This window comes from Miniopterus schreibersii (genome assembly GCF_964146895.1).
Source record: "Miniopterus schreibersii genome assembly, chromosome: 11".
In the NCBI taxonomy this organism is placed as follows: domain Eukaryota; kingdom Metazoa; phylum Chordata; class Mammalia; order Chiroptera; family Miniopteridae; genus Miniopterus; species Miniopterus schreibersii.
The window spans coordinates 8,563,561-9,137,172 of record NC_138111.1 but is presented as its reverse complement, the minus strand read 5'-3'; the positions used below and the strand labels follow the sequence as shown (position 1 = coordinate 9,137,172).

At 40.8% G+C, this 573,612-nt stretch overlaps 28 protein-coding genes and 2 pseudogenes across 39 annotated transcripts; 21 read left to right on the top strand and 9 right to left on the bottom strand.

Moving 5' to 3' along the window:
• Positions 1 to 30,228: 30,228 nt before the first annotated feature.
• On the top strand, positions 30,229 to 49,326 carry PTGS1 (prostaglandin-endoperoxide synthase 1). The gene is made up of 11 exons (XM_081150630.1): positions 30,229 to 30,326; positions 30,418 to 30,507; positions 36,816 to 36,932; positions 37,293 to 37,433; positions 37,635 to 37,778; positions 39,776 to 39,957; positions 40,053 to 40,136; positions 41,821 to 42,067; positions 44,089 to 44,375; positions 46,843 to 46,990; positions 48,230 to 49,326. The coding sequence occupies exons 1-11, from the start codon at positions 30,320 to 30,322 to the stop codon at positions 48,583 to 48,585; spliced, it is 1,803 nt and encodes a 600-aa protein (XP_081006756.1). The 5' UTR covers positions 30,229 to 30,319; the 3' UTR covers positions 48,586 to 49,326.
• Positions 49,327 to 69,447: 20,121 nt separating this feature from the next.
• LOC308563612 (olfactory receptor 1L8-like) lies at positions 69,448 to 70,392 on the bottom strand (the record flags this gene model as incomplete). The annotated part of the gene is made up of 1 exon (XM_081150822.1): positions 69,448 to 70,392. The coding sequence occupies one exon, from the start codon at positions 70,390 to 70,392 to the stop codon at positions 69,448 to 69,450; it is 945 nt and encodes a 314-aa protein (XP_081006948.1).
• Positions 70,393 to 79,740: 9,348 nt separating this feature from the next.
• Positions 79,741 to 80,764, top strand: LOC308563390 (olfactory receptor 1J4-like; the record flags this gene model as incomplete). The annotated part of the gene is made up of 1 exon (XM_081150427.1): positions 79,741 to 80,764. The coding sequence occupies exon 1, from the start codon at positions 79,787 to 79,789 to the stop codon at positions 80,762 to 80,764; it is 978 nt and encodes a 325-aa protein (XP_081006553.1). The 5' UTR covers positions 79,741 to 79,786.
• Positions 80,765 to 84,399: 3,635 nt separating this feature from the next.
• On the top strand, positions 84,400 to 85,377 carry LOC308563380 (olfactory receptor 1J4-like; the record flags this gene model as incomplete). Its single annotated transcript, XM_081150418.1, has 1 exon — positions 84,400 to 85,377. The coding sequence occupies one exon, from the start codon at positions 84,400 to 84,402 to the stop codon at positions 85,375 to 85,377; it is 978 nt and encodes a 325-aa protein (XP_081006544.1).
• Positions 85,378 to 89,003: 3,626 nt separating this feature from the next.
• On the top strand, positions 89,004 to 89,981 carry LOC308563381 (olfactory receptor 1J4-like; the record flags this gene model as incomplete). The annotated part of the gene is made up of 1 exon (XM_081150419.1): positions 89,004 to 89,981. One exon carries the CDS (start codon positions 89,004 to 89,006, stop codon positions 89,979 to 89,981), a length of 978 nt encoding a protein of 325 aa, XP_081006545.1.
• An 8,505-nt stretch (positions 89,982 to 98,486) lies between these two features.
• LOC308563389 (olfactory receptor 1J4-like) lies at positions 98,487 to 99,528 on the top strand (the record flags this gene model as incomplete). The annotated part of the gene is made up of 1 exon (XM_081150426.1): positions 98,487 to 99,528. The coding sequence occupies exon 1, from the start codon at positions 98,551 to 98,553 to the stop codon at positions 99,526 to 99,528; it is 978 nt and encodes a 325-aa protein (XP_081006552.1). The 5' UTR covers positions 98,487 to 98,550.
• Positions 99,529 to 106,421: 6,893 nt separating this feature from the next.
• On the top strand, positions 106,422 to 107,472 carry LOC308564047 (olfactory receptor 1J4-like; the record flags this gene model as incomplete). The annotated part of the gene is made up of 1 exon (XM_081151757.1): positions 106,422 to 107,472. The coding sequence occupies exon 1, from the start codon at positions 106,486 to 106,488 to the stop codon at positions 107,470 to 107,472; it is 987 nt and encodes a 328-aa protein (XP_081007883.1). The 5' UTR covers positions 106,422 to 106,485.
• Positions 107,473 to 115,546: 8,074 nt separating this feature from the next.
• Positions 115,547 to 121,845, top strand: LOC308564046 (uncharacterized protein; the record flags this gene model as incomplete). Its single annotated transcript, XM_081151756.1, is given in 6 exon segments — positions 115,547 to 116,515; positions 119,188 to 119,277; positions 120,177 to 120,211; positions 120,892 to 121,159; positions 121,163 to 121,517; positions 121,520 to 121,845. Coding segments are annotated over 6 exon segments (2,043 nt in total).
• Positions 121,846 to 129,208: 7,363 nt separating this feature from the next.
• LOC308564045 (olfactory receptor 1J4-like) lies at positions 129,209 to 130,209 on the top strand (the record flags this gene model as incomplete). The annotated part of the gene is given in 2 exon segments (XM_081151755.1): positions 129,209 to 129,242; positions 129,245 to 130,209. Coding segments are annotated over 2 exon segments (999 nt in total).
• A 6,076-nt stretch (positions 130,210 to 136,285) lies between these two features.
• LOC308563385 (olfactory receptor 1J21-like) lies at positions 136,286 to 137,227 on the top strand (the record flags this gene model as incomplete). The annotated part of the gene is made up of 1 exon (XM_081150423.1): positions 136,286 to 137,227. The coding sequence occupies one exon, from the start codon at positions 136,286 to 136,288 to the stop codon at positions 137,225 to 137,227; it is 942 nt and encodes a 313-aa protein (XP_081006549.1).
• Positions 137,228 to 143,010: 5,783 nt separating this feature from the next.
• On the bottom strand, positions 143,011 to 143,952 carry LOC308563384 (olfactory receptor 1J1-like; the record flags this gene model as incomplete). The annotated part of the gene is made up of 1 exon (XM_081150422.1): positions 143,011 to 143,952. One exon carries the CDS (start codon positions 143,950 to 143,952, stop codon positions 143,011 to 143,013), a length of 942 nt encoding a protein of 313 aa, XP_081006548.1.
• Positions 143,953 to 153,934: 9,982 nt separating this feature from the next.
• Positions 153,935 to 154,873, top strand: LOC308563387 (olfactory receptor 1J2; the record flags this gene model as incomplete). The annotated part of the gene is made up of 1 exon (XM_081150425.1): positions 153,935 to 154,873. One exon carries the CDS (start codon positions 153,935 to 153,937, stop codon positions 154,871 to 154,873), a length of 939 nt encoding a protein of 312 aa, XP_081006551.1.
• A 3,571-nt stretch (positions 154,874 to 158,444) lies between these two features.
• LOC308563386 (olfactory receptor 1J4) lies at positions 158,445 to 159,383 on the top strand (the record flags this gene model as incomplete). The annotated part of the gene is made up of 1 exon (XM_081150424.1): positions 158,445 to 159,383. The coding sequence occupies one exon, from the start codon at positions 158,445 to 158,447 to the stop codon at positions 159,381 to 159,383; it is 939 nt and encodes a 312-aa protein (XP_081006550.1).
• A 10,757-nt stretch (positions 159,384 to 170,140) lies between these two features.
• LOC308563383 (olfactory receptor 1G1-like) lies at positions 170,141 to 171,085 on the top strand (the record flags this gene model as incomplete). The annotated part of the gene is made up of 1 exon (XM_081150421.1): positions 170,141 to 171,085. The coding sequence occupies one exon, from the start codon at positions 170,141 to 170,143 to the stop codon at positions 171,083 to 171,085; it is 945 nt and encodes a 314-aa protein (XP_081006547.1).
• A 4,620-nt stretch (positions 171,086 to 175,705) lies between these two features.
• LOC308564044 (olfactory receptor 1N2-like) lies at positions 175,706 to 176,671 on the bottom strand (the record flags this gene model as incomplete). The annotated part of the gene is made up of 1 exon (XM_081151754.1): positions 175,706 to 176,671. One exon carries the CDS (start codon positions 176,669 to 176,671, stop codon positions 175,706 to 175,708), a length of 966 nt encoding a protein of 321 aa, XP_081007880.1.
• Positions 176,672 to 183,808: 7,137 nt separating this feature from the next.
• Positions 183,809 to 228,036, top strand: LOC308564043 (uncharacterized protein; the record flags this gene model as incomplete). The annotated part of the gene is given in 4 exon segments (XM_081151753.1): positions 183,809 to 183,984; positions 220,132 to 220,876; positions 226,965 to 227,057; positions 227,059 to 228,036. Coding segments are annotated over 4 exon segments (1,992 nt in total).
• LOC308563382 (olfactory receptor 1Q1-like) lies at positions 190,354 to 191,298 on the top strand (the record flags this gene model as incomplete). Its single annotated transcript, XM_081150420.1, has 1 exon — positions 190,354 to 191,298. One exon carries the CDS (start codon positions 190,354 to 190,356, stop codon positions 191,296 to 191,298), a length of 945 nt encoding a protein of 314 aa, XP_081006546.1.
• Positions 195,259 to 196,242, bottom strand: LOC308563378 (olfactory receptor 1L4-like; the record flags this gene model as incomplete). Its single annotated transcript, XM_081150416.1, has 1 exon — positions 195,259 to 196,242. One exon carries the CDS (start codon positions 196,240 to 196,242, stop codon positions 195,259 to 195,261), a length of 984 nt encoding a protein of 327 aa, XP_081006542.1.
• On the top strand, positions 205,097 to 206,074 carry LOC308563379 (olfactory receptor 1L3-like; the record flags this gene model as incomplete). The annotated part of the gene is made up of 1 exon (XM_081150417.1): positions 205,097 to 206,074. The coding sequence occupies one exon, from the start codon at positions 205,097 to 205,099 to the stop codon at positions 206,072 to 206,074; it is 978 nt and encodes a 325-aa protein (XP_081006543.1).
• A 6,322-nt stretch (positions 228,037 to 234,358) lies between the features above and the next one.
• Positions 234,359 to 235,369, top strand: LOC308564042 (olfactory receptor 1G1-like; the record flags this gene model as incomplete). Its single annotated transcript, XM_081151752.1, has 1 exon — positions 234,359 to 235,369. The coding sequence occupies one exon, from the start codon at positions 234,359 to 234,361 to the stop codon at positions 235,367 to 235,369; it is 1,011 nt and encodes a 336-aa protein (XP_081007878.1).
• An 8,012-nt stretch (positions 235,370 to 243,381) lies between these two features.
• LOC308564041 (olfactory receptor 1G1-like) lies at positions 243,382 to 244,299 on the top strand (the record flags this gene model as incomplete). The annotated part of the gene is made up of 1 exon (XM_081151751.1): positions 243,382 to 244,299. Exon 1 carries the CDS (start codon positions 243,457 to 243,459, stop codon positions 244,297 to 244,299), a length of 843 nt encoding a protein of 280 aa, XP_081007877.1. The 5' UTR covers positions 243,382 to 243,456.
• A 3,662-nt stretch (positions 244,300 to 247,961) lies between these two features.
• On the bottom strand, positions 247,962 to 255,475 carry PDCL (phosducin like). Its single transcript, XM_081151159.1, has 4 exons — positions 255,286 to 255,475; positions 253,563 to 253,739; positions 251,871 to 252,052; positions 247,962 to 250,103 (listed from the first exon to the last, which is right to left on the bottom strand). The coding sequence occupies exons 2-4, from the start codon at positions 253,732 to 253,734 to the stop codon at positions 249,552 to 249,554; spliced, it is 906 nt and encodes a 301-aa protein (XP_081007285.1). The 5' UTR covers positions 253,735 to 253,739; positions 255,286 to 255,475; the 3' UTR covers positions 247,962 to 249,551.
• Positions 255,476 to 261,437: 5,962 nt separating this feature from the next.
• RC3H2 (ring finger and CCCH-type domains 2) lies at positions 261,438 to 301,701 on the bottom strand. Of its 4 annotated transcripts, none has more exons than XM_081152360.1 (21): positions 301,451 to 301,701; positions 294,360 to 294,657; positions 292,099 to 292,216; positions 289,262 to 289,495; positions 284,884 to 285,059; positions 282,903 to 283,103; positions 282,315 to 282,447; positions 282,091 to 282,209; positions 280,243 to 280,355; positions 278,176 to 278,484; positions 273,260 to 273,474; positions 272,149 to 272,579; positions 271,412 to 271,582; positions 269,365 to 269,511; positions 268,873 to 269,086; positions 268,247 to 268,331; positions 267,894 to 267,975; positions 267,676 to 267,810; positions 267,312 to 267,419; positions 267,068 to 267,216; positions 261,438 to 266,475 (listed from the first exon to the last, which is right to left on the bottom strand). In XM_081152360.1, the coding sequence occupies exons 2-21, from the start codon at positions 294,588 to 294,590 to the stop codon at positions 266,277 to 266,279; spliced, it is 3,570 nt and encodes a 1,189-aa protein (XP_081008486.1). In that variant the 5' UTR covers positions 294,591 to 294,657; positions 301,451 to 301,701; the 3' UTR covers positions 261,438 to 266,276. The 4 variants fall into 4 exon arrangements, with proteins under 4 accessions (XP_081008486.1, XP_081008487.1, XP_081008489.1 ...); XM_081152361.1 differs by having other exon boundaries at positions 267,894 to 267,939; XM_081152362.1 differs by having other exon boundaries at positions 266,358 to 266,475; positions 267,087 to 267,216.
• Positions 301,702 to 306,262: 4,561 nt separating this feature from the next.
• On the bottom strand, positions 306,263 to 308,840 carry ZBTB6 (zinc finger and BTB domain containing 6). The gene is made up of 2 exons (XM_081151700.1): positions 308,760 to 308,840; positions 306,263 to 307,648 (listed from the first exon to the last, which is right to left on the bottom strand). The coding sequence occupies exon 2, from the start codon at positions 307,637 to 307,639 to the stop codon at positions 306,365 to 306,367; it is 1,275 nt and encodes a 424-aa protein (XP_081007826.1). The 5' UTR covers positions 307,640 to 307,648; positions 308,760 to 308,840; the 3' UTR covers positions 306,263 to 306,364.
• A 1,015-nt stretch (positions 308,841 to 309,855) lies between these two features.
• Positions 309,856 to 321,213, bottom strand: ZBTB26 (zinc finger and BTB domain containing 26). Of its 3 annotated transcripts, none has more exons than XM_081151944.1 (2): positions 321,143 to 321,213; positions 309,856 to 314,210 (listed from the first exon to the last, which is right to left on the bottom strand). In XM_081151944.1, the coding sequence occupies exon 2, from the start codon at positions 314,198 to 314,200 to the stop codon at positions 312,875 to 312,877; it is 1,326 nt and encodes a 441-aa protein (XP_081008070.1). In that variant the 5' UTR covers positions 314,201 to 314,210; positions 321,143 to 321,213; the 3' UTR covers positions 309,856 to 312,874. The 3 variants fall into 3 exon arrangements, with proteins under 3 accessions (XP_081008070.1, XP_081008069.1, XP_081008068.1); XM_081151943.1 differs by having other exon boundaries at positions 321,139 to 321,202; XM_081151942.1 differs by lacking the exon at positions 321,143 to 321,213 and adding an exon at positions 319,065 to 319,294 and having other exon boundaries at positions 309,862 to 314,210.
• A 7,544-nt stretch (positions 321,214 to 328,757) lies between these two features.
• On the top strand, positions 328,758 to 447,273 carry RABGAP1 (RAB GTPase activating protein 1). Its single transcript, XM_081151941.1, has 26 exons — positions 328,758 to 328,863; positions 341,964 to 342,163; positions 353,199 to 353,433; positions 354,336 to 354,540; positions 357,190 to 357,364; positions 358,353 to 358,510; positions 364,561 to 364,671; positions 365,487 to 365,553; positions 366,195 to 366,297; positions 367,312 to 367,481; positions 375,013 to 375,187; positions 379,137 to 379,230; positions 383,621 to 383,771; positions 410,815 to 410,928; positions 414,874 to 414,948; positions 417,995 to 418,120; positions 418,690 to 418,833; positions 419,755 to 419,796; positions 420,049 to 420,177; positions 432,371 to 432,463; positions 432,898 to 433,008; positions 440,818 to 440,922; positions 441,777 to 441,860; positions 442,434 to 442,505; positions 444,097 to 444,294; positions 445,592 to 447,273. Exons 2-26 carry the CDS (start codon positions 342,014 to 342,016, stop codon positions 445,712 to 445,714), a joined length of 3,210 nt encoding a protein of 1,069 aa, XP_081008067.1. The 5' UTR covers positions 328,758 to 328,863; positions 341,964 to 342,013; the 3' UTR covers positions 445,715 to 447,273.
• On the top strand, positions 392,338 to 397,272 carry GPR21 (G protein-coupled receptor 21). Its single transcript, XM_081151945.1, has one exon. It carries the CDS (start codon positions 392,967 to 392,969, stop codon positions 394,014 to 394,016), a length of 1,050 nt encoding a protein of 349 aa, XP_081008071.1. The 5' UTR covers positions 392,338 to 392,966; the 3' UTR covers positions 394,017 to 397,272.
• Positions 447,274 to 450,818: 3,545 nt separating the features above from the next.
• On the bottom strand, positions 450,819 to 573,347 carry STRBP (spermatid perinuclear RNA binding protein). 5 transcript variants are annotated; one of them, XR_013999893.1, is made up of 20 exons: positions 573,188 to 573,347; positions 513,294 to 513,461; positions 509,385 to 509,605; positions 504,937 to 505,102; positions 501,048 to 501,192; positions 494,196 to 494,287; positions 493,580 to 493,675; positions 492,583 to 492,694; positions 491,830 to 491,927; positions 491,501 to 491,612; positions 484,670 to 484,762; positions 483,762 to 483,961; positions 478,608 to 478,766; positions 474,572 to 474,706; positions 474,236 to 474,376; positions 471,506 to 471,629; positions 468,170 to 468,214; positions 462,227 to 462,360; positions 460,247 to 460,368; positions 450,819 to 451,863 (listed from the first exon to the last, which is right to left on the bottom strand). XR_013999893.1 is itself a non-coding variant. In XM_081151722.1 (18 exons), exons 2-18 carry the CDS (start codon positions 513,294 to 513,296, stop codon positions 462,356 to 462,358), a joined length of 1,947 nt encoding a protein of 648 aa, XP_081007848.1. In that variant the 5' UTR covers positions 513,297 to 513,461; positions 573,188 to 573,347; the 3' UTR covers positions 461,687 to 462,355. The 5 variants fall into 5 exon arrangements, 4 of the variants coding, with proteins under 4 accessions (XP_081007848.1, XP_081007849.1, XP_081007846.1 ...); XM_081151722.1 differs by lacking the exons at positions 450,819 to 451,863; positions 460,247 to 460,368 and having other exon boundaries at positions 461,687 to 462,360; XM_081151720.1 differs by lacking the exons at positions 450,819 to 451,863; positions 460,247 to 460,368; positions 462,227 to 462,360 and adding an exon at positions 464,712 to 465,665.
• LOC308564001 (large ribosomal subunit protein eL21 pseudogene) lies at positions 474,825 to 475,453 on the top strand (annotated as a pseudogene). Its single transcript has one exon. The product of its transcript is annotated as a large ribosomal subunit protein eL21 pseudogene (transcript).
• LOC308563621 (GTP-binding nuclear protein Ran pseudogene) lies at positions 548,704 to 549,603 on the top strand (annotated as a pseudogene). Its single transcript has one exon. The product of its transcript is annotated as a GTP-binding nuclear protein Ran pseudogene (transcript).
• Positions 573,348 to 573,612: the final 265 nt, after the last annotated feature.

The window sequence follows — 573,612 nt, the reverse complement described above, 5'->3', positions numbered from 1 at the left end:
ATACTAAAGGAACCCCTGAATCCCAGAGACCCCCAATTGCTGGTCAAATGGTGCCACTGTAGAGATGGAAGGAAGAGGGACATCCATCCTGCCCCATCCCTTCATAGCAGCCACCATTTACTGAGCATGTGCTCCATGCTCTGCACTGAGATATATCAACTGGGTTACTTCTCACCGTAGCCCTCTGGGCTTAGATTTCCTCACCCTGTTCCACAGCTGAGGACACAGGAAGGCTAAGTGACTTCCTCAAGGTCACAGGGTGGCTGTAAATATTGGAACTGAGACTCAGTCTGACCTGTTAGATGGAGGCTGCCATGGTGGGATGCATGGCTCTCCCTACTTTTAGGCAACTCCCCCATTGTACAAGAGGGCATACTGAGGCACAGAAAAGGAAGAACTCATCTGTTACAACAGAACAAGTGAGTGACAGAGTCGGGACTTGAACCCAGATTTTCAGACTGCTTCTGGCTTCCCTGGCTGTCCCCTGGAGTCTACCACATAGCAGGGAAGACTTCACCTAGGGAGTGTTTAATCCACTGGGCTTTGCGGTGTCTTATGCCTTCATGGGACATAAAACTGTAGGGTTTGGGGAGCAGGGAGGGAACTTAGAGATCAGCTCTTTTGGCTACCTCTTCGCAGTGATGAGCAATTTTTTTTTTTTTGCTAAGGCAGCATTGGCTTATAACATCATAAAAGTTTCAGGAGTACAACATTATAATTTGACATCTGTATATACTACATCGCGCTCATGGCCAAAAGTCTAGTTACCGTCTGTCACCATACAATCGACCGCTTTTGCCCTCTACCCCTTCCCTCTGGTAACCACCAATCTGTTGTCTGCCTCTATGAGTTTGTTGGGGTTTTTTTGTCTGTTCATTTATTTTGGTTTTTTAGATTGCACATATAAGTGAAATCATATGGTATTTGTCTTTCTGTCTGACTTATTTCACTCAGGGTAAGACCCTCAAGGTCCATCCATGTTGTTGCAGATGGTAAGATTTCATTCTTTTTATGGCTGAATAGTATTCCATTACACACACACACACACACACACACACACACACACTTCTTTATCCATTCATCTGTCATAGGTTGTTTCCATGTCTTGGCTCATGAGGATTTTCAGGCCTAAAGAAGGCAAATGACTCACAAGGCCCCTTTGATGTCAGGAAGTCTGTGCCAAAAAAAGCAGCCTCATGATCCACAGTCCCTTTAATTCTCAGAGCCCATCGAGTCCAGCGTCAGATCCCATTTTAATAATAGGCAACTTGGTAGCCAAACCCAAAGCAGATTGGAAAGTGTAAGAAAGAATGTGGACCAGAGAGAAACAAGATGGCGGCGTAGGTAACAGCTGCACCCGCCGCCTCCCGCAACCACATCAACATGACAACTGAAATACAGAACCACCGTCACTCAGGGCCTCCTGAGATCCAGCTGAACAGAAGCCCCACAACCAGGGAGCTGAAGAAGCACTGAGAGCGGGAGGAAGGGCGGAGACGCGGGCGGATCGGGGGCTGAATCGCGGCGACGCGGCCGCCGGCCCCACCTGGTGCCACGGTTGAAACCCGGGAGGGAATCTCAGCAGCGGAGGTTTCCCGGAGGAGGGAGGGGTCCCAGCCCCACAGCAGGCCCCCAGCCCAGGGCGCCAGGGCCAGGAAGAGACGTCCCCACAACTCTGGGCTGTGAAACCAGCGGGGACTGTGGCTGAGGGTCTCAGAGGCTGCAGGAGCCCCAGCAGCTCCTCTAAAGGGCCCGGCACAGACTCACTCAGATGCTCCCTCTGAGCCCAGCGCCAGGCAGCAGCCTGAAAGGACCCGGGACCCTCGGGGAGGAACTAACCTGCCTGAGATCCGGGCGAGAGGCGGAGGGCGGCTTCCTCCCAGGCAGAAGGGCTGGCGGAGGCCGTGGTTCCTGTGGCGAGTCCGCCCCGCACACAGCCGGCAGGCAGGCGCCATGTTTGAGTCGCCAGCACCTGACTCGCACCTTTGGCCCCGCCCCGTGATTCCCGGAGGCCCCGCCCCTCCCACCTGCAGCTCATCCAGGCCATTTCCAGGGGCTTTTCTATGCAAGTGGCCTCTGGAGCTTCATGCTTAGGACTTTCCTAAAATCTCTCAAACAAGCAACAGCAGGCCCCATACGGCTTGGTAAGCGGCCCCAGGCCTGGCACTAGCGGCAGCTGCATTGGCTCATAGCTGGGCCTCTCCTGGACACCTCCAGGCCCAGCGCAAGTAGCAGCCGACTACGGTTTGCTGTGTAGCTCATGCTGGGTGGCCCTGGGCAAGGCACTGGCAGGCTGACTTTGCACCTCCCGGGAGGCCCCAGAGACAGTGTGCCTGGTGACCAGACTTGACCACGCTGGATTACAACCCTACCACATCCACGAGTGACACTCAAGGGGCACACTTGGTGAACACCAAAGCTCCACTGAAGCAAATCCTGCTCCATAGGGGTGTCTCCAGCACAGCAGCTCTTTGGCTGTAGTTGCATCTGGTCCTCACAGCTGATTGGCCTGGGGGTCAGTTCCTCTCAGGGACGACAACAGCCACCAAGGCTCAACTACAACAGGACAGTGCACACAGCCCACACAGGGGAGCACCTCGAAGGCCCAGCTCAGGTGACTGGGGAGGCTGAGCCACTGGACCCTAAAGGACACCTACTACACAAAGCCACTCTACCAATTCCAGGAGACATAGCAGCTCTACCTAATACATAGACACAAACACCTGGAAGCAGCCAAAATGTGGAGGCAAAGAAACATGTCACAAAGGAAAGAACAGAAGAAATCTCTAGAAGAGGAACTAAATGAAATAGATCCAAGCAAGCTAACAGATAGAGGGTTCAGAATAATGGTTATAAGGATAATTAAGCAGACTGTTAGGGAAATAACTGAGAAAATCGATAACATAATAAAGTACCAATTTGAAATGAAGGCTACACGAACTGAAATGAAGAATAATTTACATGGAATCAACAGTAGAGTAGAGGACGCTGAGAATCAAATCAGCAATTTGGAACATGAGGAAACAAAAAACACGCAACCAGAAGAGCAAAAAGAAAAAAGAATCCAGAAATATGAAAATAGTATAAGGAGCCTCTGGGACAACTTCAAGAGGCCCAACATTCGTATTATTGGGGTGCCAGAAGGGGAAGAAAGAGGCCAAGGAATTGAAAACCTATTTGAAAAATAAATTACAGAAAACTTCCCCTACCTGGGGAAAGAAATCGACTTACAAGTCCAGGAAGCACAGAGGGTCCCAAAGAAGAGGGACCCAAAGAGGCCCACAGCAAGACACATCATAATTAAAATGCCAAAGGTTAAAGACAAAGACAGAATCTTAAAAGCAGCAAGAGAAAAGCAGTTAGTTACCTACAAGGGAGCACCCATATGACTGTCAGCTGATTTCTCAACAGAAACTTTGCAGGCCAGAAGGGAGTGGCAAGAAAATTCAAAGTGATGAAAAACATGGAACTACAACCAAGATTGCTCTACCCAGCAAAGCTATTTAAAATTGAAGGTCAGATAAAGAGCTTCACAGATAAGAAAAAGCTAAAGGAGTTCATCACCACCACACCAGTACTACAGGAAAAGTTGAAGGGTCTTCTTTAAGAAGAAGCTAATGAACAAAAGAATCCGATGAACTAAATAGATCCAGGGACATTGATGCATGCAACAGACGATCATATTTCAGAGGAAAGAGGGAAGGGGGGTGGAGGGTGGGAAGAGATTAACCAAAGAAGTTATATGCATAACCCATGGACACAGTTAATAACGGGGTGAAGGCCTAGGAAGGGGGTGGGAGGGAAGTGGAGGGGATCAATTGGGGGGGAAATGGGATACCTGTAATACTCTCAACAATAAAGATAAATTTTAAAAGTAAAAAAAAAAAGAATGTGGACAAGGGCAGCTTCCACACACAGAGATCTGTTGAATGCTGAATACATGAATGAATGAATGAATGAATGAATGAATGAATGAATGAATGCATGCATTGCTGCAGGCTGATTTCTGCTCTTACCAAATTTTCCTTCCTCCGCTCCATCTCTTGCTGTCAGATTAATCATCTACATGGCCCTGCTCAGAAGCCCCACATTGCCCAGATAACTGAATACCTCCTAACCAACCCTCTGTATCTCCATAGCTGGCCTGGTCTCCACATAGTGACCTCTGCAAAATGCAAATCATGCCACCACCACCCTACCACCACCCCGGTCAGAGGCTTTATCATCCCCAGGAAAAAGCCCAAAGTTCTTCCCTCAAGGTCTGGACTGCAAGGTTTGACCTGGACCATCTTTCCAACCTCATCTCACACCAGGCTCTCCCTTGCCCTGGCTCCAGCCACACTGACATCCCTCAGGCCCCGGCAGTGCCTGTCACTTCAGGGACTTTGCACATGCACACGCCATCCCTCTGCCTGGAGCACTCCAGACCTTTCTCTGCCTTGCTAACTCCTGTATAGCCTTTAGGTCTCAACCCAATGTCACTGCTCTGGGGCAGCCTTCCCTGACATCCAGGCTGGGTTCCTATCCTCCGTCAGCTGTTCCCACAGACTACCCCCAGCTACTGGATTATATGTAATGTCTTCGGTGTCTGTCTCCTGCCCCAACTCTGAGCTCCAGGAGGGCAGGGACTGTCTTATCACCATCACGAGCTCGTGCCTGAAATGAAGCCTGGGGCCCATGTGCATCCTCCTACAAGTATTTGCTGAATGATTGAACACACCTATTTGGCTGTTCATTGAAACTGATTTATTCATTCAACAAATATTTATTGAGCATCTAGTGAGTGTCAAGTCAGGTTCTCCACACTCCACAGCAGTGAACAAACCATCTCACAGTCCCTGCCCTGAAGTAGCTCACAGTCTACTTGGAAGAGGCAAACATTAAACGGATAAAGAAATAACGCAATACTAGGCACAGCTAAGTGCTATGAAGAAAAATAGCAGGAGTAAGGGAAAAACTGTGTATGTTACCAATTTAGACGAGGTAGTCAGGGAATGCCTCATGGAAGAGGTGACCTTTCAGTGAGGAGGCAAGTTTCCTGAGAGACACAGGACCCTCTCCTCTCTTGGGCAGGCTGGGGCCCAGGCCAGACCCCCTAACCCTCCCTGACTCCCAGGGTGGGAGTAAGGAACCCAGGAGAGGACCTCGGCCAGGGAGGCTTTGGGGGCGGGGGCGAAAGCCCGAAGCTGCTCTTCACAACAGCTGTGATTGGGCTCTTTCCGCGTGGGGAGAGGCGGCGATTGCTTTGTGCAGCGAGGGCTGATTGTGGCCCGGCGATTGGCACCCACAGATCGGGCCGCCTGGGTTTACCGTGCACCCCCAGCGCCGCCGCGGGCCGTGCGCAACGCGCCAGCCCAATCTCGCCTCCTATATTCAGAGTTGATTAGACGCTATTTCTGCCTGGATTTTCAGAAGGCTCAAGAGCTTTTTTAATCACTACAGTGGCTCATTACGGTTTTGCAGTGACACTCATGTCCTTCAGTTCTCTTCTCAGATTAGATTCTATAGTCAGATGAATATTGGATGATTTCATTACATACAAATGCAATCAACAGTTTTGCATAAATTTCTTCTCTTTTCTTGAGTTTCAATTGACCCCAGCACCCATGGTGGCAGGCGCGATCCACATGCAAATGAGCCGCGGTGGCTGCGGCGGAGGGGAGCGGGAGGCGGGCCTCGCTGCAGCCGGGGAGCTGCCTTGATTGCGCGGCTTCGGGCGAGGCCCGGAGGCGGGGGCGCAGCTCCAGGGGCCCCCGCTCCGGCCCAGCGCACCCCGGTGCGGGGATGGTGTACCCGCTGGTGAACGGGGGCGCGGAGATGCTGAGAGTGGGGCCGGCTCTGTCTCCGGTGGTCTGAGCCCTGGCAGCGGGCCCTGAGGGTGTGCTCAGGGCGCTTGGGCCCGCGCTGGTAACAACTGGCATGGACATGTTTCAGTACTTTAACAAGGGCCTTAGCAGGGCACTCCTGCTGGCTGCTAGCTCTAAGCCAATGAACGTTGCTGTTACCATCATCATCATCATCATCATCATCACCATCACCATTGTTTCCCTGGAGGGTTCAGGGCTCAAGCCATGGCCATGAGGACAACCAGCCTAAGTCAAAGCCAGCCCAAGGCAGACAGGAAAGCAGAGGCTGGGCGGTTGCCCTTACACCCTTTTCCTGATTTCTCTCCTTATTTGGATGGAGAAACAGGATAGCCCCAGAGGGCCTCCTTTACCCGGAGACTGAATCCTGTGGACAGATAGGGCAGCCTGTGCTTGTACTCCCCTGTGGCTGGGGAGCTCTCTCCCTGTAGCAGTCTCTTCTGCTTCCTCAGCTCCTTGCTGAGAAGGCACTTCTGTGAGCCCCTGTGTTCTGTGCCCACAGCCCCCCTTTCCTTCCTCAGCCTCATGACACCCCCTGAGGTCAGCTGTGGGGACTGTGCTCCAAGGAACCACCTTTTCTGGGGCTGCAGCCTCCCACCCAGTCTGTCCTCCAGATGCTCCTGGTGATTGTCACAGTTCATAGTCCAAGTGCGGACTCGACACCAGGCAGGAGGCTGGAAGACAACATGGGGAGTAAGCTGAGCATGGTCAGGGGACCCAGGGCTGACAGCTGTGCACCGGGACGTGGGGTAAGGGGGAGGCCCGAGACGGAAGCTGTGGACCTGAGGTTCTGCCGGGACAGGGGTCTATGCAAGTTCTTTATAAGATTCTTCTGTGTCACCAGGTGCATGGCACAGTGTAGGGTCAGGGGCCCCCAGAGAGACATGTGGATACACAAGTAGTCAGGGATGTGACCCAAGCCACAGTTGTCATATGGACACAATGGAGTCAGAGCCTTCTGCTGCAGTCTGGGGGCTGCTTCCCTGTTCCTCTGGCTGCCCCTGAGGACTCTGCCTCATCATTCTGTCCTTCTGTGCACAGTCATGCAATGACTTCTCCCCAGCTGAATGGACCCACCCCTCACTGCCTGTGCCTCTGCCTTCTGCGGCTTCCCAGCCCCCCCCCCCCATGCTGCTCTGCATGCATCTCTCTCCCTGTCTCCATCCTGGAGTCTCTCTGTCTCTGTGTCCCTCCCTCTCCTTTCTCCCTCTCTGCCCCATCCCTCTCCCCATCTCTCTGTGTCTGCTCCTTGCTCTTAGTGCCTGTGTCCCAGAGCTGGCCTCTGATGGGACTGGTAGATCTGAGACCTCGGGCTGCCCCCCTTGGAGCTCTGGCCCCTGGAAGGAGGAGGTTGGGGGCGGGGACTGGTTTCTGAACTCTTCTAGCCTCCCTGTGGCGGCCAGCCCTGGGCCATCCGTTTCTCTCCCAGTCAAGGACAGTGGGAAAGCAGTCCTGTTTCTTTCATCACCCGACTAGTCTCACTCCAGCCTGGAAGAGGGGGTTGGGAGGGTGCAGTGGGCAGGGGTGAGGAAGGCTCCATCGACTCCTCAAGCAGACTGGGGTCATCCTACCAAGGCCCATCTTCGAGCTGGGTCCAGCCCTGCTGCTGTCCACACAGGATCCTCCCCCCCCCCCCCCCGTGAAAGCACCCCTCCTGCCCCCCCTCCCCCCCAGCTCTTCCCTGCAGGATGAATCTGTTCCCCCAACCCAGTGGAAATCTGATCCACACCCACCTCCCTCCCTCCAATCCTTTCCCCCCTCACCTCTCTCTCACGCAGGCACAGAGGACTGCTTTCCTCAGATTCCCCTGCTTTCCAACCCTGGGCCTTGGCACATGCAGGGTAGACAGGAAAGAGCAGGGCTCTAGAGGCTGGCACATCTGTGCAAAATCCCAGTCCTTCCACTTGCTAGCTGGGCCATCTCAGGCAAAAGACTTAACCTCTCTGAGCCCAACTTCCTGTGCAGATGCAGATAACACTTCTTTCCTGGCAAGGCTGGCATGAAGATTGAGTGAGATAACTTAGGTAAAAGTACCTGGTACAGAGTTTGGGCACAAAGTAAACATGCGTTAAAGCACCGTTATGAACAAATGAATGAGTCAATGGGGAATGAATGGTCGAATTTAGACATGCATAAATGGGGCATGGGCAAGGAATGGCACAAGCAAGGGCATGGAGGTAAGAAATCTTAGAAAGAGAACAGGGAGCCATGAGTGCTCAGCAGGAATGCAGAGCCCAGAGTCCCAGTGCAGAGCCCAGAGTCTCAGGCAGTGAGGAGAGGACAGGTCAGAGCAGAAGGACCTTGCTGAGTGTCAAGGAGGCGCCAGGCAGCTAAGGGTAATTGTAGCAGCAGCTACCGGAGCAGAGGCCCTTGCTAATGCATTATGAGCCTTATCTCGTTTAACCTTCACCACAACCCTCTGAGGGAGGCGCTGCTGTTATTCCCACTTGACAGATGAGGAAATTGAGACTTAGAGAAGTCAAGTGGTTTTCCTGGGTCACGCAGCTAAAAATGCTCCCAGCCAGGATTTGATTTGAGAGAGAGAAGAAGGGAAAGAGAGAGAGAGGCATCGATGTGAGAGAGAAACATCAATCAGTTTCCTTTCATACACACCCGGACCGGGGATCAAGCCGGAAAGCTGGGTATGTGCCCTGACCTGGAATCGAATCCACCACCTTTTGGTATTTGGGATGACCCTCCAACCTACTGAGCCACACTGGCCAGGGCCCCAGCCAGGATTTGAACACTGGTCTCCAAAGCTGGTCCTCAGTCCCCTTCCAAAGGGAGGACCCCTTCTCGCCCTCAGTTTCTGGGTGGGTGAGGCCATGAGAATAAAATGGCTTAAAAACACTTTCGGTTAGTGAAGGAGAGTAAAAAAAGGCATAATCAGAAGGTCCAAACATCAAGATGAGAGGAGCTTGGCGCAAATTAATCGGGGAAGGCTTCCTGGAGGGAGCTGGGCCCAGAGGTGAGGCTGAGGCAGCCCTGGTAAGGGTGGAGGTGGGGTGCGGGCTGTCGCCCAGGGTGCTACTGGAGTAGAATGGCTCTACTGTCCGATGGCCTGGGCTGGAGCTCCTGACCTGGATCTGCTTTTTACTGGGGTCTATTTCCTTGGCCCCACCTGGCCCAGCTTGTGCCTTCTTCTTGCCAGTCCCCAGAAAAGGGGAAAGGCAGGTTTCCAGCAACTCCAGACCTGGGCCCCATTTCCAGCCCTGCCACCCGCTTGCTGCAGGACTTTGGCCAGGCTGACTTGGCCCACCTGTGAAATGGGGCTGTGCTCACACGCTGGGTGCAGCTGGAGGTCAGAGCAAGCGGAGCCAGCACAGGGCTAGGCTCAGAGCAAGTGCTGAGCAATGGTGGCTCCTCCCTTCCAGGGTGCCTTGCCCCTGGAGCGGGCCCAGACCCCCACTTCAGAGCATCGAAAGCCAAAGGACAGGATGTGTGCGCGGTGCTCAGACTGAAGCCAGACAGCCCGACTCTCTTGCTGTGAGATCTTGATGTTACTTAACCTAGTTCTATACAGTTTCCTCATCTGTAAAATAAAGATGACAATATAAGCCAGAGTCCCTTATTTAAAACCTGTGAAGTCAGATGGTTTCTGAGCTTTCCTGATTCTAAAGTCCAACACCCTATCCCATATACTGTACAGCCTCCCCGTGGGGTCTGTAGCATTTCTTATAATCAAACTTATTCATTTTCTTTTTCCAACAAAACATACAAATGTTCATACCAGGGAGTGAAATGAAGATGAAAAATATCTGCTTCTTGGTTGGGGTCATTTTTGGCACCACATAATTTGACATCAAACCCATGTAAAACTTTTTGGTCACTGAAGCTTTTAGGATTTGAACATTGTGGAGAAGGGATTGTGGGTCTGGAGTGTATGTCCGATGGGGCTGACGTGGGATAAAATGAGTTAGTACACGCAAGGCTTTTAGAGCCATGCCTGGCACGGAGCGAGGGCGCAAGGCACCCATGCTCTACATGGGCCCACCCCCTGCTCAGAGTCCTCCCATGGCTCCTGTTCCTCAGGGAAAAGTGCAATCAGTTTCCAGTGAGGCCCTTTATGACTGCAGCCCTATCTCCAGCCTCAGGTCTGACCTCCGCCCTGCACACCCTAAACTTTCCCTTTATCTTTTTTTAGTTCCTCAGATGCACCGGCTCTCTCTGCAGCTGGTGCACTTGCTGAGTCTTCTGCCCAAAATGCCCCTCTTCCCGGCCCCCCTTTCTTAACTGTTTCATCCTGTGGGTCTCACGGGCCTTCACCTAAGCACAAACCATGTGCTGAGAAGATTGCTGGTCTCCTCCGCCAGGCTGAGAAAAGCTCTGGGAAGGCAGGCGCCACGTGCACGTCTTTCTCTGGCATACGGTCGGCTTTGGGTGAATGAGCGTCTTCACCCATCAGTGGCTTGTCATTAGCTCAGGGACTGAATGTGTGTTTGTTGAATGAATAAATGAAACACAGCTCTGGAAGGAAGATTCCCATCACCATATGCACCCCAGGAGAAGATTCTCGGAATGTTCTCTCCCTCCCTCGTTCCCTCTCCAAATTCCTTAAGTGATTTTTTTAAAAAGGCACCCAGTCTATGCAGGGGGCCAGTGGGGCCTCCAGGATCACGGGGCCTGGGGGAGGTGGATTGAGTACATTAGGCAGAAACCACTTGTTCAGGGTTAGTAGAGGCCTCTGGGGCCTGGGGAACAGGGGGTGGGGTGAACGGGGCCTCGAGCATTCTGGACAATTGCTATAAAATAAACTCCATAATCAGGTAAATGCGTTTGTGTGGAGGATGGTTCCCGTGCAGCTGTGGGCATCCTCCCGGCCGGAGGGGACCTGTCTAATCTCAGGGTAATGAAAACGTGGGTCCAATTACAATGGAGGGCCGAGGCCTGGGCCGGGCCTGAGTGGGGGAGTGGGGCCCCTGGCAGCGGAATTAGAACATTTAAGCTGTCAGGCCAAATCCGGGAGAGGCCTGATTACCTGGCCCGCAAAAGGGCGCTTTGGTTTGGTGTCAACTATAATTTCCTGGCCGCCAGCCGTGAAGCCAGGGGCCACCTTCTCTCCTGTGCAATGGGGGTCTAGGCCCTGCCTCTCTGACCTCCCCTGCCCCAGACCCACCCAGAGGGGCTGGCCTGGGCCTCCCAAGCTGTCCATGTGGGGCAGAAAGCTGAGCAGGTACACGAGTGACCCTGCTGAGTGTGTGTGATGCATGGACATAGGTTAAGGCCATGTGTGAATGACACGTGCACAGGAGGTAGATACTATATATGTGGTATGGATACCCTGGGTATGTGTCAATGATACAAGACACATGTCTATGTGGGTTATGTGCAGCTGACCCAGCAATGGGGCATGCGGGGGACTCACGCACACGGGGCTATATGTAAAGGATACCTGTGTGTGGACAAGTGCACATGGCAGGCCGCATGTACACAGCTTATATGTGGTGTGAGCTCACAGTTGTGTGTGCTGGTCTGTAAGTGCCATGAAAGCAGGGATCAAGTCCGCCTTGCTGACTGCTGTATCCCCTGCACCTTCCTGGGTGTCTGGCTGGTGGATAGGTGCTGATTACATAAATGTTGAAAGAACTCCTATCTGTATGAAAGGTACACGGGAACTATGCGATGAATGTATTAAAAGTAAGAGCATATGGAGTCTGCATGGAATGGGCTGGTGTGTGTGTGTGTGTGTGTGTGTGAGACCTGTCCTCGTGTGTGATATAGGGGCATGAGCAGTGGAATGCTTCAAGGACCTGAACTGTGTGGTCACACAGGCCTGTGCCCGAGGCCTGCCTCCTCCACTTACTGACTGTGTGATCTCAGGTAAATCACGTAACTTCTCTGAGCCTGACTTTTCTCATCTGTAAAATAGATAATAATAATAATACTCCTCACAGCAAGCATTTATTGAGCACTTACTATGCTCTAGTACTATACTACAGACTTCTCATACATTAGTATCTTATTGACTTTTCACAATAACCCTAGTAATAAGTATTACTATTGTCCCACTTTACAGGTGGGGAGAATGGTGAAGGCAGGATTTGAACACAGGCAATCTGACTGCAAGGTAAGCCTTTAACTGCCAGGCTAAACAGGTAGTGCCTATTGCATAGGGCTGTCCTAAGGATTGAATGAGATAATCCAAGGAAAGCACCTAGCACTGTCTCTGTCCCATAGTAAGCACTCCGTAAATGTTACTATTATTATTTGCATGGTACATATATATGGGATGTACTAAGCAGGTACAAGGAATATGTGGGAAATGTGCATGTAGTATACTTGTGTAAGAGAGAGACACACATGTAGGTGTATTTGTGTGTATAATATAGGCCATACATGTATACAAGGTTTATGATACACATACTTGTGTATATGCATGTGTGATATATTTTACATAATGAACACAAGACGTGTAAATAAAATGTATTTTGATATTGACAAGTAGCTTATGAAATTAGAAAAAAATGAATACTTGAGGTATGTGATATATATGAGCCTACACTGGCTCTGTACTTGTGCATAGATAATAGACATCTGAGGTACAGGCATAGTCACAAATGATATGCATGGAGTGGACATACAAAGATATACATACCATCCGTATACAACGCATTATCTGTGGTCTGGCATTGGCATGTGCACATGTATGTAAAGCGCTTATGCATGGGGTATATGGGCACACTGACAAACACTGCGTAATTAATGCACATACTTGGGGGTATACTGTATATCCTTTTGAGACGTATGTATTTGTTTATGATTCACGTTCTGTGTCTCAGCTTAAACGTCACCTTCTCAGCTAGAATATCCATAACCAGCCTATTGATAACAGACCCAATCTCCCATGCCAGTCCCTTCTTTATTTTCTCCAAAAAAGCTCTCCCTTTTAAATATACTATATAATTCAATTATTTACGATGTTCATTGCTTCCCCCCTCTAGAACGCAAACTTCAGGGGCTGAGGGCTTATCTCCGTTTCGTTCACCGCTGAAGCCCCAGCGCCTAGGGCAGGACCCAGCACCTTGGAGACGCCCACGCACCGTCTGTGGAAAGGACACGCGGCTGCGCGCCTGCGGCGCAGCTGCCCGGGCCCCGCGGGACGGAGCCGGGAGCCAGGCGCACAGCTCAGCCGGCGGCTGGGCACGCGGGCAGGGCGACCGACCGGGGCGCTGGCCGGGCACACGCGGCGCGTGCAAGCGACAGACGCGCACCAGCCGCCGCCGGGCCCGCGCCGGCCGCCTCCGCCCGCCCGCGGCCCCGGCTCGGCCCCGGGCCCCTCCCGCCCTGCCTCCCGGGGCGCGACCCCGCGTACCGCGCGGCCGGCCGGGCTCCGGCCACTTCCCGGCGGCCCGGGCGGGGGGCGGGCGGGGGGCGGGCGCGGCCCGGCGGGCGGCAGGAAGCGGCGCATTGTTCGCGGGCCGCGGCCCGGGCAGGGAGTTCCCGGCCCCGCGCGGACTTAAAAGGAGAAAGCAGCGCCCGCGGAGCGCCGCTCGGCCCGCGCTCCGCTGACCCCGCATCCGCTCTCCCCGCCCCTGCGGCCCGCGAGGCCCGGGCGCGAGGCTCGGGTTCGAGTCCCGGCTCGCGGCCGCCCGAGCCTGCGGGACCTCACGTGTAGAATTAAAACATGCCACTGGAAGCCCCGAGCGGACCCCAGCCGCCCCCCTCGGCCACTTCCCACCCCAATTTGCTCGTCCCATTAAAAAGCTCTCCCTGTGCCTCAGTCCTTGGAGGAGAAAGGAACCTAGTGAAATCCGGGCTGCAGGGGGAACGCTTTCATCAACCAAAGGAAACCCATCGGGGTAGCTTTCGAGGCACCCCTTTGTGCAAACGGGTCTGCCCAGGACGGACACAGGCCTGGCGAGGGAAGGACGCGCTCGAGGTCATCAGTCAGGGAACTGGGTCGCGCAGACATGTTACAAATCCGGGCTTTCTCCCGGAGCTTAGAAGTGCGGTTTTTGTGGTTGTTGATGGTAAAGCAGATCAGAGGAACATGGTTACTGATATGCAACCTCTCAAACCCGCTTTACACTGTTGCTCATTTGATCCCCTCACATGCCCTCTGGAGGCGGGCATGGGTAAACTGAGGCCCAGGGAAGTTAAAGGGTCTTGCCCAAGCAGGTTGGGATTAGGGGGGGAGAGGAAGGTCTTCTTCCCGGTCTGTTTTAGGAGATATTAATCCAGACAACTCTGGCACCTTAGCTTTGGGTGGGGATGTATTTACGTGAGGGTTAAGATCTAATCAAGGCAGGAAAAGTGAGGGATTAGCAACCCCACCCCACCCCATTCCAGCCCAGCCCACCCCAGCCCTGCCCACAGCACTGAGTTCACTCTCCAGGCTTGGATGTTCTTGCCTCATTGAGAAGGAAAAGGCAGAATTTTCACCATTTCCACAGAGGCCCAGAGAAGTTAAGTGACTTGCACCAGGTCACACAGCAAGAGGCTGTGAAGCAGAGGCTCTCCACCCACAGTCAGACCTCTCCTCCTGGGGAGAACTCCTTCCCTGAGTCCTGAAAATTTGGGGACCTGCCTTGGGGTGCCTTCACCCGCTGGGCCAGGATATTCTGATTATAGAGAAATGGCCTTCCCTCCACCCCTGCCCCGCCCAGCCTGGGAACCCTACACCGGGGGTAATTGAGATCAGATGCGGCTGTGACCCATGGAATGCTCCCCAGGAACCTGGAAGCATTTATTGTCTGGAAGGGAATCCAGGGCCCACTCTAGGCCGCCCTCCCACCCTTGCTGTCTTCTCCCCAGGCGGCTGAAGGTGGACGGGGGCTCTGAGGAGCCTCTGGTGCTGCTTGGGGGTTAGTGCAGCGGCCTTGATGAATACGACTGCTGAAAGCGCCTTCCTGGCTTCCTCCTTCCTGGGGATACGGTTACAGGGGGCCAGACTTCCTGCCCAGCCCGCCCAACCGCGCAATGTGGCTCTGCAGGCTCTCCAGGCAGGCAACTCCACGGCCCTCCTGTCAGCTGGGGCAACAGTGGGCCCCATCTCATTCAGAGCTCAGCTCAAATGTCACCTCCTCAGGGAGGCCCTCCCTGACCACCCCTATATGAACTAGCCCACCTACTGGCAGTCTCTCCCTCTCCTGTTTAATTTTCTTCATATGACCTATCTCTAGCTGGTTCAGCTGGTTCGTTCCTTTTTTTCCCTTCCTTATAATAATGTTTATTTCCTGACATTTCCACTCCGCACTCAAGAATGTGAGCCCTGTGAGGGCAGAGACTTTGTCTTGTTCACTGCTACATTCCTAGAGACTGGAACTGTGCCTGGCACATGGTAGGTGCTCAGTAAATACTGACTGAATGAAGGAAGCCATGAATGAGTTCTCACCTTCGCCCTCTGAACTTGAAACTTGACTTTGAATCTGTGCTCTGAGCTGAGGTTTACCATTCCCGATCTCCACCCTCTGGTCTAAGCTCGCATCCTCTGCCTTGATTTCACATTTCTGGAATAAAACTCCAGTTTTTGTTGCTTACTCTCTGCATGCATTTTATTGCTTCAGGTTCTCTTCTAGGAGCTCCAGTCTGACTCTGGCCTCACATCCCTGATCCTTCTTTGCCTTCGTCTCCCCAGCCTGTGCTGTGTAACTGTGGGCAAGTCTCCTGCCCTTCCTGAGCCAGCAGAACTCTTCTTCAAACAAAAGCTTACACGGGAAGCCCAGTACATGAGACAGATAAGAGTGAAAGGTGGTAAGGGGGCCCAATCCCTGAGTGCCTGGCTTTTCCCACCTTCCTTAGTGTTGTCCCCAACAAACCTTTGCAGGTCCCTATAACTTTGAAAAACATCGTTTGAAAACCCTGGATCTGATGATTTCTCGGTCTGTTTTAGCTCCGTAATTCCCCAGCACCATTTGTCAGATGTCTGGTCTTAAGCATTCAGTCATTCATTTACTCATTTATCAGACATTAATGGGCCACAGTTGTGTGCTAGGCTTTGTTCTAATCCCTACTCTTCAATTGCTTGTGTCCCATTTCTGGTCCCCTTTCCTCATTCAACAAGCAGTCTGGGAGCACAGTTCCCAGTGCCAGGGCCATGAAATTTCAGAGAAGGTTTTGAAGGGCAGCTGCTGGCCAGTCTGGCAGATTTAGGAAAAGGCGCCCCCTACTGGGCAAATGCAGCTTTGTTGGACCCCAGCTGGACCTGCAGAAAGTGCCCTTGAGTAAAGAGAAAGGTGACTGTCTTCTTGGTGGCCAAGTCCCCACACTTGGGTGCAGGCTGGCTGGATTTCAGACCCCTCGTGTGTGCACAGAATTCGTGGGTGGCTCCATGAGCATGGGACCTAGGCTTGGTTTAAGGCTGTGCTGTCATTGTTTTGAAATCTAAAACTATTTTTGAACAAGGGGTGGCATATTTCATTTTTCATTGGGCCCCACAAATTATGTAGCCAGTCCTGACCCTTCACACAGTGCTGGTTAGATGACAGCAGCCCCCATCACATGGAGGGGGAGCCAAGGCCCAGGAAAGGTGAACTATCTGCCAGTACGGCTGGGTGAGGCCTGGACACACACAGGTAGGGGGCAGCAGGGCCTGGTCCCCACCTGGAGGTGCTCAGGAGCAGAAGGGCCAGGCCACAGGAGGTGCTGGGTGACTGAGGTGCAGGACAATGTGGGGGAGGGAGTGACTCTCCATGGGGCTTTGGAGGAGGTGACAAAAGATTTGACATTAAGGGGTGAGGAGGGCTTAAATCAGGAGGTGGGAGGGAAGAGCCTCCCTAAGGGAAAGTCCAGCACAAGCAGAGACAGAGAAGCAGGAGAGCTGTGGTGTAGGGGGGTGGGGGGAGGAGATGGCAGGGGAGAGGCAGGGAGGGAAGGGACAGAATGCCAGGGTGAGGGGTCTGGCCTTTATTCTTTGTGTACATTTTGGAGGGCACGCCAATGACTAAAGCAGTTCATGTAAATTTTGTCTGTTTTATACATGGGGTGGAGGTGGGGGACACAGGATTTTGTTTGTAAAAAAAGATGTTGCCTCGCCCTGGCCAGTGTGGCTCAGTTGGTTGGAGCATCGTCTGGTACCCCAAAAGATGGTGGGTTCAATTTCTGGTCAGGGCACATACCCAGGTTACAGCTAATAGGGGTGAAAGCCAGGGAAGGGGTTAAAAGTTCCTCTGCCAGCTTCCGGCTCCCTTGCTAGGCTCACGGGAAGCCTGGGCCTCAGAGAGGGGCAGGGGCTGGCTCTGGGTCACGGGCAGTATCTAGAGCCCAGGACTCCTGTGTCCCAGATGGGGGCTCTTTTGGCACCGTAGCTGCAGGTGTTGATATTCACAGGCCCCTGGGGGAGACTTCCCTGGTGGGTCTGGGGGAGACGTCCCTCCTGGGTCTGCATCCCCAGCTAAGAGGCTCCCCTCTTCCTCCTCCAGCCAGTCTTCCTGGAAAAAGGCGGCCTATGCTGCCACCTGGTGGCCACTCTGAGGTAGGTGAGGATGCCACCTGTGTTCTGGAGCTAGCAACTCTGTTCTGGTCCAGACAAGGAACCCTGTGCCCAGGAATGAGGGTGGCCTTGTTTTGGGGCATTGACCCTTTCGGAACTCTGGGACCATTAATGATGGTGTGGCCCACCCTTAACCTTCTTCCTTCTGTCTTCCCTGTCTCAAGGACTTAGTATTCTAATTGTCTAATCTGGAAGCTGGGATGTTACCCTCAGCTCCTCCTACTCCCTTATCCCCTAAATCCAGTCTGTCCCTAAGTCCTGTCAAGTCTTAGGCAGACCTGGGACATGTCCATTGCTCTCCATCCCCACGACCATGGCTCAGGTCCAGCCACCATCATCCTCACCTAGTTGGCTTCAGTACCTCGCATTTGGTCTTCTCTCCAGGAGGGCCTGCCTGCAAATAAGTCTGCGTGCTGCACCCAGAGGGGCCTTGCTAAGGCCCATGGCTCTGCATGTCACTCCCTGCTGAAACCATCAATGGACCCTCACTGACCCCAGGACAAAGCTCAGCCTCTTCACTGGGGGACCCCTCTGGGAAATGTTCCCAACCCCACCTCTCCCTCTTCCCCTTGGTGGGCAGTGGTTACAGGCCCAGACTCTAGTGCCTGGATGCCTGCTTTCAACCCACACCTCTGTTGTTTGCCAACTGTGTGACCTAGGTCAGGTTACCTACTTCAGGGCTACTGTGAGGAGTAAATGAATGATCACCAAAGAAGTTGTATTAAGTTGGGGCCAATTACAAGGTTAGAGGGCATATTCTGCCCATGAGACTGCCCATGAGACACGAAACATAAGTTCAGCAGGTGCCCCAAACTGCCTTCAGGTTTAATAATTTGCTGGAAAGACTCAGGAAACTCACTGAAGCTCTTACACTGACAGTTATGGTTTGTTAGAGGGAAAGGATAGAGATTCAGGTTCACCAAAGGAAGTGCTATGCAGGTCAAAGTCACTTGGGCCCCTGGGCTATAAGGGCAGAGGCTGGACTTGGGCCTCTTGGAGGAACTCCCAGGCATAGCCTCTCAAGTAGTCATGAACGTGATCACAGTTGGCCCACCCCTGAGGGGTCATGGGGCAGAGGAAGCAACTTGTGCCCCTGTGCCATGACGCCCGGGAGACAGTGTCCCAGAAGCCAAGGAAGCAGACCTGTTTCATGTGCAGAACCTTTCAAGCATGAGGACTGCCTGGTGGTGGGTGTGAACAAGGCCAGCCCTGCAAGGCCTGACACAGGGACAGCCACCTGGCCTGTCTTGAAATCCAGGCAGGGGCTGACAGGGGTGAGAGCAGAGGCTCAGATCCCTCCTCCCTCCTCTGTCTACCCCCAGCTCTGCAGGCCAGGGTGGGGGTGGGGAGGGGAGCGGGGAAAGAAGAAGGAAGAGCAGAGACCAGCGGGGAGCAGCAGGAAGAAGGAAGGAGGGCCCTGCCTGCCCAAGGCCTCTGGAAGGAGCTGGGAGGCCAAGCTGATTGTTCTGAGGAAGAGGCCCCTACCCTGGGGTGGTGGGGTGAGAATCTGGCCTCTTGGACATATGGAGCAGGCTCAACAAGAGCTCCACCCCCAGAGCCTACTGGGGAAGGGCCCCATCAAGGGCCAGGAGCCCAAGTTCCAGCTGTTTCTCTGCCACGTGACCTTGGGCAAACTCCTTCCCCCTGCAGGCTACCATTTCCTGATCTGTTCAATGGAGGTTTGGGCCCAATGATCTGAGGCCCCTTCTGCAGAGAGGCAGGAAGCAGGGTCTTAGAGAAGTGCTGTGAGGGCACTGGAGGTCAGGGCAGGACTGGTCTTAGTGGTGTCTGTCCATGGGTCTAGGAACTAGTTCCTCCCTCACCCCACCCCCTCCCAGCTTCTCCTCTGCACCCCTCGCTCCTACCCCACTGACTCCAGCCTTTCTTCTCCTTTTCTATTTTCAGACATCCTGGAGTTCTGAGAAAGGCCCAGGCCCAGGCCCAGGACTTCCCAGGAACCTGAGCTGCTGAGAGAGGCCCTTCAGAGCAGTTAGAACTGCAGTGAGTCCTGGGCATAGGAGGAGAGAGCTGGGTCCTCACTCCTGGCTGGAGAAAGGCCTTCTCCCTGGCCTTGCTCTGGCTCTGCCCCCTGGGGCACCTGTTCTTGCTGGATCCTGGACTGACCTCCAGGAGTCTGGTGGAGGGTGGAGCCAGGAGGAACCCAGTCCTAGCCCTCAGCCATCAAGGTTCAGCCTGACCAGGACCGGGAGAGTCTTGGGGTCTGTGCCTGGCTGGGCAGGGAGCCTAAGGCCAAGGGCTCCAGGGCTGGATTCTGGTTTCAGTCTGGCTGAAACGCTTAGGGCTGCCCCTTAGGCAGCCAGCTCTGTTGCAGGATTCTAAACCTGCCCCGGGACCTCTGCGAGCTTCCCCTCAGGCTCTCAGAATCATGTTTTCACCACATTGGGTCCCAACCCCAAGAGGGGGGAGGGGTCAGGTGAGTGGTGAATGACCCTCACCAAAGGGGCACCCAGAAAGCTTCTCATCTCCTTTCTTCCCCACCCCCCGGAGAATACATTTTACCGGGGGAGGGGGCATGGCACTGCTCTGGGATGGTGCAGCTAGGCAGACATTTCCCTTGGTCACAGAGGTGGCCTCTGGGGGTGGGTGCCTTGGTTCTTCACCCCCCCTCCTGGCCCGTTTGGTACCCAAACCTTCCTGCTGTGGGTCAGGGTCCAGGCTCTCCACTGCAGGAAGGCCTCCTTCTCACTCCACTAACTCTGAATGACCTAGGGAAAGTCCCCTGCAGTCTCTGGGGCTCAGCTTCCCCATCTACAAAATGAGAGGACTGGCCTAAATTTCCTTCCCATTTACTGGGTATAATTGTGATTTCCCGATGGGGGAAGCAGTTTTAGCTCCCGTGGGCCTCAGGCCTGGTTCAGCAGCCTCTGCCCGGTGCTCGGGTGACTGCTGTTCCCTCAGTAGGGAAGGGATGGAGGGGATGAAGGATGGAGGCTTCTCTGTTAGGAGCAATAACTCCCAGCCAGAGCTTGGGACATGAAACAGATTGTGCCAGAAATAGAAACCGAGATGGAGAGGAACACAATCAGGAAGAGGGAGATAGCAACACAGATAGAGTGAAAGAAGGAGAGAGTGTCCCAGACAGAGATGAAGAGAAAGGGCCACCCATAGACTGAGGCAGAGATAACAACAGAGACAGAGAGACAGAAAGAAACAGAGATCAGAGACCAAGACAGAGATTAAGGCAGGAGGAGGGCAGAGCCATAAAAGAGTAGAAACATAGCAAGAAAGAGTGTTCTGCCCCCTGGGGTGGGGGTGGGGTCAAGCCAGGTCTTGCTTTTGTCTGCAAGTTGCCCGTGTATGTCGATCCTTCTTCTGCCCATTATATATCCTCTAGGACTGGCATCCCCCCTGCCCCACATCTAAATGTCCTCCACACCTCACCTCCCTAGGGCAGTGTGTACAGATAAGAGAGCCCACGCAGACGTGGCATCTTCAAGGCTCCATGGCCTTGGGGTTTCATCAAAGGGTAGGGGTAAATGGTGGGGCATCAGAGAGGAATGAAGGTTACTGCCTGTAGAGGGATGTGGTTTTAAAGAGCAAGGAGATGGGAAGCCCAAAGAAAAATGTCCTCAATTTCTTTAGATAAGGCACTGACTCTGTCTCATATTCAGGGAATGCTAGGGAATCTGGTAGGGGGGAAAGTGTTGGGAGGCAGGTATTTCGTGTTGGAAGGAAGGAGGAGATGTGAAGGAACTGAGCCAGGCAGGCATGGTTTAGTTGAGTTAGGATGAGTGGTGTTGGTTTGGTTTGGGTGGAGTGGAGAATTATGTTATGTCATGTTGGGGTGGGTTGGGTTGAATAGAATTTGATTTGGTTGGACAGAATGGAGTTGTATTTGGATGGAGCTGAGTTGAGCTGGTTGGCCTTGAATTTAGTAGAGTTAAGCCAAGTTGTGTTGTGTTAAGATGGGTTAGGTTGTGTTGAGTGGAGTGGAGTTTGATTGAATTGGGTGGATTGAGTGGAAAGAAGTTGAACTGGGTTGACTTGAGTTGAACTTAGGAGAATTGAGGTGGGTTGAGTTGAGTTGAATCAGGTTGGGTTACTCTGTAAGAAAGTTGAAAAGATTCCAAGTAGACAGGAGTGAGGAGGAGTCCAAATCCAGCATAATTTGGATTATACTGCCAGGAAAAAAAGGTGGAGTGAGATACCAACAGGGAGAGACCTGATGAGGGGAGATGTCCAAGGCTGACAGCCAGGCAGATCTGTCAGGCAGACACCAACAGGGAGAGACCTGGTGAGGAGAGATGTCCAAGGCTGACAGCCAGGGTCTGAATGGCTTGGCATATAAATGGCCCAGCTCAGTGTTTCTCCATCTTTTTACCACTCTACACGTCCAGAGTGTGGAAGTTCACTGTAGCTGTGAGCTGCATCTTGGCATGGGAGGAGGGGAATATCAGATCTCAATACATGTATGTGCTCACATGTGTGTTCCCAGTGCTCCTTCCTTCCCCCATCCTTTGTCTCTGTTCCTCTGAGGCTCACCCTCTTGTCTGAGAGCTCATTGAGAGTAGAAGTCTCTCGCATCCCATCTGGAAGTTGTCCAAGATGCCATCTCACGCATCTTTGTAGGATGGATGGATGGAATTGAAAGGAACCACAGAGCAGTGAGGTCACTCCTGTGTGCTGGCTGCTAGGTTTCCCAAGGAGGCACCCAGTTCTTGTCCTGGGGGTGGCTTGAGGGAGGGGTCCAGGTTTGGGGGCTTTGAGGTGCCCACAGAGACAGTGCTCCTCTCCTCAGAGAGTGGGAGACTGTGGGCAGACAGCTAGCCAGTCCTCACTTACCACCCAGTTCTTTCTTGTGGTCCTGTGGTCCTAGCCACAGAGTTGGCCTCCTCCCTCCCCAACCCGGTGGTGAATCGCACCCCCCCCCGCCCCCCAGCACTGGGCAGCCACACCCTCCCCCACAGCACTGGGCTGCCCCCTGAGAGCCCCAGGTTGGATGGAGGGGAGACTGGGCAGCCCCTCCCTGTCCAGCTGTTCTGAGAGGTCGAAATCCCTGCAGCTCCTTCCCTCACTTGTTCATTCTTGGCTTAAGAATCTGTATTTGTAGGGGCTGGAAAATGCAGAGAAGCCAGAGTCTGGAAGTTTGGAGCTGCAGTTGAACAACCAGAAGACCTTAGTCAGGCAACCTCAACTCTTGAGTGAGTTTCTCTAAGTGTAAAGTATGCACAACACTCCCTTACAGGGTAAGGGGGGGAGATGCAACGGAGATGACAAACACGAAGCCTTTGTAAACAGAAAACTGATTGTGTGTGTGTGTGTGTGTGTGTGTGTGTGTGAACGAGTCATTCATTCATTGGCTCACTCATTTAACAAAGACTGATACAGTGCTCTTGAAACATCAGGCAATGTCCTAAGCATTTTACAAGAGTTAACTCATGTCATCATAACAACCCTCTGAAAATGTTACTAATTTTATAGACAAGGAAACGGAGCCACAGAAGGGTTAAGCAATTTGCTCAGTACCATAGAGCTCGGAAGTGGCAGCACTGTGCTTCGCACGCAGCCAGTCCTGTTTGTCTTCAGTGCCTGCCTGCCTGCCTGCCTTTCACTGGTCACATATTTATTAAGCTTCCTCTGTGCCAGGCCCTGGGTCCCCTGGAAGGAGCCAGCCTTGGTCAGCGTGCCGGGCGGCTCCTGCCCGGAGGCGGGGTGGTCTCCGAGGGGGCAGGCTGGGGGACGCATGGGCAGTTTTTGGCTGTTGCCGTGACTGAGCTCGCTCACAGCCGGCTAAGCTTCCTGCCCTGCGTGGGGCAATCCTACAGGAAATGTCAACAGTGTCCCCCACCGAGAATCATTCAAGGAAACAGCACGGGTGTTGGAGCCCCTCCAGACCTGGGTTGAGTCGGCCCTGTCGTGGAGTCTGTGTGGCTGGGACAAGTTTCTTTACCTCGCTGAGCCTCAGCTTCCACCTCTGAGAAGCGGTTGGAGAGGCTTTGCCTGTCAGTGCCCAGCAGAGTTGGGCGCGCTTTGGCTGTTCCACAAACATGAGCATCTCTTCCTGCTCCAGGCTATACCAGGGGTACAGGGGAGCAGCAGCTGCGAGTCCAGCATCCCTCCAAACCCTTCTCCCTCCCCCGGGGGGGGGGGCTCTGATGCCCGCTGGGCTCCAGACCAGCAGGAGCTCTGGTGCACCTAGTCCTCCTCTCCATCCCCACCCATCCAGGCTGGTGGCCCAAGGCAAGAGAGCCTCCCTTCCTGCCAGCCCAGAGGCCGCAGGCAAAAGCCACCTCACCTTGCTGAGCCTTGGCTTCCTTGCCTGTCACATGGAGAAACAAGAGCGCTGCCCAGCATCCCTTCCCTCTTCTTTTGATAACAGCACCCAGTTTTCTTTGGGGGAGCATCCCTCTCCCATTCTCAGTTCACGTGTGCACATAATCTAGGACTGGCCAGTCAGAATCAGGACATTCCATGCTCCTGGTCGCAGCGTTTGGTGCAGGGATGGGCCCATGAGCTAAGCCAGAGCAACTGAAGTGTCCAGGGAGTAGGTATTTCTCCTTGCATTTGGGATTGGGGCACCGGGGCAGAGTCCTTGGGGAGCCCCTGCCTGAGAGTGAAGCCAACAAGTGAGGGGGAGGTGAGAGCAGAGAAGGAGGGAGGGAGGGACGGAAAGAGGGAGGGAGGGATGGGGGGAGAATCTGACACCTGCATGCAGACATACCTGCCCCCAGTTCTCAGCTTGGGAGCCCAACGTTTCTTCTTGTGTCAAAATCAATGGGAGTCATGTGTCTGTCAGTTGTAACGGAAATAATCCTGACTTGCTCAGTGGCACCAAATGACGGTAAGTTTATTAATGAGGCGTTAAAGCAGGAACACACATTCCAGGCTGGCGATGAGTCAGTCTAGCTCAAGAAAATGGACTTTTAAGGCTTGTGCCTGAGAACCGAAGAGCTGTTTGGAAGTGCGAGTTCTTGCCCACCAAGTGCTCAGTTCCTTGGGTGTAAGTTTTCGAAGGATGAAAACTTCTTGCACAACTGTTTCTGATTTGCTCCGAGGTTGGTGATTTTATAAGAGGCCACAGGATGCAGAGGAAAGATACCTGGCCTGTTTGGACAAGTCCCTGCTTTGCTCTGACTCTCTGAGTCTGTCACCCGAAGGGGGCGGGTTGGACCTTCTCTTAGGGAACTCCTGGCTCTGACCCACTGTGGTCCTGCAATTCTCAGACCCCATCCTGGCACAAAGAAGGTCTGCTCACCTCTGAGTCTGCAGCACATACTTGCTCCTGGATTCTCCAAAGAAGCTGCACATCAGAAACCACAGTCCACACCGGAGACAACAGAGTCTGGCTTAGTTTCCATTTCCACTCCCCGTGCCTTCCTGCCTCATCCAAAAAACTCCATTTCCCAATCCCCTCTGCAGCCAAGTGAGGTCACAGGACCCAGTTCTGGTGAAGGAGCTGCCAGCGGGGCTGGGCTGGGGCCACCTCTGAGGGTGCCAGCAGAGAGATGGAGAGCCTGGACTCCGGATGACATTTCCAGGCAGTGCAGCGGCCTGGGGTGCTCTCCTTGGACTTGGACTTGGAGAAGAGGAATTCCCTAGCCTTTTTCTTTTGTTTAACTTTACATGTTTGGGACTTTGTTATGTGTAGCCAGATGCGTTCCTGGTACTGTGGGCTGGCATTTGCCTGTAACTATTCTCTCTTAATTCTTTTTACCTATCTACTACAAGTTTGATTATTTATTTTTCCACATTTAGGACCACACTGACAGAATTAGATTAATTATACAATTAGTAATAATAATAATAATTCCACCAATAATGACCATTAGCAAGTGCCTCCTGCAAGCCAGGAATTGAACTAAGTGATTTCATCCTCACTGTGGTCCCAGGAAGCAGACAGTATAGTATCACTGTCCTTATTTTCGAACAAGGGAACTGAGGCTCAGAGATGACATATGGCTGCCTCCAAGTCATCCAGCTAGAATACTCCAAGTCCAGTTCCGCCCGAGTCTGGAACCTCTGCTCTCGATCTTTAGCACTTCTAATGAAACAGGCTAATTTAACAAGTAGGGAAACTGAGGTTCAAGAGTGCAAGTGACTTGTCCAAGGTCACAGAGCGAGCTCAGGGGGTCACAGTACTAGAAACCAGGTCTTCTGGGTCGCCACCTGGCTCTTCCCGTGGCATCTTGCTGCTCGGTGAATGATGAGACTTGAAGGCCGGGCTAAGGTCTGGGGCCGTGGGAGCTACTGAAGGTTCTGGGCAGAGATAGGGGGGCGGAGGAGGATGTGGGGACTGACATATTACAGCCCCAGCAACCTCCAGAGCAACTGCTGTCCCTTAGCAAGAGGATGGCTCTTCCCAGCCTCCTCTGGGTCCTCCGCCACAGGCGGCTGGCCTCCCAGATCCCGGCCTGATGGCTGATGCTCTGCAGATTAGGCTGGGCCGGGCTGGGGAGGGTGCCAATGGCGTGAGCACTCGGCCGGCCTGTGTTGATCAGATGGCGCCGGCTGCCTGGGGGCGAGGTCCGTAGGGCAGGGGACCCTGCAATGGAAACTTCCCAGATGAGCTTGGGGAGTCTCCACTCGCCACGCTCCTGCTTGTTTTTCTGCCTTCTTGGCCAGCCTCCACCAGGATTTGGGTGTTTGTTTTAAACATTCATGGTTTGGGATCCCAGAGGGATGGAGGGTAACAGGAGGCTAAGCCTGTAGATGTTGACATCACACAGACCAGGGCTCGGACCCCATCTCTCACCCATTAGCCTGTGGCCTGTAGCAAGTCAGCTTTCCTGTCTGCAGTAATGGGGACAAGGGGACCTAACTCGTGGAGCTGTATGAGTGACGGGGGACACAGGGCACCCGAGCCTCTTAGCACACTGCCCGCCACTCGGCAGAGTTCCAGCAGGGGGGCCAACGCCGGCGCCTCACCAGGCTCTGCAGAAATCTTTGAGCCTCAGTTTCCTCTTTCGTAATGGGGGTAATGATACCTTCCTCTTGGAGCTGCTGTGAGGATTTCAGTGGGAAAGGGATATAAAAATCTTGTGTGCCTCTCGGTCCTTAGCTTCTCAGCTGAATTTTGTTGTTTACATTGGACCCCCACTCCCCACGCCGGCTGACCGCCACCCTAACGGTGCATTTCTGTCTCCTCCAAACACTGGCTGGCTGTGCTGGGGCTTAGGCACGTGGGACCTAGTGTCCCAGAACAAAAGGGATAGTTGTGCGGCCTTGGGCCAACCACTTCAGCGCTCTGGACCTTGGTTTCTTTCTCTTTAAACTGGAGGTGAAAATACTCTATAGGGCCGTTGAGTAATTACATGTGATACTGCATGTAAAATACATAGCATTCTGCCTGGCATGTAGTAGATGCTCAAGAAATACTAGCAATTACTATTCTTACCACCCATGCCCAACCCCAGCCTGGCACTCAGTAGGTAAAGAGGAGGGAGAAGAGAGCTTTGCATGAAACCCTCCTGCTCAGGTAGGGAAGAGGGGGAGGGCAGGTAAAGAAAGCACTGAGCTCCTGCTGGAGGCTGAGTGTGCTCACACAGGCCACCTTGGTTCATCCTCACTGGAACTCTTGCAAAAATGGAATTGACTCTATTTCATAGATTGGGAAACAGAGGCCCAAGAGGAGCAATTGGTTGCCCATGGTCACACTGAGAGCTGGTCAGGAATAGGGGGGCTGGAATCAGAAGAGATGTTGGGTTGATTCCAGAGCTTTCTTGCCTGCCTGTGAAGCTGCCTCCAGAGGTGGGGCTAGGTGGGGCTGGGTCCCTGAGTGACTCAGGTAAGAGTCAGCTCTGGATTTCGAAATAGTGGGTGGGACCCAGGAGGGGTGAGATCTCTCCAGGGCCATTCAAATCCAGGCCCTCCCTAGGGCCTCTGGTAGGGTTGCCAGGAGGGCATGTGTTGGGATGGAGCGGGGGGTGGGGATTTGCAGAGGGAGAAATGTTACCAATGGGGTACAGGGAAGAGGGAAGGAGGGGGGTCCTTGCTGTCTTTGCTGGGGGATGTTCTCCATGTCTAGGGTGGAACTGTGAGCAATGGGAGTCCTGGCCTATGGACCCAGCTGGGGAAGGCAGGTAAACTGAGGCAGGGTGTTGATACTTGTGGTGGTGGTCACAGCAGATGGATGGGCTGGCAGTAACCTGATGAGACTGGCCCTGGACCCTCTATCACTCAGAGAAGGTCAATATTTTTTCATGTATTCGATCACCCATACAGACACCCACTAATTTCTTTACTCAACCAACCAAAACTTGCTGCATGTCTTCTATATGTCAGAGCTTGTGCGTGGCCCTGGGGATATGACAGTGACCAAGATGCTTGCAGCTTAACAAAGGAAAGAGAGGGACAATGTGATCCAGTGTGCTACTTGCTGTGAGCAGGGACAGCACAGAAAAAGGAGGTGTGTGTCAGAGGAGGTTTCCCAGGGGCCACTGGAACTGAGTGGAAGTTCACCATCCTGAAGATTAAGAAAACTTCCCGGATGTTGAGGCTACAGGCTTCGGAATGGAAGGGCAAGGACAAGTGACTTTGTGCTGTGCCCTTCCCTGGGGCTGGGGCAAGGGCTAGCCCCGACCTCTCCCCTGGACCCTACTGCTGGGATGAACTAAACACAGGTCCACATGTGAACTCCAAACCCCAGCCTGCTCCCCTTCCCCGGGTCCTTCCCTGGGGGTTATCACCAGCATCAGGCCAGAAACCCAGGTGTCCTCTTCCAGACCTCTCTTTCCCTGAAGCCCCAGGGCCAATTGGTCACCCAGCCCAGGTACTTCTCTGCCACCATTTCCCTCTTCACTCTACCCCTCCCCCCCCACTCTACAGTGTGGGTCTGTCCTGTCCCGCAGGACCGAACTGGCATCCTGCCTGTCATCTCTCTTCGGCCTCTCTTTGCTGCCTCCATCTTGAGATTTCCAGTGCTGGTAACAGTCTGGCCACAGCTAGAGCTCCATCACTCCATGCTGGACCTGTTCTCAGACACCATCTGATCTAATCTTTCTATCATTCACATGGGGAACCAGAGGCCTGGAGAGGTGCAGAGACTTGTTTAGGGTTGAATCATGGAAGAGCTGAGACTTGAGAACTGAGAGCCTCCTGACTTGCAGCCTAAAGCTCTTTCTCCTAGCGCCAGGGCCATACAAGTGTTGGCAGGTGACGGGACTAAGGAGTCCGCAGGAGGTGTAGGCATGGCAATTTGCTGGGCCCGGGGCCTGAAGGAAGGGAGGACCCTGCAAGTGAAAGATGGGCCTCAAACAAGCTCTTCTCTCCTTTCTTCATCACCAGAAAGGCCCCTCTTCTTTGGGTAGCTGGGCTCCTGAATCCTCACCCTGACCCCTTTGACTGATAATCCATCCCTTACATCTCCTCACCCTGTGTGGGTCTTTATCAGGGACTCTGGATCTGGTGTTGGAGGGGAGGGTGTAGCCTGTCCCAGCACCCCAGGGCCCTCCGCCTGCCCCACTCCCCCAGAGTCTGCCCTGGCTTGCTCTGACTCCCCGGGGCAGCGGGCTTGTGGCCTAGTGGAGCATGGGAACAGCTCAGGTGAGGACAGAGAAGGGGCTTCCCAGCAGGTCTCATTTCACCACCTGCTATGGTTCCCACCCCACACCTAAGGAGGCCTGGGAGCAAGCACAGGACCTCTGAACCCTCCTACTAGGCCTTCCCCGGGGGAGGGCCCATAGCATGGCTGGGTGTGCTGGGGAAACCAAGGGAGAAAACTTAATCAGGAGACTCCGAGTGACCTTGGATGATCCCTTCCCCTGGCTATGATCAGTTTCCTTGGCTACAAAAAAGAGGAGCTGGATGCTGGGATTCTGTAGTCAGCAGGCAGATGTGAGATTGGCTATAGCATCAACACTGGCCAGCCCTAGAATCCGAGTTAGATCTTTGAAAACTATGCCTCCTGATAATTGAGCTCCTACTATGTGCTTGGTACTGCACCAGGAGCTTTGTGTGCATTATCCCATCCAATCTTACAACAACTCTATGGGGTGGTTATTATCCTCGTTTTATTTTTATTATTTATTAATTATTATTATTTTTAATCCTCACCGGAGGATATTTTTCCCATTGCTTTTCAGAGAGAGTGGAAGGGAGGGAGGGAGAGAGGGAGAGAGGGGAGGGAGGGAGGGAGGGAGGGAGGGAGGGAGGGAGGGAGGGAGGGAGGGAGGGAAGGAGGGAGAGAGAGAGAGAGAGAGAGAGAGAAACGTTAATGTGAGAGAGAGACACATGGATTGGTTGCCTTCTGCAGGTGCACCAACCAGGGCCCAGGGATCCAACCTGCAACCCAGGTATGTGTCCTTGACCGGGAATCAAACCTCAGACCCTTTGGTGCAGGGCCAACATTCTGACCATTGAGCTACACAGGCCAGGGCTATCCCCATTTTATAGAGAAGAATGCTGAGGACCAGAGAGAGGGTAAGTATCTGGTCCAGGGTAACACAGCCAGCAAACCGTAGAGTCCGAATCTGAACACAGGCTCCTGGACTTGGAGCCTGTGCTCTTCATTTGTGGCGGCAGAGGCCAGGCAGAGACATGTGGCCTCAGAGGACAGAGCCCAGTCTCTGGGGAAGTCAGTCTTTTTTGTTGGATCTGAGGATAGTGCAGGCCAGGCTGGACTGCTCCTTTCCTAGCCCCCTTTATTCTCTGAGTGGCGGGGTGTGCGCTTCAGACCAGCAGCTAAAGGCTCAGATATTCAGCTCTGCCCCAAAGCCCTGGGTGACCTCCGCATCTCACATCATCCCGGGCCTCGGCTTCCTAGCTACCAATGGACACAATTCTGGCACCATCCGACTTTGAAAGCTCAAGAACATCATGTATCTCAGGTGAAAAGTCGCCTTAATGGTAATCATAGAATTATTAATAAAATGTCTTGGCTTTGGCCAGGGGTAGAGGAAGTAAGTGGGTGGTGGCCGAGGTGACAGCTGGCTGGAGAGGTGGAGCCAAGGGAATGGGTGGGGAGGGGGCGGGCCAGGCAGCCTGGAGCTCCTGCGGAATTAGAGACACACCAAGGTTCCGGCAGTTTGTAGCTGGCTTCCCTGCTCCCATCAGCCGCGGCTGCACTATGAGCCGTGAGTCCTACCCGGGTGTCCCAAGAATCCACTTTGTCTCCTGTGGAGGGCTGAATGCCACGCTCAGCCCTTCATCTGTCTCTCCCTACAGGATGGAGTCTTTCGCTCCGGTTCCCGCTGCTCCTGCTGCTGCTGTGGACACCCCCGGTCCTGCCCGCAGATCCCGGGGAGCCTGCGCCCGGTAGGCAGCCCCGTCCGCACCCCTGGCCTGGCCCCTTTTCCTCTCCTTCCATAGGTCCAGTTCCCCTTTCTGCGCATGGTGGTGGTGCCTGGGAGGAGGGAGGGGGCTTTGTCTGTTAGTGGGATGGGGGGCTCTCTGAAGATCCCCGGGGAGTGTGACCTGGGCTGGGGTGGGCTACAGAGCTCTTTTTGGGGAAAGGGCAGACTGGAATCTCCTGTGGGCTTTGGGAGAAGGGCTGGCTCCTTTCCAGCCCCCTCACCTGTCCTGGGCCCCCCGAGGCTCAACACCACCACTGTTTCCTGTGGGGGCCTCTTTCAGAGGAAGTCACTGCAACTGCCTTGGGGGGCGGGGGGCTGGCTAGTTCCCTTTCTCCAGCCTCTGACTTTCTGGGGATCCATCCAGATTCCTAGCCTGGTGAAGCTCTCCCCTGATGAGGACCTGGGCACACTGCCCATTCTGGGAAGATAGAATTGGAAATACATTTACAGAGCTGGTTTCTTCCCTCGAGGCTTAAATCCTGTCCCATGAGGTCCCCACTGGGCAGATGAGGAAACTGAGGCTCAGAAAGGTGCCATAACTCCCCTCAAGCTCACAGAGTACATGGTGGGCTCAGGGCTTGGACTTTGATCTGACTCTAGGCACTTTGCAAGGTCTTTCCACCAAAGGCCATTTCCACAGAAGACCTTCCCCCTCCCCTGACAGTGGGCCCTGGTTTCATCAACCCAAAGATGATAGGGAAAGTCGGATCCTGTAAAATCCCAACACCCCTGGCCACCACCATGCATGTACAAGGTTCCAGGTGAAGGAGGAATTCAGCTCCTTCCGCAGCCAACCTCCCTCCCTCAGCATGTGTGTGCACGTGTATATGTATGTGTGTGTAGAGATAAGTAGAAAAGGCAAAAACCAAAATGGCACAGACCATGGCCATTTATATGTGTGTTCACACATGTGCAAGGCCTGGACACAGTTCCCTCCACCCCCGCACTGTGAGATCCAGCTCTCTCTGGGCCTCCATTTCCCATCTGTAAAATGGGGGTAAGAGGAAGGGAGCAGGGAGTGGGCCCGAGCTTCCTGCTGTGATGCTCCAGGGGCCTGGTGCTCAGAGGAGAGGAAAGGTATCCATGTGGACTGTGAATCAGACCTGGTTTCCTGGAGGAGAGTTTGAGTGGGTGGCACTTGGGGAGGCCAGGGAGAGGATGGAGGGGATCCAGGCAAGAGTTTGGCTAGGAGCAAAGGCCTAGTTTATGGGAAGAAGAGACAGACTCATGTGGCCAGCTCTTTACAGTTTACAAAGCCGGCTGTGGGTGTTCACTTCCTTGGTGCTCACAACAGCCCTGGAGATGTGACAGTCCCATTCTACAGGAGGGGCTCTGCGGCCCAGAAGGGGTGAGCTCATTGGTCTGAGACCCCGGTAACAGAACCGGGTGACCAGGCTGCCCCAATGACCAGTCTTGTCAGCTTCTGGATCCGCCCAGTGCTTCCTGAGGCCCGTCCAGGACACCAGGGTAACCAGGGCCCGCCTGCCTGTCTTCCTGGGTCTTTCCACTAGGGCCCAGGGAGCCATGGTCTGTGCCATTTTGGTTTTTGCCTTTTCTACTTATTTTTATATCATTATATTTTTAAACAGAATAGTTTTTGTTTTGTTTTTCATTCTACAAATAGTCCATGAAGGTTAGCTTTTCTGCTGGAGCCCGAGGCACAGGGCTGAGAGAAGCTCATAGTCTTATGGGAGAGACAGGAATGCCAGCAGACTGCCTCCCAAGGAGCTCAGGGCCATGACTGTGGGGCTCAGGGGAGGGAGCAGTTGAATTGAGGGAGGCTTGTCTGAGGCCAAAATGGGAGACCTGGACCCTGAGGAGGCGGCGAGTGCGGGGGAAAGAGTGAGACTTTCCTGTGAAACTCTGTGAGGGTCTCTGTTGCCGATGCAGGAGCTGAGCCTGCAGGGCTGAGCCGTGGGAAGCAGAGGGGAGCATACGGAGCAGTGGAAGGCACTGGCTTCCAGGGCCTGCAGTGCCAGACCTTGGGCCTCAGGGTAACTGGGAGAGTGGGTTGGATAGATGACTCGGGAGGGAGTGAGACTGGAGGTGGGAAACCATTAAGGAGGCTGCTGCAAGGGTTAAGGAAAGAACGGGTGACGTGTTGGGTGCGGGGCAGAGGTTTGCGCTTGTACTTCCAAGTTTTTGAAGGAATGAATTGAGGTCCTAGGTGCCTGGGCACCTGGTGTGGGAAGCTGAAGAAGCCTGTGTTTGTCCCCAGAGGGGCAGCCAAGGCCGATCCTCCACGAGATGAGGGCTGCAGATGGACCTGGAGGCAGGTGTGGGGGGAGAACGTTGTTTCTGCCTCTTGTGTGGCGGCAGGTGGTATCCAGCTTGGAGGGCAGGTGCCAGGGGGTCCGTCATGCTCACCTCCAGCTCTTGGACTTGGCTTAGCCCTCTCTCCCTGGCCCTAGCCACGACCTCAGTGCCAGGTGGAGGACCCTGAGGTCAGCTAACCCTGGCATATGGGGTGGGAACCCAGCCTATTCCAAGACCCTGCTACTCATGGGGGCCACCTCCTATCTGCAGCACCAGCTGGGTCTGTGGGCCGGGACAGGGCTTCCTCTCCAGCTGGGCTCTCCTCCAGCTATGGGAGCAGCTGTCGGGCCTGGTGTGGTGGTGCCTGGCCTCTGGCTGCCGCCTTGGGCTGGCTGTAGGGGCTGGGGCCCAGGTACTTTTTTTTTCCCTTGGTAGCTGCCAAGCCCCTGGAGTTTCTCTAAATATTATTCTTAGGGGATTTCGTTCCAGCCTCTCACTCCTGGCGCCTCTGTATCCTGTAGGACTTGGTGTTCCCCCGCTGTGTACAGAGCCCTGACTTCTGGGCTGGGGGATATTTCTATGCCTGAATCCTCAGAAGATCCTGGAGCCAGGCTTTCCTGTCCAGGCCTTGTCTGTGGGAATGTGCCATATGGGCCTGCTGATCAAGCCCACCTCCGGGGTGGCTTGAAGACTCAGTAGGGGCAAGTTGCAAGGTTGTCTGCTGATGGGAAGGGGAATCACAGCAATGTAAATAATGGAGAGGGATAGACTGTCTCAACTCAAGACCACAGAAGAAGGGGGGATGTAAAGAGAGGTCTCCTCAGAGCTGGTCTGCTCCATCCCCTTCCTGGGATACACAGAAAAATGAGGTTGAGAGGGTGGAAGGGACTTGCCCAAGCACACAGAGCCAGCAAAGAACATCTACTCTCTGGCACATCTTTTCCTAGCACCTACTTGGTGCCTGACCCTGTGCTGGGTGTGTTTCTTATACAAGGTGTCCTCCATTGAGCTCAGAGCTGGGCTGATGTGAAAGCATGCAGGAGTTAAGTTAGACTGAAGGAAGGCCTTCCTTAGCTCTCTGGTTGTGGTAGGGGATGGTGATCCCTGGAGTTCCGGTTTCACTCATTTAGGATTTCCAGGTCCACCTCAAAGGAAGGGTGACAAACCTACCTCCCCTGGGATCATTCCCAGCCCAGAGATCAAAGTGACTCTCCTGCTCCATCCTTTCCCCAAATCCAGGCCTGGAGACCTCTAGGAGGAGGAAGGGAGCAGAAGGGAAAGTGGCCTAAGTCTTGCCTCTGTAACTTGGAAGCAGGGGGGCTTGGGTAAGCGCCTGCCCCCTGAGCCTCGAATTCCTCACCTGTGTGTAGAAAGGTCTCACCAACCCCTCCTAGGGAGGGCTGAGCAGATAACGGTGAGTGGTGAATATGGCAGGCTGTAGAGCTCTGTGGAGCCCTGCCTTCCTGGCAGTGATCAGGCTCACCCCTGGGAAAGCCGCTCCCAGGTTCCTCTCTGCCCACCCTGACACTCTTGCACCCCAAAGGCAGCAGTTTTCCTTGCTGGGGAGAACTTTTCCTACCCTGGGGCAGCTGGTGTTTGTGGAAAGATTGCAGAGGAGGAGGGAGGGAAAGTTGGACAGCCAGCCTAGGGGAGGAGCCCCATTCCACGCACGGCCCCTCCTGGCAGGAGAGGCATTTCTGCTCCTGCTGTGGCAGGACTCTGGGGCTGTGCAGGAAGTTTTCAAGCTAGTTTCCGAGTCAGCAGCCCAGGGCTGGGGAGATGAGAGAGCTCTTTGGCCAAACTTGAGGTGGCCTGTTTCTTAGCTTCATTTTATTAATTCCACAAACATTTGTTGAGCTCTGGCCACCACATCTGGATCCCTCCATGACCTGGGTTGAGCTCCACTGTGTACCCAGAGGAGAAAGTTGGGGCAAGTGTGGGCCCTTCTCTTGGGGGCTTACGGTGGAGAAGGGCAGGCCAAGTTGGAACATGGAGCCGGGGTGAGAGGCAGCGGGAGTAGTGATGTGTGAATATCCTGGGGAGGCTGTCTGTCTGGTGTGGGCTCAGTTAGGAGGGTCAGGTGGACTTGGAGGGAATTTGCCAGGGAGGAGCCACAGTCTGGGCAAAGGAAGGAGAAGAGCTTTCGATTTTGGGACTAAGGGACAGGGCTCCACAGAATGAGCTGGAAGAACCTCTTGAGATCCTTCTGAGATCCCTACTGTGGGAGAGATGGGGAGACTGGCCCCCTGGGTGGTGGGAGGGCCTTGTGTGCCAGGGTTGGGAGCTGGGCAGTAGGGCTCTGGGGCAGGTGAATTAAGCAGGTGAGCAGTGTCCTGAGCAGGAGGAATCAGTGAGGAGAGTTCCAGATCTCTGAGCCTCCCTGGCATTTCTGGGCTGGTGGTTGTGGGAGGGGGAGGCTGAGTCCTGCCAGGTCCCTGCCCTGGGTCCTGCCCGCTGGTCCGTCTGTGTCAGCCTGATAAGGCCTTTAGTACAGCCTTCTTTCCTCTCCATTGACCCCTCCCCCTGCAGGGGCCACAAAGATGCCATTGTGGGGGTGTGGGCAGTTGCCAGGGTTTAAGCACAATTATTTGCATGATTCTTATGATTTGCTTCTTGCCTGTGTGTGTGTGGGGGGGTGGGTGGGGGGGGTGGAGTTGGTGGTGGTGCTGGGGGCCCTCTCACAGGTGGGGACCAGGAGGACCCTGTTGCCCAGGCCTCATGCTGTGAAGTGAGGGGGGCCACACCTTGCCCAGGGTCATGCCCTCTGATCACAGCACCCTGAGATGACTTCCCAGGCTCCTCTTGCCTCTTGATACCCTATAATCAGTTTCACAAAGAACAGAAGTTCCCCATAACTTTGGATCTGGGCCCAGATAAAGAAGTATGTTTGCAGAGGGGAGCCTGGCATTTTCTGTGGGAGTCAGGGAAGCAGCCCCTGCCAGGAGCCAGGAGCCAGGAGCCTGGGTCTGGAGGAGGGCCCTGCTCCACTCTGTGTCCTTGGCCAAGGCTCTAACTCTCTCTGAGCCTTGGTTTCCTTTGCTGAGCACTGAAAGAGCACTGAGTTTGCTCTTGAAGAATCGCTGAAGCAATGAAGATTGAGTCAGGGGGCTGTGCCTGGTGAAACTTGGGTTAGACTCAAGGAGGGACTTCCTGGTGGGGGTTTCTCCAGGAGACAGGGGGCTGATGCCAGAGCTCTACTCACCCTCTCAGTAGGCTTTTACAGCCACATGTCTCCTGTTCCCTTGGTCCCTGACCTACCTCAAGATCCTAGAGCACAGACCCACCTCCCCTCTCTGCATCCTGTCAGGGATGGGAGCTGAGACAGCTGAGGCTCCACTCAAACCCATACTCTCCGCAGGGTTCTGGGAAACTCCTTTCCTTGAACTTGACTGCTGAGTCTGTAGGGTGGGCTGGATGTGAAGGGGTGGGCAGTTGGTCTGGGTGACTCTCCTGGGTTCCCCTTAACTGGCCTCAGTTTCCCTATCTGCAAGTGGCATTGTGATACCTGCTCTTCCTTCCCTTTTGCAACAAAAGAGAGCTGGGCTGGTGGGCGATCTCATCTTCCTGGTGTCCAGGTGCCCAGAGGTTGGGGGCTGGTTTGAGAGAGCCCCCCATCCTGGCCCCTTTTCTCAATGCCTCAAACCCTGCCCTCGGTGCTGGGCGCTGACTTGGCAGGAAGTGAACACTCTAGAAGCCTGTGGCTTCAGGGTCTTATCAGCTGTTTCCTAGCCTTTGATGCTACAGCCTGGGGCCTGGACTCTTCCCCTGCTCCCCCCTTTTCCCCCCGTTGGTGGCAGCAGGGAGGGAGGGGGACTTCCCTTGGGGACCCTGATGGGGCCACATTGGAGATCCAGAGCAGGGCCTAGAAACAGTAGGCCTGGGGGCTTTTTGCTCATGGCTGTGGGAACACTGAAGTACACTGAGTTAGGACAGAATTGCCACTTGAGTCCAGGCCTCTGGCTCCCACGAAGGGTCACCCGAGGGTGATCTCTGATCTCTGTTTCTCACCGACAGTGAACCCCTGTTGTTACTACCCATGCCAGCACCAGGGCATGTGTGTCCGCTTTGGCCTCGACCGCTACCAGTGTGACTGCACCCGCACCGGCTACTCAGGCCCCAACTGCACCGACCGTGAGCTTGGGCCCCTCCCACTTCCCTGGGCTCCTCCTCTGAGACCCCCACCTCCTGCCCTCATCTCTGGCCAGGGCTGGCTCTCCTTCCTCGCCTGGCTTTAATCTCTGACCCTCCCTGACTCAGTCCTCGCTCCCTGGTTCTGGGCTCTGTGGCGAGTCTTCACCGCCCAGCCGCCCCTCACTCCCTGGCCCCGTCCGGTCCTCACACCTGCTTCTGGCTCTGTCACATATCATCACTCCCAAGAACCCATCCTTATCCCCACCCCAGATGTCCTCCCCTGTTGCATCCTGGCCCTTGGTTCCCATATCCCTCCTCTGCCAGGAGGGCCCAACTGAGTGGCTCCCACTGCCCCCGCAGCTGAGCTGTGGACCTGGCTCCGGAATTCACTGCGGCCCAGCCCCTCTTTCATCCACTTCCTGCTGACGCACGGGCGCTGGTTCTGGGAGCTTATCAATGCCACCTTCATCCGTGACATGCTCATGCGCCTGGTACTCACAGGTGGGTGGGGGACAAGGTCCCCCTAATCTGGAGGAGCAAGAAATCCTGCCAGTTCTTGAAATTCTTGGCATCTGATAAGGGCAGTGGGTGGGGAGACTCTATGATGCCAGATAAAACAAGTCCAATTGAGAGAAAGTGGGGAAGAGGGGTCCAACTGGGGGGAGGGAACTCCCTTGTCACCATTATCTTTGCCGTTTACAGCGCGTTCCAACCTTATCCCCAGCCCCCCCACCTACAACTTAGCACACGATTACATCAGCTGGGAGTCCTTCTCCAACCTGAGCTACTACACTCGTGTTCTGCCCTCTGTGCCCCAAGACTGCCCCACACCCATGGGGACCAAAGGTAATGGAGGGGGGGTTAGGGGGCTAGGGATCACAGGAGATGCCCAGTTCTACTCTCTGGGGAAAAGCTAGGCATAAGAGCAATTACTGACCCATTTCACAGATAGGTGGACCAAGGCAAGATATATGACATATTCAGAACCAGGGTAGAGGACCGGTCTGGAAAATGAGGACAGGAAAGGGTGGTGGAGGGTTTTGCCTGAGGTCACCTGGAAAGTCAGTGACAGAGTCAGACTAGTGTTTCCATGACTCCAGGTTGCCTCTTTCCCTGAACCTTGTCTACTGAATGGGTGGGATCCTGCTGCGATGCGAGTGCCTTAAAAGTTGAAATGTAGGAGGGAAGTAATAGTATGCTTTTATTGGTTCTTCACTGATGCAAATAGCTTTACATGCTTCATCAATGCAGTTTACATATAAAGTCAGGTTTGTTTCTTTAGTTATCCAAACTCCACTCGGTATCATTGGCAGGGGTCTTTCTCCTAAGGCCTTCTTCCCACCCCAGTCCTGACTGTCCAAAAACCTGAGCGTTTACCCAGCTCAGAGCCATATTTCATCTTCAAGTACAGAGAGGACAGGAGAGGCATCAGCCCGCCTCTGCCATCACTTCATTTCCCACCACTTGGTGTCACTGTTAAGCCCTGGTCCTGTGCAGCCCCAGAGTTATGTCCTTCCCAGGTTCAAACATGCAAACATATAGATGTCCTTACTTGGGTCTCATGGGCACCATGCTGATGGTTTGCTACTACACCATGCTCATGTGTAGCTACTATTCCCAAAGCACAACCATTCTGCCAGAATAGCTGGGTCTCGCAGAGCTTCTGGACTCTGCTAACACTTTGCTTAGACCTGTCCAAGTTCCCTTTCGGGGAGTTTGCTTTGGGGTGCTTGATGTCCTTTCCTGCTAGAGGAAACCAGTCAGCCATTTCAATTCAAAGAGCTAGTCTTGAACCTTCACCACTGGGCTGCACATGGGGTGTCTGAAAGGATGCCTTTACCAGAACACAAAAATTCAATTATTCCTTTCTGCAAGGGCATTGGGTACTGAGTCATCTGACATTGACAGAATTAAGGAAGGACACTTAATACTTATTCTCATAGTGACAGACACCTGCTTCAAGGTGACTTTACCCCAGACGCAGAAAGACTGGCATCATTTAAAATAGGTTGGCAAACTCCAGTCTGCAGGCCAAACCCAGCCCAACCCCTGTTTTGTAAATAAAGCTTTACTGGAACACAGTCACACTCATGAAGTACAGTCTATGGCTGGTTTCCTGCTGCAATAGTGAAGCTGAGCAGATGTGACAGAGACTGTATGTTGGCAAAGCCTCTGGACTTGGCTATCTGGACCTTTACAGAAAACATTCACTGATCCTTGATTGAAAAGATCCCACCTCACCAATTCTCTGCCATGCTTACATTACTTCATGCACTTCTCCAAACCACTGCATAAAATAGGTTTCATTTGTCCTACTTTAGAGAAGAGGAAGTTGAAGCTCAGAGGGATGAAAGTACTTATCGGTGTTCACATGGTTTGTGAATGTCATAGCCAGTTTCAAACACAGGCTACCTGCTGCTCCTGGGCTGGGGAGTCCAAGTTCTTTTGTTTCTTTGTTTTTTTTCTTTCTTTTTTCTTTTTGGTTGAGTTTTTCAACATTGAAACATACACAAAAGCTGAGAGGAAAGTAAAATGATCTATGTATCCATCTTCCAGTTTCAAGACTTGTGCACAATTTGCCAATCTTCTTTCATCTGTCTTCTCTCACCTTACTTTTTATGGGGTATTTAAAAGCAAATTCCAGGTATTATGCCACTTCACCCAGATCTACTTCTAGGGTCTTTTGGTAGAGAAAGTACAAGGGGCCATCTGATGGGAGGGAGGTGGTCCTTGGAGGCCTCTCTGGGCTTCCTGCCCAGACAGTTTGGTCTGGTGAGCCCAGAGGCCCTGGGGGAAGATGCAGAGAAGAGGCAGCTATTGCTCTTTCCCACCTCCCCAACCAGGGAAGAAGCAGCTGCCAGATGCCGAGCTCCTGAGCCGTCACTTCCTGCTCAGGAGGAAGTTCATACCTGACCCCCAAGGCGCCAACCTCATGTTTGCCTTTTTTGCACAACACTTCACCCACCAGTTCTTCAAAACTTCTGGCAAGATGGGTCCTGGCTTCACCAAGGCCTTGGGCCATGGGGTGAGTACCTAGGAGGGGCTCAGGGCTTCCCTGGGCCTAACTTGGCACTTGCAGGACCTCATGATGACCTGAGTGGACTGTCTCTCTGTCCTCAGGTAGACCTCGGCCACATTTATGGGGATAATCTGGACCGTCAATATCAGCTGCGACTCTTTAAGGATGGGAAACTCAAGTACCAGGTAGCAATGGACATGGGGTGGGGCATTGGGAAGGGCCTTCCACCAAGGTCTTCCCTGGCAGAGGCTGTTGGGGGCCCTGGGTGGTGTTCTGAGAGGGCCAGCCGCAGGAGCTAGAGCTATGTGAGAGGAGAGAAAATCAACCCTGGGAGACTGCCAGGCCAGAGATGCAGATAAGGAATGGAAATGGCCTCTCATGTGCTCCTGGGAGGTAGACTTTAGAGCTTGATAACAGATGGACATTTCCAGTTTGCCTTTGTTCATTTAATTTCCCACCATGTTAACTGGACACTATGAGGTACCTGGCACAGATTAGGGAGCAGTGGTCATGATAATCATGGGCCCTGACCTCTAGTAACTCACAGCCAATTAGGAGCCACAGGCGTAATACTAGGATGCTAGTTCCACAAAGTCAGTTTGTCTGTTTTTTTTAGCACTGTACAACAGAAATATTATGTGAGCCACAGATGGAATTAAAACTTTTCTAGTGGCCACATCAAAAGAAGTAAAAAGAAATGTGAGATTGATTTTAATAATATATTTCATCTAACCCATATATATCCAGGAATTATCATTTTAGCATGTAATCAATAACAAAATAAACAAAATATCTCACATTCTTTTTTTTTTATGCTAAATCTTCGAAATCTGATCTGTATTTTACACTTACAGCACATCTCAATTTGGCTGCCAAATTTTCATTGGGTTATAGGATCTGGATTTAGATTTCATAAAATTCACAGTTGAAAAAGAAGATTCACATGCCCCCGTTGTTCTAAGTACACATAAAGAGTTTCCAATAGCTGAAGTATCAGCTTCAAAGCTTAAACCTAAATTGAGAAAAATAAACTGAGCTCTTCACTCACACCAGCCACATTTCTAGTGCTCAACAAACTACGCGTGGAGAGGTTACCACATTGAACCGTGAAAATCCAAACAAACGAGAACCAAAATAGAAATTTTACCGCTGAATCTTCAGGACTAAGGACAGTACGTGGCGCATAGTAGGCCCTCGGTGTATATTTATTGAATGAATGAGGAAACTGCCATATAATCGATTACGCCTGTGATAACTGCCCCCAGGGAGAAGTCACGAGAGTGTTCACAGGATGGGGAAGTCTTCCCCAGGGCTTAGGAATGCACGGAGAGTGGCAGGACCTTTGAGGGTGCATCCGGGGGGCTAAGGGGAAAGGGCGCTCCCGGGCGGCGAGGGCGCGTGTGCCCAGGCCTGGGGAGGGGGCAGCCCGAGTGACCTGCAGGGAGAGGCCCAAGGAAGGCGCTCGGACACCGGAATGACCGCGGGTGAGGGTGGAGGCGTCTGCGGGCCGTGTTAAGGATTCTGATTTTTGCCCAGAGCAGAGAGAGGACTTGGAAGGGGTTTAAGCCAGGGTGTGCTACCAGATGTGGGTTTTTAAAGGACTGCTGAGAATGGACTGCCCGGGGGCAGGAGGAAGAGTAAGGAGCCAGTTCGAGAGGAGTCAGGGTAGAAGATGAGGTGACTTAGATGCCGACGGAGGGGGTGGGGGTAGGGAGAAATGGGCCCCATCTTAAGAGCGATCTAGGAGGGAGAACTGACAGGTGTTGGTTAGGGAGGACGGCAGCTGTAGGAGTGGGAGGGAGGGAGTCAGCTGTGGTAGGTGCAGGCGCCCTGCCCGTCCCCAGGCTGCCAGGTGGCCCCATCCTGCAGATGCTGGACGGAGAGATGTACCCACCGTCGGTGGAAGAGGCGCCTGTGCTGATGCACTACCCACGGGGCATTCCGCCCCGGAGCCAGATGGCCGTGGGCCAGGAGGTGTTTGGACTGCTTCCCGGGCTCATGCTTTACGCCACGCTCTGGCTACGTGAACACAACCGCGTGTGTGACCTGCTGAAGGCTGAGCACCCCACCTGGGAAGATGAGCAGCTCTTCCAGACAGCCCGCCTCATCCTTATAGGTGAGGACTCCGAAGCAGCCGTCTGGGAAGGCTGTGCTCTCTGTCCTGAGAAGCAGGGGGTGGAGGGCTTGGGGACAGAGAGCTGGGATTAGAAGCCTAGTCTTCTGCTTATGAGCTCTGACACCTGGGGCAGGTCCATTCCCCTATGTGAGCCTCAGTTTCCAAAGCTGGACATTGGGGATAATGATGTTTGTAAGGACTTGCTGAGATGATGAATGGGAAAGCCCTCAACACATAGTAGCCTTCAGCAAATGGCTGTGACGGGTGATATTAGCTGGGTGACTCTCAGTCAATTTCAGTAGCCATCCCAAGTCTCAGTTTCCCCATGTACTGCACCCACATGCACACAGTGAGATCCCCAGCCTGTGCAGGTCAGACCCCAGCTTCCCAGGACTTCAGGAATCCTCATGTTTCCTGCCCCGTATGTGTCTGCCTTCCTGGAGGTTGGTAGCTTCTAGATGACTCAGGGACAGGATATTTTTGTGTCTCCTACGGGGGCGAGTCTGCAGCCTAAAATGTCAGATGGCTTCCTGCCTGGGAGCTTGGCCTCTAACATCCCATTCAGCCCGTGTTCACTCTGAGTCACCAGTAAGCCCCGTCCCCCATCTCTGGGCACCCCTGGGGATGGCTGGTCTCAATTACAGTGCCTGGTTCACTGGAGCCTGGAAGAGCCAGGCAAGAGGAATACGTGCAGCCAAAGAAGGGGCTGCTTCAAAAGTCCCAGTGTTGCAGAGACCTTGACCACAGAGGGCAAGCCTGTGGAGGAGGCTGCCCAGCATATTGACTGGTGATAAAGCTGTGACCAAAGTTGATGAAGCCATATATCCAGTGCTTCATTTAACCCTCCCCAACAACCTTATGGACCAGATATGATTACTCTTGTGAAAATTAAGATTCAGAGAGGCCAAGTAAATTCTCCAAGATCACTCAGCAGAGAAAGACGAACCAGGTCTGGCTGCCACCAAGGTTTATGCTATTTCCACCACTGCACCAGGGGAGCTCGTTCCCGAGTGGGGAGGGGTTGCAGGCCTTGGTCTGATCTTCTGCGAATGTGCGAGTATGTGGTGGGCATTTGCCCCTCACACCTGCGCTTGGTGCTCCTGCTTCTCACCTGCATGCACAGATTCCCTATGATGCCAGGCCCTGTGCCAAGCCGCTTAGATGCTCTTTTCTCTACTTCTCCCAACAATGCTATGAATATTATTATACCGGTATCATTATAATACACATTTCATAGATAGGGAAAGTCCAGTTCAGAGAGGTTAGGTAACTGGGCCCAATCACAGGTGGCTAGAAATGGTGAGACCAGGATTTGGACCCAGGTCAGCTGACTGCAAATCTGGTGGGTCCAGATCAATTTGCTAAAAGCCTATTTGTCTAATGGCTGACTGGCCAAAATATCTGTCTCTTTTACTATCCAGGTGGCCAGTTTTCACTTTGTTATGAGATGTTTAATTTGTTTCTTCCCTGGCTCTCTGCTTTGTAGCTGGTTACTGAGGGAGCAGAAAAAAATCTATGCCTAAGAATTCTGATCTGTAAGAAATATATTTGGGACTAGATTCACCTTCTGTCCACAGTGTCCCTCTCTTGCTGCTGCAGCTGCTTTCAGGGGGGTCTCTTCCAAATTCCCCCACTCTCCTTACAAGCACTCCCAGAGTCCTCACTAAGTTAACCTCCACTTTCCCATCTTTTGTGGCCTCTCTAGCTTCTTTTAATGGGCTGTAGGAGGGTGGCCACCCAAGGGTCGCAGAACCAGTTAGACACTTTCTTTGCATGTCCCGGTTAGCTGGGCCCCCAACCTCCCTTTGGAATGCAGGAGCTGCTGGCAGGTTCTTATCTGGCCAACTAGAGACAGAAAGGTCCATTTTCACACCCCTTACCAAAAAGACAAGTGAATGTAGTTAAATAAAATTAAACAACAGTTAACAGCAATAAAGAAGTACAAAGCAAGCCCCTTTCATGAAACGGCCTTCTTCCCGAGTGGGGGGCTACATCTTGTGCTCTGCTGACCCTGCTCCCAGGGGAGACCATCAAGATCGTGATCGAGGAGTATGTGCAACAGCTGAGCGGCTACTTCCTGCAGCTCAAGTTCAACCCAGAGCTGCTGTTCAGCTCCCAGTTCCAGTACCAGAACCGCATTGCCATGGAGTTCAACGTGCTCTACCACTGGCACCCGCTCATGCCCGACTCCTTCAAGGTGGGCTCCCAGGACTACAGCTATGAGCAGTTCCTGTTCAACACCTCCATGCTGGTGGACAACGGAGTCGAGGCCCTGGTGGATGCCTTCTCTCGCCAGAACGCCGGCCGGGTAAGCCTGGGGGAGCCTTGGTGAGGGCAGGTGGACACGGGGATCCTGCAGACCTGGATCCAAATCCCAGTTTTCTTTTCTGAAGAATGGGGACAGTGGCACCCCTGCAGGGTGGCTTTGAGCATGCCTTCATTCATTCTCTTGTCCTTCTGTCCATTTGGCGATGCCAGGCGTTGCTCCAGCTGCTGGGGATATAGTGACCAAGATCGGTATGGTTTCTTGAGTCCTTTTGGGGCTTACACCTTAGAAAGGCAGAACAGTCATATGATAGCTAACATCATTTGAGCACTTCTTGCATGGTAGGTCCTGTGGCAAATGCTTCTCAAACAGAGCATGTTAGGGACCACAGGCCCCCAAATCCTCAAAGCCTACAGGGTTCTGGGAACTTGGAGAGGGGCTTCTGCGCCAGGGTTGGGGACAGTGGATGAGGAAGTGATGTTTGAGCAGAGATCTGCAGGATGTACAGGGATCGCCCAGGGAAAGAGAGTGTGTAATGGCAGGGATGACTGCGTTCCGGATGGAGGGGGCAGCATGGCAAAGGCCCCCAGGGCAGAGGGCGTGGTAACCTGAGGACCAGGAGGGCAGTCAGGGTATGGTAATACATGTGAAGGTAGATGCCTGAACATACTAGGTCTTTATTACATCAGAGGCCTTTGTTATAGGCTGAATGTCCTCCCCACCAATGCATATGTTGAAAGTCCTAACCCCCAGGTTCTTAGAGTGTGACTGTATTTGGACATAGGGTCTTTAAAGAGGTGATTAAGGTTAAATGGGGTCATTGGGCAGGCCCCGGTCTGATTGGTGTTCTTATGAGAAGAGGAGATCAGGATATAGACAAGTACAGAGGGAGCCATAGGGAGAAGACGGCCATCATGAGCCTCAGAATGAAACCAACCCTGCCAACACCTTGACCTTGGACTTCTGGCCTCTAGAATTGTGAGGGAATAAATTTCTGTTGTTTAAGCTGCCCAGTTGGTGGTACTTTGTTATGGTACACCAGGCAAACTAATACAGCCTTTTCCCCTGGAATTCCTAACCAACGCCCTCCTCAGTCTCCCTGTGCCCATGTTTGGAAGCTCCCACGTCCTTCATCTCAGCTCCCTTCATCCCCCGTTTCTCTGTAATCTTTGCCCCTAAGCCCTATCATGAAGTTGTGGCACCACATGGATTTAGGTTTCCTCCTGGTAATTTGGCTGAAATTAGCATATGCTGCCACCAGTGGGCAGCTGCTGGCTGTTTTATGGCCACTCTTTTCTGTGGGGACACAGACATGAACAGAGACAATAGTTTCTGTGTGGGGCTGCCTGGTTTCCAAAGAACTTTCAAGGCATGACCATGACAATGCATGTGAAAAGCTCTGTTGTATTCTGGCACAAGGCAGAAGGGCAACGGAAGTGTGTTGACTCCCAGGATATCAAACAGAGTGTGACAAGTGATAAAACAGGCCTTCCCCTGATAATCACAGCACATGGCTACCATACTGGGGTCACCATGTGACCGACACTATGATAAGTGCTTTGCATACTTTATCTCTCTTACTTCACAACCATATCAGGTGGATGCTCTTACCTTCCCCATTTTTGCATAGGAGGAAACTGAGAGTTAGCTTCAGTAATTTGCCTGAAGGTTCCTGTATTAGTTTCCTGCAGCTGCAAAAGGACCACAAACTAGGTGGCTTTAAATAGCAGAAATTTATTCTTTCATAGTTCTGGAGGTTAGAAGTCCAAAATGTAGGTGTTGGCAGAGCCATGTTCTCTCTGAAGGCTCCAGGGAAGACCCAGTTCCATGCCTTTATCTCAGCTCCTGGCGGTTGCCGGCAACCCTTGGTGTTCTTTGGTTTGTAGAAGCATCACTCCAACCCGGTGTTCTCCTTGTGTCTCTGGTTTTCTTTTTATCAGGGCATCAGTCATTGGATTAGGAACCACCTTATTAGAGTATGACCTCTAATTATATCTAGTTCCAAATAAGGTCATATTAATAGGTTCTGGGGGTTAGGACTTCAACATATCTTTTTGGGGCCCACAAGTCAACCACATAGCTTGTAAATGGTCGAGCTGAGAGCCACACTGGCCACTACTAGCTTTGCTCCAGCCTGTATGATTTCAGCCAAACAATGCTTTTCCTCTTTCCCATCTAGTTATACTCGTTCTATCCAAACAGAACCTTCCTTAATAGGATGTTGGGGGTTCCCACCCAAATTCAAAGTGTTTGGGAACAGTGCGGCTGGTTAGTCACTACAGTGGTCCTCCTGGTCCACTCCACATTTTACAGATGAGGAAGCTGAGACTCCCAGGGGGTCCCTGAAGAAGCGTGGCAGTGGCAGACCTAGCGTCAGGTGCCCGGTGTAGTGAGGGCTAGACTGAACCATGCTCTCTGTCCCAGCTCAGGAAGGACTCCTACCCTGAAGTTCTTTTCCAGGACAATGTGGCCAGGCTCTCAGACCATGGCTGTGTTTATCTCTTGGCAGATTGGTGGGGGTAGGAACATAGACCACCACATCCTGCACGTGGCCACAGAAGTCATCAAGGAATCTCGAGAGCTGCGGCTGCAGCCCTTCAATGAGTACCGCAAGAGGTTTGGCATGAAGCCCTACACCTCTTTCCAGGAGTTCACAGGTGAGCAGCTATTTCCTGGACACGGTCTCTGCCCTCAAGGAACTTGTACTGAAGTGAGGGAAACAGAATGCACCAATACATGTGGCCAGCACAGCACTATGACTGGGATTACAGGGGGGTGGGGTGGCAAATAACCCCACTTGGGGAGAGAAGGTGGCTTCTGAGCTGCATTTGAGGGATAAGTAGGAATTTTCTTGGTAAAGAATATAGGGAAGAGCATTCTAGGTAAAGGAACAGAGAGTACAAAAGCACAGAGGTCATAAGGAATGAGTCTACTATGGATAACAGTCTTAGATGTGGCTAGAGCAAGGAGCTTATGTGGGGGTGGGGCAAGAGTAGTGATGGGAGGTTGGGGCCAAATTGTATAGAATCTTGGATTTTATGCTAAAGATTTTGGGTTTCATTCTGTCTAGGGGATCTTAAATACACATTTATGGGCCAGCTACCTAAGAATTCACTTAGAAAACTGATTAAAAATACCAAATCCTAGATGTCTCTCCCACATACTCTGATTCAGTAGGACGGGGTGGTACCCAAAACTCTGTGTGTGTGTGTGTGTGTGTGTGTGTGTGTGTGTGTACATTACATCTCTGAATTCAGTAGAATGCAGGCTCTTTTCCCTGTGTTGTTGCTGATACCCAGCTGTTGGACAGCAAAGTTTGGGAACCCTTGTCACAAACTGGGGAGCCACTGAAGGGTTTTGATGGGGGTGTGACATGACCCATAAGGCTATATACTAGTGCCTTATGGAGGGTGGATTTGAGGTAATAGGTAGGGAAGTTCAATGTCTGTCTCCTGATAGCCCTATCGCTCAATCTCTGTGTGAGCTTCGACAAGCTACATTACATCTCTGAATTCAGTAGAATGCAGGCTCTTAGACCAGGATAAGGCCTTAAAATCTGCCTGTGAAGGAAACAAGCTGGATAGCTTTCCCTGTTGTCATGATCAGGTAATAGGGCACAGAGAAGTGAGATGAGTTGCTCAAGGTCACGTGCTGTTTGGTGGCAGATCCAGGCCCTTGACTCCTTCAGTAGCAAATTCCTTCCCTAGAGGAAGCCCTGGAGAAGGGTCAATCATCAGGCCAGGTTTTAGGGCATATATATTCAGTTGCTCAAAATGTTTTTCAGAAGTCCTTTATTTTCCCCAGAAAAAGGTGACTTTTTCCCTAGAAAGTTCCCTCCCCAGATTAACCTCAATGGATGGCATCATGATTCTGACTCTAACTTCTCCCCCTCATAGGAGAGAAGGAGATGGCGGCTGAGTTGGAGGAGCTATATGGAGACATTGATGCCTTGGAGTTCTACCCGGGACTGCTTCTTGAGAAGTGCCATCCAAGCTCCATCTTTGGAGAGAGTATGATAGAAATTGGGGCTCCCTTTTCCCTCAAGGGCCTCTTAGGGAATGCCATCTGTTCTCCAGAGTACTGGAAGGCGAGCACGTTTGGTGGTGAGATGGGCTTCAACATCGTCAAGACAGCCACACTGAAGAAGCTGGTTTGTCTCAACACCAAGACTTGTCCCTACGTTTCCTTCCATGTACCCGACCCCCACCACAATGACGGGGCTGGTGTGGAGCGGCCGTCCACAGAGCTCTGAGGGCAGCAGCATTCTGGAGGGTAGAGCTTTCTACTTGTCTTTCCAGAGTGCCGAGGCCAAGGTTAATGGTCTTAAACGTTGGGTTTCTAGTTTGGCATCGAGAGTATGAAGGTTGAAATTTAGAACTTCGTGTTTTTCACTGACTATGTGGAGTGTTGTGGTCTTGTCATTCTAGAATACTGAATCCCTGGTTAACCACCCAGAATGTTAGATCAGGTTTTCACGGGGGTGCCAGAAAACTGGGTTCCTGGGTGACAGCCTAGAATGTCAGATTTCTGGCCGATTTGGAATATAGGCATTCTAGAATGTGGAGCTCCTGATGAAATCACATAGAAAGTTAGAGGGCTCTTATTTTGCATTCTAGACTTCTGATTGGTGAGCCAGAACACTGTGTTCCTGGTTGCTGATCCAAAATACTGGCTGGTATGCCCGATCAGTCCTGGTCTGAATGTCTAGGATGCTGATGTGATTCATTTTCCTGTTCAGGGAGCTATCCGCAGAGCAGGAGAATCTGATGTCTAACAAGAATGCTCCGCCTGAACCTGTGCCTGCACTGAGGGGGAAAGGAGGTGGGTGTTCTTTCTGGGACCCAAACTCAGACCCTGGTCCAAGGATATAGAGAGAATGAGTGGGCTTTTTCCAGGCCACTGGTCGGAAGCCACCAGAGCTCTATCTCCATCCAGGTCTTGACTCAAAGCAGCTGTTTCTCACGAAGTGAATAAAATTCTTTTTCCAAATTGCCTGCTATGTATCTCTTTTGATCCCATCCCAGAAGCAGAGGCAACACTGGAATGACCTTTCTTCCAGCCACAAGCCAGATGTGCTCAAGGCTGCAGCATGGGACTTTCCACTGGGGTCCCTGGGGCTTGTCACTGTCTACATCTTCCACCACTGATGCTTCATTTACCCCATGGGTGAGGCATCACCTCCTCCAGGCTGCTCTCCTAAAACACACGACTCCCCAGCCCCAGGAGATGTAGCATTCAGCTCCCACCGTCTGATGAAAACAGCTTCCTCCCCTTCAGAGTGTACAACAGAGATGAAGGGCATCTGGGGAGGAGAGCACTTACTGTGTGCCAATTTTACACATTTAATTCTCACGAAGGAGGTGGTCTAAAAATCCCCATTTCAAAATGGAGGAAACAGACTCAGGATGGTCATGTGACATGCCCCCGCAGGTGCCAGAGCCAGGTTGGGGCTCAGGTCTGGCTGAGCCTAGAGCTGTGCTCCATCCCTCCCACCCCCCTGTCCAGTTTCCTCTTGCTCCCTGGTTTGACTCAGTTCCAGGCTTGATCTCATCTGTCTGGCTCAGGGTCAAAGGCAGAAGGTGGGGTGTAGCCTCCAAATTACTTGCGTGCTATTTGTTTAATACAAATATTTATTTTCTTTTTTAAAAAAATATTTTATTTTTAATATATCTTTATTGATTTCAGAGAGAGGAAAGGAGACGGAGAGAGAGAGATGGAAGGAAACATCAACGATGAGAATCATTGTTTGGTTGCAGCCCACAACCCGGGCATGTGCCCTGACCGAGAATTGAACCCCAGTGGCCTGGATCCTAAGTCGACGCTCAACCGCTGAGCCATGCCCGGCCGGGCCAAATATTTATTTTCTTAACTGCTTATTACATGCCAGTTATTGTCACAGGCTAGGGCCTACTAGAGTGATGAAGACAGACAAAGCGCCTGGCTGGCGTGGCTCAGTGGCTGAGCATCGACCCATGAACCAAGAGGTCTCCGGTTCAATTCCCAGTCAGGGCACATGCCCGGGTTGCAAGCTCAGTCTCGGGTGGGGGGCCTGCAGGAGGCAGTTGACTGATGTCTCTCTTTTATGAATGTTTCTATCTCTCTATCCCTCTCCCTTCCTCTCTCTATTAACAACATTTTTAAAAAATGACAGACAAGAGTTCTGCCAGTGTGGAGCTCACATTCCAGTGGGAGGAGAGCAGACGCTAAGTAAGAAAACAGTAAGGGTGATCTCCTGTCTCACTCTGCTCTGCCCTCCACTGCTTGACCCGAGCACAGAGATAGACCCTCCCACCCCCAGATCCAGCAAAGAGAGGTGAGGTCAGGAGAGGAAGGTAAGAGGTGGAGAAAGGTCCTTCGTCCTCTGTACTTCAGGCTGTAGAGAGCCTGGGGGACAACAATGGCCCAGAAACAGCGAGGGACGTGGGGTCCACACTGAGGGTCCCTGGGGCTGGGCTGCCTGTCCTATGGTCCAGAGAGCCCTTGCTTTTCTTCACTTGGCTGGAGCTGCCTCCATCCCCCATTGGCCTGTTGACTGCAGAGAATGCAGTCTTTCCCTGCTCCCCCAGTTGCTCTGATCTGGAAGGGTCCCTTGGGTGCTGGAAAGTGGGCATGAAGTGCTTGTATCTCATCTTACTTGCCTGTATCTATTTCCCCTCGTCTGAGAATACCCCTACTTTGCCTGAGAACCCACCTCTCTTATTAATTTCAGTCTTGGTGGTTCCATCAGTGACCCTCTCCTGGCCACAGGGTGGACCTGTGAGTCAGTCCTGGCCAACTGGACGCACTCTCCTGATAAACTGGTCCTCAGCGGAGTTGCAGGGGCATTGAGATGACAGACTGACTCATCCCTACAGCTGGGCTCTGAAAAGCCTGTCCATTGGTTCCTGCTCCCAAGATCACCAGGGAAGCCTGGATTCCTGACTCTAAGACTTAAGCTTCTCCTTCCATCCTCAGGGCTACTCCTGGAGTCCCTCTTTCACTTAGACCGGCCAGAGATAGGGTCTGTTGCTTATAACCAAACCTTAATGGCCGCTGGCCTGAGATGACAGAGCACTATGGTGGCTCTGGAAGGAATTTTCATCAGCGGAGCTACAATGAGACTAGTGTTTTAGAAAGCTGGACGACAGTACAGAGCAGGAGGAACCAGAGGCCAGCAGCATGGTGAGGAGGCTGTGGCTGTGGTCCGGCTGAGAGATGATGGCAGCGGGGCCGGGCCCAGGGCTGAGGGACGGGAGCATGGGCTGGATTTCAGCGACAGTCTTTTCCTGAATGCAGCTGCCTACGTTGAATGGACTTCGTTTTGGATGGACAACTGTGTATGAAGTTTTTGCAAATGGAAACTTAGGTCAAATGCACCAAGGAGGCTTCTTCAGGGTGACAGACCTTAACGCTTATCGTACGAATGCCCATTCCCGGAATTTCAATTTGGCGGCTGTGCTGGGTAGGATTGCTTCATCTTGGCTGGGCTACAGTTATTTAATCAAAACCCAATCTAGCTGTGGCTGGGAATGTGTTTTGCAGACATGGTTCACATCTATAATCAGTTGACTTTAAAGGAGATAATCGTTTATAACATGGTTGGCCTTATCTAATCAGCTAAAACCCTTAAAAACAAAAACTGAAGGCTTCTGAGAAAAGATATTCTGCTTCAAGATTAGAGTATCAACTTACCTGAGTTTTCAGCCTGCCGCCTGCCCTACGGATTCCAGGCTTGCCAACCCTGACAATCATGTGCCCCAACCCTAGAAATACAGCCCTCCTCCTCCTTACACACACATATATGCCAACACACACACACACACACACACACACACACACACACACACACACACACACACACCCCCTACTGGTTCTGTTTCTCTGGAGAAGGCTGACTGATACAGCACATGATTCATTCTAGGCTCTCAGCACAAATAATAGAACACCCCTGGCCCATTTAAGCAGGAAGAGATTTATTACAGGACATTGAGTAGCTCCTGGAAGCACTGGCAGGACCAGAGGATTATGCTCAGAGGCTTCAAGCCCAGGAACAGCAGCTACTGCTCCGGGGAAGGTGCCTCTGCTCCCGCCACGGCACACAGGCGTCTCAGATGGCACCTCCACTGCCCAAACCCCGCTCCCGCTGCCTCTGAACGTTGGCTGCTTCTACAGCCACCCTGGCCAGAAAATGGTTCTGCTTCCCCCCTTTTCTCTCCTTGGAATTAAAGTCATTTATATTTTGCATCTGATTGTCAGAGCCTAGCTCACATGCCTGCATTCCAGCACCAAGGGAGGGTGGGGAAGCGAGTTTTCTGACTCGCACCTTGGGGAAATTCTCTGTACGTGGGAAGGGTGTTCAGAGGGGCTGGGAAACATGGGTTGGCTAACTCAGCGATCTGTTTTTAGTTCTGTTTTGCTTCTGTGGGCCTGTGCCCAAGAACCACAAAGAAAACCACAGTGGCACCACGGTTTACCTGGCAACAGCTCAAAATAATTGCAAGCAAAGAACTTGGGAAGTTAAATTGTGGAAGTGCCAAGACTAGCCCACTCTGTAGACACATAGACCACTCTGCTAACAATGTTTGAGTAAAAAAGGGTCAAAACGTTAGGCGTGCCTGCAACCCACTTTTCTATTTATGCATGCTTTCCTATAAAAATGGGCTTTAAGCTAAAATAGCTTTAGGTGAATGACAGTAAGGAATATTAAAACATCAAAGATGCCTTTATAGGGCACTATTAAGGGAATTACAGTGAAAAACTTCTACTGTCTTACCCGTGATTCATGTTTGATTTCCTCCCAGGCTAAGTCTAAATACTTATTTTGCTCTCAATCTCTATACTTTTGGTCAAAAGGACTTTTGAGCCATCTGTACAACTCCAGGGGTGGTGTTTTGAGTTTCAGGACAATGCCGCACGGCATCATTGCAGACTTCGGCGGCAGCCTCCCCCCCCCCGCCCCGGGATAACATACAACAAAGTGCATGTATTTTCACATAAGCATAAACTCAAGTAACCACCAAAGAAACCAAGACATAGAAAATTTCAGGCACTCTAGAAGGATTTTTTGTGTCCCTTCCCTGTCAAAAACCTCCAAAATATAACCACTATTCTGCTGTGACTGTTGATCAGTCGACTGGTTTTGAGTTTCCTTTGAATAGAGTCATGAAGTACTTCTGTGTCTGGCTTCTTTTGCTCTACATGTCTGGTAACATCCATGTTGCTGTGTGTATGAGCAAGTTCATCTTCACTGCTGAGTAAATATTTCATGTGGACCACAAATGACTTATCTAGTCAAAAGTCAATGGGCATGTGCATTTCTTCCATTGTTTAACTACTATGAATAGACCTGCCTTTGGCAGATTTTAATCCTAATAACAAGGGCTCTATTTAAAATGTCATCTTTTATACACATTATGGGAAATGGTTCCTATTCTCCGTTCAAACCCCCTGCTGTGTCTGCTCATGCTTTCTGGCCTGACGGGAAGGGAAAATGGGCCCACAGTGTGACATGCACCATTAGGTAGGGAAGGGGATACGCATTTGGCAGGAGCCTACTCTGTGGTCTGTACTTTGCCTGCCTATTTCATGAGCTCGTATGAACAGCCGTATGAGTAGGTCTTCCTGCTTCACAAAGGAGGAGGTGGAGGTGTTGAAAAATTAGGCAGCATGTTCAGAGTCCTACAGCTACACGGAGTGGTAGGAGGCAGCAGAGAAATGTCAACATGGGCCAGTTTACACTGTGCGCTTCGCTCAAGACCTCCAGAAGCCGCGTCCCAGCAGGGATGGGGAGTGCGGGGTGGAGGGTGCACGATGCGGTGAGCATGGCTGATGTTCATACCCTTCCAGGTGGTTCTGTTAATGAGCCTCGAATGGAGGCCTCTGCACCGTATCGTGCCGTCTCTCGGTCCTTCTTTGCCTCTTCAGGTGAGTGACGTTTTCTTTCCTCTCCCATGACTCATTTTTTCCAGGCTTGCTGACTTTCCTCTGATCTATGACTTGCACTCTGCAGACCACGATGATGTTCACTGAGAACTGGTTCCCTGAAGTCTGAAAAGCTGTTCCCATTTATCTCCCCATCTGCTTCTGACTTCCCTTCTCTGGCTCCCCTCTAGCCACACTCAGTGAAGCTCCAACCCCAAGCTCCCCCATCGCTACCACGGGGACACCCACAAGCCTGTTCTTGTCTTGGTTCTCAGTTCTTTTCTCCATGAGAGGGACTCAGGCCAGAGCCTAGATTCCACCTCCTCCCCATTTACCCTATGGGGTGAAGTAGGGGTTCGGCATGTTTTTTAACTGTGGTAAAATACATGTAAATTGGATTTCTTCCTTGCATTTCATAGATAGGATGACGGGAACTTAGAAGATATTTCTGTGAGGTCATAAAACCTATGAATGTCAGAACCCACAGCCAAGTTCTGGGTCCATCTGTGCTAAGCAGCCTTTCCTATACTGAGTACTGCTGGGGTCAGGGTGACCCCTAAGCTCATGTTCTTCCCATTCTGAAGGTCAGCAGTCACAAAAACTGCAGTTGGCACATGTTCAAATGACTTATGTTCCAGGAATTTTCCAGGATCTGAGATGCTGGCTTGAGGGAAGTAGCTTGATGGCAAAATCCCAGATACTGTGCCTGAGACACTGTTAGTTGCGTCAACAGGTCTTAGGATGGCACGCAGGGCAGCAGGATAAGAGGAAATGGGGCAACTCCAGTCGTGCTCAGGCTCAGGGGCTAGTGCAGGAAAAGGCGCTGACAAGGGCCAGCTGCCTGGGTTCTTGTCCAATGGTCATTCGGGGGTTTCTCTTGAAGAGCTTGGACTCCTGGTTCCCAGGACCACATAGACTGACTTCCCTCGTGGTTGGGAAATGAAAGAAACAATTTCAATCTCCTTGTCCACAAAAAGAAAGGGGGATTTATTAGACGTATCAGAAAAGTTATAATATGGCATGTAATCAAGGCAATGATTTTCTGGCCTTCATGCTGTTAAGGCAAGTCTTTTCTTGGATACCCCATCCTACATCATAGTAAACATACTAAAATGCACCCATATGCCCCATTTCATATAATTTACATATATGTCAAGGTGGGTTTTAGCTGACTAGTTAACATATGGCATTTTGTAGATATTTCATTAAACATTTTAAATTTCAATTTTACTTTAGTATTTCGGACAATACATGATTTCTCCCAAATCCCAAAAAATTCTGAAAGCCTTTGAAAAGCTCAGTGACCACTAGGCAATGTGCCCGTGGGTTCGTTGAATAGCCTGGCTTTGTGGCTTCTCTGGGTGACCCTGCATCACTGTCGAGGAACCTTCTCCTCCTTGGTCTAAATCTGACCATCCTTCTCATGCAGTCAGACAAGAGATCAGAGGTGAGCTCTCTGCTGGTTTGGAAAAACATGGACATCGGTTCCCCAACTAAGTGTCTCCAATGAAATATTTTTACATATCCAGCTTTATAAATATAGCCAAACTGGTAGCTGCCATTCAGAACAACAGCTGTATCTTACACATGAGCTGGCCTGGATACTTCTAAATGCTTTCCAGCCAGGGAGAAAGAAGGGCATCTCATCACTGAATTGATGCTAAGCAGTGCAAGAGTTTGCCAAGTATAGGAGTACCTGTGGGCATAACCTTGCTAATGGAAGAGCAGGGACAGAGAATCACCTGTAATTACTGTTCTGACTTCTAGCACCATAGAGGAGCTTGTTCTTTTTTTCTTAGTTTATTTATTTCCACTTAAAAAATTGAGATATAATTGACATTCAACATCATATTAGTTTCAGTGTACAACATAAAGATTCAATATTTGTATATATTGTGGAAATCTTGTTCTTGAACTTCATATGAATGGCATCATATTATAGGTCCTTTTTGTTTCTGGCTTCCCCTGCTCATGTAATATCCTGTAAGATTATCCATGCTGCTGTGTTTATCAATAGTTTGTTCCTTTTTCACTCTGGGCAGCTTTCTATTGTGTAAATATACAGAAAGCTGTTTATCCTTTTACTTGCTGATGGACGTTTGGGTTATTTCTAGTTTTGGTTATTATGAATACAACTATTATGAACATTAGATACAAGTCACTTCTGGATATATATCTTCACTTCTCTTAGGTAAATATTTGGAGTAGCATATCTGGATCATATGGTAAGTATATACTTAACTTTATAAGAAACTGTTAAATAGTTCTCCAAAGGGGTTGCGCTCCCATCAGCAAGGTACGAGAGTGGTGGTTGTCCATCGTTGGCATATTTTTTATTATGATAAGTCTTTTTAATTTCAGTCATTCTCCTGGTGGGGATGAAGTGGAATCACACTGCAGTTTTAACTTTCATTTTCCTCACGATGACTGATGTTGAGGCTTGTTGATCATTTGCATGCCTTCTTTTATATGTGTCTAAATGTTCTGCCCACTTTTAAAATTAGCTTGTCTGTCTTGTTGTTACCATTATAAGTTGTAGATATTGCAAATATTTTCTCCTCATCTGTGGTTTGCCCTTTCATTTTCTTAATATAATTTTAAAGATCATAATTGAAAACGTTTTGATAAAATCCAACGTACCATTTCCCCCTTACGGTTAGTGTCTTCTTTTCTTTATTCAGGATATTTTCCTCACTGCAAAGGGAAAAAGATACTCTCCCATGTCTTTCTAGACTTTCCAGGCTTTATTCGCTGAAAGAATTTATGTCAGGTTGGTATTATGTCATCTTTAAGTGTTTGACAGAATTTATCAACGAAGCCATCTAGGCTTGGAGGTTTTGTTTTAGGAAGGTTTTAAATTTATCAGCATAGGCTGTTGAATTCATTAGCATAAAGTTGTTCATACTATTCCTTTATTATGCTTTTAATGCCCGGAGGGCATGTAGAGATGTGCCCCTCTGTCATTCTCGATACAGACTTACTGGCTTTTTGCTTGAGTTCTAGCCGCCCCGCTTTGTGCAACCTGGAGAGCACCCTCAGGAGAAAAGCTAATCAAGCTTGAATCTCACCCAGTGTGGTCCCTGCTTGTGAGGTTAATTTATCTCCATTTCCTACCTGCTTTTGCTTACTCTCCAAAGCCTTTGAACAGATATTTTTCCCCATTTCCTTCCCTCCTGCCTTGTGAGCTATAGTTTTAAAGTACTTTAATTCAACATGTATTTTGAATCTCACAAGACATCCTTACTATTAATTTAAACGGGCACTATTCATTTGGATTTACCCGTAACTGCATGTTGTTTCTTCCTGCATTTTGTGCTTCCATCTGGGATAGGCTTCCATTCCCGTTCGTTTCCTGTCAGTGCAGAACTCCCACTTACATGAGCCTGTGCTCTTCTCTCCACTGACTGCTCACCGCTCTCAACATCCCGGGCTAGCACACAGGGGAGCCCACCCTGGTGTCTGCAAGGAGGAGGGTCCCTCAACTGCTTTGTTTTGGCTGTTCTTCTACATTCTATTTTTTGTCTTCCTATCCCCCCTGAAATGTCTACTCTTTTTGTTTTCCTTTGCCCACCAGAGCGTCACTACCAGTCCTTTGGTGGCCTGCTTCTCGGCCCACATGCCAAGAACTTGTCTCCGCATCCCAATTACCCAGCTCGTGCAGTACCTGCAACCACAAGCCGGCGTTCCAAGCACTGCGCGGAGATTCGTTAATCCCATTCAGACCCAAGATAGGGAAAATGCTAAGAGAAACCCAGAGAGGGGAAATCCAGCCTGAAAGGGTGACAACTAGGCATGAATTAAGTGGAGATGAGACGCACAGACATTACAGTGACCAAGGAAAACACGGAGGTGTGAAGAGGTGGTAAGGGTTTGGGGAGCCAAGAGCGTGGGTGGCGAACACATGGTTCAAAGGCTACAATCTCCCCCATGCCACCTCCAGGGCCAGCATTGCTAATCCTTTACAGAGCATTGTTTCTCACTGGGACTGAGCTTTGACTCATCCTCAAATTAGCACTCCAGACACTTAATTAAGTAGTGGTAGCGTAAGAGATGAAAACTGTTCATTATTCTGGGAATGGGAGGATGCTAAGTCATGACGAGAAATGAAGCTGGGGAGTCAGACTGGGAAGATGCTTTTGGTAATGTTGTCAGTGATGAAAACCCCTCGAGGAAGGCAGGAGGCGTTGAATGTGAAATACTATAGAAAAGTTTCAGTCTCTCGGAGCTGCCTCTGTGGGGCCTGGTCTAGTCCATGATCTTGTTAACGAGGCCCCAGGGAAACACCATTTGAGAATTTTCTGGCTACACTGCTTTAGCACTAATTAGCCACTCAGGGAAGTTCTTTGTGGCTTAATTAAGTGACATCTCTAGTTAAAAGTTTGGCTTCTCCTAAGTGAGCGGTGATCAGGAATTAAGCAATGGTCTCTCAGCGGATCAGTCTCTTAATTGGAACCGCAGCCTTTGGCTGTTACAAACTCCAAGCACTGCTGGGATAGAGAGCCTTTCTCAGGCTAATCCCTACCCCCCCCTCTGCCCCCACTCCCCAATCAGAGGAGCAGGGCCATGGTGGGTCTGGTCTGGAATGACACCTAGAATTGAAGCACCAAGCTGGAGGGTGGGTCTTGAATAGTCATCTCTTGTGATTTCCTTCATGTTGAAGCAAGTGCACGAGTGTAAAATGGGGTTGGTGAGAGCTCTGAGGCAGAAGTGTGTCTGGTGCGTTCGAGGAATAATAAAAGGGCAAGTGGACTGAACTGAATGAGCAGAAAGAGGCAGGAAATGAGGCCAGAGACGTCAGAGGGCCAGTTCATGTGGAGCCCTGTAGACCACTGCAGAGATTCTGGCTTTAATGCTGAGCTACCTCTATCAATATTTTCTTGTCAAAACATTCTGATTTTATTTTAAAAATATTTCCCTAGCCCAAGGTCTAAAATATAACTACCTTTATTTTCTACAAAGAATTTTATTTCTTAAAGTCAGGTTTTATTATACATAAAGTATAATTTATATACAATAAAAGTTATCCACGTTAACTATTCCATTTGATGAGTTTTGACGAATATGTACTGTTATGCAACCATCACAGTCAAGTTATAGAACATGTCCATCGCCCTGAAAATTTCTATCCTTCCCCCTTGTAGTCACTACCTTTCTCCTACTCCTAGCTCCAGGCAAACCTTGATTTCTTATTTCCTGTTCCTGAATGTTATATAAATAGAATCATATAGTATGTAGTCGTTTGTGTTATTTCATTTTGTTTCTTTCACTTTGCACGCTGCTTTTGAGAGTCATCCAAGTTGCTGCACATATCATTCTTTTTTACTGCTGAGTAATATTCTATGTATGGATGTACCACAATTTGTTCATCCATTCATCAGTTGCTAGACTATCTCCAATTTTTTGGCTACTATGAATAAAGCTGCTATCAACGTTGGCCCACAGTTCTTTGTGTAAACATATATTTTCATTTCTCTTGGGTAAATACCTAGGAGTGGGATTGCTGGGTTGTATGGTAGGTGTATGTTAAATGTTTTAAGAAACTGTCAAACCATTTGGTATCTCATTGTGGTTTTAATCTGTATTTCCCAAATGCCTAATGATGTTGAACATCTTTTCATGTGCTAATTTGCCATCTGTATGACTTTTTTTTTGTCTGCTCAGGTCTTTTGCACATTATTTAATTGGGTTGTTTGTCTTATTATTAATTTTGAGAGCTCTTTATTTATTCTGGACACAAGTCCTTAGCAGATATGTCTGTGGCTGTCTTTGCATTTTCTAAACAGTGTCTTTCACAAAGCAGAATTAAAAATTTTGATAAAGCTGAACTTACTATTTTCTATCATGGTTTGTGCTTTTTGTTTCTTACATAAAAAAATATTTGCCTAATCCAAGGTTACAAATCTTTTCTCTATGTTTTTTTCTAGAACTTCTATAGATTTAGTTCTTAAATTTAAGCCTAAAAACCATTTTGAATTATTAATTTTTAAATGTGGTGTAAGTTAAGGATTGAAGTCTCTTTTTTAACCATATAGATATCTAGTTGTTCCAGCACCAATTGTTGAAAAAAAACTACACTTTCTCTATTAAATTGCCTTGGCACTTCCATCAGAAAACAATTAATTGACCACATATGTGTGGATCTGTTTCTGAACTATTCTGTTTCATTGACCTATAAAACCAATAGCAAACTGTCTTGATTATTAAGGCTTAGTAAGTCTTGAAAATGAGTAGTGTAAGTCCTCTTTTTTTCACATTTATTTTGGGTTTTCTAGATTCTTTGGCATTTCCATATAAATTTTATGGAACTTTTAATTTCTACAAAAAGGCCTGGTAGAATTTTTTTTAAAAAAATTGGCTTTTGATATTTTATTTATTTTTGATAAATAAAAATGACATGCATTTAAGATGTACATTCTTACAATTCTAATGCGATACGATTTTGATGGAGGTTGCATCAACCAATAGATCAGGGATTGGCAAACTATGACCCATGGCCCAAATCTTGCCCATTCCTATTTTTGTACAGTCTGTAAGCTGAAAATGGCTTTTTCATTTTTATACGGTTGACAAAAATCAAAAGAAGAATATTTTGTAATATAAAAATTGTACAAAATTCAAATTTCAGTGGGACACAGTCATGCTCATTTGTTGCTGTGTTGTCCATGGCTGTCTTCACACTACAATGGCAGAATTAACTAGCTGTGACAGAAACCATAGGGCCTATAAAGCCTAAACTATTTATATGTAGCCATTTACAGAAAAAAATTGCTAACTCCTACAATGGATCAACTAACGGAGAACTGAAATCTCAACAATATTGAGTCTTCTGATCCACTAATATAGTATATATCGCTGTATTATAAGGTTATCAGTCATTGGATTAAAACCCATTTAAATACAGTATGACCTCATCTTAACTTGATTACGTGTCTACAGAGACCCTATTGCTAAATAAGGTCCCATTCTGAGGTTCCGGGTGAGTATGAATTTTGGGAGGACACTACTTAACCCAGCACAAAGTCCCTCTTTATTTAGTATTTAGTATCCTCTCCAGCCTCCCCTCAGGCTTGTTTGCCCCAGGGGCTTCATCCAGTTCCTCAAATGTGTCAGACTCCTTCCTGCCTTGGCTCACGATGGTCCTTGCCCTGAGTGCTTTTCTTCTCTGTTGTCCTTTGGGTCTCAGCCCAGCCAATATTTTCCTGGATCCAGTCACCCTGTTTTATGCCGTCATAGAACTCTCCCCTTCCTTCAGACCACAGTTCGTGATGAGTCATTGATTTATGTCATTAATACTGGTCTTCTGGACATATTACACAGCAATCCTTTTTCCTTTACCTCACCATTATATCCCCAGAGGTCAGTAGAGTGTCTGGCACATTGTGAGTGGTAAATACATATTTGTGGAAAAAATGAACTCACACCAGCATGAAGCTGGGGGCACCTCAAGATAAAAGTCAGAACTTGGTGACTCTAAGCATGTCCCTAAGTTGCCTGTATCATAACTCATGCCTGGGGTTCCTGATGGAGTGGATAACCAGACTTTACTCTGGCCACGTGTTTATCTGAACTACAAACACAGACCAGGCACTGCCCTCGATTCCTCATTTCCTCTCATTTCTCAACCTATGATGACATTCTGGAGATTTTACCTCTACAGACTCTCCCAGCCTGCCAACCTCTCTCTGTCTCTGCCATCGCTGCCCTCAAAGAGACCTTTATCATATTCTCCTTCAACACAGCCTCCTTGCAGCCACTCCTGTCCCCTTTCAATATATTCTCTACATTGTAGGCAGATCAATTTTTCAAAACTGCAAATTTGAATAAGTCACTGTATTAGTTTGCTAGGCAACAAAGTACCACAAATTGAGGGGCATAATAAAAATTTATTATCTCACAAGTCTGAAGGTTACAAGTCCACAATCAAGGTGTCAGCAGGGTTGGTTCCTTCTGAGGGCTGAGAGAAGGGTCTGATCCATGCCTCTTTCCTTGGTTTGTAGACCACCTTGGTGGTCTGCTCCCTGTGTCCTTTTACATCCTCTCCCAGTATTCATGTATGTTTTTGTGTCCAAATTCCCCCTTTTTATGAGGACACCAGTCATGTTGGGTTAGATGCCACCCTAATGACCTAATTGTAACTTGATTGCCTCCCCCATGAAGATTCTATCTCCAAATGAAGTCACATTCTGAGCTACTGGCGGGGGGATAAGACTCCAATATATCTTTTTGGGGGGACACAATTCAACCCATAACAGTCACCTTCCTGTTGCATAAGCCTCCTCATTACCAACAGACTAAAGGCCAGCTCCTTCCTGTGGCCACTGAGATTCCCATGATGGGCTCCTGCTGGGCCATGTGGCCTCATCTCATCTGCCTCCCTTCTCTTTTGCATTCCATGTTCCAGTTGTAAGACATTTCCTGCTTCCTCTTGCCTTAGGGACTTACTATTTCATCTGCCTGAAATGCCCATTCTCCCTTCCGTCAGCCCCAGTGATAAATCCTCACCAGTCAGGCTTAGAACAGCTATCACATCCTTTCAGAAGCCTGGGGGCTATTCTTCCACCAATTCTGGATCAGGCAACCGGCTCGCACGCGTGACATGGAACTGAATCTTAGTACTGACAACACTGTCTTCCCCACTAGACTGAGCTGCCCACGTACGAGGACTGCGTCTGGTTCTTGGTTACACCACCCACCCTGGCACAGTGCCTGGAACAGAATAGTCTCTTGATAAATATTTGTAGGATGAAAGAATGCCTGCATGGTCACTTAGGATGCTGAGCAGATGTAAGGAAGAAACACAGTGGACCTCAGGCTGCTGTCTGAAGAGCAACACTTCATTGAATTCACCACGGGTGGGGCAGAGACCAGCCAGGAATGGCAGGACCCTTCCTTCTCTCCTGGAAGGTGCCTATAGTTTCTTACTGCTTGAACTTGAAAATGACTCATAGAACCCCTGAGCTGAAGAAACTCTTAGAGAACATGTAGTTTAACCCCTTCATTTTAAAGAAGGGGAACCCTGAGGACTGGTGGGAGAAAGGACCTTAATTATCATGACATTTTATTGTTAGAATGAAGACTGGAACCCAGGCCCCTTGGCTCCTCCCTGAAGAGAGAAAATGCGTTGGCTGTTATGGGGATGTCACTGCATGGAGACGAAGACCATGGCCCACTTTCTAGGCATGGGTCCTGTCCTTGTCAGGGAAGTGGTACAGGGCAGTTACTTAGTATCTCTGTGACAGTTTCTCCATTCATCAAGTGGGGACAATGGGAACACCCATCTCATAAAGTTACTGGGAGGACTCAGTGAACTAAAGCATTAGAAGCACAATGCCTGGCAGGAGGTCAACACCCTCATCTCCAAAAGTTGGCTAATTATACTGTGAGGCAGGGAAAAATATTTGGGTAAAGTAAGTAGCCAGTCATGGTTAAACCTTGGAAGTCTGCCCGGTCTGCACTTAGGTTAATCAAACATGTGAGAACCAAGGCTGAGTCAGTGACCACCCATTCCTTTCTGTACACACAGATAGCCCTCGATTTTGTTTGAATTTTGACGATAACACATGGATAATCCGTTCCTGATTCACTGATATCTTATCAAAACACTCAAAATGAATTTTGACAAGGTTTCATTCAAGGACACTTTGGAACTCACTGTACTCAGATGGCAGGTCCGGAGGAAGGCCTACCTGCTCGGTGGGGACCGTGAACGTGGGGGATATAGTCCCGGTTGCTTCCGATACCCCGACGTTTTCTCTCCACCGCAGTCTCTCCAGATGCAGAGCCTCTTCCACACCGTGTCTGTAAATTTATTCAGAATCCACACTTCAGCTAACCGCTCCAGCCTCCTTACATCCCCCTCACCTCTGCCAGAGGAATCCAAAGCGAGCAAGGAGGGCAGCACGTATGGTCAACAGCGCTCACAGGTCCCCAGTACTGGTTCCAATTCCATTCTCACTCCCCACCTCTGTTGCCCAGCCCCATCCTGACTTCTCATTTCAGAAGACAGCATTACCCAGAGTCACCGAGCTCAGGACCTCTCCAGTTCCATAATGGCCTCCTTGGGGCTCCCTGTGCTATGAGGGAAAAGGGGACTCTCTCTCTGCTGTGCCCCCAGGGAGCTCTGCTCTGTGCCTTCTCCAAGTTCAGAAAGCAGAAGACACCCAAGGGAATGGAGAAGGTGAGGTCCTTCATACCTGGTGTTGAGACTATTCCCAGAGTCTCCTCCGAGTGGTGGTCACATCTAATAGGTGTGACTCAGGTTTCCCATTAGTAGGTGACTAACGGTTGAGAAGCAATGATGGGTGTTTTGGAAGAAAAGGATGTCAGTAGAGGTGAACTGTTATTTTTTGGTGTGGATGGGATAGATTAATGTGGGGAAACAACAGTTTTCAGGCAATGGAAAGGTGTGGTTTGGGGGGGGGGGGGGTGTGCCCGCAGGCATGCTCGTCCAGGGACAGTGATGAAGGCGGACTGGAGTTGTGTGTTGCTTTATCATAGTATTGGCCTATTTGGGTTCAAGTGATGTTGATGCCAGGGTTGGATTTTCAGTATGGAGTCAGGATAATGTTTTATGTGGTTTATCCCTTGGAGAAGCTCTTAGAGTTGTTCCAAGCTCTAACAGTGGCCTAGCAGCTCCTTCCAGCTACTGGTCTCAGTTAGCTGATGTGACGTCATCTGTCCTCCAGGGAGCACCTCTGGCTCTTGGGTCAAGGAGGGGATGCAGGCCTCACCCATATGATGCTGAGAAGAGTCCTCAGGAATTTCTGTACGTATCAAAAGAGGTGGGGGCATGTTCAGGAGAGAGACTAGACTTTCTGTTAATCTACATTTTAGATTCCTGAACGTTACCCTCTGAGAGACCCCAGATTCACACAGAAACAACTAGCCAAGGATTTTGCTGGATAGGTTTCTTCCCTTCACTCCTCCTTCCTTCTGTTCTTGTTCTCTCCTTCCCTTCCTTTTCTCTGTTCTTCTTTTTTCTACTTTATTCTCTTCTAAAAAGAATGGGGTTGTTTAGAAAAATAGATACAATAAACAAGATAAAATAAAAAATGACATCTGATGCTATTGCTGTTGACATGACAATTGTTCCTTCCTGGGTGAGGGTGTGTGTTCTCTCTCAGAGTCAATGACAAGCAAGATGCTGAGTTAGTTTAGTAAATACATGGTTCGTTCAAATATAGTTTCATCCTATTTCTGGGCTGAATGCTAAGTTTAGCCAGTTTCCTGGAAGAGGACTCCCTCTAGCGACCATTTACATTATAATTGTAATTCTCTAGGAAAATGCTTTCTCCTTGATCCAACAGACTTAATCAAGCTGCCAACTCCCTAAGTCCCTTTTAGCCCTCAAGGCCAAAGTTATGTGATCACAAGTGTTGCTGCCATGAGTATTTGTAGCATGAGCCTAATTCAAGTATACTGCATGCACCAAAAAGTATTGTGTTCCTCAAGAGATTGCCGATGGGCATGTTCACTTGGTAGGTGCAGTTCCATGCAGGTATCCCAAAGGCTTCCCATAATTATTTTTTTGGGGGAAAGTTCCAGAGTGACAACCATGTCATGCCAATATTGCCCTCTTGGACATCACTGTGATTCCTTGAATGCCTGCTGGTAGAGTCTGCCATCCACATTCGTATCTGGTGTAGTCAAAAGAGCAAATTTTAGATTCCCATGTACTGGCAGACCACAGCAATGTGTCTTCCTCATACCCTGGGACTTGCTTTAACCAGGGTGTTGTCCTGGTTTATAGAAACATAAGGTGGCAGTTGTTAGTTGACAGTCATAGTATATCCAGTGAGGTTCAAAGTCAAGGATCCTTTTAGGGATCCAGAGAATCAGCATGATAAATATAACCATGAAATGTGACTAAAATGATATCCTAATCTACTATTATCTAGGCAGGCCATCAAGGTACTCCAGTTGGTGTGTTCTCAGGAAATCGTTGTAGTCTGGCTTCGGTCCAATCCCCCTTCTCCGGGGAAAATGAATCTTGGGGCATCTTCCTGTATTGGCCATGACTCAGCACCACCATGAGAGAAACAGCTCAGAAAATTATTCTCTTGCACTGAGGTAGTTTCTTAAGAGTGATAACTCCCTTCCTTGCCATTATTTCCCATTATCTGATCTCTTTTCAACTGCCCTGCTTCTCCCACTTTTTCCAGTTACTACAGGCTTAACACAGACTGGGCTTCTCTGGATCGACATTTCTGGTGCAGCTATACTGCCTTCTACAGGCACGTGGCAGGACTAGGCTCTCCAGAGCTGCTGCTTTTGTGCATTTCTAGGAAGGAGTAGAAAGGCAAAGGACGATGGGACTCTGGTATCCCTGCCAGGAGGGAGGGAGGCATTGCCACGGTCAGTCTTAATTTAGCCCCAGTCGGGGAAGCCACTACCCAGTCCTTTTCCCATTAGGAATATGTGCGGTCAAATTTAGAGGAATTTAAATTGAATTCTGAGCAGAAATGCCTCCTGTCTGCACATGCAGATGTTATCCTGGACTCAAGTCAATGGGACTCACAAGACAAGGAGAAAATTTGTGAGGCAAATAGAATTTTTGTGAGGTGATACGTAGCATCATGACTCTCTCATGCCCCCTCTGCACCTCCCCACATTCGCAAATATATTCCCCCTCCTTCCCCTTGTATTCAGATGAAGCCACGTTTGCCTGGCACTAATCTGTATTGTGCACCAGCGCAGAATACTCCCCAGAGCCTTTGCTCAGAGTCTCCAGGTCATCCACTTCTTCTAACATTGAAGAACGGTCTGCATATAGTGAGGTGATTTAAACCTTAAGTGTATAGCTTTTTACTGATGATTTATTTATCTGTTTTCCTGTTGATGAACATTTGGGTTGTTTTTAGTTTGGCTTATTATGAATAAAGCTGCTATAAATATTTGCACACTTAAAAAAATAGCAATAAGGTAGTTGCATGTTTCATTTTATTAGGAATTGCCAGACTGTCATCCAAAGTGATTCCATAATTTTACATTCCCACCAGCCATATTGGAGACTTTGAGTTGGTCCAAATCCTACCAAAATTTTGTACTGTCACTTAAATTGTAGCCATGCTATTGAGTATTCAGCAGTATCACACTGTGACTTTAACTTGCATGTCCCTGATGAGTGATGCTGCTGAGTACATTTACACACGAGCTATTGGCCATTTGAATAGCTCCTTTTGCAAAACATTCAAGTTTTTTGCCCACTTTTAAAAATTGAGTTGTATGTTTTTGCTTATTGATTTGCATGAGCTCTTTATATATATTCTGACCATGTCCTTTGGCAGATCTATGTACTGTGAATATTTTTCTCTTTTCACTTTCTTCAGGGGTCTTTTGATGAGCAGAAGTTTTAAATTTTGATGAAATCCAATTGAATATTTTTTCTTCCGTGGTCAGTCCTTTTCTTAGGGCCTATGTATAGCGCAGGGCAAACTTCTAATTACTGAGCATCTCCTCTTTTTATTGCCCTGAGTGGCCTTCCTCCCCTCTGCGCCCCGAGGTGCTTTATCTCATCTTCAGCTCCAAATGGTACATATGCCTCATTTCCCCTTTCTGTCGCTGACCCTCTCCTGCACATAGGCTCTCTGACTCGTGTGTGGAGCTCCCATACATACCCATGTAATTGAATTTGGTTATTTTCTCTCGTTAATCTGTCTCATGCTGATTTAATGACTAGAGCAGCAGGAAGAACCTAGAAGAGTCAAATTTCTTCCTCCCCCACACTAGTAACAGCTTTTTTTTTTTTTTTAAATAATTTTGTATATGTGGTTAGTCCTTTTTGTTTTCTGACCATGAAATCTTTAGTCATCTGTTTTCTTCAAGAAATTTTATATTTTCAGCCTTCACACTTTTCTGTTTTCTTCAAGAACTTCTATATTTTAGCCCTCACGCCCAGGTCTATGAGCACTTTGGACTAATTGTTGCATGTGGTGTGGGGTAAGGTCAAGGTTTGCTTTCCATGTGCACATCCAGTTGTTCCAGCACAGTGTATTGAATGGGTCCTCCTTTTCCCATTAAATTGCACTGACACTTTTGCCCAAAATCAAGTGGTTATATAAACAAGGATTTATTTCTGGGTCCTCTATTCTTTTACATTGCTCTATTTATGTGTTTTTATACAAATGCCATACTGCCCCACCCCACACTTCAATTCTCCCTCTAGTGACTATATGCACATATACATTCATGTATGTATATATAAAACATAATGGATTCATGCTTCTATATTTTGTTCCATATCTTGATTTGTCTACTTAATATCTTTCTGAGGAAGTAACAGAGTCTTTGAGGCTGCTGCATATTATTACATTCTATGGAATTAATCATAATTAATTTTCCCATTCCCTATTGATAGGTTTTTAGGCTGCTGCCAATTTTGACCTGTTATAAACAGAGATCTTACACGCATGTGTAAATATATTCAATATACATTTATGACAATATTTCTGTAGTTTATGGTTCTAAGGGCAGGACGTCTGGCATAAAGTATTAATTATATACCCTAAACAGACAGCTTTAGGGGGAGAAGGCACGAAGAAGGGGCCCAGCCTCCCTGCTGTGAAATGGGCGAGTTTCCTGTTACCACTCTTGGCTCTTGTCTTCCTGGCTATTCGCAGTTTTTAATTTTATGGTAAAAATATGAGAGGAAATTTAAAAGAAATAAAGCCATAGTGATATAACAAAGGACAGACAGAAAACTGGCGGCATGAGAGGTCCCCTGGATAGAGAGAGAAAAGTTTTTAGAAAGAGTACAATAAGGCATTAGAAAAATCCTCCAAATGATGCGATTAGCTGAGCTGTAATCTTTCCCTTCTCTCTGTCCCCTCCATTCTTTCCCCCTTTGAGTACTTGCAAAGGCATTCAACAGCTATATGGTAAGTAATTATTTTCAGCAGTGTACTGAAATGTGAAGGGCTTTGGAGAATGTCTTCTTAAACAGAAATTTGTTCAGGACGTATTTTTGGGAAAAGAATTAAAAGAGTATTGGGAAAGGAGTGAGTGATGAATCTTCGTAAGGAAGTGGAGGAATAGTGAGGAAGGACATCGTGATTTAAGCAGAGGCAGGGCCAGTGGTGGGGCTGTGGTCAATGGATGCAAGTGCCCAGAACAGCCTTGTCTCACACGGGTTCAAGATGCTAAGCTCCAGCAGTCTGACTCTTTACCAAGAGCCAGTGGAAACCAGATCCAAGTGGAGAAGATTCCAGTGGATTTATCAAGAGGCTGCTGCCTGGGATTTCCTTGTGCCCATCAGCTTCCTCAGGCCCTGTTTCAGGTCTTTGTTTCTCAGGCTGTAGATAAAAGGATTTAGCATGGAGGTGAAGACTGTGTAGACAATTGTTGCTATGTGGTCCTGGATGGTGTAGGTGGAGAGGGGCTGTAAATAAACATAAAAGATGCTTCCATAAAAGAGTGCTACCACGGTGAGGTGAGAACCGCAAGTGGAGAAGGCTTTGCGTTTCCCAGCCGCTGAGGGGATTCTGAGAATTGTGATGAGGATTCGCATGTAAGAGAAAGTAATGAATAGAAAGGGGGTCACCAAGACAATAGGTCCTTCTGTCATTATCACAATCTCATTGACAAATGTGGAGGAGCAGGACAATTTCATCAGGGGGCTCAGGTCACAGAGAAAGTGGTGGATAACATTGGAGTCACAGAAGGTGAGATGATTCAGCAGAAGTGTGTGTAGTAGAGAGTGGATGTGAGTAAATGAGCAGGAAAAGGCCACCAGCAGGACACAGCGGTGATGGCTCATGGTGGTGACATAGTGGAAGGGGTCACAGATGGCCACATAGCGGTCAAAGGCCATGACTGCCAGGAGGAAGCTGTCAGTGTTGCCCAAAGCATAAATAAAATACATCTGAGTCAGACACCCAGCATAGGAGATGGTCTTCTCCGACAGGAAGTTAACTAGCATCCTGGGGATGATGGTTGTTGTGAAGCAAATGTCAGTGAAAGACAGGAAACTCAAGAAGAAATACATGGGGGTCTGGAGTTGGAGGTCACAGTAGATGGCCAAAATGATGAGCAGGTTCCCTGTTAGAGTGACGAGGTATATGATGAGGAACAGAATGAAGAGTGGCTTCTGGTCCTCGGGCCGGGAGGACAGTCCCAGAAGAATGAACTCAGAGACACTGCTGGTTTGGTTGACTCTTTCCATTGACTCGGGTAACAAGAAGCTTTGTTATTTATTATTTATTATTTAACATGCTCCAACTTCAGAACCCAAATCACGAGAACCCATCAAAGCCTTCATTTCCTCTACTTAATCACAATTAGCTGCTGTGCAGGGACAGCTTATCAACCTCATAGTCCTTGATGTGGTTACTCCCTTTCCAAGTCCATGGGCATCATAAGGTCCTTATACTGAAAGCTGGAGGGACAGAATAAGATTTTTCCTTTAAAAATCATCAGAGATGGACCTCTCTGACTCAAGTTCATTAATTCCTATTCTTTGCAAAGCAGTACTTCTCTGATGGGGACACAGCAATAAAAACAAATCCTTGCCTTTGTGTAGCTCACACAAAGGACAATATAAAGTAAGGATAAAACTTGTGAAGAAAATAAAGCAGTATTTAAAGGAATGGTGATGGATGGGAAGTGTGGATAGAGGTGTTTTAGATAGAAAAGTCACAGGATACTCAGTCCCCATCAAAGCAACTTCAGTTGTGTCATTCATCTTTGCACTATCTTGGAAAAAAATAAGGGTCTGCCCAAATTACAGGGCAAATCTAAGAGGAATGTTGAGGCCACTTCAACAAAGTGTGTATGTGTGTTTTCTCCTCCAGCACAGAGTGAGAGGCTCATCCTCCATAGCTCATGGCAATCTATCATGACCAGTCTGTGTAAGTCTCCCCTTTTTGGTGAATTGTTTTCCCTTTCTTTAACCCCCTGTCCTAAATCACATTTTATACAGGGTGGGCATCAACTGTTGAGTATTCAATTCATGCTTTTAAATTCATCTTTTATACACGTATCTAAAAGTATCGATGAGAAACATGTTAATTTTTAAACCATATGTGTTTTTTCAGTCATATCCAGCTACCTGGATGGACCTCCATTTCAAAATGACCCCCATTTCTTGCTACCATAAAAATCTCTGCAATGAGAGACCTGGTATCAGCAGAGTGTTTTAAATCAATTTTTTAGAATCAGCATATTCATCCATACCTGTGAATGGACATACTACATAGGGATTTTCCAGTATTTTGAGACATTGGTTATATATTCTTGGTTACCATAAAAATATTTACAGTGAACATAGTTTTATCACCCAAGTGTTTAAAATAATTTCTTTAGGATAGCATATTCTTTCACACATTTTGAACAGGCTTATTACACTGAAATTTTCAAGCATTTAAAAACATCTTATATTACATAATAATTTATATATTAATAATCAAATCATATAACACTGATATATATTAATATATTAACTCATATAACAACTAAATTCTGCAATTTCATTAACAAGTAAGTGATGTCATGTACAGCATGGTGACTATAGTTAATAATACTATATTGCATATTTGAAAGTTGCTGAGAGAGTAAAAAAAAAACAAAAAAACTTAGATTTTAGTTGTGAGATACTAAACATCTTTAGACCCCAGTCTCCTCCTGAATGATACTGGGCACAGATATTCACATTCTTATGAGGATTTGGTGAGACGATACATTCAAAGCACTTAGACAGAAATAAGCCTACTGGAGGTGACCTATCTTTCTATGTTGTACAGATGGTAGAATTATTTGAAATTTGAATATCCATGATTAACTGGCCAAAACAAGGTGGAAAACATTGGCCATGCATGGCTGGGGTGAGTCTACTGTGTGGAGTTGTGGCTGTGCCCTGGACAGGGTGCTGGACTTAATGCAAAAATGGGGGTTGGATTGCCGTCCGTCACCTGTCCGAAAGCTGATGCCTGATGTTTTATGAAAAGCAAGTGAGAGTCCGTGTCTGAAAAGCAGTTTGTCAAATACAGGTCAATTCAAAAATGAGTCCTTTATGAAAGGGCTGCCTAGGGAATGCTGAATACAAAAAATCAGCAGAGATTTGGGTTAATCCATGAAGCTGAGTGGGAGGATCACCCGTGCTGATGACTAGAAAAAAGGGAAGAAGGTTTTGGATCGGAGAATCAGAAAGAACAGGTCTAAAAGCACAAGGTGAGTGGATGAAGCTGAGAATGTAATGTTTTTTTTTTCTTCTGACAGGGTTTTCCTTCCACCAAAAGATACGGTGTAGATGGCCTAGAGATCAAACTGGATGGACGTAAAACCTAAAGCCAGATGGAAGTTTTAGCTGCACCCCATGACTTCTTAATCTGTGGGATATTTGAAACTCCCAGGGAGGAGATAAGTACTAAACCGAGTAGCCAGCTTCCTGAAGCTCACCTTCATATCCAGAAGCTTTTCTTTCCCTCCCAGTCTCTCCAGGAGCTGATCTGCACATCTGCTAATCAGCTCTGAGTCTGCTCTCAGCCGAAGCTCAGCTCCCTCGTGTTTCTCCCGTGAAATCCTGAGCTGATTAACACGGAGAGGAACAGGAAAGGAGGGAGGAACTGATAGAGGACTTTAAAGGGATAGCACAGTCCCCCCTTTGCTGGCCTCAAACCAGTTCCTCTCCCAACATCTTGTCCCCAGCATGCGACTGCTTTTCCCAGCTCCACATCTCAGAAGGCAGCAATGCCCTCAATCAATGGCAAGGACTCTTCACTGTGGAAGCCCAGCCAGCTTCTCATGAGTCTGAGCCCCACTCTGCTGGCCTCTGGGGATCTTGTTAGGGGAGGGAGTTGTGCTGTGAGGACCTCTCAGGGGAGTCTGTCCCGTGATCTCTAGGCAGAGAAAGCAGAAAGGGAATCACAGTTAGCAGAGCTGACTCCAAAGGGGTGAGGAGATCCGAGGCTTCCTGTTTAGATGTTGGGGCTATTTAAAATAAATTAATTAATTAAATAAGCCCAGCCGTTTGAGCGTTGACCTAGGACCCAGGTGATCAGGGTTCGATTCCCGGTCAGGGAACATGCCTGGGTTGCGGGCTCGATCCCCAGTCGGGTGTGGCGAGGCAGCCGATCAATGACTCTCTCATCATTGATGTTTCTCTCTCTCTCTCCCTCTCCTTTCCTCTCTCTGAAATCAATAAAGATATATTTTAAAAAAATAAAAAATAAAATAAAATAGATGTTGGGGATAATCTCAGAGCCTCTTAATCTCTTAACATTTCTCAAGGGCATGCTTCGGTTTCCCCAACTATAGGCTGGTTATCAAGGGTGGACAGATATTTCTGTGGGTGAATATTTTTATGTTTGGGGATTCTGATGAGGACCAAGGTGTATTCTAGAGTCAGGTGGGACATACGTAAATAAAGGAGGGTGCAGCAATCAGGAGATTTAGTGAGGGTAGATCAATGGCGTGTATGTGTGTGTCCCAGTGTCTGGGGAGGCAGGTGGATTAGACTTCTTTCTAAGTTATGAGTTTAAAGCACATGGTTCAGGCAAAGGCTACTGTCATATTTAGGAAAGGGGCCTTGGGAAAATCATGCATTTTCAGAGTTTAGGCTCAGAGCAGTGTTTTGAGGGTTAAAGTTGAGGAAAGGAGATATTTATTAGAATGCTGGCCTTGCCACTTAGCTGCTTTTAACACATTTCTTAACCTCTATGAGGCTCGGTTTCTTCATCTGAAAAGTGAGGATAACAACTATTCCTGGCACTGAAACCAGACAGAAGGTTTCCCTGTGAATTTTGTAGAGAGTATTGTGTAATCTGGCAAACATCATCCACACGCTCTCACAGGAAACACACACTCTTCTGTTGCCCTCAGTGTAAACCACCGTCTCACACCACACATGTGTCTTTTCCCTTAGCCTTGAGTACAGAGACAGAAAGTCCTGGGTCTGTAGTGCCTCCTCCACTTACTATTCATGTGACCTTCCTTCATTCCATTCATTCATTCATTCATTCATTCATTCATTCATTCATTCATTCATTCAAACAAATAGTTATTCATTTGTTTCTAACTTTATTGAGATAGAACTGACATATAACATTGTGTAAGTTTGAGGTGTGCCATACAATGATTTGATACATGTATATATTGCAAAATGGTCACCACAATAATGTCAGTTAACACATCTATCCCCTCACATATTACAACTTTCTCTTTGGGGTGAGAACTTTTAAAATCTACCTTCTTAGCAACTTTCAAATATACAATCTTACAGTTACAGTCTTATAGTTAACTGTAGTCACTACGCTGTAAGTTATGTTACAATGAGCACTTACTCAGTTTATACCTATAAGTTTGCACTTTTGGCCACCTTCACCCAGCTCTCTCATCCCCCACTCCTCGCTCCTGCCAACCACCAATCTACTCTGTTTCTATGAGCTGTCTTTTTTAGATCTCACCTATAAATGAGATTATATAGTATCTGTCTTCTCTGACTTATTTCACTTATCATGATGCCCTCAAGGTCCATGTATGTTGTTGCACAAGACAGGATTTCCTTCCTTTTTTTGTGGCTGAAATAGATGGATGATAGGTAATGCCACATTTTCTTTACCCATTCATCTTTGTGGTTCCATGTAAATTTTAGGATTGTTTTTTCTATTTCTGTAAAAAATATCATTGGGATATTGAAAGGAATAGCACTGAATCTGTAGATCACTCTGGGTAGTATGGACATTTTAACAGCAGTAGGTCTGCAAATCCATGACCACAGGATGCAGTCCCATTTATTTCTGTCTTCTTTGATTTCTTCCTCAATGTCTTCTGGTTTTCAGCAGACATGCCTTTCACCTCTTTGTTAAATTTGTTCCTCAGTACTTTACTGGTTTTGATATTACAGTAAATGGGATTGCTGTGTTATTTACTTTTCAGATAGACTTTTGTTTATATAAAGTTACCCCTTTGAGAGATAAAGGGGTAAAAATAAGTAGCTCTTTTGTGCAAACATATGATCTCCCAGAAATTACTCTCCTTAGAGAAGTGGGAATGAAGCTGCAGCAGACCCGAGGGACAATGCTAACAGGCTTCACTGACGATGGCGCAAGGTGATGGACTTTAAAGGGATGGACTCTTGAGTCGAACACCAGGAACTAGAATCCTCAGGATAGCATTTACCTCTGACACATCTGTAATCTTACTTAAACAGTAGTAATACTTTCCCCCCATTTTTTTCATTGCCCCAACAGTTTTATAATTTCTGGTGACTTTTCACTCATAAACATTAAACGGCCCAATCTGGAATAATTTGATCTTCAAAAAGAATAACAACTGTAATGGATTATGACTCAGAGATTAACTGAGAATCTGTGGATCAAAAATGATATAAATTAATTAATTAAAAAACGGCAGACAAGGGGACACTTCCCTCTTACAGAGAACTAGTCCATGTAGAATGATTGATGAAATGAGAAAAATCACCATTTGGCCACCACAATTCCAAAATCATTGTTTCCAGCAAGAATCAGGTGATTCTTACTAAGTATGATGCCATATACAGTGGTTTAAATTTAAATGAGAAATAGGATGTTTTTATAGCCTCAAAATGTCTACTCAAATTCTAGTTATTAATTTCAAAGATAAAAATATTAACTTTACAGTAGAGAAACCTGGCAGACGCACCTTAATCAACTGACCACGGTTAAAATCTCCAGTAATTAGACAAACTGAGAGCGGCGTCCTTACAATGATACGCACTGTGGCGCACCTGCCAAAGGTCTACATCCTGAGTCTCAGACATACGGGCATCTACGCGATAATGACGCAAACGTGGTAAATATTTACTTTTCGGGAATCTGAGTGAAAGGCATATAGGAACTTCTTTGTGTCATTTTTACTTTTCTGTAAGTCTGAAATGATTTCAGAATAAAAATATTTTAGAAGTCTTTTGTCCATAATTACTCTGTAAGAGAGAACAGAATATCCACAGGCATATCACTAAAATTAAAGTTCGCAACCAGGCAGGCAATTATGATCCTCCAAAATATTCTCTTTGTAGCCCTTGTCAGAGACAGATATGACCTGCTGAGCCATGGGCAGGACACAAGAAGGTCATTCTATAAAATGTCACCCCCTCTAGGAAGGCGGGGTTGGGGGAGTAGGCAGGGAGAGATTAATCAAAGAACTTACATACATATAAGCATAACCCATGAACACGGACAATAGTGTGGAGAAAGCCGGGGGGGGAGCGGGGTGGAGGGGATCAATGAGGGGGAAAATGGGACATCCGTAATACTTTCAACAATAAAGATAAATTTTTAAAAATATCACCCTCTCTCTTTATTAGAGTTTACAGTCTCTATGATAAAACTGTAAAGGCAATTTGACACCAAGAAAGGAAGCACGTCTGCAGAAGGAAACGAATCGGCATATTTGCCACCCACAAGTTGGCACAAATATGTGTAACCAGAAAGTACTGTCTATACGAATGTATGCTAGGTATTCTCCATTTGTCCCTTCAGGCCCATTCTCCAGCCTTCTCCGTCCTGTTTTGTGTCGGGAGTCTGGCCTTCAAGGGCTGCATTAAGTGGGCTCCCTGGCCCTTTGGATTCGGCCAATGGGAAGCACAAGCAAGAGACTGAAAGGCAGGAGAGGGAAGAAGGGGATTTATTCTTCTGTCCTCCCTGTCGGACCATGGAGTGACAGTAGGTGTTCACAGCTCCTGGTTAGGGGTCCTCTCTTATAACTACAAGTTCTGACGGCCACTCCCTCCACTTGCACCTGTCTCCCACCGTTGCTAGCCCTCGCCATCTAAGAGTTTCCCTCAAACTGGCCAACACCTTTCTAAACAAGCCATTATTACAATCTCTTTTTAAAAATACTTTGTCCCAGCTGGAACAACACCCAAGAAGAAAGGGAGTCCAGAGCATCCCTGGAATCAGGGACACTGTCCCCTAGGATTCCAGTCCCTCTGGCTCCTGGATGCACAGCTCCCCACAGGGCAGTAAGAAATAGGCCTGTGGTGACTCCTCCCTGACCCAGAAGCTTGGGGACTTTGTTTCAGTTCCCACACTGGTAATTTAAACATTATCTTTTTGCTCACTGCTCTGGAGTTGGTTAGAAAACATGAACATCTGTAGAAGCGCTAAGGCCACGTTTCTCCTTTTCATCTGGGTACTGAGTCTCCTGAAGAGAAGCTGAGGGGATGGGCAAGAGTCTGGAGCAAAAGGGTCTGAACTCACCAATGAGGAGCACAGGTGAGAGGAGCTGGAAATCTGCACTTGGTGATGGATCTGGCTTGTGGGTTTACGTGACTCTGTGTTCCTATGTGTGTGTCTATATATACTGTATATGTTTGTGTACATGTCATTTGGTAATTTCATGTATGTGCATGTGCTATGTATCTGACTCACAGCCTAACTCTTTTCCCGAGTTAGACCTAATCTGGGCCCCAGTTTTAGTGCATGTAGACCAAGTTATCACCTCCTGGCGTGTGGTTAGGGACTCCTGATTCATGCCTGTGATCGTGTACACTGGCATCACAGCTGAGCATCAGGAGTGAGATTGTCTCTGCTGCTGGACAGGAAGATGCCTGACCTCATAAGGAACCAAGGTCAGGTCAGAGAGGGCTCTGACCTCTGCTCAGCAGCATGTGCTGATGCATGTGTGAGCTGTGTCTGTGGGTGACACACTTGTATGTGAGAGCAGTAAGGTGTGTTGCTTGGTTTTCTCTGTGTATGTTACCATGTGTGTAACCACATGCCTGGGGCGTTGGTGCTATTGTAATGACTGTGCCTGTGACTGAATAGGCTTAACTGCCCCCTGCTGAACTGCCTCCCCAGGAACGGGATGGTCAGAAGGGAGGGAAGCCTGCCTCTCAGGAACAGGAGGGTGTGTGCTGCTTGTTGTGAGTGTGGCTGGATATGCATGTGCGTTACTGGTGCGTGTTTCTTGTGAGATTTTTGAACTGTGTGTGGCCTTTCTGTTTTTGGTGATGTGTGTATACTGTTTGAGTTATGTATCTGTGGTGAGCTGAGTGTTTACCAGGTGTGTCATGAGTCAGGCGTGTTGATGTGCATTGTGAGTCTGTTTATGGGTGAGATAGACAAAGTCTAAACAATTCCCTGTTTCTTGGAAAGAATCTGCTATCATTTCATGTACCTGAGTGTGACTGAGTCACTCAGAATTTTGCAACCCCTTCTTTACTTACACTAAACATCTCTAACAAAATAAACTCAAGGCATCATGCTGTGTGAAGTTATTGGGCAAAATCACCATCAAATAGTGGCGAGACTTTGGGAAAGTTATTAAAAGCTTGGCCTCAGTTTCCAAATCTATAAAATGGAAAGAATTACACTTGTCTTGTGACCCTTACAGAGACCTTGAGTAAACAGTTATTGGATAAGTAAAAGTTAATGTATTTGAGATTGTTACCAGTTGGAAAGTATGTAAGTATAAAAAATGAAATTATCCAGTAGGGGAACCAAGAAAATTTTGGACAACTTTGTGTCCACACATCTCTAAAATAATACATTGTGCCTGACTCCCCTAAGCAACAAAAGGGAAGTTTCCCTGCGTAATGGTTAAGACTATGGGTTCTGATCACACAGACATATTAGGCTGAAACCTAAGAAGTAGATAATACTTGGTAATTTTTAATTGATAGAAAATGGTAATACATATATATCAGTTATATATATTATATAACACATATTATAGATACAGATATACACATGTGTGTGTGCCATTCTTTCTCTACTGTACGATTGGGTGCCTACAGAATTTGTGTAATTTAGGTTTCTATTTCTTAAAAGCTAAAATAGGTGAAAAAAGAGAAATTCTTAGTGCAGCTGTGAAGAGATTTTAAAATCTGGGAATGTAAGGCTGATGTGTGGATTTAATTAGGAAACATAGGGAAAGTCATTCGCCAAGTACCCAAATGTTCAACTAAATGTGCAGCACTATTATGTAAAATAGTTTGTGGACTATTCTGGTTTCTGAGCTATTCTGGCATCAAGTGGCTTTAAATGGCCACCCATTACTAGAGTGTCCCTGAGTTTACATTTGTGGGTCAAGGGGACCTGGAAAGTTCACAGGAGGAGTGTGACAACACTCCAGCAACACAGCTCAGCACTGGAGTCTCAGTTACTTTAAGGCAGAAACAACGGACAACAGTTTCGGGGCTCATTTTCTATCTGCCGCAGGGAATTATTATGGTTTGGCTCTGGCCTGGTGTAGAAATTATCCCCCCAGGCTCATCAAGGCTGAAACTCATAGAAGGGGGGACACTGCTTGTCTTGTCCACTGTTGCATCTCAGTCCTTAGTAGAGGTCCCCACACAGACTCCATGTTCAATAAATCATGGTGAATGACACAGTGAATGCTCTCTTGCTTCTGTGCAATGAGGTCCTGTTGGCTGCTTCTGGGGTGCAAAGAATCCTGGACACAGACAGGGATAGAAGGAAGATGCATATTCACAGGTGTGAGAAATTAATAGGAGTGTAGTTAACATTCATGTTTTCCCTGAAGAATTACAGTGTGAGATGTGATGGTCCTGGTTGTTCTTTATAGGGTTCTGAGATTCTCAAACCTTCTTCATCCCCCGCAAACAGAAGAGCAGCATGAGGCCTGAGAACCAGAGCAGCGTGTCCGAGTTCCTCCTCCTGGGGCTCCCCATCCAGCCAGGGCAGCAGGGCGTGTTCTTCACCCTGTTCCTGGGCATGTACCTGACCACGGTGCTGGGCAACCTGCTCATCATCCTGCTCATCAGGCTGGACTCTCGCCTGCACACGCCCATGTACTTCTTCCTCAGCCACCTGGCCTTCTCTGACATTTCTCTCTCCTCTGTCACTGTCCCAAAGATGCTCAGGAACATGCAGACTCAGCGACAATCCATCTCCTATGTGGGATGCATTGCTCAGCTGTACTTTTTCATACTTTTTGGTTCTCTTGACAATTTCCTTCTGGCAGTGATGGCATATGACAGGTACGTGGCCATCTGTCACCCTCTGCACTACACCACCATCTTGAGGGAGGGGCTGTGCACAATGCTGGTGGCTGGCTCCTGGATTCTCTCCTGTGGCAGGGCCCTGTTGCACACCCTCCTCTTGGTCCGAGTGTCCTTCTGTGCTGACAATACCATCACCCACTTCTTCTGTGACCTCGCTGCCCTCCTGAAGCTGAGCTGCTCTGACATCTCCCTCAATATGCTGGTCATCTTCACTGAGGGAGGAGTGATTTTCTTCCTGCCTTTGGCTATTGTTTTGGGCTCATATATCCGCATAGGGGCCATCATCCTGAGGGTCCCCTCCACTAAGAGACTCTTTAAAGCCTTTTCCACCTGTGGCTCCCACCTCTTTGTGGTGTCTTTATACTACGGGACACTTGCAGGTGTTTATTTTTTCTCCTCTTCCTGGGATTCCAAGGACATAACTGCTTCGCTCATGTATGCGGTAGTCACCCCCATGCTGAACCCCTTCATCTACAGCCTGAGGAACAGAGATATGAAACAGGCCCTAGAACTGTGTGTCCATAGGGTTAAGTTCTTTAAGCGGCAACCACTAAATCCTGTTGTTGAAGTCAGGAGCACGGTGAGATAACTTCCTAAAGATATTGTATGGTCGGCAGCTCCCCATATAAAGTTAGTAAAAGTATGAATTCTGTTGTCATGTATAAGTGCTGTTAATATGTCACCAGGTCCATTTGCCTTCAGGATTGTTAATAATTCTTTATTCCTAATTAATATTTTTTGCTTCACCTGCTCTTATAAGATACAGGCAAAATTCCCTGCAGAACTGTACTTGTGGAAATATTTTTCTCCTTTGCAATATGCCAGCTTTTATGTATCTCTTAGACTACGTTACTGAAACACGCCGACTTAGCATCATGATCTGCTCCTGGTGAACTTTCTATTTTTCTTTTTTGACCTGATTATTTTATGCTAGTTATTGGGGGCTTCAAGCTGATTCTCCACATCTCTTCCCAACTCACAATCAATGATGTTATGTTGGCAGACTGCAATCAGCCGTGGTAAGAATAATTACACTATGAAAATTGTTATGTTCTAAAAATTGCTTATGTGTTAAAAAAGAGAGAATAAATGAATGAATGAATAAATACAAAAATAAATAACCCGGGGAATAAGACTAAGTTTCTTCTTTTAGGAAAATACAACTAATAAATATGGGAAATGATAGAATTATAAAAATCACCATTTGGCCACCACATTTGCAATAATTTTCTCACATAAGAATCACCAGCCCGACCAGCATGGCTCAGTGGTTAAGCACCAACCTAGGACCCAGAAGATCAAGGTTCTATTCCCGGTCAGGTAACATGCCCGGGTTGCGGGCTTGATCCTCAGTCGGGGGCATGCAGGAGGCAGCTGATCAATGACTCACCATTGATGTTTTTCTCTCTCTCCCTCTCCCTCTCTGAAATCAATGAAGGTATATTTAAAAAAAAGAATCACTAATGGATGTCAAATGTAGTGAGTGAAATTTTAATAAAGGAAAAGTTATGTTTATACAGTATAAAAATATCTACCCAAATGATGCCTATTAATTACAAGGTTAAAATAATAACTTTAAAAAATAGTTACTTTCCAGTAGGGAACCTGGAACACACCAACTTAGCCAATTATAGGGTGGGGCAAAAAAGTAGGTTACGATTTTTTGTATGGAAAATCATACAATACTTAATAATACATGACTAAACTTTGTATTTTGTGTACTCACAACTATAAACCTACTTTTGCTTCACCCTATATATCATTTTTAACACTTTGTATATCTAAAACATTTCAAAATAAAATGTTGAAAGATCCCTTTGTCCCAGCTGGAAGGATGCCCAAGAAGAAAGAAGTCCAGGGCATGACAGGAATCAGGAACACTGTCCCCTAGGACTCCAGTCCCTCTAGCCTATGGACACACACCTCCCCAAAGGGCAGTAAGAAATTAGCCAGAAGCTCGGGGACTTTGTTACAGCTTCTCATTAGTAATTGTTACCTTTGGATTGATCTTTCTGGAGCTGCTTAAGGAAAATGAAAGTCTATATAAGGACCAAGACCACATATATTTCTTCTGTGTCTGGACATTAGGTAGGTCTCCTGAAGAAAACCTGAGGAGATGGGCAAGAGTCTGGAGCAGAAGGTGTCTGAGCGCACCAATTACCAGCACAGGTGAGAGGAACTGGAAATCTGCACTTGGTGCTGGATTTCCCTGTATGCTAGTGAGTTCATGTAGGAGACTCTGTGTCCATGACTGTATCTGTGTCTATGTGTGTGTGTGTGTGTGTGTGTGTGTGTGTCTGTGTGTGTGTGTGCTATGTATCTGACACATAGCCTGACTCTGCCCTGGTTAGACCTAATCTTGGCCCTGTTTTAGGGCATGCAGACCAAGTTATCAGCCTCCTGGTGTGTCGTTTGGGACTCCTGACTCATGCCTGTGACTGTGAACCCTGGCATCACAGTTGAGCATTGGGAGTGAGACTATTGTCTCTGCTACTGGACAAGATGCCCAACCTCACTGGGAACCAAGGGCAGGCCAGGGAGGGCTAAGACCTCTGCTCAGCAGTGTGTGCTGGTACATGTGTGAGATGTGCCTGTGGGTGACACACCTGTGTGTGAGAGCAGGAAGGGGTGTTGCTTGGTTTTCTCTGTGTGTGCGTTACCATGTATGTGGAGCACGTGCCTGGGGTGCTGGTGCTGGTGTAATGACTGTGCCTGTGAATGAATAGGCTTAACTGCCCCATGCTGACTGCCTCCCCAGGAACGGGATGGTCAGAAGGGGAGGGAAGCCTGCCTCTCAGGAACAGGAGGGTGTGTGCTGCTTGTTGTAGTGAGTGTGGCTGGGTGTGCATGTGTGTTGTTGGTGTGTTTCCTGTGAGATTTTTGATTGTCTGTGGCTTTTATGTTTTTGGTGACGTGTGTACAGTGTTAAGAGTTACGTATCTGTGGTGAGTTGAGTGTTTACCAGGTGTATCATGAGTCAGGTGTGTTGATGTGTATTGTAAGTATGTTTATGGGTAAGTGGTCTTCCACTGTGTGTTGTGTATGTCTCTGTGTGTTACTTAGGATTTGTATGTATGTGTATATGTGAGTGTTTATGAGCTGAAGCACCTATTGGTTGTCCTTCCCTTACGATAGAGACATGGTCAAGGTGACTGGAATCCTCAAATCAGAGTGCAACTGTGTGTGTGTGTGTGTGTGTGTGTGTGTGTGTGTGGTTGTGTGTATGTGTGTGTGTGTGTGATTTGTAAGTGTGTCTGGGTCTTCCAACCTGCCCCCATGACCTCAAATATTTCCTTCAGTGCCCTTCCCCTGGAGCATTACTGGCTGAGATACCAAAACTTCAAAGAATCCTGTGTCTGAAATGGACCTGCTGTGCTTCTCACATGCTTGAGTGTGACTGTGTCACTCAGAGTTTTTAACAATTTCACCTGATGTCCCAGGCAAAGAAACATTAGGTATCATGCTGCGTGAAGTCAGAGCGCAGAACTCCACCCAATGGTGGCGAACCTTGAGGAGGTCACTTAACTCATTGGCCTCTGTTTTCAATCTATAAAACGGAAGGAATGACACTTGCCCCACAAAACACAGGCCCTCAATAAATAGGCATTTTTAAACAAATGGTAATGAATGTAAGGATCTTTTGTCAATTGAAAAACACCAATAGAGATGAAGGGCACTATCTAGGTTGAGATCTGAGAAAAATATGATGTACTGGCAACCCTGAAGGAACACAGCGAGTTTCCAAGTAGGGGAGGTGTCTGTGGGTAGTGGTTAAGCGAGCACAGGCTCTGATCATGCAGACATATTGGACTGAGCTGCACCAAGCAGTCGACGTTCAATCATTTTTCTCTTTTACATTTATTCTTAATTACAGTTGACATACAATATTACATTAGATTCTGGTGTGTACAACATGGTAATTCAACATTTATATGCCTATCATCACAGTAAGTCTAGTAACCATCAGTCACCATACTATTGATTCTATTAAAGAGTATTTGATATGGTTTAATCTACAGAAAATGGAAATACATATAGTTTATATATGCATGGGGAATTTATATTCCTTATATTTCTATTTGCAAGCAGTTGAAGTATGAAAAGGACATTCCTTCTTAGTGCAGCTGTGAAGATTTTTAGTCTACAAATGTAGGAAATACAGATAAAGCCCTTAACCTAGTATGATCTTTCTCACTGTGCTTTCATCCCCGGCAGAGAAGGACCATGAGGAGGGAGAACCAGAGCAGCGTGTCCGAGTTCCTCCTCCTGGGGCTCCCCATCCAGCCAGGGCAGCAGGGCGTGTTCTTCACCCTGTTCCTGGGCATGTACCTGACCACGGTGCTGGGCAACCTGCTCATCATCCTGCTCATCAGGCTGGACTCTCGCCTGCACACGCCCATGTACTTCTTCCTCAGCCACCTGGCCTTCTCTGATATTTCTCTCTCCTCTGTCACTGTCCCTAAGATGCTCAGAAACATGCAGACTCAGCAACAATCCATCTCCTATGTGGGATGCATTACTCAGCTGTATTTTTTCATAATTTTTGCTTCTTTTGACAATTTCCTTCTGGCAGTGATGGCATATGACAGGTATGTGGCCATCTGTCACCCTCTGCACTACACCACCATCATGAGGAAGGAGGTGTGCACACTGCTGGTGGCTGGCTCCTGGGCTTTCTCCTGTGGCAGGGCCCTGTTGCATACCCTCCTCTTGGTCCGACTGTCCTTCTGTGCTGACAACACCATCACCCACTTCTTCTGTGACCTCGCTGCCCTCCTGAAGCTGAGCTGCTCTGACATCTCCCTCAATACGCTGGTCATCTTCACCGAGGGAGGAATGCTTTCCTTCCTGCCTTTGGCTATTGTTTTGGGCTCATATATCCGCATAGGGGCCATCATCCTGAGGGTCCCCTCCACTAAGAGACTCTTTAAAGCCTTTTCCACCTGTGGCTCCCACCTCTTTGTGGTGTCTTTATACTACGGGACACTTGCAGGTGTTTATTTTTTCTCCTCTTCCTGGGATTCCAAGGACATAACTGCTTCGCTCATGTATGCGGTAGTCACCCCCATGCTGAACCCCTTCATCTACAGCCTGAGGAACAGAGATATGAAACAGGCCCTAGAACTGTGTGTCCATAGGGTTAAATTCTTTAAGCGGCAACCACTAAATCCTCTTGTTGCAGTCAGGAGCACGGTGAGATAACTTCCTAAAGATATTGTATGGTCGGCAGCTCCCCATATAAAGTTAATAAGAGTATGAATTCTGTTGTCATGTATAAGTGCTGTTAATATGTCACCAGGTCCATTTGCCTTCAGGATTGTTAATAATTCTTTATTCCTAATTAATATTTTTTGCTTCACCTGCTCTTATAAGATACAGGCAAAATTCCCTGCAGAACTGTACTTGTGGAAATATTTTTCTCCTTTGCGATATGCCAGCTTTTATGTATCTCTTAGACTACGTTACTGAAACACGCCGACTTAGCATCATGATCTGCTCCTGGTGAACTTTCTATTTTTCTTTTTTGACCTGATTATTTTATGCTGGTTATTGGGGGCTTCAAGCTGATTCTCCACATCTCTTCCCAACTCATAATCAATGATGTTATGTTGGCAGACTACAATCAGCCGTGGTAAGAATAATTACACTATGAAAATTGTTATGTTCTAAAAATTGCTTATGTGTTAAAAAAGAGAGATTAAATGAATGAATAAATACATAAATAAATAACCCGGGGAATAAGACTAAGTTTCTTCTTTTAGGAAAATACAACTAATAAATATGGGAAATGACAGAATTATAAAAATCACCATTTGGCCACCACATTTGCAATAATTTTCTCACATAAGAATCACCAGCCCGACCAGCATGGCTCAGTGGTTAAGCACCAACCTAGGACCCAGAAGATCAAGGTTCTATTCCCGGTCAGGTAACATGCCCGGGTTGCGGGCTTGATCCTCAGTCGGGGCGTGCAGGAGGCAGCTGATCAATGACTCTCTCTGACCATTGATGTTTTTCTCTCTCTCCCTCTCTGAAATCAATGAAGGTATATTTAAAAAAAAGAATCACTAATGGATGTCAAATGTAGTGAGTGAAATTTTAATAAAGGAAAAGTTATGTTTATACAGTATAAAAATATCTACCCAAGTGATGCCTATTAATTACAAGGTTAAAATAAAAACTTTAAAAAATAGTTACTTTCCAGTAGGGAACCTGGAACACACCAACTTAGCCAATTACAGGGTGGGGCAAAAAAGTAGGTTACGGTTTTTTGTATGGAAAATCATATAATACTTAATAATACATGACTAAACTTTGTATTTTGTGTACTCACAACTATAAACCTACTTTTGCTTCACCCTATATATCATTTTTAACACTTTGTATATCTAAAACATTTCAAAATAAAATGATGAAAGATCCCTTTGTCTCAACTGGAAGGATGCCCAAGAAGAAAGAAGTCCAGGGCATGACAGGAATCAGGAACACTGTCCCCTAGGACTCCAGTCCCTCTAGCCTATGGACACACACCTCCCCAAAGGGCAGTAAGAAATTAGCCAGAAGCTCGGGGACTTTGTTACAGCTTCTCATTAGTAATTGTTACCTTTGGATTGATCTTTCTGGAGCTGCTTAAGGAAAATGAAAGTCTATATAAGGACCAAGACCACATATATTTCTTCTGTGTCTGGACATTAGGTAGGTCTCCTGAAGAAAACCTGAGGAGATGGGCAAGAGTCTGGAGCAGAAGGTGTCTGAGCGCACCAATTACCAGCACAGGTGAGAGGAACTGGAAATCTGCACTTGGTGCTGGATTTCCCTGTATGCTAGTGAGTTCATGTAGGAGACTCTGTGTCCATGACTGTATCTGTGTCTATGTGTGTGTGTGTGTGTGTGTGTGTGTGTGTCTGTGTGTGTGTGTGCTACGTATCTGACACATAGCCTGACTCTGCCCTGGTTAGACCTAATCTTGGCCCTGTTTTAGGGCATGCAGACCAAGTTATCAGCCTCCTGGTGTGTCGTTTGGGACTCCTGACTCATGCCTGTGACTGTGAACCCTGGCATCACAGTTGAGCATTGGGAGTGAGACTATTGTCTCTGCTACTGGACAAGATGCCCAACCTCACTGGGAACCAAGGGCAGGCCAGAGAGGGCTAAGACCTCTGCTCAGCAGTGTGTGCTGGTACATGTGTGAGATGTGCCTGTGGGTGACACACCTGTGTGTGAGAGCAGGAAGGGGTGTTGCTTGGTTTTCTCTGTGTGTGCGTTACCATGTATGTGGAGCACGTGCCTGGGGTGCTGGTGCTGGTGTAATGACTGTGCCTGTGACTGAATAGGCTTAACTGCCCCATGCTGACTGCCTCCCCAGGAACGGGATGGTCAGAAGGGGAGGGAAGCCTGCCTCTCAGGAACAGGAGGGTGTGTGCTGCTTGTTGTAGTGAGTGTGGCTGGGTGTGCATGTGTGTTGTTGGTGTGTGTTTCTTGTGAGATTTTTGATTGTCTGTGGCCTTTATGTTTTTGGTGACGTGTGTACAGTGTTAAGAGTTACGTATCTGTGGTGAGTTGAGTGTTTACCTGGTGTATCATGAGTCAGGTGTGTTGATGTGTATTGTAAGTATGTTTATGGGTAAGTGGTCTTCCACTGTGTGTTGTGTGTGTCTCTGTGTGTTACTTAGGATTTGTATGTATGTGTATATGTGAGTGTTTATGAGCTGAAGCACCTATTGGTTGTCCTTCCCTTAGGATGGAGACATGGTCAAGGTGACTGGAATCCTCAAATCAGAGTGCGAGTGTGTGTGTGTGTGTGTGTGTGTGTGTGTGTGTGTGTGTGTGTGTGTGAGATTTGTAAGTGTGTCTGGGTCTTCCAACCTGCCCCCATGACCTCAAATATTTCCTTCAGCGCCCTTCCTCTGGAGCATTACTGGCTGAGATACCCGAAACTCCAAAGAATCCTGTGTCTGAAATGGACCTGCTGTGCTTCTCACATGCCTGAGTGTGACTGTGTCACTCAGAGTTTTTAACAATTTCACCTGATGTCCCAGGCAAAGAAACATTAGGTGTCATGCTGTGTGAAGTCAGAGCGCAGAACTGCCACCCAATGGTGGCAAACCTTGAGGAGGTCACTTAACTCGTTGGCCTCTGTTTTCAATCTATAAAACGGAAGGAATGACACTTGCCCCACAAAATACAGGCCCACAATAAATAGGCATTTTTAAACAAAAGGTAATGAATGTAAGGAACTTTTGTCAATTGAAAAACATCAATATAGGTGAAGGGCACTACCTAGGTTGAGATCTGAGAAAAATGTGAAGTACTGGCAACCCTGAAGGAACACAGCGAGTTTCCAAGGAAGGGGAGGTGTCTGTGGGTAGTGGTTAAGCGAGCATGGGCTCTGATCATGCAGACATATTGGACTGAGCTGCACCAAGTAGTCGATATTTGGTCATTTTTTTCTTTTACATTTATTCTTAATTACAGTTGACATACAATATTATATTAGATTCTGGTGTGTACAACATGGTAATTCAACATTTATATACCTATCATCACAGTAAGTCTAGTAACCATCAGTAGCCATACTATTGATTCTATTAAAGAGTATCTGATACGGTTTAATCTATAGAAAATGGAAATACATATAGTTTATATATGCATGTGGAATTTATATTCCTTATATTTCTATTTACAAGCAGTTGAAGTATGAAAAGGACATTCCTTCTTAGTGCAGCTGTGAAGATTTTTAGTCTACAAATGTAGGAAATACAGATAAAGCCCTTAACCTAGTATGATCTTTCTCACTGTGCTTTCATCCCCCACAGACAGAGAGCAGCATGAGGCCTGAGAACCAGAGCAGCGTGTCCGAGTTCCTCCTCCTGGGGCTCCCCATCCAGCCAGGGCAGCAGGGCGTGTTCTTCACCCTGTTCCTGGGCATGTACCTGACCACGGTGCTGGGCAACCTGCTCATCATCCTGCTCATCAGGCTGGACTCTCGCCTGCACACGCCCATGTACTTCTTCCTCAGCCACTTGGCCTTCTCTGACATTTCTCTCTCCTCTGTCACTGTCCCAAAGATGCTCAGGAACATGCAGACTCAGCAACAATCCATCTCCTATGTGGGATGCATTACTCAATTGCATTTTTTTATACTTTTTGTTAGTGCTGACAATCTCCTTCTGGCAGTGATGGCATATGACAGGTACGTGGCCATCTGTCACCCTCTGCACTACACCACCATCTTGAGGGAGGGGCTGTGCACGATGCTGGTGGCTGGTTCCTGGGTGGTTACCTTTGTCCATGCTCTTTTTCATACCCTCCTCTTGGTCCAACTGTCCTTCTGTGCCAACAATACCATCATGCACTTCTTCTGTGACCTCACTGTGCTCCTGAAGCTGAGCTGCTCAGACATCTCCCTCAATACGCTGGTCATCTTCACTGAGGGAGGAATGCTTTACATCCTGCCTTTGGCTATTGTTTTGGGCTCTTATATCCGCATAGGGGCCATCATCCTGAGGGTCCCCTCCACTAAGAGATTCTTTAAAGCCTTTTCTACCTGTGGCTCCCATCTCTTTGTGGTGTCTTTATACTACGGGACACTTGCAGGTGTTTACTTTCTCTCCTCTTCCTGGGATTTCAAGGACATAGCTGCTTCGGTCATGTATGCGGTAGTCACCCCCATGCTGAACCCCTTCATCTACAGCCTGAGGAACAGAGATATGAAACAGGCCCTAGAACTGTGTGTCCAAAGGGTTAAGTTCTTTAAGCGGCAACCACTAAATCCTCTTGTTGCAGTCAGGAGCACGGTGAGATAATTTCCTAAAGATATTGTATGGTCGGCAGCTCCCCATATAAAGTTGGTAAGAGTATGACTTCTGTTGTCATGTATGAGTGTTGTTATATGTGCACTAGGTCATGTTTGCTACTTGAATTGTTAATAATTCTTTATTCCTAATTGATATTTTTTGCTTTTTCTCCATCTCTTAAAAGATATATGCAAAATTTTGTGCAAAACATGTTGCACTATTATAATTGTGGATTTGTCTCTCTCTCTTTTGAGATATGTCATTTTTTCCTTATGTATTTTTTATTATATGGTACAGAAAAATCACTTTTAGCATAATGATCTGCTTCTGGTGAACTTTCTTTTTTTTTTTTTGCACTGATTCTTTTTTGCCATCTTTAGATGGCTTCGTGTTGATCGTGCACAACTTCCGAAGTCACAACCGATAGCATGCAATCAGCCATGATAAGAATTAATCACACTGTGAAAACTGGCATGTGCTACAGAGCAAGGCTGTTAGAGAAAGAGGGACTTTTTACAAATGCATTTAAGAGCACACGCTTTGTTCATAATTAGGAAAAGCTTCTGGTACTGGGTAGTACCTTAACACCTCATCTACTTCTGATATTAGTATGGACACTTTATATCTCTATCTGTAGAGATATATACATATGCAGATGTAGATACAGATATGTAGATATACATATTGATACTAGTATAGTATATGTAGTAAAAATGCCACTTTGTGGCAAGTGTTTAAGTGGTATTCTGTTTCCATCACTTTAAACTTTTCTTTGTCCTTATATCTGTGAGGTGTCCATTGTTAACAGTATAATGCTGGATTTTGCTCTTTGTATGTACAGCAACAATTATTATGTTTCTGGAGAATTTTGCTATTGGCATAAAATGTAATCATAATACATTTGATTCTTTATTTTCCATATTTTATGTTTTTTATTTGATATCTGTTTCACATATATTCTCTCTTGTCTTCCCTCCTTTTAATTAAATATATATTTAATTCCATTTTCCCTCTATTAATTTCTTAACCATACATTATTATTATTGTTTTATATTTCTTTTCTGTACTGTGTGCAGAGATCACTTCTTACTTTCTCTTTAATTTTTAATTGTACTTTAATATGCAAAACAAAAAATTTACCTAGTCAGTCATTTGAGGCATATAATTTAGTGGCATATAGGACACTCATCACCAATATCTCATTTTATGGCCACTAAAGAACACTCTATAAAACATCAATTGAGTATATTGCAACTGTGAAAAAAATAAGAGCAAAGATATGTATGAATCAATATGGAGAAATATCAGGATATATCAATAAATGAAAAAATAAGGAAACTAGCATTCATATCCTGCTATTATTTATGTAAAAATGATGGGAAACAAGTCATATACGTCTGCCCATTTGGCAAAAAGAAGCACAGGAAGAATAAATCAGAAACTAATGAGATTGTTTATTTGCAGGAGGTGGAGCAGAAGAGATGGGGACATAAGTAGATTTCGTTGTGTAGCTCTGACTATGTTTACTTTGGCAAGTAAAATATAAGTAGTAAAGGTGGCTAAAAGAGCAAAGTAGAACAAAAAAATCAAATGAACCTAAGTATATTTCAAATTAGCGCCATGATTAGACTAAAGGGGAAAATAAAATAAGAAAGCTATGTAATTCTTGAATGCAATCAAATAATTCAGCAAGTAAGTAAACACTGAGGGAAAGGGAGTGACTCCTCACTCTCGGGGAAAGGAACTATGTAGATGGGAAAGAACAGGCTGTAAACAACTCTATGGTGTCAAACTAGAATTGGCGATATTAATAGGACTCATGGGTTTTAAAATGTATAGATTGAAATTTATATGTTATATATCAACATCTATACTGTTTCCATTCCCCATTCATTCTGTCCCACTCCTGACCACTTCCTGTGGATAAACATACCTTTAGTTTCTTAGTTTATAATTTTTCCTTCTTGTGTTGCTTTTATACATATTTCCCAGGTGGCTTCTCTGAGATCATTTAGAATCCTGTAAGCAATGAACACACCCAAAGATTCAAAATGAGTAACAGCAGCAATGGATTGTAACTCAGAAAATAAGAATCTATGAGTCCATGATGTAAATGAATAAATAAAAAACAAATGAGTGGAAAATGAGGGTAAATTCCTTCTTTTACTGCAATACAACTAATAAACAAAGAAGAAATGATAGAATTAGAACAATCACCATCTGGCCTCCACATTTGCAGTAATTTTCTCATATAAGAATCACCAATGGATGTTAAACATAGTGGGTAAAATTTTAATAAGGAAAATGTGATTTTTATATAGTATCAAAATATTTATCCAAATGATAGCTATTAATTATACAGTTAAAATGGTAGCATTACTGTAGAGAACACCTTAGCCAACTGATCAAGGGTGAAAACACTAGAGATTCCAACATGGCTGCTGAGCAGCTGGAAGCTCTGCCCACTTGCTCCCAACCCCAAACCAGATTTGTGGCTAAACTGCAGGGCAATACATTTGAAAGACCAATTGAAGGATAGCTGATGTGAAAAATTACAACTAAGAAGTACAGAAGGAGCCACATAGAGACTGGTAAGAAGGGCAGAGACCCAGAAAGAGGGAGCCCCCTCACACAGATATGACTTAGGTACAGAAGCTGAGGGATATGGTGGCTGCAGGGCTCCCTCCCCCTCAGAGCCTGGAGTCTCAACCCTTCTCAGGGATCCCCAACCCAGAGCAACAGAGAGGGGAAGAGGAGCCTGTGTAGCATCTAGTGGTGGGAATCAGTGGGGATTCTGTCCACCTGAGAGAATGGGACCCACCATCTCAGGGAAAGAGCTCTCCATTATTACAGCACCAGCCTGAGGAGTTCACACTGCACTCCAACTGCTAGAGAGGCCACACTGCCACACTCAGGTCATGAGGAGGGGTCTGCTGCCTACGCCCAGCAGTGACTTTAAGGGACCGTTTTTTTGAGAGGCTTTGGGTGAAGACCCAGACAGTGACTAAACTCTGGATTGAGAAAGAGGAACAGGCTCCTGTACCTGGAGCACACAGTCTGAGCCCCTCCCCCCACCTGCTGAGCTGACTGGCCTGCCCTGTCTCACTGTGTTCAGCAGCATGGAGTAGTGGCTTCCAGCTGGAATTTTCAGCCTACCCTGTTACATTTGACAGGGCAGTGGAACCGTACTTTTGGCCCAACATGTGGGATTCGGAGAGGAGGTGGGACTTTAGGCCCCACCCTGCTGAGACCAGCCATGTTGAGAGATCAGAGAACCACAAAGGACTGATTTTATAACAAAGGAGGTAAAAGACCTATACTCAGAAAACTATAGGACATTGAAAAAAGAAATTGTGGAAGATACAAATAAGTGGAAGCATATACCATGTTCATGGATTGGTAGAATTAACATCATTAATATGTCCATACTACCAAAAGCAATCTACAGTTTCAACGCAGTTCCTATTAAGATACCAATGGTATATTTCACAGATATACAAAAAATATTCCAAAAATTTATATGGAACCAAAAAAGACCCTGAGCCCGGTTGAGTGTGGCTCAGTGGCTGAGCATCAACCTACGATCCAGGATATTGAGGTTCGATTCCCGGTCAGGGCACATGCCCAGATTGCGGGCAAGATCTCCAGTAGGGAACATGCAGGAGGCAGCCAACCAATTACTCTCTCATCATTGATGTTTCTATCTCTCCCTCCCCCTTTCCCTTTCTCTTTCTGAAATCAATAAAGATATATTAAAAAAAAAGACAAAACAAACCAATAACCTCAGCAATCTTGAGAAAGAACAAAGTTGGAGGCATCATAATACTGGATATCAAGCTACATTCCAAGGCCATTGTAATAAAAACCGCCTAGTACTAGCATAAGAACAGGCATATAGATCAATGGAACAGAACCGAGAGCCCAAAAATCCACCCATGTCTTTATGGTCAATTAATATTTGACAAAGGAGGCAAGAGCATACAGTGGAGTAAAGACAGTCTCTTCAATAAGCGGTGTTGGGAAAATTGGACAGGTACATGCCAAAAAAAAAAGAAAAAAAGAAATGGATATAAGACTAAAATGTAAGTCTCAAAACCATAAAAATCCTAGAAGAAAACAGAGGCAGTAAAAATCTCACACACCTCTTATAGCAATAGTTTTGCCAATATATATCCTAGGGCAATGGAAACAAAGGAAATTTTTTAAAAAATGATACTAAGTCAAATTATAAAGCTTCCGCACAGCAAAAGAAACTACCAACACAATGAAAAGGGAACCCACTATATGGGAGGACATATTTGCTAATGATATATCTGATAAAAGGTTAATTTCCAAAATATATAAAGAACTTAACTCAATACCAGAAAGACAAACAATCCAATTTTTAAAAATGGGCCAAGTATCCAAATAGACACTTCTCCAAAGAGTACACATGAATGGCCAATAGACATGTGAAAAAATGCTCAAAGTCATTAATCATCAGAGATATGAAAATTAAAACTACTATGAGATGTCGCCTCACACCTGCCAGAATGTCTACCATCAATAAATCTACAAACAAGTGCTGGTGAAGATGTGAAAAAAATGAAACCATTAGTGTACTCTTGGCAGGAATGCAGACTGGTGTAACCACTGTGGAAAGTAATATGGAGTTTCCTCAAAAAATTAAAAACAGAACTGCCTTATGACCCAGTGATCCCACTTTTGGGATTATATCCTAAGAAACCCAAAACACCAATCAGAAAGAATATATGCACCCTTATATGGGTCATAGCAGCATTATTTACAAAATAATGCTCATAGCAGCATTATTTACAAAAGCCAAGATCCAGAAACAGCCCAAGTGCCTATCCGTAGGTGAGTGGATAAAATGCAGAGATAGATTTTCACAATGGAATACTACTCGGCCATAAAAAAGAAGGAACTCTTACCTTTTGTGACAGCATGGGTGGACCTGGAGATTATTATGTTAAGCAAAATATGCCAGTCAGAGAAACACAAATACTGTATGACCTCACTTTTATGTGAAATCTAATGAACAAAATAAAATGATGAACAAAATAGAACCAGAGGTATGGATACATGGAACAGACAGACAGAGGTCAGAGGAAAGGGGGGGTGGGGAGGATGGATGAAAGAAGGTAAGAGATTAGCCAAGAACATATATGCATAGTGCATGGACACAGGAAACAGTGCGGTGATGGTCAGAAAGAGGGACCGAGGCAGGGACTGGGTGGAGGTGAGCAAAGGGGACAGAATGGGAGACATCCATAATAGTGTCAATAATGAAAAGAAATTTAGATAAAAAAATAGAATGAAAAAACTAACAATTGAAAAATTAATATCATATGCCTTGTAATAATATGGACTGTGGTATATCAGTTAAAAAAATAAGCTTGAAATATACATTCAGACATACATACATACCCACAGAAGGTAAACATAGTAAAATGTTAACCATTGGGGGATCTGGCTAAAGCCTATCCAGGAATTCTTGATATCATTTTTAAGACTTTTTGATATCTTTGAAATCATTTCAAAATAAAAAGTGGAGAATCCTTAGTCCCAGCTGGAACAATGCTCAAGAAGAAAGGAGTCCAGGATGTCAACGAAATCAGGGACACTGTCTCGTGGGATCCCAGTCCCTCTGGCTCTTGGACACACAGCTCCCCAAAGGGCAGTCAGAAATTACCAGAAGCTTGGGGACTTTGTTTCAAACTCTCATTAGTAATTGTTATCTTTGGACTCATTTCTCTGGAGCTGGATAAGGAAATAAAAGTCTTTATAAGGGCCAAGGCCACGGATATTTCTTCTCTGTTTCTGGGTATTAGGCCTCCTGAAGAAAACCTGAGGACATGGGCAACAGAAAGTGTCTGAGCAGAAAGTGTCTGAGCTTACCAATGACCAGCACAGGTGAGAGGAGCTGGAAATCTGCACTTGGCAATGGATCTGTCTGTGTGCTAGTGGGATCATGTATGAGACTCTGTCCATGCCTCTGTGTGTGTGCATGTTCTGTGTACACTTGTGTACGTGCTGTTTGATGGTTGCGTGTGTGTGTGTGTGTGCGCACTCTGTATCTGACTCACAACCTGACTCTTTTCCTGAGACAGGACTAACCTAGGCTGTTTCAGCACATGTATACAAGTTTTCAGCCTCCTGGAGTGTGACTAGGGACTCCTGATTCATGCCAGTGATCGTAAATACTGTCCTCACAGCTGAGCATTGGGAGTGAGATGTTGTCTCTGCTGATGGACAAGAAAATGCCCAACCTCACAGGATACCAAGGTCAGGTCACAGAGGGCTCAGATCTTTGCTCAGCAGCATGTGCTGGTGCATGTGTGAGCTGCGTCTGTGGGTGACACACTCGTGTGTGAGCAGGAAGGTGTGTTGTTGGGTTTTCTCTGTGTGTATGTTACCATGTGTATGCGACTACGTGCACAGGGTGTTGGTGCTGGTTTAATGACTGTGCCTGTGACTGAAGAGGCTTAACTGCCCCATTCTGACTGCCTCCCACAGGAAGGACATGGTCAGAAGATGGGGAAGCCCGCCTCTCAGTAACAGGAGGGTGTGTGCTGCTTGTTGTAGTGAGCGTGTGCCTAGGTGTGCATATGTGTCATTGGTGTGTGTTTCTTGTGAGATTTTTGAGTTGTGTGTGGCCTTGTGTGTTTTTGGTGGCTTGTGTGTATAGGGCTTTAGTTACGTACATGTGGTGAGTTGAGTGTTTACCAGATGTGTCATGAGTCAGGTGTATTAGTGTGTGTGGGGTGAATTGCACATCATTGAGTGTTGTGTATGTCTCACTTTGTGTGTTAGTTGTAACTTGTATGGGGACTTTGTTTTTATGAGCTGAACCTTATATTGACTATCCTCCCCTTAGGATGGAAACATGGTCACAGGTGACTGGAATCCTCAAATCAGTAGAGAGAGTGTGTGTGTGTGTGTGTGTGAGAGAGAGAGAAAGAGAGAGAGAGAGAGAGAGAGAGAGAGAGAGAGAGAGAGAGATCTGCATAGATGACTCAAGTATTTCCTTAAGTGTCCTCCTTTGGGACACCATTAGCTGAGATACTCAAACTCTAAGCAGCTCACTGTTTGTTGAAATGAATCTGCTCTTATTTCCATGTAGCTAAAGTGTGACTGAGTTGCTCGCACTTTTTTTACTTTTATTAAACATCCTAGGCAATATAAACTCCAGGCATCATGCTGTGTCAAGCGATTGGGTAGAACCACCATCATACAAGCAGTGAGACCTTGAAAAAATTATGTAAATACTTGGCCTCAGTTTTCACATCAATAAAATGGAAAGAATTACACTTGCCTTGTGAATCTTACGGAGATCTTGAGTAAACAGTTATTGTAAAAATAAAAGTTAATGAATTTGAGAATTTTTTAGTTGGAAAGTATATAAATATGAAGAAATGAAATTATCCACTAAGGAGACTTAGAAAATTTTGGACAACTTTGGGTCCTCAAAGCTCTGAAATAATACATTGTGCCTGACTCCCCTAAGCAACAAAAGGGAAGTTTCCCTGTGTAATGGTTCTGATCACACAGACAAATAAGACTGAACCCCATGAAGTAGTTAATACTTGATTTTTAATTTATAGAAATTGATAATACATATATGTCAAGTTATATATATCTCATATCACATATATTGTAGATAAAGACACACACACCTGTGTTTGTGTCCTTCTGTCTCCTACTGTACTAAGTGCACCTACACAATTTGTATCATTTATGTTTTGAATGATCAAAAGCTAAAATAGGTAAAAGAACAGCTGTAAGGGGTTTTAAAACCCCTGTGAGTGCAGCTGTGAGGGGTTTTAAAACCTAGGAAGGTAAGGCTGATGTGTGGATTTAGTTAGGAAACGTAGAGAAAGTCCTTAGCCCAGCACCCAAAGGTTGACTTAAATGTTCAACACTATTATGAAAGACAGTATGTGGGCTGTTCTGGTTTCAAAGCTATTCTGGCATCAAGTGGATTTAAATGGCGACCCATTTCTAGAGTGTCCCTGAGTTTACAGCTGTGCGTGAAGGGGACCTGGAAGGTTCACAGGAGGAGTGTGACAACGCTCCAACAGCACAGCTCAGCACTGGAGTCTCAGTTACTTTAAGGCAAAAACAACTGACACCAGTTTTCAGGGCTCATCTTCTATCTGCAGCAGGGAATTATTATGGTTTGGCTCTGGCCTGGTATAGAAATTATCCCTCCAGGCTCATCAAGATCTAATCTCACAGAGGTGGGGACCTTGCTTTTCTTGTCACTGCTGCATCTCAGTCCTTTGTAGAGGTCCCGACACAGACTCCATGTTCAATAAATCATGGTGAATGGCACAGTGAATGCCTTCCTGCTTCTGTGCAATGAGGTCCTGTTGACTGTTTTCATTGACAAATGTTTGCTGGAATCAGACAGGGATAGAGGGAAGATGCACGAATCCACAGTGTGAGAAATTAATAGGAGTGTAGTTAAAATTGGTTTCCCAGAGGATTATAGTATGAGATGTGATGGTCCTGGTCATCCTTTCTAGGTTCCTGAGATCTCCAAACCTTCTTTATCCCTCACATACAGAAGAGCAGCATGAGGCCTGAGAACCAGAGCAGCGTGTCCGAGTTCCTCCTCCTGGGGCTCCCCATCCAGCCAGGGCAGCAGGGCGTGTTCTTCACCCTGTTCCTGGGCATGTACCTGACCACGGTGCTGGGCAACCTGCTCATCATCCTGCTCATCAGGCTGGACTCTCGCCTGCACACGCCCATGTACTTCTTCCTCAGCCACCTGGCCCTCACTGACATTTCTCTCTCCTCTGTCACTGTCCCTAAGTTGCTCAGGAACATGCAGACTCAGCAACAATCCATCTCCTATGTGGGATGCATTACTCAGCTGTATTTTTTCATACTTTTTGCTTCTCTTGACAATTTCCTTCTGGCAGTGATGGCATATGACAGGTACATGGCCATCTGTCACCCTCTGCACTACACCACCATCTTGAGGAAGGGGCTGTGCATGATGCTGGTGGCTGGCTCCTGGATTCTCTCCTGTGTTCATGATGTGTTGCACACCCTCCTCTTGGTCCGACTGTCCTTCTGTGCTGACAATACCATCACCCACTTCTTCTGTGAACTCACTGCCCTCTTGAAGCTGAGCTGCTCTGACATCTCTCTCAATAAGCTGGTCATCTTCACTGAGGCAGGAATAATTTTTTTCTTGCCTTTGGGCATTGTTTTGGGCTCTTATATCCGCATAGGGGCCATCATCCTGAGGGTCCCCTCCACTAAGAGACTCTTTAAAGCCTTTTCCACCTGTGGCTCCCATCTCTTTGTGGTGTCTTTATACTACGGGACAGCTGCAGGTGTTTACTTTCTCTCCTCCTCCTGGGATTCCAAGGACACAACTGCTTCGGTCATGTATGCGGTAGTCACCCCCATGCTGAATCCCTTCATCTACAGCCTGAGGAACAGAGATATGAAACAGGCCCTAGAACTGTGTGTCCATAGGGTTAAGTTCTTTAAGCGGCAACCACTAAATCCTGTTGTTGCAGTCAGGAGCACGGTGAGATAATTCTCCTAAAGTTATTGCATGGTCAACACCTCCATATAACTTTCATACAATATGCATTCCGTCGTTATGTATGAGTGCTCTTAATATGTCTTCTAGGTAAAATTTGTTACGTGGAATGTTAATTTTTTATTCCTAATTAATATTTTTTGCTTGTTCATCGTATCTTGTATTTGCAAAATCTTATGCAAAACATGTTGCACAATAATTGTGGATTTTTCGTTTTCTCCTTTGAGATATGTCGTTTTTTGTTTATGTATTTATTATTCTATGTTATTGAGGACACACTGATTTTACATCATGGTGCTCTCCTGGAGAACTTTCCTTTTATTTATTTATTTTTTTACTAATTCTTTTATGCTGTCTTTCATTGGCACAAGCTGGTTGTGGGCATGTCTTCCCAAATCTCATTCAATAACAGCATGTTGGTAGACTGCAGTCAGCCATAATAAAAATTACACTATGGAAATTCACATATGCTACTAAGCAAAGCTTTGTAAAAAGAGAGAGACTATTGCAAAATGCATTTAACAGCACACGGCTGGGATTATAATTAGGAGAAATTTCTAGTACTGGGTTCTCCCTTAAGACCACATGTACTTCTCATATTAGTATAGATACTTTATAGCTACATCTATAGATATAGAATTAGTTATAGACAGAGATAGAGATATAGATACTAGCATAGAATAGGTGGTAAAGATGCAGCCTTCTCACAGTTAGTGTTTAAGTGCTATTTCTTTTCTATCACTTTAAAGTTTTCTTTGTTCTTATATTTGTGAGGTGTCCATTGTTAACAGTGTAATGCTTGATTTTGCTCTTTTTATGTTGAGTAACCATTATTATATTTCTGGAGAATTTTATCTATTAACATCTAATGTAACCATAATATATTTGAATTTATATTTCCCATATTACTATGTTTTTTATTTGATACATCTGCTTCATATTTATTCTCTTGGTTTCCTCCTGTTTGATTAATTAAATATATTTTTTTGTTATTCCATTCCCCCTCTATTTACTTCTTGATCATTTATTATTATTGTTGTTTTGTAATTCTTTTCTGTGCTGTATGTAGAGATTACTTTTTACTTTCTCTTTAACTTTTAATTGCAGTTTAAATACAAAATATGAAATTTATCATGAGAGCCATTGGAGGTACACAATTCAGTGGCATTTAGGACACTCATCACCAATACTTCATTCTAGGACACCTGAACCAACTCTATAGAGCATCACTGCAATTGCGTATTTGCAATCAATATGAAGCATAATGAGGATAAACGGGAAAAAGGAATGTGTAAAAGAGCATTTATAGGGTGCTACTTTTATGTAAAGATGAAGGGGAAATAAAATGCACATATGTTTATCCATCTGAGCAAAAAGAAACACAGAAAAAATAAATGAGTCATTACGATCTGGAAGCAGCCCAAGTGCCCACCAGTAGATGAGTGAATAGAACACTGTGGTCCATTCACACAGTGGAATACTACTCAACTGTAAAAAAGAAGGAAATCTCACCCTTTGGGGCAGCAGGGATGGACCTGGAGAGTATTATGCTAAGTGAAATCAGCCAGGCAGAGAAAGATAAAAACAATATGATCTCACTTATATGTGGAATCTAATGGAAAAATAATTATCAAAGAATAGAAACAGAAGCATAGATACACAGAACAGACTGACAGCTGTCAGAGGGGAAGTGGCTAGGGGACTGGGTGAAGGGATAAAGCAAAAATACATATTTTATATATATATGTATGTAAATATATACGACACATAGACTGGAACAAACAACAATATGGTGATAGCCAGAGGGAAGGGGGGTGGTAGAAGGTGGACGTGAACCAAGGGGGTAAGTAGGCACCAAAACAGACATGACTTTGGGTGGTGAGCACATGGTGCAGTATGCAGATGTTTCATTGATGTGTACAGTTGAAATGGCTTTATTAACCACTGCCAGTCCAATAAATTCAGTAAATAAGAAACTAATGAGAATCTGTACCTACGGGAGATGGGGCAGAAGAGAGGGGGAGATGAGTATAGTCACCTGTATACTTGTGACTGGGTTGTCTTTTGCCACTGAAAAATAAACGGGAGAGGTGGTGAGTAAAAAACAGAAGAAAACAAGACAAATGAAATGAACCCAACTTCATTTCAAATGCGCACCATAATCACACCAAAGGGGAAACCACAATAAATAACCTAAGTAATTCTTGAACCCAGAATTATGTCTAAATTTCTCACAGTAAAAATAAACCGAAAACAAAGTGTTAAGCTGCACTTAGTGTGTCATCAACAGTGGTGTGAGTTCAAGATTCTGAAACAACTCACCCTGTATCCAAAGATTCAGGAAATAAGTAAACAGTGAGGAAAAGGGAGTGACTCTCACTCTGGGGGAAAGGAGCTATGGACATGGGAAAGAGGAATCTGAAAGGGACTCTGTGGTGTCAAAATGGAATTGGAGCTATCAATGCGAACCCATGGGTTTTGAAATGTATAAAGAGATTGCATTTTGTATGTTATATATCAACATCCATACTGTTTCCATCCCCCCTTTTTTCTGCCCCACTCCTGTGGGTAAACTTTCCTTTAGTTTCTTAGTTTCTAGTTTTTCCTTCCTGTTATATATGTTTCCCAGGTGGCTTCTCTGAGATCATTTAGAATCCTTGTCGGCAATAAACACACCCAACTAAAGCTTCAAAATGAGTAACAACCGTAATAGACTGTAACTCAGAAAATAAGAATCCATGGGTCCATAATGGTAAAAATAGATAAATTAGAAACAAATGAGGGGGGAATAGGGATAATTTCCTCCTTATAGGAGAATACAACTAATATATATAAAAGAAATTATAGAATTAGAAAACTCACTATTTAGCCTCCACATTTGCGATAATTTTCTCATATAAAAATCACGAATGCATGTTAAATATAGGTGAAATTTTAATAAGCAAAGAGTTATGTTTATAGTATCAAAATATCACCCCAATGATGCCTATTAATTATAAGGTTAAAATAGTAACTTTAAGGAAATGGTGAGTTTTCTGTAGAGAACCTGGTAGACACTACCTTAGCCAACTGATCAAATATTAAAACACTAGTAATTGGAAACATGATTATAATATATCTTCTGATAATATGGCCTGTGGTATATCAGCTATAAATCTAAGCCTGAAATATACATACATACACACAGAGAATGTAAATATAGTAAAATGTTCACCATTAGGGAATCTGAGTGACCCCTGTGCAGGAATTCTTCATATCATTACAACTTTTTTTTTTTTAATATGTCTTTATTAATTTCAGAGAGAGGAAATGAGTGGGAGAGAGAGAGATAAACATCAATGATGAGAGAGTCATTAATCGGCTGCCTCCTGCACGCCCCCGACTGGGGATCGAGCCCACAACCCGGGCATGTGCCCTGACTGGGAATCGAACCCCAATCGCCTGGATCCTAGGTCCATGTTCAACCGCTGAGCCACGCCCAGCCAGGCTACAACTTTTCTTTATCTTTAAAATTATTTCAAAATAGAAAGTAGAAAAATCCTTCATCGCAGGTGGAACAATGCCCAAAAAGAAAGGAGTCAAGGGCATGACTGGAATTAGGAACATTGTCCCCTAGGACTCCAGTCCCTCTGGCCTATGGACACACAGCTCCCCAAAGGACAGTCGGAAATTAGCCAGAAGCTCAGGGACTTTGTTTTAGTTTCTAATTAGCAACTAAGTGTTATCTTTGGATTCATTTCTCAGGAGCTGGTTAAGGAAAATGAAAGCCTGCAGAAGTGCTAAGGCCGCAGATATTTCTTCTCTGTGTCTCGACATTAGGCCTCCTGAAGAAAGCCGGAGGAGATGGGCAAGAGTCTGGAGCAGGTGTCTTAACTCAGCAATGACCAGCACAGGTGAGAGGAGCTGGAAATCTGCACTTGGTGATGGATCTGTGTGTGTGCTAGTGGGTTCATGACTGTATGCGTGTGTTTGCATGTACTGTGTATGCTGTGAACATGATGTTTGAGAGTTGCCTGTGTGTGTGTGTGTATGTGTGTGTGTGTGTGTGCTATGTATCTGACTGACAGCTCTGTTTTACAGTGTGTAGACCAAGTTATCACCTCCTGGCGTGTGGTTAGGGACTCCTGATTCATGCCTGTGATTGTAAACCCTGGCATCACAGCTGAGTATCGGGAGTGAGACTCTGCTGCTGGATAAGAAGATGCCCGACCTTACAAGGCATCAAGGTTAGGTCAGAGAGGGCCCAGACCTCTGCTTAGCAGTGTGTTCTGGTGCACATGTGAGCTCTATCTGCGGGTGACACACTCGTGTGTGAGCAGGAAGGTGTTGCTTGGTTTTTCTGTGTGTGTGTTACCATTTGTGTGTGAGCACATGCCTGAGGTGTTGGTGCTGGTGTAATGACTGTGCCTGTGACTGAATAGGCTTAACTGCCCCATGCTGACTGCCTCCCCCAGGAAGGGGATGGACAGAAGGAGGGGAAGCCTGCCTCTCAGGAACAGGAGGGTGTGTGCTGCTTGTAGTGAGTGTGTAGCTGGGTGTGCATATGTGCTGTTGGTGTCTGTTTCTTGTAAGATTTTGAATTGTGTGTGGCCTTGTGTGTTTTTGGTGACACGTGTGTATAGTGTTTGAGTTATGTATATGTGGTGAGTTTGGTGTTTACCAGGTGTGTCATGAGGCAGGTGTGTTGATGTGCATGCATTGTGTATTTGTGGGTGAGTGGTCCACCATTGTGTGTTGTGTGTATGTCTCACTTTGTGTGTTACTTATGGCTTGAATGTATATATATGAGTTTTTATGAGCTGATCCACATATTGGCTGTCCTTCCTTTAGGACAGGGATGTGGTCACAGGAGACTGGAATCCTCAAATCAGCAGTGTATGTATGTGTGTGTATGTGTGTTTGTGGGTGTCTGATCAGCATCCTTGACCTCTAGTAACCTACTTTTGAGGCACCATTAGTTGAGATAGCGACACTCTAAACAATTCCCTGTTTCTGAAACAAATCTGCTCTCATTTTCATGTACCTGAGTGTAACTGAGTCACTCAGAATTTTTCAACCCCTTCTTTACTTTTATAAAAAATCCTAGACAAAAAATAAACTCCCGGCATCGTGCTGTGTGCAGATATTGGGCAGAATCACCATCATATAACAATGAGACCTTGGGAAAGTTACTTCAATTTTTGGCCTCAATTTCCACATTTCTAAAATGGAAAGAATTACACTTGTTTTGTGAATCTTAGAGGCTCTTAGTAATGGTTATTATATAACTAAAGTTAATGTATCTGAGAATCTATTGTCAGTTAAAAGTATATAAATATGAGGAAACGAAATTATGTAGGAAGAGTATTATGAATTTTGGACAACTCTGGGTCCTCACAGCTCTAAAATAATACATTGTGCTTGGCTCCCCCAAGAAAGAAAAGGGTAGTTTCCATGTGTAATGGTTAAAAGCATGGGTTCTGATCACACAGACATATTAGACTGAACCCCATGAAGTAGCTAATACTTGGTGATTTTTAACTTACAGAAAACGATAATACATATATATCCAGCTATGTACATTACATATCACATATATTACAGTTACAGATATACACGTGTGTGTGTGTGCCATTCTGTCCTCTACTGTACTGCTGTATGCCTACAGATTTTGTTATTTATGTTTCTATTTCTTAAAAGCTAAAATAGGTGAAAGAACACGAATTCTTAGTGCAGCTGTGAAGAGGTTTTAAAATCTAGGAATGGCCCTGATGGACGTGGCTCAGTGGTTAAGTGTTGACCTAGGATCCAGGAGATCGCGGTTCGATTACCAGTGAGGGCACATGCCCGCGCTGCCGGCTCAATCCCCAGTCGGGGCAATGCAGGAGGCAGCTGATCAGTGACTCTCTCATCATAGATGTTTCAACTCTCTCCCTCTCCCTTTCTCTCTCTGAAATCAATAAAATATATAAATAACTAAACAAACTCCAGAATGTACGTAGGTAAAGTCCCTACCCCAGCACCCAAATGTTCAACTAAATGCTCAGCATTATTATGAAAGATAGTTTGTGGACTATTCTGGTTTTGGAGCTATTCTGGCATCAAGTGGCTTTAAATGGCCACCCATTTCTAGAGTGTCCCTGAGTTTACAGCTGTGGGTCAATGGGACCCGGCAGGTTCACAGGAGGAGTGTGACAATGCTCCAACAACTTGGCATTGGAATCTCATGTTACTTTAAGGCAGGAAAAACTAATACCAGTTTGCAGGGCTCATTTTCTATCTGCCACAGGAAATTATTATGGTTTGGCTCTGGCCTGGTGTAGAAATTATCCCTCCAAGCTCATTAAGATCTAATCTCATAGAAGTGGGGACGTTGGCTTTGCTTGTCACTGCTGCTTCTCAGTCCTTTGTTGTGGTCCCGACACAGACTCAATGTTCAAAAATAATTGCCTTAGCGGGTTTGGCCCAATAGTTAGAGCTTCTCTGCCCGTGGACTGAAGGATCTCGGGTTCCATTCCAGTCAAGGACAGGTACCTCAGTTGCAAGCTCCTTTCCTGGCCCTGGTCCAGCACGAGTGGGAGGGAACCAATAGATGTGCCTCTCTCACATCCATGTTTCTCTTTCTCTCTCCCTTCCACTCTCTCTAAAAGCAGTGGAAAAAATAGCCTCGGGTGAGGATTAAAATAATAATGATGATAATAATAATAATAATGATCACTGACACAGCAAACACCCTAATGCTTCTGTCCAATGACGTCCTGTTGGCTGCTTTAGGGGTGCAATGATTGCTGGAATCAGACAGGAATAGATGGAAGGTGCACAACTCCACAGGTGTGAGAAATTAATAGGAGTGTAGTTAAAATTCATGTTTTCCCTGAAGAATTACAGTGTGAGATGTGATAGTCCTGATTGTCCTTTCTAGGTTCCTGAGACCCCCAAATCTTCTTCATCCCCCGCAGACAGAGGAGTAGCATGAGGCCTGAGAACCAGAGCAGCGTGTCCGAGTTCCTCCTCCTGGGGCTCCCCATCCAGCCAGGGCAGCAGGGCGTGTTCTTCACCCTGTTCCTGGGCATGTACCTGACCACGGTGCTGGGCAACCTGCTCATCATCCTGCTCATCAGGCTGGACTCTCGCCTGCACACGCCTATGTACTTCTTCCTCAGCCACTTGGCCCTCTCTGACACTTTTCTCTCCTCTGTCACTGTCCCAAAGATGCTCAGGAACATGCAGACTCAGCAACAATCCATCTCCTATGTGGGATGCATTACTCAGCTGTATTTTTTCATACTTTTTGGTTCTCTTGATAATTTCCTTCTGGCAGTGATGGCATATGACAGGTATGTGGCCATCTGTCACCCTCTGCACTACACCACCATCATGAGGAAGGGGCTTTGCACACTACTGGTGGCTGGCTCCTGGATGGTTGCCTGTTTTCATGCTCTTTTTCATGCCCTAGTCTTGGTCCGACTGTCATTCTGTGCTGACAATACCATCATGCACTTCTTCTGTGACCTCACTGTGCTCCTGAAGCTGAGCTGCTCTGACATCTCCCTCAATATGCTGGTCATCTTCACCGAGGGAGGAATGCTTTACATCCTGCCTTTGGGTACTGTTTTGGGCTCATATATCCGCATAGGGGCCATCATCCTGAGGGTCCCCTCCACTAAGAGACTCTTTAAAGCCTTTTCCACCTGTGGCTCCCACCTCTTTGTGGTGTCTTTATACTATGGGACACTTGCAGGTGTTTACTTTCTCTCCTCTTCCTGGGATTCCAAGGACATAGCTGCTTCGCTCATGTATGCGGTAGTCACCCCCATGCTGAACCCCTTCATCTACAGCCTGAGGAACAGAGATATGAAACAGGCCCTAGAACTGTGTGTCCATAGGGTTAAGTTCTTTAAGCGGCAACCACTAAATCCTCTTGTTGCAGTCAGGAGCACGGTGAGATATTTCTCCTAAAGTTACTGTTTGGTTGACAGGTTCATATAACTTTCACAGAATATGCGTTCTGTCGTCATCTATAAGTATTGTTAATATGTCAACGTGGTCAAGTTTGCTACTTGGATTGTTAATAATTCTTTATTCCCAATTAATATTTTTCACTTGTTCATCATCTCTTATAAGTTATATGCAAAGTCTTATGCAAAACGCGATCCAGAATTGTAGCAGTGAGTGAGTCCTTCTCTCCTCTGAGACATGCCAGCTGCTGCCTATGTATTTTTAGACGATGTTATTGGGGACACACTGATTCAGAATCATGATCTGTTCCTGGGGAACTTTCTTTTTTTTTTTTTTGAATTGATTCTTTTATGCTGGCTCATACTGGCCTCCAGCCCATTATGTGCATCTTTTCCCTACTCACAATCAATGACATCATGCTGGCAGACTGCAATCAGCCATGATAATAATTACACTATGAAAATTGGCATGTGCTACAAAGCAAGACTTTGTAAAAAGAGAGACTCTTTAAAAATGCATTAAACAGCACACAACTCACATGGGTCCTACCTTAACACCTCATCTTCTTCTTTAGTATAAATACTTTATAGCTAAATCTATAGATATAAATACCTATACAGATATAGATATATAAGTATAGATAAAGATACAGATAGAGATATTGATACTAGTATAGTATAGGTAGTAAAGGTGCCCCCTTTCTGTGGTTAGTGTTTACATGGTATTTTTTCTATCACTTTAAACTTTTCTATGTCTTTATATCTGTGAGGTGTCCATCGGTAACAGTGTAAAGTTCAATTTTGCTCTTTTTATGTAGAGCAACCATTATATTTCTGGAGAATTTTATCTATTGACATCTAATGTAATCATAATATATCTAAATTTATATTTTGCATATTACCATGTTTTTTATTTGATACATCTATTTCACACATATTCTCTCTTGTCTTCCTCCCTTTTGATTAAATATATATATTTTATTCCATTGCCCCTTTATTTACTTATTGATCATAAATTATTATTTATAATTCTTTTACATACTATATGTAGAGATTACTTCTTCCTCTTTAATTTTTAAGTGTAGTTTAATATTCAAAATGTGGTATTTACCATTTTTGCCACTGGAGGTATATAATTCAGTGGCATTTAGGACACTCATCACCAATATCTCATTCTAGGGCCCCTAAAGAAAACTCTTTAGAACATCAATGCAATTGAGTGTTTTGCAACTGTGAAAAAAATGACAAAGATATCTGTGAATCACCCTACCTCACTTCAAATTATACTACAGAGCTATGATAATCAAAACAGCATGGTATTGGCACAGAAACAGACACACAGATCAGTGAAACAGAATAGAGAGCTCAGATATAAAACCACATGTATATGGGCAGATATTTTTTGACAAAGGAGCCAGAAACACACAATGAAGTAAAGATAGTCTCTTCAATAAATGGTGCTGGAAAACCTGGAAAGCCACATGCAAAAGAATGAAAATGGATTACAGTTTGTCCCCGTGTACAAAAGTGAATTGAAAATGGATCAAAGACCTAAATGTGAGACCTGAAACAGTAAGTTACATAGAAGAAAACATAGGTACCAAACTTATGGACCTTGGTCATATAGAACATTTTATGAACTTGACCCCAAACACAAGGGAAATAAAGGCAAAAATAAATTACTAGGACTGTATCAAACTAAAAAATTTCTGCACAGCAAAAGAAACTGATAACAAAACAGTCAGCCATCCAGATGGGAGATGATATTTGCAAACAGTAGCTCTAACGAAGGTTTAGTTTCCAAAATATATAAAAAACTCAACACCAAAGAAACAAACAACCCAATCAAAAAGTGGGCAGAGAACCTGAACACACCTCTCCCAAGAAGACATACGAACAGCCGATAGATATATGATAAGATGCTTGACCTCACTAGCAATTAGGGAAATGCAAATCAAAACTACAATGAGATAGCACCTCACACCTGCTAGAGTGGCTATTATTAATAAGACAAGCAATAACAAGGGTTGGAGAGGTTGGAGAGAAAAGGGAACCCTCATTCGCGGCTGGTGGGAATGTAGACGGGTACAGCCACTATAGAAAACAGTATGGAGGCTCCTCAAAAAATTAAGAATAGAGCTACCATACCACCCAGCAATTCTTCTCCTGGGTATACACCTGAAAAACTTGAAAACATTTATTCGCAAAGATATACGCAATCCTATGTTCATTGCAGCATTATTCACAGTGGCCAGGATATGGAGACAACCAAACTGTCCTTCAATAGATGACTAAATAAAGATGTGGTACATGTATACAATGGAATACTAGTCAGCCATAAGAAAGAATGAAATACTGCCATTCCTAACAACATGGATGGACCTGGAGACTATCATGCTAAGTGAAATAAGTCAGAAAAAGCTAAGAACCATGTGATTTCACTCATATGTGGGATATAAAACTGAAATTCCTGGACACAAATAGCAGTGTAGTGGCTGCCAGAGGGAAGGAGGTGGTGAGATGGGGGGTAAAGGGGGTCTTAATATATGGTGAAGGGAGAAGATGTGATTTTGCGCGGTGGGCACACAGAGCAATATACAGATCTTGTAACAAAGAAACCCACACCTGAAACCTATATGTTCATATTAACCATTGTTGCACCCCAAAATTTAATAAAGTGTTATAAAAAAAAGATATTTGTGAATCAATATGGAGAAATATTAGAACATAATGTTTAAAAAAAGCACATGTATAAAAGAGAATTTATAGCATGCTAATTTTTATTTAAAAAGAAGGGAAATAAAATATTCATATCTCTGTCAATTTGACCATAATCAACACAGGAAGTAGTTAAGATCTGGCTGGAAACAGCCCAAGTGCCCATCTGTAAATGAGTGAATAAAAAACTGTTATACATTTACACAATGGAATACTACTCAGTCATAAAAAAGAAGAAAACCTTACCTTTTGAGACACTATGGAAAGACCTGGAAATTATTATGCTAAATGAAAGAAGCCAGTCAGAGAGACAAATACCATATTATCTCATTTATACGTGGAATCTAATGAACAGAGTAATTTATTTATTTTTTAATTAATTTATTTATTTTAAATATATCTTTATTGATTTCAGAGAGAGGAAAGGAGAGGGAGAGAGAGAGACAGAAACATCAATGATGAGAGAGTCATTGATAGAGCCTGCAACCCAGGCATGTGCCCTGACCGGGAATCGAACCCCGATTGCCTGGATCCTAGGTCGATGCTCAACCGCTGAGCCACGCCCGGCCGGGCTGAACAGGGATTTAAAAAACAAAATAGAAACAGAAGCATAAATACATAGAGTACACTGGCAGCTGTTGGGGGGAGTAAGGAGGGCTGGGTGAAAAATGGTGAAGGAATACAGCAAGGAAAAATATATGTATGACACACAGATATGGACAACAGTATGGTGACTGCCAGAGGGAAAGTAGGTTGGGGAGAGACAGAAGTGAACAAAGGGGGTACCAATGACTTTGGGTGTGAACACAAGGTGCAGTATGCAGATGATATTTTATTGACTTGTACATTTGAAAATTATATGGTTTTATTCACCAATGTCACCAAAAAAAATTCAATAAAAAAGAAACTAATGAGATTGTTTACCTACAGGAGGAGAGCAGAAGAGATGGGGAGATGAGTATAGTTAGTTGTCTAGTTTTGACTATGCTGTCTTTTGCCATGAAAAAATAAATAGAAGAGGTGGTGAGTAAAGCAAAAAAGAAGAAAACAAATCCAATGAACCCAACTTTATTTCAAATGAGCACCATAATTAGACTAAAGGAGAAAATACAATAAGTGACCTAAGTAATTCTTGAACCCAGAATTATGTCTAAATCTCTCACAATAAAAACAAATAAACTGAGAAAAAAGTGTTAAGCTGTAGTCAGTGTGTCACGACAGTGGTGTAAGCTCAAGATTCTGAAACAACTCACCATGTATCCAAAGATTCAGCAAATATGTGAACATTGAGCAAAAGGGAGAGTCTCCTCAATCTCAGGAAAGGAGCTATGGACACAGGAAAGGAGAGGCTGGAAAGGGCTCTGTGATGTCAAACTAGAACTGGAGATATCAATTCAACTCATGGGTTATTGCAATTTATAGTCATATATCAACATCTATACTGTTCCCATCCCCCAGTCTTCCTGTACAGATCCTCACACACATGCTGTGGGCCAACATTCCTTTAGTTTGTTAGTTTCTAGTTTTTCTTTCTTGTCTTTCTTTTATATATATTTCCTAGTTGGTGTCTCTGAGATCACCTAGAATCCTTGTCGGCAATAAACACACCCAAAGATTAAAAATAAATAACAATGATAAAGGATTATCACTCAGGGAATAACTATCCATGAGTCCATCATGACATAAATGAATAAATAAAAAACTAGTGAGTGGGGAACAGGAGTAAGTTCCTTCTTATAGGAGAATACAACTAATAAATGTAAAAGAAATGATAGAATTAGCAGAATCACTATTTGGCCTCCACATTTAAAATAATTTTCCCATATAAGAATCACCAATGCATGTCAAATATAGTGAGTGAAGTTTTAATAAAGGAAAAGTTATGTTTATATCGTATCAAGATATCCACCCAAATGATACCTATTAATTACAAGGTTAAAATAGTAACTTTAAGAAAATACTAACTTTCCAGGAGGGAACCAGGCACATACCACCATAGCCAATTTCAGGGTGGGGCAAAAGAAGGTTACAGTTGTTTTTATAAAAAAATCATACAATAATTAATAAATAATACAAGAATAACCTGCATTTGTGTACTTACAAGAGGAAACCTACCTTTGTTTCATCCTGTAGATAATTTTTAGCACTTTTGTGTATCTTTAAATTCATTTCAAAATAAAAAGTTGAAAAAACCCTTTTCCCAGCTGGAATAATGCCCAAGAAGAAAGGAGTCCAGGGCATCACTGGAATCAGGGGCAGTGTCCTCTTAGACTTCAGTCCCTCTGGCTTTTGGACACACAGCTCCACAAAGAGCAGTCAGAAATTAGCTAGAAGCTCGGGGACTTTGTTTCAGTGTCTCATTAGTAACTAAGAGTTATTTTTGGACTCATCTCTCTGGAGCTGAATAAGGAAAATAAAAGTCTGTAGAAGTGCCAAGGCCACGGATATTTCTTCCCTGTGTGTAGATATTAGGCCTCTTGAAGAAAACCAGAGGACATAAGCAACAGTCTGGAGCAGAAGGTGTCTGAACTCACCAATGACCAGCACAGGTGAGAGAAGCTGGAAATATGCAGTTGGCGATGGAGCTGCCTATGTGCTAGTGGGTTTATGTATGAGACTGTGTCCATGGCTGTGTGTGTGTCTGCATGTACTGTGTATGCCTGCGTATGTGATATTTGATAGTTGACGGTGTGTGCCTGCTATGTATCCTACTCACAGCCCTGTTTAAACACCAAGTAGACCAAGTTATCAGCCTCCTGGCGTGTGGTTAGAGACTCCTGATTCATGTCTGTGATCATAAATACAAGCATCACAGCTGAGCACTGGGAGTGAGATTGTCCCTGATGCTGGGCAAGATGATGTCAGCCTCACAAGGAACCAAGGTCAGGTCAGAGAGGGCTCAGGCCTCTGCTCAGCTGCATGTGCTGCTGCACGTGGGAGCTGTGTCTGTGGGTGACACACTCATGTGTGAGTGGTAAGGTGTGTTGTGTTTTTTCTGTATGTTACCATTTGTGTGTGAGCACGTGCCTGGGGTGTTGGTGCTGGTTTAATGACTGTGCTTGGGCTTGAATAGGCTTAACTGCCCCATGCTGAACTGCCTCCCCAGGAAGGGGATGGACAGAGGTGGGGAAGCCTGCCTCTCGGGAACAGGAGGATGTGTGCTGCTTGTTGTGGTGTGTGGCTGGGTGTGCATGTGTGTTGTTGGTGGGTGTTTCTTGTGAGAGTTTGAATTGTGTGTGGCTTTGTGTGTTTTTGGTAACATGTGTATATAGTGTTTGAGTTATGTATATGTGGTTAGTATGTGGTGAGTTGAGTGCTTACCAGGTGTGTCATGAGTCAGGTGTGTTGATGTGCATTGTGAGTGTGTTTGTGGGTGAGTGGTTCATCAACGAGTGTTGGGCATGTCTCACTTTGTGTGCTAACTATGATGTGCATGTATGTATATGAGTATTTTTGAGCTGAACCTCATATTGGTTATCCTCCTCTTAGGATAACTAAATTCTCAAATCAGCAGTTTGTGTGTGTGTGTGAGAGAGAGAGAGTGTGTCTGATCTGCATCTATGACCTCAGGTATTTTCTGAAGTGTCACTGTTCTGGAACACCATGAACTGAGAGATCCAAATCCTAAGCAACTCCCTGTTTCTTTTAACAGATCTGGTATCATTTCCATGTACCTGAGTGTGACTGAGTCGCTCAAAATTTAGCAACTCTCCCTTTACTTTTGTTAAACATTGCAGGCAAAAAAACAACAAAAAACCCCAACAAATCAAAAACCAACCAACCAAATAAACAAAACTCCTGGCACCATGCTGTGTGAAGTTTTTTGGCAGAATCATTAACAAATAATGATGAGAAAGTTACTCAGTTTCCACATTTATAAAATGGAAACAATTACACTTGTTTTGTGAATCTTACAGAGGCTCTCAATAAATGTTCATTGTAGATAAAAAAGTTAATGTATTTTAGAATTTTTTGTTAGTTGGGAAGTATATGAATATAAAGGCATGATATTATCTAACAAGGGGACTTAGAAAATTTTGGACAACTTTGGGTCCTCACAGCTCTAAAATAATACATTGTGCTTGGCTCCCCCAAGAAAGAAAAGGGTAGTTTCCATGTGTAATGGTTAAGAGCATGGGTTCTGATCACACAGACATATTAGACTGAACCCCACGAAGTAACTAATACCTGGTGATTTTTAATTTATAGAAATGGTAAAACATATATATCAAGTTATATACATTACATATAACATAATTATACATATATACACACGTGTGTGTGACATTCTGTCCCTACTATACTGTTGTGTGCCTAAAGAATTTGTGTCATTTATGTTTCTATTTCTTAAAAGTTAAAATAGGTGAAATAACACAATTTTTTTAAAAAAATATATCTTTATTGATTTCAGAGAGAGGAAAGGAGAGGGAGAAAGAGAGATAGAAACATCAATGATGAGAGAGTCATTGACTGAGCCCACAACTGGGCATGTGCCCTGACCGGGAATCGAACCCCGATCGCCTGGATCCTAGGTTGATGCTCAATCGCTGAGCCACGCCCGGCTGGGCAAAATAACACAAATTTTTAATGCAGCTGTGAGCTTTTAAAACCTGGGAATGTAAGGCTGATGTGAGGATTTAATTAGGAAATGTAGGTAAAGTCCTTAGCCTGTTACCCAAATGTTCAACTAAATGTTCAGAACTATTATGAAAGGTAGTTTGTGTACTATTCTGGTTTTGGAGCTATTTTGGCATCAAGAGGCTTTAAATGGCCACTCATTTCTAGAGTGTCCCTGAGTTTACAGCTGTGGGTCAGTGGGACATGGGAGGTTCACAGGAGGAGTGTGACAACGCTCCAACCACACAACTGAGCCCTGGAGTCTCATGTTACTTCCAGGCAGAAACAACTGACACCAGTTTCCAGGGCTCATCTTCTATTTCTGCCACAGGGAATTATTATGGTTTGGCTCTGGCTTGGTGTAGAAATTATCCCTCCAGGATCATCAAGATGTAAAGTCATAGAAGTACAGACATTGCTTTTCTTGTCACTGCTGCATCTCAGTCCTTAGTAGAGTCCCGACACAGACTCCATCTTCAATAAATCATGTTCAATAAATCACAGTGATTTACTGGCTTCTGTGCAATGAGGCCCTGTTGGCTGCGTTAGGGATGCAGTGATTGCTGGAGTCAGACAAGGATGGAGAGAACATGCACGAATCCACAGGTGTGAGAAATTAATAGGAGTGTAGTTAAAATTCATGTCCCAGAGAATTACAGTGTGAGATGTGATGGTCCTGGTTTTCCTGTCTAGGGTCCTGAGGTTCTCAAACCTTCATCAACCGCAGACAGAAGAGCAGCATGAGGCCTGAGAACCAGAGCAGCGTGTCCGAGTTCCTCCTCCTGGGGCTCCCCATCCAGCCAGGGCAGCAGGGCGTGTTCTTCACCCTGTTCCTGGGCATGTACCTGACCACGGTGCTGGGCAACCTGCTCATCATCCTGCTCATCAGGCTGGACTCTCGCCTGCACACGCCCATGTACTTCTTCCTCAGCCACCTGGCCTTCTCTGACATTTCTCTCTCCTCCGTCACTGTCCCAAAGATGCTCAGGAACATGCAGACTCAGCAACAATCCATCTCCTATGTGGGATGCATTGCTCAGCTGTACTTTTTCATACTTTTCAGTGGTCTTGACAATTTCCTTCTGGCAGTGATGGCATATGACAGGTATGTGGCCATCTGTCACCCTCTGCACTACACCACCATCATGACAAAGGAGCTGTGCACGATGCTGGTGGCTGGCTCCTGGAGTCTCTCCTGTGTTCATGATGTGTTGCACACCCTCCTCCTGATCCAATTGTCCTTTTGTGCTGACAACACCATCACCCACTTCTTCTGTGACCTCGCTGCCCTCCTGAAGCTGAGCTGCTCTGACATCTCCTTCAACACGCTGCTCATCTACACTGAGGGAGGAGTGATTTTCTTCCTGTCTTTGGGCATTGTGTTGGGCTCATATATCCGCATAGGGGCCATCATCCTGAGGGTCCCCTCCACTAAGAGACTCTTTAAAGCCTTTTCCACCTGTGGCTCCCACCTCTTTGTGGTGTCTTTATACTACGGGACACTTGCAGGTGTTTACTTTCTCTCCTCTTCCTGGGATTCCAAGGACATAATTGCTTCGCTCATGTATGCGGTAGTCACCCCCATGCTGAACCCCTTCATCTACAGCCTGAGGAACAGAGATATGAAACAGGCCCTAGAACTGTGTGTCCATAGGGTTAAGTTCTTTAAGCGGCAACCACTAAATCCTCTTGTTGCAGTCAGGAGCATGGTGAGATATTTCTCCTAAATTTTTTTCATGGTTGACACCTCCATATAATGTTAATAAAATATGCATTCTGTTGTCATGTATAAGTGCTGTTAATACGTTAACTAGGTCAATTTTTCTACTTTCTATGTTTTGTCTTTGACCTAATTTTTTTATGCTGTCTTTCGCCACTAAAAAAATAAACGGGAGAGGTGGTGAGTAAAGCAAGATAGAATAAAAAAGACAAATGAACCCAACTCTACTTCAAATGTGCACCATAATTAGACTAAAGGGGAAAATAAAATAAGTAACCTAAGTAATTCTTGAACCCAGAATTTTGACTATTTCTCTCACAGTAAAAAGAACTGGAAACAAAGTTTTAAGCTGCACTTAGTGTGTCATTGACAGTGGTGTGAGTTCAAGGTTCTGAAAAAACTCACAGTGTATCCAAATATTCAGGAAATAAGCAAACAGTGAGGAAAAAGGAGTGACTCTCACTCTGGGGAAAAGGAGCTATGGACAGGACTCTGTGGTGTCAAAGTGGAACTGGAAATATCAATTCAAACTCATGGGCTTTAATTGTATAAACAGATTGCAATTTATAGGTTATATATATCAACGTGTAGGCTGTTCCCACCATTCTTCCTGTCCTACTCCTCACCCACCTGCTGCAGATAAACATGCCTTTAGTTTCTAGTTTTTCCTTCTGTTCCTTTTATATGTTTCCCAGGTGGCTTATCTGAGATCATTTAGAATGCTTGTAAGCAATGAACACACCTAAAGCCACAAAATGAGTAACAACTGCAATGGATTACAACTCAGAGAATAAGAAAGAAATCATGAGTCCATAACAACATAAATATATGGACAAATAAATAACAAGTAGGGAATAAGGGTAAGTTCCTTCTTATAGAGAAATACCACCTTATACCTGTCCAATTGCTACTATCAGTAAATCAACCAACAAGTGCTGGCGACGGTGCAGACAAAAGGGAGCCCTCGTGCACTGCTGGTGGAAATGCAGACTGGTGCAGCCACTGGGGAAAAGTGTGGAGTTTCCTCAAAAAATTAAAAATGGAACTGCCTTTTGACACAGCAATCCCACTCCTGGGAATATATCCTAAGAATCCCTAAACACCAATCAGAAAGAATATCTGCACCCCTATGTTCATAGCAGTATTATTTACAAAAGCCAAGATCTGGAAATAGCCCAAGAGCCCATCAGTAGATGAGTGGATAAAAAAGCTGAGGGAAATTTACACAGTGCAATATGACGCAACTGTAAAAAAGAAGGAGCTCTTACCCTTTGCAATAGCATGGATGGACCTGAAGAGTATTATGCTAAGTGAAATAAGTCAGTGAGAGAAACACAAATACATGATCTCACTAATAGGTGGAATCTAATGATAAAATAAGCTGACAAAATGGAACCAAAAGAATGGATGCATGGAACAGACTGGTGAGAGCCAGAGGTGAGGGGTGTAGGGGTGACTGGATAAAGAATTTGAAGGTATTAGCTAAATTACATATCTACACACCCCATGGACACAATAGTGTGGTGAAGGGCAAAAAAGGGGGAGGCAGGGATAGGTAAAGGTGGGCAAAAGAGGGAGGGAATGGGGTACATCTGCAATAATGTCAACATAAAAAAATTTCAATAAAAAAATAATACAACTAATAAACAAAGAAGAAATGATAGAATTAGAAAAATCACCATTAGGCCCCATATTTGCCATATAAGCATCAGCAATGAATGTGAAATACAGAGGGTGAAATTTTAATAAGAAAAAAAGTTATGTTTATGTAGTATTGAAATATGTACATAAATGATACCTATTAATTACAAGGTTAAAAGAGTAAATTTAAAAAAATACAGAAGTGGAGAACCTGGCAGATACCATCTTAGGGTAAAGGTAAGATAAATGGTGACAGAAGGATGCTTGAATTTGGGTGTTGAACACACAAGATAATATACAGACAATGCAGTATAGAACTGTACAACTGAAACTGATACAATTTTATTGACCAATGTCACTTGTATAAATTCAATAAAAATAAAAAACAACAACAAGAAGACATAACGATTCTAAATGTATAGGTACCTAATGACAGAGCTTTAAAATGCATGAAGCAACACAAAGTGTGAATGTACTTAATGCCACTGAACTGTAAACTTAAAAATGGCTAAAATAGTAAACGGTAAATTTTATGTTCTATATATTTTACCACAATAAGAAAAGTACTTTTAGAATAAAGAAGTTCACCAGGAGAGAATCATAATGTAAAATCAGTGTGTCCTCAATAACATAGTATAAAAAATACATAAGAGAAAAGTGACATATCTCAAAGGAGAAAAAGATGAGTCTACAACTGTACTTGTTAAACAGGCTTTGCAAAAGATTTTGCATATATCTTATGAGAGCTGAGGAACAAGCAAAAAATATCAATTAGGGATAGAGAATTTTTAACAACTCAAGTAGCAAACGTAACCTAGTTGACATATTAACAGCACTTATGATTGGCAACCGAATGCATATTGTATGAAAGTTATATGGAGCTGCCGACCATGCAATAACTTTAGGAAATTATCTCACCGTGCTCCTGACTGCAACAAGAGGATTTAGTGGTTGCTGCTTAAAGAACTTAACCCTATGGACACACAGTTCTAAGGCCTGTTTCATATCTCTGTTCCTCAGGCTGTACATGAAGGGGTTCAGCATGGGGGTGACTACCGCATACATGAGCGAAGCAATTATGTCCTTGGAATCCCAGGAAGAGGAGAGAAAGTAAACACCTGCAAGTGTCCCGTAGTATAAAGACACCACAAAGAGGTGGGAGCCACAGGTAGAAAAGGCTTTAAAGAGTCTCTTAGTGGAGGGGACCCTCAGGATGATGGCCCCTATGCGGATATAAGAGCCCAAAACAATTTGAGCCACAGCTGATCCCTGGTGTTACACAGACCTTGACAATAATCCTAAACATTTATTAAGTTTCTATTGTGTGCTCACTTAATCATCCCTCCAACTCACGTGAACAATATTATTATTTGCACTTTGAAGAACCCGAGTCTCAGATCTCTGATAAATCGCTCAGGCATGCTCTCTTAGTAAGGGGGTGGAGTCCAGTCTTTTTCCCAGAGGGCATAACAGCTGTCCTACCCCTGAACAAAGCACATACCTCACCTTACAGGACCCCACAGAGGAGTGGGCAGATGAGTACATTTGAAGGGGCTTTGTGTTCTAACAGAGGTCTTTTTAATGTTTTGGGAGCCAGCTGAAACCCATACACTGCCTGGGCCATACGTTGCTGTGCAGAGAACCTGAACTTGTGATGCAGAGGCCACAGGCAACTGGGAACTTCCTGCTTCCCACCCAGAGACTTGACCAGAAGCCCAAGGTACCACTGATATTAATGACACTTTCTCCTGGGACTCCAGTTGCAGCTCAGCCCCTCTGGACTCTAAACCTGTTCCTTCCCAAAGGGTCAGGAGGAAGTTACGCAATTGTCCCCAATGACTGCTGCTCTAGTCAGGGACTTGGGACTATCTCCCTCTAATGTCTCTTTCTGATGGTAAAAGGAGATCTGCCTGTTGTCTTGAAGCTGGGAAACAGACATGACAGTCTGTAATGGTCCTCGGGCCACTGGGGTTTGCTCCCTTTCCTTTAATCCTGGGTCTCCTGCACAGAAAATGAGGATTCGGGAAACAGCAGGAAGCACAAGGTATCAAACTCATAGCCCGGGTATAGACCAGAAAGGCGTGCTGACCAGCTCATAATGCTGTTTGATTAAATTCCTGGATTTGATCTTGGCTTTATTTAAATAGTTAGTACGTCAAGAAAATAATGACTAAAATTTTGTGTGTTTATTTTATATAGGACACTGTTCTTAGACATTAATGTGTCTTGAATTAGAACCCTCTTATTAACTGTAGGAATGTGTGGTATTGGTATCTTCACATTACAGTGGCACGACATGAGGCCAGGAGAGATTCAGCTCCTCGAGGCATCCACCCTGAATCAAGCGGGGGCCAGACTCGCAGCACAAGGAATCTGGCTGCAGAGCCTTACTTTGAGTCAGACCTCTGTCAGCTGTTCCCAGAGGGTCAGGGTGCTGAGGGAAGAGGTTCTGTGTGTCCCCTTTATTCTTGTATCTCCAATTAGTGACATAGTGCCAGGAACCTGGTTGATTAAAAAAATAAAAAGAATTATTCTGTTCTGGTTTCACTGGAAAGAAACCACACTGGGCACTGAGGGTTGTTGCTGCCTTGGCAGCGCTAGTCACTGAAATGAATGCAAGGATTTATTCTTTTTCTCCAGGAGAGAGTAGGAGACCCTACTGTGGAGGGCAGAATCACACTTTCAGGTCTCTGACATTTCTCACTGTGCTTTCATCCCCGGCAGACAGAAGAGCAGCATGAGGCCTGAGAACCAGAGCAGCGTGTCCGAGTTCCTCCTCCTGGGGCTCCCCATCCAGCCAGGGCAGCAGGGCGTGTTCTTCACCCTGTTCCTGGGCATGTACCTGACCACGGTGCTGGGCAACCTGCTCATCATCCTGCTCATCAGGCTGGACTCTCACCTGCACACGCCCATGTACTTCTTCCTCAGCCACCTGGCCCTCACTGACATCTCCTTCTCATCTGTAACCGTCCCTAAAATGCTCATGGACATGTAGTCTAAGTACAAATCCATCCCCTATGCAGGGTGCATAACACAGATGTATTTCTTCATATTTTTTGGTTGTATTGATAACCTTCTTCTGGCAGTGATGGCATATGACAGGTATGTGGCCATCTGTCACCCTCTGCATTACACCAGCATCATGAGAGAAAAACTATGTATCTCACTAGTGGCTGTGTCCTGGTTATTTTCATGTAGTAGTGCAATGTCCCACACTCTCAGCCTGGCCAGGCTGTCCTTCTGTGCTGATAACCCTATCCCTCATTTCTTTTGTGACCTTGCGGCTCTGGTCAAATTGTCCTGCTCTGATACCTCCATCAACGAGCTTATCATCTTCACTGTAGGGGCACTGGCATCACCATACCACTGAATCGCATCCTGGTCTCTTATGTCCGCATTGGGGTCTCCATTCTTAGGGTCCCCTCTACCAAAGGGATCTGCAAAGCCTTGTCCACCTGTGGCTCTCACCTCTCCAAGGTATTTCTATTCTATGGGACAATTATGATTCTGTACATTTTCCTATCATCGAACAACTCCAATGACAAAGACATGATTGCCTCAGTGATGTACACAGTGTTCACTCCCATGCTGAACCCCTTCATCTATAGCCTGAGGAATAGAGACATGAAGGGGGCTCTGGGGAAACTTTTCAGGAGGGAGATCCTTTTCTCCACATGACAATCACCTCACCTTCTAGGTTCTTAGTTCACCAAATGTCACTGTCAGAGATTCCTCCTTGGAAAATTATGCTTGGAACCATCCTTGCTACTGACACCCCCCCCCCCACCTCAGCTTCTTGTTTTGGTCACCTGCTTTGACTGTTATTACTGTTTGCTCCCCGTGAACCCAATGGCTTCCTTCAAACTTCCAGGCACAGACACACCAACTGTGCTCTTTGAACCAACTTCTTTTTGCTTTAGCTTTGTTGTTTGTCTCTTTAGGTTTCCATAAGCCTTGGGATCTGCCACAAACAACAGCACCATTATCTCACCTATCTTTAAAGCATCCAACTTCTTTTAAGTCAGAACTGGAAATTATCACCCTTTACTGTGACAGTATTTCCTCATATTAATGAACAGACCCAAAAACCTTGCTTTGATGCACGTTTCCTCTTTAAGAAAAAGAAATTTTGACTGCAAAGGTATTTGGTGTTTGAATTTGTTAGGCATTTTTACAAGCTGTGTCTTCTCAGTCTTCAAGTTTCTGATATGTATGTTGAAGAATACTGAAAATGTCCAATGAGATGTGGTTTGGAAATGGCACTTTTGTAGTGTTTATGTGGACATACTGTATGAGTTTGTATCAATATTTGTGGAACTCAGTGGTGCAGATAATTAGAACACTTAAACGGCTGTATAAGAATGAATATAATCCATATTTCAGCAATCAGCTCCTTAGTTTCATTCCATTTTCAAACATGTTTTTCCGGAGCTAGGAATCTCAACTTAATTCCCAAGTTTAAGGTATGAAATTCACAATGCTGGCTGACTGAATGGAGCAGCTGACTAATTAAATGCTTCTTATGGTGTCCTAAAATCTGAACACAACATAAAACTTCTGGCAGATGATTCTAATGTATGGCCGAGGTTGAGAACATTTAAACTAAGTGATTAAGAGTAACACATGCAACTGAATCAAGATGCATGTCCTGAACATAACCATCCACACCTACACTGGGGACTTCTATTGATAACTGGTATGGTATAACCCAGGAGGCAAATCCTGCCAAAATTTTGCAGCATAGCTGAAAGGACTTCATATCCCTGGGAGCCCTGTAGATAATGAAATGTGGACCAAACATAAGGCATCAACCCTTATGAAGCAACGGAATAGGGCAGATGTAACTGACCTTCCGCCCTTCAGGTGGTGACTGCGTGGGAGAAGCTTACTCTTCCAAAGGAATCTGCTCTGAAAAATGAAGATGGAGAGAAATAACCTTTCCATGCTAAATTTTGCTGTGAAATACATTCGTGTGGAGAGTCTCCCCTGGTGTGAAATTGTGTTAATTAAGATAGTGAGACGGAGATCTCAATGGAAATGTCTCTGTTGTCTGAGGGGACTCCCCCTTCTTTTTTATTTCTCCATTTTCATTTACAGTTTTATTGACAGACAGTTTTAAAATGTTCAACTTAATGTATTTCGATGTATACATGTGAAACTGTTGGGGGCAGAGGTGTTGATCAAGCTCTGTTGACAGTGCTTGTGACAGGGAGGAAGGCACCTAATAAGAATAGGACCTAACAAGAATAGTTGTTTAATGATTGCTCACCTTACTAACTATAGGTAAGAAGTTTTCCTACAGACCCTGGGAAACTGGAGGATGTGCTGCAAGAAGAAAAACAGAGCTATAAAAAGATGAAACACCTTGGGGCCTAGATGGGTCCGTGGCTCAGAAAAGAAAATGCATTTTGAGAACAGAAAGAAGGACAGGATGCGCTTTGATTTGGTTGCTGTGCCTGAAACCTAACCTGCCTGAAAGTTTGCCTTAGGAATGCTGACCACTCTCAGGTCCCAGGAACTGGGGGAATTGGGTTATAACACCCTTGAAAATTAACTACCTTGTTATCAGGCTTCAAGATCCTGGAAGGAGACACAAGGACCACAGACCCTGTAGCCATCCTCCCTTCCCCCCTTGCATGCAGCCTTTCTTCCTTGTCCCTATATATATCAGCCAGATAGTAAAAGGTGTCCCTATATATATCAGACCAGATTTTATGTGGATAAATCTGCCAGCACCTTGAACGTGAACTTCTCAACCTCCAGAACTGTGAGAAATAAATTTCTGTTCCTCATAAGGCCCCCAGTCTATGGAACTTTGTTATAGCAGCCCCAAACAGACCAAGACAGGCCTCCTGTGAATGTCGATCCAGATGCCCCACAAGTACCCATTCAATTACTGAAGGACATCTTGGTTCCTTCCAACTTTTGACAATTATGAATAAAGCTACTATAAACATCCGCATATAGGTTTTTGTGTGGACATAAGTTTTCAGCTCATTTGGTAAATATAAAGGAAGGTGACTGCTGGATTGTGTAGGAAGCATATGTTTAGTTTTATAAGAAACAGCCAATCTGTATTCCAAAGTGGCTGTACTATTTTGCATTCCTACCAGCAATGAATGAGAGTTACTGTTGCTCCAGATCCTTGCCAGCATTTGGTGTCAGTGTCTTCGATTATGACTTAGGTTTTACGTCCTGTCTATAGGACGGGAGCTGATCTGCTGACTACATTAATTATTGAGCTATTTCTAGGTGTGCAGACCTGTGTGAGGCAGTTGGGCAAAGAGAAATGTCAACCAAAGGTCCCTTACTTTGGGGGGTAAATGATCCTATTTATACTTGGGGGTCAATACGTGTGTCAAGATCGACAATTTGGGAATCGTCTTAGATTGAGAGAGAGCCTTAAGCAGGATCTAGATCATGCATTTTTGAGAGGGGGAGAGTGTCTGAGGCAGTCATCCCAGCAAGTACAGTGGTGGAGGCCGTGACTGTGGGTTTACATTGAAAATTATTATGGCAAAATGTGGATTTCATACATTAGTCCATTTTTCTGTGGGTTTAATAAATTATTTGGTGGATGTGAGGTTTCCTCCTCAGATACTGAAAGGTTAATGAAAACATTCCCATTCTAATAAACTATTTTTAATTCATATCTCATCTACTCAGGACACCTACAATGACCACCCTATTTACATCTGAATTGCTTATCCTTTCTCGAACCCCTTCCCTGCTTTGTTTTACTTCATGACTCTTTTCACCAACTGCTACGTCATGGATTTTACTGTTGTGATTTTTGTGGCTTTGTTTTGTTGAGTATCGATCTGTTTTTTGTTTGCTTCCCCCCGCCAAATGTAAGCTCTACCAGATGATGTATTTCTATTTTATTCATTGCTGTGCTCCATAGACTAGACTGTCACCTTTATGAATTCTTTAATAAGTATTTATCAAAAAGAACAAATAAATAAATGAATTCACTGAATCATTTCCCAATGCACATTAAGTGCCCTGCCATTAAATATGATTGGTGATATGCCCTAGCATTTATTGGACATTGGCATGTATCAGATACTGTGATAAGAACTCTAATATGTATTGTCTCACTTAATTCTTATAACAACCTCATGAGGATGGTACTGTTCTTATCCCCATTTTACACTTAAAGACTCTGAACACTGTAGAACTAAATTAACTTGTTCAGGAGCTCACAGTAAAGTGGGAGAGTCCAAATTCAATTCAAGACCATACAGGGCCCATCCTTTCATCCTACTTTTTGAGTGAGGCACAGCCCCTGACCCGCACGAGCCTCTCCAGGTAGTGACAAGACCTGTGAGCTTTAGAGGAGGCTTGTGTAGGAGCTACAAGAGTCTTGCTTATGATAAAGTGACAGGCTTACTCTACCACCATGGATACTTAAGAAGCCCAGACTGACCTTGGCCCCTCCTGCTACCCACATGGAACCACCAGATCAGACAGAAAGGAGCCCAGACTGCCCCTTTCAGAAGACATCAGAGACACTGCCTTCAGGGACTCCAGTGGATCAGTCCCTCTGGCCCGACAGGCTCCTCCCCAAGAGGCCAGCAGTCATTTGTTCAATTAGCCCACGTTGACTGTTTCTCTATTAAAGATCCTAGGTGTCTTCCCCCCTGTTCTTTCTGCTGTAAAATACACCACTCTTGCCCATTGTTCTGCTGCTGGTAAACAGATATGCAAGTGTGTGAAGGTCCTCAGCCATGGAGGCTGCATCAGAAAGTGAAGACTAAGGAAACAGCCCAGAGCGGAAGGTATCTGACTTTATTAAGGAGCAGCATAGGTTAGAATGGGACAGGATTCTGCCCCCGTAAACACATGTGTGGGAACGTGAGACTAGGTATGTGTGTTCTGTGTATTCCTACCTGTGAGTGTCACTCACACATGGACAGTCTCCACCTGGGATGCGCAATGATCAGACCAGGCTAGAAATCTCCTTGGAGCAGTGCATGTGCTCTAGTGGTTATATCGTCTGTGAACTATTTGTGTGGTTCTGTGTGTTGTCATCTGAATATCTGTGACTGCCTCTGAGTGCCTACATGTAATGTGCTTCTATTATATGCCGTCTTTCAGTTCTTTGTATGACTCTGCATTGTGAGTATTTTGAGTATATGACTTTATTTATGAATAAATAAATCTTTATCCTGGCAATCTTTATCTAGGCCATGCATATGTCAGAAAAAAACAGCAAATCATCCTTCAACAATATGTGTGTTAGGGTGTGTGTGTGTGTGTGAGAGAGAGAGAGAGACATTGACTGTGGGTATAGAGGTGTGTGTACTGTTTTTAATACTCACACATCTTAACTAAATGGGGGTTTGACCAGAAGGGATAGGGAGAAAGTACAGAGAGCTTGAAACTCTAAACAAAGCACTGTGTGTGTGTCTGTGTGTGTCTCTGTCTGTCTGTCTGTGTCTGATCTGCCTGTGTATGGAACAGTCTCGCTTTCTGATGTACTCTGGACTCGAGGCCAGAACCCAGTTAGGCACTTACAAATGGGACCCTCCTTAAGCCCTACTGGGGCCACTGGACTATGTGAGTTGAATGTTCCAGTAATGCCCAGGGCCCTGGGGTGACATTTCCCATTGTGGCCTTTAGAATTATTCATATTTACACTTAGGGGATATGGCAGCCTCGTTAAGTGTCCCATTTTGGGTGTCCTCTAAATCTGCTGGTTGCCCTCCAGTAGCTCTCTGGCCTTACACTGATCTCTCTGAGGCCAGAAGCCTTAAACATAAGAAGGTAATAACAGCTCCTGTACATCATTGCTGGCAACAGTTTAATCCATTTCAGGCACACAGCAGGCAACCAGTCACCGTGGCCAGCTGTGCGATTCTTCCCCAGATGGAGGCTGACTTTTTTTTTTTTTTGAGGCTGACTTTCTTGACTCTCCATTCATGTAGCTCACATGGGAGAATACACTGTGTCAGGTGGGAGAGCAGGCCCGTGCCAAAATTCTCTCTCCAACCCTAGGTCACAGCTTCATCAGTGAGCACAGGTCGCACTGCCATTTACACACAAGATGGGGTTCCCTTCCTGCTAATTCACTCCCTGACACCACAGTGCCATGCTTGCATTAGGTTTTCTGGTCCCCTATCACCCCCGCTTCACCTCCAGAGAAGCCAGAGCTCTTGGTTGACAAATCACCCAGCAACTGTCAATGAGCAGGGAGGCCTCAGTAGGGGTGAGGTTGTCAACTTCCTCCTAGTGTCCCAGTGTCCCTGAGAATCACCCTGGTCTGGAACAAGAACCTACTGTTCGATGTGGAGTCCTGTGTGTTATGCCAGTTTCCTCTTCCAGGCATCATAGGGGTATTTTAACTCTACCAGCCATATTCCCCTGCAAAGAAATGGAAGTGTCTGTTTCTAGTGAGAAGAGCAATGGAAGATTTCTCTTTGAGATCAAGTTCCACCACCAAACACACTGTACAAGTGACTTCACTTCTCAAGTTAGTAGAATGAAGAAGAAAAGTCATTGTCTTCTCTCCTTCTCAGACACAAAATATACATTAACTGCACATAGCTGAAAGTATGTGAAAGCTATGTGTAAACTACAGGCTGCAGGAATATAAATGGCTGTAGGAATGAGTGATGGGCAGATATCTGAGCTGGTGGTTGAGGTAATATTGAGTACAGAAATCCTCAACACTGAAATAACATGCCTCAAAGGCCTGAGAGATTTGCTTAATTAAATACAGGGAGGTAGAGTATGTTCAATAGAAGTTTAGACAATAAAATAGACACAAGAAAAAAAATGAAGACTCTAGTGGTTACTGCCATGTGACCATTGTTGATTTCTTAGCTTCAGCATGCATGCCTGTGCACACATGCACACACACCACATAAATAAATATATACAAAAATCCCTTCATTTTGCCTGGCATATAGTTGAATACATTTTCAACAAATATCAATTACCTTAAGACTGACATTGGGATAGAGTCACATTAATTAAGTAAATATTAATTCTAATAGGCATGACCAATCTTATAGCATCTACCACTTCTCGGATTCCTGGGTGCCTTACTGCATTTGAAATCTCAGATAGGAAATTCACTGAAAATAGATGCAGAGAACAACAAAAATAGGTAAAGCAAAAGTTTTTGAATACAAATTAAACAAAATTCATAGGTTAGCACAACTTGTAGATGAGCCACCTGCTCCTTTCTAATACCCACCTCACATTTCTGGTATATGAAGATTCCTAAAGATCAAACCAATATTTTAAAAAAAACAAACACCAAGATTTATCTGGACACTCACACTGGCATGAAGATGCCCCATGACATATCTGTGCCCTTACTACATAAAGAACTCTGTTCTAATATCATAACTCTCATGGAATCACTTAATTCTTCTACAAACCCTATGTGTAGGCATTATTATGCTTATTTTGTAAAGGTTCAAAATGAGGCTAGGAGAAGGTAAGCTGTTGAAATCAGCTAGAAAGTGGTGGAGTCAGAACCCACTAGTCTAGTTGCAGACACCCAGATATTCAGAAACAGTTCATGAAGAGGCTAGACCTTGAAATGTGATCTCCTGGAAGGAAGGAACTTGTTTTCTCCAGAAAAGAGTTCAGTGTCTAAGATGTTGTTAGATTAATAAGTCAATTTTATCTGGTTTACAATGAAGGGAATTTTGTGGACCACTGGAGGTCTGATGGCTCCCTCTCGATCTCCCCTCTATGGGGAAAGTGGGGACTCAGGCAACAGCATGTGAGAAATACCATGAGGAATTCCTTAGTAGAAAATAGATAACCCTACTGTGTTGGCCATTATCACCATTTATCATCTGAAACATTTCCAATACTCCTTCAATCTAAGCAGACAGAAGAGCAGCATGAGGCCTGCGAACCAGAACAACGTGGCCGAGTTCCAAGAGATTGTATTGGTTTCTAGGTGGACATATAATATTCTGATGTCAGACCATCACTAGTCCATTAGTGGGCAAAAAGCATGAACCATTCACGTTCATGTACTAACTAATTATCACGCTTCTATTATGTCAGGGTCATGATGATTTCACATTTTTTCATATTTCCATCTCTTTTTCATCTACAGCAAAACATAAGACCATGAGGGGGGATAATCAGAGCAGCGTGTCCGAGTTCCTCCTCCTGGGGCTCCCCATCCAGCCAGGGCAGCAGGGCGTGTTCTTCACCCTGTTCCTGGGCATGTACCTGACCACGGTGCTGGGCAACCTGCTCATCATCCTGCTCATCAGGCTGGACTCTCGCCTGCACACGCCCATGTACCTCTTCCTCAGCCACCTGGCCTTCACTGATGTCTCCTTCTCATCTGTCACTGTCCCAAAGATGCTCAGGAACATGCAGACTCAGCAACAATCCATCTCCTATGTGGGATGCATTACTCAGTTGTATTTTTTCATACTTTTTGGTTGTCTTGACAATTTCCTTCTGGCAGTGATGGCATATGACAGGTACGTGGCCATCTGTCACCCTCTGCACTACACCACCATCTTGAGGCAGGAGCTGTGCATATTTCTGTTGGCTGGATCCTGGCTCCTCTCCTGTGGCAGCGCCCTGTCCCACACCATCCTTCTGGCTCAAGTGTCCTTCTGTGCTGACAACATTATCCCTCACTTCTTTTGTGACCTCGCTGCCCTGCTTAAGCTCTCCTGCTCAGACACCTCCCTCAATGAAATTTTAATCTTTGCTGTTGGGGGATTGATCATTATCCTGTCATTTACTGGGGTTCTTGTCTCTTACATCCACATTGGGGCAACGGTCTTAAGGTTTCCCTCAATCAAGGGGATACGTAAAGCTTTGTTCACCTGTGGTTCCCATCTCTCTGTGGTATTTCTATTCTATGGGACAATTATGGTTCTGTACTTTTTGCCATCATCAAGCAATTCTAATAACAAAGACACAATTGCCTCAGTGATGTACACAGTGGTCACCCCCATGCTGAACCCCTTCATCTATAGCCTGAGGAACAGAGACATGAAGGGGGCCCTGGAGAAACTTCTCACAAGGGAGATCCTTTTCTCCAAGTGACAATCCCCTACTCTTGTTCTTGTCTCATCCACTGATCCCGTCAAAGAGATCTCCTTGAAAAATATGTGGTTAGGTGACCAGCCTGTTTCTCACTCCATACCCACTTTTAATAGTCTCCCCTGGTTTTGGTCCCCTATACTCCCTGGGATTAGAAGTGTGAAATATAATTGCAGAAGGTACCTTCTCTTTCTTTAAATTCTTGATTCTCATGTTGAAGACTAGAACTATCAAATATGTAGTATGATAGTACTTTTAAAATAAAAAGTGAAATGTACATTAGTCTTCAGGTCTATAAAACTGAGTTGTTTTAAAAAATTAAGATGTCATAAAATAGTTGCATAAAAATGAATAATTATCTATTGTTCTCTATTTTTTCTCTAGCACTATAAAAACAGTATAGTTCCTAGTTTTCAAAGCAAGGAAGTTCAGAATGCTTGTCTTGCTAATTAGGTAGCTGGTTAATAAAGTGTTTCCTTATAGCTTCCTAAAACTTAAAAAAAAAATAAATGCAAAGCTGTTGACCTTACTAGTTAGTTTTATTGTGCTCATGGTGGAAATAACCTAAAAGAGACACATCGGGCAATCACCTTATTTACACATTTGCTGATTCTAGGTCTTTTTCCCTCTACGAGATGTTTCTTGGTGGGATGATCTCTATTCCTCTTCCTTCCAGTTTAGGAAAGTGAGGGCTCTTTCTGCTCAAACTGACACAACCCATTTCTAGTCGAAGCAAAGATAAATGTATGTATGAAATAACACTCATTAAATACATTTGTATTTCACAACTACTATGTACTTGGCACTTTTCTATATAAATGAGTCAAAATGTCTTCCTTTGAGACTTTTACACTTAAAGAGGGGAGACACTGTCAATAAAAATAAAAATGAAAAGTACACGGTATATTATAAAATAATGAGTGTCATATTATGAACAATAGCACAAGTGGAGTGAGGGGGGAAAGGAGTGACTCTATTGCAGGTGACCCTATAATTTTAAGCAGTCTAGGGGCTCAGGTAGGCTTCCAAAGGAACAAGGGGTTTAAGGAAAAAGCTTAACGAAAACAGGGAATAGGTTATTGTTTTTATCTGACAGGAAGAATATTCCAGACAGAGGGGACCAGAAACTGCAAAGGGTTGGAGATGGAAGCGTGGTTGGCATGTTAGAGAAACAAAAAGGAGGCTAGACTGACAATCAGAGAGTGAGCCGTGTATTGGGGGGACCAATAGAAGATAAAGATGAGTGGTAACAAGGGATCTTAATACATAGATTTAAAAGTATTTGATAAAACTAAAAATCCATTCTTGATTTTAAAATCTCAGAAACTAGAAATAGTGAAAACTTCCTTAAATTGGTAAAGGATATCTATGGAAAACCTAAACCTAATACCATAGTTAACAGTGGAAGACTGAATACTTTCCTCCTAAGATCAGGGACAAGGTAAGGGTTTCAGTTGTACCACTTCAATTAAAAATTGTGCTGAAATAGTGTCTCTACTTAATAACACTATATTGGATACTTTTTGCTAAGATGGTAGATCTCATATTAAGTTCTCTGCTATAGACTGAATGGCCTTTTCTTGGTGTGTGTGTGTGTGTGTAAAGAGTCTGAGATCTTTGGTGTCTCTTCTTATAAGGACAGTGATCCTATCGGTGCAGGGCCTCATCCTTATGATCTCATTTAATCTTAATTATGTTCTTAGAAGCCTCATCTCCATATACAGCCACACTGAGGGTGAGGGCTTCAATATTATGTATTTTGGAGGAATACAACATAAGTCCATAACAGTAAATATACATAGAAAATCTTTGTTTCTGCACTTTGTCATATTATTGGAGTCTTACTTTTTTCCTCTCAATATTTCATTTCTGTAATTCGCTGATATGGCATTTAATTGTTATATAATATTCCTTATGTAAAATCTCATAATTTATTTGTTAATGAACTTTTTAAACATTTTTATGCTACTATGAACAATGTTGCCATGAGCCTTCATATTTATGTCTCCAACTGCACAAGGGCAAAACTTTTTAGGATATATAAACCTGAGAGTGGAATTGCACAGTCCAAGGCAATGAACATTTTTCAACTATAAAATATAATGCCATATTGTTTCCCTATTAGAAATAAATCTTATTAAAATGTACACACAGTTGTCAACACAGAGCATCCTCTAACTTAATTTTTCCACTCTATTAATATAAAATGGAGCCTTATTGAAGTTTTTTCTTTCCCTGATTATTAGAGAGGTTGACCATCTTTTTATATGATTATTAGCCCACTTGAGTTTCTTTTCTCTCAAATACCTATTAATCTCATTCTGCCTACTTTCCAATTTTGTTGTGTATGCATATGTAAGTATATTTTGTTATTAAGCTATAAGCTATTGCAGGGGGCATGTTTTGAATAAGATTCAGAAAGATGGGGCTGGAATAACAGAAGATAAAGATGAAGTTCTCCTAGGAAATAGTATCTTATTCCTGGGGAAGTAGTAATGTCATTTGTTAATTCAAAAAGACACCTTTTCTCGCACTGTTTAATCAAGTAAGCTATCTTGCAGGGTCATGGATTTCATCTTTATGTCCATGAGTGGAGGGAAGGAGGGAAGTGCCAGTGATGTTCTCATAGTTTGAGAAGGCAGTCATGTCAACTCTGGACTTTTAGGAAAACAAGCAGGTCAGCTGTAGCATTATAATCAATTGATTTTTAAAATTTTTAAAAAATACATCTTTATTGATTTCAGAGAGGAGGGAGAGAAAGAGATAGAAACATCAATGATGAGAGTCATTGATCGGCTGCCTCCTGCATGCCCCCTACTAGGGATCAAGCCTGCAACCCAGGCATGTGCCCTGACAGGAAATCAAACCTTGATCTCCTGGATCATAGGCTGATGCTCAACTGCTGAACCACACTGGCTGGGCTAACTGATTGATTTTTAACACAAAACAGAACAAATTAATAACACATGGATATGCACACATCTTCCTTCTAAATAACAAGCACTTGATATTGATATTCTACCTGGCTTTGAAGAAATGGGAGCTAGAGATGTATGAAATAAACTTGGAATCAATTTTGTAAGAGGTTTAGTGGAGAACATCTCGTGGATGGCAATTCCACGGTATTGTGAGAAAACTGCACCAGAGAATGCTGACTCCATAGCTTCTGAGCAGGAGACCAGAATTTATAGAAACTGTGGTCTACTCCCCAAGGGTCCCATTTGATGGTGGGATATAATGTCCCTCAATCTTTTGTTCAGAGAATGAAAGGATCAGAGTGTTTCTGGGATTCTTGAAAGAACATTGGGTTCATTAACACACTCAGCTTCCAGTTTTGTTTGTTATGAACTTGGAATTGCATTTTCCCTAATGTCAACTGAGAAGGCAAAAAGCTTTTGGAATCACCAAGTTCCTAGTAGCTGCTTTGTGGTTATCATCATTGCTCCTCCAAGGATGAACTCTCCTATGGCCTGCTGTCAACAGTTTTCCCCTCAAGGGAACCAAAGGCAAAGAAGCAATTATTTCCAGTTTGTCTCTAATTTGGAGGTGGGGGTGTGGAGTTGGCCACCCACCACCACCTGGGTTTTCTCCATAATTTGTTAAGTCAGAACCCACATCCATTGCTCAGAGTGTTAAACAAGTGTGTGCCTATATATCTATCTTACTTTGTTTTGAACTGATAATTCTTCTCCCTGTTGTGGTGTATCTTTGAGACCCTTAGAGACTCATTGCTTCATTGTCTTCTAGAGAGAAATGCAAGAACCTTCCCATGCTGCAGCTGAAGGTGTAAGTGTTCATCACCTAAGAGGCAACGTCAGATCAGGAGTGGAATTCACATTCAGTAGTGTAACTGCATGTGTTTGTGTGTTTGTGTGTGTCCAAGGTAAGTTACTGATCTCTAGCCTGGCTCCTCCACGCCTCACACCAAAGTATAACAGAGAACTCCATGTAGATTAATTTATCTTAAACTGATCCTCTGTGTAATTTTTCAGAGAATAGGAAAAAATATATACTTCCTGTTGCTTATCATTCATTCCCACTTTTGTCTTATTGGCTTTTCCTCTCAATTTTATCCCAATGCTGTAATGATCTTCATCTTTGGCCATGATCCAGGTAAAGCAGGTATCCTTTTGTACCTGAACTACTGCAATACCATCCTAATATTCCTGCTAACACTCTTGTCTTGCTATAATCTGCTCTCTGCCCAGTAGCCAGCATACTATTTTAATTTTTTCATTCATTTCTTTCCTTAAACATTTTCATGGGTGTTCTGTTGCTCTGATAATGGAGTATAAACTTTCCACTATAGCAGAAAAGACCTTACATAATCTGCTTCCTGGATAAATCTCCAACCTCATAACTTTCCCATGCTGATCACACTCCTGAATTTTCTCTATTCCTCAAACACCATAGCTCTGTCTTCACCAAATACTTAACGAGAATGACCATTTTTATAATCTTCACATGACAGGCTGTTATTATTCAGGACTCATCTTAAAGAACACATAAGACCAGGCTTCCTCACCACCTTGGTCTCTTGCAATTTGACAATATCTATCAAAATTGTGAATGTACATATCCTCCAATTCCATTTCTGTTTTATCCTACAGATATATATACTAATGTGAAAAATGGCATACAGTGTTATAGTGAAATATTGTTAGAAACAGAAAAATATTAGAAACAACCAAAATATCCATCAGACAGCTAGTTAAGCCCTTCACTGAGGTAGGTAAACTGATTATTAATATGGGAATGACTAGTAAAACTAAATGAGCAACTCATCTCAGGTAACAACATTAAATTAATAGGATTTTTAATGTAATGGACTAAAGAATGTAGGCATTTTAGAGATAATTTCAGTTAAATTGGGAGAATTGGAAGATAATGTAAACGAGTTAACCCCCAAGATGAATGATGAATCCTATAGTGAGACACTTTCTTGGCTCTCAAAGAGAAGGATCTTTTAGACTGAATAACTGTTTACATAGTATTGTGGATTCTATTTTTTAATAGACCATCCTGTTTTCTTTCCCTAGTATTTTGTGAGTGTTCACATGGGCAAGTCTAAGATTAATTGACTTGAAGACAAGAAAGAAATTATAGTATTGGTAAAGTATAAGAACTGTTAGAATATGACAAGAAAAAATACCAGTTATGAATCACTGGCATAAAACCTAGGTTAGGAACTATAAAAAAAAAAAAAGAGATGTTATTTGGTAAACTATGCTGGACACTCACAAAGTTTATTCTTTGGCGGATCCAAGTATTTCCTGATGTTCTGAGAGTTTGAGTAAGAGTGATCTGGTGAGAACTGGGAGAATAAGGGGGAATCTGGAAGAGGAACAGACTTCTCTACATTCCAGACAACTCCTTTAGAAAGAGTGATGCTAGACTGCAAATACTGAGGAGTGGGGAGGAACTTTCTTAAAGGAAGGACTGATGGCTATGTAATAAATTATGTCACTAGATTTGCTATGTTATTGACATAGATTCTTGTCCTTAATGCCCTTGAGTTACATATGATGGTTCCACCAAGTCACCAAATCCTGATTTCTGTAAGATCCAGAGAAGCCCACTGAGTTGTCTTATCTTGACCCAATCCATGGAAATAAAGCATGATATATGAATGCTATTAATTAAATATTGCTAGAAATATAAAAACACTAGAAACAAGCCAAAGCATGTGCAAAAGACAAGGGGAAGGTTAAGAAAGGACAACAGACCACTTGGAGAGCCTCTACTAGTGTTTCTAATAAATGGCTCCTGACCTAGCCTTGCAACCTAATCTCAGATTTCTGTCATGAACTCCTAGACTCCTCAAATTTGAACCTGATCTGATATGATCATCATTCTGATGTTTCATGGTTTCTCCAAAAAAGATTGGGTTGGTTTCCAGGTGGACATATAATATCCTGATGTCAGACCATCACTAGCCCATTAGTGGGCAAAGAGCATGAGCTATTCAGGTTAACATTCATGTACTGACTGTCATGTTTCTATTATGTCATATCATAATGATTTCACATTCTTTCACATTTCCATCTCTCTTTCATCTACAGCAAACCAAAAGAAGACCATGAGGAGAAATAATCAGAGCAGTGTGTCCGAGTTCCTCCTCCTGGGGCTCCCCATCCAGCCAGGGCAGCAGGGCGTGTTCTTCACCCTGTTCCTGGGCATGTACCTGACCACGGTGCTGGGCAACCTGCTCATCATCCTGCTCATCAGGCTGGACCCTCGGCTGCACACGCCCATGTACTTCTTCCTCAGCCACTTGGCCTTTACTGACATCTCTTTTTCATCAGTCACAGCTCCAAAGATGCTCATGAATATGCATACTCAGGATCAATCCATCTCATATGCTGGATGCATTTCCCAGGTGTATTTCTTCTTATTTTGGGGGGATCTTGACAGCCTCCTTCTCACCTCAATGGCCTATGACAGGTACGTGGCCATCTGTCATCCCCTCCACTATACCACCATCATGAGTCAGAGCCTGTGTGTTTTGCTAGTAATTGTGTCCTGGGTCCAATCCTGCGCTAGTGCCCTTTTGCACACCCTCCTCCTGGCCCGTCTCTCTTTCTGTGGAGACAACACTGTCCCACACTTCTTCTGTGATCTCTCCACCTTACTTAAGCTGTCCAGCTCAGATACCACAGTCAATGAGCTGCTTATCCTCACTGTGGGAGTGGTGGTCATTACCGTGCCATTCATATGCATCCTAGTTTCTTATGGCCACATTGGGGCCACCATCCTGAAAGTCCCCTCCACCAAGGGCATGTGCAAAGCCTTGTCTACTTGTGGTTCCCACCTCTCTGTGGTGTCTCTGTACTATGGAGCAATTATTGGGTTGTACTTTTTTCCTTCATCCAACAACTCCAACAACAAGGATGTCATTGTGGCTGTATTGTACACCCTGGTCACTCCCATGTTAAATCCCTTTATCTACAGTCTGAGGAATCGGGACATGAAAGGAGCTCTGGGAAATATGCTCAGTAGAGGACCATGTTCCTCACGATGAGCACTGTTCTGCCCATTCGTTGGATGTAAGACGTGCTCCATCCTGCACATGCAATGTAAGCATCCCTTCTTCTTGAATAGCTGCTTCGTAGTGAATCTTGATGTGGAACCAGTTCTTCTGTCTCTGTTTTGCCTTGGACTTAGTTTTCTTCTCTGTTTAAGTTTTCTTGTTCATTTTAGAGGCATGCGAAAGGTATATTAAAAACATACCTACACAACTGTCCTTTCCTAAATGTCTTTTTAAAGTTTTCATATGATATCCCTTGTCCTACAAACATCTTAAATGTGTATGCAGTCACAGCTTTACTTTTTTTTTTATAGTTTACAAACTTTATACAGATAACAAAAATATTCCTTCTGGTAGTTTCATGATTTTATTTTTGTGTTTAATTTTTTATACATTTGAAATTTATTTTTACAAATGACATTAATTAGAAATTGAGTCTTATTTGTGTGTCTAGTTTCTTACCAATTGTCCAAATTTTGACTCTCAGTTACGTTTCCAGAGTGATGGTAACAGGATGCATCACTTTTCTCTTCTTAAAATGAGTGATCCTGGTCACAGACTGAAATAAGACATTTTCCTATAAAAGTTCAGGAAAATGGTCCAGAAAGGGCTGGTAGAGTCCCCAGGTGATAAACTCAAACTTGATTGGAGCCCTCTGTGTCCTAGGATGACCAACTGAGAGTGAAGCATTGTAGTAAGCATAGAGAATTTAAAGAGGCTTTCAAAGTAATGATGTGATTATGGGTGATCAGTCTAATCTGATAAGGGAGTTCAGCCCTTCAGGGCATGGGACTAGGAATGGCTAAGTAGTGAAAGAAATCACCAACCAAATGAGAAGAAAACCTACTGAATGAGAGAAGATGTTTGCATATGACATATCCAATAAGGGGTTAATCTCCAAATAAATAATAAACCTCTATATAATGAATTTGCCAAAAAGAAATGACAATTAAAATTATAACCTGTTTTTATAATAAGTGATATGACATATTGGACTCGTGGGGCTTAGCTAATGTGGTGCTTAAATAGAAGTTTATAGACTTAAATGAATATAATTTTTTAAATGAATAAAATCAATTATCTAGTTTCTACTTTCATTTATGACAGAGTAAGTGGGACCAAGTTTGCTTTTTTATAGCCAAAAAATAAGTAAAATATGTAAGGGAACGGTTCGTAAGCATTCAACAACAAAGCAGAACAGTGATTCTTAAAAGAAGAAACATGTATAAAATATGCTCTAAATTTGCCTGTATTATTACCCAGGGGTACTTTACAGATGATAGCTTTAGATCAGAGTGCTGATCTCTGAAGTAAGAAGGTAGAGATTAGAACTTGGGGCTACTAAAACCACTGGAATGTATGGCAAGGTTCCTGAGAAATAAACGCTGTACAACTCAGGGGTGCACATGGGGTTTAATGTGAATCCTGGGCAAAGGGCTGAGATGAGCATACACAGGGCAAGACCTATGAGAGTGGCTGCTGCAGAAACAGGAGCTCAATGGAGATGGAGTGAAAGTTGTTAGAGTGAAAAGTAGAGAGAGCTCACTGAACACTCTGCACACTCAGGTGAAACCCCAGGAAATCCATTCCCTAGGAGTATTTATTGGTCATGCCCGAGTGTAAGGGCCAAGCCTGAGAAACTAAGGACAAGCTGAAATATATCTACCTGAACAAAGAATAAAACAAAATCTGGAAGATTAAAAAGGATCTTCCAGTAATTTAACTACCTACCAGAACAAAATTCAACACCTTTAAAACAAAAATATACTTTCTCTTGCCCTGGCCAGTGCGGCACAGTGGTAGAGTGTTGGCCCGAACAACAAAGGGCTGTGGGTTCCATTCCCAGTCAGAGGCATGTACCTGGGTTGCAGGTTTGATCCCCACCACCAGTCGGGGAGCATGTGGGAGGCAACCAGTCAATCTCTGTCCTTCTCGTTCTCTCTCTCTTTTTTTCTCAGAATCAATGGAAAAACATATCCTTGGGTGAGGATTAACAAATAAATAAATAAAATATACCCTCTCCCAAAATTTCCAGCAAACACTGAATAATTACTAAACACATGAAGTAAGCAAAAGTGCATCATGTCAAGAAAGGGTCATAAGAAACAGATCACAAGAAAACATAGATACTGAAATTGACCAAAAAAGACATGGAAGCAGTTATTGTAAATATGTTCATTGCAGAAAAGAAAAATGGTAATAATGAGTGCAGCAGACAATTCATGTAAAGACATGAAATCCTGGCATTTCTCAAATTTTGTTAAAAGCATCAACTTACATAATAAAGTTAAGCAAACTGAAAGATAAATTAAAAAAAGAAATGCACTTAGACACATCATAACTAAAGATAAAAAGAAAACCAAAGGCAAAGAAAAAACCCTGGAAGATGCCAGAGGAAAAGAACACAAAACACCCATGGAAGACCGATAAAGAAAGAATTCGGCAGGGTTAGGGTTAGATGGGTGAGACAGGCTGAGTTGTGCAGGTACAGGGTCAGTCTGTCTTTATTTACATTTTATTGTTTTGTAGGTCATGTACTTTTGTATTAATTCTAATTTGGTAAAAGAGTGCATTGAGTTAACCTTATTTAAAAAGTAATCTTTAATTAGTATTTGCCTTAATTACTGAGTTTTAGGCAGCTCTCAAATTTTGCACTTGAGGCAAATTTTGCACATATACTTCATTTGCCTCACTCTGGTCGTGCCCTAATCAGCAGCACTTACCAAAATAAATAAATAAATAAATAAAATAAATAAATAAAATCATACTTAATTTGTATTTAAGTACTAGAACTAAATCTTTGCTTTCTTCCAAATTAACTTAAACTAACAAAATAACTTAAAACAGTGTTGGTGAACTTCTCCAGGTGTTGTTTTTTTAAATATATATACTTTTAATTTTATTTTTTCCCCATTACCATTTATCCCCCTATATTCTCCAACTTCACTCACACCCCTCCCCAGCAGTCACCATACTGTGGTCCGTGTCCATGAGTTCTTTCTCCTCTAGAAAGGTGTGGGAGCGTTATGGTTAGTCCAATGACTGGAGCTGCTAGCAGCATTTAGTGGTCAGTGGCCAGTGCTACTGAATGGCTTGGAATGCACATGACATCCTGCCCAACAAAGCATTGCCCTATTCAAAGTGTTAAGAGTACCCCCACTGAAAACTACTAATAGCCAAACATGCAAATATTTTCCCATTTTCTTATGATCACTTTCAATGTTTCTTCTTTGAAATGCATGGTAGGTTAAATAAATAATCTTCATAAAATACCTCAAAAGTACATGAAAACAAAAAAACTTGATGACCAAGATTGCTCTGGAATATATTTTTATTTATATCTATTAGAACTGGAATGTTCCAAGCTCACAATTAGTAGATATTTGGACCTTCATTATAAGGAGATCATGATGATGATCCAGAATATGCTTACAATAATTTTAGATCATTGAAATGAAAACAAAACTTTGAAGCATTTCTCAAAAGCACTGAAGTATACTGTACTGTGTGTTAAAACTAATTATTCTATACTAATGTCAACAGGAATGGCAGGGTAAGGACCCTGGAATGTACCTACCCTAGCAAAAACAAAATACCTAAAAATCCTGTAGAAAACATAATTTTCTGAGTTTTTCTAAGGATGTAGGAGTGATGAGGTAAACTGTGGGAACCAAGAACACTTGGAGATAAAATACTGGATGAAAAAAATCTACGGACTTTTGAATTCAAAGAAAGATTTACTTGTTCCATCTAACATACGGGTTTCTTTTTACTTTCGAGTGCTCAATCCATCACTCATAAAAATCAACCCCTTTTATCACTTCTTTCTGCCAGGCAAGAATCTGAGGTCCAGAAAGTTGTCAGAATAGTATATTGTCTCTTTTCTCTCATTTTTCTAAAGTCTAGTTGCATTTATTGTACCCACCCTTATGGGGATGGAGCATGGGAGCAAGGGTGAGAAAGGGGTGACAATAATATGCCTCTTTGGTTGCTACCATATTAAAGAGGTTTGACTTCTCTTGATCTGGATGATGGTTAAAACTAACTCATTCTTTCGTTGTCACTTTCAGGCCAGGGGGATATTCAGAGACTTCCATATTATACTGCCTTCCCACACATCCTCTGTGATATAACTAAAGCATATTTTCCTCCTGTGAATGTTTCCCCTCATAGCCCCTTGTTTGGGGGGGGGGGGATCCCATACAGATCTCTTCTTCTGTCTTGGAATCTCCTAGACTTTCTAATAAGTCATCTTGGGAAGAACTGAAAATTGTGCATATCGGTTCTCTCTCTCTCACATAATCCACCTGTGGTCCATAGGAAACATTTTTGCTTTTATTGCCCCACTATGAAAATAAGTGAAGATATTTCCCAAACATAATTCATTCTCTCTTGCTTGCTTGCTCTCACTCTTCTCCCATTTCATCTTTCCTATTGCTCTTCACTCTCATAAAAGCAGGGGATATATATCAAACTCTCCAAGTGGCTCTGTTGAAGCTTCTCCCACTAGGTGTAAAGTGAGGAGGAAGGCACATCCCTCCACAGGAGAATGTGGGGCTCACTGCACAGCTCTGTCCAAAAGAAACATCTTTACAAGAACCTCTCATCTCTATCTCTTAGCACCTTAGATCCACATCTAGGTTCAGAGGCTCACAAGTTATGAAATTGATCACTGGGTATTTCCTATAAACATCATTATTTTGTGCCTTACAACTCACTTTGGTATCTGGTATCTTTGAAATCTTGGTGCCTCAGTTGGAACTTCCAGTTTAACATCCTGAGACATCCTGCTCCCTCTGCCTGTGATCATCAGGACGAGACAGAACTTTGTGTGTCCAGGTAATTCTGATTGTTTGAGTCTCAGGGAAAGCAGCCCTTTTCTGGAAAGTTTTTCATATGTCCTCTGCCACGGGGCTGAGCTAATTACTCCTCCTGAGGACACAGCGTTCTATGTAAAGGATTATCGTCCTAGGTTGAATCGCTGGGGAGTCAGACAGCCAAAATTCAAGTCTTCCTGTCCCTAATCAGAATCCTAAAGTGTTCTTCACCTCATTGAGCTTGAGTTTTCCCCACATATCTCTTAGGGTTGTTCTGAGGATTAAAGTAGATTTTAATACATATTAAGCTCTCTGCCTGGTACCTGAGGCAATGGATGTGGCATTTATTTTGCTGATGAATATCTGCATGTGTTGGGGAGAAAGGATGTGTAAGATGTATCCCTACAGGACATGAAAGCAGTGTGCTAATTATTATGTAAGGAGAGTACAAATTTAATAAGTTCTTCCTGAAGGTTCTAGGTGGGCTCAGGGTCCCTGAATGTGTGGGTGCCTAGGAAAGGAGAAGCCATATCACCACCAAAATAAAAAATTCTTTAAAAATGGAGATGTGAATGGGTCATTGGGGAGATAAAGAGACATTTGTAATATTTTAAATAAAATTTTTTTTAAAAAAAGGAGATGTGAAAGGCCAAACACATTTTACAGCAACTGAAAAATTGGGGGAAGGACCAGCCCTGGCAGCTTCTATTTAATGATACCAGCCAAAGTGCCACAGCATCCTCAAAGTATTTTACAATCCCCATTGTCCAAAAAAAGAGTGAATTAATCATATAAAGCACATCCTGTTTTACTATTCTCCCTAACAGTTCTAAGACTAACGTCAGCCAAGATTTGTGAGTGAGAGCTATAGAAGAAAGACAAGTGAACTATGTTTTTAATAATTTGTATTTATGTGTTATTAAGAAAATATGATCACATGGGTGTTTTCAAAAGAAAATATCAGTTGGAAGAATATGTCTTCTTATTCAAGAGTTTCCTCAAGGCCCCTTTCATGTCTTTATTTCTCAGGCTATAAATAAAGGGGTTCAGCATGGGAGTCACCACTGTGTACATCAATGAAGCAATTATGTTATGGTCACGGGTGTTGTTGGATGAAGGAAGAAAATATAGGCCAATAATTGCCCCGTAATAGAGAGTCACTACTAAGAGATGAGAGCCACACGTGGACAGGGCTTTACAGATGCCCTTGGTAGAAGGAACTCGGAGGATGGTGGCCCCAATGTGGCCATAAGAAACCAAGATGCACAAGAATGGAAGCATAATGGCTGTTAATCCTGCAGTAAAGATTACCAATTGGTTGAGAAACGTGTCTGAGCAGGACAATTTGAGCAGGGCCCCAAGGTCACAGAAGAAGTGAGGGACAATGTGGTCAGCACAGAAGGACAGTCGGGCTAGGAGGAGGGTATGCAAAAGAGCACAAGCAGAAGCAATGACCCAAGACCCAGCCACCAACATGACACAAATGGTATGACTCATGATGGTGGTGTACTGCAGAGGGTGACATATGGCCGCATACCTGTCATAAGCCATTGAAGTGATCAAGAAACTGTCCAGATCAGCAAAGAAAATGAAAAAATATGTCTGTGAAATGCAGCCTTCATAGGGGATGGAGAGGTGCTGGGTTTGCATGTTCATCAGCATCTTAGGAACAGTGACAGATGAGAAGGAGATGTCAGTGAGGGCCAGGTGGCTGAGGAAGAAGTACATGGGCGTGTGCAGGCGAGAGTCCAGCCTGATGAGCAGGATGATGAGCAGGTTGCCCAGCACCGTGGTCAGGTACATGCCCAGGAACAGGGTGAAGAACACGCCCTGCTGCCCTGGCTGGATGGGGAGCCCCAGGAGGAGGAACTCGGACACGCTGCTCTGGTTCTCAGGCCTCATCCTGGTATACCAGCTGGGGGGGGGGGGGCACACTGGTAGAGAAGGCTGAAGGGAAAAGGTGGAATTTCTCAGAATAAAAAAAATGATAGTTGTGACATAGTATAATTGAGATGTTCTTCTGATTTAGGGAATGTCTTCATCCATGTTTTCTTACATTTGATGTATATTTTGTTGAATAAATGTCAAGAAATATAGGTTAAGATATACAGCCACTTTCTTTTTCAATGTGGTCCCAGTCTCTGTAAATGATAATACTGACAGTTCATGTTTATTAAACACTGCCCTTGTGCACTGGTCTAACAGTTTACATGCAATAACTGACTCAACAGTCTTCAATATGTGAAATAGGTAGGTACCATTACTATTTCCACTCTTCAGATGTGAGAGCTGAGGCAGACAGCCTCACTGTTACAGTGGTAAGAAAAGGAGAAGCTGGGATTTGGACCCAAGCATTTTGACTCCAGAGTTTGTCCTCTGAAAACAAAGGAAATTGATATCAGAAATCTCATCGGCCTTCATAATTTTGTGTGTAGTGATCTGTTTAATTCTGTGTCCCCCGCTTGTCTACATATTCCATGATTATTTCTAATTTGTTCACTGGTTGAAGACTCAGAATCTGTCACAGATAATTAAATGCATGCACAATATAAATTTGTTGATCAAATAAAAGATGTCACATACAATTAAATTCACCATGGCAGCCTCTTTAAGAAACTTACATCGGGCATTATTCAAGACCCAGGGTTAGCCCTAAAAATTCTGGGGCCCCATGTTATTTAGTTGTCACATGGCAGCACATTCAAAGAAGTGCAATCTAAAAGCTAAAAATAATTTTAAAATGGAATCCTAATCTTTTCAGTGTCTCTAAAATAGCCTCTAAGAGATTTATTTCCTAACCCAGATAATGAATTATTGAAATATCTCTACATATAGTTTTTAAAAGGTAAGAATTCACTATAATGTATCAAATCTTACTATAAAGCTACATTGATTACAACAAATAATGTGTTTTTATAAAGGTAAACCAATAAAACTGTGGGGGGAAAATAGAGAGCCTGAAAACAGACATGTTTATAATGAGGACTTGAGTGGCACTATAAATCAGTAAAAAAAATATACTCTTCAAGTAATGGTGCTGAGACAGTTGTCTTTCCATAAGGGGAAAATAACATATCACTGCCTCACACCTTACATAAAAAAAATCCCAGATGTATTAAAAACCTAAATGTGAGAAGCAAAATTTCAGGAACATTAGAAAAATTTTTATAAATTATGTTATGATCTTAGGGTAGTAACACATTTCTTAATCAAGACCCCCAAAGCATACAACATAAATATTAATCTGATTGCATTAAAATAAAGTTTCTTTAGTACAACCACTACCACCACTGTAACAAAGCCACAAAGAGACAAGTCATGGATGGGAGACTACGCACTGCCCCAAATTAGAAAGAGATTAGTACTCATGATACATGCACAATTCCTATGAATTAATAAGGACAAGATAAAAAGCTCAATCAATATGAGCTAGAAATCACAGAAAAATGAAGTCAAAATAGCCAATAAGTATATTGAGAGGATTTACTTTCCAAGTGATGAGAGATGCAAATTAAAACAATAATGAAATATCAATGATAAAAAAAATTTAAATATATATGAGAACACTGTGCAATGACAAGCATGTGAAGAAAAGAAACTCTCAGACATTGCTACTAGATATTTAAAGTAGTTCCTCTACTTTGAGTATATCTTTAAAGTTGAAGATTTATGTTCTCTTTGATGCAGTAGTTTTCTCCATTTATGCTGTAGAAAAATGCTCATGCTGCTTCCCAGGGAAAAATATAGCACTATTATTTGCAACTCTGTAACAGCGAAGAACTAAAATAGCTAACTGCCCCGTAGTCTGGAAATGCATAAACTGAGATTAGTTTATTCATGCAACCAATCCTGTCTGGCAGTAAAACTGAATGGCTCTACACCACATGGATAGATCCTCAAAATTTAATTTTGGATTAAAATAGATGCAAAATTATGCTTACAGTATGATATCATATCAAAACACTCAACAACACTGTATTGTTTATGGTACATATATGTGATAAAAGTATAAAAAGGATTAAAAGGTATAAAAAACTTCATAATAGTATTTAACTCCACAGAGAAGGAGGAAGGAAATAGGAATGGGTTGATGAAGTTTTGGCTGTTTCTGTAACATTCTGGGTTAACTGTCAGAAACAAATGTGGCGACACACCAATATTTGTTAAATCTCAGTTGTGGGTACATGGGTCACAGATTGTATTTATTTTTTAAATACTAAATAATCAAGATATTGCTCTAAATAAAAAATAAACACTTCTAAAGTCACATTCTCCAGAAAATGTAATTGGTTGAGAAGGGTGAGGTAGAGGATGGAGGGTATGTTCAAACATAGGAAAACTCTGTCTGAGTAAAGCCAATTCATAATAAAATGCTTTCAGTTGGGTTAATGTACTGTACAGCTTGGCAATATTTACACCTTTAAAAGAATTACTCCATAATAATCAACATTAGGAAGGCAGTGTGTCTCCTCTATTTTCCCCTGTCAATTTCCAAGATTCCTTTAATCCAATGCTTTCCCATCAGCAGTTTAGATAAGTTTTACTATTAAAGTTTAATGGAACTACTTTGATCAATCCCTACAGCCAACGGGCAAATTGTCAATCCCAAAGCCTGTAGCAAAGGCCAAATCTTCTGCTCTGGGCCAGCTAGTCAAGCCTAAGAAAAATATTGTCATAAAGATGCTATAAGGAAGCAGAGAATCCATGCTCTGGTAATTCTCTCCCATTTAAAGAAGGGATAAAGACTGCATCTGTTTCATTCCCACCTAAACATGTACTACCCAACATGAGGAAAAGAAGCAGGAGCGAGAAGGTGGTGTCCAGGGTCTCATCATCACTTTGTCAGATGGATTCAGAAGGCCACCATGGCCCCCCAGACCTGGTTCTCCACCCCCAACCGAGTGAAAGGAAGAGTGTACTCATGAGCCAACTCAATCCAGTAAGGAAAAACTCATGTCAAAGGATACCTTTCAATGACTACAGCAAAGCAGCTGACTGGCTCCCTACAATATCTGGAACTAGATATCAAACCAGAATATTAATGAATGCTTAATCATTAGGTCTCCCAGCAATAGGTGAAGATAGTTTGCTACTTAGTCCTAGAGGCAGAGAAGGCTTTCTGCCCAGATTCCAATCCTGGGACCCAAACCTGACCCCACGATCTTCCTGGATTGTGGAAAACGAGTGATGGGACACTCTCTTAAATTTCTTGAGATTCTTCAGGTTATCTGGGTTCATTTTTCTCAGGGGACATGGAGAACTACATCTTTGTGATGTGGCTCCCAGAACATCGAGCCTTCCATATCCCTACCCCAAACGCAACTCAATTGCCTGCTGATGCCTTAAACTATTTCAGCAAGAGGAAAAAAGCTTCAAGGTCCCAACTGCAGATTAGGTTTAAAGGTAAGTATTCCTGGGACAGACAGTCCTCCATTCAACACTCTCACATAGATAGAATGGCTGGGAGCTGTACATGTAGGGGCTAAGTTTGGGTGCCCGAATAAGGCCACTGACCTCCTCAGACAAAGTGAGGAGGGGTAGGGGTGAGGGGTGGGGACTACAGGCAGAGTGAAAGCAGAGGCTACAGACACTGAAAGCAAATTTACCATCTTTCCAGTTTGGCTGAGATGGCTGTAATAGGGCTAAGAAATAGTCACATTGTTAACAAAATCTGATTTAGCACCTAATTCGCACCAGGTGCTTTACAAATACTGCTCCCTTCTTCCTACAACCTTTCAACATAGGCATTCTAACTCATGCTAGTGAGGAGAAAAGTGGGACTCAGTGATGAAACTTGCCCAGTGTTATAGCACTAGTATATGGTGAACCTGGGATTTGAGACTAGGTCTGCCTGGCTTCAAAGACTAAATTCTTCCCATGATATTACATGAATTTATTAACTATATCCTCAAGGAAGACAGTACTTGCTGCCTGAGAACACTCTAGAATTTTAGGAAATAAATTAGAAAGTTTGAGAATGAATGAAAATCTATGGTACACATCCACTGGAAACAGTATCATGTAGCCAATGAAATGAGTTCATGAAAAGCTCATGTTATACTATTTGAAAGAACGTAATAGAAAATTATATACAGGTATGTTTATAATTATTTGCAAAAAATACAGACCAATTTTTTAAACCTGGAATGTTGTGCTCATAGCTTGGATGCAGGTCAGATATTTAGCAAAACTGTGAAAGAGATAACATTTTTCTAGACAGGAAAGTGCAAACCTCAAGGAATTGTGATTATTATATTCACCTAAGTTATTCAAGATGACACAACAAAATTATATAAAGTGCCTGGCACAAATCACACACACACACACACACACACACACACACACACACATATTGCTGAGTGGAGCCTACAAGAACTCCCTTACCTAGCTCGGGAGTGCTAAATTCAAATACTGTCAGCTCCCAGGTATGAACTGGTATTTCGTTTTCTCTCCAAAAGGCCTAGAGCTTGGAAAGAAAGAAAAGTCACAAGCTCAACCCTGAAGTGGGGAGGAGGTACACTCTCTCTTTTAAACCAGATCCAGGCAATGACAAAGGTATCCATTTTTACCAGCCAGGCTGGGAACCCAGGAGACAAAGGTCACAAATTTCCAGTGAGGGACAAGGAACACTTTGGGAGTAATTACTGCGTTTCCTTAACCATTCCCAGTGGAGATGTGCCTTAGCAATATACCAAAGAGAGTCAACTCCTATGGGAACATAAGTGAGAACTTTTATATTTGCATATTCACTTATTTATAAAGAATTTTCACATCTATGAGCTCTTTTAACCCTCACAGTAATCCCTGAGATAGACAGATTTCCACCATTTTACTGCATCTGAGAGTGGCTCAAAAGAAAATGGCCAAATGAGGATTCAAACCCAGCACACTAACTTCAAACCTAAAGTCTAGTTCCATTGCTCCATGAAGGCCCCCTTGTAACAGTGGGCTCAGCAGCATATGAGCTTCTTCCTTCTCATATTGAATCTGGAACTGGGAGAACTGCTGCTGATCCCTGAGGGATAAAAACACTTATCAAGGAATCGTGTTTATGTTTCTCAGAAATATATTTTTTCTTCCTGAAGAAATACTTGAATGCATGCAGGGATATTTTTGACAGTTATGACATAATAATAGTTAGCACATCCTCAGGGTTCAAAATCTATTCTTTAACCATAAGAATGAGTGTGAGAAGCCTTCTGAAACCTCCTGTTAAGACTGGTAAATCTAGAAAAGAGTTACAGAATCAAGGGGAGGAGATAGCATTTTATTTATTATCTTTCAATCATTCATTCATTCATTTACGCATTCATTAAAATAGTGTGTACCTACTATGCAGCAAGAATTTTGTGAGTAAATATTTGAAAACACAGGGTGGTTTTTTTCCTCTCAAAGAGCCCAACCTAGTGAGCAGTAACACAAAACTGCATGTCAGGTGCTGTAATGAAATCTGTAATGAGTGCTGAGTGCTATGGGAGCACAGAGGAGGGCTATTAAACCTGAATTTAAGGGGTCAAGCAGGTAGGCTTGTAAGATACTACACAGAGCAGACACCCAAGGCAACCGAAACAAGTAAAAGGCGACATGGACAGCACAGAGGAAGAACATTTGGAAGGAAGGGAAGGAAGGGACTAGAAAAGGATGGAGAAGACAAAGGATGACACATTCGGGGCACTGCTTTCAGGAAATTAGAACGACTGAAATGTACATTTCAGCAGGGTTCACAATGAGGCCAGAGAGATTCGCAGGAATGCATCATAAAGAACCCTGGATGCCACACTGAACAATCTGTACTGTATCCAAAAGGAAAGAGAGAACCAAAGAAGGACTTGGTCAGAAGACTGGCAGTGTCGGATTAAAAGCTATCGCTCCTGGCAAATGGATAACAAGCATGTGTGCAGGGAATGGAGGAGATACTGGCAAGGCGAGGAAGGAGTGACAGGCGCAAGCTCAGAGCAAGGAGATGGCTTAGGAAGTGGTCCCAGTCATTTAGGAAGAGATTATGGAAGTATATCTAAGAGGGATAATGGAGTTGAAGAGAAATATATGTATTTAGGTTTCCTTTAGAGCCAGAATTTAAAAGATGTGGTAGATAATTTTGATGTGAGCTAATTTTGGTCAGACTATAGAAAATGAGGAAAACAAAGGACCTAAAAGTCTCTCTTTAAATTTATGGTTTGGTGAGCTGAGTGTATGGTTGTGCTACTTACTGAGACAGAGAACACAGATCTGAGAAGTTTGTAACACACTGAGTATGAAGTACCAATGGGTCATACATAAGAAGAAATTCAGGAGGCAGGTGGGTATATTTTGGATAGAGATGCAAATTCATGGACCACCAGCACAGGAGAGAATGAGATTTACTAGAGAAAGAAGATTTAAAAAGCTGAGAAAAATCAACAAGAATGAAGCGTAGAGAGGAGGGAAGGAAAGAGAATAGAGCTGAGGACAGACCACAGAGAACACTGACAATTAAAGAAATGGCAGAACGCAGCTATAAAGAAGAAGAATCTCGTCCCCTTTGGGACAGTATGGATGGACCTGGAGAATATTATGCTAAGTGAAATAAGCAAGGCAGCAAAAGACAAATATCACATGATCTCGCTTATACGTAGAATCTAAAGAACTTAATAAACTGATGAACAGAATAGATTCAATGACATGGAAGCATAGATGAGACTGACGAATGTCAGAGGTATGGAGGAGGGCGGGTGGGTGGAGGGGGAGAGAGTAACTAAAGAATTTATATGCAAATATGCACAACCCAAGGACACGGACAATGGTGGGGAGAGGGACTGGGGAGGGGGAGGGGAGGGGGTGGAGCGGGTCATTGGGGAGAAAAAGGGACATCTGTAATATTTTAAACAAAAATAAAATTAAAAAAATAAAATAAATAAATAAAAAATAAAGAAATGGCAGAGAAAGAGTGTCCCAAAAAAGACATCAGAGACATAGAAGAAAAATATGAAAATGTGAGACCATGGGAACTAAAAGAGAAGGTTAAGTGTTAAAAAAAAAATCCACTGAACTTAGTAAAGAGGATTTGGTCATGATGTGACCAGTAGTAATATCAGTGAGTGGTGAGAACAGAATCCAGATTACAGTGGACTGAGGAATAAATGGAAAGAAAGGAAAGAAGTGCAGAAGGTGGCTAATTGAACTGATCCAACATTGAAGCTCTGCTGCATGGGTGGGGTGAAAGGTCATGTGGTAAAGACTCAGGCAAATTGGAAGAGGGTGATTAGCCATGAGATCCATCCTGAAGAAGTCACAGAGTGAAGACAAAGCAAATCTGAGGAGAAATGGACAGGATCAGAGACTGAAAAGATGAGGCCAAAGATTCTATAGAATGGGTGGAGTGAAAAAAAGAACAAAGAATTGAGTGTTTAAATTGAATATTTTATAGGTAAAGCAATTCCAGACTTTGTAATATGGCTATGGGAAGAGAAGGCAAAATCACTGAAGATGAGATCAAGAATCAGTACGTCACATTGCTGAGTGGTTCATTCACGCAAATGCCAATAACGCCCAAGTTGATGGTAATTTGTAGGGGAGAAGCAAACTGATCCAAGTGACAAAATCTGTAACAAAATAGGAGTAGTTTGAGTTGGGTAGTTGGTGGTGCAGGCTTTGACTTATGACAGTTTCTACATTTTCCCAGTACTGAAAATGCTGTCTAATTGCAGCATAATTTTAAAAGATAGTAATTAGGTACAGCCTAGTTTCCATCAATAAGAGAAGTGTTAAGACAACTCTGGTACACACCCACTGGAATATTACAGAGCCATTAAAATTATGTTTATGAAAAGTTTATGGTATAATTTTTAAAAGAACATAACAGAAAACTGCACAGAAGTACATTTACAACCATTTGCAAAAATGCAGGTTATCATTTTTTTTTTTAAAACTGGAAGGATGTGCTATAAAATGTTAACAAGAGCAGTATTTTGTTGTTGAGACTAGAAGCATTTACTTATTTTAAAAATATTTATCTGCCATAATATTTATACAATCATGCGGTTCTTTCATAGGTAACAAAAAGATTAGTTTTGTGAGCTGTTGCTGAATCTCATGGGAAAGAGAGTGGTACAGGAAGAAAAGACCAAAGGTCAATAAACTTCAAGGAGAGGAAGGTAGCCACCCCTGGTAGGCACTGTAGAGGGTGAAGAGTATGTCTGGCACTTCTGGCAGGCTGAATGTATAGGTAAATTGAATTCCAGCGGCCAGAGCAAGTCCTCAAAGAAATAAAAATACTGGTCACTGAGGTTCTAGCCAGGATGCACTGATACGGTAAGATAAACAGGGAATCTGCCTCCTGTGCTGTTCAGACCCTCTCATGTCTTGCTACAAACTCTTCATGATGGTGGCTATAGGTGTGGACTGAGGGACAGACATCAATGCAACATAGGCAGATGACATGAGGGTCCAGGCTATCTGATTCTGAAATTTACTTTGGCTCTCTCTTTCTACTAAGGCTTTATACCAAATACCTAGCTGACGGCTGGGAAAGCAGAGCCTGGGACAGAAGGGAGACTGAGTGTGTCTTGAGAGCCTTTCTCTGTGGGCTCATTCTCTGAAGTTCCTAGCACAAACATCCCTCCCACAGGACATGTTTCTAAAGAGATCAAGGGGGAAATTGGACAATTTATCCAAGTTTATGGATGTTTTTAATAGGAAATTACAAGAGCTGCTCCCTACCCCCTAGGGTTCTCTCCTTGGCTAGATATATTCTTCAATTTATAGCTCTGGGACTGGTAGAAGTGAGACTCCGAGCTTGTAGATTTCATTACGATGCCCAAGAATGTCTAGGACCTTGGAAGCGCATATTTAGGTCTCCTAAAGAGAATCTTTAAACACCTGCCAAACATCAGATCATAAATGCAGGTAAGGTCAGTATTACAAATGGAATGAGTATTTTTCTCAGCAATATATGAGTTTATTTATGGGTATAGAAGAGTCAGAAAGTTGGTTTTGGCATAGAAGAGACAGAATGAAGGAGGGGAGGGGAGGAGCGAGACATGGGGTGACGGGAGAATGAAGGTACAGAGGCAGAGAGAATGAGATGGAAGGAAGAAGAAAATGAGAGAAAGATAAAGTGAAGGTATATACAGGAAGTGAGAAAGAGGTAAAAACAAAGAAAAGTGATTCAAGAAAGAAAGACAGAAATACAGGGAAGCAGAGTCTTTCGGAGGCACTTCCACTTGCTATGGATCCCAACATGGAACACCAGGTCTGCCCACCCAGAATTTAAGCATTCCCAAACTGCCTAGGTGGTTGAGCCAGGAGTTTAAGGAAGGACTCTTACACTTTCAACTGTCTCCTTCACTGTGTGTGTGTGTGTGGGGGGGGGAGTTAACATAATCCAGAGTTTCTCAGGGATCCTTTATTGAATTGAAATAAGTAAAAATATATGTGTATGGAGGAATTTTCTTTAAGGAATACAATACTATTCCTTGCATCCTTTTATTTAAAATTTTGTCTCTCACCTGAAGTTTAATAATGGGTACTGAAGTCAAATCTTCTAAATGTTCTATGTCATGGATGATGGTCTGGAGTACTTAGCACAGAGCATCCTTGGGGTGATAACATGGCTGAGACACCATATTTTTAGAGTCTGATCCTCAGTGCCACAGATGGACAAATTCTATTTTGCAGTGAACCAAGAAAAGCTGGCCACATTAACATTCCTCAGTGACAGTTTTTCTAATTCCCTTATATGCCAACATATATGGAATATATGAGAAACATATATTTAACATATAGGTTAAGTTTCCCAGTTTCTGAAATAAAACATATATATTTTTCATATGACGGCTAAAAATCATTACTACAGACTCCTTAATATTCTCAACCATTCTTCATCCCCAGCAGACAGAGCAGGACCATGAGGAGGGAGAACCAGAGCAGCGTGTCCGAGTTCCTCCTCCTGGGGCTCCCCATCCAGCCAGGGCAGCAGGGCGTGTTCTTCACCCTGTTCCTGGGCATGTACCTGACCACGGTGCTGGGCAACCTGCTCATCATCCTGCTCATCAGGCTGGACTCTCGCCTGCACACGCCCATGTACTTCTTCCTCAGCCACCTGGCCCTCACAGATGTTTGCTTTTCATCTGTCACTGTCCCTAAAATGCTCTTGGACATGCAGTCTAAGTACAAATCCATCCCCTATGCAGGATGTATTTCACAGATGTATTTTTTCATATTCTTTACTGACCTGGACAGCTTCCTTATTACATCAATGGCATATGACCGGTATGTTGCCATCTGTCACCCTCTTCAGTATACCATCATCATGAGGCAAGAGTTGTGTGCCTTACTAGTGGCTGTGTCCTGGATCCTGTCCTGTGCCAACTCCCTTTCCCACACCCTCCTCCTGACCCAGTTATCCTTCTGTGCTGCTAACACCATCCCCCATTTCTTCTGTGACCTTGGGGCCCTGCTCAAACTGTCTTGCTCAGACATCTTTCTCAATGAGTTGGTCATGTTCACAGTAGGGGTGGTGGTCATTACCCTGCCATTTATATGTATCCTGGTATCTTATGGCTACATTGGGGCCACCATCCTGAGGGTCCCTTCAACTGAGGGGATCTGTAAAGCCCTGTCCACATGTGGGTCCCACCTCTCTGTAGTGTCTCTATATTATGGGGCTATATTTGGGCAGTACCTTTTCCCAGCATTAAGCAATTTCATTGACAAGGACATCATTGTGGCTCTCATGTACACGGTGGTCACACCCATGTTGAACCCCTTTATCTACAGCCTTAGGAACAGGGACATGAAAAAGGCCCTTAGGAAACTTTTCAGTAAAGTAACATTTTTCTCATAATATCTGTGACTTTTATTTAAATAAGAATCTCATTTTTGTTGATCTCACAGATTTGATTTTCGATTTGAATATGTCTGAAAATTTTAAGGTCTCCTGAGACATAGGTCCTAAGATAAATGATGGCATATTGGATGTGCCTGTTAAATATCTGTTGACCAGAGTTTCATTCTCTTATTAACAATGCTGTCTTTTATGAGTAACTTTTGAATAGCAAATGCTAATCAACTTTATTACTTATTTCTGCAACTTGGAGGCATAAATAATACAATAATATACAGTTTTGTTACCTGTTATTTCAGAAGATTTTTGGAAACCCTTATATTTTGGGACCATAATCTCAGGCTTTAACACAACCCAGAATCTAAAGATTAGCTATACTATTTCTCTACGCAATCTTATGCAGACTAAATGGCTTTTCTTTTCATCGTTATGGGTTTATTGAAATCAAATAATCCAAACTACTTGTCATTTAAATAAGAGGAAATGTATTACTCTCTGCCCATGGTATACAATGTCACAACTCTGAAGATGAAGGTCCCTTTAGGAGATCAAGACTGGCCAGAACCCCCCACCTTTGCCAGCACTGTGCGGTTGATACTGCTTAGCCCCTGTACACAATCATTAATGAAAGCATGCTTCACGCTGCCATCCTTTGTAAATACATGCGACCCCCCTGCAGTGCATACTCTGAAGACGTCATCGCTTTCCTACAAACGCCACTCCAGTTACCAGCACTGACTATCCTTCTTGGACATCCTGCCTTCGCAAATGAAGAATGAAAGCAAAGCTTCCCAAGCTTTAGTGTGCACAAGAATTCCTGGAGATATTGTTATAACACAGGTTCCTGGAATCCACCACCATGAATTCGGATTCAGTAGTTTTGGGACGGGGCCCCCAAATTTGTACATATGATGCCCCCACATGATGCTATGCTCCGGAACTGTGAACTTCGATCTGAAGAGCACTGGTGTAAAGAATTAAATCATGGAGGTTTGTAGGATGCACATTTATAACACCTTTCATGAGTGAAACAAGGGAACACTTAAATTATTTCAGTGATAGAGAAATTTGTGGTTCATGTTGGTATTTTCAGACTGATTCTGGTGGCAGTAAATTTTTTTTCCAATTTCTAATATCAGAGGTTCTTTCCTGAATTATCAGATTTTCTTTTGTCTTTCATATATAATATAGATATATCACATACTACATATCATGCTTTGTATCATCACACCAGACTATATGTTCAATGTAAATGAAGCCAAAGCTTTGAAAAAATTACATCTTATATCCACTGGTGGCTTTTTGTTTTCATGAAGCCTTGTAAGATTTCAGTGCAACTTGTGATTTTGCTAATGTCACTCAAACATATTTTGAAATTTTAACTAACAGTTATTTCACACATGATGCACAATAAAATGTACATTTGTTATAAAGCACTATTTGATTTCAGAGTATCTGTATATCCACAAAGGGACACTTGGGTTCTTGATAAGGCACTGAACAATTTTATGTTATAGGATGTCACTTGTGTCGCTAAGTCTTCATTTGACTTGCCATGCTCCTTGACATAGCCCACAAGATAGCATCTGTCTTGAATCCCATCCATTATTATTGTTATTGTGGGCATCAAGTTTTTACCCCGGTGTTTTCATCTCCTTTTTTGTGCAAAATACAATATGTTTACCCAACTTTATACATAAATATAAGACTCATTACTACATAATCAGCAGGTAGAGTGACATTTAAGGCTGTGGTGATGCCCCAAACTCTAGTCTGTTTGAGGTATGAAGTTGGAAATCAAAACATTTGAGTTTGATATTTGCTATATATATCAAATATTAAATAGCAAGTTTCCCTTATTATTCATTTATTTCATTCCATAAACTTTCATTTAGGCTATGAGTAAATGAAGACAATCTGGCTTTGTTGCTTGTCTTTCCACAGGGTTCCACTTCGTCATGTATTTCCACGGGCATTTTCAAAGTTAGGTTCTTTCCAAAGGAGCAAGACAAAGGCACTAAGGCAATGGAGCCCATTAAACCTGATGCTCTTGGAGATATTACAGTAGCCTTGACCAGACCACTGACAAAAGGGACGATTTCAATGTTTAGTATAATCTTTAATAAAGTTTCCCAGTAAATCTCTGTTGTGTTAATTCAATAAAAGACTGACTTAATTTTAAGTAGGCTGATGTATTGATATTGTATGCATTCCGATTATTGATATGCATAGAAGTAGAAATTCAAAAATTATTATATTATTGAAAAAGAAAGTTACAACATGCTGATCAAATATATCTCATATATGCAAATAAAAGTTTATGAATTAAAACCACTTTAGAAGGATAAAAAATGACTAATGGAAGGGCGAAGTACGCAGATTTTATCCTTTGTTTTAAGTTCTACAGTGTTTGGATTTCCCTCATAAAGCAGAATTAATTTTATAAGCAGCAAAAAGGAATATCCACTGGGGAGAAAAACGCCTCTTCACACCCCAAGTTATGACCTAACTAGGGGAAACACAAATCTGGTAGGGGAGGGCCAGTAAGGAGGTCTTTCCACATCTCCTTTTGGGATCACACTCATAGGGCATCCACCCTGATGTTCTTCCTAAAAACAATGTTTCCTCAAAGTCAGCCCTTAGAATCATCTACCTCAGAATTAGCTGGCCCCAGATCTCATGAATGAGCATCCCTGAGGTGGAGCTTTGATCTGCATCTTTAACAAGCTCCCCAGGTGATTATGCTGAACATCAACATTTAAGGACCACTGCCCTAGGGCATCTATCCTGGAGGGAGTAAGAAGAAAACTGAGCAATTAATACATGTTTAATGTACATCTCTAACCAAGAGCTTGGTGTCCTAACCCCTTGGGTCCTTTCCCTGGTGGGAAGAGTGAAGTCTTCACATCTCCATTTCTGAAACTGGTGAGATGAGAAGAGTCAAGTCCAGGCTCGTGACTTTCCTCTCCGATGTCAGTGAGAGGATTAGGACCCAGAAATCTGGTTTCTGGGTGTCCTACAGAGAAGCTGAGAAACCATCCATCCTCCTTGAGGTCAGATGACTTCAGCATAAAGTTCAGAGCAGAACTGGGTATCCTTTGTCAGGAGCAGGTGGGTGCGTGCATGTGCGTGTGTGTGTGTGTGTGTACACACAGGTGCTCACCACTTCTCTGTGCTCTTGCTGAAGTCACTTCTTATTACTACTTCCTACAGACAGGGATACCGCAATCACCACTGGCCAGTGACTCCCATACCTTTAACCCTGAGCGTTGGGGAGATGAGGAGTAGAGCCAGCTGCCTGTTCCATGATGCCCTGCCTGTGATCCCTAGTATAATTCCATACTTTCATCAGAGGTGTCAAACCTTGGGTCTAGGAAATATCTATAACCTCAATTAATTTGCCTGAGTTCCACTGATGATGAGACACTGAGTTTCTTCACTAGAGAACTTTGCATTTTTATATTTAGTGGAATCAATGTCACTTAATATGGTATAGGACATCTCCCAGCACCAACATTTGTTGATAAAACTTTTTCACTGTCCTTTCATCCCCAGCAGACAGAGCAGGACCATGAGGAGGGAGAACCAGAGCAGCGTGTCCGAGTTCCTCCTCCTGGGGCTCCCCATCCAGCCAGGGCAGCAGGGCGTGTTCTTCACCCTGTTCCTGGGCATGTACCTGACCACGGTGCTGGGCAACCTGCTCATCATCCTGCTCATCAGGCTGGACTCTCGCCTGCACACGCCCATGTACTTCTTCCTCAGCCACCTGGCCCTCACTGACATCTCCTTCTCATCTGTCACTGTCCCTAAGATGCTGATAAACATGCAGACTCAGGATCAATCCATTCCCTATGCAGGGTGCATAGCACAAATGTATTTTTTCATATTTTTTACTGATCTGGACAATTTCCTTCTCACCTCAATGGCATATGATCGGTATGTGGCCATCTGTCACCCCCTCCACTACATGACCATCATGAGAGAGGGACTGTGTACCTTACTAGTAGCTATATCCTGGATCCTCTCCTGTGCCAGTGCCCTGTCCCATACCCTTCTCCTGGCCCCGCTGTCCTTTTGTGCTGATAATACCGTCCACCATTTTTTCTGTGACCTTGGTGCCCTGCTCAAGCTTTCCTGCTCAGACATATCCCTCAATGAGCTGGTCATTTTCACAGCAGGAGTGGCTGTCATTACTATCCCACTAATGTGCATCTTGATCTCTTATGGCTTCATTGGAGCCACCATCCTGAAGGTTCCGTCTACCAGGGGCATCTGCAAAGCATTGTCCACATGTGGCTCCCACCTCTCAGTGGTATCTCTGTATTATGGAACAATTATTTGGCTCTATTTTGTCCCCTCATCTAGCACTTCCAGTGACAAGAACATAATTGCCTCTGTGATGTACACAGTGGTCACTCCGTTGTTGAATCCTTTCATTTATAGCCTAAGGAACAGGGACATGAAGGGGGCCCTGGAGAAACTCTTCAACAGGGTTACAGTCTTGTCTTAACAACATTTGCTTATCTTTACAACAGACACACTTATCCTTGGATAGCAGCCTCCTAATCTTGAGCCGAGAATGGAATTAAATTATTGATATCTTGAATTAGATTCTGTTACAGTTATTCTCTTTTCCTTGCAACTCTTTAGTATAAACTGTGAAATCTGACTTGATATTATAGAGTACTGCTCTTGTCTATTAGATTGAGAAGCTGCATAGCTTGTAGAATTTATAGCTCTCCTCTTATTTCCTGGGAATTTATTAGGTATTTTTTAAAGCAGGTTTATTGAGGTAAAATTGACATATAAACACTGTATATGTTTAAAGTGTACAACCTGATGTTCTGATAGGTATACACTGTGAAATGATCACCATAAGCCAGCTAATTAATATATCCATCATGGCCACATAGTCATCCTTTTATTTTGTGTGTGATGAGAAGTCTTAATTTAAGATCCATCCTCTTGCCTGGCTGGCGTGGCTCAGCGGTTGAACATCGACCTATGATCCAGGAGATGGAGGTTCGATTCCCAGCCAGGGCACATGCCCAGGTTGTGGGCTCAATTCCCAGTTGGGGGCGTGCTGGAGGCAGCCAATCAGTAACTCTTTCATCATTGATGTTTCTCTCTCTCTGTCTCCCTCTCCCTTCCTCTCTCTGAAATCAATAAAGATTTTTTTTTTAAGAAAAAGATCCACCCTCTTAGAACATATCAAGTATACGACAGGTGTTGTTAATAGTCATCATGCTGTACATTAGATCTCAAGAATTATTCACCTTGTGTAACTGAAACTTTGTACACTGTGCTAAGTGAAATAAGACAGACTCAAGAAGGCATATACTGCATGATCTCACTTATATGTAGAATCAAAAATAGTCAAATTCATAGAAGCAGAGAATAGAATGGTGGTTTTCAGGGACTGAGGGAGGGGGAAATTGAGCAACGCTGGGAGTTTATTAGTTTCTATGAATTGTTGGAAGATATTGGCTAAAAGGACTCCCTTGGCATATAAAAGCTGCAAAATTCGGCATTTGTAAAGTATCTCCTTTCCTTTCTTCACCTCCCATTCAGTGTCCTTTCAATATTTTTAGTTGGTGGTGGTGATGGTGGGGCAGGAGAAAACACCATATAATACCCTTTAGAACTCCAGGAAATTACCCACTGTTATGAGTTTAGCTGCTTCACTTAAGGGCTCAGGGCTCCTTCTGGATTTTAGGAACACTGACTGCTCTTATGGACACAATAACCTTAGTTCAGCAGTTCACTCTCAGACCAATGATCTATGAAGCTTTCTGACTGTGTGTGAGTTTCAATCAAGACACAGGCTCAATCCAGATAGGGAAAGAGAAAGACAAAGAAACCATCCATAGCCTGGAGGCTCCTGTTGCCCCCACTGGATTTGGTGACTTTCTTATTCAATCTCTTCATTATCTGTCTCCCTGAAAAATCCTTTCTACTCAGCTTAGTGACCTTAGGTTTGTAGTACGAGCCCAACTAATCTAACTTCTTTGTCATCCAGTGAAGGACTACAGGTTCTCTTTCTTCAGGTTGTACTTAGTTAAGAAGAAACAGGATCACTGTGAGACTGATGTAGCTGTAAGAAAGGAGCATTTGGGAAAGACAGATCCCAATTGCAAGCTATTTCTATCAGAGTGTGTGCCTGAGGCAATTCACTTAACTCCCTTGTGCCTCAATTCCTCTTCCTGTGTAAATTGAAAAACTATAAGACACCTAATATAGTTTTGATTTGAAATAAATGAAATGCTAAATTTGGCTTAGTATTACAACTGACCAAGAATAATGAATATTAGCTTTCCCTACCTATGCATCAGAGGTGAATTTTGGAGAACTTGCATAGATAACTCCTGAATTATGGTGACCATGGGAGTACGACATACAAATTGTAATCCCAAGTCAAAGGCTATCAGCTGTCCTAGGATATAACAACACATCTCCTCTGGCTTGAACTAGAATCAAATGACTAAGGAGCAATGGATGAGTGAGTCAGTAGGTGGGAAGATAAGGAAGGACATCAGAAGAGCACCTACTCTCTACTCTTAATACTCACTCAGAGAGCTGCCCTTGACCTGGAGCTGATGGAACTGCCTTTTAGCACCCCAGCTTATTTTGTTGAAAAACAAAGAGTGCCCTACACCCCCACCCTGCCCTATTAAGCTGCAGGCATGGAGTCTCTTTGTCTGCAGGCTCAGTCTCAACCAGTTCCGGAGCCAAAACAAAACTTGAACAGGGCTGAAGACTTTCTTGCTAGTCTAGAGGAAGCGTGCTTTGGTTGGCCTGGACACACCCATGACTACGTGGCTCAGTTTCTCTGCTTGCACTCCGGTTCTGTCATTTGGATCCCTGATTATCTACAGAGTCCTGTCAGGCCCATCCTTAAAGGGGTAACACGATGTCATTCATATGTTTAGCCATGTGATGGTGACACTGCTATGAATGGATTTTTCTCAAGAAACATCAAGTCCACCTGCCTGTTGGGAAGTGTTTTATCATCATTTGTCCTGCTAGACTGGCTTTCCCTGGTTGTAGACAGCCCAGAGCAGACTGGTAGGTGCCCAATTAAAAGCACATCCACCCTGGCTGCATGGCTCAGTTGGTTGGAGTGCTGTTCCATGCATGGGAAGGTCTCGAGTTTGATTCCCGGCCAGGGCACATAACCTAGGTTGCAGGGGTGCGTATAGGAGGTAAATATATTAACAGGATAATTTGAGGAATAATTATCCATGGTGAAAAATCAAATAAAACAAATATTCAATCTTACTAGTAACCAAAGACATGTTAGTTAGAATTGGATTATTATATACCTATGAAATTGTTCATTAAAACCAGCAGTGATACTGGGACAAAGTATACTGATTCAGAGCATGGGCTCTAGAGTCATAAAGGCCTTGGTTGGAATTCCACCCCCTCCATTTAGTACTTGTATGACATTGGTGAAGTCATTTTCCTCACTGGGCCTCAGCTTTCTCATCTGTAAAATGGGGATAATAGTTCCTACATCTTAAGCTCATTGCATTACATGAGACCATGTAATTAAAGTGTTTAGCTAGTATTAGGTAGCATTAATAAAATAGAGGAGATGTAACATTTTCAGCAGCTGCTGTGTATCTGCTATTATGGTTAGTGTGTTATGTAGACTGCCTATTTAATTGAGAGTTTAGGACTTGAGGGGATTGCTTCATATCAGTATTACTCTGTTTAGGTAAATCATTAGCAGAAACAGTCATGTTATAATTTATGCTCCTGATGTTGCCCTCAATCCAGTTTTACCCAGGGTATGGGACAGGCAATAAACTGTCCGGTGCATAGGCAGGAGTTCCCAGGAGGCCTGTGGGTCAGGCTGAAGTGAACTACATCCCAGCAGGAGGCTTCAGAATCACACTCCCAAGACCCAGAGCTCTGAGACTTTTTCCCCTGGGAAAGAGATGCCCTCAGTTCCCCAGGACCAGCCAGAGTTGGCTGGGGAACACACTGCACAATGCCACTGAGGTTGGCTCTAATGAGCACTGGGATGATGAGCCTTTAAAACCCTAAGAAAGATTCCTGTCTTCTCAGGCCTAGGGAAGCTGGAAATGAGTCATACACTCTAGGTGGTCCTAGTGAACCCTGGATGCCAGAGACCCCAACTTTACTGACTGAGTCAGAAAGGTCCCAGGCAGTTCCTCATTGTGAACTTTCCATCCAGAAGAGAGAACTAGAGAATCTGAAGATGCCTGAAACCAATCCATACTTTAACAGGTGAGAATCTGGAAAGGGTAGGACAGACAGACAGACACACACACACACACACCCCTTCCCAGCCCAAGCCTCTTTATAAACCAAAGAACAAATGGAATTCTAAAACATCCACAAAAGCTTCCAAAGTCATACTTCCTACAAGGCCAATATGAAATGATCTCTCACATCAGTTTGCTCTGAATCCTAGGAGAGCAGAAGAAGAGTGACTACTTTCAAGTCCAGAGAACGAGAGCCTGATTACTTTCACTTTTCCTTCCTCTGATGAAAAGTAAATATCAGAGCCCGACCAGCGTGGCTCAAGGATTAAGCATCAATCTAGGATCCAGGAGATCTCAGTTCTATTCCCAGCCAGGGCACATGCCAGGTTGCAGGCTCAATCCCCAGTAGGCGGCATGCAGGAGGCAGCCAATCAAAGACGACTCTCTCATCACTGATGTTTCTATCTCTCTCTCCCTCCCCCTTCCTCTCTCTGAAATCGATAAAGATATATATATATATTTTAAAAAGTATTCCCACTGCAATAGAGCCCAATTGTTCCTAGATGAAAGGCGGATCCATACATTTCCTAACAAAGCTTAAAAGTAAGCCTGAAAAGGTCAAGTATATTTCAATAAAACCTGCATCTACATCTTCTTTATCCAATTATCTATCGAGGGGCACTTTGGTTGTTTCCATGATATATACAATGGAATACTACTCAGCCATAAGAAAAGATGGAACACTGCCATTTGCAACAACATGAATAGATCCTTAGAATATCATGCTAAGCAAAATAAGTCAGACAGAAAAAGTCAAGAACCATATGATTTCACTCATATGTGGGATATAAAGTTGAAAGCAATAAATGAACAAACAAGGCAAGCAAACAAACAAAACCTCACAGACGTGTTAGTCAGCAGATAAATGGAAATGAAAACCACAACGAGATACCCCAACAAACCCACTAGAATGGCTAACATTCAAATGACTGATAATACCTAGTGGTAGTGAGGATGTCAGAAGTTAGAACTCTCATGCATTGCCAGGAGTCATGCATAATGTAGAGCCATTTTAGAAAACAGTTTTTCCGTTTCTAGTAATGTTAAACATACACTTGACCCAGCAATTCCACTCCTAGGTATTTATTTACCTAAGAGAAACAAAAACTTATTCATGCAAAGATCTGCATGCATAGCTATACACATAAACATATACATGTGACAAAGGCGATAGTACAATACAAATGGTGCTGGGGTAATCAAATATTTATATGGAAGAAAGATGAATTATAACTCACACCATAAAAATTACTTCCAGAAGGATTGTAGATTTAAATATAAAAGGTAAAAAACAAAAGCTTTTTGGAAATAATATAGGAGAATATCCCTTTTTCAACTTGATTTTTATCCATGTGGTGGAGGAGTAAAAGGACTTTGAAGCCTTTGATGATGACAGCTTTAGAGACAAGGGCTAACATTCACATTCCTTTGGCTCAGAACAATAAAAAAATCAAGAGACCAAGGATATTTATTGACCAGAATTTTTTTTAATACATGTCAAACTGGATTTGCGGTCATCATATCAAAATGCACAGCTAGATTCCTGGCCCAGAACAACCATCAGAATGAAAACAAAGTTTCATTTAGCTAACATCTCTATCAAGTCCAGGGACACAGAATTTTATAACTTACATAAACATGGATGTAAAATTTTATGCATTTAGATAACTTTAACATTTCAAACAGATTTGACTTCAAGTTTCTAAAATAAAGTGAGATGAGTTAAGAATTTATATTCAAATTAAATATTCACTGCCATTGAAAGTGACTAGAAGAATAGTTGCCAGTGAAGTGAGAAATATCTTTTCAGAAGCTGAATGCTACAACAGAAAAGTACAACTACCAATTTATGATCAATCTTAGCCAAAACGTAGTGCCCAACCAGCATCTACACGTCCTTAGGGTATTCTAACTCTCCCAGTGGCTCTTGCAAATCTCACCAGTGTTTGGCCAGGTTAAACAAACACGAAAAGTACTAATCATACAGAAACAAACAGACAAATTGGACCACATTAAATTTACAATCTGTTCATCAAAATATGTCATTTATATCATATATATAGTGAAAAGGCAACTCACAGAATAGAATATTCTATCTGCATATCTATCCATCCATCTCCAACAAAGAAATAAAATCCCAAGTATATAAGATTCTTCAAATTAATAAGAAAAAGGAACAAAAATGTAATAGGAAAAATATGCAAAATATCTGAATAACTACTTCACACAACAAAATATCCAAATGAACAATAAAACATACTAAAAGGTGTTCAAATTCCGTTAATATCAAAGAAAGTAAAACCACCATGAGATACTACACACCCACTACCAACATGGCTAAAATTTAAAAGACTAACAATCTAAGACTGCTGAGGATGTGGATCAACTAAAACCCTCTGATGCTACAAGTGGTAGTACAGAAGCCTCCCTTATCTGCAGGGGTAAGTTCCAAGACCCCCCAATGGATATCTTAAATCTCAGATAGTACCAAACCCTACACATACTATGTTTTTTCCTATACATACCTATGATAAGGTTTAATTTATAAATTAGGCACAGTAAGAGATTAGCAACAGTATAAAATAGAAAAGTTCTAACAATATACGGTAATAGAAGTTGTGTGAATGTGGTGTCTCCTTCTAAATACCTTATTGTACTATACTCACCCTTCTTGTGATGATGTGAGATAACAAAATGCAAACCTATTCCTGAATCTGTGCAACCATCCCTTACTTGCTGTAAATGGCGTGGTGTCACTTGTTTCAGGGGATCCCTTGCTGAATTAAGTCTTTGTATAGGTTCAGTGCTTTCTGGCGCAACATACTGCCCACCATCAGAACAGGTTTTCTGTTCATGTTTCCCAGCCATAAAGTTAATGCCTTTCCATCCTAACTAAGCACTTATCACATGCTGTGGCCATAACTTTTTCAGTTTGAGGTGCAACAGCAAAACTAGCATGAATTACTTTTCCTTCTTTGCAATTTCATGGATAGAAGATTCATTCTTACTGCAGACCTTAGCAACCTCAGCATATGATTTTTTCTTCCCTTATTAAATCTAGAACTTTCATTTTTCACTTAAAGGAAGCACTAATGGCTTCTCTTTGGCATATCCAAATGGCCAGCATCACTACTCTTGAGCTTTGGACAAGTAAAGTTAGGGTTACTTGAACACAAGCACTGCAATACCATGACAGTAGATCTGATAATCAACACAGCTACTGTGACTAACGGGGCAGGTAGTATACACAGTGCGGACACATAGACAGAGATGCTTCACATCCCAGGTGGGACTGAGCGGGACGGTGCACGATTTCATCACACTACTCAGAATGGCATGCAATTTAAAACTTATGAACTGTTTAATTTTGTAATTTTCCATTTTATATTTTCGGACCATGATTGACCTTAGGTAACTGAAACTGCAGAAAAGAGGGTCTACTTATTGGTCCAAACCCTCTGGTGTGCCACTGGATAGTATCTGTTAATGTATTCCCCATGACCCAGTATTTTCATTCCTAGGTATGTACTCCAAAGAACTGCACATATACTTCTGTAATATTCTGTAAAAATTCTATATAAGATATTTACAGGAATATCCACAGCAGCCCTATTCATAATTGCCCAAAACTGGGAAAATGTTAATGCCCACCTACATGATAGTGGGTTAAAAACTGTGGCACATTTACAGAACGGAACACAGTGAAAATGAATGAACCAAGTACACAGACAAAATGGTGAGCAAAATGTATCACACAAAGCAGATGGATTGGGCTACAATGAACTCCAGAATTTCCATTCTACAAGAGACACTGTAGTTGCACTTGATGAGGATAAGAACTCACAGAAGGGTTAGAATATTGGCCAAGAGTCTTAGACTAAGACAATATCAAGTTCAGATAAGGAAAGAGATGCCTCATTTCCACTATCTTCAACTGTTACCCAGGTCCTTCCTTTTGAGCCGCATATGGAAGCGAACAGGGCAACAGGGGCAAGCTCAGAGCAGTGCCTCCAGAGCTGACAGACAACGGGAGCGCTCTCTGAGAGTCAGCAGCAGAACAGGAAATGCATTTGAAAATAGTGCTCTCCCCACCTCTCTTTAGGGATTCAGAAACAATTAGTTTCTGATCCCACTAATGAGAACACTGGGACCTCCAAATCTAGTAAATATTCCCAGGATGAGCCACCTCCAGCCCTCTCGATTCCATTTATTGTGACTCCAGAAATCTACTGAACAGCTGCCTACATTTCATCCATAAGGGGAGGAGGCAGAGTCTCTAGGTGGGACTGTGATGTGAATTTGCCATCGTCCAAAGGGAAAGTGTACAGGCTGCAGGACTTCACTGCTCAGTAACATCTAAGACTGTTTGAGATCAATTGGGTAAGTACTGAATCAAATAAGCCAGGGTTCTACTCTGGGCTTTTCTACTTACCAGCTGCCTCATTTGGGACAAATCACTTCACCTCTTTGTACTTCATGTCTGAAAAATAGAGTGTTCATCTTATAAGACAGTGAAAATACAATGAGATAAGGGAAGTAAAGCACTTTTTAGCACAGTTCCTGGCAAGATGTTAACAGTCAATACTTAACTCTTCTTCTTGCTATTGTCAATATAATCATTGCCATGTTTTGTAATTTACCCACAGCTAATAGATGACAGAGGCAGGATCGATGCCCAGGTCTGTATTACCCCAAGAGCCTGCACTCCTGAGCACTAAGTCATTCCGTCTCTTTATGGAGGGAAAGACTCAAGAGAATGAAATTACACTGGAAAGTCAGGGGTCAGCTACTCTGTCATTCTGGAATGCCACACCCCTACACCTCTTGACTACTCTTTTGTCTAACTTTGTTCCTATGTTCTCTGTGCAGATATCTTAGTTTCTGTTCCTCTTAACAAGGGTTTACACATCCTGGCTGACTCAGTTTGAATCAGCTGATTCCAAGGTTCAGTCGCCTGTGGTCAGAGAGCCCAGGTCATTTTTCATGCAACTTACCATCTTGTTCACTATTATCCAGCCACACTGCTCTTCCCATACCAGCCAGACCCTTTTTACCATAAACCTTGGGACTTTCACATATGCTGCTAAGTTTATATTCCTACTCTTCTTTCTTCTATTCCTGATATAGCTAATTACTAATCCAGGTCCCAAATTATATTTAACTTTCTCCAAGTAGTTTCCCTAAGCTCTAGTCTAAATTAGGCCCTCCAATTATACTTTCTCAGTGATACCACCATATCTCTTCTTTCCAATACTAATCAGAGTTTCTGGCTATATGTTTACTTGTTTAATTGTTTATTATCAGTCTCTCAAATTAGCTTGTAAGCCCAGGGACTGTGCCTGTTTTGATTAACTTTTAATACCCAGTGCCTACAGGCATTCCTAGAATAAGGTAGGCAGCAAATATCTAAATAGGTGAAAAATTACAAACATGGCTCCCTAGACACACTGTGGAGGCATGTAAAGGATGGATCTAAAGTTACGGTCCTAAAGTAGTTGACAAATATCTATAGCACCCATGAGAAAACAAAGGTCTGCCTGCTTTAGGTGGTTTGGTAGAAGAGAAATCTTAGTTTGAATATTGACTTGTCCTCTTATTAGCTATGCAGTCTTAGGCTGGTCAGTTAACCTCTCAGAGCTCTGTGTTTCCTGATCTGAAAATGTAATAAGGTAAATATACGCGACACACAGCAAAAATCATTTTTATATCTATGATCCTGCAAATGGTCCCTGAAGTCTTTGCCTTTTTCATTCTCTCACTGTCTAGGAATAACTCAGAACTATCCATATCTCTGGCTCCTCCCCTCTTACTTTCCTTATGTTTCCAGGACATTCTCAGGATTCTGCCATTTGAGAAATATTCTAGAGATCATTTCTCTGATTCTTCTAGTTATATCATTTTTAAATGGCACCTGTTGATAAAGGAAATGACCTAATTCTTTCCTGTTTACTTCAGAGAATTTTACTATCTGTACCTCTAAGGGTGCAGATGGAGGAGTGAGAACTTTTAGTCTAGAGCCCAGATCCATCACTTATGGTTCCTTGGGTGAGTCACTAAACTTCTAAAACATAGCCAAATTCACTCTGAATCTCATGTGTTTTCTTACTCCCTGTTTGCATTCTTGTCCCTACAATCCTTCTTTCTACAGTAGCAGAATGATCTTTCCATACCATAAACCAGATAGCTACTGCTGCTTAAATACCCACCCATGCCCACAGGTCTCTGTACTGAGAATCTTCACTCCATGTGACCCGCCCCTGCCTACCTCCTCAGTCTACTCTCCTACCACTCTCCTTTGCTCACCACACTTGAGCTACCCCTGTCTTCTTTCTGCTTCTACAAATGCATGTATGTGCTCATCCCATGTTTGCATTTACTATTCCCTGTATCTAAAACACTCTTCCACCTAATTCTTCACTTAGCTGGCTCCTTCTTATCCATTCCTTCATAAAGAGTACCTTTCTAACAACAAATTTAAAGAAATCTTCTAGTCATCAGTATATTTTGGTTTTACTTTAGCACTTATTATTTTGTTTGTGTGTTTATTGCATGACTCCTCTGATTAGAATATTATCTACATGACAGCAGAAAAGTTTCTGTATTTGTTACCATTGTTCTGGTACTTAAAGCAGGGACTGACACATAATAAGTACTCATTGAATGTAGAATGATCAAATGAATTAGTTCTGGGTGCCTCATTAAAGCCTGATTACTAAAGAGGTTAAGATAAAAATTCTCAAGTCAGAATTTCCAGATTTAAACTTTACCTCTGTGTCTTTCTAGGAGACTCAGTTCCTTCATCAATAAAATGAGCATAATAACAACTATCTCATAGAGTCAAGCTTCAGTGAGATAATGCATAGTTATTGATTTCATTGTTATATTATGCCTTTGTTTTTATCATGACAATATTAGGGCAAGAAAAGATTCTGAAGCGCAATCCTCCATTTTATTCCTTAGTTACACCTGAGGCATGAAACCAGGAAACCATACATTCGGTGTCTCTGAATTCTTCCTTCTGAGCCTGTCTGAGCAGCAGGGACAGCAGTCTCTCCTCTTTGGCATCTTCCTGAGTATGTACCTGGTCACCCTGGTGGGGAATGTTGTCATCATCCTGGCCATTGGATGTGATCCACACCTTTACACCCCCATGTACTTCTTCCTGGCCAACCTCTCCCTCACTGACCTTTGTTTATCATCTACCACAGTCCCTAGGATGCTGGTGAACATTCAGGCCCACAGGCATACCGTCACCCATGCTGCATGCCTCTCGCAGATCTACTTCTTCCTGTGGTTCATTGGTCTAGATGCTTTCCTCCTGGCGGTGATGGCATATGACCGACTTGTGGCTATCTGCCACCCCCTTCGCTACACCTTGGTCGTGAGTCCCAGGTGCTGTATCCTGCTGGTGATCATGTCCCTAGTCCTTGCTCATTCTTACTCTCTAACCCACACCATTCTCCTGGCTCAACTATCCTTCTGCATGGACAACATCATCCCTCACTTCTTTTGTGAACTTCTCCCCCTATTAAAGCTCTCTTGTTCCAATACTTATGCCAACCAATGTGTGCTGATGTACTGGGGAGGGGCATTAACCATCTCGATCCCCTTGCTAATCATCACTTCCTATGTCCGCATTGTGGCTGCCATTGTGAGAGTTCCATCGGCAAGTGGGAAGTGGAAGGCCTTCTCCACCTGCAGCTCCCACCTCTCAGCAGTTTGCTTGTTCTATGTGTCTGCCATCGGGGTGTACTTCATTCCCTCCACTGGTGATTCTGCCAGCAAGGACAGGATTGCAGCTGTGATGTATGCTGTGGTGACCCCCATGCTGAACCCATTCATCTACAGCCTGAGAAACAGAGACATGAAGAGTGCCTTGGGGAGACTCCTGAGCCCAAGGGCACTGCAATCTCCATGAGGCCAAAGACATCTTTTGGGGAATTCAGGGGAAATCAGCTTATAGAGTTATCTTGGTATCTACTTCCAAATCCTGTACCTGCCACTTGCTAGCTTTCCAATCCTGGGCAAATTAAATGACCTCATTGAGCCACAATTTCCTCACTCATAAAAGGTGGTACTATAATCTTCCCTATTATGCAGTGTTTCTGGGGGGGGTTAGAAGAAAAAATAGCTATATAAATATGTAAATATACTTCTTCCAGGTCTTATGCTTAGATCTTCATTATCTTCAGCAATATTTGACACATGCCTTTGAGGTAAATATTTGCATTGTAAGAAGAGAAAACAAAGGCTCAAAAGGTTAAATTATTTGCCTGAAGTTGCACAGCTAATAAGAGGTAAAGCCATAATTTGAACACAGATATCTAATTCCAGTATGCATACACCTAATGGTTACTCTATGCCTAAATGGGCATGAGTCCACATATTCCTCTCCATTATGTGTTTTCTCTCTTCTTGCTTCCCTCTCCTGTTCACACACACAGTTCCAATCAACAGCTTCCAATACTAGCAAATGATTTGAAGATGAGGCAGGACAAACGAGAAGCTAGAGGATGGAAGAGTAAACAGCCACGGGGGTTCTGGTATCCTCTACAAGTGAGCATGTCCCCTGCTTGAGTGTAAGTCTCGAGTCAGATATTCTGAAATGACTTATGAATCGAGCCACATGATCAGAAAGATGGGTGCATGGACCACATTATTTGAGGTTCTCACAAAGTTTATTTTACTGAATCATCATTCTTCAGTACTATGCTCAGGGCCTATGTTCAGATCTATTTTAAAAGATAACTGTATTCACAACAGTATGGTGGTTACCAGAGGGAAAGGGGGTGGGGGAGGTAAAAGAGGGTAAAGGGAGCGCTGGCTGGGTAACTCAGTAGGTCAGAGTGTTATCCCGATACACCAAGGTTGTGGGTTTGGTCCTGCTCGGGGTATATAACAGGAATCAACCAATGAATGCATAAATAAGGGGAACAATAAATAGATGCTTTTCTCTCTCTCTTTCTCTTTCTCTCTCTCTCCCTCCCTTTCAAATCAGTAAATTTAAAAAAATTTTTAAAAGATAAAGGGACAAGTCAAATATATGTTGACAGAAGAAGACCTGACTTTGGATGGTGGACACACAATGCAAAATATAGATGATATATTATAGAATTGTACTCTTGAAACCTATAACCTTATCAATCAATGTCACCCCAATAAATGTAATAAAATTGTTTAAAAAGATACTGTATCAATTTCATTACTGCATCTCCCCTAGGGATGCTGCTAAGAATATACCCTAACAACCCACAGAGGATTTTTCAATAACACAAAGGAGAAATTTTAGAAACTGCATTGCACTTTGTTGACTTCTTCCTTGTATAACTGTGACTCTCCTAAGATCTCACTGATGAACTCAGACTTTTAAAGTAGCTCCTTTACATGAAAATAGGACTTAAGTTGGAGTCAGAAATATCTGCATTCATGTATTAGATCTACCATTCACCACTTGAGTGATCTTCAGCAGGTTATCAGCATCCCTGAGTCTGTTTCCAAATAGCAACAGTAACTATAGTAATTACCGTCAAAGGCTGTTGAGAGACTTCAAAGGTGTTGAGGTCATGAAAGACAGAAGGACTATACAAAATTAAAGGAAATTTTAACAGTGAGATGCACAGTGGTGGTGATGAGTGGAGCCATATTAACACCTAGTGTGTGTAGCTTCACAATCAGTAAGACTCTATGATAGTGGATGGGAACCAGACAGAAGCAAAAGGAAAAGCACTGGATTATGCAATAACTCCAGCACTTTAAAAAAAATGAAGGTTAAGTAAGGATTGTGAATTTAGTGTGCTTTTGTTCCCTTTCCTAGACATACTGAAGAAAGATGAGGAGAGACTCAGCTCAGCAGCTGTCTACTAAAGGCATGCTGTGAAATTCAATGGCTCCATATAAGCATTTAAAGAAACAAACCAAAGCACAGCATGTATACTGAGAGTCAGGCTCAGCACTATGGAAACAGTATGGAGGTTCCTCAAAAAAATTAAAAATGGAACTGCTTTATGACCCAGCAATTCCACTTCTGGGTATATATCCCAAGAAACACAAACAATAATTTGAAAAAATATATGCACCCCTATGTTCATTGTAGAGTTATTTACAATATACAAGACGAGTGGGTAAAAAGCTGTGGTACATTAGAATATTTCTCCACCATAAGAAAGAATGAAATCTTACCATTTGTGACAACATGGATGGACCTAGAGGGTACTGTATTAAGTGAAATAAGTCAGTCAGAGAAAGACAAATACCATATGATTTCACTTATATGTGGAATATAAAGAATATAAATAAGCAAACAAAACAGAAACAGACACATAGATACAGAATATAGACTGACGGTCACCAGAAGGGAATGGGGTCAGGGGACTGGGTGAAAAAGGTGAAGGGATTGAGAAGTACAAACTGGTAGTTACAAAACAGTCATGGGAATATAAACTATAGCTTAGGGAATACAGTCAATAATATTGTAATAACTATGGTGCCAGGCAAGTACAGGAAATATCAGTGGGAACATATACTTTGTAAAGTATATGATTGTCTAACTACTATGCTGACATCTGAAACTAATACAGAATAGTGTTGAATGTAAACTGTAATTGAAAAAAACATTTTAAAGAAAATCAGGCTCAGAATTTGATCATAAGAGTCTGGGGAGTGTAGCCATAAGTCTCCTATTCAGGGTTCTGATAGGGAAAGGGTGGAAATGTGAGACTGTCATTGGGACATTTGGATGGAGTTCTTTGAATGCTCGGAATCCTTTAAGTCTCACAGATAGGGGAAGCATTCCACTTTCCCTTGGCAGACAAAAGCAAGGTCCCACTGCCTGATTACCATGAAAAGGTTTTGTGGCAGATTTAGCAATTGGCTACAACTTCTTTCTCTCTCTGATTCTGCATCCTTGAGATGAGACTTGGTCTCTCCTCCCAAGAGGTGAAATTTGCACCCCTAGAATATGGACTGGCCTTAAATCTTGCTTTTGCCAACAAGGCAATAGCAAATTTCACACAAGCAAGGGTTTGAAAAGTGCTTGATTTCTTGCCGTTCTTGGAACAGTGGCAACCTGTGAACACGGCTCAGCCTCCTGTCCTACGATGAAAGGCACGTGATCCTGTATGCCTCCCATTGTTTCGGTTAAAAAGCAGCCAGTCTCCAGAAGCAGTGTCACCCAGTTGATGGGCTGCCAACTGAAAACACATCAGGGAGCCTACCCAAAACCACTAAGAGAATTACCCAGCAAGAAAAAGAAACTAAGTAAATGGCTGTTTTCTAAACACTAAGTTTGGAGTTGTTTGTTACGTAGCATTTCATAATCGATAAAGTCTTCTTCTGAGGTGGGTGATGTGCAAGGTGATATTTGCCTTCTTAAAATACCTGCCTCTTTCATTTTTCTCTAGACTCATAACTTGAAACAGATTTCAACATAGTCCCAACAGAGGATTACAATCCTGGCTACAGTAATATTTATGTGATTTATCAAAAGGGGGAGCAGGATTTGGCTAAGGTATCCCACTAAAAACTGGAGGAGTACAAGTGGAGGTGGGTCCTCATGGAACTGGACAAGGAAGTTATGGAACATAAGGCTGGATAGGGTAAATTTGTTTGATGTGGGAGCCTTCTCATATGACTCAGGAGAGAGGAACACCTAGAACAAGCTCTCTTACACAGCTGAGGTCATTGATAGGCTTGGAAATGATGGTAGCCTACAAAAAATGAAATGCAGATGCTAGAACACCTTGGCAAAGTATTGAAGAAGAGGTCAGAATCTCAGGTACATGGCCATGTACCTGAGATTGCATTTATTATAGGAGAGCAGAGAACCCACCCACCACTTTGTTCCCCAAGAAGGGACAGAAGACACTCCCTTCACTAAAGCAATAAAGAATACACCAGTGAGGAGGACAAGAGAATCCCTAAAAAGTTGACTGGGGGCTCTCTTCCCTAGGACCTTCCCTTCCCCACTTACCAGCGATAGTTTCCCCATCTGTAAAATGTGATAATCATAGTACCATATCTGAGATGGTTATAATTGGGGAACTAAATGGCATAATACACTTAAAGGGATAAGAAAGTGGAACAAAGTAAATATTAAGCTTTATGGAGAAATCATCATGATTGGACCTATATTGCAGCTAATTGCAACTATACGTGCAACTACATAGCACATGGGAAGGTGGATTCCGCAAAGGCAGGGAATCAGTATCTCCTCTACCTGACACAGTATCCATCAAATGGGAGAGATTAATAAATTCTGGTTGATTTGAACGTTAAAAAATTCACATTTTCATTAGAACAACAGTAAACAAATGAAGTTTTAATTGGTCTTACCCCGGTTTAGCTGAGATCACCATACAACAAGGAAATACTGACAACATTTATGAATGCACATGTCCTTTATGAAATACACTGATTATATACACTGTAGGATTTGGGGGCTTCAGAGAATGATTTCTAGATCACTTTTGTCTAAAAGCTAAGCAAATGTGATAGGGGATCATATTTCTTCATAAGCCCAGGGTTTCTCCAGAGTGTAATTTCAAAATATGGATGCAATATTAGAGTCCCTTGGAAAAGAGTTGTGAATTCCAAAAAGCCTTCTCATTGCAGTCTTCATGTCATTGTTCCTGAGGCTGTAAATGAAGGGGTTCAGAATGGGAGTCACCACTGTATAAAATACAGCTGCAACCCTGTCCTTAACCCCTGAGTGTGATGAATAAGGACACAGGTAGACACCGACTGCTGTGCCATAGAACAAGAAGACCACAGTGAGGTGGGACCCACAGGTGGAAAAGGCCTTTTGCCTGCCAGAGGCAGATGGGACCCTAAGGATGGTGGAGATGATGTGTGCATATGATAGGATAATCAGGAAGAGAGGACCAGTAAGTATCGTGGAGGCCACAGTGAACAGGGCTATCTGGTTGGTGCTGGTGTCTGAGCAGGAGAGCTGCAGCAGGGGGACTACATCACAGAAGAAGTGATGGATGGTGTTACCTGCACAGAAAGAAAGCCTAGCCATGAGCAGGGTGTGTAAGAGGGCCGTGAGGATGGTGAGAACCCAGCATGCAATGAGAAGGAGCACACACACGAGAGGACTCATGAGTGTGGAATAGTGAAGGGGCTTGCAGATAGCCACATAGCGGTCATAGGCCATCACCCCCAAGAGGAAGTCGTCCAGTGCCCCAAATGTCATGAAAAACTGCATCTGGGCCAAGCACTCCCCATATGATATGGTCTGACTATGTGTTTGGATGTTCGTCAGCATCTTGGGGATTGTGGTGGAAGAAAAGCAGGCATCGGCAAAAGAGAGGTTGGTGAGGAAGAAGTACATGGGGGTATGAAGGCAAGGGTCAACGCCGATGGCCAGGATGATGAGCAGGTTCGCCAACACAGTGACCAGGTACATGCCCAGGAAGATGCCAAATAAGAGAGGCTGCTGCTCTGGGCTTTCAGAGAGACCCAAAAGGAGGAATTCAGTGACACTGGACTGGTTGATTCTGTCCATGCCACCACTCTTTCTAGAAAGAGAAAAAAGATTTACAAGAAACTTGCAGAAAAAGTAACACTTGTGGCCCTCAATGACACAGTCATATTTTATTCAGTAGATTAAATTATACAGATCCCTAGACCCTCCCTCCTGGATCTCCCCCAACTCTTCCCTACTCAATTTAGCAAGCAGGCAGAGAAATTAAAACACAAAAGCAAAGTGGTAGGTACCGGTTGGGGACATGAGTTCCAGCTTACTTCCATCCTTGCTATGTAGCACAAAGGCATTAAGAGCTGCCATTTGCTGAACCCAAAGCACTGTATATTGCAGCATCGAACTGAATGCTCTGTGAAGTACATGCTTTTATTATCTGATGTCACAGACAGTTATACAAGGCTCGATGATATTAAGTTGAGCACTCTCACAAAGCCACAAAGAAAAGAGGAAATACAGAGTGAACTCTGAAGTCATTTCCCACATCCTTAAACCCCCTGCATCACGGCCACCTCTAAGCTGAAACTCCTCCTCAGCAGGAGGCAGACATAGGTGACTTGCTCTGTAAGGGAGCAGTTCCCACTGCTCACCTCAGGATGTCTGGGACAGAATGCAGGATGCTGACTGCGACCTTTGTGGGTGTCTGTGGGAAAACAGAAGCCTGCCTGCCCCTTTCTCGCTGTGCTCACAACATTGCTTTGGCCCAAACAGCATTCACCAGCAAAGGAACCTACCCTATTCCCACGTTCTCCTCTTTGGTCTCAGAGGACCATGCTTCAAGCATGCAGGGTTCTTCTTGCCTACAACAACTGAGAAAGCTGAAAGGACCCAGCACTGCTGGTTTCTTGGAGCCACCTCGAGAGCAGCAACCCTGACTGCAGTGATGGGTGTTAGACATACTTGGTACACATTGTCACAGGAGTATTTCTAGGTTCAGGGCCTCTGGAGTATGATTCCTCTGGCTGATCCTCAGAGACAAACATGAAGTAATTGCTCTAGCCTCATATTCTGGCTCCCTAGGCCAGTGCTCACCAAGGAGCATGGGAGGAGGGACAGCAGAGAGCATTGGTGGGCTTGCATTTGATTAGTTTTGTGCCCAGGGATGTATCTGTCTCTCTGATCTCAGGGTGGAGGTTGCTCTGGGGCATCTCCTCGGAAAGTGGAAACTGGGGCAGAAGGAGGTCAGGACAGGAAGTAGAGCACAGCAAACTTGGACTCCAAACTGGCCAAAAGTTTTCCTGGCCCTGCCACCTTGAGGGGAGGGGTTGTTGTTGGACTTCTGTGAGCCTCTGGATTTCAGGTTGTTGCTAAGAGGGTGATTAGCTTAAACTGATGGTTCCTACCCACCAAAACAGTCCTTGAGAAACAGGTAAACAAAAAAATCTAGGAAATATAACAATAATGTTAAAACCGAGAAACCCATGAGGGTAAGGCAGACAGTTATGAGCTGGAACAGAATGTGGGGCAGAAAGCTAGGTGGAGAATTGGCCTAGCTAGGGAAGACATCTATTTCTGCTCTGCGAGATAATCCTGGGGAAAAGTTAATTCAAATACCCTGACCCTGAGGGCTATAGGAGGGAAACCATGGTGTCTTGTGGCACAAACAATTATGAAAAGTGGCTCTGATGGCTTCTTACCCTGACTCTTCCTGAGAGGTAAGAGGAGTCATGACCCTGCTGGCCTACTGTAAAAGGACTGGCAGTGACCATGGGTCTCCTTAAGTGCTGTGGCATATCAACATGCTAAAAGGCTACCCTAGTACCAGCTTAGGTACTGGGTCTGTAAAGCGAATAGGACAGCAACCATGGAGAATTCCCTTAATCCTGGTGCAATACACTGGGACTGCCTGGAAGAGGGAGCTTACCACCATGAACTGGGCAGAGAAGACCCCCTTTAAAGAATGTTCTATAATGACTCAAAAAACAACATTACAAGGTAAGAAACTAAAACACAGGTCCAAGATTAGACTTGATTGAAAATTCAGAATTTATTAAAGATATTATGTAATTAGCAGTGAAAAGGTATAATAAATGGCTCTTGCACCTGTATAGTTCTCGCTCAGAATTACCTTGAACTTCTGCCAAGATGTGCCCATTGGCTGGAATATCTCGTGATCCTCAAACTAATACTGAATCCCCTCAGATTCTCAAGTAATAACAGGATCCATTAGACTTATGGAAATAGGCGTGCAATGCCCACCCACCCCAACATTCCCAGGCTGATCTCCAATCTTTCCTCTGCTCACTGGGTGTTCGTGGCATGAAAAATAGCCCATGTTGCTGCTGCAGTAATTAATGCACATGCCTCCCCAAATGGAAAACTTTAGAAGAGGGACATCAATTATTGAGGAAAAATGGTGTGATTCAATGGGCATATTACTTTGCTGTGCACCCCAATGAACAGGAAGTGCTAGCCAGCCCTGAGCAGACTACCACTGACACTGCACCTGACAGCTGTTCCTCAGGGAGCATCAGCAAATTCTAAGTCTTCCCTGCTCCCTTTACTTAGTCAAGCTCACTGGAGGGCTGCTACGTTATAATCCTTCTACTAGATAGCCCTGGTCAAGGATGGAATACAAGGAAGCACGACTGCCCAAACCCTAGGCAGTCACTGGAAGATGTCCTGGGAGACAACTGGCCCCAATTACACATCTTCAGCAATTGGCCACTGTGATTCGGTCCTGCCAATGGCAACAACAATTTCTCATTCAGGGCTGCCCTCTTTGGGGTAAAGAACTATGGGAATTCCTTGCCTCTCAAATACCTGAGAGAAAGGGAAGTTTGCCTGCAAAAGAACAGTAGTCAAATTCATATCAGACTTCTTAATAGCTACACTGAATGTAAGAAGACACTGAAATATCTTTAACGCATAAGAGGAATACAGTTTTGAACCCCAAACTTTATATCCAGCATGTTGCCATTCCAATGTAGAGACATATTACAAATATTCTTAGATATAGAAAGATGCAGAAGGTTTGCCCCACAAAGAGACGTATGGAAGAAACACTTAAAAGATAAACATTTTTAGGGAATAATGTAAGATATATGCAAATTAAAAATGGTCAAATATCTTGATAAAATTTAGAGTTTTTTTAAAGGTTTAAACTAAAAAAAAAATGAGTATACCCATTACATAAGAATTAAACTTCCTACAAATCATTACCAAAAAACAACCAACCCAATAAAAATGGACAGACCCTTTCTATAAAGAAGGTGTAAGAATGACCAATTGGCACCCAAAATGTGTTCAACAACATTACAAATTGGAGAAGTGTTCATTAAAACAACAATAAGATAATACTTCATATGCTCTAGAATGACAAAAATGTTAACTCTAAGATTTCTATTGTGAGAGAACATTTTGTTTTCTGATTTATTTACCTGAGAAAACCAAAGTCCAGAGAGGATAGGTAAACTTCATAAAGTCACAGAGGAGTTCATTTAGAGTTTGAGGATAGGGACCAGGCATGAACAAAGCTTTTCCCACAACAGATACTTTAGAGACTGGTATTCCCAGATGTCTCTGCAACTTCCCTCAGAGAGCACTGGGGTTGTGCTAGAAACTGCATGTAGTTAAGTTCGTTTTTCCTGGGATACTAGTCAGGGTGGCTGGCTCAGGATCTAGGATGCCCTGCTCTCATTTCTTCCTCCTTAGAGCAGATGAGGGTTCCATGTCCCAGGCATCCCTTCTACCTTAAACATAGGGGAAGATGCTGTCTTTCCATTTGGTCATCAAATATGGCTTCTTCGGTCTTGACAAGTAAGAACTGAGAACAGGATAGTCAAATGTCTACCTTAACATGAAGAAATAAGCAGCTCTTCTCGGCCAGCTCAGGACTAACAGTAAGTCATCGGCCATATGTCCCCTTTTCCAGTTAGTTAAGAGAAGCAGAATGGTCCACTGAAAATCGTTTCAGGGATCCTGTTTTTGGTATCAGTTGTAGTGCTGAACTTGGATAGATTACAGCAGCTCTTTGAGATCTGTTTACTTGTTCATAAAATAAGACAGGTATATTAGATGACTTAATGTCCTTTAGTTCCTAAAGGGTGGGGTGGCTAGATAGCTTTAATCCAGAGGACTATTCCCCCAGATTATTAATTTAATCCTATGGTCCCTGAAACCACAGTTTCCTAAAATCTCCATATACTCCTGAGAGGGGCTTGATGTGTGGACAGAGCACATCAGGTCATGTTGGCTGTTTTCAAATACGTAAAAGCAAGAGAACTGGGGCAACATATCTCAGCACCGGGAAGGGGCACATGAAGATATGTTCATACTAAATCTGAATCCCAAGCATTAACTTTCCCTGCATTCTTTTAAATTAAAACAAAAACAATATTTAGTTCAAATGTAAGATATAAACAAACCATAAATTCAGTACTTGTGAAAACACTCAATTGATTAAAATAATTCAACATCCACAATACATTTTTTCCATTTTCACAAACAATTTTGAGCACTTTCTATGTACTAGAATGTAGGCTAGGCAATCTAAGGTCTTCATGTAAGAGTCATCTATTTTATTAACTATTTCTATAAGTAAAAGGCAATGCTGGTAGCTAAACACTACCACCATACAGTTTCATCATAGCTAAAAAAAAAATGTCACTTTACTGCCCATCCATCCACTGATTTATTCAATAGATGATTATCAAGTACATACAAGAAGAAACAAGGTCAATGAAAATGAGTCCCTGGCACTGAGGAACACACAATCTAATGGAGATAAGTAAGTAATTATACGGCAATATGTCAACTGTCCTACCAGAGACCCATATACAGGATTGTGGGAACACAGAGGATAAAGTAAAGAACTCCAACCTCCCCAGGTGTTGACACCTGAGCTCTCGCCAGGTGGAGAAGAGGAGACAGGAAGGTGGAATAGCTAAGAAGCAAAGGCATGCAGGCAGGTCGTGATGAGCTGTTTGAGAACTGTGAGTGATTCTTGGGCAAGAATGCGGAGTGGCATGGCATGAGGGGCAAGTGTCATTAGACAGACAGATGGAGACAGAATCATAAAAGACTGATTATGTCATGATAAGAAATAGCATCGACATTTTCCTGATGTGAGGCAATAAAGAACCTCACAACGGCCTACAAAACAGACTCGGTTACCCCTCTTCACAGAGAGGGAAACTACAGTTCAGAGAAGCTAAATGAATTATTCACAGCATATTATTAAGTTTGCTATAGAGGGTGAATCAAAATTTTCTTACTGCAAACTAAATCTTTCTTCCTCAGTCTAGGTGACCTAAATATGTCTGGATACAGTGGGAATTCCATTTAAAAAATATATATATCTTTATTCATTTCAGAGAGAGGAAGGGAGAGGGAGAGAGAGAGAAACATCAATGATGACAGAGTCATTGACAGGCTGCCCCCTGGCACACCCCTGACTGGGGATCGAACCCATAACCCGGGCATGTGCCCTGACCAGGAATTGAACTGCGATCACCTGGATCCTAGGTCAATGCTCAACCACTGAGCCAAGCCAACTGGGCGGAATTCTATTTTGAATGAACGAAGTTGCTGGTGGTGCATCTTCTCCTTATTGAACCTACACAGGCGCTGAACCAGTCACAATGTGGTTTGGTGAGCACTGAAGAGCGGCAGAGCAGAACAAAGAACAGGCTTTTGACTCAGACAATTTGATTCCAATTCCTAAATATGTGGCCTTCAGCAAGTTTCTTAACCCCTCTGAACCCCAGTTTCTACATATGTAAAGATAATCACAGCACCTCTACAAAGAGTTATCACTTAAGAGAGACTAGTGGCCAGCACATGGCTAGTGCTCAGCCAGCATTATTACTCTGACTTTTTCATTGACTTGGAGCAATGGATATGGACCGGATAAACCTAATGTCCAGTAATTTTTAGTTATGGGATTCCTGATATATCCGCACTGTAGCTTCTATGGAAAATAAAGATATATGAGTCTCAAATCAAAACATCTTCTTCTCTGACCAGGGCTAGAAACAAAGGGGTAGTTTGGGGAGTGAAATAAGGATTTGACACCTTCTATTTAGGTCTGCAATAGATCAATCTAATCTGCAAATATAAGAAAGCCCTGTCAAAGCAAAGGAGTAAGAAGCTGGAATAGAGTGCCTAAGCTTAGATTTTAAATCCAGATGAAGAGGTTCAAACTGGGTGGAGAAACTGGGTGAGTGAGACATCAGTGTTGTCAGAGAAAAGGCACAAATAATTCCCAGCCTTATTGGAGGGAGTGGGGGCAGTATTTTATGTACTTCCTACAGCCCTTTCTTTATGAAAGCTGGGAAGATTTCAAAGGGCCTGAATGGACTGGGCTGTGATGAAAACTTCCTGCTCCATCACTTTTTCTTTTCTTCACACTGGGTGAGGGGCATTTAAATTTTGTTCTCCTACTCACTTGTCAGTGCTGCCTCCTTTCAGAGAGCACACCCTGGTCAACTTATCAGGACTCCCCCAATCTCCAGACTGCCTTCTGGATGATCACTTGGATTAATTCAATGAATCACATCCATTCATACTTTTAAAAGAATCTTTTAATTACAAAGATAATATATTCTGGCAAAACTATCAGAAGTAAACACTATTGACCTTTAGACTGTGTTCTTTCAGTGTCCTTGCTCATATACCAACATTCATGTTTTAATTTTACAAAAATGAAATTATAAATATACATGCTTTTCTGTAATTTTACCTTGTTAAAAATTATTTTTAAATTAATTACATAATTATTTTATTTATAATTATGTATCATCATGTTATGTGTAATATTATTTTAATTACTTGTTATATATAATATTAATTATTTTAAGTAAAATGTTATTTACTTAATGACATAATTATTCAGTGAAGTTAGAATTATTCAGTGTATACTGATAGGATGGGTGCGATCCAGAACACTTTCCATGGTCCCTGCCATGTGTCATGGGGACAGCTGAAATTGTTAGAAGAAGCCTTCGCTATCTGGTCAAGTGCTGACACCAAGCTATAACTTTACAAATCGTCTGATCTGAACTGTCCTTCCTAATGTGTGCAGTTATAAATTTAAGCTTTACCAAACAGAACTGTCTAAACCACAGAATTTTTTTAGGGGTTAAAAAAATTCTAACAAGAAATGTTTTACTTTTTTGCTACTTATATTTAATAAAATTTATTTCATACAGAATTCCAGACATGGACAGAAGAAACCAGACCAGCATCTCTAAGTTCCTTCTCATGGGCCTCTCTGAGCAGCCAGAGCAGCAGCCTCTCCTGTTTGGGCTCTTCCTGGTCATGTACCTGGTCACTGTGCTGGGAAACCTACTTATCATCCTGGCCATCGGCTCTGACGTCCACCTCCACACCCCCATGTACATCTTCCTGGCCAACTTGTCCTTCTCTGACATTGGTTTCACCTCTACGATAATTCCCAAGATGCTAGATAACATTAGCTCAGGTAGTAAACTGATTTCTTATGGTGAGTGTCTTACACAACTCTATTTCTTTGGCCTATTTGCAGATCTGGACAACTTTCTTCTGGCTGTGATGGCATTTGACCGCTATGTGGCCATTAGCCACCCCCTCCATTATACCATGACCATGAACTCCCAACGCTCTGTCCTGTTGGTGGCTGGGTCATGGGTGGTCACTACCTTCCATGCTCTAGTGCATACCCTCCTAGTGACCAGGCTTGCTTTCTGTGGCCCCAATATCATCCCCCATTTCTTCTGTGATCTGGTCCCCCTCCTGAAGCTGGCCTGCTCCAGTACTTATGTCAATAACCTGATGCTCACCCTTGTGGCAGGGACACTATTACTTGGACCCTTTGTCTGCATCCTGACCTCTTACTTTTCCATTGCATTGGCTATTCTAAGAATTGATTCCCCAAAGGGTAAGCAAAAGGCCTTCTCCAACTGCACCTCCCACCTCGCTGTAGTCTCTTTGTTTTACAGCACAGCTATTGGGGTCTATTTATATCCTCCATCATCCCCTTCAGGTGGAAAGGACAGAGTCTTCTCAGTCATGTACACAGTGGTCACCCCCATGCTGAACCCTTTCATCTATAGCCTGAGAAACAGGGATATGAAGGAGGCACTGGGAAAACTACTCAGAAGAAAAACACTCTAATACTCTTTCAAGACCTTAGGGTCCTGACTCCAAGACTCAGAGCTGAGAGTCAAAGCTTGGCCTCCTGAGAGCCCCACTGTAGCTGCTCTGAGCCTGAGACTTCTCCTTTTCTCATGTCTGTATTTCACAGTGCAGATTGGCATCTGAGGACAGGGAGGGGACCAGTGTTACCAGCAACCTCCAATCATCTTTGTGGAGTATCCATGCTTTGAGTAGTTTACTACCCACTCCCATAATGGTTCTTGTTTATTTTTACTGGATGACTAGGAGAAATCCACAGGTAGGGGCTTTTATACATATAAAATGAAAATAAAAGTCCAAATTGTTGTTTAGCTCAAGTTATGAAGGAGCTATGAAAGATATACAGGGTGTCTCCAAAAAATGTATACATACTCTGAATAATTATTAAGTCCAATGGGTTAAACCTGAAAAGAAAGAAACACCAATTGAGCTATCAGCTGTTAAGTGTGTATACATTTTTGGGGGGACACCCTGTATATCTCAAGCCCAAGAATATAAGATTCATTATGCCTGGTAGAATAAACTATGAAGGAAATAATCTGATCCTTTACATTAAACAGGCAATGTTCTATAGAAGAATTAGAATGAAGCTTTAACTTAAGTCCTGGGTTCCAGCGCTGGCTTTGCCATTAAAAAATGAACTGTGTGACCACTACATAGTCACTTAATGTCTCTGAGCATTGGTTTCCCCACTTATAAACTGAAGAAATTGGATTATATTAGTCTAAGCCCCTCCATACATATTCTCTAGTTCTAATTATATTGTTTTAGTGACAAGAACTCAAGACTTGAAGTCAGAAGTTAGAAGTCAGAACCAAAAGTCCACTACTTCCACACTATGTAACTTGAGGAACATTTTTTGTCTCATTTCTGGTTCCTTTTCCTGTAAACCTGAAGAACAACTACATTATCCAATTCCTCTGAGTAATAAATATGTGAACTAACATGGATCACAGATAGTGCTCCATAAACAACACTTAGGTTGTTTCCATATCTTGACTCTCATGAATAATGCTGCTGTGAACATGGGGGAAGGAGCTGGTGGAAAGGGTCACTGGGGGGGAAATGGGAACATCTGTAATACTTTCAACAATAAAGATAATTTTTTAAAAAAGCATTTGAGCACTTTAAACAGAATGCCTGGCACATAGTAAACACTCAACTTATATGAGCTATTATTATTGCCAATCGTGTGCATTCAATGATGTCTGTGTCCATATGTGTTGCCAATTTTTTACTGATATGAGAGCTGATAAGAAATATCACACTTTACTTTCTAGGGAAACTAATGATTTGTGTTCTCAGAATGAATAGAGCGTAAGTAAAAGACAAAAATGTCCATCCAAGCTGGAAACTGAGAACAGTTAGAAAGTTATGAGTCAGATCAAGAGGAAAGCATAAGAGAATATCTCTTTACCATATTATAACCCCTATAAATCAATTAAAAAACAACACAGCAACCACATAGAAAAAGTGAGCAAAGATGTAGTTGGAAAATTCAGAGAAGAAAAACTAAAATGGTCAAAAAACTGCCCCCAGTAATCAGGAAAATAAAAAGTAAAACTCTCATAAAATATGATTTCTTTTTTCATCATTAGGTTGGGAAACAGTAAAGAGTTTGCAGACAGTGCTGTCAGGTCATGTGGAAAAGGTCATATGCCCTTAAAAACTGTATACACTGGTTTTAACTTTTTTGAGGACAATCCGGTGGCACCGATGAAATTAAAAATACACATGTACTCTCATCTAGCATTTCCATTTCTAGAAAAATATATGTACACGAAGAGCCTGTAAAATTATATCCATGTAGTATTGCTTCTGTAATAGTCCCCCCTCAAAGGAGATAAGTAAGTGGCATGAGTAGGAAGATGTTTATAACTTCTGGCACATCTAATATCTACAAAATACTTTTAAAATACTGAGTTAGGCCTGATGGTGACATAGGAGGACTATGACATATTGATGAGGTAAATAAAGAAAGCTCCAGAACAAACAAAATCATTTCTGTGGAAATAAAATTGTACATATACATATGTGCACAGGAAAGTGTGTGAATGGGTACATGTCAAAGCAATAACAGAGATCACCCCTGTAGTGAAATGTGAAAGGTGAGAAACAGACTCTCAGTTTTCAATACATGTTTCCCAGCTAAATATTTTGAAAAATAAGAGTGTATCCCTGAAAAGAAGGCTACATCTTCCAGGACTCAGGCAAAGAGAGACACCTATGCATGCTATGACCATATCTAAGTTTTCCTGGGCTTTCTTCTCAGTCCCAATTTTTGGAGCACACATCAGAGAACCCCGTGTCCAGGCTGGTCTCCCAGGTCTGGCTACTCTCCTGGGACCAGCTGAGCTGCCAAGCCACAGTCACTAATACTAATAGTGGAGGCACTGCCTCATGGGCCCTACTCCCCAGAGAAGGCAGCAAGTTCGGCCAATGACACACTTGGGAGACTGTGCTGGGGAAACCATGGGATTCAGGCAGGAACACATGCTACAATCTCTCAGCGCCTTTCCCGGACAGGCTTTGCTGCCCTTGATGAGCAGAAGTACCCCTAGGAATCTAGCTGTTCTGCCCTTCGACCCCCTCCTGATGCCTTTCTTTCTTCTGTGCTGGGCAACATCCTCTGTCTTCTCCGAGTAAACTGCTCTGTGCTATTGTCGAAATAAGAAATGATGGTATGTGCTGCCTGAGGAAGGATGGAGGTGCCAAGCCCAGCCCATCCAGTCTAGTTGGGGGTCCACAGTAAGGTGAGTGCCTGCACTCAGGGCTGCACACCCACACAGTGGCTTCTCAGCAGCTCAGACAATTCCTACACAGGCTCCCAGGAACTTCTAGAGGAAAACTATCTTTCTCAAATTCTGTCCTTTGCACAACATTGTGCATATTGTGAAGTTTGTGTCTGACTCCCTAAGTCATCTTTTTTCTCTTCTTTCCCTTCACAGTGCCTCTTCCCTACGCCATCCTCAGATATGCTGTGTGTTCATGGACTCTCTCCCCTCCCCTTATTAAAATTTAACCACAAAAAAAGAATGAATAATTTAGATAGTCAAGGGTGTTCCATTCAGGGAAGTTATCCTGATTCAGAGAGAAAAGTCTGATGGGATTCCAGAGAGCATCAATCAGTTGGGGAGGTATTATGAATAATCAGAGTTGGATGATCCATGCTTACCCTATGATGAAAGAGCAGACTCATCGAATTTTGCTTAGTTCTGAGAACCACATTTTAAAGACAGTGACAAAGCGGAGCAGTTTCACTGTACAGAGAACTGGATGGCAAACCACTGTCCTCCCAGAAAAACCTGGAGACTGTGTAGACAAGACTGAAATTTTGATAGGCATAGTTGCTGGCATTTACTGAACACTTGCCAAGGACAAGGTACTCTCATTTAATCCTCATAACAACTTTATGAGTAATGTGCTATTAAAATCCCCCTATTTTACAGATGAGAAAACCTAGGCTCATAGAGGGTAGGTGACTTCTTCAAAGTCATATGGCTGTTAAATGAAAGTGCCATGGTTCTAGCATACTACACAATGCTGCCTCTGTTGACTGATGTTCAAATTTAATGTTGAAAAATAATAGACTTGTTCTTTGAGATTCCAGGGCACCAAAAGTTGTCCAAGTAATATGACAGTAACTAGCGTTGCATATTATAAAAAATTATTTTTAATGATGTGCCGACAACTAGATTAGGTCTCCTTCAATATTTTTGAGAGCAAAAAATTAGAAACCCCTCAATCTAAAAATATTTGAATTATGTTCATTAAAGTAATTCATTTTCTTAATATTTCTAATTGTCCCTTCATTTGGCTCCTTTGAAGTTCTTATATCCTGAGCCAATGCATTTAGTAAGACTTAAATGGATTAAAGTATGTCCTTCTTCATGAAAGCATAGATCACACTGACGAATGTCAGAGGGATGGTGGAGAGGGAGAGATTAACCAAATAATTTATATGCATATATACACAATTCAAGGACATGGACAATGGTGGGGAGAGGGACTGGGGAGGGCGATGGGACAGGGTGGAATGGATCACTGGGGAGAAAAAGGGACATCTGTAATATTTCAAAAAAAAAAAACTAAACTAAAAAAAAAAAAATCGTTTGTTAAATAGAAGACAGAATAATGGATAAGGTGACATCTTGAAGACAAAATGATTTCAGAACAGAAAAATACAAAAACTGATCATCTGGAAACTGATTCTCCTAAAACCATGTCTGTGTACTCTTTGAGAAGTTGTTGGTTATCACCCAGGATATGCATTCCCCAAAATAGAAGTTGGTGGACCAAACTGCCTCTGAAATTCCTTTTAGCAGTCAGATGCCTTCATTATACAGCCCATCAACAGGTCTTATTACCATGGACGAAATGCCTTGATTTTAATTTGAGGAGTTGTGTTATATAGTTTCACTAGCATGGCCTCTGGAACCAGATAAACATGACTTTTAAGTTCAGATTTTGCCCTTTATGAGCTTGAACTTTCTATATCTCAGTTTTCTAATTTGTCAAATATGGATAATAATAATAATAATACTGGCCTCCATAGTTATTATAAAAATTAAATGTGATAATGCAGCAAAGTCCTTGGTTCAAGGTAAATGCTCTGTAAACATTAGCTATGGTGATAATGATGATGTTAATTATCGTGAAAAATTCATACCTAGTTATTTTGGAAAATAATTAAGCACTTGATCCTTTTATCAATACCATGTGTAGTTTATATCGGAGCACAAAAGTGATAATAACTAAACGGCCTGTTCACATGTCCAAGTCTATAAAAAATAATCCTATTTGAAAAACAGTATAGAGGTTCCTCAAAAAATTAAAAATAGAATTACCATGTAATCCAATAATTCTACTTCTGGGTATTTATTCGAAGAAAACAAAAAAGCTAATTTGAAAAGATATATGCAACCCCATGTTTACTGCAGCACTACTTACAATAGCTAAGACAGGGAAACAAACTAACTGTCCACTGGTAGGTGAATGAATAAAGAAGATGAGATACACACACACACACACACACATCACACATATACATGTATTATCCAGCCATAAAAAAGAATGAAATCTTGCCATTTGTAACTATGGATGGATCTTGAGGGCATTATGTTAAGTGAAATAAATGATACAGAAAAAGACAAATACCATATGATCTCCATTAATATGTGGAGTCTAAAGAAAAAAACTCATAGATACAGAGAACAAACTAGAGGTTGCCAGAGGCGAAGGGTAGGAGTAGGCAAAATGGGTGAAAGGCTCCAGAACTACCAACTTCCAGTTATAAAGTCAGTAAGTCACAGGGATATAATGTACAGCACGGTGACTAGAGTTAATAATACTATATTGCATACTGGAAAGTTGCTAAGAGAGTAGATCTTAAAAGTCCTTATCACAAGGAAAGGATTTGTAATTAGGTATGCTAGCATGTAGATGTTAACTAGACTTATTGTGGTGATCATTCCACAATGTATATTAATATTGAATCATGATATTATACACCTGAAACTAATACAATGTTATATGTCAATTATACCTCAATAAAAAAATAGTAATAATCATTTTTGTTCTTATGGCAACAGATGGACAATACCAACTGGACCAGTGTATCCCATTTTGTTCTCTTGGGCATTTCTACCCACCCAGAAGAACAGATCCCACTCTTCCTTCTTTTCCTACTAATGTATGCAATCAACATTTCCGGCAACTTTGCCATCACCACACTGATTATCTCTACTCCACGCCTCCACACCCCCATGTACATCTTCCTCAGCAACTTGGCCTTGGCAGACATTTGCTTCACCTCCACCACGGTCCCCAAAATGCTGCAGAACATTTTCTCTCCTACAAAGGCCATTTCCTACATGGGCTGTTTAGCCCAGACTTATTTCTTCATATGTTTTGCAGCCATGGAAAACTTCCTCTTGGCTATCATGGCTTATGACAGATACGTCGCCATCTGCCACCCTTTCCGCTACCCTATGATTCTGACCAGAACGCTGTGCTTGCAGATGGTCGCCCTGTGCCACATCCTCTCCCATCTTCATGCCCTGCTGCACACCCTTCTTATGGGCCGGTTGATCTTCTGTGCAGATAACAGGATCCCTCACTTCTTCTGTGACCTCTACCCTCTGATGAAGTTATCCTGCTCCAGCCCCCACCTCAACGTCCTGATCATTCACACAGAAGGTGTTATCGTAATCAATGGAGCTCTGGCCTTCATCATGGCCTCCTATGCCTGCATCCTCTCAGTGGTTCTCCGGAGCCCCTCAGCCAAGGGCAAGTGGAGAGCCTTTTCTACCTGTGGCTCCCACCTCACTGTGGTGGCTATCTTCTATGGCACCCTCACCTTGGTCTACTTCCAGCCTCTTACGAGCTATTCAGTGGCCAAGGGTCGCATTCTGACAGTCATGCACACAGTGGTAACCCCCATGCTGAACCCCTTCATTTACAGCCTGAGAAATGGGGACATCAAGGGAGCCTTCAGGAAATGGAGGAGCAGAACATGGATTTCTTTCTTTAGATGATATCCCTAAACACAGTTCCAAGTTTTATCTGTGATTCTGGGGAAACGGTTTTGCCCCTCACATATCTGTTTCCTGTAGAACTTCCCGGAAATATCTAAATTAAGTACATATCACAGATTTTCTCACTGGATGTTGTCCTGAGATATCCCTTAAACCCAAAGCACATGAAACTATGTATTTAGTGTAAAACATTAGCATGGCTTTGATTACAGTTGAGGTTGTTTTCTGGACCTGCCATTAAACACCAGGGTTCTAACTCTCAGAGTTAGTTAGATGCAGGCAACAGAAACCGATTATCACTGATTCATGAAGAAAATATGTTTATTGAAAGTATATATGGATTTTCCAAAAAGACTAAGGAACTAGGCTCAATAAAATGGAAAAGAACCACAGTCAAAATCATATCCCAGAGTTGGTCTGGTGAACTTACTGCTATGGTCATCAAACTCTCTTCACTGCCACTGGTATCCCCACCACCAAGAGTTACTAGCAATCAGCACTGAGTACAGCCCTTGAAGGCCTGAAAACCCCCTCCAGAAAGAACTGCCCAGTTCTTATTCTTTGCACCAACACATCTAGATTCAAAATAAGGTGGAACAGGTGATTGGCCAAGTTTTAGCCACTCGTCTGCACTCTAGTTCACAGGGAAACTGGGAGAGCAATATGGCTGCTTTTATTTTCTGTAAGGTAGAGGGAAGTTCTGTCTCCCACTAAGATAAATGAAATGGGGGAAATATTTCAATATGGGGAGAGGGACTTAATGACAAATGTCCACTGAATAAGGTCAGGAGTTACAGATGGTCCACAATTAAGCACTGGCACAGTTCTCCAATTTACATTTTCTTAAATCCACTAGCTATACCATTCAGAAAAACTTAAACTCCTTTGTCTCAACACACTCCTGATCTTTTCTACACTTGATATACAGAATTTGTCTATTTTACTAGGTATTTGTCTGCTGACCAATCAATGCTGGACATGAGGAAAAGGTCTAAGAGTCATGATGTCTATTAAAATGTCAAGTCTTCCGTTTCATGGGTGTAGGATCAAAAGGAAAAGGTGAGAGGGGCCTCCTGGGACATGGGGCAGAAGGTGCAAATGTGGCTGGTTTAGTCAATTTATCTGGAAAAAGTTTCTATTATAAGATATGAGTGGTCATGGCACTGAGTTGAGAAGGAGCTAAAATTGTGGTAATTTTTGTGTAATTAGCTAGAAGAGAATATTCTTGTAACCTATATGTAAATGTTAGTCAAAATTTACACCACTGAAATTGGTTTAAGAAGCTACACTCCTTAAGTCTTTGGTTGCACAAAGACAATAAATTCTTCCAAGATGTAGGGGGCCCTGGCACTTATAAAATGATAATAACAAGGAAATCAAGCCGACTTTTGGTTAGTTAACTCTGGTTCTTTCCATTTGCCAGAAGCATCTTACATACTCATATACAGTGGGGCAAAAGTAGGTTTACAGTTGTTCATAAGGAAAATAATACAATAATTAAATACTAATACCAAAATAAAGTCTGTGTTTCGAGTACTTACAACTATAAACCTACTTTTGCCACACCCTGTATATAAAAATCATCATGTCCTAACCTTAAATCTATACAATTTTTATTTGAAAAAATAAAATAAGGAAATGTTTTGATGTTTCTCCCTCACTCCTTGATGACTTCAGCATCCGATTCTTTAACTCTCTCCACCACTATTTAATTATCACTTTTGGAAACACTAATATCCATATAAATGGCTTATCTTACAAAAAACCTGGACTCTCAGTTCCTGACCTGTTTAGTGTCAGCAATCTTTTACTTTACCTCATCTTAACTACCCGCTCACATGGTCATATTTTAGACTTTGCCATTACAAATAATTGCACCACTGGTGAAATCATAATTTTAAACTTTTCACTTCCTATCAGCTTCTATATTTCACCTTATTTAATTTAGTTCAACCGCAACAATTCTCTGACATCACTGAGATCTGTCATCCTTTGCATTGTTTTTCATTATCCATCACCTAATTTATGCCCTTCCTTCCCACCTTTACAATAAATTTTATGGTCCAGAACTGTAAACTACCTTCTTGTAAACACCCTTAATTCTTTTGTTCATTAATTCATGTTGCAGAATACCACCCAACCATGATGACAGAACTAATATTAAACTTGTGAATGAAATACCTAAATGGGCACTCAATATTGGCAGAATTGAGGCTTCCCATAACATTTCCTAGTACTTCACTTTCTCAAACTCTAGCATATTTAACATAATTTCTTTCTACAAGTCTCTAAACAATCCTGCCCCCCGTCACTCTCAGTTGAAGTCTTTTCAAGTATATGCCATCTTCCCGCCATCAAATCGACCAGCCCATCTGCCTACTCTGACTTCCTTTTTGTTACAGGGAAAGAAGTGGCTCATCTCCTAGATAAAAACATCCCCTTAATAGATGTGCATTCCATTTCAAGGACTTCATTCTTGCAATTAATTACTTTCTCTCTTGAATCCTGAATTTTTCATTATATACTGAATTACTTCTATCAGCAATGGATGCTTATTGTCACCAGTCTTTACAAAAATTAGAAGAAATTCTCCCTTGACTTGTGTCCTCCTCAAGTTACACACGACTTTGTATCTGTCTTCTTTTAAAAAATTATACTTGAGAAATGTCTGTTACCACAGCCTCCATTTACTCACTTGCAATTTTATCACAAATGACAGTAATTGTAATTTTTCCCAACACTTCTCTTAATTGCCCTTACCAAAGTTTCCAATAATCTGTATCTTGTCAAATCTAATAATCAATTATCTGTTCTCATTAATGACTTCTCAACTGCATTTGAGAGAGTGATCACTCCCCTATTCTGGAAGCACTCTTTCCTAGGATTCAGACATACTGAACTTACCTTCCTTCTTCCTGCTAATAGCTACTTCTCAGTTTCCTTTGCCGTCTCCTCTCCCCGACCTCTAAATGCTGGAGTGAGCAACCATCTCGGGGCTCTGTTCATAGTTCTCTTTTCTATATTCTCTTTAGGTGATTTTACCCAGCCCCATGGCTTCAAGTATCATCTACATTTTGTTGTGACATTTCTATCTCAAGAGAAGGCCTTAAGCCTCAAGCATTATGTATTTAACTGCCTATAAAATATCTCCACTTGGATAGATATCACAAAATTAACATGGCCCAAAATGAGTTATTGATTTTGCCCCCCCAACCCTATCTACGTGCCCCCACTTCCACATATAAATTATTCCACCCATTTTCACGGTCCATCCTTGGTTCTTCCTTTTCCCTTACATATTACATCTAGTCTCTCCATGTGTCTAAACAGCTCTACTTACTGTATGTCCCAAATCTGATGCCCTACTCCCAGTGTTAGAGCCGCTGTGAAGACTCCCTTCCACTCTGCTGTCAGTGACCTACACTGTCTCCTATGGAGTGACACAGAAGCTCAGATGGAATAATCAGTCACCATAAGTACTGAACTACTTATTATTACTGTGAGTTGAGAATATGAGAAACCATAGAATTATTATAATTTTAAGAGTAGTTTATACTACTCTATGATTTGCTGAATAATCCCTCTTCTGTATAATGGTATTGTAATGCACTTTGACTTCTCTCTGGAAAACAGTACATGCCATCCCATCACTAAAGTGATCAAATCTCTGCAGGCCGTGCTGATGTGTAATAATCTAGTTTAGTAATCCCCTATGCCTCATGTTAGATGAGAGGTTCGAGTCTGATGATTTAAAAGTATCTTTTCAGTTCCAAAGTGATTAGATTCTAGGCCAGTCAATGGGGACCAGAACTATTTATTCAAAAACTCACTTCTTCCCAAATCCAAACAAGAGGGATCCAATAGGAAACATTATTCCACAGGAATGTGAACCACACCAGTTACTGGAAGTGCAACCCATCTATTCAACACACTTTCAAGCTACATCTTAACTCCTCGGGCTCAGGAGATGTGCTGCCATTCCCGGTCGGCCTGGGAGCCAGGCTGGAAGTTTGCTGAGATGCGGAGTTTCCTGGGAAGTCTTCGCAGAGCTCCCTTAACCTCCTGGTTCCTCAGGCTGTAGATTAGTGGGTTTAGCATAGGGGTAACTACTGTGTAAAAGATGGCGACCTGGCGATCCTGGTCCAAGTCATAGCTGGAGGAGGGCCGGAGGTACATGCGGATCACCGAGCCATACAGGAGCAGCACAACCAGGATGTGGGAGCTACAAGTGGACAGAGCTTTGCGCAGGGCAGCAACTGAGTGCATACGGGCTATGGCAACACCGATGCGGGCATAGGAACCCAGAATGAAGAAGAAGGGGCTGACCACCACAGCTACCCCTTCAGTAAATATTAGCATTTCACTGACTACTGGTCTGGTGCAGGAGAGCTTCAGCAAGGGTGTGATGTCACAGAAGAAGTGCGTCACCTGGTTGCCACAGAAGGTTAAACGGGTGACCAGCACACTATAAAGGAGGCTGTTGAGGCTGACAACCACCCATGAGGTCAAGGTTATCTGTAGAAAGAAGCGACGGCTGATGATGGCAGAATATCTTAAGGGGTTACAGATGGCAACATAGCGGTCATAGGCCATGGCAGCCAACAGGTGGCCTTCCATGCTGCCTACGGCCATAAAAAAGAACAGCTGGAGCATGCAGTGGTTAAAGGAGATGGTTTTATTCACAGACAGTGTGTGGACCAGCATCTGGGGAACAATGATGGTTGTGAGAAATATGTCAATAAAGGAAAGCTGGCAAAGCAGGAAGTACATGGTGGTCTGAAGCTTGGGGTCTGAGAGGGCAACAGTTACTAACAGGGCATTGCCTATAATTGCCACCAGGTACATAGCAAGGACAATCCCAAAAATAACTGGCTGCATCTCTGGACAGCTGGACAGGCCCAATAAAACAAAGTCAGTTATATCTGTCCTGTTTCTAGTGGCCATTAGACACAATCCACATTCCCTGCAAAAAGCAAGTGTTAAGATCAAATAATGCTGAAATATACTCTGGGATAACTATTAGGAAACATCTTTTCTCACATGAATGCCCCTACTTGCCAAAATGGTTTTTTTCCCATTTCCCTTGCCATGATCTTTCTATCCATCCACTCACTCACCCACTCTTTAGTTTTTTCCAGGTTCATTTATTGATCACTGAGAGTCTTTCAATTTGATAGATATGAAGGACAGTAAGATAAATTACACATGGTCCCTGCTTTTATGAAATTCACTATATAACAAGGCAGGCACCACACTATACACAGAATTTCTTTGGTGCTTGCTATGAGCTGAAGAGCATACTAAATATCACACATTTGATCCTCACGACAATCCCATATGGTAGAAACTATAGTACTTTCAGTCCCATACTGCAGATGAGAAAACTAAAGCAAAGAGACTACTCTGTTGAAGATCTGAGTGACAAAACCTGGACATGAATCTGTATGGTTTTACTGGACTTAAGCACCACACTGGCTGGTTGTCAGAGCCGGAGAGGGAAGGGAAAGGTATCAAGGCTCCAGCCAGATGTCTGAGTCTCTGCATCTTTGATGGGGGCACTGGAGTGAAGATCTGGTCCTAACTTTGTATGTCTAAAAGCTACTGTTCCTTTGGTAGGGGAGTTCTTGTTCCTTTAAGTCAACTGAACTTATCTGGGATGAGAGTAGAAGTGATTAATATAGTCATTGGTTTTATTAATGATTAATTTTCAATGAATAATAAAATCTTGCAGTAGAGAGAGAGAATTCTCATGTCTTTTCAGTTCATATTTTCCCTGTAGGCAGGTCTACAATGGTACACCAAAGAGGTAACTTTCTGAGGCGGCTATATGGATAAGGATATTTTGATGAAATACTGCCTTTCTTCATGAATGTGAGAAAAACAATTTTAAAATTGTAGAGTATAAGAGAACATACAATAAAAAGCAGAGGACTCTTACTCTAATTTTGCCCACCTCCATGTTTAGTTTTAACTCCTCTAGTGGTTCATACCTTTAAGCCCCTAAATAATATGCTATTTGTTTATATATCTATGTAGCAATTTTATCAACTTAAGATATCTTTTGAGTTTCTAGTATAAAAGATGAAGTTTTACCTTGTTTACATTATCCCCACTCTTCTCCCCTCCTTCCCCCCTGTTTTTGGATGATTATTTTAGTTCTCCAATTAGTTGCTTTTAAATCGTATACTTAAATCTGTATTTCTAATTCCATAAACTTCAGACGACACTTACTGTCTTCACTCTTGCACCCTCCCAAACTTTGGGAACTGTACCTTGATTTGTTTATTGTTAAGATTGAAAACATATAAATTATGAGTCATAGCTATAGGTAAGTCTTCCAGGTAAAAGCTAAGAATCAACAGGCAATATTTACATTAGTATGACTATGTAAATATGTTTCACTGCAGAGCCAACTGGTGTGCTATAGTTGCATTTATTCTTTGATGAGTCCCGTGTTCCACCCAACGAAGGGGGAATACTAACATTGAGATAAGAATCAAAACTATTTAAGGACGTCTCTCTTGGTGCTTTCCTTACTCTAAGGATCACACATAGAGCAGGAGCTTAAAATGTAAAACTTACCTTTTGTCTTTATTTCTCCCTGTATCCTTCTCTGTGCCCGTGGATACAGCTCAAACTATATGCTCTTATGATCCTATTACCCATCCAAGGCAGTGGCCACATAGAGATGTCTACATTGAGGTACAGATGAAAGTGAAAAAGAAGACATGAGAGAAAAGGGGGATGAATAAGTCCCTTTGTGGGGAAAGATAGAAAATGGTCTCCAAGGGGAAAAAAGTAGCAGTGAGTATAGATTTATCCACTATGAGGATGAAAATGTAATACTATAATGTCCATTTTCTTCCAAGTACAGCAAGCCTGTATTTTTTTAACTAATTATATGCAATAAGAGTAATAAGCAGCGGTAGTACTCTTACTGGCTGACTTCACTGCGACTCATCTCTTTATCTTTCCTATTTTCCAATATCTCAGCATTACTCTCAGCAGAGCTGGAGCTCTGTGGATCCTGTTCAGACAGCTTGGAGGGATCAAGGATGCTGATGGCACAGAGAGGAGTAATTTGTTAGAAGAGATATGAAGATCGCACATGTACAGATTTGAACACCTTAAGATAGTAAGCTAAACTGAAATCTGGGAAACAAAAACAAAAGGAAGAATCCCTGGAATGAGATGGGAAAGCGTCTCAGGTTTCCCAGTTCCCACCTGGTGCTTCAGAGACATACAGAGTCATGGATAAGGGAGGGAGCTCAAGTATCAAGGTCTAGTCCTGCTTATTCTTGTCTTTCTTCTTTGATGAAAGCACAAAGGGACGTATGAGTCTTTACTGTTTTATCAATATCTAAGTCTTAAGAATGTGCACTATTTAATGTCTTCTTGGTCAAAATTCTATTTCTAGTCTGTACCCTGTGTTAATGAATCACGAATATTGAATCTGCGATATATGAAACCAGAACTTCCTTTTTCTCTGTCTCAAAAATATATCTTCCAAATTCTCACAAAATAAATGAGGTCCTCTGTCACACATGTATTGTACCTGGAAACTATGAAACGTCTCTCCATACCCTCCCTGGTGGCATGACTAAATGCTCCACCTAAACCTTCACATTCTTGCTCAGAAACCCACCTTTCCACGTTATTACTGACAATTCCTCCATCGCCCTGCTTCCCTTGATCCTAATACAGGTACCTCATTTTATTCATTGTTCTTGGTAACATAGCATACTATTTTCTACAAGAGGGTTACGTCTTTCTATTCCCCTTCTACTTACTATTAGGGCAGAGTGTAAGCTTATTCTCACCTTTCTCTGTATTTAACATCATACACTCGAGTTAGAACGTCTGGGTAGAGCTCTTAGGCACATTCTCACAAAATCAGGGATTCTCTGTGCAATTTTCTATAGGAGAGCTCACCCCAACGAAGCAGCCTCACTTACATGTACACACTCAGATTCTACCAACCCGAGACGCCTCCAATTCTGTTTGGATGAAATACTGATTTGAATGTGCTGAGCCCTTCTACCTTTCTTTATAAACTGAGGCTGTAGCTCAGGAGTCTGCTCCTTCTCCTGCCTTACACCTAGATCTCACTGAGGCAAAAACCATAAAGCTTCTGAAAACAATTATGTCTCTAGGGAAGGTCTATCCTTTGGGGATCACCATAGCTTTGCACAATGTCAACAGTTAGTCAAGAAGAAACCCCAAGAGGAAATTGATTCTCATTTCATCACTTCAAGAAACCATCTTTCCTAACCTTTCCTTTGTATAATTATTGAGTGTTTGCTCTTAACACAAATATGTTAACTCAGCTGCATTAGTTGCAAGGCGTGAGGCTTTATGAGATAATAACAGGACAACTCTGACCACTGTTATGTTTCTATTCTGCTCTCCAATGACTTCCTCATTTCACCATCACCCAATTGTATCCTTTTGTTGGATTTCATCTAGTCATCTTTGCTTATCTATTTTAGAACTGTCATCCTCAGAATACTTGACTTAAAGAAGTCTTTGAGTATAAAAGAAACAGCAGGAGATGGAGCACTAGATCAGAAAATCTGAGATTGTATGAAAAATGGAGAAATTTTTGGTCTCACTTTTTTAAATATAGTAATGACATATGGCTTACTGATATGGATTATATATTATGAAAATGGTCGCAAATTGAATACATACCAGTATTTTCCACCACTGACCTGCACAGAAGAAACTCAGTCTCATGCTAGAAAATCAAACTACTAATTGGTAAATATGATCAAAATTCAGTGGAAACAGAGAGAGATTCTAATTAATCCAAATGTAATCAATGTCCTCCAAAAAATGTAATACATTTATTTTTATTTGCAGAGCATCTATTTGACTTTCTAACAGTCCTATTTACTTTGGGGAAGTGACTTCTTCCCCTAATGGACACAGGCTGATGGTATTGTCAAGTGCCCTCCCACCCCAGAATTTGAGGTAGGAGATAAGGGGAATGAAAATGGTTGGATGAGATTCATTTCGACCAGTGTCACTCTAAGCAGACAGTCCTGGATTTTAGGCTTTTTTTCTCCCTCCACCTGAGTTATTACCCCTGGCTATACATGTACACCTCTGCTTTAATTATTACTCTAATAAATAAATGTAGACATTGAGCAACGGCTGCTAATGTCAATAGAAAGTAACATAAACAGGTAGTATGTCTCCCACTGATGGAAGAACATACCACCACCTGTGAAGTAGTTTCCCTTTTCCAAAAATCAAGCATGAATCTGATCAAGCTTCTACAATTCACTTCAAACTTACAGAAAACACAGAGTACAGAGGAACATGCAGTGACACAATACAGTGATAAAAATCAGACAAATCCACACTGTTGGGAATTCCAAAGAAAACTATGCAATGTCTTCCACGAACAAACTGTTAGAGCTAATAAGTGAATACAGCTAATAAACTTCAGCAAGGCTGTAAATACAAGCTCAACGTGGAACATCAGCTGTATTTAAATATATTAGCAATGAAAAATCTTGCAAGGGCTTAAGAAAACCATTTTCTTTACAACAGTATCTAAAAGAATAAGTACTGTGGAATAAATTCAACTAAAGAGGTGAAAGACTTGTACACTGAAAACGACAAAACATGGCTGAAATTAAAGAATACCTAGATAAATGGAAATACAGCACAAGCAACAGGTTGGAAGATTTAATACTGTTAAAATGGAAAGTCTCCACAAACTGATCTACAGATTCAATGCAATCTCCATCAAAATCCCAATAGACTATTTTATAGAAATGGAAAAGGGAACCCTAATATTCATATAGAATTGCAAGGAACCATGAGAACACAAAACAATACTTGGGGGGAAATGTTAGATGACTCAGGGACACCTATTTCAAAACTTACTGCACTCCCTTTCCTCTGATAATCACCATACATACTACTGTCTTTATCTATGAGCTTTTGTTTGTTTGTTTGTCTTGTTTGTTCATTTATTACTTTCAGTTTTATATCCCATATATGAGTGAAATCATATGGTTCTTGACTTTTTCCATCTGACTTATTTCACTTAACATTATATTCTCAAGGTCCATCTATGTTGTTGCAAATAGCAGTATTTCATTTTTTCTTACGGCTGAGTAGTATTCTGTTGTATATGTGCACCACATCTTTTTATCTAGTCATCTAGAGAGGGACATTTCAGTTGTTTCTATGTTTTGGCCACTGTGAATAATGCTGCAGTGAACATAGGGGTGCATATATATTTCTGAATAAATGTTTTCTAGGTAGATACCCAGAAAAAGGGTTTCTAGGTCATATGGTAACTTTTTAAATATATTTTTTATTGATTACAGAGAGAGGACGGGAGCAGAGGAGAGAGAGAGAGACAGAAACATCAATGATGAGAGTGTCATTGATCAGCTGCCTCCTGCATGCCCCCCACTGGGGATTGAGCCTGCAACCCGGGCATGTGCCCTGACTGGGACTCGAACTGCAACCTCCTGGATCATAGGTTGATGCTCAACAGCTGAGCCATGCCAGCCCGGCACTATTCTTAATTTTTTTGAGGAACCTCCATACTGTTTTCCATAGTGGCTGTACCCGTCTACATTCCCACCAGCAGTGAATGAGGGTTCCTTTTTCTCCACAACCTCTTCAATACTTGTTATTACTTGTCTTGTTGATGATAGCCACTCTAGCAGGTGTGAAGTGGTTTCTAATTATTGTTTTGATTTGCATTTCCCAAATAGCCAGTGAAGGTGAGTATAAGGTGCATTATTTTAATGTACCACTGAGGGGGGAAATGTTGCCAATTATTTACGACACACCATAGATTTAAATTCATCCTATATAAGAGATGCTAAAATGTGGAAAATATGAGTCTCAGATATCAGCTATCAATAAAATATGAGAGCTAGACCATAGAAAATATAGAATATGGTTTCTAGAATCATGTTTGCATTTGCATTAGTGCTCCAAAGAAAAGTAGTCCTTATGCTAAAAGCATATGCTTTCAAGTTTAATCTGGAAGAAGAAAAAAAAAAAAAGGGAAAATTCTGGCTCCATTAGTCATTTGAAAACTGTTCCTTAGCATTAACTTTGTCAGAGAAAAACAGAGAGGTTCAACTACACGACTTGGCTTCAAGCAGCCTTTGGTTCAAGTTATGTTTAATAGTTACCTTATTTTTCTAAATCACTATAAAAATCATTATTAAAATGGAGATAAGTTCACGTTATGAGGTTGTTGTATGGTTTGCATGAAAAAAGCTGAGAACATAAATGTTAGTTGTCTTCAAGTGAAAAATTATGTGATAATGAATGAGATTGGTGTTTAATGACAATTCATGTACTAAGGGAGCAGAAAAGACATTCCATTAAGTCATTAAAGAATGCTTTTTGTAAGAGGCTGCATTTGAGCCTGGAGACACAGGTGAAGGGAGAAATATAAGAAAGTGAGGTGAGTAATATGTGATCAGAAATCAGTAAGTGACAGGAAATGGGCAATATGCATTTGGCAGGGCATGTTGGGACCCTGATGTATGAAATCTGTGTGCTTTCACGAATTAAGAGTAGTGATCCCACTTCTAAGACTATATCCTAAGAATCCTGAAACACTAATCAGAAAGAATATATGCACCTCTATGTTCACAGCAGCACAATTTACAATAGCTAAGATCTGGAAACAGCCCAAGTGCCCATCAGTAGATGAGTGGATAAAAAAGCTATGGGACATTTACACCATGGAATACTATGCAGCTGTAAAGAAGAATGATCTTGTACCCTTTGGGACAGCATGGAGGGGCCTGGAGAATACTGTGCTAAGAGAAATAAGCCAGGCAGAGAAAGACAAATATCACATGATCTCACTTATATGTAGAATCTAAAGAACATAATAAACTGATGAACAAAACAGATTCAGTGACATAGAAGCATGGAACAGACTGACGAATCTCAGAGGGAAGGTGGGGGGAATAGATTAACCAAAGAATATATATGCATATATGCACAATCAATACAGACAATAGTGTGGGTACAGACAATAGTGTGGGAAAGGCCTGGGGCTAGGGGTGGGTGCAGGGTAGAAGGGGTCAATGGGGGAAAAAGGGAACATCTGTAATACTTTCAACAATAAAGATAAATTTTTAAAAAAAGAAGAGTAAAAGATCTGAAGATGGTGGCTTCCCCTAGTTGTAATCACAAGGAATGGGGGGGGGGGGGGGTTGGCTAACAAGGGAAGGGAGACCTGAGGTTGGGTTCAAAGGTTATGACACTCCCTTTTATTGGAGGACAGAGTCATAAAGCCATAGCTAAAAAACTAGCAAGTATAGCTAAACTTGGGAGGGGGTGGAGCAGAAGATTCCCAATGTTGGGCTACTCTGAGTAGTTGTCCTTCAGAGAAATGGAGACACTAAGGGAAGGCCTAATGAAAGCTTCATAGGTTCAAGGGGAAAACTAGACCCTGGTGTCCTGCCTGGTACTCTGTCCTCAGTGCTAGGTGGGATGACATCTCCCAGGTAAGCCCCCAGAAGGGCTGGAAGAGCCAGGGACAGAAAATTTTGTCTGTCTCCAACACCTACCCCAAGCTAAGCATACGTTGCACTATACGCAGAGTGCTAAGGAAACCCATGTGGGCCACCTGGAAAAGAACACCACTTGTAATTCCTTTGGATCCCTGGAGACAATCTTACACTAACAGATGTTTGTTTTCTTACTCTCTCCGTCATCAAACCAGAGACTCAGTGACACAGCCTCAGAGGATACTCCCATGAGGGAAGCAGCGGATGTGCATATGTATACCTGTGAAGGATGATAAAAATCTAAGGAAGGGGCCATTTGAATTCAGGGAGCATTAGAAGATTTTCATCAGGCATGCTGTCTCTTGGCAGAGTTTCGTCTTCTTTTTGACTAACCACTCCATGGAGCATAAATGAGGGGAGTGGAATGAATAGAATACATAAGGCAAGAGCTCAATGTCCTTTCCAGGTAAGAAATCAACTTTGAGAATGCCTGGTGAGGAGGTGGGAATAACTGATCTCAGAGAGATAATTAGTCCTCAATGGGCACTAAACAGGAGAGCTAATTTATGTTCATGCTAAATGTTGATGTTTTTTGCACCTATACTTTAAAGTTGAATCTTCCTTTACTCTGGTTTACTTGTGAAGCACACAATTTATATCCCTGATCTCAAGATATAAATTATCAGCCAAAAAGCAGGGAAGTTTGGGAGAGAATTGTCTCACACAAGTTCACTCCCCCTCCCTCACTTTCCCTTCCTCCACCTTCCTTTTCTCTAAACTGTTTTACATTCAATTCAATGTTCTTTAAATGACTTTCTTGCTTCCATTGTAGAAAATGTGGAAAGAAGCATCTTGACCTAAAATGATGGTTATTCATTCATCAACCACAAGCTAGGTGAGTTAGCTATCATGATTATCTAGTTGTGGCCACTCAAAATCCTTAATCCAAAACTGACCTGAACCTGATTCATAAGCCTACATCTGTGGTGCCTGTGATTATCAGTCCAGAGTAAGGAGGCAGAAAAGAAAATCAAGCCCTCCATCCTAGTCTCTCTCTCCTTCTCTCCCCCCACCTTGTATTTGTTTCTTTAGATCTCTATCTCAAAGATTTAAAAAGAACAAGTTAAAACACTTTCAGCTCTGGTTTTTCCATATTCAGGAAGAAAAGCACTAGAGTAAATGTTCTATTAATAAAAGCTCAGTGTAAGAACAAGATGGAAAGATGCAGGTCCCAGATGACAAGAATCATTTATTGACAGTGTTGTTTACCTGTAGGTGTACATAAGTCCATGGAGATGTGCAACCTGACAAGACTCCCTGAATTCATCCTCCTGGGACTCTCCTCTCGCCCTGAGGACCAGAAGCCACTCTTTGCCCTCTTTCTTATCATATACCTGGTCACCTTGATGGGAAATCTGCTCATCATCTTGGCTATCCGCTCTGATCCTCGACTCCAAAACCCCATGTATTTCTTCCTGAGCATCTTATCCTTTGCTGATATTTGCTACACAACAGTCATAGTCCCCAAGATGTTAGTGAACTTCTTATCAGACACCAAGACCATTTCCTATGCTGAATGTCTGGCACAGATGTATTTCTTCCTGGTCTTTGGAAACATGGACAGTTATCTCCTGGCAGCTATGGCCATTGACCGCTATGTAGCCATTTGTAAGCCTTTCCACTATGTCACTGCTATGAACCACATACGATGTATGTTGCTACTGGTCTTCTCCACAGCTTTCTCCTGCCTTCACTCCCTCCTCCATGTTCTCCTGGTGAATCAGCTCACCTTCTGTGCATCAAATGTTATCCATCACTTCTTTTGTGATGTCTGCCCTGTTCTGAAACTGGCCTGCTCTTCTACCTCTGTCATTGAACTTGTGGCCATGACAGAAGGGCTGGCCTCTGTGATGGCCCCATTTGCCTGCATCATCATTTCTTACCTAAGGATCTTCATTGCCATCCTCAATATTCCCTCAGCTACTGGAAAGCGCAAAGCCTTCTCCACCTGCAGCTCCCATCTCACTGTGGTGACTCTGTTTTATGGGAGTATTAGCTATGTCTATTTCCAGCCGTTGTCAAGCTATACTGTCAAGGACCAAATAGCAACAATCATCTACACTGTATTGACATCAATGTTGAACCCATTCATCTACAGGTTAAGAAACAAAGACATGAAACGGGGCTTAGAGAAACTGATAAGCAGAATTAAGTCTGAAACAAATAGGCTTTCTACTACAACAACCAAGAAGATTCATGGACCCTAACTGCAAGGTATGGGGAGGTGTTTGCGCACACACACACGGCACACTCACGTGTGCACACACACAAACACATGCACCAGCACCTGAGGCAAGTCTTTGATGGGGAAATACTCTTTCATCATTGTAACTGCATCCTGTGGTCCTTCACCCTGTGGCCTCTGTCATGCCATGGCAGGACAGTTCCACTCATGTCTTGGTACCTGGGCTATGATTGTAGACTCACCCCATAATATCTCTCCATTCCAGAAAATCACATTCTCTTTTCTCCTTCCATAATTATTTGGAATCTCCCATCTTTCCATCTACCTATAAATTCAGCCCAATTTGATCACTGAATATCCAGAAAATTTTTAGATGTATCTGTACAGAAATCTATATACGTGCAGAGATGTTAATGCATACATAACCACTCTGTTCTATTTGAAACTTATGGGTGATACTATACATGAATTACAAGATTGAATGGACTGTGTATAAAGTGCTTAGACCAATACATGGTATACAATAAGCATTCAGTAAACGCTGTTTTTGTTGTTACTTTTACTTATCTGTTTCTTTCATACACATAACCATGATAAAATCAGAGACTTGGATTTGATCATAAGATAAGTTAGAGTTGCCTCATCCAGAGCTTGCTTTGTTTAAAGCTATTTAAACATAACTAGTTTAGAAGAAGAAAGAATCTTCTGTTAGCTCTCCAGAGTTCTCTGCATTCGAATTCTATGCCCAGATCTGGATAGCAGTAAAGAGTTGCTTTGCTTCCACTTTGCCAATTTTCCTTGGGCAGCTGAATCTTAGAGTGAGATCCAAATTTTCTTGAGTTCTCTGGCCATAATGCCTTCTCATAATTTCTGTCATGTGGTGAGCCAGCATGTACCACTGTCCCCTGGTACCCATGCAGGACTGCTTCCGGGACCTCCCAAGAATATCAACATTCATGTATGTTCAATTCCCTTGTATAAAATGGCGTCATAGTATTTGCATAAAACCTATGCACATCCTGCCATAAACTTTAAATTATCTCTAGATTACTTATAATACCTAAGATAATGTAAATGTTTTGCAAATGTTATACTAGTTATATTGTTATACTAGTATTGTTTAGGAAATGACAAGAAAAAAAGTCTCTGCAAGTTCAATACAAACACAACTATTGTAGGCCTAACTACATAGTCCACGTCATCAACAAGGTAATGTTCTTTAAATATTTTCAATCCATAGTTGGTTGAACCTGCAGATACAGAACCCATGGTACAAAGGGCCAACTGTACTTTTTATCATATGTTTTTAATAAATTTAAAGATGTCAACACATGTACATGAGGTTATCATGGTAATGGAAAGGTAACTAGCACAAATCAATCATCTACATTTCTGACTGATGGAAATTAATGACCTCATTCTAAAGATGAGGAAACTGAAGTTCAAAGAGGTGAAATGTCTTACCCGAAGTCGACAGCTAAGTGGTAAACAGAATTCTAACTCAAAACTGATTAACTCTAAATCATAACCCAAACACCATGGGGAGAAGTGGGAAATGTCTGAAGCTACATCTTAACCTGTGTGAGGATATCACCAAGGACAGCCATGACCTTCCCCACAGTCCCTTCTTGGCTCCTATTTCAGAATTGTGAACCAGATGGACCAATGTTCTTCTGACCAGGAGATTGACACTTTTGCTCTCAGGTAAAGCATGTTTCTCTGACTAGACGGTGCAATAGATGTGCCTTGGTAGTCTGTTTCTCTGACCAGGGGCTGTGCTGAAATCAGTTGTAGCCATGGTTACAATGAGACTGAACTGATGTGCTAAAAGACAACAAGTTTAATTCCCAATCAACCATTCACAAGGAGAAGCCAAACTTTTGCCCTTGGATTCTATTAAGTTATTCTGTAAGAGCTGCCCTGGTGGTTAATTATCATCAAAGTAAAGGAGCCTGGAGGTTCACCAGCAAGAGCTCCCCAGAGGCTCATAAAGGAGGCTGAGACTGGACCTCATCCCTCTGAGGGAGCTTCTGCAGTGACAGTGGCTCAGAAACTTTTCTACCAGATGTCAAGAATGAGGTCTCCTTCGTTTTCCCCCTGGGCTAATCTCAAGGGGCCACATTTTGCTTTCATTATAGAAAGGGGAAAAAGGATGCCATAACTCAGAAGTTTTGCTTATCTCATCTGAGGCTAATCCTCCATGGGTAGCATTGGAGGGAACTACTGAGTAACCAATTTTAGAGGGAGGGGATTTTTTTTATTATTAACTCTATTGGGGTGACATTAGTTAGCAAGATTATATAGGTTCAAGTGTACATTTCTATGATACATGATCTGTGTAATGCATTGTGTATTTACCACCCAAAGTCAATCCATCTTCCATCACCATATATTTGACCCCCTTTACCCTTTACTATCCCTCACTCCCCTGCCCTCTGGTAACCACTACACTGTTGTCTGAGTCTACAAGTTTTTGTTCGTTTGTCTTGTTTGTTCATTTGGTGCTTTCAGTTTTATATCCCACATATGAGTGAAATCATTCAGTTCTTAACTTTTTCTGTAACTTGTTTCATTTAGCATGATATTCTCGAGGTCCATCCATGTTGTCGCAAATGGCAGTATTTCATCTTTTCTTATGGCTGAGTAGTAGTCCAGATTTTTAAACCAGTTCTACCCAGAGCCTTCTTCCTTGTATTCTTTGGATAACATTCTCCTTAAATCATACAAATCAACTCCCCATTCCTTTTGGTCTCCTAGTTCAAAACCTTTGTGATGGTGTCTACTTTATCTAAGAAGTGATTCTCAGCCTCCTCCACATATTTAGCATATAAGAAAACCCTGATGCCCAGGACCATGCCCCAGATGAATTAAATCAGAATCTCTGAGATGTGGCCTAGGTATAAGTAGTTAGTTTTAAAGCGCTCACATGATTTCAGTGAACAACCAAGGTTGAGACCACTGATCTCTTTATAGAGTACCCCAATTGGCTTAATGGTTTCTTACAAAACTAAACAAGTTTGAGGAGTACATTCCATTTGGCATGTGTCAGTTTGAGCTGTCCACAGGATATTCTGGGGAAACTACAGATGATGTGCTTACCTAGAGCTCAGGAAACAGCTCTTATTCTGATACCCTACTGTGCCTATCGCCATAGGAACACACATAGTTCTCAAGATGCATCACAGCCCAAGCAACTAACTCTGCAGAGCTCAACAGGGTAGAGCAGAGGTGGAGAACCTTTTCTCCACCAAGGGCCATTTGGATATTTATAACATCATTCTCAGGCCATACAAAATTATCAACTTAAAAATTAGCTATGAAAAAAGCTCCTAGATTTATTGAATTTCAAGTTCCACCTGCGGTTGCCTTGGCAGGGCCAGACCAAATGATTTTACAGGCCGTATATGGCCTGCAGGCCAGACGTTCCCCACCCCTGGGGTAGAGTAAGGAACAGGAATGGACAACAAGGTGGATATTAACTAGCACCGGGTATGCAGGTCATCATCGCCATCATTAACATTTATTGAGTGATAACTATGTGCCAGGCAGGACTGGTTACATAATTTTCAGGGTCCAATGCAAAATGAAAATTGAGGCACCTTGTTCAAAAACTATTAAGAATTTTAAGACAGAGACAGCAGAGCATTACACCAAGCACAGCAACCTTCTGAGCACAGGTACCATACTCATGAAGCTAGTCTTGTTGCCAGGCAATCTATTGCAAAATCAAAATCTTAACTAAGAAGATAATGAGGTCAGGATTATTATTATCCCTAATTATAAGTTATTTATAATTATCTATAAGTAAAGAAAATGCAAATTAAAACCACAATGAGATACCAGCATATACCTCTTATAATAGCCAAAGTCTAAACCACTGATAACTCCAAATGCTGACAAGGATGTGCGGCAACAGGAACTCCCATTCACTGCTGGCGGGAGTGCAAAATGGTACAGTTTGGCAGGTGCTTACAAAACTAACCCTATTTTTACCATATGAGCCAGCAATCACACTTTTGGTATTTAGCCAAAGAAGTTGAAAATTTATGTTCACACAAAAAGCTACACACTGAGGTTTAAAGCAGCTTTATTCATAATTGCCAAAACCTGGAAGAGGCCAAGATGTCTTTTAGTAGGTGAATAGATAGATAAACTGTAGTACATCCAGACAATGGACTATTTATTATAAAGCACTAAAAAGAAATAAGCTATCAAACCGTGAAAACACATGGAGTAAACTCAAATGCATATTACTAAATGAAATAAACCAATACAAAAAGGCCACATGTTATCTGATTCCAACTATAAGACATTCTAGAAAAGGCAAAACTATGGAGACAGTAAACAGATCAGTGGTTGCCAGGCATTAGAAGGAAAGGAAGAATGAATAGGTTGGATCACAGAGGATTTTTAGGGCAGTGAAACTATTTTCTACAATACTATAATGGTGTCAAAATCTACACAAGGTACAATGCCAAGAATGAACCATAATGTGAACTATGGATTTTGAGTGATGATATGTCAATGTAGATTCATCACTTCCAACAATGTATCATCATGGTGGGGATGTTGATAATGAGGGAGGCCATACGTGTATAGGGGCAGCAGGTGTATGGGAAATCTGTTCTTTCTGATCCATTTTACTATGAACCTATAAAAGGGCTCTAAAAGTATAATCTTTATTTAAAGGAAAAAATAGAAGAAAAAAACTACCTAAAAGTTGTGATTGCTGTGCCATTTCTACATGAGGACAATGTCAGTTAGTAAAGCTAAATATCCTGCCCAAATTCACCCACTTAATTGGTGGAACTCGCATTCACAAACAAGTAGTCAGGTATAAGAAATTGAAGAAATAAATTATTTGAGAAAGGCAAATGAACAAACAAAATAACAAAGCAAAATGAGGTTAAGTATTGCAAAATCTCACACAGCTTGTAAGAGGCAGAGCCAGCATCCGAATGAGCCAGTACCTTAATCCCTTCCCCATAACACTACATCTGCAGCTAGACAGTCATACATAGAACCTCAGATATGTCAGAAGTCATCACCTCACCTTCCAGGTTTGTACACATAAGTACACACAGACATGCACAAGAGCACATGCATGCACAGAGAGGACACGTGCACATGAACACACACAAGTGCATGAATACAGCTCCACCCCTGCTGCTGCATGGCCCTAATTCCCTTCCCAGGTATGGAGTTGCACCTCTGGAGCCCAGGTTCCCCACAGGCTCCTGGACACAGAGCTCGGTGAGGGCATCAGTAATGTTCTCCTCTCCTAGGGATCCACAGGAGACCAATGCCCCCTAGAAGACCAATGCCCCCAGGGCTCCAGCTTGCTGGGAAGACAGGCCCCTGGGTCTCCCTTTCTATCATCAATTCCCATGGTAGACAGGAAAACCATCACATTTCTGAAGCTAGATGAGCACTCCTAGCAGCCTCTGTCCTCAGAGTCAGAGCCTGGTGTTAACCCCCTAGCAGGCCCCAAGTTCAGGACCGTGAATCTCCTCTGTCAGCCCACAGGTAGGCAGGATGAGGGATTTGGGGATCATAGACTGCGAGGACAATATATTCATGTGATCTTCCTCCCTTTTCCTCATCTTATCTTCTTCTCTCCTCCATCTCAAAAGTCAGGAAACAAGTGAACAAGAAAGTGAGAATAATGCAGGGGTTCAAAGCGCACACACTGAAGCTGGAGTCCACCCATCCAGCTGTGTGGACTTAGGCAAGTCACTTCAATTTCTATGCCTCACTTTCATTACCTATAAAGTGGGGGGCTGTAAAGGCTAAATGACCTACTGTACGTAAAGTTCTTAGAGTAGTGTCTGGCATGTGTAAGCTCTATGAGCACACACAGGGAAGGGGCTGCAAGGAAGTGGGCATCTCCAACAGGAAACTTCTGGGTGAGGCGCTGCCAGCTCAGCAGAGGAACACAAGACATTGGTTTCCAGCATAAGACCTACTGTAAGCACCTCTGGTTGAACAAATGGAGACTAAAGGTATGCTGAGGAAACAGTTATTCACAAAAAATTCCAGTGGGCATATTTTAAATGTCCACTTCCTTGGCATCTAGAACAGCTAGGAAGAAAGAGGTAAATCTCTAATCTGATATAGTTGTAAAAACTAGACAGAAAGGAGAGATTTCAGAGAGCTAAAAAGGACCCAGCCTTAAAAGGGCCCTAAGTTGGTCAGTCATACCTGTTTGAATGCAAACAATGTAATATAAATATGGAAGGAACTCACTCCATATCTCACTTCAGAAGGAAGCCACACACATAACAACAAACACAAATATAAAGATATTTTTTAACCAAAATGGGATTATTCTATGTGCACTGTTCTGCAACTTGCTTTTACCACTTAAAAAATATCATAGACAATTGTGTTATGGGGATAACATAGCTTAGCAATGAGTAGCTTCCACTCTGCCATCAGACTGCCTGAACTAAAATCCAGGCTCTACCACTTCCACTCTGTGGGATCTGGTGAGTTACTTAAACTTTGCTAAATTCTATTTCTTTCTCTGTAAAACAGGGATAATGACAGTGTCAATCTCATTATAAAAGACATGCAAAGCACTTAGTTCACTGTGTGGTATATATTAAGTGCCAATAAATGTTGGTTAACATTAGCCATTATTTCTTTAGAGATTGCATGATGCTGAATAACAAGAATGCACTATAAACTGTTTAATAATTCACCTATTTGTGGCTATTTAGCTTGTTTCCTCTGTGGGTTGTTTTGCTTATGTGTAGTGTTTGGTATTATAAGCAATGCTATAATAAAAATGTGTACACATCTCTGTGCTACACATATATGACTATTTTTAAAGGATAGATTTCTTCTGTAAGAGGGATTACTAGTTAAATAGATACAGATTTTCAATTCTGATGGAGACTACCAAAAGGTCTATACTGATTACCCTCTCGTTACCAGTGTATGTGAGGGTCTTTTTCCCTTTAAATACTGTCCCAAATTTGTATTGATAATCTGGTGGGTGAAAATTATTTTTCAGTTAATTTATGCTTTCTGATTGCCAATGAGGTTAAACATCTCATGTTTTCTTTGGTAAATGTACTGCAGATATTTTCTTTGATTCAATAGTTTATATTTCATCTTTGCTTATCTCTTTTGGTATAATTTTCATGTATTTTAGTACACTATTTTGTTTTTATTGCCTCTATATTTTATTTCTTTCTTAGAATGGCATCATTGAGATCATTAAAATATATGTGCCTTCATTTTTTGCTAAACCTTCCTATAGTTTGGAATTTTTACTTTTAGATTGTTCATTGATATGGGTTTTATTTTTATGTGTGGGTTAGATAGAAATCTAGACTTATTTTCCAAAGATCCAGCCAACTATCATATATATCATTTATTTAATAGTCCATCCTTCCTACACTCTCATGAAATAAATCTTTATTATATATTAAGTTCTATATACTTTATAAGATCTGTATATATGTATAAATACCGATATACAGAACTTATTTGTGTTGGTCCATTCATTTCTTTTTCTCTGTGTGTGTTTTTTATTGATTTTTATCATTTATGTGCTTTGATTTTAAGTTAGAAAAGTTCTCTGTTATTCTCATTTTTTTCAAAATTATCTTGTCTTTCTTTAGCCATTTATTCCTCTAGATGAATTTCAGATTGACCTCAAGTGACATTAAAAATTCCCTTGAGGTATCGTTTTACATTGCTTAGATGTCTACATGAAGGAGAAATGACGTGCAAGGTACGTAATTCAAATTGGCTAGTAACTTTTAAAATATGATATTGTTTTACCAAAGCTGGATAAATTGGCATAAACTTGTATTACCTAGGATATAGCAAGTTTTTTTGTTTATTTTGGAATCAATTCTTAGTTCTTGTGACTGTAAATAAAGTTAAGGTGAATGCTAAACAGGTTGTGAAGGGTGTTTTAAAGGACTAATCTAAAATATTCTGATCTAGTAAAATAATCAACACATAAAAAATTCCCTTGGGGTGTTATTACAGATGCATTGAATTTTATAATTTAAGAAAAACTGACTTTTTTCCAGATTTACTGAAATGTAATTGACATATAACACTGTATAAGTTAAGGTATACAATATGATAATTTGATATACTTATATATTGAAAAAGGATGTCCACAGTAGGGTTAGTTAATACCTCCACCACCTTACATAATTTCTTTTACGTGATAAGAGTGTAGATCTTAAGTAGAAATTGTGGTTACCAGGGGCTGAGGGGGGTGAGTGGAGGAAATTGGGAAATGTTGTTTTTGCAGTACAAACTTCTAACCAGTAGATAAATTAATCCTAGGTACACAGCACTAGTGCACAGCATAGTGATTATAGACAACACTGTACTTTAAACTTCAAAGTTCCAAGACTAGATCTAATTGTTCCCACCACCAAAAAAGAGATAATTATGTGACGTGATATATGTGTTAGTTAATACCACACTGGTAATCACACAACAATATATAAGTGTATCAAATCAGCATGATGTACTCCTTTAAACTTACACAATGTTATATATCAATTATATTTCAATAAAAATAAATATCTACTTTCTTAGCAAATTTCAAGTATGTAATACACTTTTTTAAAATTTCAAATGTATAAACTTAACTTCATTGGGGATTTTACTTTTTTCCTTTTTACTGGCTTTACTGGGATGACACTAGTTAACAAAATTATACAGGTTTCAGGTGCACACTTCTACAACACATCATCTGTACACTGTGTAATACAGTATTAACTTTATTTACCATGCTCTACATTAGATCCCCAGAACTTAATCATCTTATAACTAGAAGACTGTACCTTTTGTCCAGCATCTCCTCATTTCACTCACCTCCCAGTCCCAGGCAACTACCATTCCACGATCTGTTTCTGGGAGTTTGTCTTTTTTGGATTCAGCCATGAGAAAGAAGGAAATCCTGCCATTTGTAGCAACATGGATGGATTTCAAGGGCATTACAAGTCAAATGCGCCAGAAAGAAAAAGACAACCACTGTATGGTATTACTTATATGTGTAATCTATAAATTGACATTCTTAAAAGAACTAGAAAAAGAAAAGCAAGAAAAGCCCCAAGGAAGTAGAGGGAAGGAAATAATAAAGATCAGAGCAGAAATTAATGACATAGAGACTAAAAAAAAACTACAAAAAAAAATCAATGAAACCAAGAGCTGGTTCTTTGAAAAGGTAAATAAGATTGATGCACCTTTAGCCAGACTCACTAAGAAACAAAGAGAGAGGACCCAAATAAGTAAAATCAGAAATGAAAGAGGCGATATAACAACTGACCCAACAGAAATACAAAGAATTGTAAGAAAATATTATGAGCAACTATATGCCAACAAATTAGACAACATGGGGGAAATGGACAAATTCCTAGAAGCATGCAACCTTCCAAAGCTGAATCAAGAAGAGGCAGAAAACCTGAATACGCCGATAACAACTAATGAAATTGAAGCAGTAATCAAAAAACTCCCAGCAAACAAAAGTCCTGGACCAGATGGATTTACAGGCGAGTTTTACCAAACATTCAAAGAAGAATTAACACCTATCTATTCAAACTATTCCAGAAAATTCAAGAGGAGAGAAAACTCCCAAACTCTTTTTATGAGGCCAGCATCATCCTAATCCCAAAACCAGATACAGATGCTACAAAGAAGGAAAATTACAGGCCAATATCCCTGATGAACATAGATGCTAAAATCCTCACTAAAATACTAGCAAACCAGATCCAGCAATACATTAAGAAGATCATACATCATGACCAAGTGGGATTTATTCCGGGGATGCAAGGCTGGCACAACATTCGCAAATCAATAAATGTGATACATCACATAAACAAAATGAAGGACAAAAATCATATGATCATATCAATAGATGCAGAAAAAGCATTCGACAAAATCCAGCACCCATTTCTGATAAAAATTCTCAGCAAGGTGGGAACAGAGGGATCATACCTCGACATAATAAAGGCCATATATGACAGACCTACAGCCAACATCATACTCGATGGGGAAAAACTAAAACCATTTCCATTAAAAACAGGAACAAGACAGAGATGTCCACTTTCATCACTCTTATTCAACATAGTACTGGAAGTCCTCGCCATAGCGATCAGACAGGAAGAAAACATAAAAGGTATCCAAATTGGAAAAGAGGAAGTAAAACTGTCATTATTTGCAGATGACATGATCTTCTACATAGAAAACCCTAAAGACTCCATCAAAGTACTACTAGATTTGATAAACGAATTTGGCAAGGTAGCCGGATACAAAATCAACATCCGGAAATCAATGGCATTCTTATACACCAACAATGAACTTTCAGAGAGAGAAACTAAAAAAGCAACACCATTTACCATTGCAACTAAAAAAATAAGATACCTAGGAATAAACTTAACCAAGGATGTAAGAGACCTGTACTTGGAAAACTACGTGACACTGAAAACAGAAACAGGAAGATTTAAACAAGTGGAAGAATATACCATGCTCATGGATTGGAAGAATTAATATCATTAAAATGTCCATACTACCCAAAGCAATTTATAAATTCAATGCAATTCCTATTAAAATACCAACAGCATATTTCACAGACCTAGAACAAACATTTCGAAAATTTATATGGAATCAAAAAAGACCCCGAATAGCTGCAGCCATCTTGAGAAAAAAGAACAGAGTGGGAGGGATCACATTACCGGACTTCAAACTGTATTACAAACCCACTGTAATCAAAACAGCCTGGTACTGGTAAAACAACAGGCATATAGATCAATGGAACAGAATAAAGACCCCAGAAATAGACCCACGCCATTATGGTCAGTTAATATTTGACAAAGGAGGCAAGAGTATCCAATGGAGTAAAGACAGTCTCTTCAATAAGTGGTGCTGGGCCCGTCCGGGCATGGCTCAGCGGTTGAGCGTCAACCTGGGATCCAGGCGATCGGGGTTCGATTCCCAGTCAGGGCACATGCCCAGGTTGTGGGCTTGATCAATGACTCTCTCATCATTGATGTTTCTATCTCTCTCTCCCTCTCCTTCTCTCTCTCTGAAATCAATAAAGATATATTTAAAAAATAATAATAATAAGTGGTGCTGGGAAAATTGGACAGATACATGCAAAAAAATGAAATTAGACCACCAACTTTCACCATACACAAAAATAAACTCAAAATGGATATAAGACTTAAATGTAAATCATGAAACCATAAAAATCCTAGAAGAAAACATAGGCAGTAAAGTCACAGACATCCCACGTATCATTTCACTGATACATCTCCTAGGGCAAGAGAAACAAAAGAAAAAATAAACATATGGGACTACATCAAACTAAAAAGCTTCTGTACAGCAAAAGAAAACAGCCTCAAAATACAAAGGAACCCCACGGTCTGCGAAAACATATTTGCCAAGGATGTATCTGATAAGGGGCTAATTTCCAAAGTGTACAAAGAACTCATATTACTCAGCAAGAGGAAGACAAACAACTCAATTAAGAAATGGACAAAGGACTTAAATGGACACTTCTCCAAAGAGGACATAAGGAAGGCCAAGAGACACATGAGAAAATGCTCAACGTCGCTAATCATCAGAGAGATGCAAATTAAAACCACAATGAGATATCACTTCACACCTGTCAGAATGGCTACCATCAACAAATCAACAAACAACATGTGCTGTCGAGGGTGTGGAGAAAGGGGAACCCTAGTACACTGCTGGTGGGAATGCAGACTGGTGCAACCACTATGGAAAACAGTATGGAGGTTCCTCAAAAAATCAGAAATGGAGCTGCCTTTTGACCCAGTGATTCCACTCCTAGGAATGTATCCTAAGAATCCTGAAACATTAATCAGAAAGAATATATGTACCCCGTTGTTCACAGCAGCACAGTTTACAATAGCCAAGATCTGGAAACAGCCCAAGTGCCCATCAGTAGATGAGTGGATAAAAAAGCTGTGGGACATTTACACCATGGAATACTACACAGATGTAAAGAAGAAGAATCTCGTCCCCTTTGGGACAGTATGGATGGACCTAGAGAAAATTATGCTAAGTGAAATAAGCCAGGCAGCAAAAGACAAACATCACATGATCTTGCTTATACGTGGAATCTAAAGAACTTAATAAACTGATGAACAGAATAGACTCAATGACATGGAAGCATAGATGAGACTGACGAATGTCAGAGGGATGGAGGAGGGCAGGTGGGTGGAGGGGGAGAGAGTAACTAAAGAATTTATATGCATATATGCACAACCCAAGGACACCGACAATGGTGGGGAGAGGGACTGGGGAGAGGGATGGGATGGGGTGGAACAGGTCATTGGGAGAAAAAGGGACATCTGTAATATTTCAAACAAAAATAAAATTTAAAAAAAAATTTGACATTCTGTAATACTGAATCCTTTTTAGGAATAGAATATTTCCATTTATTCAGATCATACCTTTGTATTCTGTTATAGTTTCTTCAGATAGGTCATTCACATTTTTTTTTACTTTCCCTTTTAGGTTTATTCCTAAGTATTTTTTTAGACTTTCTAGCCATTGTTTATTGAAACTTTTTCTCCATACATTTTCCTAATATAAAAAAAGTATTAATATTTGTATATTTATGTTGTATCTGCCCACTTTGGTGAAATCTTCATATGTTTAAAGTCTTCAGATGTGTATTAACACTTTTCTAGATATATAAGTCACTTAAAAATAATGCCAATTTTGCCTGGCTGGTGTGGCTCAGCAGCTGAGCATCGACCCATGAACCTGGAGATTACGGTTTGATTCCCGGTCAGGGAACATGTCCGAGTTGTGGGCTCGATTCCCAGTGGGGGTTGTGTTGAAGACAGCCAATTAATGATTCTCTCATCACTGATGTTTCTATCTGTCTCTCCCTCTCCCTTCCTCTCTAAATTCAATAAAAGGAATAAATAATTAAATGACAATTTTATCTAATGTTTATGCCTCCTATTTCTTTAATTTTGCTTTTCATTGGCTTAGACTATCATCTGAGCAATGCAGCAGTTCAATAATGGTAACAGAGACCATCTTGACTTGTCTTTTCTATGATATTTGGTGGGAACCAGACCTTTACATTCAAAGTTTTATATTCTGGTAATTTTAAATGTTTAGAATAAGGACTTCATAGTTTTTAATCAGAAAAATTAATATACTTAAGTAATTAATCTCAGTAACATGGGCTATTTTCCTAGTAACATTCTTATTTTGAATGGCATTTTTGAACCAAAAACTTATCAGTTAAGTGGCCAGATTATATTAGCCAAACAGAAATATTTAAATATATATTAAGCAGATTTTTCTCTGAAGATTTAAAAATCCTCATCTGACTTCTGTGGATACCAAGGATCACTGATTAAATCTGATGCTCACTTTTGTCTTAGCCCAACTACCATGACCTCTGGGACTATCAGTAGAAGAGGATCCAAGTGAGTGGACCTCATTATTCACTCCTAATGAGAGGACCTCATTCACCCCTTCTCTGAAAGCAGCCTGATTAAAAGTGGGGCCCAGCAGCCTCTTCCTGTGGAAGAAAAAAAAAAGTGGACAATAAGTTGGTCAGGAAACAACCTAAGAAGAATCTTTAAAAAGAGAATTGAGAAAAACTCAGACAAATTAGGCTACACAGAAGGTCCTAAGAACACACGAGAAATCGTTAGTTTCTCATGTAGGAAGCAACTTGGAATTTTCAAACTTTTCCCCTGTGAGGTTTTACTCCCTGTTTCTTTGTAGTTTGTTGAAGTAAATAATCTCTAAAATCCTAACAGTAACAGTGGGCTTTTTTTATGGGCTGAGGGTTAGGGAAGACGCTGTCAATCTAATTGTCACTCACATCTCTTCCACTGCTTCTCCAACCCTATCCAGGAAGAAGAGAGACATGGAGATAAAGAACTACAGCAGCAGCTCCTCAGGCTTTATCCTTCTGGGCCTATCTTCCAACCCTCAACTGCAGACTCCCCTCTTTGCCATCTTCTTCACCATGTACCTGGTCACTGCAGTGGGAAATGTACTCATCATCCTGATCATCTACTCTGACTACCGGCTCCATACACCTATGTACTTTTTTCTCAGCAACCTATCCTTTATGGATATCTGCTTCACAACAGTCATTGTCCCCAAGATGCTGGTGAATTTACTATCAGAGACAAAGTCTATCTCCTACGTGGGCTGCCTGGTCCAGATGTACTTTTTCATGGCATTTGGGAACACCGACAGCTACCTGCTGGCCTCTATGGCCACAGACCGGCTGGTAGCCATCTGCAACCCCTTCCACTATGATGTGGTTATGAACCCACGGTGCTGCCTCCTCATGCTACTGGGTTCTTGCACCATTTCTCACCTGCACTCCCTGCTCCGTGTACTACTCATGTCCCGCCTGTCTTTCTGTGCCTCTCATGTTATTAAGCACTTTTTTTGTGATACCCAGCCTGTGCTAAAGCTATCTTGCTCTGACACTTCCTCCAGCGAGATTGTCGCCATGACGGAGACACTGGCAGTCATTGTGACCCCCTTCCTGTGCATTCTCTTCTCCTACCTGCGAATCATCATCACTGTACTCAGAATCCCCTCTGCAGCTGGAAAGTGGAAGGCCTTCTCTACCTGTGGCTCTCACCTCACAGTAGTAATCTTGTTCTATGGGAGTGTCATCTATATCTACTTTAGGCCCCTGTCCATGTACTCAGTGATGAAGGACCGGGTAAACACGGTTATGTACACAGTAGTGACACCCATGCTGAACCCTTTTATCTACAGCCTTAGGAACAAAGATATGAAGATCGGTTTGAGGAAATTAAGGGACAAAATTCACTCATAGAACAAGCAACACAACAGAATGTCATAACTGGGAAGTGACCTAAGAGATGATAGGTTATCCTCCTTCTTATTTTTTACATGGCACTCATAGAGGTCATGACAGGTGGTACTGAATAGCAAGCAGTAAGAGCACTGACCTGGAAGCTAGAACACTTGGTGTCTATCAATGAACTTGACCAAATATATGTTTAATCCCAGACTCGGTACTGCTAGGAATCCATATTTCAGGAAAACAGTTTCTTCCACCACATACGACAAACCCACAACCAACATCATACTCAATGGGCAAAAACTACCAGCATTCCCTTTAAGATCAGGAATAAGACAAGGATGTTCACCTTCACCACTCTTACTTTAAAATTCTTTTTTCTTTTTGATGCTCTGATTGGGTGTTTTCTTCTACCTTGTCTTCCAAATTGCTTATTCAATCCTCTTGCTTCATCCAACCTACTGTTCATTCCTTCCTGTATTCTTTCAGATATTACATTCTTCATTTCTGACTGGTCCTTTTTAATGTTGTCTATGTTTTTTTTTATACTGTTGAGCATCCTTATAATCATTACCTTGAACTCTATATCTGATAAATTGCTTGCCTCCATTTCATTTAGCCCTTCTGGAGAAATCTCTTCTTTCATTTGGGACCTGTTTCTTTGTCTCCCCATTTTGGTCCCTTTTGTGCTTGTTTCTATGTATTAGGTAGATCCGATATGCCTCCCAGTCTTGGTAGGGTGGCCTTATGGAGTAGGTTTCCTGTGGGACCCAGTGGCACAATCTCCCTGGTCACCTGAGCTGGGTGCTCTAGGAATGTCCATTGTGTATATTATGTGGGCCCTCCTGTTGTAACTGAGTCTTTTTTTTTTTTTTTAAACATATCTTTATTGATTTCAGAGAGAGAAAAGGGAGGGGAGAGAGAGAGATAGAAACATCAATGATGACAGAGTCATTGATTGGCTGCCTAGCCTGCAACCAGGGCATGTGCCCAGACTGGGAATAGAACCCCGATCTGGATCCTAGGTGGATGCTCAACCACTGAGCCAGGCTATAACTGAGTTCTGATTGCTATTGGCCCATTTGTGCATGAGATCAACACTGAGGCTGGCTGACTGTGAGGCTCAACTACCAATACAGCATTCAAGCTGCTGTGCAGGCTGATCACACAAAGAGGAATTCGCCACTGCATGATTTGGTGTCTGCTGAGATCTCCCTGTGGATATGCTGCTTGTGAAGCTTATTGGATCCTGCTGTGTTGTTGTCTGAAGCTGGCCACAGGGTGTATTGGTTCTGGGCCTCTTCAGAGGGGCTCCAGCGCAGGCCTGTGTCAGATAACTGCCCTGGGCAACCTATTTGGAGCTATCAGAGGTCCACAGCTTTTGTCTCCTTCTGCTCAGCCTGGGTGCATATGGATAGCACCAAGTTGTGCACCAAGGCCAGCTTTTACCAGCACCGGTTTGGGGCAGGTCAGTAAAAGTCTCAAAGCAGCCAGAGATCTGCTTCCACCTGCAGGCTGCCTATTAGGCTTAGTCACTGAAAGAGCCTGGGCTGCACTCCTTAGCAGGGCATAACCTCTACAGGATGTAACCTCCACAGGGTGGGGCTGGAGGCATTCCAGTGGGTGGGGCTATTACTTCCCCCAAGGTTGATGCTGCTTGGAAGGGAATGCTCTGCCTGAGAAAGATGGCTTCTGCAGTATACAGGAATGACTCAGCACAGGAATCCTGACAGTTGACCCTTCAGCTCTCTCCCCAGAGCCACCAACCCCAGACTCTCCTCACATGGCTCTAATTGCTCTACCCTCCCTCTGCCAGAGCCCAGGGTGAGTGGCTGTGAATGAAATTTTGTGCATTGGCCTTTTAAGAGGGTGCCTACATCACTATGCCATCTCTCCATGGAGGACAGGACCCCCACTGCTTCTCACAGCTAGATGTGGGTGCTTTTCCTGGTTCTGTTGCTCTAGGCTTGAGAGCCTGGCTTGGGGTTTAGACCCCATACTTCTCAGGGGAAAACCTCCCACAGCTGAGATATCAGGAGCTTTAGCTGCTGCCCAGCCCTCTTGTGCCTCCACACTTCTTACCCTCTTGTGCCAGCCCTCTTGTGCCTAGGGCACTGTTGGTGGGAATGCAGACTGGTGCAGCCACTATCAAAAGCAGTATGGCAATACCGCAAAAAATTAAAAATGGAACTGCCTTATGATCCAGTGATTCCACTTCTGGGAATTCATCCAAAAAACCCTGAAATACTAATTCAAAAGAGTATGTGCACCCCTATGTTCATTGCAGCGTTATTTACAATAGCCACGATTTGGAAGCAGCCCAAGTGTCCATCAGTAGATGAGTGGATCAAGACACAGTGGTACATTTACATAATGGAATATTACTTAGCCGTGAAAAGATGATTTTACCCTTTCACACATCATGGATGGACCCAGAGAGCACTATGCTAAGTGAAATAAGCCGGTCAGAGAAAGACAAGTGTCATATGATTTCACTCACATATAGAATCTAAAGAACAAAATGAACTAACAAGTGAAATAGAGACAGACTCATAGATAGAGACAGGGAGACAGCTGTCAGAGGGTGGGTGCTATGTTAGGAGGTGGAGGGATACAGAAAAAAAGAAGAGAAAAACTTGTAGCCATGGACAACAGTGCAATGATTAAGGGGGGAGAGAAAGCAATGGAGGGAGACAGAAAAAGTTTTTGGAGAGATAAATGGTGATGGATGGAGAATTGACTTGGGGTGGTGAACACACAATATAGTGGTGTGGTTAACACACAATATAGTGTACAGATAATGTGCTGCAGAATTGTGCACCTGAAACCTGTATAGTGTCACCCTAATAAACTCAACAAAAAAAATAATCACCAAAGGATGTTCAGTATAGTGGGTAAAATTTTAATGAGGAAAAAGTTGTGTTTATATAGTATCAACAGATCTACCGAAATTAGAATAACAAGGTTAAAATAGAAACTTTACAGTACAAAACCTGGAAGATCCTACCTTAGCCAACTAAAGGGTATGGCAAAGGTAGATTTAGAGTTACTTGTATGAAAAAGAATACATAATAAATAATAATACAAAAATCAACTGTTTCCCATATTCACAACTATAAATCTACTTTTGCCCCACACTATATATGATATTTACAACTTTTCTGTATCTTTAAAATAATTACAAAATAAAAACATAAAAAATCTTTTGTCCCAGCTGGAACAATACCCAGGATAAAGGAGTCCAGGGCATTACTGGAATCAAGGGCACTGTCCCCTAGGACTCTAGTCCCTCCAACTTTTGGACACACAGGTCCCGAAAGGGCAGTCAGAAATTAGCCAGAAGCTTAGGGACTTTGTTTCAGTCTCTCACCAGTAATTGTTACCTTTGGCCTCATTTCTCTGGAGGTGGTTAAGGAAAATGAAAGTCTATAGAAGTGCCAAGACCACAAATATTTCTTCTATGTGTATGGATATTAGGCCTCCTGAAGAAAACCTGAAGAGATGGGCAACAGTCTAGAGCAGAAGGTGTCTGAACTCATCAACGACCAACACAAGTGAGAGGAAATGGAAATCTGCACTTGGCAATGGATGTACCTGTATGCTGGTGGGTTCATGTATGAGACTCTGTGTCCATGACTGTGGTGTGTGTGTGTGCATGTACTGTATGCTTGTGCACGTGCTGCTTGATAGCTGCATGCTGTGTGTGTGTGTGTGTGTGTGTGTGTGCGTGCACGTACTACATATCAGACTCACAGCCCTGTTTTAACATACGTAGACCAACTTATCAGCCTCCTGGCGTGTGGTTAGGGACTCCTGATTCATGTCTGTGATCGTGTACACTGGCATCACAGCTGAGCACTGGCAGTGACATTGCTGTCTCTGCTGCTGAACAAGAAGATGCCCGACCTCACAGGAAACCAAGGTCAGGTCACAGAGGGCTAAGACCTCTGCTCAGCAGCCTGTGCTGGTGCATGTGTGAGCTGTGTCTGTGGGTGACACACTTGTGTGTGAGAGCAGAAAAGTGTGTAGTTTGGTTTTCTCTATGTGTATGTTACCATGTGTATGTCACCATGTGCCTGGGGTGTTGGTACTGGTTTAATGACTGTGCCTGTGACTGAATAGGCTTAACTGCCCCATGCTGACTGCCTTCCCCAGGAAGGGGATGGACAGAAGGAAGGGAAGCCTGCCTCTCAGGAACAGGAGGGTGTGTGCTGCTTGTTGTACTGAATGTGTGGCTGGGTGTGATGTGTGTTGTTGGTGTGTGTTTGTGAGATTTTTGAGTTGTGTGTGATCTTGTGTGTTTTCGGTGACGTGTGTGTATAGTGTTTGAGTTACGTATCTGTGGTGAGTTGAGTGTTTACCAAGTGTGTCTTGAGTCAGGTGTGTTGATGTGCATTATGAGTGTGTTTGTGGGTGAGTGGTGCATCCTTGTGTGTCGTGTATGTCTTACTTTGTGTGTTATTTATGACTTGTATGTATGTATGAGTGTTTATGAGTTGAAGCACATATTGACTATCCTTTCCTCAGGATGGGAACATGGTCACAGGTGACTGGAATCCTCAAATCAGCAGTGTGTGTATGGGGGGGGGAGGAGAACTTCATCCATGACTCAAGTCTTTCCTTAAGTGCTCTCCTTCTGGGTCACCATTAGATGAGATAACCAAATTCTAAGAAACTCCCTGTTTCTTGAAATGGCTCTGCTCTTATGTCCATGTACCTGAGTGTGACTGAGTGGCTCAGAATTTTGCAACCTCTTCTTTTCTTTTCTTAAACATCTCAGGCAAAAAACAACAACTCCAGGCATCATGCTGTGTGAAGTTACTGGACAGAATCACCATCAAATAGCAGTGAGACCTTGGAAAAATTACTTAAAGGCTTGGCCTCAGTTTTCACCTTAATAAAATGGAATCAATTATACTTGCCTTGTGAATCTTACAGAGGTGCTCATTAGACAGTTATTGTCTGAGTAGGAGTTAATATATTTGAGAATTTGTTGTCTGTTGCAAAGTATATAAACATGAAGGAATGAATTATCTATTAAGAGGACTAAGAAAATTTTGGACAACTGGGTCCTCACAGCTCTAAAATTATATATTGTGCCTGACTCCCCTAAGCAATGAAAGGGAAGTTTCCATGTGAAATGCTTAAGAGCATGGGTTCTGATCACACAGACATATTAGACTGAACTCCATGAAGTGGCTAATACTTCGTGATTTTTAATTTATGGAAAATGATAATACATATGTATCAAGTTGTATACTTTACACATCACATATATCATAGATACAGACATACAAAAACACATGTGTGAGCCCTTCTGTCCCCCACTGTACTGTGTGAGCCTACACAATTTGTATCATATATGTTTCTACTTCTTAAGAGCTAAAATAGGTGTAAGAACAGAAATTCTTTGTGCAGCTGTGAAGAGGTTATAAAATCTAGGAATGTAAGGCTGATGTGTGGATTTAATTAGGAAACATAGGGCAAGTCCTCACCCCAGCACCCAAAGGTTCACCAAAATGCTCAGCATTATTGTGAAAGATAGTTTGTGGACTATACTATTTAGGAGGTATTCTGGCATCAAGTGGCTTTAAGTGGCCAGCCATTTCTAGTGTCCCTGAGTTTAGAGCAATGGGACCTGGTAGGTTTACAGGAGGAACATGACGATGCTCCAACAACACCAACTCAACACTGGAGTCTCACTTTCGGGCAGAAAGAACAGAGACCAGTTTTCAGGGCTCATCTTCTATTTCTGCCACAGGGAATTATTATGGTTTGGCTTTGGCCTGGTGTAGAAATTACTCCTCCAGGCTCATCAAGATGTAAACTAGTAGAAGTGGGAACCTTGCTTTTCCTGTTCACTGCTGCATCTTAGTCCTTAGTAGAGGTCCCGGACACAGACTCCATGTTCAATAAATCATGGTGAATGAAACAGCAAAGCCCCTCTTGCTTTTGTGTGAAGATGTCCTGTTGGCTGCTTTAGGGGTGTGATGATTCCTGAAGCCAGATGGGGATGGAATGAAGATGTGTAAGTCTACAGGTATGAGGAATTAATAGGAAAGTAGTTAAGTATTCATGGTTTTCCCAGATAATTACAGTGTACGATGTGATGGTCCTGGTCATCCTTTCTAGGTTCCTGAGACCTCCAAACCTTCTTTATCCCTTGCATACAGAAGAGCAGCATGAGGCCTGAGAACCAGAGCAGCGTGTCCGAGTTCCTCCTCCTGGGGCTCCCCATCCAGCCAGGGCAGCAGGGCGTGTTCTTCACCCTGTTCCTGGGCATGTACCTGACCACGGTGCTGGGCAACCTGCTCATCATCCTGCTCATCAGGCTGGACTCTCGCCTGCACACGCCCATGTACTTCTTCCTCAGCCACCTGGCCTTCTCTGACATTTCTCTCTCCTCTGTCACTGTCCCTAAGATGCTCAGAAACATGCAGACTCAGCAACAATCCATCTCCTATGTGGGATGCATTACTCAGCTGTATTTTTTCATACTATTTATTGGTCTTGACAATTACCTTCTGGCAGTGATGGCATATGACAGGTATGTGGCCATCTGTCACCCTCTGCACTACACCACCATCATGAGGAAGGGGCTGTGTGTGCTGCTGGTGGCTGGCTCCTGGAGTCTCTCCTGTGTTCATGATGTGTTGCACACCCTCCTCCTGATCCAACTGTCCTTCTGTGCTGACAATACCATCACCCACTTCTTCTGTGACCTTGCTGCGCTCTTGAAGCTGAGCTGCTCTGACATCTCCCTCAATAAGCTGCTCATCTTCACTGAGGGAGGAGTGATTTTCTTCCTGCCTTTGGCTATTGTTTTGGGCTCATATATCCGCATAGGGGCCATCATCCTGAGGGTCCCCTCCAATAAGAGACTCTTTAAAGCCTTTTCCACCTGTGGCTCCCACCTCTTTGTGGTGTCTTTATACTACGGGACAGCTGCAGGTGTTTACTTTCTCTCCTCTTCCTGGGATTCCAAGGATACAACTGCTTCGGTCATGTATGCAGTAGTCGCCCCCATGCTGAACCCCTTCATCTACAGCCTGAGGAACAGAGATATGAAACAGGCCCTAGAACTGTGTGTCCATAGGGTTAAGTTCTTTAAGCGGCAACCACTAAATCCTCTTGTTGCAGTCAGGAGCACGGTGAGATAATTCTCCTAAAGTTAAAGTACGGTCGGCAGCTCCATTTAACTTTCACAGAATATGCGTTCTGTTGTCATATATGAGTGTTGTTACATGTGCTCTAGGTCATGTGCACTTTATACAAAACATGAAATTTACCATTTGAGGTATACAATTGAATTGTTAATAATTTTTATTCCTAATTGATATTTTTTGCTTGTTCTCCATCTCTTAGAAAATATATGCAAAATTTTATGCAAAACATGTTGCACTATTATAATTGTGGATTTGTCTCTTTCTCTTTTGAGATATGTCATTTTTTCCTTATGTATTTTTTTATTATATGTTACAGAAGAATCACTTTTTAGCATCATGATCTGCTTCTGGTGAACTTTCTTTTTTTTTTCCACTGATTCTTTTTTGCTATCTCTACTTGGATTCATGATGATTGTGCACAACTTCCCAATTCACAACTGATGACATGCTGGCAGACTGCAATCAGCCATAATAAGAATAATTACACTAGGAAAATTGGCATGTGCTACAGAGCGAGGCTGTTAGAAAAAGAGAGTTCTTAAAAATGTATGTAATGGCATAACACTGCATTTATAATTTTAAAATATTTCTAGAAATGTGTCCTACCTATTCTACTTCTGATTTTAGTATAGATATTTTATAGCTATATATATAGGTATAGATATACAAACAGATATAGATGGAGATATTAATACTAGTACAGTATAGGTAGTCAAGATGCAGCTTTCTTGTGGATAGTGTTTCCATGGTATTTCTTTTCCATCACTTTAAATTTTCTTTTGCCCTTATATCTTTGAGGTATCAGTTGTTAACAGTGTAATGGCGGATTTTGCTCTTTCTATGTAGAGCAACAATTACTATACTTCTGGAGAATTTTATCTATTTACATCTAATGTAATCATAATATATTTAAATTTATATTTTCCAGTTACTATGGTATTTATTTGACACATTTGTTTCACATTTATTCTCTTTTGTCTTCCTCCCTTTTGGTTAATTAAATATTGATTCTGTTATTCCATTCCCTTTCTATTAAATTATTTATCATACATTATAATTATTCTATATCTTTTCTATGCTGTATGTAGATATTACATCTTACTTTTGCTTTAATTTTTAATTGTAGTGTAGCATACAAAACATGAAATTTACCATTTTCGCCATTTGAGGTATACAATGTTAGTGGCATTTAGGACACTCATCAACAATATCTCATTCAAGGAACACTAAAGAAAACACTACAAAACATCAATGTCATTGAGTATTTTGCAACTATGTAAAAATAAGGAGGAGGATATTTCTGAGTCAATATGGAGAAATATCCAGATATATTGTTAAGTGGGGAAAAATCAATGTGTCAAAATGCATTTATACCATGCTACTTCCTATGTAAAATTGAAGGGTAGCCCTGGACAGAGTGGCTCAGTGATTACAGCATAGGCCTGCCGATCAAAGGGTTGCAGGTTCGATCCCCAGCCCAGATCGAGGCTCAGTAGCCAATCAATGTTTCTCTCTCTCTCTCTCAACCTCTCTCTCTCTCCCCCCCCCCTTCCACTCTCTCTAAAAATCACTGGGAAAAATATCCTTGGGTGAGTATTAACAACAACAAAAGTGAAAGGTAAATAAAATATACATATGTCTGCCCATTTGAGCAAAAAGAAACACAGAATAAATCAGAAACTAATACGACTGTTTACATAAAGAAGATGAGACAGAAGAGAGAGGGAGATGAGTAGAATTATTTGTGTAGTTCAGATTATGCTGTCTTTTGCCACTAAAAAATAAATAAAAGAGGTGATTAAATAAGTCAAAATAGAAGAAAACAAATCCAATCAACCGAACTTTTTTTCAAATTAGCACCATAATTAGACCAAAGGGGAAAATACAACAAGTAAACTAAGTAATTCTTGAACCCAGAATTATGTCTAAATCTCTCACAATTTAAAAAACAACAACGGGAGCCCGGCCGGGTGTGGCTCAGCGGATGAGCTTGGACCCAGGATCCAGGCAATTGGGGTTCGATTCCCGGTCAGGGCACAGCCCGGGTGGCGGGCTCGATCCCCAGTCGGGGGCGTGCAGGAGACGGCCAATCCGTGACTCTCTCTCCTTTCCTCTCTATGAAATCAATAAAGATATATTTTTTTAAAAAAAAGTAAAAAAAAACACACAATGGGAAACAAAGTGTTAAGCTGTAGTTAGTGTGTCACTGACAGTGGTGTGAGTTCAAGATTCTGAAACAACGCACCATGTATCCAAAGATTCAGCAAATATGTGAACACTCAGGAAAAGGGAGTGACTCCTCAATCTCGGGAAAGGAGCTATGGACCTCGGAAAGAATAGGCTGGAAAGAGCTCTGTGATGTCAAACTAGAACTGGAGATATCAATTTGAACTCATGGGTTTTAAAATGTATAAATAGATTGCAATTTATATGTTACATATCAACATCTGTTCCCATCCCCTATTCTTCCTGTCCCACTCCTGATCACCTCCTGTGGGTAAACATTCCTTTAATTTTAGTTGCTAGTTTTTCTTTCTTGTGTTTCTTTTATACATATTTCCCAGTTGGCTTCTCTGAGATCATTTAGAATCCTCGTAACCAATAAACACACCCAAAGCTACAAAATGAATAATGGTAATTGACTATAACAGAGAATAAGAGTCCATGAGTCCATAATTATATAAATAAACAAACAAATAATGAATGGAAAATAGCAGTAAGTCCCTTCCTATAGGAGAATACACCTAATAAACATACTAGAAATAACAGAATTAGAAGAAACACCATCTGGCCATCACATTTGCAATAATTTTATATAAAAATCACCAATAATCTGGCCAGTGTGGCTCAGTGGTTGAGTGTCGACCTGTGCACCAAGAAGTCACTGGTTTGATCTCCTGTTGGGGCACATGCCCGGGTTTCGGGCTTGATCCCTAGTAGCAGGCATGCAGGAGGCAGCTGAACAATGTTTCTATCTCTCTCCCTTTCTCTCTCTCTGAAAATCAATAAACATTCTTTTAAATCACCAATAAATTTTTATAGAGAAGTCCCTATGACTTCAGCAGATTTTTATAGATGAGCCATATCTCTACCCTGTCAAGTCACAGGAAACAAGTTTGTTCACTTTTTCTACATATAGGACTGTAGGAATTTGAAGACAATGATTGTGTGGCCCACCTTACATGAAATCTGTTCAATTCATTTATTACTATTTCTTTAATGGGAAAGAATAGATTTTCTTATTTTTGCAATTACAGTTTACTTTCAATATTATTTTTTTATTGGTTTCAGGTTTACAGCATATTCATTAGACTGGAAATACTGAGGGGAACACTATGTAAAGTATGTGACTGTCTAACTACTATGACAGGTTTTCTCTTTTTTTTTTTTTCAATTTTCTGATTTTTTTTTTACTTGAAATAATTTTTTTCCAATTACAGTCAGCATACAATATTATATTAGTTTCAGGTGCACAACCCAGTGACTCAACATTACATAATGGATTAAATGATTATCCCAATAAATCTCATACCCATCTGATACCATACACGGGTCTTCTTTATGAGGACTGGAATCTGATTTGGAGAGTGTAGACTCCATAGCAGGTTAGGATGGGGGGTAGAGATGGAGCCCTTCCACACCCGTGCCCAGGAGAGGGTACCAAGGACAGTGCTCTCAGGATTCCCAGGCCTGAAACACAGATATTCCTCACACTGCTGGGACTCAGGAATCCAGGGCCCAGAGGGGACAGCTGGGAGTTGGACATTTGCCCCATCTTGTCTCTAACTAAGAGGTCTGGGATTGGGTCCCAGGAGACACTGCCTCTGAAAAGTCCACAGCTCTTCCTGGCTCCTGTGCCTGAGCACAGGTTTCTCCAGCCACAGCCTTCAGTCTGAGCTGCTGTTACAGGGAAGGAAGGAAACTGAGGTTCCAGCAAGTGGTCTTGCAGAGAAGTAGGAAAGGAAAACCAAAGAGAGGAGGCAGACCCAACACCTGGTGATGGTGACGGCGATGGGATCTGAGGACGGTCAGAATTTCCAGGTAAGACCTGAAAGGAGTAGACACAGGAGATACTGATCTCTATACTGCTCTTGCTCTCTCGCTCTCTCGCTCTCTCTCTCTCACACCCACACACCCACACCCACAAACATCTCCTTTCTGATTTCTTCCTCCTTTCCTGCCCCTTCTTTACTCTCAGTCAAATACAACCTGGCTCTCTTAACCACCATGAGGAAGGCCTTAATTAATATTCATAAACTCCCTGAGAGTCCAGCCTGAAGTCAGTGTTGATCCACCATCCCTAAGCCCTGGACAATGGCCAATACATTAAAACTGTAACAACAGTGCTCAGGACCCGTGCTATGCATGGACAATTCACTCTCAGCCCACCGTATCATGAGTGGCTTTCAGAATTATTCTATACCACCACCAAAGAAAAGTCATAATCTCCACAGAAATCGATAGTTCAGCAAGCCCTATTCCCAGTTTTTAACTTGAGTCTCAGAATTATTTAAGGTAGATTTATTCAAGCTCACTTTCCAATTGAGATTCTGAGAAGCTAAATGATTTGATCAAGATGACACAGCTAGGGCTCACACCTGTGTCTGCACATATCAAAGTGGATGCTTTATCTTGGTACCACTAGGTCTGTGTACCAAGGATCCACCCAAGGATCATAATGATGATACTGATGACAATGACACTTGCAACTCTATATATGAAACTTTACGATTTTCAAAGCCCAATTTCCCACAGATGGTCACCAAGAAAGAGTCCAGTTTACCCAGGGCTAAGGGATGTTCAGTTTTAAAAGCAAGAAAGTCCTGGGCAAACAGAGGACTAGTTGGTCACTCCAGAAAGTACCCTCCTTTTGTTAATGCCATCAAGGAAAACAGTAATAGCAGGAAAAGCTTTTGCTATAAGCCAGTCACTGTTCTAGTCTGTGGGATACTTAATCTAACTTAATCCTTGCAACAATGTTACGAATTAGGTATTGTTGTTATCACCTTCAAGCAGATGCAAAAACTGAGGCCAGAAACACTGAGCAAACTTGTTCAATGTTACAGCACACAGGAGGACTGGTGGCCAAATGAGGATTTGTCAGACCTAGAGGGAGGGAGTTCTATCACCACATCAATGAGCATGACATTAGCACAGGCTGATATTGCCTGTATGTTCAACCTTCCACACCACCAAATGCACAAGATAAAACCTCTCTTTTTGGTTTTATATCATAGATCCTGAAAAAAACCTTTAACTGATTCCAACATTTTGATGCTTTCATCAGTCCTGTATAGTAGCTTTATGACCACATCTTACAAATGAAGAAAATGAGGTACAGAGGAAATAATTTACTCAAAATATAAAAAGCAATGAGGGTTTAGAGGTGGGAGGCACGTTCTCTAAGTGTCTATTGCCTCAGGAAGCCCAAGTTCCATTTTATCTACTACTACTATCAATATTAATAAGTTATCACAATTTATTGAAGGTCTGCTCTGTGCTAGTGCTTTAAATATGTCATCTCCTTGATTATCTACAATAAGTATACAAAGTACGCACATAATTTATAGACTAGGAAACTGAAGCTCAGAGAGGATACGAGAATATTTAAGTTGCTGAGGATAACACAGCCAGAAAGGGTTTCTATCTATTCTACAGGACACCAAAGCCAACACTCCAAAGGACTGATGATGATGATGATGGGAACTTTCATTTGCAAAATGCCTTTGAGTTTATAAAGTAATTTTATCAGCATTAGTTCGTTTCATGGGTCTTCAAAAGAAAAAGAGAGAAGATACTCCCATCATACTCAGAATACCTGAGTCTCAGCTATGACCTATCTATGCAATTAGTTATTCCTTTCTAACCTTACATACACACACACACAAAAAAGAGAGAGAGAAAAGGAGGGAGGGAACTGTGCTTAATAATTTTCTAATAAATATATATCCTCAGGTATCTCATTCAAATTTTATAAGCCTATGAAATTGATAGCTTATCTATTAGAAAAGGGGGAGGGAGATAGACTAAGACTAGGAAGTTTCTTCCCATCTAATCTCCAGTTCAACCGCATCCAGGTCTACAGGACAACGTGCTAAACAACTAAAATATAAAGGTCACACCCAACAAGACCTCCCACTATTATTGTCCATAGGCCTCACCTCTGTACGTTTGCATGACTGCTGCCAAGAGACACCAGCGCATCTCTGTGACGTCTGAAAAGAATGCAGAAAACAAATGAAAGGCTTTGATTTATATAACTTTTTGGAATCTATGTATATTTAAGCAAGATTTTCCTCCAAATGTTTCACTTTAAATGAGAATTAGAAACCAAACCAGTGCCTCTGACTTCCTGCTCCTGGGCTTCTCTGAACACCCAGAGCAGCAGCCCCTCCTCTTTGGGCTCTTCCTGGCCATGTACCTCGTCACCCTGGTGGGGAACCTGCTCATCATCCTGGCCATAGCTTCTGACCAGCACCTCCACACCCCCATGTACTTCTTCCTGGCCAACCTGTCCTTCATCGACACCTGCTTCTCCTGCACCATTGTCCCCAAGGTGTTGGTGAACATCCACACCCAGCACCACACCATCTCCCATGCTGGGTGCCTCCTGCAGATGTATTGCTTCATGGCACTGGCCCTGCTGGATGATTTCCTGCTGGCTGTGATGGCGTATGACCGCTACGTGGCCATCTGCCTTCCTCTACACTACATCACAATCATGTGTCCCCAGCGCTGCCTGGGGCTGGTCACTGCATCCTGGCTCTGCTCCCACCTCCTGGCCTTCTCACTCACTCTCCTGATGTCTCAGCTCTCCTTCTGTGCCTCCCACTCCATCCCACACTTCTTCTGTGATCTCCTCCCACTCCTCAAATTGGCCTGTTCAGACACCCATATCTTTCAGGTCATGATGTTCACTGAAGCAGCCCTTTCAGGGGTGATCCCTCTCACCTGTGTCCTGGTCTCTTATGCCCACATCATCCATACCATCCTCAGGGTCCCCTCTGCTGGGGGGAAGCACAAAGTCTTCTCTACCTGTGGCTCTCACCTGTCAGTGGTCACACTCTTCTATGGGACACTCTTTCTGGTGTATTTCCAGCCTTCATCTTCCTACTCAGCAGACACTGGAACGGTGGCATCTGTGGTATACACAATGGTGACCCCCATGCTGAACCCCTTTATCTACAGCCTGAGGAACAGGGACATGAAGGGGGCTTTGTGGAGACTCTTGGGCTGGGGAAAATACTCTACTCAGCAAAGAGTCCTTCCCCAGACTGGAAACTCAGGCCCTCACGGAGCACACCAAAGCCGAATGCTGCTTGTTTGAGGAATTTTAGGAAAGTCTGAAGCATAAGCCAAGACAGGCCATTCATTGGGAAAAGCCACTAGAAACAGTTTGAGTGGGCCCACAAACTGGGTGAGGCAGGGTCTCAGGGAATCATCAGGGCTAGGCAAACAGTGTGAGCCAGGTTGATGAAGACTCACATATGGCTCTTTGCCTGCTGACTCTGTGTGGGGATGGCTCAGAAAAGAAACAAAGGCCTCTGCCAGCACTTTTGTCTGGGGGAAAGCTGCCCCTCCAGCTCTTGCCCTGATGCCAAACAATTCAGTTTCTTCCCACATGTCCCTGATATCGTTTGAGCTACTATCCCAGCACTGGAGCTCAGAGGGATTGAGTCCGAGTAAATAAGTCCATTAGTAGGCCCTTTAAGAGGAACTGCCTGGGAATCCAGCAGCCCTACGTCTATCCTCAGCCTCAATTCCTGCTGAGTTTTTTGTTTTGTTTTGTTTTGTTTTGTGTTTTAAATGTATCTTTATTGATTTCAGAGAGAGGAAGGGAGAGGGGGAGGGGAGTGGGAGAGGGAGAGGGAGAGGGAGAGGGAGAAAAACATCAATGATGAGAGAGTCATTGATCAAGCCCGCAACCCGGGCATGTGCCCTGACCAGGAATCGAACCCCGATCGCCTGGATCCTAGGTCGAAGCTCAACTGCTGGTTTTTACAGCCCAGAGTCATGAGGACTTATCTTCCCAGTCCTGGAACCCTGGGCTGGGAGGGCTGGTGTAGGGCTGGGACTCTTCATTCCTCATGGCGGACCTCTGCAGCGGAGATATCCCTCCTGACTTTTATCTCCCACACATGGGTGTGGGACAAGTCCGTTCCTCTTCTTTACCCCTCCTACCAGTCTTGATGTGGCTTCTTCTTTAAACCCTTAGCTGTAGAACTTCCATTCAGCTAGATTTCAGGCAATCCTGAATGATGGCTGTTCTGTAGTTTAGTTGTAATTTTGATGTGGTTGGGGGAGGATTCAAGTACCGCATTTACCTACTGTGCCATCTTGACCAGAAACCAGTTCTTTATCTTAACTTTGTGATTTTTTTTATGTAAAAAAGTTTTTATTTTGTTTATTATCAAATTAAGACATTTTCCTCTTTACCTCCTTTGTTGAAGTTATAATTTTAAAATCCTTCCCTTTGCAGAATTTCTGCAAATAGCCAATTTGTTATTCTTATAGAATATAATATTTTTAATGTAATCATATATTATTTTAGGAGGAAATCATATAGTTAAAGTGGTTTTCTCTAACACATCCTCACTTTCTATAAGTGATTCCTCTCTGCTTTGTGTTATACCATTATTAACAAGTATAAATGCTGACTGCCTTTGAAGAGGGACTTGAAGAAGCATTCTGGGGTGTTGATCATGCTCTTTCATGATCTGAGTGCTGGTGATATGAGTGTGCTCATTCTGGGAAAATTCATTGCACTATACATGTATGGTTTTTACACTTTCTGTATGCTTCAATAACTAACTATTTCTTCAATGAAATTTTTGCTCAATAAATATAAAAATACAAGAAGTTTGGAAATAAAGAATTGAAAAAGTATATACCATAAAAGTATTGGCATAGCTCTATTATTATCAAACAAATAGATTTTAAAGCAAAAAGCATTATTGCTGATATAAAGGTTCATAAGAATGAAATCTTTCCTCTCCAAGTGAGGAACAAAACAAAATACCAGCTACCCCACAACTATTTAACATTGTACTTGAGCTCACCTCCAGTGCAGTAGGGTGAGAAAAATAAATAAAAGATTTAAATTCTCTAGAGGAAGAAACAAAGCTGCATTTTATTCACAGATGATATTTTCATACAACTGTGATTCAAAATACCAGCTACCCCACAACTATTTAACATTGTACTTGAGCTCACCTCCAGTGCAGTAGGGTGAGAAAAATAAATAAAAGATTTAAATTCTCTAGAGGAAGAAACAAAGCTGCATTTTATTCACAGATGATATTTTCATACAACTGTGATTCAAAAGAGTCTATAGATGAACCAAATTAATAATAAGCTGTCTTCTTGTAAAAAGCAAATTAAAAATAGACACCCCCACTTCACAACATACACAATAATCAATTCCAGATCAATTATAAAAAGCAAAATTATAAGGTTTTTAGAAGATAATGCTGGAAAATATCTTCCTGAACTCAAGGAATAAAGGATTTCTTAAATCAGACACAAATAAAGCAACAAGAAAAAATGAAAATGATGAATTCAATTAATTAAAATAAAACATTTGTAATAATTTCTTGGGTAGTATATGTGTGTTTTGTGCAGTTTTCTGCACGTGTTATTTACTTAGCAAACGGCACTGTAAAAAGGAGTGAAAAGACAAACCACAAAGATAGAGAAAATATCTGTAATATATAAACAACAAAAGACTAGTATCTAGAACATTTAAATAGTTCTATATATAAATTAGAATATGACAGATAACTAAATGGAAAAAATGAACAAACATTTAAACAAGCAGTTTCAAAATTAGGAAATAAAAAGAAGAAATATTTAAAAGGTACTTTTTTTTTCTTTAATTGATTTCAGAGAGAGGAAGGGAGAAGGGGAGAGAGAGAGAAACATCAATAAGGGAGAATCATTGATCAGCTGCCCCCTGCACGCCCCCTACTGGCAATAGAGCCCAAAATCTGGGCATGTGCCCTGACCAGCAATCAAACCGTGACTTCCTGGTTCCTGGGTCGACGCTCAACCACTGAGTCAGGCCGGCGGGGCTAAAAGGTACTCTATTAATCACTGAAAATAAACTCAAACCCTCAGGAGATGCCCCCCAATACACACACACCAAAATGCCTACAATGAAAAAGGTTGACACCACGAAGTATTACCAAGGATGTGGTGAAACCAGCACCCTCACATATTGCTGGTAAACATGCAATTTGGTAGTCTCTTTGGAAGTCAGTTTGACATTATATACTAAAATTTTAGATATGGACATCCTAGAACCCAGCAACTAGGTATGTACAAAACTGAAAAGAATGCACTTGTGTACCAAGAAATATATACAAGAATGATCATCATAACATTAATCCTAATAGCCAAGCAGCCAACTATTTCCTTAACAGACTGCATGAGTAGTAATATAGGGTGCTGTCATACAACGGAGCAACTCACAGCAATGGAAGTGAACAAACTACCACTAGGTACAGCTCTCCAGATGAATCTCACTAAAATAAAATAGTGAAAAAAAAGAGGATACAAAATAATACATAACGTATGAGTGCATTTACGCAAAGTTCAAAAACAGTCAACGCTAACATAAAATGTCAGAAAGAAGATCGGGATTAGTTTACTTGGAGAGAAAAGTAACCATGGGCAGGATACAAAAATGGAGCTTCTGCAGGGACGCCGGGAAGTGGTACTTAGGTGATCAGTTCCTAGTAATTCCTTTGGTGGCATATTTGAGTTCCGTGCAGTTTTCTGTATTTGTTTTACTTCACTATTTCATTTTAAAAAAAAAATACAACGAAATATTACCACATCCCACCAGAATATCTATCCGCGTTTCTATCACAGAGCTCTGACAAGAGAGAGATTTTTTAAGGGTTACAGTGAACTCACTTAGCAGGAAAACATGATCCGAATTTACACGAGGCTATTAGTAGTCTACTTCAGTTGGACTTTGTGTGACTATTCGCTCATTCCGTTGTGGAAACACTGCGCATCTGATTACGGACTGCTACCCCAGAAACCGCCGAGGTCTCGGCGCCAACGTACATATAACCCCAAATCCCAAAGCTCTGCAGGCTGAAATTCAGCGGGTAACAAGAGCTTATCGTGAGCGGCTGTGACCTCTACGAGACAACAGTGACGAAGAGTGCCCTTCGGCTACATGCACCCTGAGAGAATAATGCTGAGCGCAACCAGCAACTTACGGCAACTTACAAAACAGTATAATTCCATTCAGACAAAAGACACACAGTGGGCCAACCCGACGACTACCGCATACAGTGGAGACACATACGGACGTCGGCTGGCAAACAGGCCGGGAACACGGAGGGCTGAGAGGCTGAGGGGAGCCAGGCCTCTCCAGATGGGCGGGTGGCAGGCTTAACAAGCAAGGGGACTTACCGCTCGTCCTGGCGCCACACGAAGAGTAGGTCTCGCACCCGCCGCCAGAACCTTCAAGTTCACGCAGACGCTTTAACGGGGTTCGGCGGCATGTACACACGCGGTCCCAACGGTCTCAACGTCACGTCGCTCTCTCAAGGCTGCGTCCTTGAAAATGGCGCCCGCCGTGGGAACCGAGGGGAGAACTTCCGGTCCTTGGGAACCGAGGGGAGAACTTCCGGTCTAAGGCCAGAGGCGGGAGTGAGGGGCCTCAATTGCCCGGATGCAGCTCTCGGGTCAGCCTGAGGTCACGTCCTCCCTACCACCACCCCGGACAGTGCAGACGTGGCAAAACCACCAAGAAAAATAAGAAAGTCGTACGCAGTATTCACGGTGGTGATTTCCTCTAACGGCGGAGGAAAGGAGTAGGATTGAAAAGACGTGTCCGCGGGGCTTCTGAAGGGTTGCGCCATATATTGTTGAAGCCAAGCGGTCGGAGAACGGGTATTACTTTTCTCATTACTCTTTAAACAGCGCATATTTACGTTATTCACTCTTTCGTACGCGAGATACATTTGCGATGAAAATAAGTAAATAAATCCAGAGATCACCCCTTGGGCCTTAGATAGAGTCTACATATCATTCGTATCGCTGTGCTCTGGGGTCATAGACATGTGAGGGCAGTGATGGTGTGGCCTCCCATCTGTTTTATCTTTATTTTTTACTTATTTTCTAGGACATGCTGTATTTCGTCGTCGAGGACCGGCTCAAATCAGGAAGTGTGGACTTCGTGAGAGATGAGGCCTGTTCAGGGCCCAGGCTGAGCGGGGGGAGCCAGGCTGCACCTCACCCGAGGGAAACACCAGGAGTCCGCGCGGATCCCAACTCTGGTGGCTCTGAGTGGAATTATCAGTGGCCCTGCTGGAACTCAGGGGGCCGCAGTCTGGAGGGGATAGCTGGGGCGTTGGACAGTTGCCCCATCTTGTCTGCAACGCGGAGGTCTGAGGATGGGTCCCGGGAGACACTGCCTGTGAAAAGTCAGCAGCTCCTCCTGGCTCCTGTACCGGAGACGCCGCTCAGCGCCCGAGTCTTCAGTCTGTGCTACTCCTACAGGAAGGGAAGGGCTCTGAGACTCCAGCCATGACTTCTCGGGGAGACAACAGGATAGCAAACTCAGTCTACTTTTTGGAAGTGTTGGAGACTGATGCTGCCCAGCGTCTCCAGGTAAGAGCTGAGGCAAAGGGATGAAGAGAGAGAGAGAGCGTGCGAGCAGAGGCTACCTAAGGCTCACATGTGCAAACACACGGGCGTGCACACAGCCCATAGAACACACACACACACACACACACACACACAGAAAATAGAGCTTCTCCCTCTTTTCTTTACCCTTTTCTTTCCTACATCCCTAACTGCCAGTCATTTTCAGGTTCTTCTGATCACCATGTGGGGTGTCTAGTCCCGGTGTGCATCACATCCCCAACAGTTAAGACTGAAGGAATTGTGTAGAATGGATCCCAGACCACCCCTCCGCAAACCCCCTCTGTAACCAGGACATAGCACCTATGCAGTAACAAAGCATAGCTCAATCTCAGTCCACTCAGACGGGCATGGTTCCCAGAATCACTCTCAGCCACACACCAGCTCAATGCCAGTAGTTAATTCCTCTACATCCACTTAAAGTTTATTAAACTCATTCACATCCTTTCTCTCTCTTGAAATTTGAGCCAACAAATAACAGTTAAGAAAGACTTATTTATTCCTATTGTATGATTAATAATTTGGGGGCTCTTGTGAATAAGTTATTTATCCAAGTTTATACTTGGTTTCCCCATGCCAAAACAAATGCTTTGCCATTGACAGTTCTGAGTAGTCATAATCCTTCAAAGGTGATGCTGATAATGATGATGACAATGATGATGTTGATGATGATGACTTTTTAAAAATCATTTATTTTTAATCCTCACCAAAGGATATTTTTTCCACTGCTTTTCAGAGAGAGAGTAGAAGGGAGAGAGAGAGAGACATCAATGTGAGAGACACATATAGATTGGTTGCCTCTCAAATGCCCCCCCACCCGGGACAAGGATCGAGCCTGCAACCAAGGTATATGCCCCTGGCCTTAATCAAACCTGGGACCCTTCAGTCTGCGGACCAATGCTCTAACCACTAAGCCAAACCAGCCAGGGTGATGATGACAGTTAGTGTTGACATCTCGAAATTTACAAGCCCAACCTGCAGGCAGTGAACAGGACGCAACAACAAAGCATCCTCATTTTATTAAAAAACAGCAATGACAATCACAGATCATATTATTGACCATTTACTATGTGCCAGCTTTGGTCTAAATGTTATATAATCATTTTTTAATCTAATTTAATCCTCACAACCACTCTACCCAATAAACTCTATTATCCCATTTAAACAGATGTAGAAGCTGAAGCCAAAAGAAAGGTTAAGTGACTTTCTCAGGATCACATCAAGAGTGAAGTGTGGGAAAATTCTGTCAGACTCCAGAGGGTATATTACATATATATATGTACATATATATTTTAATATATCTTTATTGATTTCAGAGAGAGGAAAGGTGAGGGAGAGAGGGAGATAGAAACATCAATGATGAGAGAGTCATTGATTGAGCCCACAACCCGGGCATGTGCCCTGACCGGGAATCGAACCCCGATCGCCTGAATCCTAGGTCGACGCTCAACCGCTGAGCCACGCCCGGCCGGGCTATATTATATTTTTAATCACGACACTAAACAAACATATTAGCCCGTGTTGCCACTGACGGGCCATCACATTCATTCCTCCACACCATCAAACAGGAACGTTGGGACTTCTCATCTTGATTGCACATCATGGTGCACGAAAAAACTTCAACTAATTCCAGAATTTGGTCTCTTCGACAAGCCTATCAGGTAGGGTTATTATCTCTGTCTTATAGATAAGAAAAGCCCCAGTCAGAAGGAGTAAACATTTCCCAAGTTTAAAAGGCATTGAGAAGCACAACCGGAAAGCAAGTCATCCTATGCTTTTCCACTACATCGAGTGTCCCAAGTTCACATTTCATCAACTACTGCTGACAATGACAGTTATATCACTCCCCTTGATAGTAACACAAGGTGCCCTCCATATGTATTATCGCAATAATAACTTTGATGACTCTGTGAAGTAGTTACACATGGTTACAAACTGGGAAACAGAGGTTCAGAGTTAAGTAACTGACCAAGGTCAGACTGAGGATAAGGAACAGAGAAAGGATTCCCATCCCAACATCAGAATGCCAAAGCCCCGATATTAAAACAAAAGATGTTGATGGTGAGACTGAGGAGTAAAATGAAAGCAATGGGCCCTTATGATAAAGTGATTTTCAGTGTTCAACGTTCTCATAACCACACTGGCTAATTGGAATGGTCTCCCAGCCCACCTAGAGATCCCTAAGTCTAACTGGCTCCTCTCTGAAGAAACTAGTCCTGTTTTCATTTCCCTAAATACACACAAACACACATACTAAGCACCCCGTTTTGCAAAGTAAATCCTAGTATATGCATGACGCTAAAATGAGCTCCACACTAAGATAATGAAATTAGGACTAAAGTTCTAACGTTTTTTAAAAAGGGAATTACATTCTTCTAGGTGAATCCCACTTCAGTCTCATTCAGACAGTCATGGGGAAAACTTGCCACATTACAGGAATCTAGAATCCAAACTACATTTTCACCCTGATGCCTCATTGTCATAGTCCATAGCCCTTATATCTGTACATATATGCAAACCAGCAGTTACAGCTACCAGTGAATCTCAGTGACCTCTTCAAGGAATAGAGAAAACATCATAGTCCTTGGACTCTGTGATATTTGGAGCCCATCTTTATTTAAGCAAGATCCTTCTCTAATTTCTCTGCCTTAAAAGGAAATTAGAAACCGAACCAGTGCCTCTGACTTCTTGCTCCTGGGCTTCTCTGAACACCCAGAGCAGCAGCCCCTCCTCTTTGGGCTCTTCCTGGCCATGTACCTCGTCACCCTGGTGGGGAACCTGCTCATCATCCTGGCCATAGCTTCTGACCAGCACCTCCACACCCCCATGTACTTCTTCCTGGCCAACCTGTCCTTCATCGACACCTGCTTCTCCTGCACCATTGTCCCCAAGGTGTTGGTGAACATCCACACCCAGCACCACACCATCTCCCATGCTGGGTGCCTCCTGCAGATGTATTGCTTCATGGCACTGGCCCTGCTGGATGATTTCCTGCTGGCTGTGATGGCGTATGACCGCTACGTGGCCATCTGCCTTCCTCTACACTACATCACAATCATGTGTCCCCAGCGCTGCCTGGGGCTGGTCACTGCATCCTGGCTCTGCTCCCACCTCCTGGCCTTCTCACTCACTCTCCTGATGTCTCAGCTCTCCTTCTGTGCCTCCCACTCCATCCCACACTTCTTCTGTGATCTCCTCCCACTCCTCAAATTGGCCTGTTCAGACACCCATATCTTTCAGGTCATGATGTTCACTGAAGCAGCCCTTTCAGGGGTGATCCCTCTCACCTGTGTCCTGGTCTCTTATGCCCACATCATCCACACCATCCTCAGGGTCCCCTCTGCTGGGGGGAAGCACAAAGTCTTCTCTACCTGTGGCTCTCACCTGTCAGTGGTCACTCTCTTCTATGGGACAGTCTTTCTGGTGTATTTCCAGCCCTCATCCTCCTACTCAGCAGACACTGGAATGGTGGCATCTGTGGTATACACAATGGTGACCCCCATGCTGAACCCCTTTATCTACAGCCTGAGGAACAGGGACATGAAGGGGGCTTTGTGGAGACTCTTGAGTTGGGGAAGATGTTCCAGCCCATAAAAACCCTTCCCCAGAGTAGGAGCCCAGACTTTTCAACGAGCCTTCTTCCCTGAACTCGACCATTTATAAATTTGAAAGACTCTCAGTTAAGACAGGATGGATGCTTAGCCTTATGAGCAGATGCAAGAAAATGAAGATTCTGACTTTGGACCAACGGGCCAAGGACAGAGCTGCAGCCTGGAGAGAGTGAGTGACCAGCAGTCCCTACAGGGTGACTTGATGAGTGGGTATACATACCCAAGCAGATTCTACCCAGAGTTGGGAACACTAAAAACACCAGCAAACACTTAACTTCTAGGAGGAAACCCAATAGGAGCATCATGTAGGACCGTAAATTCTTCCCTGACAAGAAATAATGGCAAGACGAGGCAGGTCAGGACCTCAGTCAAGTCACTGGGCTTCAGGGGCCAATTCTGACCCTTCCTTGGAAGAAATGCACTCATTGGTCTCAACATGAAGTATATGACACCAAGTACAAAGAATCTGCGTGTGGCCTGAAAGGGGCAAGAATATTCTAGAAAAGGATCTTAGGCACAGAACGATTAAGAGATTTGTCTACTGTCCTGTATCTGGGATTAGATCTTTTTCTCCGACAGATGATTTTGTTTCTTGTTAGTTGTGACCAGTCTTTATTCTTTACTTTTTAAACTTTGTTTTATTTTTTCTCCGAGAAACCATTCATGTCATTACAGTAAATGTCTAAAATATAAAGAAAACACTTTAAATCCCTTCTTAAAAGAAACCACTGTGGATACTTTACACAAACTCTTACGGTCTTTTCTCTGTATGTTTCTCTGATATTGTGAAGATGCTGATTTTTTCACATGATCTTATAAGATGAATGTTTTCCACACTATTATTATTAAATCTCCATAAACCATTTTATAATTAATATTATAGCATAAGCAGGCATCATATTTATATATAATCTTCCATTTTGAATTATTAGATTTTTCTAATTATTCTTACTATTATAACTAATAACATAATGAAAATCATTGTAAATAAACCACCTATATAGATTTCCCCAGGTCTTTACAATAAATTTTCGGACATGAAGTTGCTGGATGGAACATTTTTCTGGCTTGTGATACATGTTGCCAAAAGACTTTACAGAACTGTTAATGATTTACAGTCCAGCTTACATTCTGAGAGTCCTCCCTTCTCTGCATCCTACCAGTACTTTCTGTTATAATTGTTGACTTAATTTCTGCAAATATAATAAGCAAAAAAGGTACCTCTTTTGTTTAATTTTTTGCTTGCTAATGATTGTTGTTTGTAAATTAATTTTGTTCACACTTCTGTTATTTCTTCATGTCATTTGACTATTTTAAAGACTTATCTAAGTTCTTTCTGTATTAAAATTTTAAAGTTTACTTTTTCTTACATATGATGCAAACTTTGCCCAATCACCTTTCATCCCTTAGTTTTATTTTTTATTTTTGACATACATAAGTTTTCAATTTACATAGATGAAACCAATTTTTAAAAATCTCCTTGTGACTCTTCTGCCAGTGTTATTATTAGAAAACCCTTCTCACCCAGCCGGGCGTGGCTCAGCAGTTGAGCATCGACCTAGGATCCAGGCGATCAGGTTCGATTCCTGGTCAGGGCACATGCCTGGGTTGCGGGCTGCAGCTGATCAATGACTCTCTCATCATTGAGGTTTCTGTCTCTCTCTCTCCCTGTCCTTTCCTCTCTCTGAAATCAATAAAGTTATATTTAAAAAAAAAAAAAAAAGTAAACCCTTCTCTATGCAGAGTTCACATGAATTGTTTTTGCCTTTCAGTGTGATGTGTTATTTTCAATGTTTTATTGAGACATAATTCATATACCATAAAATACATCCTTTTAAAGTATACAATTCAGTGTTTTTAGTATGTAATGTGTTAAATTTTTTTTGCTGAACCAATGTACGACATTTAGAATATCAAATACTAAAGTGATTCTCTCCCTCACACCTCTCATTTCCTACAAGAGATTCCTCCACTTCATGCCACATAACTATTTAAAGATGAGGTGCTGCCTGCATCTGAACTCTTACACACACATACCTTGGGCAAACTGTAAACTGCCAGCTAAGGGTGATGATCTGTCTCAGGGATTGTTATGAAAATTTTCTAAGAAAGTGCTGGAACAATGACCTGGCACATAGTAAATTTTAATATATGTTAGTCACTCTCACTAGTTTAGGTAGGTGAGAGAGCCAAAAAGTCATCGGGGGTAAATGATGGGACTTTTAACATGGGGACTGGTGGGTGCCCACTGCCTCCCTCTTCTCTCCCTGGGCCAGCTTTTCTCTCAAACTTAATCGACCATAATATGAAAGTGTGTATCTGTTGTATTTATCAAAGACTTGTTTTCTTTGTTACTCATTATTTAAAATGAGTGAACTTTCTGGTTCTCTTTCTTAAAAACAAATTCTCTAAAATGACTCATATATGTTGCTAGACATCAATCATCCTCAGGCCCCAAATCCAGTCTGTGGCTCTTACTTCGCAGCAAAACTATTTGTTCCCTCTCCTCTGCTGCCACCACGTGGTCATATCGGGTTATAACCAGCAGTTTCACACGCCCTGGCAGGGCTTGGGATTTAACTTGAATTTGTGATCTGGCTCTCAGTGAGTAGAGGTACGTAGTAGTACTCCTCTGATCAGATATGTAGCATTCCTGAAAAATACATACAAGCTTTCTGCCTGGTAAATTCCAACCCACTAGGGAATATCCCCCACTTAAGCAGCAAACGTTCACTTATATCAACTTAGATCAGAAACCAGAAATGACACAGTCCCTGTCCCCAAGGACTTTATAGTCTGATATGTAAACAAACAACTACGATTCAGCTTTGGCAACCACACATGCTCAAGATGGGATTACCCAACAGGAGACAAGGTCGTTCAAGTCACCAAGACGTTCACATCTCACACTTATGGGAAACTTCACATTTTTCATAAAATCTAATACCAAATGATAGCAGGGAAGCTGCTGCCACTGCTCTGGGACCACACCTTGAGAAACAGGGTCACAGAACCACCTATGAAACAGGTATTGCTCCCATTGCAAAGGTGAGGAAGCTAATCCCCTAGTGACAGCAGGATTTGAACCCTGATCTGACTCCAAAACCTGTGCTGTTTGCACTATACCTGAGTTGGAGAGTTAACACTAGGATTTCCCCATGCCATGTCTGTTTATTTTAGAATTTCCATTCTTAAAAGGCAAAGGCAAGGTTCTGTGAGAGCATAATGTATTTTCATTTCCAATAAGAACAAAAGATGGCTTGTGAAAGGTATTTTTTTTTTTAAGAGAGAGGGAGAGAAACATCAAAGTGAGAAACATCGATCAGTTGCCTCCTGCACACACCCCAACCAGGGGTCGAACCCGCAACCCAGGTTATGTGCCCTGACTGGGAATTGAACCCACAGTCTTTTGGTGTATGGGACAACTCTCTAACCAACTGACCCACCTGGCCAGGGCTGAAAGCTATTTTTAAACATTCCAGTTCACTGCCCAATAATTCCTCTTCTAGAAATCTATACTAAGAAAATGAGTCAAAATATAGAGCAAAATACAAAGATGCTAAGTGTTTTAGCAGAACACCGGGACTCTAAATATCCAATACTAAGGGACTGGTTAATAAATTATGGTATATCCAAATGATGGAATATTATGAAGCCATTAAAAATTATTTATTTAGAATTTTTATAACGCAAAGTATTTATGATATATTAAATAAAACATAGCATATAACTAAATTCAGTAAGTTCTCAATGTTATTAAAAACAATTTAAAAAGACTAAAAGGAAATACACTAGAACACTGACAACAGTTGTCTCTGATTCTAATAATGTTCTGTACTTTCCACACTTTTACAATGAGCTTTTATAATCAGAAAAACCAAGCACTTTCTTTTTGTTGATTAACTACAATAGATATTTTCAAGACCCATGGTAAAGCTAGTCAATTCCTAAACAGCCAGAAAAAGCAAAACTGAGACTTTTAAAGCTAATATTTAATTCCAGATTATATTTCCCTGACCCTAAAATTTACATTTTTTTAAAGCAAAAAAAAAAAAACAAGAGGAAAACACATCAATGACAATCATTATTATACATACACAGCAAGATGAGAAAGATACCTGTCAAATGATAACAGGGATTTTTTTTTGGTTAGTGGAATTATAAGGCTTTTAAACCTCTTTTTAGCTTAATAATTTTTATAACATTTTCTACAATGAACATCTATTACTTCTGTAATAAAAAGTCTGTGCTATTTTTCTTTTTAAGAGACAACTGATGAGCATATTGCAGCACATCCACACAATGGAATATCAACAGCCATTTAAAAAATGTTGCAGAGAATATTTAATAACATGAAAAAAAGTTTGCTATATTGACTAACCATACTATAAAGAGCACGTCCAGAATGATCCCACTGTTTTAACAACAAACAAAATGTCTACAAAGAAAACACCTTGGGAGGAAAGTTTTTAAAGAAATCTACATTAAACAAAAAAATTAATTTGTTAAATAAAAGAGAGACAGAGAAAGAGATGAGGAGTATGTTATGGAAAGATCCTCCTTTCAAAAGGCTTTCCAGCTCCACCCAGCTCTCATTTGTAAGTGAAACTGGTCTTCCAGCATCAACAGGGTGGTCAGCCTGGAACCTTCCCCTTACTAGAGACTTAATGCTTGAGGGGCACATCGACCCCAGCAGCAGAGGTTGCCCCTCTTGATGGGCCAAGCACACATTGTCTGGAGCCTTAAAATAAGACCCCAACAGAGGGTCTCTGCCTTCTTGGACTGTGGGTCTGATTACAATTAAATATAATTTACAATCATTTGATGAAGGAAATGTACTATTTATGTTGCCAATAACACACTAACTATAGAATTAGACTCTCAGACCTGGGGCAGGCATTTGAGATCATCTGAAGACAATTTCCAGGACACTGTCTTTAGGATGCTATGTAAATATTGACTGGAAACAGCAACGATGTCATGCTGGAGAATCTTAGGTAAACAGTTCAAAAGCCTGGCTTCCTGTTTATACAATTTTAAGTCACTTTCTTGCTAGCCACAAGATGATTTAGCATTCTGATTTAATCTAAGGATGTCTTGACTTGACACATAACAAAAGGGAACTATGAAGAATAGCTGTGAAGCCAGAAGACACAAGAAGGAATGAAAATAAACACAGAGCTGCGTCGTCTTCCAGCCCAAACAGTGAGAAATCCGTGCCGCTAGATTATCGGCTCAATCTATTTCCAGATCGCTGTCCTCACTGTGACAGGTGGCAGAGTCACGCACCGACGTCAGCACCAACACTTCCTTCTCCGGGAGCAATCCAAATTCCTGCAGAAAGGCCTCGAGGTCCACGGCAAAGAAATCTTCGCCCAGCTGGTCGGTGATGCGAACAAAGTTGCCGATGAGTTCGCCCCCCTTGTAGATGAGCAGGGCGGGAAGCGCGTTCCTGGTGAACCGGCTGCTGGCCCCGATCACCGAGCTCTTCACCCGGCAGAACTTGACGGCCGGGTACTCGGCGGCGAGGCAGACCATGCACCCGTGCATGGCGTCGGTCCCCGGGATGCCGTCCTCGTAGATGTGGACCATGATGAGGGTGCTCTTCTGCTCTCTGTCGATCGTGTCTAAAAACCCCTCCCCACTGGGGATCTCAAACACCTGCCTGAACTGGGGCCCCTTGTGCAGCTGCTGCCGCATCTCCTCCATCCTCTGCTTCCGGTACTGCTGCAGGAACTCCTGGTCGTCCTGGTCGTCGTTCATCAGGGCCAGCTCCTTCAGAGTCATCTGCAGGAGGACCGGCAGAGCGGCATCAGAAACACAAACCGAGCGCCCGTGATCATCGCGCGCATGCGCCGCGTGCTTATGACTCAGGGCTTTATGCTTATACCTCACTGAATTCTTATGCGAACCCCATCAGGAGCCTTAATTTCCTCACTTTAGAAATGAGGCTCTAAGTCTCATTTGCACAAGTCCTCACAGGTGACAAGTGTAAGGTCAGGATTCAAATTAGGTTATTTTCAAACCCAGGTTTTTCACTACCGTATCAATACTGCTTCTCCATCCAGATAGGTAGCATTGAATAATAGCACTTCACCAGCTTTCTCCTTGTTGTCAGTCCTGACAATGGATGAGTTATTTTATCCACGATTTTGTTTTTGTTGAATACACAACAGGACATTAAGGAACCCTAAAGGGAACACTCATCATCCCGGCCCTGCACACATACAACACATGGTCACATGCTTAAGTGGCTTTTGCTTTCGTAATAGCAGTTGTGGATGTCAAAATTAAGCTGTCACCTGCTTTGCCACTTAGCATTATTATATCATGAACATTTCATGTTCCCAAATATATTTTATAAAATCACACATCGTGTGCCATATTTTGCCTTGCCACTTCCGTTTCTGGCATCCAGGCAGTTTGCAGTTCTGTTCTACTTCAGACAACCTGGCAGGGCAGGGAGAGCCTCTCTCAAGGCTGTGCCTTGTGATCATGTGACGTGTCGCTTCCTGGGCATAAGGAAGCATGGTGAGCAGTGGGCACACTGTCCTGCACCAGCTGAGGTTGCTGAAGCGCCTTCCTTCTCCTGCCCTAGTGCAGCAAGACAGCCCTGCCCCCATTACAAAGCCCAGCTGCCTCGCCTGGCACGGATTAGCGGGTGGAGGCTGGGGGCCACACTAGATCAGAACAGATGTTATGGCACCAGAGCCAGCAGTACCACCCCACCTCAGCCTACCCATTAGGGTCTTTGAGTCTAATGCCCTGAAATCATCCTTCTGGTCAAGGTAAATGGCTCTTCACTTAATCCCCTTAACTACTTCCTGATCCCAGCTGGTACGTCCAGCCAAGAGCTGCTTTGGGCCACAGCCAAACGATCTTAGGCACCCCTAGACATTCATCTGTGGTCAGAGGGCATGGGATGAAATACAGAGTCCTGATACTGGGAAGAGACAGTCAGTGACCTCGTTCCTTATACTTCTATTGTATTGCCTCATCAGCATAAATTCTCATTAATTTATGAGAATTAATTCCAGCGAAAAGGAGCGTCATGACAAGAGCAGGAAAATCTGGCTTAGCATTCTAGTTCCCATTAGCTGTTACTACTAGTTGCACGGCCATGAGCAAGTCCCTTCCCATCCCTAAGCCCTGCTTTCATCATCTATAAAATGGGGAGAGTACCAGCAACCTCAGAGGGGTACTTCCAGGTCAAGGTCAGAGTTCAATAAAGGACAGGAAGCACACTGACTGAGCACCTTCAGTGGAGCAGGCGCTATAATAGGGACTGTACCCACACGGCCCTGTGAGGCAGGGACACTGACCTCACTTAACCAATGAAAAGCCAGACTCAGAATGGAAGAGGTGTCCCCACGACGACTGGCGGGTGAGCTGAGACTCAAACCCACGTGGGTCTGAGCTGACACGACTCTATCCTCTCCCCAGCACTGCACAGCTTCTCGGAGGCCAAGCCAAACACCCTACACCTCCTGAATCGTTCGCCCCAGTTGCAGCCGCCAGGGCGGCCCCTGAGAAAGCCGGGGTGCTACCAATCACCTTCCCACTGATCTTCTCCTGCAGGTCCTTCTGTTTCCGTTGCTCCTCCTCTTCGTCCAGGTGGGACCTGCAGCTCAGTGACAGCTTCTTGATGAGCTTTTCCATCTCCCGACACTGCTCCTCCCTCTGCTCTGTCTCCAACTGCTTGAAGCGGCGCCAGTCATTGATCACACCTTTTGGACCTGGGTTGGGGGTGAACATGGGGGTAACCAAGAAGGATAGGCAACGACTCCTGGACCAGCTCACATCCGTCTACAGCTCACTCCACCGACTCCACAGGGCAGCGTGGTCTACGCACAACAATGTCCACTGCAGAATGGTCTGCAGGACTTAAAGGGCCAAGCTGAGGGTCCAACGTGAGGAGATGCGTTATTTAATTGATATTAAGTAAACTGTGATTCATCTACTCAGAGGAAACTATAGGAATTCTTAGAAAAAGGTAGCTCTGTTTCCTGCCATGAAAGATGTCCAAATACATTAGGTTCCCGCCCCCCCAAAAAAGAGCGCCCAGGTCCGTGTATCTCAGTGGTTAGAGCGTTGGCCCATGCACCAAGGAGTCGCAGGTTTGATTCCGGGTCAAGGGCACCTACCTGGGTTGTAGGTCTGACCCCCACCCCAGTAGGGGCATGTGAGGGAGGCAAGCAGTTGATGTGTCTCTCTTACATCCTGTTCCCTTCTCTCTCTTGCTCTCTCCCCCTCCCTTCCACTCTCTCTGAAAAGCAATGGAAAAAATATTCTCGGATGTGGATTTTTTAAAAAAAGGCAAAATGCAGGACAATACAGAAAAAGAACTGTATGTATATGTATAAATATTTATGGATATCTATATACATGCATGTACATTTGTATGTTCATAGAAAAAGGCTAGAAGGATGTGTAAACTGTTAATAGTGGTTGTCTCTAGGTAGCAGGATCTACAGGGAGAGAGAACTTTTTACTTTTTTTCTGCACTTCTGTATGATATGAATTTTTATAACATTATGGCAGGTTGTTCTGTTATCCAAGCTGCCCCCATATCCCCTGGTAGGGAGTGTGCAGGAGGCAGCCGATCCAAGTATAGCTCTCACACCGATGTTTCTCTCCCTCCCTCTTCCCTTGCTCTCTTTCTAAAAATAAATCAATAAAAAATATTTTAAAAACTGAGCAAAGAATATGAAAATATCTCTAAAGTTATGAAAAGAGGCTCAACATCACTCTTAAAAATAGAGAAAATAAATCTACAATGAGTTATCATTTGTCATCCACTGGGATGGCAAAGACCAAAAAGTGTGAGAACCCAGTAGGAGGGCAAGTGTGTGGAGAAACATCGTCTGCTGGTTAAACTATAAAACAGTGCCAGCTCAACTTGACAGCAATTTGGAATTATTAAAATGTAAAAATGTAAATGTGCCATTTCTAGGAATTTATACTACCAATACTCATACCTGCGATGTATGTGTTATCAAACAAATACTAATTTGAGAAGCTGGACTCAACCCCAGGCCAGTCTGTGTTCATTACCATGTTGCTATGCAGACACATCTATCTGTACTGTGCGGTGACATGGCCAGAAACAAGCACAGTGAAATGACAACACTAGGTTATCTCTGAAGGTGGGACTGGAATTAGAGGGAAGTAACCGGGAGACTTCGAACTGATAAAATGTAACCGACATTTTTAAACCTGTTCCCAGAGCTCGGGGATTTCCAGTACCTGTGTTAACTGAGATGCCTTCGCCTGCCAACTCAGCATCTACAGGCATCGAACTGCCGGCCAGGGCGCCCCCGCCTCCGTCCTTGTACTCGTGGTCGCTGTCTTCATCTTCGCTGCTGCTGTAATAGTACTGCAGCTTCTCCCCCAGCAACTTATCATCCAGGGTGGTCATGGTGCCTGGGAGAGGGCAACAAACACATCAGCCTCTTTGCTGGCTACAACTGCACAGACTTGAATCTGCAGCAGGAGCTCACTTGTGCTGAGATCCCAGTGTTTAGAGGACCCTAAAAGTGATTTTTTTTTCCATCAGCAGGATCTCAACAAATGCACACCATGGCCCTCAGTGATAGGGTTAATCGTGTGTTTTTGTAGAAGGTAAAACTGAGGCTCAGATAAGGAAAGTTTCTTTGCCAAACTTCACAGCAAATGGTGGAGCTGAAGGAAAAGAGACTGAAGGTGTCGGTCACCATCTTCTGAATAATACACTTATAAGTATATTAGTGCAGTGGCTTGGAGAAATCTACTTATTGACTGGAGGTTTTATCTACATATACATTTATGTTTTTCTATCAATTAAGACTGCTAGGTAATTGAAATATTGGGTAAGAATCCCCAGGGAAATCTCCAAAAAGAAGCATCATGAGGACGATGCTGAGTCACTAAGTCAATCACTTGCCTGTGTAGCCTTCAGCCCAGTCAGCACACAGAGGGCTTGGATGAATGGGGTCTGAGGCCTTACCAACTCTGGTTAAAAGAAGGGCCCATGACAAGATTTTCACTATCTTCCAAGAGTTTAAAGGACAACAGTTAGAGCCAATATTCTGCATCAGAGGAAGCCTGGGACATTTTGAGAGAGAGGCACAGCTGAGCCCCTCAGTCCTGCTAGTAGATCCAGCCGGGAGGGTGAAAACTGTAGCGCTCCTTCCACGAAGCTTGGCAATACTATGTTTCCCTCATTAAAAATGTATCACCGGTCCTGTTACACTCCGTTACAAAGTGACTCTCCCGCACGCAGGGAGCTCTAGAGAGCAGGGTCCTCCCACGCCCAGCAGCAGGCCTCCGCACAATTGGCTAAGCCCAAATGGAGACAGCCTAGATCGGCGGGGAAATCAGGGGATCTCGGCAGTCAGACGGGAAGAGGGGTGCACAGGAGGCAGGGTTATTTGAGAGAACGGAGCAGGTGCTAACAGGGGGAACAGAAAACAAAAACTTAAAGAGGCGAGGAGGGGCCAAGCGGAGCTGGGCAACGACGGCCCGCTGAGGGCGGGGCCCGTGGAGGGCTCGAGGAGGCGGGGCATCTGAAGAGGGCGTGGCGAGGGCGGGGCCAGCAGAAGGTTAGAGGAGAGGGCGGGGCCAGCGGGAGGGTTTGCGGGGAAGGCGGGGCCCGTGGAGGGGCTCGCGGAGGGGTTCGCGGAACCTTTGTGGGAGCCCCATGGAGGTGGAGCCGGCGGAGGAGGCGGGGCATCTGGAGAGGGCGGGGCGACGGCGGGGCCAGCAGAAGGTTAGAGGAGAGGGCGGGGCCAGCGGGAGGGTTTGCGGGGAAGGCGGGGCCCATGGAGGGGCTCGCGGAGGGGCTCGCGGAACCTTTGTGGGAGCCCCATGGAGGTGGAGCCGGCGGAGGAGGCGGGGCGGGGAAATCGCGGAGACCACGGGGGTCGAAAGGACGCTCGGACAAAGCCGGCTCGCCCGCCACCCGCAACCCACCCGCCTCTTTCCCGCCGACCTCAGTGCAGTTCCGCGGCCTCGCTCGGTCCGGATCCCTTCGGGTGGCAGCTCCGGGCACTTCGGGAGAAAGGGAGCTCTCTGCCGGAGGAAGAGAAGCCGGCCAGCGCCTTGAACCCCGACAACAGCCGCCCGAGTCCCGACCGCGCGGACCAATGGCACGGCCTTCCTGTGTCAGGGCAGATCCACGCAGCCCAATTAGAGGAGGCCTCGCCCAGACGGAGGAGAAGCTACGGGGCCGACTTTGGGACAAAACACCTCGGCGCTAGTAATACGCTCCCGTTTGCTTTGTTTTGTAATTATAACAAAAAGCTGCGTTATATATCCCCAGCCTTGAACAATAGAAATAATTTTAGTTAGTTACCCTTGAAGTTTCCTAAACTATTCCATATACAGATTCAATTCTCACCCGAGGTTGTGTTTTTATTGATTTGAGAGAGACAGAGAGGGAAGAGAGTAAGAGAAGGAAACGTCCATCGGTTGCCTCCCGAACGCGCCCAGACCCGATGGAGCTGCAGCCCAGGCACGTGCCCTGCCCGGAATGTGTGGGAGCACGCCCCGACCGAGCCACCCGCACGGCCGTGTATATTTTTTATTGTTCTTAATCACATCACGTCTATTAAGACAGCATCAGAGACATTAAGTACTTTGCCCAAGAACACACAGCTCTTCCATTAAAGTTTCAAAAATAAATAAAGCCAGGTTGATGATAACTAGACGCAGTGCGCAATCCTGGATTGCATCCTAGGACAGGAAAAGGACTTGGATGGGACAGCTGGCAATTTGAATAAGGTCTATTTAATAATAGTCTTGTATCGATAGTTCTGATGATTGTACTACGGGTTATGTGAGATGTTAATAATCTAAGGGTTAAAGAGTGTAGGGCAACTTTACTTTTGCAACTTTTTCAAAACCTAAAATTATTTCTGAGTCCTTATTGAGGTGTCCAGTACACACCACGCGGGATTTCAAAGAAAACTTTGTGTAAATGGAATCATTCAGAATATACTAAAATGATAATACTGTTTAATATAGGGCTCTTAATTTAAGAGATTCTTAATTTATGGTTCTACGACCACCTGAAATTATCGGCAGATTTGTATATATGCATATTTTTTCTGAGAAGCTGTTTATTCAGGCTATCAAGAGTCAGAACCCTCCCCTGTCACCAAATTTAAGAACAATTCACTAAAGAGATCCATGACTTTCTGTATTATTCTTTGCATGAGCAGCTGACTTAAATATGCTTGTGACCTGCTTTAAGTGACAAGCCAGTGCCCAGCAACAGTGCCTCTTCATAGGAGATTCCCCATAAATATTTCTTAAATCAGCACTAGATGAATGCATTGCTGTGTGTGTTTTTTTACTCACAGCTCCCCGAAGCAGAGGTCTTCTTCATCCATGCTGGTTTCTTGTCCTTCAAAATTCACTTTAAGGCTGCAATCCTCAGTACTGCCCAACAGTCCTAATACTCGCCCCCACTCTCCGACTCTAAGAGGAGCAATCCACACGTCTCTTCTCTCAGATCTTCAACAGTCCCTTCTCTCTCCTAGCTCAGTTTATGACCTTGATTCCTAGATCACCTGAAAAATAGAAGCAATCAAAAGACATTTGCATTTGAGTCCATCCTCAAAATGTACCAACAGCCCCCTATCTGTACCTATTAAATGAGTCACCAGCGCAGTGGATCCTACCCCTCCAGCCTTGTAAAGGACTCAGCTCCTGCAGTAACGTTCCCATCCCCCCCACCCCGCATATTCAGGCTTTCTTTCTATAGCATACTAATATGTTTTCCTCCCCCCAAAAATCCTCTCAGATACCATTTTCACTGTTCAGGTTGTTAAAAATCAAAAAGTTTGATAACAGCTACACTGGGGAATATGCTGCTGGTATGAGTGTAAATTGATACAACTCTTATGGATGGCAATTGAGAAATATCTGTCAATATTGCAAAAACATATGTTTAACCAGCAATGCCACTCCGAGAAGTTCATTTTATAAATATACTTGCATGAATATATTATTTAGGTGTGTTTTTTCCTAAAGCAAGGTGAAGAACATTATGTATTAGTTTTCTGTCTTTTGCATAAAAACATGAACAAATATTTGCTTATATGTGCATAAAGAAAATCATTGAAAACACATATATAAGAAAGTGAGTTACCTTTGAAGGACAGAAGAGAGTCAGGAGTGGGAGACATTTTATAAATAACTTCATATGTGTACTTTTTAATCATCTGAAAGTATTATCTATTCTGTTCCAAAAATATTGATCTGTAATTTTGTGTGTGGGGGGTGTTTGTAATGTCGTTGTCAAGTGTTGGTGCCAGGGCTATACTGGCCTAATAAAACTAGTTAGGAAATTCCCTCTTCCTCCATTTTCTGAGTTTCTATAAATTGGTGTTTCTTCTTCTTTAAATGTTTAATAGAATTCACCTGTGACACCATCTGGACCCAGAGTTTTCTGTGGGAAGGTTTTCATAATGAATTCACTTTCTTTAGTAGATAGAGGGCTATGGCAGCTTCTAATGGCTCCTGTCTCAATAAACAATTCATTGCCTCAGCTCCCAATTCACCCTTCTTGCTTTGCAATAATGAACAGAATTCCATTAAGCATCTGTGCTTTGCAGTGAGCACAATAAGCTTTCTCAATAGAGGGCATTGGAGGGGCAGCGATGGGTGGTATGGCTTAAGGACATTCCGTGGAGATTTTCCCCAGCCATGTGGGTCCAGTACACTTGGTCCCTTGATGACCTTGAAACCCTAGTCTGGCTCAGCAATAATTTTTCCATGACCCTCTCAACAGGGAAATCGGTGCCCTGAAGGCTTCCTCCTCCCACTGGCTTCCAAAGGCCTCCTGCCTGCATTGGCACCCAAAGGCTTCCTCTCTGCTCTGGTACCAGTTACCTTCTCAGGGGCCTGTGCAGCTCCTGTGGCCCAGAGACTTGCTGTCTGCTTGCCAGCAACCAGTTCCAGCCTGGGAAGGCCAGCAAACTTCTCTGCTGTCCAGTGGGTTGAACTCCACCTTCTCCAATGAGGTCTGAACCCCAGTCTTGGTAAGTGGGCCCATTTCCAAGTTTGTCTTTCCTTAGGTACACTCCCTAAGGCGTAGGGGACCATATGGAATTTATCTCATAGTCACTCATTTATTAGATTTAAATAAGTAATAATGATTAAGTAATTTAATGATTCTATTAAACTTTTCCTACATAATCCGCTGTGTGGTTTCTTTCCCCCCACTGGAGATAAAGTAGTGTCTAGTCCACACTGAGAGAGGGATTACATGTGGGCATTGATACCAGGAGGCAGGGGTCTTTGGGAGCTTTATCAGGCCTTGAGTATGAACTGGACCTAGTGACTTAAAAGTGATGGGATGTTGCTTCCTAGATTAGGTTATAAAAGATTTTGATTTCTTTATAACTCTTTCTCTCTCTCTCCAGTCCCCCATCTTGGGCTCCTCTTGCTTGCTGCTTGGTTGAGCCAAGCTACCACACCGATTGTGAGCTGCCCTTCAGAGAAGTTCGTGTGGCAGGGAACTGAGGGCAGCTTTCGGCTAACAAAAAACTGAGGCCTTGACCAGCTGGGCGTGGCCCAGCGGTTGAGCATCTACCTAGGATCCAGGAGATCGCGGTTTGATTCCCGGTCAGGGCACATGCCCGGGTTGCAGGCTCAATCCTCAGTTGGGGGTGTGCAGGAGGCAGTCTATCAGTGACTCTCTCTCATCACTGATGTTTCTCTCTCTCTCTCTCTCTCTCTCTCTCTCTCCCCCTATCCTTTCCTCTCTCTGAAATCGATAAAGATATATTTTTTTAAAAAACAAAAAAGCCCAAGGCCTTCATTCCAACACTTTGGGAGGAGCTGAATCCTGCCCACAGTCGGGGGAGTGAGCTTGGAAGCAGACCTTTCCCCAGGTGAGCTGTTGAGATGACTGCAGTGCCAGCCAACACCTAGAATGCAGCCTGTGAGAGACCCAAAACAGAGGACCCATCGAAGTCACGCGCAGACTCCTGACCTGCAGAAAGTGAGAGATAATTAATTGTTGTGTTAAGCCCCTGAGTTTGAGGGTAATTTGTCATGTGGCAAAAGATAACGAATACAAGAGTTATTTCAATTTCCTTTTCATCTTGTATCTGTTTCGGTAAGCTGTATTTTTAAGGAATTTGTCCCTAAGTTAAGGCCTGTAGTGCACTTTATTCATTTCCTTCAGAGGCAGACAAGGTACGCCAGTCCATTTGCTCAAACACACTTCAGAAATAAGAAGACTTACGTCCACACAAAAACATGTTTACAAATGCTCATAGCAGCTTTATTTGTAATAGCCAAAAAAACTGAAACAATCCACATGTTCAATGGGCAAATGTTTTTAAAAAATGTGGTACATCCATGCCAAGGAATATTGCTCAAGCAATAAAAAGGAACAAACTATTGACACGCGCAACAGTTTGGACGGATCTCAAGAGAATTATGCTGAGTGAAAAAAAGCCCATCTCAAAAGGTTACATTCTGTATAATTTCATTTATATAACATTCTCAAAATGACAGAATTGTAGATATGGAGAACAGATCAGTGGTTGCCAGGGATTAAGGATGGGAGAAGAGGGTTAGGGGAGGGAAACAGATGTGAACAGCCCAAGGGATCCTTGAGGTGATGGAACAATTCCGTTCTTTTTTTCACTTGTTATCTTGATAGTAGAGGTGGTTCCACAAATGCATGTGATAAAATTGCATAGGACTACATACACACACACACGTGTGCACGTGCAAAGGCGTGCATGTGGAGTCAGTGAAATCTGAATAAAGTCTGTAGATGTGTTCCTATTGTCCATTTCTTGGTTTTGATATTATGTTATAGTTACGCAAGATGCTACTACCATTGGGGAAGTTGCCTGAAGTGTACATGGGTCCTCACTGTATTGTTTTTGCAATTTCCTGTGAATGAATAATTCCTTCAGAATATATAGTTAAAAAATACTTCAATTGATCTCATCCAGTCTCTTGGGTTAAATATCTACTGTAAACAGCACCTCCCCTCCCACTAGTCTCCATCCAGTTATGAGGTCAACTTTTGAGTAAAGACCTGAAGAGAGTAATCGATCTAGTCATGAAGATACCCGAAGGGGGCGGGGGAAGCCTTCTATTCCTAAAGAATGGAAGTGTGAAGGCCCTACCATGGGAGCGATGGGAGCACGCCTGGCATGGTGAGCGGCATGGCGGCCAGTGTGGCTGGAGCACAGTGAGCAAAGCGTCCAAGCCAGTGTGGCTTTCGCTCTGAGTGACAGGAGCAGCATCTGGAGGATTGGAGCACAGGAGTGACCACTGCACATTTTAAGGGAGCACTGCAGCTGCTGTGGTGAGACTAAGCTGAAGGGCAGACGCGGAGAGAACAGGAGGCTGGCACAATTCAGGTGAGAAGACTTAGGGACCAGCACAGGCAGGGGCTTCAAATATATCAGCTGAGTGAATGAGTTAAACTACTCAAGGCCCAGTGAAAATGGCCACTTCTGTTCATATTCTAGATGGCACAGAGCTGACTTCACACTTCTCCAACACATTGTTCTGTATTAGCTATTGTGTATTTGTCCTATTTTCTCCACTCAGAGAAACGCTGAGTTCAGTGCTCTGAACTGCTGGTATTATCTTTGTTCCCTTCTCCCACTGAAGGAATGAGGTGATTGACCGAATTAAGGGGAATTTCAACCTCTCTGGCCTGCTCATTTCTTTCAGGTCCTTCCCAATGATGTACAGAAGTATCTGATAGCTTAGTTCAGCCAAAAAATATACCAGGGAAATCAAGGTAACTAAGTTGTACCAAAGACTTGATATTGACACTAAACAAACAACTTTTAAGGTGGACAAATAATTTTATTTTGTGCATGCAAATACATGTCAAGTACTGCAAACTTTTTCCATCAATTTTCTCTCAAACACTGAAAATCATGATGCTCTATTCTGTGAACAGCCAAAGCTAATATCTCTTCACTTCAGTCCTACAGCAAAAACACAGAATTCACTCCTCGCTACTCACTACCGGCACAGCCCTCATTGCTCCGTCTCTGCCCTCCCCCCATATACAGGCCTCGAAAGTCCCAGCCTTCCCCCACTTAATCCTATTCCTATAGCACAAAGGGAAACATTACAATTTGGAAATTCAAATTGAAATAAATGGAATAGAATTTATTCCCATATATATTCCCCATTTCATTGTACAGAATTATTTTAAATTATAGTTTTAAATAGAAGCTGAGTATATGCCTTAAAAATGAGCATTAAATCCATCTTAGAGATGGTGCCTGCTTTTTACATGATGGGTGTACACCATCTTTAATTTCATTTACATTTCAATCGAACAATAGATTTGCAAAGAAAATGTCTAATACAGACGTAAAAATATTCACACTAGAGCTTCACAATCGGTTGTACAATTGACAAACAGGCCTCTTTTCCCAAACTTTCCAGCTAAGCAAATTTATAAAATGTAATCAATGCAACAAGAAAAACATTTCTCTTTCACTTCCAGGGAAAAGAATATGCAATAAACAGTATAAACGCAGACAGCAGTTGCTGTAAGCTAACCACGATACTCCCAAGTGGCTGTACAATGGGTATGTGCAGTACAAATAAAAGCCACATGTGTTGTATCACAACTACAGTATAATTGTTTGCCCAGCTAAGAGAATGCATGCACTTCCATGCCTTGGGTTATAAAGTGAGGCCTAATTCTTGACAGATCGATGGAATATATGCAAATGACCTTGGCTTTTGGCAGTACTAAGTGCAGCCAGTGTCTGTGATCCACTGGTTTAAGGATATTTTAAGATTTTTATTAAAAAAGCAAAAACAAAAAAATACTGCCAGTTTCATACTTGGGGGAATAACTGCTCTTGGAGTAAAAATAAGACTCCACTCAAATGTGGAGTATGCTGATCGGTGGCCTTGGCCTCTTGTACTCCCTTGCCAGCAAAGGGATACATAGAAACCGCTATTATAGAGGAGCAACTAGCAAATTTCTTCAATTTATCCAGAAAAGGGGATACTCCTCGAGCATATTCTTTTTTGTTCTGCTTGCAGAAGGGGTTCTTATGTAGGAGTTACAGTAAGTGATCCCATCAACACTCTTCATTCACTAAAACACAAGAAAAGTTCTTCCAGTAAATAGCTGCAATGTAACTTTCCCCCTTAATGATTAGTTACCAATACTGGTGACAATCTGCTCAGAAAATGACTCAGAGACTAGTGAAGAAATATTCAGATTCAGAGTTGAAATCACACGCTGAATCTGATCATGACAAATTCCACCTGTTAAAAAGACAGCCATGGCTTTAACATCTAAAATGTGTGTGTGGGGGGGGGCAAGCTAGATGGTTTTTAAAACAATGTTTTCAAATGTTTAAATGACCCCATTTTAAATTCCTACAAACTACTGTGCATCCTGTAATTTTCTCAAGGCAGCATATAAAATTGGACTGTGCTTTATATAACAAGGTGGGACAAAAGCAAGCTTACAGTTCATCATAGAAATCTATAAACGACTGTAAACTTACTTTTGCCCCATCTACTTAGCATCAACTTGAAATTTGAATGAAAGTGCCTAGATCCAGACAAATGAAAAATTTCAGCCCTGGTATAAGAGGTTTCTTTTATCATTCTCTTGTGAGAGTAAATAGCTACTAGGAAAAAATCAGTGCAACTGACCCAATGAAGTACCTTCTCTAGAAAATTACAATGCACAACTTTCATGCATGATACTGGTCTATGAGATGGTACTGAAAGTTTAAGTTATGGCAGCAAAGACGAGGAAATCTGCTTTGTTCAGGTACCAATTAGATGAAGCACATATGTAAACTCAGAATATACAAAGTGAATGAAAGCACAAAAGAAAATTACTGATGCTACATTCATAGCATCTGAATGAGGAATATGGACTTTAGAATGGGACTTAGAAGTTGAAAAACAAAAACATAAAAAGAGGAGGAAAATACACCCAACAACAAAAACAAACAAGCAAGCAAACAAACAAAACACCATTTCCCACTTCCCAGACCTCAGGCTACATTTTTCTAATTAGGTCACAGGCAACATAGGCAGCTTAGTAACCAACATTACAAATTTCCTTTGATTTCAAGCTATCTACATCACACATTGGTAAAAGGGTCAAATGACAGGGACTGCCTGATTTTAAAAAGTCACATCTTATGTCTGGATTTGTGTTTTTTCCTCTATGACATCAGTAGGTACCATTTTGAAGAAGGATCTGATAAAGTGAACTTTCTTCTAAACTGGCAGAGAATCAATGCTTTTTACTTCGTATTAACCCACCACGAGAAACAGGAGATGGCTTACAACATAAAGAATGCAATACAGAATAACCCCAACACAGAAGCAATTCTATGTTGTTAGTGAACATGAGAGTAAGTTTTTAAGAACACGGAGTTATTGTTTTTATGGGATCACCTGCTGCAAGACAAGCATTATTTTAATATAAATGTTCTGAGACATACCAATAAGGTTGGCAGGTATATACATACACTGATGCAAATGTAATTTCACTGGACAAGTAGGCAAACACCTAAGCAGTTTATCCCAACCCCCTCCAGCAGAGCACAACCACGTTTTAAAAATCTCGATTTTAAAATTAAAAAGATATGGTTAAATACACAAGATCAATTTATGTAGTATATATCCACCCTCAGAGCGTGCTGAAGATGTTTTGCGTAGTTCTGTTGCACAGAGGGTTCTTTCCCTGAGGGCACATAAGGAGCTCTCGAACTGTTAATAGGTCTCTATTTTGTAACAAAATAGCAATTTTTAAATCTTAAAAAAAAATACATTACCTTCAACATGGAAGATCTCACTATTTAAATATCCATGAAATAGACATTATGGTTTGCATATCCTTTTTGGAAATACAAACAGCAAATAAAGTACATTGGAAGCATTTCAAATGTAGTAAGCGCATATTTATAGAAAGGTTCTGATATAAATTATATAACAATTATGTTCCTGTAATATCCTAGGCTAATTTATAATGTCAGAAATAAGTTAATGTAACATGGTTTAAAACTCTCGTTCCTATGAATTTCAGGTTACAGAGTGAAATAAATAAAATGTCTTTGTAGGGATAGGGAGCACTGGCCATGGCAAACAAGTACAGTACTAACTGAAGGAAACTAAGTCAAGGCTACTGTGCTGTTATGTTACAAACATCTTCATACACTTGAGTATTAAATAAATGTGTAAGATCTTCCATACTGACACCAGAATATCAAAACTACCCCTTTGTTTCTCAGGTATATTTACAACTTATCAGTCACCTTATGAGCATGTTCATTAAGACAGGTATCAAACACCAGTATTTACTCATTCTGATCAAGAAATTTCAGGGAAATGTCAACCCTCCCGCCCCTGGAAATGCGCACAAAACTTTTTATCAAAATTTTATCTGATACAATGCTGTGGTTTTGTAAAACAACTGAATAGCTCAGACGACCAATAACATGATCCTGTTTAAGCATTTTGCTAGCAGGAAAAGCCCTTACATACAGTACACCTGGTGAAAGATCAGCTTGGCTTAAAATATTCCAGTACAATTTTCAGAGTAAACAACTTCACAGAAGTTAATTAAAAAAAATAATAATAAAAGTCAAACTAATCTTAAAGAAACGGGAAAAAACAAACTATAGGTAAGATCACCAGGAAGGAATGCCCAGCTTTTGTTTTCAAATGTTGACTGAAATTTAGGTTTCAATAAAATACCTCCAAAAAATCTGGGGCATGCCTGGTTGAACACACTGCATTACTTTCAGATGCCAAGTCAAAACACTTTCAGTCACATTGTAGCAGGGCAGAAATTATTCATGTTTTAAAGTATGAATAAAGGTTAGCCAATGTTCTATTATTACATGGTTCATAATCTTATCAACCTAACAGTCAGAAAAAAGGGAAAATTAAACCCCAACATGAAGTAACAATAAACAATATTTAACCAAGATAATGCAATGAACATCCAAAATAGTTTAAATTAAAAACCCAGCAATACCATCTTGTTAGTCAGTGCAAACGCTACATACAGGGTTTTCTCAAGAAAGCTGAAAGCACCTGATTCTTTTGCCAAGTCATCAGAGTCAATAATGTACAGGCTTAAATCTGCATTTTAAAAAACTGCCATTACATTAGTGCATAATTTATCAAAATTGTAAAAACGATTCTGCATAACTTAGGAGAATTTAATATCTAGTACATCAGCTGAAAGACTTAGGCACTTGGTTATATATTTAATTACTTCAACAAGTAGCCTGTGTATAAATATTAACAAAGCAGAAACTATTCTTGAAAAATGGAAAATTAAAAAAAATTTAAATGCTACAGATAAAAGCACTGCACCACACCCCTACATATAATGCAGTAAAGAAAGCTACTATATAACCCTGCAAAATTCTATGGTAAGAACATCTAACTCCACTCTTCAAAGTAAAAAAAAGAAATAAAAAATCCATGCAAAGTCCCATGAAAAAGATAAATAAAGCAGCTGGAATGAGATGGAAATTTCTCTTAGTGAAACATAAAATAGAAATAAATAAGTTAATTAAGTCTACTTTCACTAGATGTATCATTGTAGGATCCTGCTAGTTTAATAACTGAGTTGTTAATTTTCTATAGAAGCCATTTAAAATAGGAAATGGCTCAGTTACTGCACCGGATTGCTACAAACTCATAAAAAGCTGCTTGAAGCTTAAGTTAAATGTCCAAATTCCAATCACTTCTGGAAAGTGAACGTGTTACCTTAGTAAAGTAAATTTTCTTTCTTTTTTTTTTTTTTTTCATAATGCTAATGCAAGAGGGCTTGAAGTATCAAAGAGTCCACAGGAACTGGATGCCCCCAGTAATATCTTTTTTTTAAAAAAAATATACATTATATAATATATATTATATATATAAAAAGCTAGTGTAAATGCTTCCATGGTATGGTCACAAATTTGAAAGATGAATCTCCTTTCAGCTGTTAACCATCTTCCCATTTGCAACAACAGGTTTTAAAAAGTCATTTTTATCTTCAGACATAACATGAGTTTTCAGAATGAGGTTGCCAACGCTGACAGATGTGGTGATGGGGAGGCAACTTGCACTGCTAATGGACACTGGAAGTGGCTGGCTAAAGCAAGAAGTTACCGGCAGAATTGTTTTTTGCTCCTCCCTGAGAAAAAATTAATGACATTGAAAACAAATTAGCTTTAAATGAAAACTTAAAACATATGTAAAAAGTTGTACCGAACTTTAAGCGCCTCTAGCAAAGGCATGTCTTTAACACTAAAAAGTATCAGAGATCACTAAAAAAGTTCTGTTTTTCTAAAAATTAAAATACTAGGTTAATTCAGGCCAACAAACTATCAAGTTTTCAAATTAGCCCATATTTTTGGTAGTAATTATACAAAGTGGCAATAATAAAGCCAAGAAACTCATAAGACTTTTTAAAAGGGAAATCCTTCATGTAGGTTTTAATTCTCCACTCTGTACTCTGTAAGTCTGGCTACCAGACTGAGGAATAAAACCTGACACTTGAGCACAAAAACAAATTTTTATCCCAAGAAAAAGCAAATTCAGGCTACTAACATGGACCACTTGGTTAGTTCCCATTTAGCTCTTCTCTCCTAAAAATCTAGACTGACCAAATCATTGCCCATTACATAAGGTTTTCCCCTTACAGGATAAAAGAGCCAAAAATGAATTTAACACTATCTATTTTGCTTTAAATGTTCATGGTTATGAATTTTCTATCTAACACTCACAGAATCACATGGTCTTCACCTAAACTCTGTCTCTTCTGCTCTAGTGGCTCCTTTTGGTGCTGTTGGACTGGATGCCCATTTTCCACTGCTGTTCCATTCAGCAACGGATCATTTTGAGAACTGATACCAAGCTGTATGTCCAGGATCTCCTAAGAAAATAAAATGTTAATTCTTCAGTATGAAAGTATTTTACTTTAGTCGCCAATGGAATAAAGCCTTCTAAACATCCACCTGTGGCACTTACTTCAATTTGTTCACTCTGTCCATCAGGTTCATCAGTGTCAAGTGCAGAAAGCTCTAACTCAATATCTCTATCAGGCTTAGTATCAGCTGCATCTTCTGTATAATCACCCTGTAATTAAAAAAAATACTGATGATATACCTGTGGAAATTGGGGCTTCCCTTTAAATTAAAGTGGGAATCCCAATGATTGATCTAAAGAATTATTTAAAGTCTGGGACCACAATTTTATTTCTACTATAAGTTTTTAAAGCAAGAATCAGAAAAAGGCACACTAAAATGCACTAAGTAATGGCATAAACCTATGCACAGCAACAGCAAATAACAAATACATTTAAGTGTGAAGCTGATAGGTTCAGTTTCTTTACCTCTCCATTTCTTAATTCAATTTCCTTGCTTAGAAGATTTAAGGTAAGGTGACGGCCTTCATCCAGGGAATTCCACTTCTGTTGCATAGCCAGAGCATTGGCTTCCCTCTGAAGAAGCAATGAGTTACTCTTGGCCTAGAAGGGGGAAAAAAGTAAAGTTGGCTTTCAACCACCATCCTATTTTTTAAAAAGTCAAAGCTGAGTGACACAGAACCTACCTGCTGAAGTTCAATGCTTAAAAGGTCTCCAGTACTGGAATGCTTTCTATGATAAGATAAATCAGTAATAATGAATCTGTCCCTTTAAAGAGAAACATGTTTATTGTAGTAAAAGTGAAGCAAGTGAAGCAGCTAAAGCAGTAATGACTACATACTGTATATGTTTTATGTAACAGATCAACCCTGAAAGTTTCGGTCATCATTCCAAACGTAAAAAAAAAATTTTCAGAAATTTGTTATATAGCTAAAACTAGCAAAGCACATTTTATGAATAGTTGGGGACAGAATCTGTCCTTTGAGGGTATATACAAGTCTGAGAATAGAAAACCCTAAAGGATTCCGAGTAGCCTTACCGTTCAGTATAGTGTGCTGACGATGCGGACTCGCTACCATAAGAGCTCCACCTTGAATCAACGGCGTTGACGTAAGGGACATAGTCTATAGAAACATAGAAAGAAACAATGATCAGAAGAGTGAAAGTCAGTATACAGATGTGAATGGATATTTTCCAAAAAAGATTCATATTTTATCCAACTAACCATGTTCTCCTGGGTTAAACCATTTAATTCTGAGTTTACTGTGGTTGTTAAATGGAAGAAAATCCACAAAGTGAGGATTAAAAAATACAGCACTAAAGAAAATTTTACCCTTTGTGGCAGCATGGATGGACTTGGGGAACATTATGCTAAATGAAATAAACCAGTCAGAGAAAGACTCATGTGGAATTTAATGAACTGAATTACCAAGCAAAATAGAGACAGACTCATAGATAGAGGGCAGGCAAACAGCTCGGGGAGCTGAGCAAAAAAGAAAATAAAAAACAGAGAGTGAACTCATGGACACAGACAACAGTGTGGTAATTAAGGGGGGTGGGGGGGGTGGAGATGGAAGAGAGCATAGAGGGGATAAATGGTGATGGAAAAATAAAATAAACACAGTGCTAGAATATATCAGGTGAAGTATTAGCTTAATGGATTACCTGATACACTGATAGGCTTAGTCGCACTTCCTTGGGAAGCAGTGGCCTGGACAGGATCCGTGGTATGGTAACCTGTGCGGGAAGATCTGGAAATTGCACCCCATTTTGAGATGATAGGTCCATCACTAAAAGGAATTATCGGGTCTTCTTCTTTTGTCCTTCTCTGAGTTTCAAATAAATGTACTCTTCTCTTAACATCTCCACTGTCTAGGTCCTGCATAAACCAAAGAAAATCAGTAATAGGACTGTTGGCAATTTCACATGCTTTCAAAAGACATGTAATTAAGTTTTCTGGTAAATTTAACATTTAAAACTAGCTGTATATTTCAATGATAACCCAACATCTATTTTAGACCACCAAACCAGGTTCAAATAATTTAAACATTAAATTCAATTTAGTTCAGACTTATAGCAACAATGAAGATAAAAGTATTCACTCATTTTAAAACCTGAGTCAACATGCGTAACATCCTCCCAGCCCCGGAAGCGTACCATTAACACAGCACTGGAATTAGCAATCACGTCTCTGGGCTCTGACTCAATGGCGTTCATATAGGAGCCTATGGTGCCGCAAGACCAGGGAGAATAATGGGAAAGATGATCTTCTTCAAACTTTGTTCCGCTCACACTCTCAGAGAGCTGGTTAAAAAAGAAAAAGGCATAGCCCATTAGTGAGAAACTTAAATGTATAAGCTTATAACTAATATTAAGTGACTCTTATAGAACACAGAGGACTTCATAGTGAACAATTAACCCTTCAGTGACTAGTATAAAAACTGTCATAAATAACAAACAGTATGTTTACCATTTGTATTTATATTATTTAATAGAAAATAGAATGCTTTCTCTTTTTACTTTGTCTTTTAGGTGCTCATATGGAATTCCTGACTGATACCATTAAAACCAATCAACAAATAATTTATAGCATGCCTCTAACATGGTATGAGCGGCTCCAGGAAAAAAAAAAGGAAACACATACAGAGACTCACAGATTACAGTGCATGTCCTTAAGTAGTTTATAATTTTGAGAAAAGATTAACATGTATAAATAAGGAATCAAAAGTGAAAAGAATTCAAAGGCGGCTCTGGAACTAGAAGGGGGAGTGGATAAATTTTAAAGAGACTGCAAGGATAACCGTAGAACAAGAATCTTAAAGTTGTTAAGAATCATTAAATCTAGTTTATTAATTATATAGATAAGAAAACTCAAGGTCAAAAGGTTAAATTACTTATCCCAAGTCATATTACTAACAGCAGATCTGAATCTCAGGGAAATACTTATTTCCTAAAGCATAGTATAAAAAATGTAAATGCAGTTTTCTATTATTAAGCAAGTAACAAATCTATCACTCTACTGTCAAGATGTTTACTCAGTCTGAAGAAGTCTAAGTGTAATGAGGCAAATTTGGATCTAGTTTAATAATTCAATGGTTTATTGAAATATTCATGGATGGGCCCTGGCAGGGAAGTTCGGTTGGTTGGAGCATCATTCTAATATACCAAGGTTGTGGGTTCGATCCCCGGTGAGGACACATACAAGAATCAACCAATGAATGTACAAATAGGTGGAACAATAAATTGATGTTTCTCTCTCTCTTTTCCTCTCTAAATCAATCAAACAATAAAAATTTTTTAAAGTTAAAAATATATTCATGGATGATAATAATATTTGATGTTTAAGATTACTTCAAAATAATCCAGTAGGATGAGGGGGGACAAATGAAATAAGAGTGACTGAGTGAATAACTGTGGAAGCCGGGTGAGGGTAAATGGGGTTTATACTATTCTCTCTACTTTTGTTTAAAAGTTTTCATAATGAAGAGACTCAAAAAAGTTTTTTATAATTAGAAACTCGAGGGACGGGGAATAAACCAGAGGAGTTTTTTTAAAAAAAAGGTGTGCTTAAATGTAACAGTCCTGAAACACCAGGGTATGCTGAAATGACACTGGTGCAAACACATTTTGTGATGACAAGAACAATAATGTACAGTCATGTAAAACACCATGAATAATACAGCTGGCATGTTGCACCTTTTGTGAAGTAGGGAAGAAATATCTCAGGAAGACCGAGATTCACATCTCAGCTACTTACAGGATGAATTTATTACTTGGGCAAATTACTTAACTTCTCTGAGTAGGATTCCTAACCTGCAAAATATGGATAATACCTACCTCCTGAGGTTTTTGTGAGAATTAAATAATATTATGTAAATGCTTAGTACAGTGTCTGGCACAAGTAGGTGCTCAATATATGGCAGGTATAAAAATTATTACTAATAAAAAACCATAAAAAATAATGAGAACTATACTGAAAAAATTTTGAATTCTTGGTGGAAAAAGGACTGTGAGTTAATGGTCTTCAGTGTCTCACAAAGTCTAGCCATAGTGCTTACATACTCAACAGTGTATTGAGCTAAATTCAGCTGCACACCAAACCACTGCGAAATATCCAACACAGCTAACACTGGTTTGAATGAATGCTCTGAAGTCAGTTGTTTGACCTATCCCTGCAACACCAAGTGATTAAAATCTTTCTTACATCAGTGCGAAAGTCTACACTGAACAGAGGAGAAGGTGGCGTTGGAGACTGTGTTGCCACAGGAAGAGTTGAAGAGACAAGAGGTGCTTTCTGAGTGTGGTACTGTGCCCACTGTTCTGGCTTTCTTCTTATTTGTTCCTCGCAACTGGTCTTCAAATGACCACAAGGTTCCTAAGGGGGGATAGAAGAAACAATCTTAATCATATAGGGAGCAGCAAATAAATTTAACTATGTTCTGTGGAAATAATGTAAACAATTTATTATATACTTGGGACAAAAAAATACAATAGGGAAGTCATCCTAGCCTATTCTCCACACTTAAATGAAAGTGCCAAGTACATTAAAAGTAAAATCTGAGCACTTACTTTTGGGGTTTTGGAAAGTCATTTGTATGAATGTGGGGATAACTGAAATAGATCCTGTTCCTGTATTTTGAAGATTTCTTTTTACCTTCCCCTCAGTTTCCTATCCAAACATTTATTGAGCACTAATATGTATCAGGTCCAGTTTTAAGAGCTTTTTTTTTTCTGATTTAATCCTCACAACAGCCTTATGAGGTAAGTACTACTCTTATTTCCATCAAACAGATGATAAAACTGACAGAGAAGTCAAGTAACTTCCATAAGTCACAGTTAGTAAGTGGAGGAGCCAGGATATATACCTGGGTGGTTTTACACCAGATGTTGGGTCCTCAACCATCACACTACAGCAGCATTCCTATGTTCATGATCACTCACCCTTGGTAAAGGCACAGTTGTCCTTGGTTCACTTGGTTGCTGACAAGCCACTGAATAATACCCATCTAAGGAGTTATATCTTTCTCGCAAAGACGTCTGATAGACAGACGAGTGCATCACATCCATTGGAGGTAAAGAATTACTTCTAATAATGTCATCTCGTTGGTACATAGGTGGACGCCAGATGCGCCTGCTGTCGTACACAGGAGCATACATTCCAGAAGGTACTGGAGGAACTGGTCCATATGGCTGCGGAGGAGGGGGCTGGTAAGGAGAATTCATTCGATCTCGAGGGGAAAATGTACTGTAATGATCGGCATATGGCATGGAAGCAGGTGGGAGGGAGGACTCTGGAACATTACTGGGCCTCACAAAGCGAGGAACACAGGGAGCCACACCAGCTGGTACCGTTGGAGGTGCTGGGTAGTATCCTTAAAAATTGGAAAGAGGAATATTTAATGTAATCTTAGTAAAATCCAACATTTTTAATGGTTTAAATCTAAAGCAGTCTTTAATGTGGGAAAATAAAATAAGCTTTGACCTTACTTTAGTTACCCCTGCTTTTGAAAGAAACTACATCTTTTCAAGACACCACTATATGAAAATCATTAATGTTCATTACTTTGTTACACTGCTCTCTAAAAACACATGACAGAGCTATTAACAGATGGTTAGGAAATTTCCTTCTAGGGCTTCTATTGCCACAGGTTTTGAATTAAGTAATTATAGTTACATCTTTGATTCTTAACCTTTTTGGGAGCCGAGGTTAAAACCTTTTTCAAAATCTAAATAAGCTGTGTGTTGTCTTTCCAAAATTACACCTAAGTATATAAACCAAACATTTTGCATATCATTTCAGGGGATTTACAGAACGCCCTGAAGCTCATCCATGGACCCTGTATTTGATTCATAAGAATGACAACTTTAAAACTATTTGTATGTAGAATTATATATTCTTAGGGCAGAAAGAAAACTTAGGGGTCATGAAGTTCAAAGGATTATTTTTTAAATGCAAATATTCTAGATAGAAACAAATGATTCACTTACTTATCTAAGGGTAACAACTGTTGTATTAGTTTCTTTTTTCTTAGAATTGTCTAAAATTACTTACCTGTCTGTGGGTACTGTGGGACTTCAAAGGGTATCTGAGTCCTTGGATCTTGAAAATACTGAATGCTTTCAGAATGCTGAGGATATACTGGTACTCTAGTTATAAATGGGCTGGATTTTGGAGGCACAGAATTCAGCTCTGTTCCAATATTAGAAGGCCCAGCTGAGGTAGCCACTACATTACTTACAGGAGTCTTGGGTGGAGAACCAATTTTACTGGAGAGAAAATTTAACAGAAAGCAAATGATAAATCACTGTCTGTGACTCTTTAAGTCTTCCTCAGTAGGAATTTTTCATAGGATTATATAGTGAAACAACTAATAGAAAGATACTTTAGGTATTTCCATAGTTACAAATAAGGCAATGAATGACATTGCCACCTTACATTGCTAATTCACAACATCAAAGTAACAGGTCTCTGATGAGAACAAAAAGAAATACAAACCCCAAGCACTAATGTGGCCCATCAGTCCCTTTTTATTTGTTTTTTTGAACAAAAATTTTTCCTTTTGGAAATTTAAAAAATTCCTTTTCAATAAATTCATAACAGAAATAATAGGGCCTACCAGTAGTATTCTTTGGGACAAAGGAGACAGACATGAAAAGGAAGAGTTGTTCTATTAAGAGTTAGGTTAGCTGAAATATAAACACACCGAAATATAACACCATTTTGTTAACTGCTGTCTCCCCAAGACCTAGAACAGTTCCCAGCACACAGAAGGCACTAAGTAAATATTTGTTGGACAAATGAAATAGTTCTTGCCACATAGTAAATATCTGTTGGATGAACAAAACTCCAATGAAATGGTTACTCACTAAGTTAATGCAAAATATACAAACTTTTTATCTTTTCTAAAAAACAAACAAAGGATTTTCTTTGCTGAGCCATCAAGCAATCAGCTCCACAGGATCTCATCATAGCTTTTAAGAAGTCAAACTTTTAGCCCTGGCCAGGTTGCAGGTTTGATCCCTGGTCAGGGAACATGTAAGAATCAATCAATGAATACATAAATAAGTGGAATAATAAACTGATGTCTCTCTCTCTCTCTCTCTCTCTCTTCCTCCCTCTCTCTAAAATCAATAAATAAAAATTTAAAAAGTCAAACTTCTCCCAGAAGCTAAAAGTTCATTGCCACCAAACCAGTAGCCCGGGTTACAGGCTTGATACTCAGTCGGGGGTGTGCAGGAGGCAGCCGATCAATGACGACTCTCTTATCATTAATGTTCCAACTCTCTCTCCTTCTCCCTTCTTCTCTCTGAAATCAATATATATATATTTGAATTATCACATGTCTAAGTGCTGCTTAAGTTTGGCTTCTTTTCATAATTTTTAAAATTTTTCAATTAGAGTTGATATACAATACTGTATTAGTTTCAGGTGTACAACATAATCATTAGACATTTATATAACTTACAGTGATCACCCCATAAGTCTGTCCATCTCACACCATTCATCATTACAATATTATTGGCTATATTTCCTAAGGGTAACAACTGTTGTATTAGTTTCCAACCAAAAAACCCAGGGTGGCTGAATGGATAAGAAAACAAGATCCTTACATATGCTGCCTACAAGAGGCTCACTTCTGATGGAAAGACACACACAGGCTGAAAGTAAAGGGATGGAGAAAGGTATTTCATGAAAATGAAAACAAACAAACAAAAGCTGAGGTAGCAATACTTACACCAGACAAAACAGAATTTAAAACAAAGGCTATAACAAGAAACAAAGAAGGACCCAGCAATTCCACTCTGGGTATTTATCCAAAGAAACTCAAACACTAATTTTAAGAAACATATGCACCCGTATGTTTGTTGCAGCATTATTTATAACAACTAAGACATGGAAGCAACCTAAGTGTCCCTCAATAGATGAATGGGTAAGGAAGACATGGAACATATATACAATGGAATATTACTCAGTCATAAAAAAGAATGAAATCTTGCCATCTGCAACAACATGGTGGACCCAGAGGGTATTATGCTAAGTGAAATAAGTTAGACAGAAAAAGGCAAATACCATAAGATTTCCCTTATATGTGGAATCTAAAATAAAAAGTTTTTTAAATGAACAAAACTGAAGCAAACTCATAGATACAGAGAACATTTTGATGCTTGCCTGATGGGAGGAGAGTTGGGGTGATGGGTGAAAAGGCAAACAGGATTAAGAAGTACAAATTGGTAGTTGCAAAATAGTCATGAACATGTGAAGTACAGCATAGGAAATATAGCCAATAATATTGTAATGATGAATGGTGTGAGATGGACAGACTTATGGGGTGATCACTGTAAGTTATATAAATGTCTAATGATTATGTTGTACACCTGAAACTAATACAGTATTGTATATCAACTCTAATTGAAAAATTTTAAAAATTATGAAAAGAAGCCAAACTTAAGCAGCACTTAGACATGTGATAATTCAAAGAAATGATATTGTTAATGATGCAGGAATTCAATATGTTGTATCTTAAGTAGATTAGAAGAGTTTTCTCAAACTAGAGAAGCCCTTTTAAAGCTGGAGTATAAACAACCAGGAGAATGGGCTGCTTTTAAGTCTTGCCCAGCACATTGGTCTAGATGTTTACGTCTGTGTATAACTGTGTATTAAAATGTAGAAAATAAAGAACTGTGGGGTAATAATATTAGGTAGAAATGTATTGGCTTAGAGTTTAAAGATATTTTAGAGCTGTATTTAGTCTTTGAAGTTAAATAAAGGCAACAAAGGAAATGATTAGGATTTCCTTATAACAATAATACTCCTTATAACAGTAACACTTATTGAGCAATTACTGAGCACATTCTAGCACTATGCTAAGTGTTTTTACATAGATTATCCGGTTCTTCCACGTCAAAATGTTATATGGGTAAGTACTTTGAGATGACAATTTCTTAGATGTATCAAGAAAAAGGCATCAAAATCCATGACAATGTTCATGGCATCATGAAATCATGCAAGTCATCTCCAAAATTCAGATTTAAGGAAAAAGCCAATTTTCAGTCAGACAGCTAGATCACTATAGCTATAGATGACTTTCAGGATTCTGGGCTCTCCTTTGCTGCAGCCCCTCTCATACCTACATGCTTATGCCCCTTCCTCTATCAATAAGATCCCTCCTTCCTAACTATCCGTATTTCTAGAACTAGCTCATCGCCTTAACCTCTGAGAACCCTTTCACTGTAACTCCCTGTAAAGTTAGTTTTTCTTTTTTTTTTAATGTGTCAAAAACACTTGGAACACAACTCCATTATAGTACCTTTCAGAATATATTATATGGTATCTGTTTACATCTCTCAAATTACACCAGAAGACCTTTAGAGGCAGGGAGTATATCCAGTTCATTTTCATTACTACACCAGTTGGCCTGATGTTTGGCACATAGTAGAAGATCATAATTCTTGATTGAGTAAATAAATGATTTATTTATGTTAATTTATTTTTAAAAGTTTCCCCTGGTCCGTCATTTTAAAAATGAGATATAATTTACCCTTTTAAGGTATGCACTTCAGTGATTTTGGGATAGTCACAAGGTTATGCTATCATTACCATTATCCAATTCTGAAACATTTGCATTGCTCCTGAGAGAAACTTGTGCTCATTAGCATTCACTCCCAGTCCCCCTACATACACCCCCGTCCTAGCCCCCAGAAACCACTAAGCTACTTTCTGTCTACATAGATTTGCCTATTCTGGACATTGAAATAAATGGAAATATACACTATGTGGCCTTTTGTATCTAGCTCCAATATTGCTTCATTTATGTAAATGCTGTCTTCAAGACTATATCATCATAAGTTTCTACAAGACAGAGATATCTTATACATTTATATATCTCATGTATTTTCATGTGTGCCAAGAACAGATCTCAGAATGAGTGCACAAGTAACATTTGCTACCTAGACAATGTTCTCTGATATAGCATTTCTAAAATCTCAGCCAGGAAAGACTGTATAAACAAATTCCCCCATCACATGCTAATTGCAGAAATAAAGAATATAAATGCTTACTTACTCATCATTTTAACTATATGAAATCATCAGCAATTTACTGTGTATCTAGCATAAAGTTTTTTTTCCTAAAAGGCATATAATAGATACTGACACACTATTGGTGATAAATTCTGAACATGCTTTAACTCAGATTTTAAGATAAAAGAATAACAAAGCATGAGATTTTAGAGGTGAAAGTAAATTTTTAGATCATCTGAAAGTTTTAAAACTTTTTCTTAAAGCACCAAAACCCCTTTGCCAAATTAAATCTTATGCTGAAATCCAACAGTAATAATGGAGATAATAATACTAATAGCAGATATTTATTAAGTGCTATGTGGCAGGTGTTGTTCAAAGCACACAGAAGTATTAAGTCATTTAATCCTCAGAATAGTAGGTCTTATTATTATACTAATTTTATGGGTGAGTAAACTGAGGAAAACAGATTAAGTAACTGGCCTAAGGTCAAACAGCTAGGAAACAGTGAACCAGAATCTGAACCCAGAGTCTGGCTCTGAAGATTTCCCTCTTAACTCCCACACACCATTACAGAGTATAACCAAGAATTGTTTTGGTTGAAGCAGGAACTCAAGCATCTCACCTGCTTAAGTTCCTTTATGGTACACCTCTATGGACTTAATCCTGAATTTCAAGGGAAGAAGGTGTGAAAAAACCCAATTCTGGTCCAACCTCTTCAGCTTACAGTCAAGGGAAACAAAACCAAGTTAAAGTGACTTCCCAAAGTCACAAAGCTATTGTTAAAGAACCAGGACTAGAACTCAAATTTTTTGATATTTGGTGCTTTTTCTACATGAAATATTTGGCATAAAAATTCTATTAACTGCTCTTCCTCAGGAAAAATAAAAATACTCAGGCATTTATAAAAAGTCTAAGTAACTCATATGAAGCATTTTGCCTATTACTTACTTTTCAGTTACAGCCTCTGAAGAAGGCCCAGCAGCATTCTGACCATTAGTGCCAACCTTCCCCACTTTCTTCACAGTCTCCAGAGCTCTTAATGCACTGTCAGCATTACGTGGGATTAGCTGGGAAACACTGTTTTCTGCATTGGAAATTCCGTTTGTACTTGGAACAATTTTCCCCGTTGTTTCAGTACTTCCTATGACAGAAATGACATTTCCGGCTGTGGTTGTGACAGTGTTGTTTACACCAACTTTATTTAGAAGAGGAAACGTTCTTACAGTTGCATTGATCTTTTTGTTCCTCAAACGATACCTGTTTTAAAAACAATCAATGTATCAGTGAATATTTCACTAAATCTTAAAAAAAAAAAAGGCAATGGGAAAAGACTTAAAAAGGAGGAAACAGCTTTGAAACAGTTTCTTCAGCTAACTATCATATACAGTCTACATCAAACTCTGCTGTAATAGATGCCATATGAAAATACATGCCATTCACCTACACACATGCACACGTGAACACACACACATTTGTGTATATATAGGCACATAATATAGCAAGCAAAGTACACATAGATTCAAAGAAGCCTTCTGAGGGAGTGGAAAGAGATCCTTTTGGAAATTTTGTCCAACTGGAATATAAAGTGCACTAAGTAAAAAATAAAAGAAACCATACAAAATTTAGTTAGGAATATAGAGTAAAGAGAAAGGTATACAAGAGTTGAAAAAAATTATCTGTTGTTACCAAATTGTTACATATTATATAATTTTAAAGAAATAAAAAAACTAAAACTCATTTTTAAACAAACATTTGTTTATGAAATGATATCAGAAAGGCAGGCACAGACTCAGTGTTGCAGGGTTTTAAAGCCACTATCTAGATTTTATCTACGTTTCTCATTATCTACAGTGAGTCTTATGACAAAGCTCTCCCTGTTTTGTGGGAAATAATGGGATTGGGATGGGCAAGAGTAGCTGTAAGACTAGTTCGAAGGCAACTGTGGATCAACAAAAGGGGATGATAGCTTGGACTCTAAGAATGGAAAGATGAAGAGTTGAGAAATATATAGGAAACTGAACTGATAGAACTTAGTGACTAAGACAAGCAGGTAAAAGAAAGCTGACAAAAATGATTCCTATAGCATGACATGAATTAACTGGTTGGACCAGGGTACACTGGGGGAGAGCAAAATGGAAGATAGAAGAGGAGGATGCTTGGGAGTAGAAAATGAACTCCAATTGAGTTTAAAGTGTCTAAAAACAGCCCTGTCCGGTTTGGCTCAGTGGTGAGAGCGTTGGCATACAGACTGAAGGGTCCCAGGTTTGATCCCAGTCAAGGGGACATACCTCGATCCCCGGACCCAGTCAGGGTATAAGCAGGAGGCACCCAATTTCTCTCTCTCTCACATCAATGTTTCTCTCTGCCCCCCCTTCCCACTCTCTCTAAAAGGCAATAGAAAAATATCCTCAGGTGAGGATTAACAAAAACAAAAACTGTCTAAAAACACAAAGGAGAGGTCCCTTAAGAATTGATACACAGGCCAGTTGTTCAGAAAGGTTGAGATCAATTTTTTGGTGAAATCTCAATGATGAAGGTTCTGGTTAAAAAACAAAACAAAAATTTAGACAACACATAATATGGCTTATATGCATTTACTTTTATGTTTGGGGTAAGTGGACACAGAAAAAGGAATTACCCATAGAAGAGGAGAAAAACAAAAGAAGATAAAAAAGAATTTTAAAAAGACAAAAGTCATAAAAAGAAAATCTGCATTACTATTTTACCTGGGCCTTTGCTGTTATCTTCAAATGAACCTGAGCAAATAAGACTGCACACAGGGGTATTTTCATTCTACACAGGTGTGTAGCAGAAACGTGAATTTCAGCTATACACTGGTCTAAAATACGAACCCTGAATAAGGTTCTAAGTCACTTATTAGGTTAGTCTGGCTCCCAGAAGCAACAAGGTAGTTAACTGCATCTTGGAAACTCAGTGCAAACTTTAAGACTGTATCTAACACTTTCATAATGACCCAAAATAAAACCCATATGCAAGAGAATTCTCATAACTTACTTTTCAAGCTCTTCCTGAGAATGGGCAAAAGTACAATTTGTTCCTCGTGGACACCCTCCTTGCTGTCTTAGATCTCGGCACATGCTAGTCTTATATTTGCTGTTTGGCTGGGGCTACAAAAAGAATCAGTGTGTGGAAAAGTGAAGATTCCAGGTGTTACTCACTCTTGGGACTTAAAAATGTCATGATTATACCTTAAATTCTTTTTCACATTAGACATGTAACTTTGTGCTGAAACAGTTACCATTCCATTGTTTCCTGTTGTTATGTGGCATAACCCTGAGTTGGCATTTTGGACATTCCTTCTGGAGATTATCAGAAACTGGTTCAAATGTTATGTCTATGTATTTGTAAGGCAACACAAAGCCCATAAAAAAAACAAGATTTTCTCATCAATTCACTACTGTGTTAAAATTATGATACCAAAACCAAACAAAAACTTCTAAAAAGCATTTAAAGGTAACAAGCTTGTTCACTTAAGCTTTCCCAGGATATGTAGAAAATGGTTCCCCTGAAAGTGAAAAATTAAGAAATATTTGTCAACTTGAGGGTACAACTCTCTTTTAGGCTGGGAGTTAAGATCACATAATGAGGCAAAATAGAAAAACCTCATCATACCTGCTATAATTTGCATAAAAATCTAAAATGTCATTGTTATTTTTGTGACCTTAATAAAGATGAAACATTTCTCTTTTAGTTAATATTTGAATATTAGAATGTCTTCTAATGGAATAAGGGTAGAAGATTGGAAAGATCATTTTGGAGTAGATTTGAACCCCACTCTGTCACTTACTGCAACCATGACTTTAGACATGTTATTCAACCATTTTAAGCTTCAACTTGGGAACAGCAACTATCTTGCAGGTGATTGTGAGAATTAGAAATAATATATGTAAAATAATGAACATAGGGACTTGCTCATAGCAACTTAATAAATAAATGTAACCCTGGCAGGTGTGGCTTAGTGGTTAGAGAGTTGGCCCATGCACCAAAGGGTCATGGGTTCAATTTCTGGCCAAAGGCACATACCTGGGTTGCAGGTTCCACCCCTGGCTCCAGTCATGGTGCATGCAGGATGCAACCAATTGATGTCTCTCTCTTACATCAATGTCTCTCTCTTTCTCTCCCTCCCTCCCACTCTCTCTAAAAAAAAAATCAATGGAAATATCCTCAGGTGAGGATTAACAACAATAAGTAAACAAACAAATAAATAAATAATAGATAGATGTTATTGTTAGAATAAAGGAGTTATACCTTAAATAACTTCTTCTAAAGTACACTGAAAATTTGTTTTAAAAAATACTTTTATTGATTACTTTAGAGAGAGAGGAATAGAGAGTGACAGAGAAAGGAAAACATTGATAGGCTGCTCAATCCTGGGGATTGAGCCTGCAACCCGGGGCATGTGCCTTGACCAGAAATGGAACTGGCAACCTTTCAGTACACAGGATGACTCACAACCAACTGAGCCATACTAGCCAGAGCTGCAAATATTCTAAAACTTCAAATTCCACACACTCACAAATACGTTGTACGACAGCAATAAAGAGAAAAGTGACAATTTCTCCACATTAGAAAAGAATCAGACAAAATGTTTGGAAGGAATCAATAATCTGTACTTGGTCAAAGACATCTACAGTGAATGAATATTCAAGATATTCTCCAAACTGTTGCTGTGCTATGAATTACTTATCAGGTACACTACAACTTGAGTTTCTCCCAAAAGATCAGACAATAAAACTTATGAGAGAGTAGTCATATAAAGAGTCCATTAACCAAACAGCTTGTTAAGTGTTCAAGATGAACCTCTGTTAGAGATAACAGCATAAGTACAATAAATGTGTTTACCTGAGGTGTCTCATGGCCTTTTCTACTATAATTCTGTATGAAGTCCACAAGGCCATGAACAACTGTTTTAACAGCTACCATTGCATTTTCTAGCTGCTCCCAAGTTGGTGAAACAGCATCTAAAATAAGCCACCAAGGAGATGGCATGGAGAAAAGAATCTGTTAGCAGAAATTCTTTTCTGTTATTATAAAAAGTATAAGCAATTGAGTATTTCCCCACCTACCTGGATTGGGGTCTATGTTTGCAAGAAGCTCTAAATGAGGCCTCAGTCTATTTAAGTTAGCTGGGTCACCTGTTCGTTGCAAAACAATTGTCAATTCCTGGACACTCTTTGCAAATGATTCTGGAGATTGCAGCTAACAAACAGAAGACAGAATGGTTTTTATGACATATCTATATTCAAATGCTTTCATTTAGTCAACATACTAAACAGGTTTTCAAGTGTCTTCAGACTCCATAGTAGGAGTATCAATGGTGAATTAGATTTTCACCTCAGAATCTGCCCTATGAAATTCATCATTAGACACTCAGAAAAAGTATTAGCTTTCTGGAGTCAAAATGTAGATGAACGACAGACTCTGTAAGTCAAGCTGCTTTTATGCTAATATCCTGTATTTGCTCCCCTATTGCCTCCCTTAGTTTATTTTGAAAGTTAAAAAAAAATTCAAAGAAAAAAAAGACTTTATAAGACTCTGATATTTAAAAAGTAGGAATCTCCAACTGAATCTCCTATTCTCTTTAGTCCCTTCAGAAGATTCCAGTATTCTCCAATGTAACAATGATATAAATCAGCATCTCTACTTTCACAAACCTTATCAATAATAGACTGCATGTGTGATTTATGCGCCAAGTCACCATATAGAAGTGAGGACCACTGCTCGGGTGAAATCCGGAGTCCTGCTTCCATAGCAATATGAACAATTTGGGCATCGTGTTCTCTGCGTAATGCCTCATAGCTCCGAAATTCCTCCTTTAGCTGCATCAGAGAAGAGTCTTCATCCCTTTTGGTAACCTAAACAATAGAAAGGAGAAAAACACCCAACCCATCAGAACTGGTCTGCTCTCCCTCCTCCCCTAAACAAACCTTTTTGGGGGGTACTGAGTAGGGGGAACCTACTATTTTCAGAAGAAGAAAATGACCATGCCACAAATTCTTTTTGGAACAAAACAGAACTTGCGTAATCTAATACATAATCCTGCCTTCCTCCAATGAACTCCGCAGCTGGTAGGGAAGAGATGTAAAATTATAGTATAGGTGCTATTATAAGGCTCCATGGCAGTGATTTTCAGCCAGTGTGCTGCAAGAATTTTTAAAACATATAATACCTGACACTGTTTAGTCAGGGGCACTGACCTCTTTTCCCTTAGGCTGTCAAATTAAAAAAATGACAACAGCCAACACAAGAGCCGTCTGGGGTGAATGAATCAAAATTATACCTATCTTTTTGTCAGATCAGCAAAACATATAATACATTTCTTGGTGTGCTGTAGAATTTTAGTTGTTAGTTTATGTGTGTCATGAGATGTAAAGGTTGAAAATCGCTGCACTAAGGCAATATAAAGGAAAGGCAATCAAATCTGACTGGTTGGGGAGAGAAGGGGTATCAGAGAACACTTTCCCCAGTTGGAAGTTACACAAACGGAGTCTCAAAGAATAAATAGGAGTTCCCCAGGCAAAAAAGGGTGAGGAATAGAATTCTAAGAAGAGTAGCAAGTGATAAAATAGAAACATGAAAGAGCTGAGAAAACAGAATTAGAGGCTAAGATGCAGGCTGGGAAAGAATCATAGAAGGCCTTGTATACGTTGGTTAGAAAGTTGGGGATCATCCTAAGGGAAATGGGAAGTCTCCAAGAACATTTAAGCAAAGGAGTGTCATAATCCGTCTAGCCAATGAGCACCACATGATAATTAAGAAATTTTCTGCCACCACAAAAATGATCACTAAGGTATTTATGAGCATTAATCTATACTTCATCTAATAAATAAAAAGTTCAAAAGTTACAGAGTTCACATGTGCTAAGTGAAATTATCTCCTTACCCAGTCATGCAGGTACATGGCCAAATAATTTCCACAAGAGACTACACACACTGATTCCTGAATCTCTGAAACTTGCTAATGGCCACAGTGAAATACAAAATTTAGTCTTCAGAATACCCAGGACTAGCCCAGGGTCTCAAACTGAGATTGGATAAATCATTCAAACTATTTAAAACAATGATTTCCTCATCAGTACAATGAAAATATTTCAGACCATTTCACTGGTTGTTTCTATTGCTGTTGTGGGCACATGAGAAACAGCAATATGCTCCCAAGAATATGAAAATGGGGAAATCTCCATTTTTACTCTTTTGTTATCCCTAAGACAACATATAGGCCATCTTCAGATTAAAAGCTTTAATAACACAGAGAATGAGATAAAAATAGTATTGGGCAAGTTAAAACACTTACCTACTCCTATAAAATTTTCAGTCTAGTTCCTGACTCCCTTTTAAGATGGTAAATATAAATGAACTGGGCTTCTTTAGTCCACTTTCACTATCCCAAGAGTCAAGTTTACCCAACTATTTCCTTATGTTGTGTTTTGTGTTACTGACACTTTCACATTTGTTCTTATTTTCAATAGGTAGTACCACAGATGCAATCCAACGCAGAAAGAAAAAAAACAGTTTGCCTTTAACTCTTATAAGCATTCTGCATTTGTGGAGGCCTCTAAACAAGGTGACACCCATTCTAGGAACCCTCTGCGTCACACACAGGCATGTAATGTTTAGACAGTTGCTTACTACTTACCTTAAAACAAGAAGCTCGATACAGTAGTTGCACAACATGACCAATACTTGTTTTTGATGCCTGAGGAAATCTTGGTTCTAGTCTTTGCACAACAAAAAGTACCAGAACTTTCCTTGAGAGAGCAGAACCATCTTCTAATGCCAGCAACACCAGCTTCAAGGCCTCTTCTTGCATAGCTAGAAGTAAGAAACGTGAGTTCATGATAAATGAGAACCCTGCAGATCATGCCTGTCACAGATTTCTTTGTATTAGTTTACAGTGGTTCATTTTCTAGTCTGTATTTAGTAAACACAAAAAGAAAACATCACACATACACAAATATAGTTTACTTAAAAAATATAGTCATCCACCCTTATCCAAAGAGGATATGTTCTAAGACCACCAGGGGATGCCTGAAGCTGTGAATTGTACTGAACCCTATATACAGGGGTGGGCAAAAGTAGGCTTACAGTTGTGAGTATGCGAAACAGAGGTTATTCTTTTTTTTTTTAATCCTCACCTGAGGACACACTTAGAGAGAAGAAGGGAGAGGAAGAGAATGAGCAAATGAGGGAGGGAGGGAGGGAGGGAGGGAGGGAGGGAGGGAGGGAGGGAGGGAGGGAGGGAGGGAGGGAGACCTACGTGAGAGAGAAACATCAATCGGTTGCCTTCCATACTGTGCGTACCCCAACCGGGGATTGACTAGCAACCTTTGGGTGCACAGGATGATGCTCAACCAACTCAGCCACTCTGGTTGGGTGAGAGCTTATTCTTGTATTATTTATTTATTAATTATTGTATCATTAATACAACTGTAAATCTACTTTTGCCAACCCTGTATAGTATGTTTTTTCCTGAACAGTAAGTCATCATTTAACACTGTCAATACGTTTTGCAACTTTAAGCAAAACAACCTACAATGAAACCAATTTTACCACAGACTAATTGATACAATCAAGAGCTAAGTTCCGACAGCATCTCATCAACGTTATATAATAATAAAACGATGTTGAACCAAATGTTATTCGAGAACCTGCTGTACATACATAATTATGATAAAGTTTAATTTATAAATTAGACACAGTAAGAGATTAACAGTAACTAAAAACAGAACAATTATATAATATACTGTAATAAAAGTTTTGTGAATGTGGTCTCTTTCTCAGAGTATCTTACTGTACTGTACTCATGATTTTTATGAAGATATGAGATGATACAATACCTACATGATGAGATGAAGTGAGGTGAATGACATAGGCATTGTGGCTTAACGTCAGTCTACTATAAGGGTTAACTGAACACAAGCAGTGAGACACATCTAATAACCAAGACGGCTACTAAGTGACTAATGGGCGGATAAAGTATACAGTGTGGATATGCTGGACAAAGGAATGATTCACAATGGCATGAGATTTCATCATGCTACTCAGAACAACGTGCAATTTAAAACTTTATTTCTGGAATTTTCCATTTAACATTTTTAGACCTCAGGTAACAAAAACTGCAGAAAAAGAAACCACAGATAAGGTTCCGGGACTACTGCAATCAAACAAAGGAAAACATACTTCCTATTAACCAACCAACCAGAACACAAGTCAACAGAACTTAACATATATCTTCTGTAGGTGTTCAATAATCAACTAGATAATGATCATGTTAAAGTGAAAATAAAAAGTCATTTATAAAACACACACACCTACTCTGACAATTAAATAACATGTAAAGGACACACAGTAGTCTTATGATAAATGGTAATTTTTTAATGTATGAAACTGTTACTCTGCCTGTCAGAACTATTTTGTATATAATTTTAAAGTGATATTAGCCTCTAGATGCAATATCTAAAGAATTAACTTATGTTGTTTTCTAGCCAGGGAAACCTTTAGAGAATAAATGGAAGAAAATAAATGCCATAAAAGACATTTTTGGAATAATTGACAAAACTGGAATATAAACCATTGTAGTATTATATCTATGTTAAATTTTTTTGAAACTGATGGACTGTTATATCAGAGTATCTCTGTTTCTACGAAACACACTTAAGGATTAATGGGTAAAGGGGCATGAAATACGCAACCTACTTTCAAATGGTTCGTAAGAGAGAGAGAGCGCGAACAATATAACAAATATAGCAAATTAAAACTAGTCAGTGTGGATAAAGAGTACACAGGAATTCTCTGCATTACTGTTTTAAATTTATTGATTTTAAAGAGAGAGAGAGAAAGGGAGAGAGGGAGGGGGAGAAGGGAAGGAGAGAGAGAGAAATGTTGATTTGTTGTTCCATCTACTTATGCATTCATTGGTTGATTCTTGTTTGTGCCCTGAACAGGGATTGAACCTGCAACCTTGGCATATCAACAACATTCTAACCAGCTGAGCCAGCCAACCAGGGCTTCTGTATTATTCTTGCAACTTTTCAGTAAATTTGGAATTATTTATAAGGGTCTCAAATACAAAACAGGGCACATTCAGTGAGGTCTAGCTTCTGTCCCTGTCTGCTTTCTCCTGGTTTCTTCCTCTTCTACATGAGTTTGTTATTTATAACCTTGTCTACCATTGTTCCTTTTGGAAAATATAAACAAATAAGGTAATGGCTGTCTCTCTCCCCCTTCCTTAGATAAAAAAGGTACTACAATAAGCATATTATTCTGCACCTTGCTTTTATTTTTTAACTTAATATATCTAGAGATCACACCCTGGCAGAATATATACACCTTCGTCATTCCTTTCGAAAGTTGCATGGGACTCCATTAGAAAGATATAGCAGGTTATTAAGCCAGTCTCCTATTCATAGACATTCAGATGACTTCAGATGTTTGCTGTGTGTTTTTTTTAATATATTTTTATTGATTTCAGAGAGAGGAAAGGAGAGGGAGAGAGAGATAGAAACATAAATGATGAGAGGGTCATTGATTGGCTGCCTCCTGCAAGTCCCCGACTGGGGATCGAGCCCACAACCTGGGCATGTGCCCTGACCAGGAATTGAACCCTGATCGCCGGGATGCTAGGTCGACGCTCAACCACTGAGCCATGCCCGGCCAGGCTGTTTGCTGTTTTAAACAGTGTTTTCTAACTTTATGCATCCTGTATTTTTTGCTGTATCTTTGGGATAGATTCCTGAAAATAGGGTGGTTGGGCCCAAGAAATAAATACATAGGTGATTTTGCTAGATACTGCCAAATTCCTCTAAAGTTTGTACCACTTTGCATTCCCACCAGTATTGGATGAAAGTACCTGTTTTCCACAGCCCTGACAACAGCATATATTGTCAAACTTTTGTATTCTGCCAATTTGACATGTGAGAAATGGTATTTCAGTATAATATTAATGTATATTTCTCTTAATATCAGTGAGCAATATCAGTATCTTTTTATATTTGAGGGCTATTTACATTACTTTTTCCTATGAATTGTCTGTTATACATCTTTTGTCAAGTTTTCAACTGGGTGGTTGGTATTTTTGAATTTTTAGAAGTATCTTCTGTATTAGTTGTATTAGTGCTTTATATGTGATAATACAAATATTTCCCAAAGTTTGCCATTTAATTTTAAACTTTAACTTTTTTGGTGATGTACTTTTTAAAAAATTATATAGTCAAATATCAATCTTTTCCGCTATAGCTTCTGGATTTGGAGTCAAAAACGTTTTCTACTTCTACATTATAAAGGCATTCACTCTTGTGTTTGTTTTTATTACTTGTATACTTTATTTTTTAATCATAAGTACTTCTGATTTATTTGGAATTTATGGACCTATAGAGTATAAGGAATTCATCCAATTTCATCTTTTTCCATATCTATTCATTTATCCAAATGCAACTTATTAAAAAAGGTTTCCTTCTCAAAAACAAACTCTACTTGGACTGTAATTCTAAATCAGAAAGGTAAAACAATAAATTTTCAGAAGATAACACAGGAAAGTAAGCCATAACCTTAAAAGATTTTTTAAACATAAGGTAAATGGTAGTTAGCATAAAGAAATCATCCCCTGATGATTCTTTTTTTTAAAAAAAATAATTTCTATGTTTTCCAACTTTTAAAAACAATCAAGAGTTTTTTATTTGTTTTTCATTTTTAAAAAGGTTTACTTTTCCTTTACTTACCACTTATGTAATCTTAGGCCTCTCTCTAACTCAGGTTTCTAGTTTGTAAAATTGGATCTGTGTCACCTCTTTTGAAGGACACTGAGGATTAAATGAAAAATTTATTCTAAAACACTACAGCACTGTCGATCATACAGATTATGATCAACAAAAACTGGCTTGTTTATCTTTAACTATGCCAAGCCTTGCATGTATAATAAAGATGGGTTGAGTCTGGGGATTCTCACCTACCTCTAGAAATTGGCATCCTCTAGCCCTGATAACCAATAAGAAAGGCAAGATAGTGATCTATCTTACCTGGCCCTAGAAACTGGCATCCTCGAGCCCTGACAGCAGCCCATAAGTTGGCAGACAATTGTTGAGGGTTCTGGTGCTGTAATATTAGTTCCGTTACAGTTCTTTCTCCAAGTGAACGGGCTGCTCGCATGGCTCTTACACGACCTTCTTCCTCTACCAGTTGACAATTTACAAGTGTCACCAGTTTCCTTTGCATTGGACGGCTCAGTGCACTCTGGTTCAAACTAGCTACACCTTTAGGAAAAAGGAAACAAAGAAAACTAAAGTTTTTTCAAATTAAAAAAGACAAGCCAATTTTTATTATCTGTATTTAGCTATTAAGCCACAATTCCTAATGAGTCTGCTATACAGTAATTTCCTTGTGTCATTCTTTTAAAATCAATTTGTCTCTATTTATTACTACTCACTAGTAATAGGAGCCTAATTTTTAGTTACTTCAAATTTTATTTAGGTATCCTGTTCTCTGGGTTATATGTGTTCCTCAAAAGACAGTACCTTTGGTTTAGTCTGTTTATTTAGTCTCTTTACTAAAATTACTGAAGGTAAATATAAAGTTGAGTGAATGAAAAGTTAAAAGTAATGATTATTAACAACTCTAATTTTTTTTATTATATACAAGACATTAAGAATACAACTTAGTGACAAGATCTTAGATCCTAATCCCTTTTCCCGACTCAAGGATATTGCTCCAGCACTTCTTGTCTCTCGCCCATATCATCAATTTTTCCCTTCCCACTTGATTATTTCCATCAGCATTAATAAGAACAAACAAGCTGTATTTCATCCATTTTAAAAATAAATCTATTTATCCCTCTTCTCCATTTCTTTCCTTCCTTTTGTAGCAAATCCTCTACAATGCCTATATTCACTATCTCCGATTCCTTTCTTTACCTTCTTTAAAACCTATTCCAATCAAGTTTTTGCCACTATCACTTGATAAAACTGATGGTCAGGACAATTTCCTCTACTTTGCTAAATCAATGGTCAATTCTCAATCCTTATCTTACTTGACCGTTCAACAGCACTCAACACAGATATCACTAACTCCTTTAAATACTTTTCTTTACATGGCTTCCCGAACACCCGCATTCTCTTAGATTTCTTACTTTCTTCTTTTTTTTTTCAGTTTCATTTTCTGATTTTATCTTTTCTTCCAGTCTTCTTAATGTTAAAGGGCCTCAGGACCCAGGTTTCAATTTCTTCTCTATCTATACTCACTACTTAGGTGATCTCATCTAGTCTTATTGCATGAAATACCATCTATATGTCAATGACTCCCCAAAGTTACAGTTCCTATACCTCAACCCTTAACATATATCCACCAGTTACTCAATAGCATTCGAGTGAAGATTTGTCATCTCAAACTTAACATGGCCAAAACCAGACTCCGGGTCTTCCTACCTAAACCTGTTCTACCTACAGTATCCCTTATCTGAACTTATGACAGCCTCTCTTTTCTTGTACTCAGGCCCCAAACCCAAGAGTCATACTTGACTCCACTCTTTCTCTCACACCCAATATCCAATAATTTAGGAAAGCCTCTTGGCCCTACCTTCAAAATATATCCACATCTCACTCACAATCTCCACTGATTATTAACTCTTGCCCTTTTATGCTAAATTCTCAATAGAGAAGCCAGAATGATCCTTTTAACATTAGTCAGATAGTGTCACTCCTCTGCTCAAAACCCTGGAGTGACTCCTGTTTTCACTCAGAGTAAAAGTGCATGTCTTTAATGTGGCCTATAAGTCTAACCATCATCTGGCCTGTTTCTTTGCATCTATGTCATTATTCTCCCCTTCACTCACAACTCTCCTGTTGTTGTTCTTTGAAGATACTACACATGCCCTGGGGGCTCTGCTATTTCATCTGCCTGGAACAGTCTTTTCCCAGGAACCTATGTAGCTAACTACCTCACCTCTTTCACTTCAAGTTCAAAAGTTACGTTCTTACTGAGGCCTACACTGATCACCTTATTTCAAATTGCAATCTGCCCTTCTCCCCTCACCCTGACATTTCCAGTCCCCCTAAATGTATTATTTCCATAGCAATGATCATTTATAACATACTACATAATTTACTTTTTTATTATACTTATTATTATACTTTCTTCCTTTTTTAAACGTAAGTGCTACAAGGGTATGCATATTTGCTCATGTATCCCAAGTACCAAAATAGTGCCTGGTACTACATGCTCTTTAGATATCTGTTCAATGAATGAATGAGGCGGGTAGGGTAAGTCTCTGAAAAAAGTCACTACGTCCAAAATATCACACAGTGCAAAGCACAGAACAGGAACAAAATAAATACCTGATTGATTTATTCATTCAATATTTTATTACATCTATGATGTGCTAACCACTGGATATGCAGTAATAAAACAGATTTGCACTTCTGTCACAGCATTTAAAATAATTTACTGCATTTACATTCCTATCACCCCCACAAGACTGCAGGCTCCATGAAGACAGGGACCATAACCACTGTAAGTGCTCAATAAAATTTAATGAATGATTGAATGAACACATGAACACATAAAATTGTCTTAATAGGACTTATCAAAACTAATATTCTGCTCTAGCACTATTAGTTTAATCAATCAATACAAATATTACATAAAGCTCAATATGTTGTATGTCTAATGAATTCTTAAATTAGTAACAATACTGGTTATTTTTAGAAAATAGTATAATAAATGTTTTCAATCAAAAGGTTTTCCAAGATCTCTCCAAGAAAACTCAGTTTCCAGAACTCAAAATGTTTTAGTAGGGTATCAACATCACATGTGTCACAGTAGACGTATTATAGCAAGGCCACCTCACTTTCTGGGGACGTACCTTTACCCCCACTGAGCGGTTTTAAGTAAAGCGCCAAATCCTCAACACACTTCTTTGCAACTTCGTAGTGCTTGCTCTCCCCTACATTACTTAACTTTACTGACTGATGGTCTGGTACCTGAAAACAAACAAAAAATGGAAGAAAGACATTCACCCAGCTTACAAACTGTATATATTTGATGATAATCTTGGTGAGTATAAAATTATAACACAGAGACATACATCGAGGTAGTTTAAATAAAATTAAAGCTAAACACCTAGTAAATCTGCTTTCTGAGAATCAAGAATATCATATTAATAGCAGGGGTTGGGTGGATTAATGAATGAAAAAAAGCAGGCAATTAACAGTATTGTATCAATGTTAATTTCTTGGGGTTGAAAACTATGTCATAATTTTGAAAGATGTTAATATTAGGGGAAGCTGCAGAAAGTTATACAGCTTCTCTGGATGTTTTGCAACTTTTTCTAAAAGTATTTCAAAACAAAAAGCAGGAAAAAAGGACAAGAATTTTTTTTCCCCTTAGCACTTAGTACCTTCTTACTATATAATGTACTTACTATATTTACTGCCCCCCCTTACTAGAATATAAGTACCACAAGACACAGTGTTATCAATGAAAGGTCAAAACTGCAGCTCTGTCATTTCTACAAGTGATCTTGAGTAAATTATTTAACTGCTCCAAGTCATGGCATCCCTATCTGCAAAATGAAAATGAAAATCCCTATTTCACTGTGCCATTATAAAAATTCAATTTAATTCAACAAATATTTATATTTATGGAGTGCTTACCAGGTGCCAAGCACAGTTTTAGGCACTAGGCCTCTATCAGTGTGCTAAACAGACAAAATTTTTTGCCTTTGTGGAGCTTACATTCTAGTGAAGAAAAGGCAGCCAATAAATTTTAAAAAACATAAATAAAAAACATAGTATGATGGAAGGTGATCAGTAAAAATTATACAACAAGAATAAGGGGAATTGGGAATACTGGAGAGAGGTTGCAATTTTAAGGTGGATGTCAGGATAGGCTTCCTTGGAAATCAGAACATTTGAAAAAAGACTTAAAAGAGAAGGGGCCAGCAGGCATGGCTCAGAGGTTGAGCATCCACATAGGATCCAGGAGATCGAAGTTTGATTCCCGGTCAGGGCACATGCCCAGGCTGAGGGCTCAATCCCTGGTGGGGGTTCGAAGGAGGAAGCCGATCAATGACTCATCACTGATGTTTCTATCTCTTTCCCCCTCTCCCTTGCTCTCTCTCTGAAATCAATAAAGATATATTAAAAAAAAAAGAGAGAGAGAAGGAATGAGCATTCTAGGCAAAGATAGGAGTCATTACAAAAGCCCTCAGGTGGGAATACTTCTGTCATATTTAACAACTGACTGGGAGGCAGTGTGGCTTAAGCAGAAAGAGTGAGGACAGTAGTAGTGGATGAGCTTGAAAAGATAATATAAGTCACACTGTATAAGCCTGCAGGCTTTTTTAAGGACCAACTAAAAGAACATTTATTTAAAAGACAAACAGAATACCTGACCTATAGCAGATGCTAAATAAATGGCAGCTAGTATTATTAGAAAAAGTCTACGGTATTTTATTGGGTCTAAGATGCCATTGTTTGCAAGAGGCACCATTAAGAAAAAAATGCTGCCATTTAAATTATGACACATTATTGATTACAGATGCATCTTGATTTCAGAGTGTCTAACTGGATATGAACATTGAAAAGAAATGCTGTGCTTTAAAAGGAAAACTTCAACTATGAAGATACTACGGAATGGGGTATTTTAATTCACTGAATTTTCTAAGAAGTGATTGATCAGAAAAATCCTTACTTTCTTGCTTTAATATGTAATGCATGATGTACAGAATCTTCTTCCTCACCTGTAAAATGGGGATAATAACTACCTGAAAAGCGACAGCAAGAATTAATAATAATATATGTTGAATATTTACCATCATACCTACACAAAGTAGGCCCTCATTAAATGAAAATTACTATAAATCTAGGGTTTTTCTCTGATTCAATAAAATGATTATATACAAATACAAATTTTGGCCATAGCACTGAACATAAACATAACCATAATAAAATTATGGTTTTGCATAAGGATTTATGACATTATTTAAAGAAAAATTTTTACAGAATACGATCATGAAAATCAGGTACACTGAATATTTTTTTATGTCTCAAATATCATTAAACATACTTTGTACCCCTTAATGAACAAAGTTCTATAATTATTAGTAAACTCTTGAACGCTTACCTGGGCTCCAACTAACTGGAGAAGTGCAAAGTTGACAGGAAGCACATCAATGTCTGTGTTGATGGCAGTCTGGTCAAAAGGACAAGCTTTTCGGTGAAGTTTATTCAAGCAGGTCTTGCAAACAGTGTGTGAACAACCTAAACTGATGGGTTTGTGCACATTCTCATCAAATTCATTATAGCAGATTGGACAGGACAGAAATTCTGTCCATTGAGCTGCCTGCACAGGCATTGTGGAAGCTGGATGCTCGGGTTAGCAGTCTAGCAGGTCATTATTTTGCTGTGTAGTGTTTTGTAAGCTGGAAATGGACAAAAGTAAGATTTAACCACGTATTCATCATTCACCTTTTAAGAGCTAACTGTAAAGTCAACCACCATAGCCTCAAAACCTAAAACATTTCTGAATAACTTTATATGTTTGGGATGTCTTTTTCTTTAAGGCTATTTGCTGAATTAAATTTCTGAAATTTTGTCCAGAAACATTATTCTAATAGTGTTCCTTTCAACTAAACATATTTATAGTGGTTGCTAATATAACAATCATCAAAGCTTTCATCTATTTTTCTTAATGACCACATCAAGTGAGCAGATTAACGTTCCACATTTCATTTTTAGGAAAAAACAAATTAATTTGGATTCCTGATTTTTTTTAAAAGTGTTTCCCATGGGTATGTACCACCCCAAAACATATTAAGATCTAGCCTAAGAGCCAGTGAACTCTGGAAACCATTGATCCGAACAGTATCATAGTGAGTCAAGTGTTAAGAAACAGCTTTGCGCCAGCTGGGCGTGGCTCAGCGGTTGAGCCTGAACCTACGATCCAGGAGATCAGTTTGATTCCTGGTCAGGGCACATACCCGGGCTTGATCCCCAGTTGGTGGAATGCAGGAGGCAGCGGATCAAAGACTCTCTCATCATTGATGTTTCTCTCTCTCTCCCTCCCTCTCTCTGAAATCAATAAAGATATATTTTAAAAAAGAAACAAAAAGAAACAGCTTTGCCACCTGAATGACCACATCAGTCAAGGATATATGTTCAACTTGACAGCTTCACAAAAGAGGAAATCTCTGGTCAGGACTTGATTAGAAGGCTAACTGAGGTATTGAAAATAAAGGTGTAAAAGACGACTGTGACGACAGAGCTGTTCATCCACAAATGAAAGATGCTAACCTCAAAATACACTTCCGAAGTGAAAAAGAAAGAAAATACTGTCTTACAAACCTTGAATGTGATTCCTACAATACTTTTGACAAATCATTTAGTGATAGATAAGCATATATTACCAAAAACTGTCAGATCCAATGAGCAAAATACAGAACAATAAAACAGCTGGGGCCAGTTGGCTCAGTTGGTTGGAGCATCGTCCCATGCACCTAAGGGTCACAGGTTCGATTCCCAGTCAGGGCACATATCCAGGTTGCAGGATTGATCCCCTGCTGGGACATGTACAAGAGGCAACTGATCCATGTTTCTCTGTCACATCGATTTTTTTTTTCTCTCTCTCCCCCTTCTTCTCTCTCTAGAGTCAATGAAAAACAAGGCCTCAGGTGAGGATTAAAAAATAATTTAAAAAATACTTTTTAGAAGAACAAAACAATGTTAGCATCTAATAATTCTAAATTTAAAGAAATGCAAAATATAAATTTCTATTTTTGCTATTATAGTGTGAGAAAAATTATATTTGCGTATGATTAAAAGCCACATGGAAAAATAACAGCAAGATTTATTTTCCTATTCCTAAGATCAAAATGTTTGTTCCGTAATTTTTAGTAAAATATTTATTATCAAAATTATACTGTTCTCTAATTAAAATCTTTAGATACCTAACTTGAACATTCTACAGTTCACAAATTTCGTGTATCTTCCAACACTAAACTTATATAAGTCTGACAAAGGCTCTCTGGTGAACAAGAAAACTAGGTATTTAGGGCAATTATACAGCCAGTGGTTTATTTCATAAGAATGTTTACCAATCCAAATATATTAGTTCCATAGAAATTAGATGTTAAAAAAAATGAAGTCAGATTTAGGACAGAAAGGTATATAACTGATTCTCCAATATCCTCACATGCAAATGAAGAATTTTATTAGCCTTTATTGTGCTTTTATGATCACAAAATCTAAGGTTTAAAAAATATCTTGTAAAAATAAATGACAGAGCTTGTTATGTAAAAAGCACCCTATACAAACTTTTCCTCAAACAACTCTAATGGAATGTATCTAATATACATTGCCACACCTATTAATGCCATCAATCTTAAAACCAGTTAGTTGGCTTCCAACTTTAGAGATGAGCACTAAGTAGGCGAACACATCACTCCCTGAAACTATTTAACATTTTTAATGTTCAGCTTACCAGGCTGCAGAATTATACAAGGAAAGGGCCTCTAAGGAAGAATAAATTTTATCTTAAATCTACTACTGAGGGCCCTAATTCAGTTAATAACTTGAACCGAAAAATATTTATCAAAACAAGACACTGCATCTATTTTTTTTTTTAATAACGGTGACCTATTTGGAAATGCTAATTCAGGGGGTCAGGGGATAACAGGCCACTGAGTTATAAATTAGTAGCAAATACTCTGTCCTTATAGTTTTCCAAGACTATCCCAAAATGCTTTACATTGAAGTTAGTGTGTGAAAGGGAAGCATTCATTTTTGAACTAAACATAAAAATGCTGTTTTTCATATTTATGCTTAGTAGCTTTGAAGTGTTTCAAATTATTCCAGAATACACTTGATGGTTTTATGTTATAATATCCCCTATGTGTTTCTAGGTCTACAAACACCAGATGTTATAATATTATTAAACTTGAATTTCTAGTAGAAATTTAATACCTTTAAAAAACAACTTCTGCCAAAATTTTGACAGTAACTGCCAAATTGTCCTTCTGCTATGTGTCAGATTCTAACTATCTGGCAGGAAAATTATGCACTAAATTTTCCTTATATAATATATAAGGAATGATTTGATTTTTTTAATATGTTTTTCTTCAGTGTCATTATCAATAAATTCTAGATTCCTCAATAAAGACAAAATAAAAATTTACCTAAAACACACAAGTCCATGTGGTCCATTAAAATGTTTAATTAGTAATTACAAAATAGGACTTTCATTTCTTTAAAAAAGGCACTTTGTAAACATTTACCTAGAAAATATTTTTATAATCATCAAGAATGATGAGACTATTGTCTTTATAATTTTTAAAAGCATCTAATGAACAATGGAAAGCTGAGAATATATATTAATGTGTAAAATTTCTAGATTTATATTACTACATTCTATAGTAACTTATTTGAATCTATGGAAACCTAAATTGCTAATAACATTTACAGTTATATTGAAGTATTCATCCTAAAGATGCTCACAAAACATCTCAAGTTGAGATAAAATGGATTAAAAAGCTCACAATTCTAGATATGCAAAGAGCCTATTTAAGAAAAACATTCTAATTAAATTATTTGTATTAACTAATTTCAGTTACTAGTTACTAAAATTGAAGAGTAAAAAGATAAGGCATACAAGTGAGAAACACTAAATTAAAGGTGGGACTTTAAACATGTTTTTACTCAAGTAATTTTTCAGACTATAAGTTCCTTGTTACGAATACTAACTCATAAATAGAAAGAGTAATAGACATCTCTCATACGATGCAAATCACAAACTGCTTTAAGAGCAAACTGCATGCCAGCTAAGTACTTTCATTTTCTCATAACAGTCTGCCATGATATTATGCAGCTAGTTTATGACTATGGCACCTGATTTTAAAATGCCAGAATAAAGTTTATGCCTCTTTCACTACTGTATAATTTATATATATATACATACACACACAGACACATACATACATATATATAGTATTTTATAAACATGTAAATGTTAGGGCTCAGGTCTGTTAATTAAAACACTCATTGTTTTCATTCTAGTTCACCCACGTGAATAATTTAAGCTACTGAAATGGCCCCGGCCGGTATTGCTTAATGGTTAGACCATTGGCCCACACACAAAAGGGTCTCGGGTTTGGTATCTGGTCAAGGGCAGGTACCTGGGTTGCAGGTTCACTCCCCGCCCAAATGGGGTGCCTGCGGGAGGAAACCAGTCTATGTCTCTCTCTCTCTCTCTCCCCTTTCTCCCCCCCACCCCACTCTCTCTGAAAAGCAATGGAAAAAAATATCCTCAGGTGAGGATTAACAACAAAAACTACTGAAATGGACTTTTAACAGTACTTCTTTTGAAAACCTTTAAAATAATTATTTTTGGACTTGAAAACATAGTAATTAAAGCATCCTAAATACAATTTAGATCTTAACTTATAAACAAACAAAACCAATGAAAATAATCTGTAAACTTGAAAACTAAGCATTTAAACATATCAAAAGGATTGAAGCAATAGGAACTGAATTACAGTCTTAAAGACTGCTATGTAACTTTAGTATAAATTAAAAAAGATTTTTGACTTAAGTTTTACTTCAACCCACTATGGGGTTGAACTCAGTTTTTTATTCAGTATGAGGTTTTTAACTTTCAATGTCTTCCAATAGAACAATAATTAAATGATTTTCTATTTTAATTAATATAACCAAATAAAGTTTTGCTTCTTTAGTGATGACTAGACTTGAAAAATACTTATTTTTGAGACAGAACTTTTTTCTGCCTACCAAATAATGGTCACTGCATAATTTTATTCTTCATATTACCAAAACCTTTGGAGTATTCTGATTTTAAGAGGATACTCTGTCAGGAAACTGTTGATTTTTATGTATCTTCTTTTAATTCAGATAATTTATTTCTTGGAAGAGATCCTCTAGAACAACACTGTCCAACAGAAATATAATGCAAGCCAGAAGTAATTTAAAATTTTCTGGTAGTCATATTAAAAAAGGGAAAAACAGGTGAAATTTATTTTAATATCTTTTCTTTAACCTAATTTATCCAAAGTATCATTTCAACAGGTAATCAATGTAAAAAAAAAATTTGAGATGTTTTAAACTCTTTTCTTTTTTGTACTAAGTTTTCAAAATCTGGTGTGCATTTTACACTTTCAGCACATCTCAATTCATATCTGCCACATTTCAAGTCCTCAATTGCTATGTGTGACTATTAGCTAGTACTGGACAATGAAACTCTCCTCAAAATTAGACAGTAGTACTCAAAAAGTCACGCCTACACTTAAGAAGGTTTTCGTAACACTAGAGAACTCTGAGGATCATAAAGATGTAACTTACAACAGTTAGGAGACTGGGTGCAAAACATTATTTTTAATTTTTGGCTAGATTTATTTTAACACATGCTTCCTTTTTCTCGTGGTAGAAAGTGAAACTTCAGTCCAGTCCAAAACAATATGCAAGCACTTATTATGACAAAACCTTGTTGTAAGTGTACTTAGCGTTCTTAGATATTACATACAAGGTAGAAGTTCTATTTTCGAGTATAAAATTCTGTGTAAAGAAAAATGTTTTCCCTCCCAAAAGAATATTTAACTTTTTCAAACTAAAAGACACAGCAAATTACAAAAGCAGAAAATGAATTAATGAAAACGTGAACAAAGGACACAAAGTCTCCTCACATGTCAGGTTAACAACATGCAATGTAATAACAGGTCAGGAGTACCTCAAAGCACCCACTAATGAACACGACAGCAATTAAATGCTCAAAGAATAGGAGCTAGTTTGAATTATACCATCTGCTTTTGGAATATATGTTTAACATTTTGTTCTTCTAGCAAATTTCCAAACTCTACAATTTTTAAAACAGGAATCTCCAACAAAAATGGCAATATTGGAAAAATGGTCTCTATTTTTTCAAGAATTGAATGTGGATGTAAACAGACAAGGCATGTTATGTTAGAACAGTGGTGTAGCTCTTTAGACAGATAAAAGGTAATAATGGGTAAACGCGAGAACTCAACGATTCAAGAAGCCTTAGCTAAATTTGTATATTTAACTATAAAACGGCTCCACAGGCTAAAACATTTGTTTCTTTGCTTTGGGGAAATTATAGCAATTTAGTATAGCAACAATAGCTTTCGCAGGTTAATCAAAAGTTCCTACTGGAACGTAAAAGTTTGACTAATACAAAAATGGAAAACATTACTTAAGCACTTATTTGGGATACAAAGTCATTCTAATCACAGCGGGTGGGAGAGAATAGGGATTTAAAAGAAGGGACCTGGGTAAGTGAAGAGTAGGAAAATTAACAGGGAACGTAGGTGGTTATAAAAAAAAAAAAGAAAGAAACAGGTTAGGAATAACGAGATTAGATCTACTTTATGTCAGTGATTACGTGAGACTATCCTGGTGTCAAGGGTCTACCTGCCAGTATCTTAAAACTCTTCTGTGATTCGAAAGCTGTAAATGACAGCTACCCTCATCTTCTCCTTTCCTGAAAGCTAAGGACAGAGGGAAGTAGATCTGCAGCTGAGAAACAAAGATGCTTTCTACCATTCTTCTAAGATGGTGGAAGAGTCTCCCCTTAAGAGGCTTCCCCAAGAAGGAAAAATGAAAGAGGGGAAGAAGAAAGCCGTAGCAGAATTCCCCGGCTCCGTTTCAAGCCAGTGCTCCGTCACATCCACTCTGCAACCACCCCGTCCCGGCCGTCTCCCTCCCAGGAGGTTAAGCCCTCCCAGGGCATTGTTTGGCCAGGGTCCCTATTTACCACTCAGATCGCCTCCACCATCCCTGCATTAGGATCTTGGGAAGCCCCAGGGCAGAAAGCCGAAAAGCTAGGCGAGGACTTGGTTCCGAGAACCTCCTCCAAACCCCCTCTTACTAACTGGTGTAGAAAGGAAAGGGAAGCCTGGCCCTTGCTTGGGTGGATTCCTTAGGGGTCAGAGGCGTCCCCTCGACAGGAGTCGAAGGGAGGTGGCCATTTGCGCCAGGCCTGGGTATTGAAAAAGCCCGACCAAGGCGAGGGGCCTCCTCGGTCCCCAGACTCCCGGTCCGGGTGTCAGGTGCGGCCCTCAGTTCCCAGCCCTCCAGGCACCGGCAACGACAGCTTACAGGCCCCGGGCTGAGACAGGTCCCCCGCCCGACCGCCGGGGACCAGAGACCCGGACTGGGGCCCGAGACGCATCGTGCCCGCCCCCGCCCTACCTGTGGGGGCCCGGGCGGGGTCGCTAAGGGCCGCTCCCGGGAGCCCCGCGACGGCGCGGCTCGGCGACAGAAGCGCCTCGTCTCGCCGGGGCAGAGCTCGGCGGCGGTTTCACGGCTTCAAACTCCATCGGGAGCTACAGGGACAGCCCCGTTGGCGGCGGCGGAGGCCGCAACCGGGCCTCCTCCTCCTCCTCCCTCCACCTCCCTCTCCCTCTCTTCTCCTCCTCCTCCTCCTCCTCACCACGGAGGCGGACCTGGAGGGATCCTGACCTAACTCTCGCGAGAAGATACTCCCCACTTCACGCGAGACCACACAAGACCGGGAGTAGGGGCGGTGGAAGAGAAGCGTAGTAGCCCCTGCCACCTGGACTGCGCACTAGCTTCCCTCTGGTGGAGCCGAACCACCCTGGTCACGTGACTAGGGAGACCCGGAGTACTGTGGGAGGTGCTTTTAGGCTGCCTAGGCAAGCCGAAGGGGTTTATGGGAAACTCCCTGCACATTCATCGGCTCTGTGAGCCAGCCCCTTAGACATTGGTTTGAGCCAGTGTCTGACTGACTGCCCTCGTGAAAACCATGGTATCCATTTAACATAATCTGCTACATGGGTGTTACATTCTAATCACGCTCCCACATTCAAATGCTGACCCCATCCCTCAATGCCTCTAGGTGCCAAGCAACCTCTTTTTAAAAAGAGAGAGTATTTGTTTGGCAGGCAATAACATGCTTACCTCTTTACTAAAGAGAAAACAGCTCCTCAGAAGCTGGCAGGCATCAAAATTCAAGCACAAATTCTGGCCTTATTAACTACGTAAATATTTGTTGCAGGGTTTTTTCACAGTAAACTGCAAGGTAGAAATTATTCTCACTGTTTTTATATCAGAGTAGTCTGGGAATAGGGATAAGGGAATTAATATTTATAGGCTACTTACAATGTGCCAGGTCCTGTGTTAATAAAATTTTCGTTTTTACTATTTTTACTTTTGTATTTCATTTACTTGTCAAAATAATCCTAAAAGGCAGATACTATGTATTCTTTGTTCCTGATGAGAAACTGAAAACAGAGATTAAGAAAATGGCCATGAATTGTAATTAAACTCAAGGCACTTTCCAATGTGAAACCAGATGTCCAACAAAAGCATCTATGGAAGTAAACCCACCATGAACTAGAAGACATATGGATAAGTACTTTATAAACTATAATGAGCTTAAAAATAAATATGGTTATTACTGTTCGGAAAGTGAAAAACATCAGTGTGTTTTTAAAAAAATATTCAATGGCCACATCAAAGACTTTTCTCCGGTACATTTTTGTCCTTTTCATCTTTTATGAAGTATATGCCAGTCCTAGAGAAGAGTTCCCAGCAATGGCTCATGTGGCTCAGCTGTCCACTCAACTAGATAGTGATGGGTGTGTGTGTGTGTATACACACACATATATACACATACACATGCGTATGTACATATATATGTGTTTTCCATTTTACTGGACAGTTGTACATGATGATCTGATAAAATTTTTTCAAAGGTGGCCTGACCATTCACTATATTTAGAATTACAATCAGAATTCCCCTTCCCTGGAACTCCCTACTTAATTTTCTCCAACTCTATTTCCAAAATCTGACATACATTAATTTTACTTATTTCTTTACATTTGTCTCCCTCCACTAGACTTTCAGTTTCATGAAAGCAGGGATTTTTGTTGGTATACCTAACTTCTAGATATTGTAAGGACTCTATAAATATTTGTTACATGCATGATTAAATGGATAGCCAGGAGAAATAGTTTCCTTATTTAAAATTTATAGATATAGACAAAACACAAAGCTCTCCATTCCCATTTTCAGTTTATTATTTCTTATGTAAACGTATAGGATAGTTACATCCAAGGAAAAAGGGAAAGGATTTTCTCTTACACCAAAGTAACAACTACCTTTCCAAGATCTTTTATACAAAAATGCAGTAAATGAAGAGGCTAAAGGCAAACATATTGCATTTTCCCCATCATATCGAAATACAAACTAAAAGTGAATGTTTAAATGAATAAATTCAACACTTTACTTTGTCATACCTGCATCTCAAAATATTTCATTTTCCTGAAACTGTTTAAGCACATCATGCAAACATCCATTCTCCTAGAAATGTTCTGAGATCACTCTGTGCTAACTGAACAGAAATAAATAAATAAATAACAACCATTATTTTCACAAAACACCCCTCCCCCCACGCAAAAATTTCAAAGTGCTTACAAAATATTTCACAAGAATCTTACAAGGCACACATAAAACTTAAACATAGGTCAACCATAATTCTTTTTAAACATCAAAGATAATTCCTAAAAAACAGAAACAAAAAAAGTTTACTACTATTTGTTCACCCACCACTATCTGCATCCCTCCCCGACAAAATTTCACCCTAGAAAGCAAAAAAAATACTTCAGTCACAAACTATTCTGAAAGAAAAATGTTTTCATGCCAATCATAGATCAAATGGGACAGAAATTTGAGCACTGCCCTATCATGTTCTCCAGTGGAAGAAAAAACTATTAGCTTTAGAAAAATTCTGTCTTCAATGGAATGAACAAACAGCAACATTCACAGACACCAAACTCTCCTTTTTTGCTTTCCCCTCTTCCCTGTTCTTAGGAACTCTGCTAGATTTAAATATGAAATCACAGAATTTTAGACCTGGAAATGATGTCACAAATTATCAAGATCAAAGTTATTTTGCATATAAATTTAAGAGCTCAAGAAGAGGTGACCTGTCCAATGATACTAAATGGTGACCTGGTGGGGAGCATAAAGTTGGGTTTCTTATCAAATTTGAGAGCTGGATTCTTTAGTCTCTCCCAGAGTTAAAATTCTATAGAAAATACATTCTTCACAAGTATCACCAAAAAAGATAATTAACATTTATAACAACCAACATGTGATTCATCTCAAAATTCTTATAAATGGTACAAAGTATATTACATATTAAAATATGGAAGGGCTTCAACAGAGACTAAATAAAGCTGAGGTGAGTAAAAAAGGAATAGAATATCTTGAAAGTAAGATGCATGCAGCCAGGCTTCTTTATTACAAGTGGTTCCTGTCTTTTAGAGAATATGATTTGCTCTGCCAAATACTTTAATCTGTGTTATGGCAAAAAAACTTGTTATATGTAGACAAGGATGTTAGAGAGCAATGACTCATAACACAATCTGAAATATTACTCTCAATATGTTCATGGTTATGCTTTTGGCACATTTCTGGAAATATAGCATAAAACTCTAAAGATGGTTAAGATTTTTGTCAACACATAGTAAATGAAAATGGAATTAATGTTAATGAAAAGTTATTAATAATTAAGAGAACACTAATAGGTACCCATGTTAAAACTGTTCATCTAGTGATAGCAAGAAAATTAACATGTTGCCCACCTGGGCATGGCTCAGTGGTTGAGCGTCAATCTAGGATCCAGGAGATTAGGGTTTGATTCCCAGTCAGGGCACATGCCCGGGTTGTGGGCTGCAGCCGATCAATGACTCTCTCATCATTGATATTTCTATCTCTCTCTCTCCCTCTCCCTTCCTCTCTCTGAAATCAATAAAGATATATATATTTTAAAAAAAGAAAATTAACATGTATTGACAATCCAGAATAAAAAGGAATGAACTACTGACACACACAACATGGATGAATCAATCTCAAAGGCATAATACTAGGTGAAAGAAGCATCTCAAAAGGGCACGTTATCAGATTCCATTTATGACATTCCAGAAACATAGATATGGAGAATTGTTGGCAAGCTTTAGAGTTAGGAGGAGGAACTCACGACAAAAGGGCAGCATAAGGGAGATTTGGGGGGTGATGGAATGCTTTGTATCCTAATTACAGTGGTGGTTGTACGAATCTATACATGTGTTAAAATTCATGAAGCTGTATACCAAAAACAAATCATTTAGCAGAGGGCATCACTGTTCAAAAAAGGAAACGAGCAATGAGAAGCAGCTAGATATGGGAAGTGTTCCTCTCTCTGATGACCTCAAAGATGTCTGTTACAAATGTTTTCAGCACACCATTTCTATTACATAGACACAAAATTGACAAAGGTCAATTTACTATATGTTAACTAAAAAATAATAAATAAATAAATTTTAAAAAGAAAAGGGTAGAACAAATATCTTTGGTAAGGTCGGGATTTCTAAAAAGGTAATTTTTTAGAGCTTCAAGCCAATGGTTTAATTTTACTGGCCACAAAATTAATAGATGCCACTGCATTAAATAAAATCAAGACATTTGAGCCTAATTAATAATTTATAAAATATATATATTAACAAGTCATGGAAATAGCATTTTAAGAAATGTATAAGAAAATTCTGCTACTCCCAAGTGAATATGAATTGTGTTCCTTTACATTTTAAGACAACAGGTACCTTGGTGTTTAGTTTACAATCACAAACCAGTTGGTTAAAAAATTTACCTGTCCTATCTGTTCTTAAAGTGATGATTAATAATGGATAATAGGGTGTTTTAAAATTGATTTTCTTTTCCCATTATCCTAATTAATTAAAGTTATTACATGGTTAGATTATTTTACACTTCCATCAATTATCTAGAGTTAAAATCCGAATATGGAAACACTGTTGGAACCTCTGTCATTGGAATCAAAAATATTTAAGGGAACAGTATCTCTGTAGGTATACCACTGGGACTTATATAATACACGACATGAGAGAGCACTCCATCAGCTTTATCACGTCTCCCACACTTTGGAACTCATAGTATCTAAGTTCAGAAAGAATAATGTGTAGGCAGACCAAAAATAAGACCCAAAGATAAGGAGGAAATGCAATATCACGAGTGGTGCATTTCTATAGAAAGACTTCCCTAACAGAATAACATCTGGCTTCCACAGCAAGGTGAGATTCTAATTATAATAGATTTTGCCTTTTGAGATCATGAATGGGTATTTTTTCACCACTGCTCCGGCCATGGACAGAAGTTACATGCTTTTTGAGAGCAGATTTGTGCTTGAAATCCATGTCACAACACTGGCATTTGTACGGCCGATCCCCACTGTGTATGTTCAAGTGGTCCTGCAGCGTGCTTTTAGCAGTGAATGTCTTCAAGCACACAGTACACTGAAAGGGCCGTATGCCCATGTGCCCTCGAATGTGCCGGTTGAGATTTTTCTTCTGTGTAAATGTTTTCCCACACTGTAAGCACAAGAACAGTTTATGCATCTTTAGGTGGCGCAAATAGTTTTCAACATGAAGAAATCCTCGTGGACACCTGGGGCACTGGTGTCTAAGTGAATAAACATCCTCCAGATTCTGAATCTCATTAGCTGTACCATGACTTCCTTCAGCATTCCCACAAAATGAGCCCTGATCTTGATTCCCAGGAACTTCTGCCACTCTGCTTTCAACCGTAGAATTGATGAGTGAATGCTGTGTTTCAGAAAAATACATGCTTGCTTTTGAAGAGGTACAAGGCTGTGAAAACTGCCCATTTTCTACGCCAGCAGTACTGATAGATTCCACATGGAGGATACAAATTTCATTGTCTTTAAAACCTATATCGACGGAAGAAAGCTCTGGTGACTTCATTTCCTGTCTCTCTGATGTCAAGCTCTCTACTGTAGACTGCAAAGCATTGCTTTCCTCTTCTTTAACGTGGAAATCTATGTTTACAGGACTATCTTCTGAAATTTCGATTATCTCACAGTCTTTATCTGTATTTTCTTCTTCATTCTTAACATCTGGGTTGGAGGACTGACACAGGTCGGTATGTTGATTGTTGTTTTTCATAGAAAGATCAATTTCCAGGTATCCTGACAAAGCTTCTGTACACTTTTCCACAATGTGAACCATCTGAAGGTAACTAGCAGCAGTCAAGTATTTCAAAAGCTCTTTCCTTTTAACTTCAAGTGCTCCAGTATAGCAAGAGAGTAACAATTTTCTGCCAACTTCTGCACTCTGCAAGATGGTGATTCTGACATGTTTTGACTGCGTAAGTAAAAACTGATCTCTCATGAAGGTGGAGCAAGCAGCTAGTATCACCTTGTGCCCCTGGAATTCGGTGTCATTAATATAAATTGACACATCACAAAATAAATTCTGCTGTCTCAAGAGATTCATTTTCTGCAAGACTACATCTCCTTGCTGTTCAAACTGGAAGTGCAGGACATCAGACTCCGCAGCCATGGTCACAATCTAAGCAGAATAAAATACAAACATTGATGTACGGATAGGGAATGCATTCCTATACTGCGATAGTAAAAACAAACAACTTTTTAAAATCCCAAACCTAAATTGGGGAAAAGAATACTCAAATTCTATTCTGGGTGCTAAGAGTGAACTACTATTCCACCATCTTAAAACCCAGAAAATTAAAGTGCATTTCTCTATGACCTGTGGCACATTTTTCATATTTTTGTTACAGCACTTATTATATTTAATTGTACTTAAGAACTCCTATGTTTTTCTCCTTGGCTAAATTTATGTGGCTTGTGGTGTTAATGCACACTACTAAAGTGGATTTAACAGTTTCCCATATTAGAAACCTTAACAGACTCTCCAAACTTTGGACTCCCCATCACTACTGTAGGTCTCTACTCTGTTCACCTGGACCATTGCCATGTCTTCCAACAGTTCTCCTTGAAACCAGTCTCCTATATTCCAAACTACCCTCCTGAATGTCACCAGAACTGACATCTTTTAAAACTTTTCTTTTTTCCCCTCTGTCTTCTGCTTTCCTCTACCTACAGGACAGCCAAACCTTCTTAGCAAATAAAAGATCCTTCGTTACTTGGCCCTAAGCACCTTCATAGCTTTCTTTCCTCTACTCTTTTCCATAGAAGCTCCTTCGAAGTTCAGATTTTCACCACTGCCCAGGGGAGAAGACTCGAATGCACCCTTGCACGTGTTACACTCGCGCTGCCAGTTACTTTTTCCAACTAGTGATTTGGCTCCTTTAAGGCCCAAATCAAGTAAGACTTCTGTGACGACGACTTCTGTCTCCCCCGTAAGAGTCAGTTGTCCAGAGCATCACGAAATCGTGCCTGGTTCATCTGAGCTCCTGCAGCGAGCACTAGGGCCCAGCACGGAGCGGGGGCAGCTTAGGGTACATGTGTCGGACTGAATCCAGATACCCGGTGGCCGGGAAGATCCGCCAGCTCCCCACAGGTCTTCCCGAGCCGAGCCTTCAGGGCTAAGGCCCTGTGGCCCAGCTGGCTGCAGGACCTGCTCAGCACTCCCGGGCGGCGCCCAGCTGCCCTCCTCCTCGGCTTGTCCACCTGTCCGAGTGACCCCGGCGCTCACTCACCCACTCGGAAAACCAGAACCCAGGTTTCCGCGGCGGCAGCGGCCCCGACCGGAAGGTGGGCTTAGCCTGGGAGGAAGCACATCCGGTGCCAAGGAGCTTTCTTCCGCCCGGGCGGCCTGGGAGTCCCGGAAGGACATCCTGAGATCTTCCCCCTTCCTCACGCCCCCAACCCGCGGGTTGACGGACGCCCGCATTCCCGCAACTCCCTTCTCTCCTGTCCCAGTGTCGGCTCGCGGGCCATTGCCCTCCGTGAGTTCTCCCCAACCTCCGTGTCGCAGACGGGTTGTGAAGTTGGGGTACAGCGAGGCTGTCGCAGGACCCGGCGTCGGGACCACTGGGAGGCCCTCACGGATTAATATGGGCCCGGTCCTCTCCTTTATTGGGCCACCTACAATTTAAAAAGGTGGCGGAGGAAAGGAGACTGCCAGGGGGCTCAGTATTCGAGATTGCCTAGCTAATGCCCCATCAGGATCAGGCCCCAACCTCCGGATCGCTCTTCCTTTAAGCTCTCGCTGCCTCATCACTGCCACCCCCACCCCGCTCACGTTTCCGCGCAAACCCAGGCCTTCCTTCCGAACTGCGGGTACTCCTGTTTCCGTCGTAGGCCCGGTCCCTCCTCCCATTTATCCTTCAAAATACCCTCATCCTTAAAGCCACCGTGAACTGCCCTTAATTAGCTGGCGCTAGTTGGGAGCCCGTCAAGTCAACCCTTTGGCTGCCTTCATTACTGCAATTATCATTCCAGTGTTGAAGTCTGTGTCCCAGCTAGGCAGAGGCATTTAGAGCAGTGCCTTGCTGATCTTTGCATTCCCCAAGTCTAGCACTGAGCAGGCATCCAAGTATTTGCCAAATGAAGGAATGTCTGAACCAGCTATTAAAAGCAGTTTCTCTACCCCCTAGGACAGGCTCTCATGGAAGTAACTGACCCTAGTAGCACTTTTTTGTTAACCCATATTTACTTCTGAAACCAAGCTCAGCATATTTGATTAATATGTGTTTTAAAGAATAGGAACGAAGAAAGCATTCTTGTATTCAAATGCAAGCAACTGAAAAGAAAAGGAGGGGAGAGAAAATAAACCACTCACACCAGAGCTTTAATTGTCACACTTTTATTAAGGAAACTTCCCCATAATAAGTGAAGAGGTAGTTCATAGTATGTCTAACATACAACAGGTTTAGAACAGCTATTCACCAGCTGAAATAAAATGTTCTCGGTTGTTTGTTTAGGACAATATTTAAAAGTGGTGACACTGGTCACCCTCCACTTACAGATTTTCTAAAAAAGAAACTAAAACAAATTAAAACCACGTCTGATTTACCTCAGAGCCACTTCGGTTTGGAGTTTGTCTTTAAAATTAAATAATAAATAAATAACTGTGATACAGTATTTTTATTTTTATTTTTAAAAAAAACAAACTATGGTAAAGGGAGTGTTCTCCCCTTTTTAGTTATCCTGGGGATCCATAAAATACAAATGCTGAAAAACTAAGGTTTTTAAAAATCTTCCTCTATAAAACTTATTTTATATCAATAACTTGACCACCTTGCAATACAATACAAGAAACATGTATAAACAAAGAAGGAGAAAAGTCAAATCCCACCAAAATTAAGAAAATGTCTCACAGAAACAGAACACCTCCCCAGCCAAAAGATGGAGGAGACTGTAAATCACTTCAGTGGTTTGCAGTACAAAAGGTGAGAACTATAGCTTTTACTGATATAAAACCATCAAGATGCTGAGTTTAAGTGATCAAAAAAAGCAAGGTAGTTTCCTTTATTATTCCTAGTATAAAATCAAATTGATACCTTAGCTCCCTAAGACTACATGAAACTGTAAGCTCTGTGAGAGCAGGGACCATTACAATCTTACCTTCATATCCTCCTCATCTAGCATAGTGCCTGGCAACAGTAGGTGCTCAAGAAATGGTTTTTGAATGACTAGATGAACCCAGAAATAGTCTCCAACCAAAGAGACCAATCTATTTTGAAAGCATGCCTTTTAGTCTTCAAACCAGTAACAAAAAAGGCACGAATATAAGCAAAGGAAGCACTCCAACATGAAATTTCTGTGATGAAATGATGTTCAAGGGAAATAGTGAATTGTTGGTTAACATGGTAGTGTCTCACTATTGCATAGAATTGGTATTCTTTGGCTGGGTCATATAAAAATCAGAATGCTAGGCAGCATCATTAGACCATATAATGTGTGACCTTAGGCATAAGATACCTATTAGTCTTATCACTCAATTTTATTCTCATTTTAAATCTTTAACAAAGGGTAGAAAACATACCTCAAATCAGATTCACATGTAAATGTATCAAATTATAACAACTTTAAGAATCCCCTCTGACTACTCAAGTTAAACCTAATTTTTGGTTTATCTGTATATGCACTCTCACAGCTCAAAAATAAAACAGAAAATCCTGATGGAAATTAAATGAACACTGTTTCCAGACAAAATCAGTTTCACATTTAGATCCTTCTCACACTTATTCTTACTTGTCCTTTCCCTCCCTAATCAATACCCAGCATATGTCACTTGCATGAAAAGAATGTAATATTCTAACTAAAAAATACTAACAAAAGTAAATCCATCTGTGATATTTTGTTTGCAAAATCCAGGCTGTCTTAGAAAGCCAATAGGGATTCACAAAGGTGAGCTTTTGGTTAATGTATTCTTGATCATGTACTAAATATTTTTAAGCCGGGGGTAGTGAGAAGAAATGGAGACATTAGCTCATATTTAGTCACTTATCTTCTTTGGCCAACCTTGGCCAGGCCACCTCTTTGGGCTTTGGATACCCCAACTTAAAAAAAAAAAGGTGGAGTAAATGATCTCTTAAGACTCTGTAAGTACTCTAACACTTCTATTACCTATATCTAACTCATGGGTCAGAAACTAATAAGACTCAAAATTTTATTTCTGAACTATAACATGTGCTTTAGGACAAACAGTTATTCTGTTTTACCAAACTGGGAGATCAACTTCATATTAGTGATCTATCAGACATGGCAAGGTGGGACTATAGGAATGTCTGGATGCAAAAGCCTGGTTGCTCATTCCGTGACCCACTTTTTTTTATCCACTTTAGAAATTAAGGTACATGAGAATTCAGAGACTCTTAGCGTACACTGGACAAAATTCTGAAGGCCAAACATCTTTCTGATGGCTAAACACCTTTCTGATGGCTAAACACCTCTCTGATAGCTAACCTCTAAAGGAGTTCAAAGACTGACTCCCAAATAGCTTCTTTTTAGAGAGACTATTATATTTTAGCACATTTTAAGTATGCTTGGAGCCATCCTGACTTAAAAAGCATCAACAAATAAGTTACACATTAATTATAAGCATTTGGCTTCTTCAGAGGCAGACTTTCCATGTAAAACTGTTGTACACTGTCCTTCTATCCTTTGTTGATTATGCTCCTCATGGTGATACCTCACTATGTCTGCAGGTGTTGCTGAAGATTGTACTCTGGTCTATGTGAGCAATTCAGTGATGTGAAGTTGGGCCATGGGCCTTAATACTGTTGAAAAGAGTGCCAAACAACCCAAAATACTTCTTTATAGCCAGCTCCAAGAAAAATACAAACAGTAGAAAGTAGAGTCATTCATTCATCTGACCAGACATAGATGAATTATCAATAGGCAGCCGTAAGTTCTATCACATATTCAGGCCAACAGCAATATCACTTTATATCTCAGCCTATTTCCTGCCAAAGAAAAATATTATCCACTTCTCTTAGCATAGCAGCCATTAGTGGAGTGCAGGCGATGTTATTAACTTGTTGGCACCTTCAGAATGTGCCCAGTGAAAAGCCTAAAATAGTGTCAGTCTAAAACATAAGTCAATATTAGGTAGACAAATGGAATAGTCCTTGGGAAAGGAAGACAGACGTCACAAGATAATTCAAAACAGAAAATGGGAGAGGGCAAAAGGCAGGCAAGACCGACCACTCCAAGTGGTGAGTTGCCTGGTCTCTTAGTACTTTGCTTTACTCCTACAACCTGCACAGAGGCTTTGGAGAAGTCAAACTAGCAAAATCACTCCTAAAAAGACTCAGACTATTGCCACGTTTGCAGTCAGCTCTAGTTTTGAGCATAAAGCCCCTACTCAATTCACACAAGTACTATCATTCCTTAAGTTCAGGACAGCTTGGGCCAGTTTACCTGCATCCAGGACCTGTGTTGCATCAGGCTGTGGCTGACACCCTTTAGAGTCTGTGACTGTTGTACATGCAAAAGAATCAAAATCCACTGTGAGGTCTTGCACATTTCTCTCATTGGCATTATCAAAGCTGTTTTTGCCATGCAGCTGTTTAAGGTGTTTCCTCAAAACTGGCTTATGTGCAAAAACCATGTCACAATAGTTACACTTATGGGGCTTATCTCCACTGTGAAGGTTAAGATGATCCTGTAAGGAACACTTCTGAGAAAAGGTTTTCCCACAGATCTTACACTGGAAAGGTTTAATGCCGGCATGTACACGCATGTGTCGATGAAGGTTGCCTTTCTGAGTAAAAGTCTTGCCGCAGAGTAGACACATAAAGAGTTTGTGCATTTTTAAATGATTGGCGTAGTTCTCCAGGTGACGGAACACCCTGGTACACTTTGGGCATTGATGATGCCACTGTAGGCCTTTGTCTACACCTCGAATATTAGGCCCAAAGACATCTTTGGAGGCCAAGACGATGTTATCACTGCCTGTGTAAGAGAGGGCATAATTGTGGAGATGGTTTTGTTCTATTTCACTTACTCTGTTTTCCACAGTTGAATTTATCAGGGAGTGCTGGGGCTCTGATGAATGTAAAGCAGTGGGTTCAGAAGAAATAAACTGGTTCTGATCTTTTTTACTTCTAACCTCTGATACATCCCCAATAGATTCTACCTTAACAATCTGAATATCACTGTCCTCCATATCCATACTGTCTTCAGATGGATGAATACAAGGTGAGTCCTGCTTTGGGGAGCCTCTGGCATCTCCCTGCTGTTCTTTTGACTGGGGAGAAGCACTCTGTGGTTCACATCCCTCTTTACTATCCATTGGTTGTTTTGGCTTTATAAACTTCCACAAGGCCTGTGTGCACCGTTCTACAATGTGGCTCATCTGAAGAAAACTCGCAGCAGTCAAGTAATTTACCAGTTCCATCTCAGGGAATTCCAGCACACCACTATAACAGGATAAGAGCAATTGTCTCCCCACTTCGGAACTCTGTAATATGGAGATTTTCACCTCTCTGGAATCATTCAGTAAAAACTGGTCTCTTAAGAAGGGGGAACCTGCAGCAAACACAATTTTATGCCCCTGTACCTCAATATCATCTATGAGAACTGTAACATCACAAAATTTATTCTCTTCTCTTAATTTGTTCATTTTTTGTAACATTGAATCTCCATAATTTTCAAACTTGAAGTGAAGGAGATCTGATCTTTCAGACATTTTGGCAGACCTAAAGAACAGAAATGTAAAAAGGATGACTTTAAGAAAATTCAAACAATGAAGAAACCTGGATTTTCTTTCCAAAACAAAGTTTGTGTTGCCAAATCTCTTAGTATGTATCCAAATGAAATTTGCTTTGAAAGAGGAAACAGTATAACAGCTTTCAAAGGCTGTTAAAACTTACTCCTTGCCAACGTCAAGTGTCAATTACACCTAAGGAGTGGACTTGTATCAGTATAAATAGTTTGGCATTCATTCAACTTTTTAAGATACAAAACAGTGCTTGAGTTATTTCAAGAGCATTTTTCCCCCTTCTCAAATAATTCATTCAGGTTTCAAAAACAAATGAAAACATTCCAACAAGTAATAATGAAGTAACTTTTCTTTTGCATGACACTGTGAACCTGCTTCTTTGAAGACAAAACACTGTTTCTTTGCTTTGTATTTTAAAGAACTGCAGTGACATTGCTTGCCCCATTCCTGGGTAAACACTCCTGTTTAAAATGATGTGTATTTATTCATGCAAGAATTTCTGCGATAAAATGAAAGTTACAGACCTAAAGGGGTAATGTTTATCCTGTGCATTGGACAAATCTAATTCTCTTAAGAAACATTTCTTGATAAAAAAAATATTTGATGCAAAAAAATATGAGCCACCTGATGAGAATCTGAATAGGAATAAAGATCTTATCAAACTTTACTAGATTCTGTTCTTTCTTCTTTGCCCTTACTTATACATCATTAGTCATCAACTGAACAGCTAGAACTGATTCATAAATGTTCCTTGGCTTCCACATTCTATTCCCTCTCACCCAACTCCTACACTACTGCATGATATCTTTAAAAAACACAGATCTGATTATATCCAACCCCTGCCTAAAATTATTCTGTGACTTTCCATTGTTTCCTGGATGAAGACTAACCTCTTGAGTATAAACTGATTTAGTAAACCTAATAATAAGTAAGATAAACATTGCCATATTAAACTATGGAGAAGATGTCTTTGCCAAACCTCTCTGCATATTTGTCCCTTTATAGAGCAATTCCTTTGGAGAAAGTCCCCATATTCTGATTCCATACTCTCCAAATAATTTTCTGGTAACTTGGCTTCCCATGTGTATCCCTAAAGGGAAGGATGAATTAGCCATGCCACCATGATAATTCTAGTCCACCAGCCATTATAAAAACAATAAACTGGCATTCTCTGTCTATATACCAATCTTCTGTGAGATCAGTAGGTGTATCAGGTGTACCTTGAGAAATAGTTCTACAATCTCGTTGTTCCTTGAAGCCCCAAAGATGAGGAGCTGGAAGTTTCCTTTACTTCTTCCTATCCATCAGTTTCAATAAACTTACCAACAGGAACAGCCAAACAGGTACCCAGGAAACCACTTGCATTGATTGGTCTGCTATAGTCCAAGAATATGAGGAACATTTTTCTGTTTAAGAAGTTCTCTCTAGTATGTGTCAGCTCATTTTATTGTTTCCCTTTGATAAACTCTTATTTCCAGGCCACATAGTTTATCTCTTAATTGTTTCCTATCACTAGTTTCTCTTTCTAATTGACTGTTAATTATTTGAGGGCAAGGACCAACTGTTACTTTTTACACAGATCATTCAACAAAACCCAGCAGAATAATGAACTCTTAATGTTCCCTGTGAAATTATTATTGAGCTACGGTAGAAATGCTCTTCATTATCAGGATATCGTCCTTTGAATGCCCTGGGGAAAATTTCTTTCTAGGGTTTATTTCAAAATAGTTTTGACAATATAAAACCAAATTTTAAACAAACTTTTTTTTTTACTTAAAAAAAAAAGATAAAATGAAAGGAAATAATTGTGTTTCTTATGAAATGGCTTAATTTTATTTAAAAATTGGAGGAATGATAGCTAATCTTTACTGAAGCCTTGCTATATACCAGGTATAGTGCTAAATTCTTTACCAAAATTGACCCACTTAATCCTCAAAATCCCTATAAAGTAAGTATTATTATCACCCCCACTTTCCATATGAGGAAACTAAACCTTGGAGAACATAAATAACTTCCTCAACTTAAGAGAGGTAGAAAGTGTTAAGTATTAGAGCTGGAACTCTTGCCCAAGCTTCATGATGCCAAAATCATGTGTCAAACTAGGTTAGCTGAAGTTTTATTGTAGGGATAATGTTAACTGTGGAACTGTTCAGATTCCCCTCTGCATAGCCATTCAGCTGTACACTTATGATTTATATGTTTCTGTGTTTAATTCAATAAAAGGTTTATGTTTAAAAACAAAAAGTACAACCTAAAGTCAAATCTGTGTCAAGTCTAGAGGTCTTTAATAAGCCATTTATGTATTAGTCATATTCCTGATTGCATTCTACTCCCTTATCCTTGTTCTACCCTGCTTTCTCACCTATTTTAACTGTTATTTTTCCATCTTTTGTGTATTTATCTTTTTAGACTGAACTTAATGCCATTTGCAAATAAAACAGAGAATAAAAGTTACAAATATATTTGATTTACAGAACCCCCAACTGTAGTCAATATTTAAGTATAGTAGTAATTACTCATAATTTTCATAAAACCACTCACATAATTCTAGAGCTTCTAGTAACCGGAAGAAAGTAAAGAACTGATCAGGTAGAAAAGTGACTTGGTCACCACATCCTGTTCTTTCCTCAGAGCGATTTCCAAATTCTCTCTCTCTCTAGCCTCAGTATCATTGCCATAGTTCTGGACCTTAACTAGTGCTTAGGTTACTTAGATTAAATCTGAATTCTGCCTAGCTTCTCAACAAGTTTTGAATGACAGGTTTCTCCAATATCAATATAATTCTCACGATCACTTTCTCTTTGTTTATATTTACACTGCCTCCATAATTATTTCCATGTAACAAATGTGTCAACTGATCTGAAAATTTCCCTGTGTTCAAACATGTGTAACCAAAAAGGCTCAGTGAATCGTATTCTCCGTGGAACAATGTTCACTGGTGTGCTATGGGCAGTGAGAGGAGTTTCTTATCTCGAATGCCTCTAATAGCTACTGATAAGGAAAACTCTTCTGTTGGACAATAACCTCCCAAGCTGTTGGTCTGTTTCCTCATCTATCTCATAAAACTGTCTTTATCTTTCAACTTAGCACTACTTGGAAATCTTTATCTTTCACTAACACTATATGCGCTTTTTTAAAGATGTAACATTCTACAGCCTTTCTCTCTAGAAACCTTAGTCCTTTTCTTCTTTGGGCAACTTTCACAACACTACATTCTCCAAATTTTCACACTGTTGGTTTTTCCCCTTATTATTCTACATAATATATATAGAAATATATCCTTTCTGGAAAATTTTTAAACATTCTAAAGTAAAAGTCTCCTTTCCCAACAATCTTTCACTCAGTACTCAGTTTGTTGTAAGTTTGGTCCTTAATGACTCTCCCTCCCCCCACTTAAAACTTTTATTTATTGATTGATTTGAGAGAGAGAGATATCAATTTCACTTATTTATGCATTCATTAGTTGATTTCTTGTATGTGCCCTGACCTGACCAGAGATGGAATCCACAACCTTGGCACTGTAACCAACTGAGCAACCCAGACAGGGCTCCTTCCCCCATTTTATTTATTATTTATTTATTTATTTATTTGTTTAAACATATCTTTATTGATTTCAGAGAGAGTAAAGGAGGGGGACAGAGAGAGAGAGAAACATCAATGATGAGAGAGTCATTGATCAGCTGCCTAGCCCGCAACCTGGTCATGTGCCCTGACCGGGAATCGAACCCCGATCTCCTGGATCCTAGCTCGATGCTCAACTGCTGAGCTATGCCAAGCTGGGCTCCTTCCCCCATTTTAAAAACAACACTTCTATATGCCTACCCACATAAAATTATGTTTCTTATACACAAACTATATATATTGTTTGCAACTTTCTTTTCTCATTTATTATTTTTGAGAGCTATATATGTGGAATAATTATAGATCTCGTTCACTCTTTTTAAACTGTTGTGCAGAAGCGGCAAGTTACCTAACTACTGGCCTCAGTTTTCCACCATTCTTTTGCTGGTCTGTTCCTTAAGGGTTCACAAAATTGTGTAACAGTAAGTATAACCTTCACAGCTTGGTCCTTGATTTTTTTCCTATTTTTTCAAGGCTTACTTCCTCAGATAACCTGCTTGGTTTCTCAATGTTTTATTACCTTTTCTATTTAAAAAACTCCTAAATCCTCACCCTGATGGCCAACCTTCACCAAACCTAACCTCAGTTGAAACTTCCCTTAATACCTGCCTTAAGCTTGAAACGTATGATGTCTACACTATTGCACTAAAACTCAATTAGTCAAAAATAAAAATTTATGGAGAATGGCTCTAAGAAAAGTAGACACGGAGGCAAGGAGACCTGTTAGTATGCTACTATTCTAACAATACAAGACAGAAACAACAAGGGCCTGCGTAGAGACAGTAATAATACAGATGGACGGAGGAAACGGGATTGAGTTTTTCCAAATAAGGAACTGATGACCTTGGTGGCCATGGTGAAGTACAAGAAAGGGAAGGTCAAGGTGACTCCAAGGTATTTGGTTAGAGTGACTGGGTATCTTTGAGAGAGCCATTCAGTAAGTTAGGGAATATTGGAGGGAATGGTCTTTAAATGTTTAGTCAGGAACCCGGCATGACACCAAGGGGAAGGAAGATCCATTAGTTGGCTGATTCTGGGTCTGAAGTTGAAGAAGAGACCCAATTATAGATAGTAAGTGATAGATGGACGCATGACATAAATTGACCCAACTGTGAAAGAAACTGACCTAAAATGGTACAGATTCGAAGAGGATCTAAGACAGGAAAAAAACAAAAAACAAATACATAACAAACATAAATCCATTACTTACCTTCTTCTCAATCTGGATCTCCTTCCAAGCCTCTCCATTTTTTTTAACCAATGAGCCTACCTTTACTTAAAATCTTCCCACTCCTTTGACTCCCACATTTAGTCACTGCTAAATATAAAACCATGGATTCTGGAGTCATATTTCCTAGGATCAAAACCCTGATCAACCATTCACTACCTGTGTGACCTCGGGCAAGTTACTTAACCACTTCTGTGCTTCAGTTTTCCCATCTGTCAAAAAATTAAATTAATTTTAAAGTAAATTAAATTTAAGAATTCAGTTTATTTAAAAAAGAGCATAGAACAGTGCCTGGAATGTGCTCTACAAGCATTTCTTAGGTAAATAAACAAAGCCGGTCAACTTTCTCCATGAAATCCTTCATGTGTGGCCTTTTCTCATTCCCATTTAACACCAAACCAGATGAGGTCTCCATTATTTCATGTATCATCACCTCATCACTATGCTAAAATTGTTTTTTAAACGGTGACTAATGATCTCTTAAATAAAAAAATGCAATCCCCCCCCTCCCCAATGCTCTCTGTATGAACTGTCCCTGTGGCCCCTTTTCAAAATCCTCTTCTCTTGATTTCTGGGTCTTTGGTTGCAGGAATTCTGCATTCTTATACTTTATCCCCTGCCTCTGTTTCTGCTACTGCACCAACTACTACGAGCTTTTGATTCCTCTTTGTGCTTCATAAATGCAAACATTCCCCCAAATTACTCCCTTCAGTCTCAACAGTATCTTCCAGATGCCAGCTACTCCCGTGGCTTCCCCCTCTATGCGGACAGCTCAGTCCTTTACCTCAGCCACCACACTTGGGCTCCACTGCAGATCTGCACTTCCACCTCTACACTGGACGACTCCATTAGACCTTCACTTCAACATATCCAGAAAATAAATTTGTAATGCACACTACACTTATGGCTTTATTGCTGACAATGGCATCAATGTTTTTCAAACACCAAAGGCCTAAGACCTAGGAATCAGCTTTGGTGCCTCTTCCACCCTCAACGGCCAATTTATTATGGAGTCTTCACACCATTCACTACAGCACACTTGCTTGCTTTCCGGCAACACTTTCATAATTCGGTTTCGGGACTTCATTACAGCTCACTGGGCTATCTCATTACTCCTTGAAAACAGCTCCAATAAGAATACCTAGACTTCAGCTAGAGAGTACAGAATCAGTTTATAGAAATTCCCGCTCTACAGGCCGACCTCCAGAATAACATGGCTTTCGACAGTGCAAGTTTGACCGTATCATTCTCCTCCGTAAAAGGCCAAGGACTATCCATCTCCTCTAGGACTGAGCCTTTCACTCTCTGGACCTTGGTCTACTTTTGCAGCCTCAAGTCTCATCTATGCACAAGCCCTGCCCCCCCTTCCTCCTCTTCCCGCACAAGTTATGCTCAGTCATTCTCGCATAGCATTGCAACTGTTTCTTCTGCCTGAAAAGCTCTTCTCCACCTGATCTTCTTCAAGGAGTACAATTCAGAAGTCACTTTCTTTTCTTCAGTCTTCCCAGCAACTGCCCCTTGAGCAGTTCATGCATATATGACTCACACATAATATAGCGCAGGAGCACTTATTTGTTGATATCTGGCTCCCAAACTTGACCTTAAAAACTGGAACGATATCTTATGAATCCCCAGTGCCTGGCACAGCGCCAGTCATATAAAAAGTGCTGCAGCCAGTAGCGGATCTGCAGGAAACCCCGGCACAAGGGTAACCTCGGTGATTCCCGCGGGCTGGCACCGAGGCCTTGCCAGGGCCTCAGCTCTGGCACTTCCTACAAGATGCCAGAGTCGGCGCCCAAGCTAACTGCTGGGCCCTCGGCTGGGGTCCCGGGAGGAGGTCCCTGGAGCATCCTTAAGCTCCCCAATCTTGAGGAGGGAAGGGAAAGGGGCGGGGCGCAGCGTGGGCTGGGCCAAGGGCTCCTTAAGTCCCCCCGGGCCTAGGCCAGCCCTTCGGCCCCCATCCCAGGGCAGGTCCTGGCCATCCAGGACCCCAAGGGGGCTCCATCCTGAGAGACCCCGTACCCCTGCCCGGTTCTCCGGCCGCCTCCGCACTTACAGACCCAGGGGAAGGCCGCGGTCAGTATCCGGCACCGCCAGGAGCTCCGGCCCCTCGGGGCTCCGGAAAGGGGGAGGGGCAGGGAACCCGAGCCAAAGGGGGACCCAACGGAACCGGAAGGGCAGCCCCCGCCGGACAGGGACAACTTCCAGGTCCCATGGTCCTCTCCGCCAATCGGAAAGCTCGAAGGACGACGGGGCGGGCGAGGGGCTTCCCGCGCTGCGGGCGGGGTGCAGATCGGGCGCCGGGACTCCGGTGCGAGCCTGTGCTCCCGCGACTTCGGGTGCGGAGGTACCTCAGCGTTCGGGGTCCGGCTTCTCAGCGGCTCCCCTGGACCTGGGCCGCGACCTTCTGCTGCCTGCATGGTGCATGGGCCTGAAGGGCGCCTCCGCACTGAAGCTGTGGTAAGCCGCGCCCAGGGACGTGGACTCGCCTTGCTGGGGCGCTGAAAGCAAGTTGACTGTCCTGGCTTTCGGATGCGGTGTTTCCCGGGCGTCTCGCATCTCGTGGCTTCCGTCGCCTACTGCATGCTGACCGTTCACAGATTTCTCTCGCCAGCCCCGACGGCTCTCCTGAGCTCCAGGGCCAACTGCCTAGAAGACATTTGCAGTGGATCGTCCTAATGCCGCTGTACCTTTTAATGGCCTCAAGTTCATCTGCGGACCTGCTTTGTATACCCCGTAGTCCTTTGGTGACAGGCATCCTCCACGTCGCAGCCCTGCCGACCAGAAAACTTGAATCAATCATTCTAGAGTCCTTTTCCTTCTCCTTGCCAGTCCACTTGGCTCACTGGGTTCTGTCTACTTGGGGAGTGGAGGGACGTGTTGTGGTAGAACACACAGAGTTACCATTTTAATAATTTGTTAGTGTAAAGTTCCGTGGCATTAAGTACATTCACAATGCTGAGTGAAAGTCACCACTGCTATATCTAACTAACTTCATTGCTTTGCATGCGGATAGGGTTTTTTTTTTTGTTTTTTTTTCAGCATTGTTGGTTGAATAGACTGTCCTTTCCCCATTGAATGGTCTTGGCACCTTTGCTGAAAAGTCAGTTTACTATATATGTGAGGGTTTATTTCTGGGCTCTCTATTCCATTGAAGTACTTGTCTGCCCTTAGGCTAGTTAACATAATGTTTTAATTGCTGTAACTCTGTAGTAACTTTTGAAGTATGAGTCTTCCAACTTTATTCTCCTTTTTCAGTGTGCATTTGAAGAAAAGGCTGTTGTAATTTTGATAGAGATTGAGTTGAATCTGTAGATCACTTTTGGTAGTATAGACAATTTTAAGCCTTCCTGTCCATGAATACATAATTACTTTCTATGTACTTAGGTCTTCAGTAATTTCAGCAATATTTTCTAGTTTTTAGGGTATTTAATTCTTTTTGATGCCATTGTTAAGTGGAATTGCTTTTTTAATTTTCTTTTCATATTGTTGATTGCTGGTGTGTAGAACCAACTGTTTTTGTGTGTTGATCTTGTACCTTACAACTTTGCTGAATTAGTTTATTAGCTCTAATAACTTTCTTGTGGATTCTTTGGGATTTTCTATATTTATGATTATGCTGTCCTCGAACAGAGATAGTTTCACCTCGTCCCTTCCAATTTGGATGCCTTTTATTTCTTTTCTTTCTTTTTTTAAATAGCTCTGGGTAGAATTTCCAGTACAGTGTTGAAAAGCAGCAGAGAAAGTAGTCATCCTTGACTTCTTGATCTTAGAGGGGAAGCTAAACTATTGAGTAGTTAGCTGTGGGTTTTTCACAAATACCTTTATCATGTTGAGGCATTTTCTCTCTAGTTTGCTGAGAGATCTTATCATAAAAAGGGATTGTAATCTTTCAAATGCCTTTTCTATGTCAATTGAGATGATCATGTGTGGGGTTTTTTCCTCTTATATTTTTTAATGTGATATATATTACATTGATTGGTTTTATGTTGAACCTCCCCTTGCGTTTCTCTTTTAAATCCCAGCTGGTCAGAGTGAATAATTCTTTTAATACTGTTGGTGGTACGGAGAATGTGCTATGTGAACTGGGAAAGAAGGTATTCTGTTGTTGTTGGGTAGATTGTTCTTTATATGTATGTTAGGTGGACTTTGTGTATTACGATGTTCAAGTCCTCTATTTCCTTACTTCTACAGGTTCTATTCATTATGAAAGCGGAGTATTGAAGTTTCAAGTACTGTAGAACTCTTTATTCCTCCTTTTAATTCTATTTTTTCTTTATATATTTTGATGGTCTGTTACTAGGTGTGTAAATGTTTATAATTTTTATGTCATCTTGCTTTATTGAACCTTTGGTTAATATGTAATGTCCTTCTTTGTCTCTTAAAACCTTTAGTTTTTTAAAAATATATCTTTATTGATTTCAGAGAGAGGAAAGGGGAGGGAGAGAGAGACACATCAATGATGAGTCATTGATCGAGCCCGCAACCCAGGCATGTGCCCTGACCGGGAATCGAACCCCGATTGCCTGGATCCTAGGTTGATGCTCAACCACTGAGCCATGCCCGGCCGGGCTCTTATAACCTTTAAAAACAAATTGAAAGTCTGTTTTGCCGGATCTCAATATAACCACCCCAGCCTTCTTTTGGTTACTATTGACATGAGATATCTTCTATTTTATTCTTTCACTTTCATCCTATTAATGTCTTTGGGTCTAAAGTAAGTCTCTTCTGGACTGCATATAGTTGGATCACTTTTTTATTTTATTTTATTTTTTAATCTATTCTGCCCACCTCTGTCTTTTGATTGGAGACTTTTAGCAGTTTACATTTAAAGTAATTACTGATAAGGAAGGACTTGTTTCTGCCATTTTGCTGTTTGTTTTCTATAGGACTTACGGCTTTTGTGCCTTCATTTTCTTCATTACGGCCTTTTTCTGTGTTTGATTTTTGGAGGGAAATGTTTTGATTCACCTGCCATTCCCTTCCATGTGTTTTCTATAGATGTTTTCTTTGTGGTTGCCAGGAGAATTACACTTAACAGCCAAAAGTTATAACAATTTAATAGAATTGATACCAACTTCAATACCATACAAAAACTCCTGTGCAGCTCTGTCCTCTCTTCCTGTTATTGAAGTTATAGATTACATCTTTAAACATTGTGTCCAATAATAGGTTAATATTTTTATTCACTTGTCTTTTAAGTCATGGAGAAAATAAAAAGTGGACTTACAAACCATAATTATAATAATGCTTGCTTTTATAATTGTCCATGTATTAATCTTGAAAAGATATCTTTATTTCTTCATATGGGTTCTAGTTAATGTCAAGTGTCTTTTCAGGTCAACCTGAGGATTCCCCTAAGCGTTCTTCTTTTTTTAAAAAAATATGTCTTTATTGACATCAGAGAGAGGAATGGGGGGAGAGAGAGAAACATCAATGGTAAGAGAATCATTGATTGGCTGCCTCCGGCATGCCCCCTGCTGGGGATCTAGCCCACAACGCCGGCATGTGCCCCCTGACCAGGAATCATAGGTTGGTGAGCCACGCAGCTGGGCTCCCCTTAGCATTCTTGAAGGGCAGGTTCAGTGGCAAGTGATGGTAATAAACTCCCTTGGCTTTTTTTTTTAAATTAGGGAATCTGTTAATTTCTCCCTCATTTTTGAAGAACAGTTTTGCTGGATATAGAATGCTTTATCAACACTGTTTTTGTGTGTCAGCACTTTGAATGTTATCAACCCACTGCTTTCTGGCCTCCAAGGTTTAGGATGAGAAATTCGCTGATTATCTTATGGAGATCCCTTATATATGATTAGTCACTTCCCTCTTGCTGCTTTCAAGATTCTTTTCTTTGGCTTTCTACAGTTTGATAATTATTCTTCCTCTCCTTTCTCTCTTCTTCTCCTGGGACTCACACAGGGATATTTTGTTTTTCTTGGTAGTGTCCTACAGATCCCTATGCCTTTGTTCATGTTTTTTTTTTTTTTCCCCCCTGTTCTTTAGATGGAGTAGGAAGCACAAGGAACTCATCTCTCTACCTAGACAACAATTATCTTGGCAGAAATGGAAGTAACTATTTTGGAACTCTGGAGTCTGTTTGAAAACTTCCATCTTCCAGGGGAAAGCTTGGTTGGTAAATTGAGGTTAATTTCAGTTAGTGTCAGTGTTTAGTGTGGTAATACCTAACCATCTCTTACCCCTCCAAATTATGGCAGGTAGCCATGTTTACATTCAAGTGCTCTTGCTGGATGGGAAGTGAGAACCTTGTTCTCCAAATACTGGGGTTCTGTATTATGATTGCTGATTTCTGCTTTTTAGTTCTGAGGGTCAGGCACAGAGGCTGGCTGGCATTGTTTCAAATTAGGTGTACTAGCTTCCAGGGGATTTAAAGGAACATAACCTATCTTTCTTGTTTTGTTTTGTTTTTTTCTTTTACTGCATTTGGGAACCAGCCATTTAAGGATTAGGACATTCAAAGCAACCAATTATATGGGGGAAATTAGAAAGGTTCCCTCACTAACCAGGGATAGATTCAGGCTCAAAGAAACCCGAGAAGAACTTGGGCTTTCACCTCAGTCTGATCCTGCTCCCTGGCACAGAGACACTCTTCAACAGTTTAAAAAAAAAAAAAGACATCCCAGCTGGCACGGCTCAACGGTTGAGCATCAACCTATGATCCAGGAGATCATGGTTCAGTTCCCAGTCAGGGCACATGCCTGGGTTGCAGGCTCAATCCCCAGAGGGGGGGTGTTCAGGAGGCAGCCAATCAATGACTCATCATTGACGTTTCCCTCTCTCTCTGTCTCCCTCTCCCTTCCTCTCTCTGAAATAAATAAAGATATATTTAAAAAAAGAAAAAGAAAAAAATACCCACCCCACACCACAGCAAACCCTGGGGAAGGGGGAGAATCTGATTTCCAGAGCTACCATATTATAAATTTAAAATGTTCATTTTTCAATAAGAATTGCAAGGCATACAAAGAAACTGGAAAGTGTGGCCCATTTAAAGGAACAAAGTGAATAAACAATCCATTTTGGAGAAAGCCCAGATATCGGATTTACTAGACAAAGATTTTAAAACTATCATTAAAGAGAAATTATTAAAAGGAACAAAAATAAAATTGTGTAGTTGAAAAGTATAACAAGTGGAAAATCAGTAGAGGGGTAAAAAATCAGATTTGAGTAGGCAGAATTAAGAAATAACACACTTGAGGATATTTCTTTTTTAAATAGCTCTTAAAACCTGTTCCTTTTTTTCCATTTTCTTCCACATTAGTTGAAGCCTTTCTGATCTTAGACAGCCTTCAAACTGTTTTATGTACACAGCCCCACTACATCCCTCATTTTGCCTTCTATACTCCTACCAAAATGATTTTGAAAAACCCAAATCTGATATTGATACTGTCCTTAAAAACCTCTAAGGGCACCCATGTATCTGTAGATTGAACTTCATTTTCCTTATTTTAGTATTCATGGACCTTCCCATTCTGACTCCAGCTTGCCATAGCACTTCTCAGACCAGTCCTATAGTCCACTCACACACCCTTAACCATATGTTCTAAGGTACAAAACTACATACTGTAAAAAGTTTAGCATGTTTGTAAACCAAAGTTAGTTTTCTGTGATTGGCTAAAATATTAAGCTATTTGGCACTGGTGAGCATTGAAATAGACTATACAAAATCTATTTAAAATATGGACTCCCAGAAAAAAAAAGACTCCTGGATGAAAACTATGTATGTCATCACTAACTCAGTGGTCGACATTATATCACTATTGGTATTGTATCTAATGTAATGGAACATTAAGTATAACATATCACCTATATGTGTGCTAGCCCAGAATGTTTGACTTTAATTCATTGAGCCTTGAGGTATAACTGCAAGTCATATCTTAAGGAAATACAAAATCAAGAGGAACAAACTCAGTGACCTCTTGAGTAAGCAACTGTTTGGATCCAGAAGGTGGGAAAACTTGTGCTCAAAGTGGTCTAATTTCTTCAATAAGCCAATGTCTTTAAATTTTTTTCTTAAGTGCTAGATTAAAAAATACTTAGGGACATAACAACCAGATGCAGTGTGTGGTCCTGGATTTGATACTAACTTGGAAAAACAGCTGTTAAAAATGTATTGCAGGCGACAGAAAATTTGATTATAGTTAGGTATTAAATGAGAGGAAAATTTACTGAAATATTGCTCATTTGGGAAAGCCAGCAGTAAAAATATTGTTATGGTTGATAGAAAATTTGAATATGATCTAGGAATTAGATGAGGAAATTTACTGAAATAATAACATATATGCTGTTCGTTGGATAAAGTAGATTTCTATACTGTGTGATCTCATTTTGAAAAAGTGTGACATCACACAAAGAAAGATATGTATTAAAGTATTAACATTGGGGGTGGGAATGCAATGTTTTTATTTTTTTATTTTAGCCTGTCTGTATTTTTAATTTTTCTCCAAGGCATACTATACTGATTCTGTAATAAAGTTTTGTTTTAAATTTATCTTAAGATTCACATATATATTGGGGTGTACATACATGTGAATCAAGAAATACATGAATGTATGGTCACCAAAATATTAAAAGTGGTTTAGACATGGTGTCAGGAATTCAGGGCATTACTTTCTTCCTACTACTGTATCTATTATTTGAATACTTTTAAATGGGTGTGTATTATTACATAAGTGTATAAGGAGAAAAGGAACAAAATATTTCCTGAGGGAGTTCAGCAAGTCTAACGTAATAGGCAAGTCATGAAGAGGACTCTAACAGAGCACAGCTTTTTCTCTGGTTGATTTGGGTTCAATGTCCACAAGAAGACATTGGGAATAAGTCATTCACCAGGAAAAGAGCATATGCTATTTGAATTAAAAAAGGAAAAGATTAAGGAAGAGGTTGTAGAATTACTTTATAAATTATCAAGACTTAAATAGCGCCTTTAATAATTATTTTCATTTCCAGCTACATTGTAAATTTATTCAGGACGGCTTTAAGCAAAAGGCATATTATTGGTGCTGTGTACCACTTTTGAATGATTTTAAAATCAAATCCCAGTGCATTTTCGAGTAACACTGAAACATCCTTGTTCATTTCTGTGCTACTCTGTGTCTCAAAAAATCTCAAGGCCTTGGACTGAGAAGTTTTACTTCTACACTGAATTCTGTAACTTAGTAAAACGAGAAAAATCAATCTCACGTTTGTAACAAAGCCAAATGAAATACCCGGCACCCATCACAATCTTTGACACATTTGTGCGCCCTCAATAAAGGCCAGGTGAGTTGAATAACACTGTTGTGCTGCTTTTGAAAACGCACGGAAGGTGAGAGGTGTGCAGAGGATTCCTTGGTCTATCACGGTAACCCTCTTAGGCTCAACAGGTGCTTCTCTCCATCTCCCCTCCATCCCTCCGCCCCCGTCCTGCTCTCAGTCTCCGCTGCAGTCGCGTCGCCACTACCTGTCCAAGCCCAACCACCGCCCGAGCTCAGCGTTGTCTCGCGGTGCAGACTCCGCGCAGGCGCAGACTCTTGAGGCGGGCCGCAAGCCCAGGTGGGGCTTCGAGGGGAGGAAGTACGCCCCCGCCGCCTGTTATTGGGCCAATGGGGCGGCGCGGCTCAGCCGCGGACCTATGAAGCGGGGCAGGAGGCGGGCGGGGAGCGGAAAAAGCCGCTCTCACGTGAGTAAGGGGGCGGGGAAGACGGGGGCTGGGCGGCTGGGGAGGCCCAGGCGACGGAGCCTGCGGGACGGCGAACGGCGGGCGGCGGAGGAGGAGACGGCGGGTCGGGTAGGGCCGCGTTTCCCCTCCTCCTCCCACCTTCCCTCTACCCAGCTAGGGGTATCTTCCAACGGCCTCTGAGGGGAACGAAGCTGTGTTTTCACCCCGCGGGGCTGGGCCAGAGAGACTGCGCTCCGCTCCCTCGAAGAGCCCGGTTGTGAGGGGAGCTGTGATTGGGGGGAGGGGGAGTTGCGGCGGATGGGAGAGGGCGCATGCGCAGGTGGGAATGCTCCCGGAGCCCCTGCCCAAACCGGTTCCCCCTGTCTTGGGTGGGTGCCTGTGTTCAGACTCTTGCACTTGCGGCCGTCCCTCTGGGCTCCCAGCAAAGCCGGTTTGGCTTTTGACTTGAATGTTTTCGGCCAGGTCTATGTGGAAATCTGGCCGCTCGCTCCGCCTCAGTTTCTCCCATTGCCCACTGGGCCTGTATCTGATTTAGGCTGGCCTCGGGCTCGGCTAGCTTTCCTGGGCTGCGCCTAATTTGAAAGACTTCTTTTAGTGTGGATCTGACATCTCGTGTTGGCCTTACCATCTCATTTTGCACGCCTGCTGTTAAAGTGTCCTCGGCATACCATACTCGCCCCATCTTCTTTAAATATCTGCTCCCAGTACCTCCTTGCTATGTCTGGATTCTTAGCAACTTTCAGGGTTTTAGGTGTTGAGCCAGAGGATAATCAGACTTCCAAGAATTCGCTGTCCATTGCCTGGTAGTTCTTTGGTCCGCAACATTCAAACTATTAACATCTGCACCTGCTTTTACAGGCATCTCCATACTAGGAGTAGTCGGGGATTCTTTTCATTTATCTTGAAAGCAAAAGTGATTAAGATACTGTTGCCCACACAAGTACTCTGTTAGTTCAAAATCCTGTTCCAATATGAATGTGAGCTCTTTTAGCTTTTGTTATTTTTATCGATGGAAAAAACTGTCAGGGGCAGGTTTTGTAATTCATTTGATATTTTCATTCCAATAAACACCTGTATTCACATATGTGTAATTGGAGTAGTAAGTCCAGAGCGTGTGTGTGTGTTCAGCTGCTTTGTTTATTTAGGAAGTAAAAAACAATGGAGGGTGAATTGAACTCTGTCACATTAAACTGATGTTTGAACAGTAGTTGGGGGGAAAAAAAGCTTAGGTGCCAGGGAAGTGCACATTCAACTTTTTTTTTTTAAACAAAGGTCCTTTTGGCCTTAATTCAAGTATGTGGAGAGTGCTGTTTTATATATATTGAAGGCTTTTAAGTAGGGTTTACTAAAACTGCAAATGAATAGGGGAGAGAGTTCTTTGTGGTCTTTTTTTGTAGAACTCAGTTTGCATTAGTAAAGTTTAAATCCATGATTGATTTATTGGTAACATTTAAAATTCACGAGTAGCTTTAATAGAATTTATTAACTAAGATTTGTAATTGAACCGTTGCTATTTTTGGTGCACTTTTTGTTGTTTTAGTTTCATAACTCAGTTTACAGTTAACTTGTTGCCATTAAGGTATATGTTTTTCAGGATAATTAACCTATCAATTGTATATGCATTTTGGCATTTTTAGCATAGTGTTCTATGTAGTGGTACTGTAAAAGTGAAGGCACCTGCTTCCTATCTTTTCTACTGCATATTGAAAGAAGTGTGTTATGCACGTTATCTACATGAGGGGGACATGATTTTCCACAACTGTATTCAGCTTTTCAGCCCTTATTCTTTAAAGAAGTCATTGTTTTTTCTTGAGTATATTTCCAGCTAGACTTTACAGCCCAGATTCTTTTAAAGAAGTCATTGTCTTTTATTGAGCATGTTTCCAGCTAAAATAAAGCCTGCTTTGAAGGTCTCATCATTTCACAGTAATTGTTTTAACAAGTGACCTTTGACTACAGGCTTCAGAAAATAATTCGTTTAAATTGGTGCTACTGTTGAGTGTGCTGAGGCTCTTATGTAGACTGCCCATAATATTATCTTTGTAGTTTTCAGTGTGATCAGATATCATTAACCTTCTCAAGCACGTGGAATAAATGAGTATAAAACTTGTATTATCTTTCCTGGAGATAGAACTCAAGTATTAAAGAATTGCTAATTTAACCAATATATATAAAGTGGAGTTGGGCATGACATTTGGGTGTTTTGTATGTAACTGCCTTGTTTTATTGATTTTCCATAGTTAGATCCCAAAGAAAGAAAATCCAAGGCTAAAGATGTATGTCCATTGGTATATATGAAAAAACAGCAGTGTATCAATTTAACAGCTGTTTCTTTTTGCAATAGTTTTGTTACCTTGTTCTGCCCCTCCCACCCCCTAGTTTTCTGATGATCCTCAGAGATCGTTTTTCTTTGAAACTTGTAAGTCAAAACAATACTAGATAGACATTTAAACTTATATTGTAACCACTCTTGTTGACCCTAACAGCATGTTTCTCTTTGTGTGCAAAGACTGTCTGACCAAATATGGTAGTTTGCAAGTCATGAACACTTTAGTTTATAGAATTTAGCCTGGGAAGTTTTTTTTCCAAAGCAACGGCAATACACTGAGATAGTCAACAGTGAGAATTTCTTGAAGATTGTTCTTTCTATCATAGCAGAGTTCTATAAGGCCTAACCTTCCCCCCAATCCCCTTTTCTATGGATCATTAAATAGTAAAAATAAAACTTGTTTTTAAGTTCATGCATGACATTAAATGCTATATATTACCTTGGCTCTAAAACTGAGTCGTATCAATTGTACAGTTATGCTGCTGAATTTGGAAGTGTGCACCTCTCTAAGAGTTAATGCATGTTTATGTATCTCCAGTTAAGGTTGCATCAGCTTTTATGTTATGAATCACTACTCTCTGGGATCTGTTAATCTTTGTGGTAATAAGTTTTTCTCCATACCAAAATCTGACACTTCTTAAGGTACATTAGCAAGTTAGTTCTTGTAGTAATTTAACAAAATGTTATTTCTTAAAGCTTAACAATAATTTGACTATTTTTAAAACTTCTTTTCCCTACGTCCCATTATTTATATATTTTGGTAATTATAACCATCAACCTGTGGTTATAATCTTATTTTCCATTTTCTGAGGGTGACCTTTGTATCAGGAAAAAATTGATATGCAGAATCTTTCATTGGGGACGTAGTGTAAATATCAAGAGTATTAAGAGACCCCATTCAAGGATAAATTGGATTAAATGTTGGGCATTTGTATAATACTATTGTAGGGAAGAGCCTGGAGTTTATCATTTTAATATTTTTACTGTAGAGGTAATAAATTGCCATATGCCCTTGAAGTATGCTGATAAGTGGATTCTGGCACTGTAAGAGTAGGAACATGTCACATAAATCCCTTTGCTGTGATGCACAATTGTCTATGAATAGACCTCTGATATATCTGCAGAAAAGAAATGGTTATGTATTTATTGTACTTACCTGTTCAGTTCTCTGTTAATTGAAGAAAAATGTGATTTCTAAAATTGTTCCCTAGGAGAAAATCTTATTTTTGCTTTTGGTTGTGAGAAAAGATCTTTTCAGATAGGTTTAAAAACACCTGTGGAACTTAATTAAATATTTATTTTTAAAAATCTTACGCAGTGCTTATTGTGGTGCTGTTGATGAAGGTGCTCAGAAAATGTTTATTGATTGCCAACACTTGTCAAATGTCCCACCGTCCTTGTGTCACTGTGGACCAGGGTCGTCTTATATCAGAAAATGCATGAAATGTGTGTCTTCTCACAAACATTTGTGGTTTGCCTATACATTCCCATGAAAATCAGAGGTCATAGAAAGGAGAAACCAAATTTACGGCATTTATCGTAGGCTTTTGTTATCTATTGAACAATTTGCTTGCGTAACGTTAAATTCACATAGTTTAAGGAGAAATGAATACTATAAATGTTTCAGATCTGAGTGTAGACAGGTTGATAATTCTAAATGGAATAGATTCATTTTCTTCACTGTGGATGAGAAGAAACATGACTAATTTCCTAAAAGGAAGAAAAGTTTTTGGGTGTTCCTGCATTTCTTAAAAATATTCATAATTTTATATTTATAAAACACTAAAGTGAATTATATTATGCTTTAGAAATCTGATCCAGAACAAGTAAAGACAAGGCTGTCTTTTTTTAAAAAAATCTGTACTAGCAAGGTCAGAAATATAACCTGACCTTGTGAATTAGTAGTACGTTAATATTAAGCTGACTTTTTCTGTGTTCCCAGAGATAGGTTTCTGTTGTGGAAATGGCATCCAAATAATATAAATATTTAGTTTCAGATATACTGTGTTGAAGTGAAGCATACCTAGAGTTCTGGAAAAATTAAAGTGGTGTTTCCTGAAATATCCACAGGAACATAGGGAAACCACTTATATGGGTTATTTTTTTCAGGTGTTAACAGTATTGCACTTAATCAGTAGTGTTAAATGAATTTTAGGTGCATTTCATCCCCTTGTCTTACGTCTCATATCTTTCATTAGAGGTATCAAGATATAGAGGGGAGAGTGTGAACTTTGGAATAAAAAAGATAGATATCCCAAGTCTGGCACTTACTGAGTATATAACTAACGGTAACCTACTTAATGACTCTTCACTTGTAAAAATGGAACTAATTGTTTACATCAAGGATTAGGACTGGAAAGCACCTGGCACACCCCCTCCCCCAGCCCCTTTTCCTGGATACTCTCATTCACAAAAGAATAGAAGGGGTTCAGTCCCCTCATTTTACATATGAGAAACTGAAGCTATGATATTATCCATTTCGTGCCAAAAAGGACTGAGAAGTTCAACTCCCAGTTGGTGTGTTTTTTAAAAAAATATACGAGACTGTTAACTTTGAAAAGTTTAATGAAGCTTCATTACTCATGAGAAAGTACGAAATAACTCTGAAAACATTGGCTGGCTACTTTAGGCACTTTGTACTGATTCTGTGAGTTTTATTCTAAAGAACCTATTAAGTTACAACCAGTCTTTTAATACTTTTATTGACCAATGAATGGATAAAGAAAATGTATATACATACATTGGAATGTTATTCAGCCTTAAAAAGAAAGGAAATTCTTACACATGCTGTAGCATAAATGAACTTTGAAGTGATATAAGCCAGTCACAAAAAGACAGAAATATTGGTATGATTCTGTTACTTAAATGAGGCCCCTGGAGCAGTCAAATTCTTAGAGATAGAAAGTAGAATGTTGGTTGTCTGGGGGAATGGGAGTTATTATTTAGTGGTGGTTGTTTCAGGTGACAAAGATGAAAATGTTATAGCGATGGATGGTGGGGATGGTTGCACAACAGTGTGAACGTAGTTAATGCCACAGAACTGTACATTTAAATATGGCTAAAATGGTAAAGATTATGTTAAGTATATTTAACCACAATTTTAGAAGATTAAAACTTTAAAAATCTTTAAAAAATTAAAACTCAAAAACGCCTTTTTCCTATATTCCATCTGGAATTGAACTAAAAGAGTAACTTCATAGTTTAAGGAAATAAATTGTCACAGGCATTATTGGTTAAAATTTGCCTGACTTTTAGATAAACTGGTTTATCTTGCCTTTAAGTGCTGTAGGCCCAAGGTGAATAAGTTTTGTTTTCTTTTGTTTTTGCTTTTTTAAGCTAAGCTGAAATTATTCAGAAAGCTTACATTATTAATATGGTTCTCTTACCTCACTAAATTCAAAGAAACTGCCTTCAGATTCAGAGTCAGACTTAAATGAAGAGAACATCTATTGTTTAGCAGTTAGTATAGTGTTAGAAAGGATTTTATTTTATGAAGAAAGGATGATTTTCTGTTTTGTTAGATTTGCCCCACCCTTCCCAGGGATAGGCTGTGAGAAATTCATCTGAAAACAAAAGCATGGAAACAAACTTCAAAGCCAGGAAAAAAAGAAAAAGGCTGAGATTAATATGGTGCGATTTTTAAAAATACTGTATCTTCTTTGCACTCTGCTTGATTAATTTTAAAGGGCTACAAACCCACAGGAATTGGCCTGCTACAGTATCTTTGAAATTTGATTCTTTTGCTATTTCCTATCTTTTTCTGAGCAGAAAGTAATCTTATCAGATCTGTGTTTTAGGAGCATACAACTGGGAGCAGCATAAGAGGATGGATTGGAATGGGGGATAATGGAGCGAGGAACAGCCTAGAGGAGAGATGCATTTCAGAAATGGACAGTGGTACCTGGATACCTGGGTTTGGACCAGGTTCCATAATTTTCTCTCTGAACTTAAGCAAGTTATTGAACCAGTCCAGTTCCCCTTTGTCTGTTGTACGAAGTTAATACCTATCTGGCAAGGTCAGTGTAAGGATTAGTATTAATGCATGTAAAGCTTCTTAGTACCATGTTGGTTGTAAAATTGGAACTCTTTAGATTTAGCAAGGTGATTTAAGATTCCCTAAAGCTGCACTCATTTGCTCACTCGTTGAACAGCAAAAATGATAGGCATTGGGAGAGAAGTGATAAGAGAGTATTTTGGTCCAAAGGGAATCCAAGGTATGGTTTGTGGCTCAGTGCTGTTTAACTTGTTTTGGCTGTGACAGTTGGCAACCTGCCAAAGTCAGGCGCACTCAAGGGTGGTTCTTTTTGAGTCTCTTCATTGCAGTCTTTCATATTCGCATCCCAACCACGTGCACGGTAGTGCTGTATAGCACAGTTGTCATTCGTCCTCGCATTACTTAGACCCTGCCGGTTACACCCTGGTGAAGAATTACTCACGCATTCAGATCTGAGTGCTGACAGTAGGCAGGATAGGATATGAAGAGAGTATGAATAAACTCTGAGATCCCTGTCCACAAGGAGCTCAGAGGGACTGTGTGCTCGCTGTATTCCCAGCATTTACCCTGCGGTTTATACTTAGCAGTTTCTGGAATGATTAACCAATGCAGTGCAGTAGAAGAAAGATATAAAATTTTACTGTGTGATAAATGCTGCAATTCTGTGGTAGAATTTAAAGGCAAACGAAAATCCTTAGTACCCCTAGAGGGAAATAAGGAATGTTGCAGAGGAAAATGGGGAGGTCGAATGTTTGGTTATATCACCAGATAGCTGGGGCGGGGAAGGACTAACTGAGAAAGTGAAGACACATTCCTCGCTTAGCAAACAGCACGAGCAAAGGGCTTGAAAGCATAAACATGCGTGACCAATTTAGTGAGTTGTCTGGTATGGTTTCATAGGGCGAGTTAAGACTAGAATGATAGATTGGCTCCAGAGATTTTGAAGAACAAATGATATAAGAAGTTTGAATTTTTTTCTGTTTTGAGTCAGGAGCAATCAGAGGTTTTGAGGAAGGGGTGGGATATATGATCCAATAGGGATCTTAGAAATTAACTAACTATGGGGCCCTGATAACCAATTACTAGAGTCTACAGAAGGAGACTTACATTGTAGTGAAGTTGAAAGAGAATGAAGTACTCACAAGTCAGTGACATGACTGATAGTGAAGAAGGAATAGATTTGGGGGATATGTTCTGAAACTAAAACCCACTTGAATTTCAGTGGAGAATGAGAAAAGGAGTCAAGGAGTTTTTGACATTTCTGTCTTGGATCAGCAGTTGTTAACCAGGATAGGAAACCTGTGAGGAAGAACATGCCTTTGTGATGAATGGGGGTCTGCTTTGCACTTGTGGAATTGATTTTGAGATGGCCATGAAACACATGTAGCAGAGCCCTCTGTTATATCAGACATGCACTGTACTGTAGTATAAGTACTTGTTTACTTGTGTTTTTTCTCTACCCCTGTAAGCCTGTCAGAGGTAAAGAGAAGCTGTGAACATGTGAGCTAGTGAAGGTCGCAGGGGTTAGGGGGGTGGGATGTGGAAAAAGAAGAGGAACGGGGTGGAATGTAATGAATGGGCAGAAGAAAAGGAACCTAAATGACAGCTGAGAAAAGATGGTCAGGTAGAAAATGGAGGCAAAAACAAGAGTTTTAGAATAAGAAAATGGTCAGCATTTTCATTTATTTCAGCTGGTAGAAGTAAGATGAGAACGAAAAAGAATTCTCTAGGTTTTGAAATTGTGTTGTTGACTTTTAGAAGGAGAGGTTCATGAGGGTGAGAGGTGGGGATGGGCAGGCTTTTGAGAGGACTGCTCAGTGCTAGTGGGGAATCCTTTTGAAGTGGTAGAGCTGGAGGCAGTTAATACTACTCCTTCGGAAGAGTTTCAGGAAAACCAAGGGAATAAAGATGAACCAGAGCCCTGGATTAGCACAGTTTGTCTCAAGCATGTCACATTCAGTTAAAAGTACCACTCACACCTCTTTTATCAAGTTAAGTAGGTCACTTAGTGGGAGGTGCTTTTTGCCTCTACTAATTTCACATTAGCAAATCCATGCCACTGCCAATTCACTTTATGTTACTGCTCTGATGGTAGTTACTAACTAGAAACAGTACAAATATTCAGTAGTACTTTGTAAAAAAAAAAAAAGTTCACAAATTTTTAAAAAGTAAATATTGATTATCCAGGAATTGATTGCTTTCAAAGGAGTGTAAGAAGAACCTTTATCTTCTGGGTCTGGAGTGTTTTAGGGGACATTGAAAATGAAATTGAATCTTCATTTACAAGTTCGAGGTGCATATTTGGTATCATTTTTGCTGAAGTGCATAGTTGGGTGTGAAATTGTCACTTATGGCACAGAGCAGTGGATTTGGGAAAAGTTTGTATAAAGAGTTTTGATATCATAAGACTCATTTTCAACCAGAAAATCCCTCTAGTGATCTCTTATGTGTCAGTAAGGATAAAAGTAACAAGAGGATGAAGTAATGAAAAGTATAACGTAATTGAACTTTTAGGTTTGATGCAGGAGGCTGCATAATTAAACAAAACTCCCTATCCTTTTAAGTGAATTGATTTATTAAAGGAGATAGAGAGAAGGAAACATTTCTGAATTTGCACTCTCTAGCCCCCTTGGTAAATGGGCGTGTTATAAGGGTCTAGGCTCATCACTTGTATAAAAGAAGGAAACAAACTGTACCTACCAAGTACCAGGTGTTCGTGTGTATATTACCTTATTTAAAATGGGATAAAATGCCCAGCTGGGCATGGCTCAGAGGTTAAACATTGACCTAGGATCCAAGAGATCACGGTTCAGTTCCGGTCAGGGCACATGCCAGGGTTGTGAGCTTGATCCTCAGTAGGGGGTGTGCAGGAGGCAGCCGATCAATGACTCTCTCATCGTTGATGTTTCTATCTATCTCTTCTCCCTTCCTCTCTCTGAAATCAATAAAGATATATTTTTTTAAAAATAAAACAAAATGGGATAAAAATCCTTACTCAGTCTACTTACAGAATTGTTGGGATGATAAAATGAGATGTGTATACATCTTAGTAATCTGTGAAGTTTTATAAAGAGATACATTTTTATTCATTTTACGTATACCTTTATATTTATTTAGATATAAACAAATTAGAATATGGAATTAGGAAAGCTGTATATTTTTGCCCTAATATTTGTTTCTAAATTTAATTACCTAAATCAGTTGATACTTGTTAATTCTTTTAAAATTGGAAGTTAGTTTTTGAAAAGCTGTAAGTATTTTGTGCTTTTAATTTTCTGTGTGCATCGATAAATGATATATGTATATATTCCTTGGTAATTTTTATAGTGGCTTTATGAGCTAGATAATACATCATTTTCACTTATGGAAACTGAAGCTCAGTGTGACCAGACTCACACCATTAGTACGTAGTAGAACCGGTATTCTAACTTGAGTTTTTCTGACTTAGTTGTGTGCTTTACCATCACAGATATGTCGTCTTTTTTCTCCTTCTCAATCCTCACTTGAGGACATGCTTCTTTTGATTTGATAGACAGAGAAACATTGATTAGTTGCCTCCCACACGCACCCCACCAGGGATCGAACCTGCAACCCAGATATGTGTCCTGACCAGGAATTGAACCCACAACCTTTTGGTACATGGGACGATGCTCCAACCAACTGAGCCACCTCGCAAGGGCACAAATATGACTTCTTATTGTCAGTCAATAAAAGATGGTCTTTTTCATTGGGTGACCCTTGCTTTTGCTTTTTCATCTCTATTTGCCATTTATCCTATTTCTTTAGCAAATATTTGAGCACCTACTATGTGCCAGACATTGTTATAGGTGTTAGGGACACAGCAATTAATGAAACACAAAAGTCCTTGCCCCCATGGAACTTAGGTTTTAGTTTGCATGATACTTAAAAACAGATGATTAAAATGTAAAGTGTGTCAAAAGGTGGTAGGTAATATGGAAAGAGGTAGGAAGAGGGATGGCAGTGTTTGGGAAGGAAGCTTGTACTTTGTCCATGAGAAATTAGAATTGAAGCCTGATGAAGAATTAGAGTAGGAGCATCTTGTGGTAACTGATACAGTAGGGATTAAAATAAAATTAGCCCTATGGTCTCAAGACAGAGATTGTGAATACTCTAGAAATTTTCCAGAAGTACACCAAGTTCTGAGGTCACCTTTTCATTGTAGGGGCCAAGCAAGGGGTGCTTATCCAGAGCCCTTGGAGCTCCTGGACTCCTTCTTCGCTTCTGCCCATGGTGGACAGAGAAGGAAAGTCTTACTGTATAACTTGTCCTGTGCTGCTTAGTGTTTTGATAAGCCTCATTTCCACTTCAGTTACTTTCAGGTCACAAAACAAACAATAAAATATCTTATAAAGTCTATTTCCTGGCCACCTCCTCAAAGAAAATAGGTTGAACTTTGAGCCTTCCATATCTTCTCAGTTCCATACTGTAAATACCCAAGTATATTATTTTTGAGTCTAGAGTATTATAAAAAGTTGTCAGTGTCTCTGAGATCATCAGTTTAGAGGACTTTCCCAGGCCCTCTGCTATCATACTATTAGTAACATTTTTTACAATGGATAAAAAAGACTGATTAAGCATGAAAACTTTACCTAAAGTACAAGTTTTAAAAAAGATAAAGACCTTTACCCAATACTCAGTGTTTGGGACAGGGCCCAAATTTGTGGCATTGGAAAGGCATCATAATCTAATGGAAAGATCATAATCTCTGGAAATCAGATAACTGGGTTCAGATTTTGGCTTTGCCTCTAACCAGTTACATTACAACCATTATCTTGAGTAAGTCACACCATCTCTTTAAGCCTCAATTTCCTCATCTGTGAAATAGATATGTGATTATTAAATTAAGAGACATTCTCTGGCAAATTATAATACAGCATAGTAGGTACTATAAAATATGTAAAATGCTATGGGAACAGAAATAGGGCAAGTAATTCATTTGGCTCGGGTGAAAATGGGCAGGCTACTAGGACAGGGAGGGTTAGATCATGAATGAGGAGTTGGAGTTGGTGGAGCGCAGAAGCAAGGAAAGCACTTTAGGAGGAGGATAACTTGAGTCCAGATACGTGGAGATATTAAAGTACAGATGCTTCTCAGCTTAGGATGGGTTATGTCTTGAGAAACCTATCATAATTTAAAGTACCATAATTCAAAAGTGCATTTAATACACCTAACCTATCGAACATTATAGCTTAGCCCAGCTTACCTTAAATGTGCTCAGAACACTTACATTAGCCTACAATTGGGCAAAATTATCTAACATAGAGACTGTTTTATTATAAAGTGTTGAATATCATATAATTTATTGTGTGTATCACTTTTGCACCACCATAAAGTTGTACCCATCATAACTCAGGGACTGTCTGCATACATCCTTAACAAAGACACATAGCCTCTAATATACTTCTTAACTCTATGTGTAAGCCCCTCTCCCAAACTGTTCCCTAAATCAGTAGCTATTAATCTGTGCAGTTTGCCTCTGTTCTGGACTAAGCTATACACTCCTTTTAGGCAAGAATCTCTTTTTTACTGTATTCTGTTCTTTATACTCTGGACACTCAGTAAGTATTCATTGAATGGATGAAGCAAAACTACATTAAAAAAAAAGTTTTATTTTGGAGCATCCTGAATTCCACACGGTGCATTTAGATTTAGTCCTATGAAATGTAGAGCTGTGATTGCCTTTAAGCAAGGGAATTAATTTAAATAGAAAGTAGTAAGGAGTTCAGGATGAGAGCCTTAGTTATACCTAGTTAAATTACCTTTTCTTGGGGTTTCCATTTCCATATTTGTTTAATATTATTTATGAATTCTATGTTTTCTTTCAACTATAATATTCAGGGATTGTGTGATTCATGCTGCTAAGTGGTTATCTAGGTGTGAGCCTTCAAAGGGAAAATAGTGCTTTGCATATGGTGTATGTTTAATAAATATATGTTCAATTAAAAATCGGAGAATAAATCAGGATTTCTTAATTGGAGAGATTAAACAGACTCTTAAGAACCTTCTTAGAGGTACAAGGTGAGCATAGAGCTAGAGCTACTCTTGCTAATTGGTTAAAGCTCTCTGACTATAACATTGTATTTGTTTTGTTGCTGTTTTGGCAACCAGATGGGAACATTGCCACAAAATATGCAGAACCAGGTTTTTAAATGGTAGATGAGTTTGAGTTTTATTCCAGGAGTCAGTAAAAATTGAATGGCTTTTCATGAGTCACACATTTTATACTTCTTGCTGGGAATTTTTGGCTTGAAACACTTTTATTGATAATGTTCTTATTGAGTTGAGTTCTAAGAAACTGTGAGAAGGGAAGATTGAGTTTTTAATGGACTTCTGATTTCTTGCTGTGTAAGGTATTTCCCAGTTGTAGAATTTATGATTGCCCTGCCTTGAGTTTATTTCTCTTGGGTATTAATGTGAAATTTTTTCTTAAAAACATATTAGTGTTTAAATTTAAGTATCAATAATGTTAGACAAACTTTAGTGATTGGCTTGAGTGCTTTCAATATCATTTATGTGTATAGCTTTACAAATTAAAGGATAGAAAACAGAAGTTTAATACTTTTATAATTTTAAAGACCAAAAATAGAGTTACAACATATGCCAAATAACTTACTGTAGACAGAGTTGTTCTCAAGGGAATATGTTTTATTTATTTGAAATCTGGAATATCTTGGCTCTGAATAGCATCAAATTCCCTTATTATCTGGAATAGAAAACCTAAACTCTAAGTAGTGAAAGTCTTGGGAAAATACTTTAGAAGTGTTTTTTAAAAAGTTTTTCCATATATATTTTGTAAGAATTAGAACATAAATTAATATCTAGCAGACATTCTATATGAGTATCTTTATGGTTTTTGTTTTTCAGGCATTTTAAAAATACTTAATCATTCATGAGTTGAGCTTCATTCTTGAGTCATGGATGACAAGGCTTCTGTTGGAAAAATCAGTGTCTCCTCAGACTCAGTGTCCACTCTTAATAGCGAAGATTTTGTGTTGGTTTCGAGGCAAGGAGATGAGACACCATCTACAAATAATGGAAGTGATGACGAGAAAACAGGACTCAAGGTAAAGCTCCATAACCTGCATTTCTTTTTGCTTAGCCTTGCTAAGTCCATTGTAAAACGTGGCCTTAATGGGAAGGTATATGGAGTGCAAGTGAGAACATGGAATTAATATCCTTTTTTAATGCTAAAAAGTTTTATTACAATTGGTGATAGTGACAAATTTATATTTGATTAAGAATTTTTAATTTGATTGCTTCTAAACTTCTATTACCCCTGTCAAAATTAGTGGTCATAGTATAAACATTTGTCATTTTAGTGATCTTTTCACTTTACCATTGAATTAGAGGTGATCATTTTGATTTATGTAGTGTAAGGGCAGTGGCAGGTCAGTAGTGCTATTTATAAAAAGGACTTTTAGGATTATTGAAATGGAACTTGAAATTCCTGGCTTTTGGCCACTTCTGTTTGTTTATATTTTCTCGGCCAAACAACTATTACTTCTTTTCCCATACTCTGTTATTGTTTTGCTTTTTACGGATATAAATAAAAACAGTTTATCTGTTATATCACTTAAAATGTAAGTAGCTTTAAAGACATTTCTATTCTCTTTACAAGTCTTTATTGAGTACCAACTGTGTGCCAAGTACTCTTCTAAATACTCGGGATACAGTGGAGAATAAGACAGGTAAAGCCCTGTGTCCTCCTAGAGCTTTTATTATTAAGGGGGAAACAGACTCTAAGCAAATAAGAGAATGAATATAAATAAATTTAGGTGCTGTGAAGAAAATCAAAGTGGGATACATGGATAAAGGGTGAAGGGGCAGGTACTGTTAGAGAATGTCTTGAAATGACACGTGAGCAGAGACCTGAATGAAATGAGGAAGAAGGTCATGGAGAAATCTGGGAAAAGAACTTTCCACAGGTAACAGAAAACAGAAGGACCCTGAGGAGGTTCCTCCTTATTAGGACAGAGAGAGAAGAGAGTGAGTAAAGTAAATAAAAAGTAGTAAAGGACAAGATCCAGTGATAGGTAGGGGCTGGATTATGTAGAACTTTTTAGAACTTAGTAGGAATTTGGACTTTGTTACAGATGTGAAGGGAATTTTTGGAGAGTTTTGAATGGAGCATGATCTAGTTTACATTTTAAAAAAGCTCACTGGCCAAGACACTTCCAGCATGACAGTATTTGGGAGCTCTGTGGACCTGCCCCCCAGCAAAACTGGTGACAATTAAAAAGCTGCCATTGAAAGTCTGTGGAAATGTTCTTAAGGACATAGCAAATGAAGAAACATTTATTCAAAGAAATTTACTAAAATTTGGTAAAGAATCTGTGTTATTTGAACCAAGACCAGTTTCTTCCCTCCTCTATCCCAGCTAAACAAGATGGTAACTCTATTCCAAATGGCTGCAGTCAAGAAGACAGGCTATCTTACAGGGAAGAGCAGGACAATAGCATTCCTCACCCTGCCTCCAGCTAGTTTTTGCTGGCCAAGTGTGACTCAGTGGCCGGGGCTTCCTTTTTTCCTCCAGCCCCTACCCTCAGCACGGAGGCTATGCTTTGGACATAGTGCTGCTGAGTATACCAGGAGCCCGATTCCGCTTGCCTTGACTCTGGTGTGTAAGGTAGTGGTTCCATTACTACCAGAGGCAAGCCAAAAGGACTTGAGACTACTATGCCACCTCCCATACCCACCAAGTGCTCAGCATCACTCAGAGAGAAGCATGCCATTGTCTATACTTTCAGCCTTACAGCTATGGCTCAGAGGTTTTGCCTGTAGTGAGAAGGGGACCATAAAACAGCTCCTAATCTCTTCTGAAAGGAACTGAGAGTGTGGAGAAGTCAGGTCTAAGGGTACTCTCAAAAACAGTAGAGATTATAGTGAAAGGTAATTGGGAGGAGATTTGTAGATTGATTAGACATATAGGTCTGACTGTAGGATTGCTGGGAAGAAACTGCCTAGAATCAGAACAAAACTCACTGACTTCTGGAGCTCTCCCTTCAAAGTAGTCTCAGTTTGTTTTATTCCCTGGAGCAGTTTGTGCCTTGTTGAAAACTATAGAGCAGTTATCCACAATTACTGGAGTTTAGCATCTAGGTGTGGTCAGAGGAGACGACACAGCACCTGGCCAAAACTGCTCTCATCCCAGGGGGACTATAGGCAAATCCTAATATGAGCCCCCAGAGGAGCAACATCAGAGGCTTAACACTATGGGAATTAGAGGACTAGAATTTACTAAAATGAGCCAGCCAGTCACTAAACAAATAAGCGAGCAAAGAAAATACCAAGAGTGGGGAGACCAGAACTGAGAATTGGTACAATATATTACCTGAACTATCTAGTTCCCAACAACAACAACAAATGTGAGAAATGAAAAGAAACAAAATACAATCCATACATCATAAAAAAGGCAGCATATACTGCTTGTGAGAAAGACATGTTGGATTTAATATGCAACTCTTCAAAGTAGCCATTATTAATATCAATGAACTAAAATAAATCATGCTTAAAGAAATAAAGGAAAGTAGATTACAGTATCAAATTAAATAGAGAATATCATTAAGGAGATAGAAATTACATAAAAAGAACCAAATGGTTCTTTCCATTCAATTCTGAATGGAAAAGCACAGAAACTGAAATGAAAAATTCACTAGAGAGGTCCAACAGTAGATGTCAACTGGCCAAAGAGTTAACAGGAGATGATGTCATCAAAATAGCAGTGCAGGAGTTTTCTACCACTCTGCCCTCAAAGAACACTGACTTAGACAATCACAGACGAGAGTACCTTTGTGGAAGTCCAGGAGTCCAGCAGAGAAGTTCCAGCACAGTATTGGAGTAAAAAAACATCTTAGATTGGACTAATTGAAGACTATCAAAGGCATAGGTTCACTTTACCTTTGTCACCCCTATCCCAAGGTGTCACAACTCAATGTCAAGACTTACGCAGCTTGTGACTTCTCCCACGGGGAAAAGTGAGTGTGTGTTTGAGTATTTGGCTTCCCCAGCTGTGTGAGATATTCCCAGAGAAGCCCTTTATTTTTCTCATCCCATCTAGAATACTGAGTTTTGAAATGCATGACCTGGGGGTTGGGAATGGAACATATCCTGGATCCCAGTAACTACTTTGGAGACTCCATCATGGAGCCCACCCATGAACCACTGGGGATGCCTTCCTGTTGATCCCCCTAACTGGCCCATGAGTACCTCCAAGCTCTGTGCCCCTCACCAAACACACGTCAGCCCCAAAGCTGCCCCCTCTGCGTGCCCCCTCTGCATGCCCCTGAGGGCAAGAATGGTGAGAGTGAACCTTTGCAGATGGGTAGTGAGCATACCCAGGAAGTCAGTCTGGTTCTGCAGGATTGAGAGAAACTACATACTTGGGCACTCATAACTACGTTAGGGAAAGCAAATGCAATAGAGAGCAGTCTCCACTGACAAAGTGCCTAAAGTGTAAAGTAGCTTTGTGTAACTGGCAAGTCAAACGGGGCCTCTGTTGGTATTGTTGCAGTGAAGGGAAATGGGCTATAAAGTGAGAAGTAGAAAATTAAGACCAGGAAATGACTCTCCTGGATATTGTCTTTGGAACACTTTGTCCTTTGGTTCCATAAATGCAGTTTTGCTCACAAGGACCAGTTCTATCGTATAAGTTATTACCTTTATTTGATATTTTTAGAAAGGACAGATGTTATTCCAGTAATGCTGCTTTTGTACATGAATAGTAGATGTGTTCTTAGTTTTCTCTGGATCATGGAAAGTGGAAGAAATACTTTTTTTAAAAAGTTACTTGCGCCCAGCCAGCATGGCTCAGTGGTTCGATTCCCAGTCAGGGCACATGCCTGGGTTGCAGGCTCGATCCCCAGAAGGGGTGTACAGGAGGCAGCTGATTAATGACTCATCATTGATGTTTCTATCCCTCTTTCTCTTCCTTTCCCTTACTCTCTCTGAAATCAAAAAAAAATAAATTTTTCAAAAAGTTACTTTTCTGAACCTCAGCTTTAGTAGATAGATCAGTTTATTTAGAAATAGCTGAAAGTGGGGTAGGGAGATACTAATTGGATGCCTACTGGATGCCTACTAATTGACAGGTACTGTGAAGAAATGAGATAATCCCTGTAAAAATCACAGTGCCTAAAATAAATAACTGCCCAATAATCATATAATTGTATAATTGAGCCCCCATGACAATCCTGTGAGATAAATAAGAACATTGTCATTTTAGAGATGAGACAGTTGTGGCTCTCATAGGTTAATTTGTTTGCAACCAACAGAGTTAGTGTCAGAGCCATGTCCCAAATTTATGTCTGTCTTACTGTGGAGCTCAGATAGGGCTACTAAGGACAGGTGCATAGGCTATACTCCGTGCAACCCCAGGAGGGTGCTGTTCCCATAGTCCATGATGTGAATGGTGCCCCCTGGAGTTGTGCCACAAGCTAGCTTTAGTCGCCAGTATTTTTTCTACCACCTGCTTTGTAAACAATTATGCATAAATCATTCACCATGCAGTCTCTGTCCTTGTAAACATTTACGTCTGTGTTTACAGTAGCTGCTAAATTGGCTACTTCATACATGTGTGTTTTCCCCTCAAGACTGTTTCCTAAAGAACTCTCCCTTCCTCTTCATGTAGATAACATGAAGAGGAACACAAATCTAAATGTGACTTTATTTGTATTATTTCTTATTTTTATATTGTTCTAAATAAGCTCAAAGTCTTTCTTATTTTTATATTGTTTGCTTTCTTATTTTTATATTGTTCTAAATAAGCTCAAAGTCTTTGTTGGACTTCAGAGTTTACTGTTTGTGAATTGCAGCTTGCTATTTGGTCCTGTATTTTATATTGTAAATGTTAAACCTTAATGACATTCCCAGAATAATAGGAAATGATGGTATTTGTTTTTGTTTTTAAAACAAAACTAAAATAAATTGTTCAGATTAGATTTTATTTTCTGTAACTAAACCAAAATCTGTATCCAAATTGGATAAAATCTTTCTATTTTGGCTTCTATTTTTTGCATGTATAAAATTCAGTTCGGTAAACATGTATTGCGGGTGTATTCCTTTGGGAATATAAAGATAATTTGAGAAACAGTCTCTGCTATCTAATAATGCCCAGTCTGGTTTCAGGGACTCACTAAACATTCTCTAAAACAAGTAGTAATATGTATGCTAATGTTATAGTAGCACTCCTTAAGGAGGGAGCAGGTAAAACCAGAGAAGGTAACAGAATTTAAGCTTGGTCAGTCCTACAGAAAACAGAGGGCAAGAGGGTGGCTTTCCAGGAAAGTGAAGAGCCTATACAAAGTCTAGATGCTTGAAAGTTTATGGTGTGTCCTGAGAAAGATGAGGAGTTTGATATTACTGATAAAGAGACGGAAAGGTAGATTGGGCAGAGTTGTGAAAAACTCATGGAATATAGATAGGGATTTGGGCTTTATCTTACAGGCATTGAGGAAACATGGAAAATAAGGCAATACTAGATCAGAATTTGAAATTGCAATTATAACGTGAATGGCACTATGAAAGATAGGTCACAGCAGAGAGAAAGAAGGCATGGAAACTACTACCTTTGCAGTAGGCTTGTGTACAGTGAAAGACACTGTCATGTGGTGTTGTGCAGAGAGATAGAAGGAAAAAGTGCATAGTTGAGTAAGGATCAATGGGATGTATGAGTAGTGTGGGAATGAAAGGAGTCGAAGATGATTGTGATCCTTCATTTGGCCACTGAGTGGATTGTAGTGCAATTCATTGATTTGTTTAAAAAAATGATGCAGGAGGACAGTCAAATAGTGAGTTAAGTTTTGATGAAGTAAGTTTGGAGTATCTAGCTGAAGGGGTCTGTCCAGTAGACAGTTGAGGAAGGGGTTGTAGGAATAGATTAGTGATTATTTATGTATCGTGAGGAGGTGAGATGGCATAGGAGGGCCTATATAATGAGGTTATTGCCAAAAACAGAATCCTGGAAGGACACCTTTTGAGTGGCAGATAGAAAAAAGGAACAGTTGTATTGAATTGCATCGTTAGTAGAAACCACATTTTTTTCTTTTTTTCTTCTATGTTGTAGAGCTGTTTTAGATTGATGGCAAAATTGAGAGGAAGGTACAGAGATTTCCCATATAATTCCTGCCCCCACATATGCATAGCCTCCCACACTATCAATATATTCTTTATTTTTTAATTTTGAGAGTACATTTATTAAAGCTGGGGACAGTGAAACAAGGAACGGCCTAGGATAGAAGAAGCAATAGGAGAGAGACTAGGCCGGGCTGCTTTGGTTCACTGAGAAGCCAGAGAAAAGGGAGCCTTGGAGACAGGTTCAGAAGGTTAGCCCTGGATGAGCTGCTGCCATTACAGTTCTTGTGGGGCCCCTTAGAGTTTAGGAGATGCACACCTGTGGGGTAGAAGAAGGGGAAGGATGCTCCTGGGAGGGAGAGCGCACTCAATATATTTTATTTTAAGTCAGGTTTATTGAGGTAAAATTTACACACAGTAAAATGCAACCCTTTTAGGTGTATAGTTCTGTGACCTTGAATGAATGTAAACTCTTTTGTCACCACCACCATCACAGTCAAAATGCAGAATATTTTCATTACTCCAAAAAGTCCCTTTGTGCCTCTTTTTAGTCTCTCCTCTTTCCTCCTTCCCAGCCCTGGCAGCCAATGGTCAAATTTCTGTCCTTGTAGTTTTGCCTTTTCTAGAATGCCATATAAATGGAATTATACAATACATAGTCTTTTGTGTATGGCTTATTTTACTTAGAATGCCTTTGAGATTCATCCTTGTTATTGTGTGTATTAGTAATTTATTACTTTTTATTGTTGAGATGTATTCCGTTGTATAGATGCCATATATCTATACAGTGGGATACATTGTGTAGGTATGTGGCCATTTGTTCATCCATTCACCAATCGATAAATGTTTACTTTGTATTCAGGTTTTTGCAATTATGATTAGTGCTGCTATAAACATTTGCACACAGGCCTTTGTATAGACACGTTTTTAGTTTTCTTCAGTCAATACCTAGGAGTGAGTCATATGGTAAATATATATTTAACTTTCTAAAGTTTTACAAAAACTGCAAAAGTGTCTGTACCATTTTGCCTTCCCACCAGCAGTACATGAGAGTTTTTCAGTTGCTCCAATCCTTGCCAGCCCGTAGTATTGTCAGGATTGTTTTGTTTTTAATTTTAGCCATTCTTATAAGTATATAGAGGCATACTATTGTAGTTTCAGTTTTTTAAATGGCCAGTGATATTGAATTTCTTTCATGTGCTTATTTGCCATTCCTGTATCTTTGGTGAAATGGCCATTTTTTAAAACTGGGTTGCTTGTTTTCTTACTGAGTTATGAGAGTTCACTATAGATTCTGGATATAAATCCTTCATAAAATATATAATTTGCAAATATTTTCTCCAAGTTTTTGGCTGGTCTTTTCATTCTCTTAACAGCATCTTTTGAGCAGACATTTATAGTTTTGATAAAGTTCATTTTATCAGTTTTTTTCTTTTATGCATACTTTTTGTGTCCTAAAAAATTGTGTCCCAAAGATTTTCTCTTATTTTTTTCTGTAAGTTCTATAGTTTTAGGATTTACATTTAGATGTTATCCATTTTGTGTTAATTTTTGTATATGATATGAAGTATTGGTTGAGATTCATGTTTTTGCATGTGTATGGGTGTCAAGTTAATTGTTCTAGCACCATTTGTTTTGTTTTATTACCTTTCTTGAATTACCTTGCCAACTTTGTTGAAACCAATCGGCTGTATATGTGTGGATCTATTTCTGGATTCTATTTTGTTATTGATCTATATGTCTGCCCTTTTCATTAATACCACAGTGTCTTGATTACCTGCAATTATATTTATTTAGAGCTGATTGGGATATCTGTTTGGAATGCTGTTGGCAGCTAGGAACAAAAGGCCCTACTAATTGTGGGTTTATTTTCTATTGTAACAAGAAGTCTAGAGATAAGCAGTTGCTGGGTTGTTTAAGCTGTTGTTCATCTATACAGGCATCAACAAATACAACCTGCTGCCTGGCTTAATCTAGCCTGTCTCCTATTTTGTAAATCACCTGTGGAGTTTCTTAAAAATGCATGTGCCCAAGCTCTACTTCTGAGCCTGACTTAGTTGTCAGGGTAGGATGTGAAAGGACCGAGGGAGGAGCAGGTGTTTGAATTTTAACATGGTTTCTAGTAATACTGGTAATTGTGTTATGTAGTCATGGTTAAGAACCATTAAGGTTGATGGTTAGAGTGTGGTCCCCAGACTAGCACTATAACCATCTCCTGGAAACTTCTTTAAAATGCAAATTATCAGGCCCACCCTAGGCTAAACTGATTTGGAATTCTGTCAAGGCCCAACAGTTTGTGTTTTAACAAGTTCTCCAGGTGACTCTGATGCAAGCCAACATTTGAAACCTTGAAAGGCATTGCTGACTGTTTCCCAGATAGGCCTAGGGAAGATTAATGGACTATCTTTAAAAAAAACTAGCTTAATTGATTTAAGTATGTTTATTATAATGTTACAGATAGTAATTTTGAAGTTGAATTGAAGGTTCACAACTGATCTAATGTAATTGTTGAGTACTATATTGGACCTAATAAGGCGTATGTTAGTTTGCTATTTTAAAGCAGCTTTTAAAAATCAACATTTTTTGCCCGGCCAGGCGTGGCTCAGCGGTTGAGCATCGGCCTAGGATCCAGGCGATCGGGGTTCGATTCCCGGTCAGGGCACACGCCTGGGTTGCGGGCTCGATCCCCAGCCGGGGACGTGCAGGAGGCAGCGGATCAATGAATCTCATCATTGATGTTTCTCTCTCTCTCTCTCTCTCTTTTCCTCTCTCTGAAATCAAAGATATATTTTTAAAAAAAAATCAACATTTTTGTGTGTGTATTACTTTTTCTTGGTCTTTAAGCAAGAGTTAAGGAAATAGAAGGCAGTTCTTGTGTTTATAGACTATAAACGAGGGAAGAATGCGAGGTGAACGTGTATAAACACAAAAGACAAATGCGTAAACATTTTCTTTCAAGGTTAGGTATATTTTTGTGATTGGCGAAAATATTACAATGTAGGCAGTCAATCCAACAGAAAACTTGAATTTACTTATAGTATACGCCTTATGTTGAAAAGAACAAAATACTTCATAGCATGTGAAATGTCTTCTAATTTAGTTTCCTCTTTTAATGATAGCCTTCCAGTTATAATTACTAATTGCTTAAACATGTAGTCTAATATCTTTTCTCCCTCTGTTTTCAGGAAGCTCTGCACTGTCCTTTTTATATTTTTTAACTGATTTTAGAGAGGGAGGGAGAGAGAGAAACAGCAATTTGTTGTTCCACTTATTTATACACTCATTGGTTGATTTTTATGTGTTCCCTGTCTGAGGATTGAACCCACAACCTTGGGATATCAGGACGATGCTCTAACCAACTGAGCTACCTGGCCAGGGCTTAACTCTTTTTTTTTTTTTTTTTTTAATTATGTCTTTATTGATTTCAGAGAGAGGAAGGGAAAGGGAGAGAGATAGAAACAGCAATGACGAGAGAGTCATTGATGGGCTGCCTCCTTCATGCCCCCTGACTGGGGATCGGGCCACAACCCAGTCATGTGCCCTGACCGGGAATCGAATCTTGATCGCCTGAGCCACGCCCGGCCGGGCTTAACTGTCCTCCTTGGTTCTCCTTCCTCTTAGAAAACAATGTGGGTTCAATTGTTTACTTCTGGTGATGCAGTATTTCATCTCCATTAATGAAAAACTAAGAGATTAATTGAAACTAAGTTCTAGTTTGTTTTTTAGATGCTTTTGAAAACATCACTTTTAAAAAAGTGATTTGATTGTACTTGTGGAGGTATAGGATCAGGCATAAGCAAGAGTTAAAATTACTTGACTGTACCACTTGTAGTTCCATTAACAGTAACATAAAATGAAGTTCACAGAAACAGACATGTGTGTCATTAAAGCTAAGAGGCTGAACATCTGTCTGGCTCTTATTTCCAAGGCAGGAGTGCCTGACATGTTAGAATTTCTTTGGGAAAATGTCAGCAAAAAATACTTAAGACTGTTTGTTTCTCAATCATAATTTACAGCCAAAGGGACTTGAAGTTTATAAGTTATAAAAGATGTTTGAACTGGGTTGCTTGGTAGTCCAGAGGTACCTCTGTAACTGGAACTTTGCTTCTCAGCTTCTGTATTGACTCTACTGGGAAGACTTCATTCTCTAGCAGTCTCATAGCCCCACCCCTTTTAACTTTTTGTCAGGTTTTAGCCTTCAGAAAGTCTCCAAATCAGCCCCCTTTTTCATCGTGACTTTCCTTTTCCTAAACTCTTTTACATTTCCTAGTGTTTCTTGAATAAGTATTTAGTGACCATACTGGGTTTTGTCACTTGTGGTTTTTTCTTAGCATTGGGCAGGCTCCACTTGATTTTGCTCTTGTTTGCTTCCTTGTTGAGCTACTAATAATAAACCATCATGACTCTAGAAAAATACTCTACATTGAAATGGATTGCTTCTGTTCCTCAGGAACATTTTATACATGCGCCTCCCCAGCTTTATTCAAGTGTCTCAGAACTTTTAAGAACTTGTGCATATCAGAGAAGTCTTCCTCAGAAATACAAGAGATTTACTTACAGCAGGAGTGGTAAAGTACATGTGAAATTTTATTACCTAATACGTATGTTTCTATTGATAACTTCTGGACGCAAACACGTTTTTCCTTTTTCTCAACAATAAGAGAAGCTGCTAAAGATACTCATCCTAACAGCATTATTTTTCACCAGGCAGTAGAATAACAAATATTTTAATTGTTGTTTAGGACACTGTAGAAAACGTGTAATAACATTGACAGACTATCACATATATTTCTGGGTATTAGTCTCAAAGTCACTATAAACTTTTTCATGAAAAAAATTATGAATTAAGAGGGCAGCTGCATTTTTTTATTTATTGCATATCTTGACTTATTCTGTTTTATAAAAACATTCAGAAGATATCTTTATATCAAAAGAAATGCTGATTTCTCTAGAATTCAGACCCATTTGTATCAGGCCTGGCCTCTCTCTCTCTCTCTCACTTCGCTGATTGCATCTATTTGTGACCCTTAGATTATAGGGAATGGAAGTGAGCAGCAGCTGCAAAAAGAGCTGGCAGATGTGCTGATGGATCCTCCAATGGACGACCAGCCAGGGGAAAAGGAGCTTGTGGAAAGGTCGCAACTGGAAGGCGAAGGAGATGGGCCTCTTTCTAATCCGCTCTCAGCTTCATCCACCATTAACCCTGTGCCATTAGTAGGGCTCCAAAAACCAGAGATGAGCCTGCCAGTGAAACCTGGACAAGGAGGTTAGGATTGCTGCATTGCTTGCGTAACTGAAGGTTATTGTTTTTAATATTTGAGTGTCTACCCTGTTCTAGGTTTGATTCAGAGTGAGCAAAAACCATTATCTGTGTTCTCTAGAATCCAGATTCAAGATTTAGGGGAATGTAAGAGAGGTAAATAGATGTACCATTCTGATTTCCCTTTAAATGTATGTCATTTATTCTAAAGAAAGAGAAATAGTTAAATGATATTAGGGAATCTTACTTCAAAATGTTTAAAGATTCTTCCAGGAAAGGAGGAGTCTGTGTGCAGTGTTGGACAAATGGAGGAGTAACGTGTGGTGAGAGATGTGCTCCAGGCGTGTGCTACAGCTCTGGGAATAGTTGCCAAGTTGAAGAAGAGCTGAAGGAGGAAAAGGCTAAAGTTAGAAAGGCTCAGTGGTGAGAGGAGCGAGTTAAAACTGCCGATGTTTATTGGGAAAGGGTAGGCACAGGGATTAAGAGAATTTAAGTGGCTAAGATGATGAATGAGAGAAGTAATTACAACACTGCAGGTCAGAAAGAAGACAGACAGGATTTTTCAGAAGGGTGAAATACTAAAGGGTTTTTTTGTTTGTTTTGTTTTCTCCTAAGTGTAAACTACAAAGTCAAAACAAATTAGAAGAATCAAAAAAGTATATCGGATCTGAATCTCAGGTCATCTTTTAGACTTGGGATTGACACTACAGCAATACCTGAAAATTTTGGTGTTGGTGACAGTTCTAATGTGAGATTTCTGGCTTTAATGAGCACTTCTTCTTGGGCAATGGGGTGTTATCTCATTAGTGCTTAATTTTAGAACCTAAATATAACTTGTAGATTTTTACATGGTTTTCATGTCAACAAAATATCAAATAAAATAGCCATCTCATTATCATTTCTTTCAGATTCTGAAGGGTCCAGTCCTTTCACTCCGGTGGCCGATGAGGACAGTGTGGTCTTCAGCAAGCTCACTTACTTAGGCTGTGCATCAGTAAATGCGCCCAGAAGTGAAGTGGAGGCCTTGAGGATGATGTCCATCTTAAGAAGCCAGTGTCAGATTTCACTGGATGTAACCCTGTCGGTGCCGAATGTTTCTGAAGGAACCGTGCGGTAAGGCCAGCTTCTTGAAGTATTTGTAACATTTGGTCAGATTTCTGACCTGTAGTTTTAGAAATAAGCAATGGTGAACAAAACACATAATTATTTCATTCATGTAATGTTTAGTTCTGGCACTTATCATGTCTTCCAAGTATTGTGACCCTTAAGAAAAATAGTGACTCGTTTGAACAGGCTTTTTTAAATACTCTACTCCAATTGTGTGTAGCATATTAGAAATGTAAATGTTTTGGGGATAATTGAAATATGTTGACATGAGAGTCTGCCAATAATTTGTGTTTTCCATGTTCCCCCTGTACAAATATTAGCTTGACACATTAGTTCAATATGGAGCTTAATGCTGATTTTGGAGATTACAACAACAACCTGTTGGTAAATATTAACTATTCCAGTATAGTCTCTTAATTTTTAAGATGAGGAAACTGAGACCCAGAAAAGTCTATAGAAATGGCTGTTGTTTATACTAACTAGAATCAATAACAACAATTAAATGTCTGTGTTAACTAGCTAAGTACAAAATTCTAAATAATCAGATGAACACAGCTAAAAATAAAATAACATTTCCCCCTATTATAAAAAGTTCAGTACATGATTATTTCAGAAAAATCAGAGAACATAAATAAGCAAAAATTCAGGAAAATACTCAATTCTACTTAATTAACTCTACTAATTAATAAATACAGTTAACATTTTGATTTATTAAGACCCTCTTTGTGTGTTTGTATGTGTATATGTTTGTGTATGTATGGATATACCTGCATATATAATTATATAACTATTAGAATCAATATTTTTAACAATAGAAATACGCATACCATCCTATAACATGCTTTCTTCACTTAGTTTTATGTCGTGACTCTTTCCATATCAATAAATATTAAAATTTTTAATATATGGTGGCACATGATAGATTATTTAGAAATAACCAATTTCTTACATTAGACATTTTAGATTTTTAAAATGAGAAAAGTACTACTAAGAACAGCTAATATTACGCTTTTATTATATGGGCACATATGTGTTTTACCTGTGCTTTCCCCCTATATTTTTCTTAAAATAGGTCTTTTTGAGCTAAATTTTTGTATTTTTTTTTCAATTTCCTTAGACATAGACTTATAAATTCCTAGAAGTAGACTTATTGAGTCAAAGGTTTACCCATTTTTATTGCTTGTGATATATTGCCAAACAGCAATCTAGAAATATTGATCCAGTTTATACCTTTATCAGCTGTGTATGTGGATAATAGTAAGTTAATTATTTAATATTCCAAAAATCTGTATATGTAGTTCTTCTCTGAGTAAAGAACTATTTTATAGACTCTCAAATCATAATTTTAATTATATTTATTAATGTGAAACTTTTAGTATTTTTTAGCACTCATTTCGATATGCTTCGTAGTAGTCATTCCCCAACTGAAGTTATGCTTTGTTCTAATATATTTTAATTCTATAAAGATATGAGAAAATCAGTTCCTCTTGCCCCATGTTTTCAGAGTTTAAAAATTTTTTTAATTGATTTTAGAGCAAGGAAGGGAGGGGGAGAAAGAGAGAAACATTGATTTGTTGTTCCACTTATTTTTGCGTTCATTGGTTACTCCTTGTATATGCTCTAACCAGAGGTGGAACTTGCAACCTTGCCGTATCGGGACGATATTCTAACTAGCTGAATAACCCAGCCACGGCGAGAGTTTTTATCAAAGTGCCTTTGAACCTGGATTAGGTCCCTTTCTAGGTATTTCCATTATGCACAGGGATTCCTAGGCCTTCCCCATCGATGCCCCAGCCTCGTGTTGAAATTGCAGTTTCTTTTTAGTCCTTTTATAGTGTGTCGTCAGTAGTCAGAACAGAGCCTGGAATGTTGTAGGTATCACATCAATATTTGTTGAATGAATAAATTTTTGAATGAATTACATTCCTTTGATTTTTCAGTGAGTGGCATTTTTTTATTAATTTTTTTTCTTAAGTGTTAACTTTCTGTAGCCTCTCTCCCTTTATTTGCCGTGAATCGAAAGAACATGTTTTACATTGACAAACACATCAGCTTTTTATTTTTTTAAATAATAAAGCAGATTAGGTCATTCTTTTAGTAGATAATGAGAAGCCAAGCCTTAATGGTTTCTTTTGGTAGTCTAATTTACTCCTTGTTCTAGTCTTTATTTAGTTACAGACTGTATAAGAAACGTGTTATTTATGCCTTCCTGATTGCCTCCCTACAATATGAGTATTATGTAGTTTTTAATACCACGGAATTATGTAATCAGTAACTTAAGGAGTCCACATATGATTTAATTATCAGGACTTAAAATTAATGTGGTTAGCACGGCCGGGCATGGCTCAGCGGTTGAGCATCGACCTATGATCCAGGAGATCGTGGTTCGACTCCCAGTCAGGGCACATGCTAGGGTTGTTGGCTCAGTGCAGGAGGCAGCCGATCAGTGACGACTCTTTCATCATTGATGTTTCTATTTACCTCTCTCTGAAATCAATAAAGATATATTTTTTAAAAAATTTAATATGGTTAGCATTCCACAAAAGGTTTATATGAACTTCCTGCTAGATAGATGAGTCTCAAATCATAATACAGATGTAGTGAAAATAGTCCACAATCCCTCTAATCTCTTTATATCTTTTGTTTTCTGGACAGACTCTTAGATCCTCAGACAAACACCGAAATAGCAAACTACCCTATCTACAAAATCCTCTTCTGTGTCAGAGGGCATGATGGAACTCCTGAGAGCGACTGTTTTGCTTTCACTGAAAGTCATTACAATGCAGAGCTCTTCAGGATACATGTCTTCCGGTGTGAAATACAAGAAGCTGTAAGTCATTAAGAGAATAGGGTCTGCAAGTGAGATCCACCTGTACCCTCACTGTGTTGACATGGATGCAGTATGTATTCTGGTCGCATACAAGCCAGATGAGATGCTCTCCAAGTGTTTTGTTTGTTCCAGCCTGATGGACTGAAAGTGAATAAACGGAAGGTGTAGTTAACCAAGCTTTGTTGCCAAGAGTGTCAGAGGGGACCAGCTGGCTGCTTCCTTACTGGGTTAGATGGGCATTTTGGTTCCAGCAATGATTTACAAGCACATTTACAAACTATTCTTTTAGAGCTAAACTTTCGTAATTATTTTTATTGTGATAAATGTATTCAGATAATTTCTGACAATTTAGAAAATCATTTTTCAGTTGGATTTTTAGTGTTTACAACATTTCTTTTTTAAAACCTCATCACTGACCACTTAGTAATTGCTTGCTTTTAGGCATAACAAATTAGATAATTTACCAAAAGATAGCAATAGGAAATCTAAATAACAGAAGAGTCAAACTCATAGAAACAGAGGGTAGAATAGGGGTTGCCCAGGGGCTAGGGGCAGTAGGGAGAGGTGAATAAATGAGTACAAACTTTCATCTGTAAGATGAATAAGGCTTGAGAATGCCATGTGTAACATGGTGACTATAGGTGATAACACTGTGTTGTATGATTAAAACATGTTAAGAGAGTAGAGCTTAAATTTCTCACCAAGGGGGGGAGATAGTGTGAGGTGATGGATGTGTTAATTCATCAATAGGGGGAATCCTTTCACAATGTATACATACATCAAATTAACCATGATGTACACTTTAAATATCTTAAAATTTTATGTCAGTTATACCTCAATAAAGCTGAAATTAAAGAATAATTTTAAAAAGGAAATTAATGGGAAAAAAGGAATTACTTTCCCCAAAAAAGTAGGTAATGAATTCAGCTTTAATAAAAATATTTTATTTCTGTAATAACAGCCCATTTCCTAACATGTCTGGTTGTAGGTAAGCCGGATACTCTACAGTTTTGCCACTGCCTTCCGCCGTTCTGCCAAGCAGACCCCACTTTCAGCCACTGCTGCTCCCCAGACTCCTGACAGTGACATCTTTACCTTCTCTGTGTCTTTAGAAATAAAAGAAGATGATGGTAAAGGTTATTTTAGGTAGGGCATCTTAATTTACTTATTTTTTTGAGATTGTATTATGTTATCTGTGGTTCAAGGGAAACACCAGGTCAGACTATCTTAACTTTCATACTATAAAATGATTGCTTTTTTAGGTAGGAGTTTCTTTTTTTAATGTAAGTGATAAAGGAAAAGAAATAGGCAAATTTGCAGAGGTAACATTTGAAGAATTAAAAAAAATTCATGTGGGAAAATGTCACATTACTATATTCTATTAGATAATAACAGAAGCTAAGTCAGCTGGATTTGTAGCTGAATATGTTTTGCTGGAGGCTTTGTTTTGTTTTCAGTTGGTTGGTTTATTTCTTTTTATAATCTGAAGATCTTAAGGCTGTTGAATCAGGTTTTACCACTAAAGTTTATCTAAACACGTTGGAAGGAGACAAATGAGGTCTGTCTGAAGTCTAACCTTGCATATTAGGTCAGAAATAAATGGTTTGGGTTTTTAAGTAAAATGATACTTTTTTGAGTAGTGAAAAGAACCCTGGAACAGAAATAAAAACTTAGGTTTAGTTTAACTGTCGCTACTATTAACAGTGTGAGTTCTTCCAAGTTTTTTTACATTTCCTGGTGATAGTTTCCTTACTTATAAAATGAGGTGGGTGGACTAAGATCCTTTCTAACTTTAAAATATTATGGTAGCAAGATGATTGGAGTTTTTCTCCATAACCCATATCACAAAATGGGTGCTTCTTGGGATTATAATTGATAGCTGCATAGAGAAGAAGTCTGTTTTCTCTACAACTACTTCATAAAATGGATAAAGTGAAATTACATCAAAATATTAATTTTTAATATTTTGCTTTTTAATCAAAAGGCACAGTGGCACTCTAGTTCATTTGGAAAACTATTATAGTTTCCCTTCAAAGATTTTGGAATTGTCATGCCATCTGGTGGCCAATTTAGTGTATAATGCAGCTTTAACTTTTTGATTTGTGCGCTAAAGTGTATGCGGCGTGGTGTTCTGTGCTTTCCCATTTGCTTTATTTATATCCTCAGAGCAAAACTGTGCTGTGGTGCTTCCTGCAGGATGCATTCCTGCCCTATAAACCTTGTAGTATTTTTTCCCTTTTTAAGAAACAACACATTTAACCATATTGTTTTCCTTCATTAAAGATATTTATGTAGATTCTGTTATAAATTCCAATTATGAACAGGAAAGATTTCTAAGATATCTCAGAAGAGAAGCACTAGAATAACTTCCTGTTGCAATCAGGCCATGTATTCAAGGTAGAATGATCACAATTACAAAAATCCCTATTCTATTTACCTTCATGCCAAAGAGATGCTATACAGGAAATTCTTGGATGGTCAGATTTGTTTGTCATATTTGTTAGGGCACTGATCTCTTTTTGTTGCATGGTTTTTCCGAATTTGTAGTTTATAGTAGAAAATAGTGTTGTGTAACATCATTGAAAAGTATTCTTTTCTTTGTCAGATTTGAACTTGTCAAGTGCAGTTTCATTTATCCAGTGATTTTGCTATTTGGTTTTACCATAACATAATGTAGGCAAAGTGCTGTGGCAAGGATTAATGCTCTTCTTTACATTCCTGAAAAAGTGTAATTCTTACATTATTAAAGTTAGAAACATGCCTTTCACTTTAGCCCTTAGGAAGGTGGGTCATTTTCATTGATACCATTCAAAGGACTTATTTTCTATCTTATTTAATCTAACCCAGTTAGATAGGCTGTGTATTTAATATTGTCCTTTTTTTATATGCATGTAAAGAAACCCAGGGAAGTTAAGCCTGGACCTCAGTTTTTTAATTCATATAACATGTAAAATTATCTGGTTGAATTCGTTCAGTGATATAATAACAAGACCAAAAATATAATCTAGATCCTCTGAGATCAGTGAGTAAACTTCCACTGCTTATGCTCTGCACTCTGCTTCCTGTTAATGTGGTTTTTCCTTGCCCTTCAGACTCAGGACACCCAAGACAACTTCATTTCCATTGTTGATATTTTAAATGCTGCTGAGAGAATAGATTACCTTGACCCTTGAACTACATGGATTTGAACTGTGTGGGTCCACACATACACAGATATTTTTCAGTAAGCATAACAGCCCACCTGTCACCAGGTTTCACAGCATGGGTACAACTATAAATCAAAAACAGTATTTTCGATCTGTATTTGGGAATCTATGTATGCAGAGGGTCAACTTAAGTTGTAGGTGGGGAGCAGGTGTTTGGTTCCCTAACCCCCGCCCACATTGGTCCAGGGTCAACTGAATATTTATGTTTCAGCATCCACTGAACATAGAGAACGAGTGTACCTATTATCAGCTGAAAATTGAGACCTATGTTTATCGTTATAGATGAAAATTCTGTCAGCCACAAATATATAACCGTTTGGTATGCAAATGGTTATACATGTTTGTCATTTCTAGACTCCTTTGCTAAGATTCATTGATTTGTTTTTTAATCTGTGTTATAAAATATTCTTGAATTGGTTACTATATAAACGTAGAGGAGCTTCAAACTAATTTTATTTCTTCAGAGCCACTTTTTAGTTTGAATAAGTACTCAGAGCTCTCATGTAGCTTTTTATAGTATCTTGTAATGGTTCTGTTGCCATTCTCTTGAAATTGTTCAGTAATAAGGCACCATTTAGATTTGCTTCATATTGGCTGATTGCATAGGCAGATGTTTGCCTTTGAGAACAAAGGAACTAGAACAAGTGTGTGGGAGACTAAGGGATTATTTTGGTAAAATGTCATTTTAAGAATATTTTCCAACTTTTTTCTTAAGCTGATTTAAACTGTATGGTTAGTATTATTTTTAGAGTTACAGACATGCCTTAGAGAATGCAGATTCTATTCCAGACCATTGCAATAAAGTGAATATTGCAATAAAAGTCACAAAGTTTTTTTGGTTTACCAGTGCATATAAAAATTACGTTTGTACTGTACTATAGTGAAAGTGTACAATACCATATGTCTAAAAAAAATCTGTGTACCTTAATTTAAAAATACTTTATTGCTTAAAAATGCTAACCATCATATGAGCCTTTAGGGAGTCATAGTCCTTTTGCTGGTGGAGGGTCTTGTCTTGATATTGATAGCTGCTGACTGATTGGGGTGGTGGTTGCTGAAAGGTGGGGGTGGCTGTGGCAGTTTCTTAAAATGAGACAACCATGAAGTCTGTTGCATCGATTGACTCTTCCTTTCACAAACAATTTCTCTGTAGCATGTGATGCTAGCATTTGATAGCATTTTACCCACAGTAGAACTTCTTTTGAGATTGGGGTTAGTCCTCTCAAATCCTGCCACTGCTTTACCATAAGTTTATGTAATATTCCAAATCCTTTGTTGTCATTTTAACAGTCTTTACAGCATCTTCACCAGGAGAAGATTCCATCGCAAGAAACCACGTTTTTGCTCGTCCATAAGAAGCAATTCTTTATTGATTAAAGTTTTATAGCAGTTCAGTCACATCTTTAGGCTCCACTTCTAATACTAATTCTCTTGCTATTTCCACCACATCTGCAGTTATCTCCTCTACTGAAGTCATCTAGGAAGACTGGAATTAACTTTTTCCAAACTCCTGTTAACTTGGTATTTGGACATCTTCCCTTGAATCATGAATGTTCTTAATGGACCTAGGATGGTGAATTCTTTCCAGAAGGTTTTCAGTTTACTTTGCCTAGATCCATCGTAACAGCTATAATCTTATGAAATGTGTTTCCTTAAATCGTAAGACTTAAAAGTTGAAATTACTCCTTCATCCATGGACTGCAGAGTGCATGTTGTGTTCGCAGGCATGAAAACAACATCAGTCGCAGTGTACATCTCCATCAGAGCTCTTGGATGACCAGTAATATTTTGAAAGAAATCGTTTTTTCTGAGCAGAAGGTCTCAACAGTGGGCTTAAAATATTCAGTAAACCATGTTGTAAACAGATTTGCTGTTATCTAGGCTTTGTTCTATTTATAGAGTACAAGCAGAGTACATTTAGCATAAATATTTTTTATTTTACTTTTTATTTTAGAAAGGGAGAGGGAGAAACATTGATGTGAGAGAGAAACATCAATCAGTTGTCTCCCATATGCACCCCCGATCCCCATATGTGCCCTTACTGGGAATCGAACCCCTGACCTTTGGGTGCATGGGATGATGCTCCAACCAGCTGAGCCAAACCGACCAGAGCTAGCCTAATTCTTAAGGGCCCCAAGGTTTTTGGAATGGAAATAAGCATTGGCTTCAACTTGAAGTCACCAGCTGCATTAGACCCTAACAAGAGAGTCAGCCTATCTTTTGAAGTTTTGAAGCCAGGCATTGATTTCACCTCTCTAGCTTTGAAAGCCCTAAATGGTACCTTCTTCCAATATAAGGCTATTTCATCTATATTGAAAATCTGTTGTTCAGTGGAACTACCTTCCTTAATTATCTCAGCTAGATCTTGTAGATAATTTGCTGCAGCTTCTCCATCTGCACTTGCTGCTGCTTTATCTTGCACTTTTGTTATGGGGATGGATTCTTTCCTTAAAACCTCATGAACCAGCCTCTGCTAGCTTCAAACTTTTCTTCTGCAGTTTTCTCACCTCTGTTAGCCTTTATGGGTTTGAATAGAGTTAAGGCCTTACTTGGGATTAGGCTTTGGCTTAAGGGAATGTTGTAGCTGGTTGATCTTTTATCCAGACCCCAAACTTCCTCCATGTCAGCAATAAGGCTGTTTCTCTTTCTTATCATTCATGTGTTGACTAGAGTAGCACTTTTAATTTCTTTCAGGAATGTTTTTGCATTCACAACTTGGCTGACTGTTGTTGAGCTTTTAGCCTGCCTTGGCTTTCAAAATGCCTTCCTCACTAAGCTTAATCATTTATAGCTTTTGATTTAAAGTGAGAGACTTGTGACTCTTCCTTTTACTTGAACACTTAGAGACCATTGTAGGGTTATTAATTGGGCTAATTTTAATATTGATGTGTCTCAGGAAATAGGGAGCTTGAGGGGAGGGGGGGGGGCGGGAACAGCCAGTTGGTGAAGCAGTCAGAACACACATGCAGCATTTATCAATTAAGTTTACTACCTTACATGGGTGTCCCAAACAATTACAATAGTAACATCAAAGATTACTGATCACAGATCACCATAACAAATATAATAATAATGAAAAATTTGAAATACTGCAAGTGTTACCAAAATGCGACAGACAGACACAAAGTAAACATATACTTTTGGGAAAATGGTGCCAATAGAATTGCTTAATGAAGGGTTGTTATAAACCTTCAAAATGCATTATCTGTGAAGCACAATAAAGAAATGTGAAATAAAATGAAGTATGCCTATATTACACAGGTTTACAATTAGCTTATCGCTGCTTAAGGAAGTAATAGGCAACAGCTTCCTGTTCGTTGTATCTTCTTCTTCTCTGATTTTTTGAAGGCACCTTGGTTTTGAAATTCAAAGGATCTGTGATTAAGTATCTTTTCTTACATATTTAAATAAATCAGGCAATAATAGTTTGTCAGAAACAGTGACTAAAAAGAAAGAAAACTAACATTTTTTTGAGCAGCTGGATGCTAGATGCCTTACAAATATCTAATTTTTACAGGAACAAAAAAGAAAAACTAAAGCCACATTTTAGGTGACAGAGGATTGGTTCTTCTAGCTTTTATAAATGGTTTAGTGAATTACATACAATGATGATGATATTTTCACATCAAGAGGCAGATGCAGCCAATATGCAGCAAATCTAAATTGTATCTTACTACTGTACAACTTCAAGAGAATGGCAACAGAACCATTAGAAGATACTGCAGAAAGCTACATGAGAGCTCTGAGTACCTATTCCTTTACATTTATACAGTAACCAATTTAAGGACATTTTATAACACAGATTTTAAAAAATCAAAGAATCTTAGTAAAGGAGTCTAGAAAAATCTGTTATTATTTGGAAACCACACACATAAAAGAATTGAATCTGATTTCTTTTTTGTGCCTGGTTTTCATAACATAACAAAAATTGTTCTGGTATATGTCACAAGAAAGTACTTTGCAAAATTAATGAAATATGTTGTTCTACAGTGCAGTTCCTAAAGATAAGGACAGACAATGCTTTAAACTACGCCAAGGAATTGATAAGAAGATTGTCATCTATGTGCAGCAAACAACTAATAAAGAACTTGCCATTGAAAGGTAAACATTTCTTATAAGTTTAGCTTAAATGTAAATTGTAATTTTTAATCAGTCTAGTGGAGTAATATACTGTATTCAAAAATGTATTTGCGTCTTGGCCAGGTTGCTCAGTTAGAGCGTTGTGCCGTACACCAAAAGGTTTCAGGTTTGATTCCAGGTCAGGGCACATACCTAGGTTTCGGATACAATCCCAGATTGAGCTACCAGTCGAGGTTTCTCTCTCTCCTTTTCTCCCCCTCTCTCTTGCAAATTAATAAAAATGTATCCTCAGGCGAGGATTAAAGAAAAAAAATGTATTTGCAAATATTTTGTTCCCCTACAGATTCTTTTGGTTATTCAGTGGTTACTTCATTCACTTTATTGTTGTTTTTTTAATTAAAAGTATTTTTTTCTTTTAATTGATTTTTGGAAAGAGAGATGGGTGAGGAGGAAGGTGGGAGTGGGGGAGATTTGTTGTTCCACTTACTCGCTGGTTGCTTCTTGTATGTGCCCTGACCAAGGAATCAAACTTGCAACCTTGGTGTATCAGGATGACGCTCTAACCAACTGAGCTACCCAGCCAGGGCCTACTTCATTCACTTTGAATTAACTCCTGTGACTCTTTCATAAATATGCTGACTTTATGTGATAATAAAAGGAAAACACAGAATTTGCTTATCTGAATTCAAGAAGTAAGGGGATTATTTTGGCAGTACTAATTCATTGATAATTTTAGTGTGTCCTTTTTTCCATCAATAAGAATTTTTTTAAGTGACCTAATTTAAAATCTTTTTTGTGTTCTTTTTTCCAAATTTATGTCAGTTCTTTCTTTGCAGGTGTTTTGGTCTTCTCCTTAGCCCAGGAAAAGATGTTCGAAATAGTGACATGCACTTGTTAGATTTGGTAAGGATTTAAAAAACTTTTTTCAATTATACACTGTTTCCTCAGTAAACGTTTTCACTTTATCCCATCTGAATCTAAAATTAAAGCACATTTATGAAGATGTCCTTGTAAGCTATAAAGCAATAAAGATAAGGGGATTTATTTCTGACTGATATTTACTAGCTTCTTGACTGTATTTTAATGAATAGTTCTTGTTTATGACGTAGGGTTGATGTGGAATCAAAGGAGAAGAGTTGTGAGAGAAATGTTTGCACACTATCATTAACTTTATAAAAGTAGGCAGTATTAGTATTAAATCTATTATATGAGTATTTTCAGTACTAAAATTTATGTAGTAATTATTCACTTGACAGAAGTGTTTAACATACAGGTTTAGGTAGTAAATTTCTCTAATGTTTATACAGGTTGATACGGTTTAGAAGCATTTACTGTATAAATTTTCAGGGACAGTTGTACAAATAGTTGATACATCTTTCATTTTAACTGTAATTATTCAAATATACTCCTACCGTTAAAAAAAAAATCTGATTTTCTTTCATATTCTTATATTTCTGCAACCCCTATTTTTAAAGGTAGTGAAATGGGGGTTTGCTGTTGTTTCCTTACTTTAGCATTAATGTTTGTTTTACTCTTTTCTTTAGGAATCTATGGGCAAAAGTTCAGATGGAAAGTCTTATGTCATCACTGGGAGCTGGAATCCAAAATCCCCACATTTTCAAGTTGTAAATGAAGAAACTCCTAAAGGTAATGAAGATTGCTGACATCATGGACAGAAATTTTAGTCCCAAGAAGATACCCAAACCTTAGGACCACTTATTTGACAAGTATCCAGTGCTTACCTAATTCTAGTGAAACCAAAGAATTTTAATAGTTCTTGAGTTTATTATTAAATTTGACATGCAAACAAAGTGTCAATCCTCCCTCCCCACCTCATTTTTCCCTTCCCTGCTCCCTTTTCTACTTCTGTACTCACTTATTTACAGGTGTTTAAATTTTATTTATTTTTGTGGAGAGAGATTATATGCATATATAGTTAAAAATTCAAGGATATATTGAGAAAAATAAAAATCTACCACAGTCCCTAGGTCCACACTCCACAGGGTACCACTGTGACCAGTTTCTTGTATAGCTTTTCAGATATTCTATGCATAAATAACCTTTTCGAAGATACTTCATACTCTTCCCAATGTCTTTTTATTTTTAAATTAAATGTATTGGGGTGACATTGGTCAACAGGGTTATACAGGTTTTAAGTGTTCACCTCCACCAGATGTCATTTAATGGCTGCATAATGTCCTATCCTGAAAATGTAACATTATTTGCTTAACTAGTGCCTCTTATTGAGCATTTTTTCCCCTTCATTTTTTCCTGTTATTCATAGCATTATAGATAAAAGGATAAGGGATATAAAGAGTTACCATTATTAACCAAGATTTTAAAAGTTGAGAAATCCCAGTCTTGGTGAGAGTGGCATAAAAAAGCCATGTCACTATTGTAAAACAGTTTGACAGTATATTTCATAAGCTGTAACGTGTACTCCTCTCACATACTAATTCTGCTTTAAAGAATCTACCCTAAAAAAGAATTCTTAATCCAGAAAATAAATTTTCAGAACAGAGATTTATCTGATTATTTTAAATTCTTAGTTAATGAATTACCTTAAGATATCTTAAAAGTTTATAATAAAAGTAATTACTTTTATATTAATCACTTGAGCAAATATACTTTCATTTTTTTATTTGCTTCTCTCCTCTCTAGATAAAGTGTTGTTTATGACCACAGCTGTTGATTTGGTGATAACAGAAGTACAGGAGCCTGTTCGATTTCTCCTAGAGACAAAAGTTCGAGTTTGCTCACCTAATGAAAGGTTATTCTGGCCCTTCAGCAAACGAAGTACTACTGAAAATTTCTTTTTGAAACTAAAACAGGTACTGTATTTGTCTATAACTATTGGAGCAGGGAAGGGGATAAGGAAGGAGAAACCACTTCTGAGTCTGATTTATCATTAATTTAAGCTGTTAGATTGTGTGTATTTTAAATGTATTAAGAGGAAAATTTTAATTTGGCCCATTTATCAATTTTGTTGCTCTTCATTGCTTCCTAAAGAACCAAGTTTCCTCTGATCTCACTTGCCTTCTACCCGTAGAAATTCTTTTAGCTTTTCTTTTAGTGCAGATCTACTTCTGTATCTGAAAATGTCTTTATTTCACTTTCATTCCAGTAGGATATTTTTACTGAATATCAGATGCTGGGTTGAGAGTGCCCCCCCAGCTCTTTAAAGATGTCATCCCACAATCTTCCTTTTCCCATTGTTTTTGATGAGAAGTCAGCATACATTTATATTGTTCTTGTGTATGTGATGACTCATTTTTCTCTGGCTGCTCTTAAGATTATTTATCTTTGGTTTTGAAGACATTTAACTATGATGTGCCTAGGTGTGGTTTTCTTCCTATTTGTCTTAGGATTTTCTGGACTTCTTGAATTTTTAAAGTTAAATTTTTGGCCTTTTCTTTCTTCTTTTTTTTTTTAAACACTTTTGGGGGAAATCCGGCCTAGTACTGCTTTCACCCTTTTTTCTGCCCCATCTCTCTTTTCTCTCCTTATGGGATTTTAGTTTCACATATATTAGACATTTTGGTATCCCACAGACCTCTGAGGCTCTTATTTTTTTAAATCTTTTGATTGTTTTCTTCAGATAGGATAGGATATTTTTTGTTGACTTGTCTGAAATTTCACTTGACTCTTTCTTTTGTCATCTTCAATCTGCTGTTAAACCCAGTCAGTGAATTTTTTTATTTCAGATTTTGTATTTTTTATTTCTGGAATTTCCATTTGGTTCTTTGTTTATAGGTTCTGTTTTGTTATGAGATTTCCTCTTTGTTCTTTTCAACAGATTTATTTTATATCCTTGAGCATAATTATAATATACCTACTTTAAAAATTCTTGACTGCTCATTCTAAAGTCTGGTGAGTCACATTTTCCTGTTTCTTTGTCCGTCTAATCATTTGAGATTATGTATTAGACATTTTTAATGATAGATTGTAGAGATTCTGTTATGGTCTTCTCTGAGTATTGATTTTTTTTTTAATCAATTTTTTCAAAGTCAAAACTTCATATTCTTTCTTGTTGTGGGCAGCAGATGAGATCTCTGTTCCCTTCAATTAGGTTTTCTTGACCCAAGTTGCCTGAGTTTTGTTTTGCTTTCCTTTGAATCAAAATACCTTGAAAGAAATCAAGTTTACAATGACCTAACTTGCTAAATCCAGTGGTCAATCTGAGTCTTCATCTTATTTGACCTGTCAGCAGCATTTGATAGAGGTGAACTCTCTCCTAAAGCACAGTTCTTTCACTTAACTTTCAGGATATCTCAAATTTACCATGTCCAGAAAGCTCTCATTATCTCATCTCCAACCTCTAAAATGCTCTGTTTACATGTCTTTTACTATCTCAGTTCATGGGCGTAGTCTCCTAATAGTTGCTTAGGCCAAGAATTTTTCTTTTTCACACCTCATACCCAATCTGTCAGAAAGTTAACTTTCAAAACATACTGGATCCCACTTTCTGCTGTCCACCTCCTTCAAACCCTCGTCCCTTCAAGTCTTTGCTCAGACTTAGATATTAGCAGCATATAACTACCCCTTTAACACTGCAGCCTGCCCACCCTTCCACTGGTACTTACCACCTAGATCATGTTAACCTGGTCTAAATCGTTGTTTTCCTTTGAGTATTGCAGTAGCCTTTTCACTCATCTCCTTGCTTCTGTTTTGTTCTTTCTTTTTTCTTTAATCCTCACCCAAGGATATGTTTGTTTTAATTTATTTTAGCTTTTTAAAAAATCTTTATTTTGGAAAGTATTACAGATGTCCCCCTTTTCCCTCATTGACCCCCTCCACCTGCTTCCACCGCTCCCATGGGCCGTCACTGCACTATTGTCTGTGTTCACAATTGATTTGAGAGAGAGAGAGAAATATCAATGTGAGAGAAACATCAGTCAGGTGCCTCCTGGATATGCCCTGACTGGGAATCGAACCTGAAACTTTTTGGTGTACCAGATGATGCTCCAACCACTGAGCTCCCCGCTCAGGGCTATTTTTGTCCTTTCTTGATATATTTTCAACATAGCAGCCCAAGGTCAGATCACATCAATTTTCTCAGATCACATCAATTTTCTGCTTAAAACCTTGTAACCCTATTTTACTACTTAAAAGCCAAAGCCCTTACAGTGGCTTATAAAAATCCTACCTGATCTGCTGCCTGTTGCATGATAAACTAGTTTCTCTCTTTCTATTCTTTAGTGTTTCCTCTGCTCTAACCATGCTCTTAGGGTCTTTACTATTAACTGTTTTTCTGCCTAGAATACTCTTTCCCTGGATTCCACTTGCTGTTTTCACCTCCTTCAAACCCTCATCCTCTTCAAGTCTTTGCCCAGATTTAGTTATTAGCATCACATAACTACCCCATTTAACACTGCATTTTGCCTGCCCTTCCACTGGTACTGCCGACCCCCTCCCCTGCAAATGAAACATTTAAAATTTTTTTACAAGGCTTTTACCTTCCATGTACTACATAATATACTTATTTTTATTTTATCTGCTTTCCATATTAGAAACCTCTACTAAGACAATATTCCTAATCTGTCTTGTTCACTGATTTATCCCAAGCATCTAGAACATAGTTCTCAACAAATATTTGTTGAATTGATTTTATTTACACAAAATTTACAGAATTATAGTGTTGTATGTGGATTTAGTTGAATGTACTTTTCTATAGGAATAAATATTTTGGTTCCAGTGTACTCATGTTAGCCCTTTTGTTTATAGTTAGAAAACAGTTACAAGTACAACAGGAATAGAGATTTATTTTCAATGTTGTCTCAAGAAACAGAGTCATCCTGAATTCCATTACTGTTCTCCCACCTCTTTACTGGGGGAGGAGCAGAGGATTAGCATAGGGTTATCATCTAGAACCTGGCTTTGAAGTCAGAGTACAGATCTTACCATTGATTGCCTTCATGACTTTGAGTAGGTTCCTTCAACTCTCTGAGCCTCAGTTTACTATAAAATGGCAGTGATAGAATCTCCCTCATGGTTTTATTGTGACATGAAGTGAGAAACTATGCAACACCGTGGGAATAGTTTCTGGCACATAGTATGTTCTTCATACATTTCAGCTATTATTACTGAGAGGGACTGTGGCATTTCAGTGGGGGCAAAGGAAGACTATAAAACACTTAAGTCCTGAAATCAGAATAGCATTGATTACTTAAAGGGTCAGCCCCAGGAGAAAAGTGCTTCAGAAAGAAAGCCAATTTATAAGCATCATTTAGAAGTTTAGGGCATGAGTGAGAATAATTCTTAATAGTTTCTAGAGTGATAGATGATAAAGAGAAATTAGTTGTGTAATATTTTTAACATGAATTTGTATAAAAGAGATTTTCTTTAATTAAAAAGAATATTAAGAGTTCTGTCTCTTTAATCTTAGCATAAATAAGATTCCCTTGATCTTGCTTTTCCCTTGAGATCTTATGTTACACAGCCTTGGATTTATATTACATGGGTTTACAGGAATATTACTTTTGTGGTTCAGTCTAGAATAAGCTAATTAGTCTAGCATATGATTTGGCAAGGTAAACTAGCTCAAAAAATATGTATACCTGGGACAAAGCCTGATAGGCTATTCTGTAGACTCTCAGTGACAGTTACAAGCTAAGCATAGGATGAGTTGTATTTTCTTTGCTAAAAATAAGAAATTTATATATGGAAGCTGGGAGGAGGGCAGGGATTCCTGAGAATAATCTTTAACTCTTCTCCTTATTCATGTAAGTCCTACTGGGGGGCAGGGGGACAGGCACTTGTGTGAGGGGTAAAGAGTGGGAAAGCGGGGAGAGAGAAGAATCTGAACAACTTTTTGCTATCTTAGAGCAAGTAGAACACTGTTAATCGCATCCGTTGTAACAGTAAACAAGTTTATTTCCTCTTTTACATTCATGGCATTAGAAAGTAATAGCAACAGTATGGAGGATCCTCAGAAAATTAAAAATGGAACCTGCCTTATGACCTAGCAATTCCACTTCTGGGTATATATCCCAAGAAACCCGAAACACTAATTCGAAAGAATATATGCACCCCTATGTTTATTGAAGTGTTATTTACAATAGCCAAGATATGGAAGCAACTCAAGTGCCCATCATACACATAAGTGGATAAAAAAAGTGGTGGTGCATATATACAATGGACTATTACCATAAAAAAGAATGCCATCTTACCATTTGCCACAGATGGATGGACCTAGAAGATGTTATGTTAAGTAAAATAAGTCAGAGAAAGACAAATGCCATGGGATTTCACTTATATGTGGAATCTAAAGAACAGAAAGGAACAAACAATTGAAACAGACTCGTAGACAAAGTGTGGACCAGTGGTTGCCAGAGGGGAGGGGTTTTGGGGAACTAGGTGAAATAGGTGAAGGAATTAAGTTAAAATTGGTAGTAAAAAAATAGTACAGCATAGGGAATATAGTCAGTAATATTTTGATAACTATGTATGGTGCCAGGTAAGTACTGGAAATATATGGAGAACTTTGTAAAGTATATGATTGTCTAACTACTATGCTGTACACATGAAACTATACAAAATAATATTGAATGTAAACTATAATTGAAACATAAAATTTAGTCCTAGCCATGTAGCTCAGTTAGTTAGAGCATTGTCCCAATACGCCAAGGTTGCGGGTTCAATCCTGGGTCAGCACATATAAATCAACCACTGAATGCATAAATAGGTGGAACAACAAATCGATCTCTCGATCTCTCTCTTCCTCTCTCTAAAATCATTAATTTTTTAAAAAGATGTTTCCATTTGAAAAATAAGTAAATAAAATTTAAAATTCTCTTAGAAAAAGAAATAGGAGCTACCATTAATTGAAGCCCTATTGTAGTTATCACTCTTCTAGCTACTTCCACTTTTTCTGTCTTAGGTAATTTTCTTAGTGTTCCAATGAAGGTAGTATTTTTCTTTTATAGATCCAAAGATGTAAAATAGTAGATTTTTTGGGATGTGGTGTGCAAAAGATAAATAAATACCTAAGCTTTCTAAGAGTCTCAGTCAGTGTTGTTTCCATAGAAACATGTTCCTTTTGTCTTTCTCTAAGAGTATTTTTAGTATTTACTTAAATCAAATTAAGCATAATTTAAATTATTAACCACTGTGCAGTTCCCATATGGGAAAACAATCATAGAAGTGTCTTTAAAAATACTTGTTTAAAAATTGAATCTTTTTTCTTTTACTAAATTTATCTGATGACTCAGTAATTCTTTTTTAGCCTGGAAGCCTTTCCAACTTTGGGGATTGTTGTATTAAGATGGTATCATATTAGAGAAGAAACATTAGGGGGAAAAAGATTGCTTTCTTAGATTTAAATTTTCAGATATCATTTACTAAAAGAGGAAGAAAATGGCTTAAAGACTAGATTTTTCAATAGTAACATAAGGTGAATAAAAGACCAACTAAGCATTTTATCTAAGAACAAGTAATGTCTTTCCATTTATTTAAATCTACCTTTTTTATTTCAGAAAATTAAATCACAAAAATCAGAACAATAGTGTAATGAACCCCCATGTACTGTCACCCTGCTTTAACAGTAAACAACATTTTTAATAGTTGAAGCACTTCACTTACAATGGGGGTTCAGTTCTTGACTCTCTGTTATCTGACTTCAAAAGGCAGTGTTGCTCTAGTCACTTCTAAGTGAACTGCAGTGGTTATCACATTTATATAGTTTGTTTCTAAGAAAATTTTTTAAAGGTAAAGAGCTATTAATGACCTTTCAGCTGTCTCAGATAGCAATTAACTAATGTTGCAGAGTATTTATAACAATAAAAGCAACTCCTGTTTCCTATCAAAGTATAATAGATAAAAAGTTAAAAATCATTCCAAATTTAGATTGAACATGTGTCAAAGATTTTAATTCAGTTTATTAACTAATGAGGGAACCAGTAAGGGGATAAAACTGGTTCTAAGTTTTAAGGAACTTGGGTTTATATAGTCCTTCCTTTAAAAAAAGAATATTTGGAAAAGATTGCAAAGTTAGAAAGAAAGCTGGTTAATATCCTGTAGATAACCTTTGGGTTATCTTTCTGTTGGACAGAAATCACTTGCATATCTACTGGACACAAATCTGAAGGTTAATATGTAACTTCACAGAGTCTGGGTCCTTAATAGTAAGTAGCTAAGTCAAAATTGGTTGGACACGTTAAAACAAAGTCTAAACTACAGTTTATGGGTCAAATCTGGCTTGGTCCTTGTTTTTATAAAGTTTTTTCAGAACACAGCCACACTCACCTTCTTTGGCTGCTTTTGCACCGTAATAGCAGAGTTGGCTAGTTGTGGCAGAGACTACGGGCCCACGTAGCCTAAAATATTTACTATTTGGCCCTTTACACAAAAGTTAACCGACTCCTGTATTAAACATTGCTCAGGATGATATTGAAAGGGTATGTTGCCATTATCATGGCCTTCCAGGACTGGGATAATTTTTCTTAAGAACCCAAATGATCATTGAGATGATAAAATCTGCCCTGCCTGGTATTTTCTGCACCTAATGAACTTCTTGCCTTGTCCTCCACCCCCTCCGTATTTTTACTTTACACGTATATGTCTTTCTCTTTGGTGTAGCCACCTCTCTGGTTATCTCTATCTTTTCCTACACTTCTTACTTGTCCTACTGCCCTGTATTTCACTTTTTCCCCCCTTCCAGCTCCCTAAACTGACTGTAATATGGAATGTTAATATATTTAAATATTTACTGGTAAAGTTTTATATTCCCTGTTCTTAATTTTTAATTTAGGTTTATTTAAATTGTTATATGTTTACCTCAAAGTAAAACCAAAATACAAACCAATTTTAGTTACCAAAATTTTTGTGGATTTTATTCATCTCTTTTCTACCACTCATCTCTTCTTCCATCCCCAGTTGTAGCTTTCAATTGAAGAAAAGTTTCCTACACTGTTTTAAGCTGAAGGAGTGGCATAAAAAACATGGAAATAAGAAGACTTTCTTAGTACTAAACTTTATGGTTTAGAATATTTTAAAACATTTTTTCATGTAGAGTTTTATAAGGGAAACCTTGAAGGACACCTTAAAGTAACTTGCAAGCCACCAAAGGGTTAACTTTTTAGTAAGTTCACACTTACTAAATGTTAGTTGGGTGTTTGATGATACAGTCTTAAGACAATAAATAAAACTGCAGAACTAGAGTCCTATTCAATAAACACCCTATTTTCCTAAGGGTTTTAAAATCTAAACACATGTTTTTCTATTTAGAAAAGTTTATGTTTAGTGTAGCTATTTGAAGTAATAATTTTTTCATTCTCACATCCTGTATGAAGTCAGAAGAAATGCTCAATTAAAAATAAAGGATTTTACCACTTAATAAAAGAATATTTTTTTTTTATCTTTAAGATAAAACAGAAGGAGAGAAAGAGCAACACTGACACTTTATACGAAGTTGTATGCCTGGAAAGTGAATCAGAAAGAGAAAGGAGGAAGACCCCAGCCAGTCCCTTAGTTCGCCTGCCACAGTCTGGGTCTCAGAGCTCCATGATACCATCTCCTCCGGAGGATGAGGAGGAGGAAGGTAAGTTGTGGGGAGAGCTTTCAGCTCTGTTTTGGGGTGGGGGGCTTAATTTCCTCGTGGGCTTGCTGGTATGGCATAGCATTTGGAATTCTTTCAATAAATTGCTTACAAGAGTATACTATACGCAGAAGGCACTGGGAGATCCGAAAATGATTAGGGCCATCTTTAAGATCATTGTAATCAAGCCGGACAGAATGGGACCTATGATTAGTCCTTTTTTAAAGAGTCAGTCCAGCTCTAGCTTGGTGTGTTAGCACATTTTTAGAATAGATTTTACACATTACACGTGAATGCTTTCATCTCATCAGATTCATTTTACAGGAACAAGTCCACTTGCCAGAAGTGGCTTCCACATATGACCCTACTACAAAATACATATATTTAAAGATACAAATTGATATTTATACCTTTTTGGGTTTTACACTAATAAACATTAGGAATCAGCCAGTTGGGTTTTCCCTTTTTTATGGTTATATCTGTGAACTAATCTATCAGTCTGGTAGATACTACATAGAAGGAAAAGGACAGAAGGAGCGCAGGAAACGTGAAAGTTTGGGAGGCATTTTATAATTTGTAATTTTGTACCAGGGCTTTATTTTGGTGGTGGGGGGTAAAGCTGATTACAATAGAAGGTCATATGGAGCATGTGTCTACAGCATGTTCACAGGAAGTTGGAAGTGTTCTGGAAACAGAGGCGAGTCCATTTTTCACTGGGGAATGTGAAAGGTGTGGGTCGTATGAAGAGTAGTTTTTGTGCTGGGACTTGGAAAGTGCAAGGAGAGTTCAGCAGGAATATCTGGGCTGGTTTGGGCATCCCTGGCTAAGAAAGTGCATTAACAGTGGTACAGAGGTGGCAGGAATGGTTGATTGGTTAAATGGGAAAAAAATTCATGATTGTATGGACTTTTTTCAAGTTTAGAGCATGCTCTGACTTTCCACCTCCCGTTCTCTGTAATTTCCACTTTCCCTTTGACTAACCAACTTGGGATCATTTATGAGTAATATTAATGGCCACCAATTACTAGATGCTTAATATGTGGTATACAGGTACTTTGTTTATAAAATAAAATAATACTATGTTTATATAATCCTCACCAAAAAACCTGAAAAATAAGATTCATTATTATCCTTACTTTGAACTTAAGGAAATGTGACCTCAGAAAAGCATGTTTGCCTGGAGTCGGCCAGCTAGAAATAGCAGGAGGGATTAGATTCTGGTCTGTGAATTAACGGTCTGAACTCTAGTCTGTCATCATTTCTGTGCCTTTAGTTCGCATAAAGCATTTTGAAGTGTAAAGAAAGCATGTGTATTGTTTTCAGAGAAGTCACAGATACAATTTAGAGTTTTCTTGCAGAGCCAGTTCAACTCATGTTTTACAGTTGGGAAAGGTGGACTTGCTCGTGCTGTTTGAGATTGTCTACTGTATAAACTGGTGGTCTCGAGACTTGCAATTTCCCCTCTGGGTCATCACTGCTTAAGATGGCAAAGCAAGTGAAAGTTTACGGAACTCTCCTCTACTTAAGCTCAGCAATAAAAACAAAAAACACCAAAAAATTGAGAAAGACACTGTAATGAAACCAGAGAATGCTCAAGTCTCCATACTAGAGATTTTAAAGAATATGTGCCAGTTACAAAGAAATTTGGGCCCAGCTAAATGGTAAATGACAGCATTAGGACTGACATCTGGTTCTAGTTTATAGCAGGCATAGATTTTTAAATATAATTGAGGGGGTTCAGAATTCCTTTACTGGCAATTAGCTAGGGAGGGACAGGACTCATGGCACCATGGCAGATCAGGGATCACTAGAGCACAGGCTCTGTGAAGGAAGAGAGTGTGTCCTCTCTAGCCCCACAGTGTTCCTCTAGTGTAGAACAGTTCCTAACCTAGTGTGTAATACCGTGCTGACCCAGCCTGACAAAGATTGTAGCCATGCCATCTTTTAATTCTCGCTAGCACAGTGTACAAACCAGGGAAACAGTCCTATTGTGATCTGTTAGCTCCCTGGAAAGAAATGGCTATAACCCTCTAGAGAAGCTCCTTATCCATAGTTCATTTGGGGGGGGGGGTTCAGAAACATCTGACACTGAGACTACCTGCTCACTCCCCACTCTTAGGTGCATGGAATTCTAAACACAGATTTCAAACTACTACCATCTAGATTTGTTGAAAGCATCCAAAACAATAAGAGAGAATTTTGTAAGATAGGTCTAATCTCTTTGAAGGCATTGTCATCCCTTGTAAATTTTAGTACATTTCTGTAGCTGCCTTCCCCCAAAGAGTTGTCTCATATTGACATTTTAGTGAGTAGAGAATTAGTTGAGGCATTAGAAACTAGGGCCAATTCTGGGAAAATAATAAAGTACAGGTTTTCTTGGTGCCCTCGAGCCTTTTCTTTTCCTTATTCATCCATCTGCAGAAGATGTCTCTCATTCAGTGTGACCTCTTCCCTGTCTCACCATCAGAACTGACTATGCTGCCCAAGGCAAATGCAAGAAAGTTTAATAATAAGTATTATGGATTTCTGAGTCTTTAAAAATAAGTTTATAATGTAATTATCAGGCGTGTAAAGCTTTGTTTAGGCAAATTAAACCAGAAAATCTAGAAACAACATTGGTGAGGACATATGAAAACAAGTACTGTTGTACCCAACCAGTGGAAATATAAATTGGTAAAACCATTTTGAAAGGCATTTTGTCAGTAAGCTTCAAAATCCTTAAAAGTATGCATTTTTTTAAACCCAGGAAGTCCACTTCTGGGCATATACCCAGTGAAAACAACGAGATATGTTCATCTTGATTCTATTTGTAGCAAAAAGTTGAAAACTCCCCAAGTGTCCAACAGAAGAGGATTGATTATGTACTGAGTCCTTATTTTCCCCCCAAGTTCATTACACTTTTCAGTGCCTCTCACATGCCTTTATTGGTGTCACTTTTTTCACTGTCTTCATATCTTAAAATCTTTAAATTTGTGTTTGAATTTACTTTTCCTAATTACTTGAATTAAATTTGAAATGATTCATTTTGGTCCTTTTTCATAGTTTTGTGTTTTTTATTATACATTAATGTATGCTGTTGTAGAAAATTTAGAAGTTCATGAAAACAAAGGAGAGAGAAAAAATATAACTCCATCATTCAGAGGCAGTAATTATTAATATCTTGGCATAGGTCATTCCAGACTATTTTCTATTTTTTGACAGATTAGAGCATAAGGATGCTTTAGCTCTTTTTTTAAAATGTTCATTTTAGACAGAAGAAGAGAGAGAAACATCAATGAGAGAGAAAGAGAGAGAGAGAGAAACATCAATGGGAGAGATACATCAATCGGTTATCTACTGCACATGCCCCGAACCTGCAACTAGGCAAGTGCCCTGATCAGGAATTGAATCTTCCACCTTATGGTTCATGGGACAGTGCTATAACCAACTGAGCCACACCAGCCACGAAGCTTTAGCTCTTGATGTTTTTATTTTGTGTCATATTTTGCCATATCATTATGTAAACAAATGTCAACATGCAGTTACGTTGTAAATGTATCATAATGTATTCAGTAACTCTACTCTCCTATTGTTGGACACTTAGGTGGTTTGTAATTTTTTAACTGCTGTAAATAAGATTGCTATACCTTTTCATGCATAAAGCGGTTTGCTTTGGAAAAGGAAAGAGACCATACCATATTTTGAGTCCTATTATTTTATAATTAAATGGCTCTTTTCTGCAGTTGACATAATATGGTCCTATATGAAAAGCAAAAGAGAATGGGAGTGATTACAACATTCCTTCTAGGACCATTTTTATTTTCTTTGTGTTTATACCTGTATACTAAAAGAGAAGTTACGCCTTTATGCTTCCAGTAAAATCTTTCAAATTTGACTTTTCCGTTTCCATGTCATTCTTCCAGCTAGCATAGCCACCTCTGTTATCTTTTTGTGTGTGTTTTGTTTATTAAAGATAATGATGAACCCCTCTTGAGTGGATCTGGTGATGTATCCAAAGAATGTGCAGAAAAAATTCTTGAAACATGGGGAGAACTGCTGTCAAAATGGTAAGTTAGAATAGTTCTCCTTTTCATCTGCAATTCTATTATATTCAATTTTGAAACCAATCATAGAAACCTAAGTATGAGGTTCACGTTCTAGAATCTGTTTTTAGAGGTTTTTGAGGGTAGTAGCGAAGATCTGAAATCAGCATTCAGAATATTGGAAACCTAATAAATTCTCATTGCAGCAGAAAACATTTCCTCAGACATGGAGTCCATAGTGAGAATGAGTAAGGACAGAGGTCCTTTATATTGAAGAGGTTAGGGATCACTGACTGGTTAAGATAACACAATAGTCAGTGCACAGGACCCAGGGAAGTGTTGAAGCGTAGAGGATACTCTTACAGCGCTTAGAGCCGCAGATGAGACCCCAGGTGGGATTTTTCCTGACCTGTGTTACATACCTAACGTGACAGAGCAGAATGTTATAAACATATATGTTAACTGCTCTACCAATTACTTTTCCAACTAACACTTAAAAATTTAGGAACTTCTCATCAACTTGAGAGATAGCTTGACGACAATGTTAAGAAGCACTGTTCTGTAGACCGGCGATTTTCAAGCAGTGCACTGCAAGAATTTGTAAAACATGCAGTACCTGGCTATTTACTCAGGGGCACTGACTTCTTTTCCCTCAGATTGTCAAATTAAAAAAATGACAACAGCCAACACAGCAATAGCCATCTGGTGTGAATGAATCAAAATTATACCTATTTTTTGTCAGATTAGCAAAATATTTTTTAGTGTGCCACAGAATTTTAGTAATTAGTTTATGTGTGCCCTGAGATAAAAAAGGTTGAAAATCGCTGCTATGCACTGTCCAAGAAGAAGACACTACCTCAGGCATTTATTAATGAAACCAGAGACTCAGGGAAGTCAGTTAGGTGAGACGTTTATGTCATTTCCTTTTTCCTCTGTGTCGGATGCCAGAATATGCTGAACAAAAGCTGAGCTTGAAAGCGATCACTTCACTTCTGTATTTCAGACTTTCTGATTTTTAGGGCTGTACCCCAGGGGCCTATTACTTTGGGTTTGATTTTTCTCAGACATTTTGACTGTTGTAGCTTTTCACTCTCCTTTTTGTTTTTGTCCTCACTCTAGGATATTTTTTCCATTGTTTTTCAGAGAGAGTGGAAGGCACAGAGAGAGAGAGAGGGACATCGATGTGAGACAGACACATTGATTGGTTGCCTCCTGCAGGAGCCCCTTGGGGTCAGGGATCCAGCCTGCAACCGAGGTACATGTCCTTCGCCAAAATCAAACCCAGGACCCTTCAGTCTGCGGGTCAACGCTCTAACCGCTGAGCCAGACCAGCTAGCGCTTCACTCAATTCTTGGTAAAACTGTCTCCCCATTTAATTTAATTTCATTTTATAAATATATCTTTATTTCAGAGAGAGAGAAATAGAAACATCAATGATGAGAGAGTCATTGATGGGCTGCCTCCTGCATACCCCCCACTGGGGATTGAGCCCGCAACCCAGGCATGTGCCCTGACCAGGAATTGAACCGTGATCTCCTGGATTATAGGTTGATACTCAACCGCTGAGCCATGCTGGTCGGGCCTGTCTCTTCATTTTAAAAAAACTTCATGCCCTTAAGGGACAAGACTACAGATGGGCATCATCTCCTCGCACTCTCACAGTGCCTTACACTTTGGGGAAAATACTATTACCTTGGGAAATGTCAAATGTGTACTGGAGGAAAATGCGAGCCAAAGCATGGTTTGTCTTTCCATAAGTGGTTTTAATAAATGAACTCTGCAAAAGCACCCAGGGGAATAGTTCTCATTTATTTTTGCTGTTCCTTTAGTAATCAGGAGACAAACCTGCTGATGTTCTCGTAACAATTATATTTTCAGTTCAGTGACTTTGGAGTGTTTGGACTGCTGCTGGCAGGAATCTCATCTGTATAAAATGGTTTCTGCTCAAAAATAGAAAAGTAATTGAGCCTTGAATAGTTACATAGTAACATATTTCAAAAATTAGCATTTAGACTAATTTTTTTAGATGAACATTTTTATGCAATTGCTTGGAATTTGTTTTCTTATCAAGCTTTGTATATTAATTTTCTTATTTAATGAAGTCCTTCTTCAGCTCCCTCAAATATATTAACTGAGTTTCCATCTGTCTAAACTCTTCAGGGCATTTAAAACTGTTTTTGCTGGTTTCAGTCATGTCTTCAAAAATACAGTTTCTCCTCAAGTCATTTAATTTTTTTAAATCATTATTATATGTGTTCTATAGATAGGAAGCGTCACAATATTATGGAATTTTATAGCCTAGTAGACAGTGCCTCACAGACTACCTGTCCTGCTTCCAAGCTGTATCGTCTTGGGCAAGTCAGTTAACTCTTCTGAGTCTCTTTCTTCAGTTACAACATACAAGTCTATAAAACTGCTACTCAGAGTTATTGTAGGTTAAAAATAATGGATGTTGTGGTAGTAGTGATTGTAGTAAGAACTAATGAATATACCATGTGCCAGGCTCTGTGCTGTGTTGTGTGCTCTATCTCAACCTTATGAACCAGTATTTATTTTTACAGATGAGGAAACTGGCTCAGAGAGTAAGTCAGCAATTGTAGTTAGTAAATGGCAAACCCAGAATTTTTCAGTCTCAAGTCCAACCCCAAAGCTGGTTTCTTTAACTCTACATTAGATTTTTTTTAAAAATATATCTTTATTGATTTCAGAGAGAGGAAAGGAGAGGGAGAGAGAGATAGAAACATCAATGATGAGAGAGTCATCGATCGGCCGCCTCCTGCATGCCCCCGACTGGGGATCGAGCCCGCAACCCGGGCATGTGCCCTGCCTGGGAATCGAACCCCAATCGCCTGGATCCTAGGTCGACGCTCAACCGCTGAGCCACACCCAGCTGGAGTACATTAGATTTTAGTAGCACTGTTAGTAATCATACCTTTTAGCTCTAATTCTCCAAGTTCATTTTTAATGGAACTCTTAGTGGATGAAAGAACTAATCTCACTATAAAATAATATACTAAGTTGGATAAAGTTAATGATATCAGTGACATAAAATTATTCTGAAAATTTTACCAATATAAATTAAGCTAGGGTTAGCAAATAAACCTAAGGTTAAATTTATGTTTTTCTGTAAAGGGCCAGATGTAAATATTTTAGGCTTTGTGATTGAATAGTTTCTATCACAGCTCAACTCTGCTGGTGTAGTGGGAAAGCAGTCATAGACAATACATAAGCAAATAAAAATGGATATTCCAATAAAAGTTGATTTATAGAAACAAGTGATTGGCTGGATTTGTCCCACAAGCCATAGTGTACAATCCTTGAATTAGTAGCAGAACTACTTTTGTTCTTTCTGCTTCCAGCTCTTCAATTTCTACATAATTTTTTTTTTCTAAGCAGAGACAACACTGTATTGAATTGTCTGTAGCTCTTGCATTAGGGTATTAGCATCACAGAACTAACCATTTTTAAATGTATTCTGCTAGAATTCTGAGAACATTTTGAGAAAAGTCTCAGACCTTTTTATATTTTGATAGTGGCCATTTTGTATCAGTAACTTCTGCTTAAATCTGATAGTCACAGGAGCTTCTCTGTGTCAGAAGCCTGCTTTATTGACTCAGTAATGATGGCTTTCAAATCACAAAGCAGGTACGATATGGCAGATAAAACATTTATTGGTCTTAGAGTTTGAGGATTACCTCAATCATTTAATTGACTTCCCTGAATTTCTCTCTTCATTTGTAAAACTGGAGATACTACCACCTACCTCAGATACTTGTTATGAGGATCAAATAAAATTGTATGCAAAAGCACTTTTTATATTGATACCAGCATTTCAAAATAAGTTTATCTCCTCCATTTTATAGATGAGATAGATGAAGCTTAAAGACTTTAACAACTTGTTTTGATGTTATTGTGTAGCAAAAACTGTCTTACCATAGTCATTCAAAAAGTCACTTGAAGTAAGGTTTCATAAAAATTGCTGAAAGCATTTTTATATTTACTTTAAATATTTATTTTAACTTAATACAGATATTTACTTTAACTTAGAGCGTGTAAGTACAGGGCCAACCCCTTATCTTTGGCTGTGTGCTCACTGATGAGAATTTTGCTTTGTGTATCTTACATAAGCCACAACCATAAAGCTGTGGTTTCTAGTTTTGTTTTTCAGTTTTTTTTAAGTAGAGCAATAATTTAAAGATACTTAGGAAGTAGTCTGACTGCAGAATTCTTTCCTCCACCCAATCTTTTATAATTATCTTGGCCACATCTAATTCAATAGTTTTATGTTTTTTTCCTTTATTAGTATGCGACCTTTATTAAGTCTTTGTAACATTTAATTTAGTTTTCATATAAAAATAACACTCTTTAAAGAATCTTTCTCTTATGTACTTCTGGATTATGGCTTTATTTTTAGGCATCTCAACTTGAGTGTGAGACCAAAGCAGTTGTCGTCCTTAGTAAGAAGTGGTGTTCCTGAAGCTCTTCGAGGAGAAGTCTGGCAGCTGCTAGCAGGTTGTCACAACAACGACCACCTGGTAGAAAAGTACCGAATTCTCATCACAAAGGTAAGGGGGTGGTAAATCAGCCGCAGCAGTAATACTTTTGGAAGTTTGTTACAAAAAGATCATTGTGGCTATTTGATTTCCAATAATTTTTAAATAATTCCTTTATCTAACATAAGAGTAGAACTTACACTTCTAGCCCAAAGTTATTTCTAGTGTTGGAATGAAGGAGGAGAGGCTCTCTTCCTTGATTTGACTTCACCTCTGGGGCAAAGGATGTCCTCTACCCACCGTGTACCCAGATCCTTTCTTACCATGATTGCTTTCCATTGCATTTTTAGTTAGGTCAGTTGTGCTATGCATTGTATACAAACGTTCTTTTGTTTATTTTAATCCTATTCACGTGTTACAGAAATGTACTATTTGTAGTTAAGGCCTACTGCTAGTTTCTGTCATTGGAAGAACAGTTCTGTTATCTTAAACCAGATTTCCTTTTAGCTTATTTCTCTGAAGTGAAGAATTCTCATTTTCTGTAGTATCCCTTTGTCAAGTTCATGTGTTCCTCAAGGTTTTGCAAGTGAAGTAACAAAAACTGTTTCTTGTACAGGCATACAAGAATTTGAAAAATAATTTTCTGCAGGGTTAGGCAATGTTTTGTGCATTTGTAACCATGTTACTGGTTTTAGTTTTTGTTTTTTCCTCAAATTCTTGAAATGTTTATATTTAGGAAGCAGTTTCTCCAGTGCTATACAAGTCCCAAACCTGGGTTATGAATGAATTTCTCAGAACTCTCAATATTGTATGAGAATTTTTCAGTGTGACAAAAGTGGGACTTCTTTTTAAAAATGTATTAACACCTTTCCCTGGCTGGTGTAGCTCAGTTGTAGAGTGTTGATCCTCGCACCGAAAGGGTCAAGAGTTTGATTCCTAGTCAAGGGCATGTACCTCGGTTGCAGGTTTGTGCCCCGGTTGGGGTGTGTGCAGGAGGTCACCAATTGATGTGTCTCTCTCACATCGCTGTTTCTCTCCCCTCCCCCCCAAATCGATGGAAAAAATGTCCTTCGGTGAGAATTAAAAAAAAAAAAAATTATTAACACCTTATAAGAGATGAATAATACCTCTATAAAATTTTTATTTAAAAAACTTTATACGGGAAGAACAGCATTTGAACATGAAATTGGATCTTTCCACACCAGAAAATGATACTGATTTGCTCAAAATATTAATGTTCTTTCTCATCATCTTATTTCTAGATAGATGTTTTTCCTTTCAAGAATTAATATTCTGATTCCCTCCATTATGTTGACATAGTTGTTTAACCAGCATCTATTGAGTGCCTGTATTACAACCATAATGCTGGAGCTAGGAGGCCAGACACAGAGCAATTACAGACAAATGTCAGATGATAGTCTGAAAAAGCACAGTCGGAACCATTAAAAGTAGTCATAAATTCAGCCTGGGAGAATAGAAGAGTCTTTATCAGGAACGTCCCATTTAAGATGGATTCCTTCCCAGGCCCGAAAGGATGGAAGAGCATTATGCTTGTAGTGTGAATGGTGAATGAGGGTATGTAACATGTAGAGCCAGCAAAATTACATCTAGTTGATTTTTTTTCTTTATTGGAAAGTCATATTTTGGATGTATAGTTCTCAGTTGTAACTATTTTTCTAGTTTTGAAGTCCTTTGAAATGTTTGGCCAAAAATTATTTCTTAAATATTTTTGGTGTGGCTGTTCATACAAATAATTTTAAAGATATGAAATATTCTATTTTTCTGGTTCCATGAGAGTGGTGAACTTAAATAGGAACTTGATAGTCACGTGACATGCAAAACATCAGTTATTCACAAAGTCTGATGTATTTGATTGTTTTATATATGCTAATGTCATATATCACATTAAATTTTTATCATCATGCACAAGGCTGGAACCTAAAAAGATCTCTAATGACATATATGTTAATTTAAATTGCTGGTAGATGATCAGAAAATACAATTTAACCATCATAATATTGGTGAAAACTTTTTTTATTGTTTTACACTACAGTGTTATTTGATGCAAGTTGGTATTGCTTTAAATGCAATCATATAGGCATGCAGCATCTACTTGTCTGAATCTGACTGCTTTTTTTGCTCATCCATCTTGGGAGGGTACCACAGCTCTTTTTTTCGTTTGTTTTCATTTTTTTAAGTTGCTGGAAGTATTCCATTGCATCAATAAATCACACTTAAAAAAAAAAATCTATTTTGCTATTATAGATGTTTGTGGGGTCCCCCCCCTCATTTTTTACTATTATGAGGAAAGTTGCTTATGAACATTCTTGCATATAGGAGGTTCTATGTCCTGAATGTATGTCTCGTCTCAAAATTCATATGTTGAAACCTAACCTCCACGGTGATGATATTAGGAAGTAGGGCCTTTGGGAGGCGAGTAGGTCATGAGGGCAGAGCCCCCATGATAGGGATTAACGCCTTTATAAAAGAGGCTCCAAAAGACCCCTTGCCACCTTCCACCATGTGAGGACACAGCAGGAAGTTGGCAGCCTGCAACCCAGAGGGCCTTCACAGGAACGCAGCCTCCAGAACTGTGAGCAATAAATTCCTGCTGTTTATAAATCATCTAGTCTGTGGTATTTTGTTATAGCAGCACAGACCAAGACAGCAGGATTTGTACATACTATTATATATCTATATAGACAATAATATTTACATACGTATACATATTACTAATTTTCAGAAGTTATTTATTCTGGACTTGGGTTCTTTGCCAAATACATGCTTTATGTTCTGAAATTTCGCATATAAAATTACCTTGGAGAGTTTTTTGGCCTACCTTCTTCAAAGACTAAATTTAAAGGAGGAGAAAAGAGTTACTTGATTTATAGAGTGAAGGACAAAAGAAATTAACTTGCAAACAAAACTGATGAAGCCTTTGTTCATCTTACTTTAATTGTTAAGCCTGTCTTGTAAGGATATATGTATGAATTTTGCCATGGGGTTTTTGTAATCCAGGGACAAGAGACCATTCAGTAATAGACATAGGTATATATATTTTTTTAAGGTATTTCTTATTGTTATAAGCAATGGAGTTTGGAGGTACTCGTCTTCCTGTTTTTTGGTGTTTTTTTAAGTGAAAACTTTTTAGGTTTTTCATCTCAAGAGGGGAAAAATATAACAACTGCCCAGTTTAGAGCCCATAATATGTGCCTGGTGCTGTGCTGAGCACTTCATATCCATTATCTCATTAATCCTAAGAAAATTCTTGTGAGTTGTTAATTACTGTTTCTGTTTTAGAAATGAAGAAATGGATTCAGTGAAGCTTAGTAATTTGCTCATAGTCACTTGGCTAATAAATAAATGAGAGGGAATAAATTATATAGGCAGGATTTGAACTGAGGAAGGACTCCAGAGCTGACTCTTTTTCATTACCCTTCTTATCTGTCTGTCCTTGAACATAAATAATAATTTCTTTGTACACATATGTACTCATACAGAATTTCATTTAAACAAATGTGATTATATGCTTATCTGTTTGTGTTTAAGCATAGCTTATTCAACCATTCTTCTGTTGGTAAGTATTTACGTTGTTTCTAGTTTTTAGCTTCTGAATAGTGTTTTGCTAAACATCCTTACACGTGTTCGAAATCTTTTACTTTCATGGAACAGTCTCAGAAGTATGATTGCTGGATCAAAGGGTAATGTACTTTTTAAACTGGTTATTCAAGTTTTATATTTAATTTACTTATATCCTGTTTGCTTCTCAGAAAGGCTGTAATAGTTCACAGTTCCACCAGCAACATAGGAAAGTATGTGTTGATCCATACTCCAAACAGTTATCACTGTACTTAATTTTTGCTGTCAATGGGTGTGAGTGATGCCCACGTATCTTTAGTTAGCAGCTCCCTGACTATCAGTAAATTTTAGTGATTTGCTCTTCCATGTACATGTATTACGTCCTCAAATTTTTTGTACATTTTTCTATTAAGTTTTTATAAATGTCATTTTGTGAGCACTCTCTATGTATTATGTACATTAATCCTTTGTATCTTTATTATAAATATCTTCCTAAAACTTTATTTTTTTATTGACTTTATTTATGGTTTCATGCCATAAATACAAACATTTTCCAGTTTTTATGTAGAAAATTATGCCTTGATTAAGGTCTCTCATATCTTTAGATTTTGTAAATGTAGTTTCCAAGATTTTCTTGCAAGGTTTTTATTGTGTGTTATATCTTTACATCTTTAGTTCATCTGGAATTTATTTTTGTATATGGCATATGATGGTGGTCCAATTTGACTTTCTCCCAGATGGATAACCAGGTGTGCCACTCCTATTTTCCTAGAACTACCATCTTTGTTATATCTTAAATTCTCATATGTAGTGGGATTGATTTCTAGATTGTTCTGTTTATTAATCTGTTTGTGTGTTTCTATACCATTACTGTTTTGGTTAAAGTGGTTTTGAGCTATATTGCAAATATTTGGTAAAGCAAATATTTTTTCACTTTTTTATTTCATATTTTTCTTATCTGTTTTTTTAAATATGTTTTTATTGATTTCAGAGAGGAAGGGAGGGAGAGAGAGAGAGAGAGAATCATTGATAAGCTGCCTCCTGCAGGCCCCCTATTGGGGATCGAGCCTGCAACCCGGGCATGTGCCCTGACCGGGAATCGAACCATGACCTCCTGGTTCATGGGTGAATGCTCAGCTACTAAGCCACACTGGCCGGGCTCTTTATCTCTTCTTGCATATTTAACTTTCCATATAATCCTTAGAATTATTTTCTTTAATTTTACCCCCTCAACTCCCCTATAAGGTTACATAAGGAATTCTCTACCCATATACCTCTTGATATTTTGATTAGTCCTCCTAATTTTATACTAGCATCTTTTGATTTTCAGGTATACATTAGTATCATGGCAAAAACAGTTTCACTTCTTTGTTTTCTTTGTTTTGTTAATCCTCACTGGAGTATATTTTTTTCCATTGATTTTTTTTTTTTTTTTTTCCCAGAGAGAGTGGAAGGGAAGGGGAGAGGGGGAGGGAGAGGGAGAGGGAGAGGGGGAGAGAGAGAGACACATCGATGTGTGAGAGAAAGATATTGATTGGTTGCCTCCTGTGCGCACCCTATCAGGGCAAGGGATTGAACCTGCAACCCAATTACATGCCCTTGACCAGGGATCGAACCCTGGACCTTCCAGTGCGCAGACCGATGCTCTAATCACTGACCCACACTGGCCAGAGCCAGTTTCACTTATTTTTCACTGTTTATGTAAGCTACTAAATTGTTTGGCTTTGCTTTTGTATTAGATAGAAGCATTAAGACAGTGTTAAAGGATGGTAGTCATAACTAGCACCTCTATCGAGTTCCTGATTTTAATTAAAATGGTTTTTATTTTTCAGTCTTTTGTATAGCATCCTGTTCAGTTTTTTTTTTGGTAAATAACTTTATTTTACTTAAGTGATTTTCTTCTATCTCTGGCTTTGAGTTTTTATTAGGAATGTCTACTGAATTTCGTCAAGTTTATTCAGCACTTAATGTGATTTGCCTTAATTCGTTGATAGAGTAGAATATTTAACAGGAAATGGTTAAATATTGGCAGTTTCATCAGTTATAGTCTCATTCTGTAAGAACTTTTAACTGGGGCTCTGAGGGTTCATTTTGAGTTAAATTGGGTACCAATGACTGTCTTAAGGAATGTTGTTGTGATGACATGAGAACTGAGCCCCAGGAGGCAGGTGACTTAATCTGCCATTATCCATTTAGTTGAGGCCCTGGGTCCTCCCAGTTTGCGGCCTGGCTTTTTTGTTAAGGACATGTTACATATTATTTTGCCTGTGTTTTTTTAAGCCCAATTAAATAATACATAGAAATAGTACATAGAAATTGGGATATTCATAAAATAAGGAAAACCATAAAGAAGAAGGAAAAAAATCACTTGTAATCCAACCATCAGTGAAAAGTGGAGTTGAATTTTAATGTGTTGCCTTCCAGTCATATATATGCATAATGGTTATTCTCTCTTTTATAAAAATCAAATACATCATGAGCCTGCATTATTTTAAAAAGGAAATGAATGTATAGATTTTTGTGAGGACATAGATTTATTGCCCCCATTTAAATAATAATTTGTCTCTTCTGAAGAAAATGTTTTTCTTCAAAACAAAACATTTAACTCTTGACTGATTTGATAAAGTGTGGCTGTCAGGTTTTTTTTCTCTCTCTCAGTTTTCTATATGAATATTTTGATCACACCTCCAAGAGTGGTTTTACTAAAATAAAAACACACTTGGAAGACCTATTATTTTACTAATGATAGTAATATAACAGCTTGTAGTTTTATTGCGTTTTTATTTCATTACCTCAAGATATCAGCCAATTATATTTTTATTGGCATAACTATCTAGTTCTAAACATGAGTAACCTGGGATATAAAGACAATAAGTTACATGCCCAAATTCACAAGGAGTTGGAAAAGCCTGAACTCCTGAGTTTGGCAAATGCTTTTTCTATTTATTGAACTGTAACTCTCAGAAATAATTCCTTATTTTCATTTAATATTTATTAAGCACTCAAAATTGGGATTCAAAAATACAGTCTATAACAAATAGTTTGGCTGGAGGGCAAGTGTTTGAGGGGATGTGGAATAGTGGTATCAGATTGGAAAAGCAATAGAGAGCCATTGACTCTTCTTGAACAGTGGAGTACCATAATAAAGTATGTGGTACTGGATATTTAATCAGGCAGAAATAAATATGTTAGAAAAATGAATCAGACTAGAAGTCTAGATGGTATTTAATGATGGCCTATAGTAAAGTATTAAAAACTGAAGAGGAAGTGAATTTGAGAGCTGTTGTAGAAATAGATTTCTAGGAAATGGTGTCTAGGAACAGTACATTGAGGGTGAGAGTGGTCAAGATGATTCCTAAGTTTCATTCTTGAGTACCTAAAATGTTGGGAAAAAATAAGAGAGGCTTATTTGCCACTGGTCTTTTTACGTTGCCACACTTTGCCACATTTTCCAGTAAGACCTGTTAAATATGGCTATCAGACTTATTCTCAGTATGCTTCTGAGTTTCTATCCTTTGTATAATTGTAGTGCTTCAGACCTTAACATGTAATTAATTGAGTTCTGATTATGAATGGCCATTTGCCTGCAATGAGAAAGCATGTGTGTGAAACAAATAAAAAATGCGTATATCTGGAGATTCTTTAACATTGCTCTTCGTTCCTTGGGAAAGTGCTACAAGGTGTAATCCAGGTGTGCAGACCTGGAATGCTTACAAATACCAACATTTGTTTATTTTCTTTTACTCTACTGGGTCTGTAGAACTTTGTTTAGAAGGATGAATTGAAAATCCAAAGACATCTGGAAGAAAAGACACTAAAAACACATTTTCTAATCATCTGAAAATTGTCATCACTTAGAACATTACCAGAACAGCCACAAGAAAATTCCACTTTGCATTGTTTTAATTAGGCACAAATAAGATTCTGTATTCTGTGATACAAAGGCTGATTCATACCATGCAACTTCCTGTAATTTTCAAGCCTGGTGGAAATGGTACCTTTACTTTTCCATCTTTTGTTAAATGTTTGTGTACTGAGTCTCAGCAAACTAGAAGTGAGACATGGCATCTCAAAACTATGGGATAGTGTTAAATACAGGAAGAATGTAATTCCTCTTCTGTGTGTACACTATGCAGTATTCAGAATGGGTGAGGTTCTCTTTATTTTCGTCTTGAAAAACTGATTTTTAAGTTTGCTTGTTGTTTTCGTCATCTTTCTTAATATTGATTAACACCCAGTGAATCACAAGGGAAAATTAATGCTGAGTATTTAACGTTTTAGCTAGAAATTCTTGTGCTGCTGAATTACGATTCCTCAGTTGCTATGCACTGTTAATTCATTTTCATTCTTTAACATTGCTCTTAGTTCCTTGGGAAAGAGCTACAAGAAAATAGGAATTTCCTCTCAGCATTACCCCTCTGGCAGTGTGTTTCAGCCTAATTCCCCGCTGGCACTCTGTTCCGGTTACTACCTCTTCTCCTTATTAGCAGTTTGCGTTCTGTTCATCTACCAAAAGGGGGGATTCCAGACAGACGAGGAAACAGCCTTGAAACACTGTACTGCAGGCATGTTCGGTTATTCCCCCATTGTGCCGTCTGGAAATCAGGGAGCGCCTCTCTGGTGATGAATCCGAATGAGCTGCTGAAGACGCCACACCAGTGTGTGTGCCTGCACAGGCATTTTCTCTCCCCTCCCCCGCTGCTTCCCTTTCCCAAGCCCCCCTCTCCCTGTTTTCCCTCCTACTCCTTTATCCCCTCCCTCTGTGTGTCGGTTCTGCAGTAAACCCGGCTGAGGCACATTCCTGCTTTGCAAGGCTTTCTGTTAAGGATGTTTTGTGGCTTTTGTTTGGATTGCAGCATGCAGAATTACAGGTAATGCTCTGAAATTGAGCTAGACAGATAAATTCTGTTGAAATGTTTCAAAGAGGCAAGATATTACACAGGAATCAAGAAAATAAGTTATTTTAGCTAATTTTATTCATGGTAATTATGGTAAAATGTTTTCAGAAATGCAATAAGCAGATTATCTTTTCTCCCCCAAAAGGCTCCAGTGAAAGGAAAATGGGGGTAGATTGATCTGACTGCCATTGATTTTGTTTTATGTTGATCATGAAAGCTTGCTGTTGCTGCGCCTCCTCTAGAGTGAGGACTGATTAGTTATGTGGGGTGCTACTGAGGGTAGTACTGGGTGGAGTGGGATGGAGTGAGAGGGATGATACCAGCCTAAACTAGCCAGATTCTTTGATTTTTGTATTGGTATGCAAAATATAAAATGCTCTCTCCTTTTCTTCTATCAGCTGTTCAGAGGAGACTCATTACAACTCCTGCTGAAGCTCCTAATTTTCTTCCCTTCTCTTCTGCCCCTACCCCATACCCTCACTGACCTGAAGACATTGTACCCAGAATTTGCCTTACTCTCCTGGCACTATGTGTACCGTAAACCTGATACTATGGCCGCATCTGGGACTGGCCAGACTGCTGCTGCTGGCTCTCCCTATTCCAAGGACTTAAAGGGTGACTGCACTGCAGGCAATGCATCAGAGCAGCAGCATCGCGAGCCTGGGGACTGAGGCTCCTTGGGCATTATTACAAACACACAGAGCTGACCGCAATGACAGCAGCTGCTCCTTTGAACTGTTGGCAGTGGCCAAGCGGCAGCATGAAGTGAGAGATCACTCGTGAGCTCAAGATGAACTCCACCTCGGATGGTAATCAGAGCAGCCACCCTTTTTGCCTCTTGGCATTTGGCTATTTGGAAACTGTTGATCTTTGCCTTTTGGAAGTGTTGATTATTGTGTTTCTAACTGTATTGATTATTTCTGGCAACATTATTGTGATTTTTGTATTTCACTGTGCACCTTTGTTGAACCACCACACTACAAGTTATTTTATCCAGACTATGGCGTATGCTGACCTCTTGGTTGGGGTCAGCTGCCTGGTTCCTTCTTTATCACTCCTCCACTACCCGCTTCCAGTAGAGGAGTCCTTGACTTGCCAGGTGTTTGGTTTTATAGTATCAGTTCTGAAGAGTGTCTCCATGACCTCTCTGGCCTGTATCAGCATCGATAGATATATTGCCATCACTAAACCTTTAATCTATAACACCCTGGTTACACCCTGGAGACTACGCCTGTGTATTTTCCTGATTTGGCTGTATTCCACCCTGGTCTTTCTGCCTTCCTTTTTCCACTGGGGGAAACCTGGATATCATGGAGATGTGTTTCAGTGGTGTGCGGAGTCCTGGCACACCGACCCCTACTTCACCCTGTTCATCGTGATGATGTTATATGCCCCAGCAGCCCTCATTGTGTGCTTCACCTATTTCAACATCTTCCGCATCTGCCAACAGCACACAAAGGAAATCAGCGAAAGGCAAGCTCGGTTCAGCAGCCAGAGCGGGGAGACTGGGGAGGTGCAGGCCTGTCCTGACAAGCGGTATGCCATGGTCCTGTTCCGGATTACTAGTGTGTTTTACATCCTCTGGTTGCCGTACATCATCTACTTCTTGTTGGAGAGCTCCACTGGCCACAGCAACCGCTTCGCATCCTTCTTGACCACCTGGCTTGCTATTAGTAACAGTTTCTGCAACTGTGTCATTTATAGTCTCTCCAACAGTGTCTTCCAAAGGGGACTAAAGCGCCTCTCAGGGGCCATGTGTACTTCTTGTGCAAGTCAGGTCATAGCTAAGGACCCTTACACAGTTAGGAGCAAAGGCCCTCTTAATGGATGCCATGTCTGAAGTGGTTCATATTGGGTCATTGTGTGTGTGTGTGTGTGTCGGGAGGGGTGTCCTTTTTCTCTCTCTGTATTCCTTGTTCACTAGAAAATCTGGGACAAAATCATTTGACTCTAAGCAATAGGAAACAAATGATCCATCCAAAAAAACCTAAGTTTGCAGAAATGATTTTTTTCACAAAGTGCTTTTAAATCAGAAGAATCAGGACTGTGAAGATAAATTGCTCTTGGTTCCAGGTTTTGTAATGCATGGCGATGACGACAGTTCTCAGATTTAAGATGAATAAAGTCGAATCTCACACCTCTCCCTCCGGCTGGCATGACTGAAGCTGGCTGTGAAGCGCGTCAGCATTTTAAAAAGTCTTTGTTTTTATGTTGCTTTTCTGGGTTCTTTCCGATTGTTTGGGCTTCATATGCAATTGATTTATATAACAGGGAATATTAAAATATACTAATTCATTAACAGGATTTTAAAGTTTTGTTTATGTATGCCAAAGTGTAACACTGCAAGTTTCAGTACTGTCACTTAGAAATCCAGATGTTTGTCTTCCTCTCCTGAGAGCATTCTCAGTACAGTGAATTATGTGAACACGTAAATACTAACTTGAGAATTCTGCAGTGAGCCGTGTCGCTGAATGCAGTGAAATACTAGACAGTTTGTGGAGAACTGAAACGTGGCTACTTTTCGTGCCATGCTTTGTGGAGATCTAAAGAAATGTGTGCATAGAAAGGGATTCTGTTGCAGTATTTTTGCCTGTGCCTTTGTGTATGTGTGTACGGAGAATGTTTGAATTCAGTTAGATTTCATCTTTACAGTAAAATGTACATTTAACTAGTTTGTTTTTAAAATAGAAGGGGATTAATTGAGATGTTCTCTTTGTGATTAAATGGAATCAACTAATAAAATAGCAACTAATTCTTTTTCAAAGCATTCTTTTAGTTAGTGTAAAGGAACCCACTTTTGTATAAGAGGAGAAATTCTGATTTATGTCTCTTTTATTGTTCTCTTTTGGGATACAGTTCTTTCCTTAATAGCCTTTTTTTCCCTTTTTAAACCAAAGTACTAGCAAAATCTATAGGATTTTATTCTATAGAATTATTGAGAATCCTGTGCATTTGTATGTAGTAGTGATGTTTTGTTCTTAAGTGATTATCTTTAGACAAGAGGTTTATTTTCTAAGAGGATAAAAGGATTTCCCAGCAGCTCCAGGCATGAGAGTATTTCCCCTCCGTTTTACTAGTTTTAATGTTTTGGAAGTATTCAGGGGACTTACGTGCCTTTGGCTAGCAGTTGTCATCTGAATGTGACAGTGATGTTCAGTAAGATGGGAGATGGAGGAACCCAAGGGATGTGGGTGAAAGTAGATTTTTTAATCCAAGAAAGGATATGGGTATTTATAAAGTAGGCAGATATGCTTTGGTTTTCCTTCATGATATGAGGAAACTTCCTACCCCTTTTAAAATAGAGGGCAGTTGTATGATTTTAGGTTTTAGATATCGATTTGATTTTAACTTCAAATGTGTTCTGTTAAAACTTTTTTATTTTAGGTGATTGAGTAATCTATAAAGTTTAAACTTGAGATTCTGAGTACTTCCCCTAAACTTGCTTGCTCTTCATATTTAGTATTAAAAATTTTGATTCTAAGTTGTTTCAAAATTTAGAATTCATATTCAAATTACAAGTTAAGTTAGCAATGTCTTTAAATTGCCATGTCAAGTGGAAAACCTTTTCTGTTGTGTTCTGAAAAACAGTTGTACACATTTCTTCTTTAAGCAGCACAGTTCTAAAAAAACTTTTTTTTTTTTCATGTATGCTGGGGAATGTAACCTGTTCAAATTTGCACTGTTTGCTTGAGAATTTTTAGTTACGCAGATATGGGAATTTTAAAGATTTGATTTTTGTAGAAAATTGATGTTAAATCAGTAGATTTTACTTTTGGGGTGGCTGAGAGCCTTTTAATCTTTCCCTCCAATAGGGTTCCATTTTGTGAGAATGGAAAAGAGAAAATTTCTGTTTAATTTCCTGGAAATGGCTAGTCATGCTGGTCTTTTAGTGACTGGAATGACAGCTCAGAATAAGAACTTTTGTTAATAGATTTTTGCATTTTTGTTTTAATACCAAATTTAGATGTTATTAGAGAGTGGTGGTTTTTTACATTAGAAATGTTATCACTGTCTCAGTCTAAAACTAAAGTAGAAACTAAGTAGATTGAGTAATTTAAAGAAAAATAAAGCTCCCAAACCCCTCACCGACTGACACTTGCTTAAAGTCAGATTTTTTCCAGTTTACCTTTTCTTCATTGGACTATCTGTATAAACTCTAAGGTTTCTTCTTCCAGGTGTCAGTTCTATTCCCACGTTCATTGTCTATATTGCTTTTTTATTTTTATTTTCCCATGAGTATGTGTGTATGTTGGGGAAAGGGGACATGCTTGAATACACTCATACAGTCTTCTGTGGCTGGGGGCAGTTTTTGTGTGATACGTTTGGAGAGTTTATATTTAAGTAATCTTTTCCTCCTGCCATATTTAATGCATCATTTGATGACGTTTGGGTTAAATACCAATCTAACTAGTTCAGAATGAGAAAAAAGTATATTTTTAGACTCAGTTACCTTGGGCTTTGGCAAGACAGCATGTTTAACTTTATATGGTATATGACTGATATCAGAGAGGCAGCATGAGCTTTTGGTGATTGTGTTGAAATTATTACATAGTATATTTTAAAATAAGATCATACTAATTGTTGTATTTGTAAATTAGTTGTGTGGTTTTTATAGAGTGATTTATTTCAGTGGAAGTATATTTTTTCCCTTAGAGCAGAAAAGCAATTACAAAAGAACAAGTGCTCCACTGTGATGAAAGAACTGCCTTACGCCAGAATGGATATTTGAATTTTTCGTGGGCCTATCGAATCACCCTAAGTTCCATTTTGGAAAGGGCTTTCTTTAGGGTTTACTGCTGGATAAATTCCTTTTTGAGCCTTTTACAGTGGCGTTTCCTTTTTACTTGAATAATATTCACAGTGTTTTAAGGATTGGAAAAACTTGAATTTTTGTGCTATAAATGCTTTGTCCACCTCTTTGAACTTGAAGATAAAGCAACAAGGTCGTATGCTCTCAGATAATAGAGTGGTTTTTGAGAGCTTTCTAATAAGCTTTTCAGGTTTGATTTAAAAGTCTGCACAGTGGTTTTGTAGGAAATGTTTTAATTTCACTATGTGTTTTTGTATCATAAAAGATTTATTAAATAAATTATTGGCAAACTAAAACTTATTGTTATATGAGCAGATTTTGGGAAGTTTAAGGATGGGGGAATTGTGGCACTATGAGAGTTGTTAAAATGCTTCATTAAAATCAGTCTGTGTGTTGATTTTTGCATAATTTTTCCATTTTAGGTTGAAAAACTAAATATTATATATTAACTATACATATTATTAATATATTTTGCAAACCCTGGGAATATTCTAGACCATTTTTATGGCTGTAAATAAGTCATTTGGCTTTTCTTCAGAATTTGAGACAAAAAGCATCATAATATGGCTTAAAATGAACTTTGAACTGAGAATCAGAAAATCTGGGTTACTGTTATTAATTCGTTTTTTACTCCACTTTTTTTTTTTTAATGTCTTTATTGATTTTAGAGAGTGGAAGGAAGGAGAGAAAGAGATAGAAACATCAATGACAGAGAGAGTCATTGATCGGCTGCCCCCTGCACGCCCCCTACTGGGGATCGAGCCCACAACCCAGGATTGTGCCCTGACCAGGAATCGAACTATGATCGATCCTAGGTTGGTGCTCAACCACTGAGCCACACTGGCCGGGCTTTCCTTCACTTTTAATATTAACAGTCGGCCAGAGACCACTGGTCTTTTGAGGAAATCTTACATAAAGTACAGAGCCCAGAACAAAAGAAATTAGGGGAAATAGAAACAGTGCAAGTCACAGAAGACAACTTCAAAAAAAAATTCAACTAACATTTTCAGAGCTTTTGCATCCATTAAAAGAGACTAGGATGGCATAAAAAACAAAGATAATGACAAAGAGCACTTGAGATTTAAAGTACAATCACGCTATTTAAAAATCACAAAAGTTGGGAGATAAAATTGAAGTGGTCCAGATAGCGAAACAAAAGACAGTAGACAGAAAGCAAGACAAATTAGAGGCTCAATCAAGGAGGCTCAATATCTAACTAGCATGATTTTTAGAAACAGAAGAGAGAAAAAGAAAGGAAATTCTCAAAGAAGAATCACAAGAACCGAAGAATATGAGTTTTCACAATGAAAAGGACCAGCTTAATGTAATAAAAAGACTTTGGTGGCAAATCATAAAATTTCAGAACACTGGTTATAAAGAAAAATCCTAAAAGCGTCTTGGTGTGGAGTCGGGATGAGGGAGAGAAACATATTTAGTCACAGGGGTCTGAAGAGCATTGGACTTTCACCTCAAAGGAGGACAGCAGTGAGGAATAACTTCAAAATTGTGCACAGTGTTTTCACTTAGAGTTTCAAACTTTTCATTAAAGTGTGAGAGTAAAATAAATCCATTTTGAGATACACAGGGTCTCAGAATATTTACCTGCCTTACATACTTTCTCAGAAAGTTACTGAAGTGCATGCTTCCCCAGAATGAGAGACGAAATCAAGAAGATATGGAAGCCAGGATACCAGGACTATTCCAACACAGGAGAGAGGTGAAGAGACTTCCCACAGTGACAGGGAAGGAAAGCCCGAGGAAGTCAGGTGTGCAGCAGTCCTAGAAAGCACCTAGTCCACATGGGAGCAGACAGAGGGAGGGCACTAGGAGTTATATCTTTCGTAAAAAATAATTGGGAGGAATTTACAATCTGTCAGGTTTGTAGGGGAAGAATTGGGGCTGTAAGACCTTTTTGATTCCAAACCCACTATGTCACTATGCCTCATAGGTATATGTTTTGATCTTTTTAGATTTTAAAACTTTGTTTTTTGCCAAGAGAAGACAGGCATAGGAATACAAAGTACTGTGTGGTATTTGTAGGTAAGGAGATGTGTGTTAGATTGATTTCCTTAGAAAGCAGTTTATGAAGTGGGCTAAGCTCTGGGTAAGTAGGATTCTGTAGTCTTATCTCCCCCTACTGCTTGAATGAGATTGACATAAATTATCCAGCTGGACAGGATTAAGGAAATCCAAAGGATTAATAGACAAAAGACCTAATAAAGTGACCTATAATTATCAAACAATATATAACATGAGAAAGCCCTTTGCAAAGTACAAAAGCACATACTTATGTTAAATTACCATGATACTTAACATGGTAGTCACTTAATGAAAGATTTACTTACTGGTTTTGTTACCAAAGATTGTATTGGTTTGAACAAAATACAGAAGTAAAGTCTTTTCAAAGTAAAACTTTAAATTCTGTTTACTAGCTTTCAACAAATACTTGTTGAATAAGACAGTATTTTGGGTAGAAAGCAAAAGTTATAGTATTGAATAGTATGATTTATTTCTGAAATTTCTTCCAGAAAGGCATGGGAAATCCCCACTGCCAAAGCCGTTTATTTATAGCTAAACCAAAGAGAAGGATTTGTGGGTCTCTGTCTTCATTGACCCTTGGGGAGTAGAATCTGATTCAAAAGACTTTTTCATTTTTAAAAGTTCTCCTTCATGACACGATAGATGTAAGGATTAGAACCATTTCTACTTAGATTATGTTAACATCGTGTATTGTTAACATTATTGTACTGATGATGTGTGTTATACCCTACAGAGCACTGGAAATAAAGTTAAAAAAAAAATAGATCCTACTTCCGGTGGTTTATTGGGTAATCTCCGTCTATCTGAACTTCAGAAGGGTACTCATCTTTAAGTGAAGATGGCGCCAACATTGCAGGAATCAGTCCAAGATCAGGTGCTGGTACAGTTATAGTAAAGCTCTTGGCACTGTGCTTGGCCCTCGGGGAACATTCCTTCCATGTTATCTGGTGCTACTCTGTCTTCCTAGTAAGCAGGGCAGCTTGGATGAACCGGAGGTTTCAAGTTGAGGTACAACGGAGAGTAAGGTCAGAAGATAAACTGGGCCTCCCTAGTCTGGCATAAATGCTAAGGGCTTTGATTCTAATTAGGAACTGGAGATGGGCTTAAGATATTTGAGTATGTAAATGACAAATATAGAATCCCAAAGTGACATACCTAGAAGATCACTTAAAGGTCATAATATAGGCTCCCCTTTCACGGATGGGAAAAGAGAAACCCAGAATAGTGACAAAGTTCATTAGTCAAAGAACTGGGACTAGAATCCAGGTCTTATACCTCCCTTAGACTCAGTCATGCCACCGAAATAAGTCCAAAAGATTGTTCAACATTTGTCAAGTACTTAGAAAATGGGAGTTTCCAACAGGATTGGAAAAAAGAAAAGTGTTTAGATTTGGGTATATATTAAATAAAATAAGTAAAAATAGTCTTTCATTGGTACTTTAAATCAAATAAGTTTTGCAAAACCTTAGCTCTCTTGATCACTAGCACCCACCTCAGAAATGTTGCTAGGGGAAGTAAATATGAATGGATGGTTCTAGAATGGCTTCATTGGTGTTGGTAGTATTTGTACTGCTGGTGAGATTAGCGGGTGAAGTTTTTGCTTAAATAAAATTTAAGATAACTGCTTGTCCAGTGCCTTTTAAAGTAGCTTCTTCTCAAGAATTTTGAATAGAAAAACATAAGAATTGAACACCAGGAGGACTTTTACTACATAGATAGTAAGAGAATTTGGTTGGTATTATACTTAGGTGCTGATAGTGTTTAAGTTATTGTTAATAGAAAAAGATCTAAGTAACTACAGCTTGATACATTAATGATGAAATAAGGTCGCTTTTAAATCTGTGTTTCTTGATCATTGTTTCTTAAGATTAGTTCTTTAGTAGAAAAATTAAAATCTCACACTTGATTTTTCTTATATATTGGGGCTCAAGGAAACATAACTTGAGAGCTGTGTGAAAGCTGTATAAAAATATGTAATGGAAATAAAGGTTGAAACCTGGAACATATCCCTGTAGTCTGTGGATATGTATATGAACACAGACCTCTTACAGAATTCTAAATGCAATTCAACAGTACACTGCTGAAGATGTTTGTGACCGATAACATTTAAACACAGGTTCTTATTTTTATGTTTTGTTAACTGTTATATGAACAAGGAACTCTACATTATAAAGCCATATTTTAATATATCTAGCCATTTAGAGTTGCTATATATTTTTGCTACTTAATAAGTACACTTAAATTTGACTTAAGACTTATTTTCAGAAGAAACTAACTTTTAAAAATAAAACTGAGTATCTTAAGCATTATAAAACAAACATTTTCTTAAAAATCATAATTTGATTTATTTGGCTATATAAAAATATAACGTGAGGGATGTGGGTCTTGATTGTGTGTGTGGTATATTATGAGAGTAATTTTGAGAAGTTTTCATTTTTAGCACATAATGCTTCATAAAATCTTTAAGCAGATATGTCAAACAATACCATCTGTATTAAGCTGTACTAAGAGCATTTAATATGCAACTTTGCTCAATAATATAAAACTACAACTGAAATAAGTATTTGAATATCATTACAGTTATCAGAAACATTTGTTTGGAATGTGACTTAGCATGTAATAATTTTGTGGCTTCTAATTTAACTGACTTATAAATTACCTCCCCTACTACCTTTTAACTCAAAATGATACTTTCTGTGTTCACTTTTGTCAGGTAGCAGTTCTTGAGTATTTCCTGCTCCTTGGCCTCTCCCTGGCGGATTTCTGTGCAGGCAAATCAGCAGTAGCAAAGCAGGAAAAGGTTGGCCGTGCAGTTAGCATTATGCCTTATCTATACATGATTTGGGACAGTTTTGCCCAACATTGAATAATTTTCCTGTGGGAAACTTGAGCCCTAAAAGGAAATGAACATAGCTAAAAGGCTGCATATCACATGGGACTTGGACTTATTTTTAGAATGGCACTATCATGCCATATTTGGATTGAAACAATGTGATAGCAGTACATTATTTTATTAAAGAGCTATTTTTTCCTGAAGTCCTCTGATTTTCTATTACATTTGTATGCTATAGATTTAACATACTAAGTATGTAACTGTTCAGCTGATATAGTGCTCAAGTATGTATTAAAATTAGAGGCACTGGTTTGGCAAACTTTTCTAGAGCCTGCTTTCAGAGTCTGTTTTCTGTAATAAAGATGCTTTGGCAGTTCGTTCATTACATAGTTGTCATGCTTGGGGTGAGTTGTTTTCTCTATTGGAAGGCAAAAAGAGAGTAAATAAGAATTAATACCAGTGGGGGTTGGTATAGTTATATGATTGTCTTGAAATGGAAGAGCTCTTTACTAAGTGAGGCAATGATAATAGAAAAACCTAAATGGATTTTTGCCTCTGAAAAATGATTTTTTTGAAAAAGAGACTCAATAAAGGTAATTTATACTGAGCTCTACAGTGTTCTGTTTAACATGGCTTATAGGTTAAAAAAACACTTATTGAAGGATTTATATTTTGTGTCAGTTTTTCTGTTGCCTGATTTATCTTCTTTAGAATTTCATTTGCATAAGATAAATTATGATGTTGGTAAAATACAATGGATTTCTGAATTACATGCTATCTAGAATTGCAGATCCCCAACAGGGCACTAAGTCCCAAACATGGGAAAATCTGCCAAACACATTTTGTCCCTTGGCTTCTCTCCCAAGGTTGAAAATATGCCAACATCATAAATGTCAAGTATAATGGGATAGAGTCACCACTGATGTACAAGACCTCGTGCTACCTGCTTTCCATGGAGTATCTCATTTGCTTCTCAAACTCTGAGGAAGAAACCATAGCATTGATTTTACAGAGAAGGATATTAAAGCTCAGACTGGTTAAGAGACATGTCCAAGATCACACAAAGTGGGGGAGGCTGTATTCAGAAGCAGAACTGCCTGACCCCAGTGTCAGAATTCTGTTTGTTACATTTTGTGATCTCGGTAGAGCACCCAAATTCTGTCTTCTCCGTTCTTTGTCAAAAGTCCAACTCCAGTCTTCACATAGTTGTGGCCAGGTTCCGAAATGCCTTCAAGTTACTTCCATGTTTATGGAAATCTAGTTCCAGTTTGCTTTCTGTGTGATGTGTTGGAGCATGTCTTGGGAATGGCAGTTTAAAGCATTAATTACTGAATAGCTACACAATGTTTTATTTATATGTGTTAAAGATCAATTGTCTCTTTTTGGTTCAGCTTTTGAAGTCTTCTATTGTGTTATTCAATGACAATTTTACTGGGATTACTGTTTTTGCCTCTAAGAGCAAATCCCCAAGATAAATATACAGAGCAATATCTACACACAATCCAGTTTCCACTCAAGCAAAATCCCTGCTGTTGCACTGGTGTGGAAAAGCAGCACTGCAGGCTGAAAGGGCATTGGTTTGAGGAGCAACGGTGCTGGTCACGCAGGCACAACTAAAAGTATGTGTGCATAGGTACATACGTTTTATGTTCTTGAAATCTGAGTTTAAGGTAAAGATGTTTTTGCATTATCAATGTTAGGTGAACCCGTCAACCACATATATTTATTTATAGAATTCTTGTTGATTAAACTATGAAATGGACTTGAGGGGCTTTTTATACAAATACACTGTACCTCATATTACTAAGGTGTGGAGGTATTTTATTAGAATACTTATAATTCAACAAAATAAAATATAAATAAGGAATGGATTTGGAAAATAGAGGTAGAACTGGAGGATAATACACAGATATATAGACCATGAGATCCTGTGTTGTTTAAAGTTAGACTGTGAATTTGGTCCTGAGCTTCCTGGAGGCCAAAAGAAAAATGGACATTTAATCATTTCCATTGGGGGGAAAAGACCCATATTTCTGTAGGAGAGACAGAATTTCTGATAGGGACGCTGAGTAATATGGTAGGTAGGCATCGTCACCTACCTCACCGTGCAATACAAGGTTTCAATAGCAGTTTTGTTTTTTGTGTGTTTCGTTTTGTTTTTGTTTTTTTTGTTTTTCAAGATTCACTTTATTGTCTCTCTTGAGTAGCTGAGTTTTATTTTATTATTATTATTTTTTTTAATACATCTTTTATTGATTTCAGAGAGAGGAAAGGAGAGGGAGAGACAGAGATAGAAACATCAATGATGAGAGTCACTGATCGGCTAGCCTGCAACCCGGGCATGTGCCCTGACCGGGAATCGAACGTCGATCGCCAGAATCCTAGGTCGATGCTCAACCACTGAGCCAAGCCTGGCTGGGCTTGTTTTGTTTTTTAAATAGGGTCTTAAAACATGCTGATAGCACAATTCTGTGAAGGTGGTTCTTTGAGAGGCCAAGATACTATGATCTTAAAATATATCTATCTACTGGTCAGCCCTAATCAAAGATTAAAGCCCAGGATAATTAAAAGATTACTGATTATTGTTTTGATGTGTAATAATTAAGATACATGTTAAAAGCCACCTAGCATTTATAGAAAATGCCCTTTTTAAACTAACTTATAGGAGGAGCACGTTAAGATTTTTTTCCACTCTGTTTTTATGTTTAAGAGCATCATACATTTCTCTGTCTACATGTCATGAGGACCTTAGTGATTTCTTTTTTTTCCATAAAAAGTGAACAGCCTTCATCCAAGGAAGCACTTTTATATGAGTAAAAAGAAAAAGCACAGTTTTAAAGTCTGTGTCATGTTGATTTTAGTTATGAGTCTAGAAAATAAAAGGGTTTTTTAATGTATTGGGAATTATAAATGCAGCTGACTACTGATTAAGAGAATTTCTTTCACAATATATTTATTTGAGTTAAAAATGGGGGCTAGAAAGAAATCAGTTGGGTTCCAATACCAGCTCCTCACTTTCTAGCCAAGTGATTTAACTTTTTTCTTCAGTCGTCAAATGGGAGAAATGATAGAACCCACTTCAGAGGGTTGTTACAGTAGATCTATGTGATCTATCTGTATATAAGGTGCTTAGAACAATGACTACGGGCCTGTCTTAGCTCTTGTTTAATTATTTCTAATTTGTCAAAATTACTTCTGACAAGCTGTAGCTGACTTTTTAAGAGCAAAATGTAACCAAAAGATTATTTTATTTCTGTGAAGCATATTGTAAAGATAGGATATGGTATAATGGCTTTGAGTGGAATTTTGGTGTTTCTGTTTTATTCTGCTTTCTTAAGTATTCCATGATGGCTTTTAACAAAACATGTACAACATTCCAGATTAGCCTTAAGATCTAACTTTTTCTTTAGGCATTAAGCTACTATGGAAATAATAATCTTCCCTATGTTGGTTATTTCTCATGGCAGCCTTCCATTGCATTTTCTTTGTTTGGGTACTTTCTTTTTCTTCCTGCCATTCTTAGCTTTCTATTTTTTAACTTGAGTTTACAAAGGGTGTGTATTCAAAGGGTTTCCGCCAGTTCCCAGTACCTTGTTAATCCTGAGAAGTTACCCAGTGAGCCAATTCTCACAGTAAGGTATAAAAATAGTCATCCAGAAAAATTGCAGAATGTGGTACCACTGTTTGAACTAATGGACAGCTTTCAAAATCAACACAGGGAGAAGAAAACAGCACAAACATCATCATTTCCTTAGATTTTTCTCTCCACAAATTATTTTAGAAGAGCCTTAAAATTTTAAAAAGTAACAAAGTCTCACCATTGCTCTATCATATTCATTAAAAGAGTGTAAGAATTGGGGCGAAGAAAGAAATCAGTCTCATGAACAGAGCCTACTTTTGATTTCTGTTGAGCTTATACCCAGTGTTCATTTCACCAGTTTTATTCAACAAATTCAGTCCAGTATTTTATTGATTACCTAATAAGTAAAAATGAGTGGCTTACTCTCACTAAGCCTGAATTTCCATATTATATAATAAGGAAGTAATGCACTTCTCTTTTTTTAATACAGCTTTTTAAAAAATTTAATTTATTGGTTTTGGGAGGGGGGAGAGACAAAGACATCCATTTGTTCCACTTATTTATGCATTCATTGGTTGCTTCTGTTGGATGTGTGTGTTTCTCCTGGGTAATTCTTAGGAGTGGAATTGCTCGGTCTGGGTAGATGTGTGTTTAACTTTACTGCCCTGTATGTAATTCACTAAATGGTATCCTTTTACACCTCTATTAGCAACAATCGAGAGTTCCAATTGTTTCATATCCTTGCCAACATTTGGTATTGTCCTTATTTTAGACAGTCTAATATGTTTCAGTGTGTGTGTTATAATTTCTGAACTGTATATACTATTTTATGTTGTAGCTTGAAATGTAAGGGACAGTGTATCACTAATTATAGGGTTTTATTTAAACCTTTACTACATAGGTAATACAGAAACACTGTATACAGACTTTGAGAATTGACTTTTGTAAAATGTAGCAAATATTTTTAACATTTTTTATTACATGAAAAAAAGCATGTGTTCAAAGGAATATACATTTCAAGTTATTGCAGCTTATTTGTTACAGAATTTCTGCAGGTAAAGTGTGTATGAAATCAAGCAGCATGTCAGTGTATTTAAAATCATTACTAAAATCTCTCCAGTCATATTGCCTGTGACAAATTACTGTGTTATATATTTAAAGCAGGGATTGGCACAGTGTGGTTGGGAGCCAAATTCAGCATGCTTCTTGTTTTTGTAAATAAAGTTTTGTTAGAATACAGGAATGTTTGTTTATTTACATATTGTCTATAGCTACTATTGCTCTACAAAGGGAAGAGCTGAGTAATTGCGACACAAAGCCAAAAATATTTGCTATCTGACTTTTAACAGAAAAGGTTTGCAAGATATTAATACTGCATAATTATATGGCATTTTAGTTTTCTTTTGGAGATTAAAGTTGCTTTTGGGGGGATTAAAGGAAGCACCCAAAACATAAAATCAGCTGATCAAAAAAACTACTACCGTAACTTCAATAATTTTCAGGGCATATCTACTGACTGTAGTTTCGCCATTCCCTGTTCTTTTAAGTTTGTATCTCTGCACGATTGCCTTCAGCGCATTTGTAGAAGCTTGTTTGTTAAGCCAACTAGTCTGATTGAGAGGCAGGCTATATATGGTTGACTTAATCAGTTTGGCCATGAATAGTGTTATCCAATATGCTCTGCGCCAGCAAGTTCTCCGTATCAGCTATGTTAACTCTTTAGAAATAAAAGGCCTATGTATTGTATAAACCTTAATTTTACAAGCACTTGGGTTTGGATGTTTTGCAGAACTCTTTGCTGTGTTCTATTAGGAAAGAATCATCCATAATGTTACTGTGATTTATTTTCAGAATCTTTTCAAATTTAATGATGTCACTATTCTAATAGGAATTTACTAAAGTCATCATTAGAATTTCTGGATCATTTTTGTACAACTTGGCCTCTGGCAAGTCAAATGGATTTATTCCTAAGTTCTTCTGCATATTTCCAAAGACCAAATATTTTAAGCAAGTGGCTCACATGGAACTCCTCGATTTATTATCATTCTTGAAGGCATCAAAAATTCAGTATGTGAATTTTCAAATTCACCTGCTTTCAAGGGCAGTTTACCCCATAATTCTTTGGTGCCTCCCACAGTCGATCAATGCATAAGAGAAGGAAGACTGATGAGAACTGACAAGTTATAGACTATTACCAGTTTTTTGTTGTTTTTCCATCCTGTGTGCATTTGAATTTCCAAATCATGTACGTATCTCTAATAACGGTGCATCCTTTTCAGGTTATCTTCATCATCATTCTGATGTTACTGATTAACTAGCATAAAATATTTTTAAACTTTCCATATTCCTCTCAATTCTTAATATAATTTTCTAACTTTCCTGCTTGTCTAAAGCCACAATGTATCATTCTTAGCATGTTTCAGAACTTTCATTGTTGTTTTATAGAATTCCTTAGAGAAAATTCATCTGACATTTAAAAAATCAGAATTCTCTTTAGAAGTGGAGACACAATTCAAGTGGAGATATAACTGAAGAATAGAAATAGCAGTTTTTTCAGAATAATTTCTTGTAACTGCACTCCGTATATAGGTCAATAATATAGATGTCTTTTCATCATTTCTGGGAGGTTTTGTCAATGTGAAATTTATCTTTATCACTGTTTTAGTGCTTTAAGTCCCCCTTCTTTTCTTCAAGTTCCAAAACCTTTCAGACACTGCCCCAGCTCTGAACATTGCTGGAGACTTTGCTTCCTTTCACTTCTATCAAGTGACATCTCTATGCATGTCAGACACCATACAGCTTTATAAGGTGCGTGATATTAGCCAGAGAAAGTAAGAAACTTACCTAAAGTTGTTTAGTAAGAAACTGAGCCAGCTTTCAAACTCAAATATATCTGACTCTAAGCTATGCCTGTTTGTTAAGGCCTTGTGTGTATGGATTTTCTTTCATTGTCATCATTTAGGTGTATATACCTAAAGTAGTACTGGGAACTCGGTCTAAAGCATTTGAATCATCCTGGGCCTCTTTTATTTGTATAAGTTTTTTGTGTTTTTTTTTGGTATGTGTTTCCATTGTAATTGGAAATAAGTTCCATATGTAATTTATGTACAATAAAGTTCAATTTTAAGTGAATGGTTCAATACATTTTAACCACAGATGTGATAGATAATATTTCCATCACTTCAAAAAGTTCCCTGCTTTCTATAACTTATGATTTTGCCTCTTTTAGAATTTCACATATGTGGAATTATAGATAATAGTCTTTTGTTTCTGAATTTTTTAACTTAGTAGAATGTTTCTGAGATCCACCCGTGCCGTGTATATCAGTAGAGTTTCCTTTTTGTTGCTGAGTAGTAGTCCACTCTGGATATGCCACCTTTTTATATCCACTTGCCCATTGGGACACATTTGTATTATTTCAGGTTTTTGTTGTTGTGAATAAAGCTGCTATGAACGTTTGAGTTCAAGTCTTTGTGCATGTTCATATTTTCATTTCTCTTGGATAAATACCTAGGGTTGGAATAATTGAATTGTGTGTAGGTTTAACTACGAGAAACTTTCAAATGGTTCTCTAGGTATTTGCACCATTTTGCATTTCTACCAGCAATGTACCAGAGTTCCCAGTGTTTCACACCCTTTACCAGCACTTAGTAATCCCGGATCTTTCTAATTTTAGTGTTCAGTGGGTGTTTAGTGGAATCTGATTGTGATTTTAATTTACATTTCCTTGATGACCAATGATGTTGACATTTTTCCTTGAGCTTAATTGCCATCTGTATATCTTTCGTGGGGTATCTATTCAATCTTTTACTACCATTCCCCCCTTTTTATAAATCAGTTGTTTGTCTCCTTATTTTCTTTGAGTTATATTCTGGATACAACTTTATTATCAGATAGATTTTAAAGGTATTTTGTCCTGGTCATAGTTTACATTTTCATGTTTTTAACAGTGGCTTTTGTTTTGAATAGTAAATTTTAAAATTTTGATGAAGTCCAGTTTATCATTTTTGTTTTATGATTCATGACTCACAGGGACCCCTCTGGATATCTCTGCAGCTTCCCTGTTCAGCTTTTTCTCTTCAGTATTCTGACCTGCAAATTCTAGCTACCTTGCCCTCCCTGAATTCTGCTCTCTCTCTCCTCAACTCAAGGAGACACTCCCCACCCCGGATCTGTTTCTGTTCCCTCTCCATGTGCTGCAGCCTGGAAGCTGCCACCAGGTGATAGCTGCTGTCATCTTAAGTCTCACCTTGAATTTTGTCCTTTTGTCAGGAATCACCACAGTTCTGGGCTGCCTTGTTGTTATATATGCCAGTAAAGCTCATTGGAAGGCAGTTTGGCAGTGTCTTTGAAGGTTTTAATAGTTTACTGGTTAAGAAAGAGCATGGGATTTAAAGTTAGTTCAGATCCCACAACTGTAAAGTATTTGACCCTGGGAACAGTTAGCCAGAAGGCTAGAGAAATTACTGAGCAAGAGAGGAATATCACTTTCATTTTTCATCTTGAAACAGGAGTGTCAGGCTCTTGGATAGTGTTCTGAATATGATGCCTGTTCAGAGAGAATCGAGGCTATTGTCTTGGCTGCGAAGACAGTGCTTTGTTGAAACAAGCTCATGCTCCTGTGCTCCAGTTCCTTAGCATGTGAGCAAACAAAAGTTAACAAGGTGAAGACATTAGAAATAGCTAGGTGCTTGGTATGTTTTATGAAGGGCTGTTGACGTTATTGATGTTTGTTCAGTTTTAGTTAAGTCATAACAAAAAACAGGAAACAGTTTTTCTTCCTTGGCAAAAGCAAGGGATATTTACCAAGCTTGTTTGAATCCCTTGGCACCCGGTGAACTAGCTTCATACTGCTCGGACTGCCGTGTACATTTTTATGCCATTTGTTCTATGACAAACCCCAATCTAGGGGCTTCTCTTTTCTATTGAGAACCTGACACATGGACTTCATGTCAAAGGATCAATTAAAGCAGCAATTTTCATACCCAGTTTTTTTAACGGGAGTACTTTGCCTCCTTTTGAGATTAGGTTTCATGTTTCCCTGTGGGAATTCTGTTTTGAATAGAACGTTTTACCTGTTACAATAGAAGGGTCACCAGCTGCACTTTCTTGCAACAGGGACGGAGTATACATGAGGTGTAGAGAATGAAACAGCAGGTTGCTTTTCTTCCATCTTCTCTCCTCCCCCTCCCCAAGCTTAATAATAGCTTTTGCTTGAGTAGTTGGCCCCTAAAGATGTTGTAACTCGGGCATGTGTATGTGTATATATGTCCCTCCAGTATTTTAAAGCATGTAAATGAGAAGATCTTGTATAAATACAAACAAATAGATACATGATTGACCACTAAGCCTTTCCTTTCCTTATGTTTCCACAGGAGTCTCCCCAGGACAGTGCTATCACCCGGGATATTAACCGGACATTCCCAGCCCATGACTATTTTAAGGATACAGGAGGAGATGGACAAGATTCCTTATATAAAATATGCAAGGTATTTCATGCCCCCCCCCCCCCCAATAGACTCAGTTTTGAATGGTCGATTTGGCTCTTTGAGATTATGCAAAAGATAACTACAAAGTGTAATATGTATTTGATATTCAAGAACCAAAAAAAGGAGAGGAAAGACTTTGTAAAATCAAAGATAAGAACACAATTTTAGATGATGATGAACAGGAATTAATTGGAAATAAAATAGTAAGGCTCCTTTTACCCTCTTAATCAGGACTTTCAAATGACAGTCCCCTGGCTCCACACTGAGACTTCCAAAAATTGATTTTGTGAAACCAGTTGAGTCTGTAATAGTGCAAGCTCCTTTTCAGATGCACAGTGTAAATGACAAACTTGGCACCTGGGACACATCCAACAGTAGCAAGTGCTAATGCCCATCCAGGTGGACTTTTAACCTGCAACATAATAAATGCTGGGAAATACTGGTGCCTGTCAGAAGGTCTGTATCTGGGAACTGCAAAGGAAATGGTACACTGTTCAATTTCAATAACTTATTTTCTAGTAGATTTTGGTAACTTCAGAGCCAAAAGGAGGAGTGGGGACCAGAGTTCGTCATCCTTCCTCTGTTCCTCTGTCTTTCCCCTCCAAAGCTAATCAAGTACCTACTTAACATTTATATATGAGGTGCAGTCAAGGTACAAGACGTGTCCTTAAGGAACTTACATATTATGATTGAAAAGGCAAAACTAGCAACTAAGTTTTAGGACAGACTAGCAATGAAGGGTGATTCTCCAATGGTAAACTGGTGCTTTAAACCATACAGGCAGTTAAATTTAGAGAAATGTTTCTTGAGTCTAATTTTCATTTCCCCATAGGATGCACAAAGCTATGATTTTGGTTGTAATCCTCCTCTCTGATCATCCTTTCCTAGCCCTTCTCAGTTGTTCTTCCCACTTAAGCAGCCAGCCAGCTAGCTTCCCGGAAAGAAACCCTGTGCTTACCGCCTCTGACCCTGCAGCACTCTAGTTTCTTCCTCATGATGACTTTTGCACAACTCTCTCTACTCTTCTCACCCTCCTGGTCGTGCTCTCACTTCTCTCACAACTTTGCTCCCTCCCTCAGTATTTCATCTCTCTACCTGCTCCTGAAACAGAGGCCTTCCTCCTGACAGGTGCTCATTCAGTGGTTGCTGCGCTTGACACTGTCTCCCTGATGAACCCTTCCACCCCCCAGAGCTTCAGCTGTCACCACTACACAGATATTCCCAAATCTACATTAGCTCAAGGTCTAAATTTCCAGCTGCCAGTTGGTCTCCATGTAAAAGTCTGTCAAGTAAATCAAACAAAAAAGATGTAAAAATGATTTCATTTATAAACACATTTTGCACTCAGCCCTCTGAATAGTATAATGACATATGTCTTTCCACCTAGATTTAATATTTATCAACATATCGCTACAGTTGCTTCATTAAAATTTTTCCTGTATTAGTTTTAAAGCAAATCTCAGACATCATGATCCTAAACTCTCCACTATCCATCTCTTAAAAAATAAGATCATTATGCATCTAGAGCACCCATCAGTATCATTCAATAGCCACTCCTTACATTTCCCTAAAAGTCTGTAGTTTGGTTGGAATCAGGATTCAGCAATATCCTTGTTATGTTTAGTTGTCCTATCAATTAAAAACAGTCTTCCTTTTCCCCCGTGCCATTGTCTTGCTGAAGATACAAACACTTCTCTGCTCGTTTCCAGTTCCTTCCTTTGGCCATGTTGAGTTTGATGTGGTTGATGTATCTTGTAGCCATACTACCCCCTCTGTCCACACCCTGGTAGAAGTCTCTCATACGGTGCTGGCACTTTTACAGATGCCACCTTGCATCAGTCTCCCTGCCTTTGGATTCTAGCCTATTTATTATTTTCTCTTTGTTGACTCCAGAATTGGATCACTTCAGTGACCTCCACTGAAGCCTTTAATGCTTCCCCATAACACACAGAATGAAATAAAAAAATTCTTAGTTTATTTCCTGGTCCTAGATTTCTTAGCTTATCACTAAAGGCATTTTATAATATATCCTGGCTTATTCTCTAAGTATTTTATGTTTCATCCACATTGAACTTCTCACTGTACTCTTGTTGATTTATTTGTCAAACTTCCCAACTGCATGGTGAAGTCCTCAAGGGCAGCAATCATTCCTTACATGTGTTAGCATGTGTGGCATTTGGCACAGTGCTTGGCATTAAATGTTGGATTAATGAAGTACCTTTTCTTCTCCATATTTTTTATAGCCTCCATCAGCCTTATATTCCAAACATTTCCCAAACGTATGATGTACTTTCATGTGTGTAGGCATTCCTTCAAGCTTCTCCATGAACCTGAAAAGTAGGCTCCCCTCCATTCCCTGTCTATAGAAATTCAGTACATTTTCAACCTAGTGCCTAATTGATTAAGCCATGTGCTAATCATGTGTCAGGTGAGGACTGGGACGTAACACAACTCTATGATAGAAATACTCTGATTAGTCTCATCTTACAAATAAAGAATATAGGTAATGGGTTTAAGATCTAGACCTAGACATTAGCTGTTGTGGGATTTCAGCCCAGCTCTAACTCCAAAGCCTGTGTTTCTTGAACAATCAGCGGTGGATTGATACCTTCACAAACACTGAGCCATGTGTGTCTATATTACTACTAGTTGGTACAGTCTTAACAACGTTGGTATTAACACATTTGAGTTCAGTTTAACACATTTGAATGGTGCCTTATTGTATCATTAACAGCTCATTTCTAAATACTGTGCATATCTTATCTTTGGAAAAGTATGTGTTTCTCGTTCCGTGGCCCTCTCATCACATAAGCTTTGATCAGATGGGGGATCTAATGGAATTATATTGAATTTTACCTGAATGAAAGCCTGATTATAATATGTATATTTAAAAGCTAGAGTTTTACCAGAGTCTAATGATAAAACCTGTGTATGTGTTGACTGAATTTTCATCTAATAAGCATTGGCATAATATTTTGCTAAGTGATGTGAATTCTGAGCATACCCAATTCTGCCTTCTTGGGACACAGAGGAACCTTGGCATAAAGGGAGTTTTATTAGAAATAAATTTGTCAAACAGGAAATAGCATCTTGAATCTATAGGAATTCCCCTTTCCACCACGACTTACATGAGAACTATAAATATTAATCATAAAAACAAGACTGAAAAACAACTGAAGAACCAAAGAGCAAACCACAAGGAATGTTAGATGTCAATATTCTGTTAAAGATAATGTTCGGAGAGATGGGTAGTGATCTTCTATTGCCAAGAAAAATACAAAATAAGAATTCCAGAGAACCCACAAGCAGTTTCAGAGCAGTCCCTCTTATCAGAAAAGTTATTACTGGCACTGCAGAGAGAACTGTATTTTGGTGTCTTTGCCAGAAGACTTTTTCCCAGAACAAAGATGAATAACATTAACATGTTTAGTGAGTGCCTGCTGTGTGTGAGGTGCTGGCTAGGTAGGTCTGCTGGGGCATCACTCCAGCCCATGAGCAGCTCAGTCATGAGAGGATGGATGTTTAAAATGCAGTGAGGTAAGTGCCCTAACAACCATACATGTGCAGTAAGTGCCATAGAAGCGCAGAGAAGAGGGAATTCTGAAGGATGGAATATGTTTGGAGCCTGAAGGAAGCATTTTTCAGATGGAGTGAAAAGCATGAGTAAAGACAAGGAGTTATGACCACCTTTTTTTAGTGCCGAAGTGGTGTTTGCTTAACCTTCCCTGCTCCTTGGCAACAGAAGGTGGCATGGTGACAGTTTTATTTATTGTAAAATAAAAAATGGGCTTGGAGAGAAATGTTTGCATCACCCATTGACCATCAGAATGCCCCAGAGGAGTGTGGTTAGCACCTTCCAGGTTTCTGTGTTCAAGGTACTACAGGGCATCTGACCCACGAGTGACTACATTCGTTTACACCTCCTGTGTTGGTTGTTTTTTTCAGGCTTATTCTGTGTATGATGAAGAGATTGGCTATTGTCAGGGCCAGTCATTTCTTGCTGCTGTTCTGCTTCTCCATGTGAGTAAATGAGCCTCTGTTATGATTTAGACATGGCCTGCCTCAGTTTATCCTTGTCTTAGACTTGAGCGTGGTTTTATTTTGGCTTTGACCAGGCTCTAGGGCATGAGTTTTAACTCCTGTATCTGGAAACCTTTTTCATAATTTAATGTCATCGTGGAAGAGAAACGTGAGAATAAGTGACAGTGCTGAAAACTGGTACAAGGGCAGACTTCATTTTTATTGCTAGGATGATTGTATAGACTTTGGTCTTAGTTGGACCCTTGGGGACATTTTATCTTCTCTAAAATAGCCACATCATTAGTATTTGTTTGGGGATTTATGTATTGGGGTGGGAGGGAGGCTGAGAAGTTGGTTTTCTTTAGTGCTATTTTTTTCATTCATTCTCCAACTTATATTTTTTCAGATCTATAGCAAAATTCAAAAAATCTCAAGGTGTAATACCCATATACTCTTCACCTAATTTACTAATTAATATTTTTCTACAGCTGATTTCTCTCTCTTCCTCTGCATTTCCTCGTACACACACAGACACACACACACGCTTTATTTTTTTATCAAAAAAATTTTTTTTGGTAAATCAGTAGCAAACATCAAAGTACTTCACAATGCTTGAGCATGAATCTCCTAAGGACATAACCATAGTATCACAATCACATCCAAGAAATTCCACACTGATTCAGTATTGGCTTATACACAATTCACATTCAGTTTTCCCCAGTTGTTTACTCAGCAAAGTCCTTTATAGGTATTTTTTCTGAACCCAGATCATTGAACTGCATGTGATTGATTCCAGCATTGCATTTGGTCGTTAACTTCTCTTTATTCTCTTCATCTAAACTACCCCCTTGCCTTTTTTGTGTATTTCATACCACTGACAGTCTTGAAACATTTTAGCAAATTATCTTGTAAAACATCCCACATTCTTGATTTGTCTGATCATTTCCTGATGATTCAAGTTAGTGTTTAGCAAAAACACACAGGTGATGTTAACAGAGTTTTGAGCACCTGTACGGACTGTACTGTGCTAGAGACCAGGAGAAAATAGTGTAGACTTGGTCCCAACCCTTGTAGACACAGAGCAGGGGAAGCTGGCCACCTGTGAGCAAAACGTCACACGAGCACATCGTTAATTCAGTGGCGCTGTGAAGACATAGTAAGTAAAAAGTTTGATGCAAGATTATAACAAGGGAGCCAAGTTTAGATTCCAGGCTCCTCTGGGGAGGTAACCTTTAAGGTGAACCCTGAAAAATGAGAAGGGTTCTCATTTAACTTTTTTAATATTGTTATGAAAATAATAAAAGTATTTTGAAAAGCAAGAGAGTAAAAAATAGAACATTCCCAGAAAAGGAAATAGTACAATATACAGAAGCACTGAAATTGGGAAAACTTGGCATATGGAAGGAACTGAAAGGACAGTAGGACTGGAGCATGATGAGTGATGGGAAGAGGAGAGGGAGCTGAGGGGCAACGAGACCTGCCTAGCGGGTCCCTTGAGGCCAGGCCAAGAAGGCTGGACTTTGTTTCTCTAAGCAAGGGAAGCTTTGGAAGAGTTTTAAGCCATTTTGTGTTGCAATACAAATAAAACAAAAAACACTTTTTGTCTTGTTACTGAACCTAGCTTATTGGTATTGATTGGTAGGCATGTAAAAATATGATAAAACTGTGACATTAATAAAGTCAAGTGTGTTGTGTGTGTGTGTGTGTGTGTATATATAATGTGATGATTTGATATACATATACATTGTGAAATGCTCACACAATCAAGCTAATTAACACATCCATCAACAGGTAAAGTTTTTAAATTTTGTTGTTTTAGGCAGACTTACTTTCTCAGTCGCACTAACCTATGTGGTTTGTCTTTGTTCTCAACTTCAGTCCAAGGACATTTATCCCCATTCAAATATCACAACCCCTTTAAAATGGATTTCCTGATCAAGTCCACAGTGTGTCGGTTTGAATCTCTGCTGCTTGACATTGTGTTAGGTAAATGTCAGCATGAGGGCAGATGCACTGCCTAACAGAAAGGCCACTCCGGGTCATACCATGTCTCCCTCAGTGGGGAAGAGTGAAGTTGCCTTTCACAGAGACCTCAAAGGTCTGGTCCTTTGCCCCAAATCCTTAGCTTTCCAGTAATAATATGTTGTATTGTTCTTATTTATTACTTCACCTGATTTGCTCTTTAGCTCTGATTTATTCCAGTAATTTCTGTGCTCAGCCCACCTCCATCCTCTTGTTCCACAGAAGCCCGCCCACCTTCTTGACATTTTGAAAGCTTGCTACATTCACACAAGCCTTAAATAACATTTTCAGTGCTGCTTTTCTATTTTGAAAACTAGACATTGTGCCAGGCTCTCAGGGAAATATTTTTCTATAAAGTTAAGGAAGATATAGGTATTATTATAAATGGGTAACATCTGTAAATAGAAGTAGGGTTTTTGTAGTATTTTAAGTATTACTGTAAGTGTTAACTATAGTAATTTAAGCATTACTGCATGCCTTAGAATATGTAAGGTTTCTCTAGCCATCTTTTTTAACAACAGTGAGGTACCTCCCTGCAGAGCCTCTCTGTCTCCCCCAGGCTGACTCAGGCTTTCCTGTTCCTGTATTCTCACCATCTTTCTGTGGTAACTATTATAGTTATTGTGTCTGGGTGTATGAGAGGCTCCTCGAGGACAGGAACAGTGTCTGACATAGAGTAGGCATCATTAAATATTTCTTGGTTGAGCCCTGGCTGGCGTGGCTCAGTCGGTAGGAGCATCATCCCATATACCAGAGGGCCGAGGGTTCGATCCTCCGTCAGGGCACATACCCAGGTTGTGGGCCCAATCCCTGGCCGGGGTGCATGCGGGAGGCAACTGATAAACATTTCTCTTTCACATCAATGTTTCTGTCTAAAATTAATTTTTAAAAAAAATATTTGTTGAGTGAATGAATGTTAAGCACTGAATTACTGCATAGAAGGATGAATTTAGTATACTGAGAAAACTTCTGTATATGTTTTGTGATTTATTTTCCCCCTCTGCCATTTCCTTTCTGTTAACAGATGCCTGAAGAACAGGCATTCAGTGTTCTGGTCAAGATCATGTTTGATTATGGTCTCAGGGAACTTTTTAAGCAAAACTTTGAAGATTTGCATTGCAAATTTTACCAGTTGGAGCGCCTCATGCAGGTAAAAAAAGAAACCATCCTGCCTTTGCCACTTAGAGCGCAGTCTGGGGAGAGGTGGGTTGATGAAATGGTGCCGAGGAGCAGTGGTGTGGCCTTAGCCATCAGGGTGAAGGACAGGCATTTTTGTTTGTTTTTCATGACGTGATGATGATAATGATGCCAAGGTGTGAGCCTGATGGTTGTAAGCTGGGTTTTCAGTGTCATAAAACACACAGAATATCAGAAGACTGTAGGACCTTTAACACAGCACACTCAGTCAGGAAATACTCGCCAGAACACTGGCGCTGATTGGTTAGGAATCTCAGAACAAAGTGAAACAAACTTTCAAACTGCCTTTCCACTTATTTGTCACCATTTTGGGGATTCCTCTTTAGAGCTAGCTTGTGGACTGGACAAGGGAGCATAGTGCCAGTTTAATACCAGATAATGCGTGTTCTTCTGAGTACTTGGAGGTTTTTAGGAAAACACAAGTATGTGACTTCTTTGGCCTATTCCTGTTAGATTTATGAGCTCCTGAGTGGGAGCTGAATAGCTGCATATGTGCCTAAAACTAATTAGTTGCTGTTTCAGGAGTACATTCCAGACCTGTACAACCACTTCCTGGAGATAAGCCTCGAAGCGCACATGTACGCCTCCCAGTGGTTCCTCACCCTCTTCACCGCAAAGTTCCCTCTCTACATGGTCTTCCACATCATCGACCTGCTGTTGTGTGAGGTGTGCATCGGCGGCCGCAGCACTCGGGGTCACTGCAGTGTCCTTCCACGACAGCTGTCAGAACAGAACTTGTTCTGCTCAGTTGTTTTTCAGTGCTGGGAAATCCAAGTTTCAGTGACTCTTCCTTAGGGCTGAAGCTAACGATCATGTTTTGTTAAAGGCCCTCTCTGCTTAAAAAATAAATCCTATATTAGAGTTTAGTATTAATTAGTATTAGGTTTGGCTGAATTTTTTAAGAAATCCAAAACAACAGCAATTAAATAAGGCAGAGGTTTATTTTTCATAAAGAAGAAGTCGGGGGTTGGCAGTAACCTGCCTTCACCAGAGTGCGACTCTCATCTGTATGGCCAATGAGAGCTGGGAGGGATAGGGGACTGGAGAGGGTGCATGTCCTCTTTTTAAAAGAGACTTCCTGGAAGTTGCACCTGCATTTCCACTTACCTCATATTGGTAAGTGGAAATGAACTTAGGTACATGACCACACCTATCTGCAAAAGAGATTTTATTTTTAAGTTTGGTAGGAATTTGCTAAAAATTGGGGGGAGGGGGTGTCTGTTGCTAAAAGAAAGTAGATATTAAATAACAGTCTTTACCACAGCATGGTTTTGGGTTTGGGGGTGTGTGTGTATGTGTTTAAGAAAAAAGTAACTAAATTCAAAAATATATATGTTTATTATAGAAACTTAGAAAATATAAGCAAAAAGATGTAAAGATACTTCTAATCCCACTGTCTAGAGCAGGGGTGGGAACATCCAGCCCGCTGGCTATAGATGGCCTGCAAAATCATTGGTCTTGCCCCTGCCAAGGCAGCCGCAGGTGGGACTCAAAATTCAGTAAATCTAGGAGCTTTTGGGGGGTATTCTGAAGATAAACAGTCCAGATGTAAACACTGAAAATGTTCTTTTTTGTTTTCTCTTTTAGGGAATAAGTGTTATTTTTAATGTCGCCCTTGGATTATTGAAGGTACACATTTACGCATAAGCTGAGTTACCTGTCATTCTCTGTTCAGCACTTTCAGTAGCTTTGTCTTAGTCTCGTTCTAAGTGGCCACTATGTTCTGATGTCGTCCTTGGCAGTGGAGATGTGCACGTGGCTGTGGCAATGCTGAGAAGTATCTTCTGGGGATTATAAAGCTGCTGGGATTATAAAATGCTGCTTGTGCATCTTCAAAGCAAAGAACCTTTCCTCTACACATCTGTATTTTCTTCTTTCCAGACGTCCAAGGATGACTTGCTGTTGACAGACTTTGAAGGTGCCTTGAAATTCTTCAGGGTCCAGCTTCCTAAGAGGTACCGCTCAGAAGAGAACGCAAAGAAGCTCATGGAATTGGCTTGCAACATGAAGGTAAAATAGTTTTGCATTAATATAGTATATTTTTCTGTTCAACTACTGTCTCAATATGAAGATAAAATAGTTTTGCATTAATTGCATTTATTTTTCTGTTGTTCAGTTAATGTCTCTATTCCTGATCAAACTATCAACATTTATAATACATTAAAGTGATAACGTTTTCTTTTGTATTGTATATTTTTTCCATATATATATTTTTTATAGACTTGCTCCTTATTTTGTATAATTCTTCCTTTATTTAACTTACATAATACAATATAGAGAAAATAAAATTCTTCTGGTTAACATAATTAAGAATAACAACTTTCCCCACATGAAAAATAAAAAATAAAACCACAGACAACCTCGAAAATGCCAGATGTGCACTATATATCAATTCATGAGTTGTAACGAATTTTTTTGGCACTTTGCTTTTCCTTCACAGTCTAGGCCTAAAATGCTCCCATAGGATCCCAAATTAGGTACTTCTGTTTCTCCCCAGCTTTATCGAGATATAAATAACATATAATGTTATGTAAGTGTAAGGTATAAGTGTGATGATCTGATACATGTATATATTTCAAAATGTTTACCACAGTAAGATTAGTGAACACACCCTTCATCTCACAAAATTACCATTTTGTTGTGTTGGTGAGAATGTTGACGCTCTACTTGTAGTAATTTTCAAGTACACAGTACAGCCTTGTTGACTGTAGCCACCATGCTCTATCTTAGGTTCCTGGAACTTGTTCATCTTAAAATGGAAAGTTTGTACCCTCTGACCAACATCTCCATTTTTCTTACCCCTCAGACTTCCAAATATTTTCATATGTGTTATATCCTGTGCATTTAATCTTACTGCCTCCCCCAGGCTTTGAACTGTACGAGAGATATTACCATTCCCAGTTTGAAGTCAAACCAAAACACAAAGGCTGTACCCCCCCCAGAGTCTTACAGCTAGTGGCAGAGCACAGGTTTTGTGATTCACTGTGCTGTCCTTTAACTTTCAGTCTTTATTGTTGTGGTCAGAAATCCCTAATAAGAAACTAATAATACATAAAGGAAACCCACTCCATTTTTTCACTTCCAATGGCATTTATGATTTGTATAATTTTTTAAGGTAAAAAAATATAGGATTTCCTTTGTTCATGTTACAATAAAATTTTATTTTTAAGGAAGAAGAAAAAGTAATTGAAGTTTAGTTTGGGATTTGCTGCTGGAGGCAAATGGGGGACAGAATAAGTAGTTGTATTCAGAGTCTTTAGGGTGCGTAAGAGACTGACTATTGTGTTTACTTCCTGTGACTCCAGAGGGTAGAGCTGCAGTTAGTGTGTAGGGCAGATGTGGGCGAGAAGCTTCACTGTCTACAGAATAGAGCAGGGCTGGGCATCTGGGAGACCTGAATTCAGAGCCAGTCGTTTATTTAAGGGGCAGTCTCCTCATCTGTACACTAATATCAGACTCTGGTCCTGGTTATATGTCAGACTAAACTAATGCAGGCTACCCTTTTTTAGACACTTGGAGATGTTAAATAAAATGTGACCCAAGAAATGTTTAAATACCTGGATGAACTTGAAAGAAAAAAGAGGAATGCTCAGGTACCTGAAGCAAATTAGCTCGAAGCTAGTGTATGTGAACTGGTAGAACAGCATCCCATGGACTGTGGAAGCATAGGTAGGTGTTTAATGCTCAGACAGACACACGGTATGACTGGGCCTTTAGCAGGCAGCTGAAACCAAAACTACTGCATGTAGTTAGGACCTCGGACTTGCTGCTGTGTTTTTGAAAGGGCGGATACAAAAACTACCAATTAGCCCAAGAAACAATAGAAGTCATAAGATTAAATGAATGGGGTATTTAAAAAGAAAAGGAAATAGACCTTCTAGATATTAAGGTAATCATTGAAGTTATTCAAAATAAAATGTGACACATTTCACAAGTATTATGGATAACCCTTAATGGTATTCTACCACGTGCCAGGTACTGAGGTTCAGTGCTTTTGTGTATGAGGATTAACTACAGCATATGTTCAGTGCCTATTTACCACAGTGCCTGGTAACTAGTACAGGTTAAGAAATGGTGGCTGCTGCTATGATTACTTCCTCTCTGGTTTTGACACAGATATAAAACACTTCTCAGTGATGCTCGCTTTGTGCAGAGAGCAGAGAACCAAGTGAGCCCCAAGGTTCTCTGAGTCCACCTCAGCCTGGTTCACACATGAGGATCTGCCTTTTACTTGTGATTTCTTCCCTCCAAAACCTGCCTCTTCCTCAGTGTACTGTCTCAGTTCATGGTTCCTGGCTGGTTGCTCAGGTACCTGGACTTCTCTTTCTCTCTCACTCCCCATCTTCTTACTCTACATCCAAGCCGTTTCATCAGAATATATCCTAAATCTGGTCACTTCCTGCTCCCTCCATCACTAACACCCTAGCCTAACCATCACCATCACTTCTCTCCTGGAATATTCCAATAGACTGCTTGGTCCTCCCGTTTCCACAGTGGTTTCCTCCCAGGCTTTTCTTGATCCCATCTGTCCCTTGCTTAAAACTCTGGTTGCGTCTTAGAATAACACTCGAGTTCTAGCCTTGGCCTGTAAGGCATGGCACCATCTGACCTCTTGGTCATCTCTCTGATTTCATCTCCTACTATTTCCCCCCCCTTTCTCTTTCCACTTCAGATACCCTGGCCTCCTTGCCATCTCAAACATGCCAACATATCACTCCTCAGGCCTTTGCCCTGGCTGGTCTCTGCCCGTAACGCTTTCCTTGGTGTCTGTCTGGCTTCGCTTGCCTCATTCAGTCCTGGGCTCAAATATCATGCCATCAGAGAGGCCTCCTCTAATTACAGTGTCTAAAGTAGCAGGTCCCCCAACCTTATCTCCTTACTATATCTTATTTTCCACTCATCACTTCTTCATATTATTTTATGTTTATTTGATTATTAATTTCCCCTCTACACTAGAATTAAGCCTGTGACAGAGGGGACTTTATCTCTTGTTTACTTCCGAATCCCCAGCACAGGAACAGGGTCTGGCATATAAATAGCTGTTGAATGAGTGAATAAATGAATATGCTGTTGAGTTTCTACCAAGTGGTTTACAAACAAGAGTTAACATGGATTTGGGCAAGGCTTAAAAGTAGCTTCTAGCCTAAGGTTTTACCTTTTGGGCTTCCATTAGCTTGAAACACTTTAATAATATATGGGTCCTTTATTTCCATAGTCCAGATGGGCGGTGTCTAATGTCTTCTTTTTCTTGCCTGTGCTTTCAAGGAGTAAAGGCAGACAAGGCTGCACAGCACACACACTTTGTGCTTTGATACATAAGTTCTTCTCGCCCTGGAGAACTCAGCTTGGCCAGGGTGCACCTGGATGATACCCCTACTTGCACATGGCTTCAGGGTGAGGAAGATACAGTAATTTTAAAAAATTGATTCACAGCATTGGAGATTTTTACAGATTCACCAGGACATGAGAGAATGAGATTTTTTCTGCTAAAAGGTGGGATATGGTGTGTACAGTTTAGTGATGATTAGTTGTGCTCTGGCAGCTATACTTAAAACTGGCAAATATTAAGGGAGATATTAAGGGAGATAGAGGCAACAGTTGAGCCAATTATTGGCAAAGAACCTGTCACAGTATAATTTGCCAGCTCAGAAGTAAGAAAATCCTTGGCAAGCCCTGTGTGTGTGATGTGGGCTGCATGGGGTTGGTAGTGCCTCAGTCAGCACAGGGCATGTGTGTGATCACTTGGGGGTGCGGAGACCCTCTAGACTTGGAAAAGGGGGATCCTGCTATGGAATGGTTTGGAAACTAGCTTTTGGACCTTTTGGTGTAGAATTTAGAAAGGAAACATTGACTCTGACTCTTTGAAATTCCACTCCATTTTTTTGTTTTTTAAAAATTGTGGCTTGGTTTTCAAAGTTGTACTTCCTGATTAAGGTGTGAATTGGGAATACTTTGCCACAGATGCCAGTCCAGGAAACAAATACCTGTTTTTCTTGTTGTCATTATTGTGTTTTAACATATATAATGTTGTAATTTCTGGTATTTGTATAGTTGCTAGAAGTATCTCATTTCTTCCTTTCTTCCTTATGGTGCCCTGTGAGGTATGTAGGGCAAATCAAGTATGGAAACCGAGGCTTATAGAAGTTAACTAACTTACCCGTCTGGTACTGGCTGGATACTGATGAGCCCTAGTGGAACTCGGGCTTTCAGACTTTATATTCACAGTGTTTTCCACTCCATTGTACTTGCCTGTTCTCATTGCACAAGTACAAGGGGAGTTGTTTGTTGTGTCCATACCTGAAACGACCATGAGATGGGGGTGTTGTTCAAAAAAGTCTGTATTCCTCCCTGTACCTATGTGTCCCTTTTCTCTAAATCTTTTTCTGTGTCTGTCTTTATTTGCCTCTCTTTACTTTTCTCTTTTCTACCCTTTTACTTCTCTCTTCTCCCTCCTTGTCCTTAGTTTATTATGGGACTGATATATTTATTTTTTGAGGGGTTTTTGATCCCCTGCTCTTAATCTAAAATTTAACAACATGCATCACAACTCATTTAGCTGTCCATTGACTTACCCTTTTTTCTGGGTCAGTGTCCTGAAATAGAAAAATTGTTTCCACTTCCAATATAAGGTCTATAAGGAATTTCTGTTTTAAAAATTGTTTCAGAAATTCATGAATGGTCCTAGCTCCACAACCCCTTCATACTCATAGCTCTGCTATGCATTGCTTAGTCACATTTAATGATTTGAGAAATATGTGAGAGCAACAGTTTCTTTATGTTTATACATATTTTAGAGAATAAGTCAGACATGTGAGGCTAGTTTAGAAGAAGCAGGAGCCATACTGAAAGAGAAGGCTCAGTGGGTTTCTTAACTTGACCCTTTTATTGTAGAATCCTGCCTAAGGTGAAATGTGATTTCTGAACCATTGTTTCATTTGAATTGTTATTTCAAACATAAGGTGATTGTGCTAGACTTCAAACTACCTGTAAGACTAAATATTATTACAAAAACCAAATAGCAGTATCTCCAGAATAATGTAATCCTAATCACTTGCTATTTGGAGAAACAGAAAACTCTTTGGCATTTGGGAATCTTTGCCCTTGGGGGGTATTTTTATTCAAGAGCTAAAAGCCACACTAGTTTGAATTTCATTCTCTGTTCAGATCATTTGTGTAGTTAGTGTGTGTTAGGATTTTAAGCTCTATGATTGCAGTGAGTGACTTCATCAGTCTTTTTTCTTTTTTAAAAAAAATTATTTAAATCTTTATTGTTGAAAGTATTACAGATATCCCCCCTTCTTTTCCTCCCACATTGATCCCCTCTACCCTGCATCCTCACCCCGCCCCCACCCCAGGCCCTCACCACACCATTGTCTGTGTCCATGGGTTATACATATATGCATATAAGTTCTTGGATTAATCTCTCCCCATCCACTCCTCCACCCCCTCCTTCCCACTGAGATGCATCAGTCTGTTCCTTGCCTTTATGTCTCTGGATCTGTTTTGTTCCTCAGTCTATTTTGTTTATTAGATTCCACATATGAGTGAGATCATGTAAAACTGAATCAGGAAGAATCAGAAAACCTGAATAGGCCAATAACAACTGATGAAATCGAAGCGGCAATAAAAAAACTCTCAGCAGACAAAAGCCCTGGTCCTGACGGCTTCACAGGGGAGCTTTCTGATTCTTTAAGTTGTAGGGTTAGATAGTTCACTAACAATTTTTCTTGCTTTTTGAGGTAGGCCTGCAGCGCTATGAACTTCCCTCTTAGGAATGCTTTCGCTGTGTCCCATAGATTTTGAGTAATTGTGTGTTCATTTTCATTTGTTTCCAGGGAGTTTTTTACTTATTCCCTGATCTTATAGGTGACCCATTCATTGTTTAATAACACATTATTTAGCCTCCATGTGTTTGAATGTTTTTGAGTGTTTTTACTGTAGTTTATTTCTAATTTCATACCCTTGTGATCTGAGATGCTTGATGTGATTTCAGTCTTCTTGAACTTGTGGAGACTAGTTGTGTCCTAACATGTGGTCTGTCTTTGAGCATGAACCACGTGCACCTGAGAGGAATGTATATTCTGCAGCTTTGGGGTGAAATGGTATGTAAATATCAATTAAATCCATCTGATCTAGTGTGTCATTTAGTCACTGTTTCTGTGTTGACTTTTTATCCATCAGTCTTGATGTGTTCACAGAGTCTTCATAGTGTGTACACATAGTAAGTCAGTCCTTGCAGTGACCACATGAGGCCATTTTTCAAATGTGTATATGACACTTAGAAAATTGAAGAAAGTTCTCAAAGCGTCAAAAGTTCCTAAGTGATGGAGTAGGGATTAGATCCTGGGAATTTCAGAGCTCTAAAGTCAATGCTGTTGTCATTGTGCTTTACTGTAAGTGAGGGATTGAATGACTAGGACAAGCTTGTGTCACAGGGGAGCAGTGGTCACTACCTTCTTATATGAGTAAGTTGGTCTCTCTTGGTCCTGATCTGTGTTTGGCTTCTCTGCTGCTAATTTGCTTCTGCATTTTAGAAAAATACTCTGATGGTAGAACCAGAATACCTAATTCTATTTAGTGATCTTTGAGGGAGTTTGAGTCTGAACTATTTGAACAAATTAAATAAAAAGGCTCAGAGATTAAATAGAATGTTGATTTGTTTCAAGTGGTTACAAGTGCAGGCCTTGGAGTCGCACGGCCCTTGGCTCTGTCCTGGCTGTGCCTCTGCCATGTGACCCAAGGCAGGTTAACACAAGAGGTTGAAGAGAGGGCAGTAAGATGATGCCTTAATGTAGCTGCTGCTCTCCTGATGGTCACTATCACCATCCCTCAAACACCAGTGACCTCTTGGCCTGCCCTGTTTTGACCTCCTCCACCCAGGCATCTATTCTCCTTGAGTCAGTCCAAGTCAACATTTATAGCTTTTCTTATGTGCCAAGAACTGTACGCACTACTAAACATGTTACAGAGATGGGCAAGAAGCAGGAATCACCCCAGATTTGTGTTCTTGTGCTGGCATCGCCACTTAGCAGACTTGGTCCTTGACTTTACCTGTCTAGGTCTCAATCCCTCATCAGTAAAATGAGGGCGATAATCTTTGCCTTACCCATTTCAGAGAGGAGTTCGGAGGATTTCATAAATAGGTGTAGAGGTATCTGGTTATCTTGATAGTCCTATGTAAATCTCAGATTCTTTTAATTAATAACTGAAAAACCAAGTTCTTGCCCCAAGCATTCAACAAAGGGAAGATGGGCTTGAGTCAGATTTCTTTATTTAGCTATGAGGACTTTGGGGCAGGATCTCTTAATGTACAAGACCTCTTCCCACCCACCCACTCACCCACTCACCCCACTCACCCCACTCACCCACACAACATCCTTGAACCTTGCCATGCAGAGCTACTAAGATTCAGCCTCCCACCTTCACTGACTCCCTGTGCCGCCAGCCCAGTAAGTGTTCTGACCTGTGCGAACAGTTTCTTAAGCCAGACTTGGAAATCAGCTCCTACTTCCTATCAGCAGCCCACTTCGTGCTCTTCTGTGTGAAATGGGCTTTGTCTGCAGCACACGTACAGAGACCTAGTTCTGCCTCTGTTTCAGGACAAGAATGCAGATGTTACTATTAATAACAAGTAGTAGCTACTGCTAAGTAAAAAGACCTCACTGTGTGCCAGGCACTCTTCTGAGCTCTTTAAGTATTTTATATCATGGGATCCTCATAACAGTAGTCCTTATAAGGACTGTTGTGATTTTCACAGATGAGGAACCTGAGGCCAAAATAAGGCAGCTTGACCTCAGTCACATTGCGTTGTCAGCAGAGCCAGGACTGAGCCCTGGTTTGTCCACCTGCAAACTGTACCACCTCCCTCCCACACAAGTCCTCAGCCACTCTCTTTCTCCATCTGTGGGCCTTGACATCCCTGCCTGTGCCAGGGGCTGGTCAGGGACCACCTTTCCCAGGGCACGTAGCACATGTTTTAAGAGAGAGCATTCATTATCCAAGGGGAGAGATTTGGGACTAAATCTGTACTTCTACCAAAGTATCAAACTGGCATGTTCCAAGTCTCCACTATCTAATTCAAGTTTCTTAACTGGGGAATGTGGATGGGCCTCGGGGAGCCCATGAGTCCTCTGAAATGGTATGTAGAATGTTCTGTTGCTGTGGGTGGGGTGGGGGCAGAGTTGCCTTCTGTGCTCTTTTATGGGGACAATGCTTTTTATGGGAACGATGGCTCTCAGGACACTTTTAGAGTGGTTCTGTTCCTAAGTGTTAAGAACCTTTGTACAAATTGCATTGGGGTATGAACTTGGTTTTACCTAAATTACAAACTCAGTCTTATCTCAGGAAACTATTAGAATTTTTTCCCCCCAAAAGTACATTTAAACAAAAAAATTTCCAATATAATCTTTTTTTAATCCTCACCTGAGGATATGTTGTTTTGTTTTTTGTGGGTTTTTTATTGATTTTTAGAGAGGGAGGAAGGGGAGTGAGAGAGAGAAACATTGGTCAGTTTCCTCCCATATTCACCCCTACTGGGGATTAAACCCGCAACCTAGGTATATGCCCTGATCGGGAATCAAACCCACAACCTTTTTGGTGTAAGGGATGATGCTCCAACCAACTGAGCCACCTGGCCAGGGCTCAGATCTCTCTGAGGGCAAAAATGCCACTGTGTGTGAAGCTGTGGTTTCCACAGCCTTCTGATAGAAGTCAGCTGACAGTGGGTGTGATTCTGAGCTCGGGGGCTGATTCCATAGCTGCCCTACTTCCTGAATTCAATTAAAATGTTATTGGTGTAAGTAAGAGACAGACAACATGGCCCTTGGACTTCTTAGAATGGGTACTAGGTCTCTATTCATTAAGTATTTTCATGCTCACTATGGGCCAGGCATTAGGAATTTCACAGAGTTCCTGCCCTGTGGAGTTTGCATGTTGTGATTGCTGTATGTCTTTGTATCTCTAATGCCTAGCAAAGAACACTGCCCATAGCGGCGTTCTAGCTGTTAGGTAAGTAAATGCCCCTGCTGTATCCTGATTAGGTTAAAAGCAGGGCCATTGGCTTTGATTGTTCAACATCTGATCATTGAATCCCGATGTGTTCCAGGCATTGAACTAGGCACTGGAGATACGGTGGTAAGCAAAACAGAGGCGGCTTGCTCCTAGTGGGAAGATAGACAATTAAGTAAGCACATAAATATATGATTGTGGACTTGGACAGATGCCATGGAGGAATTGCCCTGATGCTATGAGAATATATAACGAAAGACCTGGCCCAGTGGAGGGAAGGAGGTGTCAGGGAAGGATTCCTAACAAAGTGATGTTGGAGCTCTGGTCTGAAAGGTGGAGAGGGTGTGGGTTCATCCAGGCAGAGGGACCAGGCTGGCGCCGTACACTTATTTTGTTAGCCATTTCCATTCAGAAGAAAGGTCGATGTAAAGAATGGTCCATGAAATTCAGCATTTCCGGGCACTCTGTGCATGGGCAGGGAACAGTGATGAGGGAGACATTGTTCCAACCTGGAGGCATTGATAATAGGACAGGCGGGCTGAGAGGTGGATGCTGGTCTCTCCTAGGTGTAGCCTCATGTGGAGGCTTGAATTGGTGCTTTTGCTACTGGTGTGTCTCGATTTCCCGTTCAGGTATCAGGCATCAGTCTTTTTTGTGGGTGCAGAAGTCAGGATCAGCTGTGAGCCTTATAAGCAATGTTGTTTTTATTTTATTTTTCTTGTTTGTGATGGGGTTGGGGGTAAGGCATTTAAGGGAGGGAAAGAGAGAGACCAAGAACCAGTGAGGCTGAGCAGTGGGCAGGGAGCCTGGGCTGGTAAAGAAGTCAGAACTCTGGACCAACAGGCTCTGCGGAAGATGTGGAGCTTTGTCTGTGTCAGTCTCAGTCCTGTTAGAGAAGCCCAGAGTAATTATGAGAATTATTTCTAACAGCATGTATTTTGTTTAGTTAATTATAAAAATAATTTATGCTCAATGCAGAACACTTGGAAAACATGGGAAACACATAAAGAAGTACCCATATCCTGTCACAAAAATCGAAGAGCCATAAAGATAACCAAATGTAAAGGGCCCTGCTTTTACCGGGTGCTTCTTAGCCAAGAACAGCTATGGTGGTGCTGAGGGAGAAGCGGCCCTTTAGGTCTAAGAGTGAAGCATTTATAATAAGGAATAATGAAATGTAGAAGAAATTATTTTGTAATTAGCCTTTAAAATCTATGTTTATAGGGGGAAAATGTTAGTTCTTCCTTGCCCTGGCGTGAGAATGAAAAGTTGGAGAATCCTGAAGATTTATGAGAATGTTTTGTAGGATTTGGTGTCAGTTCTTTTTTTCTTTTTTTTTAATGAAGCACTAAAGGGAGCCTCACATCTAGACCCCTCGTCATTTACCCAGACTGACAGCAGAGAGCACTGGGAGGAAGTGTGTGCCTCCCACAAACCTCATTTAGTTTCTGTTCCTCTACAATTGATCTGTTAGGATTGTTTATAAATTTACTGATCACACAGATGTTTTATTTAGGTGCTTTCTTCGTGAATCACATATACAGTAAACGTTTACCCCAGCATTGGCCTTAAACCACAGAAGACCTGAGTTTAAAGATGCCACTCTCCTGCTTGTAGCCTCACTCCCAAGTGTGTAATGGACATTTCTATAGACTGCGGCCAGGGCAGAGTGCTGTGTTCTTGGCTGCCTCCACTTGGGCGGCAGCCAGACTCCAGGATCAGCTCTAGTCGAAGAAGACCTATAATCATCCTGATGAGTGCAGGGTCCACAGTCAGTGGGAGAGGACCCCAGGCCAGGCAGCATGAGTGAGATGGAAAGGGCATCATAGGACAGAGAATTGGAGGTGCTGCAAACTTGGGCCTGTCCCCTCCCCTATTAGATCTCAGTTTCTTCATCTATAAAATGAGGAAGTTGGGCTAGACTAGCTCCAAGTTTCCTAATTACCTGGAACTGGCGGTAAAATTTGTAAGAGTAGTGCTGATTATTGAAGCTTTGGGAAGGGATGAGCATTATTAGCTTTGTAATCATTCCTTAAGTGGCACATACCTGCTTTATTCCTTTTCTATTTCTTATAATTCATAATTATTAAAAATATAATTTAAAAGACCAAAGAGAAAGGGTTAGTGGTTTAGAGGAAGGAGTCAAATAGAAGACTAAGAATTGCATCTTGAGAGGATGCCTTTGGTTATGGTCCAGATTGAAGAAAGAGAAGGGTTAACCAGCGAAAGAGGGAAACAACCTGTTGGGCAGAAGGAGAGCTAAGAGAAGGGGGGGCGGAAGAAGAGGAGTGGATTGGTCACATTAAAACGTGAAAGTCAAGGGATTTTGAAGTCTAGTTGGAGACAGAGAACCCAAATGGAATGAAAAAGAAACCACGTGGTGACCTTCAAGAGGGTACTTTTCTATAGAGTAGTCAGAGCACTCTAAGCAGTGACTTAAGGACATTGAAGAGAGGGGCTGTGAAGCAGCGAAAGTGACAGATAAAGACCTATGGTCTGCAGTGGTTGTTGGTAAGAAAAAGCTTGAGAGAAAGAAGACAGTAGTTTGATGGGGTGAAAGAGCAGCCAAATAGAGTGATCAGCAGAACTGTGCTTTGAACGGCAGAGAGAATTGTGCCTGTGTGGTAGCAGCACAGGAGCTAGTGGAGAGGAAAGTTGCTGAGTGGTAGGACAGAGAGGTGGCTGCAGCTGGGACCCGGGGTGGAGTCTAGCGCCCAGATCTACCAGCCCCTAACTGAGTGACCTTGGTCAGGTTATGTAACCTCCTTATACTTCAGTTAAGTTGCATATAAAATGAGGATGGAAATGATAATGCCATACTCAAAAGGGGTGATGTGGGAGCAGAGATGGGAAGCACCTGCAGCAGTGCTGGTGTGTGCTAAATAACATGGTGATGGTGATGATGATGATTGCAGTCAGTGGGACCCAGACCCTCAGATAGAGGAGCTCTCTGTAGGCCTTCCTTCTAACACTGTCCGTAAAAGCCTTTGAATCAATTATCTCCAACACAACCCTGGACACAGTAGTCACTGAGAAGGAATTCTGGGTCCTGGACTGTGCCCCATTCTGATGATTTCCTTCCAGAAATAGGCAACACCACTTCCATGGTGACAGGGGTGGCCCCGTCTTTAGTGAAGTCCCTGACGTGCCTGCCATTTCTGATATTTTTTAATGTGTGTTGTGGTTTATCCTACAGATTAGTCAGAAGAAGCTGAAAAAATATGAAAAAGAATATCACACCATGAGGGAACAGCAGGCCCAACAAGAAGACCCCATCGAGCGATTTGAGGTTCGTTAGCTTGTGGCCGATGCGATGCAAGGAGCTTGCAGCCTTTCATTTCATATCCTTGTGCCTGTAACAGCCTTGCTGGATTCCTTTTAAAATTCAGTTCCACTGTTTCTAGGTTTCAAGTTTCAGTTCAAGTTTGCAAATAAGAAAACAAGTTTGTTTTGCTTCAGACCAGCTGCCTAGTTTGTTACAGTTCAGTGGCCTTTGGCACAGTTAATAATAAGGCGCAACTACCTGTCAGGGTCACTTGACCAGTTAAGTATTTCTCGATGGAGGCAGAAAGTAAGAGATTATGTATTGACTGGTAGCACATAGGACCAGCTACATCTCCCACAATTTCCATAGGACTCAAAGTAGTTTTGAGGGTTAGCCCTGGGAAATTGTCATTTTCCTCTGATTTTTATGTGTGTAACTGGTTTCTTTTAACCCTTCAGCGGGAGAATAGGCGTTTACAAGAAGCAAACATGAGGTTGGAACAGGAAAATGACGACTTAGCCCACGAGCTGGTGACCAGCAAGATTGCGCTGCGCAAGGACCTGGATAACGTGAGTCTGAGGACTGCAGGGAGAGATTGTGTTAAACACTTGCCTTCTCGCTTAATCATGTGAAATCCTTGAGTTATCGAGTTTGTTCTAGCTAGTTACCTCCCTCTGAGGATACATTCCTTCCCTCCCTCCTTTCGAGGCTTAGCGATTATCTTATGAAGGCCTCCTTAAGTCCTTGAACTTCTTTCCAAACATTGTTTGATTGAGAGACCTTCTGGCTCATTCTTAAGCTATCACAATCGGCAGTAGCATTTAATCACTATGATTTTCTTAAACTCCCCCTAAAACAAGAACAACATTGTTATCTTGCATATTCTGTGCCTGTTGACTAAGACTGCCGACTGTAATAACGCCCCAGTACTCAGGAAGCTTGATCTCATCAGTCATTTCTGTTAGCAGATGTGCCATTTTTCTTTGCTTTTCCTAATCCTTACAAGTTTGGGGTAGTGGCTTTCCTGGCAGGTGTTTGTCCATTTCTATACCACAGGCTTCCCTTAGAAGCAGTGTAGTCTCTCATTCGGGGTCTAGGTCAGAGGTTGCAGACTTTTTCTGTAAAGGGATAGATAGTAAATATTTTAGATTTTGTGGGCCATATGGTCTCTGTCTTGACTATTTAGCCCTGCCGTTGTTGCAGAACTAGCCACACATAGACAGTAAGTAAACGAATGAGTGGGGCTTCTTGCTGATAAAACCTTGTTTGTAGGAATTGGCGGATTTGGAGCATGGGCCATAGATTGCCAGCATGTGACTGAGGTTTCCCTGTTAAGCTCCAAAGATTGTTTTTCTGCTCATTGGTTTCCTGAGGTTCTAGAAATAGGCTCAGGCTGTTGAAGATTTATAGGGGACTTACATGATATAGTGAACCCTGTAGGATCTGTGACCCTTATGATGTCTTTGCTCCACCAATGTGTGTGAAAATATTGTGCACTGCTGTATATCTCTGAAAGTCTGTCCTTCTACTAAGCGGTTCATATGGCAGGTGGAGAGAGAGAATGGCAGTTTCTTATTCTCTTTATAAATAGAATAGTGGAATAAAACATCTTGAACAGGCCTGGATTCTAATACCAACTACTCTACTTTCAAGCAGAGAAAAATGGGGGGCGGGACAGGGGGAATAATAGCTATGTCCCAGGGTATAGTGAGAATTACATGATTTGGTGTATATGAACCCTCTTCTCCCCCTAAAAAGCCTGGCACAGGCAGTGTTAGCCTCCTCTGCTTGTCTTGTTGTCAGCTACAAATAACCAGGTGGAACTGGGAAGGCTCCTTTTTTCAGTTTCTGCAGGGAGGGTGTTTCAAGGTCATTAGCCCTCAGTAACCAGAACCTAGAGATCGCACTGCTTTTTGATTCCCCACAGTCTGCTCATCGGGTTCACATTTCCTCCCCACGGTGCTGATTCCCAGCATGCCCTGTGTTCTTTGCAGAAGCACTGTATGAATCACTCCCTCATCCATCAGACATTTCTGCCAAGTGAGTGGAGGAGGCTGGTGCACACTGAACAGGGACTGCTGAGGCAGGGCGAGAGTGTCCAGCAGATATGGTCTCAGCTGCTGCTGACCACGCAGAAGGGGGGTGAGAGGGAAATGGGTCCTGGACAGGAGCTGCGTGTCCTACAATGAAATTATGTCAAAAGGCAACTTACCCTAAAATTCCAGGTGAATTTTTAGTTTGCAGCCCCCAGTCTGATGGGCTCAGAGATAATAACACTGATATTGCTAGACTTCCTGTATTCCTGGAGCCTGACCCTGACCAATGTAAACCTTTTTTTAGGTTGTCTCATCCTGACATAGTCAGTAGTCAAAGAACTAGGTACATTCCTGATATCAGAAGTGAGAGCTAGTAAAAATAATATGAATTCCCGTTTACTGAGGATGTGTGTGACTGGCAGTGGCACGTTGATAATAAGCACTGTGCTAAACTCTAATATCCTTGTCCTTACCTTGCCTGGTAAGGCCAGGACCATGAGCCCCACTTCTGGATGAGGGTTTTTAAACAACAAGAAACCTGAGGCTCAGGGAGATGAAGGCACCCAGGAAGAAGCAGAGCCAGGAGTCTGACCCAGTCCAGGCTTTTTCTTTGATGCTATACTGTCTCCAAAATAAATGTAGAACAAGAAGCTGATTTGGGCCCTGGAAGGTAGCTCAGTTGGTTAGAGCATCGCCCCGATACACCAAGGTTGTGGGTTTGATCCCCAGTCAGGGCACATACAAGAATCATCCAGTGAGTGCTTCACTAAGTAGAAAAACAAATTGATGTTTCTCTTTCTCCCTAAAATCAATCAGTAAAAAACCAAAAACACTATGATTTGGTGTCACTAACTATGTCAAAAACGTGAGTCCAGGAGGCCCGGTGGTACTGTCCTATTACAGCTAATGTTCTTGAGCCAGTGATGACTAGGCGCTGCTTTCAGTGCTTTGTATTTACCATCTTGTCAGATCCTCAGAACAGCCCAAGTTGTATAAGGGATACAATTACAATCCCCATTTTACTGATGAGTAAACAGGCAAAACGGGTCACACTGTTAGTGGCAGAGCCTTCAGATTGAAACCCAGAAGGCCTGACACCAGAACTCACACTCCTAACTTAGCTCAGAGGAGTAAGGCGCCTGTGCCTTTAGGGCTCAGGAACATCAAACTGAGGTTCCCCTCCAGCCACCTACAGTGCTGAGAAGACAGACCTTCTCCACACTAAACTCTGAGTCCCTTTCCAGGTTAGTTCTTCTCTCGCTCCTTTCCTGTCGTCACTGAAAACCACGAGGTTCTGAAGCGAAGGATGTGGTCCTCTCACCTTTTTTTGACTTCAGGGACTCCTTTTTTGAAAGAACTTAATTCCTTTCAACTTCTCCCTTTCTGCAACCCAGAGAAAAGCTCTGGTGTGTGACTTACAGGATTTCCAGAACCGTCTTTGTATATCCCATCGATTTTACATCACTTTTGTTATTCCTCACCTGTCACTTTTCTTACTTGGCACAGCAGCTGTTAAAGAGAAATTCAGCTGAGAGAACCCTCACAAGGCACCTGGTGCAGGGCTGCCAGGAGCATGCCTGAGCGTGTCAGTTCCGGCATGGTTACTCTGCAGTGAGACAGTGTCCCGTGAGAGTGAAGGGAACACCCAGGAGTCCATCTGCCCTGCGATGAACCTGGGCTCCTCTGCTTACGAGTTCTGTGACCTTGAGCAGGTTGCTAAACTCCGCCTGTTGAATTACTTTTGCTTCTTTATTTAAAAAAAATCACTTAACCCTATGTAAATGGGTCTCCTCGATTCCATATATGCTCCATTGATCCACATGTGTAAATAACCTTATGCCAATACCACAGTCTTAATTACTGTAGCTTTACAATCGTAAAATCAGGTCATCTGAGCCCTCCAGCTTTGGTGTTCTTTTCAAAAAATAGTTTGGCTGTTCTGACTCATTTGCATTTTTATATAAATACTAGAATCAGTTTATTAACTTCTAGAAATGAAAGCCTTCTATAAATCAACTTGAGAATTAACATCTGAACAATAATTGAACCTTCCAGTTCATGAATATGTTATAATTTTCATTTATTTAGGTCTTTTTCAATTTTAGTATTGCTTTTGAGTTCTCAGTTTACAAATTTACACAGATTTTAATCTGTTGTAAAGGGTATTACTTTTTTAATTGCATTTTCCAATTGTTTATTGCTAATTTCTAGAAATAAAATTTGACCTTGTATCCTGTGACCTTGCTAAATCCACTTATGATTCTAGTAGCTTTTTGGTTTATTTCTTAGATCTACACAGCCAAATCATCTCTGAATAAGACAGTTTTATTTCCTTTCCATCTTGACTCCTTTTTCCCTTGCCTTCCTGCACTGAGACCTTCAGAACCACGTGGAAGGTGAGAGTGGGCCTCACTGCCTTGCTGCAGATGTTAGCTGCAGCTTTCTCATAGGTCAGGTTGAGGAAGCTTCCTCTTTGCTGAGAGTTTTTGTCATTTTGTCATGAATGGGTGTTGAATTTTGTCATATGCGCTTCCTATAATCTTTTGAGGTGATTATTTGCTATTTCTCTTAATTCTGTTAATCTGGTGTAAAGTAAATCAATTTTTCAATGTAAACCAACCTTCCATTCCTAGAAACTTGGAGTTGTTGTTTTTTTAATCGTTTAATTGATTTTTTTTTTTTTTTTTTAAGAGAAGGGAGAGGGGGAGAGAGAAACATCAACATCAATTGGCTGCCTCCTACACGTCCCCCCACTGAGGATCGAGCCCAAAACCCTGGCATGTGCCTTGACTGGGAATTGAACCAGTAACCTTTTGGTGCATAGGACAATGCCCAACTGAGCCACACCAGCCAGGGCTGTCTTATAGCTGTTTTTGTCTAGTTTTGATATCAGGATAATGCTGGCCTTTTAAAATGAACTAGAAAGTGTTCCCTCCTATTTTCTTAAGTATTTTATGTAGGATTGTTTCTCAATTAAATCTTTAATTCCCAAGTGAAGCCACATGGGCCTGGAATTTTCTTAGGAAATTATTTAATTATAAATTATTTTCTGCTACGAAAGTTTATTCAGTTTATTTTCAGATATGGTGCTATTCAGATTTTCTAATTCTTCATGTGTCCCTTTTAATAATTTGTGTCTTTCCAGTAATTTATTCATTTCATTTTAGTTGTCAAATGTATAGGTATAGAGTGATATTTCCTCTCTTGGAAATATTGATATTTCCTTCTTCTCTTCGTGTTTAAAGGACCTGTCGGGATGTCTTCTCTTTCATTCCTGATAATTTGTGTCTTTTTCCTGAATCAGTCTGACTAGGAGTTGATCAGATTTTAATCTCTTCAAAACCCAGCTTTTGGGCTCATTGATTTTTTTTCTTTACTTGTTTTGTTTTATTGATTTCTGTTTTTTATTATTTCCTTTCACTTTTATTTCAGTTTAACTTGCTTTTTCTAGCTTCTTAAAGAGGAGGCTCAAACATCGATTTTGGACTGTTCTTCCTCCCTCAAATGAGCATTGCGTTCTAAATCTCCCCAAAGCACTATTTCAGCTGCACCCCACACACTCTGAAATGCTCTGTGTTTATTTTCCTTTAGTTCTTGTGGTTTCTTATTTGACCTGTGAGTTAATTAGTAGTGTGTTGTTCAATTTTCAACTATTAGGGATTTTTCCAGAAATTTTTCTGTTGTTGATTTCCAGTTTAATTCAGTTGTGATCAGAGTACATTTCCTTTCTGATTTTAATCATCTTAGAGTATATTTAAGGCCTACCATATGGTCTGTTTGGGTGAATGTCACATGTGCACCTGTAAAGAGAGAGAGAGAGAGTGAGTGTGAGTGTGTGTGTGTGTGTGTGTGTGTGTGTGTGTGTGTGTGTGTGTGTGTGTTGTTGGGGGTGGAATGTTCTATAAATGTCAGTTTGGTCCAATTGGTTGAATGTTGTGGGATCTTCCATAGACTCACGGGCTTTCTCTCCACTTGTTCTGTCACTTATGGAGAGAGCAGCGGGACGTCTCTAATTGCATTTGTTTAGTTCTCCTTTGTTATGTGAGTTTCTTTCCTGCAGTTTGAATTTATGTATAGATTTCTCATTTTTACACCTTCTTAATGAAGTTACTCTTTTATTTTATGAAATGTCCCTCTTTTCCCTGCTAATACTCTGTTCTGAAGTGTACTTTGTCTGTTAATATAACCACTCCAACTTCCTGGTATTGCGTGGCACATGTTTTTGCATCCTTTTATTTTGAACACATATGTGCCTTTATATATTTATTATGGGTTTTCGTAGCCAGCATATAGTTGGGTCTTGCTTTTTTAATTCAGTCTGATAATCTCCCTTTAATTGGTATGTTCAGACCAGTTACATTTAATGCAATTATTTATATGGTGGATATAAGTCTCCCATCTTGCTGTTTGTTCTTTGTTGTATTTTCCTTTTTTTCTCCTTTTCTGCCTTCACAATTTCACTTTATCACTTCCTGTGCCTCATTAGCTGTTTGGGAGCTCTCTCATCTCCAGAGCTCTGCCCCACGGCATCCAGCCACCACCCGTCTCCGAGGCTTGCTCTGTAGGGAATGCTGCACCTGCCCCTTGGTCCACAGTGTACCTCTGGGCTGAAACCCAGAGTGGCAGTAGGGCTCACCTTGTTTGTTTTCTTTCTCCCAGGAACCACACTTCCACATTTATTGTTTCCAGTGTCTGAAACAGTACTTTCATAGATTCTGCTCAGTTTTTGTTTACAGTGGGGGGGTAAGTCTGGTCCCTGTCAGTCTTTCATCACCGGAAGTGGAAGTCTGGATATATGCTTAATGTCCCCAGCTGTTCTGTCTCATGTAACTAGAGTGGACTGTGCACCTTGTAGTGGCATTAGAGGCCCCTTGCTGGGTTGGCCTGTAGTCTGTGCACCTTCCCAGTGTTGGGGCTCAGCTCTTGTAGTGATGGCACAGATGCTGGCTCAGTATCAGGCGACCTGGTTTTGGGTTCTAGCTGTGCTTTACATCATGAGAGCTGGGGGGAGTCAGGGTGCACCGGCGAGACTTGAGTTAGAAAAGTTCATGACCTGCCTGTTCCATGCTTCTGAGAATCAGCCTTAGGATTAATCATTATCTACCGTGGCAGTGATGGTGAGTGAGTGAGAGAACAGAAGTATGTGCCACAGGCTCCAGAGTGCTGCTCAGGAGACATGAGCCAAGTCCAAGGGACAGACGGAGAGATAATAGGTCATTCTGTTGTTTAAAGCAAAACCGCATCTTTAACAGGACTTCCCTCTCACTAGTTATTTCCTGTTGGTTCTCATTGCTCTTTTGATCTCTCCTGGAGATTGAGCCGGAGGTGATAAGCCATCCCCCAGAAAGGACAGGCCTTACTTGTAGGAACCCATTTAATTGCAATGCATGAGAGTTTGCCATAATAAGTGGCCTCTGGAGTTTGCATATCATGCCATTCTGAGTTCTCCATGTTAGCCTCTGGAACCTGTTCCTCCCAAAGAAGACACGTGAGAGGACGTGTGGTCTAGTGGAGAGTGCAGGGGCTGTAACACTGTGTTAGCTGATGTGATTTCAGGGAAACCTCTGCCCATGGTAAAGGAGGCAGTGTATAAGGAGCCAGCAGAGACCTCCTGTGTCTAGTGCTCTGTAAGAAGGTGCTGCCCTGTTTTCCTGACCTCTCCCTCTACCAAGCTACAGCCGTTCATTCTTCATTGTCTTTTTACTGTCCCGTGTTGGGGACTCATTTCATTTTCACTTGGACCCACAGGTCTGCCCTCCAGACCTTTGCATGCTTTAGAAAGAAACTGGGGTGGAGGATCGCCATTTCAGGTAATAAAAACAGGATGCCAGGAAAGGGGTGGCCTCTTTATCAGGTGTCAAGGAGAGCGAAATGCAGAACTTGTTTGATGAAGCAGAGGAAATACTGAGAGTTTGGAGGAAGAAAACCAGAATTTATTATTACTATTGATGATGACAGCTACCGTTTATTGAATGTTTACTATGTATGAGCACTGTGCTGAGTCCTTTCCACAGTTTATCCCTCAGATGAAGAGCCTGGAGCTCAGACAGACTTTAGTGACTTGGCCAGTGGCACGTGGTCAGGGAATGATGGGATTAAACCCAGGCTGTCTGATGCCAAAGGCTGTCTGTGTTCCTAATCACTGCTCTGCACTACCTCTGGGCCACAGACTGGGCCAGGCACTTGGGCATGAGCCTAGTCTTAAGAGTGCCCTTGGGTATATCATTTCCCCGTCCTGATCACAGTTTCCCCTTCATCTGGAAATGGGATTGTGCTGGGTGATTCAAGCCCTTCCCTTCTGGTTCTCGGTGCTTGTTTGGGAACAGCATCTCAATGTTTCAGGCCGAGGAAAAGGCAGATGCACTGAATAAGGAGCTGCTCGTGACCAAGCAGAAGTTGATTGATGCGGAAGAAGAGAAGAGGCGGCTGGAGGAAGAGTCTGCTCGGGTGAGGGAGCTTTGCCGCCCATGTCCCTGTGTCTTGCAAGCACTTGATGGTTGGGGGTTTGGCTGGAGGCTTCCTTTTGGCACTGGAGAACCCGGACACAGCTGGCTCAAATTTCTCTCCAGAGGCCTTTTTTATTTACTGTGTAAAGCATAATGGTTCTTAATAATTAAAGTGCAGGAGGAGACAGTGGGGCAAAGCCCATCTTTCATTGGGGAGGAGACATTCCTGTGTGTGTATCTGAGTGACAGAGTAGGGTTAGCATTTCTGCAGAAGGAAAGCAGACGTCCTGACACGTCTGGCTTCTCCCGCCCTGTCCGCTGGCCTTTCCTCACAGCAAACTTCGGAAGCTTGTCCACAGCTAGCTCTGCAGTCCCTGGAGGCACAGGCCTGCAGCCACTGAAAGAGCTTTGGGTGCTGGGTGCCCTGGGCCTGCCCCCTTTCTCCTTCCCCCCAGTTTTCCATAAAGGTAACTCCCTCTGGTCTCAGCCAGGACTGCCTGAGGTGCGAGGTGACAGGGCACTTTCTACACAAGCGCGAGGTCAGTCACTGGAGCGGCAGCGGTCTGTCCATCAGCTCTTCAGTCTGCTCTGTGCTGTCTCCTCTCAGGCCACAGGTCAGGTTGCTCACAGGCAGGGAGGAACTTCGCCAGAAGCCCCAGTCCAGAGTGGGGTTGGGTGTTTTTGGAAGTTTTGACTGTTCTCTTCCTCTGCTGGCATCAAGAACAGGGGTTAGTGCTGCCAAGAGAGGAGGAAGAGGGAGTGAATTAGAGCCCTTCCAGAGTAGGTCAGGCACTCTCAGGAAAACCCTTTAGATTTCCCTTAAAACATTAACTCCTGCATTTTTAATGTATGCAGCTAAAAGAAATGTGTCGGCGGGAACTCGACAAGGCAGAATCGGAGATTAAAAAAAACAGTTCTATCATTGGTGACTACAAGCAGGTAGGTCCGCGCACCCAGCATTGGGCCGTGTTCCCTGGCAGCCCTGTTTGTCTGGATGAGATGTATCCCCTCCTTGCCCAAGAGCTTCCGGCCCTGATAAGTCACCTCGCCGGTTCTCAAGGGTAGGGTAGAGAGGGGCGCGATCTCGGGTCGTGTTGGTAGAGCACACATAGGCACTTAATAAGGGAAGCCACACTGTGTTCTTGGGAGCATTTCAGATTCGAGTTGTGGCCTTATGTTCATGTGTGGTCACGAGGTGCCAAACCAGTTCTCTCTCTAGCTGTTTACGTTTTAAGAACATAACTGATCTGGTCCTGTCCCTTATTATACTGGAATCTTAAGCTGGCTCATGAGTCTGCAAGTGTTTGAAAACCAGTGGCCTTCGAGTGTGGACAGAGGAGCCTCTGTTCACCATCAGCTCTCGGCTTCCCCAGCAGTAGCAGCCTGCTGGGTGCCATCTTCATTCCGCTTAATGTCGTCCAGCTGCCACCTTAGAATTTGTCCGAGCCCAAAGTGTGCAAGTGATGGTATTGCTCAAGAGATTGTCATTTGATATTATGTCTGCTTCTTTAGATTTGTTCTCAGTTGAGTGAAAGATTGGAGAAGCAGCAGACAGCCAATAAAGTGGAAATTGAGAAAATTCGGGTAAGTCTTCCTTTACCAAAGAAGTTTTATAGCACCTGAGCCAGTTTGTTTGTAATCAGCACAGCAGATTGCGGGGTGTGGGGGTAAGGGGGTGTTTTGATTGCAGAAGTGAGAGAAGCTGACAAATACCTGATGGGACGCCTGGCTCAGTAATTGACAGCTGATACTGTGCCTGTTTCCTCTGCAGGGAGATACAGATGAGATCCAAAGAGCTCTGGCTTTAGATCTCAAAATGCAGGGGCCCTTGTCCTTATAAATGTGTAGAACATCCTCCTCTGGATAGTTATCCGAAAACAACAAAACAAGCGCTACCAGGTTCCCAAGTGCGGTCACGTGGGCAGTGAGGGCTGCGCAGCACCAGGCCTGGAGTGTGGGCTCTGCCTGTGGTGGGGTAGAGTCCAGGACCCCCTGGTGTGACTTTTCACTCCTGCCTTCGTGCTTAGAGTAGGGACACTCCCCCTCTGAGCCCACTTCTGTCATAACCGTCCAAGTGCCACCACGAGGACTTGCTTTTTTTTTTAAAGTATAGTTGTTGCCAGTTTGGGAGCTTTTGTAACTTGGTGCTTTCTCTCTTTAAGCTGTCCCTGTATTAGAGCACTTACCAATTTTACTAATATGAGTCCTTACTGAAAGATGCTTTCCTGACATTGTTACGACTCAGTGGACAGGAAAGGGGCAGTTCTGTGCTCATGGCCATGCTTGCTTAGAACATTTTACCTGGAGCAAGATGCCGCCTGGCCCCCATCATAAGACGTGTTTAACCAGCAGTAGCTATTTTTTAAATATAATTTATTTTCTGATTCTAAAACTACTCTGCAGAAAATTTAGAAGAGTAAATAAGGAAAAAAAAGACCACCACTTTATAGTCTTGTTACCCACAAATAACATCACCATTGTGAATACTCTAGTGTATGTCCTTTCAGTCTTTGTTCTGTTTAACATGCACAAATTCATTCATTCTAAGGCATGCTTAGAACGAATGTCTCACTTCACATCTCTGAAGTTGGGCAGGTTTTATAACTGAGGGCTTTCTGTGGTTTAGTTGGCAGAACGTTTCCTTAGAGGAACATAACGTGATGTTTCTTACAGTCGGTGGCATCTTGTTTTGATAAACGATGGTATGTATTTTAACCATATTATGTATACATTTTTGTGTACCATTTTACCATGTTATGAAAAATTCCTCAGTAACTTCTTAGAGGCTGTGTACTCAGAGGCTGTGTATATACAGCAGTGTATTGAATTTCTCCTGGGTGTTGGGTAGCTTCTCCATCCTTTTCCCTTACCTTTCATTCTGCAGTGAAAATCCTTGTACATAAATCTTACCTGTCACTGCTGCTGCAGGTTTTCAGCCGAGGTTCCTAGATGTGGGATTACCGACTGGATCAAGACGTCAGGCTCTCTTTATTGCTTTCCCTGTCTAACACCAGGTGGCTTTTCCCACAGGCTGCCTGCCTGTTTACAGAGAGTAGGTCTCAGAAGCTGTCGTGCCCGACTTAGAAGCTGCCTCTTGTCTGCCCAGGAGGGGGCTGCTCACACCTTCTAAAGGGCCAGTTTCTCTTGCCTCTTCACATCTGACATTCAATTTCAGCAAAAAGTAGACGACTGTGAGCGCTGCCGAGAGTTTTTCAACAAAGAAGGGCGTGTCAAGGGCATCAGCGCCACCAAGGAAGTTTTAGATGACGACACAGATGAGGAGAAGGAGACACTCAAGAACCAGCTGCGAGAGATGGAACTGGAGCTGGCCCAGACCAAGCTGCAGCTGGTGGAGGCCGAGTGTAAAATACAGGTAACAGCTGTGGCCCCAGGCGCCCTGGGGACCCAAGAGCTGCCTCTGCTGTTGGCTCCCTATGACCCGGACCCAGCAAGAGGGGTTTCCTGGTGTGGGCTGCAAGTTCCAGGGATGACCTTTATGGGTTGGGGTTCTTTTCCCTTTTCATCTTTGACTACAGACCTCATGGGAAGAAGTGTTACTTGTCATTTACTAGTGCATGTTTATTTGGCCTGTTCTAAGCACTGGACTTTCTCATGATGAGAATTATCAAATTTGGAAGCTTTTAGGTGGAGCAGAGAATACATGCTTCGAAATCACAGCTGTACTATCAAAGTCTCTGACCTTGGGTTAGTCAGTAATCTCTTTGCGCTCCAGACTCATCTCAAGTGGAGATGGTGAGTGAGGACTGACAAAGACAGTGTACAGAAAGGGTTTAGTACAGTGTCTGTGGGCTTCGTAAATGCCGGCTCTTGTGTCCCAGTTCCCATCACTTAGCTTGCTTTGTGACTTTGGATGTTTTACCTACTTTATCTGAGCCTCCATTTCCTGGTGAAGGAATTAGGGCTGATTTTGGTCACCTTTGCACTTCATGGCTGGTTCCATCAGCACCAGTGCTATGCACGAGCAACCAAGTTCAGGATGAAAGCTTAGGGCTGCTCTCCCACATCGCACACATTCACTGGGCTCCTGCTCTTTGCCAGGACCTATTCTCAATGCTGGGGCTGTAGAGCTGAGAATGGCTCATGGGACTGTCCAGGACAGTCAAGAGAAGCCTCACCAAGGCAGCAGTGTCTTGAGCTGTGGTCAAAGAATGGACAGGTTGCAGCTGCATAAGAGAAAGAAGAGGGGGGCGTTCCTGGGGGAGGGAGCGGCATATTGAGCAGCACAGAGGGAGGCACGGGCTTGCCCAGTAAGTAGGGGTGGTGGACGTGGGTGCTGAGCTGGAAGAGTCTGCAGGCCCAGTTTGACATCTCAAATGCCTTGCTCGTGTGTAGACTTTAAGGTTCTTCCTGGAAATCTGTGGTGCAGTCTTAGCTGGCATGAGCTCTGTGTGCCTGGTGTGCAGTGGGTGGACAGGAGAGAGATGCTCGTTTAGGAGGTGGCCTTAATAAACTGGGCAAGAAAGGAGGGCTTAACTAGGAAAGATCCCACAGCTTTAGGCATTCCAGGTCTTTCTATGCCAGTTTGAGATGGGGGCAATTTCCAGACACCTCTCAAAAGTAAATAGACTGAATTCCTGTCTTGGCCCAGCTCTGGGGAGGCAGCATCGTTGGAGCAGGAGCCACATCCTCATGCAGTCTTCCTCTTGCAGGACTTGGAGCACCATTTGGGCCTTGCCCTAAACGAGGTGCAGGCAGCCAAGAAGACATGGTTTAACCGAACACTGAGCTCCATAAAGACAGCAACCGGGGTTCAAGGGAAAGAGACTTGCTGAAAGCAGCTGCAGCCTCCAGACACCATCAGAAAACACGACACCTTTTGTTGCTTTCTTTGGCCAGATGTGTGATTCTGTGACATGTCCCAGGACCAGATGTACCTAAGTCAGATTCCTAGAAGCATATTGGTAGGTCATTGGACCAGAGCTCCTGAAGCAGGCAGCCTCTGGGGTAAGGCTCTCCTAACTACTGACACTAACAGGCCTGCTAGCCCGACGGCTGCTCTGGACGCTCTAGAAAATCACTCCTCGGGGCGACCTCCCAGGCTCACCCAGCCCACAGGCTGAGATGACATTATCAGAGTTGGTGGATCCTTTCAGGCTGTTGGTTTTTTTCTAAACCTTTAATTTTTTTTAATACACATATTATATATACTGTGGCGCGGGTGGGGTGGGGCAGAGGATCAGTAACTCCAATAATTCTTATCTGCTTCAGTGCCAGCAGAGGGTCCTCCGGGGGGTAACGGAGAAGCACTTTGTTTTAAATAGGAGGGTTTCATGGTTGCAGCAGAAGCCACCTAGTTTGTTAAACTCTACAGTGCACAGGTTTTTGGTTTGGCATTATTCACGTTTCGGATCAATTCTATGCAACTCTCATGGTTCCTGTTGTTTTTTAGTGTTAGTTGCCAAAATGACTTCACAGGGCTGGGGTGGGTGACCGTGAGACTGGATTAATCATAACGTGGACAAATCTTATTTTGCTCAATGTGTCATGTGTGTATATGTGTATATATATATAAAAAAAAATCCTTTCCCAGTGCCCAACAAATGACAGTGTTTAAATTCCAGATGAGGACTGATCTGCACAACTTAATTATGTGGTTATGTGGGCACTTAATTTCACTCGAGGTCTGTTGGGCTCTGCTCTCCTCCCTGCCATTCTGAGAGTTGTGAGGAGCTCCCTCACTTTGAGATTCCAGGAGTTTTGCACAACAGATTGTGTGAGGACACTGAGCTGTGTGTGTCTGTGTAAATGTACATGTAGGATGCACAGGCCAAGGCCCCGTCCTGCTGGCCTGTGTCCCTCCCTGATGGGCCCTCCCTGGAGTGTGGCTGGGCACAAACCTTGCTGTTCAGATGGGCTGCAAGTTTTCACTTCGAAACTATGGAATGGAGGGTTTAGCACCTTTTAAAAAGACAACACTTCTAATTTATATAGTGATGTGCTGACAGGCTGTCTTACAGATGGTTCGTTGTCTTCTCTGCGTGGTTGCAAGTAGCTTTTTACAAGAGGTGCTGGTTTGTATGTAGGCACTTGGGTTGTTTTGTATCTTTTCCTGTTGGCTGTACTGACACTTGCTGAGGTCATCCATGTTAACAGGAGGTAACAAGTGGCAACCCCTTCTCCCCACACCATCCCCCCACCACTTTGTGTCTTTCTCCTTCAGTTACCAAAACAGCTGTAAGCCCGTCTAAAACTAGGTGCGTGGATATTGTGTTAGGGTAGTTTCAGTGTGTTAACTTTATGAATTGAAATATAAACCAGTAAAATTGTATTACTATTTCTTGTTGGTTTTATTTTAACAGCATATTCATTAAATATTTTGGTACAAACAGCATTGCTTTGTAAAAACCAGTTTTATCGTATGTGTTCCTACCACCACCCACCCCCACCCCCCGCAGTCAGAGACGACCGCCCTCTGTGCTGTCAGATAAGGCGTGTGAGCCTCAGCCAGCACCTTCATTTGGACCCTTTGTAAGCAGCTAAGGTGTGCCAGGCCCGTGGGGTGAGAAGGAGGCTGGTGCCTATGCCTTTATCGTGACCATTGACCCTCTGAGAAAAAGTACAGCGGCCATGGATGAGGTGCCATTTGTGTGTTTGAGGTTTTAGGGAAACCATAAGGGTGCTTTTAAAAGCCTTAAAAGACAAAAGCCTCTCACCAGGCTGAGATGGGAGTGGGAATTCCCGCCCAGAATGTGAATGTGCTGGAGAAATAGCTGAAGAGGAGAAAGGCAGGCAGAGTACCTGGGGTCCAGACGTGCTCTGCTGAAACCCAAGTGGTGGCATGGACAGAGCCGTCTTAAAGTTATTTCATCCCCTGCACCAGTGGGATGAGGCTCCCAGACCCTCTGCCATCCTTACCACCTCACCCCCTCTCTGCAGCAGGAAGAAGAGCAGTGCTCCCCAACGCCATGGTCCCCCTCTCTGCTTGACCTGCCTGCCTTCCAGGACCCCAGCTACACCCAGCCTTTGGATAGAAGTGGGTTGAGATGCAGGCCATGAAGAAGGGAAGGTGGTGAGTGAGCCCCCCTGAAGCTGGGCAAGTGCTGAGCAAGGGGCCTAGGCCATGGCAGAGCCTCCAGAGCACAGTGGGGTCCCTTTGCCATTCACAGCCTGGTGGGTGTATTTCTGGGATCTACATTCCTGGCCACCTGGGGCAGAGTCCAGAAGGACAGCCTTTTCTAGGCTTTTCCAGTCCCAAGGGTCCCGGTGTTGAGCAGAAATCCTCACCTCTGCAGCTGTGCCCTAGCCCAGATCAAGGAGTTTGTACATTAGTCTGCACCTCGGTACACAGGCCTAATGTGACCCAGACGGGGTCCTGCTCCCAGGGAGGTCCCCTAAATGCTGAGACCCAGGATGAGAGTAATTGTACCTGTATACTAAGTGCTGTAGCAGGGGTGTGGGATCCTGCAAGAACAGGGAGGGTATGTGTATTGGCAGGGGGAGCTTCCTGCGCTGACAGCGAGGGGATCTGGATGCTGAAGCAGGGAGTGTTTAGGGGAGGGAACAGCAGCTGGCACGGCAGTCTGCTGGAGGCAGCGCAGTGGGAGAGGAGACGGCCGGCGGGTTAGACCCAGGCCATCCTGGCAAGGTGTTCGAAGGAAACCACTGGAGAGTTTTAAGCCAACTTCCTTTAAAAATCTTAAGTCCCCTGTCAATCCTTCAGGAGGAAATAGTCACAAGGAATTTAGTCTGAAGAGAGGTGATAGAATAGGGAAGCTGGATTCAAGGAAAACTTGGTGAGAGAAAAGGGAGGACACACCAGGAAGATAAATGGAGCTTTCAGTGTATGGCTGTGAACTCACCTGGGAAACACACGTTGGAGGTATCCAGAATCTACCCGAACTGGATGGGCAGCACCACCGCAGCCGAGGCTGTTGTAATTTTTTGTTGTGGGGCTGTCCTGGGTATCGTCAAACATTTAGCAGCATATCTGGCCTCTGCCCACTAGATGTCAATAGCACACCCCACCACCACCATTTGTCACAGCCAGTGTGTCTCCAGATACTACTGCCAGATGCTCCGAGGGCCCCTATCTGGCACAGAAGCTGAAGCTAGGACAGTGGGGAAGACTGCCCAGGGGGTGTCCCCGTTAAGCTAGGGCAGGATTAGGATTAGGAACTGTCGCTGAGGGGCAAGAGAGGACATGGAGCAGGGAATGAGACTGTGGATACCCAGAGGACTAGCAAGCTTTACCTTGGGGTGAGGGCAGGGCAGGACCAGAAAGGGTTATTGGATTCGGTGACTGGGCAGTCACTCATGCTTAGGGTGGGGTGCGTGAGTTGGGGGGTGGGGGGGACAGAGAAGGAATTGTAGATTTTAAGGAGCGTGGTTGTGAAGGGAGGGAACTGTGGTGGAAGAGCGTGAGGCTTCATGCTGGGAAGCTGATCGTGGTTCTAACTGACCATGGTTCTTCCTTGACTGTGCTCTCGGGCTGCTCAGGGTAAGTGAAAATACACAGCAGGCTGAGTGGCCGCCTGGCGAGCTCTGCTGAGACTGAGCAGATTTTAAGCCTTGTTAGGAACTCAGGGAGGAGGGCAGCTTGGAATGAAAGAAACACCATCTACCTTAATGTCTCCCAGGAATGTTGCTGTCCAGTCTGCTCTGAATTCTGCCCACGTCCCAGTGGCAGGACTGTGAGTAGAGAGAGGGCTAAGGGAGAGAAAAATCCACTCCCAGCTCTAAACTGGCCCAACAGTTGTGAAAACCAGAGTCTATAGAGAGGGGAGTATGCAGGTGGCATGGGCCCCTCGAGGCCTGGGGGCGCTGCTTGGCCTCAGAGCCTATCTGGTCATCTGTGTAATAGACGTGTGGGTCCCAGTGCTTGGTCAGAGAGATGCCTGATGCTGACAAATCTACAATCCAGCGGGGGCGAGGGCGGGCAGAGACCGGGAGGAGGCGGGGGTGAGCATCAGGACCCCATGATGGCTGGAGGCACTCGCGCCCTGAACATGAGGGCTTAGCATTGAGCTCTCTACCCTTCCCCATTTTATAGGTGAAGAAATTGGGCCCCTAGAGAGGTTCCTGGCCCGGGCAATCCGTAGCTCCCAGTGACCAGCAGGGCCGCTGCTTTAGGATGACCATGTGGGCAGCAGGTGGGTATAAGCTCTCAGCACGTCACTCCAGATAGCCACCCCGCTGAGCCTTTCCTCGTCTGTGCAGCAGGCTCTGCCCATCTCCTGGGGGTTGCCGAGCTCCTGTACAGTTTGTTAAGCTCTGCTCTTCTCGTGTGTTCTTCCCCTCCAGTTGTCACATGCCCCTGAGTTAAGTGATGTTATTTGCAGATTTGAAAGTAAAGGTGAAAGACTTGCCTGTGATCACAAGAGGTGTGATTTCAACCTTTTCTACCAGGTCCCATCACCTCCATCTTCCCTTTCAGGGCCCAAGAGCAAAGAAGTCTGGCATGGAGATAGGAGCAGGGGTCTGGCCTGTCAGTTCTAATGTGGCTGTAAATCCAAACTGCCTTCAGCTTACCTGGTGGCAGCAGCACCGTGGTTGTGGACTCCCAGCTCCAGGTAGCTTGACTGCAGAAGCTTGGGGGGGAGCAGGAGGAAGAGCTTCAGCTTTGCCTTCAAACTGCTGCTGCCACTTAGAAGCTACTCTCTCCAGCATGACCCTTTCTCTCTGAGCGGTAATGTCTGGGTAGTGCCAATCCTGGGGGACAGGTGTGAGGATTAAGAGTGAGGTGTGTGAAAAGCACCTAGTCAGTTCTGAGTGCACCATTAGTGGAGAGGACCATGAGCAGGAGTAGGCCTTGGCCCCCTCATCCCCTTGCCTGAAGGGAACATCCTGCCACATCGACTGAGCCTGAGTGCCAGGAAGGTGGTCCCACATTTGACCCTTTTTATCAAAAGTTGGCACCTTCATTTAACCAGAGAAGGTCCCACTTAAGACAGAAGCTTTTATTTTTATTCATCCAAATGGGGGAAATGCAACATGTCAGGGCATTCCAGACAGACAGCAGCCAGACAAGAGGGTCAGTCTATGCAGAGTCCAACAGTCAGTGCGAAGGCACCCGAGGTGGGTGCTGGGGTGGCAGAGTCCCTGTGGGTGAAGGCCAGGCATCTCTGGGCGAGGCACTGGTGACGGTCCACACATGTAGGCTGCTGCTTTGACCGTGCCGTAGGTTTCGAGTTCAGAGTCCTACATGTAAACCACTGCCCCGAGGGGAAGGACAATCCGTGGCGCTAGTGGTTTCCAAAGTTTTTTTAACATAATACACAACAAAGTTATTGCCAAAGACTTTGCACTGCAAATTATACTATTTACACTTGTGTATTCAGAAAAAACACAGTAAATAGATATTTTAAATAGATTTCTAAAAATTACCTTGGCCACCACCAGGCCAGAGTCCAAGGTCACGTGCGTACCTATGTCTTCTCCGTGCCTCAGAACCCCCACCCCCACGCCAAGCAGGCCCACTTACTCCTTTGTGAGGCAAGCCCTTTCTCAGACGGCCCAGGGCTGGCTGCCTCCTTCCCAAAGAGTTCTGCGTGGAGTGGGTGAGAAGCAATGCCCCGCTCCAGGAATACTATGCAGCTGGCTGACCAGGACTCATGGGCCATGGGGTAACAAGCTGGACCAAGCCCCAGCCCTCCTTGCCAAGAATACCCTTGGGAGCGGGGCCATCAGCCCCGCTGTTCCTGAAAGTGCCCTCTCCCTAATCAGGACCTGCCTTCTAATGATGCAGCTGGGCCCAGACCAGCAGGTGGGTCCCTGGTGCCAGGCTTAAGTTCAAAGATACTTTGGGAGAAAACAGTAAACACTGCTCAGGACTGACGTATATGAAGTCTGCTAAGGAAGGTGGCTCATGACTCATTAGAAGACAACAAAGGTAGGGGATTCCCACCTCTAGCGAGCACTCTGCCTCCTCAAGTCCCTGGAAAGGAAGTCTCTGGAGGTTGGAGACAGCTCACAAGACAGACTCCTGGGAGATACAGAAAGGCCCCTGATTAGAGGCCTTGAGGATGCCTGCAATTTGGCTCCCCAGTTGAGTTTCTAAAAATGAGTCTTCCTGTCCAGGAAGGTTAGTAATAAAGGATGGCTAAGCCACCTCCCACACAGCCATGGCAGGGCTCCCGCTGCAAAACAACCCCATTAGGTGGTGTGCAGAGTGAACCCCACATAGGGCTGGTGCATGAGGTGCCTTCGTGGTCAGGGAAATGGATGCATCTAATGGCACATCAGGTAAGAGATTCTGGGAACCTAAATTCCAAATCCTAGTGTGTAGGGGGCCACAGCACCAGGGAGGCAGTGAGATGATCCCAAGGAGAGTGACACAACCACGCCAAGGAAATAAGCATGCCTGGATCAATGTGCCCTGCCACTGACCCACCTGAGGGCAGAAGCCCAGTTCTCGATGGGAGCAGTGCTCAGCCTGGAAGAGGGGGAAAGAGGCTGGACATTTGCAATACCTTTCTAAACTACCAGTGGGGAAGGGAGTGTCGTCTTCGCCATCTGAAACTCCTAGCCCTGTCAGTTCGCTTCCATGAACAGAAAGAAAAAGAACCTGACTTCCCAGACAGCAGAAATATTTAGGCTGGGGTAAAAAACAAAACACTTTTGACCATCTGTTTTCCTAAGCAGGAAAATGACACTGAGGGCCTAGAGCTCCAGAGCCTCCTTGGGAGACCAGAATCACAGCCAGGCTCACCTTTGTCCTTTTTGTCCCTCCCATGAACCCAGAAACACCTCTAGAAAACAAGGAGTGCTCCTTCTCAGAACTGCGAAGTTACCCACCCACTGTAAAAGAGATAAGACCAGGCAGCAAAATCCAAGAAGCACATCCTGGGAGGCACAGATCCTCAGCAATGACAAGACAACTGCACTCAGAGCAGGTAGAATCCAGTTCCCCAAGTTTTTACCCAGGCACCCTCCCAAGCCTTCCCCCAGAGCCTAGAAGGCCACCCTCTTAACAGGGTATACCTGCCTAATGCCCCAGTGCCAAACCCCTCACCTCCAGATTCAGTCCCCAGTGTCCGCAGGCCACACAGAAGCCAGTTCACTACAGAGCTGCGCTGGGAGATGACTGCGTGGAGCTGGCGCAGCCACTTCTCTGTCCAAGGCTCCTCAGCTGCTTCCACACACAGGCCTGCTGAGGGTCTGCTAACAGTATCTGCAGGCACTCATGTTAGGTCTCCTTTCTCCAGTCCATACTGCTCCTTTTATGGCAGCTCCTGTTACTTGCCCAGAAACCTCTCTGAAGGAGAGCACTTAGGGTTTTCTCTGCTACCCCAACTACAGTGAGCACCTAGGGGTGAGCACCATCCAGTGTGCCTCGGCCTTCAGCCATCTGATACACCTGTACACACACCTTGTCTCAGTAGTCGTAGGTTTCCTAAGGGTACAGACACTATCCCTCCCTCTCTGTGTGGTCGCAGGCCTGGTCACATGCACAGCAGATGCGAATCGGCTCCATAAAGCTTTACTGCCATGTGACTCCATCCGAAGTGAGGGATGGGCTCCCCCTGGCATTTTTTTTTTACCCACACACACCAAGGCACCAAGCCAAAATTAGATCTGAGACAGAATGTTTCATTCGCCTTGCCCTTTTAAATGGCCTTTAGGACAGCAAGAGAAAAAGCCTGTGGATGGAAGATTGTCAGACTGCCTGTTGAGAAGCGTGGCACTCACCACAACAGCCCTGCAACTCCAGGCGTCTCTTCCTCGCTCTAGCGCTGACGGTAACCACACCCTGGGCTGAAAAGTCCAGACGACACTGAAAGGTACAATGTGTAACCACAGACCTGCAGGTCCACGACCAGGAGGACATTTCAAAAGTGCCTCTGTGATCACTTTACCATCTGAGCACAACCTTCCACTGGCTCCCTGCCACCCGCAGAATGAAGTCCACGCTCCTGAGCTCAACACTTGGGCCTTCACAGGCTGCACCAACGTGCCCGTTCGACTCAACCCATCACCTGGGCCCATCCATTCCTTCTCCCAGGCTCCCTCCCTGCTGGGCTCTTCTGACTCAGCCGGGCCCTTCTCTCCTCTGGACCCATTGCCTTGGACTTCCCCGAGCCCCCTGCTTTATTTCCCTCTTCAGCCGCCTGTTCTCCTGCCAGTGCGCACCTCTCGCCTAAAATCTAAGGTCCTCAGGGGCAGAGACTCACCTTCCCCGTCCTCAGTACGCACTCAGACCCAAGTGTTTGGGCAGCCTTTGTGGGAAACTGGATGAGTCCCAGCAGATGGCAGGAAGTTTCCCATCAGGATTAAGCCAAAGGATGTCTCTACAGTGTAAGGCAGGGGGGTGGCAAAACATAGCCCAGTACCTGTATTGTGAGTAGGGTTTGTTGGACCACAGCCAGGCTCGTCTGTTACAACGGCCGAGCTGAGTAGCTGCAAGAGCGAATGGTCCACAAGGCCTCAGGTTTATTATCTGTCCCATTACAGAAAAAGTTTTCCAAAACCATGTCTAAAGCAGTGTTCCCATATATTTACACACTGAAACACTGAAAAAAGAAATGCTATTGTGTGGCCCATGGGAATAAACAAAAAGGCCACTTGTAGTTAGAGACACCTAGCCCTGGAGTTATGGCTACCCCCAGAAGGCTGATGGGATCCATGTCTCAATGCACCTGTGACCTTTCACAGCTCCCGCCACAGCTGTCACTCAAACCACAGCTGCTTCTGTAGCCCTATGTCCCAACAGAGCTATAGGAAGAGAGGTGCAGACGCCCACCTGTCCAGGATGAACCTGAGATGGCAGGACTAAGTGACTAAGAAGTCATAGACCTGAGGCCTAAAGCAAACCCTCTAGTAATTGTGCGATTTCACATTTCTTTTCCTCAAAGTACTCCGTAAAACAAGTCTACACCTTCCTGCTGGCTGAAGAACATGTCCTACATATGTTGAATCAAATGAGCTCCAGCCCTTATCCAGGCAAAGAAACCAAAAAATCACTTTTTAAAAAAGTAGAAGGCCCCATATGAACAAACGTCCAGTACCCGTCATTCCCTTGGACTAGCAAGCCCAGAAGAGAAGAAACTCGGGGGAAGAGTAAGATGCCGACTAACCAGCCTGCACACCTGTCTACCCATTGTCAAAAGACACAGTTCCCAGAGAGCGCCCCCCTGAGAGCTGGGCCCAGCAAACCCACTAGAGAGGGCTATGCTGCAGCTTCACCGCCCCATCGCTCCCTTCTGCTGTGGCAGCACCTTCCTTGCCCATCTTGGTCCGTCACCCATCGAACAGTGGCTCTAGAGATGTGCTTGGGCAGGCGCCTGCTCCCCTGGACCAGTTTCCCTGGCCCCAGCTGGGTGCTGCCAAGTCTACCTTCACGCTTGGTCCAGGAGAGAGCCTGGCCTATGAAGAGACCATCCTGCTCTCCTACCCCGGGTGCCCCTCAGCCAGCTACCTCCCTCTCTCACCTGGCCATCCACAAAAGCCCCTGCCTTTAATTCTTCCAAATCAATCCTCCAGAACCCTCGCCGTTTTTGGAAGGTGGTAATCGCTGAAGAGCATAGCACCAGGGCCTTTCACGAAGTGGCCCCACTCTGAACATCCCACCTGCTACTTAGCCCTCCTTCTTGAAACCTCACCACCTGAGGGAGTAAACTCCTACGCAGCTCAGAGGCCTTTTTATCAGACCTCTGACTTCCTGCGCGTCAGTCTCTCCGCAGGCCTGCCTCCTCTCCGGGACTGAGTGTGAGCCCTGCGTATCCTCCTCCCTGTACCGTGCTCTCCATCTTGGTCAGGGCTGTCGCCTTCTACTCAGTTGTCTTAAGCTGAAAATCTTGTTTTCTCTAACTGTTCTTTCTCCCCCAACACAGAACCTGGTCAGCAGTAGCAGGTGACAATGAATACTTCCCAATAAATCCACGTGTCCAAGAGGGGAGAAGTCGTCTTGTCAGTGACACACGTCACATCAGCACTCTGTCCAAACTGACATCCCATGGGAGAAATTCCTCTGTACCAAGCCAAACAATTAGCTTCGTGCTTAAACACTCTGGTAGCATAGAGTGTGCTTCCCGCACCTCCCACGGCAGCCCAGTCTGCCATCACCGAGGCACGCTAGCTCAGTCAGCTTTCCCGAAGTCGCCACCTCCCCGAGGTTTTCACCTCCCAGGGGATCTCCACCATATTCATGCAGCTTCCATGGACATGAAGGAAGTAGGCAAGCTGAGCAATTCCTGACACTAAATGACGGAAGGGTCCAATGAGAGCCCAGCATCAGAGCACTTGGGAAACATCCCTGTGAGGGTGAGCCTTTTGGTTAGTGCACATAAGGGAAAACCTAGCCAGCAACAAATGTCAGCCAACTGAACTGTGGATGAAGCTGAACCAAGAAAGCACCCTTCCAACTTCCAACGGCACGTCCCTTCCTCTCCTGCCAGGCCCTGGGCTCTCTCCAGTGGCAGTCACTAGTTTGCACTTTATTGTAGGGCTCACAGTACAGAAAGACGGTCCATGGAAATAGACCCAACTGTGTGGCTGGTACCAAAAAACCCAGCAAAACCACATAGGCTGCTCGGCCTTGGGGCAAGCGAACAAACAACTGAGCCTGACGTCTGGGTTTTTTTTTTTCCCCATGGGGGGTGGCGGAGGCAAGTTGCTTTTTGCTTGTTTCAAACCAAGAAAGGTAATACATCCTGGGAGAGGAGACTTGCTGAGGGCCCCGAGAGTCAGGACAGGCTGCAGTCTAGACCAGTAATATGCCATAGTATTGAGCACAGAACCACCACAATGGGAGGGCCCAGCCACTTACCAGCTGGATAATTTGGGACAAGTTATTTTGTCTAAGCCTCCACTTCCTCATCTGTAAAAGGAGATTTCTAGATCCCATAACCTGGTGGAGCTCAATCTCATCCCTAAGAAAGTGCCTCTGTTAACTCTAAAAAATAGAAGAAATAACATTTCTTCTATGTCGTTAAAAACTCATTTGGAGCCACAAACAAGCTGGGTGGTTCGGGGTCTCCGGGACTCCGTTTCCTTCTGTGCAATGGGAATAACCCTGTGTACTGCTCCTTCTCCAGGTCTGACAGGCAGAGCAGGGAAGGCAGGGGTGACTACAGAGGGTTCTGCTGAGTTGTCCTCTACACTGCCAGGCTCTCAGTCTCCTTCCCACACAGGTCCCTGCTCTAGGCCTGATACGACCTGGGTTTAAGAGAAAGTTCCTTCCTCTCGTTCCCCTCTGGGATATGGCAGGTGGCTCAGAAAAAAAGGCCAGTTGCCAAGGATGCTGGTGACTCGGGGTGAGGGAGGAATATCTTCCCCTGAAGAGGATTCTGCATCTATTCCCACACCCACTGAGCCCCGACAGAGGCCCAGTTGGCAGTCACAGCAGAGGAGCTGGTGCAGGGGTTTGCAGCACAGGCAAGCAAACCAGTTCAGCACAGTGACTCACACAGTCGTTCAGAGATCTACAGCTGTCCATCCGTCCAAGCAGGGCCCCTACAGCAGGGCCAACCTAGAGCAAAGCCTCCTGACCCCAGGCTGTCAGCTTCTCCAAAGCCCAAGCCAGGGGAGACCCCTGCAATCAGAAGAGGCCGCAGCAGTCTGCCCTTCGCGCTTGCTCAGGGACCTCCCTACACTTCCACCTCAAACCTGGGCTGCTTCCAGGCATGCCCCTTTTCCTTTGCCCCAGTGAAACAAAGCCTCACCAGCTTCCCTTTAGAGTCTGACTTAAATCTTTTAGGACATCCCCATCACCAACCTCAGGCCAGACAGACTGTACTCAGAGCATTAATTAGCTACAAAAGCATCCTCAGTTTATACAGCCACACCTTAGTCTTCCAGTCCTGCTAGTTTGTTAAATAATCTTTTTCAGTTGGTCTGAAAGAAAATAGCCCTATTTCTAGCCAGGATATCTCGTCTAAAAGGGGGTCAAGACAGAGCCTACATTCCAGCCCCGAGTCTAGAGCAGCTTCTAAGCCTATGAGCTCAAAAAGGCCCTGCAGGGCCCCAGCCAGCTGTTCAGGCCTTACAGCTCCACTGGGCCCTGCCCCACTGCTGCATATCACCTTCCTGTCAGAACCTGCAATGTGGTGTGATCACCTGCTAATCATTAGCCAAACATTGTTTATGAGCCGTGACTCTTGGGTTTAAATATGTGGACTATAGTTGTAAATACATAATATTTATGTCAACGAAATTACTAAGTGCTCTTTCCAACATATAGCCTATTCTCTAAAATTTGTTAAAAATAACAGTGAACGACAACAACAAAAACCTTAATTTAATCAAAAGCAAATCTTAAAATCATTTTGAAATTAACAGGGTGTTTTCACATGACATATGGATCAGAAATTTTGTCTGTTAAATATGACTTCCATTAAATTGAGGTCTGAAAAAATCAAGGATTTACTCTACACCAACTTTAGCATCTTCCTTCACTCTGTTTCCTTTTTTCCATTCCTGCTGCTTCAAACTACTGCTGCCCACAGCCCAAAATGACCTAACCTAAAGTCTACTGTTAATTACCTGGGACATTTAGCTGACATTTGAATGCAGAGACCAGATTTCATACAAATCATATAAAAGGATCAAGACAGAAAAAATGGAAACAAAGCAGAGAGACTGGGCTCCTAGGGGGTGAACTAAGAGGCTGTCCTCACAGCAGCCAGGCTAATCCTGCAGCAAAAAGGATGATTCAGGACCATACATCTCCAGCCAGGACATGCTAACCAGACTTGCTTAAACTGCCTGAGAGGTTGGAGACCATCTCCATGCTACCCACCAGCAGAGGCAGCAGTCTATAGAAATGGCAAAGTTCTGCCAAGAAAAACCAAGATCTTCCTTAGAAGGAGCAAGTAATTAAGATATGAATGACCAGTCAAGGCAGAAAAGAGGCTCGCCCTCAACCTTGACTCCAGGAGGCAATGATTCCACCAAACAGCGACAGCTGAGGAAAGGAGTAACTTCTATCCAATCATTAATTATACAAATATCTTGGGTTTAGGAAAAGCCTCTTGAACAGAATGTAAATCTATCTTATTTGCCTTTAAAGGTAACACCCAGTCCTTGTCTACAGTTTTTGTAACCTTAGAGCATCCTAGAACTCAACCCACTTAGCGCATCCACCAGCAGACGGACGCAGCTGCTCACCCTTCCTCAAAGGCTTCTAAAGTCCACAGATTCATGCCGACTGGCCAGACATGGACAGAGAGACGCATATCCTTTACTCAGGTATCTACCCATTTTTCCTTTTGCTGAAAAGCAACTTCCCAAGTGTGCCTAGGCAGACAGATAAGTGGATAGATGGATGGATAGATAGGTTTTTTCCTAAAATTAACAGAAGGAGGCCTTATGTAGTGATGAGTATAGAGTTTTTTCCTTCCAAAGTGTTGAAATAAACTGGAAGGCAGGAGCTGCAGGAATGCTATTCAGAGAAGCATCTGAGTTGAAAGTCTTCTACGCATGCCACCCGGACTCCTCTCTCTTTTCTTTTCTGTAGTAACTTGCATTCTATCTGCCAGGCAGTGGTGACTCTGAATGTTGGATTCTGGGGCTGGCGGTAATCACCACAATCTTTTCTTACTGATGCGCTGGTAGGAAACTTGGAACTAGCAGGCTGGTATTCTAAGCTTAGCCTTCTAAGCACACTTAAATCCCACAGCAAGTATTTATGAGCCCCTGGCAGCAGACTTGCCAGTGATTTCACCACCACAGCACAAAAGTGAGCCTTTCATCCAGCGCAGATCTGCAGACCTCCCCCACTCTCACTAAATGGGTGCTTTGTGTTTCGTGTCTAACCCCCAGATGCTAGGACAGGCCCCTCCCAAAGCCTGGGCGCACCGAAACCTGTCAGCACTAAGGAACCAATGCAGTTCCCCCAAGTAGGCCGCACACCTGCTTCTCAGCTACCTGCCAGCATAGCTGTGCCCCCCCCTCACATACTTTGTGACCTCAGCCAACCTTAGGAAGAACAGTCAACAGTTCCTGAGTACTGACTATGTACCAGGTACTACTCAAAGCACTTTAGTGTATTAACTCAACTGATTCCCAAGCCCATGGCAATTCGCTGGAGGGGGAGAAATTCTTTGGTCCAGATTCCCACATGGTTTCTATTCCCTATTTCTAGCTGTGCTGTAGAGCTTACATAACCTAATTTGCATTATGGTGCTATTTAAAAAATCTCCAAAGATCACTGCTTCGAAGCATCAATGGAAGCTGTTAGCTCCTACCTAAAATGATAATGTGAGAAAGGATATCTATTCTTACAACTAGCTCAACTCGAATTCTTGACTTAAAACTGTCTTTCTGGAAGATGCTATTGGAAAGGAAGGGACTCATCCTTATATAAGAAGTCCTAGCTCTATGCTCTGTACATAACCGCTAGAGACACACACATGGGCACGGAAACTCACCTCCGCGGGAGATAGTTTCTTGGCTCTGTGGTTGTCATTCATTTACCATCCATCTCCCTTCCAGGCCTCCTGGTGACACTGAGAAATCCATGGTCACTGGGTGGCATGGCATCAGTACCAGTCTGAATAAAACAGAACCTTTTTTGTTCTGACCACCACAGCCCCACCCCCGACCCCAGCAAGGAGGCACAGGCTTGAGCTCAACAGCAGTTATGGGAAGACCATCCACAGAGCAGGCTGTTTTCAGTTCTAACAGTTCTTAATGGCCCTGGTTTTTAGGGCTCTAGATTGCTAGAATTCTAACTGCTGGGGATGGGATGGGGGAAGTCTCCTTAGTTCATTCCCCTACCTCACTACTTAAAATCTACATTCACTGCAGTTATAAATAAGATCTAAGAAATAGAGCAGTAATAATGAAGGGTAAAATTAGAAGGGTAAAATTCCCCTCATTTGATACAGAAAAAATAAATTTGGTCAGTATCTGAATTAACCAGTTTCTTCTTTGCTATTATTATAAAAACTGCTTTAAAAGGACTGGGGTATCTGTTATTCATTTCATTCAGTTCACTTACTTGAACAGAGGTCCATGAACATAAACCAGAGTTGGTTTCGAGCTGTCAGACTGGCAGGGAAATATTTAAAATGAGTGAATTTTCAAAGAATGCCCATTTTAGTGATGTCAGACGGCCTTATTAATTTATAAATAAACTATTAAATAAGTTAATAATCTTTTGACACTGCCAACGCACTATTTGCCTCCCAATATAGGATATCTATAATAGACCCAATTCCACCAACGAGACTCTCAGGCTTAAAGCGATCCAGTGGGTAGGCCTCTGTTTTGCTGATACCCAGAAAAGGACCTGGCACATAATAGGCACCTGGCTGTTTGATCAGGACTGGAGTGTGCTTGGTACTAGTCAGCTAGACCTCATACAACTTCTATAGATGCGGAAGCCACATTCAATGTACATACAGATTCAGTATGGAAAAGAAAGTTGTTCCAGCAAATCTTCAAGTTAGTAATAAAAAGAAAACTGCTCCTCAGAGACAAATATAAAACATAAAATTCATTTTAATCTATATATATAAATACAGCCTTAGCACAGAACATCTGACATGTGAAATGCATTTATGGAACGGGCTAAACTAGGCAAATCCTTATTAAAATATTTGGCCTAACCCTCACATCTTAAACTCCATGATGGTTGAATGAGGTGGGAAATAAATCATCTAGCTGCCTAACCTAGAAAGACAAGTGAGTTGCTGTATGTCTATTTGGTCTCTGTAGACTGCACATTTACCATTTTGAGTACTACCAAAGTTGGTTCTGCAAACAGCTTAACTCAGTAAATTTTATAGTTTCCCATAGTTACCTTAATATTTGGGTGTTTTTTTTTTCATTTTCTATTGCTTTTTTTTTTCTTTTTTCTTTTTTTTATGGCTTCTTGCTGCTGTTGTATTAGGGCATACAACATAGATCAGAGATTTTCATTTCTCAGAGAAGTTTCTCTCCTTGAGAAATTGGCACTTCGATCTCGCCTGTGTAACAGGCTACATAGAAATGCACCCTGCCAGCACTGTTACCAACCTCGCTGCTTATGAAATCCCAGCACTTTGGCCCAAAGAGTGCCCTGTTAAACCTTCCTAGGCGAACTCTTTCTACCACCGAATTCTTTCAAACAGGTACATGAGTGAAATTCACATATATGCTATATCCTAAGTTTCTACACACATACACACACACTTAACTCAGCAAAAGTGAAATGTCTCTTGAATAGAAAGTAATCAAACAAGGGGATTAAAACAAATGTTGAAAAAAATTATTTTACATTTAGATCATACAAATTTTTAAAGGTAATGTGATGGCATAAGACCTAAGGGATCAAGTACATCATATATGATTGTCATATATGCATGCATGTTGTGTTCATCGACTTTAATTACTTTTCTCTTTAATCAGAAAGTAAAAGAGCTTACCTTTGTATACTGAGAGCACAGCTTACAGTCACTATATCTCAGCCTATTTTATACAAGTGATATGGCTACGGAGGTCCGAGGAGAACGAGAATAAAGTGAGATAAACGTGCTGAAAACTGCTTAAAAGTATTAACCTGAAATACACAGAGGGTCCAACACCAGTTTTAAAAATACATTAACGAGGTATTCCCAGCTCTTCACTTAATAATGGTGACTGACTGATTCATGATTTTCAGACATTCACCCACATTTTTAAAAAAGGTTAATACCAGGACAGTCTGTCACGTTTTGTCCCCGGGTTAACAGTTTGAGAGGACTACAGACGACCTCAGGACTCCACACTGCACAGCACCGTGCATGGCATTGAGTCAGTGTGAGGTATGTGGGAAACTGCCTGTACCATTACCTTGCACAGGAGATGGGGTGCTCCTGAGCCTGAAGGAACACAGGCTGCAGGTCACAACCCTGGCGGGGCACCAGCCCCCATGCAAAGAGTATGGCTTCAAGGAGGACCCCTATCTCTGAGAAACTATAATAGCACTAACTGACACAGTCAGGAATGCAACTATCCAATTATGTGCTAAAAAAGTGTAAAAACTGTCAGAAGATACAGCACAGCTCATACACTAATTCTAAGTTCTACATTGGTCTGTAAACTCCCTGACAAGAGACTATACACTAGGAGGGGTTGAGTACATATATTGCTAGGTTTCCGAAGGAAAAGTTTTAGAACAGACACCGTGGCTTTGAGTAAAGTATTGCTCTTCTTTAAAATATTCAGTCATTGCTTTCCAAAAGAAGGTGTCAGAGTTGTGTATCTGAAAGCTGGAAAGCCTCAGGGGTCACATTGCTTTTAAGACCAAGACATAGAAATTGCCATTTCAAGCCAGACAACCTGATGGTTCTAGAAGTCAGAGAAGAAATCTTGAGGGCCCAAGTGAATAATAAATGGTGCGACGCTCAGAGGCTGGCAATAGGGGCTGTCAATGAAAAAACCACCTACAGTGGAGAAAAGAGCAGAGAAGCAAAACTTTATGTTAATTTCACAGAATTTGGTGAAGCCAAGAGCTTCATTTATATTTCTCTGCTCTTTCAGCTGTAAGTGGAATTTTCATTACAAAATGGAGGGGTGGGAAGGGTAAAGGAGGGGGTAGGGGGGACACTTAATTCGTTACAAAATTTAAACAGTTGAACTTGCAATGGTTACCACTTCTAACAAAGGACTGACAGCTCAATTATTTTAAGTAAAGCAGAGAAATGTAAAAGTTTGCAGCAACTGGGCAGGTTTACAACATGGTTAGTAACTTCCAACAAACAACAAAATTAAAAAATAAAAAGGACTTGGTAGAAACCATTTGAAATGACTGCCATCATGTTGGAAAACAGCACAGCTCCCTTTTCACCATTGTACAGGGGTTGAGCTATGAAGCTGAGTCAGCTACTTCAAAAGAATTTTCTAAAGAGAAATCTCCAGAGAGATTCCAACTTGGAATGCAAATTTGACGACCAATTTCAAATGACAATACAGCTGCAGCTGCCAATTAATAGTATTTCAAAAACAAAGAGGACTATTGTAAATATTTTATTAATAAAATCTGGACACTACCAGCCATGCTTTTTCTTCTCAGTGATGGCTCCGTTTCATCCATAGGTCAGCAAAACAAATCAATGAAACATGAAAACTCCCAGCAGAAATGGGCCCTCCTGTTTAGGTCTAACCACTAATACACAGGATGAGAATGGTAAATTCACAGCTACTTCTAGCAAGTGATGAGGTTTTATTAAAGAATCACCCACCACTAACAAAGACAAAAGGTCAAGGAGCAGAAGTAACGAACAAATCACTGTGTGATAATAAATAGACATCTGAGAAGTGGCACTAACATTTGCTTTACATTGCCGTTTCACACTCATTTAGTGGTCCCAAAGAATCTGGCACATCAATCTGCCATGTTCTGTGAGGCCCATTCTCACTGAAGGGCACTGTTCCGCTCCAAAAAACAGAATTTTAGAGGGAAGAAGAAAGCTAATTCAAGACACAGCAACTTATAAATCTCGACATGGGACCACACTGTTGCCTTCATGGGGGTGAGTCCCTTAATGAAACCATTACCTTCTAGTAACATCATAGGCTTTCCAAACAAGGTGAGAATGCAAGTGGAAGACTCAGGTCTGCACCCTTTACAGAACAGCACGATGGTACCGACTCATCATTTGTCACCAGCTGAACCAGGTGTCTGAAAAATAAATGCTGACCCATGGCTGAAACCTGTCACTTTTCACAGCAGCACTCAACAAGAACTGGGACAATCGAAGAGCAAGTTTTTATGGGGACCCTGTTGCTGCTTTAGATTCTGATGTAATTGAAGAGGAAAGGAAGACCCTTCAGTGAATCCCAGAAAACTTGCTATGTTCTGTCTGCATGAAAAAAGCGAGGGAGTGAACACAGTGTCTTACAGAGAAGAAGGCCACAAGAACGAGAGGGTGACTGATCGATTAATTTATTATTTTTTAAAACTTGGGAATTCGGAAACTAAAATAATCACATTCCTCCTTTCCCATCTCTGGGTGGTGCCATCGTTTTGATAAGCAATGCTCGGGTAACAGAACCCCCCGGATCAGGGGAAGCCCTTGTACAGCAGGGCACGAAGGGCTCACAAAGGAAGGAGACTGGCTTGGACTCACAACAGCCTTGGCTTTACTTTAGCAGTTTGCTTACAAATGGATGGGTTTCTAGGGTTAAGTTATTATTAGTTTTCAACTCTTTGTAATTTTATACCAAAACATATAAAAAATAAGCTAAAACAATATTCGAACCCATATTTTATTGGCTTTAATTACACACTTCAATATTTACAAAGTTAAAGTTAAATGAAAAGTCTCTATTGTATTAAAAAAAAAATAACTACAGCCCGACTTAAGTGCCCTGGGGCAGATACATGTCAGTCAGCTAGAACCAGCGGCTGCGTCAGGAACCAGGCAGTACTCTGGGGTACAACAAAGCAGTTTATTTGTGATCAGTGTTTGAGACTCTATACATCCTTCACAAATTTAATTTTACATAATCTGATACTCCTCTTAAACTTTGAACTGCTAGACTTATTTCCCTACAACAGAAGGGCTGGTATAAGTTATTTTCCGGAAATGAGGTACCGTTTCACAGAACTAGTTTCTTTTTTTGTTTGTTTTCAAGTTTTAGAGAACTAAATTTGCATTTGTTAAAATCAAAAAGTAGGAAAGATGTTCTTTACAAATAATTTTGATCAAGTATGTGTTCAAAGAAAGCGGGATAAAAAGGTTTGTCTCTAACATTCTGTGTTGTACTGTACTGTTGTTCAATAGGAATTAGCTTCTGTCATTTGCTAAAAGAATGAGTAGTGGGGAACAGGATATGTTGGGAATTTCATAACGGGTAACAGAACCATTCTCTTGGGTAAACCTACAGAGAGAAGAAACGGAGAGGACTCCAAATAAGTTCGATAATCCAATAAAAATTCCAGGTAAAAAAAATCTTACAATAATTATCATTAACCTTTTCCAGATTAGTCAGTCAACATGTACCATTTTGGAAGAGGCCCACAAATTTCTCACAGACCTCTAATTTTTAAATTGCTCTTAATATTTTGATAATATTCTCCACTCCAAATTAAGATGGCTAAAAGCAACTTCATATGAGTGAGCTGCCATGAATGCTAAAGATCAAAAGCAGTGCTGCTGATTCATATGCTAAAGTGACTCTAGAAATGCACATTCGCTCTCCATTTGGCAAATCAAGTTTTACAGGAGAAACAGGGATTGTCAAGATTCAAAGCACATAGCTCCGTGCAGGCCTGAGCTCCCCAGAAAGACAGCTCCAAGTGGAGGCATGACCAGGTGTTTAGCTTATTAATGGCTATTGCCAATATTGGCATGGCAAATCTGGAAAGATTAATAATTACTTAATTTTGTAATTAATGAGTTCTTGTGGCCTCGCAAACTTCTGCATACTCAAGCATGATTTTGAATCTGCTCCTATTTCTATTCTAATCTTTAACCTATGGAGAAATCACAAAGCAGCAACAGCAGGTATTCAAGAGCACCAGATGATCAGAGGGAAATTACCCCACATGCAACAGCTTTACAAAGGCCAAAAGACATATTTACCTTACAGCCAAAATAAAGCATCGTTTTAGTAGGTTGGCATCACAGTAACATTTAAAACCAAATCTTTTATGTGAAAAATGGGGGCATCAGATTTCACCAGCTTTGGAAGTCAGTTATATGGCACATGGAGGGGAGGAGCCTTCTGCAGGGGGGCTCAGAGCCGCAAGGTGAAAGTACAGTGTTAGAGGAAAGGGAGGAACGAGATAAAAAAAGATTGAGGGAAAACGTGAATGCAGCCTAGAGCCTAGATATAAAAGTGCTTTAAAAGGAAAAACAGAGGTCTAGCAAACCTTAAAAAGACCATGAGACTGACTATGTCTACAAGAAAGACAAAGGCGGGAGACCTGCCAGGAGGCAGATGCTCTGGTGCTCACACAGACAAGCCACAGGGAGGCTGGCGAGTAAAATGTGTCCGATACACTGAGCAGGCCTGACTCACAGGAAGGAGGCGGTAGTCAGGACATCCAGAATCAAAAAGGAGCTGGACAGTTTGACTTCAGAGGCAATTCTGGGTGAAAGCACACCCTTGAATGAACCCCCACTTCCTGCTCATCAAGATCTGAGAACAAAGGAATCTGGGGAAGCCTTGACCCCACCAGTGTGCCAGAGGGGACCTTCAGGTAAAGGATTCAACTTCAGACTCTGCACTTTGCCTTGGAGAAAACTCACCCCGCATATGTGACCCTTGCAGCTTCTCCACATCTTTCCAGGATATAAATTGTCTATCTTAATGGGGAAAGAGGTCAAACTGTTCACTTTCTACTCATTTCCACAGTAATGAAACCAGGTGAAGCTTCAATTTAGCAGTGTCTTAAGGACCCATGATTTCCATCCAAACAAAAATGGAAAAGTTGATGCATGAAGAGAGAAAGCATAATGAAAGGCCTTGAGGTTCATGGAGAGGACTAAAGCCCAGGCAGCCATACATCCAGGGTCTTCCCCGTCTGTGTACATTCGTGCCCAGCCAGGCCACACTGACACACACACACATGCACGCACACGCTCTCTCATGAGTACACACGTTCGCTCCCTTCTTCTCTCAATGACAAACATCCTGCAGATGGCTGATTCTAGAACATGTAGCACCTAAATTAGGAAAATGTCTAAGAGAGCATATCACTGACTCCAAACCTATTGCCTCCATTGCCACATAAACCACATTCAAAAGTTATCCAAAGGGCCATGAGGTTCACTTCTGCATTTGCTTTTATGTTTTATCTGCAGAGGGAGAAGGACGCTCCTGTGATTTTCTTACTGGTGCACAGATGTTCTGCAGCAAGCACGTAAGGAACACTGCTGGTGATGCCCCATCACCTCTCTAGGACTGTTTACGCCACCTCTAAAGCAAAATTTCTGGAAAAGGGTATGGCTACAAATTTGAAGTGAGCATTTCCTATCCCTAACATAAATCACCCGCAGTTCAGTTTCCAACCAGAAACTTAAGTGTAGCTACATAACTGGCAGGCAGCCAAGCTAGAAAGTGCATATGGCCCTTCAGTAGCCTTTGAATGGAGTATAAGTTGGCTGTAAGAACTACTTAAAATACTTAATTTCAGTATGGTCAGAAACAGGCAATTAGAACAAGCAGTCCTTCAGTCAGGCAAAGCGAGAGAAGAGCAACTCCAACCAAACCCAGAACCACAAGGTTGTGGCATTTTCAAAGGGAATTTAAGTTGGGTCACTGGAATGAATAGGTCTGAGATCCTGCAATTCATTTAAAGAAACCCTAGATACAAACTGTGCTTGGGATTGCTGTGATACAGTTGTTAATAGGAGAACCCAGTAAGACAGTGTACATACCATAGGCAGGGGCAGCTGTGCTGTAACCATAGGGTGTTCCATAGCCTAGTGCAAAGAAGAAGAGAGCAGATCAGTCCAGGACAAAGGGCAGCTGGCACTGGCCCGATTCACAAGTACCACCGGGCCTGGCACTGTGGGCCCCGAGGACTTCTTCCAGATACTGGATGAATGAGAACCATCCCAGGTTGGCTCTAGTCTACCAATCCCTTCAGGTGTGCTGAGAGGAGAAGATTTCTGTATGGCCTACAAGGCTCCCCTGACCTACAAGAGCATCGTGTCTCAGTCTCACTGTGCTTACCATACTGTATTATAATTATCGACTCCTTGTCTGTGTTCCTGGAGAGGCAGAGACACTCTGCAACACCTGAACCTAGAAGAATGTCTAGCAGATAGTAACCACGAGCTAAATATAGTTTGTTGAACAAAGGAATACTCAGAACCACTCTGATGACCAATTTCTCAGAGCTGGAAAACAGAACTTTTCAAGTCTCTTTCCAGAAAGCAGTGACAGAGCAGGCTGGAGCCTCAACTGCCATTCAAGAGGGCACATGGGTCAGGCTGTGGGCATGTCTTGTTGCTACCTGAATTCCTGGCCCCAGGACAGGGTCTCTTAGGAAACAGTAAAATTGACATTAGCATCTGCTACCTATGAAAAAAGGCTCATATTGCCAATAGAAACAAATACAAAGAACACAGAAGATTTTGAGTCAGTTAGTTCTGGCACAAGTTTCTCATATGTCCTTAGACATGTGATCTCTGACTTGCCATTTTTTCATCTGTAAAATGGGAAACCTTCCAAGCTACTTTATAGTGTTGTAGGGATTAGGAACCTTTAATCTTTCAGTAAAACAACGTTAAAAAATATAAATACTAAATCACTTGGGTAAATTTCTAGGAAAAATAGGTTTCTAAAATAGAACAAGGGCACGAAATGTACATGGACCCTTCACATTGTACCCACAACAAAGCAAGCTCTTTTACATTACAACCCCTTTGTATCACTTCTCCTGCTCAGAATTTTTTTTCCTCCTTCTCTAACCAACTGTAACTCATCATTTAGATCAGGACCAACTATCACCTCCTCTGTGAAGTTTCCCAGGCTTTCTGGTTACTCCGTTGCCCACTCATGTTACAGCTTGCATCACACTGCATGGTGTTTACTCAAGTGTCTGTTCCTACCCCATCTGACCCCAGGCATTCACTAAGACAGATGCTAGGTCTCGGTCATCTTTGAATGCCCAGTTCCAAATTTCTTGTTTGAAACAAAACACTCAAATGTACACTGAACAAGTAAACTGCTTTGAGGGACTAATTGAAACATTTCCTGAAAGATGAAATTTTTTCACTTTTTAAGTCTATACTTTAGTCATACAAAACTGGGGTAGTATAACTTGTCTCAATTTTACTCTTAGTGTTTGATGCTCACTAGTTATTTTAAGAGAACACGATGTACCTGAAATAAGCAGTAGGAACAGTATCAGAGGCCAAAAAAGGAATTTATGCTTAAAAAAGTGAGTTGTGGATCAAATCCAGGAAAAGGCTGGTTGGCTAAGGCTATAGTTTCAAGGGTTTTACCAAAACCACCTTAGAGAGAGAGGAAGCTAAATTATTTAGCTGGTCACTGAGCAGGCCATTGGGGCTCTAATCCTGACTTCACCTCTCACTAGCAAGGTGACTTTGAAAAGTACCTGTTCTTTAACCCCTCTGAACCTCACAGTGTTCTGTAGTAATTTAGTTGGCAGGAAAATGTAATTAAATATTTGTAAAAATACTTAACTACAGCCCCTGCTGCACAGCATATACAGTACTCCACAAATGGCATATAGTCTATTCATAATCTAAACCGGTCTCATCTGAATCTTCTCTAGGCTGTAAAAGAACTTCATTTTTAAAAGCTTCAGGAGACAGGCCTTTCACAGAGGTCAGTGTGATGACGTCAATGTGATGACATAAGAGAGAAGCTGCTACAGGGCAGATGCGCCTGGCAACAGCAGACATGAATGCTTCCCTTCACATTTACTGTCACTAGACAACAGCTGCAGGAGGTAAACGTTCAAGACTAAGCAACCACAGACACAAGCAGGTGAAGCCCCAATAGAAGATGTAATCAAAGGCAAGAAAGCTCATCTCAATAACTTGCCTATTCTTGTTAAGTGAAAGCTGCTTCCTTTAAACAATGCATTAAATAAGGCAAAAAAATTATTAAATTTCAGTAAATAGTGAGATGCACAGAAGAACGTCCTAATTTTGGACACAGACTGTATTGAGCTATATCTACCCCTCCCCCCCACCCTAACACTCATCTTTCAGTGCCCTCTGTCTCCTTAAAAGGCATAATCACCCAGTCTAATCCCTCCAGCTAAACATCCTAGGAGGTACCCTGGAAACTTCTCTCTTTTTCATTCTCCATATTAAATCCATCAGTTTTGCTTCTGAGGAAACCTTCAATCTATTCACTTCCTGTCATCCACTGGAGACACCCTCATTGCTTCTTGCCTGGGCTACTAGTTTACGAAAACCTTAATTTGTCATGCCCACTTCTGTTCCTACAATCTATTCTTCACACTATAGACTGATCTTGAAAAACAAAGTCTGATCTCGTCACTTCTCTCCTTAGAATCCTTCGTGACATCCCTTAGGATTCTAAGACCAAATTCTAAGCCATGGCCTCCAGGACTGGGCCTGAGCACCCAGCTTTAGCTGGACTCACTCCCCTATCCTCACCCCAGGGAATCTCCACATTGCATTCTGGCCTTCGAAGTCTTCAAATGAGCCAAGCTCCCTACCACCAGCACCACAAGGTCTCTGTACAGGCTCTTCCCTCTGTGTGAAACTCTCTTCCACCCCCCACTCTTCCCCAAGTTAGCTCCTACTTGCACTTCAAAGCTCAGTTCAAGTGTTACTTCTTCAGGGAAGCCTTCAGGGAGCCAGCAGGCTAGATGAGGTTTCTCTGTTATATCCTCGCATAGCATCATGTCCTCCTTCAGCAAATCACCTCAGCCTGTAACAGTGATTCTGTGTCCCCACTGAATACATTCTGCTCCTCAATCTGTGGAACAGTCTTTAGCTTCCTCATTGTCAAAACACGTCCCTTTAACCACGTGCAACACTGCTCATCTGTCACTTCCCTCCAGAAAGCCTCTAGTCACTCAGTGGATTCCGTGAGAAAACCCAAGACGTTCTGTAGATTCTCTTCCTTTCAATTTTTGTGCCCACCCATCCTATACCCGTGTTATGTTTCCAGAGATTGTGTATAGCCCTGGAAAATAAAGGAGACACTGTTCCTTAAACTTTGGCGCAGAAAAGGAGGCAGATCTCTTACGGATTGTACTGTACCTGGAGCTATGTAGCCAGGAGCAGCTGCAGCCCCAACAAAAGCTCCCCTTGTTAGAGTTCCTCTTCCTCTGCCCCGAACAGCCTGGACTGCTGCAGACACAGCTGTATTCACAATACCCTTTGCCTGTTGAAAATATAACACATTTTCATTACTGAGAGAAATAAGAACTATCATCCTATCGTCTCTGTAATGTACAACCTCTAATGGGAAACTTGAGCCTGTAGATGAGACAGCGCGTCATCTATGACCTTAAACCTTCACTTTATCACCTGCAGAATAAAAATGACGCCTACCTTACAGAGTTGTTCTGGAGAATATGCTGAGCACATAAAGTATGCAAATAACTTCCTTTCACTTGAGGGTTACCCAAAAAGAGTGCATTTCCTACATACAAATTTCAGTATCAAATTATATCCAAAGTCAATTGAGGCCTGACTAATTATAGACACTTGATCAAAATCCATTGACTTCTCTGGCTACAGACAAAAAATACTGCAACAACAAAGCCAACTGAACAAGCAGGGAACCTGAATGGGGTTTCTGTAAAAGAGGACTCAGCCTGGGAGACAAAAGATGCGGATGCCAGTTTCTGCTCTAAGTTATCAAGACCTCAGGAAAGTCATGTGATTTCCTTGAGCCTGTTTCTTCTGCAGGGGGGTATCATTAAGTGAATAAATAAATACCAACTCTGAAGTCCCCTGTTGCTCTAAAAGGCCACGGAGTCTGGTGCAGTCCCACAACCTCTCTCTAGGGGAGTCTCCCCAGTGACTGTGAAAGGAGGCTAATGATACCTGCTTTGCTTGCCTACTTCAGCACAGAAAAAGCAACGTGGAATACAGATATAAAACTCCGAAAAGTCCAATGAATCAAAGAGTAACAGCACACAGAGCTGCTAAACATCCCTTTCCAAAACTAAAATTCTAAGAAAAGCAAAGGATATCTAGTTTTAAATTAAATATTATACTTACTTTTTAATGAAAAGATGCAACAAAAACTCAAGCTAGAAACTACTAATATTCCCTACTATAAAACAACATACAGGGAAGGAGGCAGAGCCTCAAAGCTCACTGTACAATCAAGTCAACAGTATCTCAGAGTGCACACATGTTTATCTCACATGGAAATACCATCACCCTCTGCTCCTCCTAGGTCAGCCTCTCCTGCTAGTGGGAATGGGCAGAAGGCAGTTTCAAGGTTGAATATATTATGCACAGAGAACTGCCATTTTTCTTTCTGGCTGAAAAAAATCAACCCACACATCCAAAACAGACTGCTTCTTGGCTGTCAAGCATATCGAACACAGGAGTTTTATAGCTACTAGTATGGAAATTTTCTAAAAATGAGTAAACCTCAAAGCAGACATTGTTTTAAACACAGCTTATTCAAAAGTAGTCAGGAAGCAACAATCTGGCAGTAACAGAGTGACCTCACACAAATCAAGCTCATTCCCACTAGAACCAAACTTAACTACCTAATAAGCCTTTGCACATAGGCTTTTTAAACACAAAAATGAACTGGCCAATTACAAGATGTAACTCATAGGAAAATACACCAAAATAAACAAGGTAACAATGATTTTTCTCCTAATTTAGAACATATTCTAGAAGATTTAGGAAAAGAAATTTCTTTCTACGCTTATGCTTTCTACACGTCTTCCTCTGTTAAACTTTATTTTTATTTAATCTCAGTAAAAGTTACTTTTACTTATATTTTGAATCCTAAAATTTAAGCAGTTTATTATAGTAAATAAAAGAAGTTGAACACAAAGCAAGTTTCTAAGATGGATATAACATGCAATAGTAGAATGCCCATGTCTTTGGAAGGAGAAGGCCCTGGTTTTAAAGGGAACCTCTGCCATCAATCAGCTAGCTATGTTACCACATGCAGTTCCTTAATTTGGGGGGGCCTTGTTTCCTCATCGATAAAATAAGATCAATTCTACCCTCCTACAATAGAGTTAGCATAAATAAAAGAAAGTGTCTAACACAAAATCTTAAATAATCTAAGCTTCCTTCTATCAATCTAAATATTTTAACTGCTTTTTTTCTATCACACAATAATATAGTGAGACATTATTACACAAGTACTCTCCATGAAGGAGAGAATGTGTCTTGTATTTATTTCTGTATCTCTTCCCCTCACAACCATGCATGTGGCATATGTCTAGAAAATATTTTTGAATGCATTTAAAAAATGGTTAGAATAATCTGTTATCCAAAAACACAGAATCAGGAGGCCAACTTTTCCAAGTAACTTTAGCAGCACTGACATTCCCAATCACAGAAGAAGCAACACAGGGTCAAGTTCTACTGTGCCACCCCCAACAGAAAACCCAAAATACTGCAAAAGTTCAAAACTGGACAGGAAATGGAAGAGCATCTACAGACTGATGAAAGTAAGCCCAAGTCCTCTTAGCAGCTTCCCTAAACCAGGCAAATGCTAACACCTCATTCAAGTCCAAATTTCTCAACACTCTACCTCATCAAGAGGGACCTGAAGCCCCCAAATGATGCCAACAATCTCTTTTTAATATATAATTCGCCTAGAACAACCACAGAACAGGAAATCAGACACATTTATACTATTAATGACCTAACCCAGAGTAAAGGTTGCTAAATCCAAGAAAAACAATTTTAGAAAAAGCTAAAGTGGCACAAAAACAGAAAAGGAAACTTAATTCTGGTAACATTTTTCAAAGGGATTACAAAGGGTTAATGCTCAACTCATACCTGAGGGATAATCTTCTTTTTCTTATTATTTGCTGCATTGGGTCCAGAAAACAGCTTCTCCAGGGCAGCTAACGCTGCACTCGCCTTTGCCACTTTCTTATTTGGACCTGCACCTCTGAATTTCTGTCCGTCTACTTCTACCTAAAATCAGGAACAACACTGCGGTTACCCCTGCGATTCCTCTATGTAGTTTAACGTCAATGGATCATAACACAGAAAACACCAAAAGTCAAACAGCGCCATAAGAATCGACTCTGTCAAAAACTTTCTTACGTATGAGCTCAGGCTGTCCTGTCTCTGAGGGGAAATATGGTTGGCTGGTATCTAGGTACACACCTCCATCACAAAGCGCTTGTCATGGCTTCCACCAGTCTCCGAGATGAGTTCATACTTAAGACCTCTTCTTTTTTCATTGAGCTCCATTACAGGATTTTTGCCACTTGCTGTGAGGATAGGGCCCTGAGTTCTTACCTAAAAGGAGGTTCAATCAAGAGAGATTTCAAAGTATTAAATTTCGTATTATATAATTATACTATGTCTCTGTTGAAAAAGAGACTCTCAATTGTCTTTTAAAGCATTCAGGTCCTTTTGGCCGGAACCGCCATCTGCCAGTAATTAGCCAAAATGACCAACACAAAGGGAAAGAGGAGAGGCACCCGCTATATGTTCTCTAGACCTTTTAGAAAACATGGAGTTGTTCCTTTGGCCACATACATGCGCATCTACAAGAAAGGTGATATTGTAGGCATCAAGGGAATGGGCACTGTTCAAAAAGGAATGCCCCACAAATGTTACCATGGCAAAACTGGAAGAGTCTACAATGTCACCCAGCATGCAGTGGGCATTGTTGTGAACAAACAAGTCAAGGGCAAGATTCTTGCCAAGAGAATTAATGTACGCATCGAGCATATTAAGCACTCTAAGAGCCGAGATAGCTTCCTGAAACGTGTGAAGGAAAATGATCAGAAAAAGAAGAAAGCCAAAGAGAAAGGTACCTGGGTTCAACTGAAGCGTCAGCCTGCTCCACCCAGAGAAGCACACTTTGTGAGAACCAATGGAAAGGAGCCTGAGCTGCTGGAACCCATTCCCTATGAATTCATGGCATGATAAGTGTTAAAAAAAAAAAAAAAAAACCTCTATACTGATAAAAATGTTTCTCTTAATTGGGTAGAAGTGTGGTATCCCTTCCCCCAAAAAAATAATTAAAGAGAACTTTGTGCCCTGAAAAAAAAAAAAAGCATTCAGGAGCTAACGCATGATCACCTCCATATACAAATGACAAAGTATCTTTAAAGGTATGGAAATTCTACAAGCAATAAACCTCACAGTCAGTCATCTGGCCAGCCTGCCTTTGAAGCAGGGTTGTCCCAGCAGATGAGTATTCAAGAGTAATGTAGCTTTGCCATTACATGGCACTCTAGGGTCTGATCTGTGGTGTTTGTGATCTAAGACTAATAATCTAAATGACTAACAAAATAGATAAAACAGTTGAGATTCACATGATACCTGAGTGTTCAGTTTTTTCATTGTTAGGATTACGAAAAAACTCAATTTAGGAGGTGGAAAGAAAAGGCCCACTCATACCTCTCAGTCTCTCTAAAGAATTTTGAGGGCACCTAAAACTAAAAATCAGTGGGCTACAGACTATGGATACTGAAATGTAAAAATAATAATAAAGGTAGTTACTCCCTGTCCTCAAGGAGCTAGAGTGTAGTGGGAGGGACTGATATAATCACTGTAAAACAGTGTCTGTTATAGAACAGACTTAAGTTATGGAAACACAATAGAAGGAATCACTTTCTAGGGCCATCAGGATAGTTCTGGAATTAACAATGTGAATCCACCCATAAAAGGGAAGTGCCACACCATCCTGAGGAGGAAACAAAGGAGACAGGCATTCTGGACAGAAGAAATGGCAGGAGGTTCAGCTGGGCTGAATGAAGGGGTGAGGAGACTAAGGCAGGACCTCACTGCAAACACCCCTGATGAAGCCAGATCATAAGGACTGTGTACCAGGCACAGGGGCTTCGTGTCATGGACAGTGGAAGCCAATGAAAAAACTTTCATCTGGGAAAGTTCATAATTCAATTTGTGTTGTAGAAAATTGCTCGAGGAGTGGTAGAAAGAACTGACTTGAAGAAGGACAAGAGTGGAGGGAAGAAAAGTAATTCATGTAAGAGTGTCAAGGCTCAAATGGAGAAGTTAGCAGCAAAAATAAAACAAACCGTAAATAACACAACTGTGATTTTGAGGAAGACCCAAAGATTAAGGACTTTTTGAGGTTAGAGATCATGTCTTTAATTCCACCACAGTAATTGCTCAAGAAATGCTGAACAAAGAAGTGAATGCTCCAAAGAATTATTACGTATATAAACCTAACGGACAGCAAGAGTCTCTTAATGAGAGCTCTATGCTGATTTGATAAGTGGTTGATGCTGTAGAAGTGAAACTAGTTTTAAAGACAAATTTAATAAACATCTCTGGGTCTTTTGTAATAAATAACACCTCTTAAAGAGCTCTTATAATATACATTTTTAAAATTTCAAGGCAAATTTCCAGTCTCCAGCTTTAAAAAGTAGTAATTTTTAAAACTAGTCGATGGTAATCTCTGCTTTCCAAATCTGAAATCACTTTTATAAAAATGAGTCAAGACATAAAATATTTGCATTCTCATCAGTTACTCCTACTTTAGTGATGGAGGGGGCTTTGTCTCACCCTCTCCCACATCACATCACAGAGAAACAAAAGCAGTCGTGCAGTCACACCAAAGTTCCATATACTCGTGGCTGCTATTAGCACAGCCACGCTGCCTTCTCCCTTCCTAATTCCCTTTGAACTTAAGAGTCTGAGCTTCCTAATCAATGAGCTCTTTCTTTTCTTAGTATTTCCAACACTGCCAGCAAAGCATCTTGCCCTGCCTGTGACTACCACCTGTGAATGACTGGTCCTCTCAGAGCCAGGTACCACATCTTCTACCCTCCACGTTGCACAGAGAATCAGGCGTGATTTCTACAAGCCTCAGTCCCCATTAGGCCCCTCCACACTGGCCCACCTGGCATTTCCAAACATTTTCTTTCACAAGTCCTTTATACCCACTAGTCTGATCTAGAATGCCTTCTTTCCATCTCTTCCCTAAAAACTACTCATCCTCTAAAACCTAGCTCACATTTTACTCCCTCAGATTTCACACGTGTCTAAATTTCACAATCCCTTCCTTGGAGATTTTACATGATTATATTCATTCTGAATCACAGAGCTTATCACATTACAGAATAATTAGTTATAAACACATCTTTTGCCCTTCTGGCCTGAGGGCATCTTGAGGCTCTGGACACAATTTCTTCAGCAACTGGCAGTAAGCAGGTACTGAAAAGAGCTTAGTCCTTAATAAATACTCATTCTTACAAATGACAACTTTTTAAAAATGTTAATGTAAGCTCTTGCTGTCACTTGAAAGCGAATTTTCCATATGTAGAATGCAATGAACAAGGCTCCACGAATTCCCAAGTAAGCTGTGAATACACTGCATGGATTCTGTCCCGTTTTGTTGTCTGTGGTAATAAGCTCACAGGCCAGGACTTCCCCAGAGTCTGAGGAATATGCGAGGTCAAGCTACGTGCCTTTCTCAGAGCCAGTCCAACTCAGTGATGACCCACTGCCCCCAGCTTAGCGCAAACTTCAAATAATCCTAAATTTCTTCCACTAGATCTTCTGTTTCTTTGCTCTAAAGTTAGTGTTAATATACTTGTGAAATGCAGCAAAAGGGAAATGCTAGTTAAATATGCTGTGCAGTGAGTGCACAGATATTTTTATTTGTGTGTTTTTTAAAATTTTCACCTGAGGATATGTTTTTACTGATTTTTTTTTTTCAGAGAGGGGAAAGGGGAGAGGCAGAAAGAGCGAGAGGGAAAGAGAGGAGAGAGAAACAGAGACAGACAGACATTGATCAGTTGTTTCCTGTACTCGCCCCCACAGGGGATTGAACCCACAACCAAGGCATGTGCCCTGGACCAGGAATCCAACCAGCAACCTTTCATTGCATGGGATGATGCTCCAACCAACTGAGCCAAACCGGCAAGGGCTTTTTACGGATATTTTTAGAATTAAGTGGGGGGGGGGGCGGACGACATACACAAGATGTAAAATTTCATAAAATGTCCTCATAAAAATACTTACAGAAAAAAAGGCTGGATAAATAAAAATTAAAAAAAAAAAAAAAGGGGGCTGGATGGAAATAAACCAAAATATTAAAATGGCTGCCTCTGGGACATTTACGTTTGTATATACTTTTGATTTTATTTATATTTTTCTATTATCTCTCAAATTTTCTACAATGAATATTATTTTCTAAGGAAAAAATATACAAGTATACCTCTAAGGTACTGGAGGTTTCAGTTGTAGAATTTCCAGTATTATTGCTTGAGTTTGAAGACACTGTTTCATTTTTGCTTTCATTATCTGATTTTTCATCGGAACTCATACATTCAATATCTGCATCAAAGCCTGTTGGGTATCCCATTGCCTGCAATACCTGTACAAATTACATTAAGATTCAGTTCTATTCAAACAACAGACACCACAGAGAACAGGTGAAATACTGAGAACAACAGTTTCAAACCCACAACATTTGAATCCAAGAACTACCTTATAAGAAAAGCAAGACGGTACTACATCTGCAAATCCTTGGTTTTACCTACCAGGTAACACCATAAAAATGGGGAAGCCTCCTCAGGGTAATTAGGGTTAAATAAAATATGTCGGAAATGCAAACCCAAGGTTGCTCCTGGTTCATTTAATTTGGCATAAGAGATTGAGAAAATAAACAGCATAGCCAAGTTTAACCAATGAGGTGAGGGGAAAAGTAAAACAGACCATTGTAAAAAGAACATTGGACTAGAAAGGAAAAGACATGAGGGTCTAATCCTATATTTCTCTGCTGGTCCTCAATTTTCCAATTTGCAAGACAGGAAGACTGATTAGTCGACCTCTAAATTCTATGATTCAACCCACTAGGAGAAAATAGCACAGAAAGGCAATCAAGAAGTTTTCTTTACCTTGGAACCAATTTTCTGGTGAATTACAAAATAACATCTGAAGCTTTCTACTACTGACCTCTCTGCTTTTAACTGAAACCATAACTGAGACCTAAAAGAAAAGATTCAATCTCTAGGTTTGTTCTCTCTACAGAGTGAACCAGGAACATTTTAGGTTTGTATTTCCATCCCTTCCTCACAAGGCTTGGCTTCCTCCAGTGTTCATTCTTCTTATAGTTCCATTCAATACCTGGCATTTCTCATCTCTTTTAAAATAAGGTTTTCAGAACTGTGTGTACACACACACACACACACACACACATGCAGGCATGCCTTTTAAAAACCTCCTTCCAGATTATACTGCTTTTCAGTTTACAAGAGAATATGTTCACCAGCATTTTTATAAGCCTCTTTTAAACATGTTGATATTGCATTGTCAGTTACTAATTTAAAGGTTTATATCGGAAAAGATAGAGATAGGTTCCTAAAGAGCCCTGTATTTATTTTAGCTTTGACTAATGTTTTAAATTGCTGGAATGTAAAAGCACATCATATTTCTTTACAATCCCAGTTGTAAAGACACCTAACAGGTGTCTCTCAGAAAACTATTCTGAAAACTGATTAGAGGATGCCAGGGGTTGGGGACCTGGGAAGGAGATTCAGTACAAAGGGACATGAGAGAACTTTATGAGTGAGAGAAACATATTTTGACCAAGGTGGTGGTTACATGATTATAAACATTTGCCAAAACCACGTATCAACAAATGATTAATTATACTTCAATAAAGTTGGTTTGTAAAAGACCAAAAATTAACTATTCTGATAATCACACAAATGGCCAACCAGGCAGCCCAGCCTTTACAAACAGAATACTGTTTTATTTATGTTGGTAGTCCATCATAGAAGGTGTCACCTGATGTCATCCTCTATGAAAGACTACCAATATAAATAAAATAGTATTCTCTAAACAAAAATAGAGACTGAGAACTCTGTAGCAGAGAAAATTCATTCACCCGCTTCATATGGAAAAGCTGGCATTCTGCTGAACACTTCATGTCACAAGTAAATCCCTTGTAATTCACTGGGAATAAAGCGAAGGGGCCCTTTTTGAAAGCAGCCCGAGTTCTAAAAGCAGCCGGGCAGCTCGTTACACTGAGCACTCCTATCGCTTGTTACATGGTCATCAGTGTTCCTACAGAAAGCACCTGCTCCACTGCCTCCAGCGAACACTCTTCCTGAGAAATAGCATCTCTGAGAGAACAGTCACTGGTCTGGAATTAACACTAGCTAACAAGCTGCAAGTCAAAAGCCAAGAGTCACAAATAAATCTGATTTGTTTATTCCAATAAAAACTAGAGACATGTAGTTTCTCCCAATTTAAGTTAAAATAGCCTCATGTAAATTACTTCATACCACTTCTCTCTGCCCTTTTCTCACATATCAAGTTCACTTATTCACTTGTTATTATAGTAAGATATTTCAATACATTTATAAATAGCTTATATAACTGATAGATAATATCAAGGGATACAGTGTACTTGCAATGCAGTGCAACTGAAAAAAATTCAAATTAACTCATTTTCTATGACTACTTAATGCAAAGATTAACTAGTATATGCTATAAAAGTAAAAAAGTAAAAAAAAAAAAAGTGAGGAGTTCTCAGACCTCAGAACGGAAGTTTGTTCGGAATGAAAATTAAGGCCAAAAAATTGCTATACCAAAGAAGGTGAGTTTCAAATGTCTAGCAAACAAATCCAACCTACTAAATACATCAGATGAACTGAAATTCCCAAGATGATTCCTGGAAACTGGGTGACTGGGAAATCCAGGGTAGCCATGCCTTTTTTCTCATGAAAAGGGGTTGAGACTGAGAAAGATGACCCCCTGAAAGACTAGGGGCCAAGAGTAGAAAGAAAACACATAAAAACACATTCTACCCCATGGCTCTGCACTCCAAGTCACATTCATGGTTTGTGCCTGACAGAGATCTGATGGCTCCAAGAACCTCTCCAAAGTCTTGTGCCCCCTTCTAACTGATCTTTTCCCCACAATGAGTAAGATTCTTTCCATGAAATACGGCTGATTTTGTCCCTAAAGGTGCTCTCTGTGAGGGCCTCTCAGGAGAAAAAATTGGAAGTGGAAAGGGAAGATTAGTTGCTGTAGGTTGTCTGCTGCTGAGCAGCCAGGCTCTTGTGGCAGAAACTGATCTCTTCTTCTTTTGTCTTGATGCTATGACGTGATTTGTCTTAACAGGTACAGACCCTACCAAGCTGAGTAAGAAATGCAAGGCATTTTATCAAGTGGGACCTACTTTCACAAACATATGTAGGATATAAAACTCTCTCAAACTCATACAGTACTTGTAACTGGTATAACCTTATGGATGGCACTTTGGCAATATATGCCTGACATCAATAGAAATCACAATACCTATTTAATGAATTAATGGATCATTCACATGGGCTTCCTTCTTGACCTAGTAACTCTACCTATAGAATACATCTTAAAGGATAATCATACTAGTTCAAAAAGATACAAAGCAATCAACAGGAAGCATCTACATCTAAAAGGATTAGTGACACTGTGGTGGAATGATGATAATGAAATATTAGGCCATCAGTAAAAATGAGAACAATCTTTGTGGTAACTATAAAAAACTCAATATATTTTTAGATGAACAAAGAAAGCATGATCCTATTTTAAGTATATATTTTGTAGGTCCCATCATTCCTTACCTGAGACCCTTGGGTCTAGGTTGTTTTGAGAATTTGTAACTTTTCAGAGTTTAGAAAGCTACTACAATATATTTACCATGTATTTTCCAAATCTCCAGTGGTATCTCAGGTGCTACCCCATGTTTGGGCAAAGTAACATAGAAAACATTCACACAAAATAGAATAATAAAGATTAAAAATAGCCACCCGTCAACTCAAGTCAGGTTTTCCCATTAAGTGAGTGTCCATCAAACTTAGGAAAGAATTTTTTATTATCAGTGCTTTTTGGATTTTGAAATTGCAGGTAAAAGGGGGAGGGAAGATTTGGAAAAATACATACCAAAATGTTAATGGTTATTATGAGAATAAATAGATCTAAATCTTCTCATATTGCAAAATTTGCCACTCTACTAACTTGCCCAAATTTTACTGAACTGCAACTTGCTATGAGGCCGCTAGCTTGTATTACAGGTTATTACAAGAACAACCCACAAACCGTATCTCTGCATCACAGGTGCCTTGAACAGATATCATTACTATTCCTTTTTACGAAGACCTACCCAAGGAGAATGCCCACCTCATCTTTATACCAAACACTGTGTCTGCTCTTGTATCACAGACAGGTCAGTATTTCAGGTGCCTTCTGTGTCAGACACCAGAGAGCCTGGGCCTGCATCTGTGACATTCTCAGCATCCCTCATAGCAAATTATCACACTGTGCTTTCAGCCTTATTCCTGGATTCACCCTCCCCTCATTCCTGGCTTTCTTCCTCTGCCTCGCAAACTCACACTATTTCATCATCCCTTTCACAAACAAGACAGAACACGAATAATATTGTTTTATATTTTTAAAGCTTAGTTATCATTTTTCTGCATTGTTCTTATTTCATGACATGTAACTTACTCATTTGTGTATTTGCTGTCTGTCTCCCCATCCTATCATACTAGAATCCAGGAGGGCAGAGACTTTGTTCACTGCTGTATCCTTAGTTCTAGGATAACGTCTTCAGCTACATTAATAATACTTGCAAAATGGGATGAACATGACAACATACTTATGCCATACTGTTATATAGCAGACCTTTTCTTAAGTGAAAACTGATCTTCAGTCTACATGACCTTTCACATTTTCCTGTTTGTCTGCAAGAGGTCAAATGTACTCTTAGAGACTAAGATTCCAATACTTAGGAATGGTCTACAAACCTACATGAATGACTGACTGGTTCAATCCTGGACCTTATTTCCTATGGAAATACTCTGAAATACAGAAAAGGCACCATGCACAAAGATAAGGATCACATTTATTTATGACAGAAAAAATGTGCAAACAGCAAAATACCCAATGATACGGAAATGTTTAAACAAATAACATTACAACCATATCATGTTACTCATACAACCATTAAATATTATTTATGAAGCTTTTACTATATGCAAAAACACTCATGACATGTTAAATGAAGAAAATCAGAGAACAAAATTACATGTACCCTATAAGCTTAACTTAAAAAAGAAACAACATATATAAAAATATTAATCATCTGCCTCAGAGATAGGCAACTGACATTTTTATTTCTTTACTTTTCTTCTGTGTTTTCCACATTTTTTATAACGTACACATCTTTTACGACGGAAAAATAATTTTGTGACCCAGAGCTGACAAAACTCTTTATACTGTTAAAATCTAAAGAAAATTCTGTTAATATATGACAGGAAAATAAGCACCTTATTTACAACATAAAATAGCAAAACACTGGTAAGTAAAACACATACAGTACCTTCACTGCCACATGAAGTTTTGCTGTTTTCTTGGATGGTCCTGAGGCTTCGTATGTTGTACCATCCACATCGACAGACATTGTGAAGACTGGGGCATGGACGGGGCCAGACTGAGATAAGAGCTTATACTGAAGCCCAGGCCTGATCTGATTTAGCCTCATTAGTGCATTCATAAGGTCTATTGCTTTACTATCCAGAACTGTTAAAGAAAGAAGAGATCAGACATTAAATCATTTCACTTTAACCTATGCATTTGCAGGTCCCAGTGGCTGCTAGAAATTCACCAGATTTTTTAAAAGCAAGACCTGAAAAACACATATACAAATTAACTTCATAAATAATTATAAAATTAACTTCTTAAATTATTATGCTAACAGCACTGTAAAAGTAATATGCATTACTATATTTATACATTAACTTCGGTTAGGCAATATCAATATATACTAAGCCAGGGGTTTTCAACCGGTATGCCGCAAGAATTTTTAAAACATGCAATACAGTACCTGACTATTTAGTCAGGGCACGGACCTCTTTTCCCTTACGTTGTCAAATAAAAAAGTGACCGCCAACAGTTCAACAATAGCCGTCCGGTGCGAATAAATCAAAATTATACCTTTTTTGGGGGGGAGGGGGGTCAGATTGGCAAAAATATAATAAATCTTTTGGTTGTGCTGCAGAATTTTAGTAATTAGTTTATGTGTCCCATGTAATGAAAAAGATTAGAAATCACTGTCCAAAGCAATGAAGCTTGGAAACAAAAAAGTTACTCAACCACCAATTTCTCAGTGAAGATCTATCCTAAAAACCCCAATTCAAATCCATCAAATTCTTCACTTTATAATTTTTATTTTCCTGAGAATATAAATCCTTTCTAGTTAATATCTGTAAGAATAAAGATTTTACATACTTTTCCTTAAATTCCGTTTCATCTTCTTATTGGGATCTTTATCATCCCCTAATCCATCTTCAAATGGCCTCTTCAGAGCTGAAAACCCAGCACCTAAAGAATTACAAGAGATTCATGATCAGTCAAAACAATGATTCTACTTCCTCTACCAAATGTATCTACTATGTTCAGGAAGGAAAACCTTAAGAATCACAAGGACCACAGTACTCTTCCATTGAACAATTAAATTATTACATTTATAACATTGTAATAGCAAAAACTTTAAAAGTAAATCTTTATGAAACAATTTAATATTATCCCTCTTTATAAATATTTTCCCACTCATTCATACATACAAATACAAACACCTATGCATATATTCACACCTATAGACGCATGAACAGAAAAGGTCTGGATATATATATATATGTATATATATGTGTATATATACATATATATATATATCTCAAAATGTTAAAAGTAGTGCTCTCTGGTACTAGGATTTATTTTTACTTATGTCTTTTCAAATATTTCTATAATTTAATATTTATTACCTGTATAAATTTTTAAAGTTCACATGTTAAGTTTTAGGCTTTTGGAAATCTGATTATTTCTCACACTACACAATATTCTTCTGTCTACCTATTCAAATCCTACATAAGATATTATTTACAGTTCTTTTCCAAGACGTTTTCCTCAGCTTTTCTCTCATCTCAACTTTCTAAAAAGTTTCCACGGTATCAGAAACAAAGTGTCACATGTGGTGGTGTGTCACTGGCTACTTCATGTTTCCTTAGTGCTCTATGAAGGGCAAAGGTATTTTGTCCTTGTCTTGTATCTTTAAACTATCACAAGACTTAGAAACAACATAATGGGTGTGAACCATAACTAACTGAACTGACAGTATGCAATTTCTAGGTTAAAGTAGCTAGTTCATAATGCTTTCAGGCATAAGGCTTTGCGGTCCAAGTTAAAACCAATCAGAGAAAAGCTCATCAGCCTGTCCAAGTATTTTCAAAAACCCTGTGTCTTCAACTTAAAAACTGGTTGTTGGTTTTTTCCTAAAGGAAAGTTATGCTCAAGAGATTCATGCCACAAGATTTCCAGATACATCTAATGAAATCTTGTAAGAATACCGACATTCACTACATATTCTCTGATCATCAAGATTTGTTGTCCCTTGGGGCAAACTTTGACTTCAGCACTTGCTTGAGTCAATGCTTACCACTCAGGTCAATAAATCTTGATGTTCTCTGCACAATCTGCTTATATCTGCTTAGCATTGTTATTTCATCTACATCACATAAAACCGAACGTGCCAGTCTCCTGGAATGCTGCCTTTAAGAGATAAAAGTTCAAAGGGAACAAAGTCTACTCAATCATTCAACCACCCATTAAGTTACATTAAAAGCTGCTCCCTGATTGTATGGACATCACAAATGCTTAAATGCACAGATTTCTTCTCTAAATCCCCCAGCCACAGAGAGCTCCATGGATTAAGTTTCATCCCCCCATCCCAGCCACTGTAAAACTGCTGTAAAATCTGGGCTATTTTATGGGGCTAATCATAATAGTAATGGGGTGGGGGTGGGCTTGTTTTATAAAATGAAAGTCATTTTCAACCTCTACAATATCTAGAAATAAGAAGTGATCATTTGAGAAACAACAGTTTTTAAAAATAATATGACAGTGTTTATATGCCTGGCACTGTTCTTAATACCTTAACTTATTTAATCATCACCCTTTGAAGCCTGTACTTTTATCATCCTCATTATAATTTCATTCATGTATTCAATCAGCAACAAATATTGAGAATTTTCTATGTGCAGGATAATTTTAGATGCTGCACATAGATAAAAAAGCAATGTCTCAAAGAGCTTATGCAAGGCAGTGGAAACAATTACAAGTCCTATGGTTTTGAACACAATGAAAAAGAAGAGGCTTATAGGGGAAGAGGTGTTGCCGTTTTATTTGTAGTGCTGCTCAGAAAGGTCAAAAAGATATAGCTGATAAGGCAACCTTTTGATGGAGACTTAATAGTGAGCTATTCACTATTAGGGAACCAGCCCCAGGCAAAGAAAACAGCTGAGTACAAAGGTCATAGACAGAAAGGCCTGAGTGGTTGGGGTGGCCTGACCAGAGGGGATGGTAGCAGAGGAAGAGAGGCAGTAGTTCTCAACCCAAGCTGCCACTGATTCACCAGAGGAACTTCTACATAATATCGAAGTTCCACTTCCAGTATGAGAAAGTAAGTTGGAAAAGCCTTCCTGATGTGAGTTAATTATAAAAGCTGGACAAAATGTAGAATAAAATATGTTCCTGGGCAGTAAAGACTATGGAGTTAGAACTGGGAGACAAAGAAAGCCCTGAACTGGGGGCCACACTTCCTCTAGGGGCATCTTCCAAGTCCAAAAACAGCCAGGAAGAACTGAACAGGCACCCAGGTCTTAGGGAGCAAAATCTGAAGTGTGAGGACCACCAAGAAGGGAAGGCCTGTTAATCCCCCACACTGTGGAACTCATGAGGACTGAAGCCCAGCTTCAAATCACCCCTGAGTGCATTAAAATGACCCAGGATTGCCAATTCCACTAGCCATCTCCAGGAAGCAAGTATGCATCTGCCTTGGAGAAGATATTATTACTCTAGCCTTTAGATTCTCTACAATTGTTTCATTTTATGTCTCCAGCATTCGTAATAACAAGGTACATAAGAAGACAAGATATTATGTTCAAAAATCAGGGGAAAGAGCAGACAACAGAAACAGAAACAAGAGACCCAGATGATGGAGCTTTCAAAAACAAACTTTATTAAAAAATAATTAGAATGCTAAAAATAATAAAAAGTAAAAAAACAAGAATTTCTAGAAGAAAATGTGAAACTATAAAAGAGAAAAAATTATAGAAATAAAAATATAATGTAACAGATACCAGACAATCAACAATGGAGGGAAACTGACACACTCTCCCAGTAATTAAGACAACAAAGACTACAGTACAGGTAGGCATACAAGATTCAAACAACACAATGTACAAATGTAACCTGACATACAAACAACATTCAGACCACCAACTACAAAATGTACACAATTTTCAGACAGAATCATTTACACAAACTAAGTACTGGGACATAAAACAAGTCTCAAAAAATATCAGAGGTTAGAAATCAAACAAAGCATGTTCTCAGATTATAATAGAATAAGTGGAAATTCAAAAATAAAGCAGTAGTTAAAACATCCTCACCTGTCTGGAAATTAAGCAATAACAACATCTAAATAGCTCATGTGTCAAAAAACTGATAATGGAAAATAAAAGATAATTTTAACTAAGTGACAATAAAGATACTAATATGAAAAGAGTGTAATACACATAAATCTGGGCTTAAAGGAAAACTTAGTCTTATTAGTATATAAAATAAAACAAGGGGCTAGATAAATCAATAATATACTCATCTATCTCAAAAAGTTAAAATAACTGAATTAAACCCAAGGAAGGTAAGTTTATAAAACTATGTTTAAATTGAGATGAAATGGATAAATTCCTAGAAAAACACAATTTAATAAAAATTCTCACAAGAGGATGACAGTCTTATGTCTATTAAGTAAATTAGATCCATAATTTAAAACCTTCCCACAAAGAAAACCATGTGCTCAAATGGCTTCACTGATAAACTCTTGCAAACATTCAAAGAAGAAATAACATCAATCTTACACAAATTCCTACAAGGAACAAAAAAGGAACAGAGCCCAGCTGGCATAGCTCAGTGGTTGAGCATCAGCCTAGGTTCCAGGAGATCGAGGTTCGATTCCTCATCAGGGCACATGCCTGGGTTGGGGGCTTGATCCCCAGCAGAGGGCATGCAGGAGGCAGTTGATTGGTGACCCTCTCTCATCACTGATGTTTCTCTCTCTCTCTTTCTCTCTCTCTCTCTCCCTTCCTCTCTTTGAAATCAATAAAAACATATTAAAAAAAAAAAGCAAGTCACTGAAATTTAAAAAAAAAAAGAGACACTTTCTGACTCACTTTATGAAGCCAACATAAACTTAGAGGCAAAACTTGACAGAACATTACAACAAAGAAAAACTGCTGGCCAATCTAACACACAAATATATGTTTTTGTAAAATGCTTACAAAAACCTATGGCAGACTGTTCATACCAGCTTTATTTGTGATAGCCAAAACTGGAAACAAACAAAATTCCCTACAATGGCTCATCCATGCCATGGAATACTACTCAGCAATAAAACTACTGAAACATGCAACGGCTTGGATGGGCCACAAGGACATTACACTGGGGGATGGGAGAGGAGATCTCAAAAGATCACATACTGTATAACTCCTTGAAATGACAAAGTACAGAGATGGAGATAAGTCAGTGGTTTCCAGGGTTTAGGGATGGTTAAGAAGAGAGAGAGGCTGTGACTATAAAGGGGCAGCATGTGGAAGATCTGAGTGCTGATGGAATAGTTCTGCATCTTGATTGGGAAAATAAGGTTACACAAACTTGCACATGTAGTTAAATGGCATAAAACATACATACACGGTATCAATGTCAAGTTCTTGATTTTTATATTGTACAGTACAACAATATAGTAAGAGAAACTCACTGAAGGGTACATGGGAACTCTCTGTGCTAACTAGGCAACTTCCTGTGAGTCTACATTTTAAGATAAAAAGTTAAGGAAAAAAAGAACTACTGCTTGTGGAGAACAGACAACCAGGGCAAGGTCAGAAGCAGAAAGATCAGTCAGAAAAGTTACTATAATAACCCAGGTGAGAGACGATGGCAGCTTAGGACAGGATGGCCGCAGGGAAGACGTTAAAGAAATAGCTGAGTTCTGGACATACTTTGAATGTAAAACTGACAGGTTTATTGATGATTTGGATATGGAGGGAAGAAAGAGAGGCCTCAAAGGTGAAGGTTTTTGCCTGAGCACATAGGATAGAGTTTCCAATGGCTGGGACAGTGATGACTATGGAAAGAACAGAGAAGAGGTAGCATAAAAACAGAAATTTGCATTTTAGAAATCTTAAGTTGGAGATGGCTGTCAGACATCCATGTGGAGAACTGAGGAGGCATCTGGATAACTGGGTCTGAGGTCAAGGGCTGGTAGTCTGGAGTGGAAATATAAATTTGGCAATCTTCAGTAAACAGAAGGTATTTCAAGACAAGAAACTGAGACTTCCTAAAGAGTCTGTATAAAGAGGAATGATCTGAAGTCTGCACCCTGGGACACTTTAATATTCAGAAGTCAGGAAGATGGGGAACAACAAAGACAGCTGAGGAGAGGGCAGTGGGCTAGAAGAACTAAAAGAAAGTAATGACCTAGAAGTCAAATGAGAAGTAGTATCTCTTGTCAGAAAAACTGTCTTCTAACACCAGATGTCACTGAGGATATAGAGCAACAGGAACTTTCACACACTGCTGGTGGGAGTATAAATGCTCATAGCAACATTGTGGTGGTTGCCAAAAGGTGAAGAGAACCCAAATGTCCTTCCACGGGTAGAATGGATAAGTTGTAGTATATTCATCATGGATACCATATATATAGCCATTAAAATGAACAAACTGTAGCTATATGCAGCAACATAAATATATCCCAAACAATGCTGGACAGAAAGCAGTCAGTCCCAAATTATTAAACTCAGTACAATTCCTTTTCTATAAAGTTGGTAGGCAATATCAAATTAAATTGTTTAGGGAAACATAGGCAGGTGGGAAAGCCATAAAGAAAATCAATGAAATGATTATCAAAAAGTTCTCAGCAGGGAGGTGATGTGGAGTGATAAATATATGGCTTCTGAGAAGCTGACAATGTTTCTTAACCAGAGTGGTGATTATATGGTAATATCTATCAATATTGAGCACATCAGAAATTAAACCAAAAAAATTTTAATGAAAGAATATACAAAAAACATTCCATTAGCCATCAAAGTTGATGATGCCATCACATGGCATATGCAGCCTCTGGAAAACTCTACACTCATGAAAGTGGAAAAGACAAAAACAAAACAACAACAAAAGCCTTAGTGTTATTATGAAACAGTTTTGATCTTGTGAACTCCCTGAAAAGTCTTTAGACCCAGTGGAACTCTGTTGTCTAAATAAATATATTGGCCTAGTGCACTATTTTTGTCATATAAAAATTACAAGAATAATATCAACTGTGGAAGTAGGTCAGGTCCCAGGTGAAAAATGACTGGCGTTAAACAGCCCGCCTTTTAGTGTAACAGGAGATAAACGGCGGTGGAGAGAATGTTTTATGACTGGAACCCAGGTCATACTGACCCCAAAGCCTGTGCTCTTTCTGCTGAAACTCTGAGTTCAAACAGGCTAGTACAAATGGAAGGTACTCCTGAATTTTCCAATATACTTTTCCTTTATATTTTGTCTTCTCTTTCTTGGTTACGAAACGCTTCCAAGCACAGTGATACATCGCCTAGTTTATGGCTTATCTCTTCTGTTAGATCAGGGGTTCAGAAAGTATGGTCCCTTCATCTATGCAGTAACAGAATCTGGCCAATATAGTCAACTGAGTTCATCACTAATAATAGCAAGCTGATGTCATTGATGGGACAGAAAAGCAGAAAGTCAGGTAAAAAAGCAATAAACGTCCTTATACATGGCTTAGATTAACAATTTTTTTAAATTAGGGTATAATTGACAGACATTATATTAGGTTCAGGTGTACAACACAATGATTCGGTATTTGTCTATATTGTGAAATGATCACCACTGTAAATCCAGTTAACAGCGAATTAACAATTAAGTTCCCTCAACTCTAACAAGAGATGCATCCCATGACCATCTCTACCACTGCCCATGTCTAACACCAATAAAAATGTTCACACTCACCTTCTTTATCAGTAACTGACCAAGAGTATTTCTGGAAAGGCTTACTAGATGGAAGGGGGTCCATCTCCAGCACTTTATAAATCTGGCCAAAGGCTGACAGTCTTAGTGCATGCTGAAGAACAAAAGATTATATTCATTCAAACTTCAGCAGCCATTTATAAAGCCCTTAAAACATCTTAGCTAAAAAGACTATTCATTAAATGCTAATGTTATGACGGAAAAAGTCCCTTTAACAACAGGCAAAAAAAAGTGTGTTTAAATAGAACAATTCAAAAAATAACGTGATGATATCCCTCTAATAGAACACAGTGACATGCCCCATCTTCTACCTGGGCACTGTGGGTAATATCTTCTTTTTGCTGGATGGTCAAATAGCTCAGAGCATCTGTTGGGTCTCGCTCACAAGGATCATGAAGACCAGGACCCCCTTTGGCAAAGGCAAAAGAAAGCCACAAGTACTGTTTAGAACTGAGTTTAGAATTCAATAAACTAACACAAAGAGAGAAAAGGAAGGAAGAACTGAGGGGAAAAACTGAGAAATGACATCTGTTTAATTAAATGGAGTAAAAAGGATACTCTCGTTTTCAGTATGTTAGCACCTAAATGTCCTCACCTTACTAGAAGTCACTTATATATCTAAGGTCAAAATTGGGTCTTACTCTGAGAATTTAGACACAGCATGATAAATCATCCCAAACCTTTAAAGGGATTACATGTGAAAAATAAGACCAAATTTAATTTTTTCAAATTAAACACCAGAGTGCAAACAGAGTGAACTTCATACATCTTAACCAAACATCTGCATTTTCAAGTTCAGAGCTCTAGGTAAAGCAAATTCATAGCAGACACAATATCTTATTAGTACCGTTTATGTTAGTATATATAAAATATAAATTACATTTATTGAAAGATAGTTTTATAGTATTTTCCAATACACACATATCCTAGTTGCTAAAATTCCAAGTAAAACAACTCCTACACATCACTTTCCTGTGCAGAGGACAAATTTAACAAATATTTAGGAAAGTAAACCAAAATGAGATTTTTCTGATTCTTCTGCCTTGGGAGTTTGAAACCCTTACCAGGAAGTAGTATTCCAGATGCCAAACACTCCATTACTCGTCTCAAGGCCTCCCCAGCGCCCAAAGGTCTATTACAAGTACCTATAGACTTTTCACATATAAGCTCTAGTGGCTAGAAGATATTAAATTACAAATTAGTACATGCATCAAGTGTTAAAAGGATTCCAGTTAAATGTGAGCTGACATTTCTATCTACAATGAAGGCCAAAAAGATGAAAGTCAATTTATCATTCGCAGCCCAATTAACTTTTCCCCTTTGATTATCAACTTTTACCCCAGCTAGTGTTCTTAAATCAACCATTCTAAGATAATGTATTCAGATGACATTTTGTTACAAAAACTTTATTTTCAGTGAAAAGATCACTCAGGAAATTGTACACATCTAACTGATTTAACAAAAATATAACAAGCCTTCGTATAAGGTAGTAATAGCTAATCACTAATCGATATTCAAGCCCAACCCACCTATCTCCCACATAACCTAGGAAGCACTCAAACAACAATAAGACTTCATTTCAGACAGCCTGCCCCAGGGCCTACAATTAGAATAAACAAAGAACCAAAACTCCATATTTAATAAATTATAATTGATGATACTATATGAAAGCAATAACCGCTAATTTAAAATGACCCTTTATAGCTTTGTTTTATAATGTTCTTAATTGTGGTCTTGAGTAGGTCAAGCATAATAATTTCCAAATTAAGTAAGTTCTGCAACATACACTATGTCCATAATCAGGTTAAGTGTGCTGTTTATCTGACTTTAATTACTAAATTTATTTCTGTAACATGAATTATGATAAGGTTAGAGACAAGTTATATGCATAAAAAAGTATTCATATGAAAAGATGCATAAATTTTTTCCAGAATAAAAATAGGCAATGCAATACCTTAGCTAACTCAGAATATAGCTATTTCAAAGTAATAAGGTAATTTCTGCAGGATTTCCTCTGACTATAGCTTCAGAGTTTGCTTTTAACTGTACTTAAGTACTTACCCATCCTTTTAATGGTGCCCATGTGGGAACTCTGTTGCACAAATCACGCAGAATGCGAAGGACAATGACACATGATTTTAATCCATTTGCCCTTGCCTAAAACAAATAAAATGATTCCAATATCCCTGCTGAAATCCATTCTTCATTTAAACACACTGATCATGGATAGGCTCTTTAAAGTGAATACTAATTAGTCATTCATTCATCATTTGTCAAACATATTTAAAAAATCAAGGTATTAAAATAGTAAAATTATAATTCAGAAAGGCACATTTTAAAGGAAGCATCTTATTAAAATTGCTTTTATAGCCTCACAGCAACCCCACTCTGGACCACTATCTTAAATTTTAATTTTCTCACCCATGTTTGTATTTTCTAAGGCATCATTTGAAATTCAGAGTACTAAGCTGAAAAGGACTATATTATCATTAAACATCAACTATAATAGAAGCTATGCTAGACACTTTACCTAAATTAACTTATTTACTCTTACAATGACCCTATGAGGTAGAGTACCCCCATTTTATACTTTACACAGAAACCATTAAGTGGCAAGTATTCCAAATGAAACCTATACAAGGCTATACTAACAGTAAGATAATAACAAAGAGCCAACCTGAAACCATTTGGCATGTCGAAGAGACGCCAAGGCGTTCAGGCATTTCTGCCTGTCCAATAAGTCCGGAGGATCTTTCATCACAACCTTTTCTAATGGGAAAATGGGATAGAGAAAGACACATACAATTTGACCAAGGAGTTCCTGTCAAATTACCAAACAATAAAAATTTTTAAAAGAGCAGCATTTGAGTGAACTAATAAGACTCCCAGAAGATTTCATGATTTGGTTGTTGCTTTTTAAAAAAGTTACATGCACTATGATTACTTAAGTAAAAAGTCATCAGAGCCATTCTGTGCACAAGTACAACAGGAGCACAAAGGCATTCATTCATTCAGTAAACAAATCAATGATCACTGCTACATACAGTCTGGGATCTTATTAAGCATGTATAACATCAAAGGGCACAAAATAGGTACATAGCACTTTTTCCTTTGGCAGGGTGCAAACAGTGCAAATCTGGGACCAACAGCAATAACAACTATTCTTTATAGAAGGAATTTTAATCACTAATCAATTCTTAAGGAAAACTGGGGCTCTTTTATGTAATCAATTTGAGATATACTAAGAATGCACTGCATGTGGCAATTTTATTTTTTTACAACTAAATAAACTCATCCAACAAGATAACCATTAATAGAAACTTTACCCCATCGATGAGAACTGTTCAAGTGTCACCTTGGAGTTCCCTCATTATTTCTTTTCTAACTCAAAATTATCAAAACTACAAAAGTGAAATATATTGAAATGTATTTCAAGTTTTATATTATATATATATATATTTTAAAGACAGCAAAGAATACTATCTAATTACAGCTATTTGACTTGCCTTAACATTTTAAAGTTGGATTAGATGGACCAAAGCAGCAAAATTAAGAATTCAAACATGTGATTAATGAAAAATATCCATATTAGAGAAAATATCACATGATACTAAATCCAAGTTTAGAGAGCCAAATACATTCCCTCTAACCTACTACAAAAAGTAGGTTTTTCAACTTTTTGGGGACTTGGTACATTATTTAAACACAAACAACATATACAAATGTTTCTTGGGGAGAAATTTTGTCTAATCCAATTAAGTCAGATTCACATTCTCTTTTAAGAACCCTTAGAGGTAGGAAAGTCCACCAATACGTTTTCCTAGCATAATCATGATAATCAGACTTGGTAGTATGCTGTGTGGGCCAATTGATACAATGTAAATTTTTTAAATAAGAGACAGATAACTGATAATTTTTGCTTTCCTCATTTACAAGATCCATCATGACAAATTTACTATATATTCAAATTGGTAGCTTGCCATTAACTAAAACTGAAGGCATAAGCCCAATAGAAAATAAATCTATCAGAGGAAGAACCGGGGTTCTCCACAGGCTGCAACACTCTGAAGGCTGAAGTGCTACACACTTATTTTCTGACCCAGTGAGCTCTACACCAGATATTTGCATTGTTTCACATTAACCTCTGCCAACAAATTCACAACACAGGGCCTCATCTCATTACCCCTTTTACTCAAAAAATGGGCAGCATCAAAAACAAGGGTTAATGTGGAGTCATTTATAATCATAAACAAATATACTATGGGTTTTCACTTCACAGGGAATCTAGTTCCTGGACTTGCTCAATTTTGTCTTTATAATGACAGAAAACATACAACTAACTCATTTTAATGTTATGTTGAAATGTTTAACTGTAGTCAATGCAAACATCTGGGTAAAGCTCACATACAAGATCAAGCAAACTACAATAAATGAATTAGAATCTCTTAAAAGTTAGACATGACAAAGGTTGACTGACTGCTAAGTAATGTAATCCCCCCCAAAAAGGTATGGGCTGTACTTATTTTTTAAAATCTCAATCTTTAAGTTAAGAATAAGGCAAGCTTAGTTTTATTCTATCATCTTATCAAGTAGGAGTGTTGGAAAAGATTGGGGGGGGGGAGCAATGGAAGAGAGGAGGGAGGCAGACGAGGCGTGGATAGGAAAAAACAAGGCAAACCAAAACTCTTTTTGAACTTTCTGGTACTTTTGTCCAATGGTAAAAACTTGTAAATAACATCTCATGCTCACTGCAACACAGGTATTTTTAAAGGGGGACAATGGCAAAAATATTAAGATGAATTCTTTCATCCCCCAAATCAGATTATAACCACAAACTCTTATTAAAAAAACAATAGAGGCAGCAGCTTGCTACAGACAGTCAACATTTGGAGGCAGTAGCTTCCACTAAGACAAGATGGAGGGGCAGGCAGTGAACAGAAGACTTGCACAGGATTCCCGTTCACATCACCATCAGAATGGCTATGTTTCTTCCTGCTCTGATAGTCAAAATGTCAAAAGATCCAAAATGTTTCAATATTCATGAGGTGGGACACAGTAGAGGAAATGCAACAATTTGTCTTATTTTATCTTCCTCAAAGTTTCTTATTTTAAAACCATGTGAATTCATACGGTACTACAGTACTACCTGTAAACCCTGCTTCCCTATTACTTCCTTTATATAGTAATAATATACAGTTTTACATATTTTCATTAAGAAAAATGAATTATTTAATATTAAGTGGCAATCACAGAAATGCTACTGGAAAAACACTGCTACTTTTCATAGCAGAACTTCAAGTTTAACATTTTTGTATGAAACTTCAATGGAAGTGTTTCAATTTTGTGGGGAAGCAAAGCTTTTCTGATAAAAGGCATCTTGGAATCTTTAAATTAGAAACAATGGAATGATGAGACACTTCGTTTTTTCCTACAGTGACCAGTAAAACAGATTAAAAAATAGTATGGGGCTTAAAAAAACACCCAACAGTATGGGGACAGGCTTGGGAAGTGACAAAAATGTCAAAAGCAAAGGAAAACAGCTTTTAAAAATTCATTGCTCAGTAACCTGGCTTCAGGGCATGAAGGTACATAAAGCATTCTGAACAATGGAAGCACTGGAAAAGAAGTCTAGTATGCCTAACTTTATTTGGTTAGAGGTTAGATCAGTGACCAGAAACACACCGTACTACAGGAAATGTTGGTCAGTTTCTCTCAATTCATTACATGCAAGCTAACTCTCTTCCCATTAACAAAAACACTAGCCTGGACACAGGGCAGAGAAAAGCCAGAACATGACTTGTTAAACAGGAGTTGTATGTCTGGAACCTGGGCTTTTCAAAAGTAAAATAATTGAGCTGGGTTATCACGAAGGCCTCCTTGACAATATGGATAAAGCTGAGCTACTGAGTATATGCTGACAGGATTTTCTAGTTAGCCTGAAGACATGCTAGCAGCCCCTTCTCTCAATTCCTTGAGGCTTTGCGGAGAGCAGACATTATGCTTCAAACCAGTGTCCATGCAAAACACCAGGCCACCATAATGTGCACAGGTAAATGTAGCACTAAGGTAGGTCAGATGTCTTCCTAATTTCCAGTAGAGACATCACTTGGCGTGACTTTTTTTCAAGGCCTCAGTACAGTCGGCCACTGGAAAGATAATGGCTCAAGGTCTGCACTGGGGAAGGCGGGAAAGGAAAGCCTGCAGCATCCCTATAATCCTGGTTGTGATTTCTGGATTGTGAGAATCGAATGCCTTCAACTAGCAGGACTCGTGCCAGCGAACTTCTGTCAAGAGTGTTGGAAGTTCGTACTCGCACCAATATGTGAATAGGGACTCTTGGGCAGCCTCTCTGTGAGCCCCTGAAGATCTCCCCAATACAGAGGACAGAGGTTTGTCTTAACCTAAGCAACATGACTCTCTGTAGTTTCCCTGTCCACCTGGTTTCAAACTGCATTGTAAAGAGAATAAATAGCTGATTTATCTATCACCCTCACAGCAAACACACTTCTGGTTTAAAATCGCAAGCACCAAAAGAAGCTGATAATGTGTGATGCTCAGTATAAGCAAATCAGCTAAGACGCTCCTACACTCATTCTCAACAGTAACCGGAGCGTGGACAGCACACTGGACTTATAGGAGCTGGGCACAGTGTGATACTTTCCTCATTTATGAAATGGCAATTATTTATTTCAGAGGGCTGTTGTGAGGGATAAAATAAGTCATGTATGAAACACTGCTTATAAGACAGTAAGTTATTTTGTACCCTAAGAGAGCTTGAATTCTCACATGTACATTGTTAATGCTTCTTACATACTAGACAGTCCTATTTAATCAAACAATATGCTGGCTACAAAAATTCATCTAACAGATTTTTTAAAAATTACCTACCATTCCAGGTGCTAGGGCAAAAGGATAGGGGTAGAGAAAAAGATACTTGCCCTCAATTAAATACTAAACACCACCAAAGAGATTCACTACATACTCTGGCCATTGGAAATGGAAACAGTGACCTGGAATGGGGAGATAGGTCCACTTCTGCAGAGATGGCCCTGAGGAGACTAAGTGTGATGCCCTCACCTGTCCCAGCCCTCCAGTTCTCTCTGCTCTCATCCACACTTTTTCCCCCTTTTTAAGATTTTATCCAAATATGTACCAGGTAAAGAGAAGAGAAAGATGTGAGATGTATATATATCGTGAATAATCTGTTTGTTTTGTGGGGAGGGGAGAGGTTGAGATTCTACAGAAAAATACTCTTTGAAAAGAAATTACGCTGTATTTTTCTAACTTTGAGAAAGAAAACGAGTGGAGATTTTTTTTAAAGGCATATCTCTGTCTTAGGAATTCCTGGAACCCTAATGATCTTGTGCTTTTTACCCCCTGCAGCTGGGAGGAACTGCATCAGGGGGGAGGATCTGGCTAGTGTGAGGAATCAAGTCCTACAGAATTGTGCAGCCCAGATCTCAAATACTCAGTTATGCTGAATCCTCAAATTTGCCCAGGAATACACAAAACTTCTAGCACATATGGGAAAAAAAAACACTGTCTTTGACAAAGCCCAGGTTAGACAAAATGAGCAAATTAGAAGAGATAACAAGTGAGTGAAAAGGGCTGGGAGGTTGAGGACAACAGCAAAGCAAATCTGTCTGCCATTCAAAAGAAGAGGAAGTTACATGTATGAATGTTAGAGCCAAGCTGACTCTTTCACCTTACCTGATCCCACACAATACTGCTAACACCAGCTGACGAGATCTAGCCCTTAAAAGGTCTCAGGATCCTTTAGTAACCCAAACATCTTGAACAGTGACTCTCCTATTCACCACAAGTCCACTCTATAACTAGTCTTCTAGTAAGGATGCAACACACTAAGAATCTGTTTTCAGTTTCTCTTAACAGAAATTAAAGGAATAAAAACAACAGACTAAGCTTAAGGGTATCACTGAAAACTATGACAAAATCCCGTGTAAGTACACAAAACCATGGGAAAAAAGAAGTCTGAGGTCCTCTTAATACTTTCAAAGAAGTAATGAAAGGGATGCCTACAGCTACAAGCAAACATACAATTAATATAGTCTTTGGCATCTTGGGTCTTTTTCTCATCTCTCTATACTCAAATAATTTTAATAATACCTATAATTATAACTCTACTTAGAAATGGTTAGTTTTACACTAGGGGGTCAAGTAGAACACAGCTTACCAGAATTAACAGAATTATCTTGGTACTTCAGAAATCATTTTATAGTTCTACAGTTAATGGTGAACTGAAAAGCTGTTAAAGAAATTAAGCCATTTAAGATTGGTTCTTCAGAGGTGTTAGAGATACTATATACAGCAAAAAACAGTACATGCATAAACCCAATTATAGATTGGATGCACTTTAATTTTAAACTATAACTCATAAATGTATCTAGTTTATATTGTTAGGTTTGGTATAGCTGATTTTAGTTACCCCAAAAGCTTTTTAAAAGGAGTCTATCACATGTCTTCCAAAACTCAAAGTTCTAACATCAGTGGTAAATGTCTTTTTCTACCTTTATTGTCAACTTGAAATAAATTAAGAAACTGACCAATATTTCTTACTGCACTGGCATTTCAGGTAGGGGAGTAAGCAATGGACTTGTTAAATGTCTAGTGGTGGAAAGTAGCAATAAGGAGTCTCCACTGGCCCAGACAGGCTGCACTGCCTCTAAATTGTTGTAACAGAGAGAGGCCGCTCAGTCAAAGGTCTGACATAGGAGAAATATCACAGGGCAAGTTTCTAGGGACAGAACTGAGAGGCAGAAACAAGCTAACTTGACAGGATAAGAACATCAGAAAAAGAAGCTCAGCTCCATCATTACTTCTCAAAACTGAACAGGTTTCTCACTCTACTTTTACAGGGATGACATTGCCATTCTTTTTAACTTCAGAAGAAAGTTAGTTTAAGGCATGATTCACACAGACATCATATTCAAAATGTTAACAGGATCACAAACCTCCTAGAAAACAATCTTACTAAAGATTATTTATTTTAAAAATTCAATCTCCTAATTTACATCTCTTACATTATAAAACATATTTACACATGGGCAATTAGGTAAAACATAAATCTTATAAGGCTATATATAGTTATGAGAAGTCAAGAGCAATGTACAAATGAGTAATTTGAACACTAACTAAATAAATTTGAAAATACTGTTTGGTCCACATTTAATCATGTCAGACCTAATAGCCAAACTATGTAGAACAGGTTGAGTGACAGGAATAACAGTGCGGTACCAGACGAAATAAAACAGAACACCCAACAGTACAAAAATCAGAGTTGTGACCAACATGATAAGCACAGGTCTGAATTAACATATTTTATATTTCAAATACATACACTTTTGCAAAATATAGTGACTTATGTAGAAACAAAACTATTTAAAATACTATGATTAGCATAAAACAAATGAAAACAGTCATGTCTCAAATCTATAAAGCATAGTTAACACAGCATTCAAGAGAGGTCCTTCACAAGCAAAACAAAACAAATATATATATGTGTATGTACCTGCATCCTTCTTCTCCAATTCATCCCTAATTAGAGGGGAAGTAAGTATCACCTTCAAAGTTAGTGTGGGCTCTTTTGTATTCCGAATTATAATAGATGCCTCATCTACACATTGTTCCACTTCATATTTCTCTTCTGTGAGTTTCTGAAAGTCACCAAGATGTCAAAAACATCCAATTAATTCATTTAAAATTTTAAAAAATGAATAACTGCCCCTTAATTTTCAAGTGTTATTAACTACTAGTAATACTGTGCCAAGAGAGTAAATAAAGTTGTTCTTTAGTTTAGGGATAACATTTCTCTCTCCTCCCAACTTATCAGCAAATCCTTTCTCCATCCCTCAAAAAGCAACCACAATGTCAACTCTATACAATTATAAACAGTATTTAAACTCATTCTTTATAATATTTGAAAGTAAAATACTGACAGCATCATTATGTAATAAAGAGTAAATTACTGTTCTTTAAATTATTACAGAGAACTACTGTAGAAAAATAAATTGCTGGGAATGCTCTCTAAACCAATACCTTTTTTGATAGGACAGCCTAAAAAGGAACTCCTACTTACCAAGGACTTACAAATTTGAGATTATGTAGGTTTTTATATAAGATTATATAGATTTCTAAAGAGAATCAAGTAAGGATGAATAAAAAAGAATCTCTGCACACTCACAAGCAGAAAAATTAGTATAAACAAGTAACTTCCCTTCTCTAACAACAGGTCTCAGAGATCACTCCAGTGAGACCCATCATTATGGGACAAGTCATCTGACACCCACAGGGAAACAAATGTACATCGCTCCATTCAACATACAACTATATGCAATTTAAGAGCCTTCCACAAAATAATCACCAATTAGAATCACATAAGTTGAATTTAATATATCATTATACATTATATATAGTTTAAGAAATTACATAGGGCCTTTCTTGGAGGTGAAATTTAGTATCTATTACCTGACATAAATAGCTGAATGGAAACACTACTGGGTCTTTGCTCATCAATGTACATTAAAAGAACTCAGAGCCATTTACATAAAAATAGCATTTTACCATTAAACATTTCAAAAAAAGACAGGAAATAGAAATTCATTATCCAATTTTGAATAGAGGAAACCCAGGAAGGAAAAGGCCACAGAGTAACTGGAAAAACCAGAACTAGAATACAGAGAAAACTGCTCACATTCATTTTGCCACTATAAGAGCACTAAAGATGTCCACCAGAGAATGAGTCAAATGCTATTTCTCAGTCACGCATGCAGATCTCCGTAAGATACACCCAAAGTAAGAGACATACGGGTTCGTTTTGGACCAGACAAGTTGTAAGTGACTTCTCCCTCCTTGCTCAAGAAATTCTAAAATCACCCTAGAGCCCAGCCGGGCGTGGCTCAGCAGCTGAGCATCGACCCAGGGGCCAGGAGATTGTGGTTCAATTCCCGGTCAGGGCACATGCCCGGTTGTGGGCTCGGTCCCCAGCTGGCAGTGAGCAGGAGGCAGCCTTTCAATGACGATTCTCTCATCATTGATGTTTCTCTCTCTCTCTCTCTCCCTCTCCCTTCCTCTCTCTGAAATCAATAAGGATATATATTTTTTTAAATAAAATAAAATCACCCTAGAAAAAAAATATGTACAGAAAAAGTCTGGTACAACCTCAATTAATTAAGGAACTGAAAGTTGTGCTATAGTAAGAGCTCAAAAAGAAAAAGAATAAAGATTTTTAAACTTGTAAGAAAAGCAGATCATATCAGAGACTGGTTTTCCACACAGACACCAAGAAAACAAGGGGGAAGCAGGAAGTAAAAGCAGAATCACCTGTAAAATAATTTTCTGGAATATTAGAAATAATGTGTGCGCTTATATGTATATATTTGGGCGTGTGTGTGTACATGTATACAATCCAATGAGATGGATATACAATTACGTCCTCATTTCACCCACGTACCTATAGCAATGATCTAACCATCACACAGGGCACCTGCTGTCACTGTTGGACAATTTCATTGGCTGTATTAAACTGAAACATTTTGCATCACTTCCATTATTGGTCTTAAGAGTTCAGGCCTCTTTTATCTTCTTCAAGAAGCCCTTCAAAGATCTAAAGCTATTTATGTCTTGTTTAGTCTTCTCTTGCTTAAAAAGCCCCAGTCCCTTTAAATTTGAACTAGTTTATATAGTCTGCACTCTCTCCTGCGTCCCGCCCTTGAATAATTGCTAGCTCAACAAGAGCATTTTAAAACTATGATGCCCAGAAAGAAAGACCCTCACTCAGGAGAGGAAAAAAAATGCCGAGTTCACACAGTTGTGGTCTGCACAGAGAAAGCTCTATTAATGCAGACTGAAGCTTGGTATATCTTCAATACCGGAGAAATGTGATAGATTTTCAGAATAAGAACTCTGATTTATTACAGCACTGGTTCTCAATCCTTTTTCCACCCTAACACATGAGTAATATGACTACTCTCCTAAGAAATAGGACTCACTAAAGAAAACAGAAATGGGGGTGAGATGGTTGAAAAAGCCTCTAATACATATAGCCAACCATTTGTCTATTACTTTATTATAGATTTAAGAGTACAATGTTCACTATACTAAAAGTAGAAATACAGATTAAATTTTAAAGCAATAAAAATAATGGAAACAAGGAATTTTATTAACAGTCTAATAACAAATAGTTAGCCAAAAACCCATTACTGAGCTTTCCGCTTCTTAAAACTTTATTGTACTCCATGCTGCTTAACACTTCCCCTCTCCAAATGATCACAAAGGGCTTTAAAAAAATGTTTAAAGAAATAAATTTAACCCTAAGAAAGACCAGAAATATTTCATCAGAATAAAAAATGGAAAATCCAAATGTTTGTCCAGTCACTTAAAAAACTGTAAGTTAAGATCTAAGACAGAATGATAAAACAAAATAGATGCTCCAAAAATTAATATAGGGGGATGTGTCAACAAGTAACACAATTTGACTGTCAAGAATGCTGGATTAAAAAACCAGAAAGATGGCTTTGACGACCAGTTGGTGAAAAATGAAAGAAAATGATCCACTAACAAAGCTAATTAAAAACAAGTGTAAAATTCCTATTTAAAAAAAAGAGAGAGAGAAACATTTTTAGAAGAAAAACAGAAAAAAAATCAACAAAGAGAACATTCAACAACTCAAAGGTGTGGGCCTGTGAACTGGTACCTATTTATGTGACATGAGTATAAAGACTGCTATGAAATCATCAAAAAGCTACAATCTAATGATACCAACATAACACATCTGAAACAGAAAGATGATCACAGCTTCCCAATTAGTGATGCAACTGGTCCTGGGAGTAGGCTAGCAGAGTGGTCCCAGGGTTGCCTTCAGCCCTGAGCTTTCAGCCTTCAGCAGCATCTTCCAGGAATCACTCTAACATTAAAATTTTCTAAATGCCTCACCATGTGAAAAAGGATGGGAAACAAGGAATTAACAGTGACTTTGCATTAACAGAATGAATGAGTGACTGTTAAATTAACTGAGGGTCTGATATTAAAAGTTATCATCTACGCAAATCTCCAGTTGTCTATGCTCTTTTTGATCTTTCAATTCTTTTCTGCATTATACCAACCCTTCCAAGAGTTTTACAATGTGGAGAGACCTAGTTTGGAAAACAGGGAGACTGTCAGCAAGACACACCTGAAAAATTTAAGACTGTACCTTAACAGCCATTGGTAAACGTATCCAGAGTACTAATCACCAGAAATTTGCTTTAAATGTGATGGATGAGTCACTGATCCAGAGGAGCAGCATTCCTTTTGTCTGTACCCTTTACTATTACCAATGTCTTGTTACTGAATTTAAAGTCACTACCTACTTTGTCACCTTTTTACAAATTCTCCTAGAGGTGCAATTAAACTGTACTCACCTGAATCTGAATAGGAAGATTATCTTTGACTGTATTTAACAGGGTCTCTGTGGGTTTGTCTTTGCACATTAAAACCAGCTCCAAATCCATATCATCTTTAATCAGCAAGCCTTTTGCAACCAGGCCAATTCTCATTACACCACACAATGTCCGACCACCTTGATCCCTAAAAATAAAAGTCTGAATGATTACTTTTACAATCTATTTCTTGACTAAAATTTAATCATTACTTGGCTTCCATCAGTTATATGATTCTAGAAATCCACAAAAGTTTATGGGGTAAGCAGAACAATGTGATAAAAGTAAAGAGCTGAGGAAAGAACAGATCAAAGATAATTTGCAGGGTACGAATTTCTAACCCAGCAGTAGCTAAAGGAACAAATACTCAAAGAACGAGTCATGAGTGATGCAAAAAATAATGTTAACAACTATCCTTGATTTTAAGTTTCCTAGTGGTTCATTTTCCTTAATCACATGTGAAAATATAAGCTAAGCAGTCATTCAATAAGTACGCAAATGTTTGAGTATGGAAAACATACTAAAGGAGATCCAATCACTCCTGCTCCTGAGGCTTCCACTGTGTAAGTACAAAAGCAGTAACCTGCTTAAAGGGGGAAGAGAAAGTAAAATCTGAGAACAAACTGCATGCCACAATTCTCATTTAAAACTCATGCCTGCACTTGAAAGACAAAAAATGAGAATCTCAGAAAAGATAATTAATTGTTCAAGTTCCCAGTGAGAGTAAAATGGTAAAGCCTGGATTCAAACTCAAGTTGGTATGACCACAACACTCGGGTTCTTTTCATTATTATGACTGTATCCCAAGTACAGAAGAGAATTAGAGGTCAAAATTAGAAAGGTCAACAAAGCAACCTCAAAGTCTGACTTCAGCCCAGTCTTGATTTGGTTAGACAGAAAAAAGGTCATTCTAGCTGGAGGCAAAGAATCAGCAGAGTGGTGAATAAACTAGAGAAAGGAGAAAGGAGAAAGGAGAGAAACAAATTGTGAAAATGGAAACAAGATGGTAAATTATAAATAATCCAGTGACTGGGATCAGTACCTGGCACACCTTAGAGATTCATAAATAATAAATCAATAAAAAACTTTAAGGGTGGCAAAGGATAGGAAAAAATTAAAAGTATGTTAAAGCAAGCAACCCATGTGTAGGGAATTATTTAACATTAAGAACAGAGTTGGGCCCTGGACGACGGCTCGGTTGGAGCGTTGTCCTGCACACCAAAAGGTTGCAGGTTCAATCCCCAGTCAGGACACATACCTAGGTTGTGGGTTCCAACCCCTGGTCAGGGTGAATAAGGGAGGCAACTGATCAATGTTTCTCTCTCTCTCTCTCTCTAAAATCAATTAAAAAAAACAAATAACATATCCTTGAGTGGGGATTTAAACAAACAAACAAAAAGAAGAGTCAGTCATCTTTGATTTTTTTTTCTTGTCTGCCTGTCCTCTCATATTCATTCTCCCAAATCGAATAATATTTTGTGAACTCCCCTCCATAATCACCCTCAAACTATTGCCTTCAAACTAGTTTCTTTTCAGGCCCTTATTACCTCTCCACTATACTACCTCAATAACCTCCTTTCATTGGCCTGATCGACTAACCTCTGCTGTCTCCAATCTACTGTATACAGTATCCTGCAACCAGAATAATCTTCCAAAAGCACTGCACAGATGGCAATCTACCTGTTACTGTCCTGGTGTCCCACCGAACAGCATTTAGCATATTGAGAGGTAATTTAAAAGACAGTATGACTTCCTGGTTCGAATCCTGGCTCTGCTACTTACTGTGTAACATTGGGCAAACTACAAATTATTTGACTTTTTGAGCCTACTTTCTTATTTGCAAAAAAGAAATAATACCTTCCTCTCAGAATGGTACTGAGAATATCACTTAACATAATGTAAGTAATGAGCCTGCCATATATTACTAGTGTGATAAATAATTATTAATCCTTCAATAACTGCTATACTTTCTCATACCTAGATCTTTGTTGAGATTTACTTTTTCTTCCACTTTCACTGCCTGCACCAAAACTCTACCCATCCTCTAAACTTACTGCAAATGCTTTCTCCTTCATCAAGTTTGTCTGATCCCCAGAACCAGCATGTAATCTCTCCCTGCTCTGTACTTTCACACTGAGTCACAGGAAATTGAAGCAAAGATGCTAAGAAAACTGGATCTGGAGTCTGGCAGACTTAAATATGAATCCTGGCCTCACCACACACTCATTCAGTGACCTTAAGCAAGTTAAAGTTTGTCAACAATTCCGAGTCACTTTTCTTTGGTAAGCAAATCTAAAGCCATGAAAATTTCATAAGTAAAATGGTGGCCGAGGAGGGTGATAATAATAACAGAAACTAGTAAATTTACTGTACAATAATGTGGGAAATAATCTGGTACAGTAACTGGCATGCAATAAATGGTAGCGATTATTAACTAGCCATTATTAGCTCATTTATTAAATTCTATATCATAATTATGATATACTTCGTCTTCTCATGCAGAAGACAGCATGACTGAGCAGAGAAACTAAGTTCTAATTCAGTCCTGAAGTTGAATAATGAACCTGAATATAGAAGGTGCTGTAAAGCAAGCAACGCAAATGTAGGGAATTACTTAAAATTAGGAACAGAATCTTAATATTCCTAATACTACAAATAGTGGGACCTCATGCAATTTGACTAATGAGTCAGTTTTTAAAAACATAAAATAAAAGCTGCCTAACAGTGCCTAACAACAGAAGTTTCTTAATAACCATCAGCTAGCCCTCACCCATCTTGTGCCCTCTGTAGTGATAGTCAGCACATATCAGGAGAGCAATACGCATCTATTATCCAACACAGCTTTCTTCTTAGGAGATGTGCCTGCCTCTGGTTTATACAAAATAAGGACACAATCATTCTGCACAACTTGAGTTCTACCATGTGGGAAGACTCCCATACAAGTGCTCAACCTGTGACTAGTCCACAAAATGGAAAGACTTTACTTACAATCAAGAGCATGCACATTTAAAATTCCAAATGAATATGTGGAGCATACTATCTTTTAAAAGCTTTTAAAACACAGTGACCTGATCCAGTTAAGCGAAAGTCTACTGGAGCACTTTCCAAAAGTCTACCCAGCCATGAGAACAAACTGAAGATGTATTAAGAAAGCATGAACTCCACTAAAAAAGGAAACCACTTAAAAATGGTAAAAATGATCAATTTTGTTACATATTTTACAATTTTAAAAAGTTTAAAAGGGCATAAACACAATCCAAAGTACCATGTAACTATGGAGTGTATGACGATTTAACCTGCACAAGGGCTGGGATATACAGAAATAGATTATTAGATAAATATTACTTATTAACATGAACCCCCAAATTTGAATGTCTTTTTTAAAGTCATCATATGTGAGAAAAACTGAATTGCTGCCAAGAACCTTGAAGTTGACAAGACTATGACTAGATACAATGTATATATTACTTGTAAACCTTTAACAAAGTCAAGGAATTATATTCAATTGAAAACTGACACTGATTACCTTTGATCTGAAAATGAAAAGGTTACACTGTCTTTCCGTGAAGAAATCAATTTATCAATGCTTTCCCACTGTTATCTACTCATCACATTGATTCAGAATTAAAGCTGGAAAAAAATTCTATAATGTCTATACTCAATTTATAAGTTTTAGCTGAGGTAATATTCTTAATCCTAATACTACAGTAGTTAAATGAGCTTCATCTTTCAAAGTCAATCATACACTTATTCCAATCATAATGACATTGCTCAAAACAGTAACTCTAAGCTTTTAGCATGGCATAAAAAATGTCATGATCTGACTCGTTATCATCAGCTTCATCTCACCAATCTCTTACTATTATTACAGTACTGAGAACACTCTGCTATAACTGTTGAAGGGTCTAGCTCCCAGTAGGCCTTATATTCTACAAATACCCAATGAGCATTTATTATATGGAAAACACTGGGAATCAACATGGTAGATACAGTTAAAAACACATTTAAATATATTTTCCTGCACTTTTTCTTCTATACTAGGATTTTAAAATACCTGACAAAAATGACATTTTATGATTTCCCCAGAAACCAAAAACATTACTATTCATGTCTGAATTTAGGAGGCTGAACCAAAACACGAAGAAGATGACATATCACAACCTCCAAAAAGAGCAGCTTTAAAAGGACTTGGTGCACTCTCAAAAGGCATCCTGCACAGGTCTCTCTTTTTCTGGTCTAATCACTCCTCCTTTCTTACTTTTCTTTCTAATTTAACTCAGAAAAATTCCAAAACATTTACTTCCTTGTTTACAATAATATAAATGAGAAAAACCAAACGACACCATACACCAAACATAACCCAGTGGAATGGGACCCTGGACATTTCTGGGAGCTACAGTAAAGAGCCACAAAGGTCAGGCCACACTCACTTGGAATAGGCATCTGTGGTCTCATCCTTTTTCACTTCAGTCTCGCCCTCTGTTTTTGTGCCTTTATTTGTTTCATCCAGCCAATCTGAGACATGTTTAAGAGCACATTCAACAGTAGACACCATATTCTGAACAGCTTCAAGTTCCTCCGGAGATGGATAGATTGTTGAATGTTTCACCATAACATGGCGATCATCATTGGCAAAAGATCTAATAGATCTCTGTCAGAGGAGAAAGAAAACAATTACCTCAATAAAAAACATGTGACCTGAAAAGGATGACAAATATATTTAAGCCAAGTCACAGCATTGTCAAACCATTGTGAAATAGTCAACATTAAGACAGTAAAAAATGAAGGAAATAAGAAGGAAAACCCCATTCCACTGAATACACCAAAGAACTAGAGATCTTTCCTTTGAGTCTGGTAGGGTTCACCCAGGTCCCACTTGGTATGATGTATATGCTACCTTTTAACTGAATCCATGTGTTTTGAATATCACTTCAGAAAAAGTGACCCATATCACACATCACCTGTAAGAAACAGACACTTCCTAGCTTCGAGAGAGTACCTGGAAATGCATGATGGTGACTCATGATACCAGTCTCTCCTTTCCAAACTGCTGGAGATTTTTGCACCTTGAAAAATTGAGATTTCATAATCCAGTAATAATACAAAATACACCGTTATGTGTTTGGCATTTAAAACTTTGGTGCAAGGCTTTAATTCTGAAAAAGATTAGTAGGGGATATTCCAAATTCCAGAACAAGAAAAATACATACAGGGTGGGGCTAAAGTAGGTTTACAGTTGTTTGTATGGAAAATAATCCAATAATTAATAAATAATACAAGAATTCTGTTTCGAGTACTCACAACTATAAACCTACTTTTGCCCCGCCCTATACTGTAGAAGTATCAACTTCCCAAACTAATTTATAAGTGTATTACATTCTCTCTTTTTTTTTTTACTATATCTTTATTGATTTCAGAGAGAGGAGGGGAGAGGGAGAGAGATGGAAACATCAATGATGAGAGTCATTGATCGGCTGCAGCCCACAACCCGAGCATGTGCCCTGACCAGGAATCGAACCCTGGTCGCCTGGATCCTAGGTCCGACGCTCAACCGCTGAGCCACACCGGGCCGGGCAATAAGTGTATTACATTCTCAATCAAAATATCCTCAAGATAGATTTACTTAATACTCAAAAATAATTTTATAGCTCACTTGAGGGGGGAAAAAAACCAAAGCAAGAAATATTCTACAAAGATGGATGGGTGGCACCGTTATGCTAAAACAAAATATCAAAAATTTAAAAAGCAGTAATTAAAATGACATGCTGGCCCAGAAATCAGTGATGCAGATTAAAGCCTAGGAACAGAATGAATTTCATGAAAATATAATACAGTAAGATCCTTCACACTCATGAGTCACACATCAAAAACCTTTGAATATTTCCAAATTTACAAATACCATGAAGACACCTGTACCAGTAAAAAGCAAAGTGAACAAGGATAACTTGCTGAGTTTTCATAAAGCCAAAAGTACTCTATTTTTTTAAAGGGTGGCTACAGTGTCTTTACTTATGAAATTATGTACCAGTAGATGGTAAATATTTGTTTTAAAGTCTTAACCACAAAATAAAATATCCACACTTTTTATCAGTATTCTTTGTTTTTTGTTTGAATATCAATATTTTACAAATGTATTAATTTGAACACTAGTATGTTAATACCACAGTATAACTGCTCCCTATAAACTAAAGCAAACTATAATTAAAAAGATCAGTAATCCTCTGAAACCCTGACTTATTATAAAAAGGACTAAACGCAATCACAAAAGCTTTCTTTTTTCTAGATAAAAATCACCTTTATCTAGATTTCTTTCTTACTCAAAGTCCACAACCAGTTTTCCAATTAGAGGCTTTGGCTACAGACAGACAAACTTTTTTTTTTTTAAATACTTTTTAAAAAAATTGATTTCAGAGAGAGGGGAAGGGAGAGAGAAACATCCATGAGAGAGAAACATCAACGTGGACTGGCTGTCTTCTGCTGCCCCCTGCTGGGGATCGAGCCCGAGACGCAGGCATGTGCCCTGATGGGAATCAAACTGGAGACCTCTTGGTGCACGGCTGACACTCAACCACTGAGCCACACCAGCCAATCACACACTTTTTAATCACTTTATGAGATTTACTCATATATCTCGAAATAAGTAACAACAAAACAAAAGCCATAGGATGAATTAGAGATGCTAGGTTGTTCTAGGGATTATAACTTAGTTAAGTTGCTCTTTGGAAAAGAAATTCTACTAATATATTTTAGTTCTGGATGGTAGGAAAAAAATGTTAATTTGGGATTTTCTCTGTCATTTAGTTTTATGGTGAGTTACTAAATTACTTAAAATTACTCAGTCCTGCACACTGGCCTAACCATAATAAAATTAGATTACTACGTAACACAAGCCCTTGGTGTTACAAATAAACCCTCTCTCACAAATAACACAGACTGCCAATGTGAAACCCAAGAGTCAACTGGATGTGACAGGAGAAGTATCATAAAACAATGATGAAAGGAAGAATTAAATAAACAGTATTTTAAAAAAAAGTTGGAGGGTGATCTTATATACTCAAATAAGCTCCAAATAGATTTTTTAAAGCATTAAAAAATTAAATTGGAAAAACTGCAGAAACAGAAAGCTCTCATTCAAATCTGAGATGTAACAACAGGAGAAATTAAAAACCACCTACCAACCAACTAAATTATATAAAAACACAAAATTTTTACACCAGAAAATCTAAGCTAAATTTAAAATAAATAAACTAGAAATTTTCATCAACTATCACCAATAATATATATATAAAGCATTTCTTTAAACTGTAAGAATATCAAGACCATAATAGATAAATGAGCTGAAGTGTCGAATAATTCACATGGTAGGAAAAACAAGTCAATGTCATTTTTTTATATCTTCCCATAAACCTAGTGACAGAGAAAATCCCAAGTCAACATTCTTCCCACCATCCAAAACTAAAATATTAGAATTCCTTCTCTAAAGAGCAATTCAACTAAGTTATAATTCCTAGAACAAACTTTTTAAAAATCAAATTAACACTTAAAGAAACACCATCAGATTTACTAAACAACGTATTTCAAACACACTGATGTTTAATATTTTTGTGCTTTTCCCCCCCACTTATCTTTTTTAAACCTTTTCTCAGTTATACACTAAAGCGGGGGGAATCAAAAAACATCCTCCTGAAACAAAATACTGGGGCGGGGGGGGGAATTCAGCACATTTTACCAATTAAAAAACTAGGCACGAGAGGTTATGACCCCATCTAACATCTCAAATTCAAAACTATGAACCTTCCACAAAAAACAAGAGTTCCTTGATATTCAGTTCAGCGTCCCCAATACACTTAATTAACACTTGACCCTATTATTTTAAAAGCATGTGGGAAAAGGTGGCTTTTCAAGTTAAATACACATTTTATAAACTCCTACACCATTCTTATCACTAAAGATTCGTTCAGAGTTTTTAATTTCCATGGGAAAAAACTGAACTTCAGGTAGAAAACATAAGAAAATTACACAACTTCAAGGTCACATTAGCCATTTGTATCAGTTTGCTAATGCCAGTTTTATTAGAAAATATTATTTATGAGCATTCCCTCCTTTGTATTTAATAATTTAAATGCAGGCTCATGGGGCTCCATCTTGTGGTTTAAAGGGCTCATAATAAATCTGAACTCATTTCTTTGCCTAAATAGTAGAGGGCCTTCTTTATCTGATGCACAAGGGCCAAAAATTAACACCATTGTTTTTCACTTGCCCTCCCCCTGTTAACACTTCCAACCTTAAACTACTGGAATCTTTTGTAACTTAATTAAGAAATATAAGTAATAACCTACCATGGTTTTCTATCCTGTTTTAACTTCTTTTTCCGATCCTTTCCCCTCTTTCTTGTCGTCTTCACTAGACACTGTTTTGTGGGACAGTACCTCCTCATAAGCCTGAGTCCCCTGACGGCTCAGAGTCAATACAGCAAAGATATTTGAAGACTGCTCTCTGGATTACACCTGCCAAGAGAAAATAAAAATAACTTTTCAAAAATGCTTATTTATAATTAGTTTCATATCTGAGTGTGGGGCCTATAAACATGTTATCGACTTAAAAGAAACAATCTTTACAAATGAGGAAAACTAACTCATTTCAAACAAAAAGCTAAAACATCTTTAGAAGGCCTGGATCCAAGAGAGTCTAAGTGATATGGCCAGGAAAGCAACCCCCTCCTGGTTGCCATAATGTGGCTGGCAGCTGGCTGACTTGCTCTCAATGAGATAAAAACATTAACAAACAGTACCACCACCTAAAAAAAGTAATACAACTATTGTTGGCAACAATGTTGCAATTAACCCTTGAGATTTTTCTATTGGAAACTGGCATTAGTCAGACCTATCCAAAAAGTAGGTAAGACACCTGAAAATATACCAAAACCATCGAGTGTAACTGTGAGGCTTTTTAATCTGATACTGCCACCAGACAGACAGTATATGTTGGCACAATGTTTTTTCTTTAATCATTTTTAGGACAAAAATTCAGAATGCTTTTTTGGCTCTGTTCCCCTTACTCCTGAGAGATCCTACTTCCCCCTCAACCTATTATGCGCTGTTATATGAGACTCCTGAATATCCGCTAGATCCTGACTTCATTACCCATGGATGACTCTGGCCAGGATCCCAATGTATATTTCTGCCCAAAGGCCTCAACACCTCTTTGTTTCACATTTATGAGATTTTATTCCAGATAGGGTAAAAATAAACTCTTCTGAGCATTGATGAAATGCTTATATATTATAAGCCAGCTATTTAAAAAAAACTTTAGAGTGACTGTCAAAATAGAACACAAGCTTTAACTATGTGGATATCAGGAGTCATTTATGTACCACACAATACATAAACTCACAAAGAAATAGCTTCATCTTCATTTCAGTATCTTTTCTTTAAATTTCCTTTAAATAAAGAATCCCCCTTATTCTTATGTTTGTAACAGTTTCCTAATACAGTCCAGTTACTCCCTTAAAGAAAATCCTTTTTTAATTTTGGGGGATCAGGAAAATTACAGGTGTGACATTTAACTCTCCCAAATACTGCAAATGAAAAAACAGATCTACAATTATAATCAGGATAATCAGCTGTGACCTACATGCAAAACTATTCATATCCTATAACCAACTTCCCTGACTCTGGTTTACAAAACCCACCAGAAATAAGCTAGTGAAGCTTGACTAAAACAAACAAACAAAAAGATTATTCAACTGAACTAATAAGCAAAACTTATTTTGATTATTTATATACATCACTTCAAGATAAAGAGGAAAGGCACACATACTGCAAATCACAGGGTCCTTTTATACAGCAAAGAAACTAAAACTTGATCCCATGGTAAAAGACATCTCAAAGATTCTTTTGTTGATAAAGTTATACCTTCTGCAGAAAGATCATATTACACAATTTAGAGATTTTGGCATTTCCCATTCCCAACCCTACTCCATTCTAGGGGATTCAATACTTAGCTGTGAACCCAGCAGCCAAAAAAGATTGCTATGTGTTCAGCTGAGAACTGAAAACAAAGTCCACATGCTCTACTCTGTAAAAAGGTAAAGGCAACAAACCAATCAATCATATTAAGAAAGGAGGTTGAAAGCAGAAAAAGCAGGAAGAGTGCTAAGAAAACACTGATATAGTAGACAGGTTATGCATGGCCAATATAAAAGTACAGCACTCTTCAGTCATTTAGCAGAGATTAACCACCCTACAACCATCAAGCAGCTCTGGGAACCTCAGGGTGTTATAGCATAGCGCGAGAATTCATGATAAAAGCAGTGTATCTCAGAATCATATTTTGTTGGTGCTATAAAAGGAACTATGAAATCATCTGGCCCAATTCCACCTACCCCTCAGTTTACAAATGAACTACAATAAAAAATATTAAGATGACACAACTAATCAGGGACAAGGCCTGATCCAGAACCTAAATCAAAGCCCAATGCTTTTTCCCTACTATATCAGATTGAGAAAAAGAGTTAAATTATATACAGTACACTCTAAGCAGATAGGAAGAAACTGAAACACATTTTTAAAGAGTTTCCCCTTTTTAAAAATGGATAAAATTATTTCCTTCAAATAAAAACTCAACTTTGCCATTTAATAGCTATTGCGACCTTGGAAAATTATATGACTCGGAGAATCACTTAATTTACTTAGGTCTCAGTTTCCTTTATCTATTCCACTACTGATAGCTAACATTTATGGACTCATTTGCTGTACCAGGCACTGTTCTAAGAGCTTTTCATACATTACCTTATTTAATCCTTACAATCTCAATGACTCTCTCTAACCCATCAAGAAGAAACTAGAGCATCAAGAGGTTTATAACCAAATTAAAATCACAAAGCAAAAGTATACAGTAGAACAAAGATTCAAACCTAGACAGTCTCTTTCAATAATTTTTTAAAATTTATCTTTATTGTTGAAAGTATTACAGATGTCCCCTTTTTCCCCTCATTGATCCCCTCCACCCCGCATCCATCCCACTCCAGGTCTCTTCCATAACAATGTCTGTGTCCACGGGTTATGCTTATAGACACGTAAGTTCTTTGATTAATCTCTCCCCAACCACTCCCCCACCCTCACCTTCCCTCTGAGATCCCTCAGTCTGTTCCATGCTTCTATGTCTCTGGATCTATTTTGTTCATCAGTTTATTTTGTTTATTACATTCCACATATGAGTGAGATCGTGTGGTACTTGTCTTTCTCTGAATGGCTTATTTCGCTAAGCATAATACTCTCCAGTTCCCTCCATGCTGTCTCAAAGGATAAGTGATCCTTTTTTGCAGCTGCATAGTATTCCATGGTGTAAATGTATCATGGCTTTATTATCCACTCATCTACTGATGTGCACTTGAGAAGAATGTATATTCTGCAGCTTTGGGGTGGAATGTTCTGTAAATATCACTTAAATCCATATGATCTAGTGTGTCATTTAGGGTCACTGTTTCCTTGCTGATTTTATGTCTATCCAGTGAAATCAGTGGGATATTAAAGTCCCCTAGTATGACTGTCTTGCTGTCGATCTCTCCCTTAAAGTCCTCTAGAAGTTTTTTTATAAATTTAGGTGCTCCTACGTTTGATGTATATTATGTTTATCAGGGTTATAGCCTCTTATTGGATCCATACCTTTAGTATTATGTAGTGACCTTTCTTGTCTCTCATTATGGTCTTCATTTTGAAGTCTATTTTGTCTGATATGAGTATTGCTACCCAGCTTTTTTTTCATTTCCATTTGCATGGAAAACTTTTTTTCCATCCTTTCACTCTCATCCTGTGTGAGTCTTTTGTTTTGAGGTGTGTCTCTTGTAGACAGCATTATATTTGGTTCATGTTTTCTTATACATTCAGCCGCCCTATATCTTTTTACTGGAGCATTTAATTCATTTACATTTAGGGTTACTATTGATAGATACTTATCTACTACGTTTTTAATTCTTTATGCCTGTATTTCTTTTTCTCTATATTTCTACTTCTAATTACAGCAATTCCTTTAACATTTCCTGCAATGCTGGTTTGGTGGTGATAAACTCCTTTAGCCCCCCCCCCCTTTTTTTTTTTTTTTGGTCTGGGGAGCTCTTTATTTCACCATCTATCTTGAATGACAGTCTTGCTGGACAGAGTTTCAGATCCTTGTTTTGCATTACCTTGAATACTTCATGCCATTCCCTTCTGGCTTGTAGAGTTTCTGATGAGAAGTCAACTGACAACCTTATGGGAGCTCCTTTGTAGGTAACAGATTGCTTTTCTCTAGTTGCCTTTAATAGTCTCTGTCTTGAATTCTTGGCATTTTAATTATGACGTGTCTGGGTGTGGGCCTCTTTGGATTCTTCTTGTTTGGGACTCTCTGTGCCGCCTGAACTTGTGTGACTTTTCCCTTCACCAGGTTGGAGAAGTTTTCTGCCATTATTTCATCAAACAGGTTCTCTAACCCTTGCTTACTTTCAACCTCTTCTGGCACTCCTATAATGCAAACATTGTTACGTTTCATGTTGTCCCACAGCTCCCTTAAACTATCCTCCTGTTTTTTAATTGTTTTTTCTTTTTGGATCTCTGACTGAGTGATTTTTTTTCCACCCTGTCCTCTAATTCGCTGATCCAATCCTCAGCTTCCTCTAATCTGCTGTTTATTCCTTCCAATGTATTCTTTACTTCTGCTGTCATTCTTAATTTCCTTCATAGTTTCCATATCTTTTTTCATGCTGTTGAGCATCCTTACAATTAGTATTCTGAACTCTATATCTGATAGATTGTTTATCTCCATTTCATTTAGCTCTTTTTCTGGAGACTTCTCTTGTTCTTTCATTGGGACTTGTTTTTTTGTCTCTCCATTTTGGCTGCCTGTTTGGGTTTCTATGTATTAGGTAGATCTGCTAGGACTCTCAGTCTTTTTGGAGGGTCTCTGGTGCAGGCCAATGTCAGATGCAGTTTTTGACTGGCCCCGAGTACCGTTTGGAGCTATCAACAACCCGTGGCTTGAGGTCTCCTCTGCTGGGGCTGGGTAAGGTTGGACAGGACCAAGAAGCATAAAGTCTGCTTTTCCAAGGCCTGGGTCCAGAAGAAGATCAGGTAAAGATTCCAAGCACTCTAAGGTCTGTCTCTGCCTGCAAGCTGATTAATCTGATTCTCTTAATGAACCTCAGGCTGTAGAAACTCCTCTGGGTAGAGCAAGAGGTTTTCCAGCAGGGTGGGGCAATTGCTTCCCCCATAAGGCAAAAGCACCAAATTGTCTGCCTGAGAGAAATGCCCTCTGCAGTCTGGGGGAATGACTCTGCATAGGAATCCAGATGAGTGCCTTCTGATCTCACTCTCCAGAGCCCACAACCCTAGATTCTCCTCACACAGTCCACTCTGTCCTCCCTCTGCTGAAGCCCAAGGTGAGTGGCTGCAGGCGAAACATTGGGTGTTAGCTCTTTAAGAGGGTGCCTGCATTTCCAGCTGCCTCTCCCTGGCTGACAGAAACTCTGCTGCTTTTCACAGTGAGATGTTATGTGGGCACCTTTCTCAGTTCTGGTGCTCTTGGCTGGGAAGCCCAGCCTGGGGTTTAGGCCCCAGAGTCCTCAGCGGGGACCGCCCCCTACTGAGATCTCCCTCCCGACCTTCAGCTGCTGCCTGTGGGAGCCCAGCCAGCCCTCTCCCGCCTCTGCACTTCCTACCAGTCTCTGTGCGGCCTCCACTTGTCCTCCTTGGTTACGAGGGCACTCTCCAGCCAGTTTTCAGTTGCAGTTGATTATTCAGGATGGTTTTTCTATATTTTAGTTGTAATTCCAGTTTGGTCCCAGGAGAGTGTCAGTGTAGCTTCCACTCAGTCCACTGCCATCTTTAATCTCCCAATATTTTTGCTCTAAAGGCACTCACACTTGTTAGAGGATAAACTAGTTATTTCAAAAAATATGGCTATGTAATTACAAAGGCCGTACAGCAGCACACACAGGCTTTGGAGTCAGACATGCTTAGATTCAAGTACAGGCATACCTCATTTCACTGCACTTCGCTTTATTGCTCTCCACAGATGTTGCCTTTTTAAAATACTGAAGGCAAGACCCTCCACCAGCAAAAAGATTGTGACTCACTTTATTGCGAGACTAACTTTATTGCAGTGGTCTGGAACTGAATATGCAATATCTGAGGTATGCCTTTACCAGTTTTGCCACTCAACTTCAAGCCGGAGCTTTCTCACTTGTGCAATGAAGTAAATAGTATCTACTTCAAACTAAACGACATTGGTTATAAAAATACCTAAAAGTATTTGCCAAATAGTATACACTCAGTAAATGGCTCTAGGGGAGAAGAAAATCCTCAAATATCAAATAAAATATTTTGTTTATACATCGGAAATAAAACAGCTGAAAAATATTAGCTGAGCTCTACCTGTTAAGTAAGAGTACTTTATGTAACAGGTTGGATGTATATGTACAGGCATGTGTGTACATGTGTATGACTTGTTTTTTTAATCAAGTATTTTTAATTAATAAACATTTTTAAAGAACAGTTTGAGGTATATAGAAAAAAGTAAGCGGAAAGTAGAGAGAATCCCATGTTCCCCTTCTCCCCACCACACATACCTTCCCTATTAATGTCTTGCATTAGTATAATACATTCGTTATAACTAATGAACCAATGTGAATATAACATTAACTAAAGTCCATAGTTTACATTAGGGTTCATGCCTTGTGGTGTACATTCTATGAGTTTTGACAAACATATAATGACATGCATCCACCATTACTGAATCATACAGAACAGTTTCACTGCCCTAAAAAATCCTGTGTTCCACCTATTCGACCCTCTCTCTTCCAAATGTCATACAGTTGAAATCATATGGTATGTAGTCTTTTCAGATTGGCTTTTTACAGTTCGCAATATGCATTTAAGATTCCTCCATGTCACTTTTTTTATTACTGAATATAATATTCCACTGTCTGGATGGACCAGTTTGTATATCCATTCACCTACTAAAGGACATCTTGATTCCTTCCAAGTTTTGGCAATTATGAAGAAAGCTGCTATTACCATTAGCGTGCAGGTTTTGTGTGGATGTAAGTTTTCGACCCATTTGGGCATGATCACAGGATCATACAGTAAGACTATGTTTAGTTTTGTAAGAAACTTCCAAACTGTCTTTCATCCAAAGTGGCTGCACCATTTTACATTCCCACAGCAATGAATGAGAGTTCCTGTTGCTCCACATCCTCACCAGCATACGGTGGTGTCAAAGTTGTGGACTTGGGCCATTCTAATAGAAGTACAATGGTATCTCATTGTTGTTTTAATTTGAAATTCCCTGATGACATATGATGTGGAGCATCTTTTCATATGCCTATTTGCTATCTGCATATCTTCTCTGTTCACATCTTCTACACATTTTAATTGAGTTGTCTGTTTTCTTGCTGTTTAGGAGTTGTTTGAATATTCTGGATGCCAGTCTTTTATCAGATATGTGTTTTGCAAAGATGTTCTCCCTATTTCTGATTTGTCTTTTCATCCTCTTAATTGTCTCTCATCTTTGGTAGAACAAAAGTTTTAAATTTTAATGAGTTCCAACTTACCAACTTTTTTTCATGGATCACACTTTTGGTAGTGTTGTATCTCTTTTTTAACTGATCTTAAAAGGTGAAAAGCTTTAGATATCAGGCTACCCAGACTGCAAAGCTAGGTTTTTGTATGTATAAACATTAGACGCTTATCCTAGTAGCAAATCTCAAAACTGAAAAATGACTATGCTCTCTGTATTCAAACTATGAAACTTAATCAAATATTTGGGAATTTTTCAGGAATACAATTAAGAAAAAATATTTTATTCATTTTTTATTTTTTAATTTTATTTTTGTTTAAAATATTACAGTTGTCCCTTTTTCTCCCCAATGACCCGTAAGAAAAAATATTTTAAATTAAGGCAAAAAGTTATTTAAATATATTTAATTTCTTGAAAGATTCCATGTAATGTCTTGCAAAATATGATATACAATTCAGGAAAGTATTTACTCTCAAAATAGTAACAAGAGAAAACTTTAAATTTTGTTAATGCTAACATATGCAACTGCACCAAAAGAAGTTACATAAAAATAAAATATCCAGGCTCTACTTCTCCATTATGAAAGAACAATCACATCTCCACTATATTAAAGATGGACAAGATAAAATTAGAAAAAGACACCTCACTGATACGACAGGAGGCTCACTTTAAATTATGTGAGATTAAGAGTAAATACTAATTAATTGCCTATTCTGTGCCTGGTACTATGCTTGGCAGTATAAGGGATACAAAGATGAATCAATTCAGACACACTAAGAGCAAATACTACATATAAATTCGGTACTCCCCCCAAATCCTTCAAATAAATTAAACTTTCGCTACATGGTGGCATTCAGTTTCTGTTCAAAACTTATTTGAAAAGAATTGAATTTCAGTCTTTTCCTCTGGAAATTTCCTTTTATTTTCGAAATAAAAAAAGGCAAATAGAGAAGACTAAACTGAAAAACCTATAAACTACACATACCTACACCAAAAATCCAGCTATCCGTCCCTACCCCAAAACATACAGTGATGGAAAAGCGCAATCCCACCACATCATCAGAAGCCTTGCAACACTGGGCTTGGGGCAAAAGGTCCTTTCTCAATTAACAGCTTAAACACGGGTGGCACAATGGCTGCAACCCTAACATAAAATGCACTGTACAAACTGGCTAAGTGGAACCAGAATACTTTCTGAATGCTTACTGTCAGTGAGCAAAATGCAAAAGATATTATCAAGTCATCCAATCACAGAAAGTGGTTAATGGGAAAACACATCTCACGAAACAAAGAGACATTAGTCCTTCCCAATCCCTAACATCACAGCTGTGTGACAGAACTGTATCAGTCAGCTGAGTGGCTCATTTGCTCAAAGAAACAATAATTAGATGCATCTTGACAAGTCTTTACTGAGCACCTACAATATGCCAGCCACTGTTGTAGGCACTTAGGATATATCAGTGAACAAGAGACTAAATTACCTGCTCTTGTGGTTCAAGTCCAGAGTGCGGGGGGGGGAACACAACCAAAACCAATAAATGTAAGAATATGTAAATTAAACAATATGTTAGAAGATATAAAGTGCTTTGGAAAAGAGAGAGGAGGGGACAGTGCAAGTGCACTCCAGTACTGTGTATAGAGGGGAGGATGCAATTTTAAACATATGGTCAGTCCTTGTTGAGAAGGTAACACCTGAACAGAGATTTAATGAGGGGAAGAAGTTAGGCATGCAGGTATCTATAGAATGAGCATGCCTGGCAAGACGACTGTGCCTGGTGAGGTGGAGGGACAATAAGGAGGCCAATGTGGTTGGAGGGCGGGAGTAGGGTGAACGGAGGAGAGAAGAGCTTCGAGGACAGAGGGGTGGCACTGAGAGACCAGATCATACAGGACAGAGGTTGGCAAGCTTTTTCTTTAAAGGAACAGATAACAAATACTTTACGCTTTCAAGCCATAAGGTCTCTTAATAGTGAACTGCCTTTGTAGTGCAAATGTAGCCATAGACTACATGTAAATAAATGGGTGTGGTTGTATTCCAATAAAACTTTATTTATAGGCAATGAAATGTCAATTTCATATAATGTTCATGTCACAAAACATCAACTTTAGATCTTTTTAATCATTTAAAAACCAATTTTTGATCTTTTTAATCATTAAGCGTACAAGTTATACAAAAACAAGCAGTAGGCCAAATATAGTCCATGGGTCATAGTTTGTCAACTCCTAATACAGGAGGACACTTTAAGGGCTGTGGCTTTTACTATGTGTGAGATGGGGAGCCCTTTAGAGAGTTTTAAGCGGAGAAGTAACAATACTTGACTCATATTTTTAATTGTCACTATGATTTCTATGTTGAAATACATAGTAGAGAGGACAAGAGTGGAAGGAAAGAGACCACTTAGGAAGCTTAGTGATCAGATTCTGTAGATATTCTGAAGGTAGGATGACAGGACATCCTAGTAGAATGGACGTACACTGTGAGTGAACTGGAGGCAGCAGGAGTGACTTCAAAGTTTTCAACCTGAGCAACTGAGTTAGGGAAGGTGCAAGGGGAGCAGGTTTTGGGACTAGAATCAGGCATTCCACTTGACCACATTAAATTTGAGATATTTATTAATATCCAAGTAGGTAACTAGATATGAACCTAGTTTAGAAGGGATTAGGATATAAATTAGGCACTTTTCAGCTTATAGGCAGCACATAAAGCCACAAGATCACCAAGGAAGTAGGCATACCAATGAATGGGAAAAGCCAGAAGAGGCACAACCACAGTCACAGGAGTAGCCTGAGAGGTAGGAGGAAAACTAAGACTGTGCTGTTTTGAAAGCCAAATAAAGAAAACTTATGAGGCAAGCTCCTTGAATAAAAAACAGGAAAGGAAATACAACACGAGAATGGAAATCCTGAATTTTAGTCCTCATTTGACTAAGGATGTTTATGATACAAAGATATTTATGTTCGCACGTTTTGTATACTCCTGGGTAAATAGTTTTGCCATGCTTTACCATTTACAGAAATCTATCCTCTGCTATTCTATTCTACCCCACCTAAGGTTATCCTTGGAGAAAACTTTACCTTGAGAATATTAGGTAAAAACTTTCAGTGACTATTCATTACCTCAGCAACTGGCATTCCACTCAGATATTCAGTGTGGCACCAAAATTCCCCATAATACAAAACCAATGTAATTTTTTCCCTGGCAGTTCTCTGACCACTGCAGTTCCAGATGCAATGGGAATAATGACTCTTCCCTGGAACCCCTTTGCAATGTGCTACTGCTAAGCTTCAAGTTCAACCTTTTCCATATGGGACAGGCTAGTCATTAAGCGTACATCTCAAATCTACCCCTTCATGAAAGTTTTACCTAATACTTGAGCTTAATATAATTTCATCCTTCTGAAACGTTCAGCACTTTTTCAAGTTTTTTTATGACATTTCTATTACTCAGCTTTAGTTATTTTTATCACAAGCTCCTTAATGAAATGACTTAACCTTTCCCTCCACAGCACCTAGTGCAATGCCCCACACTCAGGAGAAGTTCAATAAAAATCTGAATTCAATTCTAGATTTATCTTTCCTTAGACAGTGCTGTAACTGTAGAATCTAAGAAGGTTCATGGGAAAGATCACCATCTTTCCCCATATATTTCCATGACAGTCATCATCACAGTGACTTACAGGGAATTTCTGACTTTTCCTCCATAAACACAAATTCCAGTATTTATTTTACTTACTTTACCCATCTTGGATTAAATCCCTCAAACCCTCTCTCATTCCTTCAGGACTTTACTACTTAGCTCACTGACGCATGTGAGTGGTATTCTGCTCCTGGTATTATTCTTAGTAATTTCAGTAACCACACAGATGACCCTTCTAAAATTCTGGCCTTTCCATTTCTTGTAGTCCTTTCCTCCAATGCTCTCATCTTCTTTCCTACCTTAAACACCCGCTCCTCACAAGGGCCCATAACCTATTATTAACCCTACCACCTTTCATGGTCCCTCACCCTTTTCATGCCTTCAACTTCTGTCCTTATCCAACTGAAATTACAACTCATCATTCGTCATTCACATCAGCAGTTTCCTTTGTTATCCTCTCCTGGAAAAACCCCAACCAACCCACACCAGTAACTCTAGACAATAGAATTGGGGGGGGGGGTCACATAATTGTGCTAATTGATCTTTTTCCTAAATTCATGACCCAATAATTAATAGTTTTCAAACAGTGGTGGTGGTACTGCAACCCTGGGGAATTTGAAAATGTGAGGTGGAGTTTTCTGGTTGTCACATGGTTGATGATCCTGGCATCTGGTACCCTGGGATACTAAACATCCAGTCGTGTCCAAGGAGCCCCACTGAAAAATATATATATATATTCATTCACTTTCCCACTTTCCTAATGATTTTTTCACACCTCCTCTTGTCAATTCAAACATCTATATATCCTTCCCATATCCTCACATTCCACTCATCATCTGCTTCCTATTTCAACCAAAACACCAATCTTGCTGCATCTTTTCCCATATATTCTACATTTCTTCCATTTATTCTGAATGAATTGTCCCAATTCCTATCTAATTCAAATCTCTCAACTCAAAGCCTACTTAAGGATATCACTCCAGCAATCACCTCCTCTCCTCTCTTGAATAACTTTCCTTGACTCTTGCCTCCTTACAGCCTGATTCTCTCCTTTTAGGGGGTACATAATTCTTTGAGTTTACACTTTTGTTTTCCATTTCCTTTCTTCCCACTCTCTTAAATTTACCCCAATCAGCCTCTCATCCCAAAGCACCACTGAAACAACTCTTGTCAAGGTCCTTTAGGACTTCCATGGAGTTTATTGCTGTGAACAATTCTCAGTCCCCATCTTAGTTGACCTCCTGGCAATAGGTGACACAGTCAACTGTGCCCTATTTGAACACTTTACTTCCCTTGGCTTCTGCCCAGTACACCACTCTCTTAGATGTCCTCTTGCTTCATAAATTACTCTGCCATCTTTCTTTTTTATCTCCACGACCTCTAAATAAATGCTGGAGTACCTCAGGACTCAACCCTCACACTTAATCTCTTTGCTATCTCACTGTGCTCCAACCACATTGGGTAACCTTGATATATCTCAAGGAATTCACTCATACTCCCACCTCAAAGACTTTACACTTGCTAGTTTACCCCAGATACCCACATAATTCCTTCTCTTACTTCTTCAGGTGTCTGCTCAAATGTCACCTAATCCGGAGCCCATCCCTGATTGCCCTATATAAAATAGCAACACCCCCTCCTGCACACCTCTGACCCTGTTCTATTTCTCTCCGTAGGAGCTAGCATAGGGTATCTTTGCTTACTCTTACACCTAGAATAATGCCTGGCACAAAGGAGAAATGCAAACAGCTTTTCTCATACAACATCACATTCGATGCTCACAGCAGCCCTGAAAAGTAGTGACAAAGAGTAAATAGTATACATTTTTATAATCTCTTTAAATAGGAAAGCACAAATACAACAAAGGATGTTAAGTGATTTGTCCATGATCACGCACAGGCAGAGCTATCCCTAGAATTGGGGTAGGGTCTCTAGTATTTTTTACAATTCACCTCACTGTTTCCACAAGTAAATCAAAGAAGATCTATGGAAAACTTTATTTCTCAAATCTTTCATTTGGCAGAACTCAACCTCCAAATTGTATAATTAATTTTGCACAGTGATTTTTAAAAGCTCAATTTGAGATCTAGTCCTTTAAATCACAATCAGACATGAAGTAGCACCTAAACTAATGCTTCAATAGTGTTTATTTTCTTCTCACTGAAAGACTATGACGGAGGTCATCCGACTATCTTTAGAATTTACAGATCTTGTGACAATTCTGATCAAAAGGAAAATGGGGTAATGTGCCAAGAAACAGTTAAGTATTCAAGTATTCTCTGTCCTTCTGTGCCCAATGCAGCACACTTAACACTGAAGGGTAAACTGGTACCTTGGTAAACAAGCTTCAAGCGGTGTCTCTGGTTCTCAAGACTTTTTGTCGCCATCCCACAGAACAGAGCATGGCAAAGAAACCATATCCGGAGATAGACTGGGCACAATTATTTCTCTTACTTAGGTTTGCAAAACAACCTCAGAACCTATGATCTAGTTATAAACAAGTAGTATTGTTAAAAATCATCAATTTTTAAACAAATAGAAGTCATTTTGTTTTCACCTTGGCAAAATAAGTTCTGACAGCAAATAAAATGCAGTAAATTCACCAAGTATTACGTCAATATAGAAAGTTTTTCATATATAACAGTGCTAAAAACTAAGAAATATAGTAGATCCTTCAGTAATATAATAATTTAATTTCCAGACTCATGCCAACACTCATTCCACTCTTTCTGGCATCCTCTGCCACAGTTGGAAACTGTGTATCTAGGTCAGAAAAGACAAGTAGCTTTTCAGAACAGCTCAATATCTTTGGCACAAGTGTTGATATTATAATTCAACCCCTTCACAAACTCCTTTTAAAATATGCCCTGATGTAAATCACAAGATTAGTACCACTGATACTTATGAAAAGCCACTGGAAAAATGCTAGATTTACTTAAATGCTAGATTTTGAAAAGTGATAGAGGTAATGGACTTAAGAGAAATATGAGATAGACAATACAGTGTAATTAGTATAAGAGCAATGGATTTAGGGTCAGAAGATATGCATTCTAATTCCAGCTCTGCTATGACTGAGCTGGCCAATTCTGAACAAATGTTGACCTCTTTGAGCCTCAATTCCTTCACTTATCAAAAAGTAAAAGGGTTAGACTATACCTAGATTACTTTTTAGGTACTGCCTGTTTAAACATGATTCTAAGATAAATCAGAATCTACAGGTTCATTTTATATAAGACAGATTAAATTTATTCCTTAAAAGTATTTGTTTTTACAATGTAATCATATTTTAAATATTGTAAATAAAACTAAAAACCAGATAACTGGGAAAATTTGAACACTAATAATTGATAACATGGAATTGTTTCTAGAGGGTAATACTGGGTTTCTTTTGGGGAGGGTATTCATATCTTTTAGAGATACATACTAATTTATTTACAGATGAAATTATACAAAAATCTGGGATTTTTTTTACAATAATCTAGTTAAGCCCTAGCCAATCTGGCTCAATGGTTAGAGCATCAGCCATGGACTGAAGGGTCCCAGGTTCAATTGCGGCTAAGAGCACGTACCTTGATTGCAGGCGTACCTCGGTTGCAAGCTCAATCCCTCGCCTTGGTTGGGGTGTGTGAGCGAGGCAACTAATTGATGTGTCTCTCTCACATTGATGTTTCTCTCTCTCTCTCCTCCTTCCACTCTCTCTGAAAAGCAATGGAAAAATTATCCTCGGGTAAGGATTAAAAAATAAATAAAATTTAAAAATCTAGTTAAGGGGAAGAGAGTGAAATAATATTGACTATATGTTGATAATAACTGAAAATTGATGCTTCACAGGAGTTCTCTCTACTTGTATATATTTGAATATTTCCATAAGAAGGTTTTTAAACACAACAAATTTACCAAGAATCTAACCAAGCAACTTCCAAGTCCTCTGTAGTAAAATAAGATCTTCATACATTAGAGAATCCATACGAAACTGCACAAAGCTGAGGCAGGTGAAATTACAAACGAATAAAGCATCTTGGGGAACAATTTAGTAATAACTAGTAGTCAAACAGGTGGGTATCCTACAAGAAACAATACTATTTCTGGTTACACTGTCTAGAGAAACTCCCAACACATACATGCAATAGGTCAAGTAACAATGTTCACTGGAGCACTGTTCATTAACAAAATACTGTAAGCCTGAAAGTCCATCAACAAGACAATAGAGACATAAACTGTGCAGTTAATGAACTACAGTGATACATTTCATTATGTCTAAACTCAAAACAAAAAGCTAATTGCAGAATAATATGTACAAAATAATGCTACATATAATTTATGGATACACACACTTTTCAGTATAAAAACACTGAAGGTAGTGACAATCAAAAAATTCAAGAGTGGTTAACACTGGGAATGAAGAACAGAACAGGGTCAGGGAGGAATATACACACAGTACATATCTGAGCTACAATTCTTAGAAAAAACACTGAAGCAAATTTGGCAAAATGATAGCATGTTAAAAATGTGTGTGGTGAGTATATAGTTATTATATCCTATTTAGTCTATATGCCCCAAACAATTTATATTTCAAAATATTTAAAAAATTTAGTCCACATGTGTAAAAAGTCAGAAACAAAAAGAACTTTGGCCCCTTAAACAGCAAAATACTTTAGCTCTGGTCTTAGCCTTCAAGGATTAGCAAATTTTTCAATGTATAATATTTATATTGGATAGAAGATACAAGAAAGTTCTCCCATCACAGAAAACTGTAGTGGTTTTTTTTTTTCTGTTTTAAGTGGAATGAGGCTTATTCTTACATAGAATTATCCAGGGGTTATAATCTAAGGTGTTCAAAGTGTTAGCGTGCAGGCTAGGGTCACTGTCACTGTTACGAAGGTCCCAAAGCACTGCAGGAGGTACTGCCCAGAAACATTCTAATTTTAAGTAAAAACTCAAGTAATACTTATGTTAAGGCAGATCTATGGAAAACTTTATTTCTCAAATCTTTCATTTGGCAGAACTCAACCTCCAAATTGTCTCCCCTGGAGATTTAGTCAAGATTTGATTATAGGCTTTGTTATGGGAAGGAAGATCTAGAGTAGGCTTTACTCTAGGATGAAGTCACAAAAATTTGTCTTAAAGAGCCAAATAGTGAATATTGTAGGCTTATAGGTCCTAACTCTCCACGGCAACTTCTGAACTTTGCCACTGTAGGGTGAAAACAGCCAGACACTATGCAAATGAATGGGTGTGGATGTGTTTCAATAAAACTTGAAAGACAGTTTGCCAATCCCTGCTTTACCTCACGGTCTTTCTAGTGTTTCACCCACACGCCAGGAGTCTCTCAATTCTGGCTGGACCAGACCAGAACTTTAATATCCTCCAGCTGTACAACCTCTAATATCTCTGTTCATCATACCCAACCCTGGGGCAGCTGCTATACTAAAGTCTTTCTCATTCATTGACAGCCCAATCCTCTGCCATGAATTCACAAGGGACCCACACACAAACATTTGGAAACCCCTCCTATACAACTACCTCTTCTTCAGTGTCTTGCCCAGAAGATTCTAACCATTTTAACTGTCCTAAATTCTGAGCTCAGCACAGTTAGGCCACCATGCTCTGCTTGGATTCCAGACCAGGAAATTGTCCTCAGGCAAAATAAGGGATAATCATGGGGCTCATTTCATTAATTTCAAGATCACAGGTCTCTTCCCCAAAGCCTGAAAGAATAGTCTCATATCAAGGTTTTCTACTCAGGAAGACTAATCCAGACCAGCTGTTCCGTCCTAGCCAATAGCAAAAGTAGTATTCAATAAACGTTCTAGTTTCTACTATATATCAAGACCTCTTCTGGGGCATAGCTCAATCTGAAGCTATGTTGTAAGCCCAAAGGGCATAATGGTGAGAACAACTAGCCATTTATTCATCCATCCAACTAATACTTACGAAGCATCTTAATGTACTGGGAAAGCCCTGATTTTTATCTTCAAGCCTGAGGTAAGCACAGCCTAAAGTGGGACTATAATCTGCCCTGCAAATCACACAGGCTTCAGATAGAAATTGAAGTTGAGAAAATGCATATAAAAACACTTGATAAAGCACTACACAAATCCAAGTTATTTTGTGATGGCAACAATCACACCCTTATCAGTGAAGCACGAGTTCTGTGTGTATACACTTTCCCTACAGCAGAAACAAGATGTAAAAGGGTGGCTGTGAAAGAGCACAGTGCATGTGAGCACATGCACTCTGGAGGGTAGGGGGGATTCCAGAATTCGAATCTGCAAGAGAACAGAGTGCATATACATAAGTGACAGGAGAGGGTAACTATCATACTAATGTTGATGATAAATTGAATAAATAGCAGAATAGCATTTAGTGAAATATTTTAAAATTTCAAATCAGGGTATAGAAAAAATAATTTTTGAAAATGTTTTATTACAGAACACCTTCATATAAATTTCTTTAGGTTAAGCTTACATATATGGCATTATTCCAACTACTTTAAAGTTCAAGAACAGAAAAGTGTCTAATATAAATAAAATATTTATATAACATCCTTTTAATATGTCTCAATGCATCACAAAGGTCATGATGATTTTCTCACTGATAGTCATTATATGAAAATTTTTAATATAAAGTCCAGAAAAAGGATAAATCATTCAAGAAACAGGCTGATGAGAGTTTAGGGAAAATCATGCTAGCAGACCAGTGAAGCCTACCTCAGGTACCTGAGTTTAAAGCACAAATGTGAACCCAGCTATAACCAAACGATTATTTTCTACTGGGATTTGGAGAGTAATGAATACACATTGGTATACTCTAACACACTTCTTGTCTGCTTTCATTTTCTTAAACTATCTTCTTCCTTCTCTGTCGCCCTACCACTGCAATCTCAGGCCTTTAAATAAATGTCAGCTGTAATGTTAACAGATATTGGCATATAAAATGAGAAAAAGAAAGACAAATAATTCCTTAAAGACACGAGTATTGACTAAGATAAAATATATTTGAATATATTAATAGCAAAAACTTTTAGTCTTCAAAAAACACCCTAAAGAAAGTGAAAAAACAAGTTATAAACTGAAAAGAGTTTTGAAATACATACATCTAACAAAAGTATCAAAAATATATGAGGAAGAATTAAAATCCAAAAGGACTAACAAACCAGGAGAAGAAGAAAAGGCATGAACAAGCATCTCACAGGGGAAAAAAAACCAATAAAAATGTGAAGGGCCCTGGCCAATGTGGCTCAGCTGCTGGAGTGTCCTCTGGTGCACGGAAGGATCGAGGGTTCGATCCCTGGTCAGGGTGATTTCGGGAGACACACAATCAATGTTTCTCTCTTACATTGATGTTTCTCTCTCTCTCTCTCCCCTCACTCCACCCGCCCCCCCCCCCCCCGAAGCAATGAAAAACATATCCTCGGGTAATGATTTAAAAAAAAGTGAAGAAACATTAATATCAAAAGTGATCAGAGAAATGCAATAAAAATGAAATACCATTCTATATCCATTCAAGATGAAAAAATTTAAAGTCTGATAACAATAAGTTGGAAAGATATGGAGTCACAAGGTCTTTCAAACATTAAAGGTAGGAAAAAATGTCTGACATAATTTCCACAAAGTGAATAATCCCATACTCTATTACACAGGGATTTTACTCCTACATATACATGAAGAGAAACATACACATGTACAAGATGTGCGTTATTAAAATGATCACAGCAAAACTGTTCACAATAGCAAAAACCTTGAAAACATTCAAAATGCCCATTCTCAAGAGAATGGGTGAATAAACAATGGTACATTAATGTAACAGATTATTAATCAGCAAAGTGAAGGAACTCCAATGACATGCAACAACCTGGATAAATCTTAGCTATACAATGTTAAGTAAAAATACTAAATCCCAAATGCTTACAGAATATCTTTTTGGTAAAATTAAAACTAAAATTAAAAGATATACTTTCTAAGAATCCATAAAGATATGATAAAGCTATACAAAAACAGAGAGCAAGGGAACAATGACCACAGAATTCAGGCTGTGAATTTTGTAGAGGGAAGGCATGGGATAGGATGGTTGGGGGAATCTGTAAAATCAGATGTAGGTTATTAAGGAGCTACCTGTTGTTCCAGTGGTGGGTTCACAGGGCTTATTACATTTTTAAAAATAAAATTAAAGCAGGCTATGCATGGGTAAATAAGAGTATGTTATAAACAAAGATTATGGCAAATCCATTATCCAACTCTGTGCACATTATGTCCAATTTTTAAAAAAACTTCTTAGCCTATGTTAAATTTTTTGCTAAATTGAATTTTGATCTTAGGGTATAATTTTTTTATGTTAAATCTACTCAACTGTAAACAGTTGTTATACCATTTTCCTAGGATAACATAAAAACTACAAATTGCTGACACAGTATGTTGAAAAACAAGTCACATACTGTGATTTGATTCATGGTATATTTGCTATAACAGTATTCATGAAACTGAACTTTAATAAATATTCTTAGCTTGCTACATACTGGGAAAGGAACAAAAACTCCCATAATCCATAGAAAATGGATCTTTTTACAAGAAGGCTTATTTCATGCCTAACCCTTAAAATATAAGATGCCATCTCAAGTCTTCTTACTCATAAATGGCACTTTAAAGTCAACCTCAGTATTTTTCCCTTCTGTTCAGAAAAAGAACAAGTAAACTACAACAATTTTTCCTTAATGCAGATTTTTAAAGTTATTAGAAAAGTTAAAATTAGGGTTTTCATACAACTAACTCAACCACTTAATAAATGCATATGGTATATACATAACACTTCAGGAAAAAAATAAGACTATAAAAACAACTTGTACTCAATTTCTGCGTTTTATAATTTTCCATTAATATGGCATTTATAAAACTATATATTCACCTACGTCGGGCACATTCATGAGGAAAACAGTAAAGTAAAAACAACTGACAGACACTCATAGAGAATGATCTTCGTATGCAAAAAGGGTCCCCTTGTCTGAATTACAGTGGGAAACAAACTTCAAACTTCAAAATTATTTTAGTTGGAAAGCTTTAAACTGTTCAACCCTCTAAGTAATACAAAGCCCATCCCCCACCCCCAAAGAGAGAGAGAGAAACAAGGGGAAACAAGTAACACAATAATTTGTGAAAAATGGATTCAGTTATTTTGTGAAGTGTTATATTTACCAGTCAAACACTCCCAGATCCCCTATATTTTCCCAAGAGCCCTCATATCACTGTCCAGGATATTAGCCTCAAATACACAGGACAAAAACAGTAAGGCAATGTGAATAGAAGTGTTTCCTACCTACATTATCACTATGCAGAAAAGACACCGATTAGTGAACAAACTTCAGTCTTAATACACATATCCCTATATTATACAAAGCAGTTCTTACAAAGAATTACATGAAGTAAATTCAGCATTACAGACAATCCTGTGTGGTTCAAAGTTTCAGATGGGGAAAAAAACACAGATTCAAATTAAGCAACTCTTACAAGATCACACAACTAGTAAATGGCAGAGATTAAATGCAAACTCAGGCCTGCTGACAAACTTCTATTCACAGAAAACTAAAGAAAAATATAAGTCAGGAGACCTGGACTATATTAATGTTAGAATGGCCACTAACGGTCATAAAGACCTTTCCCCTGGACCAATGCATTCTACTTCCTGAAAAATAAGCTCTCACCCTATATATATGCTTCACAAGGCTACTGTGGGGATCAACTAACAGTCATGGAAGTATTTTGAAAACTACACTGTTACATAAACAGGGAAGCAATTACCTTTCCAATCTTTAACCAATGACAGTGAGTCCTGAACTCAAGGGACAGCAATACAATACCATGAGCTTGTGACTAGTGTTTTTTCGGCCTGCAACAAATTCTGCAATTCAAGAAGAATCCTGTCTAAATCTCAATTATTCAGTGAGTGATTCATAAATGGAAAAATACAACTACTAGGTTCACTTATCAAAACTTGATAGTATACAAAATAAAAGAGAACAGGCTAAATTCTCTCTGTTTGAAAAGGCCTCTCCAACAATACCTATCAGTAATAGTGATGATGCCACAGTAATAATAGCAAGTATTTGCTGTATGCCAAGCACTAGCAGCTAAGCATTTTACATGCATTACTTCATTTAACCTTCAAAAACCCTCTATAGGAGATACAAGTATATCAATTTTACAGAGAAAACAATAGTTCAGAGGAGTGAAGTAACATATCTGAGATCAAGCAGCTAGTTGGTGGGCAAAGCCAGGGTCCAAACCTGACTATCTGTCTACAAAGCCGGAGCTCTTCATGACTGCTATAAATCATCTGCCAAAAAAGCCCACCCACCTCAATACCTCTCAGGAAGCCCTCCTTCATCCCAACCCAAGTGTAAAACTAATTCTCCCTTCAAAGCACTGTTTTATTTCCTCTCTGGTGATACCGCTACCTACTTATATATTATGAACAAACAAAATCTATTAACATTATGAACCCTGACATGCATACACACACATACACATATATATGTAAACAAGAGAAGCACATAACATATCTGAGTCTGGTTCCTCATCCCCAAGGAACCATCTACTTCAACAAGACGTGTTTTGAAACTAAATGAGAATTTCTTTACAGTACTTAAAGAGGCATTAAATTATTTGCCCCAAGCCACAGGGTAAGTGACAGAGCCAAGATATGAATTCATGTTTATGTTCAATAACCTATGTTAATAAGCCAGCCACCTGATTTCAAAGCCCAATGTTCTTAGTACTATCTACATAGCTCATCCAATCATTTGGCCTCTTAGATGTTAATTTTTAAGGCTGGAGGTGGGGTAGTAACCAAAACCATGCCAATCTCATTTGTTACTCAGTTAATAAATATTTATTGCAATAAAATTATAAAAACTCAATCAATACATTGTTGATAATATTCTAAAACTGAGAAAATGCCCGCAGCTTCCAAGTGAGATTCCAGACTTTTATCTTTCCAGGGCACAAAGTTAGGTCTACTCCCCATTCGTAATAACTGTGAGAAATAAAGAATTTTTGAAATCTAATTTCCTACTTTTTGCTGGAAATTAGGCTCAAATCTGCTTACTTAGTCACCTCTATTCTCAGAAATAAGATGCTTAACCCTGGACATGAAATTTTCAAACTACTCCTTAACTTCTTAAATACTCTGCCCTGACCATGCGCCCAGCTTACAGAGCCTCCCTACCTCTACGCTTCACAACCCTTTGCCCAGCTTGAACTAAATTAGTGCTCCCATATGCTCCCACTGCACTACTTTTGCCTTATGTTTTACCACTTACCAGTTTGTAACCACATGTTTTTTGAAGGCAGATATTGTGTATTAGTTTCTGCTGTATCCCTAGTATATAATACAGTGTCTGGATAGTGAGCACTCAAATATTGGTCAAATAAATAAACAAATGAATAAATAACTGATGACCCAATTAGGTCTCTGTTGCTACTTCTGGTGGGACATAAGAGCATCTCATCATTCTCCATAGCTGTAGCACAGCCAGACTCATAACAGAGTTACCACGGAGCTCTCTCTCTCCCAGGCTCTATAGGCAAGCAGGTACTATGACGACAGCTACCGTGCACCCTTTGGTTACTGAAAAGCAAATTCAAGCTCTTGGGTACACTTCAACTGAGATGCTGTCCATGATTCATTCTAAGGGTGCTTTATTCCCCAATAATTCATTTAAAAAAACTGCCTATATAAACAGCAAACACTGCTGCCATATCACACAATTACATGACCAATCTTGTAAAATGATCACCTTTGTAGTTAAGCCCCCACTTTTGATATCCCATGCTCCACAGAGTGTGCCAGACACTTTAATCCTCTAATGTAGTATTTGCATCTGCCCTACAAAGTAAATAGCGTATGATCAGTCTCCAATTTAAGGTTGAAAAACTGAGACTCAGATGGCTAAGGAACTAATCCAAAGGCACCACAAAGGCAAATCTATCATTTGAACCCTAGTCTGTTAGGTGCCAAAACCGGTGGATCATTACACTAAAGAGTCTTCAAGTAAAAAATACCTGCCTTATGGGCTTGATAAGGTGGTGTCAACCAACTAAAAATTGAGTTAAGGGGTCAGGGAGATACAAGCATTCAATAACTTAAAATGTGAGGTTAAGCTTTCCATTTAGAATTATATACAGATACAAACACCACAAAAAATAAAAGGAGCTTCAAGAATCCAAACTGTCAATGAAAAAGAGTTATATGATCCTAAACAACGCTGCCTAAGAAAACCAAAGTCACTGTGAGCACCTGGCCTTTTCCAAAGCAGTTATTCAAAACGATGGAGTAGAAGGATAAATGACCACCTGTTAACAGGGTAGTTAAAGGTTAGGAAAGCAGACCAGAAAAAAAAAAAGGCCTCTTATTCCAAGGATAACAGGCCATATGCAAAGATACTCCCTTGCCAATTTATAAGAAACACAAAGAATATGAAAAATAGGGAAAATGTGACAGTATTTACAGGAATTCTCTTTTTTAAGAAAAAGTTGCCAATTAAAACAAGATGGTTCAAATATTAGTAATTAGACCACAGAATATCTGAAATATAACCTAAAAAACAGCACTATGTGTTTAGTGCCTCTAGATTTACATGCACACTGAAAGGCAATTTCACTAGTGAAATCATTTAAATTACTGCATATCTACATAATTTTTAATAAAGTCACTAGATAAAGTTAAACCTCACTTAAAGTTACAATTAGCTACTTGTTAGGTTACTGTCACTAAGGTATCTGATTTGATGCTATTTTAACTTTAGAAGAAATATATGTGGTGTCCATTCCTAAATTATTTTCCATTCACCTTTATGACAATAAAGACACTAACATTTTAATATTGCAAATCCACACTGCTTCCATGACACAGGTTTGCTTTTCAGCTTCTTAAAGATTTAATGACACTTCACTTAAATACATTTCTAGCCTGTCAGTCCTGATGTATCAATGATTTCATACAATTTCCCTTGGAATAAAATTTTAACAGAGAAGGCAGTTTTTTATTCTTTACACCTATGGCAGAAGCTTGATTAAGCATCCTCAGGTTATACACAATTTCCTGAAAAGACTAAATTAAACAGCCCAGAGACAATGTTTCTAAATTCAACAACCAGCACAATTCCTACACCTTTTCTATGGCACCTGTACAGTTTCCTTCTATGATACACTGTTTCATCACAGATTAACATACCACACCTCCTTCTCTCTTTTCTGACTACAGATTTTTAACAGAGAATGTCTTCTTTGCTATTATTTTTATTGATAAAATGAATTACCTGAAGAGTTGGTTAGAAATAATATATAGTATGTAATCACAAAAATGATGCAATAGGGAAACAGCCTGTGTAAATTATACAGCTTATCTATACAATAATAAAACTTTAAAGATTTTCCATTCCCTATACATAGGTGCAGAGATATGAAAATATAATTTAGTCAATATTTATCCCATACGCATTCTATTGGTGGCCAGAATTATGATTCACCATGTGCTAGGCATTGGCTACTAACATGCATAATCTCATTTAATAATAACCACAAAATTATGCCTAACATTCAAATTGTCCTTACTGTGTTCCAGGTATTATTCTAAGTACACTGTACATATTAGTTTATTTAATCCTCACAGTAATACTAAAAGATAAGCATTATTATTTCAAATTTATAGATGAAACACTGAACTGTTAGTTTACTCACAGTATGAGGAAGTGCTAGAGCTATAAGTGAAATTTAGGTTGGAATACGAAGTCATGTCAAGCTCTTACCCTGTAAGTAATACTTGCTACTTTCTTTGTATCACCCCATCCCACTCTTCAAGGACTCCCTTAGACCTAAAAGACAGGCACTAAGAATGTATGGTCTCTATTGAGACACCACCTCGCATATAATCTTATCTCCAACATTTATAAACTTCAGCTTGAGCTAAATCAACCTTGCTGCCATCTCCCAAATCTGTCACTCAGCTCTCCATGCTGTTTTTCATGTGACTTACCTCTGCCTAAAACAATCTCTACAATCTCCACCCTCAAAAAATTATGCCCAGGGTTTAAAGTTCCACCTCCTTCACAGGGCATTCTCTGACACTTAGAGCCAATTGTGAAATTCCTTTTGCATAAACTCTTCCAGTAATTACTGTAAGCTATCGCCATTTTAGCTATTAATCATATATACTGCCTCATACTGCAATTTGAATGTTTTGGCATGTTTTCCTCCAAACTGTAAGGTGAAGGTCAGAATTATGTCTCAAAATCTAGTATCCACCTCAGTCCATCCATAACAGGAGCCTGATAAATAATGCTGAACAGATGAATGTGTACTTTTAAGTAGTGAGAGACAGTGAGGCCAAGTATTTCAACAAAGTACAGGCACTGGTGTCCGACAAACCAAAATTTTAATCTACCATTTGCTAGCTGTTAGGCAAGTTGTCCTGAGTTTCTATTCTCATCTGTACAAACAAAAATAAAACCTTTATCTCACTGGGTTGTTATAAAATTTAAATGAGAGAAAAAGATTACCTTCAAAGGAAAGTCAGACTCAATATTTATGGAATCTAGAAAACAGAGGAACGGTATCTTCAATGAGCTTAAAGAAAATAAGTGCCAATCCACAACTATAAACACGGACTATATATCCTTTAGGAATGAATGCAAATAAAGGCACTTTTAGAAAAACCAAAAACCAAGTGTGCCATCAGCAAACTGTACTAAAAGAAATTCTAAAGGTTATTTTAAATGAAATTTAGACTTATACTAAAAGAAATTCTAAAGGCTCTTCTTCAATCAGAAAGAAAATTATCACAGATAAAAGACCAGAAATACAGAGAGGAAAACAGCAAAGAAAGTGATCAATATATGGGTAAAACCAAGTGAATATTAAGTTATTATATAAAACAACACTGACTTATGAGGTTTAAATATATAGAATAAAGTACACAACTATAATAGCATATAAATTGAGATTAGGATAAAGGAAGTGTTCTAAGATGCATATATTGTCAGGATAAAGGGTAATGGTATCAATTAACAATAGACACTAATAAGTCAAAGACATGTGATTTAATATTACCAAAGAACTAAAAAAGACTGCATAAATTCCAAAGTTACTAAGGGGGGAAAATAATTTATAAAAAAAAAGAAAACACCCTCAGCACAATGCCACATCCTTTTAAGGTAGAAAGGAGTAACTTTGCAAAGATGAAGAAACCAAAACTTAACAGGGTTAAATGACTATTTCCAAGTTGCAGAGCCAGTGCACAGGGCCAAGTTTTGAAAGCAGGTCTGTCTAGTTCCAAAATTTGTATTTCCGTGATGTCATCTTCTCGGTGGGGAAAGTAAAATGACCAAGTAACACTACAACAAAGAGATAAGTTTTAAAAAATAGTGGGGAGAATAGGTTGGAGGAAGAAAATAAGGGGGAGAATTTTAAGGCGAGAAGGAGTTGAGCTGGGTGAAGCCCTAGGTCTCGGGGTCTGCCAGTGTTTCAAGTCAGAACCTTCATATTTACTCTTCAAAGGCACTGCAGCTGGTGGGGCAATTTTCTGTTTGGCTGCAAGGACTATTCACTATTAGTAACTGGAATTAGAGGAGACACAACCATTTCATCAAAGGAAAGCTTCTGTTTTAAAACTGTTTTACTTAAAACAGTTTGTATCTTCCACACATTTTTCTCCAAGAACACTTGTACATCATTATTTTAACAAAAAGCATCCTTTTCTAAATTCCAGGTATTAATGGAGAAGAACACAAGGCATAAGAATTATATCAGGAAAAAAAGGTAAACCTACACCAAGTTCTAAAGCAATTACAAAATCCTCTTTGCATAACCCTACCTCTCAATCACAGAATATAGGTAATAAGTGATCTTTCTGTAACCCAGTGGTTACACTGCTGGTGGGAATGTAAAATGCTGTCATTTCGGAAAATAGTTTGATAGTTCCTGAAAATGTTAAACACAAGGTTACCATAAGACCCAGCAATTCTACTCCTAGGTATGCATCTAAGAGAATTGGAAACACACATTCACACAAAAACCTAATATGAATGTTCACAGGAGTGTATTTCAAGACAACAAGACGAAACAACCCAAATGTCCATCAACTGATGGATAAACAAAATGTATTACATGTTCACACAATGGAATATTATTCAGCCTTAAAAAGGAATGAAGTTCTGATACAAGCTATGACATGGATGAACCTTGAAAACATTAGGCTAAGTAAAAGAAGCCAGACACAAGTGGTCACACATTGTATAACTCCATTTATATAAAAATGTCCAGAATGGGTAGATCCACAGAGATAAAAAACAGAATCAGTGGTTACTAGGAACTGGGGAAACGAAAGGAACAGTGAGAGTCTGCTAAGGGGTATGGAGTTTCTCATGGATGAGAAAAGGCGCTGGATTTAGATAGTAGCGATGGATGCACAACTTTGTAAATATACTAAAACCTGAGCTGTACACCTAAAATGGTGAATTTTATGGTATATGAATAATATCTCAATAAAAAATAATAAAGAGAGAACAGGAGGAAAAAATGAGAAGCAGTTGAACAGAGACAACTATTTCTAGGAGTTTTGCTACAAAGAAAGGCAAATAAATGGAACAGTACCTGGCAGTGAAAGTGGGGTCAAGAGAAAGTATCTTGAAGGTAGGAAAAATAACACATTTATATGCTGATGAATGATCCAAGAAAGAAAAAAAATTGTGATGCATAAAAGTTGGAGGGATTCTTGGAGAAATACCCTTGAGTAATTGAGAGGGGACGGTATCTAGGACACAAGTGAAGGGCTGTCTTTGACAGACACACAGAGAGTACATTTATGGTAACAGGAGGGCAGAATGCATGGATAGAGAGTGCTTCGGTTTACTTAGTGAAGTAGGAAGCAAAGTCATCAGCTGAATGGGAGAGGTGTTACCGGTTTAAGGGAAAGGGAGTGGTATAAAAGAGCTATCTAGGAGAGTGATAGAATGGACTAGGTACTCTGACTGGTAGCATTAAGGACCCACGTGAGGTGCAAGGTCATGAATTTAAAGATAAGATCAGTTAGCATAGGTATGGGAGTGAGTGTGCACACGTTTTCCAGCTATGTTCAGATGCTATGATACCAGTACAGAGTAGAAGAGTCAGATTTAACCAGGGTTGTAAGTTTTGTCAAGTGAATATAATAAAGAAAGAAGGACATGGGAGTTGAGAGTATATGCAGAGGAGTTTGTATAATGATCAACTAGAAATTTAAGCAGGGTGAGAAAGGAAGTGAAAACATCAAGATAAAAGACAATGAACAGTGGAAAGATCAATGGATGTGTGGTCCATGGTCTAACTGAGGTCCATGGAAAACAAGATCACTTGAGGAGGAGAGTTCAAAGAACCAGAGGCCAGTCTGTCAGAATGATCATCTATGTGTAAGTCATCCCTAAATGCCCAAGCTCAAGAAATCATTCCAGTTTCTGAACAACAAATGGATTCTTATAATTATCAAATAATGTTGCATTCAGCTGTCATTTATATGCCTTCCCCAACTCAAATATTGGCAAGTTCCATGAGTTTTTATCTATTTATTTTACCTATTTAGTAATTCACATAAATCTCCTAATATACTCCTAGGCATATTACAGGTGCTAATAAATACTTATTGATAGATACAGGACCCTGATGAATTATAAAGCCATGCAGTGAGGGAATGAAAAGGCAGACAAGTGAGCAATTGTCTTTCCCTATCCCATACATCAGAAACAATTTCTCACCATTTACAGCTGTCCGCCTTTCAGACTACAACACACACACAATCAATTTACCAATCATTGTCCTTCATATTTACTATTCAAAGACACTGCAGCTGGTGAGGCAATTTTCTATGTTTGGCTGCAAAGACTATACACTATTAGTAATTGAAATTAGAAGAGACATAGCCATTTCATCAAAGGAAAGCTCCTGTTTTAAAATTGTTTTAATTAAAACAATTTGTTTCTACACATTTTTCTTCACAAACACATGTACATCATTTTAACAAAAAGCATAGTTTTTTAAAATTTCAGGTATTAATGGGGGACAGCACAAGGCATAAGAATTATGTAAAAAAAAAAAAAAGAAAAGAAAGAAAAAAAAGATAAACCTATAATGAGTTTTAAAGCAATTACAAAATCCTCTGCAAAACCCACTCAGTTATTGAATGTAGGTAATAAGTGATCTTCCTATAAGCCAGTGGTTACATCTCTGAGCATTAAATTAAGAAGCACATAGGACATTTTTAAGCTAGATGCAATGCCCTAGCACACCCAGAAACCAATTTAATTGGTCTGGGGTGGGATCTAGGTTATCAGTATTTTTTAAAACTCTCCAAGATTCTAATATACAGCCATGCTTGAGAAGCACAGTCTTAATCTAATCACTTCCTGTATGGACATCCCATTCCTCTCTCCTGTACTTCAGATTCCATATCCAACTGCCTTCTACACATCTCCAACTGAAAAGGGTTGCACGGACACCCGTAATGCAAATGTCCAATCCTAAAGATATGTTTGGGAAAAAGATATTTTCTCCTGTTTTTGCTCTTTAACATTTTAGACTGTGAAATATAACTTATGTATAGAAAAATGCATAAAACATAGAAGCATAATTTAGTAGTCCTAAAAAAAAGTGCCCTTGTAATTATAGGTAAAAGCTAGGTCAGGAACTATACCACTAATAGCACCTCAGTCTCCTATATTTATTTTGGCTGGTATCCCAATTCACCTAGTCAACCAGGTCAGAAGATTAGGGGCTTCCCCTTCTCCCCCTACATCCAGTAAATCCCAAGTACTAAGGATTTTACTACCTAAATATCTTCTCTCTTCTTTTTTGCTGCTATTTTCTTAGTCCAGAATCTCATTAGGATGAAACTGCCTCCAGTTCATCCAATGAAATTATTTCTTACGGAAACAAATCTGATTGTCACCTACTCTTCCTGGCTTCTCAAGGTATGGTTCTCCATGAACTGGCCCTGATTATCTATCTATCTATCTATCTATCTATCTATCTATCTATCTATCTATCTATCTATCTATCTATCTATCTATCTAGCTATCTAGCTATCTAGCTATCTAGCTATCTAGCTATCTAGCTATCTAGCTATCTAGCTATCTAGCTATCTAGCTATCTAGCTATCTAGCTATCTAGCTATCATCTATCTGCCCCCCTCTAACAAACCTGCCCCACTTCAAAAATTATACTACAATTGTACTAACATGCTTATAATTACCTAAAAACATTATGCCATTTCTACCTTTCTACTGCTGCTTTTCTGTAAAGCATATCCTTCCTTACCACAGCTGTACTTCAATTTATCTTTCAAAATGCAACTCAGCCATCAGTTTCTCCAGGAAGCTCCACCTGACCCCCCTTTCACCCCTAAATAGTGATTCATTCCCCTTCTATGCTATTCCTATTCTTGTCTATGGAATTATTTAGCACACTTGTAGCTAGAAACATTTTTCAATGTCAGCCTCACTTATAATATCCCCACACTTGCTCTAGGAACTGTCTCTTCTATCCCCACAACTTTTCTCTATCCACAAAAACAGGTTTCCAACTGGAGATATATACTTCAAAACTCTGTCCTCAAACATAGCTGGGCCAGGGCTGGGCCAATCAGATTCTACCTCCCAGGAAATTGGAATCAAAATTAGAAAATTAGTGTCTGTGTGGCTGAGAACTGTTAGTTTTAAAAGCAAAGCTGGGTAGGGTGGGGCATATTCTACCATATGTACTAAAAAGAGGAGAAAGCAATGAACAGATAGAGTGAAAGAGGTGGGTCTTCTAGTTCTTGGTTCCAGTCCTTCCTAAAGCCCCAGTGTATTCCTGTCCTTGAGTTCTGAAAGCAAGATCTATCTCTTTAGATATTGATGGTTCCTATTACTTGCAACTAAAAGGTCCAAGTATAACACTGGATTTACTTTTTTACACATATATCTACTTATCCTATTAGTGCCACGAAGGCAGAAGTTGTGTCTTCATCTATCTGCCAGACTAGCACATACCCTGGAAAATGTCAAGTGCTCAACTAATGACTACCGTTCAAGCCACACTTTAAAAAAAGTATAAACAAGTATTGAACTCCAGCTAACTGTCTGCATGTTGAAGTGTTTAGGAGTAAACTATAAAGATGTCTGCAACTTATGTCAAAATACATCAAAAATAAGATGAATTTATAGATGAACAGTGTGATGAATAGATGGACAGATATGTGATAAAGCAAGTAAAAGAAAATGTTAATTGTTTAGGTTGAACTACTTGCAGAATATATTGTTCATGGTACAATTCAACTTTTTTGCATGTTTAAACTTTTTAATAATAAAATACTTAGAGAAGGCTATAACAGCAATTGCATTGACTTATACGAGAAAGTTCATATACAACATACTCATTAACTGATGTTACTGCCCTCTGCATGAAAATGAAAATTCAAAGGACTGTCATAGAAAGATAGGTACCTGGGTGATTTCCTTTCACTGATTAGGTTTTCAAAGTGTTTGGTCTGTCTTCCCCATTCACAAGCTTGTTTCATAGTAACAGCAGTGAGGTACAATTGAGAAACTAAATACTTCCAATATCATGCCTCCTTTAAAACTAGTTTAGTTAGAATAATAAAGAGCTGGCAGCTATACAGTTAACCTTCTCTTGACGAGTCAGGAAACACATCAGGCGAATAAGAACTAGGAGGTAAGAATCAAAGACTGCTAAAACTGGTCAAAAAGACTACAGGATCCTTATTTCTCAAAAGAGAAAACTAAGACCCAAAAAGCTGAATTCTCTTGCCCAAGGTCACCAAACAGCGATTAGCAAGGCTCAGACTCAAGCCCTGGGCTCATGACTGAAAGTGCCCAGCGCTCTTCCTCCCATCCTCCTTCGTAGGCCTACAGCCCCCTCCCAAGCTGTTGCTTTTTTGTTGGGTTTTTGGTTAGTTTGTTTTTTTTTAAACAGTAACACAACATAAGTGCCTCACCTCATCTTATGTATTTTGTACTTGTCCAACTAGTTTAATGTTTTTGGTACTAGGTAATTGGGGTTATAAATACAAGTGAATACAAGAGCACATTATGGCCAGGATTCAAATGACATACCATATAATTCACTGTAACTGAATTGCATTAAAATGGGTTGAAAGTACTAGACCATCGTTTTAGGCAAATAAAGAGGCACAAACAGAATTTTAGCAGGACACTTGCCTGCGTTTCTTGTCTGTGGTGGAAGCCAAAATTTTACAAATACTCTTCCAAAGAGTGAAAAACAAAGCTGCAGAAATTGAAGAATAGACCTTTTTTAAAAATTCAGTCTATTTTTTAGTCTATTATTTAATTCAGAGTGTATATGATAAAATAATGGATTACAGAAGATATGCATAACTGTATTTATTCTTACGAAAGCATTCAAAGAATGCTAGTTTGTGTTTTATAAAGACCTCAATTAGGCTTTAGTGAATTTATGATGCAGCCACTGTATTTCTATTGATATCTTGTCATAACAACGGAAAACCTAAGAAAAGACTGGATCACTTAAGGTACAACTTCAGGGAAATACACTGTTATCCCAGAGAGCTATATATAGGTCACCAACCAGATGCAAATAAAATGGTATTTTTGTGTCCCTTTCATGGCAAAACTAAAGCTGTAGGGGATGTTGGAAGGCTAGTTTGCTATATGGAAAATAAATTTAAACCATGCTACTTCTATCAATCAAAATTCAGCTATACTATGGGGGGATAAAAGGGACATTTGTAATACTTTCAACAATAAAGATAAATTAATAAAAAAAAATTCAGCAGTACTAAAAAATTCACCTCTTACAAAATAATTTAGGAATAGAGTGCCCAGCAAGATGAGGTTTCAAGAAAAAAAAAAAAAAGTCAACCAGAATGAGCTTGCTGACTCTGTTATATTAAAATGGGAATGTGTAGAAGTCACTGCTTAACTTTCTGATTACTAAACCATCTGTACAAATACTTAACATTCTGCCACAGTCCACAGCTTCCAATCCTAAATCTGATTTACCCCAAATTCTGCTGCTAAAAATTCACTTCATGAAGAACATTTCAACATTGATGTACTACTCAAAATACTAAAGAATGGCACCTTACCTCCTAGTCTATCTGCAACGGCCTGAGGTCACTAAATGCCTATATAAAAGTGAGCCACATACTGACATGGACACCTGCTCTGAACTATTATGCACTGTATTTAGGGGTTTTAGCCAATGTATTTCAGGGCTCTAATTCAACAGCTAGGGTTACTTAACTAATACAAAGGCCAACCCTTCACACAAGGTGATGAGTGCAACTATAAAATCCCTAACAGGAACTTAATAGCTTCCAATGCCCTCATACAAAGTAACACATAAAAGCTAAAATAAAATTCCCACTATGACAGTTTCCAAGAAAGACATTATCTGAGAAGACTGTAAAGCATAGTGGATAAGAGAATAGGCCCCAAAATCAGACTGCTTGGGTTCAAATCCCTGATCCACCACTTTCTAAGTGTGTAACCTTGGGATAGGAAATTAACCTCCATCTCACATGTAAAGTGGGAATAAAAGCAGTACTCACCTCATTGAGTTGTTGTGACATTGAAAATGGAAAAAGTCCATATTTTAAAGCTTCTTAGCAGAGTGCATGACACAAGAGCACTCAGTAAATGTTAACTTTTACTATCAAAATTATAAAATTCATCATAACACTGCACAATTTCATTGAACTGATTATGTATCAATAAGCAAGGCTACTGGAATGCTCTCAACCACCTAGCTGGTGGTGCAAAGTATTCTAGTAGATATGCAATTAAACCAGATTCCCTTAAAGGAAAATGAAAAGCATCTGACATCCAGTAACCAAGAAAGACAGCTGCAGAAAAGCAGCATGACCTAGGGTCTGGCTATTTACAAACCATGACAGTGACTGAGAGAGAAGAGTGCATTGTATTAAGACAACTCAATTTCAGCACAGGCTGTACAAGAACTCTGATGGCACTGTTTTCCAAAACAAAAAGTCATCCTAGCACCCCACATATGCACATGAATTATAACCAGTTGAGATCCAAATAATCTAAAGATATGATGGGAGACTAACCAAGGAAATTTCAGAAAACTGCGCTGCCTTTCTAACAATAAATCTTACAACATAAAATAGAGGGGGCTTTGTTATTTGTAAGAGAAAACCCATAACGGACATTAAACCTAGGTATATCATAAAAGCAATTCCATATTTTTAAAAAAGACACTCCAAAAATAAAGTCAGAGAGCAGGCAAAATTTCAATAAATTGTAGAGGGAGAAAGGTAAATTCAATTATAACATTATAAAAGTTTCAGAATGAGAATCTTGCCCGGCCGGGTGTGGCTCAACGGTTGAGCCTCAACCTAGAATCCAGGCAATCAGGGTTCAATTCCTGGTCAGGGTACATGCCCGGGTTGTGGGCTCGATCAATGACTCTCTCATCATTGATGTTTCTGGTTATCTCTCTCCCTTTCCTTTCCTCTCTCTGAAGTCAATAAAGATATATTTAAAAAAAAAAAAAGAATGAGAATCTTTAAGTGTTACTAATGATTTCTTTAGCAGTGGCAGTTATGTATATGCTTTGCTATCCATAAAAATAAACAAATGTAAAATAAAATAATGAAATAAAAGTTCTCTCAGTATGGAATGCCTAGCCTGCCCTCCCTGCCTATCCAAATCTTACCTTTTTCTTACATTTAGTTTCATTGCCACAATAAGGCCCAACAAAGATGCCTTCCCTGACCTCTTTATTTGTACCTGTACCACAAATTTAGGCACTAGGGCACAGAATGTTTTTATTCATTTAAGAAGAACTAATCACTGAAAACAAAATTCCTGCAGGGCAGGCATTGTCATCTCCTTTTGCCATGTTAGTGTTACAACTGGAGCAAAGTAATAATTACCACCTACAATTTACTGAATGCCTTACAATGAGCTAGGCACTATAGGTAAGAACTTATGAAGCAAGTTTAAAAAATGAGTATCTGTGAACCAGCCACCCAACACAAAAACTAGTACATTACCATTAGAGATGAAACAATTAACAGTCTTCATCTTCACAGCAGCCCTGTGATGTCACAAAGCTATTAAGTGACAGAGCCACATTCAAACCAGCTCTTCTGACTTAAAGCCGATTTTCTTTCCGACATACCTTATTCTATTACCTTGACTTGCTCTTCTCCTCGGCCTGCTTACGTCCTACCTATTCTTCAAGCCCCAACTAATCCAAGAAATCCTCTCCAACTGCCAGAGCTTCACTGTATTCTTCTTTTTTACTTCACTTTTTACCAAAGTTCGGTAAAAGGTCTTTTTTTTTTTTTACATTTCTTTTGTTGTCTTCCCTAATTTTAGCATTATGCTAGACCCAAAGTAGTTCCTCAACTGCTTTAAGTACAGTGGAGCCTCAGTTCTCAAACTTAATTTGTTAAAGAAGCCTGTTCAAGAAGCGATTTGTTTGAAAATCTAATCAATTTTTCCTATTAAAAATAACGTAGTCTTCCACCATCTTTCCAGCTCCCAGTCAGACGGCCCTGGAGACACTTCTAGAAGCGACATCGCCATGGCCGCCCAAGGAGAACCCCAAGTTCACTTCAAACTTGTGTTGGTTGGCGACAGCGGGACTGGGAAAACGACCTTCGTGAAACGCCATCTGACGGGTGAATCTGAGAAGTATGTAGCCACCCTGGGGGTCGAGGTCCATCCCCTTGTGTTCCACATCAACAGAGGGCCTATTAAGTTCAATGTGTGGGACACGGCGGGCCAGGAGAAGTTTGGGGGACTGAGAGACGGCTACTACATCCAAGCGCAATGAGCCATTATTATGTTTGATGTAACCTCGAGAGTTACTTACAAGAATGTGCCTAACTGGCATAGAGATCTGGTACGAGTGTGTGAAAACATCCCCATCATCTTGTGTGGCAACAAAGTGGACATTAAGGACAGGAAAGTTAAGGCAAAATCAATTGTCTTCCACCGAAAGAATTTTTAGTACTACGACATTTCTGCCAAAAATGACTACAACTTTGAAAAGCCCTTCCTCTGGCTTGCTAGGAACCTCATTGGAGACCCTAACTTGGAGTTTGTTGCGATGCCTGCTCTTGCCCCACCAGAGGTTGCCATGGACCCGGCCCTGGCAGCATAGTATGAGCATGATCTAGAGGTTGCTCAGACCACTGTGCTCCCAAACGAAGATGATGAGCTGTGAGAGGGAAGCTGGAGCCCAGTGTCAGAAGTCTAGTTTTATAGGCAACTGTCCTGTGATATCAGTGGTGCCGCGTGTTTGCCACTTTATTATATAGCTAAGTAGAACCTGTGCTTGATCTTTGGGATGCTGAGAGATGAATGGGCTTCAGAGTGAATGTGGCAGTTAAAATACCTTCATTTTTTGGACCTTACATATTTAGCTGTTTGGAACGCAGTTGTTTTCTTGCTGAGTTTCAGCTCTAAGAATGCTGCAGTCGCAACACCCTCAGTGGAGAACCTTGTTTGCTACTTTCATTCCCACTCCTTTCATTCAGAGTCAGAATACAGTTGTATTTCAAATAAAAAATAATAATAATGTAAATTGAATTATGGAATCCACTCCAGACCCCCAAATGATTTCATTTTAACCTTCTTATATATAGTATATGTCTAAGCTCTACCGTTCTCATAACTTTCCTTTTCACTTTGCTATCACTAACCTTCTTAGGACCCACGGTAACTTACTGTATGTATTTAATAATAATAAGTAGCAACAAAAGCAAAAAAACCATGAAAATATTCACAGCACAATTTCCTGAGATGTTAACAATGTGAGGTTTAGTGGTAACCTGACTCATACTCGCACATTCTCTCCTCTGTTTGGCACCTGAGAGAGATGTGACTGATGATACAGGGCTGTCGGATCAAGAACCAAAGTTTTGTTCAACAACTGAGACATTTTTTCCATGAAAAACTTAGTCAAGAACTGAATTGTTTGAGATGGGAGATGTCTGAGAACTGAGATTTGACTGTATAATGAATTTTCTTAATGAAACCATTACACTGTTACTCATATAAAAATTCTAACTATTGTTTGTCCATCACATCAAACAAAATTTAAGGGTACTGCATTTTCTTTAATATTTTCAAGTTAATGAATTCAAGGGGAAAAACTAAAAAGAGACAGGCACCAATGGCTAAACCTTCTTAGTCTTTGCTGACTCTGCCTCCACTTCTTCCAAACCTCATAAAACTCCAGGGCTCTGTGGCTTTGTACTCAGCTCCCTTGTTTTTCACCGCACTTTCTTCTAAGTGGCCTCTCCGAGTTTCATGACTCTAAATAATGTCTATATACAGATCACCATTCTATAACTACAATCCTGTTCTCTACCTGGACTCTATACTTGTCTATCCAATTAATGACTGCCATCAATGACAATAAATGATCAAGGCTGAACTATGAATTTTTTCCCCAAAACCTACTCTTTTCCCAAGTCTTGCCCATCTCACTGAACACCAATAACCATCTACCCAAGCTCTAAAAGGAAACAATTCAGTCCTGACATACAGACTGTCAACATACCCTATTAACTCTACCTCTAAAATATATCCTGAATCCTTTCCTAGCATCATCATTTTCACCTGAACTGAAATAGCTTCCTAATTCATCTTCCCACTTTTATCCTGGCCTACACGTACAGTCTCTTCTCCATACAACAACTGAGTCATCATTTAAAACAGCAAAGCTTTTCACTCCCCTGTTCAAAATCTTCCGATGATTTATTACTCACAGAATAAAAATCATACTCCTCACCATGGCTTATGAAGTCCCAGCTGATCTGACCCCAGCCTACTCACTGAATGCCTCTGTACCTATCCATACCTATCTATTGCTATCTAGGCAGTCCTTCCCTCCCTCTTTTCCTCCCTCACTCTCACTGCACTCCAGTCACTGGGTCCCCTTTTCCTTCTTCCCATATACCCATGGTGTCCCTGTACCGTACCACTGCACTTGCTGTTCCCTCTGACTGGAACAGTCTTCTCCCTTTTCTTCCTAAGATTTACTCTTCTTTAACATTCAGATCTAACCACAAATGAGATCTCAAGTAGCCACTCCATCACTCTCCTATTTTTTAAATAAAGGCATGTTTTCTAAAAAATATGTTTTTATTAATTTTTAGAGAGAGGAAAGGAGAGGGAGAGAGAAACATCAATGTGAGAGAGAAACACTGACTGGGTTGCCTCCCACACGCACCCCCACAGGGGACTGAGCCCACAACCTAGGTACGTGCCCTGACTGGGAATTGAAACGGGCGATCTTTGGGTGCATGGGACAACTCTCAACCAACAGAGCCACACTGGCCAGGGCTATCACTCTTGTATTTTAATATCCACCTATTTTAATTCTCTGCATATCACTTAAGTGATTATTTGATTATTTACCTTTCCCCCACAGAAACATAAGGTCAATGATAGCAGGGACATTGCCTGTCTCATTTACCAATGTATTCCAGTGACTAAATAGTGCCTCATAGGATAAACACACACTCATAGGATATTAAGTGAATCCATTTATGAATAAATGAACAATTGCTTCCATTTCCATTGCTCTATTAATGGTGGTTTTTAGCACCAAAAGGGGAGGGAGCGAAGTTGACATTTTGCTAGTTATAAACAACTGTCTCTGTCCAATTTAAGTACTTTGAGCACTTTCTCTACAAAACTACTACTTTCTAATCTCATTCCAAAGCTATTACATCCAGTGGTAGAGGTGCACCATAGTAAAGCTGTGTCAATCCTCCCCAAATAGGTCTATCGATTTAATGAAATTCTATCAAGACCTAGAACTGCTAACACAATTTTGCAAAAAGAAGAAAAGAAAGGAATCATTCCATGCAATTTAAAGACTTATGTAGCTACAAAAATCAAAATTGTGAGGTATTGGCAGGATAGACACATAGATAAATGGAACAGAGAATCCAGAAATAGATGCACACAAACATGCCCAATTGAGTTTTGACAAAGGTGCAAAAGTAATTCAATGGAGGAAAGATAGCCTTTTCAGCAAATGATGCTGGAGGAATTGAACATCCAAAGGCCCAAAAAGAAGAACTTTGATCTAAACCTCATACCTTATACAAAAAATTATTTCAAAGGGGATCAGACTAAAATGTAAAACTTGAAAAACTTTTAGGAACAAAATCATAAGAGAAAATCTTTAGGACACATAGGTAAGTCAAGAGCTCTTAGACACAACACCAAAAGCAAGATTTAAAAAGGAAAACCTGCCTGGCTGGGCATGGCTCAGCCGTTGAGCATTGACCTAGGATCCAAGAGATCATGGTTCAATTCCTGGTCAGGACACATGCACAGGTTGTGGGCTCGATACCCAGTTGGGAGCGTGCAGGAGGCAGCCGATCAATGACGACTCTCTCATCACTGATGGTTCTATCTCTCTCTCTCTCTCTCCTCTCCCTTCCTCTTTCTGAAATCAAAAAAGATATATTTAAAAAAAAAAAGGAAAACCTAATAAACTGGACCTAATCAAGATTACAAACTTTTCTATGAAAGACTAGTTAAGAAGATAAAAAGACAAGCTAAAGACTGGAAGAAATGTTAGCAAACCACATATCCAATAAAGGACTTCTATCTAGAATATATAAAGTACTCTCAAACCTTAACAGTAAAAAATCAAGCAATCCAATTAGAAAATGGGCAAAAGACATGAGCAAATATTTCACTGAAAAGGATATATAGATAGCAAATAAGCACATGAACATATGTTCAATAACATTAGCACATGAAAATATGTTCAATATCATTTTGTGATGACAAAAACACAAATTTAAACCACAATGAGATATCACTATGCATTTATCTGAATGGCTAAAATACAAAATAATTCATTGTTGGTGGGATTGCAAAATAGTACAAGCCATTTAGGAAAACCACTTGACAGTTTCTTACATAGCTAAGATTACAATCCAGGAATCACGCTCCTGGGTATTTACCCGAATAGAAAATTTATGTCCACGCAAATACCTGCACACAAATGTTTATAACAGCTTTATTCATAATTGCCAAAAACTGAAGCAACCAAGATGTCTTTCAATACAATACATAAATGTGATACATCCAAGCAGTGAAATATTATTCAGCAATTTTAAAATGCACTATCAAACCACCAAAAGACATGTAAGAATCTTAACTGCATGTTGCTAAGTGAAAGCCAACCTGAAAAGGCTACATATGATATTCTGAAAAAGGCAAAATTGTAGAGACAGGAAGAAGAGCAATGGTTGCAAAGGGCTGGAGAGGGATAAATAAGTAGAGCACAAGAGATTTTTTTGAGAAGTAAAACTATTCTGTATACCATAATGGTGGATACATACCCACTTGTCAAAACACAAAGAGTGAACAAAGAGTTAATGTTAACTATGGACTTTAGCTAATAATAATGTATCAAAACTGACTCATCAACTTTAACAAATGCACCATGCTATTACAAGATGTTAATAAAACAGGAAACCAGCAGAGGAGGAAGGTATATATGGGAACTCTGTATTATCTGATCAATTTTCTTTAAACCTAAAACTGCTCTAAATAAGTCTATTAATTTTTCTTAAAAAACAGTGATAACATCAAATGCTGGTGAAGATGTGGAGAAACTGAACCACTCATATACTGCTAGTGTGAATGTAAAATGGTACAGCCTCTCTGAAAAAGTATAGTAATGTCTTACAAAACTAAAAATGCATTCACCATACAACATAAGAGTTGCCCTCTTGGGCATTAATCCCAGAGAAACAAAAATTTATAACCACACAAAAGCCTATATATATGAATGTTTACATCAGCTTTATCGTTAATAACCAAAAACTGGAAACAATCCAAATTTCCTTCAACAGGTAATGATTAAACAATGAGTGGCATACCTACCTGCCATGGAATACTACTCAGCTATAAAGAACAACAAACTATTGATACATGCAAGAACTTAGATGAATCTCAATGGTATTATTCAGTGAATAGTAAGTGGAAAAAAGCCAATCTTAAAAGTTTCCATACTGTATGATTCCATTTATGTAACATTCTTCAAGTGACAAAATTATACAGATGGATTATTATTGAAGTTGAATGCTAGGTTCATTTTTATCTGTGAAACTTCTATAAATATAAAAATGGAACTATTTGGCTTTCCAAAATCTTTCAAGCAAAAAGATTACCATATTCCACTTCAGATTTAACATAAAATCAAAAGGAGGAATTTTAAATAATCTCATGACTTTCACAAATTTACCTACAACACAGACCATGAGACACAGTATAGAACATGAAACATTTCAAATGAAGTGCTCTTTTCCACCTGCATGTGAAAAAGCCGCAGTGGCAGCATCACAAGAAACTGATTTAAAACTAAATGTCAAGCGGGAACACTAAACACACCCAAACAAACCCACATACCACATAATTCAACATATCCGGGCAGCAGTGGTTAAGGAACGGAATAGCATGGATACTGCAAGGGTTTGGCAGACTGACTGATACAGAGATTCACATTTCCTTTGCCTTTAGCTATGCCTGTTATGTTACATAAGAAAATAGTTTTGGGTTTTAAGTTTGTTTGTTGTTTATTTGGGGGAGGGGGAGGGAGATCACACTGTATAAAATATTCATTTAAAATAGAGTCTCAGCCCAGGAAAATGAAGTAAAAAGACAAGAACACTATAACGTAACAGAATTCAACAGTTGTATGTTGCTTAAAACATTGAAGTGATAAGGTCATTTTTAAATATGTGTAATCTTTTTACAAGTTCAGAAGAACCACAAATTATGGAGCTACAAACCACCAGCTATTCAAAAGAAAATTGTAGCTTATAAAATATTGGCTGACTGCCAGTACAAATGAATTTTTTCCCCTTAAACAAGCTTTGCAAGCCACGCTCTTTCAAAAGACTACAACCATATTATTCAATCAAAGAACAATGTATTAGACAGTAAAGGTAAGTTAATTCTTGACCTAAAACAAGCTGTAAAGGCCCACAAACTGGTCCTCACCAATATAGTAAAACCTCACCTTGGAAAAACAGATCTGGAAATTTTTAATTCATAACTATTTTACCATAATTTCATCAAGGGATTAAGTATATTAAATGCCTCAATGACAATAAAAAAAATAAGTTTTGGAATCCAAATACCAATAAATGCATTTAAAGGGGGAGAGTAACCACCACTCAACTTCCCCCCAACACAGACACAAAAGGCCATCTGAAAAACTGCAAACTCCTCACTACAATCCAAAAAGGGTTTCCTTTAACTTACAGCCCAAACGGAAAGGTAAAAGAAGGCACTCTGGAGACAAACAAGGGTTCAAATTCCAGCTACGACTTCTTAGCTAGTAAGTAGTTTGAACAACTAACCATTCCAGGTCTCACTTTTCTCATTTCATCTATTTAAAACTCATTCAACCCACACTGTATGTCACATTTATTATAGAGAACACTGCATTAGTTATCTTTTCACGAAATTGTTTTACTTCTATAGCCAGTCTACAAACTACTAGAGAGAATCTTTTTTTCATAATGCATATCATTAGTAGCACCTTAATACAATGTCTCATATATAAAAAGCACTCCACTATTCAATGACTAATTCACTGCTTTTCAAAACTTTTTATTCAAGGAATAAGATGGTTTCTAAGACTTAGGCTTGTACAACAATCCATTCCATTATAATTTCCAGGTTATCCATTATTAAAGCCGCAGTTTGAAAACCTGGTTACTACCTTTAGTTTACCCATTTGTCTCACTCCACAGTTCTCTGGACTCCTGGAGGTCTTTTCACAACAGGGGTGGGGAACGTCCAGCCCAAGGGCCAAAATCATTCGATCTGGCCCTGCCAAGGCAACCACAAGTGGGACTCAAAATTCAAAAAATCTAGGAGCTTTTTTCATAGCTAATTTTTAAGTTGATAATTTTGTATGGCCCATGAATGATGTTATATCCAAATGACCCTTGGCAGAAAAAAGGTTCCCCACCCCTGCAGTAGTACTAAGACATTATATTATATGCCTTTTAATTCTCATTCTCTCACAAGTGTAGAGTTTTGCAGAGGCTACATAATGTGTGGAGTATTATGTGATGAAATGTGTCACATTTGGAAGCTCAACATAATTCAGTAAACCAACATTTTCCAAATGACCAATGCATGACATGATATTATTCATGTATGGATAAAAGATCCATTCAAAATGTAACAAACCAATGGATTTTAATGTAACAGAACAAAAAAGTTTACTAATCTGGTTTCAGATTCCACTAAGAAACTACCATTTGTCAAGTTTTGGTATAGTATCAAAGAAAAATACCCAATTATATTACAACTATTAAAATACTCCTCCCCCTTTCCAACTTCAAATCTGTGTGAAGACAAAATTTTCTTTATATGCTTCAACCATAACAACATACAACAGACTAAATGCAGAAGTAGCTATCAGAAGCCCAGCTGCCTTCTACTAAGCTACACATTGAGATTTGTAAATATGTAAAGCAATGTCCACTCTTTTAAATTTTTTCTTTTGGAAAATAGCTATTTTTCATTTAAAAGAAATCACTTTGGGGAAGGGAAATGGGTAGATGTTGGTCAAAGGGTACAAAGTTGTAGTTACGTAGGATGAATAAGTCTAGAGATGTATTGTGAAGCATGATGACTAATAATACTGTACTAGATACTAGAAATTTGCTCAGAGAGCACATTTCATGTGCTCTTGCCACATGTACACATATGAGAGATGAATATGTTAATTTGCTTGGCTGTAGTAATCATTTCACTAAGTATACGTATATCAAAACATCATGTTGTACACCTTAAATATATACAGTACAACTTTTAATTTTTAAAAAGCCACCAAACAACATCTGTAATAAGCGAGGGGGGGGCAGAGAGAATATCTGAACTGCAAAGAAACAGTTCTGGAACAATACATGCTTAATTCTTGATTGCAGGGAACATGTATATATGAAAAAATGAAATAATTTCATTTCTTACTTTGATTCAATATCATTTTAATTTACATGTATTACTTTTATAATTGGAAAAATTTAAAAACCGAAAATCTTAAAATATATATTTACATATGTATACAATCTGTGTTAATATACAAGTTACTTTTTAAATGAATTACAATATGTAAAATTTTATCAGATATAACTTATAAATGTCAACAGATAAAACTCACATAAATAACAGGTCTTTGGGGACTTCAATAATTTTTAAGAATAAAAAGAAGTCCTGAGTTTAAAGGTTTGAGAACTGCTGGCCTAGCTAAATGTAGGTTGATTTTGGTGTTCTACATACTAGGTCCATTTCACTTAAGGAATGCAGAAATTTCCCAGGAAAGAACCATGTCAACAGTGTATGACTTGGAGCAGTCTCACTAAGCTCTTGACATATGTTTTGCACTAATTTTGCAGTAAGCAGTCCTCCTACAATGAACTACGGCTTAGATTTTCATTGAAGGATTTGGCAAAAATATCAACCATTCTCACTGATTCCCATTTCATAAAAAATAATCACTTAACCATATGACCTGTTTTAAGTAATCAAGAGAAACAGTACAACATAACAGTCAGCACTTACTGAGCCCACAGCATGTCAGGCACTGTGCTTTCCCACATTATCTCATAATCCTCACAACCCTGCAAACAAAGTATAACAGCAACGCCCTGGCCGGTTTACCTCAGTGGTTAGACCATGAGCCCACAGACTGAAGGGTCCTGGGTTTGATAATGGACAAGAGCATGTACCTCAGTTGCAGGCTCCATCCCCAGCTGGGGAGCATGCAGGAGGCAACCAATCAATGTGTCTCTCTCACATCAATGTTTCTCTGTCTCTCTCTTCCTCCCTCCCATTCTCTCTGATATCCTCAGGTGAGGATTAAAAAAAAAAAAAAAGTTTAACAGCAAGAAAAAGACTCAGACTTACTTAACTAAAGGTCATACAGTTAATGAATGGTGGAATCAGAAATCAAAATCAGGACTGTGTGACTCCAAAGTCCAGTCCTCTCTCTACTCCACCAGGTTACCTTCACAACACTAGACTGGAAATCAGACCTATCACTTTATTCTCTGTGTCCTTGAGCAAGTCACAACTTCTCTCAGCCAGTTTTGTCACCTACAAGATAAGAGGATCAGTGTAGCTGATCTCCAAAGTTTCACCCATAGATGACAGTCTTGGATTATGATTCACCAAAACCTCAACCTACCTACAGTCTTAGAGTAAAAGGCCTCTAGTATACTTTTCTGAACAGAACAAGTGAAGCAAGACAAGTAATGGGTAAGTAAGGAGTAAAATTAACAGACTAGGATATAGCTTTTCATGCTTTAATATCAGCAATCATCATAAAACATACTACAAACAATAAGCAGCCATTGTGTACTTCCTTGATCCTAGGCAACCAGAGCTTCCTTTTTTAACATAAGCTTGGGCATTCAGCAAGCAGACATCTCTGAAGGTGGTAAGAAACCTGTTAGCATGCAACACAGCAAACATCTAACTGAAGGATTGCTGTGGGGAGCAAATGCCTCATCATTAGCTTGTATAGGAAGCACCATCTATTCTTTGAGGTAAATTACACAATAATGAATGGACATATTTGCCAAGCATTTCTGAGAAAAGGAGGAAAAGCTGCAGGAAATCATGAAAACTGACACATGGCACTTGAGTGTGCACACGTGCGCTCACGCACAAACACTCCAAGAAGAAATATATTGATTGCAGGACAGTATGCATTATACAATGAGGTTTTACTGTATTTGCATTATGTTTATATTTGTCTAGGCTACCAAAATTTAGAGTTCTTCCTACATCCGCTACAATTTTAACACAATTTCTTATGTGCCAGACACTGTGCTGAGCCCTTTTAAAGACATCACCCTCTAATCCTACCCTGCAGAGTTGTGAGGTTTTACATTCATGTTAAAAGGTGAAAGGCCTTACAGCTAGTAAGTGGCAGAGAAAGGATTTGAAACAAATCTGGCCAAGACCAAAGCCTGTACTCTCCATGAGACATTTTTGCTGGTTCTAGGGAGAATGAAACCTCATCCTTAGGTCAAAACAGAAAAATAATGTGTAATATTTGAGCCAAGTTACAAGGGCATTTTAAATAAAAGTTTTTTAAAGCTTGAAATCCACTTCTGGAAGTACCTACTGTTTAGATATTAGCAAAAGTCACAAGGTCGCTGAAAAATCTACTACTTCGTTGGATAACTATCAATACACTTAAACTCAGAACATATGAGATGGCCACTACTGCTATAGCTTATATTCTCCCTATGCTCACAAAACTTAGAAAGATCTCTTTTGTCCAAAGTAGCCAGGAAGCTGTCTTTTACATGATATCACCTTTTTACCCCAACCCCAGCATACTGAAGCAAGTTCCTCCAGTGCCTATTACTCAGAGGAGAAAGTGGTGACATTCAAAGCACAGTAGAAAAATGACAGGTTTACAAGGTGACTTTAGCTACTTTCAAAGAAATAACTGAAAACTGGCCCACTAAAAAGGTCTTTCAAACTTTAAGAAAAGCTAAAATAAGTTTAGTTTTCTAATAGGGGAAAAGTGTAATTACAAAATCCTTCAAAACAGCACAATTCGCGTTATTCTTCACTGGAAGTGAACCAACACTTTTTAAAAGTATCTCAAAATGGGAATTCAACCAAGTTCCAGTACTGTTAAGACTAATCATTAACTACTCAAGCAAATCAATGATGATTTTTAAATCAAGTCAAATAACAATTCACTAAAAATAAATGGGAAGAAAAAATAGAGAATTTGTAAGAATATCAGAAGCTACATTTCAGTTTCTTCTTTGTTTGTAATTATGTCCATTAGACAGTTCCAAAGGTTCCAAGGGTTGTTTCCTATTTTGCTTTTTCCGTATGGAATATGGATTGGAACTGGTCAGGAGAGAGTGGCTACTACTGCAAGTACTACCAGGACCAGCAAACTCAACTTCCTTCCCCTTATACACTGTTCTGCTAAGACAGTGCCTATACGAAGTCCCCAGATTTAGTGAAGAGAACACCCAACTTTTGGGACCAAACAGACATGGATTCAAACCCCAGGTGCACAATTTACCAGTCACGCAATTCTGGACTTACTGAACAAGCCTCAGTTTTCTTATCTGATATATAGCAACCATTCAGAAAGGCTAGTATAAAGATTAGAGATAATTTGCATTATGCACATCTGTTATTAGTACTGTTAATCATTATGTACCTGACACTTTCTTTTGTAATGTTGCCATTGTTTATAAGGCAATACATCTACTACTAAATAATAAAGAGGATTCTATTTCTCACTGACAAATCAGAGGTGGGTGGCAAAGCACTAATACAAACCCGCTATCATTGACCTCGTCATAGTAAAGATTTTTAATTGCTTAAAAATTTTTCAAACTGCTTAATGGGTTAGGATTTTTACTTTGGAGTGAAGGTAATGTTTTGGAACTAGGTAGGGTCATGGTTGCCCAATATTGTGATGGTACTAAAAATGCCACTAAATTGTTCAGTTTAAAATGGCTAATCTAAAAAAATTAATTTTAAAGAAGAATGAGAAAAAAAATACCCTAATTGTTCCTACTGAACAACATTAGGTGACCAACAATGTGACCAGTTAAACTAAGTGTATTCAACATTTTCTGGGCCACATTTCTAAATAAGCAGCCTGACATGGTGAAAGGAGCCCAAGCCCGGAGGTCAAGAAATCCATTCCTTGTCCCAACTCTGCCACTAGTCAGGTGTGTAATTTCGGGCAAATCTTTACTCTGGATATATCTTAAGTTCCACATCTGTCAAAGACCAAAGCAGGGCTAAAAGAATCTCACAAGTTTCTCACAAGTTTAAGATGATATACTTTATGTCGTTGGCAACCAATTTACGTGGAAATAAAACTGCATAGATTTTAAAAATTTAACTACAATATATGCTAAATTTGACAAACTAAAACCTACCACACCTCCAGTGAGCAGAAAACATGTGTATCCTAAACTGGAAAATTTTCTCGTTTCAGGGTAACGGTTCCCACTGACTCCTATTTACTGGAAAACAAAAACAGACCCTATAATATTAGTGCCAAAATCATTCCCTGACATTATGAGCTAAGCACAAGGAAAAGACTAAATTCAAAGATGACTAATGTGGTAAGCTCAAGGTCACCATTCATTCTAAATCAAGCTGGTGAACTGTAAGTTTTTAACTAATAGACTCAGCATCTTTTTATTCAACTATTAAAAATGCATTAAGTGTAAAAATAAATATGCATCATTAGATAGCCTGTAATAAAAATTGTACACATTGCCCGGCCAGGCGTGGCTCAGCGGTTGAGCATCGACCTAGGATCCAGGAGATTGAGGTTTGATTCCCAGTCAGGGCACATGCATGGGTTGTGGGCTCGATCCCCAGCAGGGGGCGTGCAGGAGGCAGCCAGTCAATGACTCTCAGCATTGATGTTTCTCTCTCTCTCCTCTCCCTTCCTCTCTCTGAAATCAATAGTTTAAAAAAATAAATTGTATACATTAATCAACATTATTTTGCAAATAATGTTGCAAAAAATCTTTTGTCCTATAAATAACCTTCAGGTTAAAAACTCCTGCTATAAGGCTCTAAAAAGGATATAAATCTAAAAAAACCTTAATCTGTTCTTGAATTTATCTGGAATAGAAGCTAAATCCTCTGATATCTTCTGGCATTTTGTTAAGTGCAGGCTGTTAACGAAATGTTTTGGCAACAAGCACCTTAACTACCTTTAATTAGGTATAGAAAGTTTGTCTTCCTCCAATGGGCCTCTAAATCCTAAGAGGAAAAAGAGGGGTATGGCATGATTAAAGTGGCCTCAACAGTGATCAAGGTGACTAGATGGGAACTCTCATCTACTGGTTTCAAAGGAGTAAGACCAACACTGCTTAGATATCCATAGTCCGATGGAAAACTCAAAGGATAACATTTAAGTTGTATCAAGCTGCTGAGAATATATGAAGTGCTTTACGACCTAGAGCAACTTATGTAACAAATATAGTGATAAACAAGTGGAGCCACTTACAAATCAAAAGAAAAGTCTGGATGCCTTATCAGAAGTTTCTCAAATCAACTGTCTAGATTCAGACCTCAGTAATAGACTCAGCAATTAAGTCTCCGTTCTCCTTTGGCAGCTAGTTGTATCAAAATGAAGGCACAAAGCCACAGATGCACCACCTTTCTTAAAAGATTCCTGATTTTCTTTTTATCAGATCATCACCTGGATGTCACCACCACACTTGCATACTCAGTATCAAAACTAAACTTGCTTCCCAATCCCACTTCTCTTGGGTTCCCCAAGTGCCTGACTGACTACACTTGAGAGCTTGCAGATTTGTCACTCAGCCCTCACTCCAGTTACTAAATTCCATTACCATCCTTTCTATACCCATTTTCACTACTTTTATCACTTTTTTCCTCAAACTATTCAACATTATCTTAATCAGTGTATACATTTCAGCCTCTTTTCACACAAAGCTGTCAAATTCATAAAGACAGCCCTGATAATGTTCCTCCACTCTCTTTTTTTAATCTTCACTGAAGGATGTTACGGGATGACACTCCAACCAACTGACCCACCTGGCCAGGGCTCTCCACTCTCGCTCAAAACCTTTCACTGAAGCCTCACTGTTGACAGACTCAAGTCTGAATTCTTTATTCAAGGCCTTCTATCAGTGGTTCCAACATTCCTCTCTAAACTTCCACTCTACTAGGCCCTTTCACACCCCTTACCTGTTGGAGAAGCACTTGTTCTTTCCCACAGCAATTCTGAGCATTCTTACTTTGCTAACGCAATGCCCTCCGTATGGAATTCTCTTCCCCGTTTTCTCATCACCTAATCCAACTATAGTTCTTCCTGGCTCAGCACAGGTATCACAAACCACATCCTCTCTGAAGTCTCTTCCTTAGTGTCCTCAGCTGGAAATAATTTCTTGCCTGGACCATTTTATCATTCATATATGTACCTCCCCTGATAGATTGTCAAGCTCTTAAAGGTCAATGCAACAAAGATTATGCATAGTACATAAGGATTCAAAATCATGACAAAAATTAACAATAAAACCTATTAACAGTCTTAAGAAAAGATACTCATGAAGAAGAGAAACAGAAATAAATATATCATAGACTTCAAGGTGCGCAGTATTCCCTAGCAGAACACTACTGCTAGAGCATCCTTTCCAAAGTAATAGACTACAACTAATAAAAGAAAAATTCATTCAACAAATACGCAAGTGCCAACTTAGTGCCAGGCACTTTTCTAGGTGCCTAGAATCTACAGAATACAAAACTAGCATTAATTCTTGCCTTAATGAAGCTTATACTCTAGTGAAGGGGGGAAGGCAATAAACAAAATAAAAAAGCAAAATATAAGCTAAATGGGTTCAGTGGTATGGAGAAAAAGAAAAGGGAGCCCAGGGAGGGCCAGAAACAGGAGCTGCCCCTATGACAGGGTGGTAAGGGAAAGCCTCTCAGAAAGGGGAGATATGCGCAAAGATCTGAAAAAGATGGTGCCACAGATCTCTGAGAAACAGGATCCTTAGGCAGGGCAAACAGCGAATGCAAAAGACCTGAGACAGGAATATGCCTGACATGTTAAAAAAACAGCAAGAAGGCCATTGTGGCCAGAATGGAGTAAGCGAAAAGAAAAGGAGAAATCAGGTCAGCGAGGAAAAAAGAAGGGATCCGAGCACATAAGGCCTTTGACAGGACTTGGCCTTTTACTCTAAGCAAGAGGAGGTATCACCGTAGAGTTCTGACTAGGAGACAAAATCCACCTTACCTTTTTTAAAGGATCATTCCTGCTACAATATTGAGAACAGACGACAAAGAGTAAAAGCAAAAAAGGCTGCTGCAATAGTTCAGAAGAGCTGACAGAGACTTAAGCTGGTAAAGGTGATGAAAGGTGGTCAGAGTCTGCAAATATTTTGAAGACAGAAGTGGCAGGATTTCCTGCTGGGTCAGATGTCATGAGAGTCAACGATGATTCCAAGTTTTGTATGAACTGGAAAGATGGAGGAAGATGCTATTTACTAAGACATGGGAGACTACAAGAGGGGCAAAGGGAAGATGGGGCAGGGTAAAGACAGGAGTCTGGTTTGGGAGAAGTTCAGTTTGAGATGCCAATAAAATACATAATCTGAAGAGTCAAAGTAGGCAGTGGGATATACAAGCTGGAGTTCCAGAGATGAAAACTTGGGAGTCATCAGCACCTACGTGCTAGTGAAAGCTATGAGGTTAGATGGGATCACCGAGGGAATGAGAATGAAGGGCAGAGATCCCATGGGGCGGTCCAGTATTAAGAGGTAGGAATAATGAGGAAGAACCAACAAAGGAGCCTGAGAAGCCAAGGAGGTAGGAGGAAAAGGAGCAGAGTGTGGTGTCCTAGAAACCAGAGCAGAAAGTATTTCAAGGAAGGAGGCACCCACTGCAACAAATGCTGTTAATAGGTCAAGTAAGAATTAATCTTTGTGGCTTTGACAAGAGCAGTCTTAGTAGACTGGTGGGGTTGAAAGTCTCCTTAGAGTAGGTTCAGAAAAGAACAGAACTGAAGATGAATAGAAACAACTTTTTCAAGAAGTTGAAAAATTGGACTGTAGTTGGGAAAGACAGTGTGGTCAAGAAAAGGTTGTTTAGAAAAAATAGATGGCCATGGCTGGTGTGGGTTCATTAGTTGAGTGTCTTCCCATGCACTGAAAGGTCACTGGTTCAATTCCCAATCAGGGCACATGCCCAGGTTGCAGGCTCAGTCCCCAGTAAGAGGCATGCAGGAGGCAGCCAATCAATGTTTCTCCCTCTCCCTTCCTCCCTCTCTAAAATCAATAAAAACATATTTAAAACAAAATAGATGTAGCCCTGGCTGGTGTGGCTCAGTTGGCTGGGCATCGTCGCGTGCACTGAAAAGTTTCCAGTTGGATTCTGGTCAGGGCACATGCCCGGGTTGCAGACTTGATCTCTGGTCGGGGGCAGGCATGAGGTGGCCAATCGATGTTTTGCTCTCACGTTAACGTTTCTCTCTCTCCCCATCCCCTCCTCTCTCTGAAAATCAATAAAAAAATCATTTAAAAAAAATAGATGTATGCTGACTGAAATGAGCCGTAGACAGGAGAATAATGAATGATGTTGCAGTAGAGAGGGGGAAATGGATATTATTTTAACTGTTACAGAATTTCAAAGCATCAAATAGCCCAATGAAGAGAAATTTCACTAGGTTAGTACGCAATAATTTCAGAGTACTGCTACTCTTTGTGATACTAAACAACATAGGAAGGCAATCCATAATTCTAATTCGCATGCAACAGAAGGCTTAAAAGAGAGACTGGGTCATTTACTGAGAATCTTCATGTTAGACATTTTATGTTATTTCATTTAAGCTCAAAATAACTTCAAGAGATATTATCTTTACGTTACAGATAAGAAGCCAGAAGCTCTGAGAGAGTTGTAATTTGATTAATGCACAAAGCTGGGGAGTGGTAGAGCTATGTTTTAAATACAGATCCTTCTGAGAATTAGATAAGAAATTGATAATTTAGGGGGATTAAAATAGTTGTGTAGTTATTTTTTTAGGTTTTTATCTGTTAGAAATATATATTGAGGTATTTATGGATGAAAGTATATGATGTCCAAGATTTGCTGTAAATACTCCAGCAAAAACAACGAAAAAGTAACTGTGAGTGAAGAATAGATAAAAGAACAGTAGAATGCTAGTAACTGTTGCATCTAGTTGACAAGTCATGTGGAAGTTCACTATATTGTTTCTCTTTTAAGTACATTTGAAAATGCCATGATAAAAAATAAAAACTCAGCTGCTTACAAGTCAAATTACTTCAAAGCCCTTAATTTCCGCTCAATCCTCCTTTCAAAAAAAAAAAAAAAATTATGTGCTTCATAGCTTACAATTTTCTTATCTTCTTTAATCCTCACTGTAACTCTGTAAATTAGGGATTTTATTCCAATTTTATACATGAGGAGAGAGATCTACAACTAGTAAGTAGCAGGATCAGACCTCCAAGACAAGCCTCCTAGTGTCAAAACATTCTTCTACTCCCCAGTACAGAGACCAAGGTTGTACAGAGGGTCATCTCTGGACATACCTATAAGGAGACCCTTTCCTCAGATTTTTTGTTATTACATAACCCTAGGACCAAATTTCCTAGGAAGGACAAGCTTTATTCCAGTCAGTCTTTGAAAAGACTTATACTCAAGGGCTTGACTAAAAGAGACAGGTTTTAAATTTGCCCAGCCATCAACCTTCCTTGCCAAATTCAAGGACGAACAAGAACTCCATATACAACTTCTGAAAGGGTGTTCTGAAAGCCTGCCTATCTCTGTTCTAGAGTCAACTCTTTAAGCCTCCATTTCTCCAAATGTAGTACTCTGTCATCCACCTATATTACACAACTATCATAGTGGCAGAAGTCCAGGTATGTGAACCCTGAGCTCTAGAAATAAAGGATACTACCAAACAATAATACTGACCAATTTCAAAAGCCAATTTTGTACAGTTCCACATTTACCACAAAGCTGGCATACCAGAAAGCATCACAGTTAACACTTATCTTTAAGATTCCTTTTTTTTTTTTTTTTAATTTATTGATTTTAGAGGAAGGGAGGGAAGGAAGAATGGAGAGAGAGATAGGGAAGGAGGGAGGGAGAGAGAGAAAGATCGATTTGTTTTTCTACTTACTTATGAATTCACTGGTTGATTCTTCTATGTGCCCTGACAGGGAATCAAACCTGCAACCATAGTGCATCTGAACGATGTTCCAACCAGCTGAGCTACCCAACCAGGGTTAAGATACCATATTTTTAAAAGCCTCATCACTAATGTTTGAAATCTGTTCTTCCATGCTAACCTTAACATTAAAAGCTTATTTACAGCTTACTTCAAAAGCAACTGAAAATGTACATACAAAGGGCTCCAGAAGTTTATTCTCTCCAGGTGCTACCCTACATTATCAAAACTGCAACACCCTTCCCCTTTGAGGTCATCAGATTTAGTAACTAAAACTGAGTTGTCTAGCGTCACCTAAGTTAAGAGCTACTCAGTATCCAATACTTCATTAGGTTAAAATGCAAGTTGCCTAAGCTGTACAAAAGCCTATGATTAGATATAATGTTTGACGGGTTTCAGATTTACTAGGAATTAGAAACATCATAAGAATAAGTTGCCTCCATCTTAATTTTTGAAAACAAACCACTTCTTTATCAGGTTACTTGCCTAGCTATCTTAAAATGTACTGGTTTCCATTTAGGCTGACTGAATATAGGTAATCAAAGTTACAGACTCCATTTTCACATTCAGGGTGAATCTATCTACAGAATAAGCTATTCTTTACTCAAAAAAAATATGTTTGAGCCTTGCTAAAAAATCTCAGGTCTGGTAAAAAAAAACACCTTAGAGCCCTAAAGTCAATGCATGTTTGCTAAATGAGACTGGCAAAACGGGTTAAAAAGCACACTTTAAAAAACTACTTGTTTTATGTCAATAGTATTAATATGGTTAAATTCAATTCATAAACAAAATGCTGATCTGCTCAACAGGATATTGTGAAAAGCCCTGGCACCTGGAAAACTGCAAAGAGCAGAAAATTCTGCAGGTGCAGTAAGAAACTACATCTTATCCATGACCCAGAAACGCTTCAGAATTTATTACACAACCTGCTGCAGAACTCTCACTTTTCAAATGGAAATGAACCATGAAGTCACACAATGCAAGGCTGTGATTTTATTACTGATATAATCAACTGTACCCTTTCGAATTGTGCTAAAGTTAACTAAAGAAAGCAGATGTTCTACATAGTATTAGTTATGTCAAAAATTAAGATAATTTGAATATGAAATAACTAAAATTTAGGACTGCTACATTCATAAGCAACACATATATGGAATGCCTTTTGTGAGATACACACCATACTTCTCAAAAATAATACACTTGTCCCTGAGGACAAGAAATAATTCAAATTAGTCAAGAAAGTGAAAAATCAGGCCATCTGGTCACCTCACTATTCAACACAAAACCTAAAAGTTAAAGATCTACAGAGCCTTCTCACTCAAACATTTAAATATTTTTATCACCATTAATCTAGTCCCATCACTTTATTCCTTTCTGTTTTGATTGCCATATAAATTTAACTTACATCTCTCAATAAACAGTTTTCTAAAATCAAACTGGACTATGAAGCCTCTCATAATTACCTGTCAGAAAGTTTTTCTACAGCTAAACAAATTTTTTAAACAACCCAATTTTCCAATAAACGGAATGAAAAACAGAAGAGCAGTAAGATGGTTAATGGTGTCCAAACATGTTATGTAAGAGTAAGTAGATCAGCTAACACAGAAAGGCTACTATCAGGGCTGGGTATTACCAAGCTCAAGCAAATTAATGTCTAATAAAGCAACTTACTATTTACATTTTTGCAATATCTATCACGACCAGCATCTAGAGGCTCTTTACAACTAATAAACCAAACACAACATTTAAAAAGCATTTAAAAATCATTCCCCTTTAAAGAGAGCATAACCTGTCAATGGGCTTGGAAATGTCAAATGGATGGATAATTATTTAACAACTAAAACTTAAAACAGGAAAAAGTACTCAATAAACCTGAAAAAAGAGGCTTAATGCCACTAGAAGGGATAGCTCTATTTTTCTGCTCAAGGTACTCATAATTACTTTTCTGCAAAATACATAGAAAAATGTATGTTTATTATTCCTGATTTAAGAATTGAATTCACTAAGTGAGAAACACTCTGTCTCTGGAAATTCAGGCTTAGAAACAATCTTGGTCTATAGCTAGAACTCAGAATGTCTTTCACAAGCTTCTGCTTTACTCAAGAATTCAAACAGACACCAACACTCGGCTGCAGAAATGAGCCAGGAAAGATAAGCAGACAGTAGAGCAAAGAATGAACAAACTTCAATTCACAGACATCTCTGAAACTCACAGAAGTTTCATCTCTATCCAAGTTTCTCACTACAAATTCACCTATTTAATGCCAAAATCTGAAGTACTAATTATCATCTGACCAGGCTAGAAAAAAAAGAGACTAAAGAAATAACATCTATTCCCCATTTTTACATAGTTTCTAATCTTCCTGAAAGACTTAAACTTGTTTTATATAAACCATCTCAGTTCTCATGGGAGGCAGATAGAGTCAGGTTTCTGGAGGAGAAACAAGCACAAAGGGATTAAGTATCTTGTCCAGCAAGCACCAGTGAAAATAAAACCAGACCCAATTATTTAGCCTACAAAGTCTAAATAAACTTCTTGCCTTGGTTCGTAAACTTAGCATAATAATATTTTAAAGTGCCTACAAACTATCCCAAACCATAGAACTTCACAGAACAATACATATGATTGGAACACTATGCCAGAATTGAGTATTCTGAGGAAGAAAGTACTGCTCGCCCCAAATCATTAAAATGAACAAACACAATGGACACAATTTAAAAATACAAGAGGAAACAATAACCATATTGGGAAGATTTTTTCAAAGGTCACTCTATTCATCTTATGTCCTACTGCTCAAATTCTCCGCCAGGGAGCCAAAGGGGTCAGAACAGACATGCTTCTTCTAATTATATTCTTTACATATATCAAATCTCAGAATGCTGCTAAGAGTTTCAATGGAAGGCATATTATATTCTAAAAACATTTCCATCCAAAAATAAAATATTATAGCAATGCCTTCAGAGCATTATTTTTCTGCCTTCATAATATACTTCAAATTTGGATTTCAAAAATGATTAGCTTCCAGTGTATTTTTTATTTATATTTACAGATTCAGATTGCTTAAAATGTGGTGTTCTGCTCAGCCCTCATTAGGTTTAGGCAAGATTCCCACTTACACTCAAACTTATTATTTGAACTTACTTGTAACGGCTGCATTAAGATACTTCCTAAATTGACAAAAGAAGAAAATTAATTAACCCAGAAAGCTTCTCAACATACCAAAGCAGACCTTTTATTTGAAATCATACTAGGTAAGTACCACATTACATACTACATGAAGCCCACAAAGCGATAAATATTTCTGCAACATGATGAAATAATTTTTTTGTGTGCAAAATTTGACAAACTATCAAAGGGGAAATCATTTTCCAAGATTCTAGAAAACTGCTTACACTAAGGCAGTCTCAAAGCTGTTTCCGTAATTCTCCCAAACCTCAAAGAATCTAACACAAGCCCCAGAACACTGAATGAAACCTGCACTGAAATGTGCTCAAACCCCTAAAGGTTATTTCCTATGTGTTTGACAAGCTGATTTCCCTATGTCCACACAACCCCAGAAGTCTTTCCTCAGTAAAGCTAACACTACACTCCCCAGCTCAAATAAAAATACCTAAAATCCAAAAGCCTACAACTAAATTTTACTTGAACTATTTGGGAGAAAAAGCTGACTTCCCAGGGTCAGGTATTGACACCCCGAAAGAGCGTTAGAGAGTCAGAAGAGCTCCATTCCATCCACTTCTGGGTGCTGAATGTATTTATTACCTCTGTCTGCCTCTAGCATGGGACTCAGATATTACATCATTCGATGTCTGAAAACTGCCCCATTACCCAGAAAGCACCAGGGTATCTGAGCCACTGCACCAAGGTATCCCTTCCTCCCTCTGTAATACACAGCCCTTGAATGTTACTGACGCGGGGCCCTGCTCTGTTACAGTATCTTCACAAAGACATCTGCCCTGCACCTGCCACAATCCTATTTCTAGTCACTCTTGGTGTGTTCTTCACGTCCCTGTATGCCTCTTCTGTCTGCCCACTCATCAGGCCTATGTGCTAGGACAATACCCCAGCCCACACCTTCTACAAACTTAGGAATGTGTACTCAGCCCTCCCTTATCCCTTCCCCATTCACTAGGTTCTGGAACTAAAATAAGGCTTCATGACCTCTGATCCTAGAAGCATGAACTTTCAGGTATGGGTACAGGGCTTACTATCCTCCATATTCCATTAACATCATTCCATGATCCACACATACACCGCACACACACACTCCAGTTTCTAAATCTGGAATTTAATCCCCTCGCTTCAGATTTTTTTCCAACTTCTGCACTCTGCCCTTCCTTATACTACCAGTGACCTAAAAATGTTGGCCCCTTTAATCTCTCAAGCCTCAGTTTTCTAATCTCTCCCCACACTTCACCACCCTGCTCTTTCCACACTTTTTTAAGCAACCTGTTTTCCTAACTCTCTCAACCTGCATAGTCATTTCCTGCCCTACACCTGGCATCCTAGCCCCCCCCCCAATCCAATAGACAACCTATCCCTTTCTAGCTACAGTTGGCCCCACACACATCCCTACCCTGCCCTTCCCTTATCCCATTATAGGTATTATGCATTCCTCTACATCCTACCCCCCAAAATATCCTGTCTCCCCCCTTCCTTTCCTGTTCCCTCAAACTGCTTCTACCAAAATCTAGCACCCCAAACCCTTGCTTCCCTCCTTCCATATGTCGTACTCCAGACCTGTATACCTTCCCTTCCAACCTATCCCCTACTGCCTCCCTCTACTGATTTCCCTTCACACACACACACACACGCACACGCACACGCACACGCAGCGCCTCTCCTTCCTTCTCCCCAACTTCCCTCCACACTTCCTGCTCAGAAACATCCCCTTCCATCAGTCCACAGCTCACCTGCGGCTCGAAGAACACTTCCTTCACCCCCTACACCTCTGGCCTTCCATCTGACACACACTTCACTTCCCCTGTCCCCTCCCACCACCCCCAGCTCCAAAGTTCCCCCTCGTCTGCTCCCGCACCTTCCTCCATACTTCCAGCAAAACACACCCTCCATTTCACTCTCTTCTCCTGCTGCACGCTACATGCCCTGGCTCACACCCCCTGCCCAGGCATCTTCTCCTCTCCACCCCCATCACCCTACTCCACCGGCCCCGTGCTCCCCCAAACTCCTCGCTCAGGCCCCGCTCGCCACCTTCCCCCTCCGCCCCGGCTCATCTCCCCCGGGCACCACCACAACGACACCTGCCCCGCGCCCTCACCTGTTCTCCCTCCCTCCCTCGAGGCCCATCTGCCGGCCTCACCCCCTCCCACCCCCTCCCGGCTCCCCGACACACCTCGCGGCCGGCGCCGTGCTCGCACCCCTCGCGGGTCTCCCGAAGCCTCTGGGCCTGGCCTCACACGCCTCCTGCCCAGGGACCCTCCGTCCCCTCGCCAGCACCGGGGGGCCCCTGGACACCCCCTGCCCGCTCCCCCTCCCCCTTCCCCCACGTTCCTCTCCACACCTGCCCGGGGGGCTTCTTTCCTCCTGACCCCCGCCCCCCACGCAGCCCCGACCGCCGCTCCTCCCCGCCCTCCCCCGGGTCCTCCCGTCTCCGCTCCCAGCACAGCGCCCCTGCCCCCTCAGCTCCCCTCACGCTCCCCAACCCCGCGAGCGGCCCCCGCCCGCCCAAATGCCCTCCATCCCTCTCGCACTCGCCCTGGCCCCTAGGGTGCCCCGGACCTGCCCGAAGGCCCGCACCCTCCCTTGGGCCGGGTCCCTCCACCCTAGTCTCCCCCAAACCAGCGCGCACCCCCGTCGGCCCCCAAGCCTCTCCCCCAGCCCCCGTCCCCAACGTCCTCCAACACCTGCCCAGAGCCCCTCGCCCTCGCTCTTACCCAGGCCCCCCAGCGCCGGTCCCCCCGCGGTCCACGCCCTCCCCTCGCCGGGGCCGGAACCCCGTCCCCACGAAGGTGAGCAGGGCTGCCCGCTGCCCGCTGCCCTTGCCCGGAGCGGCCGGGGCACTGCAGCGGCGGCGGCGGCCACAATGCCGGAGCCAGGGGGCCGGGCTGCTCTCCGCCCCGGCCGCCGCCGCCGCCGCTGCTAAGGACGCACAACAAACAATGCGGGGCCCGGGCCGGCTCCGCCAACCGCCTTAACCGCCGCCTCAACCGCCGCCCGCCCGGGACGGCCCGCCGCGCAGGCGCCTGCCCCGCCGCCGCAGCCTACCCGCGCCGCCGCGCTCTGCCCGGTGCCCGCTCCCGCTCCCGCTCCGCCGCCGCCGCCACCTCGTCAGCCCGCGTCTCCGGCTTCTCAGCCCAGCGGCGGCGGCTGCGGCGGCTGCTGCCCTGGTGGCGCTCGCGGCTCCGGTCTCCGCTTCGGCGGCAGCGGCGGCAAGCACGTGACGCCGCCGGGCGCGCCCATTGGTCGGGCCGGGGGGCGGGCCCCGCGGCTGCTGGGGAACGGAAAGCCCGCCCCCTCGCTCGCCGCGCGCCCCCTCCACGCGCACTCTGCCGCACCTGAGAGAGCCGGCCAGCGCCCGCCGCCACGGTGCCGCGCCGCCGCCTGCGCCAACTGCGCACCTGGGGACGCGCAGGGAGCACACGCCGGCGGCGGCCGCCTGCACCTGTGAGCGCACGCCTACGTTAAATGCG

Excerpts from the sequence above, each read along its gene's own strand:
- PDCL (XM_081151159.1), bottom strand. The coding sequence starts at position 253,734 with ATGACCACCCTGGATGATAAGTTGCTGGGGGAGAAGCTGCAGTACTAT. Across the intron at positions 252,053-253,562 it reads AGGCATCTCAGTTAACACAG|GTCCAAAAGGTGTGATCAAT; the intron begins GTACTGGAAATC and ends CCCCCAACCCAG. Across the intron at positions 250,104-251,870 it reads AGGAGAAGATCAGTGGGAAG|ATGACTCTGAAGGAGCTGGC; the intron begins GTGATTGGTAGC and ends GTCCTCCTGCAG.
- STRBP (XM_081151720.1), bottom strand. Across the intron at positions 484,763-491,500 it reads GTCAGTTACTGATAAAGAAG|GTGCTGGGTTTTCAGCTCTG; the intron begins GTGAGTGTGAAC and ends GTAATTCTTTAG. Across the intron at positions 483,962-484,669 it reads GAAACGGAATTTAAGGAAAA|TTCTGGATAGTAAAGCAATA; the intron begins GTATGTAAAATC and ends TTTCTTTAACAG.
- PTGS1 (XM_081150630.1), top strand. Across the intron at positions 42,068-44,088 it reads AGCCCGCCTCATCCTTATAG|GGGAGACCATCAAGATCGTG; the intron begins GTGAGGACTCCG and ends CCCTGCTCCCAG. Across the intron at positions 46,991-48,229 it reads CTCTTTCCAGGAGTTCACAG|GAGAGAAGGAGATGGCGGCT; the intron begins GTGAGCAGCTAT and ends TCCCCCTCATAG.
- RC3H2 (XM_081152360.1), bottom strand. The coding sequence starts at position 294,590 with ATGCCTGTGCAGGCAGCTCAATGGACAGAATTTCTGTCCTGTCCAATC. Across the intron at positions 285,060-289,261 it reads ATGCCAGTTTCTAGGGCCAG|CTATGCAAGAAGAGGCCTTG; the intron begins GTAAGATAGATC and ends TCTTACTTCTAG. Across the intron at positions 267,976-268,246 it reads TCAGCACACTATACTGAACG|GGACAGATTCATTATTACTG; the intron begins GTAAGGCTACTC and ends TTCTCTTTAAAG.
- GPR21 (XM_081151945.1), top strand. The coding sequence starts at position 392,967 with ATGAACTCCACCTCGGATGGTAATCAGAGCAGCCACCCTTTTTGCCTC.
- RABGAP1 (XM_081151941.1), top strand. The coding sequence starts at position 342,014 with ATGGATGACAAGGCTTCTGTTGGAAAAATCAGTGTCTCCTCAGACTCA. Across the intron at positions 354,541-357,189 it reads GTTTCTGAAGGAACCGTGCG|ACTCTTAGATCCTCAGACAA; the intron begins GTAAGGCCAGCT and ends TTTTCTGGACAG. Across the intron at positions 364,672-365,486 it reads AAAGAACTTGCCATTGAAAG|GTGTTTTGGTCTTCTCCTTA; the intron begins GTAAACATTTCT and ends CTTTCTTTGCAG.
- ZBTB6 (XM_081151700.1), bottom strand. The coding sequence starts at position 307,639 with ATGGCTGCGGAGTCTGATGTCCTGCACTTCCAGTTTGAACAGCAAGGA.
- ZBTB26 (XM_081151942.1), bottom strand. The coding sequence starts at position 319,102 with ATGGAGAGGCTTGGAAGGAGATCCAGATTGAGAAGAAG. Across the intron at positions 314,211-319,064 it reads AGATCCAGATTGAGAAGAAG|GTCTGCCAAAATGTCTGAAA; the intron begins GTAAGTAATGGA and ends TCTGTTCTTTAG.